The sequence below is a fragment of the Callospermophilus lateralis genome, chromosome 6 (assembly GCF_048772815.1).
Source record: "Callospermophilus lateralis isolate mCalLat2 chromosome 6, mCalLat2.hap1, whole genome shotgun sequence".
In the NCBI taxonomy this organism is placed as follows: domain Eukaryota; kingdom Metazoa; phylum Chordata; class Mammalia; order Rodentia; family Sciuridae; genus Callospermophilus; species Callospermophilus lateralis.
The window spans coordinates 159,361,413-159,934,280 of NC_135310.1; the positions used below are offsets into that span (position 1 = coordinate 159,361,413).

General features: G+C 49.1%; 7 protein-coding genes across 15 annotated transcripts; 3 read left to right on the forward strand and 4 right to left on the reverse strand.

Moving 5' to 3' along the window:
- Positions 1 to 23,319: 23,319 nt before the first annotated feature.
- On the reverse strand, positions 23,320 to 103,773 carry LOC143401617 (cytidine monophosphate-N-acetylneuraminic acid hydroxylase). Of its 6 annotated transcripts, XM_076859273.2 has the most exons (15): positions 103,513 to 103,773; positions 84,844 to 85,047; positions 82,420 to 82,511; positions 59,935 to 60,044; positions 58,287 to 58,477; positions 55,592 to 55,739; positions 55,150 to 55,231; positions 54,190 to 54,327; positions 52,149 to 52,284; positions 35,751 to 35,891; positions 33,510 to 33,684; positions 31,890 to 32,006; positions 27,553 to 27,668; positions 25,387 to 25,482; positions 23,320 to 24,190 (listed from the first exon to the last, which is right to left on the reverse strand). In XM_076859273.2, the coding sequence occupies exons 1-14, from the start codon at positions 103,521 to 103,523 to the stop codon at positions 25,407 to 25,409; spliced, it is 1,737 nt and encodes a 578-aa protein (XP_076715388.2). In that variant the 5' UTR covers positions 103,524 to 103,773; the 3' UTR covers positions 23,320 to 24,190; positions 25,387 to 25,406. The 6 variants fall into 6 exon arrangements, 3 of the variants coding, with proteins under 3 accessions (XP_076715388.2, XP_076715389.2, XP_076715392.2); XM_076859274.2 differs by lacking the exon at positions 84,844 to 85,047; XR_013091687.2 differs by lacking the exons at positions 23,320 to 24,190; positions 25,387 to 25,482 and adding an exon at positions 28,738 to 28,923 and having other exon boundaries at positions 27,586 to 27,668.
- Positions 103,774 to 177,070: 73,297 nt separating this feature from the next.
- Carmil1 (capping protein regulator and myosin 1 linker 1) lies at positions 177,071 to 429,524 on the forward strand. 3 transcript variants are annotated; one of them, XM_077109704.1, is made up of 37 exons: positions 177,071 to 177,487; positions 180,836 to 180,933; positions 270,330 to 270,380; positions 272,876 to 272,935; positions 298,196 to 298,317; positions 305,765 to 305,862; positions 306,166 to 306,236; positions 306,435 to 306,508; positions 315,463 to 315,538; positions 320,842 to 320,930; positions 322,077 to 322,171; positions 329,323 to 329,409; positions 335,561 to 335,664; positions 337,802 to 337,879; positions 338,007 to 338,083; positions 340,725 to 340,829; positions 345,177 to 345,246; positions 351,287 to 351,368; positions 351,787 to 351,886; positions 351,994 to 352,048; positions 356,053 to 356,225; positions 357,867 to 357,935; positions 358,847 to 358,940; positions 365,233 to 365,331; positions 371,435 to 371,563; positions 373,087 to 373,218; positions 378,922 to 379,097; positions 382,171 to 382,258; positions 384,411 to 384,557; positions 403,642 to 403,708; positions 403,909 to 404,105; positions 410,319 to 410,431; positions 414,145 to 414,565; positions 417,599 to 417,683; positions 418,733 to 418,945; positions 420,162 to 420,302; positions 428,536 to 429,524. In XM_077109704.1, exons 1-37 carry the CDS (start codon positions 177,448 to 177,450, stop codon positions 428,673 to 428,675), a joined length of 4,116 nt encoding a protein of 1,371 aa, XP_076965819.1. In that variant the 5' UTR covers positions 177,071 to 177,447; the 3' UTR covers positions 428,676 to 429,524. The 3 variants fall into 3 exon arrangements, with proteins under 3 accessions (XP_076965819.1, XP_076965820.1, XP_076965821.1); XM_077109705.1 differs by lacking the exon at positions 340,725 to 340,829; XM_077109706.1 differs by lacking the exons at positions 177,071 to 177,487; positions 180,836 to 180,933 and adding an exon at positions 240,040 to 240,121.
- A 21,132-nt stretch (positions 429,525 to 450,656) lies between these two features.
- On the forward strand, positions 450,657 to 484,845 carry Scgn (secretagogin, EF-hand calcium binding protein). The gene is made up of 11 exons (XM_076857936.1): positions 450,657 to 450,738; positions 451,512 to 451,582; positions 459,222 to 459,308; positions 462,710 to 462,799; positions 465,841 to 465,897; positions 466,301 to 466,378; positions 474,633 to 474,688; positions 477,634 to 477,679; positions 477,895 to 477,954; positions 479,339 to 479,407; positions 484,717 to 484,845. Exons 1-11 carry the CDS (start codon positions 450,657 to 450,659, stop codon positions 484,843 to 484,845), a joined length of 825 nt encoding a protein of 274 aa, XP_076714051.1.
- A 22,926-nt stretch (positions 484,846 to 507,771) lies between these two features.
- On the reverse strand, positions 507,772 to 508,167 carry LOC143400962 (histone H2A type 1-A). The gene has a single exon (XM_076857937.1). It carries the CDS (start codon positions 508,165 to 508,167, stop codon positions 507,772 to 507,774), a length of 396 nt encoding a protein of 131 aa, XP_076714052.1.
- A 7,770-nt stretch (positions 508,168 to 515,937) lies between these two features.
- On the reverse strand, positions 515,938 to 516,327 carry LOC143402215 (histone H2B type 1-K-like). Its single transcript, XM_076859613.1, has one exon. The coding sequence runs from the start codon at positions 516,325 to 516,327 to the stop codon at positions 515,938 to 515,940; it is 390 nt and encodes a 129-aa protein (XP_076715728.1).
- A 922-nt stretch (positions 516,328 to 517,249) lies between these two features.
- Positions 517,250 to 517,639, forward strand: LOC143402216 (histone H2B type 1-K-like). The gene has a single exon (XM_076859615.1). The coding sequence runs from the start codon at positions 517,250 to 517,252 to the stop codon at positions 517,637 to 517,639; it is 390 nt and encodes a 129-aa protein (XP_076715730.1).
- Positions 517,640 to 539,612: 21,973 nt separating this feature from the next.
- On the reverse strand, positions 539,613 to 555,831 carry Slc17a4 (solute carrier family 17 member 4). Of its 2 annotated transcripts, none has more exons than XM_076857940.2 (11): positions 555,741 to 555,831; positions 548,520 to 548,719; positions 547,732 to 547,965; positions 547,561 to 547,648; positions 547,039 to 547,125; positions 544,934 to 545,052; positions 544,684 to 544,845; positions 542,463 to 542,595; positions 542,235 to 542,382; positions 541,109 to 541,199; positions 539,613 to 539,747 (listed from the first exon to the last, which is right to left on the reverse strand). In XM_076857940.2, the coding sequence occupies exons 1-11, from the start codon at positions 555,829 to 555,831 to the stop codon at positions 539,613 to 539,615; spliced, it is 1,488 nt and encodes a 495-aa protein (XP_076714055.2). The 2 variants fall into 2 exon arrangements, with proteins under 2 accessions (XP_076714055.2, XP_076714054.2); XM_076857939.2 differs by having other exon boundaries at positions 548,514 to 548,719.
- Positions 555,832 to 572,868: the final 17,037 nt, after the last annotated feature.

The following is a 572,868-nucleotide window of genomic DNA, read 5'->3' on the forward strand; positions in this document are numbered from 1 at the left end:
TCCTTCAGCCCTAGTGACTCTGTGGGGTCGGCCTCATCGTAACCATCCTCTGTGGCTGACGTGGACCTTAGGGGGCAGGACAACTTCCCAAGGCCACCCTACAATGCAGAAGCAGGATTTGAAGCCAAATCTCCCTGACGTCAAAACTCAGGCTTTCTTTCCTGTAACCTCCACTCAGTGTCAGGCTGAAGAAAGAAAGAAGGTCTAGGCCCGCCTCAGTGGTCACCCCTCACTCCTGAGCCAGCCTGACACAGCGGTCATCATCTAGGAAGTCCAGGCCGGGAGCTGCTGCAGCCTGGACCCCCTTACCTGGGCGGGTCCAGTCAGTGGCAAGCAGTGGTTCAGGCCAGATGAGCCCCTCCCTGACTGTCTGGCTGTGTCTTTGCAGCAACCCGGGTTCTCTTTCTCTTATGGCCCCTTCTAAGAGGCCAGCACGGCTAGAAGGCTGACGCACCGCGGCTCTCCCACCTCCATCCGCTGTGCTCTACGCCACACTCCAGTGGGCTGGGAAACAATCCAGGCATCTCATAACAGACTCTGGCTGTGAAGGAAACCATGGGCGCAGGGGAGATGAACTCGAGGAGCCGCGGCTTCAGTCCAAATACGGGGTTTTGGCTTTTGGTTGGCGGTGTTGGGGGTGGAACCTGGGGTCCAGCGCATGCTAAGCCTGCACTCTACCATCGAGCTGCACCCAGCACGGGGAAAGTTTTGACAGAACTCAGACCTTTGATGCGCACACCAGGTGCCAGTGATGTCACCTGGAGACAGGTATTTAAAAGAGACTCTAAGACCCTTCAGAATGGTTTTTTCCCCGGGAAGATCTGGATGTGCATTATGAATTAAATCACATTAGGGGACATTAGTAATATTCAGCAGTTATGTAGAAAATGTCATTGTTAGGTGCTCTTACCAAAATACTGAGGGTTGAAATGTCATCATACATGTCATTTATTTAAAAATATTTTGGCAGGAAACTAGATGAAGCAAATATGAGGAAACATTGACGTTAAACTCAAGTGATGGGTGCATGGAACTCATCCTCCTGTTTTCCCAGCTTATCTGTGCGCTTACAAATTTGCATAATAAAAAGTGCAAAGAAAACAAAGCTTTCGGTGGCTCAGGAGCCCAGGCTCCAATGCAAACCTGACATTGGGGTTTGTGGTAAACAGGGTTCTAAGGCCTTAGGATCCTCACCCCCCAATATACACCCCCAGAATAATTCCCTCACCTGGAGCATGGGCAAGACCTGGGGGTGAGGGCCATGAGATTGTCCTTCATGACGTGATTGTGTTACAGGGTGAGGATAAGGGATTTTGCAGATGCACTTGAGGTCCCTGACCAGTGGGTTTTGAGCTAGTCCCAGGGAGGTTGTCCAGTCAGGCGAGCTCTGTCAAGGACAGATTGCAAGCAACTAAAGACCCTCTCTTGCTGGCCTTCAAGAAGCAAACTGCCAGAGTGGACAGGGCTACCAGGTGGGCAATGGCAGCTGTCAGCAGGAAGGGCCTCAGTCTGCAACCACAAGGGGCTGTAACCACAGAGCTTAGAGAAAGACCCTGCGTGAGCCTGCGTGAGCTGCAGGCCCAGGCCCCACCTCCATCTCAGCACTGGGAGAGCGGCCCACCACCAGGCAGCTGAGAACCTGCTAACTCACACACCCAGGGCGTGCAGACTGGGGCAGCACGTGCACACGGTTCCACACAAGCAGTGATTTGTCCTGGAGCAGCAGCACACAAGCGCACGTTCCAGCTAAGGAGCCATCCCAATCGATTAGAGATGGCAGCCTAGGGCTCTGTATCACCAGGGACTCTCGGCTGGCCAGCCCCTTGCAGGGGAGAGCTGTGGGCGCTCAGCAAGGCCTGCGGGCATGGGGGCCACGGCCTGCCACTCCTGTTGCCAGGCACCGCTCCTGTGAGCTTGAGGAAGCTGGGGTTCACTGACTTTCAAAATGACAAAGTAACACTGAGGGTAATACCGCTTGGGTCCCCAGGCTGGACGGGGAAAACCTCAGAGACGAGACGGGAGAAGTTACTGAAGCAGATTTTGGACGTTGTCCGAAGCTGCGGCCTTGCCGGCTGCCGTTGGCTGGTCTGGGCCTTCACCTGTTCTCTCTCTCCGCTGCCTTTAAACCTGCACAGGTCCTCCCTGAGCTGGGAAAATCTCCCCCTCGGGACATCACCCGACCTTGCCCCGACTTCTAGGACTCTAACACAGCTGGGCGCTTGACCCTTCCTCCCGTGCTCAAGCCCAAGAGGTCACGACCTCGTTGCTCAGCCTTGACCTTGGACACACGCCTGTTATCAGGCCACCGGTTCATCTGAAAACCACGCAGAGATAACAGCACAGTAGCAGCTCCCTGGCTGATAACCGAAGCCACGTCTCCCGTGAGGCAGGTGTCCCCCGCGACTGTGTGTTGTGGAGTGCTGGCACCTTCATGTCCACGCAGTTCCCAGCCTCGCAGATCTCCCAGCAGCGCCTCACTTCTGACGCACCCTTCCTACAGCCACAGGGCAACCTCCAAAAAACCTGAAGGAAGATGCTGAGGAGTCCCTCCCAGTGTCTTCCACGATAATAAATAAAGATAAATGTGTTTCTGGGAGCAAAATATCTCCTCGCACAAGGGGCGCCGCCTGGAATCCAATCAGCCCTCTGCTCCTAAACCAGGGACCACGACCAAGCCGCGCTCGCATTCCTGACCCACTCGGTCATCTTTATGTACTTCTGCACCAGGGGCTTCTAACTCACAGGAAGGACTTCCGACACGACTAGGCATACAAACTGCGTGGGTGGACCTCCAAAGAGCGGGGCCGCTTGCTAACGGGTGGTCCTCGCACACCATTGCTTATTATGGCATTTACCACTGCAGGAATTCAATGCCAACATTTAAGCAAGAGGCTTTTCACTTTGAAAACTTGGCAGCCTGGACCTGCTGCTCTTGGAAACACTGGGATGGTGCTGAATGGCGGCCACGCTTTTCCCTTTATCACACTCCCCACCGCTCCTGGTCATCATGGTCTCAATGCTGTTTTCTCATGTGATGGAAGAAAACTACTCTCACCCCATGCAAGCAGGCCCCTCTTATTCTTTGCCAGAAGGCAGGTCCTTCCAGAGGCTGAATCTGCTGACCCCTGAGATAAATAAAACTCTTCAGCCTCAGGGACCCTGATTTGTGACTTGGCAGTGGGTAATGGCCTTGCATATATTTGGAGAGCTTTTTATTTTTTTTCTCAGATTGCTTCTATGCCACAATCTCTTGTTTGGTTAGAGCTCCTGTCAACAGGAACCGTCGAGAGAACTTGGTCATTTAAGAAACATAGCACTGTGTCCTTTAAAGAAAGCAGGACCTCCACCCCGTCCAGCAGGCGCAGCTGGACTCAGACCTCAAGGTGCCTCCTCACTGTACCCCGCAAAGGTTCCACTCAAAGTCCCCTCGACAGATGTGATATTTATTGGTATTTTTCTTCTAGATGGAGAAATAAAGAGAAAGGGGCTCCCTGCCTGCCCCTCCAAACAAAGCGTCTCTCGTTACCCCTGATTAAGATAGGGCTGTGGGCAGGAAACAGGAGGCCAGGGAAGAGGACGGAGAGCAAGGAAGGCCCTGGAGGCCCAAGGGGAGGGTGCTGGGGCCGTCGCCAGTGAGGCTGGGAAACAGGGAGGCGAGGCCTGGGGACTCACGGTTGAGCTGGCGCCTGCGGATCCTGTCCCTCCATGGCCTGCTTCGGATCCAGTGTAACCTCGAGGGCAGCACCATGGTCCCCAGGAGAGCAGGCCTAGGGCCTTCTCATGACAGGCAGCCCAGGGCCTCTCAGCAATCCCGGAAGTCAGGTCCAGACGCATAAAAATTAAAAAGAGAAGAAAAACCACCTCTTCCTTTTTTTTATATCTGAGGTTTCCGTTGACTTATCTGCAACCTGCCTCCCCTTTCCCTCCCTGCTGACCCAGAGGCCGCTGCCGCGCCAAGCCGCCCAGGACCGGCCTCTCCCGGCCTCCTGTGCCATGTTTTATGCATGAAGACGATGGGGCGGTAATTTATTCAGCAGAGAGGAGCTGGGCTCCTGTGTCGGCCCCAGCATCAGCGGAGCCGCGCGCGGTGGCTGGCAGAGTGGCCTGAAATGGGAATCCCTCTCTGCAGGCAGGAGTGAGGGGCAGGGCTGCTGAGCCGCAAGGCAACACGGGTCCTGGGGTTTACGTGCCCGAGTCCCTGGTGCCAACAGGAGTGCCTGGCCACTTGCTGGTGGGCAGTAAGAATTCGTCAAACAAGTGAATGACTCACTGAAGCCAGCTCAGCGATGGTGGGTTTCTATGTCCTTCATACTGTGGATTCTCTCCATTCTCTGTCTTCAGATATGTGCATTCAAACTTCTCTGCCAGCCTTTTCTCCCACCCAAGAGCACTCTGCACCTCACTTACCCAGGCACCCTTCAAAGTGTCATTTTTCCATGAAGTCAGAGAAGGTGCTGCCTGAGCCTGTGTGCTCCTCCTGCACACCCAGCTTTGTCAAGCCTTTTGCTTTTCCTCTGGTTTGTTTCAACAGGGAGCAAGCTTCTGAGGGCAAGAATTGTGCATTCCTGCCACATACAGCAAGTGACATCGAGGTGTGACTTGGGGCAGCCCCCAGATCTCCATCACCTTTCCACAAGCCTTCCATGGTGTATTCTAACTGAATACACCATGTTGCAAACTGGTTCTGGAGGCTGGAGGAGGCTCTGCTCCCTGCTTTCTCGGCCTCCGGTGGCTGCCGGTTTACCTGCATCGATTTCTAGGTGGTCTCCAATAGCCTGAGGGACGACCATATTGGCTGTGAAAACAGCTTCCATTCATGACCGCTCCCCGCTCCCCGGTGGAAGATGCTGGGCAGAGGCCCCTCTTAATCCATGGAGTACGGATGAGCTACGCAGCTCAGGTCTTCCCCCACACGACGTCAGCTTCATCCAGAGGGCAAACAGCGATGGGTCAAGGCCTCAGGAGTAGCCTTGCCCTGAGGCTACAACTGCAAAGGGTGCCACCAAGTCACCAAGTTTAGCCCCAGCTACTCTGTAAGCATGCTGAAGGCAGAAGTTCTGCCCTCTGTCTTGGGTTTCTCTTAGTGTATCTCAAGCAAAGAGACTCAGAGAGCCCTGCTGAGTCACAGGAGTCAGAGGCTTGGGCTTGCAATTGGCTGGACGTGTACTTTTGACAGGTCTCAAAGAGTCTGTATGATATTTTCTTTATTCACAAGTGGAGTGACCTGCAGACCTCAGAGTTATCATGAGATCAACAGCTTCTGAGACTTTAGTAGAATTTATGATTGGCCCAGACTCCTCTTCTAACTAGTACTGTGTCTGGTGACCCTGAGCTGAAATGCCAGGTGCAAACTCAGCAGCTTATCTTCATCTGTGAAAAACGCTAAGCATGAGAGCTGCTGTCGGGAGCTCATGCTGGTGGTTTCATGAGTTAAAAAAACCAAAGGCTGAGAAAGGTTTTTAGTGGAGAGGAGGTGCTGGGTTGCCAGCACGGTCATTAACTAGCCCAGGGACTCCATGAAAGTTGGCAAATTCTCTGGGCCTGTTTTCTTATCTGCAAAATGAGGGGGTCTGGGATACATTGTACCAAGAGTCTTACACATTAATTTCCTTTGGCCTCCATAGTAAGTCACCACAATTCAGCAGCCTGAATCAACAGATTCATTACCTCATAGTTCTGAAGGTTGAAGTCTGAAATGGGTCTCTTGGCGCTAAAGCCATGAGGTTGCCAGGACTGGTTTCTGGAGGCTGCTCCTTGCTTTCTCGGCCTCTGGTGGCTGCCGGTTTAGCTGCATTGATTTCTAGGAGGCCTCCAATAGCTTGAGGGACGACCATCCTGAGCTTGGCACCAACGGCGGTGGTCGCCAAGACAACTGCCCCCAGACCTGCTCCTTGAGCCTCCTTTTCTGAACCACGGCAACGGTAGAGACTGAGATCATAACACAATCTCTGTCAGGCGCCAATGAGGTCTCTTGACTGCAGCAACTGGACGACAGCCCCTGACTGGCCAGTGCAGTTCAAGAAAACCAGGAGTGGACCCGTGTTCTTGAGACCAGGAAGAGGCCTGTGTTCTTCATTTCTTTTCTACATGGCACTTAACAGACCTCAAATCTGGTAGGTACAACTAGGCAAATGTGCCATGGAGGAGGTCACAGGACACCATGACCATGACTGTGTCCCTGTGACCATGTTCCCTCTGCCATCTTTTCCCACTCCTGGGCTCCTGAATATCTGTGAACTTGAGTGTAAAGAATGTGATAGAAAATAAGGGGTTTTTTTTTTTTTTTTTTTTAATCAGAGTCAGACCTTCTTTCCTTCTGGCTAAGCCACACATTTCCTAGAGCTTCTGCTACATGCATCTTCCACGCTCTGATGTGCAGGATTCACAACAGCATATCACCTCCACAGCAGGCCAGAGGCAGCACGTACAGTTGGGGAAATGAGAGGCCACAGAAGAGCCGCGTTTCCTTCCTCAGATTTAAATCTCAACAGTTCTCTTCTTATATCATGGAGGGGGCGGCATGGGGCATGGAGCAGGAAGCCCACCACTTGCCTCCCTCTGCTGTTCTTTTCCACCGGGTTGGGGGTGCTGCAGGCCTGGGCTGCAAGGGGCTGTTTCCTGTTGTGAATTGCTGCACTCCATCTTCTCTTTCATCATCTGCACACACATAAATGCCCGGAGTCAATTGCTTTGTGGAGTGTTATTCTCCTAAGGAAACTTTCCATCTGTGTTAAGTGCAGAGTTTCAATGTTTACTCTTCTTGAAGCCTGCGTTGCTATTAAATTTTCATAAGTCACAGAATTTCATGGTGGAAATGCGCAGAATCTGCTAGGAATGACGTGACGTGTTAGAAGCGTACGGGGGAGAAGCACGATTACATGGTCCTTTCCTCTTTTCCCCTCCAGGCATTTTCAATAAGTGGAGTTGGACATTAGACCTGGGAGCCAGAGCCCGGCATGGCTGCTTCTGCCCGAAAGCCGTCCTGGGAGGTCAGAACTCCCTCCCACCCCTCGGCCGAGGTAGACACTGTGGGGCAGAGGCACCCAGACTTAAGAATGCCACACGGGAAGTGTGGTGTCACTGTGAGATAAATGCTCATGGAGTGCAGGAGGAAGACGGCAGCACAGAGCTGACTTGCCTCTCGGCCCCGTTGCACAAGAGGGCTCACCCGCGTTCTGGAACCCGCAGAGGCCTGGAAGCTAAGCACCGGGTGCTGCCTGTATGCATCTACTGAACACTGACAAAGAGATCGGCTGTGTCACAAGCTTTACCTAGATAGGTGGCTTTATTTCATTTCCCCCACATGGTTCTGAGCATTTTACTAATAAAAAATTGAAGTTGACGTTGTCTAAGTGATAGTTTTCTAACACATGCTGTGGATTACCTATGCTTTATATAACTGTCATTTCACACTCCCAGGCCCATTTTGCAGATAGAGAAGCTCAGGTCCATAGACGTTCAGTAACTAGCCATGGGGACACACTTAGCAAGACGCTGAGATGGGCTTTGAACTGGATAACCTGGCTCCAGAGTGCCCATGTTTCATCACGGCCTATACCATCTCTTCCCATTAAGGGGGGAAACCTTCCAAATGGCTGTGTGTAACTATTCTGTACCCTGCACATTCATGTTCTGAAGTTTAGCAGTAATGGTCTATGTTAAAAGTATGTTCCATTAGCTTCAAAAAAGACAATAATTAAATAACCAAAAATGAGAAGTTGGACAGCCGTTAGAGAGCCGCCTTAGACAACACCATGTCCAATGCTTCATTTTGTGAACATGAAGGCGACCCTCCGGGAGAGGAGGGCCCTCCTCAGAGCTCGCCCTGCAGGTGGGGGAGGAGGGCCAAGTCCTCCCCACCTGCTGCTGAACCTCGGTATGGAGGCTTCACGGGACTTCCAGGCCTACGATAGTTTCGGAAGGGGATTTTGGTGGAGCAGAAAGAGGCGGTCAGGAGGCCGGAGAAGGAGGACAGGGTCTGCCCTCTTCCAGTCGGGTGCAGCCCGCTCCTGCCCCTCTGCTTCCTTCTCTTGATTCTTCCCAAACGGACTTTTTCAGCGTCTCTGCCTTACTGAACCGCCCTTCCTTCTACCAGGTGCTCAGGGCAGAGGCGAGCCTCCCTGCTCCCCAGCCCAGCCCCCAGCCCAGCTCCACCTCCAACCGCTCCTTCTACATCTGGGTCCCCTCGGAGCACTCCTCCCACTGGCCCGGGGGCGGCCCACCTGTTACGGGAACTACTTCCTCCTGCTCCTAATTGGTGTCCTGGATCCCCATGAGCCTCCCGTCAGCTCCCACCACTCCTGCAAGAGAAGAGGAGACGGGAAGTGAGGGTGTCGGGGTGGTTGACTTGCTGGGAGAGGAGCCTGAGTGACTCACGATGACAAGGACAGAAGAAAGTGCCCATGCGTAGGGGTCAGGCTTCAGAAGCCGGAGACCCAGAGGAGCAGGTGTAGGAATCGACATGGTAGCAGCTGGTGCGGACTTGTGGGCTTGGCCATCCAATGTCCAAGAGCCCTCTACACCTACTGTCACTGTGAGGTGTCACCAAAGGGTTGCACTCTCCTCTGGGACTAAGGACCCAGACACTTTAAGTTTTAGAATAATTTGTTAGGCAAATAGCCACCACTGACCTCAGTGGAGCAGGGTTGTCTTTAGAGGTCACGGTGGAGACGGACCAAGCCAGTTTTCTCTGTCGACTCCATCGACTCCATGGTCTGTTTCACCTCTGCGTGGGCCTCCTCTGGAGACCCATTGACATTCAGAAAAGAATATTTTCTTTCAGGACACTCAAGTTTTCTTTGATCTTAACACCTTGGCACATGTTGGGGGCGTGGGAAAGCCTCGGTAGCTTTCTGTGCTCAGCCCTGATGCCCTCCACCTGCAGGGCCAGGTCTGTGCGGTTCCCATCAGCTCCCCTGTGCACTTCTGCCCCTGACCACCCTAGATCTCCTGGAGTGACTGCTCACAGCGCAGAGGGCCAGAAGGGCCTGGGGGGTGCACGTCCTCCCTTCCTCCAGGGCAGCCCTTACCCTGGACTGCCAGAGAACCTGCTCCTCCTTGCCTGGGGATGCACTGGAGGCAGAATCTGCCCTCTAGGGCTCCCCTGTGGGACTGGCACCCCACCCTCACCTTACTGCCCCCCCCCCCAGTATTCTCTTAATAAATCACAAGTCTCAGCATCTGTTCCTGGAGCTCCACTGAAAACAATCCCCAGATCCAAAGGCAGGCTGCACTCTCCTGTGAGCTGTGAATGGAGGTAACTGAGTGCGTGTCAAAGGGGCTCTTTGGGTCCTCTGAGGTTTGCTTTCACTTCTCCTCCTTGGATTCCCAGGGAGTCTCCCCTAGCAGAGAGGCTACTGGGGATCCTGAGCTCTGCGCCTTCAGAAAATGGTCTTCTTTCAAGGAGAAGGAGGAAGACAGCCGGCGTTATTTAAAAAAAAAAGAAATTTAAAAAGTTTACCCAGGTGGGAGGTGATCTTTGCTGCTCTGACACCCCATTCATTCCCTGAGGGCTGAGAGAGAAATCTCTTTGCACAGCTATGTTTATTCCCAGATTGTCTATTTGTATAAATAAATAAATACAGGTACAAGTGTTTGCAAAATGTCAACATTCTGCAATTATTTCTCTGCAAATTTATCTTTTATTTAATCATTTATCATGGATAATATAGCTATTTCTTTTTTCCCCTTTGCTTTACTGAGGTATAATTAATAACTTGCAAGTGAAATTGTACACATTTAAGGCACACCTGCAATGATTTTGGTGTACGTATACATCGTGAAAAGATTTTCAATCAAGGTTGTTAACACACCCATCATCCCATGTGATTACTTTTTTTGTTTGTGATGGAAACACTAAAGATCGACTCTCTTGGCAAATTTCAAGTAGATGACGCAGTACTGTCAACTGTATGTTAGACCCCAGAACTCATTCGTCTTATGAGCCATTTTAGCTTTCAGAAAAAGGGTCTTCCTGCCAAGTCCAGTGGCCTGACATCCAAGCACAAGGAGGTCAGTAAGGGAGGGCAGATAAGAGATGGCATTTCCAGGTCACGCTGCCTCCGCAGCTGTCTCATGAGTGACACTCTGGGTTCTGACGGCAGGGGCTGCACTGCTGGCTGGGCTGATGGGCACATCCAGCAGCCTCAGCGAGACCCTTCTCACAGCAGGGATCACGCAGGCTGGCTGCATCTTCAGACTTGGAGCCGACCTTCAGTCGTTTGAGTCCGGCCCGTCTCAGGCACAGAGAGATGGGTTGAGTGTCCACAGATCTTATCTCCACTTCAAAACTATGCTGGCCACCTGGGCGAGACGTTGAGGACTGAAATCCTACCCCACAAATCCATCTCTTTGGGCTGAAGATGTCAAGATGTAGACCTTTCCAGAGGGTCAACACATTTCCTTGTTGTACTAACCAGAACCCTTCGGGTCCTAAGTGACAGAAACATAGAACAGCAAAGCATACAATAGGACTCAACCCAAGGCTTGGTGATGGTGCGGACGAGCGTCAGGCGCAGCTGGGTGAGAAGCCTGCCTTCTCCTCTCCTCAGCTCTCCTTCGCTTGCATTCATTGGCTTCATCTCCAGGGGCAAAGATGACCTCCACAGGAAGGCGGCAGCTCTTCCCTGTGGCCCAGCCTGAATCTCTGAACTTCTGCTGTCAAGCTCAAATCAGGGCCAGTGGTCTCCAAGAGCCAGGTGAGGTGCAGCTTCAGTCATGTGCCCATGGCTGAAGGGAGGAGAGGGCCAGGCGCACCCCGTCCATGGGTACTGAGAGAGGGAGAGAGTATTTCAGCAAAGAGGACCTCAGGCACCCTTAGCAAGAGAGGAGAGAGTGGCGATGGGAAGGCAAGATGCCTGCTCACCACTCGGAACAGTCTTCACACTGCCCAGGTGGCGGCCCCCAGAAAGCAGCTCCCTGCCCGGGTAGGCTAAGCCCGGTGATGTGCGCCTGAAATCCCAGCAGCTCAGGAGGCTGAGACAGGAGGCTGGCAAGTTTAAAGCCAGTGTCAGCACAAGGGGAGGCTGAGCAGAGACTGAGACTTGTGAGTGTTAGAGGCACCACACTAGCAAGGCCAGCAGGGTGGGCTTCTGCCCGGGGACCCCTTAATCCACTAATTGCCAAGGTTTCCGCTCTGTGAATAGCTCTAGAGAATTGATGCAGCTGCACTAGAGTAGGTTGAAGATCCCAATCTAGAGCTTAGATGTCCTAAAAATGATACAGTCACATAATCATCCCCATACATTAACAACTCCATTACTTATTATATACTCTAAGTTTTTATCTGTGTTCTACCTCTGGATGCTGGGGCAAAATGGGTGAAACAGAGGGAGACTCAGGGGCTTGGAGATTTCATAGCACAGTCTTAGAGCCCAAGAAAAACGCAGGACCATGAGAAAAAAAGGAGTGGAGCCCTGGTGGCTGATGTGTCACATAGGGGGTGGGGCTACTCCCAGCCCCGCCCCCACGCTTCCCCTGGCTGTAGGGCACCTTGGCCTTCAGCCTCCTTTTGCTATATTATTACACAGGGATCCCTGTCCTGCTTCCCATGGAGCCCTGGTGCCTCACTGGGAGGGCTGAGACACATCTGGGAAGGGCACTGGCTTCTTTGCCGGATCTCGTTTGGTTCCTGCAGAGGGACAGTAAGGGACTAGCAGCAGCTAACTCCATCCAAGCACTGCATTGTTTCAGCCCCTGAGATCCAGCCTCTTCTTCCAATTCACAGACGGATGCTGTGGCCTGGGGAGCCCTGCAGGGACCTGCCACAGAGTGGGAGGGGGAGCCAGGCCACAGAATCAGGACACCTCATGCCACAGCCGACTGTCTGAAACCAGAAGAGCTGGGAAAGGAGGGAGGGAGACGTTCAAGGAGGGAAGACTGGCCTGTAAAGCAGTCAGCCAAGAGGGGTAGGGAGGGAAATCCAGGTGTGCAGGACACGGCTGTTACACTGGCAAGGGACCAATAGATTATAACGTGCTGCCTCTATGTACTGAAGATAATACCTCCATGATATCATTTACCCATGGGTGGCCAAGGGTAAATCAACGGTATCATTGTCCCAAACATACAGTGGGAGGCGCTGTTGATAATTACACCAGGAGGACAGCTGTAAGCCGACTGGCTTGTTGAGCATGGCAGGACAGGGCCACCCTACCTAGGGCCACTGATGTAGAGCGGGGTTTATTCTGATGGATATACAGTGCTCATCCACAGCCCATCCATCCATGGCCTTCCCTTAGTATCTGGATGGCCAGGAGGGACATATTAAGTGGCCTTGATCTTTGCAGCTCCGTGCTCCAACCAACTGAGTATATGGTATAGCCAGGAGGAAACACATAATTTAATTAATCAATTAACTGAGCCAGGCAGTTCAGCAGTGTGGTTAATGGACTTCATTTGAGGTTCTGAGCTCAGCTATGTGACCTTGTGTGAGAGGCTTAATTACTTTGGGCCTCAGATTCCTGACCTGTAAAACAGGGAGGAGACCAAAGCCGTTGTGGGCTTTACCTTGTTTTGGATGCCCAGCTAAACACAGTATGTGGATTATGTAATTCATCATCCTAACAGCGTTATGAGGTAAGGTTCACTGCTCTCTCTCCACTATCTCCACTGTGCACCCCTGCAAACTGAAGCTCAGCGGGCTAAATAACTCATTGGAGGTTGCACCATTAATAAATGCCCACTTTATGGGGATTGTTTTTTGGTGATTAAATGATGCAATGCTTATTAAAAGCTTAGCATTTTGCTGGGCTTAGTGATACACACCTATAATCCCAGCAACTCAGAAGGCTGAGACAGGAAGATCGCAAGTTTGGGGCCAGCCTCAGCAATTTAGCAAAGCTCTAAGCAACTTAGCAAGAGCCTGTCTCAAAATAAAAAAATAAAAAGGGCTGGGGAGATGACTCAGTGGTAAAGGGTTCAATCCCTGGAAGCAAAACAAACAAACCAACCAAACAGTATTTTGACTGAAATTGAAAGTCAATTTGACTTTTCAAGTCAATAGAAAGCCCTGGATAAAAACAGTCCTTAATAATGACATTTTAATAGTCAGGATCATTGTTGTCTTACATTTGCAATCTGGAAGGTACTAATTTGCATTTTAACTTTCTGCATGTCAGGAAGATGCTCTGAAACCCACTAATACTCTTTGATGTCCTAAGAGGACAGCATTGTTGACATGACCCATCTTTGAAAGCCCCAAGAATCTGAAACATCCTGACTGGTCTGCCTGCAGCTGGTAAAATAAAAGCCCCGCGTGTGTCCTCAGGCCCAGACAGCTATCCCACAGAGGCGGGCAGGGACCTCTCAGTGGAGAGAAGGCAGCAGGCACCCCGTGGGGAAGGACAGAGGGAGAGACTGCTTGTTTAATCCTCTGCCCTGGTTCCCCCCAAACCCAGGCCTGCTGCAGACTCATTCTTGGGCACCAGGGAGCCTCCACCTCACCTAGCTGCACAGCTGCGTGGCCTGGGGCTTCTGGGAACCCAGGAGCACTCTACAAGCTTGCAACATACGGTTATGCAGAGTACTGGTATGCATAGGGTTTAATAAGTGTTAGTGTTACACTAATTAGCTTTGGTTGAAAAGGCCACTGTGTTACACAACGTGACCACAGAAGACAAGAGCAGTTTCTGACCTCTAAGTCCACAGAGGTCACCTTAAATGACAGGCCATTGAGTAAGAGCTGAGGTGTGTGGAGTGGTGGGGTTTAGAGAAGGAAAGACATGTGCAGCTGGGTGAAGGCTGGGGCCCCCGAGGGCCAGTGTTGAGGATGGTTGGGGTCTTGACAAGAGCAAAGGAAGAAAATCTCAATGTGAGTTAGATCAGTGGAGAGGAGCACCCAGGAAATGGGCATGCAGCACTCCAGAAGGAAGAGAAGCCCCTGCTCACCTCCCCAATCCACCCCAGCCAGGCCCAGAGTGCTAAGTGTGAGCAGACCCCCTCAAAGGCGCCATCTCACCTTCCACCACGCAAGGGTTCTCCAAATCCTGAGCCAATACGGAAGTTGAGAATGACCGAACCCACACTCTGGGGTGAGAGTGAGTGAAGGAGTCCCTACAAGGACCTCACACATTCCACACAGCTGCTCTTTGACTTAGGGTGGGGTTGCATTGCACGCTGAAAACACATTTTCAAAACTGCATTTACCATATCTCGCCTACCGAACATCAGAGCTCAGGTCAGCCTACCTGAGGCGTGCTCCACACACTCCTGTAGCCTGCAGCTAAGTAAGCTCATCTAACGCAAACCAATTTTATAGCAAAATGTGGGGAGTATCAATATATCACATACTATAATGAAGGTGAAAAAAATGTTTATCTGAATATGCTTTTGTACCATTTTAAAGTAAAAAAAATCATGAGTTGAATCATCTTAAGTCTGGGACAGTCTGCAGATGACAAACTGTAAACGACACCATGAATTTCTAGTGTGAATTGCTCACTCATTTCCAAAATAAACTGATGGGAATTCTGGGCTGGATATGGCATTGAGAATGGGCTCTGCTCTGCTCTGATACGAGCGTCTGTTTTCCTTGGCTACCCAGTTTATACTTCCTCTGTCTCCAAAGATTATTCCACAGAGGCTAAGCTTCAAGCAGTGCTAAAACTACCTAATTATGCATCAAAGAACATTTTCATTTTGGTGTGGCACTGTGAGTTTCACAATTATATTTCTACAGTATTTTTTCTTTTCCAGTAACCTCTGCAAATATCAGCCTAGAATTTTTTTTTTTTTTTTTTTTTTTTTAATCCTGGGAAGGATCTCTCCTTTCTTTGCCCAATTGTCCAGCCTTGTGCTTTCTCCTGAATCTGAACACTCTTTTTCTCCCAGTTGTGCCTTTTCTGCCCCAAGTCACTGTGAGAATAAAGTTTGGAGTTTTGTTCTTTTGATAGGGAGAATAAATTCCAGATGGGACTCAAGTCAGAATGGTAGTTTGGGGGCAGAAACAGAAATGCCACATTTTCTGGGTAATTTGTTGAAATGCGTCTGGCTTTGTCAATGCTTTGTAAACAGTAGCCGTGATGACGTGGTAACAGTAGCCATTACTAGACAGGTGCCACTTACAGAAGGCACTGACATTCTGTGGAGATGCAGCCGGGCTGTGGGACTTGAGTGGGTGGGTTTGGACAGTGGGGACTCACAGTTGCCGTTGTCACAAATGTCCTGGTCACTGTGGCCCAAACGTCTCATTGAATTCAATGCTTAATAACATCTGTCTGCTGAATGGAATGTTCACTTTGGCTTGTGAGGAGCCTGATATTTTCTTTTTTTTATTTATTTTTTTCCCCTGAGGAAATACTGGCCCTGGAAACACAGCTTCATTTCTTGGCCTTATAAAAATCCTACCTATTTTGTGGAGGCAAATCAGGGCTACAGGAGGGTTTTTACTGTGGAACAGTCCCTGTCTACCAGAGTCTATGGCACCCACTGAAGTGATCAGCTCTGCAGACGCTATTTTCATGGAGACAAGATGTTCGCAGGGTCATAGTGGTTGGGCTTCACACAGAAAAATTCTGGCCTTTGCTCCTGTTACGACTGAGATACGGTGTCCCCAGAAAGCTCACATGAGAGACAACACAACAGTGAGAGGTGAAATGATTGGGTTAGAAGGGTCTTAACCTAGTGTTGACTGGGCGGTGAGTAGGCAGGTGGGGTCTGGCTGCAGGAGGTGGGTCCCTGGGGGTGTGCCTTGGGGGGGTACATTTTGTCCCTGGTGAGGGGAATCTCTGTCTGCCTCCTGGTGCCATGTCCTGCGCTGCTTCCCTCCACCTCACTGTGTTCTGCCTCCCCTCAGACTCAGAGCGAGAGAGCCGCCATCTGTGGACTGAAACCACGGCCCCCATAAGCTTTTCCTCCTCTAACGGTTCCCGCCAGGTCTTTTGGTCATAGCAGAGAGAAATCTGCCTGAAACAGCTCCTATGGCCACTTGAGTGTCCTGTCCTTATTCACAGATGCGCTCTCTCAGGGGCCTACGCCCTCCAGGGTGTGGTCTTTGTGGTCACACAGAGAGGTGCGACACACCCAGCTTGGTTTTTAAAGTCTGTAAGTAGAAGACCAAAGCGGCCCGACGCCCACCCACCCAAGGACGGAGCCCGAGGCCGGCACGAAGAGCCCACCCTCTACAAGGTGGATTTCAAAGCTCAGGGAGTCTAGTTTTGGAGCGTCTTAGACACGGGCCCTGCTTCATTCTGGTTGGCCCAAAGATGCAGGGTCTGGAAAGACATAGGGAGGGACCGACAAGAAATGGACTGCTTTATCCAGGAAAGCGAGTTTAAACTCTCGGGCAAGTTAGGAGAGCCCCCCTTCTTACGAACTTCCCGGGATGGTACGCCTGGGTCGCGGGCAGATGGGTGGGTGTGGGGCAACTTCTCCGCATGTCCTCCGTGGGGGGCAGGGGGTCTCTGCGGAGGCCATGCTGAGGGTCACAGCCGCCCTGGGCCGCGGGGGGCTTTAGAATCGGGGCAGAGGGCTCCTCGCCAGGCCCCGCGGCGCTGCGCTGGGGTGGGAGAGGCCTGGGGAGCTGCAGATGGAGACGCCTGGTGGCGGGGCGCGCTGCTGCGTTGGGTGAGGGATGGGAGCGAGGAAGGGGAGTTTTAAAACCTTTTATCCCCCTACAGGGAACCCGAAGTTGGGATCAGGAAGGAAGGCCCAGGCATGGTGCGCGCCCAGGTCCTCCTGGAAAGGGCTGCACGCCTGGCTTAGGTGTTCTTCACCCCACGGGTGAAGCCGTCCGTCGCACAGGCGTCGGGGCAGGGCCAACCACCCTCGCCGCGGGAGCCGCAGGGCGCAAGTGAGAGGACAGGTGCTGTGGGGAGGCTCGGTGCGTGCATCCGCCCTCTGCAGTCGCCTGCAGGTGGCAGCGCCAGACCCGGCCACCGCGGACCGCAGCGCGGACGGCTGGGGAGCGGCGGTCTGTGCCGCGGTGCTGCTCCGCCACCTGCCGGCCGCGCGCCTCGCTGCAGGGTGCGGGCGCCGAGTGGTCCCAGCGCGGTGCGTCTGCAGAAGGCCAGGCCCCTACACAGCTGGATTGCCTGTCTCACTGGGCTAAGGAGCCTTGACTTTGCTAAAATAATAGTGTACGGGCATAACAGGGAGGCGGAGTTCTGATATTCTTTTTCATATTTTGGTTATACTAAGAAGAATATCTTGTTTTCTTTCATATGGCGGCCAGGAGGAATAAACAGAGGTGGCACTAAAGTAGAAGGAGGCCAGTAGGGCAGAAGAAGAGGATTAGGGAAGAGTGGGGAGTGAAACTGATAAATTACGTTTTTAATGTATGTAAAAATATGCCCCCAATGAAACCCACCATTCTGTATAAATAGGATGTGCCAATTAAAAAAAAAAAAAAGCTTCCTTGAAGAGTTTGCTGTTAATAACCCAATCAACAAATGGGCCAAGGACCTGAACAGACACTTCTCAGAGGAGGACATACAATCAATCAACAAGTACATGAAAAAATGCTCACCATCTCTAGCAGTCAGAGAAATGCAAATCAAAACCACCCTAAGATACCATCTCACTCCAGTAAGATTGGCAGCCATTCTGAAGTCAAACAACAACAAGTGCTGGCGAGGATGTGGGGAAAAGGGTACTCTTGTACATTGCTGGTGGGACTGCAAATTGGTGCGGCCAATTTGGAAAGCAGTATGGAGATTTCTTGGAAAGCTGGGAATGGAACCACCATTTGACCCAGCTATTCCCCTTCTTGGTCTATTCCCTAAAGACCTAAAAAGAGCATACTACAGGGACACTGCTACATTGATGTTCATAGCAGCACAATTCACAATAGCAAGACTGTGGAACCAACCTAGATGCCCTTCAATAGACGAATGGATAAAAAAAAAAATGTGGCGTTTATACACAATGGAGTATTACTCTGCATTAAAAAATGACAAAATCATGGAATTTGCAGGGAAATGGATGGCATTAGAGCAGATTATGCTAAGTGAAGCTAGTCAATACCTAAAAAACAAATGCCAAATGTCTTCTTTGATATAAGGAGAGTAACTAAGAACAGAGTAGGGATGAAGAGCATGAGAAGAAGATTAACATTAAACAGGGACGAGAGGTGGGAGGGAAAGGGAGAGAGAAGGGAAATTGCATGGAAATGGAAGGAGACCCTCATGGTTATACAAAATTACATACAAGAGGAAGTGAGGGGAAAAAAAACAAGGGGGAGAAATGAATTACAGTAGAGGGGGTAGAGAGAGAAGGGGGGAGGGGAGGAGGGATAGTAGAGGATAGGAAAGGCAGCAGAATACAACAGACACTAGTATGGCAATATGTAAATCAGTGGATGTGTCACCGATGTGATTCTGCAATCTGTATATGGGGTAAAAATGGGAGTTCATATCCCACTTGAATCAAAGTGTGAAGTGTGATATGTCAAGAGCTATGTAATGTTTTGAACAACCAACAATAAAAATTAAAAAAAAAAGAGTTTGCTGTTGCTGTTTTTTCAGAAAACACGACCCACCTAAAGATATTGGGGGCATTTAAAAAGAGAAATATGTATGAGTGATATTTGCAAGCAGCACAGGGGGTTTCTGCAGTAACATCTTGGAGCTCTGGGGAACAACATGTGATCGTGGCTCGGGAGGTTTCCGGGTATTATATGCCTGTACTTTCTCTGGAAGACTGGAGATGCTACCCAAAGCTGCAGTTGTTCATGCAGCCTCATCCAGCAACTCAGTTTCAATTATTCTATTGCAAGAAAACAACCCAAAATATGAAAAATGTAACACATACTTGTATATGAGCAACAGTCTTCAAAAGATTGTTCAGTGTTCAACAATAGAAGAAAAGTTGAGGTTAAGGCTCATTTAGAATGTGAAATATTAAGGCAGGTGTGGTGGCCGCCCAAGCCTGTAATCCCAGCACCTCAGGAGGCTGAGGCAAGACCCAGGCTCAAGAAAAAAAAAAAAAAAAAGACTGGAGATGAAGCTCAGTAAGTAGTTAAGAGCCCCTTGGTTCAATTCCAGTATCAATCAATAAATATTCATAACAATAATATCACAAAGGCCTGAATTTTTTTAACAGTCATAATAGGAGAAAAATTATGTCCAAGAAAATATAGAATATCTACAATGCAATGTTGAATAAAGCTGGGAATGAATGCTGGAATATAGTTGAACTAAAGGGCTGCAGTTAGAATCTAAAATCCTATATTACTATTTTTTTTACTCATTACACAGTGAATACAAGAATGCTTTTTTTAAATCCATTTAAACAGCACGGAAGTATATAAAGCAAGTGGCGGATCCCATTCCCTTTTTGCCCATCTGTCTGCTCCCTGTTGATAAACTGATGTGAACACTCCAGATGTTCTTCCTTGGACACACACACATTATTATATATAGTGTCATTTTAAGATAAAAGTGATATTTTTGTTACTTTTAATTTTTTAAAACCATGTACTATACTTTTCTAGATTCATAAATACAGAGTTACCTCACTGTTTATAACTACATAATGTGTTCTACTCTATTTCTTAGTTGATAGAAATTTGTGTGACCTAAACTTTATAAATATAATTCTAGCTAGGCTCAGTGGCACACATTTATAATCCCAGCAAGTTTGGAGGCTGAGGCAGGAGGATTACAAATTTGAGGTCATCCTCAACAATTTAGAGAGACCCTGTCTCAAAATAAAAGACTAAAAAGAGCTGGGGATGTGTCTCAGTGGTAAAAGTAACCCTGGGTTCAATACCCAGTTTAAAAAAAAAGTTAAAAATGATAATTTTGTAAATCACCTTTCGTATACTTTTGTTGGTGCACCTATTATTAAATTTAAGTTTCTTTTCATTCATTGATTGGCCGATTGTATTCCTTAGACAATTTTCTCTTCATCTCCTTTGCCATTTTTTCTATTTCATTGCTTACATTTTATTATTTATTGTAGGAGCACTTTTTATTGAGATTTCATTAATTTTAGGAATCAATACAGCACAGAATATTTCTATCCCGGAAAGTATGTCTTCCCAATTCTTCAGATCTTTTATATTCCATGACAAACTTTCATTATTAGTTTCTTTCCATCTTGTACACTTCTTGTTATAATTTGTATCTGTCTTCCCTGGGGAAGACGTTTCTAATGTTTATTTACATAACTGAAAAGTTTTTCATTTGGAATAATTACCAGCTGCAGTTGAAACCATCGCAGTTCCTTTCTTTCTTTTTTTTTTTATTGGTTGTTCAAAACCTTACAGAGCTCTTGACATATCATATTTCATACATTAGCATACATTAGCTTCAAGTGAGTTATGAACTCCCATTTTTACCCCAAATACAGATTGCAGAATCATATCTGTTACACATCCACATTTTGCTGATTATGATCTGTCAAATGATAACACTAAGCTCTGTAAACATCACCTGCTAACTTGCTTGTATACACGAGAAATTAATGGATTGATTTAATTGCTTCTAACATGTCAAAAGCAGGATTTAGATATCGTGTTAATCAGAGTTTTGTGGCTGTGACCAAAACACCTCTCAAGAAGAACTTAGAGGGAAAGGGTTTATTTTGTCTTATTTGGTTTCAGAGGTCTCAGGCCAATGACCAGGGCTCTAAGGCAGTCACGCCAGAAGGACAGCTGCTCAGCTCAGGCAGCGAGGAAGCGGCAAGAGAGAAACAGAGGGGGCAGGGTGAGGGACAGATATAGTCCCCAAGGCCACGCCCCAGTAGATGGGGTAGAGAGAGAAGATGGGAGGGGAGGGGAGAGGAGGGGGGATAGTAGAGGATAGGAAAGGCAGCAGAACACAACAGACACTAGTATGGCAATCTGTAAATCAGTGGATGTGTAACCGATGTGATTCTGCAATCACCATTGGTGTTACACCCCCCAGCAAGTCAGTGAATTATCAGTCTTCACTGGAGCAGTGCCCCAGGGAGGCCAGAGCCCCTGTAAGCCAGTCCTTTCAATTCTGAACATTGCTGCCCTGCCTGACACTCATGCTTTTTTGGTGGACAGTGAAGATCCAAACCACAACAGATACATAAAAGGAAGGGAAAAAAAAAGAAAGAAAGAAAAAAGAGGGTGGGTAGAAATGCCACAGTTTGGAGGAAGTAAACTTTGCTTTCCTCTCTGTGGGCTGGCAGTGAGCAGAGGCCAGTTGGCGTCTTAGACCTGGGTCATCAAAGAAAATATCAGTCAGGTCGGGTCTGCACACCCCCTTGAGCATTTAACTGTGCAGGCTGCACATCTGCATGTGTCCACAGGGGTCTCTCCGTCCTTGTTTAGCACCTCCACTGCCGTTAGGCCAGGCCTCACCATGTCCCCCACCCCGTCCCCGTCCCTTCGGCCAGGCATCTCACCGTCCTTCCTCCCAGTTCATCTAGACAGGGAAGGGAAGCTGCTAATAAAATTTTTCTGGTACCATTTTTACAAACAATTTGGAGTGTGACAAACTGATCTTAAAGTTCTAGACAGATGTGCAAGGGGTGCCTTGAAAATTTGGTTCAAGAAGAGCTACAGGAGAGGAGTGCTTACGCGCTTTCACCACACGCTATAAAACTAAGTCAGACGATGCCATCAGCGGACACTGGTGCCGGGATGGATGAGCTGATCTGTGAGACCAACGAGCCGCCCTTCCCCAGCACCTCCATGACAAGACCTTTCATGTCTCAGAAAACGTCTGCCAGCTCCCCTGGTCCGGCTGATGCCCTGTCCCTCAGCCCACGTGGACACCAGTGTGCCCGCCCTCTTTTTAACCTCGGATTGCCTGCGCTGTCTGTAAGAAGGTGCCAAGATGCCTGGGTCAGTCTCTGTGCCTTCCGTTCTGCTATCTTGGTCTACTTGTCTCTCTTTGCAGGAGTGACCTGCTTCTTTTCTTCTTATTTATCTCTTATTCTCTTTTAGAGAAAGTTCCCTTATATTGTTACCAGAAGGCAGTTTTTCCTCTTAAATCATGGATGGATACGGAAACATTTGCCAAATGCTTCCTGCACATGCACTGAGATGGCCCTGTGACTTCTCTCCTTTCTTCAGTGCCTGTGGTGGAATGAATGGATCTCCACGTGTTGAACGAACACTGCGTTCTGGGTGCTTTATAAAGGACAGAGGTTTCGTTAGCTCCTGGTCCTGGAAGTCGGGGAGCATGGTGCTGGCATCTGGGTGGCATCTGGTAAGGGCCCTCCTGCTGGGCCGTGGGATGGCAGAGGGTGTCACCGGGGAGAAAGCAAGCATGCCAGAGAGCCACTGCTGTGCCAGCCCAGTCCTGAGCAGGCGGCCTCTCAGTGGGCCCCTCTCACTACCTCACTGTGGGCCTTCAACAGGAGTTTGTGGGGGGCCATTCAAACCTCAACCTTCAGAAATTCTTGTTTCCCCAAACACCCCTGTCATGGGTGGTCTTTCTCTTTTGTTGGCATCTTTCAGATGAATATTTTAAAATCATCCCATTTGTGGTCACCCCTTCCTTACTGTTCCTCTAGTGGTGACCCTAGAACACCCACGTGTCTCATCATGTCGGTGTCGTTGCCAGTTCCTGTTTCTCGCTCTGGACTGGCTTTTCATTGCCTGTTTGCCAACCCTCATGCTGCTTCTCTGCCCCCTGTGGTGCGAAGGGAAGCTCTGTCTGCCGGGGCTGCAGGGCACCAGTAAGGACAGCCTCCTCCTCCTGGCCAGCCACAGCTGCTTGCCATGCTCCAGAAGCACGGGGGTTCTCCAGAGCAGGGCTCCTGAATATTCAATGAGCATCAGACCCTGCTGCTGGCAGCTTCCTGGCACCACTGGGTGGCTGCACACTAAGGCTCTGCACCCGAGAGGCATTTCCCAGCAAATGGCTTCCCCAGTGCCCCCGTGAGCCCCTCTGAACAAGTTCCGCAGCATTGAGCTCGTTGGCTTTTTCTGGATTTGGCAGGTACCCATGAAGGGAATCAGCCCCTCCTGCCAACCACCCTCCTGGGTCTCCTTCCTCTCCAGCTCTTGGAGGCAGAAGTGGTGGGAAGTGGTCAGACCTGGTCATGTTTTGAAGGTGGAGGTGACAGGAGCTGTCGGCAGAGTGGGTGTGAGAGCAAAGATAAAGGATGATTTTGCGGCTTTTCATTTGGCTCATAGAAGTGAGAAATGAGACATGAGAGGAGGAGAGTGAGGATGCGGGGGCACAGGAAGAAGAGCAAGGAGGGAAGTGAGGACATGGGGACAGAGCATGGTTGGTGGCCTGCAGGTTCTGGTGACCCCAAGGAGCTGGATATCTGGAGGAGAGAACTGGACAGATAGCCTGGGCGTAGATAGACCTAGTGGTGAGAAGCCACACTTGTATTTTAAAATAATCTTTTATTCAGTCATTATATGAATTTTAACATAGATTCTATTGACAAATGTTACATTTATTTTTAGTGATAAGTGAATATATTACTATATAGTGTAAATCACAAAAAAATATTTCCTGGATTCCAAACATTTCTGCTCTGCAAGATATGTGAGGTCAACCAGAAGAATCAAGCTCTGTTGGTGTCAATAGGAAGCAGATGACCAGTGTTGCAGTTTCCAAGATTTAAGGAGACAAATTCCACCACATTCTGGAATCTTAAGAATTAAAGAGGTAGAATATATAATCAAAAAACAGGTTTTGATTTTTCAAATCAGTGATGTGCATTGGAAACATCAACATATAAGACAGAAATCTACTTAACAATCGTATTTTTCTAGAAATTAATTTCTATGTCCCAAATAATTATATGAATGTCATAAAAATCTACAGTCATTAACAAAAACAGGCAAATCAGTGGCCCATTTGCACCATTTGAAACAATGTTTTTAAGAGTTTAGAAGAGGGTTACTCACTGTTTCAGGAAATTGAATTTTTTTGAAAATTTAAATTTTTTAAAAACTTTATTTTTCCTGTTTCTTCTATGCTTGGATTCATATCTCAATTTGTTATGCCTTGTTTTGCATACAGGGCTTGTTCCTATTGGATTCATTGTTTCCTTCTATTGAGAATTATGGGTGAGATTTATATATATATAGGAACCCAGTACTTCATGCATCTAAGCATATAATCTGGCACTGAGCAACACCCCCAGAAAAATATATTTGTGTATCTGCGTAGTGATCCACAAGTTTTGTAAACATCTCATGAAGGCAGCATGACATCCGATGCTTATGTGATAAAGTGTAGTTTCTCTGGGATGAACCTGTATCAAGGTGGAGCAGGTAAATTCTCGAATTCTTCAGATTGGTCTGGCATCCCTGTGAGTGAAAGAGATTGCTAATGAACAACCATTGAACCTCATCTCCATACTGCCCTTTTCTTGTTGCATTGGACACATCTTCGTTCTTGCACGTAGTTTGAGCTCTAGAGCTGCTTTATGGTGAGGGAGAATCTAGGATGTGAACTGGGATGCGACTTCCGACCCTTTGCACTTTGCTGGGTGGCTGCCCATATGTGGCATGGCTCTCCTGTGTGGCTCCTAAGGTCCACATGGCCACCACCCACTGCCCATTCAGCCCAACCCAGTACTTACAAGAGTGACCTCTGGTGCAGCCTAGTGGACCTCCTTAGCATGCTTTCTAGCTTAGGATCATGACCAGAAGACCTAACCCTGCACCTGTGCTAGACTACAGTGTGGAATAAGGGCTTTGCAACTGAGAAGGATGTAAAAGAAGCTCCGACTTGACCTTTAATTTTACCAGTAAAGACAATGGGAGCCTGTTTAAGAGGCAAGTCTCACTGACAGTGGGAGAGAAAGATGCATGTGTTCCTTTCTTGCTTGAAATCATGATCGCACTGGGCGCGTGCTAAGCTCGGGGCTGGCCAAGCAATAGCCTCTAGTTGAAGGGACTCATCATCTAGGGGAGGAACTGTCACCAGCTTATTGCTGGAAAATGAGAAGGGCTCAATCGCTGTCTATGGAACAAATAAACGAAAGCAAGAGTCAAGGGGAGACTGACTCCGTAGGAAGACTGTGTGGTCCTTTCCGTCATGTGCATTTGGAAACAGTGTGTAACTCGTCCGATGAAAGGAGACCTCAAGCCACAGACAGAGTGGCCCCTTCCATGTGCACCAGACAAGCTCCCCTCCTCCACTCCAGAGAAGCCAGAGGTCCACAGGACGCGGAGGGAGTGGGTCCCATCTTACTCCGTCTTTAGATTTTCTCTTTTATTTTGCTGCTGCTATCCTTGTGTGCTCATGATTTATTTCTGAGCGCTCACTGACATCTCCGAGTGGATTTTGTTGTGTTCACTAATGGCTGTGTGTTCACGTCAACCTGACCGAGGCTTGTGTGGCCCCTGGACTGTATGCCCTCACTCTCTTTTATTCACTTTCTTTTAAACTTTAGCATTCTTGTACCGTTCACTCTGTCTCAATCCCCGAAAGTCAGGGGCCTGCTAACTTAAGTGACAAAGAGCAGCAGAGTGTCTCCCAGATCCACAGGGTGCCCTACCTGAGAAGTCCCAGGTCCCTCTAACAGCAGTGCATCAGGAAGGACTTCCAGTTGGGTGGAGTCAGTGGCAGTTTTATTTGAAAATGATTCCAAAACCTGTAGGAGACACAAAGCAGGGAAATACGTTTTGGAAACCCCCACACCTCCCGTTTCACCAGGACCTTTTGGATACTGCTCTCAGTTCTCCCTAATGCAGCATTTCTGAACTGATCAGGGCTCAGGAGCTTGCAGTTTTCAGGGTGTTGAATACAGAGAGTCCCTCCAACATGATGAGCCTGTCTTTCTCATGGCATTGTTATGAGCCTTGCTTTAAGGAATTCTCATAGGTGAAAAAACCCAGATTTATATGCTGTACACCAAAGCATTAGGGCCTCGGCTTGGCAAAGGGGCAGGTGAATGTGTCTTGGGGTACATTATTCATAGGATGAAGAACTGGCTTCCTGAAGAACAATTTGGCAGAGGGCACCGAAGGCCTAAGCCCTGTGTTCACCAGGCCCATCAATGACACACCCAGGAGGTTGTCCTCAGGAAATCATTAAGGAAGTGTGCAAGATAGAGCTGCATGCTGATCTGCCCAGCCACGGGTTGGGACAGTGAAAGGCTGGAAACAACTTAGAGGTCAACCCAAGATGGGCTCCTTGAAGTCTGGACATGGGCAGATGGTGTCAGGGAGGCGGGCATCGAAGAGGCTGGGGAGAGTCTGCAGGAATGTGGACAGTCATGATGATAAAGTGTGGAAAGATGCACAGCATTGTCCCATTTTTATAAAAAAAATGCTTGTGTTTGTGAACAGAAGAAGGATGATTAACTAGACACCAAAATGTCATCACTCTCTGTCAACGTGATGGGATTATTTGTGGTCTTAATTTTAAAATATTTTTTCAAATTTTCCACAGTGAATTTGTGTGGTTTTTGTAAGGAGAAAACTGTTTGGCAAACCCACTCATTCTGTTTTAAGAGCAACAAAGATAAATTGGGCCGTGACTGCATCCTAAGATTCATTAATGCATCCTATCAAAACATGACACACCAAGATCATCTTCAGCATCTAGGGCCTAGAAGTTCCCAAGACGAATTATTTTCATTAAGAAACCTCCAGACTCTCCCCAAAGTTGCTGTATTCTCCCCCCAATCCTGTCAGGACAGGAAACTGGGTATATGCTCTGTTGAAAATGAACAAAACTTGCGGTGCATTTCTGCCGTTAAAAGGCTATGGGGTGCCTTGCGGGTCCTCACGTATTTGGGTGTTAAGTTGCACAACAGTTGCACTGAAACCGCATTTAAAAACAACAGCAAGGATACTGCCCTGCCCCCAACAATACAGGACACTTTATTGAAAACAAATCTATTTAGAGAAATGCCAAAGGACCCAGAAATGGGCACTGTTATCAAGGGTGACCCTACGTGGGTGGAGGGTGGGGCAGGAAACAGATGTGGTTTCCTGGGAGGTGCCTGGTGGGGTCACTTTGTGTTTCACATACTCCACCTTCTTCTAAATTTCAAACTGTAAGCATTCAAAGGAAATAAATAAAAAGAAAGTTTGAATAAACGCCAGTAATTGCAGGCTCAAGACAGAAACGAGATGGTGGGTTTTTCTGAGGCATTTTAAATGAGAGGATTAGAGGTGATTATAAGAAAGGGTGCTCTATTCTTCGGTAATTATTTTCCAAGTGTGAAAATGGAAAATGGCCTTTTCTGAGAGTGCAGTTCAAGTCTTCCAAGTGTGAGTGCAAAGACTTGCACAGTTGTGAACAGTTGTGAAGGCTGAGCGAGCCGCAGGGAGCGGACCATTCCCACAAACCAGCTCGTCCACCCAGGTCGCCGTCAGGGCTGGGCGGAGGCGAAGGGGGACATGGGGGTTCACCGAATTCAAGGACCGCATCTTTGCCACCTGAGCCCCCTCCTGGTTCTCGCCTTGCTATCTTGTAAAGCCTTTACCATTCCCACTCAACACAGCCTCCACGAGTGATCAGGACACTGCTACGTCGAGGGGCAAATGACCCTTTGGTGAATCCTTTCCCAGCCAGATCTGCCTCCAGAGAGCTACTGAGGAAGGGCCTGCTTGGGGAGTCCCCCAGGCAGGCTGGGCTGGGGCCGGCAGGCCTGTGCACTGCCCCAGCGTCCTCTGCTGTGGCCAGGGGTGGGGGACAGGTGCTGCAGACTTACAGGTGGTGGTATATGTCAGGGTCCCGCTGCAGCCGGGTCTGGAATCCTATGTACAGGTCATCCCAGAGGAGCCCGTTCTTCACCACATGTCTGATGACGTCCACCCGACTGCGAATCTGAAACAGATGTGGAGCAACTCTCAGGATGGCCAGGCCCAACAGGGCGTGGAGCCCTATGCCCGGGGCAGCAGCTGCCCCAGGCAGCAGGGGGACAGGAGTACGGGGTCACCTGGAGCAGAGAGCATAGCTGAGGGGAGGGAGAGAGCCGGAGGGGAGTCAGGAGTCTGGGACACGGGGCCTGGAGCCTACTGAGCAGACCGCTGGTTCCAATCCAGGTTTCAACGGTGCAGCCTCGGCACCTTCTGTGCCTCACGTGCAAGTGGAATGAACCCAATAGAACATTCCTCATAGTACTGTCATGAGGATTATATGAGCCAATGCAAATAAAATTCTTAAAACAAGGCCTGGCACATAGTAAGAATTGGACGCGTGTTTGTGATCATGGTTATTACAAATCAGAGTGTCCACTTCTCCACCTGGACGTCCAGGGTAACACAGAGCCTGCAAGTTCAGGGCAACCTGTGTGTGTCCAGCCTGTGGCAGAGCTGGACTGCTTACTTCAGCGGGTTAGGACCTGACCCTTAAGCATCCTCCACTGCTAATACTGTTGAATGGTCAGAGTAGCACAGGAACGGAGGGGGCAGACGCCCCGTGTCTCCACCTGTGTGGAGTAACTGTGTGCTCTCATGCCTGCGGAGGCTTGGCTTCTCTATCAGGAAACTGAAGAGAGACAAAAAGTGAATTCATATCAGCAGCAGGAAGGGATGGTATCCTGAGACTGGACAGGTTCTAACAGCCTATCCGTCAGAACCTGCGTAGCAGGCAGTATCTCTTCCTAGGACTGTGTCGGATTCAGTGACTTAATACTTGCAACCAAAAAAAAACCAAAAAAACAAAAAAACATTGGAGAATTGGGGGTTGATCTGAGAAATAGCATGTAAAATGAGGTCTCGGAGGCCGGTTAGATCTGAGGATGAGGAAACAGGAAGAGTTGGGATGGTGTCCCTGTTTCTGCCGTGGCTGACTGGGGATCCACGATGCCCACGACAGATAGAAAAGCAGACAGGTCAGTTTTTAGAGAAAGGAGACGACAGGTTGGATTCTGAACTGGTTGAAAATGAGGTACCAAGCATTCAGAAATCTGGGTGATGGTATCAGCAGGCAGTTGACAGCTAAGAATCCAACACTTGACCAGAGCACGGAGAAGTCCGGGCCGGACGTGGATCTGGGAGTCTTTAGCAGAAAAGTGAAGTCAGCAGATGAGTTCACTCAGGAAGAGACTGGAGGAAAACAGAGGTTTGTGCACGGCGTTCTGGAGGGAAAGAAGAGGTTCTGGATGCAGAGGAGGCACTCTGAAGAATGCCCGAGAGGCGCAGGAAGGGAGGGAGGACAAGGGCACGGTGTCACCGGAGCTCAGGACAAGATTTGTCATACATCTCCTGCCTCCTCTGCATTCCCAGACCCAGCCAAATGTTGACAAAGCAATTACACAGGTGCAGACCACCACGGTGAAAAGGAAGGGCGTCACTGACCGGAGAGTCCCCCTAGTTGAGCAAATAGACAGTAGGCAGAGCCGTGGCCAGGACGGAGGCTGCCCAGTGGACGTGGAAGGTGCTTGGACAAGGAGGGTAGGGGCAGGGACCACAGATGAGCAGAAATGCATGTCCACCAAACAGCTGGCCCCTCACCTACCCCCACGCAGGGTCCTCGCCAAATACGTTCAGATGGTTCTCTGAACACACGGACTTGATGTCGGGGAGAATGAGAGCAGAGTATGTTGTGAAGCTCAAAACAGGGCCCCCCCACATTTGGGCACAGGGTCCTCAGCCGATGGATGGCTCCTCACCTTCATGACTCCAAGCATACTGGTGACCCCTGAGCAAAAGGGGTGTTGCCTCACCAAGTCACAGTTCTTGACACATTTGAATTAACTATCTACATTTCTGTATATTTCACATGAGAACCTGTATTCTCAAGTTCTCTGTAAAACCCAGAGCTGGAGCTCAGCAGGGCTTGCTGGCTTCTGATCTGGATTTGCTTTCCACATGATGCCATCCCCACCCAGCTCCACCCCTCTGTGAGAGCTGCCATGGGCCATTCTGAGCAGTGAAGTGTGGGGTCTGCACCTTCAGGTAAAGTCCATGGGTTACGAATCCTGCCCTATGCAGCGGCCTGAAATTAGCCTGCACATGTCCTTTTATTGGGAAACAAAGACTCATCATTTTTAAAGTCATCTACAAAGGAAGAAGGGTCAGCTGGCATCCGTCTTCTTTGGAGTAACTTTGCATGCCACTAGTGTCTATGGGAAGGTTAGCCACCTACAACCCCACGTCGGCCACGCTGTCCTGTAACCCAGGCAGTGAGGGAAAGGTGCCCTGTCTCAGGCTGCTGGTGAAGCAGAAGTTCAGAAAGGAGGGAGCAAGGAGGGGGAAGACATGGAGGATCTGGAAGCAGCAGAGGAGGTGGGTTTGCAGCAGACCTGGAGCTCACCCAGACTGGAGAAGGAGAAAGGCGGGCCTGAGTCTAGGGACAAAAAAGAACACAGTTACGGCTTTGCAAGGCAATTAAGGCAACAAACAAACAAACAAACAAAACAAGGATGGAAGCAATATGAGAAGGCTCTAAGTCCCACAAAGAGGGTCTTTTCCAAGTGTGGACACAAATCACATGTATGGGGCTCTCACTAAGGCCCTAGGAGGTACCACCCACGAGCCCCACCACAGCCCACCGAGGGCACGGCAGGCACGCTTTACCCCACAGTGTGTTTGAATCTGCAGGAGAGCCACCACTCTATCCAGCGGATGTATTATGAAAAGCTTTGAAAAAGCGACTCGTTATCAAGTTAAATATTTTAAATGACCTTGTGTTAACCCTTGCAAAGGTGATTCTCCTGTAAGACTAGCAGACACCTTAATCTAGAGGTTTTCTCAATCCAGGCATGAGTGCCCACACAGGGGCTGAAAGCGTCCACTCTGGAGCTTGAGCCCAGTGCCCTGCACCACAATCTACCCGCTGGATGATGACCTTGGTGACTGATCTCACTCCTGAGTATCACATCGTACAATGGGACAAGAGTAGTATCTGTACCTAGGGCTGTGTCGGATTCAGCGACTTAATACTGCAACACATGTGGAACTGGGCTTGGCATAGAACAAGCTAGGTAAATGTCATGTAACAGATCTTGAGAAGATTCCTTTTGCTTAAGATGGGAGCAAACGTAGCCAGGCGTGGTCCTGTTCACCTGCAGTCCCTCCTATTCAGGAGGCTGAGGAGGGAGGCTTGCTTAGGCCCAGGAGTTCAAGGCCTGGCAACATACAGATATTCCATCTCAAAAAAATAAGAATAAGAAAAGTGTAAACCCATTCCTAATCCATACGGTGCTTCGTGCAGGGCTTTCTTACATGTAAGACCCCAGTTTTCCAAGACCTGTGAGTCAGGTAGGTGATTATGGGTTTTACTGGGGTTTCAGCATAAGGTTCTCTTCAATAGCAAGTACTTCATGAAATGTAAAGATCCAAGCCAACGTACTAGAGTGTAGTTTAAGAGCACATCGATTACCTCTGTTACAATCAGGGCTTCACACATTTAAATGGTACCTGCAAAAAACTCAAGGGCAGACTGTATGCCCTTGAAACTTACCTAGTGACTCCAACGCTCATACAGAATTCTACTTTGCAAGGCACGCTCAGGTGTATCATATCATTTGATCAATGCATCCACCCGGTGGGAACATGCCCCGTGGAAGGGAAAAGCCAAGGTGGCAGATGAAGGAACTTGCTCAAGCCTCAGAACCAGAGACCATGACCAGCAGGGCTGGGCACCAGTCCCAAGCTTGACCATCTCCCAGGCCTTGGCTCTCTCCTTGACCCCGTGCTGCTGAGGGGTCTGCTCAGAATTGGAGTGTGACAGCACACACACATGGGTTTATGTTGACTTCCTTCACTGTGACACCCAGTGGGTCCACCTGGGGAAGGAGACGCCACTGGACAGAGGAAAAGCGAGGTCTAACAGCAGCTGAGACCGAGGGTGTTTGGAAGGAAGCAGGTGGGAAGCCAGTCTCCACAGACGGCTCAGGAAGAGGCAGAGGGGCACTTGAGCTAAGAGAGGCTTGTGAGCTGGGACAAATGCACAAAGTAGGGGGTCAGCAATACGCGTGCTGTCCCTGAAACGCTGTTAACCTAAAGTTATTGTTAAAGCCAGAAAGGGAGAAGGGAGGAGGGCGGGAGGGGAGGAGGAGGAAGGGAGGAGGCAGGAGGCCCCTCCACCAATGCTGCTGACCTCCTCATAGGGATGCTCCCGGCTTGGTCTTTCTTCAGGAAAGGATAAATCCAGGAAGTCCACCAAGTAGTCATACCCTCCAGGAAGGGGGCTGAAGTCCTCATCTGTCTCGATCATCTGTGCACATGGAAGGGGAGCATCACCTGGGGGTCGAGGTCTTTGACAAACCCTAAGAATGTTGGGCCCAATGTCCTTGAAGGACAGCAGTGTGTTGGCAGTTGGTTAGTCCCCCTCCGACCCCCAGGCCTGGAGGACATTCGAACCCTAGCCTTCTACAAGCAGAACTGCTTGCTACCACTACCTTCAGCCCGGTTCACAGAGCAGGCCCTCACGATCTTAAGCACATCAGGTGAGGGGTAAACAAAACGTGGGCTGCTTGTCTGTCGCAGGTCTCATTGAAAGCTGCAGTGGTTTTCCTCATTTCCAAACTAATTGTCCAAGTGAAATATCATTTAGACCCATGTTTCCCAGGTCTTTGGATTTCTTTTTTAAAAAATCTTTATTTTATTTATTTATTTGTATGTGGTGCTGAGGATCGAACCCAGGGCCTCGCACGTGTGCTAGGAGAGCGCTCTGCTGCTGAGCCACAACCCCAGCTCCCAGGTCTTTGGATTTCAAAGATGATTTCCTAAAAGCATATCTGGGAGCTAACACAGGTAACGACATTTTATTTTGTCAAGTGATGACTTGGAAAATAAGTCTGACATCTGCTGTCCTTGCATGTCACTCAGGAATATGGCAATGCCTCAAAAACCATCTTGAAATACTGATAAGAGGTGATATCTCTGTACCAACAGCATAACCACATCTTTACTTTTTTCACTAATGACCAGCAAAAACGTTGTCACAGACAGGCAATGACCCCCAGGGAGGTTTTGGAGAGTCACTGTTTTTGAGCAGGGTGTGGCGCGGCATTTCTGTTCGGGGATTGATAGGTAATCTGGGGAACAGCAGTCTCCCTGGGGGTGAAGGACGCTTGTCTCTAGGGCCTGAGGTTTGTGCATTCCTGGTGCCATCCCTAGCCTTTGCCCCACTACGTGGCCCTGGCTGGCTGGCTGCTTGCTGACCTGGCAGTCCTGATGCCCATTTCAGGCCCCTTTCCCTGTACCCCGTCTGCTGGTAGCTGATTTGCCTTCGCGTACACCTCCAGCTCTGCCGTCGGGTTTTAACCTGAGCTCTTCTGGTTGCCCTGCACACTGCTGTGGCCGGGGGTGTCCTGACCTAGCCCAACTCTTGGTGCCTTCTGTCCTCAGCACATCTGTGGGTACAAATTACCTGCTCTGTCTCCCTTGGCTCCACCCTCTGGGGGGCTCCCACCTCCTCGCCCCCCTGTTTGAGTACTCATCCCTGCCATGCCAAACACCGAGACCAAAATGAAACACCCACAGACAGACACAGACGTTGGCAGCCCACCGTGATGGGAGAGAACGGATGCCGCCAAATAAAACTGCGCTGGACTTAGAGAGCAGTCCCCACTGTACAAGGAGGGGATGTTTCTCACAATGCCAGATCTGTTCTCTGCCAGGCAGGCAGCAGGACGTGATGACGTTCACTGACAGATTGGTAGAAAGAGGGACTCCGTGTATCCCCACCATGCGAGGGAGCAGTACTAAGGCATACCCTGACCACCAGGTTATAATTCTTAAATCCAGCCCAGGTGAAGTATTCTTTTATCCAGGATGGGTGCAGAAAGATCTCGTCGCCTACAGCAGCATGCAGGGCGTCCAGGTATGGCTGGAAGTCCCAGGAATCCTTGTAGATCTTGGTCCCTTCTGGAGGCTCCACGATGCCCTTGCTTAAAGACACAGCGGGACAACTGTGAGGGGAGAGTGCGCAGGCAGGGAAGGCAGAGGCCTCCAGAGCAGAGGCTGAGGCTGCTGGGAAGGTTCCCGGGAGCCCTGGAAGCACCACAGGGGCCACATGAGCCTGAGTCAGGGCAGGGTTCCTCCAGCTGCACCTCCCTGAGGAGTCCTGTCCACGCCTCCTGCTCCTTCTCTCACCAGCCCTGAACTCAGGCACGTGAGACCGAGGGCAGGGACTTCCCCACCGCTGTATGCCCTGTACCCGTGTGAGGCCTGGTGAACGGAGGCGCTTAATGAATCATTCCTAAATCAACGCATGTGTCCATCACTCTGAAATTCCTACACTCACAAAATGCACAGTGCTATTTATCCCCTTCTCCAGCACCCACCACTGCCTGTGGCTGGAGCCCCCTGTCCCTTCTCCTCCCCTCGCCCTCCTGCCTCCAGCCTCCCCCTCCTAAGACATCCCTAAATGCCAAAGACTGCAGAGGCACCTCCCCTGACCGCATTTCCTGGGCTCTCCTGTCCCCTCCAAAGGAGGCCCTTAGGCTCTTACTCTGTGTCCCTATGCTGGGTGCTAGCACTGAGACCCAACACCAGTGGCTCCGGCTTCCCAGAAGCCCTTGATGTGGCACCAGGCTACAAATGCAGATTCCTGGGCTCCGCCTCAGATCTATGGATTCGGAACCTGCGCGGGAACCCAGGGAGCTGCACTGTAAGTCCCTCCGGCCCCTGATGCTCATCAAGTTTGGTAACGACTGCGGCAGGATGCCTCTGGGGCTCGGGGAGATGACGAGCCCAGTGCTGAATGAGGAGAGCTCCTGGGCGCCACTATTGACCACCTCTCACGCCTGGCCTGAAGAGGAAAGCCACTTCTGTCCTGGGGACTTTGGGGACATCTTAAAGAAATTTTAAGCAGGGAAGGAGCAGGAATGGTCTCACAATGGAGAAAGATTCACTTGTCAGCAAAGAGGACAGGAGCTTTCAAACACTTAGCCTCTAGTCCCAGCGAGAGCTGCCTCTGCACCAGAACCCACGAGCCAGGGCTCGCTGTGAACAGAGGTCTCATGGAGTAAGACCCTTCTTAGTGCGGTGCTCGCGGGCCTTTGCTATTTTGTTCTGTTCTGCCCTATTCCTCCATTCCACCCCATTCTGTCCCTTAATGGAGACGCTGTTTGTGGGAGGTGACACTGATTTTACAACCCCCCCCCGCCCTGGTGTGGGACCTGCAGACTGAAAAATGCCTGCATGGAGCTGGATGTGGGGCTGGGGGACAGCTGCACACACGAGTCAGGGTCACTGCAGGCAGCCAGGTGAGGGCTGTGAGCAGCGGGATCCAGGCGGAGGCCAAGATGCTGCAGAAGAAAGATGGACGTGAAAAACTTCATGAAGCATCGACTGGGTTTGGGAACTAGTTTGGGTGGAAAGCCAGCTGACGGGCAAAATGGTCTGACTGACCCTCCATGCAGACGTGGCAAGGCCGGGCCAGGGGTGCACGGCCCTCCCCCAGATTAGTGCACTTCTAAAGCCGGGAAGAAACCTGGGCTGCTGTTTGGCTCAAGGGGAGGACTTAGGTCCAGGTTTGTGCCCTCAGTGTGAACCCTGCTGTTGTGACCTCAGTGGGACTCACACTGCCTGTGCGGAGGAGCTGTCTGTGGGCCAGGTGGTTGGCAGGGTGTGCGCTGATGGGAAGACGGGCTTTCTTGCTTGTTGTTTTTACTTATATAAAGCAACATAAATTTGAGCTGATCCATACCAGAAAATAACTTACTCTTCACCCTTTAGTAAGGTGATTATTACATAGGCTGAAATGTTGGAAGCAGACTGTCTTCTTTGCCCTGAGATTTGAAACATATGTATTAGTTTATTTAACTTAAATAATAAGAGCTGTAGTTTTCAAGGTGCTATGTGGATCTCATGGCCTAGGAAGCTTAATAAGCAACTCAGCAGACTCCAAGACATGAACCTGTCCCGAGTGAGAGAGAAGCCCTTTTTTTTCTCAAAGTACTGAAACACGTTTATAAAGCATTTTCATCTTCCATGAACATTCAAGACAAACCTGTCCGTTGGGTCCTTTAGCATCCTGCCCAGGTCAAGGGTGGCTCCAGGCCGTGGGGTCCACGTGAGCACGTCAGAGTTTTTCTTGATAAGGTTGTTGAGTTGATTTGGGTCATTTTTGATGTTTGTTTCCTTAATGTATCTGGGAAAGAAGGGCATTCCCATGTAAGAAGGTTTCTTCCCAGAGGCTGGTCTGACTATGACAGCCACAGAGTCCCCGCTTCCTAACAGCCACCCCCATCAGTCCACGGAAACCTAAGGGCTGGACTGGAAGGTGCGACAGACATAGAGCTCGTCTCCACAATGCCTCCCGAGAGCGCCACCTCTACTCTGTTCGCTGTAGGCAGAAGGAACCTCAGGTCTAGAAAACTGACTGGGACCTGAGTGGGCAGTCCAGCCCAGGACCCACACAGCCCCAGCTGGCAGAGCTGCAGGGAGGGCCTGCCCCCAACTCCAGGCAAGTCTGAAAAGTCCCTTGGTTCAAAGCCATTTAGAACCCCCCACCCTCAACACCCCTGTCCTGAGACCACACACATGCTCAGTCACAAGCCATCCTGGACCCAGCTCCTACTGACCCCGGTGGGGGGGCTCCCAGATCTGACACCAAACCACGACCTCTCTCGAGAGCTGTAGCTTTTCCAACTCTGTGTCACACTGGAAGGCAACTGGCGGGCAGGGACAGGGAGAACGGGAGGCGAAGCGTGGTCTGCACAAACAGCTGGTTACGTGCTACAGCGTGGCTGCCTGGACTTGGAATGCTCAGGTGAGACAGACAAAGCACACCGAAGCATTTGTAGCTTGGAATCCATGAGCAGACGTGAGCAAAGTCGTTGTCTCTGGCACCCACAGGCGTCCAGGCCCTTCCTTTTTGGTCCCCATCAATGTCCCCCCCGGGACTGAGGTCCTTCATCTAAAGCAGGGCCACCGCTCTCTCTTCCTCTTGCTGCCGTTGGACTCCCTGCCTTCAGTGGCCCATCTCGAGCCTCTTCCTAAAACACAATGTGTGGCATCACCAGATTCCACAACTTCTCGATGCTTCCTTTCTCTAGAGCCCTGACGAAACCCACAGCTAGAGGCCGAGCTCTGAAGGGTGCGGTGGTCCTGAGGGTGACGTCCGCCAGCTGCTCACATACAGATGCTTTCAGTTGCCTCCAAAGGCAGCCTCTGGGTAGCATGTTTACCCCCTCCCTCCTCTCTAAGTCCCTGAAATCCCTCATCACATGTCTTCCGTCTGAGTTCTCGTCCCTGTCCCCATCCCTCGTCACAGGATCAGCCCTCCTGTCCTCTCCACCATACAGACATGCAACCTGGCGTCTGGTTGTGTCCCTGCTCCTCACTGGATGCCCTGTTGGCTCCCCACCTCTCCAGGGTGCAGTCTCAGACATGCCCTTCCCCTGCCCCTCACCGACCCCCATTATCCTGCTAGGCTGCAGCCTCCTGTCCACACCTGTCCACCTTGCTGGTCTGTGGCCACCCAGGAGTCCTTTCCTCACCACCACCTGTGTCCCCTTGGCCATCGGAACATTCATCACGGTGTATTGAAGTGTCTCTCTTCCAGTAAACCATAACTGGGGACGGCCACTGACCTCCAGTCCCCAGCGCCTAGCCCAGGCCTGCTCACTACATGGAAAGTGCTGGGCACGGTGGTGCACACCTGGAGTCCCAGTGACCTGGGGCGGCTGAGGCAGGACAACTGTGAGTTTATGGCTAGCCTCAGCAATTTAGGAAGTCCCTAACCAACTTAGACCCTGTCTCAAAATAAAATTTTAAAAAAAGGTTGGGACTACAGCTCAGTGGTTAAGGGTACCAGGATTTAATCACTGGTAACCCCCCCCCAAAAAAAAAAACAATAAAAACAAACATAAAATAAGTGATACATGACTGAGGGACAGCATTTTGGGGGCTGGGGTTGTGGTTCGGCAGTAGAGCGCTTGTATAGCTCTTGTGAGGCCCTGGGTTTGATCCTCAGCACCACAAAAAAATAAATAAAATACAGGTATTGTGTCCAACTACAACTAAAAAATAAATATTTTTTTAAAAAGTTTTTTTTCAGCAAAAGTGTGAATATGGTAAAAAAAAAAATCATCTTTTAACCTTAGGCCAATCCTACTGAAACACATCAGGAAGGTGTGGGCAGCTCAGCGATGTCCACGGGAAGGCTAACGGAAGGGGACACACCAGAAAAGGCCACGCGGAGTGACCGCACATGTACTAACTGGCTCCAAAGTGGCCAGTCATGCTTTAAGGATGAGACAGATGACGTCTGAAGTGGGCAGAGCATTGGTCCCAACGAGCCGTGCAGAATCTGGACTGTGCGCAGCCCGCGGCTCTTACTGCGCTGTCTGTGGCCTCCAGGGGACAGGAAGCCGGAGGCAGCCTTACCTGAAGGTGGTCATGAAACAGGCTGCAGAAGGTTTCCTGACAGCAGTAAAGTCAGACAAGCAGAGAGGCATGCGCTCCCCAGAGGAGGGGGCGAACCTCTCGCCAGCGCGTGGCGGCCCCTGCCTGGACGGGAAATGTCCATCTCAAAGAGGATTTTGTGAAGCAGGTGGCAGCTGCTTGTGGACACTCCGTGAGGGCCTGAGTCATGAGTTCACTCAGGATCCCATAAACTCTAGTCAATGGGATCATAAAAGCAAAGTTCAAACATCTCTACAGTTTATTTAGCATTTCAAATAATAAAACTATGCTCCACATCCTACTCAATGGGTAGATATCTTCTGTTGTTTCTACGAGAGATTGTGAATTCTATAAAATGTGCAAATACCAACGTATGGCCTCACAGAGATGATTTAAGTATATGAGCTTCACCTTCCATGGCTTAACGGGAGGCCTCCTTAGGAACTGTTCACCTTTTTTGCTCTTTAATTTCCACGTTTCCGGAGAGGCAGTTATTTGAATGGGGGGGCGGGGCTCAGTCCTATGGCTTCAGCACCCACATCAGGACAACGCACAGTTCTCCTTGAGCCCTCTGTAGTCAGACGCCCCAAGCCCTAACTCCTGTGCACAGCCTGTTCTCCAACCCCTGGCTTTGCCCTTTCCAGGATGTTGTATGAACAGAGTCAAATGGAGGGCAACCTTTGGAGACCGGCTTCTGCCATCCGTGGTGCCCGAGAGGCACCTGTGCCGGGTACACAGAGGTTGCTCTTACACTGACCGAGGCCCCTGCATATTGACCCACCCACCCGCTGAAGGTCAGCTGGGACCATGTGTTGACTAGGAATAAAGCTGCTATTCATGTTTCTGCATAGCATTTGGGTAAATAAAGAATTAAATGCCTTTAGAGTAAATACCCGGGGGTGGGATTCCTAGATCGTGATGCAAGGTTACCTTTAAAGAAGCTGCTAACCCCTTTTCCAGCTTGGCTAACAGTGGTAAGTGTGTGTTCCTGCCACTCTGTGCCCTTGCCAGGACTTGGCATTGTGGATTTCCCAGAAGGCTATTAATTCTAACAGTCAGGGGCCTGTGGAGTTGACTTGCCTTCCCTGATGGTTGGTGCCGGTGAGCATCTTTTCATAGCTAATTTACCATCCATAGGTCCTCTTTGGTAAAGTGTCTGCTAAAACATTTTGCCCATTTTTTACTTTCTTGCTTCTTATTTTTAAAAATTATTATTTGAAGTTGTGGTCTTACTGCTGAGTATTAAGAATGTATCATGTACTGTGAACACTAGTTTGGTAATATATTCTGTCTATAGTTGGCCTTTCTGTCCTTTTGAGTTTCCTTTATACAGCAACTTTTTAAATTTTTATAATGTTCTGTTAATTTTTTTTTCATCATGCTTTTGATGTCATATGTAAGAAGTATCTAACTCATGGTCATAAAGATTTTCTTCTACAAGTCTTACAGTTTTATAAAATTTACATACATGTCTATGATTCATCTCTACTTTTAGTTTATATGGTGTGAGCTTTAGAGGTTCTTTTTGCAGATCATTGTGCAATTGCTCAAATAACATTTATTAAAGACTTTCCTTTCTCCAAGAGATTGCTTTTTTTGCATCTGTATTTCCCCAAATTGTACCTTTGTCAGAATCAGTTGGCCGTGCTTTGTGGATCATTTCTGGATTCCCTGCTCTGTCCTGTTCTGTGTGTGTCCAGCCCGTCACCAACACCACCTGATCTTGATTTCCATAGCTTTAGAGTTTATTTTAGAATTGGATGGCATGCATCCTCCAGCTTAGTTTTGTATTGACAGAATTGTTTTGACTAGTCTAGTTTCGTTGCATTTTCTGAGACTGTCTATACCCACACAATATCCTACAAATCAAAAACTATAGCAAGATTTCTTCTCACTCCAATCAGAAGGGCAATTACACATCAATGTGTTTAGCTGTGCAATTCACAATAGCCAAGTAATGGAACCAGCCCAGGTGCTCTCCAACAGACAAACAGATAAAAAAAAATGTGGAATTTAGATGAAATGGAGTTCTACACAGCCATAAAAAAGAATGAGATTATGGCATAAATGGATGAAACTGGAGAATATCATGCCAAGTGAAATAGACCAGACCCAGAAAGTCAGAGGTTGAATGTTCTCTCTCCTGTGTGGAAGCCAGAAAGAAAAAAAAACAGGAAAGGGGAACCAATCCTATGAAAAGAAAAGAGAGACCAGTGGGAATTGAGGAGGAGTGAGAAGGGACGGGAAAGGGAGAAACGGCAGAATGAAATTGACTCAAACTATCTTTGGTACATACATGAATACACCACAGTGAGTTCCACACTTATAAAAACTATAAATAAATAGAAGACAGACCCACAGAATAGAGGAAAGGGAACAGGGGGAGGGAAAGGGAAGTACTGGGGACTGATGATTTAGGGCAAATTATATCCCATGCTTGTATAATTGCCAAAACAAACCCCAATACCATGGATAACTACATAACTACTCCAGTTTTTTTTTAATCAGTGTTATTTTATCCTCAAAAGTGGTTAGAGCTTGACACGGTGGTGCACACCTATAATCCCAGCAGCTTGGGAGGCCGAGACAGGAGAACTGTGAGTTCAAAGCCAGCCTCAGTTTCTCTCTTTAGGGTTCTGTAGTTTTCATTGTATAGATCTTTCACCTCTTTTGTTAGGTTGATTCCCAGGTATTTTATTTTATTTTTTGAGGATATTGTGAATGGGGTGGTTGTCCTCATTTCCATTTCAGAAGTTCTGTCGCTGATATACAGGAATGCCTTTGATTTATGCATGTTGATTTTATATCCTTCCACTTTGCTGAATTCATTTATTAACTCTAATAGTTTCTTTGTAGACCCTGTTGGGTCTGTTAGATATAGTATCATATCATCCGCAAATAGTGATACTTTAAGTTCTTCTTTTCCTATTTTTATGCCTTTAATTTCTTTTGTCTATCTAATTGCTCTGGCCAGTATTTCAAGAACTAAATTGAGAGAGGGCATCCCTCTTGTTCCAGATTTTAGCGGGAATGCCTTCAGTTTTTCTCCATTAAGAATGATGCTAGCCTGAGGCTTAGCATAGATAGCTTTTACGATGTTGAGGTAAGTTCCTGTTATCCCTAGTTTAATTTCTGGTGTTTTGAACATAAAGAGAGAAATAGAAGAAGACCTTAGAAGATGGAAAAATATATCCTGTTCATGGATAGGAAGAACTAACATCATCAAAATGGCGATATTACCCAAAGTTCCCTATAGGTTTAATGCAATGCCAATCAAAATCCCAAGGGCATTTCTTGTAGAAATAGATAAAGCAATCATGAAATTCATATGGAAAAACAAAAGACCCAGAATAGCAAAAGCAATTCTAAGCAGGAAGTGTGAGTCAGGCGGTATAGCAATACCAGATTTCGAACTATACTACAGAGCAATAGTAACAAAAACCGCATGGTACTGGTACCAAAATAGGCAGGTGGACCAATGGTACAGAATAGAGGACACAGAGACCAATCCACAAAATTACAACTTTCTTATATTTGATAAAGGGGCTAAAAGCTTGCAATGGAGGAAGGATAGTATCTTCAACAAATGGTGCTGGGAAAACTGGAAATCCATATGCAACAAAATGAAACTGAATCCCTTTCTCTCACCATGCACAAAAGTTAACTCAAAATGGATCAAAGAGCTTGATATCAAATCAGAGACTCTGTGCCTGATAGAAGAAAAAGTTGGCTCCAATCTACATATAGTTGGCTCGGGCTCCAAATTCCTTAATAGGACGCCCATAGCACAAGAGTTAATAACTAGAATCAACAAATGGGACTTACTCAAACTAAAAAGAGAGGTAAATAGGGAGCCTACATCATGGGAACAAATCTTTACTCCTCACACTTCAGATAGAGCCCTAATATCCAGAGTATACAAAGAACTCAAAAAATTAGACAATAATATAACAAATAACCCAATCAACAAATGGGCCAAGGACCTGAACAGACACTTCTCAGAGGAGGACATACAATCAATCAACAAGTACATGAAAAAATGCTCACCATCTCTAGCAGTCAGAGAAGTGCAAATCAAAACCACCCTAAGATACCATCTCACTCCAGTAAGATTGGCAGCCATTAGGAAGTCAAACAACAACAAGTGCTCGCGAGGATGTGAGGAAAAGGGTACTCTTGTACATTGCTGGTGGGACTGCAAATTGGTGCGGCCAATTTGGAAAGCAGTATGGAGATTCCTGGGAAAGCTGGGAATGGAACCACCATTTGACCCAGCTATTGCCCTTTTTGGACTATTCCCTGAAGACCTTAAAAGAGCATACTACAGGGATACTGCCACATCGATGTTCATAGCAGCACAATTCACAATAGCTAGACTGTGGAACCAACCCAGATGCCCTTCAATAGATGAACGGATAAAAAAAATGTGGCATTTATACACAATGGAGTATTATGCAGCACTAAAAATGACAAAATCATGGAATTTGCAGGGAAATGGATGGCATTAGAGCAGATTATGCTAAGTGAAGTTAGCCAATCCCTAAAAAACAAATGCCAAATGTCTTCTTTGATATAATGAGAGCAACTAAGAACAGAGCAGGGAGGAAGAGCAGGAGGAAAAGATTAACATTAAACAGAGACATGAGGTGGGAGGGAAAGGGAGAGAAAAGGGAAATTGCATGGAAATGGAAGGAGACCCTCATTGTTATACAAAATTACATATAAGAGGTTGTGAGGGGAAAGGGAAAAAAAAACAAGGAGAGAAATGAATTACAGTAGATGGGGTAGAGAGAGAAGATGGGAGGGGAGGGGAGGGGGGATAGTAGAGGGTAGGAAAGGTAGCAGAATACAACAGTTACTAATGTGGCATCATGTAAAAATGTGGATGTGTAACTGATACGATTCTGCAATCTGTATTTGGGGTAAAAGTGGGAGTTCATAACCCACTTGAATCTAATGTATGAAATATGATATGTAAAGAGCTTTGTAATGTTTTGAACAACCAATAAAAATAAATAAACCTAAAAAAAAAAAAGAATCATCTTACCCCTGATATTTCCTCATACCGCTTTTCCTATCCCCTGACCCCACCCTTGTTCCTTGCTCTAAGTCTCCATTTGTCCTTGTTATATTCAGGGTGAAGTCTGACCTCTCTCCCTTGCAGTAGACCCTTCCTGAATGAAGCCTTCCTCATTTGTCTTAAAAAAAAAAAAAAAAAAAAAAAAAAAAGCCAGCCTCAGCAACTGGGAGGTGCTAAGCAACTCAGTGAGACCCTGTCTTTAAATAAAATACAAAATAGGGCTGGGGATGTGGCTCAATAGTCGAGTGCCCCTGAGTTCAATCCTCAGTACCATTAAAAAAAAAAAAAAAAAAAGTTCGTCAGAATTTGCAATACACAATGTTGGTGTGCCGTTTCCAGTTTTGGAAGGTTTAAAATAATTACTCTCTCTAGTAGATACAGACTGCTTCTCGTTGGGTGAGATTTGGAGGTTCATGGCTTTTCAGGGATTTGCCTGTTTCCCCCAGCTCTTGCCCTGGTGGACAGAGGCACTCATGGTATTTATCAGTATTTTCCCGTCTCTGGGGTCGTGGGGACCTCCGCTCTCACAGTCACCTCTTCTTGTTTTCCTGGTCAGTTGAACTAGAAGTTTATTGTCTTACTCGCCTTTCCAAAGAATCCGGCTTAAGTTTCATTGTTTTTCTGTGTTTAATTTCATTGACATCTGCTCTTACATTGATGATCTCCTTTTTTATGGCTTTGAGTTTACTTTGCTCTTCTTTTACAAGGTAGAAGCTTAGATTGTTGGCTTGATACTTTTCCTCTTTTAGAATGTAAATATTTAAGGCTATAAATTTCTCTGTGAACACTACTTTATCTGTATGCCACATGCTTTTATTGACTGACTGATGGATTGATCGATTGAGACAGTCTCACTCTGTTGCCTGGGCTGACCTTGGATCCTGGGCTCCAGCCATCCTCCTGCCTCTGACTCTGGAGTAGCTGGGACGGCAGGTGGCATGCCTCTGCCCCTGGTTTGTATCCCACAAATATTTTTTTTCTTATTTTTTTCACATCAAAATGTTTTGTAGCTTCCTATCAGACTGACCCTTTGGTCCATGGATTTACTTAGAAGTTGTTTAATTTTCAAGTGTTTGGAGATTTCCCAGTGGCCTTCTCTTGATTTCCAGTGTGGTTCCAAAATGATTAGAGAGCATCCATTATACTTGGTTAAGGTTTATGTTATGGCCCAGGATATCGATTCTCTTGGCGAATATATATCCTTGACAAGTATGCGTCTTCTGCTCTTTTGGAGTGAGTTCTTCCTAAATATCCATCAGATCCAGTTTTCTATGTCCCTGTGATTTCCTGTTTCTTGTTCTAAGAGTGACTAAGAAAAGAAGGTTCCGTCCAGTAGTAATTGTGGGTCTCCACCTCTGTACTCAGTCCTACCAGTTTTGCTTCATGTATTTGAAGTTCTGTTTTTCAGCACAAGCACGTCTGTCTGTCCCAGCTCTCTAGAGGATCCACCTTTGGTGCACTGGCCCTCGCTACGTCCCTCGTACGCCTGGGGCTTTTCTTCTCTGGAGGCCGAATCTTCTGACACTAGCAATCCAGCTTCCTGTGGATCGGGGTTGACATGGTGTAGCTTCCCCATCATTTCACTTCAACTCACCTACTTCGCTGTGCTTAAAACGGGTTCCTTATAGAGAGCATAGGGCTGGGTCTTGTTCTTTCATCCATTATTACAATTTTTCAATATCCAATATTACAATATCCAATTTTGGGGGGCAAATTTTTAAAAAGAAACACTTTATCATAGCTCAGCATTTCACTGGCCGTCAGATGGATTCTGTTCTGCGTGGCGCTGCGTGAGGTCACTCGTGTGGCAGGACTCCTCTAGGACACCCCCAAGGACATCGTCCCATGTCTGTAGACCCTTTTATTTAATGTAATCATTGCTATTTGGGGGTTCATGTCTACCATTTTTTTTAACTTGTTTTCTATTTTCTTTGTTCTTCATTCTTCTGTTTCCCCTTTCCTTCTATTCTGCTATTTACGTATTTTTTGGTATTCTATTTAGTCTGCCTGTTATGTGTTTTTACTGTATCTTGTGGTGTCGCTTTTATAGTTGCTGCTCTGGGGATCAAACATCCCATATTTAACTTTTCACAGTCTACTTAGCATCTACATTTCACCAATTGGCGCTGGATGGAGATGTGATACAGTGATGCAGTGTTTTAATTATCCCATGTATCACATCTACTGTGTGAACTGTTGTAACAAAGTACCACAGACGGTGATGCTTAAGAAACAAATTCAAACAAACAGAAAAGTCCTGTATCATAGTTCTGGAGGCTAGAAACGTAATGGTGCTAGCTGTGAGAGAAAGACTTGCTTCCCACATCTCCTTTTAGACATCTTCTCCCTGTGTTTCTTCACATCATTTGCCCTTCATATGTGTTTCTCTGTCCAGATTTTTCCATTATGAGGACACCAGCTAACTGTATTGGGGCCCACCCTAATGATTCCATTTTAACTTGGTTACCTCTGTAAAGATTTAATTTTTTTTTCAAATAAAGTCACACTCTATGGTACGAAGGGTTAGTTCTCCAACATAAGAATTTGGAGGGAACACATTTCAACCCATTATCAACTCCCTCCGACAGTTACAATTTGTGCTTTCAAATGTTCTATTTTTTTTTTAATATTTATTTTTTAGTTCTCCGCGGACACAACATCTTTGTTTGTATGTGGTGCTGAGGATCGAACCCGGGCCGCACACACACCAGGCGAGCGCTCTACCGCTTGAGCCACATCCCCAGCCCCAAAATGTTCTATTTTCAAGACCTTAAAAAAAGAAAACTATCTAACAACATGCCTAGATGTGTACAATTTCTACTGTTCCTTCCTCATTTCTGAGGTTCTGAGCTTCTCTTTGGTATCACTTTTCTTTCGTCCAAAGAACTGCTTCTAAGATTTCTTTTAAAGCAGGCCTGCTGCCAATGAATTATCAAATTTTCTTTTACCTGCGAATATCTGTATTTTACTTACATTCCTGAAAGTTATCTTCACCAGATGTAGGTTTAGTTGACAGGGTTTGTTTTGTTTTGTTTTTGGAACATACTTTAAAAAATGTTATTCTACTAATTTCCGGTCTTCATGGAGTCTGACTAGATACTCCATTTTTTTGGATTGTTTCCTCTTAGTAATTCATTTTTTTTTTCTGGATGATTTGACATCATCTTCTTTATCTTCAGTTTCCTGCTGTCTTAGTTAGAAGTACTGAGACATTGATTTCTTTGAGTTTACCTTAGGGTTTTCAGTGCATCTGGGATCTACGCCTATGGGACTCATCAAATCTAGGGAGGTTTCAGCCATTTTTTCCTCCCATGATACTGTAACACAATTTTTCCTTCTTTTTTTTGGACTCCAGGGACATGAATGTTGACCTTCTGCTGTTGTCCCATGGGTCTCTGAGCCTCGGTTTTTGTTTATTTCAATGTTTTTCCTCTTGGCTGTTCATAAATCCAATGACTTCTATTGATACCAATTCATGTCCTTTTTCCTTTGTCAATTCCATTATGCATTTGAACTCATTGAAATTTTTTTCCCAGTAAAGAGAGGTTTGAATCCAGGGGCACTCATCCACTGACCTACGGCTCCAGCCCTTTCTTTTTTGAGACAGCATCTAAGTTGCCCAGGCTGGCCTTGAACTTGTGATTTTTTCTGCCAAGTAGCTGGGATTATAGGCATGTAGGACCAGGTGCAGCGATTTGTGTACTTTTGAATTCTACACTTCCATTTGTTCCTCTGTGTACTGCAGCTCTGTATATTTGCATTCATTTCTACAGCCTTGACCACTCCTTTAAGGAATCATGGTTAAAACAGCTCCTTACATGTATTTTTTTTTCTTCTGGTCCAACAACTGTGACAAGTTAGGTTTGACATTTGTTGTCTTTGCCCTTATGAGACACTGAACTTTTCCTCTTTTTTTCTTACGTTGAGTATTTTGGATTGTATCCTGGACATTTTCAATATTATATTATTGAAATCTGGTTCTTGTGTATATCTTTCAGAGAAGGTTCTAGTTTTTGTTTTAGCCAGCAATCGACCGGGTTCGTGGCAACAATTCACATCCACCCTCTGAGGGCTGTGTTTCCAATGTCAGTTCAGTTTTCAAACCTTTGGGGGCCCTTTTCAGATCTGCTTCACAGCATGTCACCTAGTGACAAGTGTGGGACCTGAGCTGTGGTCCACCCTGAACTTCAGGTCTGAAAGCCTTTGGTATCTTGGTTAGGGCCACATCCTCACATGGTACAGTGTGAGCAGGCCCAAGAGCTTATCTGAATTTTTGATAGCTTATTTTCTTAAGTGTCCTGTCTGCAGTCTCCCTAATATCTTCATTCTCTGTTGAAAATCCAGGGCTTCAGGTTCCCTTATGGATCTCCCAAGTCTTTCTAAAAACCACACCTGCTTCTGGGCTCAAGTGGTGAGAGGTTAGAGAGAGAAAAACAGCAACAGGCATCTCTCCCCCTCTTGGAGCCCAAATGACCTGAACTGAGAGAAGGGCTCCCGCTCTTGCAGTTTCAGGTACCTGCACGATGACGGCAGGTGTTCCTGCCGATGCTGCTGGGTCGATTGCCTGGGAACGGACGGGAGACGATGGAAAAACAAACCCCACACCCAGAAGACTTCCCTACCTTTCAGTCCCCACCAGGGCGTGGTGCCAGATCCAGGCTGTCCTTGAATACAGCTGGGGACACGGTGCTCTTTTAAAATGGGGGAATTACGGCTGATTCATTGGTACTTCGGATTCTCACTTCCTCCCCAGATCTGCCTGCCACCACCTGCTGTCCAGAGTCCTCAGGGGCCTGCTCCATGCCTCTGTACGGTGGCCCTCGGTGACGGAGACCAGGTGGTGTGAGCTGTTTGCCTTGGCAGAAACGAACACCTGTTTGCCCTGCTGGGTTGCAGGGCAGGGGGATGGGAGACCTGGGGGTCTCGTCCAGTGCCCGCTGCCTCTCCTGGTGACCAGCCCTCTGCCAAACTGAAACGCTCAACGTCATTCACCATCTCAGAGTGGCTTTCAGAAAACCTGCATTCAGTCCTTTGCTCTGAACTATTAGGTACACAATCAAGAGAAGGAAAGAAAGGAAGGCTGTAGAAAATGATGTTTTTTTGAGAACCTTCCATGTACCAGGCAAGGCAGCGCACATTAATTATCTTATCATTCTCAAAATAACCTTTTTAAAAATTTTTTTTCTTTTTGGTTACAGGTGGACACCGTATCTTTATTTTGTTTATTTGTTTTTATGTGGTGCTGAGAACTGAAACCAGCACCTCACATGTGCAAGGCAAGCTCTCCGCCACTGAGCCACAATCCCAGCCCTCAAAATAACCCTTTAAAATCATTCTTATGCTCACAGAAAATGGAATCAAGTTGGTGACAGCCCTGGTCCCACTGTTAGTAAGCAGGAGAATACAGACCCAGGTGGAATGCAGAGCAGATCCCAATTCTGGGCTCCCCTCCTTGCAGACTTATGACCTGCACTCTGCACACATGACAAAGGATGGAGGCTGCTTACATTTGTCTTCCAAAGGTTCCGATGCCATCTCTCTCCTTAGTCCTCATGCTTAGTGATGTGGCACCTGTGAGTGGCTCTAGGGTCTCTCCTGAACCCCTTTCTGAAGCCTTTAGGACAGAATCGATATCTAGCTGGCAGGCACTGCAGAAGTCGACATTTTGAAGTCATTTTGTGCCAGCTGGTTAAAGTCTGCCTCCCTGAGCCACCCCAGCCCCTGCCCTCCCCACCCCCGGACCTCCTGCCCTCTCCAGATTCCCACAGTGGAGGACTGAGGCTTGGGAACCTCGCTCCAGGGTCCCATCAACTCTTCCTGACGTCCACATGATCAGCATCCACGCCCCACTGGCGGATCACTGGGCTGGCCCCTCTGCTTAGAAGAAGTCTTTGGACCACAGCTATGTCATCTTTTCTGAGGGGAATTGAAAGCTCATTTTTTTGTCAACTGACTGCCATTTAACTCCACATTGAGGAGAGTGTGGGACACACTGAACTACAGAGGACTCCTGGTTCCCTTAGGAAACTGGAGAGCCTCAGCCATGTCCAGGGCCAGCACCTTCGAGTGTCTGGGAAACACGTGCTGAGCCTGCATCCTGCACCACCGAGGTTCCCCCCACCCCACCCCAGCTCCTAGGACCACCGATCCTGTGACTTAGAAATGCAATGATGTTCCAAGGGACTGGATCTGGGTTATAGAGAAGACAATTAAGGATAATTAAAAGCAAAGGACTTCTTTACAGTTCTCACAGGTGAAAGCCATGAGCTGAGTTCCTATTTACAAACTCACTCCACAACCCATGAACCAAGCTTCCAGGGTCCCTCACTGAGAGCTGCCAGGGCCCTGCTCGCAGCACTCGCACCCTAACGTGATGCGAGGCAGTGACACTGAGCCTCCTTCTGACTCCTGACTGATCAGGTGGTCAGAAGCCGCAGATCCCAAGGCAGAAAGGGGAGGGGCAGGGGTTTGTCACAGCAGGAAGAATAACAAATGACTGGCCTCTGGGCAGGACCACGAGGAGGACACTTAGCTTCTCTCTGCCTGGGGCTGCTGATGCTGCGGCAAACACCCGTGGACAGTGTTCTGCTATAGTGACACAAAGCCCTTAAATTTCACCCCAGCTTCGGTGGACCTTAGGGACAACAGACTGTCTGTCACAGCAGATCCTAAAACCCTGAAGTGATGATACTGCAAGGTTAGGAAGAGACACATTGTGGCCTCAGGCCTTTTCCAAGAAGATGATTCTACCAAAATCAAAAATTTCCATGTCTAGAGAAACAAACTCCAGCTATCCAGGACTCTGCCACCCAGCATGGCTCATTATCCACAGTGACCACGTTCTGGAAGAACTATCGAGCTGAGAGAATGGAAGGGAAGTGTTCTCGACACAGGAAGGATGACAGTGTGAGGCATTTCGTGCCAATCAGCTAGACTGTCATTCTGCGTGTATATAAACAGCCTGAGACATCATTACATGATAAAGATATATGATTTTATCTGTCAATTCAAAAATAGTTTAAACTTTTAATGAGATTTTGGACATTCTTTTTTCCAATACCAAGTCTTTGGAATCCAATGTGTATTTCAAATTTATATCTCAGTTCAGGTACTAAATTCTCATCAGAAAAACTTTATCTGGATTCAGATTTAATAAAATTTATAATTCAAAAAGTAGAATCACATGCTCAAATTGTTATAAACTTAAATTTTTCTAATAACAGAATTAACCATCAAAAATTCATCTTTATGTAATATTCCAATCTAGATTGACAAAACTGGCTTGTTTCTTTAGAAGAATTAATTTGATTTCGAAAAAAAAGCATATCTAGCTTCAAAACTGTGTCTATCTGCTGGACATGCTGGCACACACCTGTAATCCCAGCAACTCGGGAGGCCAGGGCAGGAGGACTGCAAGTTTGAGGCCAGTCTCAGTAACTTAGTAAGACACGGTCTCAAAAAATAAAAAAGGAAAGTGATGGAGATCAGTGGTAGAGTATCCTCGGGCTCAATCCCCAGTATAAAAAACATCACCACCAAATATATCTATCCAAGTTTAGGGAGTTCACAAACTTTTGTAGCAACTTGTTAATATTAATACTGACTTCATAAATCATTAAGTAACTCTAAATTATGACACTAATAACATTCTTCAAATTCTACTTGCAATTTTTCAGTGAACTGTAATGCTGTCAAATTAAAATAAAACTATCTGCATATTTAATTTAGAAAAATATGTACAGCTATAATATTGATTTGTGTCATGAAAAGTTTCCATTTTAACACAAAAACTCGTTATGGGTTGAATTGGGTTCCCCTCCAGATACGTTGGTGTGCTAACCCCCAGTCCCTCAGAAGTGACCCTTCCCGAGAGGCAGACCCTCCACAGAGGTGGTCAAGGTAAGCTTGAGTGGACCTTGATCCAGCACAACTGGTGCCCTGAGAGCACAGATATGCGCAGGCAAGGCCACCTGCAGACAGTGTGGGGAAGCCTGGAGGCTCCTCCCCAGCAACCGCAGAGGCCTGACCACCGCACCTGGACTTCAGACGTCTCAGCTCTATATCCGTGAGACCACTTGCTGGTGGTGTCCTAAGCTGCCCTACAGTATGTGGCAAGTTTTAAACAGCAGCCCTAGGAAACTAGCACCATCCTTACAGAACCAGTCACAAAAAAGCCTTGCCTCTCACCACACCTTCAAATCAAGCTGCTCCATGATGAGAAAATGTGACCACACTGCCTGGTTTTGTCTTTGATTCCTGAATGTTTGCCAAGCATTTCTTTTGCGTCAGGAATCCCGAATTGGATCAACAGTGTAGGTCTTCCCTGACTTAACCAACATGCTTTGGCAAAATGCACGAGATTGGCAAACTCAACCTTTCCATAAATTGGTGATGTTCGTAACATTTGAAGAATTTATGTTGCCTCAAGAGAAATCACATCACATCCCAGGATATGAGAACAAAGCCTCACGACACAATTCTGTTCTGAGGTGCAGGGGGCACAGAGAAGGTTCTGGAGCCAGGCAAACCAGGGTGTGCTGCTCAGTGCCACTCTCCAACAGGGTGGCTGGGGCACGTCCCTTGCCTCTGTTCAGACTCCTGACCTGCAGAGCAGGCTCAGGCCACCTTCTTCACAGGGCCATCAGGGGCGAATGTAGATGGCTTGGCTAACAGCCCCCTGTTCACTTCTTGGCATGCCCTCAATAAATGCCTTGCTCTTCCCTTAGGGATCTCTGAGGCTCCCTCTGAGCTTACTTGGGTGTCTTCTGCCTCATGCTCTCTGTTCTCTGGCAGCTGTTTAACCAGCTCAGGGCTCCTCCCCTCCCCCCATCTCCCCCTTCCCATTGAATTCCAGCACAGTCACCCCCTCCAGCATGCATGAACTTGTGTGTAAAAACCGTACGAAGTGTCCCGCCGTACTTGTCTGATGGGTGGGACTCCACAAAATACCCAGCGAAGGGACAATAGATTCGGGGCTGCAGGTCCTTCACCAGCTGAGCCTTGTAGTTCAGCAGCTTCTTCCTCTCTGTCTTAATGAACTGGGCTTTCCACTCCTCTGCAATGACAGTATTTGGGTTAGAGTCTCCTCTGTTCAGAAACCACAGAAAAGCGGATGCTCTGGTAAGCTGGAGCTTGTTCAGAAGGAAGATTGACGACAAAGGTAGAATAGAGTACAGCTCTGAGGCACTGGGCTTTCTCCTTGATAGGGGTAATTTTTTGGACCCTAGCTAAATACATAGGTCAGCATGTATAGTCACACCTTGCATGTGAGCACATTTTAAAGGCACTTGATTCTAACTTTTCACTAACCCATAAATGATTATTACCATACTTTTAGTGTATTATAAAAGTATAATAAAAGTATTATAAAGCCTATTTATCATGACTTTACAATGCAAGCAATTAAGAGTATAAATGTTGAATCAGATTTAGGATCAAGGTCCTGCCCCAACCATATACTGGTTGTGCAATATTGGGTTAAACTACCTATTTTCTCAACGTCTGCTTCTTCCTCTGTAACTGGAATCCTGATGTCTACTTCACAAGATTGTCATTTACCATCCATTCTCTCAATCAATATCTGTTGTGCACCTACTATGGGCTAGAAGTGGTTGTAGGCACTGGGAATACAGTAGTGAACAGGACCAGGCAGGTGCCTGCTCTCAGGAGCATTTGCAAAGAATGAATTTGTGAGGGAAGCAAATAAGAAAAGTCTTTACAGAGAGTTAGGTGCTAGGAAGAGATTAAAACTGGGCCAGAGGACAGAGGATGTCTGGGGCAAGTGGGTGGGAAGGAGGGTCTTTAGGCAGGGTGGTCAGGGAACCAATGGCTGTTGAGATTGGACATAAAGTTGGCAGTCACGCAGTTTGTGGGCAGGAGGACCCCAGGCAGGGGGAAGAGCCAACGCAAAACCCTGGCAGGAGGGCATTTGGAAAGCCGAGGGTGAGGAACAGAAGGCAGGCAGGGTGGCTGGGAGAGAGCGGGTATCCAGAGATGGGCGGGAGAGTGAGCTGGGGATTAGGCAGGACCAGAGTGTGCAGGGCCAAGGGTCAGAGAGCCGTTACTATCATTATTGCCATGACATTTGATAAAGATAAGAACATAAGAAAAACAGCAGCTACCCATAACCCAGATACAGGCACTGATAGCATTTCTATCTCTTCCAGCTCCTCCCGGATGCTGATGCCTGCACACACACTCACACCAACAGGCACGGTGCTGGCTAACCCGGAATGAGTGCCTCCCTAGCACCATGTGAGTTCCCAGGGCCAGAAGCCTCCCTGCCTTCCCTGATCCTGGAGGCCATGAAGCCAATTGCAGAAGGAAGCAGGGGTGCGGGAGTGCCTACTTCATTCCACAAGGAGGGCATTTCCTGCCACGTTGTCAGACAGGGATCGTTACTAACATGGTGATCCACTAATCAGAGGTAGTGAGCACTCAGATGCTGAGGTCGAAGACACCTAATGAAAGAAATATGCCACTTACACATTTTCCTCATGCTAAGCCATGCTCTGTTCTTGCAGTGCTCTGAGTAAAAGGGCTCCTATCTGGGATCCCACTATTTAGAGGGCTCCTTCTGTCCATGCCCCTCCCTGCTGAGTTTACACAGGAACAAGAGGACATGCCACCTGAGCTGTTCTGGATCACATTCCAAGGGCATTTAAGCCTGGGCACCCGTCTCACACCTTCCCCTTCTGCTGGGTTCCAGAAACCCTGTTCAATCTTTCTCTTAGCTCTTCCTGCCCTGCTTCCTGATCTTGGTATTTCTTTCATGTACCATCATCAGATTCTGAGCTGGGAGCATCAGTCTGCAACATATGTGGCTACAAGTCTGGTTTCCCTGGAAGCTGGAAACTTCTTGCAGGGAGGAAGCACATCTCCATCATCTTTGTACTTGTTCTCACGTCACTGAGCAGGGGCCATGCCTGATGTTTGGTATCTCACTGATACAAGATATTACCAGTGAATTTTCCACCGCTGAAGGTCATTGGAAAGCCTGATGCTCCTCCAGCAAAATCACTCATCATCAGAGCAGCGTTCACGGGTAGCCTTCCCCCATTGGGTCTGGTGCAGTCCACGGTGTTGAGTATCTTGTGACCTGTGGAAAGAGAACGCGTGTTCAGGTGGAATCTCAAACAGCACAGCTTGACTTCCCACGCCAGCAGTCTTCTAGGTATGCTCTACAATCTGACTTATTTTACTGTAGGATTGGTTACATTCAAAGAAAAAAAAGAAGAAAATGGCAAAATATAACGACTTCAGTAGCATACACTATATTTTCAAGTGAATCACTGCATTTGATTGGGTAGATTCTGGTGTCTCAGGAAGACAATTAGATTGATTCCACTCTGGGTCACAGATAGATCACCCGTCTCAACCAACTCTCTCCAGACGTTAAGCCGAAAGGATGCAAAGAAGGAGAAAGAGCTGATCATCATGAATCCTTCTATCTTTTGCAAATTCTATGCAAAGTTCATACTTAAGTCATTATCAAGACAGGAGGACCATGTTCTCATAAGAAAATCCAAAGTGTATGATTGGATTTCCTAATGAAATTTTAAGATGAAAGTAACTAAAGACATTTATTCACGAAAGGTACTTTTGAAAAAATTACTATAAATATAAAATATAAAATTACTATAAAATATAAGAATTACTATAAAATATAAAATATTGATTGCCCAGTAGAAAAAAATCTTCACCCCTCTCATATGTACATTAGATTATTGGTGATTTTTTTCTCTGAAAAGAACATAGGAATGGCTACTCGGCTTACTAAGACAAGGATACAATGTAATCTATCCTCTGAAAAAGAAGATACAGAGAAGATGAGAACAGGATGAAGCTGCAGGTGGCTACCACCATCGCTCCTACCCAGAGTATTTTTCATTTTTCATTGTTGCTAAGGAGGAGAAAGTACCTTTGTACTCCACAATAATGCAAGTGTCCATCTCAGGATGAACGCCATCCATCAAGATCATGAATCGAAGATTTTTGTCTACCTGGAATTTAACAATAAAACCAACAACTGTGTATATCAGTTTGGGCTTTAATCCAGTATTTGATAAGGTTGTCACTTCTGGAAAGACTGGTCAACCAGAACTTTTTTAAAAAAACTTTTCAGACAATTTTTTAAAAGCCCCTTATTTGGAATGGGATTCATTACCCTGTCTTATAGGTTACTGTTGTCAGTGGAGATAAATCATCTTTTAATCCTCTTTTACTTAACTGTGCAACATTTGAAGCTTAAATGAAGGCAGTATTTACCCAGCACAGGTCCAAACAACATGGCCTTTCCTCTTAGTCACCTCATTTAAGTCGACCTCAGAAAGCACAGGTGGAAAGTACAGAAGGGAACCCACCTGCTGCCACGCTCCAAATGGCACCACGTTGATGTTAGTCAACTGGACCCCGCTGTGTTTCAGATTCCAAAACACTGGTCTTTCCGTGTCGCCAACATAAATGGGAACATCCGGCCGTCTCTGGGAAAGCTTCTGTAGTGTCGGGTAACTAGGATCAGAGAGAGGGAAAGGTGAAAGATGGAAAATAGGGCTGTCTAGGATGAGAGACTGTCTGTTCCTGAGACCAACACGTTGACCAAAGAGCAAGGAATTGAAAATCAGACCCTCACCAGAGACCAGAGGAGCGGCTCTGCTCAAGGCTGATCAAAGTGGTGAGGAGAGTCTCCCGGAGGTTGTGCTTCCCCTCAGAGCGTGCGCGCACCACACGGTGGCTCTGTAGAGGGTCGTTATGTGCCAAGGTTGTGTGTGCCACTGTGAGGTATGGCGAGGACGAAAGATGAACGGCCAGTCGTCTACTGTATTTCAAATGTGCACGAGTTCCAGGCTCTTCTTCACACTTTATTTGATTCTCACAAAGAGCTCTGAGGTTGTTTGTAGACGAGAAAACATCTTCAGAAATACACAACTCACAAATAGTACGTTGGCACTCACATCTGGATTTTCTGATTCTGAGCCTGGTGCTTCTTTTAGAAGGCAGGTCTAACTTTCAAGAATGTCCTCTCCAGTTTAAGAATCAGACTCACACACAGAATATAATGTCAGGTGAAATAAAATATGTAATCATAGGAAAAGTGTGAGCAAAGTCTACGTATGGGATTTATCAACTGTACTGACAATGTTCACATTCCAACACTGTTAAAATAGGTCCAGTGGGGAAGAATTGCCTGGCTTTCTTTGAATAAAGACTATCCCTAGAATACACTGACCATTTCCCTTGTTTTTGTGATTCAGGGAGGTCTTATTCAATAAATAAAGATGAGAGGGTATGACTCGGGGCAAATGAACTCAACACTTATTGTTCAACTAAGAAAGAGTTGAAAATGGTCTACCAAAGAAATGACTCCAGGGAGTAAAAGTCACAACTTCAGCAACTTTCCAGTGACCAGCTCTTGGCAACACACTGCACAGGTGTCGGGCACTACAGTGGAACCTGGTGTCTTGGCGCATGACAACTGTGCCACACGAGCCTCTGAAGCTAACCTAAAAAGGTTTCAGCCAGTGGCTAAAGAGTAGACTGACCAGATGACACTCAAAATTCTTACCCATGCCCCTAAAACGCAGTGCATTCCCAGAGAGTGTTCTCATATGAACTTTAGGCAATTACATTTTATAGCAGACACCATAAAACAATTGCCTTGCTATCATAATGTGTTATCATGATGCCATGACCAACCATACAAAGTTGTACCACACACCTCAAGTCACTGTGCAGCACAAGAACCCAGGGTCTCATAAGCCTAAAGTTGTGCAAAGTTGGTTCCGAGGGCTTGTGCGAGACAAAGCAATCAGATGGTCGATTAGTGGACTTTTTGGACGGTGGTACCACCACACTGCAGTGGGCTGTGGTCAGTTAAGGAGCATGTTGCAGGTACTCTGTTACTAAGTCAGTTAATTAAAAAAATTAAACTACTGCCTTTAGAAAATAAGAACAAAAGCATATCCATGCCCCACAGTTCCCGTGTGCTTTAGAATAGACCAGCAAGGAGCCAGTCTACCAACGGCCAACCTATTAACCCTAACCATGGCGTTTATGTGACTCTGTCATGTAGGAGAAGGCGAAGCCACCTCAGAAGGACCCTGCGGCCATGGCTCTGTGTGGATGATGGCAACTGAGGAAAGGTGATGATGCTTGCAAACCAGGTAATCAAGCACCACCCCGCAGTTCAGCTGAGAGACGGGAGAAGGTGCTCCCTCCTCTGATACAGCTCATTCACAAATACGAGCGGCTGCTCCCTCCTCTCTCCTCTGACGGCCTGGGTTAGGGATGCCTCCTTGGGATCACCAGTGTCCAGTTCCTCTGGTTTCAGCAAAGTGTGGCCTGGGTTTGACTCGGGCTCCTGAGTCCTACAGGAGCTCTAGGGGCTGCAGACCGGGCCTGGCAAGCCAGCGGCGGGAGCCAAGCCTGGCCTGCTCTTTGCTTTTGTGTGACTTTGCAAGCTGAAGTCAGTTGTGTTCCCCTTTTAGACGATCGTAAAGAAAATCAAACAGACAATAATAATATATGATTCATAGAAATTATGGGATATGAAAATATCATCATCCCTGAAGTTTTATTGGGAGAGTCATCTCCTTTCAGGACTGTCTGCGGCTGCTTCTGTATGACAGTGGTGACGTTGACTCGGTCACAATGCTGATTACACGGCTTTCGGAGCCTGAAATATTTACACTGGCTCTTTATATTTAAAAAAGTAATAAAACAGAGGCTGTTTCCTGTTATAAATGCTGAGATGAGGAAATAAAACCCCAAAGCCCAATCCTGCTGACCTTCAGCCTAAACTTGCACCACCTAGTCTAAGGGTGGCACGTGAGGGGACAGTGAACCCTGTCCCCCTGACAGAGCTTCCTCCTTCCCACTGGTGCAAGGCGCGGGAGCCCTTGTTACATTGAAATCGCAAAGTGCGTGCACACACTAGTGCTCTTCTCTTCATTCCAAATGAAGTGCTCCGGAGCAAGTGGTCACTGTAGGAGAACTGGAGGACCGTCCTGCTCGTGTGGCAGCGTTACTGGCCCCCGAGGTGGTGCCAGGGCTCCTTACCTCAGGTGGTCTGAGTGCATGTGGCTGATGTAAATCAGGTCTGCTCGGCTCAGCCTCTCCAGCCAGTCTGAGGGAGGCTCATGCAGCAGCCACCACCCTCGGGCAAAGGCGGGACCCATTAGCCAAGGGTCAAACACCATCCTCTTGTCTCCCAGCTTGAGGTCCATGCAGGCGTGCGTGAGATACGTTACCTGTGGGCAGAGGGAGGTTCCTGTGATTGAGTCAGTACTGGGCAGCAAAAGTAAGCAGAAAGCTTCTCCTGGCTCGCTGACAACTTGGGTCGGAGAGTTTTGTTCCTAACCAAGGTTAGGCAAGATCTTGGGCTCAACTGCGGCTCAGCAGGCGCCTGAAATGAACAAACTCCCAGCACAGCCCTGAGTCTATCAGAGCAGACGCTCTTGTGTTGGGTTTTGGGTGTCAAACCAATTGATTTACCCAAACTCACTCTATTTAAATCTGGCATTTATGTGTGACCTGCACCATGAATATCTTTTGTGACCCGTCCTTCAAAGCACAGTCTGCAAGGTGCTGTGGCCAGCATTGGGGATCTAAGCATGAGAGTGGCTGTGAACAGGGACAGGAGTGAATGACGCCCAGGAGGGTGCGGGTGCCAGTTGGCACAGCTGAGCAGCCTGGATGGACCCGCCATGTCCGTCAAGAGGCCTGCGTGGCCTTCTGCTCCCATCACCCGCCAGCTCAGCCTGCAGTTTGCAGGTCCTGGGAGACACAGTGGCTTACACAGACCAGCGCAGACTGGGGAATTCCAACCCATTCCTCCTGATCCTGCCTCCCTCCACCTAGCCTGAGAAAGATAAGGTAGCAGGAGCCCCGGCACCAAAGCCAACGTAGCAGGGCAGGAGAGGTCAGGGCCAAATTAGCACAAATTCTGCCGTCTGGGGTGCCTTCCCTTGTTTTTCCTGAAGAAGTAGCTGCTCAAACATACCCTCGTTTCCAAACACACAGAGAAATGAATTTAAGATGGTCTCTCCCAAAGTAATGTTTCCTCTGAAAAATCCCAACTTCTAAGTCTGGAAAAATAGATAAGGAGGTTTTGAAAGATATTAGGGCAAGATGTACAAATATACCACTGTCCCTTGCTGGGGCTTGGATGTGGCTTGTCCCCCACAGTCTCCTGTAGGACCAGCCTGGTGCCATCATGGCCGGTAGAGGTGGGGGGATCTAAGAGGCGGGGCCTAGAGGGAGGCGTCACCCTGGGAGAGACTGATGCAGGATCAGCCCAACCCCGGAGAGCAAGTTGTCACCGGTGGACTGGCACCTTTCACAAAGGTGCTTCTTGACACTCTTGCACGGGCTCCTGCCACTGGGACGCCATCCAATCAGGAAGCTCTCATCAGAGCTGAGCAGATGCCAGCTTCAGGCTCTTTAACTGCCAGAACTATGTGTCAGGCTCTTTTCTGTATAAATTACCCAGCCTCACATATTTTGTTACAGTGACAGAAAACAGACTAAAACACCATTCTGTCTGACGAGGATTTGGCATCCAGCTAATTTCTGAACTTCTTCTAGTGGTTTTGTATGGTTCTCCTTTAGGATCTGTTCTAAAGTTTTGTATTCTTTTTCCCTGAATATACATGAAGGATATTTTTGTTTTATTTCTAGGAATGTTAAAATTTTACTGTTTCCTTACCTGCACTTCCCCAAAAGCCAAATCTTCAGGGGGCCTGGGATCTGAATCCCAGGGGTTAGGAGGATTCAGTTCTAGAAGTAAAAGTCCACTGTTTTCATCCATTTCAACAACTGGAACCAAAGGGAGATAAATTTGGGTTATTAACAAAAAATGACTTAAAAAGTGTTACTGAAATAGCAATCTGTGGTTCAGGTACTCAGAGTAGGAAAAAAAAATCAAAGGAAAATTAAAACAAGTCTACCTCCGACTCACTTTACAGCCCAGAACCCAGAGGCCTGCGGCGCTGGACACGCACCACTTCACCGCAGTGAGCGAGGGAGAGGGATGGGCTCGGTGCCGTGAAGTGCCCTCTGGCAAGGGCCAAGCCCGTTTCACACAGTAAGTAGCCCCCGCCAGCCCGGGGAGGTGGGGAGTCTGGGGACCGGAGAACCCTGGTGACTAGGCAAGAGGGATGTGCGGGTGCCGGGTGTGGAGAGTTCGCTGTTCACAAAGTGCCCGGTAAGTGGCGGCCTGGCGACTCAATGGCCGATGGGGACTGGACCAGCCAGAGCCTGAAGGACCCCACGTGCCAGGGCCGGTGGTTTGGGTCTTATCTTGGAGCCAGGAGGAATCAGTAGAGACTGTGAAGGCACTGTGGGGACCCTGGTGGCAGCCTGCTCAGGACCCACTGTCCTCCTCCTCCTTCCTGCAGCCTCTGTTTCCCCGAGGAGGTGGTGTGTCGCTGAGGAGGGCCACTCAGGCGTGCCTGCGGCCGTGCGGTCCTGGGGGCTCCTAGACAAAGCTCCTACACATTCTGAGCGCAGCTCTGGCCGGCGGGATGTGTGGATGTCTGCAGCAGGATTTACGGGAACACGGCTCCTTCCCTGACCAAGAGGAAGGATCCAGGGACCTGCCCCAGTGGCCTTCCACTTTCCCCTCTTATTTGGGACATGGTTGCTGTTCCTTAGGGACAGGAGCCGTCATGAGACCCTGAGGAAAAGAGCCTCTTACTAAGAGACAAAGCAGAGAGGAGGCGAGCTGGTTCCTGGATGGAGCCATAGAACCACGGCACTTTGCTCTCTGCGTTGCTGGGATGTGAGAAGCAGGCCCCCGTAGGGTCAGGACCCGGGATTGGACGAAGTCAAATTCTATTGCACGAAGTCAAACCAGCACCTCAGGATGCAGCAGGAGGGTAATACAGTCAGACTTGGTCTGAGATCCCTGAGAGCTACGGGAGGCTCTGCGGGGGGACGGTCTCCCTGTGGTGTGGTGGGCGTGAACTGGAGACAGGTGTCCCCCGCAGAACTCTCACTTCCCCACTTCACCGGGGGTGACCTCCAACAAGGCACCTGCTCCCCCTCTTTGATGTTCTTATCTTTAACCTTTGCTACTTCCAAGGATACCAGGATAATCGATCCTAATAAACTCTGCAATTGTACCAATTGTTATCTGAGGGCATATGTCGTCTGCCACCAAGGCAGTCCCGGTCAAGGGCATCTCCAAAAGACAGCAACCAATGGAAAACTGGAGATCCACATGCAACAAGATGAAATGAACGCCCCCTCTCACCCTGACAAGACTCAACTCCAAGGGAATCAAAGACTCAGGCACTAGACCAGAGACCCTGCACCTAACAGAAGAAAGAACAGGCCCAGATCTTCACACGTCAGCCTAGGACCTGAACAAGACTCCCAAAGCACAAGAAGTAAAATCAAGAATCAATAAATAAGATGGATTCAAACAAAAAGCTTCTTCTCAGCAAAAGAAACAATCAATAATGAGAGGAGAAAGCTTACAGAATGGGAGAAAACAGATAGAGCACTAATCTCCAGGATATATAAAGAAATAATAATAAAAAAACCAAAAAAACTTAATGCCAATAAATAAATAAATAAATAAAATCCAATCAATAAATGGGATAAGAAACTAAAGCAGACACTTCACAGAAGAAGAAATACAATCAACAAATATATGAAAAAATGTTCAGCGTCTCTAGCAATTAGAGAAATGTAAATCAAAACTACTCTAAGTCAGAATGGCAATTATCAAAAATATAAGCAACAATAAATGTTGGTGAGGATGTGGGAAAAAAATCATACATTGTTGGTGGAACTGCAATTGGTGCAACCACTCTGGAAAGCATTATGGAGATTCCTCAGAAAACTTAGAATGGAACCAACATTTGACCCAGCTATCCCTCTCCTGGTCTATACCCAAAGGACTTAAAATCAGCATACCACAGTGACACAATGACACAGCATACACAGTGACACAGCCACATCAATGTTTATAGCAGCTCAACTCACAATAGCTAAGCTATGGAACCAACCGAGCTACCCTTCAGTAGATGAATGGATAAAGAAACCGCGGTATATATACACAATGGAATATTACTCAGCCTTAAAGAAAAAACAAATTATGGCATTTGCAGGTAAATGGATGGAGCTGGAGAATGTCATACTAAGTGAAATAAGCCAATTCCAAAAAACCAAAGGCTGAATGCTTTCTCTGATATGTGGATGTTGATCCATAATTGGGGCAGAGGAGCTCAGGAAGAATGGAGTTACTTCAGTTTAGGTAGAGGGGAGTGAAGGGAAGGGAGGAGTAGGGGGTAGGAGAGATAGTAGATGAAATGGACGTTGTCATGTTGTGCACACATATGTCTACACAGCCAGTAGGACTCTACATCACCTAAACCAGAAGAACGAGGAATCATACTCCCTTTATGTATGATGTACCCTAGTGCATTCTACTGTCATGTGTAACTAATTAGAGCAAATTTTAAAAATGTTAAACAAAGGGCATCGTCACTCTGTCCTAGAAGCTGTGTGCTTTGCAATGACATCGAATGTGGAGATGTCTCACCTGCCCCTTTCAAACCATTGCTAATTATACTCACTTTGAAAAAACTGCGTATGGAAGACAATGAGGTAAAAGTGACCACAGAATAAAAAATGACTCACTTCAGAATCAGTCTCGGCCACGGTAAACAGAGATCCTTCCATCAAACTTCAAGTTTTCTAGGTCATTTGATGGACCACACAAGGAAAGAACTGAAAATGTAAAAATTCACTTCCTCTAAAAGCCTTTTCTTCTCCCCACGCCCCTCCCGAGCTTCTCCTTCCCACTTGTGTTCCTCCCTCTGCCCTGGCAAAAGGGGGCTCCCCTGACCAGATCTGCCTCAAGGCCCCTGCCTGCCTATCAACTGCTCAGCCTCCGGCTCCACTGGGACCACATGTCGTCTTACCAGAGAGAGCCTTCCTCCCCCTTTCCTTCTCTCTCTCTCTCTCTCTCTCTCTCTCTCTCTCTCTCTCCCTCTGTCTGTCTGTCTGTCTCTCTCTCTCCTCCTTCTCCTCCCCCTCCTCCCCCTCCTCCTCCTCTTCCTTCTCTTTCTTTCTCTCTTGGTCTCTTATATATAAAAGGTTGTGGCTCAGCGGTAGAGCTCGCCTAGCGCATGTGCAGCCCTGGGGTCGATCCTCAGCACCACATAAAAATGAATAATTTTTTTTAAAAGTGTGTCCAACTACAACTAAAAAATAAATTTTAAAAATCCACTTGTCACTTAGTGATCGTATATACCTATGGGATACAATGTAACATTCATACATTTAAGTAAGTGAACACATGCACACAGGCTATCAGATCAGGTGATCGGCTTTTCCCTCACCTTGAACCCTTACGATTTCTATGTGCTGGAAACTTGCAGAATCCTCTCTGCCACCTAGTTTGGTACAACTAGATACCACTACAGGACACGGCCCCTCTAGGTGCTGTTCCTGCCCAGACCTGACTTAAAGAAGTCAGCACCTAAAAGAAGAGTCACCTCAACATGAGCGAGAAACATGGTGCATCCCTTTCCTTTGTTCTCCAAGGCACTTTGAGGGCTGGAAAGAGTCCCAGCAGGCAGACCCCACGGGTCCCTTCTGTCACACCTCCACGTTGCCTTCCCTCACCTGTCCACTCTGCTCCAGGAGTGGACTCCGGCAGACCACACCAAGGGCTCCCAGACCCTCTGCCTTCCAGGTGGGTCAGTGGGTGGAGCTGCTGACTCCTCCTGCCCTCGCCCTGGGCCACTTTGACCTGGCTGTGCTCTGGGCACCAGCGCAGGAATTATGACACATACTTCACATAGCTCTGGGGGGGGTCAAATGAGACAGTGAATCCTAAAGTGTCTAGCGCCTGGCCTGGGACAGAGCAGGCATTAAAAGATACCAGCATTGTTAGGGTGATTATTTGACACTTTAAGAAGAGTTAAAAAGAATATTCATTACAGAGCAAACAAAGCTACCTATTAGCAGTGGCTGGCTGGAAGACACAGTGGTGTCAGGGACACCCTCCAAACCTCTCGCTCTGATACCATTCCTAAGGACTTTCCTTCTTCCTGATTTTTTTTTCTCTTAAAAGATGCAAAAGAAATTAAGAGCCTGAAACTCTTAACCATTGTTCTGAAAGTACAAAGATAAATTGCATTTAGTCAGGGAAGAGAAACTCTCTGCCGCTGTACATAAAGTGGTGAGAAAGCAGTATCCTGATCTTGACCTTGCAGACTGTGAAATCTACTTCATTTGGATAATAATTTAATTTCCAGGAAAACAAACAAATGATATTCCTTAAACTCTTATTAAGGAAGAATAATAAAGATGAAATGGAACGAAAACACATTAGAAAACTATGATAATAAAATAATCGATTATTGGCATTAAGATCACTAAAGAATAGATCCTTGATTATATAACTGATTGATAAGGATATTCTAAAGAGGGTATCACAAATTGGCAGACTGTCTAATGAATCTCATTTCTTGGTTGGTTAGCTAAACATTCCAGTTAAGTCAGGACAAAGGAATGCGACCTTATCTGGAAAACGTATGATAAATAACTACCAAGGGAGAACTTTTCAGTTGAGCAGCAGTGGAAATAATTCCTTGGAAAATCTAAACAAATACAAATGTAAAAGGAAAATGTTTCAACACTGAAACAAGATGTCAAGCATGTTTTGCTAAATGATAGTTAAGCAAACTATGACCATCACATTTGTTAGACAGATGTTAAGTAAAAGTAACAAGATGCAATTTTTGCCTCAATGAGAAGAGTCTGAGGGCTGGAGATGGAGCCCAAAGGTAAAATGTTGGCCTAGCACACCCAAAGCCCTGGGTTCAATACCCTGCACTGGAAAAAAAATAGAAAAGTCTTTAACATACTAAGCTGCTTATGACTGGAAGAATTTTTTCTTTGCTTGTATTTTTATTTTTCCTTAATGCACAGTAAACTTTTAAAGAAATAAAAGTATTTTGAAAACCTGTAAAAAAAAAAACTGAGAAAAGTCTGAAAACCAGGAATGCCCTGAGCTATTTAAGGTATGGGGAGAAAAGTCATGCACAGATACTATTTGCTGGGAGCCAAAATTCATCCGTTCTGAAGAATGGGTGCTAACACACTTCATAATGGAGAATGGGCAATGACTCACGCACTCATGTAGGGTCTCTAATTAAAAGGGCTGTGTTCATCCTACTTCTCAATTCCTGAGGCATTTGGTCCACGTAAAAGCTACTTTCTCTTTTATTTGCTCCCTTTATCTCATTTCACTGCTTTACAGGGTGCCCTTCAGAGTATCTGTGCAGGAGGTGCTTTGCGTTGTGTGCATTAAGTCCTATGCCCAGTGCAGGGTCTCCACATCAGTAGACCCCCTGATGTTGGGGTCCACGGTGTTGCCAGATGTACATTCAGTGCTCCTCTCCTAACAGTGCTGAACAGTCCACGGTGGGTGTACGTCCACCACATTTTACTTACTCATTCCCCAGATCCTGCCTCAGCAGTATTTCTCGTGATGTGAACAGGAGTAGATTGATGGTAACTCTGCCAGACACTTTCTAGAATGGCTGCACCAGCCACGCTCCCAGCAGACGCTTCGAGATCCCTACATCCCTGAAAATGTCTAGCGTCATCTTAGTTTCTTTTTTTTTTTTTAACCAGTTAAAAAGTTGTCAAGTGAAATCTCCTGGCTTCATTGGTAGTTTTCTGGTTACTAATTAACTTGTAGTTTTTTGATTTATGAGTTAAAGAAATATTTTTGTGTGTTTAGTAGTCTGTGGGTTCCTCTGTAAAATACTAGTTCCTGCCCTTTCTTCCCTTCTTATGTTGCATTTCCTGTCTTGGTCGACTTGAAATACTTCCTATCATCTGCTGGGTATTAATCTCTTGTTGGTTATGGATACTGCAAAATATCGTAAAGTGTCACATGTCTTAGTTTTTTTTTTAATCCATGATGCCCTTCCTTAACCCGAAATCCTAGATATTGATGAAATTATATTTGTGAACTTTAATGACTGTCTGAAGAGTCGAGAAGTGCCACACCGTTTCCAAGCCAGAGATGTCCTCCTGTGTTTCTTCTGTAGCTTCTGCAACGTTGCTCTTCACGTTCATGTGAAGCCTGCTGTAGGTGGAGGGGTAGGAAGTGTGAGATGGGTGAAGGAGTTTAATTAATCAGACCTTTTGCCGGTAACTCAGCGACTCCATGGCAACACCACTAAATGCAGAGAAGCTCTTATTTATTTTTGTGGTGCTGAGGATTGAACCCAGGGCCTTGGGCATGAAAGGCAAGCGCTTTACCAACTGAGCTACATCCCCAGCCCATCAGTTTTGTTTTTGATAGCAAAAACAAAAATGTAAGTAGTTTAAATTCCAACGGAGAAAGGGCTGAATGAATTATGTGTTAGCACTTAATCTGAACACACTTAAAAATCATATATAGGGTCATGCACCCCATAATGATGCTTCATTCAATGATGGGCCACATGTAGACAGTGGCCCCTAAGATCACACTGGAGAGCAGGATCCAAGACGGCAGGCCAGAGGGAGGCAGCATTCTGTGTCACTCCGGGACCTGGGATCCAAGTAGTGGGAATATTGCTTCTCTGCGAGTGAGTAGAGAACCCCGACAGCTGCTGCCACACAGGTCTCCAGGCCTCAGAGTCAGCACAGGGCTACAGCACTCACCCACGCAGCTCCCCCAGGTGCCCGAGTAGGACAAAGGCATTAGCACTGTGCAGGACACCCAAGTGCCGCCCATGCACAGGAACTCCTGTGTGGACCCCCATCTACCAGGTGGGGCTCCTCTGGTCGCCTCCATCTTGGGGCATTGCAACCACTGTCACAGTCCCCTATACACGGTAGCCTGGACCTGGGTACACAGCCCTGGATCCAGAGATAGCCACCAGCCACACTACTGCAAGCCACTGAGCTGCATCTCTGAACAAGCCGTTCAACACCACTTCCTGGCCCCACCTGACCCAACACCCCATTGCTGAAAGCAGCCACCTCCATCTTGGGACACCTTGGTGGCCATCTTTAGTTGGGGCAACTCCCTGCTTGGAACTCTGGCTGGGGCTTAGAAGCAATATCCAGGTACCAAAAGTCCCCAACTCCCTCCTCTCGCCAGCAGCCGCTAACCTGGCACAGTGCCTGAGGCTACGTGACTGGACCTTAGCTCATAAAACTGGGTCCTCAACTGTCCAATATAAGACAGCTCTCAATATAAAATGCCCCTCCCTGTGACAGGGCACAGCCCCCAGAGTGCAGCCCACAAGACGGCCAGAGAGAAAGGTTCCTAATTAGGAAGAAGAAAGGGAGGGGTGAGTGAGATACAGTTTAGAGACTAAGTTAGAGACCAGGAATTGTGAGGCCGACAGGGATATAAGGAGAGAAGACCAGGCCCAAAGGAGATCCTTGGACCCACCCTCCCACCCTGATGACCTTCACATCCTGAGGGTGAGATATCAGCAACATCAGGTGACCCCACCCACTGGATGAGAAGCGAAGCTGGAAAGATACGACCTCCCACAAAAGATCTTCTTTCCAGACTCTCCCCCCCCTTCTCCCACCCTCACATCCCCTACATTTGTGAAACCAAGTACCTTTCATGAATTGGGCTACTGAGGACTGGGATGTCTGAATAGTATGTCACAATGATGTTGTACATTGTTTTATCTCCTATTTTTACATTTTTTACTTTCTTAATATTTATGTTTGTTTTTGAACTCTACTGTCTTCCCACTTATTGTCTCCCCCAAATCACTTTCTCTTTCTTCTCCTGCTACTAACCAACTTTTTTAGATTCCTCTTTCACACTTCCTAAGATCTAATGAGTCTGTATCCTCACCTCCTACCCCTCAACATCTCACCCTACACCTCACCCCCAGTTCTTAGTCCACCACCAGAAACTGCAGACCCTTTTGCAAACCTACTGTTTATATTGTAGATAATAACTGAACTCACCATTTCTGATATTGTGATAAAACCATAAATGTCTCAATAGCAGCTATTTGGTTTAAGGCTGTATCTCTTTGCGTTGGGATCTGTTCACATGGTTCTCCCCCTTAAGACAGAGGTCCTGGAAACCTGCAGGGACACCAGAAGCCTATAGGGTAAAAGCTGTCACACCTCAGATCCCCAGAGCTAGAAGGGAGGGAACATGGACAACATGAAACCACAAGGGAAGGAAGTGCCCCAACAAACCAGGATACTACATAATGAGGACCCATGGCCGGCACAGCAGAAGAAACAAGAGAGGAGTTCAGGATGCACATAATTAAAATGTTCTGTGAATTAAAGGGTGAGATTAGAGAGCAAATACAGGAAGCAAAATATTACAATTAGGAGATAGAGGTTCTGAAAAAAACAAACAGAAATCTTTGAAATGAAAAAAAAAAAAAAGCCAATAAACCAAATTAAAAGCTCAATACAAAGCATCACCAACAGATTAGACCACTTGGAAGACAGGCCTCAGACAATGAAGACAAAAGATAAAAATCTTGAAAAGAATGTTGATCATGCAGTGAAGATGGTAAGAAACCATGAGCAGAACATTCAAGAAGCATCAGATAATGTAAAAAGACCAAATTTAAGAATTACTGGGCTAGAGGAAGGCACAGAGTTCCAAACCAAAGGAACGAACAATCTGTTCAATGAAATAATATCAGAAAAATTTCCAAACATGAAGAATTAATTGGAAAATCAAATAAATACAAGAGGCTTACAGGACACCAAATGTACAAAATCACAACAGATCCACACCAGGGCACATGATAAGGAAATGCCCAGCATACAGAATAAGGACCGGACCTTAAAAGCCACAAGGGAGAGGAACCAGATCACATATAGGGGGAGACCAATTAGGATATCTTCAGATTTTTTCAACCCAGACCTTGAAAGCTAGAAGATCCTGGAACAACATATACCAAGCTCTGAAAGAAAATGAATGCCAACTGAGAAACTTATATCCAGTAAAATTAAACTTTAGAATTGATGATGAAATAAAGACCTTCCATTACAAACAAAAGCTAAAAAGAATTTACAGCAAAAAAGCCTGAACTACAGAACATCCTTGGCAAAATATTTCATGAGGAGGAAATAAAAAACAACAATAAAAACCAGCAAAGGGATATAGTACACTGAAGGAAATATTAATCAAAGGAGAAACCAAGTCATGTTAAATACCAAAAATAAACAAAAACGGCTGGAATACAAATCATGTCTCAATAATAACCCTGAATGTTAGTGGACTAAACTCACCAATCAAAAGACATAGGCTAGCAGATTGGTAAAAAAAAAAAAACAAAAAAAAAAAAAGACCCAACAATATGCTGCCTCCAAGAGACTCATCTCATAGGAAAAGACATCCACAGACTGAAGGTGAAAGGTTGCGGAAGCAAGCAGGGGTTTCCATCCTCATATCAAATAGACTTCAAGCCAAAGTCAATGAAAAGGGATAAAGAAGGACACTACATACTGCTCAAGGGAGCCATGCACCAACAGGACATAACAATTATAAATATATATGCCCCAAACAGTGGAGCATCTATGTTCATCAAACAAACTCTTCTCAAATTCAAGAGTCAAATAGACCAGGACACAATAATTCTGAGTGACTTTAACAAACTTCTTTCACCACTGGATAGAACTTACAATAAAAACTGAACTAATAAATCTATAGAACTCAATAATATAACCAATAAATTAGACTTAACAGATAGAGAATATTTCATCCTTCAACGAATAAATACGCTTTCTTCTATCAGGTCCCAATGGAATGAAATTAGAAATCAATGATAAAATAAAAAGTAGAAGCTACTCCAACTCCTAGAGACTAAATAATATGCCATTGAATGAACAATGGATTGCAAAAGATATCAAGGAGGAGATTAAAAAACTCTTAGAGGTAAATGAGAGCAGTGATACAGCAAATCAAAACCTTGGACACTGTGAAGGCAGCTCTAAGGGAAAGGTCATTGCATGGAGTTCCTTCCTTAAAAAAAGAAAAAGTCAACAAATAAATGACCTCACATTACATCTCAAAGCCCTAGAAAAACAAGAACAAATCCACACCTAAAGCAGTAGAATAATTAAGATCAGGGCTGAAATCAATGAAATTGAAACAAAAGAAATAATTGAAAAAATTGACAAAGCAAAAAGTTGGTTCCTTGAAAAAATAAATAACATTGATAAACCCTTAGCCACGCTAACAAGGAGAATGAGAGAGAAAACTCAAATTACTAACATGTGTGATGAAAAAGGAAATATCATGACAGACACTACAGAAATATAAAATAATTAGAAATTATTTTGAAAATTTGTACTTCAATAAAATAGAAAATATCATAGGAATTGACAAATTTCTAGAGTCATATGATTTGCCTGAACTGAATCAGAATGATATACACAAGTTAAACAGATCAATTTCAACCAATAAAATAGAAGACACCATCAGAAGTCTACCAACCAAGAAAAACCCAGGAAAAGATGGATACACAGCTGAGTTCTACAAGACCTTTAAAGAAGAACAAATACCAATACTCCTCAAATTATTTCATGACATAGAAAAAGAGAGAATACTTCCAAACTCATTCTATGAGGCCAATATCACCCTGATTCCAAAACCAAACAAAGACACATCAAAGAAACAAAACTTCAGACCAATATCTCTAATGAACGTAGATGCAAAATTCTCAATAAATTCTGGCAAGTAGCATGTAAAAACATATTAAAATGATAGTACATCATGATCAATGGGGATTCATCCCAGGGATCAAGGTTGGTTCAACATATGTAAATCAATAAATAGAATTCATCACATCAATAGATTTAAAAATAAGAATCCTATGATCATCTCAATAGATGCAGAAAAAGCATTGGACAAAATACAGCACCCCTTCATGTTCAAAACACTAGAAAAACTAGGGATAACAGGAACATATCTCAACATCGTAAAGGCTATCTACACTAAGCTCCAGGCCAACAGCATTCTAAATGGAGAAAGATTGAAGGTATTCCTTCTAAAAACTGGAACAAGACAGGGATGCCCTCTTTCACACTTCCATTTAACATAGTTCTTGAAACACTGGCCAGAGCAATTAGACAGATGAAAGAAATAAAAGGGATAAGGATAGGAAAAGAAGAACTCAAATTATCACTATTTGCAATAAGATTCTATACATAGAAGATCCAAAAAATTCCACCAGAAAAATTCTAGAACTAATAAATGAATTCAGCAAAATAGCAGGATATAAAATCAAACCCATTAATCAAAGGCATTTCTATACATCAGTGACAAATTCTCTGAAAGAGAAACTAGGGAAACCACCCCATTTACAATAGCCTCAAAAAAAAAAATACTTTGGAATCAACTTCACAAAAGAAGTGAAAGACCTCTACAATGAAAATTACAGAACACTAAAGAAAGAAACTAAAGAAGACCTTAGAAGGTGAAAAGACCTCCCTTGTTCTTGGATAGGCAGAATTAATATTGTCATAATGACCATACTACTAAAAGCACTATACGGATTTAATGCAATTCCAATCAAAATCCCAATGACATTCTGCATAGAAATAGAAAAAGCAGTCATGAAATTCATCTGGAAAAATAAGAGACCCAGAATAGCTAAAGCAATCCTTAGTAGGAAAAGTGAAGCAGGTAGCATCACTATATCAGATCTTAAACTATACTACAGAGCAATAATAATAAAAACAGGATGGTATTGGCACCAAAACAGACTGGTAGACCAATGGTATAGAATAGAGGACACAGAGACAAACCCACATAAATTCAGTTATCTCATATTAGAATAAAGGTGCCAAAAACATACATTGGAAAAAAGATGGCCTCTTTAACAAATGGTGGTGGGAAAACTGAAACTGCAACAAAATGAAATGAAACCCCTGTCTCTCACCATGCACAAAACTCAACTTAAAGTGGATCAAGGACCTAGGAATTAACCCAGAGACCCTGTGCCTAATAGAAGAAAAAACAGAAATCCAAATCTTCATCATGTGGGATTAGGCCCTGACTTCCTTAATAAGACTCCTATAGCACAAGAAATAAAACCAAGAATCAATAATTGGGATGAATTCAAACTAAAAGCTTATTCTCAGCAAAATAAACAATCAGTGAGGTGAATAGAGAACTTACAGAATGGGAGCAAATCTTTACCACATGCAGATCAGATAGAGCACTAATCTCTAGGATATATAAAGAACTCAAAAATCTTAACACCAAGAGAACAAATAACCCAGGCAATAAATGGGCCAAGGAACTTCTCAGAAGAAGATATACAATCAATCAACAAATATACAAAAAAAAAATGTTCAACATCTTTAGTAATTAGAGAAATGCAAATCAAAACTAGTCTAAGATTTCATCTTACTCCAGTCAGAATGGCAGCTATCAAGAATACAGACAACAATAAGTGTTGGTGAAGATGTGGGGGAAAGGCACATTCATACATTGTTGGTGGGACTGCAAATTGGTGCAACCAATATGGAAAGCAGTATGGAGATTCCTTGGAAAACTTGAACTGGACCCACCATTTGACCCAGCTATCCACTCCTCAGTGTATACCCAAAGGACTTAAAAACAGCATACTACCTAGGGACACAGCCACATCAATGTTTATAGCAGCTCAATTCACAATAACTTAACTGTGGAACCAACCTAGATGCCCTTTAGTAGATGAATGGATAAAGAAACTTTGGCATATATACACAATGGACTATTACTCAGCAATAAAAGAGATTAAAATCATGGCATTTTCAGATAAATGGATGGAGCTGGAAAATATGATGCCAAGTGAAGTTAGCCAATCCAAAAACCAAATGCCGAATGTTTTCTCTGATATGAGGATGCTGATCCATAATAGGGGTGGGAGGTGGTGAGCATGGGAGGAATGGAGGAACTTCAGATAGGGTCAAGGGGAGGAAGGGGAAAGGAGGGGACGTGGGGGTGGAACAAGATGGACACCATGACCCCAAGCACATGTATGAAAACAGGAATGGTGTGACTCCACTTTGTGAACAACCAGGGCCATGGAAAACTGTGCCCTGTACGTGCAGCATGAGTTGAAATGCATTCTGCTGTCATGTATAACAAGTTAGAATCAATGTTTTTAAAAAGATTAAATTGGAGCTGAAAAATTCGTGTCACCTAGTGAACCCACAGCTGAAGAGGCAAGAAAAAAGGGAGCCCTCGGAGAAGGGAAAGGGGAGCCCCTAGACCTGGGCCAGCTTCTTCAAAAGCTAAGGAACCCGGGACTCCGGCCCCAGAGGCTGTCCACAGCGTGTCACATGCTGAAAGCAAATCTGTGGCCGATAAAAGAACTAGCCAGGAAGCTGCCCTGGAGAGCGCGCAGGTCCTGCAGAAAGGTCTGTTCGTCTCTATCCACAGGCTGTGGTCACTGTTCCCGCCCAGAACTTCCTGCTGGACCGAGCGCAGCTGGAGGGCCGGGCGTGGTGGGCCTGACCCTGGAGGACCCGTGGGTGTGTGCCTTAGCCAGTCACAAAACCGATTTAAGTCAAAACAAACGCGAACCACTTTAAAGTAGAAGAAAATATGTACAAAAAAGATAAGAGGAGAGAAAATACTTTCGTACAGCTACACGACTGTGTGTGTGTTTTAAGCTCAGTGTTGATAGAAAGAGACGAAAAAACGTTCATGATGTTAAAAAGTCAGCGTGAGCCAGGGGTGACTCTTAAAGAAAGCTCAGAATCAAAAACCCGCCCAGGCCTGCGCACCCACTCGCCCCGCGCCTGCACTCCCCGCCCTGAGCCTCCACTCCCAGCCCTGAGCCTCCACTCCCAGCCCTGAGCCTCCTCCACCGCGTGCGCCCATCCAGGCACCATCTAAAGACCTCTGGGACTGTTTTTACTGTCCTTCTCTGCGCTTGAACACACAAATACCCAGCCTCGTGCGGTAATTGCCTACAGTATCCAGCACGGCCAGGCGCCCTCCAGGCTAGGCTCAGGAGCAGAGGCTGCCCTGTGCAAGCCAGGCGAGCGGCAGGCCGGGCCGTGGGACTGTGTCCACCACCTCTGCACCGTGAAGGTGGCGAACTGCCCTGGGACGCAGCTCTCAGCACGCGCCCTGCCGCCGAGCCGGCACCAGTGTACAGTGTACAGTGACCCATCCTTATTATCATGTGAACAGGATAAAGCTCAAAATGCAAAAATAACACAGGGTGACTACAACCATTCGTCACGTGAAGCCCGAACAGGAGGCTGGAGAGTGGAGCAACTCGACAGAAGATCAACGGGAAACAGGAGACTTGACCAAGACCCCAACCCGGCCCCCAGAGAACTCGCCACTCCAGGACAGCAGGACTCACGCGGAACCGCCTCCCGCACAGACCATATGTCAGGCCATAAAACAAGTTCCAATAAACTTTAAAGGTACAAAAACATATAAAATATGTTCTGTAACACAATAAAATGAAATTCGATACCAACAAGAGAACAACATTGAGGAATTCACAAAAGTGTAGATATTAAACAACATAGTTCTAAGTAACAAATTGATTGATTAAAGAAGAAATCATGAGAGAAATTAGAAAACACATTGGTCCAGGCATGGTGGTATACACCCATATTCCCAGCTACTTGGGAGGCTGAGGCAGGAGGATCACAAGTTTAAGGCTGGTCTAAGCAACTCAGTGAGATCATGCCTCAAAACAAAATATAAAAAGGGCTGGGGCTATAGCTTAGTGTTAAAGTATCTTTGGATTCAATCCTTAGTAGGAAGGAAGGAAGAAAAGAAGGCAGGCAAGTTCGCCAGAAATTGAAACAAATGAAAACTCAGAAACAATATGTCAAAACTAATGGAATACACTAACACAGTGTAAAGAGGGAAATTTATTCCTGTACACATTTACATTAAAAAAGAAAAATCTCAACCTCTTTCCTAAGAAATCAGAAAAATAAGACCAAACAAAATACAAAGCAAGCAAAGGAAATAATAAAAATCTAAAGCAGAAATAAATAAAAAGTCTAACAAAACAGAACATCAATAAAAATAAAATTTATCTCTTTGAGAAGATCCACAAATTGAGAAAACTTCAGTTAGACTGAGCAAAAAAAAAATAGAGGTTTCTAAATTATTCAAATCAAGAATAAAAAACAGGACATTACTGTTAATCTTACAGAAATTTAAAAAAAAGATTACAAGGTAATATTATGAACAATTATACACGAACAGAATAGATAACCCAGGCAAATTGGAGTAATGTCTAGAAAAAAATTAACACATTAAAAAACCAACCCAAATAGAAAGAGAAAAATCTGAGTTGACCTCTAACTAGAAAAAATATTAAACTAGTATTTTTTTTAAAAAATATCCTGCATAAATAGGCTCAGGCCCAGGTGGTTCCACTGGTGAATTTGATGAATAGTTTGAAGAATTATCACCCGTCTTTCACAAAGTCTTCCAATAAACAGAAGTAGAGGGAACACTTTTCAACTCATTCAATGGGTCAGAAATAACCTGATAATAAAGTCAGATGAAGACATTTCAAGAAAATAAAAACAAAGACCAGTATTTCTCATGAATATAGGTACAAAAAGTCTCCGCCAAATAAAATTTAGGAATATAAAGATTAAACATGGCCAAGAAGGGTTTACGCTAGGTGGTCTCAATATTAAAAAAAAAAAAAAAAAAAAAAAAAAAAATCAGTCGGTGTAATATATTCCAAAATAAAAGGAAAAGAAAATCACATGGTCATCTCAATTGATGCAAAAAAAAAGGCATTTGACAAAATACAGCACCCTTTCCTGATTTAAAAAAGCACTGAGGAAACTAAGAATAAAAGGGAACTTCCTCAATCTGATAAAGGGCATCTGCAAAAACCCCATTGTTGTTTCCCCTAAAGGCAGGAACAAGACAAAGAGGTCTGCTCTGGCCACTTCTTCCTGGAGGTTTTATCAAGCCACTGGGCAAGAAAATGAAATAAAAGACATCCCGAGTGGGAAGGAAGAGGTAAAACTGCTTCTCTTCACAGAGGACACCATCTTGTGTGCAGAGCATCCAAAGGTCTCCACTGGGAAACTGTTAGACTCACTAAATGAGTTCAGCAATGCTGCAGGACACAAGGTCAACAGGAAAAAAAAATCGATGATATTTCTGTGCATTAGTAACGAACAGTCTTAAAATGAAACTCACAAAACAATTCCATTTACAATAGTACCAAAAAGCACAGAGTTCTCAGGAAGAAGTTCAACAAAAGAAATACAAAACTTACACTCCAAGAACTATACAACATGGTTGAAAGCGATTCTAGAAGACTCACAAGGCATCCCATTGGGACTGGGGTTGTGGCTCAGTGGTAGAGTGCTCGCCTAGCACATTTGAGGCACTGAGTTCAAGCTTCAGAACCATATTAAATAAGTAAATAGAGATTTTGTGTCCATCTGTAACTGAAAAAAGTTGTTTAAAGGCATCCCTTGTTCATGGATCAAGAAATATCCATGGTTGGTAATATTCAGATGGAGACACTCCCTCAAATTAACAGATTGAATATGATCCCTATCGAAATTCCCATTGCCTTTAATATTTTTTTCAAAAAATCCAAAAGCTGACTTTAAAATTCACATGGAAAAATCAAAAGATCCACCCAGAAGAGCCAATCAGTCTTGGAAAAGAAAACAGAAGGGCTCACACTTCCTGAGTTGAAAATAAACCCTTTCATTGTGACCGATTGATTTTCAACAAAGTTGCCCAAATATTTGAGCCTCTTAGAAGATCAGCAGGAAAGATGGAGCATACCGAGTACAGGAGAGGATGTGGAGGAGGGGAGCAATCACACCCAGCTAATGGGCATGGGAAAGGTGTGAAGCGGCAGAAGCACCGTGACAGTCCTCCAGGTGACCACAGGCTGCCTCATGACCCCACAGTCCCGTTCCCAGGTGTACGACCAAGAGAACCACCACAAGTGTCCGCGTGAGAGTTTGCACATGAATATTTACAGCAGCTTCACTCATCCTTGCCCGAGTGGGATGCAGCCACGGGAAGCAAGGTTTGGCCACTAAAGACAAGGAGACAAAGATGGTACACCACACTGTGACACGGACCAAACTTGGACACACTACACAAAGTAAAAGGAGCCAGCCACGTGTTGTAGTACCCCAGTGTGTGACATCTACAGAAAAGGGAAACTGGGAAACTCATGAAGACAGAAAGCAGATTTCTGGTTGCCAGGGCCTGGGAATAGAGAGAATGCGGAGTGGTCACTGGGTCACAGGGTTTCTCTTTGGAGTGATGAAATGTTTGGAATTAAGAGTGGTGGCGGTCGCGTAGCCGTGTGAATATGATACAGATCATTAAATTGGACACATTAAAAAGGGTGGATTTTATGGTACGTGAGTTGTTTCTTGAAGAAGGAGAAGAAGAAAGAAGAGGAGAAGGAGATGGTGCAGGAGAGAGGGACGGTGGCAAAGTCTGGAATGAGATATATCAGAACGGCTTCTGCTGGGAGCCATCAGCCAAGTAGGTATGACAATTTCCTTGCCAGCGTACTCCCATGCTGTCTAGTGGAAGGACTCCTGAAAGGTGACCTTGCTCAAGGACCAGGGCGGATCCGTGGTTAGGGTGTCCCCAGTTTAGCATAATAGGAGATTAGGGTGTTCCCCCTTTAGAATAGGGCGTATCCTGCTGCCTGAGTTCCTCTTGAGTTCTTAGGGTCAGACAATATATTTGGGAGACAGAAGCCCAGTGGGTGTGGATTTGGGCAGAGAACGTGGATTTCCCCAGAGCATGTTTGTAGACGGCCAGTGTGAGATCAGGAATAAAGAATTGCTGTTTGAATCTACAAGCTGTGTGGAGGCTCGTGATTTGTGCCCAGCCAGAGACTGTGGCAGGCTTCCACGTGGGAGAGCAGGTGACCTCTTCTCACTTGTGCCTTTCTGATGCCCAACTTTCTGATTATGGCCCTATACTTTTTGATGATGACAAAACCCAATACTAGTTGAGAGCCTGCCCCGAGGTGGACTGAGCCCACCGATTTCTTGGGACTCATTATGAAATCATTTCAGTCTCGGCAGCACTGGACTGAAGAGTAAGCCTGTTTGCAAATCTTCCCAGTCCCATGGGGCTTCCTCGGTTGAGCAGAAGTTGGACTTCATGGGGGTTGGCCATTTCCTGGGCCACCACCTGCTGCCTCCTCTGGCCTTGCCCTTTACCCACCATAGCCATGAGCACCAGCCCCTCCATCGGCTCCCAGCCTTCATGGCTTTTCCAGCTGAGCCGACTTCATGCAGGTAGGGAAATCCCTCTTTCCTCTCCTGCTGCTGTGGTTCCCGAGGATACAAGCAGGTTACTTGAGACATACACACCCAGATAAATCATCATGCTCTGTGTATCAAGTACTGAGAATTTAACAAGTGTTAATTTTAAAAATTCTTAAGATGGCAGCTAACAATATCATTTCCACTTTGCATTTTTGGAAACTGAAATACACAAAGGTTGAGTAACTCACCTAGCATCACGGAGCTGGGACTGGAAGCTAGTGTGGCAAGCCCATCACTGTCCCCCCACCACAGCGCTACAGTGGCTCTTGGAGGTCTTGTCTAATAGATCTCGCGGTTTCCAGAAAAGCACCTAAACAGCTCTAGATTTCCAAGTAATATGTTCATAATCTGCTCATTTCACTTCTGCAAACTCATGGTATTCATGCCTAAACCTACGTGTCTTGTCAGTTGATGCCAGATTAATTTAATAATATTTATACAGCACAATAACCAGTTCCTAGTAACGAGACTTGTCTGCGGGCTTTCCAGGCCTGCTCAACAGACCTGGGCGACGTCCACTGGGGAAAACAGGTGGTGTTCAGGTGTCCCTTTTGAGAGGTGGAGGGAGGATGAACTTGTAGCCAAAGCAAATGGCAACAGTCTCCAGAAGAGCACTCTGTCTCCTTGGGGTGAAGGATGTGCCCTTCAGCAGTGGCTCTCTGCTCCTAGGGGCACTGGGAGCATGCCCAGGTCCTTCCATCCCTGTACAGGTCCTTTCCTTTAGAGATAGTCTCACAGAGACGTGTGGGTGGAAAGGGCCCTGGCGGACCATCTCATACAGTATGGTCCTAATAATGTGAGCCTGAAAAAATTGTAAAGATGGAATAATTGAAGTCCACAGTCCAGAGCTCAGGGCCCTGCTCAGCCACTGCCACGGGTGACCACCACTCAGCCTGCCTTCTATCACCCATGGGTGCTTGTGCATGTAGATCTTTTTCAGAAATGGGATATACTGCTGGGCAGGGTGATGCACACCTATAATCCCAGCTGCTCGGGAGGCTGAGGCAGGAGGAGCGTGAGTTCAAAGCCAGCCTCAGTAAAAGTGAGGCGCTAAGCAACTCAGTGAGACCCTATCTATAAATAAAATGCAAAACAGGGCTAGGGATGTGGCTCAGTGGTCAAGTGCCCCTGAGTTCAATCCCTGGTACCCCTACACACATACACACACACAAAAAAAAAAAAGAAAAAGAAATGAGATATACTATACATATTATTCATAACCCAATTTTTGTTTTAGGTATCAAAAATATGTCTTATTATTTTAGTTTCTTCAATTGTATCACTTTAGTATCTATCGGAATACTCATGATTAATTTGTATGCGATTTTTCTCTTCTGTGAATAGGTCTGCTGTAGAGGAACAGTCCTCGAGCTGCGTCGGGACCGTGCGCTGATGGTCTCCTTGAGATGCGCTCTGGGATGGGGGCTGGTGAGCCAGAAGGAAGGCGCAGGCCTAGGTGTGCTAGGAACCCCTGGAGGGTTTGGGGTTGGAAAGCGATGTGAATGGATTTGGACGTTTCAAAGATTGGACAGGGTGATAACAAACAGAGGGAGACAGCCGACCTAGATGCAGGAAGGCAGACATTCAGGCCAAAGGTTAGGCACTAAGAGGAGGGTGAAGACAGGAAGAGGAGAGGCCGGAGGACCTGGGCGTCTCCAGACAGCCAGCATCACTTGATCAGTGAGTGGATCTGGGCTGTAAGGAGAGAAGACTCAGGATGACTCCCAGGTTTCGGGTAAGTGCAAGGTGTTGTGCATTTATAGAGATGGGGAAGGCCGGACGGGCAGTGTTGAGGACAGGTCGAGTTGTGCATGGGGTGTTCAGTTTGGGTTGTGCACTCACAAGCCTGTTAGAAATGCAAGATACGTTAAATAAGTAGTTGGATAGCAGAGGGCAGAATCGAGCTCAGGGATGAGGTGAAAGCCAGAGGCAAACCTTGTTTTTTTTTTTCTTTCTTTCTTTCTTTCTTTTTTTTTTTTTTTTCCTTTTTGGTGGTGGGGATTGAACCTGGGGCACTTTACCACTGAACCACATTTTAATTTTCATTTTGAGACAGGGTCTTGGTAAGTTGCTGATGGTCTCACTAAATTTCTGAGGCTGGCTTCCAACTTGTGATCCTCCTACCTCAGCCTCCCAAGTTGCTAGGGTTCCAGACATGTGTCACTGCACCCAGCTCAGGGCAAACTTTTTCAAGTCAGCATCTGAGTAAAGACAGTGTTGGGGCTGTGAATGTCGATGGGATCGTTTACATTTATAAGAAGTTGGATGAAGAGGACTGAGGAGAGAGTTCCAGGGCAACCCAATGTTCCAAGTCCAGCAGAGCCTGAGAAGGGGCTGAGTGTGGTGAGGATGACAGACAGAGACTGCAGGAGGCAGAGTGAGCTCTGAACTCTGATCCCGGGGACAGAGCAAGTTAGGTGGCACCTTGGAGTGGAACTGACGCTGCAGATACGGTTGTGGTCGCCAGTCAGCTGGCTTTCAAGTAGGGCAGTTACCCTGGATTCTCTGGCTGATCCCCCAAGTAATCATTAGGGACCACTCTAAGTGGGAGGACCCGCAGAAGAACAGGGGGGATGTCATGGCAGAGCATGGAGCCGCAACGTGGCTGGCTTCGAAAACAGAGACAGGGAGCTTGGACAGGCTGGAGACAGCCAGGAAATGCTGGTCGCCTAGAGTTTCCGGAAAGGAATGCAGCCTTGCTGACCCCGCGGTGACCCGCGCTGGACTCCGGAGATGAACAGAATGAACACTAATGCCCCTTGCCCAGTTCTAAGCCCCCTGTGACAGCTTGTGGTAGTTGCAAATAGGAAACGAATACAGAGAGTCTGTCTCCCCAAATGCCAAGAGGAGGCACACCAAGGGGAAAGTGAGCCCCTGTGCCGCACGGATGGGCAAAATGACCCTGGAATCGTCCCCGGGGTGGCCGCAGGAGCGCAATGGCCACCTGACAGCACAGTGTTGGTGGAGTAGGGGGGACAGAAGCTCAAGCGGACAGGAGGCGAAGGAGCAGACAGCGAGTGTGGACACCTGTCACAGGGTCCGGCTGTCGAAAGGCCGGAGTGGATGCAGGGCGAGTGAGGGCTTCCGTGACCTAGCAACCGAGGCTCAGCCAATCGCAGTAGGCGAGCCTCTAGCCAATCAGAGGCCGAAAACCTCAAAAGATGCATTCTGCAGCCAATCACGTGCAGGTGGTTTCCTTTTTTCTTCTGGCAATAAATACCACCTGCACAAGTGGTGGGATACTGTCCAGAATTGTCATCAGAGCAATCGTGATCTGCAAAATAAATCTGTCCTGACTTCGTCCTTCGGAAGAAGAGAGGCAATCCGTCCCTGTGACTGAGCAGGGTGGAGGGGACCCCCGCACTGAGATCTCGAGGACTCAGTTCCTGCCTGTGCCACGAGGAACCAGCTAGTTCCAGCCCTTCACTTCCCCTCAAGTTGTGAACTTGGATCAAATTGTTGAGAAGATCTACACACAACACAGTTTATCTTTTGTCTCTTCCCAGATAAGATTTCAAACCAACTATCACAGGACACTGTATCTCTGTTGAGAGACCTCCCACGACATCCTTGTTCTTAGCTCTTTCGGGCTCGGCTTAGCCAACCACGGCAGGTAATTATTGTCTCATTCACATTGACTCTATCTCATCCTTCTTTGTAGCTTTCTATATCTAGCACAATATTTATGTGTTAAAGTCTCAATGATTATTTACCAAACCAATGAATGAATGAAGGACTGATTTGGAGAAATAGCCAACATATTTCCAATGTTGGTTATTTAAAAAAGAACTCTAACAGTTTAAAACCAGAATTACCCAAAGCTTCAGGTGAGCTTAGAGATAGGTCAACATGAAGACCCCAGTAGGGACAGTAGCAGAAGACATGAGTGGACACGGATGCTACTTACCCAGCTCATCTTGACAGAAGCTCCCTGGAGGGTTAGTATACTTCATGGTGCTCACATCTAACTTCCAGTTGTGCTTTGTGCATTTAACAGACCTGGGTGAAAAACAAAATCACACTTAGGCTAATGAAAAAGTAAAAATAAAAATTAATTTTGATTAGCTTTAGATGCACTATTTGACCATGAAATTAAATTAGTTGGGTGAATACAAAATTCACGAAATAAAAACTATTCATGGCTGATCCTGAAATACCCAAGGAAATGTACTCTAATCATCAAAAGGTGATTAAAAGAATGAAGATAAACTGCATGTCAAAAATTGACATGCGTTAAGATATCAATAAGACAACAGAATTAAGTAGTCTCCAAAACAAAGGAGCCTCTTCTGTTCAGGAGAGTTAAGAGAATAACATTGCCTGGGAACAAAGCAGTGTGAAACTGGGACCAGCCACCTCAGTATTCAACCGCTGTATCTGCAAGAATACTAGAATGTGTTGTTTATCTGTAATTTGAACTTATTGTCTCTTTAGTTGCTGTTTCAACCCCACTTCATTATGAGACTCAAACTGTTACCCAGCAGGGCTACCACCCCATGTACATTATGTTTTCCCCAGCAAAAGAAGCTTAGCAGAGCTAAAGGGGTGTGGTTGAAGGTGGTTATAGACAGTTTCATTTCTTCTCTTTATTTTAGTAGTGTTTCCAATGAAGGCTTATCTTGTTTGTTTTATAAGGGTTGAAGAACTTTTTTAACCAAAAAATATACCTTAAACCAGAAATATCAGATTTTTTTAAAAAAAATTGAAAAACATGTATTTTAACATATAAGCAAGTCATATGACCTTTCAATCTTCATTCTATCCAAAAACTTTAATGTTCTTTCTGCTAAGGAAAAAGCATATTCCACACTTCAGTTTATGACTGGTTACTTCGCCACCTGTTTTCACAGTGATGAGCAGCCAATGGCCTTTCTAAATTAAGACAGAACAGTCCAACTGCAGCTACCTGCATGCTGGACCCTGGGAGGGAGGCTGGCAGAGCCAGGGGCCCCTGGAGAGGACAGCAGCTGCGCACACAGGACAGGGTGCCGAGACGCATTAGACTTAAACCAGGAGAAGCACAGCTTATCAGATTTGCTGAGCGTGGTCATGCGTCAAGAAGAAGACTGACAGTGGACGAAAGGACGGAACAAGAAGGCTGGCTCCTGTTGCAGACTGCACCCTGGAACGGCCGTGTCTTCAGGTGGACAGCTGCAAAGAGAAGCCTGGGAGAAGTGACAGGGTCTGCATTTATGCAGCCTCATCATGGGCCACCAAATAGTCTTTTCATTGCTTCTTTATATTTGTGTCATGTGCAGAGATCTAGCAAAGTCGGGACCACTTTCATCTTCGTCTTAGGAGTGAGTAGACTGAGGCCCAGAAAGGCTGTGAAACACGCTCAAGGTCATCGCCAAACTGTGGGTGGGGGAGTCGGGTGCAGGCCGTTGGGGAGGAGAGATCACCTCTTAACCACCAAGTTTTGACAACTCCTTAAATGGTTAGCTAACTGGCACTGCGTGGAACGGCTCACTAAGGAGAGCAGAAAGGAAATCCAGTTTCAAAACTCCCCAGGGCAGAAGAGGAGACCTCAGCAGTCCTGAGTGCTGCACGTGTTGACCAGAGGCAGCTGTGTTTAAGGCCCCCCTGACCCGAATACACAGGGAAGAGAGCCAGAGATCAGACCAGCTGTCAGCAAATTGCCTGAGGGTCTTCCGGGGTAGACCTGTCAGCAAATATGTCCTGTTTTTATGAAATGCAGATTTAACAGGATGTCTTGGGCTTTCACCTGCCAATCTGTCAGCTCCAAGGAGCCCCAGAAGCTAGTGGGCTCTGTGGTTTGCCTCTGAAGATGTAATAATACAGGGGGATGCCCTGGCCAAAGCACTTGTTCTTCCAAGAAACTATCAGGGTAGGGAGAGCTGGGGCTCTGCCATTTTTAATCTGTAATCATAACTAGGCTGCCAGGAAGGAAGATGGTATCTGCCTTCCGATAGGGTTTGGAAAAGTGCCCCCAACTGTCCCCACATAGCACACTTCCAGGGGAAGTGTGGGAATGAGAACTGGGAGGAGGCTGGAGTCTTTGAAGACAACACCAGGTAAACATGTACCCTCCCATTACCCCAAATGCTCCCAAAGAAACTCATACAACCTAGGAGTTTTACTCCTTCTCAAGCTAGGAAGAATTTTAAATTAAGAGTGCTTAGAAAGAGAAAGAAAAATGAAGGTAAACATACTTTTGAGTTCAGAGAGATGTCCAAAGTAGGAGCCAGAGTAAAAATTTACCAGGGGGAAGCAGTTTGCCGATTGGTGCATTTAGAATTTGTAGGTGACATTTCCTGACAAATCGAATTGCAAGCAGGTTGCCCGTGAGAAAGGAAAGGACTCTTGGTACCTGCCGTCCAGATCCTCGATATCTTTGATGAACAGGCCTCCTTGGTGCTTGCACAGGTTCTTGCATGCCTTCAGGTGGTTCTGATCCTTGTATAAGATGTAGTCTTTGCCGGTGCTCTTATTTCGAAAAAAATTGATTCCTTCCTTGAGGTTGGCAACTTCAGCAGGTGCCAGATGCAGCAGGACCTCAGTAGTTTGTTTCATGCTATGCAAAGGCAAACATTTTGAAGGGAATGATTAATTGTGTCAGGTTTTAAGGGATGATCATTTGGAACTGAAAAATATTCTGTACATCCTGGCTCCAAGTACCAGGCATGGTGGCCACCCCAGTGCACTTTCTCCCCCCTTTAAATGGATGAGAATCCGCATCCTAGTTCTTGAAGCTTCTGATGCTCTTTGTTAGAGAGCTAGCCTCCTCGCACTTGCCTGTTCATAGTCGGCCGGCTCCTGGGTGTTTTGAAAGGACTGCAGCGGCTCTTCCCACCTCTGCGGCTCAGTTGCTCCCACAAAGCGTCGCTCAGCCTGGGCAGAATGTTCACCCCCGTTCACTGCTTCCGTTGATACTGCTTCCTCCCCGTCACATCTCTTTTAAAAGCCTGGCCCTATTTTCAGGTCCAAAAGCTCTGAGCTTCCCGAGCTCCCTGCCTGCTTTTGCCCCTGACTCTCCCCTGCCTGCAACACAGCTCCTCTCCCTGACCTTCCCCTTCAGCCTCCAGGCTCCAGAGCTCAGTGGCCCCCCTGGCCCTCCTGGCCAAGCTTAACCAGACACCTGGTGGGTGGAGTCCTGCCCGGCACAGGGCCCCACACGTGCCTGTTCACCTACACATGGCACTAGAGAAGCCCCAGTGTCTTCTCTCCCACAACCTCGCAGACCGTCTTTCCGGTGATGTGTCCACCGCCTAGCTAGTTAACAAACTGACCCTCCCACCGAACTCAATTTGAATAATTTTCAAAAAGCTCCATCGGCCAGTGAAGTATTGGATCTTCTGTATTTGTTCCAAGGAAACTCCAGATTTCATATTTCTCAAACCCCTACTTAATTAATGCAACCCTGGGTCAAAATGGAATTTAAAGTTTGCTCACAAAGTTTTCATGCCTGTGACATAAAAATCCAGGCACATGTTTTATTTAACCTTTTACTTCAAACTAAATGTGGCTAAAATTATCTTCTCTTGCTAACTTAAAACTAATTTGGAACTCAAGTATATTTGTGGCGCTTTTACTTTCATTTTTAGAAGAACTGCAAAATTTTTAGATGGGGGATGGGAACAGTTGAAACAGCATGCTAGGCCCATCAGGAGCCACTTACAGAACTAGGCTCAGCATAGATCTGCGGTTTCATATGCTTCCTCCAAGCTGAATCTTACCGTCACTTCTATCCAAAATTCCTAGTAATTCTACTCACAATAAACTTGAAATTAACCCCCCACCCCCCCAAAAAATCACACACACTCACATTTAAATGAATTTGATAGGAAGAAATCTATTCTGAGCCCCAGGAATCCTGTTTTTGACTCTGTTCTGATGAGATCCACTCTCTAATGCCAAGCTAAACTGTGCACAGAGACCATTCTTTGAAAAATAGGAAGTGTGAAAGGAAAAAACCTCCTCAGATGTTGTTTTACCTGATTGAATGGATCCTACAGCCAAATCTCTGGGCTAGGTCCCAAGTTCTGGCCACTCCTGAGGAGCAGGAGGTGTGGACTGTGCATGCAGGTGCCCCGTCACAGGGCGGCCTCGGGCAAAAGAAAAAATGTGTGCTCCTTTAGGCTGGCTTTGTGTACAGTTTAAATAGTTTACCCAAAGTATTTAAGAGAGATCATTGAAAAGGATTTACTTCCTTTAAAATGGGGAACATAAAATTGTTGTCAATTCTGGTCTTGGTGTAAATAAAATATTTAGATCAAAGTAAGTTTTTAAGTATCTGCTTTTTAATGTTCTAATATTTTTCAAATACTTCAGTGTTCTTAAAATACAACCTTTATAGAAATATGCAAAAACATTTGTATAGGGATGTACATTTTTCCTTTGGCCTCAGATTTGGTGGCTTGGCATGACAGTGTAATATCCTAAGTTTTTGATATTTAGCTTGTCAATAGAGTTTTTGCTTCGATTTTTATTTTCAAAATACTGTGTTGAAGTGACATTCACTTTGATGATTCGTTTCTGAGGTCTCCCTCACCCTTTGGATATAGGCAAGCATTTCCCTGTCCCTGCCCTCACTCTGGCCTGTTCTTCTTGATGCACAATTATGACCTAAACTAGGAGCTGCTTGTAGTTCACTTCCATAAGCAATTTATAGACCTCTCCTGAATTATCTGCCTGACAATTCTCCATATGCTCTTTTCCCAGGGATTAGTAGAATCTAGAACAAGTATATAGTAAATGAACTCTTAATATTTGCCTCAATAAGTATCACAGGAAGATATTACCGGAGATCCAACATGGCGGCGGGCGCGGAGAGATCAAGTCTCTGACCTCCTCAGCTGCATGGGCATAGGGAGTCGTAAGCTGTCTAAAGGCTGTCTGCTCAGGATCACTAGGCAATGCTGAGCTGACGTGGATCTGGGGCGAACAGTCCAGGCCTCTCAGAACACACACCGAGCCCAGATCGGTTGCATTCAAGATCCAGTTCGCCTGCTTCTCACAGCCAAACCACGGTGACTCAGGACTAAGGATCCCGCCAAAGCAACTGGTCGGCCCTTCTGATCCTACGGAGGTAAATGCCAACCCAGCCTTCATAGGCAGTGGCCACAGGATTGAGACGGGGCTTGGTAGAGCCAGTCAGGACCCACCCGTTGCATTGGTCACCCGGCAAAGGGAACGAACTGTCGCCATTTGCATGGGATACCACCATGGCAGAGAACTGACGTCACCAGAACGCGGCGGAGGAGATAAATTCATTGAAACCAGTGGCAACAGGTGTGTAACCCCCTAGCCTTCCCTCTCCACACAGCGGGGAAACCTTAAGGGCCCCTCCCAGCTCTCCCGTGAGCGCAATAGCCAGAAGGAGGGAATCAGGAGTGGCACGGGACTTGCGGTGAGGAACTCCCGGCTACCGCTCCCACCAGGGCTGACAACTGAGGTCTCTTGCACCAGATACCGGGGGGCGTGGCTACCAGAGGGCAAGCAAATTTGCTGGGGGTTCTCAGCCCCAAGCTCTACAAACTTAGGGTCTGAGGGAGGCAAACACAGAGAGTGTGCCGGTGCCAATGAAAACAGGGCTCCCAGGAGCAGCAGACCTGGCGTGTAGCCAGTATTGTGGTGAGCCTCACAGGGGAGCGGGGCCTGGCTCCAGGAAACACAAGAGAAGGCCCTAGACACTCAGGATTGGAGACCCGCCCAGTCTGGGAGGAAGAGCTGCTGCACAGTGACTGGTTCCCACCTATTGAGAGGAGAAGCTTGGCCCAGTGGGCACAGCTTCACCTACTGAAAGAGAAGTTAATCAAACTCTAAGACTGCATTTATTAATTTTTTCCCTTCATTTTCATTTTTTTCTTGTTTTTTCAATATTTTTTTAATTTTTTAAATTTTTTTTAATTTTAATTTTTTTATTATTATTTTTTTAAATTTTTTTTCTTTTTTATTTTCTATTTTTTTGTCTTTTCATTTCTTTTCAATTCTCTTATTTCCCCTTCCTTGAATTCTACCTGCTTACTCTCATTCTCTTTAGTGACTTCTTCCCTTCCCTTCTAATACCTTTCCTCCCAAGCATCAAATAAATTTATAGGAGTAAACACTAACTCAGCAGTCAAACAGAACAAGAAGTAACATGAGCAGCATGAAAAAGCAAGGAAGAAAAGGAGTACAAACAATGCAGGACAGCCTAAATATTCAGGAGGACCTAGAGGCATCAGAAAAATGGCCAAATAAAGAACTCAAGGAATACCTTAGACAGATGGAATGGAACCTTAAAGAGGATATAAGACAACAAATCCAAACAGTGAAAGAACACATTGAAAATGAATTACATAAACAGATAAAAGAAGAAGTTAAACATCTTTATCAGAAGATAGATTATAAAAAAAATCAAATAATAATTCTAGAAATGGAGGAAACTATAAACCAAATTAAAAACTCAAATGAGAGTATCATTAACAGAGTGACGCAAGTAGAAGCCAGAACATCAGATAATGAAGACAAAATATATCATCTTGAAAAGAGTCTAGCCAACTCAGAAAGGCTGGTAAAAAATCACGAGAAAACATCCAGGAGATATGGGATAACATAAAAAAACCAAACTTAAGAATCATCGGGATAGAGGAAGGTATAGAGGTTCAAACCAAGGGAATGAGCAACCAGCTGAATGAAATAATTATAGAAAATTTTCCAGAAATAAAAAAGGAAACGGATATACAAATTGTAGATGCATACAGGACACCGAGCACACAAAATCACAGTAGACCAACGCCAAGACACCTTGTTATGAAGATATCCAATATACAGAACAAAGAGAAAATATTAAAAGCTACAAGAGAAAGGAGGCAGATTACAATCAGGGGTAAACCAATAAGGTTAACAACAGATTTTTCATCACAGACGCTGAAAGCGAGAAGATCCTGGAACATTGTATTTCAAACACTGAAAGACAATGGATGCCAACCAAGAATTCTGTATCCAGCAAAATTAAGCCTCACGTACGACAACAAAATAAAAAACCTTTCATGATAAACAAAAGTTAAAAGAATTTGCAGCCAGAAAACCAGCATTGCAAAGCATCTTGAGCAAAACACTACACGAGAAAGAAATGAAAACCAATAACCAAAGCCATCAGTGGGAAGTACCTCAGTAAAGACAGAGGGCAGGGGGAAAGCTAATCATGGAGAAACAAACTAAATTAAAAAAAAAACATAAATAATCAAACATGGCAGGAAGTACAAACCATATATCAATAGTAACTCTAAACGTTAATGGCTTAAACTCTCCAATAAAGCGACATAGGCTGGTAACATGGATCAAAAAAACAAATCCAACAATATGCTGTCTCCAGGAGACACATCTGATTGGAAAAGACATACACAGGCTGAAGGTGAAAGGTTGGGAAAAAATATACCACGCACACGGTCCTCGTAAGGAAGCAGGGGTGGCCATCCTCATATCGAATAAAATCGACTTCAAGACTAAGTTAATCAAAAGGGATAAGGAAGGACATTATATACTGTTAAAAGGAACCATTCACCAACAAGACATAACAATTATCAATATTTATGCACCAAATAATGGTGCTGCGACGTTCATAAAACAAACTCTCCTCAAGTTCAAGAATCAAATAGACCACAACACAATAATTATGGGTGACTTCAACACACCTCTCTCACAATAGGACAGATCCTCCAAACAAAAGTTGAATAAAGAAACTATAGAACTCAATATCACAATCAATAACCTAGACTTAACTGACATATATAGAATATATCAACCATCATCGAGTGGATATACTTTTTTCTCAGCAGCACATGGATCCTTCTCAAAAATAGACCATATATTATGCCATAGGGCAACCCTCAGTAAATATAAAGAGGTGGAGATAATACCATGCATTTTATCTGATCATAATGGAATGAAACTGGAAATCAATGATAAAAGAAGGAAGGAAAAATTCTACATGGAAAGTGAACAATATGTTATTGAATGACCAATGGGTTACAGAAGACATAAAGGAGGAAATCAAAAAATTCTTAGAGATAAATGAAAATACAGACACAACATATTGGAATCTATGGGATATAATGAAAACAGTTTTAAGAGGGAAATTCATCACCTGGAGGTCATTCCTCAAAAAAAGAAAAAACCAACAAATAAATGAGCTCACACTTCATCTCAAAGCCCCAGAAAAAGAAGAGCAAAACAACAGCAAATGTAGCAGAAGGCAAGAAATAATTAAAATCAGAGCGGAAATCAATGAAATTGAAACAAAAGAAACTATTGAAAAAATTGACAAAACTAAAAGTTGGTTCTTCGAAAAAATAAATAAGATCGACAGACCCTTAGCCATGCTAACGAAGAGAAGAAGAGAGAGAACTCAAATTACTAACATATGGGATGAAAAAGGCAATATCACAACAGATACTACAGAAATACAGAAGATAATTAGGAATTATTTTGAAAACCTATATTCCAATAAAATAGAAGATAGTGAAGACACTGATAAATTTCTTAAGTCATATGATTTGCCCAGACTGAGTCAGGAGGATACACACAATTTGAACAGACCAATATCAATGGATGAAATAGAAGAAGCAATCAAAGGACTACCAACCAAGAAAAGCCCAGGACCGGATGGGTATACAGCGGAGTTTTACAAAACCTTTAAAGAAGAATTAATACCAACACTTTTCAAGTTATTTCAGGAAATAGAAAAAGAGGGAGCTCTTCCAAATTCATTCCATGAGGCCAACATCACCCTGATTCTGAAACCAGACAAAGACACCTCAAAGAAAGAAAACTACAGACCAATATCTCTAATGAACCTAGATGCAAAAATCCTCAACAAAATTCTGGTGAATTGGATACAAAAACACATCAAAAAAAAATTGTGTACCATGATCAATTAGGATTCATCCCTGGGATGCAAGGATGGTTCAATATACGGAAATCAATCATCAAGAGACTTAAAGATAAGAACCATATGATCATCTCGATAGATGCAGAAAAAGCATTTGACAACGTACAGCATCCCTTTATGTTCAAAACATTCGAAAAACTAGGTATAACAGGAACTTACCTCAACATTGTGAAAGCTATCTATGCTAAGCCTCAGGCTAGCATCACTCTGAATGGAGAAAAATTGAAGGCATTCCCTCTAAAATCTGGAACAAGACAGGGATGCCCTCTCTCACCACTTCTGTTCAACATAGTTCTCGAAACACTGGCCAGAGCAATTAGACAGATGAAAGAAATTAAAGGCATAAAAATAGGAAAAGAAGAACTTAAAGTATCACTATTTGCAGGTGACATAATTCTATACCTAGAAGACTCAAAAAAAGGGTCTACAAAAAAACTACTAGAACTAATAAATGAATTCAGCAAAGTGACAGGATATAAAATCAACACGCATAAATCAAAGGCATTTCTGTATATCAGCGACAAAACTTCTGAAACGGAAATGAGGAAAAACACTCCTTTCACAATATCCTCAAAAAAAATAAAATAAAATACTTGGGAATCAACCTAACAAAAGAGGTGAAAGATTTATACAATGAAAACTACAGAACCCTAAAGAGAGAAGTAGAAGAAGATCTTAGAAGATGGAAAAATATACCCTGTTCTTGGATAAGCAGAACTAACATCATCAAAATGGCAATATTAACAAAAGTTCTCTATAGGTTTAATGCAATGCCAATCAAAATCCCAATGGCATTTCTTGTAGAAATAGATAAAGCAATCATGAAATTCATATGGAAAAACAAAAGACCCAGAATAGCAAAAGCAATTCTAAGCAGGAAGTGTGAGTCAGGCAGTATAGCGATACCAGATTTCAAACTATATTACAGAGCAATTGTAACAAAAACAGCATGGTACTGGTACCAAAACAGGCGGGTGGACCAATGGTACAGAATAGAGGACACAGAGACTAATCCACAAAGTTACAACTATCTTCTATTTGATAAAGGGGCTAAAAGCATGCAATGGAGGAAGGATAGCAACTTCAACAAATGGTGTTGGGAAAACTGGAAATCCATATGCAACAAAATGAAACTGAATTCCCTCCTCTTGCCATGCACAAAAGTTAACTCAAAATGGATCAAGGAGCTTGATATCAAATCAGGGACTCTGCGTCTGATAGAAGAAAAAGTTGGCTCCGATCTACGTATTGTGGGGTCAGGCTCCAAATTCCTCAATAGGACACCGATAGCACAAGAGTTAATAACAAGAATCAACAAATGGGACTTACTCAAACTAAAAAGTTTTTTCTCAGCAAGAGAAACAATAAGAGAGGTAAATAGGGAGCCTACATCATGGGAACAAATTTTTACTCCTCACACTTCAGATAGAGCTCTAATATCCAGAGAATACAAAGAACTCAAAAAATTAGACAATAATATAACAAATAACCCAATCAACAAATGGGCCAAGGACCTGAACAGACACTTCTCAGAGGAGAACATACAATCAATCAACAAGTACATGAAAAAATGCTCACCATCTCTAGCAGTCAGAGAAATGCAAATCAAAACCACCCTAAGATACCATCTCACTCCAGTAAGATTGGCAGCCATTAGGAAGTCAAACAACAACAAGTGCTGGCGAGGATGTGGGGAAAAGGGTACTCTTGTACATTGCTGGTGGGACCGCAAATTGGTGCAGCCAATTTGGAAAGCCTTATGGAGATTCCTGGGAAAGCCGGGAATGGAACCACCATTTTACCCAGCTATTGCCCTTCTTGGACTATTCCCTGAAGACCTTAAAAGAGCGTACTACAGGGATACTGCCACATCGATGTTCATAGCAGCACAATTCACAATTGCTAGACTGTGGAACCAACCCAGATGCCCTTCAATGGATGAATGGATAAAAAAAATGTGGCATTTATACACCATGGAATATTACACAGCACTAAAAAATGACAAAATCATGGAATTTGCAGGGAAATGGATGGCACTTGAGCAGATTATGCTTAGTGAAGCTAGCCAATCCCTATAAAACAAAAAACAAATACCAAATGTCTTCTTTGATATAATGAGAGCAACTAAGAACAGAGCAGGGAGGAAGAGCAGGAGGAAAAGATTAACATTAAACAGAGACATGAGGTGGGAGGGAAAGGGAGAGAAAAGGGAAATTGCATGGAAATGGAGGGAGACCCTCATTGCTATACAAAATTACATATAAGAGGTTGTGAGGGAAATGGGAAAATAAACAAGGAGAGAAATGAATTAAAGTAGATGGGGTAGAGAGAGAAGACGGGAAGGGAGGGGAGGGGGGATAGTAGAGGATAGGAAAGGTAGCAGAATACAACAGTTACTAATAGGGCATTATGTAAAATTGTGGATGTGTACCCAATGTGATTCTGCAATCTGTATTTGGGGTAAAAATGGGAGTTCATAACCCACTTGAATCTAATGTATGAAATATGATATGTCAAGAGCTTTGTAATGTTTTGAAAAACCAATTAAAAAAAGTATCACAGGAATGTACTTAGGTTGGCAAAGAGAACCCATTGACATTCTATTTCAAGGGCCTTTGGCATGAAGAGTGATGTTTTGGAAACTGACGTAGAAAAGTCAAAATACAGACTTCAAAAAAAAAATAATAATAACAGAGTTGAGATGTATGAGGTAAAAATTTCATCATGGTTTGATGCTCCCACAAACCAGGAGGGACGCTTCAGAAGCCAGTGGCAGGGCTTCTGGGCTGGGCGCTGAGGGATGGACGGGGTGAGAATGCCAGCCAGGCTGGGCCCGTGCCAGACACGGGGCCCAGATAAAGCTACCTCTCACCAACCCAGCACTCCTCCAGAGGACGCCACTCAGAAACGGCCAGAGGAAGAGGCTGTCCACCCAGGACTGTCGGTTTGGACGTCCATTCTGCTACCTGTGATTTTTTTTAACTCAGTTATTTTTGTCTTGTGTTGAGTGCAAAAATATTCAGAAACATACGCTCTAGGAGAGCCCAGGCCACAGCACCTATCTCATGGGGTGTGTGTGTGTGTGTGTGTGTGCCTGTGCTCGGAAGAGGCCTGACACTTGTTTCACCTTCACAAGAGCGACATGGACACTCCAAGGTCCAAAGGGATTTCCCTATTATCCCCTGGGATGTTGATATTTAATGATACTAGTTTCCACCTCAGGAAACTAGGGGGAGAAAAAGCAAAGTGAATCCAAAGTAAACAGAAGGAAAGAAATGAAATTAAAACAGAAATCCATGGAATTAAAAAATAATAAACTAATAGAAAAAAAAAAAACAGGCTGGGGGTGTAGCTCAGTGGTAGAGTGCCTGCCTAGGACGGGGAGGCCCTGGGATTGACCACCAACACCACCAAAAATTACATAATAAATAAGTGGATGAATGAATAATAATCAGACTGACCACATTCTGGTTCTTTGAAAAGATAAAAAAAAAATAAAAATAAAATGGCTAGAATTAAACTGAGAAAAAAGAAGAAAAAAATGGTTCTCAACTTATGATATCCTGATAAACCCATTATAAGTAAAAATGCGTGAATATTCCTAACCTACAAACATCAGAGTTCAGCGACACAGCACCCTGTAGGCTGTCGGTTGTCCACTTAGCGTTGCCATTAGCAGTTTACGTGTATCACCTGAATTATCTGTCTGAAGATAAAGATCTGTGCTCTTTCTAGAGATAAGATTCAGAACACGTATGCAATAAATGACTCCTGGTGACCACATGGCTGAGGGGAGCTGGGGCTCGCTGTCCCTGCACCATGCAAAGGAGCATGCATGTTGCTTTCCAAGGAAAATATCTAAATGCAAAATTCGGTCTCTACTGAATGCAAACTGCTTTTGCATCACCATCAAGTCAGAAAATCATAAATCAGACCACGCTAAGCCAAGGACCACCTGTGTTAATATGAGAAATGAAAGAGAGAACAATACTACAGACCCCACAGACATTAAACGGATGATAAAGGAATGCTGTGAAAACCTGCACAGAGCTCACAAACTTGCTAACCTAGGAGAAACAGACCTTAGCCTTGAAAGACACAATTGGCCAAAACTTGCACAAGAAGAATTAGACAATGTTAATAGACCCATGTCTACAAATTATGTCAAATCAATCACTAATAACCTTCTAAAGCAGAAGTACATTCATCAGACCCAGATGAACGTACTGCTGAATTCTATGGAAAATTCAAAGAATGAAAACACCAGCTTTCTAAAATCTCTTCCAGAAGACAGAAACAGGGGGAGTATCTCCTAGTCCATCCCATGGGCCCGTCATCACCCTACTACTGAAACCAGTCAAAGAACACGAGAGAAGTCTAGGTCGATATCATTCACGAACACCGATGAAAAAGTGTGCACTAGATATCATCAAATCAAATACAGTGCTGTATAATAAGATTGCTATGCTGACCAAGTGGAACTTTTTTCCAGGTTATATCAGACTGATTCAATGCTTGAAAATAAACCAGTTTAATTTGTCATATCAGCAGACTAAAAAAGAAAAGTCAGGGCTGGGACTGCAGCTCAGTGGTAGAGCGCTCGCCTCGCATGTGGAAGGCACTGGGTTCGATTCTCAGCACCACATTAAAATAAAATAAGGGTATTGTGTCCACCTACAGCTAAAAAAATAGTAAAAAAAAATAAAAGTCATGTGATCATACCAAAAGACACAAAAAAAGCATGTGATAAAATTCCACATTCACTCATGACTAAAAAGCAAAAACAAAACTCTCCACCCAGTAGGAATAAAGAAGACCTTCTTCAGCTTGGAAAGACCATGTACAAGAACACACATTATGCGCAGCAGAGAGAAACTGGAGGCCTTCTCACCCCACCCCCAGCAAGCTGAGGGTACCCGTCCCCACCCCTGCTCCTCCGTGTTGTAGGGAAGTCCTCCGTGATGCAACAGACAGGAAGAGGAAGCAAAAGGTGCAGACTGGAGAGAAAGGAGCTGTCCTTACCACAGACAACACGATGCCTATAAAATTAAATGCCATCATCAAAAAATGTCCTGAAGTTAACAAGCTTCCATAGCAAGTTTTCCAGGTACAAGGTTCCCGTACAAATGCCAATCAATTTTCTATACAACAGCAACAAACAAGAATGATTCAAAATAAAAAACACAATATCATTTGTGTTAGCACCAAAAATGAAACACTTTCATTTAAATTAGCGAAAATACATGTAAGAGCCACATTTTAAAAATCTACATAACTCTGATGAAAGAAAGAAAGAAGCACTAATTAAATTAAAGAGCGGCATTTCACGTTCGGGGATAAGAAGACTCGAGGTTGTCACAATGTCAACTCTTCCAAAATTGCTCCGTAGATTCTGTATGATCCCAATCAAAATCCCAGCAAGTTACTTTGTGGACATGGACAGACTAATTGCAAAGTTTGTATGGAGGGGTGAAAGCCCGGATGGCCGCCAGGAGATGGAAGGAGAAGAGCAGAATCAGAGACAGCCCCACCCAGCCTCAACAGCCGCGAGGCGGGCAGAGAGGAGCCGGGGAAGAACAGACACCCGGATCTGGAAAAACGGGCCCAGGAGCAGCCCTGACTCGCAACTGAGTATGACAGAGGAACAGTGGTGACACAGTGAGGTCAGTGTGGCTTCCAACAAGGGGCAGTGGAACCATCAGCCACCCACTTCCAAACACATGGATCCAGACGGAGACCAAGCAGAGACCAGAGAGCAGAATGCAAAACTGTGAAACTCTTAGAAGATAATACAGGAGGGTGGGGATGTGGCTCAAGCGGTAGCGCACTCACCTGGCATGTGTGGGGCGCTGGGTTCGATCCTCAGCACCACATACAAATAAAATAAAGATGTTGTGTCCACGAAAACTAAAAAATAAATATTAAAAAATTCTCTCTCAAAAAAAAAAAAGAAGATAATACAGGAGGATATGCAGATGACCTTGTGTTTGGGGTCAGCTTTTTAGGTACGAGGCCAAAGATTTGATCCATAGAAGAAAATCAATAATCTGAGCCGGGCGCACACCTGAGCAGTGGTGCACACCTGTGATCCCAGCCGCTCAGGAGGCTGAGGCAGGAGGACTGCAAGTTAAAGCCAGCCCATCAACCTAGTGAGGCTCTAAGCCATTCAGTGAGACCCTGTCTCTAAATAAAAGACAAAACAGGGCTGGGGATGTGGCTCGGTGGTTAAGAGCCCTGGGTTCAGTCCCTGGCACCAAAAACAAAAGAAAAGAGCAATAACAATAACAAAAAAAACCCTGGCGAGGGGGACTTCCCACAGGCACCGAGTTCATGTGCTGGGATTGCTGATCCAGCAAAGGCAGGGAGGAAGAGAGCCAGCTCTCTCACTGTTGGCGGGGCTGTTTCCGTGGGTAAGGGAGGGGTCTAGGGTGGCCTATGTGATAATGGGTTGGAGTTAGAATCCTGTCTGCACCCATGCTGAGCTTAACATGGAAACAGTGGGTACACATAGACGCACTCACAGGCAGGTGCCTCGGCTCGCATGCACACATTTACCTCCTGGCTGGTCAGCTGAGAGGTACCAGAAATAAGAAGATTCCCATAATAAGAAGCAGCTCGCACCCGGGTCTTGGTTTACGATATTCTCCAATAAAAGGAATTAGAGATCCTTCAAGAAATGGCTGGTTCTAGAATTGGGAGAGGAAATACACAAGATGAGCCTGGAGCATCTTGCAGGGTCAGAGAGAAAGAGGTGCTAAGGAGCCAACCCCAGGAGGCCACAGGGATGGGATTGCATAAGAGACAAAGGGTTCGTCTAGAAGAGCCCCCGGTGGCCCAAACTGGAACTGTGCAGTAAAATCAAGCAGTGTTGGAAGAAGTAACTGTGAGACCAACATAAATAAGCTGTTGAATGAGGAAATGAGTGGGGGCAGGCAATGATTCCAGATGATTTGCGTAGAGTCTAAATCCCTGGAAGAAGGGGAACTTCAATCCCACCTTTTCCTCTAGGCCTCACACAGCAGCTTCCTTTTAGAGTTGGGTGTGAAAATAGAATGACCGTTACCATGGAGACGTGTGACAAACACTGCCTCTTGCACAAGATCAACGGCAACCTCGCAGGGGCGGACTCAGTCGGCTGGTCATCTTGGATCGAGAGCTATAGTTGGCACTTTTCTTCCTCGTCCAGTGCACAGCCCCAGGCTAGTCCCGAGGAAACATCCGGTGAATCCCAGCAGAGAGCCCCCTGAGAGTACTTGATCGGGTCGCCCTGAAACCGCCAAGGTTGTCAGAACAAGGAGGGGCAGAGGAGCCCTGGCAGCCAGATGTCACGTGGAGCCCGGGTCTCACCCGGAACAGAAAGGACACTGTAGGAAACTAAGAGACCCAGACAGATTGCTCAGCCATCAAGGCAAGAAAAAGAAGTCGAAGACCTAAGAACTGATATGCAAGAAAAAAATTTTGTTATTTGAAGATCGACTATAAATACATAAAATATCACAAAGATCCATGTATAAATTGTAAGACTGTATAAGAGCAAAGCAGAGTTGTCAGATATATGACCAATAGATTAAAAAATCAATTTTTTTTCTCATACCAACAACAAAATAGAAGAAGATTGAATTTTTTTAAGACACAATTTAAAATAGCCTAAGAAGATTGATGGGAAGATTTGTCAATGGACACATTGAAGTTCCACAAGAAGAGTAAGTTCTGGTGTTGTGCAGCATGTAGGGTGACTGTAGTCAACAATGTCACAGCGTATATTTCAAAATGACTACAAGATTCTAAATTTTTTCCCCACAAGAAACAATAAATGTTTGAATTAATGGATGTATGAAGTACCATTATTTTATATATCATATATCATATATATATATGCACACACTATATATAGTATTAAAACATCACACTGTACCCCATGATATGTATGCTTATTCTCAATTAAAAGCAAACTGAAACCCGAAATTAATGATTAAACTACCATAAAATATAAAATATTTAATAATAAATGTGAAAAAAGATGCAAAGTTTTCTATTGAAAAAATTAAGACATCACATAGATCTGTAAGTGGAAAGTTGTAAGATGTCCATGGAATAGAAACAGCATAAAGATGTCAATTCATTCCAAACTAATATGTGGATTTACTATAAATGCACAGAAAGTTTGTTGCTTGTTTTATTTACATCTTGAAAACTTCTTCCACTAAAAATTATTTGGAAGCATAAAGTGCTAAAATGAAATAAAACTCTTTTTTTTTGGTACTGGACAGTGAACACAGGGATGTTCTACCTCTGAGCTATATCCCCAGCCTTTAATTTTTTTTTTTTTTAATTTTGAGATAGGGTCTTGCTAAATTGCTGAGGCTGGCCCCAAATTTGAGGTCCTCCTACCTCAGCCTCCTGAATCACTGGGATTGCAGGTGTGCACCACCGTACCTGGCGTAGATAAAACATTCCTGAAGGAAAGGGTAGGGGAAAATTTGTCCTATTTGAACTTGAAAACTATCGTAAGGCTTTAATAATTGGCATAGTGTAGTGCTGGGTCCACGGCAGAGGAGACACACACAGGGAACAGAGGGGAGGCCTGTCCGCAGCCCACACCTGCAGGATCGCTGGCTGTGGGACGTCACAGGGCAGGGAGGGCTGGGGGAGGGAAAACCTGGAATCCTGCTGGAAATATAAATGGGAGCCCTTCCTTCTCCGATGAAAACAAAAAAGATTCAAAATAGTTAAAAACAAACTTTAAAAAGATCAAAAAGTGGAAGATGCACACTTATCAATATCAAAACTTAATACAGATTTACATGAATCAAGATGGTGTAGTCCTGGCCTGAGTATAAACAGAAATTAATGGCATAGAGTTGAGAGTCCAGAAATAGACCCAGGCATAATTTGTGAATTAATTCTCAACAAAAGTGCCAAGACCATTCAATGGGGGGACAAAATAATCTTCTCAATACATGGTTCTGGGACAAATAAATAGCTACATGAAAAAGGATGAATTGTACCCCATTCAAAATCACACACAAAAATCAACGCAAAATGAATCACAGACCTAAACACAATCACTAAAATCATAAACCTTTTCGAAGAAAATCAGAGGGGCTGAGTTCACAGATTTCTGTGCTGATCAAAGAATCAGCTGTGCCGTAAGACTGCAGTGAGGCACAGGAGGAAGGCCTTCAGCTCCCGATACTGACTAAGGCTCTGGGGGTCCCCTCCAGCTGGGAGGAGAACCAGGGAACTTCCAAGGGACAGGACTGGACAGGTGGCTTAGCATCTGGGTGATGCTTGGCAGCTACACGGGGGTTTCTGGGTCCAAGGGCCCAAAGGCAGCCACAATTTCTGGTCTTATAACACTTGGGCTGATCTTCTCTAAAGTTTAGGGTGTTGTGTGTGAAACCGGGTAAGCAGGGAAGGCTCCACGGGCTGAACAATTGGATATGTAAAAATTTAAATTGGGGGTTGCCAACCTTTGGGCTAACAGGTCTCAGCCTGCTACGAAGAAATAAACGACTTAGGGCCCATAGACAAAGAATATCTGTGGTTCACTTATATTTTAAAAATGGGAATAGCCAGGCCTGGTGGCACACACCTGTGATCCCAGTGGCTTAAGAGGCCGAGGCAGGAGGGTGGAAAGTTTAAAGCCAGCCTCAGCAACTTAGCGAGGCCCCGTCTCAAAATAAAAAATGAGCAGCTGCCTGGAGATGTGGCTCAGTGGGTAAGCACTGCTGGGTTCCATCCCTGGTACAAAAAGAAAAAAGAAAGAAACAGCCCCTGAGCCAGAAGGAAATATTTGCAAATTAGATAGCTGTAAGACCTTGCATCAAGAAAGTATTTAAAAACTTTAAAACTCAATAATAAGGAGACAAGTGAACCTAATGTTTAAAGGGCCAAGGGATTTAAATAGATGTTGCTCCAAGGAAGACCTGTGAGTGGCCACTACCGCCCCTGGGCGGAAGCTGGGCGCTGTGCAGGAGCCTCCTAATGATTCACTGTCCAGGAGCCTCCAGACCCTGCCCCTCGGGTTTCCACAGAGACTTCACCGTGTAGGCATGACTGAAGTCAGGACAGCGTGTCAAATGGGGTGGGACAGAGGGGTCTGCCCTCCTGAGGGGAGGCGAGCTCCGTCCAGACTCTCTGGGCCTCTCGGTGCAGCACATCTCTCCTCCTCCCTCTGAGACGGGGTCTTCTGATCTACTCGGACAAGGTGAGTCGGAAGGTTGGGGGGGCAGGTCCAGGGCAGGGAGAAGAGAATTTCTACGACCTGGGGAGGGAGTTAGGAGCCAGGAACAGTGGGCCGGACTCCAGACCTCTGTATTGTGATCTCTGAACACTGACCACTTCCTCTAGCCCGTGTTCGACGGTGCTCTTCCTCCTAAAGTCACGACGCTCCCTTCTTCTCTTCCTCAAAGCGCGGCCCTAGATGTGGACTCTGAGCCTCTGGTCCCTTCTTCACAGAATCAGTGCCCCTTTTCTGGTCCCCCTCCCACGTGTGTCTGCTGGAAGGTCTTCCCGATGGCCCGGTTAGGGGACTCCCACCACAGGGAGTGCCCGCTCTCAGGATGCCACCTTCTTCCCTTCAGTCTGACTTGGCAAAATTGGCATTTTGTTTTTAATTATCAGATTGATTCATGTCCCTGGTCACTAGAAAGCCACGAGCCACAGGAGAGGAGAAAATGTTATGGCGAGGTCGAAATGAACCACAGAGTCGATCTGAAAGCAGGAGATGGAACCATCTTTATTCACCAACCAGATCCCCAGCTGGCGGGCCAAGGGGCGGGCTGCAGGTCTACACCCTTTGACCTCCTCCAAGGGCCGGAGTACAGCGTTTATAGTTCAAAACCACATCAATCGTAAGTGACTATTGCTATGATTCAAAACCATGAACAAATGTCATGAGATTTAAAATCATAAGCAGAAGAAGGAGTGGGTCAGAATGACCCTAGTTGAGCACAAGTTGGAAATTGGTTACTAACATCTAGACAGTCATTCTCTGACGGGGAATGGTCAAGAAAAGTGGGATCCAAAGAGAGAACAACTCTGCAGTGTATAAGAATTTTTTGTTGCCAAACATGCTATGCTCAGCAGCTGTGGAGGGGTACAGAGGCGGGGTGTTCCCATGGGAGAAGTGTTTCTTACATGACATGGAGTCTGCTAGGTCATTGCCCGCATAGCCTGGCCCATAACACTGCCACATCTGCGTCAGTTCGCCTCCCATCCTCCACTTGGCAAACTTGAGGCTTTCCCTAAATGTTTGCTGAGAGGAAACAAACATTGCTGGGAATAGCCTGCAGCCGTGACCTTGTAAAACCCTCCCTCGAAGCTGGGTTTTGACACACACCCTTCTCATTAGCTTCAAGTTCGCTGGGGACCTGGAGCTCAGCAAATGTTGCATTGACGCCTGATAGACATTGAAAGAAATCCCAGGTACAATGGAAAGTGCCCCAGGTTATGAGTAAACAGTGGTCTAAAATTTTATTTGTATTGCATTTGATGTTTCCCCATAGAAACACACCATAGATGGCCAGGGCTTTCTGACCCAGCCCACCAAAACCTCACCTACCCCACAGAGTAGTCAGCCTTTTATCAATGGGTGCTTTAAGACTGGCTGCACTCTGGAGCCATAAATTCAGTGTGCCTCTTGGTCCAGAGCACCCCTCAAGTCCAGGCTTTGAGTTCCCAGGCCTTTTTAACCTCTGTTCTGAAGCATCTCTCTTGGTCTTAAAGCTTTCTATGCTCTGAGCAAAACAGGAAGAAATGTGTTGAGAGAAGGGAACTTGCAAATTCTGGAAGATCTGCCTGCAACCAGAGAAAACTGAGGGGGCACTATGGAGAAGGAGGTGGGGGTGGGCAAAGTGGTCGCAGGCCTGAGAGAGCAGGCTCCAGGAGACAGATTGCCCAGGGCAGGGTAGCTCCATGGCCAGGCAGCTGGGCGAGCTGCATTTCAGAGAGGCTCAAAGACCTTACGTTTAAAAACCGCCTTCGCATCAAACCCCTCCACCTCCCACCAAGAGCTCTCTGTTCTGATACCCAGTCACCAAAGCAAAGACAACCACTACAAATGCACACCCTAATTTCAGTGGGCAAGGTTATAAACCATACCTCTGCTCCATCCCAGGTAGGAAGTGCCAAAAGCACAGAGCAGCTCCCAGGGAGAGTAGAAGATGCTTGCCACACTGGCCTGGAGGACTGGAAACTTCAATTTGCTTGCTAACAAATCTGATAGGATTTTCTTGCAGCCAGAGAGCCTTTTCGAGAGCGATTGCAGAAGTGCAGGAGTTGAGAGCGCGGCAAAGGGATCCGACTCCCGTGGCTGGAACCTCTCTGCAGGGAGTGCTAGTTGTCTTCAGGGATCTGCCAACCCTTCTGTTCCCCTCCCTGCTCCACCCACCCGCGCCTGGCAAGTTCAGATAAATTCTGAATTCCTTGCCAACACGGGAGCCAGGAAGAGTGTGTGTGTGTGACATAAACGTGATCTAAGAGGAGAAAGCCTTCGGGAGACCTTGATCCACGCCCCCCGCCCCCATACTCCAGGAGCCCTTCTGAAGGTCAGCCGGTGGGACCACATTTTTAAATGCAGGAATCCTAAGTGCTTCATTATAAGGAAAGGGTCCCAGCCTCTGGCCTGTAGCTGGGTTCTGGCCTCGGGTTTCCTGACCCCTACACTCCTCTGACTGTGGGTTTTCCTGGCTGCCAGGGCTCAGGCTGGTGGGAGCTTGGAGTTCAAGCCTGGCTCTCCTGAGAGGGCTGCAGTTCCTCATGGTTCATCCCCCAGTTGATGGACATCCTGTCTCCTGGCTGACCCCACTTTGGCTCTGGAAAGGCTGTCCCTAGCCTCTCTCAGCAACGGCTCCAGGCAGCAGCCTTCTGGAATCTGGTCTGCAGGTGGACTTTCAAGACCTCTTTCTCTCCAGGAATGTCAGGCACCACTCCACTTCTCGTTGATGCTTTCTCCCGAATGTCTGGGGGAAACTGCACCTCTGAATGTGGGCCTTTTTAAAAAAGACTAAGTGATACTAAGTTCTCTAAGTATTTCATTTGTGATTTCTTGTTTCTAATGAGATTTCAGGCTCTTAATTAGATTGAAAGTCTCTAGATTGTCATCTCTGATTAGATTAATTAGACTGTCTCTCGAATTATATTTAGCACCGGAAATGTGACTTTGGGCTTGTTTTCACCACAATGCTTAAAATGCTATGTAGAAAACAGCTGGCAGCCAGATTTCCAGCAAGAAACAAGAGGACGGTGGCAACCCCAATCTTCAGGTTGGAGAGGAGTCACCAAGGAGGAGGAAGAAAGGGGCCCATGGGAACAACTCCTCCAGGCCACACCTGGTCCCTACAGTGTTCTTCCCAACATTCTGACCGAGGGACCCGCTTGCCTTGGTATACACCGCTGTACAGTACTGTTTTATAAATATACGACATTTTCTTTTCCTTTTTCCACTACTGTCAGACATCTGGGGTTGTTGCCTGTTTTGAGCAGTTATGATTAGGTGTATGATGACCATCAAGGACATGCCCACTCATTTGTATTGAGATACACCCAGGGGAAGGATTTCTGGGCCAATTTGCATCTGAACCTTTAGTTTTGACAGGTATGATCAACCAGTTTTCCAAAGGAGTGGTACTCATTTACACTCCCGGAAGCTAGTGCAAGAGTTCACATTACAATACCACAAGCTTTTTGCACCTGGCATTTTGCAGAGATTTTTTTTTTAGGGTGCAATTAGTTAAGTGGGCATTATATAACTGTATGCTAACCATGAATTTTGTGATTGGTGTCTTGGCCCTAATGCAATCACAGAGAGAGACAAAGTGAACTGGCACCCAAAAGTAACCAGGTGCATCACAAAAGTGAACCCGGATAGTAAGCAAGGGCAGAGGGTGACGAGTCTGTCTTGTGCTCTTCCATGTGTGCCTCTGAGAGAAGATCAGTGGGTAGCACCTCCTGGGACACTCCCGGCACTCCACATTTTACTGCTGGAAACGCCATGCTTATTACATAGTCAATAAACTCCACATAAGCCCCACTTAAGAAAAGACACAGGAAGTCACCAGAAAGAAGAACTGAACCCTGACCCGGACAGCTGCTTCTAGGGAACCCACACCAGGTTCCAGCACCGAGGAGCAGCCGCCTCTTGAGAAACAGGAGCAGTCTGTTTTTTGCTTATGTATGAGAAAGAATAGATACGTGAGGAAAATCAGCCACCAGCAGTAGCACCAAGTTGAATCACCAGAGCAAAGAGGTCTCACCCCGAGGACTTGGTAAAGGAAATAAGGAGGAACTTCCAAAAAATTCTTTAAATTGGTGCATCAGGGCATTAAAAATTTATTAGCAGAAGCCTGAGTTCTCTTAAGGAGAGAAGAGGCGTGGCAAGAGGTTTTCGACCTAGAGCATCCACAGGGAAACCAAGAGGGTCCTGGAGTCAGATGAATGGAGTTCTGCCAGCGCCCAGGGGAGGGCAGGGGAGGGCAGAGGCACCCAGGTAGAGGCCAGGCCTTTAAGTACAGCTCTGCACTCTGCAGGTTGTGAAGCCCCCTCCCCAGATAAGGCTTCAGCAAAGTGCACCCCCAAGGTGAATGGCATGGACACCACCTGGGGGACACACAGCCAGGAGGGGTTCCACACCTGGGCTGGACATTCCATATGGTGATCAGGACCTCACCAGCCAAAACTAGACCCACAGGGACCAGAAGTAGAAAAGCTCCCAGTAACAGCAAACAAGAGGAGGCGTTAACTTTCCTATCAGGACCGAGAATTAAATTTATCTTCTGTGAATCTCAGAGGACAGGGTGACCTCCGGGAAGGTACAACCAAAAAGGAGGAGGAGGAGGACCACAAACGACTCTTGGAATAAAGTCATGAGTTCCAGAGCTGAGCACAGCACCCGGAAGCCTCGGGCAGCCGTCACCACACCAAAACCAAAGCCGGGACCTGTGATGTAGAAAGCAGCAGAGGCAGAGCGAGGGAGCAGGACGTAAAGGTTCAGAAAGAGGGGCCCGTGGTGACTGCAAGGACGGAGTTGGGGGAAGGTGACAGAGAGGGCGGCTCAGCAGGGACAGGCTCAGTCCAGGCCGGCCTGCAGAAGGGGCCCACATGGAGATTGGAGCCATTGTCCACTTACAGCTTAGGGGAGTTACAGGGCAGTGAGGGGTGGAGGAGTGTTGTGGTCAGGCCGTTGCCAGGGGGTCATTGGGGGAGCGTCCTGTGGTCACCCCTCCATTCTTTGTCACTGCTCCACATCCAACAAGGTGTGCCTCAGGATTTCAGTCCAGGTGACAATCCTCGTCACAAGGTGTTGTCTTGCGTTGCGGTCGGGTTGACCGCTGCTCTGTGTTGGAGTAACCACGGGCGACAGTTGTCTGTTGCTAAGTCCAGTCCTCCCTAACAGCGGCGAGTTGTTATATAAAAAGCTCAGAAGAGAAAAGAGAAGGGAGGAGGAGCAATCAAGGGAATAGCAAAGAGGGTTTGTTTAGCTTCGTACTGAAGGACCTGATGACCATCGGGCAGGAACACGGGAGAGAGCCGTGCTATAAATAGTCTGACGGCTTTAGAGGTGGGCAACCAGGGCCAGCCACTCAACAGGTCTTCTCCTGCACAGACGGGCTGCTGTGCCCAGGGAAAGCCAGTCCCACCGCCCCTGGTCCCCTCAGCCTGGAGTCTCCACTGAGACAGAAAGTGCTGGAAGGAGCCCCCAGGGCTTCTCTGCTGGAAGGCCTGTGTCCACAGCTCAGCTTCCTCTGGCCCAGCCCTGCCCTGGTGAAGCCGTCCCGCAGTCAGCTCCTTCCTCTCTGTGTGTTGTTGGTGTGTGTTTTCTCAGCCACCCTGCCCCTGCACCCAGGCCCACACTGCTGCCATTCCGCTTCTCGGCAGCCACAGTGGCCTCCAGACCAGGGACCCCAGGTCACGGGGCACTGGCTCCCTCCCTAGGAATCTGCGATGCCCCTCTCCTGCCTTCCTCTCCCAGACCCCCTGCTGGTTTCTCCCGCTCTGGTCGCAGTTTCCCAGGCTTCTTGGATCAGCACCTGGTCTTACAGAGCCCGTGCCCCGCGCCCTGCCTTCTGTGGGCATTAGGGAGCAACCGTCCCCTCTCTCTGCCTGGGTCTCCAGGGTGTGAGCCGAGGGATGCAGAGCTCATCTGGATGGCGGCCACAGGCATCCCCAAGGTCAAGTACGTGAGTGGCCTGGTGGGACTCAGACCTCCCCTGTGAGCCCAGGTGTCTCTCTGTGGCCCAGTGGAACATGGAAGTCCACAAAGACAAAGCCAGGACAGGAAGGCGAGGACCCCACATGGCTCTGTCCAAAGTCACGTCCCCTCATCACGCTCCCTCTGGGATGCATGGGCTCTTAGTGACTGATTTTAAGTCGTGATCACCACCCACTCTTAAGTGGACCTTGATGTGCTCTTTCAGATCCTGTTGGCTAGAACCTCGAGAGCCCCTGTCCCTGTAAGCAGCCTGGTGAGACTTGACCTCAGGCTGGGTCTAGCTCTGTGACGAGCCCTGAAGGCCGGTCCTGTGCTCTGTTGTCATTGTCCGTGGCTGAGTGCAGAGCCCCGAGCAGAGTCGCGGTGAACTCCTATAGATGCTGGTCACCACAGACCTCTAGCACATTTCATAGAAATATCAATTTATTTGCTTTCATAATGCCTTTTCGTCCTGAATCTGCTTTCCATTTTGCCTGCCTTACAAACACTCAAAGACATTTTTTTGCTTCCTTTGCCAGTGCAGATGAAGATTTCGAAGGCACCGCAAGTGTTGCTCTGAACAAGTTAGTTTCCATAGCTGTCCTGCATTCAAGAGCAACCCGGTGGGGAGAGATTAGACCCCTCACTCACTCTTAGCCCGTGCCGAGAAGCCACTTGGCATCCCAGTTCCAGGGGCAATGAGAGGCAGCTCGGTTCCCAGTGCTGCTGCGGTCTTCCCCGGGGGACCCAGGAGGACGCCGAGGGCAGGGAATCGTCTTTGAGCAGCCCCTGACTTGCCTGCTCGGGGGTGCCCTCTCTTCAGGGCGGCTTGTCCACTAGACCTGCCTGCCAGGCACGAGCCTGTCACCTGCCCCGTGACAGCCACACTACGGCCCTCGTTTTATGAGACAGTTCAAGAAGCCCAGCTTCAGGTTGCTTGCCAGCTCCTGAAGTTTCCAGGGCGTCTGGTCTGATTCGTGCCAGTATCACGGTTTCACTTCCTGTAGTTTCTTTCAGTCACCTGGGCCAACCGCAGCCCGAAAGTGTTCGTGGAAAATTCCAGAGATAAACAAATCTTACATTTTAAACCGCTCTCCAGGCAGCATGATGAAATTTCTGCCCCCTGGGCACATCCTGCCTGGGATGGGAGTCACCCCTTTGTCCCCCCCAGGTGTGCTACCCAGTCCATGTCAGCTGAAGGAGACCATACTCCCCACACGTCACTGCAGCGTGCTGCGGGGGCTCTTGTGTTTCCCACCTGCCCATTGTAGTCGCGCTCCACTGTGCAGACTGATGGACTCTCGTCGCTGTGTCTGCGCAGGAATATGCAGAGTGTGTGCTGCAGTTTCAGGAATATGCTGGGGGAGGGAGGGTCTTGGAATGCACGGGTCCCCAGAAAGGATGGGGGACTTTTGTGTCCTTCAGGGAAGACTGCTGAGAACTTCCTACCACAAATAGCACCTCACTCCAGCCCCTCAGGACCCTCCTGGGCTACGCCAAGGGCTAGGGACAAAAGACCAAATGAAGTGCTGTCCCTCGTCCTCAGAGCCTACAGGCCAATGAGGGAGACGGATGTCCAGCCAAGAGATGCCAGCTAAACGCAGGCACAGGGTGATTGGCACAGGGGCCTGTGTCCAGCCCAGGCATCTCAGGCCAGCCCGGGTCTTGGGGCCTCAGGCCGCATCTTTCCCAGCTTCGGTCCCCCTCCACACACCTGCTCCTTCTTTTCATATTTAGCATGTGGAGGCTCCCCTGGTGAGCACCTCAGGACTGCCACCTTTCCCAGTGACCACCCCTTCTTTCCACTCAGAGCAGCTGTCTGGGAGGGGTGGTCTCCTCCACCCAGCTCACTCTCCCTGCGCTCCTCCAGCCACAGGGTGGCCCTGACCCCCATGCTGCCACCAACAGTGGCCCCTCCCCCACATCCTGAGGCTCAACCATGGGCTCCGGTTGGTCCTCGCACCTCAGCTGCTGATGCGGCTGGCGGTGCTCTCTGTTTTGAGGCCCTCTCTCCTCGGGTTTTGGGGGACCATGCTGGACTCTTCCTCCTCCCCACCCCCAGCCCACAGAGCACCAAGTGCTCTGCCCTTGAGCAACACACCAGCCAAGCCTACGCCCTGCACCCAGCAGGAGCCCTCAGCTGGCCTCTCTGCGGCTACCCCTGCCTCCAACCTGCAGGCCACATCCAGCCAGGCAGCTTCCACGATGTCAGTCTGACCACATCTCGTCCCTCTCCAAGCTCTTCACAGTTTCATACCTGGGACATCAAGACCAAAGTCTCCGTCATGCCTGTCCTGGGCATTCCGGGCCTCCAGCCATCTGTCGACCACACCATCCCTCATCTACCAGTGTGGCCCTCTCCAGGTCCCAACGTTCCCCGACACTCTCGTTTCAGCGGTTCCTCTAGTGGAATGCACTCCCTCCCCCTCGCGCCCTGCTGACTCCCACTCACGGCTCAGGTCTCAACCTAAATGCCCCTTTCACCTGCAGAGCTCAGGCTTGTTAGATCCTGATGGAGCTCCTGCCGCTTGCAGAACTCTGCCTTTTCCTTCTTAGCATGCACGACTCATTACTGCTTTCGTGTCGTCTCTCCTCATCCCTGGACATGGTTAGCTCAGATCAGGGGCCGCCTCTGTCCTCCTCATTGCTGGGTCTCCAACACCTATCGTGGTGGTGAATAGTTTTAAAAAATATATTCTTTATTTTCAATCGACATACAGTGATTGCACATGTTCTGGGACACTCTGTGGCATTTTAATGCATGTCGACAATGTTCAAGTACGATCACAAGTGTCATTTTCAGTTCCAGGGCAATTGGCGTTTCCATCAATTCCAGATAGCTATCATTTGTGCTGGGAACATTCTAAATCTGCTCTAGTAGCCGTTCTGACATAGACAATTGATTATTGTCAACCACAGTTTCCTAGTGAGATATGAAACATCAGGAATGACTCCTTCTGCCAACACGGCGCATGATTTTTGGTAAATGAACGACCACACTGTGTCTTTAAAGCAGATAAGGGCACACCTGTACCAGCCTGCATGAGGAACCGAGGGTTGAGCAATGTAAAAATGTGTCATTTCAATAGCAAATCCAGTCAAAACTGGAGGAGGAGTGTGTAGATGAGCCAGGTACTTATAAAAGACAGGTGTATTTACAGAAACAGCCCAGGAGGGTAGAATGGGTTTAAAAAGAATCGTTGTCATTCTGAAATGTTATAAAATATTAGCAGGATCTAGGGTGTGACAACATCCAACAACTCTGCCAAGGCCATAGAGTTCATAGCTGAATAAATATTTGCTGCGTTAGATAAATTCCTGTTGCAGGAGTCTGGCTAACTAAGGGTGTGGCCGTGAGTGCAAACTCGGCTTTCAGTATGAGGCAGACAGAACGAGCTCCACTCCAACCCGTCAATCAGCACACTGGATCTAGAAGGATAAAGTTTTTATAAAAATGAGGATTTGACCGTTAAAAAGAAAGCAATCTTGCTGGGCACCATGATCCCAGCTTCTTGGGAGGGGGAGGCAGGAAGATGGCAAGTTCAAGGCCAGCCTGGGCAACCAAGCCGGACGCTGTCTCAAAATGAAGATTTTTAAAGGGTTGGGGCGGTAGCTCAGTGAGCAGTGCTTGTGAAGAGGCTGTGTCAGTCCCCAGTGCTGCAAAGAGGAGAAAGAGAAGCAGGGAGGGAGGGAGGGAGGGAGGGCGAGCTCCAAGGTTCTGAGGATGCTAGGCAGAAAGGCAGCCCCGCCCAGCCCTGTGCGCCTCCCACCTGAGGTGCTGTGAGGCTGGGTCGGTTCCTAAGTCCTCCTGTCTAGTCCCTGGCCAACCTGATAATGCAAACCGGGGCTCTAGGTCAGCGAATCTTGTTCTTTGTGATTCTTGATTCCATAGGAAAGGGCTCCACTCCATGGCCTACAGGAGGATTTCTGGAAATCCTTCCCTTCCTCTAGCTCCTGATCCCAACTCACCTAGCACCAAGGTGGCTGATGTCCACAGCACGTCCTCTGAAAGCCAAGGGTGACAATAGCAGCCACTGAAGTCCTTGAAATGATCCCATCTAGAGCATGGCATGACCTCACCTCCTTGTCCTCTGGGGGCTCTGAGCCAATCTGCTCCCTTGTCCTCTGGGGGCTCTGAGCCAATCTGCTCCCGTGCTGGCGTAGAATATCTGGGAAACCTCTCAGGTTTAAAAAAAAAAAGTTACTAAGATGATCCTGAAATTTCATTCCCATGTCCATATCCAAAAGAATTAAAAACAAAGACTCAAGTGGATGCACATATATCAATGTTCATAGCAGTGCTATCCATGTAGTCAAACGGTAGAAACAGTTCAAGTTTCCATCAGCAGATGGATGGATCGACACATATAGTGGAATAGTATTCAGCCATAAAAAGTTATATGTTTCAATACAGATGAAACTTGAAAATATTATGCTAAAAGAAACTAATCAGACACAAAAGGACGCACATTATATAATCCACCTGACATGGGGTACTTAAACTAGGCAAATTCACAGGCACAGATGTAGGATAGAGCTTGCTAGGAGATGGGGGAGGAGGGTTTGGGGAGTGATTGCCTAATGTGTTCATAGTCTTTGCTTGAGATGATAGGAATTTCTGGAAAGAGTGGTGGTTATGCAACCTCACAAATGTACTTAACCCACTTAAAAAAGATTAGACGGTGAACCTTATGCCATGTATCTTCTACCACAGTGAAACAGAATGACTCAACACTGTGGCTGCAGCCAAGGTAGAACAGCCCTATTTCTCCAAGATCCTCCCTCCTGCAACTAAAAAGCCTCACAAGCACAAAAAGTCAAGATGGAATTCTAAACCTGTTCAAGTAATCCACAGGAAGGTGCCAAGAGGGGACGCAGAGGAACAAGAAAGGAACAGAAAACAAAAACTAGGAAGGCAGATATACATGTGACCATTACCTTAAGTATAAATGGTCTAACTCCACCAACTAAAAGACTAATTGCAAAGGTGACAGAAATAAAAAACCTGGTCCAACAGTACGCTTTCCATAAGGAACTCACTTTAAGCTCAATGATAAAAGAAGGTTGGAGTGAAGGGATTGAAAGAGCAGATACATACCCACTAGTGGAATCACTGATCTTACGGTAGTTCTATTTCTAGTTCTAGTTTTTTGGGGAATCGCCACATATTTTCCATGATGCTGTACTCGTTTTTATTCCCACCCACAGTGTATAAGTGTTCCTCTTTCTCTGCATTCTTTCAAGCATTTGGTATTGTTTTGTTTTGTTTTAGTTTTTTAAATAAATAATTCTAACTGGGTTAAATAATCTCTCATTGTGTTTTTGATTTGTATTTTCCTAATGATGAGTGATTTTTTGTTTTGTTTTGCAGTTCTGTGGTGCTGGGATCCCGCACACGTTGTGCGACTGCTCTGCCACCGAGCCACATTCCCAGCTCTGGAGATTAAGGGTGCCGGGCATTCTGTCATACGTTCATTGGCCATTTGAGTATCTTCTCTTTAGAAATGTCTATTGAGATCATTTGCCCCATTTTTAGTTGGATTATTTGGGTTTGCTCTTGATTTCTTTGAGTTCCTCCTATATTCTGGATATTAAACACTTGTTAGATGAACAGTTTGAAAATATTTTCTCCCAATACAGATGGTCTCAGTGGATGGTCCCTTTGTTATAGAGAGGAGTTTTGGTTTGGTGTAAGCTCATAGGTCATTTCTTACTTTTGTCACCTTGCATTTGGGGTCATATTCAAAAAATGTCTGCTCCGACCGATGACCTGAAGTGTTCCCTTACATTTCTTCTAGTAGTTTTGTTATAGTTAAAGCTTTGTCCCAGGGTTTCATAAACTGACTTCCAGACCACTCACGTATAATCGAATCAAGCCTTTATTGAAGCACGCCGGTGGCGGCTGACCAGAACATAAAGCTGTTCCCCTGATCAGCCCCGAACAATTGCAAGGGCACTCCTTATAAGCCTGAAAACCGCAAAAGTGATGTTCGGGGTGTCTAGCAATGCAAGCCAGCCAGGTTACAGAAGGGGACAGTGCAGTCAAGCGGAGGGAAGCCTAACCAATCACAGTTAGCCCAGTCACCCCAGTTACAGAAACAGAGCCCCATTACCCTAGTTACAGAAACAATGCCCCATTAGGTACTTTTGTGTTCTTAAAGGTTTCTATAGCAAAAGGAAAAGAACATCTTGCCCCAGTCATGACTCTTCTACTTGGCATGGTTGTTTTACAGGATGAAGTCATAAAACAAAATGGAGTCACATTTGCTCCTACTATCACAGTTTCTTACCTTAAGTCTTCGTTTCATTTTGAATTGATAAAGATCAGGTCATCCATGGGGAGAGACGGGTGTAGCTTGTTCAGGTGGAACTTTGAATTGCGTGTGTACCACACGGTTCCTCCTAAGTGTGTAGGATTCTTGTGAAGAAAACGAAGCATCATTTTGAAAAGAGCAGGGCTTAGCCGTATTCATATCTATGGAATCAGTGGTCATTTAGCCATATTCTAAAATTATAATTTGTAGATAGAAAAAAGGGTCAATATTCAAGACCAAATGAATTCATAATACGGTTTTCCAAACGAGCTAACGTCAGGTAAGCCCATTGCCTTTCTAAGTTTTCCTCCTAATGAAACACCAGTGTCCTGCCCTGGGGCCTCAGAGATGGGGATGTGCTGGATGGGATGGACATGGGCTTCCTCCAGGGGACACATCTGCCATGTCAAGAGCTTCAGGGCCAGCTCAGGGAGGCCTCAGAGGCCTGCGGTGGACTCCGGCTGGACATGTCTCGTGTAGTGGGGGATGGACTCACAGAGGACTTCAGAAATGCTGGGCTCACAGACCTGCTCCCCTGTCTTAGGAGTGAGGGCGGTTGGACAGGAAGATTTGCAAAATTCTTTAGCAAAGAATTCTGTCGGAATCTCAGTGTTGCAGCCCAAGACATTGCAGCATTTGATGGTTAGCTCTCTGCTTCCTCTCCTGTGAAGTTCAAGGATGGAGACGTCCGTGAGCCCCATCTGATGCAGGATCAGAACAGAGCAGGGTTTCCTGGGCACGGGGCTTGCTCGTCCCTCCTCCTCTCCCTCCTCACGCCGTGCAGAGGTGCTGCCGGGCATCCCCCTGTCCAGTTTCCAAACCACCTGTTTTCTGTATAACATGGATTCCTGTGGAACGACCTTTCCACTTAAGTGAGGTAAATATTGTGTGAGTACAAATATACTTTCTTAAATCAGAAAACTGTAAAACTGTAAGGGAAAAAGCCACAATCACGCAAGCTGGTGCAGAGCTCAGCTCAGGGGGAATATGGAATGGAGACCGGCACACAAGGAGGGCCACATGCCAGAGATGCAGCCGTCCTGCTGGACACAGGGTCCTCCAGGCTTCGCACCTGGACATACAGCAATACAGAGCTTCTGCCCAGGCATATTCCTGGGATTTTCCCAACCACCAAGAGGCAAGGAAGGAAAGTTCTACCTCTCTGTGTGGTCAGAGTTCAGGTCAGCAATTTTGAAGGTCCTAATAAATGTGAAGGGAAATGACTTTACTTAGGCTGCTCACTTCCAAGGTGGCACAAAGGACAGCAGATCTCTTAGAGAGAGCTGTGTCACCCCCTACCATTTCAGGCTTCCAATTTCGAGTTCTATTGACATGGTGTAAACACTTGACCACAGACCTCCCCCTTGGAATTAACGGAATGAGTCTGTGGGAATTAGGAGAGTGGCAGATGGCATGTCACACTGGTGTGACCTTTCCCTTGGGCAGCTTAGAGTGGGACTGCCTTCTTTCCCACTGAGAGGTGGGGTCTGTTCCCTGTGTCTGGGGGGGACCTTGGAATGGCCCCGAATAACAAAGGAGGATGACAGCAGCAATGGTGGCTTCTGAAGCTCCGTCAAACGCCGGGGCCCTTCCACGGCCCTGTGTCCTGTGTGTGGTCCTTGGCAGCCACCACCAAGCTGTGAGGAAGCCTGGGCTCCACCAGGCAGCCATGTGGGGGTCTCTGCAACAGCTCCAGCCAAGGGCCCTGTGTCCTGTGTGTGGTCCTTGGCAGCCACCACCAAGCTGTGAGGAAGCCTGGGCTCCACCAGGCAGCCATGTGGGGGTCTCTGCAACAGCTCCAGCCAAGGGCCCAGTCTCTGCCAATCCTGGACACCGTCAGTGCTCACTTTTGCTGCTGAAAAGACCTTTACTGCAGTGATATTTATTTCTGTTCACATAGAATGAAATGCTACGGATATTGTCATGCTAGGGCGTCCCAGAAACAGACCAATGTTGTCCCATGTCACAGGCATAGCCCAGGGGCAGTTGGAGAAAACCTAAAGGGCGTAAGAGAGCCACGGAGTCCTCAAACTCCCACTGTCCGTAGCCCGGGCCAGGCTCAGGTTGTCTGTAGGAACGGTGGCCAGTGTCCAGCAGGGCCAGGCCGGCGCGCACCTGCAGGCAGAGCGCACGGAACAGCACCGCAGGAGGGAGGACCGCACTGCACTGTGTGGCCCACTCAGGTCCCTCGGCAGACCTGGGAGGACACAGGACGTTCCTGGGCTGAGTGAAAGAAGGTCATCAAGAGTCTCTGAGTCCAGGAAGAGCAGCAGAGAGAAGGCCGACCAAAGCCCAGGTCTTGGAGAAGGTCAGGGTCTGCACGAGGGGCCCACCGACAGGCTCAAAGAACCTCATCTGAACCTCGCCACCCGGAATGCAGACATGTACCAAAGACAGCTCGCCCACCTCATCCAGGGCATGGAGACTTCCCCCCTTTTAGATGTGAAGAAACAAACCGAGATCCCCCCCCCCCCCCCGCCACCGCAATCTTCTCTTCTGCATTCTGTCCCAGGCAAACAGAATAAAATCGAGTCACTTTTCTCCTTTCACATTGACAGAAGGTGACACGTGAGTGATACTGAACGTCCGTGAGCACGTTGGGAAAGACGGCACTCGGTACGCCTTCTCTCTGCGACTGTTCCTGCGGTCAGTGATGGACAACGATGACTACCGTAGAATGGTCCTAGCGATCGGTCATATTGAACGTCACATGGATGTGGCCTGGACGTGGGCCAGCTTCCCTCTCTCCAAGTCTTCCTTATAACACCCCCTGACCACGGGTAACTGAAACCGGATACAGGGCAATGACTGTGCATCCGCCAAAAAACTGCTCCCAGAAAGGTCACATCCAGAGATGGCTGGGGGCCACATCTTGGGGAGAGGGGCGCTGAACCCTCCACAGCTGATTCGTGAGGAGTGATTCTGGAAGAAGGCGACTGGGACAGAAACAAGGTGAACAGAAGTAAAAGCTAAAAATAGGAGACGTGATTTTCCTGAGCGGTTTCGGTCTGACAGCTGTAAGGGGTCCGGGGCACCCGTCTCAGAAGTCTGTGGTGTTCTCTCTGAAAAGTCCCCAAGCCACGAGTGTCACCAGAGTCTGGCCTGCACGCTCAGCCCTCCGGTGCCCTCCGGTGCCCTCCGTGGAACTGGGTCACAGGACATGGGTGGTCTCCGTCATGGTAAAGTGACTGTGTGATCACTTAAGAGCCCACAAAGGAGGGCTCCCACAAAGGAGGGCTCGCGGCCGCGAAGACGCTGTTTAGTATTTCCGGGTGGTTTTGGATTTGGCTGCCCTGCACTGGCTGTGCATCTAATGGGTCGGTGTGGCATTCCCACACTTGCGCGTGGCAAGGACTCATCAAATCCAACCTGCCCCCTCCACACCCACATCCTTCCCAGCCTCCATTGATGACTATTTGACACTCGGATTCACTTTTTCTTAATGTCCGCACATGACAGACAACAGGGGATAGTTCACTTACTTTGTTCTCCAATTCTGTCCACGCTGCTGAAAATGACAGGATTTGATTCTTTTTTATGGGTGAATAGTACTTCACTGTGGACCTGCACCAGACTTCCCTTATCTATGCATCTGCTGATGGGCACCTAGGCTGCTGATTCCATATCTTGGCTATCGTGGACAGGGCTGCAGTAAACACGGGCAGGCCAGTGTTGCTTTGGTGTGCTGATTTCATTTCTTTGGGTCATATGCTCAGAGGTGGGATTGCTGGAACGTGGGATAGATCCACTCTTACTCTTCTGGGGACTCCCATACTGTTCTCCATGGCCCTGTGCTAATCTGGATCTGCACCAGCAGTGGATAAGAATTCCTTTCTCCACCGACTTGCCAGCAGTTGTCAGCTTTTTATGAGAGCCGTTCTCATTGGGGTGAGAGGCGTCTCATTCTAGTTCTGACTTGCATTTCCCCAATGTTGGGGGCTTTTTCCATAAATTTGTGGGCCATTTGCATTTTTTCTTTTGGGAATAGTCTATTTAGATCATTTTCCTTTTTCTTCTTCTCCTCCTCCTCCTTTTTTCTTTCTTTCTTTTATTATTATTATAATCATTCATTTTTTTGTGGTGCTGGGGATGGAACCCAGGGCCTCGCGCTTGCTGGGTGAGGTCCCCACCACTGAGCCACACCCCCAGCCCCGTGCCCAGTTTTTAAACCGGGTCATTTCTGTTGGTTGGTGTCTTGTGTTCCAGGTGTGTTCTGGGGCTGACCCTCTGTCAGACACAGCTGTCCCCCCACTCTGCTGACGGCTCCTTGCCACGGGGAACCTCTTGACCTGGTGTCTTCCCATCTGTCCGGGTCGCTCCTCCTTCCTGTGCTCTTGAGTCCTGGACAGAAAGCCACTGCCCGGGCCAGTGCCTGCCAGAGCTGCCCGCTCGCCCCTTCCGTGGTTTCCGACTTCCGGGTCTCAGGTTCCGACTCTGACCCACCCTGAGTTGGTCTTTGGGATGAGGGATACCGGTGGCCTTGGTCTTCTGCATGTGGCAGGAGTATCATGAGAAAAAAGAAAGAGTATAAAGAAGGAGAGAGAGAAAAGAAAAAAGGAAAAGGAAAAGGAACCTGCAAGCCGTAGACTGGGAGAAAACATTTGCAAAACACCTGTCAGTAAAGACCTTGTGTCCATGTGTACGAAGAATTCCTTCAACCCCCCAAAAAAGATGAGCACCTTGTTTCAAGACAGGAGGCAAAGGATTGAACAGACCCTTCATCAGATAAAGATGCGCAGGGCTGGGGTCGGAGCTCAGGGTGGAGCCCTTGCCTCGCGTTCGCCATGACCTGGGCTCGATGGAAGGCACCACATAAATAAATAAATACAAATAAGATGCTGCGTGCATCTACAGCTGAAAACTAAAACTCTGCATTTTCCAAAGGCCCCTTTGTTTTCTTTTTCTTGTTGTTTTGTTTTTTTTTTTAAATACGAAAATGGCCAGTGAGCACAGGAAGGTCTCCAGCACCATCTGTCCTGAGGGACATGCAAATCAAAGCCAAAATTGCCCAAGGAGCAAGAGCCCTGAACGTGACCCTGCTCTTCCATTTCCAGCCAAGACAGCCACCAAATTTGACCACCCCAGCCCCCAAGGGGGCAAAATGAATGAGACAGTTCAAATCAGGCAGTGGAAAGGGGGGCAGCCCGAGGAGCGGAGCAGGGAGGCGGCCCTACGAGGTCCAGCAGGAGGCCCGGGTCTGCAGGCGTGGCGCAGTGGGCAGCTCCCCAGAGTCCCCCTCAGCTGAGGACACAGCAGAGCTTGCAGAGGGAGGCGCCTGAGTGCTCACCAGAGACACAGGGCAGCCCAGAGAGAGCCGGGGCCTGCAGAGGGTCGCTTCCCTGTCAACGAGTCAGCGGAGAGGAGCCACCTGACTCAGGACACAGTCACACGGACCTCCCCACCCCCCGGAAGAGCCAGGTCTGCGAATCCGACTCCTTGGAAAACCGTGCTCCGTGAAGGCAACGGAAGAGTGTGATGAGTGACAAACCCAGTCCTGGAAGGGAGACGGGGTCGTGAGAATTAGTGCCCGGGAAAGGGACATTTCCCTCCCATTTCTGGTCAGCCAGTCTTCCCAGAACCTGGCCAACACCACCCCCACACACACTGTTTGGACCCTAAAGGACTTTCCCTAGGATCTAAACACTTTCTTTGAAGCGTAAACTCCCCCGTGGAGGCTCCAGCCCAAGGCTAGAGATCTTCCTAAGAGGAGCCGGTCCTTCTCCTAATCCACTCTGCTACCCCGCAGAAGCCCCTATAAACGTTGGGAAAACTGGGGACAGGCGCTCAACGTTTGGAGTTTGTTTTCCTCTCCACCAATCAGTTTCCTGCAACAGGAGATCAACCTCTGTATCCCTGAACTTAGAAATGTCCTCACTTGGTGGGACATTTCAGCCTGTCAGAGCCGAACGTGCACCTAGCACTTGGAGACGGAAGCCCCACGCAGCCAGCCCAGGCCAAGTGGCCCTCTCCCCGGGTACCTTCATGTGACCACCGACCACTGCTGTTGTCACTGCCCATCCCCACACCCTTCCCCTCCCAGGGCACGGTACTGCAGAGTGTTCCCCTGACACACGACGTCTCCTGCTGCAGGGGCTGCAGGACAGACACAGGGAGAAGGGCTTGGAGCCAGCTGGCTTGACCATGTCCCCGTAACTGCCATCCGAGATAAAGCTGCCACCTTTTCCTTTTCACGGGGTGCATCCTTGGGGGCACTCCTCAGGAGAGAGTCACAGAATATCCCACAGGGGCACATACCCTGTGGGCCTGGGGAGAGGACAGGGAGGCGGAGAGGGCCAACGAGGTCCCCTCAGTGGACACTAGCGTGTCTGGATCTGCTCTGGCTCGGGGTGGGGGCAGGGTGCATCCTGAGATTTTGTCCCCTGAACACTAGAGGGTTCCAGGCCTCCCCACGTGGAAATTCTCACCTGGGAGGGTGCAGAACTTCAAGTTTGTTTCTTTAAGGTGGTTTCCTAAGTAGTTTTACTTATCAACCAGTTTGAGGAGCTGCTGTTGAAGCCACGGGTTGGAACTCTCCTCTTTGGTGTAAAAGCAGCCTGCTCTGCCCACTCCTGCTGACCTCTGCAGAGTGGCCTGATGGACGGCCAAGCACTGCTCTTTCTGCACAAGCTCCATCTGCATTCAGAGGCCGTGGGAAGCAAACCGGGATGGGTGGCGTTTACTTTTGGTGTCACTCATCCTCTCCAACACCCAGGGCTCCCGTCTCCTCACAGGCCCGTGACCAGGCCCTGCCTGCATCCCCAGGAGCACCCAGCTGCAGGTACACTGCCCTCTTACCCTGGAGGAAAGGGAGACCGCACACCACAGGGCCATGGGCGCTGACCATGTGTCACCCTTAGGGATGAGCAGGCCTTCCGTCTCGGCACCGTGCCTTCCTCGCAGGGGTCCGAACCACAGGGTTGGATTTAGAGAAAGGAAGAAGGGGCGCTTGTCTGTAGTACGCTAAATACACCCTCCACGTACTTGCCTGTGAGCTTGGCCTCCTGACGCCCAGTGTCCACCTCTGTGAGGGGACATAGTGATGTCTATGTGCGTCGTGGGGCTAAGTGAGGGTGGAAATATGAAGTTCCACAGGCTGTCAGCGTGGGGTCTCCTCAGGCAGCCCCCTTACTGCTACGCGGAGTGAGCTTCCGTTGTCATCAGTAGCTTGCTGTTGCCAAGTACGTGCCCCACATTGCTATCCTGGCTCCTCTGGGTGGAGAGCTTCCCGGAGCTCAGCTCTGCAGCCACAGTGATGGCCCACGGTGGGTGCACCCTGAACACCTGTCACAGCAGTGGTTGCGATGGCCCTAACTCCCCCTGGCACCTCACTGTGGCTGGGGATGTGGCTCATGGGTAAAGCACTCCTGGGCTAAATCTCCAGTCCCCTCCCCAAATTCATATATTTCTATATTTTTACAAATTTCTGAAATAATATTGTGTTACTTTTAACAGTGGAAGCTAAACTTTTTAAATTGAGGAATGACCATGACAATACACACAGGAACCCAGCAGGAACAAGGCTGTTACGTGTCTTCCTGGCACATCGAATGTCACAGCAGTCAAGTAAGAATAAGCAAAACAAGCACATTTCTTCAATTTCAGAAAATCCCAGATGCCTCTGCAGGCTGCCAAAAACTCACTGCACCGCCCAGCCTCGGGGCGCAAGGGGGTCTCTGGCTCCAGTCATTGGCTTCATTTTCTGTGGCTCTATATGAGTTTTCCAAAATTGATTTATGCCTCACACTGTGCTCTGTATGAGTCCACACCCCAGCCCTACATCATCACGAGACTTTAAAACACACCAGAACATTGCTCGTCGTTCATTTCAGTGACCCTTATTCCTAAGATGTATTTGTTACTTTAAGGAATTGGGTGTTTGTGATCTTCTGAGTTAGGTTTGGACACAAAGGCAAAAAAAAAAAAAAAAAAATTCTCTTAAAACTTCATAAAATTTAAAAGTATGTGCCCATTCATCCTAACAAGAAAAGATCGTAAGAGTTTTAAAGTTAACGCAAACTTCCTTGCTTCTAAGACTGACGCAGAGCCCTTCCTGTGGCCGTCCCTCTGAGACAGCGCGGTGTCCAGAGATGGCTGGGAAATCCCCCTTGCTCCATCCCCGGGGTGTGACGGCCTGTGATCCAGCGGGGGCTTCGCCTTTTCTGAACCTCACGGAAAACGAAGCTAACTTGATCCACCCACTTTCTGTGTCATAGCCATTTAAAAATCACAACAAGTCTTAGTTTTAAACTTTCTGATTATAGAGTATTTCAAAAGTAGAGAGGATAAGGTAACAATCTCCACGTACCCATCACCTAGCCACTGTCTGTCCGCCCCCAGCCCACCATGGTCCCCCCCAATTCCCCTCAGTGTGATCTTAGAGTCCAGACTTCACGCCATCGCATGCCTTCATAAGTGAGTCTCTAGAAGGAATGACCTTTCAAAAGCCAACCGGATGCCAACCTAGCGTCTTGAGCATTCCTTAATGTTGTCCAGCGTCCAAGGTGCACGCTTCCTGTGGTCCCACGATGTCAGGACTAGCTCCTTTTAGCTTCTGTGGAGCAGAACTCAGGTGTCCGGCCCTAATGTTTTCCCATCTGGGTCTGCAGAGCTCATCCCCGCGTCAGGAGAGGCCCAGGCCTTCAGCCTCCTCACCTCCTTTAGGTGACCCCAGAGCCTGGCTGGACTCAGGTCCCATTTGCTGCACAAGAGCGTAGCATAGGTAATGTTATCCCCTTCTATCAGGGTGCCCATGATGTGAGAGTCCCTCTTGTGACATTGACAACCGTGGTTCAACGTTGTGAGTTCTTCTTTCAGTGGGGTCTTGCAAAGTGGCAAGATCCTATCATTCTTTTTTCACACAATAACTATAATCCCTGTAAAAGAGACCCCTTCAACTAGACCTTGATTGCCCACTCGTACTGTTGGTGAAGGAAAGACGTGATTTCGTCCTCACTTGATTCTCAGGTTAATGAGTTGATCTCCCAGGATCCTCTAATACGTCAGCAGCATCATGAACTCATTGAGTGAGACTCTGATGAGCTTGAATCCACTCTGGTTATGTGTAGTACTGCTCAAGTCATCCCGTCCCACTTTGGCCAGTGGGAATATCTTGTTTTGTCTATTTGTTTTAATCAGCAAAAACCTATATAGATTTAGGGGCTGGGAATGTACTTCAGTGACTGAGTGCTTTCCTGGCATGAGCAAGACCCTGGGTTCTTTCTCAGTATGTCAAAAATTTTAAAGTATAGATTCAGGGTGCAGCACGAGAGGGTCTGGCTTACAGCAACGTTACATCCTGACTGTGCGCATATGCATTCCTTACATTTTTTTGTGTGTGTGTGTGGTGAGGACATTTAACACTGACTCACTGAGCATTTTTCTACTAGATATTACCTGCAGTCTCCATGCTGTAGAGTAGATCATTGGACTTACTCCTTTAGTCCCACTGAAATTTTGTCTCTTGTGACAATCTCTCCTCACCTGTTCACCCCCAGCCTCTGGCAGTAGCCACTCCACTCTCGCCTTCTGTGGGCTCATCGTTTTTAGATTCCACGTTGCACAGTTTGAACGATCGACCCCTCCAAAACACATGACGAGACTTAGTCCCCAGAGCCGCGGCACTCAGCCGCTGGCTGTGGGCAGGAGGGAGTAAGCAGGGCTCTGCTGCTCAGGGGCCTGGTACCTGCCTGGGGAAGGGTGGAGGTGGAAGGAGACCCTGTGCTGAGGGGCAGCACCTCTCCCTCCCAGGGGCCAGGAGAAAGGCACTAGGAAGCAGAGCAGCACTCACCAGACCCAGCCCTGACTGCTGCTGACCTTGACCTTGGACTCCCAGCGCCCAGATGGTGAGAAGTGCAGTTCTCTTGCTTCTGAATCACCCCGTCTGACACGTTGCTGCAGCACCCCGTGGTCTAAGACACGCACCCGAGGTCGTGAGACACTGGTCCTCCTGGGCCTGACACCTCCCTCGACAGCCGCCTGGGTGTGTCCTTGCTGTCACAAAGGATGGGTGGCCTTTCCTAAGACCGACACAGTGTCCCATGGTGCACAGCCCACACTTCCTCACACCTCCTCTGTGGGTGGACCCTGAGGTGGACTCCACGTCCTGGCTATTGAGAATGGTCCTGAAAGGAAGCGGGGACACGGCTATTTCAGTGTCTCTTTGGAATCCCTCTGACACCCAGAGCTCACTTCCGCGGCTCATGTGCACAGTGGGGGGACTCTGGTCACACGGCAGTTGTCTCTAATTTCCCCAGACCCTCCGTGCTGTACCCCTTCACTTCCCACCAGCTGCGTCCTCGCCGGCACTCGGTGTGGGTGACACGTGGGGCACGTTCAGGTTGGCGCCTGCCAGTCATTTTGAATTGGCCCTGACAGTGTGAGAGTGCCTTGCCTCGTGGGGAACAAGGTGTCCCACCTTCTCCTGTGGATTCCTGCTTCAGACCTCAGACCACGTAGGTCTCCTGAAAGCTCGGCCCCTCTTGCTGGCAACAAGTAACCCAAGGGAACTGCCGTCTGGGCACTAAGGCAAAGCACTCAGCTTGCTCACCTTTTTTTTTTTTTTTTTTTTGGTTGCTGCAAACTGTGTTTGGTCGTAAAACACTTAATTATTTGAGAATCCGTGATCTGGGTATCTTGCTTCCTACAATGCTGTGTGTCTGTGTCCTTTCTGAGACTAGAACCTTGAGCGCCATGAATTCTTCTTTACCACTGTCTAGAGTTCATAGCATGCCAGACTGAGAACTTGTTTGCTGAATGACCAAAATCAGGTTTAGATGCTGCAAGAAACCACCTAGACAGAGTTTCAGAAATACGGAAGAGGCCTGTAATCCCAGCAGCTCAGGAGGCTGAAGCAGGAGGATTGCGAATTCAAAGTCAGCCTCAGCAACTTAGTGAGACCCAAAGCAACTTAGTGAGACTCTGTCTCTAAATAAAATACAAAAAATAAAAAAAAAAAAAAAGGTTGAGAATGTGCCTCAGTGGCTAAGTGCCCCTGGGTTCAATCTCCAGTAAAAAAAAAAAAAGAAAAAGAAAACAGAAGAAGTGGCAGCGTGCTTGGGGTAATTGAGTAGGCTCTGGGGCCATTCTTTCAGTAAGACCTACCTGTGCTTCTGTGCTTATGTTCCTGTACACTTGCTCAAAAAGCAATCACTTCATATCACAGACCTGTGGAAGGAATGCACCTGGGACTCTGTGGCTCGTCCGGGGACAGTGGGAGTCTTTGAGAGGAAGGGTGAGATCTCAGGTACAGGATGGAGGGCTTTGGGAGGAGGCGAGGGGTGCACCTGCTCTTGTTGGGGTGCGGGGAAAGGTGGCAAACTTGTGCTTCTTCCCCCGCCCCCACCTCTCTTTCGCTGGGTGAGGCTTGTGCCAACCCCTTCTTGCCTTTCCCAGCTGCTATTTGACTCTCTCCTCTGTTCCTCCTCCTGGCAATGGCCCCCTTCACTAGCCCTCAACTGGACATATCTTGCAATAGAGGAACAAAACTTTTGGTTCCTAATGGCAAGAGTTCAACTCTGGCTCTCCAGTAGAGCGAGGGTCACTGTAAGGAAAGGTGAGCCTCCAAGAATCGCCCGCAGGCCCGGAGTGGCTGTGAGAGGTGGGATCAGGTAGCTCTGCGAGTCCCAGATGGACGGGCTGCCCAGGATGCCCTGCTGGGGAGGAGAGGCCCACCCTGCCGAGACCTGGGAGGGCTGCTGAAGGGCGAGGCAGACTCCTGGACTCTCTCCCCAGGAGGCTGCGCGTGAGGGGAAGAAGGGTCTGGAATCAGCAGGTGCCCCTGGGAAGGAGTGAGTGCCAGAAGCCAAAAAAGAAGAAAAAAGCGGTCCTTTTTCACTCCAAAACATGAGCATATTATTATTATTCTCATCATCATCTCATTATTGACTCAAATTCTGCTAATTGAAATGCTGTTCTTAGAAGCAATTTTTAAAATCAAAACCTTGTGTCCTGGGTTTGGTGTCCCCTCCTCCTATGAGTCAGTGACCTTAAGAAAAACAAATCACCTCACTCCTGGGCCAAGACGGGGGTAAAAGCTCCTGCACTAAGATTGGGAAATCCTGAAAGGAAGCTCCCCAACTCTCGCAACTCCCTCCTCCTGAGAGGGACATCAGCCAACGAAGTCAAGCTGTTTTCCAACTTTTTATGGGAAATGTCACTATATAAGGAAATAGAGGAAATGGTATAACAACCCCCACAAGCCAACTTGGACACACTCCATGTGCACCCCGACATGTGATTTTGTCACCCCAAGCTAGATGATTCTGAGCCAGCCTCGGGCATCATATGATTTATCTTCAATGCTTACAGGATATATGTGAGACATAAAGGTGACCACAGTGTCACCACCAACTACCTCAATATTAAAAACCCCTTCATATCACCAGATATCCCGTCAGTGGTCAAACTCCCCCACTCTCTCGTTCATTTCTAGAGCCAGTGAGATTCTAAATATGGCCTACATATTCCAACTAAATTTTTATTTTACATATATTTTTAAGTTTTTTATTTATCATTTATTTATTGGGGATTGAGCCAGAGGCACCTAATCACTGAGCCACATCCCTTGACCTTTTTAATGTTTTATTTAGGGACAGGATCTCATTGAGTTGCTTAGGGCCTCACACATTCGTAATCCCAGGGGCTCAGGAGGTTGAGGCAGGAGGATCCCAAGTTTGAGGTTAGCCTCAGCAACTTAGTGAGAGCCTAAGCGATTTAGCCAGACCTTGTCTCTACATAAAATTATAAAAGGGGCTGGAGATTCAACTCAGTGGTTAAGTGCCCCTGGGTTCAATCTCTTATACCAATAAATAAATAAATAGCCCATTTTAACTTAGAAACTGTATTTCTATGTACATAGAAAGAAACCTGAAATAATAATAAACACAAAATCTTGCAGGAAGGACAAAACTCAGAGAGGAGTTTCACTTCCTACTTTTGTGTCATTTAAGTGCTTTTTATAGAGTCTATATAAGCTTTATAATGAGAATAAAATGAACATTTGTCCATGTTAAAATCTTATGTGACTTAAAGATTACGTAATCTGCCTTGAACATCAGAAGTCATTTGGAGTTGAGTCTAACACAGGTTCACTATCGGCTTCAGCTGAAGAATCTTTGAAGATGTAACGGGGTGTCTTCCCAGAATTGCAGCAAGAGCGTTGAGCCGTGACTGCACACCAGACTCATACCTCAGCCACCTCATCTTAGGTTCAGGATGATTCTGTGGAGTTGATATCGTGGTCTGTTTGACAGGTGAAGAAGCAGCAGCTCAGAGACAGCTCATGTCACCTGTGCAGGAACATGTGGGAAACAGACCTCAGTCCCTCCCATGCCAGGGTCCTTCCACATCCTCTACGGGAGCACACCGGCCCTGCCCTGCTAAATATAATAAAATAAAAGCAACTTTCCAATTCAAGGCCATAATCCTCTCCTGCATTTTTTGAAGTGCAGGGGATCAAACCAGAGCCTATGTGCACCAGGCAAGTGCTCCTCCGCTGAGCCACACGCCTACACCCGATGCCCCGACTGGTGCTCTTTTGAGAGCCACTGTGCAGGGAGTCCCTCAGACCCCCACCCCCAGGACCCAGCAGATTGCATATCACAGCCAGGACTTGGCACAGTGAAGGACATATGCATAATCACTTAAAAATAAGGCACAGGATGGGTTGGGCAAAGGGTGCGGAAGAGAACACCAGCCTCCGGGGACTCTCAGAGAGGTGCCTGGGCCATGCATGACTCCCCCAAGGTAGGAGATGCCGCCAACCAGGAAGCTCTGTGGCGTCTTAATAAAAGGGCTAGTCACGTAGGCACCCCCTGCTTGGCACGATCGAAACTCCGGACTCCAGGAAGGAAACCAGGCATTCAGTATAACCTTCTCTCTGACAGTCATTCCACGTTGGTGCCTCAGACAAAGAGCGATAGATTTCAGAGCCCAGACTAATACGGATTACTCAGAAAACCTCTCCACTCAGCCTGGTTGGCCACGTCTTGCTTTTGGAACAATTGTTGTTTGCCTTTTGCTTTTTATGTGAACTATTGAACTTTTCACATAAGATCTCTTGCAGTGTCAAATTAGGATGTGGTTTCCGTCTGTGCCAGGACACATTCAGGTTTGTTCCAGCAGTTTCAGGGTTTCGTTCACAGCGCTAGATCAATTTGTCCAGTTCACCTGGAGTTCTTTCCTTGTTTACAATCCAGTCTCTATTGAACATGATAAAAAATAGGCGGGAGACAGCATTTTTTTAAAAATCCGAATAAAAATGTAACAACTCAGCTCAGCTCAGGCCTGGTAATATTTATCGGTATTTAACTTATAAGTATAAAGTCTTACATTTCCTTTCTAGTCACGCTGACTTGTTATAGCTAGAATCCGTCAGATGTTGCTTCTTTGGGTTTGGAAATCATTAAAGTTACACATCTCCAATTATAGCCCTTAAGAATGATATAACTTCAGATGATACAAGATATTTTCATAAACAATAGCAATATGTTTGAAATGTCTATGCTCTTGTAGGTCACCCTGGCGGGACCAGCACTCAGCCTTCACAGAGCGCCGTGTGACATGAACAGAGGCTAGCCGCTGTCCTGGTGAGGCCAGGCTGGGGGAGCAGATGTGGGCAATGGGCTGTCTTCAGTCATGACTATCATTGCTGTCTTGTGGGGGACCACCTAGTCACGGACTGCCTAGGGACAATAGTGACAACATCATCACTCTCTGAGCCGTGCACTCAGGAGCGGTCCTGCAGGCATGCGGTACAAGGTGTACAAGCCTAAGCTCGGGTTCAGTCGGGCTCTGTGTGCCCTGAGGTGAGTCCTCATCTCCTCACCTGTTCACAATAGAGCGGCTCTGAGAATTGAAATGAGGTGGTGTCCATGAAGCACCCCGCCCAGGGACCCATTTCAATGGCAGCTGTCATTACTAATGGGCACCCTTGACATCCACACTTCAGTCACTTCTGAACATTCTAAGAATTCTTACATGTGTTGGGGGTGGGGCGGAGCACAGACCAACAACACGAGAAGCAGGCGGAAGGGCGTGATGAGGGTCGTCGATGCATTTGACTCTTAGCGTTCGGCAGGAAGACAGCCATGCCCAAGAGAAGGAGAACTGGGGTGGGTTTTGAAAAGCCAAACGTGGCAGTGGAAATATCCTGGGGCAGGCCGTTCAGAGGAGGGAGGGCCGAGGAGGCCAAGTCTTCTGGCTAGCAGGTCTGGTGAGGCTTCCAGGAGAGTCCACGGGAGGGTCCACAGAGGGTCTGGGGCCACTGCAGAACACACACGCCCAGGCTCTCTCTCGTTATCCAAAGAAAAGGGCAGAGGCGGAAAATGAATCTGTCATAAAAACCCTTGAAATAAGACATTTGGAACGCTGCTCCAGGGCCCCTCCCCCTACCTCATGGGGGAATTTCAGTGAGTTATTTGTCTTTTCAGCAGCTGGAGGGGAAAGTCAAACTGGGAAAAAACATTCTGCAAGAAAAGAATGAACACCGTTGGAAGAATTTTTTTTTTTCCACATCTAGTTTTTAGTTATAGTTGGCACAATACCTTTATTTTATTTGTTTTACGTGGTGCTGAGGATGGAACCCAGGGCCCTGAACAAGCTAGGCGACTGCTTACCTGAGCCTCAGCCCCAGCCTGAGGGAGGTTCTGGAAGCTGTTTCTACCAGTCGGGTGAAGAGTGGATGGTCACTCCGTTTTCTTCCCGCTCTCTTTCCAGTTTCTTCCTTTCCTTTTTTCCTGTCCTGCGCTGGGGGGACGCAGAGCCTGACCGTGCCAGGCATGTGCTCTCTGGCTGAGGGCCCATTCATGGCCCCCTTCTCCCTGACGCAGCTCACAGGCCCTCATCCCCAGAGGTGGGCCCAAGCTGGGCACTGCTGCAGGAAGCCTTGGGGAGCCTGGTGTGCCTCTCTGTCCCCACCTTACTGAGGATCATGGCTACCATTTTATTTCGTTCTTGGTTAAGAACTCAACGGTAGAGGGAAACAATTAATTAGACTCAAAAGCACCTCTTTGAGAATGTTTGAAGTCATGAGAGCGTGAAAGAGCACATTTTAAACTCTATGTATTTGTGCCTGTATAGAAAAATGAGGATACACAATGAATAGTAGGTCACGATGCTACTTTGCAGGAGGGACAGTGAGGTGGGAAGAGGCGACTTTCATTTTTCACTTCATATGCTTTTAAATTGGTTGCAGGATTTTTTTCTCCTCTATAAGTACATATTGCCTTTGGAACTCTCTGGTCTAACCACGGCTGGGCTGTGGTTAATGCTGGTAATGGGCCTGCTAAAAACTCAGGTGTGAAGGGTTCCAGTTAGGGGATGAGACGCGGAAAGAACAGGTTCTCTGTTAAGCAGGCCACGTTTGAATCCATATGGCAACAGAGGGCTGCCCTGTGGCTCCTGTCAGTGCAGAGGTCCAGGGATGGGTGTGGGGTGACTCCGCTCATTCTCACACGGAGCAATTTGGTCAGAAGGTCTTAACTCCCCATTCCCACCTCCCTGGGCCTGGCTGGCAGTGGGGTCTCGGCACCACGAGGACTCGACACGCACCTGGCTCTCTCGTTTCCTGCTGCCACGGAACCAAGGGGTGTGGAAGGGCAGTGCTCGATTGTGGGGCAAGAGACCCTGATCCCAGCAGGGAAACAGGATGGCTACTGCATGGCAGGGCTGCGGAGTCCAGGTCTACACCCCAGGACAGCACCCAGCATCCACATGTCCAGTACTCCAGTTAACGGAGGGCCTGGGGCAGCCACGGGGGCCCTGCATCCAGGAGAGAACCACAGCTCACTCCTGCAGAAACCCCTTCAGAAGGGATCAGGGCCGCAGGACCCACCTTTCAGGTTCACCTGGATGGCTAGCCTGCCCTCCCCACTGGATCTTATGACTGAGCTAGACAAACTCGCAGGACTGTGTCTGTCCTGACGGCTGTTCTGAGGTTGCGTTAAAATCCTCCCCAGCTAGTCATGGGACTGTTTGAGATTCCTGGGGGAGTCTGCCTCCCGTGTCACACGCTGGGCATTCGACCCTCCCAGGATCTGTCTCCTGGAAGAGCAGATGGAGCTCTGGGCAGCCCACCACCAGCAGACCAGCTCCACCCAAGCTCCCTTTCCCGGAGATGTGCTCATCTGCCAGGAAGGAGTCCACCAGATAATCCCCCCAGTTCCCTGCCACCAGTGTCCGAGCGGGGCTGACATATCCCCGTAGACAGGCCCAGAGAAGGAAAGATGGATCTTGACTGCCTCCTCCTGGGGCTTTTCTGTAGTAGCTGATCCAGCCTCACCTCCACCTCCATCAACATGGAAATCCAACCAGTCATCTCTAGAACTACCCACAAACCAGGCTGGCACCTGCTCTCTGGGATGCAAGAGGAAAAATTCCTTAAGGATATACTGCAGCAAAATTATGCGTGTGAGGCTCTTGCCCTCGAAACTCTTTGCTCAGCCAAGTACTCTAGAGGACGAGGGCTGAAGAGAAGCAAGGCAGTGTGCAGGCCCCTTACAGAGAGGCAGGAACTGGGCTCAGCCAGACACACTCCGGTCTTTAAATAACAGGCCAGGGCGTGGGTGTAGCAGAGGAGCACATACCAGCAGGCAGGAGGCCCTGGGTTTGATCCTTTGCCCTGCACAAGGCCAGGCCAGATCACATCAGTGCGATTAGAGACCTCTCCCACACCCAGGAACAGAGCATTTACTAAAAGAAAACAGAAACTGACTTCTGAGTTTACCCTGGAGCAGCCGTGAGGTGCGCGATCATCAGTCCTCTCCCTACCTCGATAGAGCCCTTACTGACGAGGGCCAGCCCCAGGGCTGCTGGGAACATCTGCTACCAAATCAGCTCTAAGTGGAGTTTCTCCATTCTGGGTCCCTTCTGGGTGCTACGATGCAACCAGCTGAGTCGGAGCATTCACACGTGTTTCAAGTGCTGCCCTTTGAAAGAGGCTTTTTCAAGGAACCTATGAATGCAGGCAGTGATTGACAGGATGGTATTGTGCCACATAGGGAATGACAATTTCCTGAAACACGAGTCTGCCGATCTGTCTCAGGAGAGGAACTCGCTGCTTGCTGGAGTGCATACAAGTGTCCTTGCATCTAATCATCACGATGACCTGTGAAAGGACCAGGAATTGAGTTTGCAAACGCAGCAGAATGAGGAGCTCTTTAGATGTGATTTTTAAATGCCAATTTTTTTTCTATTGGCATTTTTTAGCTGCTGTTTTTATATCAAATGCTAAAATAATTAGTGGGGTATGTTTGGGGGGTTCCTTTTATTCTTTTGTTGGCTTTTTTGTTTGTTTGTTTTGGTGGTCCTGGGAGTTGAACCCAGGGGCACTCTAACAACTGACTATGACCTCAATCCCTTTCAGGTTTTTACATTTTTGAGCCAGGGTCTCACTTAGTTGCTGAGGCCAACTTTGAACTTGCGATCCTCAGGCCTCAGCCTCCCACATCTCTGGGATCATAGGTGTGTGCCACTGCGCCCTGCTAGCATGGTGTGTTATAGGAAGAAAATATCAGTGTCTCTTCCCTCACTGTTAATCTAAAATCACTTTTTTTTTTTTTTTACCTATAACTATATGGGATTTCTATTTTGTATGACTTATATTTTATATTTCATGTGATTTTTCTCACTAAATGAAAAGTATCTTCTCTACAAATAAATATTAATTTCTGAAATCTGGTACTTTTTACCAATCCAGGCATGCTATGACCATACTGTTCACTCACTTTATTCAGGTGATACAAGGTGAGCAGTGGATGATTGAGATATTACATAGCTCACTTGCTTCTAGACCTTAAAGCTTTATGTATTATAGTAAAGAAATTCTGAAAAGGAAAAGAAAACTTTCCAAGTTATGTGTGTCACATATTATATATTTATATGTACATTTAAAATATATATATTTATATAGAAATATATTGGGGCTGGGGATGTGGCTCAAGAGGTAGTACGCTTGCTTGGTATGCATGCGGCCCGGGTTCCATCCTCAGCATCACATACAAACAAAGATGTTGTGTCTGCTGAAAACTAAAAAATAAATATTAAACAAAAATTCTCTCTTTGTTCAAGATTTCAAATGTCTTGACATAAAATTATTTATATTAGTCAGACACTATGACACATACTTGCAACCCCAGGAACTCGAGATGCTGAGGCAGGAGGATCACAAGCTCTCGGCCAGCCTGAGTGATTTAGCAAAACCATGTCTCAAAATAAAAAATTAAAAGGTCTGGGGATGTAGCTTAAAGGCAGAGCACTCTGGAGTCAATCCCCAGCACCCTCCAAAATTATTTATAATATTTTCATGGTTTAAAAAAATCTCCGCTCTATTGTTATATCTATTTTTCCATTCCCAATATTGCTTGTGTCTTCTACCTTTTATCTAACTTATTAGATAATAGTTAACTTTAATACTTTCTTATTACAAAGAAGCAATGTTTAGTTCTGTTGATCCTTTTACTTTTTATTTTAAAGTAAAATAAATTGGTACTGGGGAACTAGGTTCTTGTGTATGCTAGGCAAGCACCCTACCACTGAGCTACACCCCCAGCCCAGTTTTCTAATTCTTCATTTTCTTCTTTCTTCTTTCCTCCCCTCTACTTTAGGTTTATCTTAACATTCCTTTGAGAGCTTTGTGATAGAAAAGCTTAATGCATTTATATTCACTTTGTCATTTATAATAAAGGCCTATAAAGTCATAACTTTGCAGCTTGACTATAAAGTTTAACTTAATCTCAGAACTTCTGATATGTACTGTACAGCTGTAAATATTTTGTCATTCTGTAGTTCTTTCTTAATTCATGAGTATTTTGGAATTATTTTTTAAGCTTCCAAACATTTAGATTTTTAAAAATCTCTATATCAATCTTGAGTGGTTCCTACAAAATGGTCAGATAATTTAGCTGTACTAGCTTTTCATCATTGAAACCAAAATCCCTGACATGAACTTACAGGAGGAAGAGTCGGTTTTGAGTTGAGTGTCAGTGCAGTTGTTTAAAGTCCATGGTTGGCTGAGTCCATTGCTCTGGGCTGGTGGGGAGGCAGGGCATCATGACAGAAGGGTGTGGTGGCAGAAACTTGCTCAGTTCATGGTGGCGAAGAGAGAAGGTGCCAGGGACAAAATAAAAACCCCAAAGGTGCAGCACCCTGTACCTACTTCCTCCAGGCATGCCCCACCTGCCTACAGTTACCACCTTTCAAAAGACCTCGTCTGTTCAAATTACTAATCCACCAAATGGACCAGTCACTGATCAGGCTACAGCTCTTTTAATCCATGACTTCACCCTGAACGTGTTTGGATTTCTTCAAAGTTAAAACTTCTCTGGTGATCTAGTACTTAGGGCAGGGGTGAGACAGGGTAACACAAGACATTTGAATTGAAATGATGAATTTTTAAACAAAACAGCCAAAAACTGACCCCAAAGTCATTAAATCTGCTCAAGATCTCATGAAAAGTCAGAAAAGGAACATTTGGCAGAGCAGGCCTGAAAGCAATAACTGGAAAGAAGAAAGAAATCTCTCCATCTTCCTCCCCCTGCACAGGGCTCGGTCAGTGAGATCACCAGACTTTATGCTGTGCAAAGTCGGCGTTCAAATCCTCCCCTTCGACTGGGCACAGCAGCTTGGACGTGGGAAGCAGACAGGATGTGCCCTGCACCCTCTAGCCTCTCCTTCTGGTTCCAGCACTCCTCCCCTCCTCCTGCCCAGTCTGCTCTCCCACCACCACTCCGTCTGCCCGTGGGTCCAGGGAACCCCAGAGGTCCTTGGACGTCCCCAAGGCAGGCAGAGCCAGGCTCAGGGTGCTCCGCCCCTCCCCTGGGGGTCAGCGCGTTCTCCCTGCCCTCACAGTGCGCACCTCCAGCGGTGTGGAGGGAACATTCTCATGAATTAAGTCCTTTTGCCTCCCTCTTCTCAATTGGAGAGGTCTTTTCCTTCAAATCCTCATCTGCTTCCATTCCCAGGTTAGTATAAATTTCTGAATTAAGTTCACTTTTCTCTCACAGAAGTGTGTCGAACAAACCTTTCCTATTTCCACACCGCCCTCGGGGTTCCTGAGAAGATGCGGTCTTCCCTTGCTCTGCACTTTACAGGGAAGCAAATGTTCTTGATGGGCACTGAGGAAAACCCAGCGTGGCTAGAGCCTTACACTACTAGGCCACTGGGTGGCAGTCCTGAGTTGCAGTGGATTAAAACAACAACAACAACAACAAAAAAAAAAAAAACAGAAAAGCAAAGCAGACCGGAAAGTGAGGGGCACTAATGTTTAGGAAGAAAACACAAAGTCACCAGAGATGGACCACTTTCAACTGCCAGGTGGCTTCAGCAGCAAATGACCTTCAGGTTGCCTTCCGCCTGCTCACTAGACAGATGTTAGCAGGAAAACTTCCTAAACCAACTTGCCCGATTCGTTGGACGGGATGCCTTTTCCTAGTTGACCATCTCTTCCTTGGAAAGGTTTGTCCTCATTCAACATTCATTCACATGTCTGTGCTAGAGTTTCACGTAACTCTATCTACCCTAACCCAGATTTGGGGGTTAAAAAAAAAAAGGTTCATCTTAGACAAGAAAATGAAGAAAGGATACTGAAGTACAACAATGTTGCATCTGTTCCATAGACTCACACTGTCCAAAATGATGGCCATGTGGTTATATGAATTAAACACTCACACCAGGCATGATGACATGGCCTATAATACCACTGATTCGGGAAGCTGAGGCAAGAGGACAGGAGGTCAAGACCAGCCCGGGCGACCCAGTGAGACCCTGTCTGAACATAAACAGTTTTTTAAAGTGCTTGGGATGCAGCCTAGTGCACAAGGCGACTTCACTGGATGACCAGAGCATTTCCATCACTGCCCAACATTCTGTCGGACAGCTCACACACGCACGCACACACACACACGCACGCACACTCCCTGGCCACCAGTTAGGGACTGCCAGAATAGCACTGAAGTACACTTCTTCACCAGTGCACAAGTCCCACATGGTCCTTTACTCTGCTCCTGTACTTTTGAGTAATCTGACAATCAAGCTGTCTTACTAAACTGATGCGTGTGAAGATGATTTTCCCAGTACGTGTCACTTGCCAGGCCCTGAATTGAGTTGTTGAGGATGCTGTAACATCTCCTTCTACTAAAAAATAAATGTCATTTAGATACTGCCCTTCTTGAAAGCTGGTCAATGCAACCAGGAATTCAGGAATGGCTTTCTGCACATTTTCACGTGCTAGAACTTAGGTCAGGTCCTAACTGTGCAGTGAACTGGGTAAGTCCCTCCACTTCTCCGAGACTCAGTTTCTTTGACCCTTACAATAGAATTGTAATGTCAATATCAACAATTTTATATAAACATTAAATGAAATACTGTGCAGGAAGGTGTAGCCCTGGTGGGACGAGGCAGGAGATTTGAACGGTAACCGTCCCTGGCTCTTTTCCACAGGAGTGTTTGAGATGTGATAACGTCTGAACCTCCATCTAGGAATTGCTTTTGCCACCTGAGAGCTGTAGGCTTGCAGATCATTTCCCTTCTAATCACAAAGAGCGGTTAGGGCACAGCAGTCGAGTCCACAGTGACGGTTGGTGGAGTGCATTTGGCCAGAAAGTGTTCTCATGATCTTAAAAAGCTGCCAAGGAAGAGGTACTTACATATCAGTTCTGAGAGCATCATTCACAGCAGCCAGAAGGGAGAACCCACCCGTGTATCCTTCCACCAAGAAACAGGGAAAACACAACAAGGACTATCCATGTGAAGGAGTATTATCCAACCCTCCGAAGGAAGGCACTCGGATATGCAGAGCCACCTGTGTAAGTCGTGAGGGGACTGTGCTAAGTGAACAAGCCAGGCTCAAAAGGCACACCCTGTGTGCCTGCTACCTCGGGGCCCCTGTAGCATCCAATCCACAGAGCCAGAGAGCAGAATGGACCTCACGGGCCTGGAAAGAGAAGGCAGTTGGGAGGCCTTGTTCCCTGGGTTTTGGCCAGGGCTGGGGATAGAGCTCAGTTGGTAGAGTGCCTGCCCCACATGCACAAGGCCCTGAGTTAGATCCCCAGCACCACAAAAAGTAAAATTAAAAAATAATAGAATTTTAGTTTGACCCGATGAAGAGAGTGGCTGACCGTGATGTGCACATGGTTAATGCTGCTGACTGTACCCTCGTGAACGGGTGGGGTGATAGGTTTCATGTTAGTGGTTTCTGCCACAATTATTTAAAAAATTTACTTAAAAGCCTCATGCAATTTATATTTACTACTATGGGAGGGGCAGGCTTCATTTTGGGGGTGACGGGTCATTTATTTTCAGGTGGAGGTGACCATTTGACAGGCTTTAACTGTGCACAGCAGGGCCAGAGTGCAGGCGTGTCCATGCGTGGCACTGACACGGGGCCTGGAACCCAGGGCCTGGCCCATGCTAAGCACGCACTGGACCATGAGCGGCCCTCCAGCCCCACGTCCTGTTCTTGTACATGTTAATGTACAAGCTCCTTTCTGGATGGAGCCCTGCTACGCGGGTCCTGTGCGCGCTGCAGCCACGATATACAGAATAGTGTCCCTTGGTCTTAGCTGAGTGGAAAAGGTGAAGGATAGCTCTGTAGTTTAAAAGAACGACCCTGGAGAAAGCCCTGTGTTGCCAACTGCCACCATCGTCACTCCTCAGGAGCCCGTTGGCCTTACGGGCCCAGGAGCCCCGACCTGATCAGTCACAGACGTATGCCAGCCTGCCTTTTTGGAAACTCTTTTGCATTTATTTTTATTTTTTAAATGTTGCATTAATATGTTATGCTGTGATTACTGAGGGTGTTTTTTTTTTCAATCTCTATTAAATGTTTGTGCCTCGTTACTGAAAGGTAATAATTTTCTTGCGGCTGGAAAAACGAAGTGCTGGTGGTGAGGCGGCGGCCTTAGGGTGAAAGGCAAGGCCTGTCTGTGGAGGGTGCAGACAGTGCTGTGGGCTGCACCTCGTGTTCCCAACCTCAGGTTTAAAGTCCTAACCCCCACGGTGTGACGGTATCAGGACGTGGGGCTTTGGGAGGTGGTCAGGTTGTGAGGCCTTGTGAAAGGGACCCAAGTGCGCGTCCTTGTCCCTCTGTCATGCAAGGACGCGGCCAGAAGATGACTGTCTCTGGAGCCAGGAGCAGGCCCTTGCACACCACGTCCTCACAGCGCCCCTCCGCAGGACTGGGAGGAGGAACGTGGGTGTTTGTAAGTGCCCGGGCTGCACTGCTGTGGCTATAGCCAAGTCAGGAACCCGGGTTCTCTGGTGAAGGAGGAGGAGGCAAGGGGGACCGGACAGCCCTGTGCGAGCCTCCAGGGGCATCGGAGGAGGACCAGCTGGCGGGTTTCCCTCTATGTCCTGCGCCTCTACCTTGTTTTAGAGGCTCAGTACACTTCCCCAGGGAACTGAGGAGAACCAGTAGCCACCGTTGGCCCAGAGAAGGCTGCAGTAGCAAAAAAGAAAAGCCACTTCCCTGAGTAGACCCATAAGGGAGGAGAGGAGAGAGAAATATCTTGACGTCATGAAGCCACATTCGTGGGCTCTTTAGTCCCTACCCACTGATTTAAACTTCCAGTGACACAGGTTCCCCACTGCAGGGACTCAGGAGCTGGACTTGCGTAACACCCACAGTGTGGTCACTAGCTCACTGGGTCAACTGGGGTCAGGAAGAGAGGCTAAGTGGAAAAGCTCTTCCTGGGTGCGCAGAGTCACACACTTTATCTGGAACCTGGGGCCTGTTCTAAGTGGAAAACAGGGGAGGCCTGGGAGGAAAAGCGGGCAGCATGGGAAGCGTCGGCACCATATTGATGGGAACTGGAGCAAGCTTGCCCTCAGCTCCCACGGCCGGCCAGCGAAGAGTGACCGGAAGACTGGACGCCATTGGAAGGAAAATACCGAGAATTTATGTTCAAGTAGAGGCACAAGAAATCGGTCAATATGATTTCTATCACTTACTCATGTTCCTTAACTTTTGGAAACCAAGGCAGTGCGAGCGGCTCCACATCACACGAGAAGGGATGTCAATGTCCTGCTGAGGGTCCTGGCTGGCAAAGCACAAGCGACCTGTGGGGACTGCCTCACTTCACCACCTTAACTGGAAATTCACGACTGCTGAAGTGACTTCCAGGTCTCTCAGGACAAAAGATGAGGTCACTTGTTATGTTCAGCCAGAGAGGGAGCAGTGGAGCAGCTGGGGGCCCTGGAGGGGCTGCGGGCACTGGAGATGCTAAGGACACTGGAGGGGCTGGGGGCAGTGGAGGAGATGGGGACAGTGGAGGGACTGAGGACAGTGGAGGGGCTGGGGACAGTGGAGGGACTGAGGACAGTGGAGGGACTGAGGACAGTGGAGGGACTGAGGACAGTGGAGGGACTGGGGACAGTGGAGGGACTGGGGACAGTGGAGGGACTGAGGGGAGTGGAGGGAATGAGGACAGTGGAGGGACTGAGGACAGTGGAGGGACTGAGGGGAGTGGAGGGACTGGGGACAGTGGAGGGACTGAGGACAGTGGAGGGACTGAGGACAGTGGAGGGACTGAGGACAGTGGAGGGACTGAGGGGAGTGGAGGGACTGGGGACAGTGGAGGGACTGAGGACAGTGGAGGGACTGAGGACAGTGGAGGGACTGAGGAGAGTGGAGGGACTGAGGGGAGTGGAGGGACTGGGGACAGTGGAGGGACTGAGGGGAGTGGAGGGAATGAGGGGAGTGGAGGGACTGAGGACAGTGGAGGGACTGGGGACAGTGGAGGGACTGAGGACAGTGGAGGGACTGAGGGGAGTGGAGGGACTGAGGGGAGTGGAGGGACTGAGGACAGTGGAGGGACTGAGAACAGTGGAGGGACTGGGGACAGTGGAGGGACTGAGGGGAGTGGAGGGACTGAGGACAGTGGAGGGACTGAGGACAGTGGAGGGACTGGGGACAGTGGAGGGACTGAGGGGAGTGGAGGGACTGAGGACAGTGGAGGGACTGAGGACAGTGGAGGGACTGGGGACAGTGGAGGGACTGAGGGGAGTGGAGGGACTGGGGACAGTGGAGGGACTGAGGACAGTGGAGGGACTGGGGACAGTGGAGGGACTGAGGGGAGTGGAGGGACTGAGGACAGTGGAGGGACTGAGGACAGTGGAGGGACTGAGGGGAGTGGAGGGACTGAGGACAGTGGAGGGACTGAGGGGAGTGGAGGGACTGAGGACAGTGGAGGGACTGAGGACAGTGGAGGGACTGAGGGGAGTGGAGGGACTGAGGACAGTGGAGGGACTGAGGGGAGTGGAGGGACTGAGGACAGTGGAGGGACTGGGGACAGTGGAGGGACTGAGGGGAGTGGAGGGACTGAGAACAGTGGAGGGACTGGGGTCAGTGGAGGGACTGAGGACAGTGGAGGAGCAGAGCCCCCTCCCCTAGAGAAGCCGCCTGCCTGGAGGGTGACACCGACCCTATGTAAAGGGGCACCACTGGAGAAGGTGACATCCCCTAAGGAGGTACCCCATGCCCTAAAGAAGGAGCACACCCAACCGGAGACCCACATCTCTCCAGGAAGTTGGGGTGTATGACTCATCTCTAGAGGAGGGGCACCCCACGAAAGGGCCCCCATCCCTCCTGGATTCCAGGCACAACCATGTCAGAAGAGAGGGACCCCCTGAAAGCTTGGCCCCATCCCTTGAGGATACAGGCCACAGGCCCATCCCTAAATTGTGGGTCACACCAGAGCCTTTTTCTATGCCTTTGAGAATCACTGGCCTGCACCCAAACATCTGGAACCTCGAACAAACGAGTGTTGAATGTTTTTATATTAAAGGAAACATTAAGCCTTTAGTAAAAAATGAATAATAATATACCAATGCCGGTTTCTTAGTTTTAAAAAATATTCCATGGTCATATGAGGCGCTAAAAATGAGGGGATCAGAGTGAGAGGAATATGGGAGGTCTGACTAGCCCATCATCCATTTCTGTAACAAACTACCACAGGTGAGGTAATGTATAAAGAAAAGAGGTTATTTAGCTCTCAGTTTTAGAGTTCAAAAGTCCAAAGTAGCATGGCGTTGGCTCTGAAGAGGGCTCCTCTGGTTGTGTTGTATTCCACCAAGGGGAATCCTGGCAGGAGTGCATGTGGGAGGAGGTGGCCTGGCATGATAGGAAGCAGACAAATAGAGAGGTGTAGCCTTGCTTTTGCCTGTGTGAGTGTGTGTGTGGTGCTGGAGGCGGAACCCAGAGCCTGGCACATGGAAGGCAAGTGCTCTACCCCCAGCTAGGCCCTGTCCTGTCTTGCTCTTTTAAAACAACCTTCTTGAAAGAGCTAACCAGGATCCCCTGGGAACTTCCTCAGCCTCTCCTGAGGCAGCACCCGGGGCCCTCCCCTTAAAGTACCCCCTCTTTCTTAACTGGATGCCCTAGGGCTGAAGTTTCCAAAGCAGGGAACTTGGGGGAGCAAATGACATTCAAACCGTGGCAGAAACTGCATACTCTCTTGGTGATTTTAAATCTGAAGTTATTCCTAAGTAGTTGATTAAAAATGAACAAATGAAAAATGCCCTGGTAAGCACTCAGCTGGACAAGGCTGCGGCCTCTCGGGTCACAACAGCATGAGTGCCCCCTAGTGGCCCTCGCTGGCTTTCCCTGCAGTATAACTGCAGAACCACAACTGCATGGAGCCATGGACGGGGGCAGGGCTGTGCCCTGGGACCCCCGGGCTCTAGTTATGCCCCAGACTCTTGACTATCAGCTTCAGACAGACCAGGTGTGCTGCAGACAGGTGAGGTCACTTTGTCCTAACCCATAGGTTGTCCCTCCTTCTAACAGATACTGTGGGTATTGAACTGGTCTCTCTCTGCCCAGAACCACACTGTGTCAGTGCGTGGCCCACTCAGTCGCCCTCTGTCCAGCCCTGGATCTGTCCCTCTCCCTTGGACGCCCTCGGGCTGGTCCGCACACACTCAGCCGGCTGTTCTGGGACGTCCCTGCTGCCGCAGGTGGAGGTTGGCCTCTGTGTGTGGGAGAGGCTCCCAGGTCATGGTCCCTCAGGAGGGGATTCTGGCCCTGGCTCTCCTTTCCCTGTGCGCATTTTGAACAGAGCTTCCTATATCCTTTGTCCCGGCCCCTCCCGGCTGCTTCTTCCAGCCCCTGGGAAACCATTTCCACCTAGTTAAGACTGTAAGGTTGAAGCATGTGGAGTTCACATGTCCACACCTAAGACTCGGCTTCAAATGTGTTACTACGCTCTGTGTGCACACCCACCATGGCGGTCGCACAACACAAGGCACAGCGGGGCGGAGGCCTAAGGGGAGGAGAATCTTTGGGCTCATCAGCTCTATTTGAAATACCACGTTAGAGCACAGCTAAATATTTTTTAGAGAATTTTTTAATTTGTGCTCTGCCATGCTTAAGAAGTAAGTATTAGGAAGAGCAATTTTAAAAATTATTTTATTGTGAGTGTTGGGCATTTTTTAAACCCCCTTCTAAAAGAGTATGAAGGAAGGAGGAGAAACAGTCCCTTTGTGAGGGAACTCAGAGGCGTGCATCGTGTGAGGGTGGCTTCAAGCTTCATCTGGGTAAGATTCCAATTGTACTCTCCTTATCATGCCAGAGAGGCTGACAACCGGTATTTTACGGCTCAGAAAGGAAAATTCAAAGCACAACTTGCTTCTGAGACAGAGCTTAGGAGCTCCTAAAAGAACAAGGGGAGTGGAACGTCTCCTGTTTTCTTCTCTTTGAGAACCGCTAACCGGGGTTCGGGGTTCGTTTGGAAACACTTGTGTGGCAGCGGAGCCCAGGAAACCGCACTGGCCCTTTACTTAGCCACACAATGGCCTCTCGAGCTCGGCTTCTGCCAATGCCCAGTCAACCTGCAGCTTCAGCATGAGCCTGTGGGTCCTGGCCCAGAGGTTGGTCTCCCCTCCACCCCAGCACTGGGCAGCGTCCCAAGGCAGCCGTGGTTGACACATACTGCAGGCTGTCACTCATGTGGACAATTCAAAAGTTGATCTCCAAGAAGAGGTCAAATAGGGTTACTAGAGGCTGGGGTGGGGGACAGGAGATGGAGCAAGGTCGGAACAGCTGGACAGTGGGTAAGGTCCAGGGTCACACAGTGCTGCAGGAGACTCCAGTTCACCTCTGATGCACTTTGCAGAGAACTAGAGCCAAGGAGCCTAGAAGCTTTAAACATAAAGAAATGATAGGAGGACCAGGGCTGAGGTGTAGCACAGTGGTAGAGCACTTTCCTAGCATGTGTGAGGCACTGGGTTCGAGTCTCAGCACAGCATATAAGTAAATTAATAAAATAAAAGTCTGTTGACAGCTAAATATATATATATATATATATATTTTTTTTTTTTTTTAAAAGAAATGATAGGAGATGGAAATGCTAATATACACATGCACAAAATGTGTATTGATCTGATCAATACACATTTTATGCATGTATTGAAATATCAATGTGTGCTTACAACGAAGAAGAAAAGATACTTAATAAATCAATAAAGACAATCACAATTGCCACCACCACTATGGGGACAGGGTAGAAAGGAAGCCACTGACATCTGGTAGGAGATGCTGCCAAGTGTCCTGCAGTGCCCCGGAGGCCCCCACAGCAAGGGGGGTCCAGGCCTAAATGCCAGCGGTGCCATGGCGTGAGACCGGGGTGATGCGGTCAGAGCAGTACCTGTGTGGGTGCATATCAGGTGTCCCCAGCAGAGCAGCAAGGAACTGCCCACTGGTCCCCAGTGAGCAGACCCCTCCAGAGGGTCTTCCTGGCCCAGGGCATCTCATTTTTCTCCTGAGTCCTGGAGGCCATCTATGGTCTCTAAATATTGTGGTTCTACATTTCAGTCATTGCTAGTCAGAGAAAACCTTTGCATGGCAAAATATCTTAACATTTCTGTTTCTTCCTTCCTGGCTGGAAAGTGACAGATTTGACTCAGAGGGACCGAGGTCCCTCCCTCTTTGCACAAGTGACAGTTCTCAGCTTAACTTTTTACCCCATGGCCCATATGGCACAGCGCTCTGTCTTCTGTGGGCAAAGCACAGGAGCCAACGACGTTTCACTTACAACACCAGGAGTCCCGGAGGCCCTGAAGCCCCGCTCTGGACCCTCAAGAGCACCAGGGCCCAGATAAAGTACCTGAGCCACAGTGCCTCACGCTGGGTCTGTGTGGACACGATCCAGAATCAGCTGTGTTCTCCCAGCTACAAGCACCTAGGTGCGTCCACGCCATGCTCACCTGTCCCTTTTTCGGCTGGGGCTTGGCTATGCTGCTACTGCCCTTTCACTGAAAGCGTTTTGGCTACTCCCCTGGCTTTGGAGAAGCTGATCCACCTGCAGGTGCTCTCGCCCACTGGAGTGGACCGGAACTGCTATCCTCCTTCCCTGGCAGTGCTGTGGCAGGCCCCTCAGCCTTTGAGAGCTGCCAACCATATGTCCCTGGAGCCCTCTGGCACACAGAGAATCCCTGCTTTAAGGAGCTTCAGGGGCTCAGTGGAGTGCTTGCTTAGCTCCCAGTCCCCAGGACCACACACACTACACACACACACTCACAATCTTAGGAAGGACCACTGGGAGTCTTCTGTAGGACCTCTGCTACGTCAGGATGCATGGAGAATGGCCATCACTGCTCAGGAGGGCCCTTCCAAGACCCCTTAGGCCCTGTGAGCAGAGCCTGAAGATGTAGAACTGCGCAGCTCAATGAGGCAGCTTCCTGCCACGCACAGCCACGGAGCATTTAGATGCAGCTCCTTGGAGCTAGGTATGCTCAGAGCACATTCAGAATTCATAGTATTAGAAGGGAGCACAAATAGCTCGTTAGTAACTATCACATTGCCAGGTGTTGTGGTGCACACCTGTCATCCCAGCTACTCAAACTGCAAACCACCACAGCAGCAGTAATAATAACTTTTATGTTGATTACATGTTGAAATGACAGTTATTTTATATATAATCGGGTTAAATAAAGTATCTTTCCACTTTTATTTCAGGTTCTACATTTCACTTTTTATTGGTGTGTAGCTGTATATGATGATGGGATTCGCTGTTACATGTACACAATATAGCAACACAATTTGGCCAGTACACCTCCCTAGCACCCGCCCCCATCTTCCGCCCTTTGGTCCCTCTCCTCTGCTGATCTCCCTTTGATTTTCGTGAGACCCACCCCCACCTTTCTTTTCCTTTTTCTTCTCCAACTTTTATATCAGAGAAAGCAGACAACCCTGGGCCTCCTGAGGTGGCTTATTTCACTTAGCATAAAGGTCTCGATTCCATCCAATTTTCTGCAAATGACATGATTTCATCTTTATTTATGGCTGAATAAAACTCCACTGTGTGTCTATACCACATTTTCTTACCTGCTCATCCACTGGTAGACACCTAGACTTGTTCCGTGATTGTCTATGGTGAACTGTGCTGCTATAAACGTGGGTGTGCATCTATCACTGTACTAAGATGACTTTAGTTCTTCAGGATACATAAAAAGAAGTGGTGGAGCTGGGTCATGTGTTGGTTTCATGCCTCGTCTTTTGAGAAGCCTCTACACTGATCTCCACAGTGGTCATACTAACTTATGATCCCAACAGTGGACAAGTGTTCCTTTTTCTCCACATCCTCTCCAATATTTGCTGTTGTTTTAATTAAATCTCCTAAAATGACCACTGCCATTCTGACTGGTGTGAGATGAAATCTCGGTGCAGTTTGATTTGCATTTCCCTAATTACTAATGATATTGAGCATTTTTTCATATATTTGTTGGCCATTTATATCTCTTCTTTTAAGAAGTGTCTGTTTAATTCATTTGCCCACTTATTAAACTGGGTTATTCAATTTTTTGCTGCAAAGTTTTTTGAATTCTTTATATATTTTAGATAGTAATCCTCTGCCCAAAGAATAACTAGCAAAGATTTTTCTTCCATTCTCCAGGTTTTCTTCTATGAGTACATAGTTTCTGGTCTAAATCTGAGGTCTTTGATCCATTTTCAGCTGATTTTTGTGCAGGGTGAGAGATAAGGGTCTAGTTAAATTCTTCCACATATGGATAACAAGTTTTCCCAGAATCATTTGTTAAAAACGTTCTCAGCTCTTGGGGACGGGCTGAAAGGTTCTCAGGCCACCTCGTTCACGCGCAGCAGAGGCAGGAGAATGCCCGTGAGGGTGGCTCCCAGTGTGAGTGCCAAGTTCGCAGGAGGAAGACAGAAATGCCACCATGAATCGGAACGTTCATTTGCACCCACACACGACTTTAAAAAGAAATCTCTGCTTATCACAGCCAACAGATAGTTATCATCCAAGATAAGTTCTGTGGGTTGTTTTTTTTTTGTTTTTTTTTTTTTAATTAAATCTCCTAAAATGACCTACAAGAGTGAGAATTGGTGAGTCTGGACAATGAGGCCTGTAATATGGTAGAGGAGCCGAGGCAGAAAGCATCTCTCCTTCAGAATTAACCTCAATGTGAGACACAGCGCATCTAGTAGGAGAGCCTTATTGAATCACAGTCTCCACGCACCAGGCTCAGTGGCTGGCACACGCCTGTAATCCCAGTGGCTTGGGAGGCTGAGGCAGGAGGATCACAAGTTCAAGGCCAGCCTCAGCAACTTAGTGAGACTCTGTCCTAGGACAAAAATAAAAAGGCTAGGGATGTTATTCAGTGGTAAAGTACCCCTGGGTTCAATTCTCAGTACAGAGAGAAGAGAGAGAGAGAGAGAGAGAGAGAGAGAGAGAGAGAGAGAGAGAGAGAGAGAGTGAGTCAGTCTCAAAACTCTATTAAAAAATAAAACCATGGGCCAGAGCTATAACTCAGTGGTAGAGGACTTGTCTAGCATGCATGAGACCCTGGGTTTCGTTCCCAGCACCACAAAAAAGTGTTCTTTATAAAAAGAAAAGACATTAGTATGGCAGAAAGATACTGGAAAAAATGAGAAATACAAATGTTGATGTGTGTGCATACTTCACATGCATAATAATGCATAATAATTGTGGCAATGAGAGCCGTGTGTGTGTGTGTGTGTGTGTCTGTGTGCGCGCGTGTGCATGCATGCACATGCATACACACACACACACACACACACACAAAGAAAAGAAATATATACATATAGGTACATTCTCCAAAATGCAAAGAAACTGTATGTTTTGGATATTGGCTTCCTAAAGCTAAAACATATAGCATTACAAATAATTGTTATTTTTTTTCTGTCAAAGTGACTCACAATCATTAGAACGTCCAATAAAGCAGAAAAAGTAGCAATGCTATACACACACACTAACACCCCTACATCTCAGACTTAGCTCAGTGACATTGTGGAGCTGAATGTGGTGATGCTCACCTCATGCCTGTGGTGATCTCAGCTGTTCAGGAGGCTGAGGCAGAAGGATCACAAGTTTGACCCTGTCTCAAAATAAAAAGAGCTGGGGTATAACTCAGTGGTAGAGCACACCTGGGTTCAATCCCCAGTAACAACCAAACATGATACACACATATAAATATAGATATACACATACACATATCTATATCTATAATATACCTTTATATCAGAGTGTTTTTGTTTTTAAAAATGGAATCATACTATACATACTGTTTATATCTTGAATTTTTTTCACATTGGCATGTCACAAATAATAACCAAATGTTGACTATTTGAAGACATTGTGATTTTAATAAAAATATATTATTTCATCACATATATGCATCATAATTACTTAAATTGATTTTTTTCTATTATAGGATTTTAAGGAGTTTCCAATTTTGATATTAAAAATGATGCAATAAACATCTATATATAAATTTTACTCATATCTGATAATATCTTCAGAATAAACTTTTAGAGGTGAAAGCTTAGTTAATGGAGCAAATATACAAAATTATGTTAGAATTATAATTGTGATTAATATAAATCAATAGGACATATCGAGAAGTATGTGACAGTTGTTCATAATGTGCTCTGTGAGCACTTTGAGTGACGTGTGTGCTTATCAACGTCTGGGAAAACTGAAGAAGAAACTGTGCCCCCAAAGTCTCAGAAAGCAGAATTGGCACTTTGGTTCTGGTCCCCAGGGCCTCCCTGGCTTTCCTGGTGATAAAGAGATTATTGCCACATCCCACCAGCAGAGCAAACAGTAAAATATTCATTCTAAAATATCTGCTTTCTATCTGGCAGGGACTTGGAATTTTAAAACATTTTCAAAATATTTCAGAACCATAAGATAGAATAAGCTTTGAATTGAGAATTAATTAGGCTTTTATTTATCCCTGGTGCTGATCAATTTTTTAAGAGCAAAAGAGAAAGTGCTTCAAAGAATATAATTGTTAGTTTTGAATAACGTTCTTGTGTGCTGCTGCTTAGGAAGGATACCAGGTGACCTCGGTGACCCTTGCAAGCCCAGTAAATCCAGCTTTTAGATGCCGTGAGTTGATCTTGGAGGACTCGTCACCCATTGCTCAATCTAACCCTCTCCTGCCTACCGATCAACAAGATGAAAGAGACTCATCCCTGAACTCTGTGTGCAACCAAGGCCTTACTAGACAAGCACTCTGCAACTGAGCTACATCCCTGGCCCTTCCTGTTTTATTTTGAAACAGGGACTCACTAAAGTTGCCCAGGCTGGCCTTGAACTTGTGATCTTCCTGCCTCAGCCTCCTGAATAGCTGGGATTACAGGCATGCACCACCATACCCAGCTACTTCTGTTTTCTTTAAACCACTCTGATTTGGAAACTTCTTGCTGCAGCATTTTAGCTGTGCCTAATTGTGCTACATAAATACTTCTAAAACACAATAAGATAGAATTGAACAAATCAAGTGGAAAATGGGCAAAGGCCATGAACAAGCAATTTATAAGGAAAAATATAGATGACCAAGAAGCATAGACAAGTGGTCAAACTAACTAGAAATAAAGAACTACGCTTAAAAATAATCAGATGAAGCTGGGGTGTCACTCAGTGGTAGAGTGTATACTTAGCCTGCAGAAGGCCCTGGGCTTGATTCCTGGCACCACCAAAAAGAAAAAGATGCTTTGCCTTTCAAATGATTATATGTATGTATAATATAACTCAGCAATTCACCTTTAAGGGGTTATTTGTTAGAATATAGAAATATACTTAGAATTTTATAATTTATATGTCAAAAATCAAAATTAACACGCCCAATGCCAAGTTGTTGGGTTAAATAAAATTGTGGGGAGGAATTTTAGTCCCTCATTTAAAATGATTTTGCATAGGGCCAAAAGGAGCATCCTGAGGGAGAGTAACTCTGGCTGACTGGCACTTGTGCTGGAGTGATGCCTTTGTGAACCCAGATCCTGGGAGCAGAATTACAACCTCAGAGCTCAAGTGGGAAGACTGACACCAGATCTTTGCTAGAGGCAGGGGCCATGGCTGTGACTGCCAGTGGAGAACGTTACCTGGCTCATGCAGGCCCCCACCCGGAAACCAGCCCCCACAGCTGAGCATCTCCGCCTGCCCAGCTCACCTCAGATAGCCCAGAACAGGAAAGCAGAGGGTGTACTTCTGAGGCTTAGCATAACCATAAAACAATGACACGAATTCTGTTCAATGGGCATTTAACTTGAATGTGGCTTCAAATTCTAAAAGAGAAGTATACCTAAACTTTGTAGCCTGCGTGGAGATGAGTTAGGCTTTTTGTGATGTTCACCGATAGTTTGCAGAAAGAAAAATTAGTCTTACATTGCTGCTATGCTGAGTTGTTACCTCTTATAAAGTCATTACTCAGAAGTAAATGAAGAAGACATTATAATTGCTTTAAACCGACTTTTAAAAAGTCATTTTTAAAAAGGTTCGACCAAGTGCAATAAAAATGTTAAGACTCTAGAACCGCTAAATGGACTATGGGAATGAGAAGACAGTGTTCCTCTGGCTCCAGAGCACACTGGAGTTATGGCGGACTACAGATGCATATTTATTGCAGTCTAATTGAGAGACTTGGTCTATTAAACAATGTTCGGTTATTCAGAATATTCCAACACCATGGTCTCCAAAAATATGTCCAGTCAGAAAACTATGAATTGCAAAGAGGTTTTTTTTTAAAAAAAATCACATAATAAAACAACCAGTGTGAAACAATTTATTTCACCCCAAAGTTTAAAAAACATCTGAAATATCCCAAAGTCTACAAGTTGAAAGTACACTAAGCAAGACTCCTCTGCTGAGATTCCTCATGCTGTTCTCGGATACTTTATCCTATGGCAGTACGTCATACTGCCCAAGACTACGGTGTAGGCCCTTAGGAAGCAAAGTGTAAGACAAGCTGGGTGCAGCAGCACACACCTGCCATCCCAGCAATTTGGGAGGCAGGAGAATCAGAAGTTCGAGACTAGCTTCAGCAACTTTGTGAGGTCCTATCTCAAAATTTTTTTAAAAAAAGGGCTGGTGATGTGGCTCAGTGACAAAGTGCCCCTGGGTTCAATCCTCAGTACCAAAAAACAAAATAAAAACAACAAAAATTTTTGTAATCATATTTAAGATTTTAAAAAATTAAGTGTGTAGCTATTTTCTTACATTGAAACTCTAGTAAGAGGTTGCAATAGGAAAAAAATTAGTATTAATAATTTGATCATGTTGAGAAAATATATTACCAAAATATCATTATTATTAATAAGCTAGTATGTTATCATATCAATAACTTAAAAAATAAAACCCACTATGTTTCTGACATTTTAAAATACATCTATGAAATATTGGGGTTTGCATTCACATAGAGCATTGTAATTGAAACTACACACAGTTAATAAAATTCAAGAATGCTTTTGGTGTCTCTAAATTTTGCCAGGTTCAACGTGTCCTATCTGTGTGAAAGAAAGACGTGTGCATTATTTGGAAGATGCTTAACTTGAAATGCTCATTTAATTGCTAATTTACATTCACTTTTCTTCTGTAAGCAGATTTCTAATATTTCTAGTTTTGTCACTTATGTTTCTTTCCTTTGAATAAGTTCCTTGTTTTCAGTTTTTGATCGTTTTTCTCCGTGCTCAGTGCTGGGGATCCTCTCTAGGGCCTCGCTCCTGCTGGACCATCCCTCCACCACTGAGCTCTGTCTCCAGCCTGGCTTTTGCTTTTCAAAAGTTAGTTTACGGAAGAGTGTTCATTGGAAGATCTTCACAGCATGTTACAGGGAACTGGCAGACAGTGTAACGTATGTGATGTGAACATAGAAGTCTAAGATATGTACGGGCTACACAGGAGGGTCACCGGGGTAGCTTTTAGAAGTCCCACGGCTGCACCCCTTCAGTCCAGTGAAGTTGGCCTCTCTGGGTGGGATCCCAGGTGCCTGCTCCCGGCACTGCCCAGCCGCCTCTCTGCACAGCCAAGGCAGGGAACCACAGGTTTAGATGCTCACAGGCGAAACGTGGAGCAGACCTACTGTGCTTGGGTTAGGGAAGTTCTGTGCTCTCCTCTCTGCATACCTGTCTCGTTGACAATAAACATGTATGTCTTACTGCAGCCGACATGGAATTGAATGCACGTAACTTTTGAAGAGCAGAAAAGTTGGGTGGATGGAAGGTAACAGGGAAGGGAGGGGGGAAGAGAAGGAAGGACGCACTTTTAATTTTTGAAAATGTCTTAGCAGGGCCTGGGGATGCAGAGTTTGGTGGCAGAGGATTTGCCTGTCATGCGCCACCCCGGGTTCAATGCTCAGCACAACCATGAAAGATTTCTTAAATGACTGAACCCCACACCAAGAAAGCCAGGATGCAGGACGATAGGAGGGTCACACACAATGTCCCCTGCTGTCCTGCCAGCGGCTGAAGGCCCTCCAGGAGCAGCGGGAGGGAAGGGACCAGCACCTGCCGTCCCATCACGCCTGCCCCATGCCCCATCCTGTCTGATGCCAATGCCCGCCTTGTGCAGCTCCCACCTCGTCTTTCAGGTGGGAAGTGGGTGGGAGACGACAGCGCTGGCCACTCCATCGCTGGTATTTGAACGTGTCCAGCCAAAGCCACTACCTGACTCCTGAAGCTCCCCTCCTGTGGATGGTGGGTGGACACAGAGCATCCTCCTTCTGTGGCCAACAGAAAGCTCTGGGTTGTTCCTTTCCTTTCGTTCTAAACATACCTGTGAGTGGAACTGACACTCATCAAAGCCTTGGATGCCACTCTCTGCCCAAGACTACCTACTGCCACTTAGCCCTGGAGCACCGCAGGGTCTTCCCGTGCGGAGCGTCACAAGTGACTGTCAAATTGTCTTCTGAAAGGCAATTGCCACCCCTTTCTAATAATGGACCACCACCTGCCAACCCACTCAGAGGGGGCCGGGGTGTAGCTCAGCAGTGGGGCACAGGCAAAGCCCTGTTCCACCCCAGCACCCAAAAAAGAGCCCACTGGGTTACTTTGTGAACAAGGCCGGGACAGATGGCTGTCATTGTGTCTAGATGCACAAATATTTTTTCTTTGGGGTTTAAAAATTTTTTTAAATGCATGATGATTTTTCTGTCAGCGGCATAAGCAACAGAAATAAAAGAAGGGCCCACAGGACAAGAGTCACAGAAGCTGGGGTCAGGCAGGAGGAGCGGGTGATCTAGGAGAGTCAAGTGGTACGTCAATCAGGTTTTCCAACAAGTGAACCCGCGGCCTCCACCTCGCTCCCCGTACCCATGCTTTCCAGGGCGGCTGCTGGAGGCCGGCTTCCCAGGAATACATACTTCAGATTAAAGTCTGAAGTTAAAATGAGACCACCTGATTTCTTCCTGACCTTGTTCTTGGTTTCCTGCCTCCTGTTCCTACCAGACAAATGAACCCAAGGACTGCAATTCCACATCTTTGTGGGGTTACTTTGTGTGTGGGGGCGGGGGGGGGGGGTGGCCCTAAACAGGTTAGAACAGCAAACAGGAAAGAGAAACCTCAGAGACAGAGCTGTTTTTTTTTTTTTAATTCAAACAGCCCCCCCCCCCCCCGCTCAGGATGTCACCCCCTATACAGGGGGCTTCCCGGGGCCCCTGTCTCCTCAACAGGATGGTGTGGAGGACAGAGATGAGCCCTGGAGTCAGGCTGCTCTGGGTCTCATCCCGGCACTACAGTTAATGGTTCTGAGCAGGATGAGAGTCACTGATCTCTCTGAGCCTTAGTTTCTAAACTGGCAAAGTCAAGGGAAAACTTTCTCTCATCTGCTTCTTAGGAAAGCCTCAGGAGTGAACAGCTATTAAGGGCCTCGCCCAGTGCGTGACACACAGGAGGCACTTAACAATCGGGAGCTCACGCCCCGCGCTCCACCAGTGCTCATCTAGTGAGAGCACAGGATTCTAGAAGTGCCCACCTGCCTCGGGCTCCCGCACGCTCCTGGGCACTGGACTGCACCCTGCAGGGCATGCCACCTTAGTGAGCCCACGTGCTCCCTGGAAGTGGCACAATGCCCAGGCTTCTATGGAGATCATGTAGGCCCAGCTCAGCACTGGGCAGCGGCCCACGTGCTTGTCCAACCCCAGCTGCAGCCAGGTGCCATCTGGGTGTGCGGCTGGGCCAGAATTTATCAATATCAGTCAGCAACTGGTACAGTCTATTTACAAAACTTGGCAATCACTGTTTCGTGTTTTGGTTTGGCAAGGTGTTTTCTGATGTACAATTAAACATGGATTTTTTAAAACAGGCGTGACGCCTGTAATCCCGGCAGTTCAGGAGGCTGAGACAGGAAGATTGAGAGTTTGAGGCCAACCTCAGCAACTTAGTGAGGCCCTAAGCAACTTAGACCAGGTTTCAAAGCAAAAAATAAAAAGAGCTGGGATATGGCTTAGTGGTTAAGCACCCCTGGGTTCAATCCCTAGAACCAAAACCAAAACAAACACACACATGGATTTTTTAAAACATCCAAATCAATACACACTGAGTATTAGTAGCAGCTCTTGAAACTGTGCACTTTAAGGTTTTTTGATATGTAAACACAAGCACCAGAATCCAGAATCCAGGCTACCCTACAGGGGCCTTGTGGCTGGGCCTATTCATAGGTGATATCCCATTATAACGAAAAAGAAAGAAAGGCAAGGAAAATGAAAATTTGATGCTCTTTTGCATGGGATTCAAGACATCTTGGAATCTTCCAGATACAACATGTGGCCTTGAATCTTAGAGGTAGTTTGTGAATTATCTGTCAACTGAAAAATGTTCACTCATCCAGAGTGATCTGGGGGTCGCAACCTGTAGTGCTGTGAACTAGGTAGGTGTAAGAGATGTAATTGGGCTGAACTCATTCATCAGTGCTGATAAGGGTGAGGGCAGAAAGAATTCACAGAAGAAGTGCTTTACTTTTCATATTGCAGATTAAAAAGTGACTCTCACAGCCTCACTGCACCTGAGAGTTGGTCCTGAACTCAAGCTGATTTTTGGCCGGGGAACTCTCTGTCGGTCACAAAGCTGATTAGGTTTAGAGTTTGGATGTGATTGTGCGGGTTTATAGTCAACTTCCTCCTACATATTCTTGCCAGCCACTATTTCTCCTTTGATTTCTATCTTCTTCAGTTTCAAGTAGTTTAAAGTATAAACAGGACTTAAATTGTGAAGATGTGAACCCTAAGCCGGTGTTTGAAACAGACAGGAGTCTTCATTTATATATCCAAATAATTGGGCCGATTAAACACCAAATGGGAATCTTACCTGTTGCAGAGATTGCTTTAAGTAGTTAACCAGCTGTGAACTGGTGAGGTGGGAAATGAGGCACATTGCTAATTACTGTTGTCTTGCAGCTGGAGCAAAAGCCATGAGCAAGGGACCAGTTACTGCCAATTGAATAAGCACAAAATGTAAAAGCTAGGCTGGGGGTGGGGGTAGGGGGCAGGCTAGCTCAGGGGTAGAGCAATCGCCTACCATGCACAGGGGCCCCTGGGTTCAATTGGTGGCATTGCAAAAATAAAAAGAAACAAATACAAATTGTATCCTTTATGCCACAATTGTGTAATCAGTGCTAATATTTCAGAGTAGCCAAAGATGTACCAAAAATAATGACAAAGCTTTGTAGAAATATAGGAGTAGAAGTAATTTAAAACATTGTCTATTTCCTACTGTGGTTACATTAATAAGTTTAAAAAACAGGAAGAAAGACCTTCAGAGAAAGAAATTAAGCGTCTTTTACTATTTCTTCCTCCAGAGAGCAGTAAGACTTGACATTGAAGCAGTCCTGAAATGTCATTGCATTTTTCATGCTGTGGCTTAAGTAGACGTCATCTCATCCTGTGGTAAAGATAAAAACTTCCCCCCTCCATTTGCTGTTTCTGCTAAGGGGACTGTTCCCATGTTAGAGTTTCCTCCACCCTTTCTGTTGCTTAAAGACTACAGGCAGGTGCGTTTGGAATAGGAGCTGTAAACCATAAGTTGAACCTAATATAAGACTTCTTTTTCAAGGTGTGTTTGACCGTTTGTTGATTGGATTGTGGTTTTCTACAATTGTGCAATTCCATGTGTTTCTAGACTCCATTGGTGGAAGTCACAAAAAGCCCATTCAAGATTAAACCAGGGACCTTGTATCTGATAACACTTCTCAGTCCTACCCTAAGTAAACTGATATCATTCAGCTTTCCTGTGTGATAAAATTTAAAGTTTTAGGATGATACATTGGAACTTCTCCAGGTCCCCCTCTTTTCTTTGAGTTTTGGAACTAGGAAAAGACCTTATTCTTTGGGGACCAGGCTGGTGGTGACGTTGCGTTGAGCATCCCTTTAGCTCTGCAGAAGACATAAAGATGGCAGCGTCCTTCCCTCACCCTAACAAAATGCCCAACAGAAACAGTTAAAGGAGCACTGGTTTATTTTGGCTCATGGTTCCAAAGTTCGGCAGCCCATGATTGACGGGCCCAGTTGCCTGTGACTCTGTGGCGAGCCTGAATCCCAGGGCAGGGAGCACACAGTAGATCTGCTCACCTCCCGGCAGCAGAGAGGCACAGAGAGGAAGAGCCAGAGTCCCAGTGGCCTCTTCAAGGGCTACAAGTCCTACAACCTAACTTCCTCCTGTCGACTCCGTCCCGCAGAGTCGAACAAAAGAAAGACAAGGACCCGGGGGAACTGTGACAGGTTTTATTGAAGGCGCAACAAGAGGAACCTGGTACCAAGAAAGTGCGTAGTATATATAGGACATAGGAGCCAATCACAGAGGAGGTCACATCTCAACCTTGTGGACACATAATAGGAAAGACAGGAAGCATTTACTGGGCCCAAGCTCTTGTGGTTTCTACCGGCCAATGGGGTGGACTTCCTGGTATAGGCACAAACTTGTTTACGCCAAAGGCAGCTGATTTGGCCCAAAACCAAGCCCCATCTTTCCTTGGGCAGGGGACAACCCTAGGCCACAGGAACTGTCCCCGACATCCTCCCACCAGGACCTTGCTCCTGAAGGTTCTCCCCCCAGTAGCACCGTGGGCTGGGGACCACGCCCTTGACTCGCGGGCCTTTGAGGGACTTTCAGATCCAACTACACGGCTGCTACTAAGGGTTAGCTAAGAACTTGGGTCCAGCCAGGTGCAGTAGCTAACAGCTATAATCCCAGCTACTCAGGGAGCTGAGACAGGAGGGTCGAAAGTTCAAGGTCAGCCTGGGCAGCCTAATGAAACTGTCCAAAAAATAAAAGGGGCTGGAGGGGTGGGGGTGGTAGCTCTATGGTAGAGCACCCTTGGGCTCCAGCTCCAATACTTCAAGACACAACCAGAACCAGGGCCCCAGTGCAAGCTCTTCTGCTTACCACAGGTGTGCCACTTGTTGGACAAAAGGAGACAAAGTAAGAAACTTTCATTTTCTCTTACTTATTAGTGAAAGTGAATAAGACTACCTAACATGCATGAATTTTTAAATGTGATGTTTTCAAAATACAAATTTTGAATTCTCTGTGATGTATATACTTATATGTACACACACACACACACACACACACACACGCATGCAAGACAGTAATACCAAGATGACTGTTATGTGATTGGTTGTCACTGAAACAGCCTGTTCAGCCCCACCATGAATCTGGCCACAGATCTTAAACATCTCAACCACAGCTAATTATGTGTCCATGAGGGTCCATGGGGGTCTTGCAAGTTGTAAACTCCTTATCCCACTTCTCTCTTGACCAGTGTTTATGAAATTACAGAGACCCTTGCCCCAGAGCATCTCAGTGTCACACATGAGCCGAAGCATATTGACATATTGGTCCTCTCAGCCTGTGGGCAGCAGAGTAGGGCCTGGGGACATGCAGGAGCCTGTGACAAGACCCTCCCACCCTCTCCTGTCCAGAGGTGTTTTATCTGTTCATGCCAGGGTGGTGGGAAGAGGCAGTCTTTTTCTGTGTGCCTGTGACAGACCTTCATCCCCGTGGAGACCACGGGTACATTCCAGTGCAGTTGGCTTTCCATGTCCCTGATTCCAAGTCCACAATTCAACCTATCACAGGTTGAGAATATCTAGAAACGAGATTGCATCCATTCTGAACTTGGGCAAACTTCTTCCTTGTTATTTCTCCTAAACAATATAGTATAAACCTATTTACATAGTATTAGATACTCTACTTAACCTGAGACGCTCTACGGTACAGGGAGGATGGCAGGAGCTACCTGCAAACACACACCATTTTACATAAGGGATTGAGCATCTGTGCATTCTGTATCCACGGCAGGGGTGGTCTTGGAACCAATACCCCATGTACAGCCAGGACTGTCCGGCATTTCTTTGACTTGTCTTGACTGTTCCCATTCAGTCCAGCTCTTCCTACTGTGATGCTTGAAATGAGTCACACTTTTCCAACAGATATTTCTGCCTCCTGTACAGGTCGGATGTCCATGACCCGAGCTTCTACTGATGGGCACGCACGTTTCCTGCCACTTCTGGTGCTTTGATTGGAGACATCATTAAGATGACCTCAGGAGACCCCGATAGTGAAAGAGGAGGCATCAAGACTCCAGACCTTAAACTATACTACAAGTTCTAGTAACGAAAACGGTATGGTACTGGCGACAAAATAGACATGTAGACCAGTGGTACAGAATAGAAGACACAGAGACAAATGCACATAAATGCAGTTACCTCATACTAGACAAAGGTGCCAAAAACACACATTGGAGAAAAGATGGCCTCTTCAACAAATGGTGCTGAGAAAACTGGAAATCCATATGCAGCAAAATGAAATTAAACCCCTATCTCTCACCATGCACAAAACTCAACTCAAAGTGGGTCAAGGACCTAAGAATTAGACCAGAGACCCTGCACCTATCAGAGCAAAAAGTAGGCCCCAAATGCTCATTATGTCAGATTAGGCCCTGACATCCTTAACCAGACTCCTAAAGTGCAAGAAACAAAATCAAGAATTAATAAATGGGATGGACTCAAACTAAAAACTTCTTCTCAGCAAAAAAAAAAAACAATGAAGTGAAGAGAGAGCCTTTCTTTTTGGGAGCGAATTTTTGTCACATGCACATCAGATAGAACATTAATTTCCACGATATATAAAGAACTCAAAAATCTTAACACCAAAACAAACAAACAAAAAACCCATATAAGCAATCAATAAATGGGTCAAGGAACTGAACAGACAATTCTCAAAAAGAATATATACAATTGATCAACAAATACATGAAAAAATGTTCAACATCTCTAGTAATTAGAGAAATGCAAATCAAAACTAAGATTTCATCTCATGTCAGAATGGTAGTTATCCAGCAGTGTTGTCGCAGACGTGGGGGGAAAGGCACACTCATACATTGCTGGTGGGACTGCAAATTGGAGCAACCACTCAGGAAAGCAGTATGAAGATTCCTTAGAAAACATGGAATAGAACCTCCATTTGACCCAGCTATGCCACTCTTCAGTTTATAGCCAGGGTACTTAAAATCAGCATACTACAGTGACACAGCCACACCAATGTTCGTAGCAGCTCAATTCACAATAGCTAAACTGTGGAGCCAACCTAGATGCCCTTCAGTAGATGAATGGATAAAAAAAAATGTGGCATATATACACAATAGCATTTTACTCAGCATTAAAAGAGAATAAAATTATAGCTTTTGTAGGTAAAAGAATGAAATTGGAGAATATTATGCTAAGCAAAGTAAGTCCATCCCCAAAATGCAAAGGCCAAATGTTCTCTCTGATAAGTGGATGCTGATTCACAATGGGGGAGGGAATGGGAAAAATGGAGGAACTCTGATTGAGCAAAGGGGAGGGTGTATTGGGGCAGGAAAGATGGTAGAATGACGGACTTCTTTACCTTAGGTACATGTCGGACTGCACATAAAACGTGAGATTGTGTACAACCAGAGAAATAAAAAGTTGTGCTGCAGTTGTGTACGATGAATCAAAATGCATTCTGCTGTCATATATACCTAAATTAAATAAATAAATAAAAAGATGACCTCAGAACTGTGACCTCATGACTCCTAGCACACAGAGATCCATTTGTTGAAGAGGCCAGCTTTTCTCCAATGTGTGTTTTTGGCACCTTTATCTAGTAGAGATAACTGCATTTAGTGTATTTGTCTCTGTGTCTTCTATTCTGTACCACTGATCTACATGTCTATTTTGTTGCTAATACCATACCGTTTTTGTTACTAGAACTTGTAGTATAGTTTAAGGTCTGGAATTGTGATGGCTCCTGTTTCACTCTTCTTGCTAAGGATTGCTTTGGCTATTCTGGGTCTCCTGGGGTCATCTGACAAGACCCAGCACCACAAAAAATAAACAAGTAATAAAAACCAAAAACAAAGAAAGAGACCCATGACCTGGGTCTAGACAAGACTGCAGGAAATGTGAAACCTGACCAAATCACGTTTAGAAGACAAAAAGATTTCAGAATGAAAGTCGGTTTGATTTTCATATAATCAGAAATCAAAACAATGTATTTCCCCCCACTTTTAGCAGTACTAGGCGTTGAACTCAAGGCCTGGAGGGCTGGGCACAGGGCTCTGCCAGTGGTTTTATATCCCCAGCCCTTTTGTGTTTTGATTTTGAGACAGTCCCAGGAGGCATCCCAGCCTGGTCTCTCCTACCTCACTCCTGGGGTCACAGATGTGCGCCCCCGCAGGTGACTTAACAGGAGGCTGATCCGATGAGGCACCTGAGGCACCGCTCTGAATGGCCTGGCCAATCAGGCCCAGAGGCAGGCCGAGGGCATGGCCACACCTCCTCACTGGGGTCGTGACCGCCTGGGGGGCTGAGGGGAGTCCCCTGGAAGCCTCCGCTGAGGGCCTGCACCAGGGTAGGTCTCTGGCTTGGCTGTTTCTTCTTCAAAGTAAACTAATCCTGAGTGGATCTGGAAAAACAGTACAAGAATGCTTTATTTGAAAAAGTGCAAAATGAGTACTAATATTGTAGACTTATACTTGGGGATGAACTGTGTGATTAAGAAGGCATTTTTAAGTAACAGAATATTTAAGAAATTTTGAATACACTAATTAGATTATTTAATCGATTAACCCAATGATTCTAAATCGAAAATGTAAGCCTCCACCATTCATCTGGACTTATTTTGGGTGGTAAGTTTAAGATACTTTATATAACTTGTAATTATGGTGAGCCCAGGATACATGTTTATTTATTAAATTCATGTTTAAATATTTAGGAAGCTTTGTTTGCAGCCAGAAAACTTAGAAAGTTAAAGATCAAAGATATTAACCTTATAAATGTTGATTAAAATATTTAAGGACGTTTAAGGTTGCAGATAGGACCAAACGATATTCCAAGGCCACTTTGAAGTGGACTTCCTGGGTGGTCCACATGGCAAACACCTGTAGTCCCAGCTATTCCGGAGGCTGAGGCAGGAGGACCCCTGGAGCCAGTCTGGGCCATCTAGGGAGACCCTTCCCTGTGAAAAACAAGTAAATTTTCTATTGTTACTTTATTTACAAATATGATTTAAAATGTGTTAAAAAAAAACATTTATTTTTGTAAAAAAAATGTAAGGGAAAATTTTGCTATTGCCTTTGTTATTTAAATAAATGCTAATGAAAAAAAAAAAAAAAAAGATCCCTGAATAATTTTGAAGAGTTTAGAGATGCCAAAAAGTACCCACTGAAGAAGAGATAGCATTCTAAATGTCATTAAAGCGCTCATTACAGAAGAACTTGTGAAATAAACATTTAAATGACAAATTTAAATGTTTACTACAAGACAAATAAATCTTAATTTCTTATTTAAAAATTCATGTTTTACCATTAGGATGAATTTGTAGGTTGGGGTGTAGCTCAGTGGTAGAAGCTGCTGAGCACGCATGAGGCCCTGGTTTCCCGCTCCACTAGTGGGGAAGAAAAAAAAGTGAATTTGTGCGGGGCACTGTGGCGCACCTTGTAATTCCAGCTCCTCTGGAGCCTGGGGCAGGAGGACCCCAGTTTGGGATCAACCTGGGTAACTTATTGAGGCCCTGTCTCAAAATAAAAAGGGTTGAAGATGGAGCTCAGTGGTAGAGTGTTTGCCTGAACTGCAGAAGGCCCTGGATTGCATCTCCAATACTGCAAAGGAAGGAAGAAAAAAACCTGCTAGACTCCCAGCCTCGCTGATCTCTCTTTTTTTTTTTTTTTTTTTTTTTAAAGAGAGAGTGAGAGAAGAGAGAGAGAATTTTTAATATTTATTTTTTTTAGTTATCGGCGGACACAACATCTTTGTTTGTACGTGGTGCTGAGAATCGAACCCAGGCCGCACGCATGCCAGGCGAGCGCGCTACCACTTGAGCCACATCCCCAGCCCGCCTCGCTGATCTCTTAAGATCTGTAAGTAGTGATTTTGAGCTGAGTTAAATGGAGATCTCTCTCTGTCTCTGTCTGTCTCTGTCTCTGTCTCTCACTTTGCTGTCACCTTCATGGGGAGCAGCACATTCCCTGGACTAGGAGTCCAGACTCCTGTGGGTAAACACTGGGTCCTCGGGCTCAGGCCTGGAGAGCTCCCCCTGCCTTGCCTGTCCCTTCCCGGATGGACGCTTTGCAAGGAGAAGGTGTGTGTGGATGAAGGCCAGCTGCCCCCCTGCCCTGAGGAGGCGCATCAGGCACTTGAGTGAAGATTCACTGTGAGAGGAGTGCTGGACAGGGTTTCCTGTCAGAAACACTTTGGGGTTTGTTTTTGTTTGTTCAAGAAACTTTCTTTGTAACCACATGTTTGTTTCCAATGTAGCTCAACAGTAGAGGGCAGGCTTAGCTTGCATGAGGCCCTGGGTTCAATCCAGCTCTACAGAATCAGACACAAACACGCACTGAATTATTTAGATATTTCAACCTGCTTTATATTCAGTTATTTTACTTAAACTCCTGAACAAGCCATGGAGTAAATGTTATCCCCATTTTGTATATGGAAAAACTGAGGCTCAGGAAGGCTGAGATAATTGCCTAGAGCTAGGTTTAGACAAGATGTGCGGTCAGAAGGCCTGGTTTTAAGCTGTGTCTTCACCACGTGTTGCCTTTGACTCTGGGGTGTCTTCTGAACTTTCTATACAATTCTGCCAATGCTACTTGGCAGGTTTTAGGGAGGAAGAAATGAGGACAAGTCTAGGAAAATGCTATCCAAAAGTAACATGCTATAGGTTAACAACAGGGGAAGGCCCAGACCCACTGACCCAGACCCTCAACCACACCTTGCTGACTAATTCATAGTCATGTTTTTGTTTTTTGTTTTTTTTTTTTTTTTTACTTTCCAGGTTTTTCTCTTTGCCCATGTCTGCCTACAGTGACCAGTGTTTTTGGAGCACGCATCTTATAGAGAGGGTGTGTGAAAACTGGGCTTGTGCTGTCCAGAGACTCCACGGCATGGTGAAAAGGCACAAGCAAACTGAAATGCTGACCTTGAGTTGTTTCCTTCGCCTCTCTGCCCCTCAGGTTTTCCATCTGTGGAATAATTGATGATGACACTGCCACACGGAAGCTCTCATACAGGATTCAGCCCAGCACCTGGTGAAAGTGAATAAACACAAACCACCTGTAACCATGCATGAGGCCTGGAAATAACAGCCACCAGGGAACCAAAGCTGAGCAGCCACCAGGAGACTGAGGGGGGTCGATTCTGGCTGAGCCCAGCAGAAAGACCTTGCTGAGCCTCCAGGGCAGTCACTACAAGACCCAGAAGACCACACGCAGGAGTACCGCTGAAGTAGCTCGTGGTAAAGGGTACTACTCCACACCCACCTTAGTGAACTCCAACAGCTTTGGGAAGGACTGAGCCGGTCAACAAGGTGCTGGAACAAATGCAAATATGGCTGCTTTTAAAGACCACCACCAACAGAAACCAGAAAACAACTAATAAGAGGTGTGTGTGTGTGTGTGTGTGTGTGTGTGTGTGTTTAGGAAAACAAAAGCCACAAAAAACAAGCAGATGATAAATCTAACAGAATCAAGATTCCCTTTGAGGGGCTGGGGACATAGCTCAGTGGGCAGGGTGCTTGCCTCTCATGCACAAGGCCTTGGGTTCGATCCCCAGCGCCACAGAAAAACAAAACAACAACAACCAAAAAGTTGCCTTTGAAGGACTTACAGTGGCATGACCCAGGAAAGGAAAAGGGACAAAGGCCAGTGTGTTCAACATAGAAAGTCACACTGTGCCCTGGGGAGATCCCACCTCCCTGCGCCACGGTTGCTCATTCATTAAGTCAGGAGGTGAAGCACAGCAATCGCAAGGTCGGGACTTTGGAGCCACTTACAGTGGGTGCAGGGAAAGGGCTGGGGCGTGGCTCAGGCTAGAGCACCTACCTAGCACGCCCAAGGCCTGGGTTCTGTCCCCGGCACACACTCCTTCTCAACGTCCTGAAATCTCCATCTGTTCACTCCACAGTGACATGCGACAGGGTGCCCGTGACATGTGGAGTCTGCTCTGAACACCTGCAGAGTAGAAGCACCACTGGGTCAGAACTGGGCTCTCCTCTGTGCACCCACCTGAGCAAGGGCACAGCAGCTCTGCCAGCCGCCAGCAGGTGGCAGTAGTGATCACCCCTGAAGCAGCCCTCTAGATTCTGGAGGAGAGAGAAAGCCCCAAACCTCCTGCCCCCACCTGCCCTCAGAACTGCTGTGGCCCAGGGACAGGAATCTCACCTCGGGGGGCAGGCTCCCCTATATGAATGATAAATGGAGATATGATTACGTCTTGAGAATCAAAGCGCTCGACCGGAAGGAAGGCTTCCTAGGTGTGAAGTCACGACTGGGTGTGGCTGACACTGTTCTTCTGCCATTTGACAGGATGTCCTTGTGAGCGGGATGAAACTGGGTGGCTGAAGGTAGCCTTGCCGATGGAAAGTGCGTCAGTAGCCATAAAGGAAAGGGGGATCTTAGTAACTGCCAGTAAGACCAAGGGCATAATACAGACTGAAGAGGAGGCCCGAGACTGGGCAGGTCTTTGCACTGGGTCCCCTCAGGTCCAGTCTGGAATAGCTTGCTGTCTGATGACTGCCCAGCTGCCTTAGCTGGGAGAACTGTGAGTTCTCTGCAGATCCTCTGTTTGTGGAGGAGTTAGTGGCTCCCCAGTGGAGCTCCAGCCAAGGGCGTCTCGGGGCCACTAGAAAGTTGATAGTCTGACTTAGGTTTATTGTTCCTTGGACAAAAGAGAGAGTTGTTTTTCCACTAGGACCTCGGAATGACTCAGTCAATGAAAATAGGCCGGAATTCAGAAGGTGCCGGCCTCTCGGGCAGCTCACCTCATTTCTTGAAAACACGTGGGTGTGAAGAGGTAGAGCACAGAGTTGGGGGTGGGTAGGGAGGAGACCAGGACCCTTTTACAGACTGAGAACTGGTTCAGCAGTGAGATTTCCAGGCGTGGGGACAGAGACTTTCGGAGGCCATCTGGATGTGCACGTGTGTGTGTGTGGAGTGGGTTGATCCTTGTGGGAACCCTCGGGCTGCTTCAGGGAGCAGAGGAGGTCAGCGGATCTGAGAGTTCAGTTAGAGAGGGGCTGCTGCCCTCCATCCAGAACACCGCACACCCTCGCTGGTGGCCATCAGAGAGCCTGGCCAGCAGGCTTCCCTTTGGGGAGCTCTCCAGGGCGAGTGAGCAGCTAAGCAGCAATCTCACTTTTATGAAGATTCCTGTGGTGGAATGGAAGATGGAAAACAGATCAACAGCTCTGGGGAAGCAGGAAACGCAGCCAAGCTGCTATCTTGGCTTCCCATGACTGGGTGCTAGGGCATCTGAAGACTTCATGCTCCTGTTGGATGTCACACCTTGAAAAGAAAGGAAGAAAAGGTTCATATATTGCTGTCTTGACTTTTTAGTTTTGCGTACTTCTTACCCTCACTTCAAAGACAGATTCTTCGAACTGCTCCTGAAATCAGATTCTAGGGGAGATAAACAAATAGAAAGGTTGATCCTGAATACATAGATAGTAATCTAAAATAAAGAGAGTGGAAACAATCACATTCACTAATAGACAGTTTGATGTTCATCAGTGTGCTGTGACTTGAAACACACACCCTTCCACGGAAGTTCAGTACAACAGAACAAAAATTGTAGCCAATCCTTCAGCATCCACAACCTCATAATAGGCTGATATTTTTCTCAGTATTTTTTTCCTTTAAGTCTCAGGCCAATCTTGTTGTGGTAGTGGAATTCTGAAATGACCCCCTGCCTTTGTATTTCCCTCCCATAGAGGGAAGGAGGGACCTGTAAAGTAGGAAGAGTCTCCTCTGACCAGGTCTTGGAACACACTCAAAGCTGACTTGAAGAAAGAGAGACTGTTGTCTGAACAGAGTGGGCTGCACTCTGCTCTGAGCGACTCCACGAGGAATAGAAGGTTTTCAGGCTGAGTCTGACCCGGAGCCACTCCATTTTATAGAACAGCCATTTGCTAGGAGCGAGTCCATTTGGAGTCCAGGAGCCACGGTAGAATGACTCCACACCTTGTTTGTACAAGTGAACATCTGCCTGGTACAACCAAGAGACACAAACAGGTAAGTCAATTGATCATGCTAATAAAATGACTGCCTGCAAACTTATTAAATTAAGTCAGATGCACCGGAGGCCTGGGTGCATCCACCCGGTGTCAGAGAATCGAGGCCCAGGAGCTTGTCAAACACAGCAGACCACCAGATGAAGTAATCCCCAAACCATGACTCGTGAAAGGAGGAGCACCCGAGCCTGGACAGGCAGCACGCTGACCCCAGCACCTGGTCACTGGGCGCGAGCATTGCCCAGGGAAATTGCCACAAGGACAGACCTCTGATTCTCCACTCTGGGCTTCAGCTAGGAGTGGACCTTCCACCTGTGATGGAGACACACGGCCCCTCCAGGCTGACGCCTCCAGCTGACACTCTGGGACCACCATGTGCCACACCCTGGCCTAGAATAAGGTCCACACTTGGACACCTCTGTGTCCGGATGATTTCTTTGTGTGGTTGGGCAAGTTCTCAGGCTGCTTTGTGCCCTTATCTGACCGTCTGTGGAGCTTTCCTGTCTGCTGTGGCCTGTCTTTGCTCTCTGGACTCCTGTGGCCGCCCTAATCCTTCCTTAAACTTTCTGTAAGCTCTACATGTGTTTCACTGTGTACAGTGTGACGCGGCGTGAGTGTTCTAGACACTGGTGATTAAGATCAGAATGAAAGAACCTGTGGTTGCCCAGCTTATGACTGTCTAGTGAGCCGGAAGTACTTGGTGAATAGCGACCCCTGGAAGTGGAGTAGCTTGTGTCGTTGTGTAATAAATTCTGACCTTGTGGAGAGACGAAGCATGTTTAGTGCACGTTGGTGGCATAGTCTCTCACAGCATTCTCATGAGATGACAGAAGTCGGATGTGATGCACTCCTGTAATCCCAGAGACTCGGAAGCTGAGGCAGGAGGATCACAAGTTTGAGGCCAGCCTGGGTGACCTAGCAAGACTGTCTCAAAATGAAAAATAAAAAGGAATGAGGACATAGCCCAGTAGCAGAATGCCCCTGGGGTTAGTCCCCAGTACCTGCTTCCCACAAAAGATAAATGTTTGAGATGATGGATACCCTAAGTATGCAACTATGTATTGCGTATTGATCACCACGGTGCAAGTGTGCAACTATGCATTACGTATTGATCACCACGGTGCAAGTGTGCAACTATGTATTGCGTGCGTATTGATCACCACGGTGCATAACTGAAACGAAACGCCGTGTCCCATAAGTTGTGTAATTTTGTCGGTTAATGATTTTTGCTGGGTGTGGTGTCGCATGCCTGTAATCGCAGACGCTTGGGAGGCTGCGGCAGATGGTTGGTGAGTTCAAAGCCGGCCTCAGCAACTTAGTGAGGTCCTAAGCAACTCAGTGAGACCCTTTCTGAAAATATAAAAACAAGTTGGGGATGTGGCTCAGTGGTTAAATACCACTGAGTTCAATCCCTGATACAAAAAAAAAGAAAAAAAAAAAACCCCAAAACAAAACACAATAATTTTTAAGTGAATTTACAAAGCAAAGAAAGAAAGAAAAAAGGAAGAATGAAAGAAAACAGACAGACTGATAAGGGTGACTTTATTTGCTGGCCCTGACCTAATCAGGTGAGCCCTTAGAAGTGACAGGTCTCTTTCATGTAAAAGATATTTGAAGCAGGAGAGATGTGATGCAAGAGATCCCAGCTTGGCTCACTTTGGAAAGGCAGGGGCCACATGCCGAGGAGTGAGCAGAGCGGGCAGAGGGAACTGAGCAGGGCCCTGCAGGAAACAGCCCTCAGTTCCCTAATTACACAGAACCCGCTTCAGTTTATCCTGAAGGAGTTTGGGAACAGATTCCTCCAACAGCTTTCAGTACTGGCGGTTCCTGCGATATAATATAAAATTCTGAATGTTCTTTTGTCTTCTCTTATTTCTGAAAATAGCCCCCATGGTTCCTTTAATTTTCGAGAGGGCAATGTTTTCTTTGGTCTCTCTGGTGTTAATTTTAGGTGTTCTGTCAGCTCTGTTGTGGCTTACCCCACACCATAAAACATGCTGGAGTCCGGATTGGGACAGCATTCAACGAGGTCCACTAAGGTATGCCCCCATAACCACAGCAGGGTCCCAGCAGGGCAGCTGCCCACACTCGAGCTTCCTCCCTGGCCTCTTCTCCACCGCCCAGCCCCAGGTCTCAGGTGACCTCTGATCTGCTTTCTGTCATCATAGATGACTTTTCTAGATTTGTACATAAATGGTGTCGTTCGCCCGTACTCTTCCCTGTCTGGGTTTTCTTTGCTCAGCACAATGTTTTGAGATTCATTCAGGCTGCTGCACGCCAACAGTGGTTCATTCCTTCTCCTGGCTGAGTATATTCCATAGTGTCAATAAATATGCTACATTTGTTTAATGTGCGTCTGTTGTGCACTCCCCGCCCCATGTGGGGTGGAGCCCACCACCTCCTGCTGGGCAAATGCCACTGAGTTATATTTTGAAATTTTACTCTGAGATGGGTCTTCACTAAGTTGCCCAGGCTGGCCTGAAACGTGCCATCCTCCTGCCTCAGCCTCTTGAGTTGCTGGCGTTACAGGTGTGAGCACCACCCCCAGCTAACTCTTCACTATGGTTGATGCTATTTTGAATATCGTTGGTATGAGGAAGTGCAATTTGCTGTATAGTACTTGTGTCCAGTAACCTTGCTAAATTTTCTTTTTATTTCTAATAGCTTTTTTGCTACTTTGTTTAGTATTTTCTATCTCCACAATCACATCATCGTCAAAAAGACAGTTTTTTCTTCCTTTTAGATAACTACACCTTTAATTTCTTTTCTTTCTTTTTTTTTTTTAATTTTGCTTAGAAGGAATAGCTAAGTTTCCTGTATAATATTAAATGAAGGTGGGACGATTGGTAAGGTTGGTTACTTTTCTTGTTCTTGACTTCAGGGGAAAGCCTTTAGTCGCTCATCAAATACATTACCTATCGGTTTTACGTAACATTCATTTTAGTTGAAAAAATTCGCTTTCCTTCTTTTTCTAGTTGACTGGAGTTTTTATTATGAGTATGTGTTGAATTTTGAATTGATGTGACTCTCTGTATGCATGCACATTTATTGAGATAGTTTATGTGATTGTTTCTCCTTTATGAGTTGATTTTTAATTTCAAATTTAAGTTTCTTTTTTTCTTTTTCTTTTTCTTTTCAGTAAGGGGTGTGGAACCCAGGGCTTCACACACCCAGGCAAGAGCTATGCCCCTGACCCTCAGAATTCTTTAATAAAAATGAGACTCTTCACATTTTTTTTTGTTTCTTCTTGAGTCGCTTTTGACAATGTTCATCTTTCATGAACTTCCAAGTTTCCTCTGAATTGTCACATTTACAGGAAGAGTATGTCCCCTATTGTCCTTTTTCATGTTGGTAGTGGTATCACCTCTTTAATTCCTAATGTTGGTAATTTATGTCTTCTGAGTTTTCATCTTGACTAGCCAACCAAGAATCGTATGGGATTTAATGATTTTTTTCCTAAAGACCCAGATTAGACTTTGCTGACTTTTTAAAAAAGTATTTTCCTACTGCAGGTTATAATAATAATAATAATAATAATAATAATAATAATAATAATAATATCATTATGGCAGGGATTGAACCCAGGGGTACTTAACCACTGAGTCACATCCCCAGCCATTTTTCTTTCTTTCTTTCTTTCATTTTTTTTTTTTTTTTTGTGGCACTGAGGATTGAACCCAGGGTCTTGTGCAGGTGAGGCAAGCTCTCTACTAACTGATCTATATTCCCAGCCCCTTATTTTTCATTTTAATATAGGGGGGGGGTGTTGCTAAGTTGCTTAGGGCCTCCCTAAGTTGCTGAGGCTGGCTTTGAACTTGTGCACTTGAGGTCCGGCTGCCTCAGCCCCAGGCGTCTCTGGGGTTACAGATGTGCACCACTCAATGGAGTTTGCTGTTTTCTTTCTTCCTTGAGTTTTATTCTCTCTCTTTTCCACTAAACGCCCCCCGCCCCACACCCCCGCCCCCCTGCCCAGGGTGGGATGGTGAGAGCTCACATGCCCCTGCCCCTGCAGGAGTTCTCCATAGTGCCGCCTGCCGCTCCCTGGCAGGGGCTGTTTGTGCACTGAGCCCGCCCGGGCTTGCCCTGCACAGCTGTATGTGGAGAAGCAGCAGGGTCTGGGGGCGCCTCTCGGGGGCCTGAGCTCTGTCGCATGGCCCTCTGCCCTGCTGGCTCCTGCCTCCTGGCTCAGGGACCCTTGAGGTCCCCACTTTGCAGCCACACCTGTGACTTCCAGAAGGCATCTGGGCAGTCTTGGTGGTCACCTCTTGCCTCCTGTTTTACCTGACGTCCAAAGTTTGGAAAACAGGAATTTATAACCTTCTGTACACTTTTCCGGGTTCTGATGGGCGAGAACAGCCAATCCGTGTCCCTCCCTGTGGCCAGAGGCAGAGTGCCCCTCACTGGCTTCTGGAAGTTTTCTTTTCCTCCCACTCTCTTCTGCGTTTCTTGGAGTGTTTTTTGTGGTCTCAGGGCTTTCGCAAACATCAGAAAACGTGATGTCTTTTAAAACTTCATCTTGGAAACTACATACCGTTTTTCTGCTCTTTCACTGGTCTCATGCTCTTTCTCTGGTGCCTCCAAATTTCTTGAGTGTTTGTATTGAACAGTGAGTGTCCTTGGCGTGGACGCGCACACCTCTGATCTCAGCTCCTACTCAGGAGGCTGAGGCAGGAGGATGGCAAGTCCAAGGCCAGCCTGGGCAACTCAGCAGTATCCTGTCTCAAGATAAAAATAAAAAGGGTTGGGGTAGCCTAGTGGTACAGCACCTCTGGGTGTACTTCCTGGTGTGAGAAAAATAAAATAGAAAGAAACAAACTTGCTTTTTATTCTTTTTCCTTGCAAGCTTAGCGTTTCTTTCTCCCTGTTCTGCTAAGTCAGTTATCATCCCTCCATTAACTCTCTTGGTTGCCCAAATTGAATTTATTCTTGCTACCATCTCCTGTATTCTTTGTCCTTGTGGATTTATGCATTTTTAAAGAAACATGAACATTTAATAATTTATATATACTTTATGTCAGTTAGATTTCATTTTTAAGAATAGTTTTAGATTTACAGAAAAACCCAGTGGGATGTTCAGTGTTCTTAGATGCGTGCCCCACAGTTTGTCCTCTTATGAATATTTCCTTTCTGTGTGGTACAGTTGTTACAATTAGTGAGGCACTCTTGATACAATATTAACTGAAGCCCATACTTCAGATTAGGGGCTCAATGCATTTTTTGTTCTTCCCCTCCGTTGGGAAGAAGTAGAGATGAATACAAGTGCCAGTCCCCTGGGGTTAACAGACCGCCCTCTGTGTGACTCCCCTGCCTTTCTGTTCTCTCTCTCACCTAAATCTAGTCATCTGTTCTTTTCTCTTCTCACCTTTTCTATCTCCTAATCTTTATCCCATTGCAATTTACCTTCTTCTTCATCATTTAAAAATTATCTTTATCTTTAAAGATAAAATTTATTTATCTTCATTTTTATGAGCTAAAAGTCATCTTACAAAGAAAAGAATACCTCCCTGATTGCCAGATTCAAATGATGCATATTATTCTTTATTGCATTTGATCTTAGCAGCACAGGATACGTTAAAACCTCTCTTCCTTCTTCAGCGTATCATTTTTTCCTGACTTCCTGACTTGATACCCTGTCTTCCTGGCCTCAGGCTTCTTTGGCCCGTCACAGTTCTGCAGGAGCTGTTGTCTGGGATCCTTAGGTAGGTGGTCGGGACCATGAAGATGGCAGAGGCAGAGTACATGAAAAATGGCCTTGCAGGACAGGACAGGGAGATAGATGACTCATCATGTCCTTGTGTGGGATAGGTCCCATAGCCATGTCACCTCCCACCACTGAGGACTATCACCTTCGATGACTCCTGTCACAGGTTTGGTTTTCTCAGGTAACCAATGGGCATAAGTGGACAGTAATCTAATCAGGTATGGGGAGGTAACCAAAGGGAGCAAGCAGGGTAAGGTCTTCAATCAGGTCTGTATCAGGAAAAGAAGGCCGCACAACCCCGCACCCCAGGGCCTTGAGCCTCTCTCTCCTGCTTGGCTGACTTCACTCCACCTTCAATAAATCCATCCTTTGCATATCTTGCTTAGTGCTTTGGGATACCAATGACCTGGGCCCCTAATGGGTACCCTGACCATAACGGGAGGACACCCACAGTGGTCCTCAACTCTTGGTGTTCACATGCATGCGAGGCTTCCTTTCAATGGACCAGGCTGAACCATGAGACCAGTGAAAGAGTAGAAAAATGGTACTTAATTTCTGAGATGAAGTTTTAAAAGACACCACATTTTCTGCCTCTTATCCCCTCTCCCTTTCTCTCTTGGTCCCTTCACCCAGGCTGCTCTGTGGGGATTCCATGAAGCAGCTGTGTAATTCACCAGCACAACCTCTGGCAACCAAGTGTCCAGCTCACCTTTGTTGAGTGAGTTTATAAAAGGACCCCACTGTTACTTAACTCTTTCCCCCATCTATGCGTTTCTACTGCATTCAACACATTTCGGTACCTAGGACATTTTCCATTTGCTTTATAATATTGTAAACGGGTTCAGCTCAATTGAAACCTACAAAAGTGTTCAATTAATTCACCACCTACTATGTGCTGGCACTGGGCTAGAGGCAAGGCCATCAAAGACTACCTAAATCATCTTCCAAAGAAAAGGAGTGGCCTGTGAGTGGATGAGGCCAACTCCTGGTCACTGTCTACTTCCCACGGAGCCTGGCCCAACAGCCTGACAGAGTGGCATGAAAGCCACAGTAAAATGAACTTTGGAGATCTTATATTCTAGGTTGAATATTTCACCCCTAAGAACTATGAGGTTGCTGGGTGCAGTGGCGCACACCTGCAATCCCAGCAGCTTGGGAAACTCAACCAGGAGGATCACAAGTTCAAAGCCAGGCTCGGCGTCTTAATGAGGTCCTAAGCAATTTAGTGAGAACCTGTCTTATAATGAAACATAAAAATGTTTCAAGTAAAAAATAATTTATTGTATACTTCAAATTAGTAGATTTGTAATGTTTTACTACAAAGTAATAAAAGTTTGGATATGATGGTTACAAAAAAAAAAAAAAGACGGGGGAAGTGGCTCAGTGGTTGAGAAAGCCTGGGTTCAATCCCTCCCCCCAAAGAACTATGTGACTTTGAGAGTCACTGCACAAATCTGAACTTATTTCCTCATAGTAATAAAGATACCTTGAGTGCACTTTTGTAGCTCTGGGAGCCACTGGGTAGTTCAGTCATGACCCTTGTTTCCTCTCTCTCCTCAGTGGTCACTCACTGTCAGAAGCATACTTGACTGAATGACGGATTTTGCATTTGTATTTGGAGTGGGGTATGAGAAGCATGATGTTAATTGTCCACACCAATTATAAAATGCATTCTGATTTCTTTAACGTTAAAATAAGAAAGTGCTTCTTTGAATCAAGACCATAGGATATCTATTGAAGTGCTCACGTGTTCTGAAAATGGAGAACTATTGTCTAACTGTGAGCTCTGATTACGGCATACTCAAATAGATGTTGTCTGAATTAATGAGGTGATCTTCCTTCTTTTTTGCTTAATCCTATTTATTAAGAATTCACTCTATTTTGTTTTTATTTTTTGTTAGGGAAAATTTGAAAATACACAGAAGGGAGACCAACAAATTCCAATTTACCTGTTATCCGGCTACAAGGAAAATCAACACAGGGCCTCCCTGGGTCAACCGATATCCTGTTCAGAGGTTAGTCAACAACATGCCTTCTGGATTATTTTCAAGTAACACTCCAGATCTTATATGATTTAGTTCATAAGTACATTTAAGGAGTATTTCTTGACCTCTCATTTTCTATCCATGTAAAAAAAGCTTTCTCAGAGTCCTTTACCAGCTCAGTTAGCACTGCACTTTTGAAAGGTCCACATTGACCCAGTTGAGAAATACACTTCTTTAAAAAGGCCTCTTACTAAAGACAGTTACTGAGCATGGGAGGTTAGTTTGAAAATCACTTGGGAGAAAGAAGCTGGGAATGGAGCTCAGTGGTAGAGCACTGGCTTAGCATGTGTGAGACTCGGTTTGATTCCCAACACCAATAATAAATAAATAAATAAATAAATAAGATCAATCTCAATTTGGGGAGTGAAAGCCCTTGGTTCTCCTCACCTCTCTGAGTATCTTCCATTTTTTAAAGCCCCCCCCCCCTTTGGTACTGGGGATTGAACCCAGGAGTGCTTAACCACTGAGACATATCCCCAGGCCTTTTTATGTTTTATTTTGAGACAGCGTCTTCCTAAGTTGCCTAGAACCTCACTAAGTTGCTGACACTGTCTTTAAACTTGTGATCTTGCTGCCTTAGCCTGTGAGCCCCTGAGATTACAGGTGTGTGCCACTGTGCGTGATTTCTTCTTTTTGTTCTGTTTCTGTGGGTTTAATCATTATATGATATGGTTCTAATGATAGTATCTATCTTGGGTCATTATGGAAATATTAAGCATTTTCAGCAAATTGCTTTTATTCCAAGAGTATTCTCTCACCATCATGAATCATAAAGTGAACTATACAGATGCAAATGTCTACCTGTAGATTTTAAAAAATGCATAATTTTTACAAAATAATTAGCTACTCAGTATATGTCTAGTTTATGTCTTAGTAGCCGTTGCCAAACCAGCCACTGTGTTTAACATTTTAGAAGCTCAAGTTCAGTGGGGATTCCCTGAACAAAACTGCTTTTCCTTACTTTCTAATAGTTTCAGATTGCCAGTTCTAGTTGTGTGCTTAAGTACAGCCCCTTGGACATATTTACTTAGATGGGCTGTGGTGATCTCAGATGAGATGGCAATCAGTCCCAGAAGTGGTTTGACCACTCAAACAAGAAGCAAACTGCATTTGTTTTCACCATGACTGAGGACTGTTCTTGTTACAATGGTCCACTTTATGTTTTGAATATAGCCCTTGCTGCTCTGCCACCGAGACTTTTCAAAGGACACATTTCTTTCTCTTGCTCTCCTCCTCCCCAGCCCCCCCCCCCCCAATCTCAGGAGAAACAGAATTACCTTTCTTCCTCATCCTAGGCATTGTTATCTTTATCTGTCCTTGTCCTTGAGCACACACCCACCACAGGAACAAGTAATTCAGATCTGGGGATGACACCTGAATATGTAGGAAATGGCTATCTCCCAGATTTAGAAGTGAATTCAACTCCAGTCAGAGAACTCATGGAATATAGTCTTTGAATCACCTCTTTAAAAACCCAATTCCCTCTGATGGGCAGAGTCACACCTCTGGGTCAGAGTCCTCGTAGTTCTCCTTTTCTAGCAAAGCATTAAAACTTCTTTTTTTTTTTTTTTCTCAAAAACCTGTCCTCATTATTGTATTGGCATCAGGGAGGATGATGAGCTCTTGTTACATTCTGGGCTGCCGATGCTCCTGCCGGTCAAGTTTCGCAGCATTATGAACAGCGCAGCTTCAATTTCTGTACTTGCTATTCTGAAAGTATTGGAGTTTTACACTCAAGAAGTAAATGATTCAATTTCCAAATCAGCCAGTCCCGGGTCAGGGTTCTGGTAGGAGACTCATTTGAATCCCCTCCTACCCAGATGCAGAAGCCAATCAGAATCCTGCTGCAGGGCAAAAGATTCTTCCATTGAAAGCCGCTCCCTTTAGCAGCAGCTGAATCTCAGGACCGCAGCGCAGCTTTCCTTTTCCCTTTCTGCCACCCAGGCCAAAGAAACAACTGGTTCCTTTCTTTCACAGGTTACCACATAGTTTGGAACGTTTAGGGCAATTTTTGAAACTTCATTGGTATGTGCCAGAAATATCCTTCTTAACACAGTTGAAAGACTATTTTGTGATGTTAATTTTTATTTATTGCATAAAAGATTTTAATGCATTAAGGAAATATGTAGCTTAGAGAAATTACTGTTTTGAAACAGACATTTGAGGCTTGAGGTCCAAAGTTCAATATAAGTTAATGAATGTTTACTGATCACCAATTTTTCATAAGGTTGTTGAGGCCCTGGGTGTAGCTCGGTGGTCGAGCACGCGCCTCAAGTGTGCAAGGCCCTAGGTTCTTGGACACACCCTGCCCCACCCCATTCCTGCCTTCAGATCATCTCCTGTCTTACTGGGAAGAAAAACCCAAACTCAGGGAACAATTTCAAAATTAAATAATAAAGCTAGGCAAACACACCGGCAATGAAACACGGCACCATGTGTTCGGGTTTACGAAAGAGCGTTTCAGGCGGTGTATTCTGCTGATTAGGGATCACGGCGACCTGAACACCCCTGGAAAATCTGCACAAAGAAGGTACACAGATACGAATCAGATAATCCAGGAGGAAGAGAGGGAGCCAACAGCCTGCGAGTCTGGAGAGAGGGAGTAGTCTGGCTGAAGCAGAGTGGGTGGTGGGCAGTGAGAGGGTCGGAAGGGGCCAGGTCGGTAAATGGGCTAGTGGCCGAAGCCAGACGCAGAACTAGGCTGTCGTGCGTGGGATTCCCTTTCCTTTCCTCCCTCCCTTTCTTTCTGTCTTTCAAAAACGAAACCCGATTGGACATTCAGGGACATCCCAGTCGCTGGGCGATAAAGCACGCGCCGTGTTCTGGCTCCTGCAGTCTGGGGGTGGAGCGCAGAGACGTCGGAGGGGGTTGGGCCAGGTAGTATCAAATTTAGCACTGGGTCCCCCCACCCCCGGGCTGCGGTGAATGATGTTCTGCGAGCCGAAGGAGCCCGGGGGTGAAAGGCGTTTTCCTAGGCGCCCTCACAATTCTGCCAACGGCGGCAGGCGACCGCCCGCTGAGCGCGCCTTGGGCGTGGTCTTCACCGATTTCGTCTAGCTCTCGCTCACCAGAAATGGGAAATTAAATAACGCGGACGAAGTCACCACGTGTCTCAGGGAGAGCTGAAAAACAAAATGCATGAAAGGGCCCCAGAAGGAACCAGCTTCGGTGCAGACAGGTCTGCAGAACTGCATCCTTCCGGGCCCTGCGTCATCCCGAGCCCCGGCCTCCGGCTCTCCTCTCCGGCAGCCAGCAGATGGCTCCCGGGCTCGCTCGCCCTCCCTCTTCCCTCCGCAGGCACAGGGCTTCGCGGCTCCGAGCCGGCCGCCCGGGCAGGCCTCCCGGGTGCGTCCCGCGTGGGCACCAGCGCGCAGGCCGGGGGTGGCCGGGACTGGTGCGGAGGCCGGCTCTCGCGAGGTGAGGAGTGAGCGCAGCACTAGGAGGAGGGACCGCAGGAGCAGGAGGAGGAGGTAAAGGGACCGCAGGAGCGGCAGGAGGAGGGACCGCAGGATCCGGAGGAGGAGGGACCGCTGGAGGTGGAGCGGGCGGAGGGGCGGGCCGGCGCGGCGCCCGCCCCGCGGAGCCTCGGGAGGGCTGGGAAAGCCACCTCCCCGTGCCGCTGTCCCCGCCCTCTCCCACGCCTTCCGCCTGCACCTAGGGCCGTAGGTGCGGCGCCCAGGCTGCGCGGGAGCTGGCGCCAGCTGGGGCCGCGCGGAGGAGCCAGCCTGCCGGGGGGAGCAGCCGCCGGCGCCCGCGCCCGGAGTCCGGTCCGCTCGGCGTTCCGCAGCCCGAAGCTGCGAGGGAGCGTCATGTAGCAGCGACCGCCGCAGCCCACCTCATCTCAACAACTGTGTGCTTTTTTTTTTGGGAGGGGTGGGGGGCGCAGCAAAATTGTATTTCCGCCCTCCCCTTTGCCCACTCGCATTTGCAAGCTGCATCAGCCTCTCGGAAACCTTCGGGGCGGGGGCCGAAAATCAGAGTTGGACTGCAACACCCCCTGCGCCTAGTGGGCAACCATGGCCGAGGAGAGCGCCGACGTTCCCCGGGAGTTGATAGGTAAGGTCGCGCGGAGGCTGTTTTCCATCTTCCTCTGCGTCCTCCTCCCCTCCCCTCCCCTTCCCGCCTCTGCCTCCTGCGGGTCCCCCAAGTCCCCGTGCTCCTGGGGTCGCAGCGGTGGTGGGCAGGGTCGCTGGGGGGCGCCGGGAAGTTTGCGCCCATCTGGTTGCTGGGAGAGCCCGAGGCCGGGGAGGGAGGGCGGGGGCAGAGTCGGGCGCCCGGGAGGGGCCGGTGGGCTGGAGCCCCGGGCGCTGGTCCTGCCTGACCAGCGGGTGCAGCCGCAGAGAGCGGGCGGGGGCAGCTCACGCCCGAGAGCTCCGAAAGCGAGGGAGACGCTTTACGCTGCCCCAAACTCTGCAAAGTCCGGGAAAGCCTGGCACAAGGACAGCCGGCGACAGCACAGCAGGTTGTCCTGGCCCGCGGCAGGCACCCTCCAGAAACGCCCCGCAGGATGTGCCCCCTAGCCGGCAGACCCGGGAGGAGCGCTGCTCGGTGTAACGACTGGGCCCGGCAAGGCGTGGCTTGGCGTAGAAGGGCGCTGGGAGCGAAAGGGTTACAGGGCTGACGCAAACTCGGGCCAGGAAACTGAGGGTTAATAATAAAAACCTTATTTTAATGATTAACCTACTGATTCCCCCATCTCTTAGGGAACCAGTGTGTGGTACCCGGTGCCAGGTGACCCATTGTTTGAGGCCCTGGAGGTTTTTCTCCTTTTGGGGGGGTGGGGCCTGAATTTTAAGTCTTAGGGTTTAACTTAATTATCTGGAGGGTTATCTGCGGGAGTGTTTGCACGAGTGCGTAGCATGTTGCGTTGTTGCCCGGGACGGCGTCTGGGTGTGCGTCTGGGTGTGCGTCTGGGTGTGCGGTGTGTTTTGAGCCCTAGTGACCTATATTCCGCACTGTACGGTCGGTCCTTGGCACACTGCGCACCTACAGCTCCAAGGAGGGTGTGTAGTCGGTGCTGGCAACAAGCGGAAGTTCCAAGCGCCCATCATCTCTGTGTGGAATCTGCCCCTCTGTTGCCCTTGTGGCCCTCAGACTTCAGAGGACTCTGCCTGGCCCTCCCCCAGTAACTGCCAACCCTGCAGGTGGAACTTGACGTGAAGAAGCTGTTGCTAGTTTTGTATGGAAGTTCCTGCTTTTGCTGAATTAAGAAGAAAAAGAACCCAAATAAACCGGACCCTCTACCCGAATTGAGAGTGTGAAGACTCTTCCTGCACACACCCCATCACTGGCCCCTCTCTCTCAGTTAGTTGGGTCTCTTGCTGAGACACAGCATCAGTCTCTGTTGGAGTGAGTGACCCATCTGGTTCTCGGTTCAGTTTCCGGGAGCCTGGCAGTGAGCAGTTTTGGTGATTAGACTTGGGAAGGAGTAAAGGATGGAGTGGGAATAGGTATCTGGTTCATACTGATGGTTCTCAAATAACTTTGGCATATTGTAAAAGTTGAATCTGACCTTTATTTTGAATTGGGATTTTTGTATCCTAAATGTTGCCTATCTTAGGTGTCTCTCAGCCAAGCGTCTGGCTTTTGTAATATGCCCACGGTGACCTTTCTAGGTCTTTAAGTGGTCTGGTTGGGCTGGGATGGAGAGGTTGCTGCCCTTTCTCTCTTATTCAGGTGCTCATGAGAGTTCTGCTGTGAGCAGTTCAAAATGGTGGCCAAGGGAAGGTCTCAGTAGAGTCTCTTAAGTCAATGCCCCACGGTGTCTAAATAATGTGTATCTTTCCAGTTATGAAATCAATAAGGCTTTTTGTAGAAAAAAATTAAGTACCAAGAAGAATAGGGTCTGTGTGACCCACGTCACCACTCCCCGGTAGGTAGGTCTAATCTTTTGGCAGATGCCTTCCCAGTTTCTCTCCGTGTTCCAAAGTCCGCTCAGATGCCTGTCTCCCACAGTGCCTTCTGAGGGAGGAAGGAGTACCCAGTCCTGGTGAGATAGCGGCTGCACAGAGGACTCACGGTGTGGGAGCTCCCCTCCACAGGCCATCTTGCTGCCTCCCTGGGACAGGACGTCCCGGTGCCATGGTCACTGCATGCTGACAAGGCCCTTCTCTCCTCTCTCTCCTCATTAACTCAGAGCGCTGAACTCTGATGGTGATGGATTCCTGACAAGTCAGTTTGATCACCCCTTCATAAACGTAGTTAATTGTTAAACTACGCAGCACACTGTATTTGGTGTGTGATCCAAAACATTAATCGAAACCCACCGTGCAAACAGGCAGACACCTTCCTGTTCTCTTCCTGCGTCTCGCTCCCCTGTGGACACAGTGGTCTGTTTCCTTCCAGATCCAGCTCAGTGATCCCCTCCTCCCTGACACCCTCAAGTTCTCCGTGGTCCTATGTCCTCTGTGTACTCACTTAATAGCACCCTCATGGCCTCCACTAGATGGTAAACCGAAAGGAAGGGTCCATCTCTCTGGCACCCAGGAGATACCTATGGAGGGGGAGTTTTTGAGTATGTGAACTCGTCAAGGTGATTACATTGCAAAACACAGAACTGGGGACCTAGAGGACGGAGCTACGTTTCTGAAGGATAATTAGCGTATGATCATGAGGTGGACAGGACAAGGACATCCCAGAAAAGGAATAGTATCTACAAAGTCCTGGGGGGTATGAAAGAGAGGTGTTGGGGGTGATCAGACCTTTGAAACACACGGAAGACCGAGGTTTGGCCCTCACTGTCTGAGAGCAAGGCATTCAAGGTTCAGGGCGCCTCACTAGGAGTCGAAGCAGCAGGTCATGAGTCTGGCTTGGGTTCAGGTTGGGTGTGCCGGCTGTCCCCACCACTTCCACGTGTTTGTCCTTCCTCCAGTTGGTCTCTTTGCAGTGCCTTTGAGCTCCCTTGGCTGAGAGGCCCTTGGAAGGACAGAGGGCAGGGAGTGCCCTTCTCTACCTAAATCATTCGGGCCAGTCCTGGTTCTGTGCTGTGTTCCCTAACCTTCATGGCAAGTCACTCAACTCTTCCTGTGACGCCGAGACGCGCCCCGGGGCGGAGGGGATTGATGAGTTCCCGCAGAGCTTGTGGCCTGTGTGGTGGGTGCTCCATCAGGCCCCTGCGGTGCTCCTCCTCCTCTTCCCCAGCAGTCTCAGGCCATGCCCTGCCCAGCCTGGCACTGTGCCGTGTGTTTAATACTTGCCGCAGCATCGTGCCTTCCGTACAAGGGACAGAGTAGTTGCTGATCAAATTCTTGATGATCAAAAACTATCACGCTTGTTAGAATAAGGAAAAAACCCCCAAAAAACAAAAAATAAAAAAATCAGAATACTCCTCCACGTGCCATCTCCTCCCTGATGCTTTTTTCCTTATTAGTGAGAAAGTATAATGAAATTCTTCTCTACTTTCAGAAAGCATAAAGGATGTTGTTGGCAGAAAGATAAAAATCGCAGTGAAGAAGAAAGTAAAGGTGGAGGTTAAGGGAGACAAAGTGGAAAACAAGGTGCTGGTAAGTCTGGGTTATTTGTGTTTCTCCAAATGTTTGAAGTAAAATTTCTATTTCCACATTGTCTTGATTGGGTGATTTTTTTCACACAGCATTAGTTCTAGTGTTTTATATTCTGTTCAAAAGTTCTGGTGACCATCTTCTTTCTTTCTTTTCTTTTTTTTTTGGAGCAGGGATTGAACCTGGGGACCCTCAACCACGGAGCTGCACCCCTATATCTTTATTTTTTATTTTGTGACAGGGTCTCATTAAGTTGCTTAGGGCCTTGCTAAGGCCTTAAACTTGTGATTCTCCTGCCTCAGCCTCTCAAGCCTCTGGGATTATAGGCATGGGCCACTGCGCCCGGCCTTGTGACCATTTTCTTAGATTCTTTTTCTTTTAAAGAGTAAAGTCATTTAAATTTTAGAGCTTGAAGTTTTGTAATTGTATTTCTCAAAGTTGTGACAGGTACCTCTGGTCGGATAAACTAGGGCCCGTCTTTATATTACTCGAAGTCTGATGATAAGTGGAGCTGATTTATTATCTTTGCTGGGTTGATGATATGACTTTATTTACACGGCCTCATGGAGGAGTTTAAAAAAGTCATCTCCCATCTGTTTATTTGAAATTTCTCAAATGTCAATCTAAAGGGTGAGGACCTGAGGATCTGGATTGCCGTCTTACCCAGGTTTTGGTGTTTCAGAGGAAGCGCCTGCTGGAGGTGGTATCTGCTTGATTGCCCCTGGGCTTGGGGTTCCCTCCAGTTTGTGAAAGGAATAATCTTTCTGGGGGGCTGAGGGTAGACCCCAGGGCACAAGTGCTCAGGGGCTCATCAGAGACCACTTGTACCTTTAGAGAGAAAAGAAGGCTTTGTGATATTTTAGTGGTTTCTGGGTTGAGATTGTGGCAAATCCAAACTTACTCTTGAGTGGAGAGAACATTCTAATTTTATATCAGAAATCTCAAAACATGCAAAAATAGAGAATAGTATTGTCTTGAACTCTCTGTACTCATCACCTGGCTTCAGTGATTTTCAGTGTTTTTCCAATATTATTTCATCTATTTCCTGGAGCACTCTAGAACAAACTCCAAGCCTGTGCTGTTTAGAATAGTTTTAATGTTCCATTTTTGCAGTTGGAGTTGCTGCAGAATTTGAAGCGCCTTTTGGATAATGTCTGTCTTGAGAATCTTATAAAATTTCTAACTCCAGTGTGTGTTGGTTGGTTTGTTCTGCGGGGCTTCTGGGGGGTGGGGGCTTGTGCTTGCTGGGTGCATGTCTGTGCTGAGCTGCACCCCGGCCCTACTGCTGTCTTTGTATCTGTGAGCATGGTGTTGATGGATGGCTTCTGTTTCTCTCCTGTTCCTGCAACACAACATGCTCACACATACTCTAATTGAGGTTGCCCAGAGCAGAAATGTTTGGTGCCATTGTTTGTTTCATGAAGCTGTAATGAAGAGTAAATCTTCTTAAATCATGTTTTTCAATTATGTTACAATTTGGAGATGGTAGTATAGAGAGAAGAAATACTGTTTTGTTGTTTTATGTAGAAAACAAATTTTGGGAGGACAGTGGCTGCTAGGGCTGGAACTCGTGGCCTTGTGCATGTTAGGCAAGTGCTCTACCCCTGGGCTACACCCTGACCCTAGGTACATTTTTATTGAAATAGTAACTGTACAGACCCACCTCTGACAGCTCAGATACCAGTAGTGTTTGCTACAGCAGCCTGAAAAATGGTACTTGACAGTTGGGGATGTAGCTCAGTGGTACAGTGGTTGCCTAGCATGTTTGAGGACTTGAATTTGATCCCTGGCATTATAACAAACAAATAAATTAAAATTAAATGGTATTTGCTATTATTTGCTATGAATAGTATTCATTATACTAAGAACAAACCTAGGCCATGATTAAAATTTACAATGATGATGTTTCAAAGACAGAATTTGTGTCCAGTATAATTAATACCATTTAAAAATAGTTATGAACTGGGTACAATAGAGCACACCTGTAATCTTAGCAACTTGGGAGGTTGAGGAAGGAGGATCACAAGTTTAAGGGCAGCCTAGGCAACTTAGCAAGGTCCTTAGCAATTTAGAGAGACCCTGTCTTGAAATAAAACATAAAAAAGGACTGGGTATGTGGGTCAGTGGGTAAGCACTCCTGTATCAAAAAAGAAAAAAAAAGTTATGATTAGTATTTACTGCAAAGATCATTTTTCGAGTTGACTAAGATCGTGAACAAATCACAAATGTCTTTGAATTGAAGCACTGATCTCCGCAAGTCTGGAATTCAGGCAGTTTCTGGAAGCGTGGCCTGTACTTGTTAGGCTGTCGTCGACCTGCGTGGGCAGGGACTGGAACAGAGGCCTGGAGGCCTGGCCTTCTCTGACAGGCCTGGGGCTTGAGCTCCGTCTCCAGGTGGCCTTCGCGCTGTGGATTTTGGAGTTTTGGAACTGGGGAAGTTTAGCCAGTCCCCATTCTGCTTCCCATACACATCCTTGCCCTTCCTTGTGATCCTCTCCTGGGGCACCTGGGCTCCTTTTCTGCTTACAGAGCTAGGGTGTGTGGCTTGGTTCCTTTTCACACTCAGACACTCTGCTGTCCCCAGTGCATCTTTTGTATTTATGTCCTCCTTGTTTCCCTGATCCCCGAAGCTGGTAGCTGCCCAGCTGCCCAGCTGCCCAGTGCCGGGCGGGGCAGTAGCCTGTTAAACGCACACTGCAGCTCCACGGGGAAGGCACGTTTACACCTCCACTTTATGGATGGGAAATAGAGATTTGGAGACACTAGAGTGAGCAGCTGCAGGTCATCCAGGTGCTGAGTGCCCCCAGGTGTTTTGCCTGCTGGGCAAGTGCTCCACTACTGAGCTGCATCCCCCCAGCCCCAGCTGGTTAAGGAGAGGGTTGGGATTTGAATTCGCATCTTCGCCATTAAGCTCAAAATTAGCAGGATGACCTCCTTTGCCTTGTTCAGTCTCACCAACTTCAAACATTGGTAGAGGAGATTTGGGGTTTTGAGGAAGGATTAGGACTCCATGTCTTTGTTGGATGGGATAGACTTTTGCGTTAGTTTGTTCCATGTATATTGAGTCTCTGCTCTGTGCTGGCACCTGGGATGGGCCAGGTGGCACGTCCTCTGACTTGGTGGGATTTCTAAAGTGCAGTCCATGGGGAGGCAGACGTGTAGCTGAGCAGCAGCGAGAAGCCGGAAGCGTGCTGCGTGGTGCTTGGCCAGGCAAGGGGCACCAGCTGGGAACGGTAAGGATGGGCCTGGCCCCTGCCTTGCAGTTGCTTCTCAGGTGGACGTTGGGACTGGTTAAACAGGTCTCTTCTTGCCACCTGTTTCTGATGACCTCCATGTGAACTTTACTCTCCTAGGGGTGCAGTGGGGAGTGCTTAAGGGCTCAGATTATTTTGGAGTCATACTTCTCACTGCCACTCAGCTACTTTAAAACGCCTTCATCGATTCCTTCTCTAATGAAACAGGCAGGTAGCAGTGTCGTGTATGTGTAGCTTGCTTTGGAGGTTAGGTGGGACATGTTTAAATACTGGTGAGCATAAGACCTAGAGCATGCAAACACCTAACAAGTGATAAGAAGCCCGGTCCTGTTTTCTCAGTGGACAGAAAATGTGAGTCCTTTTGAATCACAAGTATTTATTTGCTATTTCTGTTGAGTAGCTGAGATGAGCTCACCATGAGACCATGGGGCTCCTGCATAGTTTGAGACTCCTCATTAGCAGGACGGAGGGCAGCAGACTGTCCTGAATTCTCAAGTGTTCTCTGGTCAAATGATTCCGCAATGCCTGAGTGGCTTGGGAGAAGAGTATTCTATGCTCAGGTAAATTTAGCAACCAGGGTGTTAATGATAGATCAGTTTCTTTACTGCATGGCTTTTCAGAGACATTCGTATGCCCCAGTGCATCATAAATTTTTTAAAGTCAAGGAGGCTGTCTTTTTGTACTTACTTGGCAAACAGCCTAATGATAAAGACTGCAAAACAGGTGGAACAGGCCAGAGCTGGTGCCTCATGAGATGGTCTAAAGGAAAGACGGACAGGCTAGATAGACCAGGTCACGGCTCCCAGTGTTCTCCTGAGGAACCGTCCTTTAACCTGTGTTTCTTATCTAAGTGGGGAGCCAGTGCACTGTCACCAGACTGGTATGACCTGGCATCTGTTGCTGTGACACTTTTCTCTGTGGTCTTTTATTGTTTGGGTCGTTTGGGGATTCAACCCAAGGGCACTCTACCCCCGAGCTTCCCCAGCTGTTTTATTATTTTGAGACATGGTCTTGCAGAATGGCCCAGGCTGGCCTGGAACTTGTGATCTTCCTGCCTCAGCCTCCCGAGTGGCTGGGATGACAGGTGTGGGCTGCTGTGCCAGACTCTCTGTTGTCTTTGGGAGATGTTTGTCGGAAATGATCCTGTGTTTCTTGGCTTCTTATTCCTTTCTCTCAATTGCTAATTCAGTCTTTCCAATTTTTGCTGCACTTTGACTTTATAAAATTTTTTATGTTTTATTTCTAGTTTTGAGACAGGATATCATTATGTTGCCTAGGCTGGCCTCCATCTCCTGGGCTCCATCGATTCTCCTGCCTCAGCCCCCGGAGTAGCTGGAATGGCAAGTACATGCCACCATACTCAGCTAGTACTTGAACTTTTTAAACATGTATTTTAATTTACTTATATTTCAAAGAAACTTCAGTTTTAGATAATACAGAGAGGTTCCCATATCCTACAAAATCATAGCATAATGCCACCAGCAGGACACTGACTTTGAGTGATGCTGTGAAATGTGGGACTTTTCCTTGCCTTATGGATACCCTCTGTTGCCCTTTGGTAGTCATGTTCACCCCGTCCCCGACCTCAGGTGGCCACTAGTTTGTCCTCCATTTTGTCATTTCTAGAATATTCTGTGAATGGGATCATACAGTGCCTGCCGATTGGGGTTGGCGTTTCTCACTTGGCAGGGTTCCAAGCCATGGCCGCTCTGTTCCCTTTCTCCTGAGGACGGTGCCCTGGTCCGGATGTCCCGCACTGTTGACTCATCCACTGTGGATGGACATCTGCGCTGCTTCCAGCTTTGGCTTTTAGGAACAGGGCTGCCGTAAACATTGTGTACAGATTCGTGGGTGAACATACGTCCCCGTTTCTCTGTACTGAATGCCCAGGCGCTTGATTACCGGTCTGCACGGGAATTGCCAGAAGCTGGCAGAGTGTCTGGGTAGCTGTGCCACGGGTGGGCAGCCCCCTGGCAGGACTGGGCAGTCGGTTTCTCCGCAGCCTTGGCACCATGTGGTATTCTGTGGACTTTTTTTTTTTTTTTTTTTTTAAAGAACTAATGGTTGAAAGAAGGCCCTGGTGGTCTCTTCCTGGCACTGCTGCCCACTGCTTTGGGGAGGAACGTGGCGCTCCTCTCTCTAGAACGGTGCTCTGAGCCTGTGGAAGGTCCCTCCTGCCCTCCACTTGGTGTTCTTTTTCCTGTTTGGTTTTGGGATTTGGGCTGTAGCATCTTTGCCAAGCCCTCCTCCTTCCACACCCTCATAAAATGGGTCAGAGGCAGGACCTCCGTTTTTATTAGACGGAAGACAGGGCAATTGGCCTGCAAGTCAAGCCCTCTCTTTAAGACTGTTCACCAGCCTCCATTTGTTTTGTTTGGAAGTCAACCTGGAGTTTCTATAACTTATGATTTTGTTTGTCTATTTACTTGTACCTTTTGAGTATGTAATTAGGCTTGATTAGAGTAAGTGTAAGTTAATTTTTAAAATGTTAAGAAGTATATTTTAATATTTATTTATTTATTTATACATTCATGTGATGCTGGGGGTCAGACCCAGGGCGTCAAGCATGTCAGGCAAGGGCCGGGCCGCTGAGCTCCACCGAGCCCCGGGGTACTTTTCCCCGGGACAGCTGTTCTTGAAGTATTTTGTTAGGAGCGCTGTCTTTCATTTATTCAGAATGTAAACTTCACCTCTACCTGTTTGTTTGCACAGGTTTTGCAAAGGAATGCCTCTCAGAGGTTTGGTCACCACTGGGGCCACATAACCAGCCCCGAGTGGCTTTGAGCCTCAGGTGCTCTCCAGGATGCAGGCGCCTGCCATGTCGTGTTCCCCGCCCCCACCATGCTGCTGTGGCTTGGCCACACAGTGCAGTGCTGTCCTGTTCCCATGTCTAACCCTGACTTGACACAGCAGGAGGACAGGAGCTTCTGTCCATCCTGGACAGGTCCATCTGGACCTCTTGTCTTGCAGCAACATCAGCCTTGGCCAGCAGCTTCCAGACTTTTTCTTTTTTAAAAAATCCAGTAATATTTTCTTAAAAAATACAAATATTTCAATGGGACCCATAAAATGATGATATTTTAGAATTGAAAGTATGTTTTGCAAGTTTATATTTTTCCCAAATAGTGTAAACTCAGTAAGTGACTTCAATGTGGCTGTTTTGGTGAACAAGTCAGAAAGATCTGCAAAGGGGGCCGGGCTATATGTAGCTCAGTGGTGAGCGCCTGCCAGCATGTGTGATGCTCCAGTTCTGAGAGAGAGGAGGGAGAGGGTGCAGGGGGTGGGGGTGGAGGTGTGGGTTCTGGGTTGGTGGCATGGTATGGGGAGCCCTGTTCATCCATTAAGCAGTGCAGGTCTCACTGGTTTTGAAGTAGCTGGTCTTGTGACTTCAGGGTATTTTCCAAGTAAGTAGTCAAGGCAGGGGAAATCCTACTCCAAGCTCTGCTTGAATGTGGGCTGTCCTGGTAGCTGAACTTTCCTCATTGTGGATCTCTGATATGTTAAATTTAGCTTCACACATTTGGGTGTGTTGGTGTTTAATTTCAGTAGTAAAAGTCCGTAGAAGAATGAAATTCACTGCGTTGTTTGCAGACTGCCATGGCTTCCCGGAAAGTCATTTTTCTAGGCCCCTCTTTGCAGGGCTCTCTACCAGTTGTGGGGTAATTTGAACAGTCCCCTTGGTGGTACCCCAGGCGTCTGGGCTTTTAAGGATCACTTACAGTTCAGTGCACAGGTGATTTTCAGAGCACCTGGGTGAGGTTACATGGCTCTAGAAAACTGAGCTTCAGAAAACAGCAGTGATGTTGAAGTCAGGAGTGGATGTCAGGGACACGTCATTGCCAGGAATCCCTGCAGACGTTCTGGGAAACTCCAGCTCGTAAGGTCCATATTGGAGTGCTTCACAACTTGCTGGAACTTGGAGCCAGCCCCACCTGTGTCCCTAATCTCTGGGTGGGGGAACTGGAGGAGTCCTTGTCACCTGAGCTGCTCCTGGTCTGCAGCTGCCCCAGTTTCTTCCATGGTCAGGTGACCCTGGGGGAGGAAGTGCTTGGCTTGGTGTAACTTTTCATTGTTCTTAAAAGATACTGTTTTTCCAGCCTCTGGGACTTGCCCCCCTCCCCCCAGGGGGGCATTTAGATGCAACCTGGGTGGGGGTAGTGAGGAGCAGGAGTGGTATGAAAGGGGCATTGTGGGAAAGGCAGCCAGGAAAGCTGACCAGTAATGAATAGGGAGAACCCTTTTTTCATGATTATACAATAGTTACAGAGAAACAAAACAGAAAGACCTTTATAAAAGATTACTATGACACTTTTTGGTTCCATTTCATTGGAAATACTGTTACTATCTATTGTTAAAGTAGATAGAAAATCGCAACTTTCTTTTCTTCCTTTATTGTTTCTTTGTTTTCTTTTTTTTCTTTTTCTTTTTTTTTTTTTTTTTTTGAGCCTGAGTCTCCACTTCCTTGCCCAGGGTTGATTTGAACTCCTGGGCTCAAGCCATCCTCCTGTCTCAGCTTCCTGAGTGTAGGGAGTACAGGCCAGCACTGCTGTGATGGCTTGCCACTAGAATTTGATGAGGAATAATGATGATGATGATGATGATGATGATAATAATAATGATATTATTATTATAATTATTATTATTGTTGTTGTTGTGGTGGTGGTTTTACCCTTATCATCTTCCTTTTCTAAAATGCTTTGTGTCTGTTAACAGAATGCAAGAATTTGGGTTGGCACATATGGGCATATTGTGTAAATATTTATATTATTGTGCCCTGTATTTCTCCTCTCCCTATCTCTAAATCACTTTCCCCAACTCTTTGAGAGAAGAGGAATAAAGGGGAGAAAGAGGAACTATTGGAGTGTGTGTGGGGGGCGTGGAGGGGGGTGGTGGGGACCAGCAGTAAGGAGAACTGTGTTCAGTTTGATCTGTTGAGTGCTTTTCCTTAGCTGTTTCTGGGGAGAAGGCTTCTCCTTTTTGAAAACATCCCCTTCTCTCTTTCTCTCTCTCTCTCTCTCTCTCTCTCTCTCTGAAAACATCCCCTTCTCTCTTTCTCTCTCTCTCTCTCTCTCTCTCTCTCTCTCTCTCTCTCTCGTGTGTGTGTGTGTGTGTGTGTGTGTGTGTGTGTGTGTGTTGCTAGGGATTAAACCAAGGCCTCTGAATGTTAAGCAAGTGCTCTACCACTGAGCTGCCCCTTATCTCTCCAGAACCTTGGCCAGCAGGTGACTTGTTTTCTTAGATACGGCAGGTGCACAGGAAGGCCTCTTAGAAGTAGGAAGTGGGCAGGTACAAGGCTGTGCTCCTAGAATCTGCCTGTGGCCAGGGTTGAGTGGAATGTGTGTGGTCCTGGCTAAGGCAGTGGATGCCTAGGCCCTGAGGTCACAGGAGACGTTCATGGCCTACCTCGCACATGGGTTCAGGTATGGACCCTTGGACTTAGCCAACTGGGGCAGTTCATTCAGACCTTGTCCTTGTTGATGGCAGCGCAGGTGATTTCTTGGCCCTAAGACCACACACCTGACCTAGGAGAGGCTTCTTCCCTGGCACCCCAGGATCTGCACCTGCTCACTGCTTCCCTGTTGGCAGTAATGGGAAAAGAGAGTCTTGGAAGCCCTTCCTGGGTTTGGGCTGAGCTCTTTCTCTATCATTGCCGCAGTCCGGCTGCAGCAAAATAACCGGGGGGTGATGAGCAACTTGTGTAGATTGATACAGCAGGAGTGGGAGCCGTTTATTGTAGGACAGGAGGGGTGTTTATACATTCCACACAGCTTATCTAATTCACATAAACTAGATACAGCAGTCAACCAATCAGGAATCTCCACACTTGCTGGCGTTACTTCACAAACCACTCCCTCTGGCAAGATGCCAGGCGCCATCCAGACTTGTTTACAGACCCTAACACATCACGATTTCTCCCTACTTTTTCTAGTATAATCTCTAACAACATCGCAGTGATTTTCTTGCCCCTACTCAGCAGTGCATTTGGAGTATTGAAGACTGTGGTTGTGTTGGGCCTCGGTCTCACGGTGCCCAGGCTGAGGGTCTCTCTTCCTGAAGTGTCTTTCCTTGGAGGACTTTCTTTTCAGCCTCACCACTGTTCTGACCTCCTGGCTGGGAGCCACCTCACCTTGTCAGTGAGATTTTCACCGTGGGTGTTCAGGGACAGCCTGGACTGACTGCAGAGACGTCTCAGAGGGGGATGGCCCTGTAAATGGTGCCTTCCGCGGGGGACAGGGCTTGGCATTGGTGTGCTCCTCCAGCTGGCGAGAAGCCTGGTCCAGAGGCGCTCTGCCTGGGGAGCAGCACTGCCCATGCAGGGCTTGGGCACCGAAAATGTTTCATGGTTGGTTTTCCAATTTTGAAAATGTCTATGAGTTTGTATCACTAAAATAAATCATGAGAAGATTGAAAGCCAAAATGAAACATCACCTAATCTTATCAATTCAGATGTAACCATTGAAAAAAAGCATTTCCCATGCTTGTCTGTGCTATCATGAATATAAACTATTTTTTGTCTTTAAGGAAATTTCAGCGCATAAGAGTAGGTTCATTTTGATATATTGGTAAAGGCTGCTAACGTAGTTTTCACGTACACCATGTTTTACAAGATGGAATCATGAATACTGCTTTGGGATCTGCTTTTAGAGTTTGATTTGAGGCTCAGCTTTAGGACAGCCGTCTGCATCTGTGTGGGTCTGAGGGCCCCTCGGTGCTGGTGCCCACCCAGGTGTGTTGGATCGCACCGGAGTGCTCCTGTTCTTGGATGTTCTGGTGCTCCAGGCTTGGCCTCACAAGCCTGCTCATCGGAGCATTCGTTTCTCTTGGATTCTTTCCTGGTGGAATCGGGACGTGCTCTCTGAGGTTGTGTTTTCACTGAGCGTTCCACAGTAGGTCTCATGGAGAAGGTCCCTGCACCTCGTCAGGTGCCTCCCGGGTCCATGTGCCAGCCCCGGCACTGCTCAGCCACTGCTCCTGGGACCCCGGCTCAGCGGCAGATTTCCCCAGGCACTTTCTGACCTCAGAGGTCTGCTGAGTGGAGAGTGTCGTCTAGGACACTCTTGCAGGTTGGAGGACTCCCGTGGCCCTGCATTCACTGGTGACGGCCAGCGTGGTTCCAGAGCCACCTAGCCTGGAGTGTCCTGTTCAGCAGAAGCAGCTCTTTCCTGGCTGAACCCTGGAGAGGCGTGAGCATGCATCACGATGTAGACCTTGCTCTCGGGTGGGACCTTTGAAAGCGCTGACAAATGGCTCCAGTCATTTCTTCCTTCCTTAGAAGACGCATGCTTAACAAGGACCATCAGCTGATGTGCAGGTAGAGCTAGCCTGGCTTCTCAGAAGGTTTAGTGTCAAGGTGAGCGGAGCCATTGCTGCTGTGTCCAAACAGTTCCCAGGGCAGCTGGCTGAGCAAGTGCTCTACTCTGGGGGCTAACACAGACCTCCTGATTCTGGGCTCCTCCCCCTTCTCCAGAAGCTGCACACCCACCTTGCTTGGGATCCCCCCCCCCGCCCCCCCCCGACTTTTCCCTGCCTCCTTGCCCTCGGTGGCAGGTGTCCAGGCAGCAGGGGCCTGTGGCCCTTTTTCCACCTGCCAGGCTCCTCCTGAGCCCTTCCTTCCTGCCCAGACCCCAAGGGCCAGCCTGCGTTTCTGCCCTTCCAAAGTACATCTTGTGGCGCGGCCCGGGGCTTTTTTTCCGAGACGGGCAGGTGTGAGGGCATTCCTCTGGTCGCCCTGCTTACTGCCTCAGAAAACACACAGGGTCCTTTCCATTTTCACACTTAGTCACCCAAGAACAGACAAGAGAAAACAGGAGAGCCGGACTTGGGAAGTGAATGAAGTTCGGGGCCTCGCAGGGTTCTTTTACGATGGTCAGTCTGTCCTCTGGTCCCGTGGCACTCTGGTTGCATCTGTGCTAATGGCTGAAGGAAGTTCGCTGGTTGGTAAGTTGTCATCAGTGGACACTTTTTGTTTTCCTGAGTCCATCTGTCCTAAATCAGTTGTCACAAGCTATGATGTGACCTTGGGAGAGGCAGCTGTGCTGAGTTGTTGTTTTTTTTTTTTTTTGCAAAGTCTTGGTTCAGTTTGGAGCTTGGATCTTCCAGCGCCTTCTCTGTCAGACCTCTGTGCAGTGTGGGAAGCACTGTGCAGCTTTCTTTTTCACGGAGTTACAGGCACGGCTTGTTCTGATGATAAAACTCACTCAAGAGAGCGACTGTGTCCATGCTTGGCCTGTGTGACCCTGGGTTTCCATTCTCTTAGGTGCCCTGCTCCTTGTGGGAACTTTCATCTCCTCCAGACTCACCATGAATGAGCTGTGAGGTTTGAGAGCTGGTTCCTTTGCAATCGTTTGCCTCTCTCAAAAAATATTTTTGGAGTTTCAATAGCCCTTAACCTGCTCAGAAGTGGTCTCTGGTGGGACCTGTTGGGTCTCCCTGATCAGCATTTCTCTCTGTCTGTACTGTGCTGGGCACTGGATGCAGGGTCTTACCCTGCAGGCGACACCACTCCACTGAGCCTTTGAGTGCACCCAGCCCCTCTTGCTGGATGAGCCCTGGATGCGGGACAGTGGTGCAGTCTCTGCCACCCACTTGGCTTGTTAGCAGAGGGTCTGCAGCAAAGGCGAGGCTGTCTGTACCTTGTACTTAGGGTTCTTCAAGCACCGCCCCATTCCTGTGTTCTTGCTGCAGAGGGTTAGTGACAGTGGCGTCATCTTTACATCTGACAGGTGCAGGCTGCCTGCGGAGCTGAACAGCGACCGACCGACCATGTGTAGAAGCGCTTGACATCCAGTTCCTCTCTGCCTGGTGTGTTCTCTGGGAACAGGAGCCAGTTTCTGGCCTGCAGAGTGGCCTCTACATCCTCCTGTCCTAGGGAGGAATGTGTGGGGGTGGGTTGTAGCCTCGGGTTCAGGAACAGTGGCTTCTTTCTTCAGTGTCTTCCTGGACTTTCCTCTAGTGGCTTTCTCTGTGTTCCTGGATCGGTCTGCCTGGGTGTGAGTGCTGAAACCGCCATTTAACCTTGGATGAGTTATTTAAGCTCTTTGTGCCTTACTTTCCTTATCTGTAAAATGGGTGCAACAACAACCTATTTAACGGGTTTATTTTGAAAGTTAAATAAGATATTGCATATAAAAAATTAGTGCTTGCTATATAGTAAGTTGTCAGTAAATCTTAGCTCTTATTGTTGCAGATCTTAGCTACGACTGCGGACATCTTGTTAAATGCCTTGATAAAAATCTCTATTGTCACAGGTTACATTTTATGTGGGTACATTTTATGTAAAGAAATTCCTCCTGTTTGTTGCACCTTGCACAGGTATTTGTTGTGATGTGTTCTCTGCACAGAACTGTTTTAAGCCGGTCTGAGCTGTGTCCTGCAGTGGGTCAGCATGTCTCGACTCTACTCTGCTGCTCTTGAGGAGGTGCCTTGTTTTGAGAAGAGTTCAAGTGCATTGTTGGGAAGGGTGTCTGCGGCTCTGCGTCTCCTCTTCCTTCATCAGAACGGAATCAGAAATGTGCTCAAGCCTCTTTCACTTTCAAGCTACTTCATAAGATCACTCGTTATAAATTAATCAGATGAAGTATCGGTGGCTGGTGTCCACTCATCCGATTAGGGCTTTGGCCTCTGGGCCCTGTGGCCCGTTCCGGGTGCCTCACCCCAGTTGTGTCCCCTTGGACTTCGGCTGTGGCTGCTCTTGCCTCGTGGGGCGGGGACATCGTCCGAGGCCATGGTGCTGGTGACTTTGGTTGTCCACTCAGGAGGGTCCTGGGCATGCTGAGTTCTTAATGTCCAGGCCGTCCTGGACTCTCACTTCCTAACCAGGCTTGGAGGGGCTGGACCTCAGCACTGTTGACACTGTGGGCCACGCACCTCCTTGCTGGGCAGGCCGTGGGATATTTAGAGGCATCCCTGGCCACTCTGCAGGATGCCAGCACTGTCATCCAGCCCTCCTGCAGCTGGGACAGTTCATGTCCCAGTGTCCTCTGTGTGGCAGACTGACCCTGACGGAGAACCACTGACTTGGACCAGTGGGTCATAAAGTGATCACGTGCATAGATATGCATCTTCTCTCTACCTTCTCAAGTTATGCCCATCTGAGAATTCATAATTGTACAAAACAGCTATGTTTGGTTCACCTAAATATCTACATGAATTTAGAAGTACTTACTTTTGAAGTATTGGGATACTTTTATCTCCATATTACAAAATTAAAAACTCACACAAATCTTGTTGTAAGATGCTTAGTTTGGACCAGTGGCTGGTTCTCAAGATGTCTTGAGAAGGGTAGCACTGGCGTCACCTGGGAACTCGTTAAACATGCTGATTTTAACATTCAATCTGGACCCACTGCATCAGAAACTCTGATTTCATAGGCCTTTTCAATAAGTGGGAGCTCCCAATGTCTGGGAAACCTTGAGTTGTTGCTTTGGGAAGCTCCATGTGGAGACCCAGAGACTAAGCCGAGAACTAATCACAACCTGCCACATCCAGAGCTTTGAGACCTACTTAGGACAATGGCCTGCACTAGACAGATCATGGGGTCTGCTGGTCTCTTGGACTCCTTCTGAGAGCTGCCAACCACAGCCTCCACCCAGGTTCCGTGTCCTGCAGCCTTGATCCCAACCCAGGAGTCTATTTGGCTGTAACTGGTTGGGCCAGGATGGTGGTGCCTGACCCCAGGTGAGCATGGAGGGTGTGGCTCAGAGGTCCAGGGCAGGTGAGGCCCCCCCACCCCCAGCACCTCAAGCAGTCACCTTCCCCTGTGGCTACTGTGCCCTGGAGGCCTGCACTGAACAGAGGTGTACTGCTTTGACATGAATTGCTTTTTCCTGTGATGCTGGGAGGAAGCCAGGGCCTGTGGTCTCCCGTGGTAAGCACTCCCCCATGAACTGTCCCCCCAGCCCCTCCAGTCACGTTTTCTCCTGTTAATGCCTCTCAGTAACATGTCTTTTGAGGGAAGTGTTAAAAGTTAAGGCCTCCCCCCCCAAAGGAAAAAAAAAAATCTGTTGGAAGTACAGGGAGCATTGGATTGAGAAGGGCTTTGTGAATCCCTTTCTAAAAGCTCAGTAAGCCTGAAGAAAGGAAGATGTCTCCCCATTGTGAGTTATTTATGCCTGTCAAGTGCAAAGATTCATTTCTTTAGGTTCTCAGAGATGACACTTTATTTCTTTTGTGTGACCAAATTATCATGTGTGATTTTATTTTATTATTATTATTTTTTTTACAAGTAAAACTGTCACCTATAATTTCATCTCTGTCTTGTTGGTGCTACCAGTCCCTAAACCAGGAACCGTTTGTAGTCCCAGTCTGGTGTGTCTTGAATCAGGAAGTAACAGACTCTTTTCTCAAAATTTGGACAGATGTCTGTGCTCAAGAACCCAAATTCTGGATCTCTGAACAAACAGGTTTCTCCACTTCTGTGTTCTCAGGACCTTTGCCCTACCTAATTTGTACGTAAGTTGTACCTGTGAGGGACCCATGAACATCTCATAGGACACTAGTGTTCTACGACCTCAGAGAAAAGCTGACAGTTTTTTCAGGATATCTTTTATGCAGTGAAATGTATGTGAATTAGCATTTACATATTCCTTTGGACCATTGCCAAACCTTTACCAGAGTCAGTGGAGGAAAATATGTGAGAGAGATACTCATCCATCCTGTTTTGGGGGAAGGTTGTTGAGTGTTTAACAGTTACTTAGGGGCAACATTGTGTGTAAGGGGCTGCCTCTTAAGGGGAGGAGGCAGGACTCAGTAAGCTGTCTTCCGGGATCCTTCTTCCTTGGGTTTGGCCTGACAACAAGTCAGATAAGATGTTAGCCTACATATTATTACTGTTAAAGGTAATTTCAGACCTGTCTGCTTTAAAGTATTGGGAAATCGGCTGGGAAAGGTTCATTACCTACATTTAATCTTGTGGATCTCGTGCAGCTCAGGGCTGCCTCCTGCAGATGCTGGGCTGTGAGGGGTGGGAGGGGCTGCCGTCAGGAGGGGGTGGATTCCTGTCTGTGGTCTGGAATCCGGAGGTGGCTGAAATGCCCACCGGCTTGAAATGCAGAAGAGTCTCTGCAGTCAGAGCCGCCAGTGAGGGAAGGTGCTGCTTGGTGGGGAGGGGCTGGGCTTGGGCCCCCTGGAGGGGGGCAGGTTCACCTGCGGGTGGCTTGACCTCCACAGCCTCCCTCAGGCCATCTAAGTAGGAAGACATTCCACCACTAAGAGCTGGATTTTCACTCTCCTGACTGAATGTTGTATGCTGGTCAGAGCCTGTTGAATGTCACTGTTTTACTGTTAAACTTGTATTTTAACTTGAATTTCACTGTTTCAACTTGTGTTAGTTGAGTCTTGACAAAGCAGTGGCTGAGGACAGTTGCATCTCTCACGGACTCTGGGTTGGCAGCGTGCTTTAGGGTTGAGTCCGTGTGAGGATCACTTGCTCGAGGTTCACGCCGAGCTAGGAGCCTGGTCCTGAGGCTCTGGCAGTCTGCTGCCCTTCCTGGAGTGGAGCTGGAAGAAGCCTGTGAGCCTGTTCAGTAGGTTTGACCTTGGCATCTCAGGAATCCTCCCCCTGCTGTCCTGGTGACAGAGACAAGGGACGTGTCTGCCTGTCTCATTGGGGACAGATACTGGGGTTTCAAAAGGAGCCCTTGGTAGGGTTGGGTGCCTGGGGGCCAGCAGACCTGAGGGTAGTGCCCATGCTCGGACGTCCCAGGTCTGTGATTTGAGTCACTGGGGTGGAGATGGGAGTGACCCCTCCCAGGAGCAGTGTGGGCGAGCCAGCGGACGCAGCGCTGTGCGTGTTCCAGGGGAAAGGACCCATAGTGTCTGCAGTGGCACCTGGCTTTTCAGAAGATACAAGACCACTCACTCAGTTTTTGGATGAATTGGGGAATTTTCCTCTAAATTTTACCTATCAACTGAGGTTCATTTTGCTGGGCTTGATAAAACCAACAGCATGAGGAGGTGTAAGGTACGCTCTCGCTCCTCTAAGGTGGTGCTCCACTGTGGGAATTGCTCTCGTTCTTATGGTGCATGGCTGTCAACCCCAGCGACTCAGGAGGCAGAGTGACTTGCCCTTCGTGAAGGCTGTTGATAATTTCTTATTCTGAAGCTGTTTTTTTGTAGCTGGTCCCCCTTAGCTGATCGTGCATAATGTAAAGCAATACAGTGTTTCTCTCCTGGGACTTGGTAGGGAACAGACCGCCTTTGTGTGTGTGCAGCTGATACACAGGTTCCTGGCCGGGGTGGCCCATGTGGGCTCTGCTGGTGCAGGCCTCATGTTCACTGGCCCCTATATGCTTTGGCCATTAAAAACTTTTTTTTTTTTTTTAATTAAAAATGGTCTTCATTGCTGTAAATAAAACTAGCTATCTTGTGTTTTTTGTCAAGTGCATGATTCCGGGTAAAGCGCTAAGTGCTAGGCGACACCACCTCTATCCATCCATCTCCAGAATGTTTCCATCATTCCTCACAGGGGCTCTGCACGGAGGCGCTGACCCTGGGCTCCCTCCTGGCCCCTGGCCACGCTGTGCTGCTTTCTGTCTCTCCTGCTTCTTCCTGTAAGTGGGTTGTGTGGAGGTGGCTTTTGCGTGTGGGCTGTTTCATTGACCGTAATCTTTTTAAGGCATCAGACGCTCATTCCTTTGTGAGGCTGGGCAGTGCTCTCTTGTGTGCATACATGGTTGTGTTTGCTCATTCATTCCTCGGTGGACCCTTGGGCTGTCTCCACCTTTGGTGGCTGTGGATGATGCTTGGAGCCTTGGTGCAGGAGAATCTCAGTCTCTGCTTTCTCTTTTTTGGGCCAGGGACTGCATGGAGCCGATGATCATGGCCTGATTCTAGGGTTAACTGCTGAGAAGCCCCCATGCTGTGTTTACAGTGCCCTGGTTATTTTATTTTATCTTTTTGGTACTGGGGTTGGAACCCGGGGGCACTTTTTCACTGAGCTATATCTCCATCATCTCCTACTTTTGAGACAAGGCCTCACTAAGTGGCTGAGGCTAGCCTGGAACTTGTGATCCTCCTGCCTCAGCCTCCCAAGGAGCTGGGATTACAGGCGTGCACCACATGCCCTGATCACTTTAAAACTGGGCAATAGTAACTGTGCTTATAAGAAATGTTCACAACTATTTATCAACCACTTGGGACTTTTCTATTAGAAAAGTGAACAGAGTGTACGTGCTCGCACTTTGATTGTGTCTTATATCACATCATGGCATTTATCATTCTTCTTCCTTGAATGCCAGTTGTTTGGGTAGCTCTGTGTTTCCCCTTTATCAGAAGATTCCCTGACTTCAACTGCATTTTCTCATCTTCGTTTACCTTTTGTATCTTAAATAACAAAACTGTTTGATATTGAGTAGGTATGCAACAGATTCTTTTTTCTTCCTTTTTAATTTTTTTTGTTATGGGGGATTGAACCTGGGGTGCTTACGTCTGAGCCACATCCTACCCCTTTTTATTTTTTAATTTGAGATGGGGTCTGGTCGAGTTGCTGAGGCTGGCCTGAAACTTGTGATCTCCTGCTTTAGCCTCCCGAGTCACTGGGATCACAGGCGTGCCCACCAAGCCAGCAAATGTGCAACATATTCTCAGATACTACTGGAGAAAAGAAATCAGTTTACAAGAGACACATTGGAATTCTTCCCAGGTTTTGTTTTGCTAAACTGAAGATCTGGAACTATTTGATAATTTCTCTTATTTGAGAATGGCAAGTGTTTCTGCTATTAACAGTAAATGTTAAAGAAGAAGGCATCAGAGAGACATACTGAGAAAGCAGAGATGGCTTTCATTGGGAGCCAAAGTAGCACAGGAAGGGAACTCACATTGGGTCACTTCTGTGTCATTGGTCTTTATTTTGTTTATTTTCCCCTTGGCCTCTATTTGCACTGAATCTGAGATTTAATCCTTTTCCCCCACTTTTTTTTTCCAGTGCTGTGGATTAAAACCAGGGGCACTCTACCACTGAACTACAACCTCAACCCTTTTTAAATTTTATTTTGAGGCCAGGTCTCACTAAGTTGCGCAGGCTTGCCTTGAACTTCGATCCTCCTGAGTTGCTGGGATCACAGGTGTGTCCTGTGGTATCCACTTAAAGCCTTTCTGTAGAAAGTGGAGGGTGGATGAAAGACGATCATGGTGGCTTCTGACTTTGGGTTTAGTGGACATGCAGGATTTTCACCTGTTGGGTCAGAGAGTCATCTGCTTGTTTATAGCCAGGATGCGGTCATGGCAGGTGGCCGTGGATGTCAGCAGCCACACATGGTGGTCAGGCATTCAACAACGTCCCATCCAGTTGTGCCAGCTGAAAAACAGCGTGTGTGGAGTAAGCCGCCATCTCACGCTGGTGCGGAAGTCGTTCTTTTATTAGTGAGGGCTGCAGTGCATTCCTTCTGTGCCCTGAGGTTCCTACCTGAGCCCTTTCTCTCATCTCCTGTTTGACATTGTCCACAGCTGAGCTGAAACTATATTTGCAGAAATTAAGCTCAGAATAGGCTGCTGGGTTGCAGGGGGCCGGGAAGCACCGCAGAGCTGGAGCCCTGTGGTTCAGGCAGCACCCCATTCCCACTGCGGCCAGGAAGCTTTTATTAGCAGAGGTTCTGTGGACAGACAGTTGTGCAATTTTATTTCCAACAGTGGGACAGGGAAAAATAATATTTTTTCCTTCAAGGAAAAAATTCTTAAGCTGAGAATCCTCAAGAGTGCTGGGGTCTGGGTTATCTTGGAGAGGACGGTGTAGGTCTGTGATAGAAGCAAAATCTGTTCCTACAAGTGGTTGATCCGAGGCTCCTGGAGTGGAAGCTTCCATCTGACTGACAGAGCCCGTCCAGTCGTGGTCATAGAGCCAATTATTAATTCAGCAATGCTTACGGGCCCCTCATACACCTTGTGCTAGGTCCAGAAATGAGAGGTAATCTAGGGGTTGTGAGTGTGACCAAAGTGGAGCACTTGCTCTGCATGTTCAAGGCCCCGGGTTTGATCCCCAGCCCTTTCCCCATCTTCCTCCCCGCAAAAGATTCTGCTCCTGCAACCTGCTTCCTGTCAGCTAATCTACCTCCTAGGCCTGTTCCTGTGTTAGCCTATTTTCCATTGTTGTGACAAACTATTTGAGGTTGGGAAATGTATAAGGAAAAGAGGTTTATGTCACTCACAGTTTTAGAGAGCAGAAGTCCAAGATCGGACAGCCCTATTGATTCAGCCTCCGGTGGGGGTCCTCCTGGCTACATCATACCCTGTAGGAGTGTATGTGGAGGAGAGATGACTGGTAGAGCCAGAACAGGGGGCCAGGCTTGCCCTTTGTAGCAACCCTCTAGCTGGAGCTAGTCAGGGTCCATGAGGTTTGCATCCTTCCCTCTGAGGGCAGTACCAGTCCTGCCTCTGAAAGGCCCCCTACCTCTCCACATGGCCCCATTGCAGACCAAGTTTCTAACACAAGAACCCCAGGGGATAAGTCATATCCACACCAAAGCACCCCGGCAAGCACCCTAGATTCTCTCACTTTCAGAACAGCTGTATTAAAGATGCTGTCCACACACCGCGCAGCCCACCTGCTGATGGTGCCGGACTCCTCCACTCATGGGCCTTGTGCATTCACAGGAGCCAGCCTCCATCGCCTCAGGCAGCTTACTGCCCCCCAGGGAGGCCGCATCCCTCAGCTCCCACCCGTTGTCCTCCCCAGCCGTCCTCCCCAGCCGTTGCTGTCTGCTTTCTGGCTATGTGGGTCTGCCTGCTCTGGATGCTTCCTGTGAACGGGGTCGTGTGGCCCTCGGCTCTGGCTCCTTTCCCTTGGCGTAACGTTTTCAGGGCTGGTCTTTGCTGTCACTCATGTCACTGCTCAATTTCCATCTGTGGCTGAGTAGTGGGACACTACTGGGACCACTTTGGACGTGCCACATTTGGGCATTCCTTCCTCTGTGGGCGGCCGGATCACTTCTGCCTCTGGACTCTTGGGTGTGTGCACGTGTGTTTGCACGAGTGTTTGCGTGGACACATGTGACCGCTTTTGGAGTCCGGGCTGTTGCCCCCGGAGAGCTACTAAGGGACCATAAAGGAGACGCACAGCCCTACCTAAGGAGTCAAGGCAGCTGCCCTTGAGCACACCTTGTCCAAGCTGCGGCTTAAAAGGTTGAATGAGAAAACTTCATCGAGGGCTTGTGGAGCACTAGCCTGGCACACACGAGGCCCTGGATTTCATCCGCAGCACCGCCAAAGACAAAAACAGACTCCCACAGCTCAACACCCACCAGAAGGCTGTGAAAACAGCTTAGCGATGTCTGCACATGACTTTAGGACGTGAACTGAAGTAGGGGGTGGGTGGCAGAGAGCCCCCCTGTGGCCCAGGTCAGCACAGGCCGAGGGTCACTCTCCACAGCACTGTCCACACCGGGAGGGAGCTGCAAAGTACAGGAGTGTCCTGCATCCTGGGTTGTGGTCACCAAAGTGTGGGAGCCGCTCACTGCCCTGGGCATTTCTGGCAAAGCTGATTAGATCATTGATTTGGTGCTTTAAGTACAGTTTTACTAGAAGGAGGAGACACAGGGTGAGAAGAGACGGTATTTGAGAAATCTGAAGGTCTGATGGAAGCATCAGGTTCTGTGACCTTTATGTTTTAAAAATTATTTGTAGATTCAACAAAGATCAACACCCTCAGGGGCTGGGGGCTTGGCCTAGTGGTACAGCGCTGCCTCGCACCTCTGAGGCCCTGGGTTCCATCCCCAAGATTGAATAAAAGCAGGAAGCTCTCTGTGTGCCCAGACAGAGCTGGGTCCCTGCAGGGAGCACAGCTAAGCGTGACTTGTATGACCTCTTTAGAATCCAAGGGAGGCGTGCGAGAAGCAGACCAAGCGACTTCTCGTTGATTGAACCTGTGAGCACCTCTAGTTCTTCCAAATGCCTGTCATATGAGAGGCAGTAGAAGAGATTGTACGGGGAAATGGACTTTTCTTAACTTTTGGTTTCTGAGACCTAGTTTTGTGGAGTTGCCCAGTCTGGTCTTGAACTCCCAGCTCAAGCCATCCTCGGGCTCCAGCCTCCTGTGTAGCTGGAACTGCAGGCACACGGCAGAGCGGCAGGAGAGGAGGCCGGACCACAGGGTCTCAGAAGGATGCCTTTAAATGAGGCTGTTTGCCATGAAGCCCAGAAAGGTCTTCCAGAGGGCTAGAATATAGCGCTGGAAAGAGCCTTTACCTGAGGGTCCAGAAAAGCTGTCAACTGCTGTCCCCACCCCCACACCATGGGCCTCCTCTCCCTGGCAGGTGACATGGGAAGCTGAGGCCACTCACCATCAGCCCACCTGCTCCCCTAAGGGTGCCCACCGAGCGCCCAGACATGCTGCCCTCAGAGGCTGTGGCACCTTTGGGCAGTGGTTCCCCCGGGGGTGTGGGAGTGGACGTGGGGGAGAGCCCACATCCCTGGGTCTGCCAAGGTCCCACGGCCTCCAGGTGGGCCTGAGGGGGTGCCCTTACTCCCAGCGCTGGCCTCCCCCTTGCCCAACTTGTCCCAGGACGCAATGCCACCCCTCAGGGTCTGGCGCCTTGGCTTCCTGGGTCTGTGTGTAGCTGGCGCGTCTCCCGTGGCCTCGTGGCCTGTCTTGTGGGAGGTAAGAGGCAAAGAGCTGGGCTGCTGCCCTGGGCTGATGGAACGTCCGGTGGAGTTACCACGTAAGTTCTGAATTAGGCACTTTCTGAATAAGATGTCCTTTGCACGTGCTGGGCCCAGGGCTCATCCCCACTATCGCAAAACAACAAGAACTTGTCCAGGTGAAGGGTCGACCCCTTCCTCTGCCCCGCCTCGTCCACACCCGAGCAAGTCCCTGCCTGAGTCCTCCCTGCAGCGGCCTGCCGGCTGGGCTTCCTGATGGCAGTAAGCCTGTTGGGATGTGCTCCTTGTCGTCGGTGCAGGAGCGGCTTCCCCGGGATGAGACCCTTGCTAGTGGGTGAGATATGAAGGATCATCTCCAAATTTTAGGCATCCTTCCTTTTGTTCCAAAAATGTGTTATTCCTCCTGGGAAAACAGCCAGCACGATTGCAAAACATAAGCTTTCAAAATGTCAAAACCCCACGAATGTGGAAAAGCCGATTTTCTTGAGGCCACACCCATGTTAAATTTGGAATTTCAATGTTGATTCCTAACTCATTTTCAAAAAAATTAAAATGTGTGCTCTGTCTCTCATTGAGGTCACTTAGTGGGTTGGGAGATCTAACAGGGTGATGTGGAAACTATTTTTAGAGTATATATCTTTGTTTTTTTTTTTTTGGGAGGTGTCACCCAGTTTTGTTACTGGGATAGTGTTTGGAATTTTAACCCTGCTTTTCAAATTTCTATTGTCTTTTTTCCCTTAGAAGTGACTGAGGGCAGTTTGAATGTTGTCTGGTTGTAAGGAGATTTGCATTATTTAAGGAATCAGCTGGCAGACCTTCTCTGTAAGTCCCACCTCTGCTCATTCCAGTTCCTGAAATTTCCTTTGCATGACTCAGTTAAAAAAAAAGTCAGGGGAGCAGAATGAGGAATGAGCGGGAGGCAGAGAAACCCTTGTTTCCCTTCTGAGCTGCAAACGGTTTTGGGAAGGTTTTCATTTAATGGTGCTGTGTCCTGCTGTGGACTGTAGCATGTGATGGACTCAGGGGAGCCCTCCTCCCAAACCAGCCTGCAGAACTCTGCCAGCGCTGCGTGAGTGTTAGTTTGGAAATAGAAATTTTTTTCAGCTTAGTGAACGTGGTTATCTTGGTGAGTGTGGGAACGATTAGGAGAAAACAGGCTGTGCTTAGATTTGCAAGACGGGTGACCTGAAGTTCTGCCAAGAGGGAGAGGAGGCCCTTCCTCCTCCCACCCTTCCTGGCTAGGACCTGCAGTCTGCCCAGGGAAGGGGTGAACAGGACTCCCTGGCTCCCGTGGGCTGGCCTGGCCGGGGACTTGCTTTCTTCTTGGGATCTTTCCCTGATTTTTTATTTTGAGTGCCAGGCTGCATGTGGGTGCCTGGGGCTGGCAGAGCCTGTGGTAGAAGATGTGGGCGAGGAGGCTTGTCCTACAACCAGACTAGGCAGACCGTCTAGGTACGCAGAGTCAGAAGGGCCTGTGGGGGGACCTGAGAGTTTAGGGGCAGGGCTCTTTGCCCAGGGCCTACAGCTAACCAGCAGTGAGGTCAGGAGTTGAGAACAAGGGCCACCTTCACGCTAACAGAGCCTGTGTTCCACGATCTTTACTTAGAGAAAGCAGTTGGTGTTTTAAAAAATCATTTGGCAGAAACCAAATATAATGTAGTTTTGAAAAAACAGGCACCTTGAACTTCCAGAGAAGTGTGTGTCAGGTGGGCCCACGCTGTTCCCTGTGTCCCTCCCTCTCCTCCTAGAGGGCCGGGAAGCCCAAGGAGGCTTGGCACAGGTCTTGCTGGAGAAGGCCTGAGACCTGGAGAGGAAGAGGAGTCGAGAACTGTCGGGCCCCATGAGGTTTTTAAACTATGTGTTCAATTATTATTTCTTCTCTGTTCTCTTGTCAGTTGGTCTGTTTCTAATTCCAGTGGTTCAGACTATTGAACTGAGGGAAAGTAAGCAAGGTAAAAGGTATAACAAATCCTGGAGGAGGTCTGAGCTCCAAACTACCAGGGAAGTGGTTTTCTGCCTGGACTTTAGATTTAAAACCAGCTTGTTTTTGGAAGTGTGTGGTGTGTGTGTGTGTGTGTGTGTGTGTATATGTACACACACACACACATGTTCACGTTTATGGTTAAGCTGTTTTTGCCTTCCCTCCTCCTCCTCTTGTCTGGCACATGCTTGTGGTGCCTGGTATCCCCACCTGTTTCCTTAATGAAGCCTTCTCCATCTTTCTTTCAGATGTTTACCAACATACTTCTCTTTATTATAAGACCTGGCAGGGATTCATATGGATGTACTGTATGTAAATGTCCCAAAATAACTTTTATTTTTAGAATTTTGGTTATATTTGAACATTCTGTTGTATATACTAATTTGCTTTAGACTCAGAAATATAGCAGCAAACAATGAGAGGAGACTAAAGAGGTCTCACTGAGTCACAGAATATTATAGCAGGACAGGCACTACAGCAAGAGCCCAAGCAGCTGTGACGTGCAAAAAATAGCGCTCACTGTACCCATGGCGGGGGACATGCGCATCAGCTCTTTCTCCCGTGAATGTTGGAGGTGAGTCCTGGGTAGTCTCCCTTTTATGGAAGCCAGAGGCTTCAGGTGGGCTCCCAGGGCTGTAGGGCGAGAGGCAGAACATGCATTTAGTCGCACGTCGCAGGTTATAGGACAGGGCTCACGTCCAGTGCACTCAGGCAGTGTCCTCCCTGTCCTGTCCCGTCCTAGGAGTGTGTCTCCTGCACACCAGCTCTTCGGCCTTGGACCTCATGACGTGGTGGCATCTTCTCCGTCCTGTGGGCTCTCTGGAACCACAGAGCACCTCACTTACAGACGGCTCCCTGCAGAGGCGGCAGGAGCGCCTGCGCCTCCACTGTCCCCTCGGGCTCTCCGTGCCCGCTCCTGCTGCCTGTGCCAGGCTGGGCCCAGGTCTCCCTCAGCCTCCTCCGCATGCACAGCCTCCTCCGCATGCACAGCCTCCTCCGCATGCACAGCCTCCTCCGCATGCGCAGCCTCCTCCGCAGGCTTCCTTCTCTGCCCCTGGCTTCCTCCCCACCTCTTCGTGTTTTGGGTCTTACTCCCCAGCAGGTTAGTTGGCTGCACCTGAGGCGACCTCTCGGCCCTTGTAGCAGACGCCTCCTTCTTCACCCGTTGTCATATGAGGAGGTGTCGTGGTCGGGATGCCAGGATCTGAGTCATGGATGTTCCGAGCTTGGTCTTCCTTCCACTTTGCTCACCCAAACGAGACACAGCAGCGCCAGAAGGAAAGAAGAAACAGACATGTCCAGCCCCTTGCTGCTCCAGTGGTGGTCCATGGCCAGTGGCGTTGTCCCTGCCCAGGGGCTTGTTCAGAGGCAGAACCTGGGCCCTCCCCAGCCTGCAGAGCCAGAGCCTGTCATTCCAGTGAGGTCCACAGGTGGCCTCGTGCCCATGATACTTAGGAAGCACTGAGCCTGCGCGGCTCGTTCTCTCTCTCTCTCTCTCTCTCTCTCTCTCTCTCGGCTACATGCTAGGACTTGGTCACTTCTGAGAGTCTTCAGGGTCATTATCAGTAATGATGCTGGTACTAAGGGGGTTTGTGGCTGGCTTAAAGCGGAGAGATACTTCTTTCCCTAACTAGCGAGGACAGTGACTACGAGTTCCGCAGCGAACCCTGTGGCCTGGTGGTGTGGTGGGGGCACAGCACAGGGGCTTGGTTTGCCAGGAAACACCCTGTTTCCATCCGCAGTCTTGGGCTGTCCTAACGACCCTGCAGGAGGTGGCTCATGGGTCAGTCCTCATGGTGCCGCTCTGGAGTCTTCTAGAAAGCAGTGCACCTGAGGCTTGGTGACAGGGGAGGTGGCCTCTTGTCCCCCTGTGAGGGAGAGTCAGTACTGGCCCTTCATGCTGGGCTGGGAGGTTGAGCAGAGAGGGCAGGGGTGGGGGCTGCTTCCACAACTTGAAAATGGCGAGCTGTGCTGAGGACGCTGACACTTTTTTGTCCTCTAGTGAAAAGTTCCACGGGACAAGTCCCCTCAGGTGGGTTAGGAGCATTTTCTGCATGCGTCTTCTTATTTGACAATGAGGGTCCAGTTCACGTTTCTGTATTCTTCTCATCTTCCAAGACGTTTCTCAGTCTCTCTCTTTTTTCTTTTTTTAAGATAGTTTTTAGTTGTCGATGGACTTTTATTTTATTTATGTATACGCGGTGCTGAGAATCGAACCCAGTGCCTCACACATGCTAGGCAAGCGCTGTACCACTGAGCCCTAGCCCCGGCCCGTCTTTCTCTCTTCTTTTTAAAACTATTTGAAGCTTCTCTGTATTTAAGACTTCTACTAATTCACCTTCTTTCTTGTCTTCTAATTCTGTTTTTATAGTCTATGTGCATTTTTAGAATCTTCTACTTTATTTTGATTTCCTTCTGGATACAGTGTGGGAACAATGCGGACCTGGGCCTGGGGTAGTTCTGAAAGGAAACAGTGGAGCCTTGGTCTTGTCTGTGCTTCTTAGCTACCTGCGGGGCCTGGGTCCAGGCTGGGTGTCAGGTCAGGCAGCGTTTTACTGCCCTAACTGAGGGGCCGAGGCGGTTTGGGCAGGAGCAGAGGTCTGCCTGCCTGGGACATTCTTACCCTAACAGCTGTGACCCTGTGGCGTGGGGGGTGGGAGTGGCGGGCGTTTGGCAGCTGTCTCGTGGTCCTAAGACCACCTGAACTGGAAAGAGAGGAGCAGGGGCAGGAAAGACCTTCTGCAGAAGACAGTGCTGCCCGGGCTCCTGGGAAGGCGCAGAGCGTAAAGAAACGGAGCTGCGTGTGACGCTGGTGTCACGCCTTGGTGTGGCCCGAGCAATCCTGTCCAGATGTGACTTCTCTTTTCCTGTCTGGGGCCAGCAGAGTTACTTTTTTTTTTTCTTAATCCATTCTGAGCTCTTGGTCCTTCGTCCCACCATGGGACACGTGAGGGGCTGCCTCACCTTGCCTCGCTCCGGTCTCCGTCCCCACCTCAGGTGGGCCACCACTGGTGGCGGGGAGCTGAGCTTCCTCCACAAGGTGCCCATTTCCGAGGAGGGTTCCTAACCCACAGGGGAGCTCTGAGTGAGCGTGAGGTCGCCCACATGGGAGCCTCCGTCCCTGTGCTGGGGCTGCCCAGAGAGCCCAGTGTGACCCTGGCCTGTGGCCCTGTCCCTCCAGGTCACAGTGTAGCCAGGTGCAGGCAGAGGAAGGTGGGAGTGCCCTTTCTTTGGGTCTGAACTGGGAGCACGTCCCCTGACCCCAGCACTCACCCCAACCTGACTCAGGGATATCAGGACTTAAAAATGCATTTTATTTATTTATTTTTTAGGCCGGGCTCGTGATATGAGCACGGGAGGGTAAATCAAATGGGAAGGAGCTGCCTTGTTTGAAACAGCTAAGAGGAGACTGTGTTCAGAAGGTCGCACTCAGGCCTACAGGAGCCTGGCATGTGGGGGGGGTGAGCCAGTGAGACCAGTTGTGGCTGATTTATTCTGCAGCCTGTTTTGGACTCCCCTTGGCTGGCTTCTTGCTCTGACTTTGTGTACAAGTGACAAAATAACTTTCTATTCATACTTTGTGGTCATTTAGTGAGATCACTTAGGTAAGATTTTAGGATGTATCTTAGCAGGCAGATTTCTGACCTGTGCCCTTTGATATCGAGAGTTATTCTGATTTTAAAGGGCTGGATTTCCTTAAGTGGAAGAGACTCTATCCAATGTGGTAGTAGCTAATGAAGGGAGGCCCTGGTCTCTTCAGGAGGGGCAGGACAGACCAACTGTCCTAATCTAGGGACCATTAACCTCCTGAAAGGTACATGCAAATCTAATCTATGTTCCTTTTTCCTGAAGCTCATTGCTCCTATAATGTTTCCAAAAGAGTAGATGACGCCTAAAAGCTTGGAACCTTTGCAAAGTGTTTCGAGTGGGCCACGCTTGCTGTGAACCTGAAAAACACCAAATCTCCACGTTTTCACCTTTAAAAAAAGTTCACGGCAGCTCCCTGACAGTCGGTTAAGCACTGTCTCCTGGCCTGCAGACCAGCAGAGCCTACCTGCAGGTGTTAGTTAGGCCACAGTCTAGGAACATCAGGGAATGAGGACTGGCAGCAAACCTGGGTCTGGCTACAAGACAGAATATGGGGTTCCTTGTGGTGTTTTGTAACTTTTTCTTAAAGAGGACAAAGCACCCTTCAAGGTAGGTGAGGTGGGAAGGGATATTTCATTTCTTCCCCGACCTCCTACCCCCACCTCCCTGTTTAGGCAGCAGTTTTTAAAAATCTAATTTATAAAATTTCTTTCTTTATTTACATAGGACAGCAGAATGCATTACAATTCTTATTACCCATACAGAGCACAGTTTTTCATATCTCTGGTTGTATCTAAAGTATATTCACCCAATTCACGTCTTCATACATGTACTTTGGATAATAGTGACCGTCATGATACTCCACCATCATTGCTAACGCCCTGCCCCCTCCCCTCCCCTGCAACTCCTCTGCGCTATCCAGAGTTCGTCTGTAGGCAGCAGTTCTTGAGGGGGTTGGAGGGTGCATTTTCCTTACTTCTGTTGGGTGAGATAAAGTCGCTCTTAGTCCCTTGAGAGCGCCCTCCTGAGCAAAGACCCTGTGCCCTTGCAGGGGAGGCTGTGGGTGGTCTGGATGGGGATTCCCCAGGCCGCCTCATCTGCATGAGTGGATGAAGGGTGGAGCCCTGGTCCCTTTGAGGGAAGGAGGAGCCCATGCATGAGTGTCCTGGTGTTAATGCTGACAGTCTTAAGAGCTCACCATCTGCCAGAAGGATTCCTGAGGTTCCCTACCGCCCCCTCTCCTCCCAGTGCATCCAGGTCTTACTACTCTTCTGTAAAGTACCTGGTGATTCACTGTATGCACCACCTCACAGACACCCCCGACCCTCTCCACGCAGTATGTGCACTTGAAACATGGCTGTTGAACAGCCCCATGGAGTCAGGGAGTGCCGAGGCTCCATAGCAAGGCTGGCTGGGTGTTAGAGACACCCGGCTCCCCAGGTGTGGTGTTCTTAGCTCTGGAGAGCAGGCGGGAGGGCACCATGCAGCACTATATGTAGTATGTAGCTGGTGAAGTGTGATCATTTACTGTCTTTCAACCACTGTTAGGACCTATCCTGTGGGTCACAGGGGCTTAGGGGGTTCGGCGGCACAACCAGTGTCTCAGGGCAGGGGTGTAGCTCAGTGGTCGAGCAAGTGCTTAGCGTGGGAAGGCCCTGGGTTCTGTCCCCAGCCTCGAATCTAAGCAAACCGAACAGCACTGGAGTGAAGATCTGGCTTCACTCAGATGCCTGGGGATGCAGAAGGGAGCTCGTGGTCTGGTGGCAGGTCAAGCAGGACTGACCGCCCCTGAAGCAGGCCTCCAGACTGAAGGGGGTCTTCAGCAGACCAGCAAGCAGGGCAGGACGGTGGCGTTTGAGTAATGAGTAAATTAATGGTGAGTTCCTGCTGCAATTGCTAAGCTGGAGAGGGTTCTGGGGCCAGTACTTCACGTAACCAGGAAGGCTAAGGCGAGTTTCCAAGGGAAAGAACAAAAGTGCCTTCTAAAAACGGCGAGAGCTGGTCAACAAAGCGGCATGTATTTCTCTCCCTCCGTCTTTCTCCCAAGAAAAGAAATTTAAGCTCTCAATACTTTGAACTTATTTCAGTTAATTGTAAAGAAATCCAGTGCATTAATGCAGGGGAGTAAAGAGAGCAATTGGGAACGTGCTATGGGACACACACAAACACACACGTGCGCACATGCACAGGCACATGTGCACACACATGCGCACACACACGTGCACACACACGCTCACACACACACGCAGTGACTTGAGGTATGGCTGTTGTGCTGCTGCCCGGCCTCCTGCTGTGGGCATTGCCTGTCTTACCAGCTGCAGGACTAGCGGTCTGCAGGGAGCCCATCACTGTCGCGGTGTGCCAGAGCAGCCAGGACACTGAGGAGGAAGAGCCTTGAGTTGGGTTTGGCCCGTGAGGTCACTGGGACAAGCAGATGGGAACCGCCTCTCACGGTTTCTGGGCATCCCGGGCTTCCTCCTGCAGGCTCTGGGTTTCCTATGATGCTGACCTCAGACGAGTGCTTTAGGGATGGACATCTTTTCTCTAAGGAGATAGGTATTTCAACAGGAGGGCCCTGGCATTGGTCGGTAGCCTTGTCACCTAAGCTGGAGAGAAGTGGGATTCCTGGTGGGTGGGGCTGCCCCCTACCTGTGATACCCTCAGGTGGGGGCCGACACATCCACGGCTCTCAGCTCCCTGGAGGGAACATGTGCAGTATGAGTGACCAGTGGGCACCTTGCCTTCCTGTAAGGTATCAGCAGAGAGGCTGTGTCAAAGTGGCATGGTTATAGTTACTTCCTCTTGAACCTGGCTTGTTTTATTTTTTATTTTGGTATTGGTGTGGGTGCTTGAGCACAGGGTCCCACACATGCTATGCAAGTGTACTGCCCCTGAGCTGCATGCCCAGCCCTTTTATTATTTTGCTTTGAAACAGGGTATTGCTAAGTTGCTGAGGCTGACCTCAAACTTGAGATCCTCCTGCCTCAGCCTCTTGAGTAAGGATCACAGGCGTGTGCTGCCATGCTGGCTCAAACCGGGCTTTGGTCAGGACTGTGTGAGGTTTGACGGGGGACAGGGAACGCATACTTCTAGGTCTGATTCCAAAGGTCGTCACATTGTAGTAGTCCTACTTTCATCTCGTATGAGAAGAGTGCTGGTGGAGGCAAACTCAGAGGCTGGCATTCGGTTCACATTCGTTTCAGCCCACTAACTTTGAAGGGCAGACCTGGCACTGACGGCCTGCAGAGGTTTGCTGGGCAAAGGGTCTGGCTCTGAAGGCAAAGAGAGTTAACTGCAGGATTGGGAGGGGCTGGCATGTATAAGTAGTGGGAAGTATGGGAAGCAGCCAGGAAGGACAGGACACAGAGCACCCCGTGTGCCCCACCAGAGAAGATAGGGATTTTCTTGAAGGCCACTGGGAGCCTTTAGAGAGAGGTGCTGACATTTGGCAAGGGGTGGCCAGAGACGGTGCCCATAGAAGACTGCTGAAAATGCCCGTGTCATATTATTTATCTCATGCTCTGTAAATGTCTGCTTAATGAGCAAGTGTGGACTAGACCTCCTTTCAGAGCGGAGCAGGTGCTATTTGGGGCTGGAGTACAGTGTCCTTTGAACTTCGTGTTAATGAACTTGTTCCTGAGTGTCTGCAGACCAGGTCCCTCAGATGAGGTCTCCGCCCTCCACGTGGTGGAGGGTGCGTCGAACATGGAATGTCTGCCCTTGTGGAGGCAGGAGTCTAGGTTCTAGGAAATGATGCTGACATATTGTCGTATACTGCGAGCGGCTTGCTTAATCTGGAAGCATTTGTAAAAGTGTCATCTGGTGTGAAGCCTGCTACTTAATTATCTTTAAAGAAAATACTGGAAAAGATAGTGCACTTCCAGATTTTAGGGTTCTGCCAGGGTCTGTTTTCGTGGAAGTGATTTAGTGGAGTTTCTTCTGTACCCTACAGCTCTCATATGTTGTTTTGACTTGTTTGGAAGATAATTTACTTAAAGAGATTGATTCAAATAATCAGAGAAGCCTGCTTAATAAAATAAGCTTTGATCTGAAGGCCTTGCCTGGGTCGTAGGCACACCATTCATCACTTACTGATCTCGCTGTAAAGGAGAGTTTTACTCAGCTCACAGTTTGGAGGCCGAAAGGCCAAGATCAGGCTCTGTTGGGGACCCTAGGGCAGATGGCCTCATGGGCCACATGGGGGGCAGGAAGTGTGGCGAGAGAGGCAGGACCAGCTCACTCTGATCGGGGTCCCGTGAGAGCTGTATTTACCTCCTCCAAGGGCTGCACCCAGTGACCTGCAGCCCACACGGCCCACGTCTTAAAGGCTGCACCTGCTCCCATGGGGACTACACCCCCGGCACACGGGCCTTGGGCACACATCGCACCCAGACGACAGCAGTGCACATTCACACACCTGCTGATTGTGGTGGGGCTGAAGACCAGCAAAACTGGGACTCTAGTATGGCCTGGGGGTGTCTAGGGTGGTCAAATGACGCATTTTTGAGTTAGTGGCCTTGAGGGTGAGGCCTGAAGAAAAAGAGCCAGTCACGTGAAGATGGAGGGAAGGGGTTCTTGGCAGATTTAACAGACGTGCAAAGCCCCGGGAAGCTTGTGGTTTCAGGGATGAGCACAGAGGGGCTAGGGCAGAGTGGATGAGGAAGTGGTGGTGGAGCCCAGGCTTGTGGCACAGAGCCGGGGTTTTATTTTTTGAAGTGGAGAAAATGACATCATCTGATATGTCCAACACGATTAGAGGCCTCTAATGGAGAATCAGTTGGATGGGGGAGCGGTGGTGGTTAAGGCTTGGCATCAGCGGAGGTGAGAGGCGGTGGCTTGTCCAGGGCTTCTCAGAGTGTGGTCTTGGGGTCAGCCCTTCAGGGTCACCTGGGAACTTGCTAGAAAATGTAGACCTTCAGCCTTTTATCTCAGATCTGCTGAGGCCGTGGGGCCAGGGAGCTGTTCAAGCAACTTCCCCAGATGCCTCGACGCATGAAGAGCCTGAGAGCCATCCGCTTGCAGGGGGTTTCTGGAGAGGGTGCAGGAGAAGGGGGCAGACTTGGGAACATGTGTAGACCATGACAGCATTCACAACAGACGTTGAGGAAAGGGAGAATTAGCAGGGGTTGTGAGCAACCGGGTAGACCTGGACCTTAATTAGGTGGCGGAGGCTGGGAGCGGAGGAGGACGCAGGTGTGTCTGGAACATGGCGGGGCCCAGGTGGAGTGTGAGCTGTGGGCGGCAGCCTGCCTGTCCAGCCCCGAGGAAGGGTGTAGTCTGGGATTTGCCAGCATCCAGAGGGGGTGTGTAATCACAGGTGTGATCCCCTGGGGAGTAGGGAGTGAGGGCGTGGGAGAGAGGGCAGGGAGGGCCCTGCTGGGAGGAGCTCACAACGTGGAAAGGGACCCGGCAGCAGAGAGCAGCAGGGACGGCCACTCAGGGAGAAGGAACCAGGGAAGCTGGCTTCTTGGGGGCATTTCAAAGACGGGGGCAGTGGCCACCGGCTTCCTGCCTCCCAGAGTCCACCTCAGCTTGGCAGAGAGGTGGTCAGCGAGGTGTGTCGTCCGCTCCTCTGGAGCAGTGGAAGGTGAGACGCGGGGATCCATTTGCTTTGCCTTTGGAGGCTGTTTTGAAGAACCTGGAGAAACACTGCCCCGTTTCCTATTTGCTGGTTTTTCCACAGTTCTCATCGACTCCTCCGGCTCCCCGCTGGCCACTGCACGGTGTGTGCAGAGTCCGAATGGGCATTTGTGGGTCTGAACAGGAACAGCGTGTGGGCTTCCACAGCTGGTCATATTTTCTTTTATTACTGTATTTAAAGCAACGTCCAGGATTAAAAAAAAGAAAAGATCCTGGCAACTGACATAACAGGCTGCGGTAGAAATTCTTCCTGTTGTGATATGGCAGTTCCATGTGCCTCACTTCTGACTGCTCCTTGGAATCCACAGTCTTTTAGTTAAATTTGTCACTCAACAAATTCATATTGATAAGTAAGAAGAAAATGAGGTTTATCACTTGCATAGCTTTTCAAGCCACAATATGACTAATACGACATATTAGGCAATTTTCTAATCATGGCCAGGATGTCAGAATTTTTTTATTACTTTTGACATTTTTGGTCATAAAATGTCAGGGGTCTTGGGCTAGGAGACATGAGTGAACTTTTGAACACTGTTTGATCTAGCAAGCTGGGTCTTTACAATTATTATTTCATTTAATTCCCTCTGCAAGGTAGCTGGTGTTTCTTCCATTTACAGTTGAGGAAATGTGTTCGTAAAGAAAACTCCTTTTTTTTTTTTTTAAATTTTGGACATTATGCGGGGTAGAAGCCAGGGCCTCCTGTGTGCTGGACAGATGCTGTTCCACAGAGCTAGACTGCAGCCCAAGAAGATTCCAGTTTAAATCCAGGTCTAAAGTGAACTGTTTTTTCCTGTCGAGCTCTTGGAGGAGCAGTGCACGGACAGGCTCACAGAAAGTGCTCACCACGACTGACTGGCATGAGACGGGGACTGGGGACTGGTGAGGATTCAGAGGAGCCTGAGGCATGGCAGGCACTCAAGCTTAGTTTTACTGGTGGATACTGCACAGAGCAGGAAGGGCTCTGCAGTCAGTGGGGCTTGGTCCTCTTAGACGGACCCTGGGGTTTCCTGGATAGAGCTGGGCTTTTCTGCACTTAGCACAGGGCTTGGGCCTCATGTTCTGACCCCGGCATTTCCTAGATGTGTAGGACTTCAGTGTAGGGCTTGGTCCTCATTTCCTGGATGGAGCTGGACTGTCTCTGCACTCAGTGTAGGAATTGGCCCTCATGGACGGACCCTGTGGTTTCCTGGAGAGATCTGTGAATCTTACTTCAAAGTGGCCACAGACCCGGAGCTCTGAGCATTTCATTAAGCTTTCTTTGCACTCCAGGGTGGTTCTGTTCTTCTCAAGTGCGTGTTTGATCCATGTGCCTTTTTTTGGCTGGAAGGCTGCAAAGTCTGGCCTCTTTCTATAGAAGTCATACTTCTTGAATTCAGATGTCACTGCATCTTGCTCAAGATCTGCTGTGTGAACTCAGGAGTTCTTTCCATCCCAGGGCCTCCTTCAGTCCTATGGGCTTTGGAGGCACTTTCCCTGAGCACCCACCTCCTTCTCCCCATCTCCACTGGCTTCTTGGGAAAACACTGCTTCAGGTAATTAAGTTGAAACATGGGTTTTCAGGGAAATCTCCTGGAAGGCTGAGCTAGATGGCACTTACTAGCTAGTATGGGTATTGTAATCCAGCTGTTGTTGAGCACAGGACCTCAAGTGACGGGCTCTATACAATTGGTGCCAGTCTTAGGAGGGTCATGTGTAATTTACAGTCACAAAAGGTCTTTCTGTCATGTGGAAGAAGACAAAAGTCCATAAGAAGCCATGGGCCCACAAACCAGTGAGAGTGGCTTAGGCCTCAGGCAGACGGCACAGCCCAGTCTAGACATCTCCTGTGTGCCGTGAATGCTCAGCCTCTCGTGCCTCGAGACGGGCTTCTACGGTGACCGAGGCAAATCTGTACTCCAGCGTCTCCTGGAGCCGTCAGGCCTGGCAACACCAGGCCCACGTCTGTACCTGGCAGAAGTGGAGGAGTGCACAGGGACCCAGCCCTTGCCTTCAGCGGTGGCGCGCTCTCTCCTGTTGCCGCAACCCCCGGGCACCGAGGTGTTTCTTGCTGGCCCTGCACCTGTGCTGTCCGCCATCTGTTGCCGTGCTCAAGACTCTCGCTCTTCCCTCCAGCATAGCCTTTCTTCTGTCTGCTCTGCAGTTTTGCAGAACCACCTCCCCCTGTGATCAGGACGTGCCGTCCATCCTCTGTGTCTTGGGTTCTGCATCTGGGGATCCACCCAACCACCCATCAAAAATATCAAAACAGAGTTGTCTTTCATGCACACGTCTCCACTCCCCCCTCGCCTTGCTCCCTAGCCATGCAGTCTATTAACTGTTTACGAGGCATTGCTCTTTACTAGATTTGCAAGTGATCTAGAGCTGGCTTAACATGAGCAGATGTGCGTGGGTTACTTGCAAATACTAAGAGGCTTGGGCATCCTTTTTTGGCATCTGTGGCAGCTCCCGGTGCTGCAGGAGTGACCTGTCCTTGCAGAAGCAGAGGGTGAGAAGAGCCTTGCTGTGACTGAGGGACCCTGTTGGTGTCACAAAGACGAGTGAGAAGAAGGACGTGCCTCAGTGGCATGGGAGGAACATGGGGGTCTTCAAAATGCAGATGTCTTCCAAGTCAGATCTGTTTCAGAGGTGCTCCAGGTGTCCCAGCCGCTGTTGCGTGTGTGTGACGGATGGGGCTGAGGAGAGCGAGGAGGAGCCAAGGAGTTCTCCAGGGTGCTCAGCACACCCGAGGGTATTTGCAGGACTTCAGCTGCCAGCCAGGCCATCAGCTCATTATGACTGAACTAGGCCGACTTCTTTGATGAACTGTTTAATAAGGAACTTGGAAAATCAAGGGAACTCACAGCTGAAAGAAGCCCTTTATGCACGGTTGTGGGCCAGGAAATTGAAGGTGGGAGGTGAGGAGAAGTAGGGGGACAGTTTCATTGTGTAGCTAGTTCAGTAAATACCAGTGGAATGCCCCTGACGCGTCAGGCCTTTTACTGCTCCTAGGACCGGGATGATAAGATAGAGGGAGCATGCAGGCCCCGGGGATCCAGCCTTCTCTTGCCTGCCACGCACACAAGCTTGTGCTGTGAACCGGGAGGGGGGAACAGAGTCCTGAATGAGCTGTGCACAGAGCGTCTTGAAACCCAGGCTGTTGCTGGGCGTTGAATCCAGGGGCTTGTGCGTGCTGACCATGCGCTCGGCCACTGGACTGCACCCCAGCCCGTGTTAATGGTTTGTGAAACCCACGTCCATTCCAGTTGGCTGCTGCTCACCTTTGCCTATCCTAATACCTCGTTCCTCCTGCTGCCTGGGGGTGTGGGGTCCTCCTGTCTGGCTGCCACCAAGACATGTTCTGTCCATAAATCCCTGATAATTGGCTCTTTGCAGAACCTTGGGTCAGCCCCCTTCTTCAGTCTCCTCACACCTCTCACCTTGGTAACTGGTTCTCAGACCTCACACTTTCCCCAAGTAAGACTGCTCCAGGACAGTGCCATGAGAGATGCGCTTGGGGACCACAGACTGGCCCTGGGTCCTGTGCACGGCTGGCAGGGTGGTCCTGCATGGAGGCTGTGGCCTGAGAGGACCCTGAGCGGCCAGCAGGGAGTCAGGCAGCAACTGGAAGAGGATCCAGAGCACGAGGTGCAACCTGGGGGTGACGGACGCTGTGCAAGTCACGGAGGGCTTGGCTGAGAGTCAACCTGGGGGTGACGGACACTGTGCTGGGGGCAAGTCACGGAGGGCTTGGCTGACAATGTGGGGAGTCAGGTTTCCGTTTTGTCTGCAGTGGGGTGACTCTGTCACAGTTACAACCACAGAGTGGCAGGACCCGAGGCCAGGAGACCAGGAGAGTGCAGCCAGGTGACACAACCCACCTTGGCTCAGAAGGCCAGCGAGGAGGGCTCTGGAATGCTGAGGCCCTGTTCACCTGCTGCCTTAGGGGAGACCTGCTTGCCATTTTGAAGATCTGCTTAGACAGTCCCTGATGACCTACACAGATTGAGGACGGCTGCTCGATTTTATCATCTTGCTGACTTTTTAATTTTTCAAGACTTTATATTTCTTTTTAAAGGGGAGGGAGTGAGAACTTACTGTACCATGATCTCGTAGAAGTTTTGCAGAAGTGAATCACGTTGATCAAGATAAATCGGGCAGAAGTTTGTGTGGTTGTAACCTGGTTTCTCTGGGGAATCCCTCTGCAACAAGAAGCCATTGTCTGTGGGAGGAAGCAGGCAGCCGTGTGTCCTGCTTCAAGCCCAGGATTGAAGCTTACCCTCGTGCCCACCCTGGGACAGTCGTTCTAAGTCTCCTCCAGCCTCTTGCTATGGGAGTGTTTCTTCTGTTGAGTTTTGTTTAGCAGCTGCACAATTCAAGAGTTCTGTGCTATGGAAGGACCTAGTTAGAGGGTGGGGGGTTGGCCCTTCTCCACATTTTCTGGAAAAGCCTGCCTGTTCCCGGGCTAGCCCCATTGCCGCAGTCTCTGGCAGCCTCAGTAGGCCACAGGGAGCCTGTGAGTATTAAATCCCATTAACATTCAGCGGAGGCCGTGGTCCCTGCTCTGCAGGAAAGCTTCATCGCCTCTTACCAGCCGGCCCCTGGCCCTGTCTGTTCAGAGTCAGAACTGCAAGTCCAACGTGTCACTGCCCACTGAAGCCCTTCGGTTCCCCAGAGCTGACCGCCAGAGTGGGACCCTGTGGTCTGTTTTCTGTTGTGCCTCGTGCCCCCGGGAATTCTAGGCCTCCTGTCCTCCATGTCTAGAAAGTCACCTGCTGCCCCATCATCCTGCCCTCCCTGGGCCCCGAACTCTAATTTTAACATTTGGCTTTGGCTGTTTGTGGGAGCCGATGTGAGAGGCCTCCTGGGAAGGGTCCGTCTCTGCTCCTTTGTTGGCATTAAAGGGATCCTCAGTTCATTTTTCAGTTCAGTGCATTATTTAAGGACCTGTGGATATTTGTTGACTGAGTAGCTCAGAATTGCTTTTAGCATTTGGCGCCACAAAAAAGCCTTTCTCATTAAAAGCAGAAAAACTTGTCAGCCTCCATCAGTTAGAATAATGCTGTTTGCTTTCTACCTTTGTTGCCGGACTCTCAGAGTTGAAGATCTCGCTCACAGTGGTCATGGAAGTGCAGGTAGTGGTTGAACTGACAGTCTGCTAGCTTTGTCTGCCCAGCCCAGCGGCCCTTCCATTTATTCTGTGTTTACAGGTATTTATTGAGGGGTTGTCATGGGCGGAGCACTGAGAATACTAAGGGGTGGGGGGAGCTGGGCTGGCAAAAATGGAAGTGGGTAGAGTCCGGGATGAGGTGGGGTGGCTGGAGAAGTGTTGGCAGGGGAGGGGGAGGAGCGCCTGGTTCCAAATAGATGTTTGAGGTAGCATCGAGGGGCCGCTGGAGCTCCACAGTTGGGGAACAAGGAGAAGGAGGAATTAAGGAATTCAGGTACCGAGGCGCACGCCTGGAACCCCAGCTACTGGGAGGCTGAGGTAGGAGGATCACAAGTTTGAGGCCTGCCTGGGCAATCTAGCAAGACTCTGTCTCAAGATAAAGAAAAGGGAGTGGGACTGTAGCTCAATGGTAGAGCACCCCTGGGTCAATCCCCACGACACCCTTGACCCCCAAGAGGACACAAGGCTGACTCCCTTTTTGATGGATCTGTGTTGATGACTTTTGCTGAGAAGAGAGGAGTGATCAGAGCTGAAACATTCGGGGCATTTTAGTCTGAAACACTGATGGCACACCCACTTGGAGATGTCCCTTACGTCCCCTGGAGCTGGGCGGAAGTTCACTCCCACCCTGCTCCGAGCCTGCATGCGTCTGTGAGGTGCACGGGACTGTGCACACCCTGTCTTCTAGGGAACTCTCCTGACCACTGCTGCCCTGTGGTTCTAGTGTGGCTGCAGCTGCCCCAGCCACAGGCGGAGGCCTGGGGCTTCTGTGCTGACTGGGCCCTGCGCCCTGGTTTCCTGGCCACAGCTGTCCATGCAACCCAAGCACAAGTCCTTCACTGGGGCCTTTGGAAACACTGCCGCGGGGAGGAGGCCCTGTCTTTCTGGTGGAGACAGCAGGGCTCAGAGCTCCCTCTGCCATGCTCACTCTTGCATGGAAGCGCATTCAGCAGCAGAGAGCAAAGGTCTTAACCTGGGGAGTAGCCCTCCAGAGACTCCTGTCCTCCTTCCTGGGGCTGCTGGGCAGTAGCCCTTGGGATGCCAGGGCTCACAGGTATTGGGTGAAGCAAGCTCGATTTGGTCACCCAAGTTGAAAGGGAATTTCCTGAGAGCAGAAGCTTTCTGAGCACTTACTTCTGCACGTGCTTCCTGCCACTTCAGTGGGGAATCTGCAGTGTTCCCTGAGTTTATTTCACGGTGGGGGCTCTGGTTTGTTTCCCTGGGACACCTGCAGATGCCTCTGCTGCTTGTAGTGCTGCAGGGAGGGATCCCTCCCGGGAGCCGCGGGAGCCGTGCATTACCTCTGATACTCTTGGTGGCTTAGAGGTTCCTTGCTTAGAGGTTCCTTGGGAGCCGCGGGAGCCGTGCATTACCTCTGATACTCTTGGTGGCTTAGAGGTTCCTTGCTTAGAGGTTCCTTGGGAGCCGCGGGAGCCGTGAATTACCTCTGATACTCTTGGTGGCTTAGAGGTTCCTTGGGAGTCCACAGCCTTTCCCTCTCCCACTGTCCTAGTATGTTAGTAAGGACATGATCTAGGCGTTGGTACTAGTTTTGGCTCAGAGACTTGCTCAGCCTCAAAGCAACCGTGAGTCCCAGAATTGACCCTAGAATGTGCTTTCCTGTGTTTTTGGCCCCCGCAGGGGTCTGTGTGTGTGTGGGTGTGGGTGTGGGTGTGTGTTCCACAGCACTTGGAGCAGTTATTCCTCTTCAGAGGCCCTGCTGAACATGCCCTGGGGATGGGGTGGCCTGGTGCCGAGTGTGATGGTGGGGCAGAGAGATATTTGCTATGGCAGCTCACAGCAGCTACCTTGGGCAGCTGGGCAGGGGACCAGGGGCCAGAGGCCTCCGAGCTCTGCAGGGATTTAGACACAGAGCGCACCTGGGCTTCCCCAGACTCATAGCAAGGCGTTTACACCAGCTGCTCATGCAGAGTGGAAGTTACCTCTGCTCCATCATCCTGCCCTCCCTGGGCCCAGAGTGAGAGGACAGCAGAAGAGGTGCATTCCTGTGGCCCCAGCCTCACACTGCAAATGAGGCTGAGGCTGGAGCAAGGCTGGAGGCCAGGGTGCAAGGCTAGAGGCCAGGGTGCAAGGCCGGAGACCAGGGGTGCAAGGCAGGAGTGCAAGGCTGGAGGTCTGGAGTGCAAGGCTGGAGGCCAGGGTGCAAGACTGGAGGCCAGGGTACAAGGCTGGAGGCCAAGAGTCCAAGGTCGGAGTCCAGGAGTGCAAGGTTGGAGGCCATGGTGCAAGGCCGGAGGCCAGGAGTGCAAAGCCGGAGGCCTGGAGTGCAAGGCCGGAGGCCTGGGTGCAAGGCTGGAGGCCATGGTGCAAGGCTGGAGACCAGGAGTGCAAAGCCGGAGACCCAGAGTGCAAGGCCAGAGGCCAGGAGTACAAGGCCGGAGGCCAGGGTGCAAGGCCGGAGGCCAGGGTGCAAGGCTGGAGGCCATGGTGCAAGGCCGGAGGCCAGGGTGCAAGGCCAGCCTGGGCAGCACAGCAAGGCCCCAACTCTTATGAGCACAAAGTGCCAGCCAGTGACTGCATTTACAAGCGCTCCGCTCCTGGCCACTTCTGCCTGCCTCGCGGTCTGTGGGGAGGATGACTGCCTTTGGCTTTTGTGAATTCTGTTTTCCTCTAACAAGTGCTAAGCAGCAGAGCAGAGATTTGCAGCTGCTTGGTTAAACAGTCTCCATGTCCACACCTCAGGTTTCTCTCCAGTTACTGCCCCAGATCCTTGGTAACTTGAACTTGTTTTTAGGACCTTTTCAATTAGATATTTGATGTAGCATTCTTTTGCTAGATTAATTATTTAATTAAGTAATCATGTTATTATTTATAGTTATTTGCTGAGTTGGTAGAGATTCATCTTGCGATTTCTTAAAAGAAAAAACAAACACCAGACTGAGCCCTGTGATGGACCTTTCAGAGTCCTGTTCTGGGACAGTTGACTAAAGCACAGAACCATCCAGAGGCCTGTGGCGTGTTTGGGAAGGGGCGGCCCCTACATCTCTGCATGAAGGGGTTTACTAGAAGGCTCTGGATAGCAGGCCTTGCTACACCTGGTCAAGGTCTGGAAGAATGTACCTGAAGACGGTGTCCCTCCCTCCCTCCCTTCCTTCCTTCCTTCCGCCCAGGGGTGCTTAACCACTAAGCCACATCCCCAGCCCCTCACCTCCACTTTTTAAAATTATAATTTTTTAAAAAATGTTGAGACAGGATCTTGCTAAGCTGCTCAGGGCCTCACTAAGTTGCTGAGGCTGTCTTTGAGTTTGTAATCCTCCTGCCTTAGCCTCCTGAGTCACTGGGATTACAGGCATGTGCCACCATGCCCGGTTGGTGACAGTTTGTGAAGCTTGAGCAGTAGCAATCTGAAATCAAAGGCCCCTGGTAGCTCTCCTGTCTGACCTTCACCACAGACCTGTCCAACACCCACCAGTACCGAGGTGGGGGCCAAGTTGCCTGCATTCATACCAGTCGTCCTGGGCTGCCTCACTGGGTCTGTGCTCGTCTCTCTCTCAAGTCTGGAAGTCGCTCTTTGATTTACTCTATGAATCATGTGTGCTCCTCTCTGAGTCTAAAGTGCAGTTTGTGTGGCAGCGTGTAGTTCTGGTTCCTGAATTCTCAGGCCTTCTCTGTGGACGGTAATTAATCCATGAAAACCCTGAGAGCCTGCAGCTCTGTTGATCTGATTTCCTTATGAGATAAGGGATGTGTGATAACGCTGGGTTCCTGGCTATAATTATAAGGATGTGCTAAATCATGAACATGAGCTGAGGTCTCTGAGAAATCCACGTTCTGGAAGGCAGTAAGCAGTTTCCATGTTGCTGCAGTGTTTATTAGAAAGATGTGTTTTCTTAGAATGTGGTGGTGCTATTGGTTTCAATCTCTGTCATTTTCCTGAAGCTGTGCTTGAATGTAAAAATGTATAAAATAAAACAGTAAAGGAGCCAACAGGAGGAAATGTTCCTACTTCCCACATGCCCCCTACGGGGAGGGCGCCTCTGTTCATTTCCCCCTGTTGATAGGGGCCAGCACCCAGGTGGGCCGGAGCCGTGGGGCCCCTGCTGTGGAGTGTGGAGCTGAGCCCCCACCCTGCTCTATGCCCGTCCTGCTCCATGCCCGCCCTGCTTCATGCCTGCCCCTGCTCCATGCCCGCCCTGCTCCATGCCTGCCCCTGCTCCATGCCTGCCCCTGCTCCATGCCTGCCCCTGCTCCATGCCTGCTCCATGCCCGTCCTGCTGCATGCCCGTCCTGCTGCATGCCTGCCCCTGCTCCATGCCTGCCCCTGCTCCATGCCCGCTCTGCTCCACGCCTGCTCCATGCCCGCCCTGCTCCATGCCTGCCCCTGCTCCATGCCTGCCCTGCTCCATGCCTGCCCCTGCTCCATGCGTGCCCCTGCTCCATGCCCGCTCTGCTCCACGCCTGCCCCTGCTCCCTGCCTGCTCCATGCCTGCCCCTGCTCCATGCCCGCTCTGCTCCATGCCTGCTCCTGCTCCCTGCCTGCTCCATGCCCGTCCTGCTCCACGCCCGCTCTGCTCCTCGCCCGCCCTGCTCCACGCCCGTCCTGCTCCATGCCCGTCCTGCTCCATGCCTGTCCTGCTCCATGCCTGTCCCTGCTCCATGCCCGCCCTGCTCCATGCCCGCCCTGTTCCTTGCCCGTCCCTGCTCCATGCCCGTCCTGCTCCATGCCTGTTCCTGTTCCATGCCAGCCCTGCTCCACGCGCCTTCCATCCCCTGTGCAGGCATCCATGGTCTTGCTTCTTGCCTACAGTTTCCGTGCCCGCTGCACGCAGTCTGACTCAGTACATGGACGGTGCTCGTGTCTAAATTATTATTTCCCACCAGACTCTGGTTCTGGCTGCAGTGCCCATTTCCAGCGCAGGCCCTTCTTGCTTCCTGTCTCATCTGCTTCCATCCCCCCTGCCTCGCCCTCTCCTGCCTCGCGCCCTTCTGGCTCTTGGGTGCTGCTGTGCAGCTGTGCGGCCACCTCTCTTGTGCCATGGTGGTCAGAGCTGCCTGTCCTGCTGACCACTGGGGTCTCATCTCCTTGCTTCCCGGGGACCAGAATACCTCTCCCCAGGTTCACGTGCTCATCCTTGAGACTCTCGGCCTCCGTGTGCTCTCCGGGAAGCCCTTGCAGTCCCAGCCTCTGGCGCCCCTCCCCAGCCCGAGGGACTTCCTACAGCACAGGGGTGAGGGATGTGGCCGCTCTCACAGGCTGCCTGGGTTCACACTCAGCTCAGGGCTGTGTGACACTGGAGAAGTCCCTGAGCTCGCAGCTGTCTTGTTGTCTTCTGGGTGGTCCTCAGGGTTGAAATACTTTCACGTAGAGCATGAGTGTCCTATTGATCCTCTTTTACATTTTAACCTATTATGAGTTTTTAAGCCTTAAATAGTAGTTTTATTCTGTTTTTATTTATTTTTATTTTACCTTTTGGGTGCTGGGGATGCGGCCCGGGTTCTTATTCACAGGAAGCATAGGCTCCACCGCGCCCCCCCCCCCCCCTTGTTTTTAGGCCCTGGAGCCTGCTCCTTCAGGTGCAGGGAGCCCTGGGCAGGAGGCTGAGGCACAGGAAACAGGGCGCCTGTTCAGTGTTTGTCAAGCCACGTTCTGTTTTGTGCCGGGGAAGGATTTCTTCGGGTCACTTGTAGACAGGCTCTTTCAGGAGTAGTATTTACATGTATGTTTTCATGTTTATAGTGTGTTCAGAGATGGAGTCGTTTAAATTTCTTTTTAAAATTCTCTTTCCACTGGCAGATGTACAGTTTTGTGTAGCTACCTTTACCCGACAGTCCATAGTGGGAATGGATGTAGCTGGACATGGTGTGTGGGTGGACTGCGTGCCTGCCTGCTCGAATAAGGGAAGGGAGGCGGCTCACCTGGGAGGCGGTTGGTTTTATTGGATCATGATGTCACAGAGGGGAACTACTGCTTATCAGTTATTTGTCCTTTTTTTTTTTTTTTTAAAGAGGCAGTGACCCCTGTGTTCACTTCTCTACTTCCTTATTGTTGCACGTCTACTTCAGGAAATGTTTCCCTGCAGGTTGACCTTCTATCTGCTCAGAATTCCCATGTTGGTGGTTCAGTTTTCAGGACTTGGTCGCCTATTTTTGTGTTTGGTATGATTTCCTAAGATCTATTAAAATCCACTTAATATTTACAAACTATTACACTTACTTTTCTTTTTTTTAAAATTTTGGTACCAGGGATTGAACTCGGGGGTACTGGAGCACTGAGCCACACCCCCAGCCCTATTTTGTATTTTATTTAGAGACAGGGTCTCACTGAGTTGCATAGCACCTTGCTTTTTGCTGAGGCTGGCTGTGAACTCAGGATCCTTCTGCTTCACCCTCCTGAGCTGCTGGGATTACAGGCCTGGGCCACTGCGCCCGGCAGGTTTAATCTCTTTATGCATTTCTGACGCTGTATTGTGTTTCAGGGTTGTGCACATTTCTTCTGACCTAGATGAGCTCACCTCTATATCACAGAGTGTTGGAAGAAAAACGATAGCTAGAGCAGCTCCAGAAAGTCGAATGTCAAGTTGATTGTCTTTTCACACAATGCTAGAAGCAGCCGGCGCTCTCTGATGGACCTCCCGTCCACAGTAGCATCATTGACATCTAGACTGTGAGCGGTTGTCTTCTGAAAGGTGCTACAGAGAGCCACCAGTGTGAAGGCCATTGTGGCGGTGGTGGGTCGGAGCCTCCTGGCGTGCTGTGAATGTGGCCAGCCACCAACGGGGACAACGCAGAATGGTTCTTTTGTTACGTGGTGAAATAAAATACTAGAATATGCTCTTCTTAAGTGCTGTTTGGTTACATTGGACGTGACGTAGTGAAGAGTGTTGGAAAACTTTCATTTGGAGTCTATTATTTTGGCTCAGGAAAGATATAAAAAGCATTTCATTCATCAGAAGGTCTCAGCCCGTAAAGAAGGGCTCTGTGGGTTACAGCTCTAATGCTCAGCGGTGCTTCCTGTGGCAGGAGGGCCTGCTCCAGGGGCTGGGACACATTCCTTGGCTGTGACTTGCCCTGGGCCCTCTGTCTTGCCCTGGCCCTTGCTGGATCGCTGCCCGACCTTCCTGTGTGTTGGAGGGCGCAGCAATGCAAGTCCTGAAAAGAGCTGGTCCTACCAATTTTATTTCTTGACTGCTTTAATTAGGAGAATCCATACTTTCCATACTTAGGGCAGTGGTTTTGCCATTGAGTCATTTTCCTAGGAGCAAATATAAGTTGTGCACTTATTTTGTAGGGCCAGCCCAGAAGATTTCATTCTTATGAAATTCTTGAGCATTTTCCCCAATAAGTGGACCCTGGATTGGGTTTTAACAACTATTTTGATGAATGAGTTCTGTTTAGAAAGGATTTCACATCTAAATGTCGCTTCTCGGCTGTGCTAGTTTTTGCCTTTTGAAAGGTGTTTAAAATTAAAACAATCAGCAAATAAGCTTTATGTGCTCCAAGTTGAAGGGTGACCCCATTGTTTCAGAGTTTGAGTCTCAGCCAGCATTAATCCTCCCATCCAGGTCCCTAAAGTCTGTATTACAGTTTCTGTGAAATTTGTACATTCTGTGAATGAAGGGAAATAAAGATGATCCCCTGTTTTTGTGTCCCTGTTCCAGTTCTCAGGTGTTCTCTCACCAGTTAAAAAAAAAATAATTAAAATTAGCTCAACAAACTCAAATAGGTGAGCAGTGCCGCAGGTGAGCCTGGTCACTTGACATGCATTGTCGTGTCCCCCGTCCTTAGCATTGGCATCCTCTTGGGACCCCACTGGAGCAGGGACCCTGGCCACCTAGCTGGCTCCCGGCCAGCCTGGAGAGGTGGCTGCAGGTCTTCCCACCTCCACCTCCCGCCAGCGGGCTGGGCAGAGGGGCCTAGGGGAAGCAGTCTGTTCCTTTTATGAGTCCTGTTGGACCCTCTTTTGGGCTCACTTTGAGTCCTATCTTGGAGCCTTTCCAGGCTTCATCATTCCTTTGTGTGGTGACATTTAAGCAGTAGGTGCTTCGTATGTCCTTCCTGAGGAGCAAGTCCCTGCAGTGTGGCCCTAGGCTGACTTATGGTGGGCTGGGAAAGGGCGCCAGCAGACACTGCCGTCCCCAGCAGCCGGTCTGCTGCAGGCCAGGAAGTGGGCTCCAGGTGTGTGGGTGCTGGTGCAGGGCAGTGGTTGAGGGCAGCTCTCTATGGACCTGGGTGAACTACTTGTCCAGGTGTGTGCAGGGCCTTATACGGACGAGTGACTGTGGCGTAAGCCCTGTCAGGACAGTCCTGTTTGGCAGTGCTCAGGAGGTGGTAGAGACTGATTCTGTGCCCACAGAGGGGGCTGTAGAGGCCCTACGCCTCACTTTCCAAGGTCCCAATGTCATGTGTGTACTCCCTAAGTGGTTGAATCTAAGGAAACTGTCAGTTTCATTATCTTACTATTTTTTCATCCTTATTAATATGTTGTTGGCTTCTTAAAGATTTTTCTTTATCATAGTCAGAGACTGTTTCCTAAATAGCACCCTGATAGAACCTTAATTGAGCCTCCTAAGGAGCCCCCTCCCCAGGTGACCTAGTTGTGCAGACCTTTCAACTTCCAAGCCAAATGTAAGAAGCAGAGGGTTTCTCCTTACTTCTGGAGTCAATTTCCATTAGTCTTCTGTGTTCAGAGAGTAGCTTAATGTTTTTTGAGACGATTGCTATTTTAGGAACAAGTGTTTATGTCGCAACGTTTTGAGTATAGAATATTCATTATCTGACAACCTTCAACTTCCAGGACTTTATAAATGACTAGGAACAGTCTGATTAGAATGTATTGCTTTTGGCTAGAGGCCAAGCATATTGCTGATTCGTTTAGGGTGTGATACTTGAAGAGGCCGAAGACCAGAGATTTTAATTCCCAGGTAGGCCAATTAGAGCAGATTTGTTCCAGAACTTGAGACTGAACTCTAGACCCTGGCCACCTGTCCTTGAAATGTGTGCTGTTGGCCACAGGGGCATTGGTTACCCTGGCCAAAGGGATGGGATGGATCAGAGAAGACACTGGACTACCCATGAAGAGGAGAAGCCCAGTGCAGCTCTTTGCAGGATGGGGAGGGGTCAACCTCCACCATGAGTGCTGCAGAGACGGCACAGCCAAGTGTTGTTTCTGAATGCCGACTAAGGACTGCTGAGTGACAGGTCAAGGTCAAGGAGCTGGCAGAGTTAGGAAATGCCAAACTTTAAATTCTGACCACATATCTCTCTTACAGAAGAGAAGGGGAAAATCCCATGAGGTACGAGGGCAGCAGTGTGGCAGTCTCCTAACGAGCTCAGATCTGATGAGGAGTGCCCAGCAGATGGAATCTCACCATCAGAGGGAACCCGCAGTCATGGTAGCAAATGTTTAGGTCCTGTGTGTGTCAAGCGCTGTTCGGAGCTCTCTGTGTCCCTGTTTGATGTCTCAATGAGCTCTTTGTGAAGTAGGTGCTGCCAGGATCGACACTTCACGGAGAAGTGAACGGAGGCACCGGGCTCGCGGGGGTCTGCTAGAGTCCCATAGCTAGGAGCAGTTCAAGTAGGATTTCTGCCCCCCGTTCTGTGGTCCGGTGTTGGATCCCAGGGTCTCGCACACTCTGGGCAGATGTCCTTCCACTGGGCTACATCTCCAGCCCTGAGATGGGGCTTAGATGGAGGGAGTCAGATTCTGGAGCCAGCTCAGACTTGTGGAAGATGAATAAAGACCAGAAAAAAGTTGTAAAAAGGAAGCATTCGGAGGCAGAAGGAAGGAGGACAGGTGCAGCCGAGTGTTGCCGATGGCGCGGGCAGCAGGAGAGAGTGGCCTTCCACTCTCACCAGCTGTGGCCTGTTCTTCATGTACATATGTGAATACCGATGTCAAAGGTACGTGGGAGAGGTCTTGGGGCAGACCTGGCTTTTCTAAATGAACTCAGGCCTCGTGACCCAGCAGGATCTCTTCCCAGGGTCCTGAAGGCATTTTGTGTGCAGATTGGTCAGCAGCCAAGGCCATGATCCTTGAGGAGACCTGGAGGACAGGAACAGGGCCGGGCAGGTGAGGGAGGGCAGGTGTGCACCTCGGTGGGGAACAGAAACAGACGTAACTGTTTGGAGGTGACCGTGCTTGGGTGTCTGAAGTTGCAGCATGTTTCTTTGTCCGCTAGCGGATAGCCTTCCCTTGGAGGAGTCCAGTGGAGCTGGAGGAGATTTGCATGGAGACTTTGCAGGTGGCACAGGAACACCAGGGAGCGTGAAAGGCCGTTAGGATTGCTTCTGAGAAAGCCACTTGGTATCTGTGAAATGAGCCCAGAGATTTATCGGAGCTTTGGTCCCCCCCCCCCCCCCCCCCCGGAGGAGTCATTTGAATCTCCTTTTCATGTGAAGACGCTCAGGTTCGTACAGAGTGACTTTCCCAAGGCCAGTATGCTTTTGGTGAGGCTCACCCCTGCCCTTCCTGCTTTCTCTGCAGCCTGCAGTAGGTGGGGCCATTCAGGTCTCTGAGAGGCAGCACAGACTTTGTGCAGATGGAGCTGGGTTCAGGTGCCCTCTCTGCCACTGGACTGTTTTAGCCCTGCCTGCCCTCCCCGGGCAGCCCCAGACTGGGCTCAGCATCGGAGCAAGATGTATGTTCTCTGCTCTTTGTAATTAGGTCTGAAACCCTCCTTTATTTAACATGGCTCCCCCTCCCCACCTGCCCTGGTATTGCCAGGGGTTCTCACCACTGAGCTTCATCCCACCCCTTTTAATCTTTTATTTCCAGACAGGGTCTCACTAAGTTTCCCAAGCTGTACTTGAACTTGTGATCCTCATGCCTCAGCCTCCCCAGACTTTGGGATCACAGGTGGGGCCACTGCGCCCGGCTTACCTTACCTATTTCTTATTCTCACTGAAAAGTTGTCTTGTACTCCTCAACTCTTGGCCAAGAAATTCCATTTTTACCTGTTTTTCTCTTTGGATATTTTACAAGGCACAGTGATAGTCTCTGTAGATGTAAAGCTGTGCTGTCTAGGGCATCTGTGTGAAGGACTCAGTGACAGGCTCTATAGAAACCCTTTCCAGCCTGAAATCACGGGATTTAATTCTTTTGAAAGAATGCTTTCTGGGCTAGGGCTATAGCTCAGTTGGTAGAGTGCTTGCCTTGCATGCACAAGGCCCTGGGTTCAATCCCCAGCACCACAAAAAAAAAAAAAAATAAATAAAATAAATAAATCAATCAATCCCCCCAAACAAAACAAACAAAGAATGCTTTCTGATCCCCCGCCCCACTGCAGTTACAGGTTGCTGAGGCGGTTACTCCAGCGCCCTGTAGGAAATAGGATGCAACTGCCCGTCGAATCTTATTTTGCAGACAGAAGACAGCACACAACTTCCTTCAAAGTGCCTGGTGTGCGCACTGATCCTTCTTTTCCCGATGGTTTGTCGGGCTGCACTTGGGAAGAATCCCCTCCTGGTGTCTTCTCACTGGAGTGATTCCAGGTCTGGTTCTTCACTACGAGGGCTGTGTCCCTTCACGCTCTAAGCAGCCGTGACATTTTGGGTAGCTGGAGTGGGATCTTACAAGATGCAGAAGAGTGGATCGTGGAGGATTTAAATTTATTGTGGTCAAGGGATTGCAGGTGGCTCCCAGGATGGCCAGCCCAGTCAGTGCTGGGCCTTGTCTTCTTCAGAGTCTAATTTCACCAAATGTCCCTCTGCCGACTCACGCCTGGGGGGAGCTTGCACCTCCTCACTCCTGTCTCCTCCCACCCCTTGCCTTCCTCCTCGGGGGCGGGCGAGTGGGCCCCATGGGTCGCTGCTCCTGGGAACGTCCTCCACCGCCCAGCCTCCCCCAGTGTCTGCCTTACCTTGAAAGCCATGTCACCCCACCTGTGCCTCCTGGTGTACACCCATCACCCGGGAGCCTGTCCCTGTGCCTCCTCAAGGACATCGCCGCATGAACGTCCCCTCCCTCTCCCGTGTCATCATTTTTCTTCTCTGTATGGAATTCCCTCTGGCACACAAGTTATTATTTCTCCCATTAAATAAAACATCTCTCCAGACTCTGATTTCCCCTCCAGCTACCAGCCAGATCTCTGCTGCCTGCCTTTGACGTCTCCCTCCAGTCCGCCCCAGCGCCTGCAGTGGGCTTTGCACGCGCACTCACACTCACTGTTCAACTCACACTCAACCAGCACTGCCCCCCCCCGGGCTCAGGGGTGTGTCTTGGCTGAAGCCCACAGGCAGGGGCCGTCTCCTGGTCCTGTACCTGTCAGCAGGTTCAGCACGGGTCGTTTGTCCTCCGTGAAGCCAGCTCTTCACCGGCTTCCTGGATTCGCCCTGCCACCTCCCTTTCTGTCTGGCTGGTCTGCCTTGGTCTCCTTTGCAGATTGCTCACCTGTAACCCTCAGTGCAGGGCCTGGGAGTACTTGGTCTGCTTCTCTGTCCACAGCCACAGCTTAAATATCCTCTACACGATAAGGATCTTCCTGTCTGCAGCCTGGATCTCCACCTGAGCTCCAGACTGCTTTCCCCGGCCACCTGCTGGGCCTCTGCTGGGATGCTTCTCTCTGTGTGTGTGTGTGTGTGTGTGTGTGTGCGCGCGCGCGCACGCGCGTGTGTGCGGGGGCTGCGCTGGGGACTAAACCAGGGCCTCATGTATGCTCAGGTCTCCACCGCAGCCACTCCAAAGTCCCCCACTGGGAGCGTCTAGTGGCATTTCAGTTCATTTTGATCCAGAAGGGAGCCTCGCTCCACTCATCCCTGCCTGCCCCCCATGTCCTTCCCAGCTCAGCCAGAGCATCCTCATCTCCGCCTGCCTGGGAGGAGCCTGCGGAGTCATTCCGGTGTCTGTTTCCAGCCTCCCCGTCAGCAGATGCTCTGTTTCAGACACACGGAGAGCCTGCTTCTTATCCCTGGTGCTGCGGTCCCAGCTCTAGCTCACCTGTTGTTCACCTGGGTGAATGATGTCTTTCCCTGTGATCCTCTGTCACGTGGACTCATAGTGTCCCCTCTTCGCATCTCACATGGAGAAGAAGCCATGTTGTCACCGTGGCCTTCGGGGTGGTACCTCAGGCTGCCTGCCCCCTGCCCCCTGCCCATGTACTCTGGTCTCCCTGCAGGTCCTCCAGACAGCCCAGCCTGCCTCCGCCTCTGCTGGGCGCTTGCCTTCCCGCTGCCCAGCGTGTGTCCATGGCCGGCTCCCTCATGCCCTGCAGGCCTTTCTTCAAGTGAGGGCCTTTCTGGCCCCCCTTGCTCCCAGCACCCTCCCAGCACGTTCTGCCCCGCACTCTCCGGGACTCCTCAGTCCTTAGCACTCAGCACCCCAGGGCCATCCTGGCTCAGGTTTTCTTGTTCTTTCTCTCTTCTCCCCCCTACGGCAGACGGTGTGGGTTCCGCCTGACCAGGGACCTTTGTCTTACTCACTGCTTATTCTCGGAGCCTAGGACATAGCTCCTGTGAGCAAAGCCTCATAAATATTTGCTAAACAGAAAAATGACCATTTTCTTCCTCTGGATTCTTTTAGCTAAAAATCATCATAAATCTGCTTGCCACAAGCACTAATACAGCTACTTATTTTCTTTCATGTTTCCTCTTAAAGCGTATTTATTATCTCTGTCAGATTAATTTAAGACCATGATAACAAGGGTGCAGACAGAATGCAAATAGCACAGCTCCCCAGCCCCCCGGCCATTTCATTTAAGCGAGGGTCGTTCATGGCGCAGTCCTCTGCATGATTTGGAAATACGTGGGCTGATTTCTGTGGATGCGTCCTGGCTGAATGGAAGTGTGGGGACAGGGTGTTGTGACTTCACATGCTGTTTCCAGGGCACCGAACAGGCTGCCCGGTACTTGTGCCAGTGCTCTCACCCCCATGGGGTGCTGGTCTCTGCCTGCTGTGCGGTTTGCAGTATCCCATGCCATGGCTTTTGTATTTTTTAAACGCCTTTATTTTGTTTTTTTATTTTTATGTAGTGCTGAGGATCAAACCCAGTGCCTCACGCGTGTGAGGCAAGCCCTCTACCGCTGAGCCACAACCCCAGCCCTGCTTTTGCACTTTTTAGTTCTGCCTCTCTGGTGTGGGTAATAATATCTCTAGGTTTCCATTTGCAAGCTAATTTATATTCAATAGCAAGAAGCTATTGAATGTTTGGCAATGTTCTCAAGTCAAATTCGTAGTCATTACCTGAATGTAGACGTTTGGTATTTTACTAACAGTCCACTGCTTCTGGGCCCCGCCGGGTGTTGTGGTGAACTGCCAGGACACAGCCCGGATCCCGCCCACCGGTGCACTCTGGGTTCTTGGTCTTTTCTGTCTCTCTTAATCTCCTCATCAATCAGAGCAAAGAAGATTCAGGGAGATCCACACCTCTGCTTACTGGCAAGTTTTCTGAAACATTGTATTTAAAATATTAGCATACTGTGAATTTAACATTTTGGGTTGGGATATGGATTTAAGAAACTTACTTAGAAATTACTTCAGATTGATGGAATGTGGAGGGCAGGCTGTGCCCTGCTCTGAGTCCCTCCATCATGGGTACTTTTCAGACCTCTCAATCCTGAGCTATTCTGTTTCAAAAAGCAGTAGTTTGCTGTGAGCTGGTCCATTCGGGGTGTAAGTGCTGAGATGGACGGACTCCCACCTCGTTGGTACAAGACCAAAAGACACAAACCAACGAGCTGGTCTAGTGAAAACGACACCTGAACTTAGCGGATTAAGTCAGGAGCCCAGAGGTGCCTGGGCAGACGGACACCATGTAGTGAAGCCCGGCCCTGAGCTTGTCCGTCCACCTGGTGCATAAAAGGAGCCACAATGGTTTGGGGCACACACCAACCCAATATCTGTCACCGGGTGACCCATCGCCAGAGCGACAGGCAGGGACCCTCTGACCCTGTCCCCAGGCTTCAGCTCAGCCCAGGTCCATCTCCTTGCCTCTGTGACCTAGTTTGAAACTGCCTGCCAGGACCCTGGCCTTGAACAAGCTCACTCCAGAACAGCTCTGCACCCTGAGCAAGCTCTTCAGCTGCTTAGTTGTACTTTTAGTTTTAGTTCTGCCTCTCTGGTTTGAGTAATAATACCTCTAGGTGGCTCTTTGCCTTGGCACCTGCTCTCTGTCTTTGCTTTCCATGCACCTCCTGGACTCCTGTGGCCACTCAGGCCACTCACCCCTAGCCTTTCTGTAACCTGCACGTGCACATCAGGTATAAAGGGTGACGTGTGAATTGTGTCATAGATGTTAAAGTGCAGGTTGGAATAAAAGAACTGTTATTGCCTGGCCCATGACTACCCCTGAGTTCTCAGACAAATGCCACCAGTAAAGTGATAAAGCCTGTGAACTTGTTGTCATTCAGTCAGTTTGAGAAACTGGCCCAGGGGGACTCGGGTGACCTGTTCTGGCTGGCTACCTGTAAGTGGCTGGCTGCTACAGCTTTCTGGAAGCATCTGGCTTTCCTGAGACGGGAGCTGCCCCTTCCTGTTTGCAGCCCCTCAGTTCAGGAGGCCGTGAGCCCGGAGGTGAGGCCATCATCCAGTGAGCAAGGGGGGGTGGACGTGAGGACGAAGTTGGCGTGCTCAGGATGGTTCAGTGAGAAGACAAGTGTCCTGGTTCTCTCCCTGTGGCTGACCCATTCCTAACCAGGGCACCCCGGACACCGGTGTCCCGCCTGGCCGAGAGCATCCGCCCAGCCCGCTCCTGAAGGCGAGTCCACGGCCACAGACCCGTCCAGTCCCCGGTATGTTCTGAGGGCACTGCACAGGCGAGTGTCTCTCGGGGGCCAGGACTACTTGGCCTTCCTCCCTGGGACTTGAGGCCTGCACAGGTGACCCAGGTGTTCCTGCTGTGCTGACCCTTGAATGCGCTGAGGAGGGAACTTGATTGTGACAGAAAACTCATACAACTTGCCATCTTAGTGTGTGTGTGCATGCGCGGTACTTGGGCTCACACCCAGGCCTGGTGCCTCCAGGCAGGTGCCCTGCTGCTGGCCCCATCCACCCTGACCCTCCTGACCACATGTGGGCAGTGTGGAGCATGTTCACGTTGCTGTCCCCTGATTGTCTTTTATGGTGGGGGTGGGGGTGAGATGTGCTTTCTGCCTGTGGCTCCACTGCTGGACCTGCTGCTGGCCCCTCCCGGGTTGTACAAGAAAGGCCCTTTGCTCCGCCTTCCTCCCTCTGAGACCCTGGTGGCGGGCGGGCGGGCAGCCAGACTCTGCTCCAGCCTTCACAAGCTCACTAGGTGGGCACCTCTGTAGAGGTGAGTCTGCAAAACCAGATCTGATTTAGAGAGGGGCCTGTCGGGGGCAGCGAGACTCACCAGTGGACAGGTCAGACCTCACTGAGGAGCCCAGCCGAAGGATTCTCCCGATGCAGCACAGGCTTCCAGCCTGGAGAGATGGCCGGGGGTGGCCCTCCTTCCTCCCCAGCATCCCCTGCGCTGGCTCCTGCATCCACAGCGCCCCCTGGCAGCTGTGCCTCACCTCGCTGGAGCGGCATCGGAAGTGCTGGGTGCTGCTTAGTGTTGAGTTAATTGGGCTTTCTGCTCTGGCCCTGTGTGGTTTCCTGAGTTCATGAATTAGTCATGAAGTCGTGTTTACCAGGCAGGCACACTGGCCGTCCTGGTCTGTCCAGCTGGCCTCCTTTCGGAAGGATGCCCTCGGTGCAGGCTTTGATGAATAAGTGATGGCGGGGAATCGGAAGGCTCTTGGGGGACTCTGACCGCAGCCTGTGCTTGGCTTCCTGCTCGCACCTGTGCAGGGGGGTGGGCCTGACTTCAGGAGGCTGATGCCAGTGGGGGGTGGGTAGGTGGAGCTCTGTCCCGGAGCAGCTCAAGCTGTTGTGTCGCCGTTACGGCAGCCTATGAGGGTGGAGGAGAGCCATCGCTGGAATTGTTCTGGGGGGGGGTGGGATTCACCTCAAGACGTAGTCGGGGTCTCCTGGAGCAGGTGCTGATTCCAGATTTCTTTGTTTGTGACATTGTTAGTTGAGCCCAGGGTTCTGCACATGCCAGGCAGTTGGGACGGCAGAGCCAGGAGCAGCCCCTCTCACACCTGGAACCACGTGGAGCTGCTGGTGGTGTATTTCTAATCACTCAGCTTAGGCTCACCTCCGTGGTGATGAGGGGTGGGATTCCGTCATGGCTGGTGATGAGGGGTGGGGTTCCTAGCTCAGGGCTCTGAGTGGTGCTGTGTCATGGAAATAGGAGGCAGAGCCTGGTTCTGAAGAAGTCCTTCCTGACAGGCAGGTGGTGACGGAGGAGCCCACTCTCAGGCCCTGGGCCCTGGTGCGTGCTGCCTTTGATGGAGTGCTGGTAGCTTCTGGCTTTGCTTCTAGGTGCGACCACTTCAGAGTTTGAGATGATTGCCTTTATTTTATTTTTGGCCAGCACAGGACGGCCTTGCCTGTTTCACTGAGCTGGATTAGCTTCCACCCCCAAGCTCGGGCTGCCTTGTCTTTCCCGCTGATCTTGCCCATCTTGGGAGCACACAGAAGGGCCTGGCGTGCACTGGAAAGCCCTCTTGGTAATGAAACCTAATATCGGTTGAGGAAGCCTCTGCAACCTAGGGGTGCCCCAGCTGTTTCTGAACCCCCTGCGAGCCCCGTTCTCGGCTGTCACCTTCAGATCACCAGCAGATAGTGTCGTTCTGCATGATTTTCCTCCATGGAATAAAAGATAGATGTCACTCCTGGTTGAAGCACAGTCATTGTCTTCTACTTCTATTTAAGGTCATGTTAGACAGGTAGTTGGAAAGAATTTGTGATGTGTGAAGAATAGGGTTTTGTCATTGGGGTTAGAGGACATGTTACTGATAAAGAGAGTCCAGATTAGGGTTAACTGATCAAACACATGGTGCGCTTGATTGCGTCTTCCAGAATTCAGCTGTTGGCAGTGTGGCAGTGTTAAGGGGAGGGCCTGTAGGAGCTCAAGAGGCCTCCAAAGCGCCTTCTTGTGAACAGAATTGAAGCTCTGGCAAAAGGAGCTTCCGTCTCTTGCTGGCTTGTCTTCCTGAACTCTCTTGCCTGCTCACCTTCAACCAGGTGAGGTGGTAGCAGAGGGCCCTCGGCAGCATGGTCCCGGAGCCTTGATCTTGGACTTCAGAGACTGAGAAAGGAATTTTGGTTCTTTGTGATCACCCAGCCCCAGGCGTTGTGGGATAGCACCAGCAGCACCTCACCTGCTGCTTGTTATGAAGCGCGTCGTGCAGTGGCCATCAGGAGCACTCAGCCAGGCCCACCAGCGGTCCTCCTCATCCCAGGGGAGGAATTCCCCGGTGTCCTTCCCCACCCTCGCTTCCCCGTGGCAGTCCGCCAGGTCCAGCCGTCTCAAGAGGAAGTGGAGTCCTAAGTAAATGTCCAGTCGTCCAGGTCCAGCCCCTGTGCTCACGGCGACCCTGAGTGCCAGGCATTGCCGAGACCTGGCGCAGGGAGAGCGCTGTACGCGGGGCTTACCACTCACGCTGTTCCAGAAGCAAGCAGCTCGCGGAGGAGCCACAGATGGGAGCAGCAGTCCTGCCATGAAGGCCCTGATGCCCAGGTCTCTCATGTGGCGGTTTCTTTACACAGTTGCTGTGGCCACGAATACTGATGCCTTCGCCCAGCTTTGGAAGCCAGATGCTGAGTACAGTCATATTACGCGTGAATCGTGCGTGCAGTCTGCGCAGGTGTTAGTGGGGTGATGGCTCGTCCTTTTCTCTGTTGGGATGGACACTGGGCTCCATGCTCACAGGTTCTTGGGTGCTGTATGGGAGGCCTCCCTCTTGCTGGGCAGAGCCTGCGAATTCCATTAGAGCTAAGACTGCCCTGTGCTGGCCAGATGGTCAGCCAGAGGACGTGGCCTGGCGGGTCTGAGCTGACCCCCACTCACCCCTGCTGCTGGAAGCTTTAATGCGCTCTCCCGTGAGCTGGAGCTGAGAGTGGCGTGCGGCAGGCGGCTTTCCAGATGCACACTTCCCTGAGCTCACTGAGGCTCATCCTGCCTGCTGATGGGGACATCCTGCACATCTGACACTCACCCGGGAGGGCAGAGCCTTCAGCCATTCAGCGGGTCCAAGATAAGCGTGAAGACACTCAGCGGAGCGCGACTTGGAGGGAGGCACATGTCTCTTGGCTCAGTGGGGCTTGTCAGGCTTGCGGGCTTGAGTTTGGAATCCGAGCGCAGGCACTCGGGATCCAGCAGCCCTGGGCGCCAGCAGCGTGCCAATTCCCCGCCCCACACGGGCGCTGTCCCTTGACTGCTGCAGGAGAGAAGCCGAAGTGGAGCCCGTTTCCTGTGGGTGTGCCTCGTGTGCAGTGGGGCCTTTTCTCATTTCTGAATCGGGGCGTCTGGCTTTTCTCTTGGGGCGTCCGGTCGCTTGTTGCAGCTTTCCCCTGTGTAAATGGAAGGTCTGCCAAGCCGGCTGGCTGGTTTAGTCTTTTACAAAAACTAAAACACCAGAAAAAAATTGAAACTTTGTTTTTGAACATGCTATTGTTGGCCTAGGTGAACCCAAGAGTGTTGAAGGGAGAAGGGAGAAGGCTCACCCTTTGTCAGGGCCTGTCACGTTGTAGGTGCATCTGTGCCCAAATGGGGGCTGGCCGAGGAGACTCAGCTGGCCTTCCCGAGAACCCTGACGGGGAGTGGGCCAGGCACAGAGCAGCCATTGTTCACTGTTGAAAACCCGCTGCACTTGGAAACCCATTAGCAGAACGTTGGATGAGGAATGGGAGCACCCAGGTAAGGGAATTTAGGCAAGTCCCTGTTTCCCGTGTGCACGTGGTGGGGGAGGGAGAGAAGGAAGAGAAAAGAGGCAGGTCAGTGTTTTGTCTTTGGGACAGGGAGGAGAGGGAAGTTAAAAGGTACCTGAGCTTCTGTAAGGAAAACTTGTTTAGACCATCCAGGTGTTCAGCAGGCACGTTGTGTGTGTGTGTGTGTATTTTTTTTTTTTGATTAAGAAAAAGCATCCCACCTGCCCGGTACTGGGAATCAAACCCAGGCTCTTGCTCATGCTACACAAGTGCCGTACCACTGAGCTACATCTCTAGCCCTTTATGTTTTATTTTGGGACAGGTCAGGTGATCCTCCTGCCTCAGGCTGCCGAGTAGCTAGGATTACAGACTTATGCCAACACACCGCCTGGATTTTTAATTCTCTTTTGACTCTTTTCTCCAGCCTATTCAATCTGTAGAGCCCATGACTTCTGGAAGCCTGTTGGGGTTCTCTGCTAAACCACTGACACTTTTTTTTTTGAGAGAGAGAGAGAGAATTTTTAAAAATATTTATTTTTAGTTTTCGGTGGTTACAACATCTTTATTTTATTTTTAGGTGGTGCTGAGGATCGAACCCAGTGCCCCGCGCATGCCGGGCGAGCGCGCTACCTCTTGAGCCACATCCCCAGCCCAACACCTTTTTCATTATGTCAGATTCAGCTCAATTACCAAAAAAAAAAAGGATGTGTATTTTTTTTTTTTTTTTGCCAATAATACTCAATTTTTCCCCATCCTATTTTCTGCACAAATGATTGTGCCCAAGAGGAGGGATTGGCTTGTGGCCCTGCAGGGGGCTGCTGGGAAGACTGAGTAGAGGACCTGCAGGACGCTGCGACCTCGCAGCCCACCTCCAGTTCATTCGCGCGTGATGGCTGAGCCTGCTGGTTCCTGTTGAGCAGTGGGCGTGCTGACAGCCACATGCGTGTGATTGGAGGGTTATCAGCTGTAATGGGCCATTTGGCGGCCACTCAGTTTTATACAGCAGCCTTGGAGAACTGGAATGTGTGAAGGGGAGTGGGGCCCTCCTGGCTGAACTGAGGGTTTCTCTGAAAACCGTTTGTGCTCAAACATGTGGGAAGTCTTCCCAGGAATGCAGGCGTGTGCCCGGGTGGGGTGCTTGGGGTGTCTGTCTTCCCACCCCACAGTGGACGAGACTTGGCCAGCAGGTCAGCACTCAGGATGCGTCTTCCTTTCCAGATCTTGGCCTAGCTGGTGCGTGTGACTGAGCTGGTGGTGAAGATCTCCTCCAACGCCTGGTGTTCCAGGGGAAAAAAATCCTGTTTTTCTCATTTGTTATGGTGAATATTTTTTCTTTAAGAAGTGGCAGACTTTCCAGTCATTTGTGGTTCTGCAAGTTGGAATGGGGTGATTCCTGTGAATGGAAACGTGATGTAAAGCGGGACCCTGGACAGACCTGTGGAGTGAGTGAGCCGAGAGCCGTCCTTCTCCCTAGGACTCATGGCCTTTCCCTTCTTTCCCCACCTGCACTCAAGCCTGAGCTCAGCAGATTCTTTGACCTTTGAAATGAACTCATATGATTTTATCTGTAAGTCGTCTTCCTGAAAACGGCATACCTTGAGATCGTTCTCCTACCAGGCAAGTGCTCTGAGCTGCGGTCCCATCCTAACTTTTTTTTTTTTTTTTTTTAATGTGAGGCAAGCACTCTACCAACTGAGCTATGCCCCCCAGCCCTCTAATGTCTGAGAAAGATCGGATCACATTATCTTGGACGATGGGTGTGTTTTCGGTACAGCTCTGTTTGGGGCCTGTTGCTCTTTTCTGTGCTGACCTTCAGCACTAGACACTTTGGCATGTGGGATGAGGAGGGACTTGCACACCGTCTCTTGGGTCCATATGTGAGCATTGTTGGCTTGTAGCACATCTGGCTGAAGTGCCTAGCCTGGTAGGTGAGGTTACTGTGGTGCCAACATACTCCAGAGCCGCCGAGGCACAACCCCACTGCAAACAAGGAGCCACCAGCACACCAAGGGATGGAGGGAAGGCAAAGGATGCAAATCTATGAACCACAGTAGAGCCAGGTGCCGTAAGTGTAAGAGAAAGCTCCAATACTAGAAAACAAGGCTTTTAAATCTCTGTACAAATGTAATGGGACTGGGGCTGTGGCTCAGCGGGAGAGCGCTTGCGAGGCACGAGGGGCTGGGTTCCATCCTCAGCACCACATAAAAATAAATAAATAAAATAAAAATTTAAAAAAATAAAATAAAATCTCTGTACAGGATGCAGTTGTTAACAAGACTGAGAAACAGCAAGCTGTGGGTTTCTTGGCTCTGAACCCCCCATCATGCCCATTTTTCAGCATCTTTGAGCTGGCTGTTCCCTCTGCCTGGAGAATTCTTCCAAGATCTCCGTGCGGCTCTGCTCTGCCCCTTGTCTTCCTATGGGTCTCTGCACAATATTACCTCCAACCTGTGGCCTTTCCTGATATTAAAAACCGCAACCCCCCACTTAATTCCTCCCCATCACTGTTTGATCCCATTGAAGGCACCCTTCTTCTCCTCCTGCCCCAGCACCCCCAGGTTTGTTCCTGCTGGAATGCAGGTCTCCACTGGGCGGTGGGCACAGCCTGTTTTGTTCACTGGGTATCCTCAGGCATGGACGAGAATGCAACAGATATTATTTGAGTAAATGAGTGTTTTTAAGAGGAAAATGGGCAACTGCCCGGTTATAGGACACAAGAGAATAATCAGGCCTGCACACGTAAGCTGCTGGTGCATACTCATTTAAAAATGTTGAGTCAGTTGAGTCCTGATGCGCTCTTTTCTCGCCTGCTTGGAACATGTCTCTGGTAGTGACTTTTCCGATGGAAAATGATTGACTTTGGGGAGCTCTTTGAGGTGTGTAGGAAATTAACCAGCAGATCTAGGTAATTGAACCTTGCAAACTATCCTAGAAATGTTTATGCTTCTGCCAAATTGAAGCCTGAGCTCAGTGTTTGCATAACCACCTGTGTAATTGCCCGCGTTAGCACTGCAGCATGCATTTGCTGAGCTACACTCTTCAATTTTGCAATAAAAGTATTTTCACATGTTGGCTGCTGCTGTGAAAATTGGTCTCTCTACCCTGGAAAGCCTGCGCTGCTGTTTTGACTTGGGGGTGTGGTCTGGAGCCGCGGGACATGTGCTTTCTTGGTGGAAGGGCGAACGTGATGGAAATCAACTTTTGGTTTCAACTTCTCTTCTTTGGGCTGTTTTTGTTGGTGCAAGGAAAGGAAGAAGACAGAAATACTGCTCTAGGGAAGCTTTAGGGGCTGTGTACCCGGCTGAGGGCACAGTGTTGGCTCTGACAGAGCTGGGTCTGGTGGGAGGACGCTGCTGAGCGGGGAGTCTGGTCTCCAGGGGGTGCTGAGTGGCGGGAGGGTGGCTGCTGCTGAGGAGCCGGAAGGGGTGTGGCCTGGGCTCCTCCCGCCCCAACACCCCCAGGACCCAGTGTTAGTGGTGTGGCTGAGTGCCCTTCCTGCCCGCTGGATCCTGTGTGAATTAAGAATGACCTGGAGGGCGAGAATTGGAGAGGGGACAGTTGGGAGAGAATATTCATGCAACAAGGAGGGAAATATGTTTTGGGACAGGCCTCGGTGACTTCCCGACAACCCCTTTCCATGATCAGGAGACACCTTTTACCCACCTCCCCTGTGCTGGAGTCAGACCTTTCTGTTGGCAGAACAGTCATGAAAATTCTGAGCACAGCTGTGTGGAGACTCAGACATGTCAATCATTTGGTGCGCCTGTCAATCATTTGATGCTCTGGGATGCTCCCGGGAATTGGCTGCAACACCTTCCCTTTGTTAGGTAAAGGTAGTGCTAAATTTAAATAGCTAACAGGGGTCAGACACCACTTATTTAATTTCTGAGAACAGACGTTAGCTGTCTTTTTCCCAAAGGAAATAAGCCTGGTGGAGGTACTTAAATCATGCCTTTTCCATTTCTTGAAATAATTTCCATTTCCCTGCCCTAGAAAGTAGACCATCTCAGAGAGGTTGAGAGAGAATTGCAAAGCCACGTGGGTTAAATCAGCTCAGTACATCACTCCGAACTCATTGAGCAGACAGCTAACGCCACTAGTAAGCACCAACTGCATACAGATCAGTGGGTTCAAATGAAACCCAAGGTGGGCAGTTTAGACACGACTCAGTAACGTCACCCAACACCAGCTGCCATGGGAAGGGGGTCCCTGATACGAGGATCCATGAGTGTCTGGATTTAGTGTTGGGTGCATCTGTCTAATTCTGTTCCCGGGAACAGGGGTCACTCCTGAGAAGTCCCAGACCCGTCGCTCATGGTTACCTGGCTTTAGCATAGGTGGCCCTGTGCCACAGACGCCAGGAGCGTGTGCCCAGGCCTTTGGCTTGGTCTTAACTCCCAGTGTGTCCACCATCCTTGCTGCCTACTGACAGTCGAGTGTGCTGCTCTATGTGGACGTTTTTTCCAAGTTGTATCATAAATCACCAAGCTGCTCAGGGCTCCCCTTTGCCACTGCTCGGCTGCCGCGATTTCACAACAGGCCCGCAGCTGTGTGGGCCAGCCTGCCCCACCCCGTCCCTCCATCTTCCCCCCCCGCATGGCTTCCCTGCTCGCCCTGCAGCCAGGTGGCAGGTCCCCGTGAGCTGCCCACTTTCCGTCCTTGCGAGAGGGCAGGGCGAGTCACAGCAGCGTCCTTCACAGGGGACCCCTCCTCGCCCAGGGCCCACCCTGGCGCACTGCTGCTCTCAGGCCTACAGAGCTGCTCCTGGGTCCTGGGCGTGCGTGGGGGTCGCTTTCCCCAGACTTGGAAACTTCCGGCCCCTCACCTTGAAAGGTCAGCTTTACAGAAACTGTGCCGTAGGTGGCTGGCGTGTCCCAGGGCTCCCCCCTCGTGGGTGGTGCTGCTTACCTGGGATGAGCCCTCTTCCCAGTGGTGAGGTGTTTCTGGCTCTGACCGTTGTCCAGATGTGTAAGGTCCACTGGGAGCTGTTGTCCTTGTCACCCAGCTTCTCTGGCTCTACTTCCAGTGCACCCGCAGCAGGCTGTTACACTGTCGTGAAAACGGCACATTAAACCCAGGGTACGACGCCCGTGTCTGTCTCCTTGCCAGCTGCATTAGAGAGCAGAGATCAAGTGAGTGGGGGTGTGATTACAGTAATTAGACCTGGAAACCACTTCGTAGGGGGCCTTCCCCAGGCTTCTCTAAGTTGGTGTTTTTATTTCAGAACTGGGGTCTGTGGGGGAGCAGGAGGAGCAGCCGGAGGGGACAGGGTTCCTGTGGCCACGTCCCCGAGCTTATGAGGGCCCCACATTGCACACAGGCCAGGGGAGCAGACCAGCCTCTCCATCCCTGTGCTCATTTTTGAGGGCACATGTTCGTTGTCAGATAAAAAAGACACGATGACTTGTCCAGTGTAGAGGTCGTGGACAGTGACTGTAAGCTGCCTGTGGGAGCAACCTAGAAGGAGCACTGTGTCACCTGCTGCCTGAGGGACATGAGCTAGAAGGAGCACTGTGTCACCTGGGCTGCCTGATGGAGCCCCGCCTCGCTGCACCTGTGGCTGGGGCCACTCTGGATGTGTCTCCTGCGCTCTGCCCCCACCCCCAGCTTCCCAGTTAGGGAGTGGGAAGCCTCAAGGGCCCGTGCAGGGCTGCAAGGGGCTTCGCGCCTGTGTGTAGTCACCAGGCAAGTTTCATTGAGCTCCTTCTAGGACAGCACCTTGGAGTTACACAGACCCTGGGGCAATCCCAGACAGCCACTTCCTAGTGTGGCCTCCAGCAAGTGCAGCCCGTGGGAGGCCCACAGAACTGGAGAGCTGTGACCACCTGAGGGTTATTTTGAGACTTTAAGTGACCGGCTCACTGCTGGGAGGTGCTGACTTGGGTTCTGAAGCACATGATGGAGCCTGAGGTCCAACTGGGCCACCTGAGGGTGTTCAGGAAGGAGCAGGCTGCACCCTGCTGTGAAGGGTGGGGGGGGGCTTTCTGAGGAGCTGGGCCTGGGGCCATGCGTCCTGCTGGCCCCTGTGCAGAGGTTGCTGGGTTTTCAGTGGGACCCTGTGGTGTGTGCCATTGGGCTGGGTGGAAGAGGGCTAGAAAGTTCTGCAGAAGTTGGGACCTCCCAACCTACGGGAGAGAGACCTGCACAAGCTGTCCCGGTCCTGAAAGCTGGCTACAGTGAGCCGAGGCAGTCGGGCTGGGCGCAGCCCTTGCTCTGCTCGCACTGCAGCCCTGGGGCCTGCTCTGCCTAGGGCCGGGTGGCTGCACTCCCACGGGGGCTCTGAAGCCCTGAAGCCAACCTAAAGGTCCCCGGGCTCCTTCTGCTCTTCTTTCTCTTTAACGTCGCAGGCCTCACTGTACCAAGTACCACTCACTGTACCAAGTACCACGTCACTGTACCAAGTACCACGTCACTGTACCAAGTACCACTCACTGTACCAAGTACCACGTCACTGTACCAAGTACCACCTCACTGTACCAAGTACCACCTCACTGTACCAAGTACCACGTCACTGTACCAAGTACCACCTCACTGTACCAAGTACCACGTCACTGTACCAAGTACCACGTCACTGTACCAAGTACCACGTCACTGTACCAACTACCACCTCACTGTACCAAGTACCACCTCACTGTACCAAGTACCCTGCATGCTTCCCCAGTCTGTGGGGCCGTCAGGTGCTGTGTGACCTTACACCCAGGTGCAGTGCTGCGCAGTCTTCAAGTTCTTTCCAGGGGTTTTCCCCCTTTCCTTTCCTCACCTCTGGATTTCATTATACCTTTAAAGGACTCTTAAAGGCGTTAAGGACATCATGGCTCAAATTAGGTAGCAAGAAAGGTTTTGTTATGGGAGGATTCTGTTTATTTTAAAGTCATATTTTTGGTAGATTTCGGTTATGAAGGTTAAGTAAACCCTGTCATCAGAGGGAAACAGCACATTTGATTATTCTGTAAAATAACTTTAGCTTAGTAATCTTTCAGGTTATTTTAAAAATACAATATTTTCTTGAGTACCCATCATTATGTGTTGCCCTAAAGCAGGGTCAGCAACCTTTTCCTGTGAAGGGCTAGATAGCAAACATCCGGGTTTCCTAGACCACTCCCCATCCCGGACAGTTGCACTGTCATGAAAAGTAGCACTATCACACAGCTCAATGTTCTGCAATAAAATCTTATTTGGAAAAATAGATTTGGGGCCAGATTTGGGTTTCTGAGGTAGCCTGCTGACTCTTGCCCTCCAGGAAATGGGTTTTGTTGGAATGTGAAGGTAAATAGAAATTAAATTAGATAAATCACAAAATCTTCAGATGATTAACTCCACAATAGGCTTTTTGAAACCTCCCATGGTGGTCCACCCTTATCCATCCTATGGTCAACCGTGGTCCAAAAATATCATATGGAAAATTCCAGAAACAAATAATTCATAATTTTAAAATTGCGTGCCATTCTATATAGATTGAAGAAACAGCTCACTTTCTCCCTCCCAGGATGTGAATCATTCCTTCGTCCAGTGTATCCACATTTTATACACTACCCACCCGTTGGTCACTGAATAGCCACAGTCTTTACATTCAGATCACTCTCGTCTTAAAATGGCCTAAAGCACAAGGGTAGTGGTGCTGGTACTTGTGTCACAGTGTACTGTTGTCATTGTTCTATTTTATATTGCTGCTAATGTCTTACTGTGCCTAATTCATAAATTTAGGTCTGGCGGAGGTGAGTATGGAAAGGCGGAAACGGTATCGCTAGAGTTCGGTACCATCCTCAGTTGCAGGCAACCACTGGGGGTCAGAACCAGTTCACCACAGATAAGTGGGGGTAGCTGAATTGTTTGAATTAAATTTCATGTTTGATAATGAATTTGTAAATAAACCCTAACTATCATTACAGCTCTTCTGTTTTTAAATCTTTGGTCTAAGGTTCAAATTGAGCCCGTCTTCATGAAGCAGCCATTTCTGGAGTGTCTCCTTCCCGCCAGGCTCTGGGTAGGCTGTTGGAAATTTGTGAGTCACTCAGACAGGAGGCTTTCCACTGGGCAGTGAGTTGGACTTGGTGCTCGTTATTGCCAGATGGGGACTCCTGCCTTAGACCCCCTGCACATGGGGCTCCAGGTGCCAAGGACGCTGCACTGCAAAGGACCTGGGTCCCGCTCCTCTCTTATTGTGCATGGGTGTTTGCTATATTTTCGCCTCTTTATTTGTGTGCCATTAGAGAAAGTCTGCTAGACAAATTTACAAATGGTGAAAATAGCTTAATGACTTAGTTGTCAAAATTCCCAGTCCTGATGAGTCAAGAGATTGTGTTTTCCTGCCCTTTATAGTTTTTACTCAGTCACTTAAGTTCAGTCTTTGCATTTCTCTGTGTCCTGCCAATCAAATTATAAACCAGCCCTACCAGATTGCAGAGGGCTGTGTTCCAACAGAGGTGAAAACACTGGTAAGAGATTGACCCTGCAGTCTGGCATCCCTGGGTGTGCTCATGGGCCGAGCTTCTGGCCGCTGCAGACTGGGCGGGTCTGCGATCTGTTACTATTCACAACTTCTGATAACAGATGTCTGCATTTTTCCCACATCAACAACCAGTTTTCAACTCTTGAGACACCAAGTGGGTGACTGAGTGATACTACTCAGAATCAGTGCAGAGCCCGCCCACCCGAGGGCTCAGCCTGTGCACTGTCCCCAGGAACCATGCCAACTGTGTGTCCGGCCTCCTGTACTTCTGACCCATGGATGATACAGCTGAGCCTTCTTGGGCTCATGGATTTCCAAAGTGGCTCACAGACCCAGTGTCCAGTGTCCAGTCTATTCTAAAGGATACGACCTGCATCAGCCTACAGGAGGAGCTGTGTAGGGTGAGACACAGGAGCGGGCATGGCGCTTCTGGGCCCTCTCCAGGTGTACCCCCTCCTAGTGCACCCCCTCCTAGTGCCCCACTGTTCCCCAACCCAGAAGTTCCAAACCCCCAAACTTAGGTTTTTGGGAGGGTACATTATGGCGTCATTGTCAGTTTAACCATCGGCCATGGATGGTTGTCTCAGATTTACCCCCAGAGTTTGGGAGTGAGGTTGCTGAAAATCCCATCTCTCTAACCACCAGCTCTTAACTGGAAGGTTCCGTGGGCTCCACCAAGAACCCCTCATGGGCCTGAACTCAGTGTGATTGAAAGGGCTCCTTGTGACCACCAGGATGCAGAGCCCAGGGAGCTCAGCACTCTGTGCCGGGAACCGGGGTGAAGAGCAGGGAGCCGTTCCTCACTGTACCCTCCCGCTCCAGGGGCCTGGGCAAAGGGAGCCGGGCAGCTTGTGCAGGGAAGGCCCTGAAGTCCAGGCGGGTGTGGGCGCTGTGGCCTGAGCGCAGGTCCTGCTGAGCACTGTGGAGGGACCTATTGAACAGGTGTTGTGGGTCCGGCTGTGGGGACCTTAGGAGCCAGGAGGAAATTCCGATGTGATGGAGTGTGGGAGAGAGAAGGGTGTTCCCTAAGTGGGCAGTGATGTGAGACGGTCAGCACACACCGGCGGAGTGTGTGGAGAGGAGTAGAGGGAGATGATGACAGGGTTCTGGGCAAGAGATGAGGAGGCCCAGTCCAGAAAGAGGGTTCCTTTCTTTCTACTCTTCCCATGACAGAAAGTGTGGTTCTTTGAGGTTACTTGTGGGGAGAGGAAGTACTTTGGGTTAAGATGAGGCACGAAACATTTCCAAAGATGGACAGGGTCAGCGTGGGGAAGGGTAAGTTCAGAGGCCCCGCCCCCAGCATGGTTGGGCGGCAGCCACGCAGGGCTTGCGGGCCCTGTTCTGCGGGTGCCAGGGCTGTGCAGAGCGCAGGTGCGTGGAGTCAGGAATCCACCGACACGGAGCTCGCTGCACGGGATGCTTCCCGTGTGGCCCTTGCTGCAGTGGCACCCAGGGTCGGAGAGTCTCTCTCTCATTGCTAAGCAGTCCACTGGCTTAATAGGTCAAGTTTCCTGGTGACAATTGCCAAATTAAAAATAAAAAAAACAGTAAAATATTGCCAAAGAGTGCTGCAAATATAACACCATTTTCCTGGGTGGACTGTGAGCTTCTTCCTGAAACAGGACGCTGAGCGGGGGCCACCTGCTGCCCTCTCACTATTCTGAAGTCCTGTCCTAGCACTACAGCGATTCATGTGACTAACAGACGTCTGTGGGTTTATCACCAGCTTGGCCTAAACGTCTGTGAGATGCCTGCCACGGACATTATCTGTTTTTTTTTTTTTTTTTTTAAACAAGACATTTCAAAAATTGTTTAGACTTTTACCTTTTCTTTTGTGGTGTGGGAGTTGAAGCCGGGGCCTTGCTAGGCAAGCCTCAGCTGCTGGCCTCATCCCCAGATAGTTTTCATTAATTAATTTATTTTGATGTAGGGTTGAGTCTGGGGCCTGGTACCCACCCAGCACGCACTCTACCCTCGAGCTACACCCATAGCCCCAGCTTTTATGTTTGGTTGCTTAATTTGATACAAAAGCCAAAATAAATCTGATGGAGTACTTCCTAAGAGGGAGGTGACTGCAGAGGGCCCCGCCGGAGCAGTGTCCTTGTTCGTGTCCACTGTTCATTCACGTGGGTGGCAGTCTTGTCTTTGTGTGAGGGTAGGTGGCTGGTGGCGTTTCCCGCCCACATGGCTCCTCACAGGTCATGGCTCGGGGAAGGTTGGCCAATCTGCTGCTGAACTTGAATAGGGAACCCAACCCTGGGCCTTACAGGGTGGAGGGCCACTGGTCGTGGGTGACTGGATGGTGATTGGCTGGACGGCCGTCCTTGGCAGAAGCCCTGGGCGCCTACTGCCTGCCCTTCTCATGCTCTGGACTGTGTGTACCGAGAGCCTCCTGGAGCTGGTGGGTTGGGCCCGGGCTGGAGTTCGATTCTCTCCTTGCACAGTCTTGCCAGGGATCATTGACGCTTCACTGTTCAATACGGAGACCACCAGCCACCCGTGGCTGTCTACAGGTAACGAGCCAGTGTAGTGAGGTGGAGCTGTCCAGGTGAAGAGTCCCTCCACTGCAGCAGCCGCAGAGCAAGGGCACACTGACCCAGGTGGCTCGGGGGCACTGCGTGGAACAGCATCGCAGGATGCGGCTGGACGATAGCACATGGCACACGGCATATGGCACACAGCATGCAGCACACAGCACACAGCACACAGCACACGGTACACGGCACAGTCTGTCTGGGCCAGTTCGCCAGCTCCTGTTGTACCCAGCAGCCATTCTGCTTCCAGATTCACAACCAAAGCATTTGCGCCTGATGTGTCCACATCCTCTTCCTTATGGTCAGAGACCCTGTAGCGTTAGAAATGAGCTCCCACCTTATACTCCTGCTTTACACATATCTGGGGTTCGCCTTAGGCAGCCTGTGTGGGGTGGCATGCCATGGGGACCACGTATGACTGACCCTGTCCACCTGCGCCAGTCCCATAGGTGTGCATGCGATCGTCGGGTTGCCCAGAACTTCGGAAGGACTGCAGCCTGGGCTTGTACCTGCGTGTCACATTCCTGCCAAGGCCACCGCTGGAGAGAGCCTGGCCTCACTGCAGCCCCTCTCTCCCCATTGCTAGTTGGTTGCTCTTGGGGTTTTTGCTCTAGTGAGCTAAGGCGTTTCTTTCTGTAACTTCTACACGTTGATCTCAGCTGGTTCCACAGGGAAAAAAATTCCTTCCTCGACACACACAGCCGTGCCCAAGTTTGACGACTGCTTTCCTGTCACCCCTGGGTCTTTCCTCCTACCTGCTAAACAGACCTGGTTCCGTCAACCGCTCCTGTGTGACATGTTTTGTCAGCTGCTCACCACTCTTCTGCCAACTGACACCAGGGACAGCTGCAATCCCTGATGGAAAGGCTCACCTTTCTTGTGAACGCAGGTCGCGCTCCGTACCTCTGGGAAATCAGTCTTTCTTGAGCTGGGGGAAAAAGGCTGCTCATATCTACACGTAGAAAATACATGAACTGACAAAACGAAGTTTCCTTTGGCAAAAAGTAGCATAGTTGTCTAATAATGTTAATTTTAAACTCAGAAAATATTATTTAATCTTAATAAAAACAAGTCTGCTCTTTACAGTCTGTATTGTGTAGAGGGGTGTTTTGTTTTCATTTTGCCATGCTAGGAACTGAACCCAGGGGTGCTTGGCCGTGGAGCTACATCCCCGGCAATTTTCATTTTCATTTTGAGATGGGGTTTCACTAAATTGCCTAGTCCGTCTTGAACTTCTTGTCCTCCTGTCTCAGCCTCCTGTGTCGCTGGGATCACAGATGTGCACCACTAGAGTTTGGATGGAGTGAACAAAAAGTGGTGTTCCTGACCTCCCCTCCCCCCTTCCCTCTGTGTGATCCTCCCTTCTTCCCTCCCTCCCTCCCTTCCTGTGTCCTCAGCCAGGGATGAGCCAGAAGGTCGGTTTCCCCTATGGAGAGAGGCCTAGGAATGGATTTAACAAGCATGGTCCTGGGGTCGTGGGGGCTCCCTCAGTGGCCTGGAGAGCTCAGTCCCTGTGCGACCTCAGTCTTTCTGCCCTCACTTTTGAGTTTCATGGGGATGGCGTAAGCCTTGAGGGCACCGTGTCAGAACACGCAGGCGAGGGTCCTGCAGGCCCCTCCTCTACTGGATCTCGGTATTTTGCTGAAAGAGCGTTATGGCGCTCATCTACAAACCTCCTGGCTTCTCCTGCCCACATTTATGTGCCTTCCTCTGTGGCTGTCCAGTGTTTAGAGCTTGTACTTACTGAGAAAGGGCCTGGCCCCTTCCCATCACGGATGGCCCTGTCATCTCCCCGCCGTGACAGTGATGGGCTAGAGGTCATTCAGTCCTCACGGTGGCTTGAGGAGCTGCGTGGTGTAACTAGTCTGTTTTACAGAAAAGGAGGTTGAGTCACAAGAGGTGGAATGATCTACTCAATGTCGTGCCCTTTGGGGGCGGGACGTCACATGGGCTTGGGCAAGCATTTTTTCCCCCTTTAATTTATAGAATGAATGGAGTAAGAGCCCATTGAAGAATATGAAAAATAGCCTGGGCAGCTCCGAGTGACCCAGGTTGGGCCAGCGACCCCTCTGGTGCAGGCAGGGGTTACGCAAGGGATTAGATCTTGGTCTCCTTGGGGCCAGTTCAATGGACAGGCCACTGGAGTTGCTGGAGGGACCGAGGTGCTCATGTAAATGACTCACTGGAATAGTTAGACGTGAAGTGTTTTAATAAGTGATGATCAGACATTACGTGTCTGATTTTACTTCAAAGAAACCTTTATTCAGAAACAGTGGCTTCCTTGGAACATCTATGAGAAGATCAGTTGTTCCCGCAAGGAAATGTCTTAAGTTGCAGATTTATTTCCTCGTGCCTTGGTAGAGGAAAATGGTTTTGGGGGAAATGTGTCAAGGAATGTTTACTTTTAGTGTGAAATATGTTATGATTGATGGCAGCTTTTAGACGACTTATGGGAAGGTGTATCTAATTGCATTTCACAAGGCATCTGATCCCTTGAGAAATATTGTCCCTTCAGGGTTCTTTTCCTCCTCATCTCAGCTGCGGTGTCTGAGTGGAGCCCCACGGCACTGAAGACGAACATTCAGCCCCAGTGGGAGCAGGACTCGTCCAGGTGGCTCACCTCCGTGGTGGTGTGGATGGGGGTCTGCGCGTCCGCAGGCCCCTGGCTTGGAGGACCCCACGCCTTAAGAGTGAGGCTGCTGGGGTGGGGGGCCGTGTGGGGAGCTCCCCGGGAGGGCACCGTGGGACCCAGCGCTCAGTGTGGGTGGAAGGCAGAGCGGAGCGTTTACATGCATCCAGACAGAGGCGATCCCTACAGTGAATAGGGAGAGCCACCAGGAATCTAGATGTCCTGCTTCTGAAGCCAGGACCCTGGCTTCTTTGGGCTGGACAAGGGTTTATAAAATTTAGAAAATCATAATTAAAAGAAAATGATAGAAGATGATCCAGTGGAAGGAAGCTGTGCTTGGTGACCGTGGTGTGGGCGTTCACGGCGTTCACGTGACTCTTGGCTACAGGACCTGTGTTCTGGTGGCAAAGGGGGAATACCAGGGGGCAGGCAGTTCTGTTCTGACTGATTTTTCCTGTTTCGAAGTTTAAAATAGCGTGGCTTTCTAACGTCTTGTTTATAGAAGTAAGCAGCGGTGTACCTGGGCCGCTGGCGCCCGTTGCTGTGTGTCGTGGGCTCAGTGTGTGCCCTGCCTGAGCCCTGCAGGCCCTCCCAGCCTCCTCCCAGCAGCTGCAGGTGACAGGCAGGAGGAGCAGGATGCTGGCCTGGCCTTCCTGTGGTGGACTCCAGCCGGGGGAGCAGCTGCACTGTGGGCTTGTCCTCCTCAGGCGCACCCCGCCAGGGCTCGCCCACTCCCCACTCAGGAGCCGCGCAGCTCTGCCTGGAGGGGCTGCCCCATTCCTTCTCGGGGATCCAGTGGTTCTCTCTGTTTAAAGCCTGTCTGCTTCGTGACTTATGGACCCACATCGCAAGCGGCACACCCACCTTCTTCAGTGGCTTCCACTGGGTCAGAGAGTCACAGAGCTCACCGGGGCTTCTCCGGGGCGGGCCACGGGGACCACACCTGAGTGTCGTATTTCAGTGTTCAGTGGCTTCGCCGTCTCACAGTGCCTTAGTCTGTTTTTGAGGGAGGTGAACATGCTTCCCTGTCAGGAATCCTTCCCCCCAGATCCCAGAGCAGTGGAGCTGTGGTTCTCGGCAGCCCTCCTGTCCACTATGCAGAGGGCGGGAACGGGCCCCGAGAGAACAGTCCAGATGTCCTCCTCCAGGCCCTGCACAGCACGAGTCCCAGGGCTGGCTTGAGGTGCCCATGAGGAGCACCCAGAGAGGCTCAGTTCCTGGGGTGCTGCAGGAACATGGTCTTTTAAACTGACAGTTGTGGGTTCAGATTCCTACCAAGTGTCATTGGGAAAACTTGAGCTGAATCTCTCAAGTCTTAGAAGAACATGACTCATTTACAGCATGAGGGTAAGGGCTCCTCACTCACAGGCTTAAACGCGTCAAGGTGATGCCTCTCCCTTCCTTTTTGCCAGGCATGGTGGTGCACGCAAGTAAATCCAGCCACTCAGGAGGCTGAGGCAGGAGGATCGCAAGTTCAAGGCCAGCCTCAGCAACTTACTGAGGCTCTAAGCAACTTAGTGAGACCTGTCTCAAAATTAAAAAAAAAAAAAAAAAAAAAAAAATATATATATATATATATATATATATATATATATAAAGGCTGCAGATGTGGCTTAAAGGATAAGCACCCCTGGTTCAATCCCTGGTACCCCAAAACAGAAACAAAACCCAACTCCCTTTCTTCTCCCTCCCAGGTGATTTGAAGAAGGTGCTTGGTGGGCTGGAGGGTGGAGAGAAGGCATCTCTTCATATTTATGTGAGAGGCCCAGATTGCAGGGCCAATCTTTGTGGTCACCCAAAGGCTCCAACCCCTTGGTTCTGTGATGCAGTGTGGCCAGCAAGGCTGCAAGGCTGCTGTGACAGGTGTCTGGTGCCTCTGCTCACTGAGCAGCCCGGACTTCCCACCTGGTTCTGCCAGCAGCTGGCTGTGATCCTGCCCAGGCAAGGATGCTACCCCTACAGTCTTCAGATCTGCACGTGCCATTCCCCCGCCAAGATGCTTTCCCTTCCTGAATGGCTTTGGAAAAGTTAGAATCAGCCTTCCCACTGCAGACCCTCAGCGGCCAGCCGTGGTCCCTTGGTCTATGGAGGCCAACAGAGGACCCAGGTGGCCCACTTCCTATGGCTGGTGGTTGTGTGAGTAGGTGAGGCAAGTTTCTGGCTGCAGATCAGCAACTTTTGGAAAAAATGTCAGAGATATTGGAGCCAGATATCAAACTAGCCTTTGAGCATGCAGAAAATAACGCGGGCTGAAGCGTGGTGAGTGGAAAAGAAAGCTCTCTTGAGCTTCTGAGATTGAGCAGTGAACTCTGAACCTGGAGGCAGGATCGGGTGGGCCCTATTCCGTTGGGTTCTTTCTGTGGCTGTGAGGGACAAGTAGGTCAGAGGGCCTGGAGGAAACAGCACGTCTGACTGCAGTTGGTCCCTTGCTCTGTTAGGGGAATGAAGTCGACTGTTGGCACCAAGACTGCCACTGTAGACGTCATCCGGCGACCCGAGCTTACGGTGTCTACACGTCCTTCTGCTGGGAGGCTTTTGCCCACCATCCTCTCCTCTAGGTGCTGTGTTGCAAGCGTGGGGAGCCGAGGGTGTCAGGTGCGGGGAGGGAGGTGATTTGCTTCCAATCCTGCAGGTCTCAGCAGTGGAGCGGGTCCAAGTGTATCTGCAGGAGTGGTCTGACCTGCCGGGTCCCCTGGCCCACCCGTGTGGCATCTGCCTGCCTGTGGCTGTTCCTCTGCCTTCTCTCCCTTGGTCTCCGGTGCATCCTCTCCTCTAGCACCTGCTGCGGTGCCCTGCCTGGCGTTTGGGGGAGAAGGAGAGAAAGTCTGCGAGGTGAAGCTTGTGTCCAGGCCTGGCGCTCCCTGGGCCCAGTCTTCAGATCTGTACGCGCTTGTCCTTCCTGGATGTCTTTGGAAAAGTTAGAAGCAGGTTTCCCAGGGATCAAATGGGACATTCAGTGTAATGCTGGATTTTGATTCTTCTCCTTCTTATACTAAAATGGCTGCACCCTCTTTCCCTGACTGTGCTTGGTGACAGTGGCCCCAAAATCCTAACTTCAGAGTTAGGTTTGGGAATTTTTTATTTTTTTTAATTCAAATGTTGAAATTCCTTTAAAAATGTATAATTTGGAGAATTAAAAATCACAAGAGGATTTAATTTCTCTAATAGGACCACCAACATGATCAGGCAGAGTTGGGCTCAGTGGTGCACCCTATAACCCCAGCTGCTCAGGAGGCTGAGGCAGGAGGATCACAAGTTCAAGGTCAGCTGGGCAACTTAAGTGAGACCCAGTCTCAAAATAAAATGAAAAGAACAGAGGTGGTAGTGCCCCTGGGTTAATTCCCCGTACCACAAGACTAAGCCCGAAACCAAAGAACCAACAACCCGAGCCAAGCCAGGGAAACGGGTGTGGGCCTTTGTCCGTCAGGTGACTCAAAAATCAATAGCTGACGTGCTCATTTTAGTATAGATTTATGATGTATTTCTAGCTTTACGCTTTTCTTGCATTTTGTCTCATAGTCTGTTTCCATAGAGTATTTAGTTTATTTCACAAGAACTGATGCGTTCAATGTAAACTTATTTTAATGTTTATGATGGCTTGTCTTTGTTTTTCTGACATTGTGTCTCAGCTCTGATTTCATAATGTCACTTAGGAATGTGGCTGCTAAATTTAACACCCTGGCCATGGGATAATACCCCCCACCAAAAAAAAAAAAAAAAAAAAAAAATTCTGTAGCTTTTCTAATTGTAAAGTTTCTAGGAACATGTTGGAGCACATAGTAAGGGCTGTCAACTTTTTAGAAACTGCTCATACATGGCGCATACCTAAATCCTAGAAGCTTGGGAGTGTGAGGCAGGAGGATCAGAGTTCAAAGCCAACCTCCACAACTTAGCAAGACCCTGTCTCTAAATAAAATATAAGAAAGGCCTGGGGATGTGGCTCAGTGGTCGAGCACCCCAGGTTCAGTCCTCAGTACCAAAAAAACAACAACAACAAAATCCCTGCTCTTGAAAGACGCGGTCCCATGCGTCGCGGTGACATGACACAGGTGCTCCCGTTTGTCTGCTGGTGAAATTGTGTTCTTCTGCAAGTGTCAGTATTTCTGGGACTCAATTTCCTCATTCTCAAAATGATGAAGTTTAGCTGATGACGGCAGAGATCAGCGCTGAATTCACTGAACTGCCCTCTTAATCTCCTGGGTCCTGCGGTTCAGTGACATAACTGGGGTCAGCCTGAGGGTTTCAAGGCAGGATTAATGAGAGCTCACCCCCAGCTGTCGGCCAGGAGATTAGTCACCAGTGCTGCCCTGTCACTGGAACCTGGGAGGACTTAGTGATGATCAGTGGATTCCGCCCTGTCCCTGGTCCCCGCCGCCCACCTCTCCCTCCTCACCGCTGTTGTGCCCAGCGTCTGAGCAAGCCTCAGGGCCTCGTGGGGCCTGTGGAGGGCTGAGGCAGGGGCCACAGGACAGTGCCGCTGCCTCCCCTCCTGGTCAGCGATTCCCAGAGCCCATCTGGCTCCCGCCCGCTGGAATCAGGCAGCGAAGGATTTGCACGTAGTTTTCTTTTTTCTCATTTTCAAGTAATTCTCCTCTTCTTACCTTCCGGAGTCCTCCTCCTTTCTTCTGATTAAGCTGTAGATTTACTCTGGGAGAACGGACTGTAATTAATCTTTCTCTGCCTTGATTTTTTTTTTTTTTCAACTGAAAAATCGTGAGATTAGCCAATAGTAGCCTTTTCACCATGACCTTGGCAGGAAAAACGAGATAACTGATACCATGAAGTGCTTTGAACTGGGAGCAGGAGGGTACTTCAATTACAGGAAGACTTTTCTGTCTTTATTTTTATGTGACATTTAAAATGTTAGCATTGAATACACATCAGGGAAGGAAACCTCCTTCTGAATGACATTGCTAGAATGATGGATGACCTCCAAAATGTTAGAGTTGCATGCAGAAATTAATGAAACGGGCTTAAAAATCTGTTAAGACCAGGTCAGATATCATTTCTTTTCCAACAGTACATGCAGAAATGGGAGAATTCAATGGTAGGTGACGACGATAATAGAAAGAACATATGCTTTCAGATCTTGTGGATCTATTTTGTACTTACCCTTATTATATAATTCAAGAGGAAAGGGGTAACATGATTCATGAGTGTTTTGTTGTGTAGTAAGTTTAGTGACTTCTAGAGCTCTCAGTCTAATACAATAGCCTCTAGCCACAATAACATAGTGATTGTTAATAAATTAATAAAAATGTTAATAAAACATAGATAAAATTAAATTAAAAATTCAGTTACCTAGTCACACTAGCCCCTCAAAATGTTCATGAGTAGCCACCTGTGGCTAGTTGCTTCTGTCTCAGGATGTGCAAACACAGAACGTTCCAGAAGGCTCCATGAGAGATGGCTGTTGTAGAGGGGATGAGAAGAGGCCAGAGGACATGGCTACCCTTCTCTTCCCTTGGTTGCTCTTTAGAATTTAAGTGGACTCTTGTTTTACATTATCGTGTTTCCAGTGTGTGTTTGAAATCACTGAGGCACGGGGTGGGGATGGAGCTCCAGGAGATACTTTTTCCCTCTACCGAGAACGAACATGCCTTTAATTTGATAATCTTTAGAAGGTCCCGGAACCATTTCTGTGCTTTCAGTTCTCACTTTTTTCATTAAAAAAAAAAAAAAAAAAAAAAAAAAATCCCTTACTTTACAGGCACCATGTTAGGAGACCAACCTAGGAGCCAGTTAATCATGCCAACTTGATTGTTGTGTGGCATTTCATGAGTGTGAACTGAAGTGTCCCCTCTAACAAGGGAATCCTCTTTTTTATTCCAATGCGCTTGTTAACACCCCCCAGGGCTCCACCTCAGTGCACACCCAGAGCCTGCCCGCCTCTCCCTGTTCCCAGGGCTCCGCGCGGCCTGCACGCATCCCTGGATGGCTGCTCCTGCCCTGGCTCCCTGCTTCCGCTGTGCCCTCCTGGGCACTTTCAGTCTGTTCTCAGCACCAGGGAGAGCCAGCCCTCAGTGTCACGCTCCCCTTGCCCAGGTCATGACCTGGCACTCTCTCAAGCCCCGTGGCCTCGTCTTCCGCTTGTCAACACAGGGCCTCTGCATTTGCTGTCCCCTCTGTGGGTCACTCTTATCGGAGGTGCCCACATGGTCCAGTCTTTTCTTCCTATAGACCTTCCCACCATCACTCCACGAGGTCTCACCAGGCCACCCCCGACGGCCTGCTCCCAGGCCCACAGCTGGAGCCCTCTTCCCTTCAACACCGTCTTGTCTTTGTCCTCCTCCTTCTCCTCCCCCCTCCCCCTCCTCCCCCGTGTCCGACTCCTGTGCGTAAGGTCTGTCTCCCAGTAGAATATGAACGGCCGCGGGCAGGGCTTGGGTCTTTCCCCTCAGAGGTTACCAACAGGTAGGCGCTCAGTTTTTGTTGAATGAATGAAGGAATTGGTTCTTTAATGACAGAGAGGGAAGAGAATGGAATAGTGCATTTAAAATGCAGTTGGAGACGTGTATATGGAAACAAAGAGCGCTAGTCTAACTGAGATGGTCTTAGCAAGAGAGAAACGCAAGGCGCATCCCCTGGGACCCCTGCTTCGGCCCACTAGGTCCCTGGGTTCAGGCTCTGTTCCTCTTCCCAGGCTTGCAGGGCCACACTGGGAAGCTGAACCAGGGCCTCGGGGGGACAATTGGCGAGAGGGAACAGCCAGCTTGGGTGTTGGCCTTTCAGGTTTGCCCTGTCCCCTCAAGCTGGTCAGTCCCCTGCCATCGTGCAGCACTCAGAGGAGGCAGGAGGGGGCCTCTGGGTCCTGGGGCTGGGCTGCGTGGCTTGGATTCACTCTGAGGCAGCAGAGCCAAGGGTGGAGGATCCACATAGGCCACCGTGTTGGAGGGACAGTGATGAGTTTGAGAAATAGGTGGAATGTCCCTGCCCCATGCTAGGAAGTAGTTGTGCCAGTCAGGCGCCTGGCCTGTCTGATGCAGAGGGGAATGCCTGGGAGCAGTAAAGGGGGTCGGTCACTTACCCTTAGCTGCTCCCCACCTGGCAGGGGAGAGGAGGCTCGGCTGCGGGGCGCTGCTAGCACGCAGTTTGTGTGAGACCGTCTGCGCCTCACTTGCTCTCTGTGTGACGGCTCCGTGTGGCTTTAACGAGCTGCACCTGAGGCTCCACAGTTTATCTTGAAACTTTGAGCCACTTGGCCAGGTGCTTGGTTCCTCTAACAGGTGAGCAGTGTTCCTGTTTCCCTCAAGCGCTTAGCCCGATCTCACCCACCTGAAGCTTCCAGAGATAAAAACATGCTGTTTAAAAAAATAACACCATGGCTCCCATTAGCTTGCCCTTTCAGCAGGTCCTGGTTTTAAAAGATAGGTGGCCTTGTCACTAAAATCCATGGTCAATAAAGTAAATTATGATGATTTCTATATATTGTACAAGTTTTCCCCCTCGGTACCTTGATCCACTCTCTATAAATTGATTTTTCTGGATTTGACTCGGTTGCCCTATTGACAAGGGCAAAATCAAGATATTTCCCTCAGCCCTCTGAAATCCTTCATTAAAGTAGATTTCACCTGCCCTGCGTCCGTGGCTGATGTGAGGATCCCAGCCCCAGAGCTGCAGAAGGGGAGAGCTGGAGCCGCCTCCTGTAACTAAAGGGCTCATTCTTGGGACCCAGTGGGCAAGGGCAGGAGGTCGGCAGGTGGCACTTGTGCACCTTTGCTCCGTTGGCTTCTCTTTTCTTCATTCTATATCTTGGCAGGGGAGTCGGGAATTAGGTAGTGGATTGCTTTGAAGCAGGTCGAGGTAATCTGCCCACAACAGGTTTTTAGGTACCTTCCTTTAAGGATGTGACCAGTAATGGAAGAGGAAGGATGTGTCAGTCAGCGAGAGGCAGCAGGCGAAGCAGGCAGAACTGAAGCTAATCATCAGCTTCACAGATCGGGCACCTGTGGCTTCCTAGATCCTGAGTGTTCTCAGTGGACACAGGAAGAATGGCAAGGCTGCGTTCACTCGCTCAGCAGGTACAGGGCACCACCCTTGTGCTGGGCACTGCACTGGGCCCTGAGAAACAGAGCTCTGAACAGGACAGAGGTGGGACTCCCCGGCACCTTGCAGTCTGATGGGGTTGGTGGGTATTAAGAGTAGGATCCCACGAATAATTGAAATGACCAAATGTGTTTGTGAGGAAGAGTGTGAGAGTGTGACAGGGAGAGCGGAGGCACTGGACTTGAAATCCTAGGTGGGACCTGAAGGCGGACTCGGGGGCTGGGTCCAGCTGGTGGGGAAAGGACAGCTTTGGATGGGATGCTTTGGAAGCACCAGCTGGGCAGGAGCCCTCGCCATGGAGGCCTACCCTCACTTGCATCCAGTGCGGCCGGGGTGTGGTGTGGCTCGGGGCGGAGGCAGGGCCCAGTGTGCCAGCAGAGAAGGCACCTGATTCCATGTGGGTCTCTTGAAAGGTCAGGTTTAGGTCTTTCATAGGCAATTGACTTGAGGGACCGAGGGCATCTGTGGGAGGCTCCTTGGACTGGACCAGCAGGTGACGAGGGTGCACATGAGACGTGTGTAGGTGGGCAGGCTGCGCCGCACTTGGAGGTCTCCAGACAGGGGTGGAGGTGACAGTGCCTGGATCTGGACTAGAGAAACTTTGGATGGCTGTGTTTGTCACTGAGCAGGGGCTCTTGGAGGAGGGACGGGTTCTGGAAGAAAGACCACGAGTTTAGTCGTTGATGTGCAGAGCTTACAGGTTGGAGAGATGTGCAGGCCAGTTAGTTAGATCTGATGTTCCAAGAGAGGTCTGGGCTGTGTGGACAGGGGAGTCGTGGCGACTGGTGGAGGTCGTGGGAGTGGAGATAGCTGGGAGTGGACATGCAACCAGAGATGACCGAGGGGTGCACACCTGTGGGAAAGACAGTGTCAAGCATGAAGGGCTGTGTCCACCGCTCCAGAGAAACCTAGCTAGAAGATGGTAAAAGGCATTCAGTGCATTTAGCAGCCAAGATGAGGGGACCTCAGCAAAGGAAATGGAGCTGTGGGACAGAAGCCAGGTCTGAGCCTCATGCGTGAGTCTGACCTGAGAAAATAAAGATCCTGAGCTGAACCCTTTCGTTGGGAAGTTGTGCTCCAAGGGACAGGGGCTTGGAGGGTCAGCAAGAGTTGTGTAGGCTCCAAGGATCGAGTCTAGATGTACTCGTCTCTCTGTGGAGGAGGAGTGCGTTTGGTTGCTCGGCGTTCCTGCAGTGGCCAGGGCCCAGGTGAGGGCCGGGCTCCCGGCCCCCAGCCCTTCAGTGGACGTGCAGGCAGCTGTGGAGGCTTGGAGTGGACGGCAAGTGGATCCGTTCTGGTAACTTCTGTTTCTCTGAAGTCGGCGGCTAAGTCATCCTCCCAGGTGCACGGGGAGGGGTCAGCTGGCCAGTGGCCTTGTCCTCCGGCTACTCTTGAGCCTGGGAGGAGGTCTGGGATGGGCAGCCAGCTGGGCTCTGCCAGGGCTGCGGCTGTCCGTGGGAAGTGAGAGGGCAGACACGTGGGTGGAGGGTGTGGACCAGGGAGGAGGGGTTCCAGCCGGGGCTTGGTGGGGCGAAGGTAGCTGGTGCTGATGGAGAGGGAGGCTGGGGAGACCTGCAGCCAGGGTCAGGGAGCCGAGGGTGGGAGGAGCCGAGTGAGGAATCCGTTTCCAGGGCCTCTGTGGCTTCTCTAGCCTTAGCACACATAGGGACCCCGGGGGTCTCAGTGAGATGCAGATTCTCATTCACCAGGTCTGGCCGGGGCCTCAGATTCTGCATTTCTAACCAGCTTCTAAGTGATGTCCGCCCCGTGTCCTGTGCATCAGCCTTGGAGGAGAGGGCTGAGAGCTGGTGCCTGAATGGAAGTCCCAGAGGCGGCTGGCTTGTAGCTGAGGAGGGTGCCGGCCTATCAGCCTGAGGCCTGGGTCTGGTACTCAGCCCTGTAGGAAAAACGCACTAAAAAGAACCCTCAAGTTGGCGCAGTTTCAAGCCATATCAAGACCCAGGGTGTGTTGAGTGGACAAGAAGGTCCAAGCCTCTGGGGTGTGTGGCAGGGCCAGCGCTGATTCAGCACCCTGTGTGGGTGACCTGGCGTGATCTTTATTTCACCCTCGGTGGGTAAGTGTGCAGTCCCTTACTTTACAGACCATGGAGGCAGGTGCAGGGAGGCCTCCCCGGTCAGCCGTGCCTGTGAGTGGTAGAGCTGGACTCCAGCCAGGCTGTCCAGCTCCCAAAGCCAGTGCCTGGGTGGCCGAGTGCAGCCTCCATTGTCCCTGGGTGACAGAGTGGGGGGCTAGGGAGGTTTTCAGTCAATCTGAGCATCGTCTGTGAACAAGTTTGGAGTGTGTACAGGTGTGAGAGACGTAGTGCCAGACCCTTTACACACCCCATTTGATCCTTGCTGCTGTCCTGGAGTTCACTTCGAGGTGACACAGGTAGGACTCAGAGAGGTTGGGTAGTTAGTAAAAATCGTGGGGATTTGGCAAGTGCATCTGGATTGGTCTGTGTCCCTGTGTCCAAGGCCTGTGGTTCCTTCACGCCACACCCCCGAGTGGGATGGAGCGTCCCTTCCAGTCTTAGATAGGCTCCGCCCCTCTGGGAGCCCCCTCGCTGACCCCGGCCACTTGCTGGAGACGGTGTGTGCTGGACAGATCCGAGAGGAGCTGGCCTCAGGGTGTGGCTGTTTCTAGCTGGCATGTTGGCCCACACCTCGGACGGGCCTGGTCTTTCTTCCCTGTGGGTCCTGCAGAGCTGTATGCTGTCTGAGGACACTTGTAAGGGCTCCTTGGACATCAGTGTCCTCACAGATGAGCGCACAGTAGGTCATCTCTGGTTCTCGTGTTGGGACACCTGTGTCCCCAACTTGGAGGTGAGGAGATTGGGGCTTGGAGACCTGAAGTGACTTACCTGCCCAGTATCCCTCGGCTCACAGAGGTGGTGGGCAGCAGCACGGCGTGCATTGGTGGTCAGTGAAATCCTGTTGTGCTTCTTCTGTATTCCTGGAACAGTCGTGCCTCTGCTGTTTGTGAATTCATTTCAGACAGATATGGCTGCGATGATGGGGGGTGCTCTAACCTGCCACCCAGGCTCACCCAGGGCTGAGGGGTCTGGCATTGTGGAACCTGGTCCTGTGGGACTGAGCCGGGGGTCCGACTCGTCTTCTCTCATGGCCTCTGATAGCCCTTCGTAGTCACCCCCTGTTTGAAGAAGGCCACTGCTGCTTGCCAGCTCTCAGGGGAGCCTCGTCTGTAAGAACCCCGTCTCCTGGCTCTGCCCTTAGGAGGGTCACGTTTTCAAAGAGCAGGTGTGGCAGATTCCAGGGTTTCCTCTCAGCTGGTATTCTGAAAAGGATCCCATATGTAGTGACATTCAAAGAGCAGATGCTTTGAAGTAGCTGTGGGAAAAATGAGGTGTGCTTCTCCCCTGCTTTGATGATGCTTCCCAAGGTTGCAATAACGATGACGCGACCCGCTCTGAACTGTGGGTAACCGTCCCGTTTCTGCAGGACGGCGAAGTAACCAGGTGAGAAGAAATGGATTTGTACAGGTGTCAGTGCATGGACACCCCCTGTGCTAGGCACTGGCACGGAAAACCGGCCACCGTGGCTTCTCGTCCCCTGGCGCGAGCATCTGATGTTCTAGAGAGCAGGGACCTGGCCGCCTCGGGTCCTTCCAGCAACATTTACCAGGGCCTTGTCACCCTAGAAGCCCCCTGGAGCCAAAGAGGAGGAGGGTCTTGGATCAGGGAGAATCCCAGAGCATAGGACAGGAGCATGGAGGCCTGCGCCAGCGGCTTTTAAGGCCCGCAGAGGTTGTAACTTGTTCAGGGTTGGGTCACTTCGCTGGCTGCTTCACTCGGGCCCAATCCAGACACCCCCTTTCCAGTTTAACACTAGTACAAACACAGAAGCAAGAACAGTGGACATGGCACAGCTGACCCCAGGTGCAGGGCTCTTGGTGAGACTGCACAGAAGCTGAGGGAGTTGGCCCCGCAGCTCTGAAGCTGGCTGCCAGCGTTTCTGTTGGTGTCAGAGGAGGAAACCGAGGCAGAAAAGTTCCGTGGTTTGCGCCGGGTCATGTAGGTCGTGAATGCTGAAGCCTGGGCCAAACCCAGGTAATCAGCCCCGAGGTCTGCCCTCTATCCCTGAGACAGCCCTTTCTGGTTAGTGCTTTAGGCCTTGTGACACGTCTGCTGAGCCCTGGGCTGTGTGCGGGAGCAGGACAGGCGGTGGACGAGGTGCTGTGGCCGGGCTTCAGCCAGACTTTATTTTCAGGACCAGGCAGGGGCTGGATTTGGTCCGTGGGCTGTAGCTTCCGGACCCTCACTGGACGGCAGGGCATATTCTGGGGCACCCCCAGTGTGGCAGTGCGCCCACGGCTGCCCATCCCGTGTGGTGCCTGGGGCCAGGGAGGGCACTGACAAGGCACTTCCCGCGTTCCTCCGGGGTAGTGTCTGTCTTTTGCGGCTGTGTGTTGTTAGGAGGCTCACAGCCAAGACACAGATTTTATTGTCTCCACTTCCAGTGTGACCTTGCACAAGTCCCTCCGTGTCTGTCACTCGTAAATCACTCGGGTGGTAATGAGCCTGGCCGCCTGCCTCTCCCTCACCTGGTGTGTTTGAGTTGGATCGATGGCCTGTCACACGTGGAGCTGGGAGGTTGAAAGTGGGCAGTGTATGAAGTGGCGTTCATCATTTAGTTTGCTTGTAAATTAGAGAACATGCTGGGGTCATGGGACCGTTTGTTGAATGTTTGGCATGCAGGGCCACTTTTCAAGGAAAGGTGCTCCGGGGGTCTGCGCGGAAGGCGTGTGGCAGGGCTCACGGGTGGCCTGCGCAGCCTCGGGCCTCAGGCGGGGAGACGCTGAAGCAGGCACTCTGATAAAGGTGCAAGGAGGGGATTCTGCGGCCAACCCAGACATACATTCTCCATAAGAAAGTTCAGGCTTCTCTGCTAAACTGTGAAGTTGAACATTACAAAGGGCTTTTATAAATGTTTCAAAGTGAATGTTTGAAGTTAAAAGTTGAATGGAGACGTGTCGGGGGAACTGGGCTGCGGCTTGCACTTCAGTAGAAGGGAGAGGCCGTGCGTTGCCTGGTGGGCCTGGGCTGGCGTGCTGAGGCCTTCCTGGGAGAGTGGGCTTTCCCAGGAGGGCAGTGGCGGCTTTGCCGCTGGGGTGAGGGTTCCTTGGCCAAACACACACTCCCTCTGACATCCCAGGTGGTGTTTTTTTTTTTTTTTTTTTGTGACTTTTTAAAACTTTGTAAGAAAATCCTTCTCCTTCAAGGCCAAGCATGAGTGTGGAGCTGAAAGTTTCTCCCCAGGAGATGCCCTAATATCTTTTTGGTTTTGTTTGCTCTTGACAAAAACCATTATTTAAAAATCAAGCCGTTGTAGCTATGTAATTTTACTTTGTGAATCCCAGTCAAGGGGGCTCTTATTTAGGTTCTAGTCCGAGCTGGTGCTGAGAACAGCATCTGGGTGCTGGGTTGGGGTTGAAGCTACAGGTGTCTTTTACTCAGGTGTCCAGCCGAGGAAGCCCCTGCACACTCTTGTCGGAGGCTTCCCAGTTTGCTGGTCTCGGCCTGCAGTCTGCTAGAAGTCAGCCCACTCTGTCAGCTCTCCAGCTGGGAGGTGGCAGGGCCAGAATTTAAGTCCAACACACCCAAGCAGGTGGTCACCCAGGAGCCCTGGGTTGCTGGGTGAAGATTCTCAGTGCCGAGGCTCCAGCGTCCTGGGCAAACGGAACACTCCCTTGCTCTACGCTCTTGCTGGAGAACATTGCCACGTGCTTCCTGGTGGGTGTGGAGGGTCCTGGGAAGGGTGGGCTGACTCTGCAGATCCCTGATTTCACTCCCTCCTTGTTACTCGTTTTCTAACACCGTCCTGTGCCTCTGGGGAACCTAGCTGGCTGCCAGAAGTGGGGACCAGCCGGCACCAGGCCTTTGCGGCTTATCTTCTGTCTTCCAGAGCTGCACTCCCTCAGGATGGGTCTCTTTTCAAGCAAATTACATTGGGAGGTGCCCCGCTCCGCATGCCTCAGCACGCAGTGTGCCTACACCCCTGTAGAGTGTTGACACAGGGGCCTCATCGCGAGCCCCGCTGGGGTCAGGGTGAAGACAGGGACCATCACTGGAGCGTCAGGTGTCTGCCCCTGGTGTGGAACCTGGCCTTAACGCAGAGGGGACGCCACGGAATGCTCTGTCCGCCTCTTTCTTTTAAGCATACTGAGCCCAGTTTGTGCTCTGCCAGGGGTCCCAGAAGTCCCCTGTGGTGGCAGTGCTAAGAGGACAGTGGATCCTGTGACCCTTCCTGCAGGGGGTGGGGAGGGCAGCCTGTGTGTCCCCTGAGCCGCCGCTGCCCTATGCCAGCTCTTCAGTGCGTGTTTTTGGAATTCGATTGTTAGGTCTGTTAGTCAGAGTCACATGGTGACCTTGTAATCACTTAATTACCCGAGTGCGCGTTGTGTGACAATGGGAGAGGTGTCTGCTCCTCTTTCTCCTGCGGTCTGTTCGAGCTCCGATGTGACACTCTTGCCGGGTGCAGAGTTGCTGTGGTGGTGTCTGCTTTTCAACAGGTGTGAATAAAATCCATGTTCCCCAGTGATTCCTGTAGAGGACACAGGCAGCGGAGGGCACCCGCCGCAGGAAGAGAGAGCACGTGGCGGGGGTACTGGCGGCGGCAGCAGAGAGCCAGTCCCTTTGAGGGGGTCCCAGAAGGCGGGAGGAGCCAGAGAGGAGGAACAGGGACTGGCTGAGGGGTGTGTGTGCAGTCACGTGGACAGATGTAAGATGAGACAGACACTGGCTGGGGACCAAGGCAAGCAGGCAGGACGGGCAGTGGGGTGACCCTTTCTTGTGACCCCCAGGGTCCCACATCCCATTGAGTCCTCTCACCTGTCTGCACTCTGAGCTGCAGAGTCCTTGACCCGTCCTCGTTCCCCTGTGTGCAGATCACTGAGGGATCTGGTTCTTGGAGACGTCTGAGAGCCAGAGAGCCACCTCTTGAGCCGCACCCTCCAGGTTGGAATCCCAGCCCTGCCAAGTGACGTTCTCCGTGTGCCTCAGTTTCGCCATCCTCGAATGGGACAGCACATGTTCCCTGATGGGCTCCCACGTGGGCTGAGCCAGGTGACCGACACAACATCCAAACAGCTCAGGGCAGGAAGTAGCTCGCAAGATGATCCTGGATGCTGTGCGATGAATTCCACTTTGGAGGGATGTTCCCAGGGCCTACAGGTTCCTGCCTGGGCTTTTGGCGTTGACCCTCACTGCTGATCTGGGTGAGAGTGGAGCGCGTGGGCTGGAGCGAGGAGTCGCAGCTTCTCGTCCTGGCTCTGCCCGGAGCTCCCTGGGAGGCGGTTTCTCTGGACCTGCTCTCAGCTGCCACCCCAGGATTCAGGGCTTGGCCGGGTGGTATTGGAACCCGTCTGGCAGATGAGTTTTACCATGTGGCTGTTATTGAAATTCCGTCCAGAGATTCTGTGGACTTGGGGTTCTCAGGAGGACCAGGAGGACCAGGTAGGTAGCCCTGGGAGTCTGATGACTGTGCCTCTTTGTGACTGAGGAGGGAGAGTCGCGAGCGTGAGCCTGGGAGAGGAGCTGGGCTTGAAAGAGGGGCACGTCCTGGGGCCACTGAAGGAGGGGACTCCAGGTCCTCTGTGGAGCATGGGCTCCTTGGGAAGACCCCTCCTTCCTGTGAGATGAGTCCTGGTCCCACGACAAATGTCGATGGCAACCTGCTCACTGGACCTGTGCCAAGGGCCTGGGGGTCTCTGCTGCCTGTTCTGTCCCTGTCTGAGCGCCTTTGTCATGTCACTGTCATTGCTCCTCTGACTTGGACGTCCCTTACTGAGCCTGTGTCTCATGCAACCAAACACCCCCAGCCCTTTCTGAAAGGGCCTCTGGCTCCCAGCTGCCCGCGTTCTGCTGCCTACCAAGGGCGGCTCAGTACAGGGGCAGAAGGTTCAGGGCATTTTGTATTTGGGAAGACAATTTCAGAATTTCACTGTTGGGCTGTTGGGGAGGGCAGCCCTGAGCTCTGTGGGTCTCTCCGGTGTGGCGTGCTCTGGGCTGTGCCATCTTCGCCCAGCTCCAGTGACGTGCCAGGGCAGAGCATGCGGAGGCAGGTGTGGTAATGTGTCTACCTGGCCCTGTCATCAAGAACCTCCGCTCTGGGGTCAACAGATGGCCCCAGGTGTGAATCCCGTTCCTGTCCTGATTGTGTGACCTTGAGTGAGTGTCACTGCTGAGTCTCAGCTGGTTGCTCTATGAAATAGGGGCGTTGCTTGAACGTGGCTTTCACGAGACCGCGTGTGTCTGTGTGGTCGGAGGCGTCTGCTCGTGGCACATGGGGTCGCTCAGCGCATGGAGGCTATACCAAGGGACACGCCCTGCGGCCTGGGCAGCACAGGGCACCCTGCTCAAGTGCCTGCTCTTGGGCTGATGCTTCCTGGTACATTGCTTGAAATGCTGAGTGCTTTTGAGCCATGGTCTGTCCTGAGAATGTCCTCTAAGTTCTGCAGGCAGAGCTGCTGCGCTCAGCTGCCTGACGCCCGCCCACCTGCCCGCGTGCTCCTCGGCTCCCTCTCTGCCTCCCTGGCCCACGCCCCCTCCGGTGCTGCTTCATTCCTGGCCTCAAGGGTCTTAGTAGAAAGCAAGGATTCTTGCTTAGGGGAAGAGCAGGGATTGGCTCTCGGTGGTGGCGGTCACAGATGGAGAGTCTCGTTCTTCACTGTCAGGAGTCATTTCTGACCCATTTCTTCTTTTTCTTTTTTAAAAAAGAGAGAGGGGGGGAGGGAGGGAGGGAGGGGAGAGGAGAGAGAATTTTTTTTTAATATTTATTTTTAATTTTTGGCGGACACAACATCTTGTTTGTATGTGGTGCTGAGGATGGAACCCGGGCCCCACGCATGCCAGGCGAGCGCGCTACCGCTTGAGCCACCTCCCCAGCCCAGTGATCCACTTCTTAGCAAAAGTCACTTCTAAAGCCAGATAGTGCGAATGACACAAGTCCGTGCTGTGAGTGGCCCGATGCTGGCATTCAACAGAAGGTCTTGAACTGGGCTGTGCGTCCCGTGCCCTCCCCACTGCCTGACCCCTTGCTCCTCATCTGTCTCTTAGTAGATAGTTCGACAACAGGAACAGCAGGTTTTATAGAAGAGAACGTAGCTTTTGTTTCGGGTCTGGAGACTGGAGCGGGCCATCCAGGCACACCTGCTGGGTCACCTGGGCCTGGATCAGCAGTTGGAGCCTTGGGTTGTGCTAGGTAAAGCATGTGACTTTGGAGAAGTCCTCCAACCCCTTGAGGGCTCAGTGACTTGCGCAGTTGTGCGGGTTTTGTTCTTAGCACACAGGTCTCTTACGAAGTAGGGATTTATGACAGGGAAGTTCCTTGGAAAATGGCAAGAAGGCCCAGGGCGTGTGGGGCCAGATGCATGGAAGGTTGTTACCGGCCAGGATAGGAAGGAAGCCCTAATAAATGTTCTCTCCGGGACTGAGCAAGTGCAGCAGGGAGGCGGCCGGGCAGGCTCCTGGAGACCCCGCCTGCGTTTCCACCATGTTAGGTGAACGTGGTGTGGGCTGGAGCCTAGGGGGAGCGTGGGAGTGGCGCTGGAGCTGGGGATGTGTGGAAGAGTACTGGCTTCTCTATTAGGTCTGTGGTTGATGGGATGGCCTCCTGACCACTCGTAGGACACCCGTCTTGGTAGTCACCTGAAAGGGCCCATTGCTCCTTTGGCCACGGGCTGACTTCTCATCTGGAGACTTCGTGGAGGATTTGTCCCTGTGACCTTGGTCCAGGACCTTTGCTGTTCTGGTTGGCAGGGGCAAGCCTCCAGCTCTGGCAAGGGCGACCCCGAGGCCTGCCCGCCCCGCTCTGGCGTGCGTGCTGACCATGCTGCTTCTGTGTTTCAGGTGCTCACGTCCTGCAGAGCCTTCCTCCTGACCGCGCGCATCCCCACCAAGGTAAGCGTCCGCAGGCCCCTCTCCACACGGGCCCAGTGCATGGTACACATGCACACACACACACACACACGTATGCACACACATGTATGCACACACACACGTATGCACACGCACATGTACACACGCACACACATGCACGCACACGCTCGGCACTCTTGTTTTCTGTGCCCCCCGCCCCCCAGGCCCCTGAAGGTGCTGCGGATCTCTTCACTCCCTTCTCTTCTCTTTGCTGAAGGTGTCCCAGGGACAGTGGTGGGTGTCTCCTGCTCCGTGTCCTGGGCGCTTCCTCTCTGCTGGGGCTTGGTTTCCCCTATTTCAAGCCTGCACTTACTTCCTTCAGTCCTGGGGGCAGGGGGGGGGGCAGGTTCCAACCAGGCTTGACAGGTGGAGCTGTCTTAGGAAGGTACTGGGCAGCTTGCCTCTGTCCCCACTTCCTGACTCGTCTTCCTCCCGCTCCTGCCCGTGATTCTAATGCACTGACCTTCCTCAGACTTGGGGTGAGCTGGAGTGGACAGAGAATCAGTTTTGGGGGCTAGGAGCAAAAGCCTGATCAAAAGCCATGGATGAGATCAGAGAGGCTGATTTGAACTTGCATAGATGCCTTTGGGGGTGTCTCAGAGACTCACTCCCTCTGCAGTCCTGAGGAGGACCCAGGGTCCTGGCTGTCCGTACCCTGGGCAGGCATCCCCCGCTCCTGGTCCATGCTGCAGGGCCCACTCCTTTAACTTTCTGCTTCCCTGGTTCCTTCTAATACCTCTGTGTCGTTGCAAATTCTTTTTCTTCTGCCAGAACTTCTCTTCCCTTTGTTTGCTTAACAAACCTGAAGTCATTCTTGGAGTCATTCTCTGGGACCCAGCTGAAGTGCCACCAGTCTTTCCTGGCTCCCCAGCACTTTCCTCTCCCTGCAAATCCCTGGGGTAAGGTGGAGCATCGTAACTGCCCTCTAATTAACCTCACTAAGCCAAATTGACCAAAGGTGCGCATTTCTGCCCCTGGAGAGCTCACTACTGCTGGCTGCTGTCATTGCTGAAGGGCAGTGAGACAGCAAGCCTGTCTGCACCTGCTCCCACCCGTTGAATGAAATGCCCATTGAGGGTCAGCTGTTCACTCCCAAACCTGCTTACAGCAGCTACATCAGAATGTTTTTAACGGGATACTTTACATGGCAGTGAAGTCTGAGTGCAAAAGGAGAGGGTGCTATCAAACAGTGAACGTTAATACAGCTAGTTACTTAGAAAACATTGCTGTCTTAGACCACCGTTTGGGGAGGGAATGAGAAGCATGATTATCTAGGAAACTTCTGCCCTCCGGTTGCTTTGCAAGCATCTTTGACTTCTCCATTTCTGATCAGACCTGAATAATGGAGATTGGAAGCCCAGAATTGGGGTGACTCAGAGGCCCCTTGAGGGTCCACTGGTGGGCTTAATGCAAAGAAAACCTTTGGCCCTGCTCAGAAGAGCAGGCTATGAAAGTATGTTTATAGGTTTTTATATTAAAATATCAAAGGTAGGTATGTGTTCTTTTTACAAAGCCATTCCCTGATTTAAATGACTTTTCAAAACCCAATCCAGGCTCTATCTTGGCAATGACAGGTAAGAAGACTCCTGTTGAAATTGAATGTTGTAAAATACGTGCCTGTGAGGATGCACTTAAGTCCTGGAGAACAAGGTGCACGTCTCATTCCTCTTCCCATGTCCAGTGCAGGCACACAGTAAGCTTTTCATAAATGTTCATCAGCAACTCAATGAATAATGAGAGATTGGGTTCTCTCCTCGTCCCCGGCCCTGCTCCTCATGTGTCTTGAACTTTAGCTGCAGAGCAAGAACTTCTGCTCTGGACTTTCCCTCTGGTGACTGTGGTGCCACATGCCTTCCAGATGTAACTCGTGGGGTGGCATCTGCATGCTTCTACCCTCTCCGTGAGCCACTGTACCCATGGGTTCTTCATCCTGGGGGCTAGGAGCATATCTGTGTATGAGTGTGGGTGGAAGACAGGGGAAGAGAGTCCTGTAGGTGCTCAGAGTGTCACACAGCGTTTAGAATGTGGGGACATGCAGCGGGGACTGTGTCCTCATGTGACTTCCTGTCTCCTTTTTGCCCCTCACATGCTAGGCTAGTGCCGTGCCTCTAAGCTACATCCCCAGGCTTCCTTTCTGTGACTTTCCAAAGCAACATTTTGAAGCCGAAAGGGAAAAGATGATTCATGCTGTGTGAGCATTTCTCAAGGAGTAAATAGTGGATTGTGAAAGTTTCCCCTTGGGTTTGTCCCTGGATGAGTGAGCGACTTCCTCTCAGCCCTTTAGTGAGAGGAATGACGCTTCTGCCGAAATATGATAAATCATGCCCCTTTCTTGCTGAATGGAAATATTAAGCCAGTTTACCCTCAGAAAATACCTAAAAGGTTCTTTGCCCTGGAAGGGTCTCTGATTATAGCACTTTACTTTGAACGATGTGTTTAAACCCTCGTTTCAGGTTTCCCCTTCTTTCCCCCTGCAGCTCGAGCTCACCTTCAGCTACCTGGAGATCCATGGCGTCTTCTGCAACAGGCCAGCCCAGGTGGGTGTGAGTGGCAGGAGCCTGCCACAAAGCTCATGACCTAGTCCAGATCCCGGAAACCCTTTGCTTTCACTATTGAAGGCTTCTCTAGATGGTAGGAAAACAAGGTCAGGGAAAGTGGGGTTCTCAGAGCGAGGGCTCCACAGAGGCTGTGTGCGAGCAGTGGGGGAGTGGTTCTGATAAGGAAAACGGATGACTGAAAATATCCAGTCCGCTCTGTTAGCTGACTGTCGGGACGTGGGAGTGCTGGCCTTAGAGGCTTTCTACAGCAGATCTTCACACTGAAAGTTCCTGTGCTGTGGGAGGCTGTTCCTGGAGGAGAGTGGCACATCTAGTTTTCAGTGTTATGAATCAGATTTAGGGCTGGGGATGTGGCTCCGTGGTAGAGCACTTGCCTAGCACGTGGGAGGCACTGGGCTCCATCCTCAGCACCACATAAAGATACAATAAAGGTGTTGTGTCCAACTACAACTAAAAAAGTCTTTTAAGAAGATGAGATTTACAGAACCCAGCTTTGTTGAGCTGTCAGTCGCTGCATTGAAGTGCAAAGTCCGATGGCCTTCGATGGCCTCTGACGCAGTACCCACGCACAGTACACCAGGAAATGGTTGCCCAGTGAGGACACGAGTCCAGCCGTGGCCCCCAGGGCCTCCTGCACCTTGGCAGCCCATCTGCAGCTGTTCCCTGTGCTCTCATGGGGGTCTGCGGCCTGTCTGCCCTCCCACTCCCGTGGCATGTTGACATCTGTCTTGTTCCAGGTCCTCCGTGGCCGAGGCTGCTCCGCTGTGGGCTCCTGGCGGTAGGTGGGGCCTCTCTCCTGGTGGGGAGGTGGGTTTTTTTTATGGTGGTGAGTGACAGGTGCTGCTGCTCTGAATGCTTAGTTGAGTCCTTGGAGGGAGCTTTCTTTTCCCCTGGGGGAGCCCCTTGGGGCGCCATGGTGGAGTCTGCCCTGGTGCTTAGCTCCTTGAGTGTCAGCCTCTTTTCCAGGGAGGGTTCTGCCCACCTGCACCTGCAACGTGGAGCGCGGTTCCTCCGCGTGCTCCCGGGTGCTGGTGAGGCTGGTCCCTGATTCCAGTCCCTCTCATGGGTCTGCGATGCTTTTCATGGTGGCTGTCATTTGCGTTCTCCACTATGTGTCTTTAGTGAGCGTTAGTTCAAACCTTCCCCCATTTTTAAAATAGGGTTGTTGGTTTTCTTAGTGAATTTTAGGAGTTCTAAAATAATATATTCTGGCTACTGCTCCTTTGTGCAATGCGTGATTCCTGCCCACTTTCTCTCTGCTGTGCTGGGCTTTCCAGTCTCTTCTCGGCCTCTCTCGAGCAGAAGTCTTAGCCTTGGGTCACACCTGTGCCTGCGTGAGCCTTGTTAAAGGAACCCTTCTGCAGAGAGCACTGTGGGGACGAGCTCCTTTCCCTTTCTCTGAGCAGTGCGTCCGCTTGCCCAGTGCCGTGGTGCGGAGAGACGCTGTTCCCTCGCTGAACTGGATCTGTTCTAACTGTCCACGTCAGGGCTGCTCCACTCTGGCCTCCGAGGTGGCCTCCTTGGCTTCAGGGTCTCTCTGTGCCCCCAACACACTGTGGATTGCAGTGGCTGAAATCGGGCAGGGTTAGTCCTCCAGCTTTGTGCTTCTTTTTCAGAAAAAAGATTATTTTATTGATTCTGGGTCCTTTGCAATTACTGCTGAACTTCAGAATCAGGTCGGTTTTGGTGTTAGGGTTCCCTTGAGGAGCAGAACCAGTAGGAAAGAACTTCATAAATACGAGGGGGTTATGAAAGTGGCTCTCAGGGTCTGAGAGTGGACAGTGCCACGGTGGCCGTCTGCAGGCTGGAGAGCAGGAAACCAGTAGTTGCTCGGTTCAGGAAGCTGGGGCCTCAGACCAAGAGGGACAAGGGACGCAGCCCTGGTCCCAGGCTGAAGTCCTCGAAGCCTGGAGAGAGAGAGCGAGTCCACCCTAAAGGGCTGAAGGAGCTGGAGGCGCCTTCCCAGAAGTGCTGTGCTCACGGGTGCTGGTGGGTGGCCTCCTTCCTCTGCTGAGTGCACCCACCCTGGCTGTCAGGTGGTGCCACCCACATTCAGGGCAGGCCTTCTTGCTCAGTGTGTGGTCCCACTCGTCCCTGGTGCCTGGAAACACCCTCACAGACACACCAGCGTGGGCACTGCCAGTTTCCTAGGCAGTCAAGTTGGCAGTCAGTATTGACCATCACGGTTTCTCTGTAAAGCTGGGGTTTTGATTAGAATTTCATCGGACCTTCCCATTTTAATAAGATGGAGTCTTCTGACCCAAGAAAATGGAATATTTCTCTATTTATATGGGTCTTCATATTTCTTAGCAGTAATTTGCTGTGACTTTTGGTATGTGTCTCCTGTCTTATTTATTCCTAAGCATTTCCTATTTTTCTTCTGTTGTAAATGGTACTGTTTTTAAGGTCCAATCTGAAATGCAGTTGACCTGTGCATGCTACTGTTGTGTCCTGCGGCCTGGCCACACTCACCAAGTAGTGCCCGCCTTCTGGTGGATTCTGTAGCTCCATGGAGGTGGTGTGATCTGTGAGTGTGAGTCCATGGGCCCCTTCCTGTGAGTGCCCCACATGTGTGCGTATGTCTTTGGGCGCCTTCCCATGAGCACTCCACGTGTGTGGAGGCATCCCTGGGTCCCTCCCTATGAGCACTCCACATGTGTGCAGGCGTCCCTGGGTCCCTTCCCATTGCACTCCACATGGGTGCAGGCGTCCCTGGGTCCCTTCCCATTGCACTCCACATGGGTGCAGGCGTCCCTGGGTCCCTTCCCATTGCACTCCACATGTGTGCAGGCATCCCTAGGTCCCTTCCCATTGCACTCCACATGTGTGCAGGCGTCCCTGGGTCCCTTCCCATTGCACTCCACATGGGTGCAGGCGTCCCTGGGTCCCTTCCCATTGCACTCCACATGGGTGCATGCGTCCCTGGGTCCCTCCCCATGAGCACTCCACATGGGTGCAGGCAGCCCTGGGTCCCTTCCCATGAGCACTCCACATGTGTGCAGGCGTCCCTGGGTCCCTTCCCATTGCACTCCACATGTGTGCAGGCATCCCTGGGTCCCTTCCCATTGCACTCCACATGTGTGCAGGCGTCCCTGGGTCCCTTCCCATTGCACTCCACATGTGTGCAGGCATCCCTGGGTCCCTTCCCATTGCACTCCACATGTGTGCAGGCATCCCTGGGTCCCTTCCCATTGCACTCCACATGTGTGCAGGCATCCCTGGGTCCCTTCCCATGAGCACTCCACATGGGTGCAGGTGTCCCTGGGTCCCTTCCCATGAGCACTCCACATGTGTGCAGGCATCCCTGGGTCCCTTCCCATTGGACTCCACATGGGTGCAGGCGTCCCTGGGTCCCTTCCCATTGCACTCCACATGTGTGCAGGCATCCCTGGGTCCCTTCCCATGAGCACTCCACATGGGTGCAGGCATCCCTGGGTCCCTCCCCATGAGCACTCCACATGGGTGCAGGCGTCCCTGGGTCCCTACCCATGAGCACTCCACATGGGTGCAGGCATCCCTGGGTCCCTTCCTATGAACACTCCACATGGGTGCAGGCGTCCCTAGGTCCCTTCCCATTGCACTCCACATGTGTGCAGGCGTCCCTGGGTCCCTTCCTATGAACACTCCACATGGGTGCAGGCGTCCCTGGGTCCCTCCCTATTGCACTCCACATGTGTGCAGGCGTCCCTGGGTCCCTTCCTATGAGCACTCCACATGGGTGCAGGCATCCCTGGGTCCCTTCTCATGAGCACTCCACATGTGTGCAGGCGTCCCTGGGTCCCTTCCCATGAGCACTCCACATGTGTGCAGGTGTCCCTGGGTCCCTTCCCATAGCACTCCACATGTGTGCAGGCGTCCCTGGGTCCCTTCCCATAGCACTCCACATGTGTGCAGGCGTCCCTGGGTCCCTTCCCATAGCACTCCACATGTGTGCAGGCATCCCTGGGTCCCTTCCCATGAGCACTCCACATGGGTGCAGGCGTCCCTGGGTCCCTCCCCATGAGCACTCCACATGTGTGCAGGCGTCCCTGGGTCCCTTCCCATAGCACTCCACATGTGTGCAGGCATCCCTGGGTCCCTTCCTATGAGCACTCCACATGTGTGCAGGCGTCCCTGGGTCCCTTCCCATGAGCACTCCACATGTGTGCAGGCGTCCCTGGGTCCCTTCCCATGAGCACTCCACATGTGTGCAGGCGTCCCTGGGTCCCTTCCCATGAGCACTCCACATGTGTGCAGGTGTCCCTGGGTCCCTTCCCATGAGCACTCCACATGTGTGCAGGCGTCCCTGGGTCCCTTCCCATGAGCACTCCACATGGGTGCAGGCGTCCCTGGGTCCCTCCCCATGAGCACTCCACATGGGTGCAGGTGTCCCTGGGTCCCTTCTCATGAGCACTCCACATGTGTGCAGGCGTCCCTGGGTCCCTTCCCATGAGCACTCCACATGGGTGCAGGCGTCCCTGGGTCCCTCCCCATGAGCACTCCACATGGGTGCAGGCGTCCCTGGGTCCCTCCCCATGAGCACTCCACATGGGTGCAGGCGTCCCTGGGTCCCTTCCTATGAGCACTCCACATGTGTGCAGGCATCCCTGGGTCCCTTCTCATGAGCACTCCACATGTGTGCAGGCGTCCCTGGGTCCCTTCCCATGAGCACTCCACATGTGTGCAGGTGTCCCTGGGTCCCTTCCCATGAGCACTCCACATGTGTGCAGGCGTCCCTGGGTCCCTTCCCATGAGCACTCCACATGGGTGCAGGCGTCACTGGGTCCCTCCCCATGAGCACTCCACATGTGTGCAGGTGTCCCTGGGTCCCTTCCTATGAGCACTCCACATGTGTGCAGGCGTCCCTGGGTCCCTTCCCATGAGCACTCCACATGTGTGCAGGTGTCCCTGGGTCCCTTCCCATGAGCACTCCACATGTGTGCAGGCGTCCCTGGGTCCCTTCCCATGAGCACTCCACATGGGTGCAGGCGTCCCTGGGTCCCTCCCCATGAGCACTCCACATGGGTGCAGGCGTCCCTGGGTCCCTTCCCATGAGCACTCCACATGTGTGCAGGTGTCCCTGGGTCCCTTCCTATGAGCACTCCACATGTGTGCAGGCGTCCCTGGGTCCCTCCCCATGAGCACTCCACATGGGTGCAGGCGTCCCTGGGTCCCTCCCCATGAGCACTCCACATGGGTGCAGGCGTCCCTGGGTCCCTCCCCATGAGCACTCCACATGTGTGCAGGCGTCCCTGGGTCCCTCCCCATGAGCACTCCACATGGGTGCAGGCGTCCCTGGGTCCCTCCCCATGAGCACTCCACATGGGTGCAGGCATCCCTGGGTCCCTTCTCATGAGCACTCCACATGTGTGCAGGCGTCCCTGGGTCCCTACCCATGAGCACTCCACATGGGTGCAGGCGTCCCTGGGTCCCTTCCCATGAGCACTCCACATGTGTGGAGGCGTCCCTGGGTCCCTCCCCATGAGCACTCCACATGGGTGCAGGTGTCCCTGGGTCCCTTCCCATGAGCACTCCACATGTGTGGAGGCGTCCCTGGGTCCCTCCCCATGAGCACTCCACATGGGTGCAGGCGTCCCTGGGTCCCTTCCCATGAGCACTCCACATGTGTGCAGGTGTCCCTGGGTCCCTTCCCATGAGCACTCCACATGTGTGCAGGCGTCCCTGGGTCCCTTCCCATGAGCACTCCACATGGGTGCAGGCGTCCCTGGGTCCCTCCCCATGAGCACTACACATGGGTGCAGGCGTCCCTGGGTCCCTTCCCATGAGCACTCCACATGGGTGCAGGCGTCCCTGGGTCCCTCCCCATGAGCACTCCACATGGGTGCAGGCATCCCTGGGTCCCTTCTCATGAGCACTCCACATGTGTGCAGGCGTCCCTGGGTCCCTTCTCATGAGCACTCCACATGTGTGCAGGCGTCCCTGGGTCCCTTCCCATGAGCACTCCACATGTGTGCAGGCGTCCCTGGGTCCCTTCCCATGAGCACTCCACATGGGTGCAGGCGTCCCTGGGTCCCTCCCCATGAGCACTCCACATGGGTGCAGGCGTCCCTGGGTCCCTTCCTATGAGCACTCCACATGTGTGCAGGCATCCCTGGGTCCCTTCTCATGAGCACTCCACATGTGTGCAGGCGTCCCTGGGTCCCTTCCCATGAGCACTCCACATGTGTGCAGGTGTCCCTGGGTCCCTTCCCATGAGCACTCCACATGTGTGCAGGCGTCCCTGGGTCCCTTCCCATGAGCACTCCACATGGGTGCAGGCGTCCCTGGGTCCCTCCCCATGAGCACTCCACATGGGTGCAGACAGCCCTGGGTCCCTTCCTATTGCACTCCACATGTGTGCAGGCAGCCCTGGGTCCCTTCCTATGAGCACTCCACATGGGTGCAGACAGCCCTGGGTCCCTTCCTATTGCACTCCACATGGGTGCAGGCGTCCCTGGGTCCCCTCCTATGAGCACTCCACATGGGTGCAGGCGTCCCTGGGTCCCTCCCTGTGGTGTGTGATTTGAGGGCCGAGCAATCTGCCTAAGCATGAGCTCATATCTTGGGTGGTGCTGGTGACAGAGCCCTGGGCTCTATCTGACTGCAGAGTCTCCTATTTTCTGCCAGCGTCTATGAGACTGACCAGGCTAACTTAATGGCTTACCAGTGAGGTCAGATCAAATCTCTGAGCCCGACAGCTGCCCAGGCCAAACCTCTAGGACAGGACTGAATGGGCCTTAGCCCTAACCTTCGAGGGAAAGCACCCGTTCTTTCCGTCAATTGCAAAGTTGGCCACAGGCGTTTAATAGATGTCTTTTATCTGGTTGAAGAAGTTCCTTCCTATTGCTAGTTTTTTGAGAGTTTATCAGGAATTATTTTGATTTTTTTATTTTTATTTTTTGGGGGGCGGATTTGTTGGGTTTATTCCTCCCACCTCCCTCCTTAGCTTGTTAAGTTGCTTCATTTCATTTGCTGATAGTGAGCCGTCTCTGGCTCCTGGGGTGAACCCCACCTGGTCGTGTGCGCCTTTATCTGTTGTTGGTTCTGTTGTTAAAATTTGTACAGCGTCTTTCTCGCTGACCTTAGTGACTGCTCTTTTCTCCTCCTTTTTCGTGCTTTCTTTGGCCCGATGGTTTTGTGTTGACACCGTCACAGACTCACAGCATGGATTGGGAGTGGAGTTGGTGAGTTCTTCAAGGTGTCTAGTCCTCAGTGATGTCTGTCTCCACGTCAACCTGTGGCGTGGGAAGGTTTTTAACCTCACAGTCTCTTCCTCCAGTAGATGTGGGGCAGATTACATTCATGTATTTCTTTCTGGACGAGCTTTGGTAGTTTGTATTTTTTAGGAAATGTGTCAATTTCATGTAAGGTAGAGGCGCTCTTCATGATCTGTCTTGTTATTCTGTTAATACCTGTAGAACATCACTGTGGATACTATAACCTGGTTTCCCATGTCCTCCGAGTCTTGTTAGGGGTTTCTCAGTTTATCCATCTTCTCACAGAGAACTTAGTTTTTGCTTTCCTTGACTTTTCTCTATTGATCTCATTGATTTTTCTATTTTATTGATTCTTGCTCAGATTTTCATTATTTTTTATTACTCTTGTTGGCTTTTAAAATTAAAAAGTAGTGTCCGTGTGTTTGTGGGCGGTGTGCTGGGAGTGCTCCTGAAGACTGTCAAGTTGTCACTTCACGTGAGTCGAGGTTGCGCCCGGATCCTTGGTGCTTTTCGACGTTCCTTGTGGGCAGTGTGCCCTCCGTTCTCCGGCCCTGGAGTTTGGAAACAAACCACAGCAGCATGTTTGCCCAGCTGGCCAGACGTGGGCAGGGGCCTTGCCTACAGGTGGCTCCTCTGGGCCTCCAGGGCCTCCAGGGCCTCTCGCTGCCTCAGTTCAGGATGGCCAGGGTCAGAGTGTGGAGTCAGGACGAGCAGAGGCCCTGGAGGGGTGTTGGTGCCCCTCATTACGGCTTGGCTCTGGGGTCTAACTGAGGAAGGCCGTGGCGGCAGGCCCTGCTTTTCCATGTGGCTGCGGGAGTGGGTCTCATCGGGCCTCCCATGGCTGTCCTTCAGGGTCCCAGGAACAGAGCCGGCGGTCTCAGCCCCCTGGCGTGTGGCATTGTGAGTTCCTAAAGAGCAGCTCCCCTTGGCACACAGGGGCTCTTATTCCAGGGCGTGGAGCTGGAGATGACCGAGTGAAACAGTGGTTCCTGTGGTTCCACCCCAGGGCCAGTGGCCCAGAGAGGGCTCCTCCCTGCCCTGGAGAACTTCAGCATTCCTGGGTTCAAATGCCCGTGATGGTTTTAGAAATACAGACTCCTCGACAGAGCCTGTCCCCGATGTCACCACCACCCTCCCACATACCTGTGCAGCACACAGCCTCACACACAGCAGGGTCAGCGTGTCAGAGGACACCCCTGCCTCACCTGGACAGCGGGTCTCTGGGCCCTTTTTGTCGGTGCAGCTGTGGATGTCTGAGCCTGGTGCAGGAGAGGAGTGCCGTGCAGCGGGGTCTCTGCTGCCTGACTCTGATCTGCTCTGGGTCCCGTCACAGGGTGGCGGGGTCTGGGCTCCTCTCAGCCTGGTCTTGGTTAGAAGCCTTTCTGCCGTCTCTGTCTCTGTGTTAGTTTTGGCCATTATTTAATCACAGCTGGGAAGCTGGGGTGACGTTCTTGGGACATGAGGCATGGCCTTCTGTGTGAAGGCCGGAGAGTGAATGCCCTTGAGCTGAGAGCTGGGACTGAGACTCGGTCCCTTTCCTTGAGGGATCCTGGGCACCTTCTCGGTTGCCAGGCCTCAGCGTCTCAGCTCTCTGGAGCCCGGTTCCGCCTCCTGGTGCTCAGCAGAGGCTGGCCGCGGTCCAGCTTTGGACTGTAGCTGTGGCCTGCTCTGGTGGTGTCCCTTCCCCTGGGAGGTCATTTGCTGTGTGCTGGAGTGAGGCTGGCGCACTGACCCTGCTGGGTGGAGTGGAGCCCTGCTGGTCATGGAGAAGTGGGTTCTACCTTTAAGGGACAGCAGAGCCGGGACTGGAGGTTGGAGTCACAGCTGAGGCACGGTGCCTTCCAGCTCTGGTTAGGGTCTCACTGACTTGGTGCTTGTGGTGTGGCTTGGGAGCCCAGGGCCCTGCACATGCTGGGCAGGCGCTCTTCCACCCGGGGATCGCTGGCCCCTCTTTAGTATTGATGTCCCCGGGGGCAGAGGTAGGGGCTGTGCCTGCTGGGCGTTGAGGAAGCAGCATTGAGGCTTCTGTCTCCCTGGCTGGATGAGGGGAGACCAGACCGCTATCGACAGGAGCCCTTTTTGGCAAGACGAGGCTGCGGTGTGGTCCCTTGTGCAGAGATGGTGGCGATGGCCTGGCAGTGGGTGCTGTGAGGGACTTCACTTACAGCGGCCTGCAGGCCTCGCCTCTTCCCTGTCACTCTGCGCTGTGAGGGTGACTAGGTGTAAGGTCAAGTGGAATTAGAGTAAGCTAATCACTGATTGCTGGCACCAGGCTGTGAGCTGAACAGCTGCCCTGGGTGTGGGGACAGGGAAGGACCCTGTGGAGAGGAGTGCGGTCCCCCGGTGGGAAGGGATCCACTCCACATGGGTGCAGGCGTCCCTGGGTCCCTCCCCATGAGCACTCCACATGTGTGCAGGCGTCCCTGGGTCCCTTCCCATGAGCACTCCACATGTGTGCAGGTGTCCCTGGGTCCCTTCTCATGAGCACTCCACATGTGTGCAGGCGTCCCTGGGTCCCTTCCCATGAGCACTCCACATGTGTGCAGGTGTCCCTGGGTCCCTTCCCATGAGCACTCCACATGTGTGCAGGCGTCCCTGGGTCCCTTCCCATGAGCACTCCACATGGGTGCAGGCGTCCCTGGGTCCCTCCCCATGAGCACTCCACATGGGTGCAGGCGTCCCTGGGTCCCTTCCCATGAGCACTCCACATGGGTGCAGGCGTCCCTGGGTCCCTCCCCATGAGCACTCCACATGGGTGCAGGCATCCCTGGGTCCCTTCTCATGAGCACTCCACATGTGTGCAGGCGTCCCTGGGTCCCTTCCCATGAGCACTCCACATGTGTGCAGGTGTCCCTGGGTCCCTTCCCATGAGCACTCCACATGTGTGCAGGCGTCCCTGGGTCCCTTCCCATGAGCACTCCACATGGGTGCAGGCGTCCCTGGGTCCCTCCCCATGAGCACTCCACATGGGTGCAGGCGTCCCTGGGTCCCTTCCCATGAGCACTCCACATGGGTGCAGGCGTCCCTGGGTCCCTCCCCATGAGCACTCCACATGGGTGCAGGCGTCCCTGGGTCCCTTCCCATGAGCACTCCACATGGGTGCAGGCGTCCCTGGGTCCCTCCCCATGAGCACTCCACATGGGTGCAGGCATCCCTGGGTCCCTTCCCATGAGCACTCCACATGTGTGCAGGCGTCCCTGGGTCCCTTCTCATGAGCACTCCACATGGGTGCAGGCGTCCCTGGGTCCCTCCCCATGAGCACTCCACATGGGTGCAGGCATCCCTGGGTCCCTTCTCATGAGCACTCCACATGTGTGCAGGCGTCCCTGGGTCCCTTCCCATGAGCACTCCACATGGGTGCAGGTGTCCCTGGGTCCCTTCCCATGAGCACTCCACATGTGTGCAGGCGTCCCTGGGTCCCTTCCCATGAGCACTCCACATGGGTGCAGGCGTCCCTGGGTCCCTCCCCATGAGCACTCCACATGTGTGGAGGCATCCCTGGGTCCCTTCTCATGAGCACTCCACATGTGTGCAGGCGTCCCTGGGTCCCTTCCCATGAGCACTCCACATGTGTGCAGGCGTCCCTGGGTCCCTTCCCATGAGCACTCCACATGGGTGCAGGCGTCCCTGGGTCCCTCCCCATGAGCACTCCACATGGGTGCAGGCGTCCCTGGGTCCCTTCCTATGAGCACTCCACATGTGTGCAGGCGTCCCTGGGTCCCTTCTCATGAGCACTCCACATGTGTGCAGGCGTCCCTGGGTCCCTTCCCATGAGCACTCCACATGTGTGCAGGTGTCCCTGGGTCCCTTCCCATGAGCACTCCACATGTGTGCAGGCGTCCCTGGGTCCCTTCCCATGAGCACTCCACATGGGTGCAGGCGTCCCTGGGTCCCTCCCCATGAGCACTCCACATGTGTGCAGGTGTCCCTGGGTCCCTTCCTATGAGCACTCCACATGTGTGCAGGCGTCCCTGAGTCCCTTCCTATGAGCACTCCACATGGGTGCAGGCGTCCCTGGGTCCCTCCCCATGAGCACTCCACATGTGTGGAGGCGTCCCTGGGTCCCTTCCTATGAGCACTCCACATGGGTGCAGGCATCCCTGAGTCCCTCCCCATGAGCACTCCACATGGGTGCAGGCGTCCCTGGGTCCCTCCCCATGAGCACTCCACATGTGTGGAGGCATCCCTGGGTCCCTTCCTATGAGCACTCCACATGTGTGCAGGCGTCCCTGAGTCCCTTCCCATGAGCACTCCACATGTGTGCAGGCGTCCCTGGGTTCCTTCCCATGAGCACTCCACATGTGTGCAGGCGTCCCTGGGTCCCTTCCCATGAGCACTCCACATGTGTGCAGGCGTCCCTGGGTTCCTTCCCATGAGCACTCCACATGTGTGCAGGTGTCCCTGGGTCCCTCCCCATGAGCACTCCACATGTGTGGAGGCATCCCTGGGTCCCTTCCTATGAGCACTCCACATGTGTGCAGGCGTCCCTGAGTCCCTTCCCATGAGCACTCCACATGTGTGCAGGCGTCCCTGGGTTCCTTCCCATGAGCACTCCACATGTGTGCAGGTGTCCCTGGGTTCCTTCCCATGAGCACTCCACATGTGTGCAGGCGTCCCTGAGTCCCTTCCCATGAGCACTCCACATGTGTGCAGGCGTCCCTGGGTTCCTTCCCATGAGCACTCCACATGTGTGCAGGCGTCCCTGGGTCCCTACCCATGAGCACTCCACATGGGTGCAGGCGTCCCTGGGTCCCTCCCTATTGCACTCCACATGTGTGCAGGTGTCCCTGGGTCCCTTCCTATGAGCACTCCACATGTGTGCAGGCATCCCTGGGTTCCTTCCCATGAGCACTCCACATGTGTGCAGGCGTCCCTGGGTCCCTACCCATGAGCACTCCACATGGGTGCAGGCGTCCCTGGGTCCCTCCCTATTGCACTCCACATGTGTGCAGGTGTCCCTGGGTCCCTCCCCATGAGCACTCCACATGTGTGGAGGCATCCCTGGGTCCCTTCCTATGAGCACTCCACATGTGTGCAGGCGTCCCTGAGTCCCTTCCCATGAGCACTCCACATGTGTGCAGGCGTCCCTGGGTTCCTTCCCATGAGCACTCCACATGTGTGCAGGTGTCCCTGGGTTCCTTCCCATGAGCACTCCACATGTGTGCAGGCGTCCCTGAGTCCCTTCCCATGAGCACTCCACATGTGTGCAGGCGTCCCTGGGTTCCTTCCCATGAGCACTCCACATGTGTGCAGGCGTCCCTGGGTCCCTACCCATGAGCACTCCACATGGGTGCAGGCGTCCCTGGGTCCCTCCCTATTGCACTCCACATGTGTGCAGGCGTCCCTGGGTCCCTTCCTATGAGCACTCCACATGGGTGCAGGCATCCCTGGGTCCCTTCTCATGAGCACTCCACATGTGTGCAGGCGTCCCTGGGTTCCTTCCCATGAGCACTCCACATGTGTGCAGGCGTCCCTGGGTCCCTTCCCATGAGCACTCCACATGTGTGCAGGCGTCCCTGGGTTCCTTCCCATGAGCACTCCACATGTGTGCAGGCGTCCCTGGGTTCCTTCCCATGAGCACTCCACATGTGTGCAGGCGTCCCTGGGTCCCTACCCATGAGCACTCCACATGGGTGCAGGCGTCCCTGGGTCCCTCCCTATTGCACTCCACATGTGTGCAGGCGTCCCTGGGTCCCTTCCTATGAGCACTCCACATGGGTGCAGGCGTCCCTGGGTCCCTTCCCATGAGCACTCCACATGTGTGCAGGCGTCCCTGGGTCCCTTCCCATGAGCACTCCACATGTGTGCAGGCGTCCCTGGGTTCCTTCCCATGAGCACTCCACATGTGTGCAGGCGTCCCTGGGTCCCTTCCCATGAGCACTCCACATGTGTGCAGGCGTCCCTGGGTTCCTTCCCATGAGCACTCCACATGTGTGCAGGCGTCCCTGGGTCCCTACCCATGAGCACTCCACATGGGTGCAGGCGTCCCTGGGTCCCTCCCTATTGCACTCCACATGTGTGCAGGCGTCCCTGGGTCCCTTCCTATGAGCACTCCACATGGGTGCAGGCGTCCCTGGGTCCCTTCCCATGAGCACTCCACATGTGTGCAGGCGTCCCTGGGTCCCTTCCCATGAGCACTCCACATGTGTGCAGGCGTCCCTGGGTTCCTTCCCATGAGCACTCCACATGTGTGCAGGCGTCCCTGGGTTCCTTCCCATGAGCACTCCACATGTGTGCAGGCGTCCCTGGGTCCCTACCCATGAGCACTCCACATGGGTGCAGGCGTCCCTGGGTCCCTCCCTATTGCACTCCACATGTGTGCAGGCGTCCCTGGGTCCCTTCCCATGAGCACTCCACATGTGTGCAGGCGTCCCTGGGTCCCTTCCCATGAGCACTCCACATGTGTGCAGGCGTCCCTGGGTTCCTTCCCATGAGCACTCCACATGTGTGCAGGCGTCCCTGGGTTCCTTCCCATGAGCACTCCACATGTGTGCAGGCGTCCCTGGGTCCCTACCCATGAGCACTCCACATGGGTGCAGGCGTCCCTGGGTCCCTCCCTATTGCACTCCACATGTGTGCAGGCGTCCCTGGGTCCCTCCCCATGAGCACTCCACATGTGTGCAGGTGTCCCTGGGTCCCTTCTCATGAGCACTCCACATGTGTGCAGGCGTCCCTGGGTTCCTTCCCATGAGCACTCCACATGTGTGCAGGCGTCCCTGGGTCCCTTCCCATGAGCACTCCACATGTGTGCAGGCGTCCCTGGGTCCCTCCCCATGAGCACTCCACATGTGTGCAGGTGTCCCTGGGTCCCTTCCCATGAGCACTCCACATGGGTGCAGGCGTCCCTGGGTCCCTTCCCATGAGCACTCCACATGTGTGCAGGCGTCCCTGGGTCCCTTCCCATGAGCACTCCACATGTGTGCAGGCGTCCCTGGGTTCCTTCCCATGAGCACTCCACATGTGTGCAGGCGTCCCTGGGTCCCTACCCATGAGCACTCCACATGGGTGCAGGCGTCCCTGGGTCCCTCCCTATTGCACTCCACATGTGTGCAGGCGTCCCTGGGTCCCTTCCTATGAGCACTCCACATGGGTGCAGGCGTCCCTGGGTCCCTTCCCATGAGCACTCCACATGTGTGCAGGCGTCCCTGGGTCCCTTCCCATGAGCACTCCACATGTGTGCAGGCGTCCCTGGGTTCCTTCCCATGAGCACTCCACATGTGTGCAGGCGTCCCTGGGTTCCTTCCCATGAGCACTCCACATGTGTGCAGGCGTCCCTGGGTCCCTACCCATGAGCACTCCACATGGGTGCAGGCGTCCCTGGGTCCCTCCCTATTGCACTCCACATGTGTGCAGGCGTCCCTGGGTCCCTTCCCATGAGCACTCCACATGTGTGCAGGCGTCCCTGGGTCCCTTCCCATGAGCACTCCACATGTGTGCAGGCGTCCCTGGGTTCCTTCCCATGAGCACTCCACATGTGTGCAGGCGTCCCTGGGTTCCTTCCCATGAGCACTCCACATGTGTGCAGGCGTCCCTGGGTCCCTACCCATGAGCACTCCACATGGGTGCAGGCGTCCCTGGGTCCCTCCCTATTGCACTCCACATGTGTGCAGGCGTCCCTGGGTCCCTCCCCATGAGCACTCCACATGTGTGCAGGTGTCCCTGGGTCCCTTCTCATGAGCACTCCACATGTGTGCAGGCGTCCCTGGGTTCCTTCCCATGAGCACTCCACATGTGTGCAGGCGTCCCTGGGTCCCTTCCCATGAGCACTCCACATGTGTGCAGGCGTCCCTGGGTCCCTCCCCATGAGCACTCCACATGTGTGCAGGTGTCCCTGGGTCCCTTCCCATGAGCACTCCACATGTGTGCAGGCGTCCCTGGGTTCCTTCCCATGAGCACTCCACATGTGTGCAGGCGTCCCTGGGTTCCTTCCCATGAGCACTCCACATGTGTGCAGGCGTCCCTGAGTCCCTTCCTATGAGCACTCCACATGTGTGCAGGCGTCCCTGGGTCCCTTCCCATGAGCACTCCACATGTGTGCAGGCGTCCCTGGGTCCCTTCCCATGAGCACTCCACATGTGTGCAGGCGTCCCTGGGTCCCTTCCCATGAGCACTCCACATGTGTGCAGGCAGCCCTGGGTCCCTACCCATGAGCACTCCACATGTGTGCAGGTGTCCCTGGGTCCCTTCCCATGAGCACTCCACATGGGTGCAGGCGTCCCTGGGTCCCTCCCTATGAGCACTCCACATGTGTGCAGGTGTCCCTGGGTCCCTTCCCATGAGCACTCCACATGTGTGCAGGCGTCCCTGGGTCCCTTCCTATGAGCACTCCACATGTGTGCAGGCGTCCCTGGGTCCCTTCCCATGAGCACTCCACATGTGTGCAGGTGTCCCTGGGTCCCTTCCCATGAGCACTCCACATGTGTGCAGGCGTCCCTGGGTTCCTTCCCATGAGCACTCCACATGGGTGCAGGTGTCCCTGGGTCCCTTCCCATGAGCACTCCACATGTGTGCAGGTGTCCCTGGGTCCCTCCCCATGAGCACTCCACATGTGTGCAGGCGTCCCTGAGTCCCTTCCCATGAGCACTCCACATGTGTGCAGGCGTCCCTGGGTTCCTTCCCATGAGCACTCCACATGTGTGCAGGTGTCCCTGGGTCCCTTCCCATGAGCACTCCACATGTGTGCAGGCGTCCCTGGGTTCCTTCCCATGAGCACTCCACATGTGTGCAGGCGTCCCTGGGTCCCTTCCCATGAGCACTCCACATGGGTGCAGGTGTCCCTGGGTCCCTTCCCATGAGCACTCCACATGTGTGCAGGCGTCCCTGGGTCCCTCCCCATGAGCACTCCACATGTGTGCAGGCGTCCCTGGGTCCCTTCCCATTGCACTCCACATGTGTGCAGGCAGCCCTGGGTCCCTACCCATGAGCACTCCACATGTGTGCAGGCGTCCCTGAGTCCCTTCCCATTGCACTCCACATGTGTGCAGGCGTCCCTGGGTCCCTACCCATGAGCACTCCACATGTGTGCAGGCAGCCCTGGGTCCCTCCCCATGAGCACTCCACATGTGTGCAGGCATCCCTGGGTCCCTTCCCATGAGCACTCCACATGTGTGCAGGTGTCCCTGGGTCCCTTCCTATGAGCACTCCACATGGGTGCAGGCGTCCCTGGGTCCCTTCCCATGAGCACTCCACATGTGTGCAGGTGTCCCTGGGTTCCTTCCCATGAGCACTCCACATGTGTGCAGGCATCCCTGGGTTCCTTCCCATGAGCACTCCACATGTGTGCAGGCAGCCCTGGGTCCCTACCCATGAGCACTCCACATGTGTGCAGGCATCCCTGGGTTCCTTCCCATGAGCACTCCACATGTGTGCAGGCGTCCCTGGGTCCCTCCCCATGAGCACTCCACATGTGTGCAGGCGTCCCTGGGTCCCTTCCCATTGCACTCCACATGTGTGCAGGCGTCCCTGGGTCCCTTCCCATGAGCACTCCACATGTGTGCAGGCGTCCCTGAGTCCCTTCCCATTGCACTCCACATGTGTGCAGGCGTCCCTGGGTCCCTCCCCATGAGCACTCCACATGTGTGCAGGCGTCCCTGGGTCCCTACCCATGAGCACTCCACATGGGTGCAGGCGTCCCTGGGTCCCTCCCTATTGCACTCCACATGTGTGCAGGCGTCCCTGGGTTCCTTCCCATGAGCACTCCACATGTGTGCAGGCGTCCCTGAGTCCCTTCCCATTGCACTCCACATGTGTGCAGGCGTCCCTGGGTCCCTCCCCATGAGCACTCCACATGTGTGCAGGCGTCCCTGGGTCCCTACCCATGAGCACTCCACATGGGTGCAGGCGTCCCTGGGTCCCTCCCTATTGCACTCCACATGTGTGCAGGCGTCCCTGGGTCCCTTCCTATGAGCACTCCACATGGGTGCAGGCATCCCTGGGTCCCTTCTCATGAGCACTCCACATGTGTGCAGGCGTCCCTGGGTTCCTTCCCATGAGCACTCCACATGTGTGCAGGCGTCCCTGGGTCCCTTCCCATGAGCACTCCACATGTGTGCAGGCGTCCCTGGGTTCCTTCCCATGAGCACTCCACATGTGTGCAGGTGTCCCTGGGTCCCTTCCCATGAGCACTCCACATGTGTGCAGGCGTCCCTGGGTTCCTTCCCATGAGCACTCCACATGTGTGCAGGCGTCCCTGGGTTCCTTCCCATGAGCACTCCACATGTGTGCAGGCGTCCCTGAGTCCCTTCCTATGAGCACTCCACATGTGTGCAGGCGTCCCTGGGTCCCTTCCCATGAGCACTCCACATGTGTGCAGGCGTCCCTGGGTCCCTTCCCATGAGCACTCCACATGTGTGCAGGCGTCCCTGGGTCCCTTCCCATGAGCACTCCACATGTGTGCAGGCAGCCCTGGGTCCCTACCCATGAGCACTCCACATGTGTGCAGGTGTCCCTGGGTCCCTTCCCATGAGCACTCCACATGGGTGCAGGCGTCCCTGGGTCCCTCCCTATGAGCACTCCACATGTGTGCAGGTGTCCCTGGGTCCCTTCCCATGAGCACTCCACATGTGTGCAGGCGTCCCTGGGTCCCTTCCTATGAGCACTCCACATGTGTGCAGGCGTCCCTGGGTCCCTTCCCATGAGCACTCCACATGTGTGCAGGTGTCCCTGGGTCCCTTCCCATGAGCACTCCACATGTGTGCAGGCGTCCCTGGGTTCCTTCCCATGAGCACTCCACATGGGTGCAGGTGTCCCTGGGTCCCTTCCCATGAGCACTCCACATGTGTGCAGGTGTCCCTGGGTCCCTCCCCATGAGCACTCCACATGTGTGCAGGCGTCCCTGAGTCCCTTCCCATGAGCACTCCACATGTGTGCAGGCGTCCCTGGGTTCCTTCCCATGAGCACTCCACATGTGTGCAGGTGTCCCTGGGTCCCTTCCCATGAGCACTCCACATGTGTGCAGGCGTCCCTGGGTTCCTTCCCATGAGCACTCCACATGTGTGCAGGCGTCCCTGGGTCCCTTCCCATGAGCACTCCACATGGGTGCAGGTGTCCCTGGGTCCCTTCCCATGAGCACTCCACATGTGTGCAGGCGTCCCTGGGTCCCTCCCCATGAGCACTCCACATGTGTGCAGGCGTCCCTGGGTCCCTTCCCATTGCACTCCACATGTGTGCAGGCAGCCCTGGGTCCCTACCCATGAGCACTCCACATGTGTGCAGGCGTCCCTGAGTCCCTTCCCATTGCACTCCACATGTGTGCAGGCGTCCCTGGGTCCCTACCCATGAGCACTCCACATGTGTGCAGGCAGCCCTGGGTCCCTCCCCATGAGCACTCCACATGTGTGCAGGCATCCCTGGGTCCCTTCCCATGAGCACTCCACATGTGTGCAGGTGTCCCTGGGTCCCTTCCTATGAGCACTCCACATGGGTGCAGGCGTCCCTGGGTCCCTTCCCATGAGCACTCCACATGTGTGCAGGTGTCCCTGGGTTCCTTCCCATGAGCACTCCACATGTGTGCAGGCATCCCTGGGTTCCTTCCCATGAGCACTCCACATGTGTGCAGGCAGCCCTGGGTCCCTACCCATGAGCACTCCACATGTGTGCAGGCATCCCTGGGTTCCTTCCCATGAGCACTCCACATGTGTGCAGGCGTCCCTGGGTCCCTCCCCATGAGCACTCCACATGTGTGCAGGCGTCCCTGGGTCCCTTCCCATTGCACTCCACATGTGTGCAGGCGTCCCTGGGTTCCTTCCCATGAGCACTCCACATGTGTGCAGGCAGCCCTGGGTCCCTACCCATGAGCACTCCACATGTGTGCAGGCGTCCCTGGGTCCCTTCCCATTGCACTCCACATGTGTGCAGGCGTCCCTGGGTCCCTACCCATGAGCACTCCACATGTGTGCAGGCAGCCCTGGGTCCCTCCCCATGAGCACTCCACATGTGTGCAGGCATCCCTGGGTCCCTTCCCATGAGCACTCCACATGTGTGCAGGTGTCCCTGGGTTCCTTCCCATGAGCACTCCACATGTGTGCAGGCATCCCTGGGTTCCTTCCCATGAGCACTCCACATGTGTGCAGGTGTCCCTGAGTTCCTTCCCATGAGCACTCCACATGTGTGCAGGCATCCCTGGGTTCCTTCCCATGAGCACTCCACATGTGTGCAGGCAGCCCTGGGTCCCTACCCATGAGCACTCCACATGTGTGCAGGCGTCCCTGGGTCCCTTCCCATTGCACTCCACATGTGTGCAGGCGTCCCTGGGTCCCTACCCATGAGCACTCCACATGGGTGCAGGCGTCCCTGGGTCCCTTCCCATTGCACTCCACATGTGTGCAGGCAGCCCTGGGTCCCTACCCATGAGCACTCCACATGTGTGCAGGCGTCCCTGGGTCCCTTCCCATTGCACTCCACATGTGTGCAGGCGTCCCTGGGTTCCTTCCCATGAGCACTCCACATGTGTGCAGGCGTCCCTAGGTCCCTCCCCATGAGCACTCCACATGGGTGCAGGCGTCCCTGGGTCCCTTCCCATGAGCACTCCACATGTGTGCAGGCGTCCCTGGGTCCCTACCCATGAGCACTCCACATGTGTGCAGGCGTCCCTGGGTCCCTTCCTATGAGCACTCCACATGTGTGCAGGCGTCCCTGGGTCCCTACCCATGAGCACTCCACATGTGTGCAGGCGTCCCTGAGTCCCTTCCTATGAGCACTCCACATGGGTGCAGGCGTCCCTGGATCCCTTCCCATGAGCACTCCACATGTGTGCAGGCGTCCCTGGGTCCCTCCCCATGAGCACTCCACATGTGTGCAGGCGTCCCTGAGTCCCTTCCCATGAGCACTCCACATGTGTGCAGGCGTCCCTGGGTCCCTTCCTATGAGCACTCCACATGTGTGCAGGCGTCCCTGGGTCCCTACCCATGAGCACTCCACATGTGTGCAGGTGTCCCTGGGTCCCTTCCCATGAGCACTCCACATGTGTGCAGGCGTCCCTGGGTCCCTTCCTATGAGCACTCCACATGTGTGCAGGCGTCCCTGGGTCCCTACCCATGAGCACTCCACATGTGTGCAGGCGTCCCTGAGTCCCTTCCTATGAGCACTCCACATGGGTGCAGGCGTCCCTGGATCCCTTCCCATGAGCACTCCACATGGGTGCAGGCGTCCCTGGGTCCCTTCCTATGAGCACTCCACATGTGTGCAGGCGTCCCTGGGTCCCTTCCTATGAGCACTCCACATGGGTGCAGACAGCCCTGGGTCCCTTCCTATTGCACTCCACATGGGTGCAGACAGCCCTGGGTCCCTTCCTATTGCACTCCACATGGGTGCAGGCGTCCCTGGGTCCCCTCCTATGAGCACTCCACATGGGTGCAGGCGTCCCTGGGTCCCTCCCTGTGGTGTGTGATTTGAGGGCCGAGCAATCTGCCTAAGCATGAGCTCATATCTTGGGTGGTGCTGGTGACAGAGCCCTGGGCTCTATCTGACTGCAGAGTCTCCTATTTTCTGCCAGCGTCTATGAGACTGACCAGGCTAACTTAATGGCTTACCAGTGAGGTCAGATCAAATCTCTGAGCCCGACAGCTGCCCAGGCCAAACCTCTAGGACAGGACTGAATGGGCCTTAGCCCTAACCTTCGAGGGAAAGCACCCGTTCTTTCCGTCAATTGCAAAGTTGGCCACAGGCGTTTAATAGATGTCTTTTATCTGGTTGAAGAAGTTCCTTCCTATTGCTAGTTTTTTGAGAGTTTATCAGGAATTATTTTGATTTTTTTATTTTTATTTTTTGGGGGGCGGATTTGTTGGGTTTATTCCTCCCACCTCCCTCCTTAGCTTGTTAAGTTGCTTCATTTCATTTGCTGATAGTGAGCCGTCTCTGGCTCCTGGGGTGAACCCCACCTGGTCGTGTGCGCCTTTATCTGTTGTTGGTTCTGTTGTTAAAATTTGTACAGCGTCTTTCTCGCTGACCTTAGTGACTGCTCTTTTCTCCTCCTTTTTCGTGCTTTCTTTGGCCCGATGGTTTTGTGTTGACACCGTCACAGACTCACAGCATGGATTGGGAGTGGAGTTGGTGAGTTCTTCAAGGTGTCTAGTCCTCAGTGATGTCTGTCTCCACGTCAACCTGTGGCGTGGGAAGGTTTTTAACCTCACAGTCTCTTCCTCCAGTAGATGTGGGGCAGATTACATTCATGTATTTCTTTCTGGACGAGCTTTGGTAGTTTGTATTTTTTAGGAAATGTGTCAATTTCATGTAAGGTAGAGGCGCTCTTCATGATCTGTCTTGTTATTCTGTTAATACCTGTAGAACATCACTGTGGATACTATAACCTGGTTTCCCATGTCCTCCGAGTCTTGTTAGGGGTTTCTCAGTTTATCCATCTTCTCACAGAGAACTTAGTTTTTGCTTTCCTTGACTTTTCTCTATTGATCTCATTGATTTTTCTATTTTATTGATTCTTGCTCAGATTTTCATTATTTTTTATTACTCTTGTTGGCTTTTAAAATTAAAAAGTAGTGTCCGTGTGTTTGTGGGCGGTGTGCTGGGAGTGCTCCTGAAGACTGTCAAGTTGTCACTTCACGTGAGTCGAGGTTGCGCCCGGATCCTTGGTGCTTTTCGACGTTCCTTGTGGGCAGTGTGCCCTCCGTTCTCCGGCCCTGGAGTTTGGAAACAAACCACAGCAGCATGTTTGCCCAGCTGGCCAGACGTGGGCAGGGGCCTTGCCTACAGGTGGCTCCTCTGGGCCTCCAGGGCCTCCAGGGCCTCTCGCTGCCTCAGTTCAGGATGGCCAGGGTCAGAGTGTGGAGTCAGGACGAGCAGAGGCCCTGGAGGGGTGTTGGTGCCCCTCATTACGGCTTGGCTCTGGGGTCTAACTGAGGAAGGCCGTGGCGGCAGGCCCTGCTTTTCCATGTGGCTGCGGGAGTGGGTCTCATCGGGCCTCCCATGGCTGTCCTTCAGGGTCCCAGGAACAGAGCCGGCGGTCTCAGCCCCCTGGCGTGTGGCATTGTGAGTTCCTAAAGAGCAGCTCCCCTTGGCACACAGGGGCTCTTATTCCAGGGCGTGGAGCTGGAGATGACCGAGTGAAACAGTGGTTCCTGTGGTTCCACCCCAGGGCCAGTGGCCCAGAGAGGGCTCCTCCCTGCCCTGGAGAACTTCAGCATTCCTGGGTTCAAATGCCCGTGATGGTTTTAGAAATACAGACTCCTCGACAGAGCCTGTCCCCGATGTCACCACCACCCTCCCACATACCTGTGCAGCACACAGCCTCACACACAGCAGGGTCAGCGTGTCAGAGGACACCCCTGCCTCACCTGGACAGCGGGTCTCTGGGCCCTTTTTGTCGGTGCAGCTGTGGATGTCTGAGCCTGGTGCAGGAGAGGAGTGCCGTGCAGCGGGGTCTCTGCTGCCTGACTCTGATCTGCTCTGGGTCCCGTCACAGGGTGGCGGGGTCTGGGCTCCTCTCAGCCTGGTCTTGGTTAGAAGCCTTTCTGCCGTCTCTGTCTCTGTGTTAGTTTTGGCCATTATTTAATCACAGCTGGGAAGCTGGGGTGACGTTCTTGGGACATGAGGCATGGCCTTCTGTGTGAAGGCCGGAGAGTGAATGCCCTTGAGCTGAGAGCTGGGACTGAGACTCGGTCCCTTTCCTTGAGGGATCCTGGGCACCTTCTCGGTTGCCAGGCCTCAGCGTCTCAGCTCTCTGGAGCCCGGTTCCGCCTCCTGGTGCTCAGCAGAGGCTGGCCGCGGTCCAGCTTTGGACTGTAGCTGTGGCCTGCTCTGGTGGTGTCCCTTCCCCTGGGAGGTCATTTGCTGTGTGCTGGAGTGAGGCTGGCGCACTGACCCTGCTGGGTGGAGTGGAGCCCTGCTGGTCATGGAGAAGTGGGTTCTACCTTTAAGGGACAGCAGAGCCGGGACTGGAGGTTGGAGTCACAGCTGAGGCACGGTGCCTTCCAGCTCTGGTTAGGGTCTCACTGACTTGGTGCTTGTGGTGTGGCTTGGGAGCCCAGGGCCCTGCACATGCTGGGCAGGCGCTCTTCCACCCGGGGATCGCTGGCCCCTCTTTAGTATTGATGTCCCCGGGGGCAGAGGTAGGGGCTGTGCCTGCTGGGCGTTGAGGAAGCAGCGTTGAGGCTTCTGTCTCCCTGGCTGGATGAGGGGAGACCAGACCGCTATCGACAGGAGCCCTTTTTGGCAAGACGAGGCTGCGGTGTGGTCCCTTGTGCAGAGATGGTGGCGATGGCCTGGCAGTGGGTGCTGTGAGGGACTTCACTTACAGCGGCCTGCAGGCCTCGCCTCTTCCCTGTCACTCTGCGCTGTGAGGGTGACTAGGTGTAAGGTCAAGTGGAATTAGAGTAAGCTAATCACTGATTGCTGGCACCAGGCTGTGAGCTGAACAGCTGCCCTGGGTGTGGGGACAGGGAAGGACCCTGTGGAGAGGAGTGCGGTCCCCCGGTGGGAAGGCGGCTGGGCTGTCCAGCCCGGGAGCAGTGGTGGCCGTCTGGCTTCTAGACGTGTCTGTGCTCAGATACGTGCACACAGAGCTCATGAATCCCAGCACTGACCCCCTCAGGGTGAGGTGGGCCCCCACTTACGCTACGGTCTGGTGCCTTTGGTGTTGGGATAGTTTTTGGCCACCTTGCTCAAGACAAATACAGATTTGCCTGAAGAATCTTAAAAGCTTTTCCTAAACTTCTTTTCCTTTAACTTCTTGAAAATCAGGATTGGAGATAATGATTTTTCTCCCCCCACTGCTGACTGCCCGAAGGTGAGATTGAGTTGGCAGGCCCCTTCAGGGGTTTCTGTGAGAAAGTCCCAGTTTAAGGACTCATGTCTCCGTTGTCCTTCTCTTTGATCCCTCTGTCTTGATAAATGTCATCTAACGTAAGTCTGATGACCTAGATCATCGTCTTTTGATTTGGCTGATTTCAGGCAGTGTAAAGTGGATTCTGCAGTTGGCTTTGTTAATCCGGTTGGTTAGTTACCGCACAGTTCAGTGTCCCAGTCTGTTTTTGCATAGGTAAGTGATAACAGGAATTTCATGTCTAAAGAGGTTTTAATGCAGTAATAACGCACAAGATTGCATTTTACATGAATATTTTTTACAGTCAGGGTAATGGTATCTTCAAAAAAAGAAAGTAATTGAAATCGACTTTTTTCGGTTCTAGGATGGAACTCATGCATGCTAGGCAAGGGCCGCACTCCGGAGCTGCACCCCCACCCTGTTATATCACCTCAAGACAGGGTCATGCTGAGTAGCTCAGGCCACCCTTGAATTTGCTATCCCCCTGCCTCTGTTTCCCGAGTTGCTGGGATTAGTCATGTGTATCACAACTAATTGTGTGTATGTTTGAAGTCGAGTTTTTAAAAAAATGTGTCCATCTTCAGCTTGCTGTCCCTCTGCCCCTGCCCTCTTTGCTCAGGTTGATTCAGACTTTTTACAGGACCAGGTGCATGGCCCCAGTCTCAGCACTTCCTGGTTTTGCTTAACATTAAAACTAACACTGAAGATTTCTGTCATGCTGCTGCTCTGATAGAATCCTTTCCAAGGATCTTCTTTTCTTAGGTTGAAATTTCATAAGCACTTGTTTTTTTTTTTTTTTTCCTTTTCCTAGGCAAAGGTTTAAACATTTCATTTAAACATCTCCTAAGCTTTCATATTTTTGATACATGGTAAGAAAAGGTCTGGGGCTGTAGCTCCATGGGGAAGTGCTTGCCTAGCATGAGTGAGGCCCTGGGTTTGATCCTCAGCACCAGGTAAAAAATAAAGATACTATGTGTCCATCTACAACTAAATGCATATTTTTTTAAAAAAAGAGAAACAGGAAGTACACCAGATTCTGCCGTAGTGTTCCCAGAAGGACCCAGAGAGGAGCAACGGTGCTCATCAGGACAGATGGGGAGGGGGGGAGATGTGTCCACCACACGGTCAGGCCTGGAGATCTGCCTCCGTCCCAGGTTTCCGATGTCCGCCACCCTCTTCCCTGGTTGCTCTCTGAGGAGGTGCTTGCTACAGGCTGCTGTGCCGCCGTATTTTGGGGTGACTGCTGAGGTGTCCCTCCCGCTCTTGCAGATGGTCGTGGAAACCGAGAAGTGCAGCATCTCCATGAAGATGGCGTCTCCCGAGGATGTGAATGACGTGCTGGCGCACATTGGCTCCTGCTTGCGGAAGATATTCCCCGGCCTGTCTCCTGTGTGAGTTCCCGGGAAGGGCCAGGAGGGAGGGAACTTGCTGTTCCCCGAGCGGCAGGGCCGCCTGCTTCCCTTCTGGACGTCTCCTCTGAGCAGTGGCCACGGGAGCTAACTTGGACCCTGGGGTTTCACGCTTGAGGGTTTCTAGGGTGACCTTATCCAAAAGCTGAGTGGTGAAGGGTTTGGTAGTCCTTTAGCGTCCACTTGTGAGAGGAAAACAGAAACCTCTTAAAAATATGTCCTCGTGAGTGCGTTGTGGTCGAACACGGCGACGGGCTCATCTGACATGGTCACACGCACGGGCTGTGACCTGCTCCACTCAGTCCCCGGGCTTCCTCTTTTGCTCCCTCTTCCCTTCCCCTGCCCCTCCGCCTCTCTGCTAGTTGTCCTTCTGTTTATTTCTCATTTTTTAATTGGGGTTCACAGGTAGGCCTAGAGGTGGAGCGCTCTGTGGCACGTGCCTGGGGGTACGCAGCGTGGTCTGGTGATCTCCCCCGCAGCTCCTCCCTGTCTGTCCCCCCTTCCTCCCCTCAGCCTCCTCCCCTGCCCCTCGGATCCCCCTCTACTTTCATGGCTGGGCCCCCGCTCCTTAGTAGGCCGACTTCAGGACTGTCTCCCTGTAGCTCCAGCTGGGCCCTGTGCGAATCACTCCTGGTTCAGCAGAAGGCCGGGCGGAGCTTTGTGTCAAGGCGTCCATCAGAATGTCAATCATGAGCCCAGCTCTTCTTTTACCTTGTTGTTTTTTCCTAGTAAGAGGAGACCTCAAAAACAAACAAACAAACAAAACCCCCAAATTAAACAATCAGTCAACTGCTCTTTCATTTCTACTTAGTTTTCTGAAGCACACAGTAGGGTGTCAGCGAATTCTACCATACACACCCTCATGCATTTAGTTAGGCCTTTAGATCAGGACCCAGCGCCTGGACCAAAGGCCTGGGGGTGTGGGGCCCCTAGGACGGGGAATTGGCCTGGTCCAGATGAAAAGGCGGAGACACGCATCTGTCTGAAAGCTCCGAATCATAGCCTTCCTCGGGGAAGGGCCCTCCTGAGAGAGGCTGGGGAGCATGTGGGTGTGTGCAGGGTGGCGGGTGGCGCGGGATTTCTGGGACTCCCCCCCCCCCCCCCCGGGATCTGTGCCTGCAGTGTCCCAGGGGCCCATGAGAGGTCGAGCCCCAGGAGCCCCCTGGGGGCTGGAGGGGGGCTCTGTGGGCTGGGAGCGCCCTGTCCTCTGTCCTCTGGGGCGCAGCTTGTCTGCCTGCACGGCAGCTCTGCACTGGGCCCTCTGGGTGACACGGAGTGTCCCTGGCTCCCTGTGGTTGGGCGACAAGCCTGGCTGGAAATCAGGCGTCAGGTCCCTTGCAGGCAAGTGCTGGCTGACCTCCGTGGACTCTTGAGAGAGGTGGTGTGAAGAAGGCGAGGCTGCAGGTGACGGGCACCCCTGGGGGACGTCCAGATTTGGAGGAGAAGGTGGGGAGGGGTGGGAAGAGGTGAAGATGAAAACAGTGGAGGTGCCCTCCGCGTGGCTCTCTCCTCTCGCAGTGCAGCGTCCAGTGAGCCCCTGGCACCTACGACACCTTGTGTGCTCCTCCTCTTGAAGTTCTGAGGTGCTGCCACATGGTTCACGGGAGAGGTGGACAGTGGGTACTGGCTGTTGTGTAGAGAGGGGGCAAGATGCCTGGCTGGACCCTTCCTTCCGAGTCCCCAGTGTTCCTTGCGTCAGAGCTGACAGGGAGATCCTTCCTGCGTATCAATAGCTTGCAGCATGCAGAATGAGGTGCATCCCAGTGACCTTACAGGTGGCTCAGAGCCAGGGGAGGACATGGAGCTCTATTTGGGATTCTCTAGCCTTGGAGTCCTTCATCCCACCCAAAGCAGGAGCCCAGTTAATGAGTAGGTCCCCAGCCCTTGTCCCCTTCCTTGATCAGGGGCCCTGGTGCCAGGGAGGGTGGCAGGATAAGGTTTAGGGAGCAGGAGAATCAGGAGGCAGAGCTCGAGTCACCCTCGGTCCTCAGGGTTGCTTCGGGAGGGTAGTGAAGCAGGACCCGACTCTGAAAACAGTGTCCAGGATCAAAAAATAGCTGCAAAATAGAATCAGCCCTCTTTCCATCCAGAGAATGCTGGTAAGGAGAGAATGAAGAACGCCCTTTAAATGCATATGCACAGGAGTGTTTTCCTCCTCAGCTCAGCTCTACAGATACATATTAAGATGTTTGTTTTTTCTTCCCTCTCTCCGTTCCAAAATGACTTTTTTATCTTTGTCAAATAGGAAAAGGTTATTTCGGGATGTAGAGAAGATTTAAAGAATAAATCATGAATTGACCTGAAACCCAGCCCTGAGCAGGCCATGGGCCATGCTTCTGGCCCAGCTGCTTGTCATTCTGTGCCCAGCACTGGAGGCCCCCCTCGGGGACTGCGGGGCTGGGCGCAGGGGTGCTTACAGCAGCTTTTTAATATCAAAGAACCTTGTTTTTTTGAAAATGAAGCTAGATTATTTTAAACATTTAATGAATTCGTTAGTACAGGTTAGAATTAACAAGAGGCTCCTCAGGCATCATAGAGGAGTAAACCTTGGACAAATAATAGAGGGAGGAGTGTGAATCCGGCACCCTCCAGAGGAAAGCCCTGTTGGCCCAGAGGCAAGCAGATGACATTTGGCTTCTGTTTAGAGCAGGGCTTCCCGCTGTGTGAGAGAGGCCTGGAAGGTTAGCTGCGGAGGCTGGAGGCTGAGGCTGGGAGGGAGTGGGTGGCAGGTGCAGGGCCACCTGCAGGTCCTTGTGTGAGCTGAGATTGAGCTTCAGCTGTAGAGATCTGTGAGGCAAAGCCTCGAGGTTTGGCACTAGGGAGCTCGTGAAGGGTTTGGAAGCTTCGACTCAAATGACGGTCATAGTCATGGTTTGAATTTACCTTTTGAGGCACCTGTTCTCATAGCAGCCATCCTCAGAGGTGCTGGACTGCAGCCTACATGGTGGGAAGGAGATCAGGGGTACCTCGGCGAACTTCTCTGCTAGTTCTGATTTTTAGAATTACCTGGGAGTCAGGTGCATTTCTGTGATGTCGTTTCACATTTGATGATGTGGTTCGTGTCCTCCAGCTGGTAACCGCGTGATTTCTTCTTCTTTTGGCATATGCTTGATCATTCTTTCATGTGAGACCTCTGAAAGTGGGCTGAGGGTTCGTGTTGGTGTATGGGAACGACGCCTCTTTACGAAAGCAATAAAAATGACCATGTAGATCCCTTTATGAAGCCGAAAGTTGACAGAGGCATGAGAACCTGGTTATGCTGAGATGCTCGATGGGCGTGGGTGAGAGATGGCTCCTGTGTGCAGCCCCCAGCCTTCCCTCTGTGTGAGGCGCTGGGCCATCAGGGCTGTGCTCTGTGGGGACGGTCCCTTCCTGCCCAGGATGAACGCTGGCATTGAGGTTGAAGTCAGTTGCCAAGTGGGCTAAGGTAACGTGAAGAGATTCTCCAGGCAACGGCTCATCCTGAGATTTGCATGAAGAGCTGATCCTGTTACCCAGTTTGCTGTTTTTTGCCAGATGTGACTGTTTTCCGAGTCTTGTGTAAATTAAGTGTGTGGAATGCAAACGTTGCTGACTCAGCCCTGTGGCACCCTGTGGGACACCCACGGGCCTCTCCTGCACCCTGGGGTTTGGCTTTACCCCCCCATTCTTACAGCAGCAACGTCGTCCGTCTGTCTGTCTGACACTCTTCCCCGTGAGTGTGGGCCCCTGTGCACACCCACGAGCGGAGAACAGGTTGTGCAGAAGGGGTCTCCTCTCACTGGTCCCTGAGCCTGGGCTTAGAACACGCGGGAGCCCGTTCCCAGCTGCTGAAGTCCATTCTTGGTTGCTTATGGAGATAATGCGTGTGTTTCGCGGGACTCCTTTTACTCCTGAAATCTCAGCAAAAACGGAAGAGGACAACTGTTGGAAAGCAGAGCAACTGGGAGTCCCTCAGGCAGATGACTCAGGGTGGTGCCACACCGTCTGCAGAGCTGCCTCTGCCCTCCCTCTCCCTCTTCTCTCCCTTTGATCTCCCTTTACCACCCCCGCCCCCCGCCCCCTGCCTGTGACATCCACTGTTGCTTTGGCCTGAAGCTTTGTTTTCCAAAGCTGTATATTTGATGATTCCCTATAACCCCAGACTCCCACTAGCTCAGTCTGTTTCCGTTGCTGTAACAAAATATCGTAGGCTGGATGGGTACTTTATAAAGAAAAGAGGTCTATTTTTCTCGTGGTTTTGGAGGCTGAAAGTCCACTGTTGCCCGCCCTCACCTGTTTGTTCTCAGATGGGCTCGCCCTGGCTGTGTCACAACACGGCAGGGAGGGAAACAGCTTGTGCAGAAGGGGCCAAGTGCGTGGAGTGGCCTTGCTTTGTAACAACCCACCCTCGTGAGAACTGATTCGCTCTGTAAAACCTGCATTAATGACCCCCGTGCAGTGCCCCTGTGACCCAACTGCACGAGGCCCACCTCATAACGGTTCCACCAACTCGGCAACACCCCCCCTGGGTCCCGAGCGTCCAGCAGTGAACTCTGGGGACTGGTCAGGCCGTACCCCAGCCATCCACTGGCTTCCTGTCTAGGTCGCTGCCTTGGTCTCTTCCTGCTTCTGCGGAGCTCTTCTCGCTCTCGTGTGTCCTGGTGGCAACGCACCCTTCGGGTCTCGGAAGCAAAGCTCGCGTCTTGGAAGAGAAGTCAAGATAGTCAGACGAAGGTCCAGCTCAGCGTGTCCCGGGCACTCAGTCGTCGGAGCCTGGGCCTGGGTCCGACAGCTCAGCTGTTTCTTTGCGTAGAATCTGGCTTCACTGTCTTCTGTAGCCAGAAGGACAGCCCTGAGCCCGGGTCGGCCATCCCGGCGTTCCAGGCTCTGCGATGTCCTCTCATTGGGAGGGACGGCTCCCACCTAGTGGTCAGGTTGCCCGGCCTTGGTGGAGGCCCCACTGCCCCAGGTGTTCTGATACCTTCCTAAGGTATACCTTCTCACGAGCCTGGGGGTGAGCGCTGTGGCTTGTCAGTGCCGTGAAGAGTGCACCGTGGGCGGCCAGCTGTGTTCCTGACCCTGCTCTGTCCCGCCTCTCCCTGTGAGGCTGGGAGCTACGGGAGGAGGGGGGGTGGGAGGGACTGACCTGCCCAGGCCCAGCAGAATCCGTGTCCAGGGGAAGAGAGGGAAAGGAAGAGCCCTCCGAATATGGAATGATGAGTTTCCTGGTGAGCACTTGTCCAGGTGCTAGGGGAGGACTTAGGAGGAGACTCATATTTGAGCTCTTTGATAATTAGTAATTTGATCTGTATAGACATCATCAAATAACTCAGTTCATTAAGTAGAACAACTCAACTATTTTTTAAACTTTTTTTTAGTTGCAGAGGGTTACACAATATCTTTGTTTATTAATTTACTTTTTATGTGGTGCCGAGGATCGAACCAGTGCCTCCCACATGTTAGGCAAGCGCTCTGCCACTGAGCCCCAGCCCCAGCCCCAGCCCCAGAACGCACTGTTGTCTAACTATTCTGACAAACTCTTACAGAATCAACAATGAAGCGGCAGTGTAAAGACTGCTCATGGAGAGGCATCCAGCGCCTTGTTAGGGGGGTCTTCTTTCTGCTCAGGAGGGTGGGAGCCACCCAAGAAATTAAAGTCCTGAATGATTAGTGAAGAACAAAAGACAAGAGTCAGAAAAGATAGTTTCAAAGGGAGCCTGGAGCACCTGATAGATCCGGCCCACACAGGAACTGGAGCTGGACCATTAGAAAATGATTCCCGTGGTTTATTTAATGGGGTCCATCAAAGTCAGGGGTGAGATTTCAGGGGTGGAGTCTTGCTTCATGGTGTCTTGCAGTCAGCAGGTTGACTGGCATCTTGGCAGGTCACACCCCTTTCTGAGAGGCTGTGTGGCTGCAGCAGGCCACCCCATCTCCGGTGCTGTGTGGGACCTGGGGCAGAGCTTGAATAGGGCTCACCATGTGTCTGGGCAGTCAGCCAGAGGAAACGCCCACTGGAAGTTCCCAGGCACCAGGTTTTCCTGTTCACTAGGCCTCGGTGCCAATGTCGTCCACACACAGCCCATGATGGCTCTCGACAACTACTTACACTTTTAAATATTTAGTTTACAAAGAGAAGTTAAATAGATGAATTTAAGTTCTTATAAATTTCCACTTCCTGGATCAAGGCCTAGGTATTAGAGCAGAAACCCTGCACATACTGGAAGAAAATGTAGACCCAGCTCTCCAACATGTCAGCTTAGGAACCCAGTTCCTCAATAAGACTCCTGAAGCGCAAGAAGTAAAATCAAGCATCAGTAAACGGGATGGTGTCATACTAAAAAATAGAGCACAATAGGGAGCCAACAGAATGGGGATCTTTGCTACCTGCACTTCAGGGTGATTTTCAGGATATATAAAGAAAAGAACTCAGAAAACTTAAAAAAAAAAATGGGCAAAGGAACTGAACAGATACTTCAGAGAAAAAGAAACATGAAGGGTCAACAAATATACGAAAAAATGCTCCATGTTTCTAGCATTTGAGATACACAAATTAAAAACACACTGAGAATGGTGATTTTCAAGAATATAAATGATAATAAATTTTGTTGAAGACGTGGGTGCTGTCTTACATTGTTGGTGGAACTGAAAATTAGTGCAACCACTCTGGAAGGTGGTATGGAGATTCCTCAAAAAACTAGGAATGGAACCGCCATATGACCCAGGTATCCCACTCCTTAGTGTATATCCCCCAAATCAAAATCGGCATAGTATAGTGACAGTGCCACATCAATGTTTATAGTAGGACAAGTCATAATAGCCAAGCTATGGAACCAACCTGGGTGCCCTTCAACAGATGAATGGACAAAGAAAATGTGGTATGTATACAAAATGGAATATTACTCAGCCTTAAAGCAGAATGACTTTATGACATTTGCCATCAAATAGATGGATCTGGAGACTCTCATGCTAAGTGAAATAAGCCAATCCCCCAAAGCCAAAGTTCAAATGTTTTCTCTGACTTTTAGGAGCTAACCCTCAATAAGGGGGATGGATTTGAAGGGAAGAGTAGAAGTTCAGTAGATTAGATAATGGGGGATGGAGGGAACGGATGGGGAATAGGAAAAGGAAAGACAGTGGAATGGACCTGTCATAATCTTACCATGTGCACATACGAAAACAACCCAGTGAATCCGCCACCTCTACATCACAAGAATGAGATTCCAACTAGAGTAAGATACATCCCGTGCTTGTATGTCAAATTGGATTCTGCTGTCATGTGTAACTAAAAAGAATAAGTAAAAACAAAGTAAATGTCCACTTCCTAGTGTTCAAATAATGGAATTATATTTGTCACAAATGAATTTATATCTACCTTGACTTAAAAAAGAAAAGCATATACAAAGTCAGTGTCTACATGCTGTTTCAAAAAGTTGATTTTTGAAATCTGTTGTTGATAATTTTGCAGGAGAATCATGAAGAAGGTCTCCATGGAGCCATCTGAACGCCTGGCCAGTCTCCAGGCCCTGTGGGACAGCCAGACTGTGGCAGAGCAGGGCCCCTGTGGTGAGCGTGGATTTTTAAAACCAGGATGTAGCGGCGGGTGGACGTCCTGGCGGGGAAGTCGGTCTATTCCTGGCTTGCTACCGTAAAGGTGCAATTAGCTTAAGGTGTAATCAGCACCGCCCAGACTTCTGTTTGGTGGACAGGAGTCCTGCACTTGGGCTGCATGGCGTCCCGCTGTGTGCTCACTGTAGAACAGGGAGGTCTGCATCGTCAACAGCGGCCATACTTCAGCTTGTAAACTTTAACTTAAAAGTCATTTTGCTGAAACCTGTCAACATTGTAACGCTTCTGTCTCACATTCAGGTGGTTTTTCTCAGATGTACGCCTGCGTGTGTGACTGGCTGGGATTTTCCTACAGGGAAGAAGTACAGTGGGTAGGTGCTTCTGCCTACGTGGGCACACACCCCTAGCTTCTTTCTCTTTTCCCACCGCTCATTTTTTTTTTTTTTTTGCTTAAAGTCTTCCTTCCTTGAATTACATAAAGTCTGCCTATGTCATTGTCTGACTCTGAGTCTGTCCTGCTTCTTTGATGTCTACGTGGATTAACAATGTGCCTAATTGGAATCTCATAGGATGTGGATACGATTTACCTGACACAAGACACCAGGGAGTTGAATTTACAAGACTTCAGTCATCTGGACCACAGGTACACCTGTTTTTTTTTTTTCTTTTTTCCTCTTCCTAAATTGATTTTCAGAGCTGGAGCTCTTTTTTGGCATTTAGGGACATGCATGATCCCCAGAGAGTCCTTTCATAAGGGGAATCGGATTTTTCCCTTCAAGTACTAGTTTCAAGCATGTTTATCACCGGGTACGGTTTGTGGAGGTGCATGTATGTGCCAAACTGAACTCATGTTTAGGAAATGTGCTGCATTTCACCATGAAAGAGGTACAATTCCTGGTTCTTATACTACCTTACGAAAGTCGATTTGATCTACTCTGTATGTTTTACCTCCTTACCCTTTGATTTCTCGGATGAAGTTCTGTCCTAAAATCCTAACAAAGGCCTTTTAGTTCACAGCTTCCACATGAATTGGAGACCTGTTGGTTGGGTATCTGTGCATGTGTTGGTGCAGATCTGTTTGCCAATATCTGACTTGGGAGTTGAACAGTGAATCTGTGAAACCTGTTACAAATCATTTGGGAGACTTTCTGGTTTCCCTCTTGTTGTTTGAATAGATGGAGGCCTGTGGCTCCTGAGATCCAGGTCCCAGAGAAAATCTTATTTGGTTCCCTTTTCTCTCAGGGAAGGCAGACCTGTCCAGTCGGTTTTTCTGACTAACAAAGAAAGCCGCTTTGGCTCTCCTCCAGAATGCCTGTCCAGGTGCCTCATCCTGGCCCACCCCATCTCTTCAGTCCTCGGTATCTGCTGCTTACTTAGGTGGACACGCGCAGTCCTGACGTGGGGACCCCCTGCACACTGTATCTTTTCTCTGTTTGGAATTGAGGATATTTGGGAGCCCTGCTGTACCTTTTCTGTCATTTGGACAACTGCAATGTCCCAGGAAATCGATTTTGGTTGGGTTTCTTAGCACCACTATCTCGACTAGGAGAATATCATTGGAGATGAGTTTTCCATCTACCTATCAGGAAATGCAGAGTTGCAGAGGGCTCCCTGGCACGTCCTGCCCCTGAGGGGGGGGTGGGAGGAAGGTGTGGACTTTGGGCTCACCGCCTCTGTGCACAGCCTGTCTGGAGGACCGAGGAGCAGACTTGGCCTGTTGGCGGCGTGTGGTCAGGCCTCCAGCCTCTGGGTCTCAAGGTTGGATTCGCTTACTTTCTTGGAACAGGCAATTTTCTCCTGCTTAGGACTGTTCTCCTCCTTTTCGTAGGAGGGAAACTTCTTACTCAAATTTAGGCCAGATGTTTCCTATGGAGCTCATAAAAAAGTGAACTGAGAAAGAAAAAGGGAAAATGTTCTACTCTGAAAGCATTTCCCAATAAAACAAGAGTTGCCTGGGGAATAGACGGGAACGGAAGCCTCCAGCGTCAGGTATTGATTCTTTGAGTGGGTCTCACCCATATGCATGTGGTTTTGTAGCACTGTGCGTTGGTCCTTTAGAAAGATTGGTTCACTGCATTGTGCTTACCTTTCAAAGGGGAGAAAAGCAGCGTTTGTTAAATATCACCACTAACTCTGGAAATAGTGTAAGTGCTGCAACAGTCAAGCTCATAGTGGCAAATATACGTTTCCCAAATTCTAGATTTTGCTTTGAAGACGCAGCTTCCCTATTGGAAGAGGCGATAGCACTCTCTGGTGACTGATTTGGAGTGAGCAGTTTGTGTCTTACATTTTAGAGCGAACCCCTGGGTAGGTCTTGGGGACCCTCAGGACTCCATGGACTGCGCAGGGGGTCACCTGGCCCACAGGAGGGGCAGGTGCTGCAGGTAGCCTGCGGGGCTTGCCCTCGCTTTGTTCCCTGAGGATTTCCTGTGCCCAGGTGGTGCCAGGCAGTGTCGGGTGGTGCCCACGTCAGTGCTCTGCTTTCTGCCCATCCTCCGTGATTAATTCGGTCACTTGTCAGCAAAGGGAAACTGTCACTGAACATAGTCCCCAGAGGTACTCCGTGGTGTCTGAAATCAGGAAGCAGGTGTGTTTTCTGACTCTGCAACCAGAGAATTTTACATTTTCTGTAAACACCGAATTAACAGAAAAGACCACAATTGTCTACTTTTCTTGCTTGAAGAGTTAGAAGGACTTTTCTGTCACTGAAATTCTAGATTGAGCGTTGGAAAACATCCTTTTTTTTTATTAGAACATTCTAATTATAAGTAATAGATTCATCGTCACGAAGTCATGCATGTGTGGAATTTGATTTCCTTCTTCTCAGCCCCCTGTGTCCCCTTTTCCCTTCTCAAGCATCCAGATGTGAGGGTGACAGTGGTCATACCAGATTCATCCTGTTCGTCTTTAGGAAAGTAACATAATTCGGAACTAGGAAAAGTGTCCACTCAGTTCTTTTTTCTGTGGTTCAGAATTCTGTGTGAGTGTGTTCTTTTGATTTTCTGGTTTAGGTGTCAGTGGGCCAACAAGAGGTGTAGATTGGAAAAGGCTTAGCGACACATTTCTCATGATGGCTCCAGGGTCTGTGAGCTGCAGGGTTTAAAGTGTCATTGTGCTGTGGTTGGACTGACAGGGAGTGATGAGGGCAGAGGTCATGGCCAGAGCTTACAGCTTTCAACGCTTCGATTGCTCTTGTTCCAGGAAGGTTCTAAGAGGCGCTAATCCCCTCGCGCTCGGAGGCCCCAGCGACATGCATCACTGGGCTGAACTTGGCTTCCGAGAGCCCTGTGTGCAGACTCAGGCCTTTGTGTGGTCCTGTTGCTTCCGCATCAAGGTGACACTCTTTTTAAAAATATTTTCTTAGTTGTAGATGAAAATAACTCTATTTTTTTAATGTGGTGCTGAGTGTCAGACCCAGTGCCTCACATGTGCCAGGCACTGAGCCACAACTCGGCCCCAGGGTGACATGCTTGAGCAAGACACCTCCAGGCAGGAGTTCCAAGGCTGGGGGACATCTGGCTTGTCCTCGGGGCACTGGTGGAATTCTTTTCTAGTCTGGGCTCCGTTTGTTCTTGTTCTTGTTTAAGAAGGAAGAGGTGGTGTTTGGGATGTGAGCCAGGTGTGATTAGCCTTGGCTTCTGGCCATTTCCCAGTTTCCCTGTGTCTGTGTGACTGGCTGCCAGTCTGGGTGAGGTGAACCCTGTGGGGCACAAGATGACACTCTGGGGCATGTGAGCCAACACCAGAGTGTGTCTTGGGGGTGTTTTTTCTTACTGGTCCTTGTGTGAGTGTTACTCTGGGCCTAACAATACAGGACACACGTGTCTCCCGGGCGAACCCACGGGCGTGCTGGAAGTACTGTGCTGTTAGGAGCGAGTGGTCGAAGCCTCCAGAGGCCTCTCCTCTTGACCCCCAAGACTGTTCATGGGCTGCTGCAGGCAGCCACCTCCTTCACAGGGTCCGCATGGTCGGTCCCACTATGGAGTTGGCAATACTCAGGACGCACCTCTGCACAAACAGCGAGCCAGGAGGCAGAGCCAAGTTAACATTGTTAACTTTGGAAAGCTTTCCGACTCCAGTTTTCAATCTAGATGTCGCTATCACTGGACACGGAGACTATGCTCTGGAAGACTTACCGGACAGACGTGCCTGCCAGGCAGTGCCGCCGCGGCTCGGGGATCAGCAGCCTTTCCCCGAGAGTGCGGTGCCCTGGTGTGTGTGCAAGAAGCGCTGCAGGGATCCGCTCCTGCCGGAACGCCTCCTCTGACCCTTCCAGTGTTTGTGGGGTTTGTTAGGGGTCTTCCCTCCTTGGGATGTGGGATGCTGAAAGCTGTCCTGCTCCGTGGACGGTGCTGCCTGTGTGTGTGTGTCACCCAGATTGTGGACTGCAGCCGGGTAGGCCTCCTTCAAACCTGCCTGTTATTCTTGTTCTTTCACACTTTCCTGGTGTCTGACACACTCTTTAAAATCACTGTCCTCTTAAAATTCTAGAGAGATGGCAGGCAGGGGTAAGGGAGCGAGGGAGATTCGGCCTGAGACTAATCACTGGACGGTGAAGTTCCTCTGAGCTCCCGCACTCCTGCAGACGAGGTCAGAACAGCTGGTTCAGTAGCGTGTCCAGAACCGAGTGTCCCAGGCTGGTGAGAGGACTGGAGCCTGAATCTCCTGCCAGCTTCCTTGATTTTGCATTTTAATTTTTAAATAGTCCCCATATATTAGTCGTTTATTTTTTAATGAAAAAAGAAAATGCTTTAAGAGCCAAGGTCTTGCTGTGTGGCTCAGGCCAACCTGAACTCCTGGACCTCACCAGTCCTTTCTCAGCCTTCCAAGTAGCTGGGATGATAGGCAAGTGCCACACATCTGGCTTACTCGTCTATTTTTGATATTTAAAGTAATAGAGCACAATTGTTATTTGAGATGTCACTTCAGAATACATGTTAGTATTGGCTTTGAAATCAGCAAACAAACAGATGGTTAAATGTGACGAGAGGGGTTTCCAAGCTTTGATCTGAAAGCCTGCAGGTAAAACCGTCCTGGGTTCCTGTAGAGGAGGTGAAGATCTTGATGCTAGGGAAAGCGGCTCAGTGGGCAGGAGGTGGTGACTAAATGTGCCGCAGGAGGCTAGTGTGTCTCCCGGGCTGGGTCCGACTCCTGGCCCTGTCTGCACACCCCTGTGACATGCATTGACTGCAGCTCTGATCCCTGGGAACCTGGGAGCCTTCCTTGCTCCCCAGTGTTCACGGCGCCTCCTGGGGTCCTTGCAAAGATGATGCGGACCTCAGAGACAACACTTTGTGGTGGTTCATAAAAGTGTTTGGAGGAATTCCAGCTGTTTTCATATCCCAAAAGGCTTGCCCTCTTTTACAACAAACAACTATATAAAGTAATGAATTCTCTTACTTTAAAGAAAAAGAATCTAAGTTACTGACTTCTTGCATTAGAGAAAATTTGGCTTTCCAGGGACGGGTTTCTGGTCCTCCTAGGGAGCTCTCATCTTGTGGGTTCTGTGGCGACTTGTCTCTGGAGAGAGGTCAGAGAAGCTCTTGGTTTTTAGAGTTTTAAGGGAGGGTCAGCTTCTTGAGATGTGTCAAGGAATGAGGACTCCCGTGTCAGAAAGGAATGATTCCCAGGGTTTGTTAGAGACCCAAACAGACTGGATTAAACAAAAACAGTGTAACACATTTTTATCCAGAAAAAGGTAAGAGAGAAGAGTTTGATGGCCTCGTCTCTCTGTAATGTTAAGAAGCGATGACCCAGCGGCTCCTGAGGCTGAGGCAGGAGCATCTCAAGTTCAAAGCCAGCCTCAGCAACTCAGCAGAGTCCCCAAGCAACTCAGCAAGACCTGTCTCTAAATTAAAGGGCTAGAGATGTGGCTCAGTGCCTGAGTGCCCCTAAGTTCAATCCCCAGGACCAAAGAAAAAAGAAAAAAAAGGATGATATCATGGAGCTCGAGAAGACTTTTTTCTCAGAATCTCGAGACACCTTTGCTCCCTGTTGAAGGAGGGTGGCAGGGACCAGCAGGGAATGCTGTGGGGCAAGGTGGCCGGGACTCGCGGGAGGGTGCCCTGAGGTGGTGACTTGTTACCAGCTCCAATCTTGAGATCCAAGCTGCCCCAGCAGAGGGCCCTCACAGTGGGACTCATGGGAGACGTGCAGTTATCACTTTCTTTACGGGAAGTTCTTTACGCGTATGGAGGAGGGGGATGGCAGCAGGGCCTCGGGAGAGGACGGGGAGGGGGAGAGGTCCTGGCGGACACAGCCGCTCCAGGTCATCGGGGTCCTCCTTGGCAGGACCCCTGAACTATTTGTGCCGGATTCCCTGTGTGCTCTCTGTCACGGTGCGGGGAGGCCACGGGGAGTGCAGCTTGGGAGAGGGGAGCTGGTGCTGTCTGTGGATGTCTTCTGCTTCAGTGGCCACGTCCGGCCCTTTCTGGTCCTGGATGCCATGCATCCTGAGCAGGCCGAGGGTCCCACGCCTGGTATGCAGACTGGCTCGGCCTGTCCCGGGCCTGGTGTTCAGAGTCCCGAGTCCTCGGTGCAGCCTGGGCTTTTACAAGGTGTCTGCTGAAGGACTCCTGCCCTCTCATTCCCTCGCACTCCAGCTAGGTGGACGGCGTTCAGCACCCAAGGTCCTACGTGGCGGTGTGTGAATTCTAATGTGGGGGCATTCCGCCGTCTGTCTGTCCTGTTACGGATCTGACATTTTGCTCAGCTGTTGTCTGCATGAACGATGCTGCTAGGCCCTTCCTTTAGATGCCTCCTTAGAGAAAATCATGCAGATGTGCACCGGACTCCAGTCACCCTAAAGCCAACCCGATGTCCCCGCTCAGGTGAAGACGTTGGCTGGGGCCGCTCCTTGAAGACGTGACCCCCACCCAGTTGTGACAGTGGTCACGGTGACCCCAGTGTTTCTCTGTAGCTTCACCATGGAAATCCACGTTCTGATTGGTTTGATCAGCTTTGTGGATCGCTCTGGGAGGACCCCTCTCCTGCCTGGCCTCTGTCCCAGCCCCTGGGCTGGTCTCCAGCCTTGGGCTTCTCCCAGGTCTGGCTCACCTGGCCTGTGCAGCACAGGTGGTTGCTGTCCTCTGGTGCATCCCAGCCACAGGGCAGAAGTTCTGCTGACGAGGTTCCGTGGCGCTTCCTTGGTGTCTCCGCAACCCTCACTTCTAGGTGTTTAGCGCTCTGCTGTCTGTTGCTGGGATATTCGTGCCAAACTTCATGGCCCCCCAATAAGAACCCCGAGGCCACATCCCCGCATCTGGTGGGGAGCACTGGCTGTCCCCTGGGAGGCGGGTCTGCTGGCCTTCCTCACAGCTGGGCATCCTGTTCCACTGTGAGCTCCATGGCAAGAGCTGACATGGCCTTTGTACCCTCAACTGGAAGTCCCTCAGTGTCACCGCAGGACACGGCTGCTCTAGTTTCTGGCCATTCTGAACCCAGCCTTGATAATGTGAGCCCTCGAGCCTTTGCATAGTGTGGACTGTCATTACTCTCAGGTAAACCCAGCAATGGCCTCTGGGTCCCGTGGCATGCAGGCACTGGACTGGGAGACACTGTGACAGTGTCGCGTGCCGATGTGCCACTGTCTCGTGATCTGCCGTGTGTGAGAGCATCCGCTGCTCCCTCTCGTCCTTGTCAGCCTTTGCTTTGCCAGGGTTTTGCTCATTTTGGTTTTAGCCCTTCAGTAAGTGTCTGGTGGTATCTTATTGTTTTTCCATTTACCTTTTGGAACTGGGGATTGGACCCAGAAGCCCTTTAACTACTGAGCCGTATCTCTAGCCCTTTTTATTTTAAATTTTGTAATAGGGTCTCTCTAAGTTGCTGAGGCTGGCCTTCAGTTTCCAATTCTCTTGCCTTAGCCTCCCGAGACTTGGCGATGGCAGGCGTGAGCCTCTGCGCTTGTCTCATTTTGGGTTTGAATCGTGTTTTCCTAGTGGCTACTATTTCTGGTTGTCTTCTCATGGGCTTGTTTGCTATACATTTATATTATTTGGCAAAGTGTCTGCTCAGATCTTTCGCCCATTTTTAAAAATTGGAGTTGTGATTCTCATCCTTGAGTTTGGGGAATTTTGCTTTCTGTATCCTGAGTCAATTCTTGTGTCAGAAATGTTGTTCACGATGTCCTTTCTCAGCACGTGGATTGTCTCTTCCTCCTCTTAACAGCATCTTCTGCACAACTAGCTTTTGGTTTTGATAGTCTCCACTTATTGATTTTGTTTTTCACTTAAGGATGATGCTTTTTGTGTCAGCTCTGACCTTGGACGGGTCAGGCCTTGGTCTGGGTTCTGCTTCTTTGCAGGCCTGGAGTCTGTGCCTCGGGTCACTGTCTCTCCTCGGGGCTCAGGAGACGTGCCAGGGCTGCTCATCCTCTTGCTGGTTTTCTTCTTCCACCTGTGCATGCTCACGTCCTCTCTCTGGAACGTGTCCCGTGACCTTACACACGTGGCACTTTCGCATCTGGGTTGAGGTCCACCTCCTGTCTCTGGCCTCGTCTCCCGTGTGTCTCTTTATCTGTGAAACTAAGTGGGGCACCTCCTCAGGGAGTTTCGCGGTGTGAGCGGGAAGGACTCGGCAGCGAAGTTGCAGAAAGCATCACTTTATGCTCCTCCCACTTTCCACCTTCTTTTCTATCAGTGAAAACCTGAGTGTCTGCTACGTGGCGTGCTCTGAGGATGAAGTGTGTGGCTGCACTGAAGCCACAGAACCAGAGCAGACACTTGGTTTTCAAAGAACCCAGAGTCTGAGGTGCTAGGAGACCGTGCTTAAGGGACGAATTGAATGTGAGATGGAATGAGCTAAACGCTCGAGAGGGACGCCAGCAGGGTGACCAGATGTCCCTGCTCAGGTGAAGACATTGGCTGGGGCCTCTCCTTGAAGACGTGACCCCCATCCAGTTGTGACAGTGTCACGGCGACCCCAGTGGCATGTCCGTCCTCGTGCCGAGCCCAGCACGAGTGGATGTCTGCGGCTGCCACACTGCACGGTGTGTCGATGAGCGGCACTGTCAGGCTCCGTCTGGATTGTGAGGGAGGGATGTGCCGTGGGGGCTGCGGCTAGGGAGGTGTGACCTCCTCCTGGTGGAGAGCTTCAGACAGGGTCATGCCTGGACCACACGGAGGAGGTCCCCCCAAGAGCTGAGAAGACTCCCCAGTGGTTGCAGATGGTCACTCTGCGCTGGGAAGCCCCTGCTGCCAGGAGGGGCCGGTCCTCGCCTGTGGACTCCTCACAGTCCTCCTCCCAGAGAAGGCGGGATGCACGTGAAGGAGCAGGCTAAGGAAATAAGACAGTGCAGAGTTAGACCCGTGACTCCTTTCAGAACGAGGAAGCCCTCCAGATAAATGCTGCCCACCTCACTTCCTTTAGTGGCACTCGGTCGGTCCCTGGAGGGGGTTCACTCCAGCTTTGGGAGTCCTGCGGGCATCGTGATGAAGATGCCGCGGAGAATAGATTGTTGTACAGTGGCCAAAACAGTGTGGGCTGGACGTCCCGTTTCTGGGTATCAGGAATTCTCATGCCGTGGGTGCTGTGGGCTCTTGCCCGGGCCGGCCGGGTGGGCTGTGCGGGTCCTTCATGCACTGCCTGCCTGCCTTCCAGGGACCTCATCCCCATCGTTGCTGCTCTGGAGTACAATCAGTGGTTCACCAAGCTGTCTTCCAAGGATCTAAGACTGGTGAGTAACTGAACGTGGGAATGTTGCTTGACTTTGCTGAGTTTCAAAAACCTCATAGTTGTGGGGCTGGGATTGTGGCTCAGCGGTAGAGTCCTTGCCTAGCACACGCAAGGCGCTGGGTTTGATCCTCAGCACCATAAAATAAATAAATAAAGGTACTGTGTCCAACAACAACTAAAAAAAAATATTTTAAAAAAATCTAGTAATTGTGTAAAAAATTTTTTTCCTCTCATGTTGGTAAACTGCATACATTTTATTTCTTGAGTAGATATTTTCCTGTAAGGGATTTGCATACCATTTTGTAAAGTTTGTAATGGAGATGCTTCAGAGACGTCCTTCCTCATGAACAGAAAGACACACTTAGTGTAGCGTTCGGTACTTACTCATTCGGTCGGCAAAAACTGTTGACGTTACATCAGCACAGCTGCAAATAGTGAATTCGATGCTCCTGTCCTATATTTCCTCTACATAAAGTTGCCCTTAAAAAGGATTTCAGGAGGCCAGGTGCAGTGGCACATGCCTATAATCTCAGTGGCTCGGGAGGCTGAGGCAACTCGTGAGGAGGATCATAAGTTCAAAGCCAGCCTTAGCAAAAGTGAGGTGCTAAGCAACTCAGTGAGACCCTGTCTCTAAATAAAATACAAAATAGGGCTGGGGTTGAGGCTCAGTGGTTGAGTGCCCCTGGGTTCAGTCCCTGGTACTCCCCCCACCAAACAAACAAACAAAAGGATTTCAGGAACTGTGAAGAGGTAAGTTGGTCTGGTTAGTTATGCTAGTCAGTATTCATTTTTATATGCCTTTTCTGGCAAATTTATATGTAAGCAGAATGAAATTGGAGTGAAATCTTGTTAGTTTTCTCAAGAGATGGGGAGAGAAATATTTGTCTGTTTTCCTGTGGGAATGGGATGCTCGGTTGGGGATCGTGCACGTTTAGCGTAGTTTATGGACAGATACCAGGCAGCTTCCTGATGCCTCAGTTTATAATGAGAAATAATTTAGATATTGTTTTATTGTAGGTTCCCATTTCAACGCCTCCAGATTTCAGAGGCCATAGAATCTGGAGGTTTAAGATTTTCATAATGAAAAGATAGATTTTGAGTTGAAATGTGGATCTACAGAAGAGGAGGGTGGAGATTGGTTACTAGGGGGCCACTTCATTCCCTGAATTTACCAGGATTAGGGCAGGTGTGAGTCTTTAAGCTGAACTCCTTTGGGGCCTTAGGACAAAAGTGTGGCTGGCATCAGAATCTGAGTCTCAGTTAACTCTTCCCCGCCTGTGTGACCTTGGAGAAGTTGCCCCAGCTTCCTGCTTACCTATGACTGCGAGCAGGTATGAGCTCATGTCTTGCTCATCTCTACCCTGTGTTTATCAAGTGCACGGCTTAGTAGTTGCTACTTGGTAAAAATTGGGTTAATGGATATCGAATAAGTTCAGTGAATCAATGGATGAGAGGATATAGGCCACGAAACTAATTTGCGGGTTGTGGAGATGAGTCAGTGATGGGTGGAGAACTTGTACCCAGTCCCTGGCGGGTTATAGGCATTTCATAGCTGTGGCTCTTATTGTCACACCTATACCAGCAAAGAGGCCGAGAAAGGAGCTCGGGTCGGGTAGGGACTGTGGGAATTGTATCCTCTGGGCTGCTCTAGTGGCTGAACCCGGAGGATGGAGCTGAGAGCCAGGAGCAGGGCCAGGGATCCCTCAGGGAACAGCAGGTAGCCCCCAGAAGAAACCTAGGAAGAAGCCTCTTATTTGCTGCCTGCTGGGTGGGGCCGTTCCCAGGACTGAACCAGTGGACCTTACAGGAGGGAAAGAGGCGCATTGGTGGAGTGAGGTCAGCCCAAGAGTCGTGGGATCAAAGGGAACAGGAGCTTGCTAAAGTCAGGTGCTCATGACCCTAAGAGTTCTAAAGAGAACTATCCTGTTCCCACAGCTATCCTCCTGCTTAGGGAAACCGTCCCATTTCAGTGGTACAGGAGCATGTCCAGGCCCTTGGCACCGGTACCCCCTGCCCTTCAGCTGCCAGAGTGTGTAGTGTGCCAGGTCTGTTGGGTGCTGGTGAAGCAAAGCGAGCAGTGCTGTGTGCTTCCTGGGATCCTGGGATGGAGGAAGCCACGCCGCAGGATGGGAGGCGGCTGGCAGGATGGGAGGCGGCCGGTACCACTCTCCCAGGAACTAAGACTTAATCAGAAACTAATGCGTGCACATATTTTCAACATTTGATATTTTAAAATAAAAAGTGATCTTTGTGGATATCGCTGTTCAAGTCTTGAAAAGAAAATTCCTTATGTTTTTCACCCAAAAATAAAAGGAAGGGATGCTTTGTTCTCCATTGGTACTGTGGTGGGCAATCTCAGAGCACATTTTAACATGGATTTTATTTGAAGGAAAGGATAACACAAAGAAGTACGTTGGTTTTTGGATTTTTTAAAACTTGAAATGCAGAGAAAAAAATAAGTGGTTTTCTCTGAAGTTACATGGGCTACCTGGATCATTAAGATTTAATACAAGGGTTTCTGTGCTAAGGTACTTCACGTAAAATATGACTTACATGCTCCATGCTGATTTTATGAAGCAAATTAGCAGCACTAATCTGAATAGAGGATTTAAAAGAATCCAAATATGCGATGAGGGTCGTATGTATTCCTGTCCAACATTCTTGATTTGTTAAAAGAGTGGTGAATTACCGTCTGCCTCAACTTTCTCAGTTTGGTAACTCAGGCAGGTCCTTGCATCGTTTTGAAAGTCTTTAAAGATGATATGACTGTAGCAGGTAATGCACATGGTTCCTTTCAGCCCTAAAGTTCCATATTTATTATTTTGTACTAGTTCATTTATGGCCTTACCTTGATCCTAGTTTTTTGTTCTATGCATTTGATTTTTAATTAAATGCAAGCTCTTAGCCGCTGAATTTATTTATTTTTTAATAGTTTTTTTCTGAGCCAGGGCTGAGCATGCAGGAGACGTTTGAGAGAACTGTGGCTGTTGTCATGTTCTGCTCGGGGCCAGGTGTGTGTGCACGGCTCTAAAACGTTTCCTCTCTATTCCTCATTGTAGATGCTTTTCATGGAGTGATGCTCAGTAAAAGTGAGCCGGATTAGTGTAGTCAAGGATGACTTGTCACAACCCTCCCGTGCTGGTGTCTTAAGGAGAAGTTGGACACTTTCCTGCACTCTCTGTAATAAACTTGTATCACTGTATTTATAACCAATGTGTAAATCTTGAAAGCCTGGCTTTGGTGAATTATCCTTCCTGATGCTCTGTGAGGTAGCTCGGAAGAGGCACCACTTAGAGAAGGAGGATCCCTGCAAATGCATGGCCCAGGCCACCCCTTTCTGCCTGGACAGCACAGATGACCAGCTGCCTCAGGTGTGCCTCGTGAGTCAGTCTAGCTGGTCGGGGCCACCGTCAGAAAGCACCACTGTCAGCATAATGCACGCTGCGAGTATCAGGTTGGCTAGAATTAAATTTTCTCTTCATCTGCCCATGAGGACACATTAGAAGCCCGGGAATGGTGGAGAGAGGCACTGTGGACTGAGTGGAAGTGTGAGAGCATATATGCGGGGACTTGGGGTCTCCAGGTGAGGCTTGACTGGAAACGTGTGGCGCAGGGCCTGTCAGACTCCGTCCCAGAGTGGTCAGTCCAGCTGGGCATTCGTGATCTGATAAGTCAGAGGACTGTTAATATTTTATGTGGTATTTTAAGGCAAGAAAGTGCTTTGATTGTTGTGTTCCCGGGCTCACACAATGTGCTTTCTCTTATTAATGCACAAAGGATTTAAGTAGACCCTAGGTGGTAATGAGCTTTTAAAATAACTCTTAGTATTTGAAAAAATAACTTTTCTATATTTAAACATGAAGGTCACATGCTACCTTTAGTTTTGGAATAAGGCAGAATCTATATAAATAAATATAAGACATACATAAAAATTTAAAAGAAAGAATCAGGTACCATTCTCTCTCTATGATATGCTTTTTCAGGGTTCATAGCTCCCCCGCGATATTGTTACATATTCCTCATTTTAATAGTAATCTTTCTTTGGGGCAGATTGAACCCATGGGCTCCTAACCACTGAGTCACATCCCCAATCCTTTTTTATATTTCATTTAGAGACAGGGTCTCACTGAGTTGCCGAGGCTGCTGGGAGAGCTTGGGGGCCTGCTCAGCCTGCGGAGCACCAGGGCTGGACTTAGTTGCAATCTTGTTCATTCTCTTTTTGCATTTTCTTCTAACATTACATCCTAACCGCTTCTCTTTCCACAGGTATGATTATCAGATAGTTGTAAAATGTCTTGAAAACGCATGGACACACAGGCGAGGGTTTAACTCTTTCCTGACGTTGGGCTCTTCCCCCCTCCCCAGTTACAGTATGGTGGCCGCGTCACGATACCAGCTACCACGTGCTCATCAAGCTCCCGGTTAAAATGTGTGACACCTTTCCACTTAGCTCTCTTACCTACAGTTCATCATGAAACGCTCCTGAAGGGCTCAGCGCAGGGCCTGTCCCCTGGAGAGCTCCAGAGGACGTGTCATGTCACTGACCCCTCACTAGCCGGGGCCTTCAGCTCTCGGCTCTGCACCTCAGCATCTTTGGGAAGCCCTTTGGGTGTTCCCAAGCTTGGGTGACATGGGCCTAAGGGTTCTTGTACACTACCAAGATGGCCTCTTTATCATCTTACCTTAGTTGTGTATTCTCTTTGTCTTAGCCTGTTGGGACTGCCTGTAGCAAAACACCATAGACTGGGTAGCTTATAAACAAGAGGAGCTTATTGGTCATAGTTTCGGAGGCTGGGGAGTCTGTAATTAAGGCAGCGGAAGATCCAGAGTCTCCTGGGGCCTGCGTTCTGGCTGGTGGTGGCCCCTGCAGCTGTGTCTCCACGTGGTGGGAGGGCAGGCAGCTCCCTGGGTGCTCTTTTCTCAGGGCAGTGATTCTGTTCATGAGGGCTGCACCCTCACGACTAGTCACCTCCCAAAGCCCCACCCGCTACCACATGTTGATTGAGTTTCAATAGAAGTGGGGGCTGTCGACACGCCAGGACCACGCGTTCGACACAGGAGTGGGGTGTGTTGACGTTCACTGTCGTTGCTCACCCTTGTCACGGGTGCGCTCTGTCCTTTATGTCACTGTGTCCTCACGGTCCTTGTGACAGTGTGAGTGGTAGGTGCACTTCAGGAGCTGTTGAGTGGCTGGGTTCGTGGGCGAGTGTTCTGTTCGCTCTAGACTTCGCATGACACTGCTTTGTAACAGTGAGGTGGCTTTCTTTCGACTCACGGGATGGTCAACGAACGTTTCCGTTACAGTCTGCTGATGTCTGCGAACAGATCCTAAGGGTGGTGAGTCGGTCCAGTCGGCTGGAAGAACTGGTGTTGGAAAACGCTGGACTTCGAACGTGAGTATTTTCCTGAAGGTGTGAACGTGTGGCGTTAAGACTCGGTGGCGTTCACTCTTTTAATCATCGCGTAGATCTTAGAACTCCGGCCTCTGCATGTGTTTAGTTCTCCCTGCTGGAAAAAACAAAAAACAAAAAAGCAATCCCGTGCTGCCCTCTCTGTCACGAGGGCCAGGACGTGGCCTTTACTGTATGAGCGTTGCTTGCTGTTTGTGGGGAGCCAGGGCTGGTGGTCAGCAGTGCGGACCTTGACCGAGAACCTCGTCCTTGGCAGTCCCCTGGCTCTCTGCAACTCAGGTGCTTTGCTCTGGGAAAGGGTGACAGAGGTGCCTTCCTTGCAGAGTGGCAGAGGCGAGGGTGGGTGAGGGGACACGCAGAGCACAGGACAGGGCCTGCCATGTGGTGGGGGCCGCTGCCACTCCTAGGATTATGGTCGTTTGCAGTGGTGACGAGGCTCCGTGTCTCCTGAGGCTTTCCTCCTCTGCTTGGCTGGTTCAGTCACTTTTGTCCCCTCCTGTTGACCCTTACGCGGCCTTCACCTAGCGGTGGGGGGTCACACCAGGCCTTCCGGTTCAGAGCATAGACCGTGAGGACGAAGACGCCCTGTAGCCTGTGACAAGCGTTGGGTTTTGTCATCTGGCACTTGGCACGTTACTTCAGGTGAATGCAACGTGGAGAGTGGTTTGTGTTTTGTAAAATATAGAGCTAGGGATTGTAGCCTTTAGCTCAATAATCAGAGTAACCAGTTTTATATTCATGGGTGTTGCAGCAGATGAGAACGGAGTGGCCGCTGGAATTTTGATGAAAAGCAGGTCGAAACCAGGATTTAAAAAAAAGAAATGATAAAAGACCAAGTAGTACCATTAATATCATAAAGCATGTGTCTTTCTTTAAAAGGGCAATTGTGTGTGTTCTATTTGCTTTTGAGTGATGTTTTGGTGACTGGAGATGAGCCGTATTCTGGCTGCGCTTTCTCTAATGAGTCATTAGTGGGGTTAACACACATGTGAGGTGCAGATTGATGGCGTAAAGGGGGTTTCTATTGTTTAGACTTCACTATTTTCATTCTTAAATATTTCATATGAACAGTTTTACATCCTCTTTATTTACTCTGATATTTACTCTCACTGTTTTGTTTACTTGCAGAGATTTTGCACAAAAACTGGCCAGTGCTCTAGCACATAACCCCAACTCAGGGCTCCACACGGTCGACCTTGCTGGCAACCCCCTGGAGGACAGAGGTACCGCGGCAGACAGGGTTCCCTGGACGCCGCATCGTGGGGGGAGAGGGGCTTTATTCCCACAAAGACGGGCATCAGGCTAAGTTATAATTATGCTATAAATGCTGTTGATGGGTTTTTGCTTTTAGTTCTTACCTTTTGTGAGAATGCTCATGTTACAATTTAATCATTTGATCAACTTTTTTTTAAATGATACAAAAAGAAGGAGAGTATTGTTGGTAAAATAGTTAATTAGTTACCTATTGCTGCATAACCAATCATCACACGTCGGGTGGCTTAAAACTAGGTGGAAATGTCATCCCAGTGTCTCTGGGCTGGGCGGGATCTGGGTCTAGGGGCTGCTCTGTGCCCGGCATCTTGCCCAAGGCTGAATGTGTGTTGGCAGAGGGGCTGTGGCTGCTGTGGCAGGGTCCTCCCGAGTTCCTGGTTGTGGCAGGTCTATTACCTTGGGCTGCAGCACTGTTTTCTCTGCTGCTGATGGAGGCCACTTCCAGCCCTGGAGACCGGGCTCAGGGCCTTGCCCACAGTGTGGCACTTCTCCCCGTGGGGCACAGCTGGAGCACAGCTCTCTGGTCACCAGACCAGCAGGCTGACCAGGGCAGTTTCCCTGTTGATGAATTCAGAATCAACCCATGAGTCATGGAGGTGGTGAAATCCCGTTTTTTTGCGCCAGTCTCGTGCCATCGCAGGTGCTTTCCAGTGTGGGAATCTCGGAGGCCATCTTAGGGTCCTCCCACCACAAATACCTTTTAATATCTAACTAAAGTGTCAGACTAAGGGAGGGTGAAGGCTGGGGCTCACGTGGAGGAAGAAGGCTTCAGTAGATGAGGGTCGGTGGGGTCAGAAAGGGAAACCTGACCCTCGTTCTCAGAAAGTTTTCTGTGCAGGTGCTTTTTGGCTTTGTTGAGTAAGGGCCTTTCCTCTTCCCATGTCACAGACTTGATGGAGATTAATCATTCCACTGGACGGAGGAGACTGAGAGTCAGTTCTGCTTTTCCTTCTTGGTGTGGTCATTGTTTTGCTCTTAGTGTGAGACCTGGTCATAATCAGTTCATATTTTCTTTAAATTGAGTTTGGTTTCACTGAGTCTGCATTCTAGTGTGCAGTTTTAAATACCGTGGTGAAGTTGACGGAGATTCATTTCCTCTTTAGAGTGAGATGACGTCAAGTAGCATTTCTGTGCTTCTTCCTGCCAGGGTCCCCGAGTCCCGACCCTGTCTTTCCACCCTCCTGTGCCCGTTCACGGGCGCTCTCCTCGGCCTCCGCTGGGTGCTGCCCACTCCCTGTGGTCTCTTCTCTGTGGCTTCAGTTTTTGACACTCCAAAACCATTTCCAAAGTCCAGAACCTCCCCATGTCCACTTCTCTGCTCCTCCATGTCTACTGCTCCCCTGCTTCCCACCCGCCTTCTCTCTGGAGGAGCCTCTGTGATAAACAGCACCCTTCTCCCCCTCCTCCTCCTTCCCTCCTCCTCCTCTCCCTCCTCCTTTGTTGAGTAAGGGCCCCTCCTTCCCCTCCTCCTCTCCCTCTTCCCCCTTGTTTTGCACTTAGTGTGAGACCTGATAAAGAGCACTGTCCTCCCCCTCCTCCTTCCCTCCTACTCCCCCTCCTCCCCTCCTCCTCTCCCTCCTCCTCCCCTCCTCCTCTCCTTCCCCTCCTCCTTTCCCTCCTTCCCCTCCTCCATTCCCTCCTTCCCCTCCTCCTCCCCCTCCTCCTCCCCCTCCTCCCCCCTTATTTGCACTTAGTGTCAGACCTGATAAAGACACTGTCCTCCTCCCCTTCCCCCCTCCTCTCCCTCCTCCTCTCCTTCCTCCCTCTCCTCCTTCCCTCCTCCTCCCCTCCTCCTCCCCCTCCCCTCCCCTTCCCCCTCCCCCTTCTTTCCCTCCCCTCCCCTTCCCCCTCCCCCTTCTTTCCCTCCTCTTCTCTCTTCTCCTCCTCCTCTCCTTCCTCCTCCTCCTCTCCCTCCTCTTCCTCCTCTCCTCCTCTCCCCCCTCCCCCTTCTTTCCCTCCTCCTCTCCCTCCTCTTCCTCCTCCCCTCCTCTCCCCTCCTCCTTCTTTCCCTCCTCCTCTCCCTCCTCCCCTACTCTCTCTCCTCCTCCCCCTCCTCCTCTCCCTCTCTCTCCTCCTCCTCCTCCTCCCCCTCCTCCTCTCCCTCCTCTCCCTCCTCTTCCTCCTCCCCCTCCTCCTCTTCTTCCAAAAGAATTATCCTTTAATGAAATTATATGACTTTATTACTAATCTAAATTTCAAGTAATCCAAAATTTTTCTCAAAAGTGACTTCATAAAGTCAAGCAGAATGAAGAGTGCGCATCATAATGCATTATAGACACACGCTGATTATGATTTACAGTTATTACTTATGAACCTTTTTTTAGGAAACCTAAAACCAGTGTATTCTGTATTTTTTTAGGAACCATAAAGGAGGTTTACTAAGTTGAAGTGATGTATCCAAAATACAATCAGCAAGTGAAAGAAGTGTCTGTCTATGGTTGAGTGTCCTTGCAGTATACCTCTGCTGCCCTTGTTTTGTGGTCATTCTGTTTTAGACTGGCTTCTCCACATCATATTGCTAGAACTCTAAGGCAGAAACGTGTTATATTTTTAATATTGATGCTTCAAATCAACAAGAACCTATCTTAAACTATTTTCTACTGTGTGAGTCATAATGATTCCAAAATATACAAGTGTTAGAATGTCGTATGGTATTACAGGCTTTTAGGTGCATACATGATGAATGAGGTTAAATTTGCAATGTCAAATTTAATTTTCCAGTGTTTGTAAGTTAATAACATCAGATAGCAAATTACCATGCTAAACATTTTATAATTACTTTTTTATTAGGCAAAAATGCTTCAAAGTAGAGGGAGCTATAATAGTTTCTTTTTGAAGAGGAAAATTAAAATTGGATCTTTTTTCTAATTTTGACACATATTTAAAAAATCACAAGAAAGGTAATTTCATCCAGTAAAACCTCTAAATAAGTTTTTAATAGTAAATTCAGTGTTTCATTCACAGCTCCAAAGTATGCCTTTACTTTATTTTGGGCAAAAGTGTGCATTGAGCAGTTCTGGCCACAAGAACGCATCCCCTGGCCTTTTCTTTGTAGGACAGTTTCCTTGGCCATCAGTTGCGCTGGGTGTCACTGCGTAAGGACTTCAGAACACACAGGGAAGGTCATTTTATTTTCTTGATTTACATTTCCAAGACTCACATCTCTTTTCCCTCTCTGAGCTCTGCTAATGGGGTCCTTGGAATAAGAACTGGCCACCTTTCTAGGGATTGTGCGATCCCCCACCCGTCTCTTTCCTCGGATAAACACATCAGCCTTCCCCGGCCTGGTTGTTGTGGACGTCGGCATTTTTTGGTGGAGATCATTGGTTCTTTTTTTAATTCCTCAGAATGTAACTGTGCAGAGAAACTTTGACCAGGGCAGCAGCTCACTTGTCCAGCCCCACGTCACTCAGGGTCTGTGTGGGTGGCCTGCGCCATGGCAGGTCCAGGTGTGCATGCATGGCCGCGTCTGCTCACAGAGCATTCTCTGGGGGGCCTGATGGTTCTTGCTAGGTTAGCCGGACTCACCCAGCCGGTGTGTGTGCAGGGTGCTGGGCAAGGGCTCTCCGTGCCTGGACCCCAGTGTGACTTCTGGGCCTTTTCTCCTGTTGACAGATGGATGTTACATGAATGGGGGACACCCCAGGTCTCCCAGCCTGATTTCAATCCAGGTCTAACTGATTCGAGAGTATTGTTTTCTCACCCTCTGTAAGGTACTGACTGCACCCCTAAAAAGAGAATGTGGAAAAATGGTACCCGAAGTGTTCCTATAAGCAAAAATTCTGTAATGTAGAAATAAAAACATGCCACTCTTGAACACGAATAATGTTTGCTTTTCAATGAGTTATGCAGTGACTTGATTTATATAAGGGATTCTCTTCTGACAAAAGTACATATTTTTACTCTAGTTTAAATCCGGAGGATGGAGAGAAAAATGTCATCAATCAATTTAGTTCTCTCATTATTTTTGGTACTAGAGGTTGAACCCAGGGCCTTGTGCATGCAAAGTGCGTATTTTACCACTGAGCCCACCTCTGACCCTCTTATTATAGATATTATAAATGAGCTGTGCTGCCCTGAATCACGCATTCCCTTTCATTAGCATTGGAGAGGGGTTTCTTTAAAGAAGAAATACATTTATGACTTATGAATTGCCAGGAAATGAAAACCTTTCAAGAAAGACAGTCTCTTTTGGATTTTTGTAACACATAAGAACCTGGCACCACTTCATCTTACTATCACCAAGGCCTATGGTATATGATTTGTAAAACAAGTCATGAAATAATTCACTATTTCTCTCTAGGATAGAGTACCACGTTTTTAATTAGATGTGCTCTTAAGTAGCCATTGTGTATTTCCAATGACTTGTCTGGAATTTGAAAAATAGATACATTAGCTAGACTATCATCTGTGCCTTTTATTTCTGTCCTTTTAATCCTGTTTACTTTTAGATCTGCTTTTCAAAAGCAGAACTATCCAACCTGACTCTCACTTTTATCTGAATTTAGGCGCTTCGCTGTGAGTCCTTTTTGGTTTCATGACTTCCAGAGAATATTGCTGGATTATCTGTCCTTTCTGGGCACCTCCCTTTTTATATAGGGGTTTAGGACTCTGGGATGAAAAGGTGGGTGGTGTCCCTGGCCGGGTAAAGCTCTGTCCTATCCCTTCTTTGGCTTGAGCATTTCCAGGATTGTGTGCTGCTATGAATGATTGACACGCAGAAGACTATTAAAGTTTAAAATTATCGTCTTCTCAAAAAATGAAGTAAAATAAATCAATTGGAATATAATTTTTGAGTTTTAGTGGTAGATTTTAGCAGAAATGATTTTGGTCATATAAAAATATTTTTAGAATGATTGAAAGAAGAATGTGGCTTTAAGGATATTATTTTTTTAATCAACATCATTATAGCATATGCTCTGCTAAATAACAAAATATTTGATGAGTGGGCGGTGATAACTCCTATCAAAATTTAAAAGTGGAAATCTAATATCTTTTCTATTTGAAGTAACATGTGCATTCAGAAACGTCCATAAATCCCAAGTGTGTTACACAAGTTCCATCGCTATAACAAAAAATCCGAGATGATTAACTCATAAAGAGAACGGTTGGGTTCTGCTCACAGGTCTGGAGGTTCCAGGCTGTGCCTGAATGGCCCCTGGACTTTGGACCTGTGGTGAGGCGGCAGTCAGGGTGGAGATCACGGCAGAGAGCGCTGCTCCACCACGTGTCAGGGAGCACTGAGGAAGAGACTGGGTCCCATGTTCCCTCTGAGGGCACGTCCCCCCCTTCCTGAAGGTTCCACCACCTCCCAGTAAAGCGACTGTAGGGACCAAGCCTTCCAGGACCCAGACTGTGGGTCTTCGTGCAGTTGAGCACGGCACGCACTCCTGCAGAACCCTGCCTGGGCTGGAGTGGGGTGCCCACAGCCCTCCGGGCTGGCAGAGCTGGGCCCCGTGTTGCCGTCCCTGCCCTCCACAGCTGACAGAAGGTGCTGTGCTGCCCTGTGTGGTGACAGACCAGCTTTGCCCATTCCTGAACCAGGCAGCACGGGGCACGGCGCGCATATATCTGGCATCTTTGCTTCTCTCTGTGGGGAGCTTTAGGTCGCTTACTGTTCCTGGGGCTGACGGTGAGCTCAGTGCCTTGGAGTTGGTTAGCAGCGAAGGGCCCTGGTTCAGTCCCCACTGTGGCAAAGTGAATAAGAAGAAGCAAACAGCATGGAGCGCTGTAGAGGTGACCGGCTTCTTTCGTTTCTTAGTGGGGCACCCAGAGGTGCTCCACCACTGAGCTCCATCCCCTTTAGGTTTTGAGACAGGACCTGGGCTCAGTTGCCCAGTCTGGCCTTGGTCTTCTGAGCAGCCGGGATTGCAGGAGTGTGCACCACCTGACTTAGACATAGTCTTCTTAGCAATGTTTAATTAAATGCCTTCGCCCCCTCCCCCCCCCACACACACACACACACTCTGGAGAGAGGCAGGGATTTCCGGAACGTCCAACACTTCATGCTTAGTCAAGATGTACAACTTTTGCTATTTTCACGTAGTTATTTCTCGTAAAATCTGGTAAGATTTGTAGAGAATTTGGGCTTGTGTAATAGAGCAGCAACCAGCAGTGATTCCCATTGATGCCTGGAATCTCAGAATTAGTCTAGGGGAGCGTTTGCTTGTTATGGTTTTAGGAGCCTCCCTAGAACTGCCCCCGGGAGGTGGCAGCCCACCTGCAAGCGGGGTTGCTTGAGGAACCGTAGGGAGGGCCCACAGTCACCTATTACTCACTTCCCCACGTTCATTGCAGCTCTGAGTGAGTGGGCTGGTGTCTGTCCTCCCACTCCAGCCATCAGTTTTAAATACTATAGATTCTTGTCATTCCAAGTTAAAAACCTGACTGTAACAAGTTGAAACATAGCTGGGTGCAGTGGTGCATGCCTGTAATCCCAGGGACCTGGGAGGCTGAGGCCGAGGCAAGAGAATCACAAGTTCAAGTCCAGCCTCAGCAACTAAGTGAGCCCCTCTCTCAAAAGGGGCTGGGGTTGGAGCTCAGCAGTAGAGCCCCCCTGGGTCCAATTGCCAGTACCACACAGGGGGAAGTGGTTAAAACGTGCTTGTGCCCTGTCTGAGGTGGCTGACCAGAAGCCAATCAAGTTTAGGAATCCACGGGTTAAAAGTGAAGCTGTGATCTGAGTAGCTAATATCATTCCATTCTAGACTATAATCAAGTAGCACGCAGCCCTCATCCAGAGGAGACCAGCTCATTAAGACAGGGGTTAGATAGAAAAGGGGGAGCAATTATTTTGCCGTTCTCAGGAAGATTTGCATTTTTTAGATGGGACTATCAGAAGAGGGTCGCATTTGACCAGAGAAAAATGTTGGTCATGGTCAAGTTTCAGATACTGTCTTGTGGACTGAACACTCTGCCCTTCGTCCACCCCACAGGTTGGGCAGAAGGAAAAGGGGCACATGGTAAATGTTTGGAAAATAGCCTCCGGCTGCAGACAGGAAAACATGATCACTTCACGGGAATCACGTTTATTTTCATGTACTGCCAAATACAGCTGAGAACTTGAAAAGTCTAATGATCTCTCTTTTTTTCCTTTTTTCAGGTGTGTCCTCTTTAAGTATCCAATTTGCCAAACTCCCAAAGGGATTAAAGCATTTAAATTTATCTAAAACCTCATTATCACCTAAAGGTACAGTATATTTCCTTTACTTCACACCGCGTCTCTCTTTGCCGCTGCCCGATGAGTCGTTGAAACTCCTGTTTGTTGGGACCCTTCCCTGAGAACGCGCATCACATACTCTGCAGTCCTGAGATCAATACAGTGTGGACTTGAAGCCCCAGGTCTCCAGTGTTTTTAGAGTGGAGAGTCTGTCTTTGAGTCAGCGCGTGCCCACCTGGCCGCCTCAGCCTCGATCCCTGCCCTCTCCCGGGCACCTGGGGCCCTGCTGAATGTCCCCGCAGACGCGTGGGCTTTGCCATCGGGGGGCCACCTCTGCCAGGCCTCTCCTCCTCGCTGCGCCTCCTCGGTGCCTCCTCAAGTCTGGGTCCCTCCTGACTCACCTCCTCCCTGTGGTCCATCCAGCGGCCCACCAAGGCCTGTGAACTCTCTTATTATTCGGCCACACTGTCCCCTCGTGACGAGGCCAGGGAGTCCACTGCCTCCATCCTGCCTTCGTGCCTGCACACCCCGGGCCCCGAGCAGCCTCCCTCTCGCCCCAGCATTCCTGGGAGCCCCTGTTTATTGTACAAAAGCTTCGTCCGAGACCTTCTGTGCTGAGACGCGTCTGCTATTCCTGAGGCCACCGCTGACTTGGCTGCTCTTTCTTTGGGGCAATGCTGGACCCACGTGTGGCACTCCGTACAAGCAGTGCGTCTCTCCTGGTAGAGTGCGGCCCTCCTCACAGCGGTGCCCCTCTCTCCCCTGTGCCTCCAGCACCTGGCGCGGGACCTGGACCACTCTGGGGCAGTGGTGCAGGTTTCTTGAACGGAACAGCTTGGTGGTTCTTACGCAGACCCTCTTTGGAGGCATCGTAGGTAGCAGCGTCAGTCTTGTCAGGTTGCCTGAGACTCGGTCCTGGCTTTTACACCTACATAAACATGTTCTCCTCATCTCTTCTTCCCCGGGACACTTACTGTCAACATGAGCTCCTCATCTCGTTCTTCCCTGGGAAGAACATAGAGGATCTGTCTCTCAGGTAGAGGGTTAAATTAAATGATATAAATGTATGTGGTTTCTGGAACTAAGGTCTCAATAGGTACTACCAGCAGCAGCTGCTGTTAACTCTCAGGACCACCACCGTCACTGTGAATGCCGTCGTCACTATTACTCTCACATTACCAATACCAGCGCCCTCACCGCCACCATCACCCTCACCACCATCACCATTACCCCCAAGCATCATCACTACCACCATCACCATCACTTTTACCCTCACCATCGTCATCACCACCATCACCAACACCATTACTATCACTGCCACCATCACCACCCACTCCATCACCGTCCAAACCCTGTCACTGCCATCATGGTCACCGCCATCATCATTTTATGCTGTCATGTTTTTGCGTACTTTTGTTTCAGGCTGGGACAACCGTGGTGTCCCTATACCCAGATCATTGCTCACCCTATGAAATTCAGCTTCAACCTCACTCTCTCTTCGAAGCCTTCTTGGACGAGGTCCACCACTTCACCATCACAACTAGACGCTCCTTCCTCTGTGAGCGCAGTGAATCCCTCTATTCTCACACGTTGGCCACTGCCTTCTGACTGCGTCCTGGCTGGACGTTTCTGCAGGGTAAAGGCTTTCTTCGCCCGATCCTTCTCTGGGTTCTGGTGCCTGGTGCATCTCAGGCAGTCACCGAGCCGGCCTTGGGTAAATGAGTGAGGCAAAGGGGCACCTTGGTGACTTTGTGTCTGTCTTATTGTCTATTATTCTGCATGCACTTACACTCAGAGTGATTGGAAATTGGAATCAGTTCCCTAGGTCTCATGATTTTGCATGTACACATGTTTAAGAGTAAGGCATAAAAGTATACTACCAAAGGGAGAGATTTTCCCCAACAGTCAGTGCATTCTAAACTGGAGCTGGAAACCATCCCCATTTCCTGAAGCTAAATCTTAGCCCCTTTCTATTATTCCTGTTATACTTCAGAAAATTAATTTTACAAATGGTGACTTTTTCTGGGTGATCAGTGCATTGCATATTTATGGGAAAGACTTAGAAGACAATGAAAAGTATAAATAAGTAAAATGACTTTTAATGGCAGCACTGAGACATGACAAGATTGTCAGACAGTTTGGTGCCCAGCCTTCCACAGTGTTTCCTGCCCGGCAGTTCCTTATGTACACACGCGGGTGCAAACACATGTTCACAGCGTATTTGGGATTATATTGCACTAGTTCACAAACTTGTTTTCCTTCACAGTGTGTGGTGATTGCTTATATAAGTAAATACAGAATCACTTTCAACGGGTGCATGTGTTCTAGGATGTGGAATCATGTTCCGGGATTTATTTTAAAAAATCTATTGCTGTACATGTAAACCGTTTTTAGTTCTTTATAATCCAGCTAACACTAACCAAAATTTGCTTGCTAATTTTGGCCATTTAGTTAATATCTTTTTTAGGATGGCGTTTGCAAGTAGAATCACTAGGTGGAAAAGTGTGTGCGTTGTGAAAAGCCGCTTTCCGTATTTATTGCCACCTTGTCCCCAGGTGTTCTGTGCAGATTTCTCTACGTGCTCAGTCACCAGGTGCTATCCTCTGCATTCCTTCTCAAGCATGGACTGAAGGGCTCGGATGATCAATTTCAGCTCCTCCAGGTTTTGCTCAGGCATCCCCCGCCTCCTTGTCTTAGTCGTTTCTATTTCCTTTGGGGAGAAGGCTGCTCCACATTCTCGGTTCCTTTTCTATTTTCAGTTTTCATCTCTTCTTTACTTTACATGGCTTCTCTACCTGCCAAGAGGGCTAATCACCTACCCTGTGCTCTTTGATGGACAGAGGCCTTTTCCAAGTCTTCTTGAGAGGCCTTTTCAATGACATTTCTGTATTTGTTCAATATCATAGAAGAAAGAGAGGAATGTTTGTTCTTCCCAGGGTGGGCCTCGGTTCCGATTCCCTCCGTGCCACCTCTCACAGTGGTAGGAGAAGGGAGGCTCTATGGGCCCCGCCAGGCCCTTAGCATCTTTATGTTGAGGGCAGCCCCAAATTGCCTGTACCCTTCACAAGTTAGTTCTCCTAGTTATCTCTCTCCTGAAACAAGATATAGTGGAATATGTTTTGAGAATTACTATTGTTTTATAACATGAGACCCAAATAATTTTATGTTTATCTGTTTTAAAACAAATATCTTGAAATGCTTTTTTTTTAACATTGATTTCTTAAAGACTTCTAGGTAGATTCTGAAAGGTTCACAATTTCAGAGTAGCTCAGATTAAATGGCAGTTTTAAGTTTCTGTTGAATTTGACTAACATTTATATTTTAGTTCCTTGAAAACATTTATATTCAAGGCTCTATAATTTAAGACATTTTTTAGAAGTTTCCTCGTGACTCCCCAGTGCCTCCCAGTTCCCTTCTCTCCTCAGATGCTTGCTCTCTGGTGGTTCTCTGGATCTCTAGAGGTGTCCTGCTGGTTGGCAGATCATGTCAAGGCAGGGCCATCTGGTCCCCCTTTTCCAGCTGTAAACATTCCAATAATAAATACGAAGGCTGGTGGGAGTCACCAGGGGCCAGCATAGAGAGCAGCCGGCTGCTCTGTGTTGGGTGGGGTTTGTCAGAGCCCTGATTCTTTTCTAATCCTGCACTTTTATAATTCCCTGCTCCTGTGGACGCCCTGGACTAGGGGGGCTGGGGAGGAAGTCTGCCTGCTGTTTCAGTAGCACGAAGCTGAGTGACAACACGATCCTCCCTGGAGTGTGCTCAGGCTTTGGCCACCGGCCAGGTGCCCACGCTTGTCAGGGAGCCTTTTGCTGTCAGGACTAATTTGGCCTCCTCATTTTGGAGTGTATTTATTGGGTCTTAGAACACCCCACTAAGGATGAGATTCTTACAATGATTCTCTTGATGAGAGTCTGGTATTCTCCATGCGTTTTAGACTCAATGATTTCATTAAAGAAAAAGATTGATATTAAAACAGACAAACCAGTGGGAATCCACGACCCAGGCCATCACAGGAGGTACCTCCAGACACTGGCCTTTCCTGCAGGCCCTCGCAACTTCCTTCCGTTCAACACAGCGGTCAGACCTCCACCCTTCGTCAGCAAGCCCTGGTGCCGGCCTTGTTGGTAGCCGCTGCCTCAGTGTACCGTGAATACAACCGTCCCTCAGTTGCTGTCGGAATTGGCTCTAGGAAACCGTCTCTGTGCTGTGGATGCAGAATTCACAGATGCTTCCAGAGTCCTCCTGTAAGACATGCAGTGCTTGTACACAACCACTCACACTTTCCCTACACTCCAGCCATCTCTAGGTCACGGGCAGTACCTAGCGCAGCGTGACCCCAGGTGGACAGTCACACTCTGTATCGTTGGGGGGACGGTGAGCAGGAAAGGTCCGGACACGTTCCGTGCAGGTGCAGGTGTCCCTGCTGCTGTTTTCACTGTGCTCGCTGCACCCGTGGGTGCTGAGTGTGGATCTGCAGGCTGCCAGGGTTCACGTCTGCGGGGGCCCCAAGCTGAACTTCAGCTGGTCGGTGCTAACCCTAGTGGCTTTCAGAAGATTTCTTGAAATGAGAAAATATTCCTTATGTAGCACTGACTTTCATCCTGGGGTCTAGGTAGTTTTTCTACATGAAGGTCTTTGCATTTTTCCAAGGCAAAGAATGGATCTCTCACACACACACACACGCACACACACGCACGCACGCACGCATATATATATATATATTTCCCAATGCCCTGCACTTTATTAACACTTAGTAAATGCTGAGTTCGCAGCCAAGAAATCCTTTCTTGTGCTTCATTAAAATATTTGCCGTTGTCTCCTTAACTCGCCCAAATGTCCGCCTGCTTTGAGAAATGGCTCCGTGGTCCATCCTGGGCTCCTGGTTCTTTGTATCTCTCTGAAGTTGGAGGGTGCAGGGGCCCCTCATCAGTACCACCCCGAGTGTTCTGCACTTGTCTTAGGGAGGTGCTCAGCGGAGGCTGCTGTGCCCCCAGCTCTTTCCTTGGAGTTCCCACATCTCTACTGTGGACATGACCAGGAAGAATTTTGTGCACACACCTGCAACCCCAGCCTCTCAGGAGGAGGCTGAGGCAGGAGAATCACAAGTTCGAGGCCAGCCTGGGCAACTTAGCAAGACCCTGTCTCAAAATAAAAAAAAAATTGAGGATGTGGCTCAGTGGTAGAATGCTTGCCCTGTATGCATGAAGCTCTGGGTTTATTCCCCAGAACCAAGGGTCGAACCCAGGGGGGCTCCACCACTGAGCAACATCCTCAACCTTTTTTATTTTGAGACATAAGTTGCTTAGGGACTCCCTGAGTTGCTGAGGCTGGCCTCAAGCTTGCAATTCTCCTGCCTCAGCCTCCTGAGTAGCTGGGGTTACAGGTGTGTGCCACCACACCCAGCTAGAAATGTAGACTTTTGAGAGAAACATGGAGATATCCCGTCTGTTGACTTATGAATAATCATCAGAGTGGTGGGGAGTATGTGACCTGACTTTCCTGGACTCCGTTTGATAACTCTGCTGTGAAGACAGGAGACCTGATCAAAGCCCCCACCTGTTAGGCGCTGACTAGGCCTGTGGTGGTACCTGTCACCAGGTGGAGGTGAGCCCAGGCCTGCCTCCTGAACAGCCCTGCCCTCCTCAGAGCCCCAGCCTTTGGAGGTGGGTTTGACGCTTCAGGTCAGCCGACGTCGCCTTGGGCCGTTCATGTTCTGTACACGCAGACTCACAGGGTGTTGGTCTAACATTTTCCTCTGCATCGCTTCTTACATGGTAAAACTGTTTCAGTCCATATTTTGCCATGAAGTAGGGCAATACCCCGTCGATTTCCTGGGGGTTCAGTAGCCTACGTTACCTGCATTGGCACGTGTATCATTTGAACGTCACTCACAATGTCAGGAGCCTCTTGGCAGGATTTGGGGAAAGGGGGAGATGACCGGTTAGAGGGCTCCAGCATTCTGAGACCCCGGTCGAATGCGGTCTGTGCTCAGTCGCGTGGGAAGGGGTGGGAGGGGTGGGAGGGGTGGGAGGAGCAGAGCCGGCTCCTTCGCCCTCCGATTCTGGGTGATGGGGAGCTGCAGTCACCTTGCACCAGGCTGCACGTGGGGCTGCTGGGCCGGGACTCGCTGGCCTCCTTTGGTTTCCTGGTGGAGTCTGAGCGGCCTCTCTCTCCGCTGCAGGGGTGAACAGCCTTTCTCAGTCCCTCAGTGCCAACCCACTGACCGCCTCCACCCTTACCCACCTGGACCTCTCAGGGAACGCGCTCCGCGGAGATGACCTCTCGGTGAGTCTGGCCCACTTGGCCCCCAGAGACGCCAGTTCAGGTGTGACTTCTCCATCTCTCTGTCTCTGGACCCCTTAACACCGCGTGGCCACCACCTTATGAGGTGCTCTGGTGAAAACTCCGGAGCCCTCCTGCGTCGAATGCAGTCTGTCCCCGGTGGTTTTTCCTTAATGGTGCTGAAGTTCAACTTGCTTTTGGAAATGTGTTTCTGAAGGAGTGATTTCCTTTATTTAAAAACATTATTTCACCTGCTACACTTGTCTGGTCAGAAATATTGGTAATGTGATCTGAAATGTTTCATCATTAAAATCAAAGTGTTTGGAAGATGGGTGGGTTTTTAATAATGGTTTGCAATTAAAAGGGGTCTGTAAGATAAACCCCAGCCCATCCCCAAATAAAAGTAACCTGAAGCCACTCTTCAGCTTTGTTTGTGAACCCCAAAGACCCCCAGTTATAACGTGGTGCCCACGTACCTGCCTCTGAGACTCAGGCAGCTGATTGTGTCCCTGACACAGCGGACCGGGTGGGTCTCGTTGCCATATGGGTGCATGCTCCCTTCTGTCACCAGCACTGAGTCAGAAGCGGTGCTCCTTCAACAACAGGCCGCAGCCAGTGGGCATCTTGAAGGGCTTTGGCTTGTTCTGCTGCTTGGCGGGCATGAGAAACCCCGGGGAATCTGCTCTCCTTGTTTGCTGCTACTTTACTGGTGAGGCAGGGAATACCAATGAGGCCTCTTTGTGGTTTTCCTTCGCACTCCACGTCATTGAAAACACCCGCGTCCTGGGGCACCGGGCTCCTGTCACTTCCCGATTCCATTGTCACCTTTACTGGTGGTTCCTGCACCTGCTCCCTTCCAGGGTGAAGTGGGGAGGCCGGTGTGAGCCCCCGTGGCCGAGCTGAGGGACACAGGGAAGGAGGAGAGACTGTGCTGGGGGCACGGATGTTGCCGCAGAGGACAGAAGAGCGGCAGGCTCCCCCGGCAGGCCGGGTCCTGTTCCAGCTCCTCTGGGAAGAGTGGATGGGACGAGGCCGGAGCCAGAGCAGGCTCCGGGCCAGGGACAGCGAGGCTCCGGGCCTGTGACTGGCCCACTTCCAGGGAGAAGGGTGTCGTCACCTCTTCAGGTGGCAGGAGCTCCCCCAGCTGGTGGCTGGGAGCAAAGCCATACCACCTTCCCTGTCCCTGAGGTCACTAGGGCCAGGCCCACAGTGAGAGTGAGGAAGGCAGATTCCTGAGTCGGAGCAGCTCCCGCCCAGCCTGTCCTGGGCGTCCTCTGGTCACTCTAAGGCACTGGACTTCTGTCCTGTCCTGACTGCTCCCTAGGGATTTCCTGAAGCCCCACATAGTGAGCACTGTGCTGGGAGTGCTTGCTGGGGACTGGGCGCCTGGAGCACAAGCTTCCTCGGATCAGTGTATCTAGTGGTGTCCAGAGAAGCAGAGGACAGTCCCTGCCACTTGCCTGGTAGCCCAGTGACCACTCACAGTCGCCCAGTGAGGGCATCGGAGAACAACAGAGTGATGGTGTTTGGGTGGCCTTGCACGGGGGAGAGGTAATTGTAGATGTGGCCCTGAGATCTGAGGTGCTGCTTTTATTTAAAGGATGGATAGTGCTGCTGGGCTGTTCTTGTTAGATTCCTGGAAATCACTGCAGATGGAAAGACCATTGCGCTAGGCAGAAGAGAGCGCAGCCTGAGACCATCCCTTGGCTCAAACACAGACTTGGAACCCATTCAAAAGGAGCTATTAGCGTTTTGATAGGGTGGCCGCAGTGCAGGTAGTATTTCAGTCTCAAGAGTTAAAATTAATTAGCACTATTCCAAAAATCTGTAATAAAATTGAGCTTGTCAGGAAAATGAAGTCAAGTGTAAAAAAGGGTTTGGCAGAAAAGATTCCATTTGGCCATTTTTTTTTTTTTTTTAACTGAAGCATAAATTTATTTTAGGTGAACTTTGGATGTTTGCTCTCAGAAAGGGAAGGGAGTGGCAGGAAGTTCTTCAAATCCTTTTGGGAACATCAGAGTGATCCTGGGGATTAAGGCAACTCCCTACTGACACATTAACTTGTGTTGTGGTGGTGTGGCAGGGGTGTGTGTGTGTGTGTTTCTAGATCCTGACATTAATTTTTGTTCTTTATTTCAAGCACATGTACAATTTCTTGGCTCAGCCAAATGCCATTGCTCACCTGGATTTATCCAACACAGAGTGCTCCGTGGACATGGTAATGTTCTTTCACGTGGCTTTGGGGGTTTTAGAAACACTGTGTGCCTGCGCACAGCCTTTGTCTCTAGTAGAACCTTCTCCTGGACCTAGCAGTGTTTGAAAGTGAGTGTGCTTCTTCTCCCCAGGTCTGTGGTGCCCTCCTGCGTGGATGCCTTCAGTATCTAGCTGTGCTCAATCTCTCCAGAACCGTCTTCTCTCACCGGTATGAATCCCTCCTGCTCTCCCTGTCCTCCTGCAGAGTCTTCTCTGGGAGAATGACGTAGTGACAGTGAAAACAGGCTGCGAGGGGTGTGTGCTGCCCAGGAGGACGGCCCTGGACCCTGTGTGTGGCCTTGGCAGGCAGGTTCCATCCTCTTCCTTGGCCCGGTCAGGTTCTCACCAGTACCTCCACTGACTCTGAACTGTGTGGCTCACGGCTTGTCATGTGAGCAGGTGCTCTCTTCATACAGTGGAGGCCCTTCTAGAAACTTCTGTGGGTGTGTGTCCCAGTGATGAGCCTAGAAGTGAGGACAAACTCTTTCTGGGGGCAGAGACAACAGCCCTCCCAAAGCTCCCGCCCTTGGATGTGTGGAAGCCGTGGGAGAAGCACTAGGACTCTGGGAGGCAGCGGCATGGAGTGTGGAGAGGGCGGGAGGAGGTGAGGGGACCGTCGGGCTGCGTAGGTGTGGCATTGGCCATCTTGCTCGGATCAGCCAGCCTCAGCCTTCCCATCGGCTGCAGGTCGGAAACAGGACGTGGTCAGTGCTTGTCTGTTCACAGCGCGTGGTGTTGCTTTGTACTGGAGCCACCTCCGCGGTCCATAGTTGGGTTTTTAGGAGCTCCATCTATTGGGGGGGGTGGGTAGCCCTCACACATGCCGAGATCTCAGCCTGGCAGCGTGTCCCACAGTCCTGCCTGGCAGATTTGTCACTCTATAGTTAAAGTGCCTTTTGCTTCATTACTGACCAGTGATGTAAATTCTGCAGTAGCCAAACACGTCACCAGTTCCTCAATAGAGGAGGGTCAGAGGTGGGAAGAACCGTGAGCACCTGCTTGGTTCTAGGTCCTTCCGGTGGCTCTGCTCAGCTCCTGTGGTGGACGGCAGCTTACCAAGTGGCTCTGGCTGTGACTGACAGGCCCGAGTGACGGCAGAGACTGCAGAGGGTTTCCTGTCTTCCGCTTCTTTGCGTCCACAGCTCCATTGCGTCTGGGACTGCTCGGCAGTGCAGCCGCGAAGCTCGTGGAGCACCCCGTGCTGACAGATTGCCTCCTCTTCCAAGGAGAGGCTGTGGTTAAACTGTTCATGCCAGCTCCTCACCCAGGCCAGCCCTGGGAAGCGCTCAGAGATGATGTCAGGATCGCTGCACTCACGAGAGGTGTGAATGGGGCTAGGCAGTCAGGCGTTTGTTCACAGATGATTTCATAAGTGTGCGGCAGGTAGGGAGGCTGCTCGGTAGTAACACTGACCCGCCGGGTCCCCAGGGCTGCTCCACCCACTGGCCTCCATTGGCCTTCAGCAAGGGTAGCCGCCACATTCCCCTCACCCTCACCTGGGAGGCCGTCCTCTCCAGAGCCTTGACAGCCCCACAGCAGAGAAAGAGAGACCCCAGCAAAGTCCCTTGCTCACAGAGCATCTCGGGAAGTCACACTCGTCTCTTCCCTTCACCTCCGCTGGCCGTGGAGAGCATGAGGCTCTCAAGTGTCAGGTGTCAGCCTCCCTCAGGAAGGGACCCCCGGTATTTGGGAACACTGAACAGTCAACCCCAAGACAAAGCAGCAGGAGCAAAACTAGTCGGCGAACCCTGGACGGCATTTGCTTATGGCAAACAAGGCGCAGGAGTGCCCCAGTGGTACGCTGTCCTCTCTGGACACAGCTTTGGAGACGTCCAATACCATATGTCCTCTCAGAACTCTTTCCTCTTAGTTTGGTCTTTCATCTTTTCAGGTAAAGATTCTGGTTTAGATTTTTCCTCCTGGAATTGTCTTGTTTTAAACTGTATTTTGAACCTGCCAGATGTTCCCAGGTCTTCCCAGACCTTGGGCATGAAAAATTATGGACTGACAGGTGGGTGAGCTGGACACAGGTGGCTCCGCCCCCTCCCTCCACGGAACACGAGTGCTGCCATCCACGCTGCTCCCTGCTCCTGCTGTCGCCTGGCACGTCTTCCATTCTCCCACCAGTTCCGCCAGAGGGAACCCCACAGGCCAAGGGCCTCCACACCAGTGTATTCCGGGGCCTTCAGTTCTCCTTCACCCCTGAGCTGCGGTTTGACCCTCTTACTTCCTACCAGCTTCCTGGGGATGCACAGGAGCTTGCAGCCACTTCCTTTTGAGTTTTCTCTTTATTCTGACGCTGGGGCTGGATGAAGATTCACAGAGCGGATGGAGGAGCTCAACAGGTGATTCGCCCGAGCAGGCTTCGTGCCACTCAGACTTGGAGCTATCGCTCAGCTTGACACCACGTCCCCATCTTGCTGCATCCGAGACCTGCTATTTCTAAACCACAGCCACCTGCAGGCAGTGATCCTTCATGTCTGACGCTGCCCAGTGGGAAGCCTCTTAAAATCAACATAAAGAGTGCCTCTCTGACCTCCTGCTTTTAAAAACTCCAGATGTGCCGTTTCCTGGAGACGGATGGGGTCAAGTCCAGGGGCTCACCAGCTGCTGAGAAGAGGGGACGTGCTCAGGGCACTGAAGACCTGGCACGTTCTGCACCAGCCTCGATTTCTCCATTTAGGCCTCGGGCGATTGTCTTCTCCTCCACGTTTCTGAGTGTGCTGGTGCGCAGGTCATTCACAGGGCCTGGGTGGCCAGTGAGTGCGCCTGGGGGAGGGGGACCACTCACAGCTCTCGTGTTTTTGCAGGAAAGGAAAAGAAGTGCCCCCGTCCTTCAAGCAGTTCTTCAGCAGCTCCCTGGCTCTGATGCACATCAACCTCTCTGGCACAAAACTGTCTCCTGAGCCCTTAAAGTGAGTGATGGCTTCCTTTTCTCCAGAGCTTTGAAGGTCGAGTTTGTTATTCTGGGAGTGCTCGAGGGGAGAGAGAAGGCCGCGTAATGCAAAGACCGAAAAGGCACTGAGAATAGGTCTTACTGGGGGGTGGAAGAGTTGATTGGAAGTGTTAACGCACCCTGTGCAGGTTGCTCTCGTTGCAGCTTCTCCTTCACGAGCGTTCTCCCTGTGCCCCATGACCTTGGCAGTGTCACTGCTCTGACACAAAAGAAGGTCCCGAGCACGTGTGGACACGCCGCCGTGACCCCTGTAACGGGCACGATGAATACGCGGTGAACGCGGGCCTCCAGGTGCCCTTGACTCTGGCTCCCCTCTGTTCGGCCTGTTTTTAGGCCTAGTCTTGGGTGCGTCTTAGTCCACGTTTGTTCTAGATATTTCTACTCACAGTGGTCATCAAACTCTGTGTCCATTATGTGGGCAGCAGAGTCAGTTTTTAGATGCTTGGGTGTCTGAGTTACTGAGCGTTTCTAGGCTGACAGGTGACTTAAGTTATGGAATTCAGGACTTCAGTTAAGTTGAGGTTTGAGAGGAATTTGTCACCTTGGGATTTCCGTTCATCTTTGCCAGACGGAATCAAAGGTGGGCGTCCAGAGGCGAAGGAGTCGGGTTCTCTCTGCGCCTGGAGAGGGTGTGTCGCAGTAGCCCTGGTCGTGCGCCCTGTCAGGCAGGCTCAGTGCTGCAGACGGCTGGCTCCCCAGCTGGTGTCAGCCCGCGGCAGTGACCCGCGCTCTTTCCTTGTGCTCTGCATGAGATGTTAAAAATCAGTACCTGCTATTTATTTTACTAGAAAATGCATTTTCTTCTAATTTTTAAGTTTCCTTTTTTGTTGGAGGTCTGAGGTTCTGGCTTCCACATGGCACCATATGACAAAAACAAAGAATGCCTCTCAGGAAAGCAGGTTCAGTCAGGTGCTAGAAAGTGCCTGGTGTCACAACTACAGCAGGCTTTTCTCTTTTTTTTTTTTGATGTTTAGTTATGTGTTAGCTATCTCTAAGCCTAGCAGCCACGCTGGGCGTTGTAGCACATGCCCGTAATGCCAATGGCTCGGGAGACTGAGGCAGGAGGGTCGAGAGTTCAAAGCCAACTGTAACAACTTAGTGAGCTCCCATCTCAAAGTAAAATATAAAAATGGCTTGGGGTGTATCTCAGTGTTTGGGCGCCCCTGGGTTCAATCCCTGGTACCAAGAATAAACAAACAAACCTAACAGCCAAAAACAATTAAAAAAATATCCCTATGATTCGGCTATTTGTATTGGCTATTAAGGAAACTATGACGACTGATGTTCCAAAGGGTCTCCTTTACGATCTAATCCTGTGCATTCAGCTGGAATCTATTAACCATCACAGTATGACAGATCTGGGGGACTGAGTACAGAGCCAACCCAGATGCAGCCTTGTGCTCAGCGGGAGCCAGTCACGTTCAGGAGAGTTTTGGTGAGGAGTGCATTTTCTGATTCTTCAGAATGTTCCCCTTGTGTGATGCAGAGTGATGGTTCAGGGCTCCATGTAGTCGGTTTTAGGCATTATCCCACGCCGTAGCAAACCGGGACTTACTGGACTTTACTGTAGCTGTATCCTTGAGAATGTTCTCCTTGAAAGATATTTTGTGATTCTTAAATCTTATGACGTGTTATTTGTGGGAATGTTCAATCACGTTAGTTCAGGGGTCACTTCAGCTCTGAGTTTCACTCAGTATAGGTTTCACGGAGCAGAAAAACACTTCAGAGCTGAAGGTTCCCCAGACCACGTGCCACGCGTCCTTTGGTGTGGTGTGAAGACTGGACGGATGGCACAGCGTGGTGCTGGGTCCACCTGCGAGGGAGGGGCAGGAAGGGACAACGGAGCCCCTCTGGTCCACACATGCACTGTGGCCTGTGATGCTGACTGCAGCTGCGGGGAGCTGGGGCTTCCTGGGAAGCTGGCTGTGAGACAGATGGTGGCTGGCTTGTAGGATACGCATTGGGATGTGCTTTACAACTCCCTCTGTGGAGGGGCAAAAGAAGACAGCAGCACTGGACAGAGGGCAGGGGGTTCCGGGGGCCCCCTGGGAGGGGAAGGAAGTGGAGGGCATTCTGGTCCTGCAGGGCAGCACCCACGGCTGTCCCCAGCTGTCACAGGGCTCGGTGGATCGCTCAACCCCAGATGCCTGCCATGAACCCGAGGGCGGAGGGCACCCTGGCTTCCTAGAGCACTTGGGAGAGAGCTGTCGCGTCCTTTGAGAGTGACGCTTTACCTAGGATGCTCCACAAGTTTCCCACTGGTCTGGGGTCCTTTCAGAGGGAGGCATGTGAACACTTCCTTCAGGATGGGGCTTTCCCTTTGGGCTGCCTTCAGTGAGAACCTGGTGGCCCTGCTCTGGGGTCCCCTCCAGCCTCCCAAGGGTGCTCCTTGCTGCCGGTCCTTCTTGTTCTCTGCCCACCCCTTCTCCTGGGCCCTCCTCCCCTCCCCGCCACGCAGCACCCCTCTCTCCAATCCCGTGGGCTTGGCTGAAGACTGGTATCAAACCTGCACCCGTGCTCCTCCACCAGGATGAGGCGTCCCCTGTCCCAAGACGGGGAAACTCAACGCCAGTTCTTCTCCTCGCTGGTTTTGCAGCAGTGGTTGAGGACCGAGGGGAGAATGGCTGGGCGTTTTGCTGTCATTACTTCCTCCTGCAGGGTCCCCCACCCGGGCCCCCTGCCCACCCTTTGCTGTAGTTGTGTTTTGTTCTGCTAAGAACAGATTCTGTGGCCTATTTACTTTACGGGTCTCCTGACATTGGCCTTCTGTAGCTGAGTACGTCAAAGAGCACCTTTGACTTCCTGGGCCTCAGTCATATGGGTGACAAGTGGGAATTATTTTCCTTCTGTCTGAGCGTTATGAGATTCCGTCTTGAGACAGGTGGGTCCATCCTGAAACTCACCTTATGCTAGAAACTGAAGAGACCTCCTTGATGATGTCCAAACCCTAGGTTTGCTGCTAAGAATCTGAGAACCCTAAAAAAGTGATGTGGGTGAGGTCACCCAGCTTCTAGTGAAAGACTTGAGACGGGCCTCGCGGTTTTTAGTCTCAAGTACTTTTGGTGGCTCAATTCTGCCCCAGAAAAGAATGTAAAAAAAGCAGTTTTTAGGCAAAGAGAAGCTGTTTAATGAAGCTGGCACATACACAGGTGGGACGGACCCAGCCTTCCTCCTAGGACAGCGTTGCAGAGTGACAGACAAACAGGTCCTGGCTGGGGGGTGGCAGCCCGCTCTGCCTGGCCACTCAGCTCTTTTGGTGGCGAGCCCAGAACCCAGTGGCTGGAAGAGGGAATGTCGGGCCTGGCTGTGAAGGGATTAGCTTTCTTCCCTCCTCACCAGTGCCCACTTTGGAGTAGCCTGGCCAGGGTCCTTGTCCCGGGAGCATGAGAACAGTAGTCCAGCGCCTGTCTCCGCTCACCATCGGCCTGAGTCATGGTGACCTGCACGTGTTTATTTTCTGTGTGTAAGAGCAAGAGCTTTCTGTTCTTACCGAGTTCACTACTAGGTCTGATTTAGGGCTTCTGTCCATTCTGTGTAATCTAATGGGTGTGGGATTTTTGTGTCAAACCTGGTCAGTGGATTGGAATTTATGAGACTGGCCTGTAAAAGTGGAGTCGATGCAGCTTCTTAGAAAGATATGACATCCGAGTGCTGAATCCAGTCTCCTCGATTTGCAGATGAGGAAATTCCTTCTTCACAGACACGGGTTTTCCTGGCCCTGTAGGTGGCCAGCCAGCCAGGCCCCTGGGCTCAGGCTCAAGACATGTGCTGCTTGTGTCCAGTGCCCTCCAGCCCTGGCACATGCTCTTCTTAGGAAGAATAATAAGCTCATCCAGCTAGGATTCCACATCCTGCAACGCTGTGGAATTGGCCTCCCTGGCTACCGTATTCCCTGGGGAAAGCCAGCTTTCTTTGCCACTGTAACATTCGTCTGATAATCTTCTAAACATTATTAGAGCTGTCCTCCAGCAGATGCAGGTGGGGATTTATCTGTGATGAACACAATTTAATTTCAATATGCAATTAGGTGTGCTGCTGACTTATTTGCGTAGGAATGGTGGTTCTGCCAGGTTTGCATGGAGGATGGGCCCGCTGCTGTCAGGCAGAGAGTGCTGCTGGGTAGTGTTTTACTGTAGAGTGGGGAGCAGAAATGCAGTTGGCATTTAAAAAAAAAGAAAGGTGATTCAAAAGAGCATTCTTCTCCCACGGTTTGTTCAGTGTGCTCACATTGTGTGTGTGTGTGTGTGCGTGCGCGCACCCATGTCGTGTGGAATTGTATCTAACCCTTGTGTGTTTCCTCCCTCAGAGCGCTGTTACTGGGCCTGGCTTGTAATCATAGCTTGAAAGGGGTTTCTCTTGATCTCAGCAACTGTGAGGTAAGACCACCTTCAGACTGTGGACTGCAGTAGATAATAGCCTCAAAATCACTTTGCCTTTTTCCTGCAAAAATGTGATTCTGTGAGTCTGCAGGGTATAAAGGAAGCAGAGAAACACACATTGCACAAGTAGCATACATTACGTATTCTGCAAGTTTCGTCTACGAATAGCCGCTGAACACCATCCAGAAAGCATCCGAGGGGGTGTCTGATGGCTGTTTCTCCAGGCGTAGAGCCTGTTGCCTAAGTATTTCTGACGATGCTGTGAGGTACAAAGCTGTAAGCCATTGTTGTCGTGAAGTGTGACACACAGCATTCCTTGCAGGGGACGCGTGCATGTACCTGACTTGGATTTCCAGAGGGTATCTTGATTCAAAACAGGAAAGTGAAATGTCTCTCTGAATCATAGCAGTCCAGACCTTCCAAATCCGAGGCCACAGAGAACACCTGACTCCGCAGCCTCTGTGTTTCAGAGGGCACCTAAGCCCTTCCTACCTTGGGACTTTAGTTCCTGAGGAGGTTGGTCAGAATGTACCCAGGTGCCAGTTCTGGGCCTCTCCAGAGCCTGGGCTTGCCCAGCGAGTCAAGCCCTGTTTCTTCTGCCCGGGAGAGGCAGGGAGGCTCCTCAGTCCATCCTGGCCTTTGGCTTTCTGCTCTCCCCACTGGTCATATGCCTGTTGGACCTCCTCCTCCCTAAGGCCCTTAGCTTGAGGCCATTCCTGTACACGTGGGTCAGGTCCTGGCCGTGCAGTCCTGGATGGACTGGTCGATATTGCCCCAGCCTCTACTCACGCAGAGTGGAGGTGATGTTACTAGGTCGCCAGTTGCTGTGGGCTAAAGGGCTTTCTGAAGAGTGCCTCTTCGCACCTGGTTCTCATCCAGGCTGCCGCTCCTGCTGTTTTCTTGTCTCTCTGGCTGCCAGGTTTCCTCCCTGAGTCTTGAGCCCTTCACGATTGTGTTTTCCTCATTGTTTGGTGACATGCATTTGGACACTGAACCCCAGTGTGCCTTGCTGGGCATGACGAGTTGGCTGCCGTCTAGTTTCCCAGTGAGGTTGCGGCCTTCTGGAGGGCAGGACTTGTGCCCCGCTTTGTACTGTGTTTCCCTTACCTCCCGACAAGATGCCAGGCGCCACGCCAGCACTCGATGTTGTAGAAGACCAATACTTCACCTCTCGGAAAATTCTAGAAACTGATGAGTCTGGAATGATACCATGTAGATTGTTAGTGTAGGATTTTAATTTTAATTTAATTTTGATATCACCTTTACCATTTACTAGTCTTATTGTTTTGAAAAAGAGAAAACAAAAAAAGTACAAAAATTCAAAAAACAAAACCATACTTGAAAAAGTACCCTAGCACCATGGACCTTTCCTGTGAAACCAGTAGTCTTTCATTTATGAAGACAGCTGATGACGCAGAAAACAGATCCGGCCTTTTTGTTCATACTTTTTTTTTTTTTTTTTAATTAAGACAGAAAATTCAAATCAGATGGTTAGTCTCTGATGGTGGGTTTGACCGTTACTGTTATGAAAATCCCAGCTTAATTTTGGCCTTTCACTTACAGATCAATCATAGGAAAAGTGGAGACTGCAGATAGACTGAGGCTTGGCAATATGTCTCTCCCCTTTTGTGGCACAGCGTGCTGGCCACACGTGTGAAGGCGCAGCTTGGACTGCTGCGGGTGAAGGCGGGCTGCACAGAACTGTTTCCTGAACCCTGTCACAGTGTTGTGTCAGCCTGTGCTCCTCGGGGCTCGGTGGGTTTCAGTTTGCTCCTGTGCAGGAGAAGTGACCCCTGAGGTGTTTGGAGGTCTGGCCTCACCTGAGCTGAGGTGCTTGGTGCTGAGTCCCGGCCGTTGGTCTGCCGGGTTCCCCCTGCAGGGTTTGTGCGGTTGGAGAGAGGCTTCCCCATGGCGAGGGTGAATCTGTGCTCTCGTGAGCATCGTCTTTCTGTTCATTCTCGATTTAGCCCGTGTAGGTCCACCCTTCTTCGCGGTTATCATCTTGTGAGAATCATGGAAGGATTCACACTTGACTTTCCCCGTCACATAAATCTTGTTTCAAAATCCAAAAGGTGGTTGGGAATAAAATTTTCTCCTTGTCACTTAACCGTCACAGGAGGTCACTTCTGCAGGGGTGCCTTTCTTGAGAGGTGGGGCTGATGTACCTGAGACGTGACAGGGTGTGGGGTCTGGCGCAGGAGGGTCTGATAGTGGTCCTGCAGTTCCCATGTGGTGCCTGAGGGCCAAGTAGCTCCATCGGGACCCCTGGATCACAGCCACCCATGCCACGGAATCAAAGAACCTTGTGAAAATGTTGATGTTGTTTTATGTTTACGAATCAATCATTTAATATAAAATATCTGTATAAAATCTTTGAATCGGATTCATTTTTCTTGACAGGAAAAGAAAATTCCAGCCCTTAGTTTTAAAGTCAGGTTTGTGTGGTGTCACAGAGGGTAAAGGACCGTCATGTGAGATGGTGACTGAGTTGACTGGGGCAGACAGGACAGTCACCTTGAGGTAGAGTGAAAGTGTCTGGGGTCGGCTGAGGATGGGCTGACTCAGACCTCTTTAAAGGACCTCTTCCCTGGTCACTCGTCCTCACGTTCTGGCGAGTGGCCAGCTGTCTTGTAGAGCTCAGGATGGCTCCAGATTCCCCGAATGGAATTGGAGAGAGGAGATTTGCACTTTCAAGCTTCAAGAAGAAAGTTTCTGTAGGAATTTATAGATCATGACGTCGCTTCCCTATAATACAGACACCATTTTTGTTTGGAGAACTAAATCCAAAATTCTGGTCGGTGTCCTTCTGGGTGTGTAGTGAGTGCTGCAGTTAACCTTACCTTCCTAGATCACTTTGATTCTTAACTGCTGGCACCAAAGGTGTTTCTCATTAGTTATGTCACCACTGGGTTTTAATTCCTGGGCTTTCTGGTACTGCAAGGGAGTGATCTCTCTTCTGTAAGATGGGGACCATGGTAGTCCTGGGGGTGCCCGGGCCCTGGGGAATCAAGAGGCCCCTTGGAGGCCCCCTTGGGTCCTGGGCTGTGACGTCTTCCTCCTGTTGAGTGGGATGGTGGTAGTTTCCAGGGACGGCATGTGTCGCCGTGCCACATGGTTGGCCCAGCATATTTGAGCTACTCCCTGGAGAGGAAGAGGATTTCTGTGGAGGAAACTTATTCTGAATGTCGGAATTTATAGCACAGGTCAATACTGCCTTCTTAAATTTTTTATTTGAAACTATAAATATTCTTTCTTTATTAAAAATTTTTAAAAATTACCTTCAAAGTTTTTTTTTTTTTTTTTTTTTTTTTTTTTTTTTTTTTTACATCTTTCAAGAAGAATTAGCTCATCCATCTAGAGTCACACCTGAGTTTTGGACACAGAGCAGTATTGCCCTCTGTGGTCACGCTTGCCTCTGTGGCCTTTATCCAGGGCTGGGGACTGAGCCCTCCTGCAGATGTTTGGAGGAATGTGTCTCATTCCCGTGGAGGCAGGTCCCTGAAGAGGAGGAGCTCTGAGCTGTTTCATATGTCGCAGTGACACCCGTGTCCCTGTGTGTCCCCCATGCACCCTTCTTCCTAAGGGAGGAATTGCATAGGTCTTTTGATGTATTGCTTCATAGTCACAGCTCAGGGGAACAATCTGCACATGCTGGACTTGAATTCTTGAAGGGAAGAATCTGGTATTTTGAGGAGATGCAGAGGCCAGCTGAGGCCGAGAGCCAGCCCAGATCTAGGTATGAGAGTTGCTTGAAGGGAAGCTCTCCTGCAGATGAGCACGCAATCCATTGCGACTCTTGATGCAGAGGAAGAGAGCACAGGTAGTGACGTGTGCAGCAGCGGCAGCAGCTTTCCACGCAGTGCACTCCTTTGGAGGGCCCTTCTGCCAGCCTGGAGGTGGCACTGCGCCTGTGTCCATCAGCCCGTCAGTCCACATCAGTGTGGATGACTGCAAAGGTTCCCCAGGACAGGTGGCACTGTGAGATGGTCTAATACATTCGACTAACTACTCCCACCTGGGAAGTGGCTCATGTTTTCTCATCTTTTTTTTTTTTCTTTTGGAAAACCTTCATCATTCAGTTTTATATGTGGAAAATCCCCAAGATAAAATTGGCTTATTAGAGTTGGAACCCACACAGGGGAAAAATATATAATTTGGGTGCTATTTTACACTGCCATGTCTTTTTAAATAGCAAATGGTCTTGAAGAAGGAAAGTGAGTTATTAAAGTTCTCTCCAAATTTTAGTTTTCCTTTGCTTTGCTCGTCCCCATTGAGGATAGTTGAGTGATAGACACAGCTTTTCCCTTGAGTGACGTCCGAAGTGTTCCACCTTCCACCAATGAGAAGACACCATTCTCAGGAAAGAAATAATATTTCATTTTTAACATCTTGAAAAAATGTTGAGTGATTCAGCTCAGTTCTCTTTGATCTTGCTTTCCTTTCAACGGTGCTAGTGTGTGGGATCCAAATGAGGGTAATTTAAAAACCAGCTTCACATGCAGACATGGCTTTGATTATGCAAATTGACTTAAAAGGATTTTCATTTACAGTAATGGAAAAGCTTTTACTGTTTTGGGAAAGGTTTAGCTTTGGGGGAATTATAGGCACCTAATAACCTATAAATTTAATTGGATATTCTTGGGAACCAAAGATGAATCATTATTTACATTTGAATCTCTGTTGTGGGAACCCATTGTGGGCAGGAGGACTCCTGGACCCTTTGCAGTGTGTTAACAGAGACTTCAGCTGCTGCTGTCTTCCTTTTCCTCCTGCTGCTGATAACGTTCTTTGTTTTTTTCTCCTTGGGCTTTCCTTAGCTTGGCCATTGTGTAAGTACTTTATGAATCAATAAACTAGCATATTGGTTGTATTTGATTATTTTTAAGCATTGAAAAATGTTGATTTTTGTGTACAAATACTATCAGTAAAATATTTATGAAATAAACAGAATTAAACAGATGTCACTTGTACTTTTCACTCACGTAGGTAGAATATTTTTACTATACAAAGGTAGGACACAGAGATTTCCTTGCAGAATTTTATTTCTCAACAGAGAAATCACTGTCGCCAAACTGTCGCAGTGAAGGCTTCTGAGTTTCTGTCCCTCTTCTTAAACCTGCCCCTTTTTATGCTCTGAATACCCCTTGTTTCTTTGAAGTGCTTGCCTAGGTGGGTCCCAATTCTGACATGGTCACCGTCCCTGTTCACTTCTTCCATTGCTGAGAGCTACGGCCTGCAACAGAGCTTCTAGGCACAATTTATGGGGGTTTTTTCCCCCTTTTTTGGTTTATTTTTGAAATTTATCAATTGTAAACTGATACTCTATAAGATGTTCAGAGATTGAATTACTAGAAGGATTTAGAGAGACATAAAATAGGAAAAGCGCTTAGCTTTGGTTCTCAGGTGCAGCAGACCTAAAATCACTTCCCAGGTTTCTCAGACATTTACGCTTGAATCCTGCGCTAACTCAGTTCGGGCCAGTAGCAAGCTGTGTGCAGATGGCACAGTAGCAGGGTTCCTGAGCAGGGCTGGGCAGCGGGTGGGAGATGGGCCCTGCAAGGGCATTGGAAGACCAGAAAGCATGTGGGCCCTCGGTGACTCTGAGATCTGCATCCGAGGAGTCCCAACCAGAGACCGAAATATCAGTTTTTTGATGTGTCTGTTCTGGACACGCACACGCTTTCCCCTGGTCGTTCTGCCTCTACAGTGCAGCAGGACAGCCGTTTCCCTGGCCTTTGTATCCTGTCGGGTACCGTCAGTGACCTAGCCTTGGTTTAGAGGGACAGGAGAGCAGGTGGACACACACACCTTGTTCGTGAAGCTCCCCGTGGTCTTCCTCTTTCTGCAGAGGCTGTGGGGTGAGGTGTTGCACTGCCCGTGTAGGAACCGCAGCGTCTCCTCGCTGTGGAGATTAGATTTTTGGACTTGATGGGTGTGTGCCTTTCCTTTGGCTTGTTTTGTGACCCCCGTCCTTTCTTGGTGCCTGGTGACCCTCCGACGGGGCAGACGCCTGACTTTGTGTTGGTTTGTCTCTTAGCTGAGGTCGGGGGGTGCGCAAGTCCTGGAGGGCTGCATTGCTGAGATCCACAACATCACCAGCCTGGACATCTCCGACAACGGTGAGTCACGCCTCGGGGGAGACGAGAGACAGGGTTGGAAGCAAGTTGGACAAGGGAAGGTGATCTTAATGATAATATCAGTTCATTTTTCGACTGGTGGGGCTTTCAAATTTAACGATAGAGTTTACAGGTAGCATAAATCTGTGCCAGAGTCTTACTCAGTTGACTTCTACGGCCAATATACTAGCTCTGTGGAGTAAAATACCACTTTGAAAACAATAGCATCCAGGGCCGGGGGTGCAGCTCAGTGTAGAGTGGCCGAGCATAGGCAGGGCCCTGGGATCTGTCCGCAGCCCTGCCCATAAGTAAGTGGGCGTCCAGCCACAGCAGTGCGGAGCCGGGCTACACTGGGCAGGCAGGTGTCGCAGGTGTCCTGTGTCACGTGTGTTTTGACTCTCCTCACTCTGATTCTTTCCAGGTTTAGAATCTGACCTCTCCACCTTAATAGTGTGGCTCAGTAAAAACAGATCAATACAACACCTGGCGCTAGGCAAAAATTTTAATAATATGAAATCCAAGTAAGAGTCTTGCATTTTTTTTTCTTTATATGACAATGATGAAAATAACCAGTCTCGTGAGAGCTTTTGATTTGATTCCACTGTTCACATCTTTAAAATCCCTTTAGAAATCTGACACCTGTGTTGGACAACTTAGTACAGATGATCCAAGATGAAGAATCAGTGAGTATTGTTTTCAGTGCTTTTGACTAACGCCTTTTATTTGTTGCCGTTCTTACTGACTGTCTCTATGGGATTCATGCCAAAATGCTTACAGATAATTCTATCCAAGCATCCATGTTCTGTTGTTAGTCCTTAAAAATGTAGAATAAATATTTATGCTTTCGTAGCGTTGGAGGGTGTCTTTAGACATTTATTTATTCTTCATTCCATTCAACTCATCACCAGCCACAGGAATGTTGTAAATCATAGATGACAGGAGGTCGGCTCCTGAGTCTGTCTTCTCATTAGCCTTACCACTTCCTAACTCGGGCTCCCACGCGGACCCTCAGGTGATCCCTTATGCTGAGGAGCATCCTGCTGCCGACGAGCTGCATCTTGTGATTGTGTGGAGTTCACAGACAGGAAGTCTCCGCATCTTAAGTGGCTGCTTCAGCTCCAGCACCTGTCCCTGTATTCCCCTCGCCTTGAGTGGCTCCCGACCAAACTTAGTTCAGGGTGAAGACGTCTAATTTCAAACGCAGCCCTGGCTTGCCGTCCTCTAAAGTGCATTACCAGAAGAGGACAGGTGTTTCACAGACAGAGAGCACCCAACCATGGGGCCGTGTAATTTAGAGCCGGGGCTTCCTACCTTGTATGTCACCCATACTGTGGAAGATTGTGTCCTAGTTGGTCCCCACACTCGGCTTTTATGATTCCTAAAACCCAGATCCATGCATTCCTCCTGTGAAAAGGCCCATCCTTCATGGCTTGTCATGCCTTCCCTTGGAGGTCATGAGGTGGTCACTTAGGTGACACTTGTCACAGTTTGGAAAAGTATTATTTTTCCTTTCGAATTCATACCGGGAAACGAGGGCAAATCCCTTTACCAGGATAAGCTGAGGTTCCTGAGGGAGGGAGGCCCTGTGCTCCTCACCGGGCCGTGCTGCGCCCTCCCTGTGGGGCTGTGCATGAACTTCCCAGTGTGGACCAAACAGTGGCCCCTGGGATCACTGAGTGACTCAGCACTTCTCTGTCCTCATTTGCTAATAAGCTCCATATTTTGTGACTCTTCCACTGGATTATTAAAATTAGGGGCACAATTAGAATGCAGTGTACACTTTTCAGAATTTATGCTGTTCGTTTTACACATTTGATTTGGCTTGGTAGCACTCTGCTTTCTTTGTGTTTCAAGTTTTCCAGTATTGGCCCGGTTTTAACGGGTGAGAAAAACCAGTGTTGCAGAGTCGTAGTTAATATTTTTCCCAAAATATTTTAGCACATATTTCAGAAAATTTTTTTATTTTATGAAAATAATATATCTTATGTAAGGATCTTTTGTTTCTATAATTTAAAACTCTTTTAAAGATAATCTTAATATTTAAAACTCACTTAAAACATACTTGCAAATGATAAAGTTTGCTATGTAAATGTTATCTCTACCAATGCAAAAGTTTGATTAATGTGTTGCTAATAATGCTGTGCTATGAATGGCTTTTTATTTTATGTCATTGAAAGGTAGGTGGCTTTTTTTCCTAAAGGAGGTGGCTTCTGTTTTTTTCACCTGCTGAATCAGTTGGTACAAAGCACTTTAAAAGTCTTGTGAGTTGAGAAATCTCACAGACAGCTGGTACCATGGGGCTTACTTCTTGATTCATTTATCTGAGAGTTTTGCATATATAAATATAATCTCTACTTTTGACATTTAGACCTCGTGTTTACAGAGCTTGCTGTCTGACACTTGTGACATCCTTTATTGGCCCATGGTGGCACTTAGCGGGGAAATATAGATGCCTGTGGGCTCCACTGCAGCCTTTGGGTGTACACGTGGTCTTCAGCCTGCTGGACCCAGGGTCACGGGACAGAGGCGTGGGGGGCCGAGGTCACAGAGATTGTGCTACAGGATTACATACACACACGTGTTGTGACCAACAACAGAAGGTGCTTCTCCTGGTGGTGCCTACAGACAAGAGACAGCTGCAGCTTAAACACACTGAGCAAAGAAAAAAAGTAGTGAAGATTCAAATAGTAACGTTCTACTGATGCACAATGGCCTCATAAATATGCATGCCATTCAGGCTGTTCTGTGGCCATTAACGACTCTGCCTGTTATCTTTAAGTGTTAACTGGGGTGTCTTAGAATTTGAATATGGTGCTGGATCGGTGTTTGTGAACAAGGAGAGTTGGCGGCTTGCCAGTCCTAGGAAGAATCCTCCTACATCATTTTCGTCGTAGGTGAATAGAGATCATTGAAATGATGGCAGGTGTGATTATGGCTCTCAATTAAAGCAACATTGCAGTTGCTTTTGTTTGAAACGTTAGGCTGCCTGGGTCTGAAGCACTTTCAGTTGTCATTTCCATTTACCTCAATGTAAGATGGAGAAAATTGAAGCCGTCTCACCAAACCTGCCTGAATCTCGACATCGGCTTTTTGGCTGAGGCGTTACATGCCGTAGCCCTTGCAGTCTACTTACTTTCATAAATTTATTCTACTTAATGCACTATTACCTTTCAGTTTTACCATAGATATATTAAATTTGGACAATGTGATACAAATTCAGAGAAAAGGACAAGTACCAACCAAACCATCATGGTGCTTTGTTGACAGCCGAGTCTTGATGCATTAATTCTCTTTCTCTCACCTGCCCTACTTTGGCAGGTGGTTCTCTCTCAAGTGTCCCTTGGAGTCAGTGTCCCTTGGTTGAGCAGACAGCCCTGTGTAGAGTGTCCCCTGGAGCTGGTGTTGGTTAGTTGAGCAGATACAGTTATACCTTCGTCTGTGTGGGTCATCATGGAGACCACCCAGGCACATCTTGAGAGCCCCAATCCCAAACTCCATCCACCTTGTAGCCATAGTTAATCCTAGAATCCGCTTCCTGCATTCACCTGTAATTTCGGAGCTGCTAGTGGACCACTCCATGCTGTCCAGAAGGGGTCCCTGTCCCCGGCTCTGACTTCTCCAGTCCTGCTGGCTCAGTCCTGAGATTCCTGCCCGCTCACTACTTCAGTTATGGCTCCAGGAGCGTGGGAACCCATGCACAGAAAGGCAGTAGAGCCCGAGAAGTGAGCTGTGGTCAGACACTCTGCTGACCAGAACTTTGCCCCAGCCCTCCTGGCTTCCAGGCTCTGGCTCGGACCATGAGTGGGCTTGTTTGGATTCATCACCTGGCTTAGGGTAGGACAGGGAGCAGGCAGCCCAGCTACTCGGGAGGCTGAGGCAGGAGGACCGCCTGTCTGAGGCCAGCCTGGAGAACTGGAGACGTGGCTGAGTGGCAGAAGGCCCCTGGGTCCAGTCTCCAACTCCGGGGAAAAAAATCCACACAAAATCTGACTTTTGCTTTTGTTTGATTATAGGTGTGTCTTCTGATTAAAACCTTAAAGTTAAGGAGTGGCGGTAGAAAGTTCCAGCATGAGCTAGCTGGGGTACCATACCTTAGTGGTTAAGGGGTGAAATCTGGAACGAGACTATTTAAAAGGGGTTTGGTCCCAGTTCATCTGTTTTCTGGCGATGTGACTTTGGTTGTGTCACCTGACCTTTCTGTGTCTTGTTGGGAAGATGGAGAAACGTTAGCACCCAGGCCTTGGGTGCCTGGGAGGAGTAAGTGAATTAATGCACACGGAAGCTTAAACAGGGGTTAGAATAGTCGTTGTATAATAATGTTAGTGACTATTGATCTTGGCTGGCTTTTAATTTGCATTTGTCCTCTTTGGCACTTTACAGTGCCCTTTCACCTTGTATTAAAATAAGAGCTGGTGGAAGGACACCGGGGCCACGCTGAGGCCGGGATGTTCCTCTCCCCCCTCCCCATAGCAGAGCTCCCCCTGGAGAGAAGCAGCAGGCACTACAGCTTAAACACACTTCCTCCAAGCGTCCTTCCGTGGTCCGCCTTGTGCCAGATCCTCCAGTCCCTCCATCAGTGTTTGTTAGCCTGGGTCCTAAGGTCAGGCGCTGCACACAGGGCCTGTCCCTGTGCCTCTGCACGTGGTGGGGTGAGTCTGTTGAGTGCCGGGTGTTGCTTGCTCCACAGCCTCTGCAGTCCTTGTCCCTGGCTGACTCCAAGCTCAAGGCAGAGGTCACCATCATCATCAACGCCCTGGGAAGCAACACCTCCCTAACCAAAGTGGACATCAGCGGGAACGGAATGGGGGACATGGGGGCAAAGATGCTGGCCAAAGCCCTGCAGATCAACACCAAGCTCAGGTAGGCAGCCGCACTCCCGGCCTGGAGTGGGTGGCCTTGGGGAGCCAGCGGTGCCGGGGGTCTGGGCTTCTCCAGGAGGGAGACAGACGGAGGCGGTCTGCGGTGCTAGTCCAGGGGGAGGCTTCAGAGTTTGCACGGATTCCTTCAGACTGTCGCCTTCAGTAGTTGAACCTGACGGAGAGCAACCTGGCTTCTTGTTCAGCCAGTCTTGACGGTAGGCTATTGTGGGTCACGGCAGTGAGAAGTGAGGTGGCTTCTGCCAGCCGTGCTAAGTGAGCAGAGCCACACAGCAGGAAGTAGTGACACCGGGTTGTCCCACGCAACCAGGCACATTCACAGTGGGCACATTCCGTGAGATCCACCGTCAGGAGATGTCTAGTTCTGAGAACGTCGTGGGGTGTCCTTGCGCAAACCCAGCTGGCTACCGCACCTCCAGCCTCTGGAGTCTGGTCCTGCAGACAGAATGCCCGCATCGCTCATGGCCCGTGCCTGGTTGTGAGTCCACGGTCTTATCTCCACTCCCAGCCCCTCCAACATGCAGACTCGAAGCCCAAGACCACTCGAGGTCTGCTGGCAGCTCACACTGGGGGTCAGCTGTTTCTGAAGCAGCTTTCATCTGCAGTTTTCCCAAGTGTGGTTTTTAAAAAGACATGCCATGCTGTCCCACCACCACCATCCGTCATTCAGAGACGGGTTCCCCGAGGGTCCGCTCCCCAGGGCCCATTCCGGGCGGTTCCCTTATTCTCTGGCATAAGGCAGAATCTGAACCTTCTGTCTACACCGAAGACACAGCCAAGAGCGTCAGCAGAGTCTCGGAAAGTCAGGGTGACTATCAGGAAGTCCCTGGGCCTGGGGCGGGGACGCAGTAGCAGTCGTGAGGCCGGGGTCACCCAGACACACTGAGTGTGCCTCACCGCGTGTGCCAGGGTGGACTAACACATCCCAAAATACCTCCGGAGCATGCATGTTCTGGGGGCAGTGTAGGACTTTCCTTCCAAAATAGGCCTTGTGCTTGACAAGCCAACAAGCTGCCATTTATAGGAGCTGGAGTTTTGCCAGCAGAGCCAGTGCAGTTCCCAGGGTCGCTGATCACACCAGGACAGGGAAATACGGAAGGGTTCTCTTCTGCCTTCAGAACGGAGATCGTCTCGGTACCTGGAACTCTGCGTATCGGGCCTGTGGGTGGTGAGCTTTTATAAATAAACAGCTTCAGACAGAACGTGAAAACGCTTTGGGGAGGGTTTTGGGGGAATCAGGTTTTAGAGTTTTCTGACTGTAAAATATCGGTATTACACTAGTCAGCTGATCTCTGTGCTGGTGCTTTTAAGTACAGCTTTTCTGAAAACGCTACTCAGGTGGGCCCATGTGTTACTTCTCAGTGTTGCGGAGCTCGGTGGTGGGCACACACTTGGCATGCAGACGGACTGGTCCCATCCAGCACCAAAAAAACCCCAAAAAACAAAAAACGCAAGACTCTGACGTGACGTTGGAGATACTCATCCTGTCTTGCTTGAAGGTGACGTTGGAGGTGGCTGTCAGTCCCTGCTCACAGCAGTCTCTGTGTGGTGTTTGGTGCCGCTGGTGAGCGGTTTCTGTCTGACGGGGGGTGTCTCATCACTCACGCGGTTTGGTCTTCAACAGGACTGTGATCTGGGACAAGAACAACATCACTGCCCAAGGCTTTCAGGACATAGCTGTTGCTATGGAAAAGTAAGTTCAATTAAGATTCTTCTTTTCTAAAAAAAACAAAAAAAAAACATACTAAAGAACCAGCAGTGTCAGTACAAACTGTGGGGTCATGTGAGCAACAGGGGTTGGGATCAGGTCTGGGCCAGTGTCCAGCCACGGGCCAGGAAGACACCAGCTTTCTCCTGGAGTGAGTTTTCTCACCTTCATGATGAGGGCAGAGTCGCCTGATGGGCGGAAGCCACCACCAATCCTGAGAACCCGCAAGATGGTGGCCTGGCCTCGTCTCTCCCTCCTCTGTGGTTCACAGTCGCTCTCTATGAGTCTCTCCTTTGCCCATTATACAGAATCCACTGAGGAAATAAAAAAGCCAAGGTCCAAACGATAAAGGTGAAATGGCCAGTGGTCAGATGTTGCTAGGAGACTTTTTATTACATGACCTGAAACCTGCAGTTGTGGATTCTCAAGGGTCTTGCTTTGCAAGGGCACGTTTTATCTTTCCCCTGGACCTGTTCAGGACTGGTGTTACCTGCTCACTGTGGTGACCCAGGTTCCTTCAGATCCGTGGTCACTAAAACCCAGCAGCCCATCCAGCTGGGCATTTCCCCTAGGCCTTCTCTCAGTCCACATTTTCAGTCCCAATGTGAAAATTTTCAGTTTACATTATTTTACATACATTTTTCATTTTACATAAATTTTCCACTTACACAATTTCCTTGATGTAATTCAGAAATGAAAATAAAACAACAAAAGCACATTCCTCAACATTGGGCCAGTCTTGTAAGGCAGAGTGAATTCAGGAGGTGGCACAGGTGCTGCATGTGGGTGCTGAAGAAGCCGAGCTGCGATATTCCAGCGATAGACTTTTCCAAGACTGTCATTTAAGATGTCAGGAAGTCATCTTAAAACGTGCCCATTGTTTTCTCTTTCTCCAGGAACTACACGCTGAGATTCATGCCGATTCCCATGTACGATGCCTCTCAAGCCCTTAAAACCAGCCCTGAGAAGACAGAAGAGGCTCTGCAAAAGGTACTGAAGGCTCAGTAGCTCAGCTCCAGTAAACTCACTTGAGCTGCGTGACTGTCATTCTGAACTCAGGAGCAGAACTCTGTTACTTTACCGAGGTTCTGAAACTTTGTGTGTATTCTTACGATCCCGCCAGGCATGAGGCATGACTGGGAGGAATCAGACACAGCTAAGACTTACCATGAAATTTTAGTGGAATCAAGTAGCATTCTTGCTATATCAGCATGCCAGATCCTGGGCGCAGATAACTTTCCCATCATCCTTTGGCAGACGCAGGGAACAGGATGTTAATTCACACTCCTCCCTCCCCTTCGTCCTCAGCAGAGGACCTGCCTCCCTGCTGTATCAAGAAATTGGGAAACTATTGAGCGTTCGTTGATATATGTACAGTATGTAAGTGTACGCACTTCACAATCTACAGCCACGTCCAGATCCTGCCGTCCCAGCCTCCACTCCTGGGTCGACGGCAGCCTCTCCCTGGGGGCCTGCAATATCTCCGATGGCCTCCGTTTCTGCCTTCGGTGTCCTCAATTTTGCTTTCTATGGCTCCCTTGCTTTCCATTTTAGATGTGCTGAAATATCTCCCTCCCTCCCCAGTGGCTGTCTGGACCGGTGGTGCCGGGCATTCTCTCCAGGATCTGTCTTCTTTCCACCTGTACTTCATCTCCTACCAACTCTTACTCTCCTTTTTCAGCAAACTCCCTAGAAATGCAAGTCCCTGAACATCAGACACTGAGGCAGGATCTCGGTGATAGCCGAGTAGCCGAGTCAGGGCTGTGCTGTGGGCTTTCTTCCCACACTGCCATGTGTGTCTGCAGAGACTGAGATCAAGCGTCAGGCCACCCAGGACTTCTCAGAGCACCTTAGTTCCCCACGTAGGCCATCTGCTCAGATTCTCACGCTTGTCTGTGCCATTGGCTTTGTGGTGTTGCTGTATATCAACTGAGTCCACTTACTTTTTAAAAATTTTTTCCCCTGCTAATAGACTGTGAGCTCCCTAAGGCAGAGCCTAGGTATTTTTATTATTTTTAACAAGCTCTCAGCAGCTAGTACAGTGCGTGGCACGTACTCTTGGACACTTTATAGGTATTTGTTGAATAAAGAGGCATAAGATGGCGGGAGTACAGGGGAGGAGAGCTCTGGAATAGCGAAAGATGTCATCCAAGATTTGGATTCAGAAGATCTGACTTTGAAGCAAACTCTTCCTGGCTTTGTAACCTTCAATAATTTACTTGATTTTTTTTTCTGAATTTTAATATTCTTCATCTATATAAACAGGAAAAATAAAACAATGCAATAATTATATTTATCAGATCCTTAACAAGTACTTTTACACATGAGTGCCTGGCACTGTTTTAAGTGCTTCTCAAAAATGAATACATGTGATCTTTGAAACAGCAATTGAGATGGGTTCTATTGTATCCCCATTTTGCAGATAAGGAAACTGAAGGGTAGGGAAACTTATTAACTTGACCAAGGTAACCATGAGAACCAGGCAAAGTAGCAGATAGGAAAAGAGTATGCGACTGTCAGGCATCTGACTTTGCGTTGGACCTCAGCAGGCTCAGAGCAAAGCCTGCGCTCTGAGAACCAGGTTTCTGGCTTTGGGTTGTCAGTGGGTGTGGCCATCATCATTCCCACACCCACCACAGAAGAAAACCTGAGAAAAACAGAAGTCAGCCACTTTTCTTAGATAAAGGATCACCCTGAAACCTGGACAGACCGTGAGTACTGGGACTCCCAGTGAACTGTCGCCGAGGTCCTCGTACCAGGAGCCGGAGCCAGGAGAGTCGGTCCCTTGTGAAGACCCCTGAACTGTGGGAGGGTTGCTGGAGGCTGAATCTGACTTCCAGGTCCCCGTCTCCAGGAGGCTCTAACCTGGCGTGAACTTTCTTTCCAGAAGCCCCTCCCGGTTGTCACAGCAAACATTGTAGAAACTTCCCCTCACGTTTCCCTGCGATGCCATGTCTGGGAGGCTGAGGCAGGAGGGTCGCATGTTCAAAGCCAGCCTGGCAACCAGTCTGGAGAAGTGGGAGGGTGGTAAAGTGCCCTGGGTCCACTCCCGGGACTAAAATAGAAACGAGCAATTGTGGAAGTCGTAGCCCAGGGACTCAGGGTGACCAAGAACACCCCTAACTTAATCACAAGGCTATCGAGTGCCTCTCCTCCCTGACTGTGCCTCCACACACCCAGTGTGGCTGTGGGTTCCAGCTGAGCAGCGGCAAGACAGCCTCGAGGTGAGGCATTTCTAGGGAACCCCCAAACAACAGGGGAGACAGAAGCAAGGATCCTACAAGGCAAAGCCCCTGGCACCGCAGCGACAGGAAATGTGAACATCCGCGCCTCTGCCGGGAGAGACCCTCCCAGAAAAAATCCAAAAGGAAATTGTAGAACTAAAAGTTAACAGAAAACAAAGTCATTAATGATCCCAACAGTGTCCTGGACACAGGTAAGGAAAGAGTCATCGATGGAAACCCTCCAAGTGAGATGCAGAGAGAAAGGGGACGTGGGAGACGACACCCCGAGACCACCCAGAGCTGTGGAGCAGCAGTGGGAGAGGTACCGCGTACGCCACAGAGTTCATGGAGAAGAGAGGGAAAGAAATGAAGAAGATGGCTGAGAACGTCCCCCAGTTAGTGACAGGCGCTGAGCTATCAATCCAGAAAGCCAAGGGACACCAGGACGAATGCCCAGAACAGTCTACACAGGCCTCTCCATCCAGTCCACAAAGGTAAAGAGAATCCAGAGGAGCTAGGGGAAAGGCACCCGATGTGCTGAGAGACGGGAGAAGGCTCCGTCCCACGTTTTGCTGGAAACCGTGTAAGAGAGAAGAGCGGAAAGTATTTATAAAGTGGTGACAGAAAAAAACAGCAGCTAAGAGTCTGTACCCAGTGAAATCGTCCTTCCAGAGTGAAGAAGAAATAGGCATTCTCACACAGACGTCCACCCAGGATGGGTGGCCACTGGATCTGCCTCCCAGCGAGTGTTGAAAGACGCTCTTCAGAGAGACGGGAAAGGATGTGCGCCAGTAAAGAAGGGAGGAGTCCAGACGGGGCCAGCGAAGGTGGATAAGGTCGTGTTTTCCTATTTCAGGGAGATCCAACAGTGACTCTTCTTCAGGAACCGTACCCATGGTCACAGTGGGTGGAGAAGTGAGGAGGCTGGCAGCAGTGCCGTGAGGGCGGGAGGGCAGGTGGACGCACTGTCCCGGCACCTGCACTGCTCAGGCGCTGGTGCGGCGCTGTTGGGCAGCCGCCTCGGATGGGTCACAAAGGCCTATTTCACACAGTAAACAGACTTTATAAAGCATGGGTTGAGTGTGCCTTATCTGAAATGCTTGGGACCAGAGATGTTTCAGAAGTTGGACTTTAAAAAAAAATTTTGGGGGGATATTTGCATACACATAATGAGACATCTCGAGGATGGGACCCAAGTTCAAACACAAAGTTCCCTTGTTTCACGTGCACCTCAAGCGTCTTGCCGAAAGGTAATTCCACATGATATACTCAGCACAGCTGCATTTTTAAAATATAAATTTGTGTCTGTATATATATATTATATAGAGAGATTTTTTTAAAGATTTTTTTTCCATGATTTTATTTATCTATTCTTATGTGGTGCTGAGGATTGAACCTAGGGCCCCACACTTGCTAGGCAAGGGCTCTGCCACTGAGCCCCGGCCCCAGCCCAGCTGCGGGCAGCCCACCACCCAGGGTCAGATGTAAAAATTCCCACCAATGACAGCGGCCAGTGCTCACAAAAATTTGGATTTGGTGGCCTTTGGGATTTTTTACTTTGGGATTGGGTATGCTGAGCTGCTTGGTATGATAAAAGGGGAGAAGAAACGTGCAGTTCTATAAAAGGCTCAGTTAAAACAGAACAAAGAAGGGAGAAGAGGAGACGAGGACACGGGCCGTGAGCAGGATGTTGTGAACGTGGCCCAGGCTCACCCAGTTCTGTGAAGAGCGTCACAGCCCAGAACTGAGCGAGACATAGGGACCGGAGACTGGGGACCAGGAGCAGGAGAGGTGTTGAGTATAGAATCTGTGCTTTTTGTTGACAAATGGCTGGTTTTACAGTTCCTGTTGGTTTTTCTTGTAACACCTAACTCCTCTGTTACATGTGCAAGTTTTCATTTTAATAGTAGATCTTTGCCCTGTGGAAACCTGTGTTTGTTGGTTTTAATCCACTAAAAACCAACGACAGCAAGAACTCTGGTCAGCACTCCTCCTTCCTAGTTCTTTTTCTTTAAATGCAGGATTCCTTTACTCAACTGCAGTTCCTCGCTCCCTGTGCCGGTGCTGTCTGCAGCAGTAGCCTGCAGGTGTCTGACTCTTCTGCCGCAGTCTGGTTGCAGCAGAATAACCAGGGGGTGACGAACTACTTGTGTAGATTGATACAGCAGGAGTGAGAGCCGTTTATTGTAGAATAAGAGTGGTATTTAAACATTTTACACAGCTTATCTAATTAGCATAAACTAGATACAGCAGTCAACCAATAAGGAATCTCCACACTTAATGGCTCGCTTTTGTTACTTCACAAACCACTCCCTCTGGCATTTTGCCAGGCGCCATCCAGACTTGTTTACAGACTCTAACACTCTTCCCAGATGAAATCCAGCCACCGTTGCTCCCAAGGGTCCAGAGAATATGACAAAGGCTCCTTTGGCCCTTCCTTTCTGTTGGCCCCTAGCCAGGCCCTCCCTCCCTCCCTCCCTCTCCCGTGGTACAGGGGGTGGAACCCAGGGCCGGAGATGCCAGGCTAGCCAAGTGCTCTACCCTGGTAGGGCCCAGGTCCCATTTCCTAACCCCGGGAGTTGGAATGGTGCATGGAAGGAACATTCATTCTGTTCTGCCAAGATGCCGATAGCTTCAGTGGTGGCACATGACTGCCATTGAGGATATTGGAAAGTGGCCGTTCGTCTTCCCCGTAAGCTTGTTCTGAGAGACAAGCATCGACGGCTGTTTTCCTTCAGCATTCCTCCCGGCTTGGTCTGTGAACCCTGATGGGTGGGTCTGGGAAAGGTCCAGAGGCCCAGGGCCAGCCCTGGACACTCGACCTGTGTGAGACCAGCCTCCTGAACAACCCGGTGGCCCTCAGACCCAGGCCAGCCCAATGTGAGGCCATATGTGAAAGGACAGGGACAAGGCCAGGCCCTGCAGCTGGGCGCCCCGCGGCCCGTCACACTTCAGCATTTACCGCCTTGGGAGGCAGTAAGAGAGAGCTAACGTCACAGAATGTCAGGGCATTGAGGTGCCACTTTAACGGTGTTCCCTTCCAGGGATCTCTTCATTTTTATAATTTCTTTTATGTTTAGTAGAAAGGTACTTACTCCTCATTATAGTCCCCACAAGTGGCAGTGATCACACTCTGTATTTTAATTGTTCCTAATTGCTGTTAAGTAGCAGTCATTTAGCATATGGAAAATGAAAATGTGATGATACTGAGGGCTTCACAGTGATAGCAGCGCTTCACCAGGGAGTCGTCATGCAAATTGAAAGCCAAGTGTTAAGTGGCCGTATGAAAACAAACAAAACAACAAGTGAACAAAGTGTAGTTGGCATAATTGACCCACATCAAGTCGGTCTTTTTAAAACCCCTTCACAGTGTCCACCACTGTGAAGAGTTAACCTGTTCAGTGTGTCCAGGGCGTGTGACCCTGCCTGGATCCTCTCTCTGAATCGTTTGTCCCTGCCACGTTTTGGTTTTTCTTAGGAGATTGGGCATAAGCACAGGATTGCCAAGCAACTTCAGGATTTTTCTTTCTGTGGAAATCCATTTTCTTATTTGCTCTACTGTTTTAAGAAAACATGAAGCTCTGACGGGTTGATGGGGTTGGTTGTATGTCTTTTGATTGCACCAGCCCGCACTCTTTAATTTCTGTAGCTAGTCTCTTCCCTCCTTAAAACAAAAAGGTTTTGGCAACTAGAATCAGGCTGAGGTTCGGAGAGTCCCGCCTGCGTGCTCCGTGTCGGGGGTGGGGGGTGTTCACCTCACCTCTGAGGGAATGGCACCTCTTGCTGGCCGCTGATGAGGAGTCACTAAACAGGATCTCTGACCCTTCCGGCAACTAAACACCAGCTTCTATTCATCAGCTACTGAGTCACACAGAAATTACTCCAAATACAAGAAAGTCAATTTTTTAATGAAAAACAGCAATGATAAATGTCAGGGACCAGCAGCTCCCCGTCCCATTCGTGTGTGGGGTCCAGGTCTGGCAGCACGTGCACAGCAGTGCTTAGATTTTCAGTTGGGGAACTGAGAGTCTTGAGAGATGCATCTGTTTAATTTCCAGATAGAAAACTATCTGCTGCGGAACCACGAGACCAGAAAGTACCTTCAGGAGCAGGCCTACCGCCTCCAGCAGGGCATCGTCACCAGCACCACCCAGCAGGTAAGGCACCTGGCTTCCTGCCTCCCCTCGCTGGGCCCCCCAGGAGCCGAGGACTCTCTCATGGGGCTCACTCCTAGTGGGGCTGTAGCACTGGTTTCTGAGAGCGGCAGCCATGTAGGGAAGAGGTGAGAGAGGAGATCGGGGAGACGGAGGGCGGAAGCAGCCCATGCTGGTGCCCAGGGTGGTCACTGATTTTGAGCCTGCGGGGTCACCAGCAAGGTGTGGTCTAGGTTTATGTACAAAGATGAGGAACTTCTGATGGACAGCAGAGTCCAAGAGTCCTCGGATTTGCATCTGGGAGACATGCAGTCTGCTCTCCCTGCTCTCTGCAGTTCCCTGAGTGGGTGCCGATGCCCAGGTCCTTGTGCATCCTGAAGAGTTTGTTGAAAACCACTTAACACTCGAGTGCAGGGGAGAAACGGAGGTGCCAGTCTCTGCTGCTTCACTGCTCTTCTTTCTACCCATGTGAGAGAGGGAGCAGAGAATTGTAACAGTGATTCTTAAAAGTATTGACTGTTTTCCTCCCCAAATTAGCAAAATTAGGGTCCCAAGATATTTGAAGAAAGCAAAGAGTATATCCGAGAACAAGATAGATGGAGGTACTGAGCTCAGATAATTCAGAGGACAGCAGAGGACTTTAAATACAATTGTAATTAATGAGTTCTTGGCACTTGAGCCAATGCTATGTCTGTATATTAAGAATAGGCTACTGTGGAAGGAGGGATCAGAAAATTGCAGATAATACTGGGCAATTTAAATGTAACTAATACAGAACTAATGAGCTCATTGGACATGAACTCAGCTGTTCTGCTGGAAGGAAAAGAAGAGAGAAATTTTATGATGTGTAGTAAAAAGACATAAAAAATATGAAGGAAAAGTTGGGATGCCAGAACCAGAATGACCAAGACGTCCTGACAGGGACGGATGTTCCAGGGCCGAACAGAAGGACCCCATGTCACACGGGTCTTGGAGTTGAGATGGCTCACTGAAACTGATCCCAGTGAGTGGACCAAAGATCCACATCTAGCTGCTGTCAGAGGCAAGTGGACAGTGAGGTCAGAACCCCTAGGAGAAAGGAAAGCTCTTGAGTTCCGCAGGGGTCGTTTGCTGCGGTGCTGGGTCGGGTCAGGGTCCCCTGCATGGTAGACCAGCACTCTGCTGCTGAGCTGTCCCACCCCAGGTTTTCTTAAGAGAACAGTAGAACCGATTTTTTCCATCCATCCCGATTGGCAGAAGTGAGCAAGGTCCTAGCGACTAATTTCAGTGGGAAATCTAATCTGGACCAAGGATTCTGTATCCAGCCATTGTGTCACACAGTGTGAAGACACCGCAGGAATATTTCCAGTCATGGACTCAGTATTTTTGTCCCCACATGCCCCATACAAAAAAACTTACTTGAACATAACAAAGAAAAAGAGGTACAAACAAGAAGCAGAGTAGAATCGCAGAAGTTAAGACAACTGGAAGTCTCAGAAGGCTCCCACTTTGAGACCGTCGACTTATAGGTTGAGGAGAAGTTAGGATTCTAGGTCCTTCTCTATGGGGCCTATAATTCCAACTTTGTAACTGAGTTTTGGAGGACTTAGGCTTTTAATATCAAATTGGACAGTGAGGGAAGACTTGATTATTACATCACAGAACATCAGTGTTGAAATCCTGATTCTGTAATAATGAAAGGTCAGCCCTGAAGACGAGCAAGCCGAGGGCCAGCGGAAGGATGCTGAATTTTTAAGGTTCTGTTTCATGGTATCAACTACTACTTTCCCTAATTCACAAATCAAACGTGAAGATAAGTGTATTCTTCAATCCCAAAGTGAGAGCCACTGGAAGAATCGAAGGATGTGTCTGTGCAGATAGAGCGGAGCTGACTGCTGGGGGAATTTTCCATCACTCTGGGCTTCTTCCTGTGGATTGCATTCTCTTTCCCCTGGCAGGTGTCATTCAGATTTCTTTCTTGAGAGGATGAGAGCGGTCTGTACTAAACACCCGCTGTTCCTCTTAGGTGGCGTGACTGGTGAGTGTGTGCTGCGCCCGGAGACTGTGAGGAGGTTGGCCTCAGTGTCAGTGTGGTCATCTGGGGTCAGCTGTCGGGCAGTGTGGTCTGGTCGGGGGTCTTCTCCAGTACGTCTCCTCATTATTTGATTCTTTTATCATAAACATTTTTCAACTTAGAAAAAGCAAAGCAGTGTGTGCCGAGAAGAAGGTAGTTATGAATGGTAGTGAAGGAGCAGAACGTTGGAAAAACGTATTTCGACTGTATCAGTGGCTTTTTATTTTCCCTGCAAGGGGCTGATGTGAGCCCCGTAGTGCATGGCTTGTGTGATTTCCCTGTGTGAGGGTTCTGTGTTGGAAGCCATGGGGGTGCTGGACTCTTGCCTGGGACTTGCCTGGTGTTCCTTTATGAACTTCTGAGGTGCAGGCTTCTTTCTCACTCGGCATCTCTCCGGCTTTCCTCTGCTTCAGAGGGGATTTTGCTCATCCCAAAAGATTTCCTGCTGCGATCTTTAATGTTTATTCTTAAAAGTAAGTTTCATCTTCCCATCAAAGGGAATCGTACACAGGGGAGCCTTTGGGCCTGCAGGTCTGCCCGGGTGCCACCGTTCTGAGTCACCTGAGTCATTAGGAAGCAGGTACACTGCCACCCTTCACTTCAGAGGTTCCTGAGGGTGTTATGATCACTAATTTTCAGACTTGAGTCATTCCAGTGACTTAGGGGGATGATACGATGTTTTCAGAAACTTGGATTCAGAAAGCACAGACCCTCTGCGAGCAGTGCCCCGCCCCCCTCGGCCAGTCGCCACCCTCAGTGCCCCGAAGGCTACCAGGCCGGCCTGCGTGGGGCGCGGAAGTCCCCCACCTACTGTGTGTTTGGTTTGGTCTGTCGGCTCTGATTAGGAAAGCTCCGTGAGGGTCCCTGTGCCCTCAGCTCCTGTCCCTTCTTTCCACCTCGTAAACCCTCTTGATCAGGAGTCAGGAACGGTTTCTTCAGGATCCAGGTAGATATTCCGGGTTCCCAGCTGGACGGTTCCCGGGCAGCTCCTCGCCCACTGTGCAGCCCGGAGCAGCCGTGAGCGGGGCTGGCTGTGCCTTGGGCCTCACAAACACGGGCCAGCGCCGCCTGCTTTGCCGAGCTCTGCTCTTCGGTCTCTCACCCTCGTTGTCCACGGGCTCCTTCTGGTGCAGACTGGTGCTGCTGAGGTCGGCTCCTGCTGCCCACGCGCCCTGGAACCCCCCGGAGCCCTGCGCCTGTCCACTGAGGCGCTCTCTCCGTTGCACTGAGCCTGTGCCCAGGGCCCTCTCCTCCCGCATCTCTGGTGGAGGGGACGTGCCCTGTTAGTCAGGAACTTGCACTCCCGAGTCCGGTGGCCCCGAGTGAATCCGGCTGTGCTGCTCCTGTCCGCGTGCCTTCTGTGGGTCGTTCACCACCTCTGTGGCCTGGGCGTCCTCCTCTGAAGAGCAGTGACAAGGACAGCAGCTGCCCCACAGGTGCTGCGGGGATGACCTGGCCCTGGAGTGCGTGAAGCCTGAGGGGGAGACGGGGAAGGAGGGCTGGGTCCGGCCTGTGCGAGGCGGGCTGGGGGGCTGCCTGCTGTCCCGTCTTCTCCAGGGAGCAGGTCGGCCGGTGGGGAGGACATGTCTCAGAGTGACAGTGTGTGTTTTCTAGGAAGGAAATGAGCTCAGACGACTGGTCCACGACTCTCTTGTGTCACGTTAGGAGACTTGGGTGCGAGGGGTCCTGTCAGGAGGTCGGGACGGGATCTGCACTCGACCGCGGGGTCTCCTGGGGGACATCAGGAGGTGCAGCCCTCAGCCCGCAGTCCCCTTCGTTCCTCATGTCCGTGTACTTTAGGGACAAGAGTCGTAAACTGAGAGCCAGCTCCTGTTTCCCGTTCAGAACCTCCAGTTTGCGCTCGGCTGTCCTTCCATGTCCTCTGAACAGCTTGCCGCGGGCTCTGGCGTGGGAACGGGATCCGCGGGTGATGGTGGCCCTGACGCACAGGCCGGAATCGTCTTAGGGATGTGAGATTGAGTCTCATTTGAATTAGAAAAGTGATTTTGGTGCTCCCCTGGGACTGGTTTTGAAACGCTCCCTCGAGGCCGTTCCCCGTGGGGAGGCTCGTGTTTCCTGATCAGCAAAGCTGCGTGCCACGGTCACACGCCTTCACCTGAGACCTCTGTGGCCCCCGCGGTCTGTGGGTCCTCTCTCACTGTGTGCTTCGTCTGTCTCTGGAATCAGGGTCCAGTTTTAGTAAGATAGGAATTATCGATGGCCCTTTTGCTTCAGGAAGCACAGATCTACGTGACAGTTTGAGGAGTTGGGGTTTCTATCAAGTAAGAAGTCTTTTCAAGCGTGTCGTTAGCTCCCTGCATCACATTCTGTGGGCCTGGAAGTTAAGATGTGGCTCCTGCCCTCAGGCTTCCTTGTTTTAGCTGGAGGGAGTGTGAGGTGAGGGGCGTCCCCAGGCAGCCTCCGTGTGCTTGCCCCGGTGGGACCTGTGGGTGATCCCCAGACCCTCTGCCAACGTAGCAGGTGCTTATAGAGGCGTTATTTACAGAGTCTTTTAGCACATGAGAAAGGAAGTTGGGTCAACAACACAAGCCTGATTATATAAAGCAGGAAGTTGAGGGATGGCGGCTCTGCTGCAGGCAGACCCGGCCTCTGAACTCAGAACTTACCACTTCTGAGCAGGCTGGTAAAGCTTCTGCTGTGGTCGAGTTGGTGAGAGGAGTAGGACAGACTTCCTATAGTTATGATATCAAATGATTAAAAATAAATACAGAGGTGTGAATTTAATTGAAAAAGAATTATTAGATTGTCTCCTGCCAAATAACTTACCAGATGGGACAGGACCCTTGTAAGATCCCTGTAGAGTTAACACTTTTTTTTTTTTAAGGAGATGAAATAGGCAAGCTTTAACTCCAATAAAGAAATATTGGAGAAAATTTTTAAGTCACACTTTGTTCTTCACTCTTCATTGGTTTCTGTCCGAGTCCATTTCCTGATGCTGTGACAGAATACCTGAGATGGGGTGACGTTTGAAGAACAGAGGTTTATTTTGGCTTGTGGTTCTGGAGGCTGGAGAGTCCAGTAGCACTGTATCAGGACAAGAGTCTTGTGCTGCTTCAACTCAAGTGGAGAGGGGAAGGGTGGAGGGCTCACGGTGGGGAGAGGGAGCAGCAGGGCAGCTGACCCTACAGCAGCCCACCCGCTCATAGCCAGTCCTGGGAGAGGGTGGAGACGCCCACTGGAGAAGGGCATTCATGTGTTCAGGAGGGCTCTGCCCGACCTCAATGCCCGCCCGGCCACCTGCACACCAGGTGGGAGTGTGTGGGAGCACTCAGCCCCGACACGGGTGCTCACTGGACGGACCATAGTCACGGGGCGGCACGTTCTCCATGCTTCTCTGTGTGGGTGCAGAGGGAGGAGCAGCACATCCCCACCTCCCAAGGTGCGTTTCGTCTACCGTAATGGTCAGCCGCTCCCTTTGGGCTTTATATTTGAATCATGGAGCAACTGAAAATGATTCAAGAGCAGTTGACCTGAGAGGGGGACCTTACTAGAACAGAAACTAGACGTTCCTGACTTTGTCGTGACCTGTGTCAATGTAATAAAACCTCAACTCGCTTCATGTTGCCACCAGTGGCTCCTCATTCACATAGAAAAATACTCAAAGTGACTGAATTGATTTAAAAACTGTGAATTTCCAAAAGGTGTTCTGGTTTCTGTGACGTGGGGACCAGCCGGCTGTTGGTGTCACCTCGTGGACACCTCCGAGGTGTCTGTACTGCATGGCTCATTCCTTAGTTCCTACCGCCACACCTGCACGCCAGAAAGATCAGCAAAGTGTCACCGAGTGCCTACAAGATCTCCCAATGTCCCCCGGGTTTAAGTGCTGCATTTTGTAAGGCACAAAAGGGACCCGTACCTGGGGTCAGTGCTGCAGAAGGTTTCCTGCGTGAAACTCAAACTCAGTTAACACTCGGCTCCAAGCCGAGCTCTCCAAGGTGCCAGCCAGGGGGAGGCTTCAGCCTGCGCACTCCCCTTCATCCCGTTCCTTGCTCTCTGAGCTTCCTCCGGCTGACTCTTTTCTGTTTGGAGCAGATGATCGACAGAATCTGTGTGAAAGTGCAAGACCACCTCAACTCCCTCCGGAACTGCGGGGGGGACGCCATCCAGGAGGACCTGAAGGCGGCCGAGCGGCTCATGCGCGACGCCAAGAACTCGAAGACGGTGAGTCGGCTTCAGACTGCGCGGGAGTCTGGGGCAAAAAAGGAGTTTTTACAACTTCACTCTTCCATCAGCGCCGAGTCACGACCAAGTCCTAGGTGAACTGAATCAGTCCCTCCTTTCTGTGCTCGCACCGACCCCCAGTGACCAAAATGCAGAATAAAAAGCGGAGGGCCGGGCGGTGCCTGCCTGTGATCCCCGTGACAAGGGGCTGAGGCAGGAGGATTCACGTTCAAGGCCCGTCTGGGCGACCTAGACCCTGGAGGTGGAGGGGTTGGTAGGGTAGCCCCCGTTCAATTCCCAGCATCCTCCTCCCTCCAGAGAACCAGGCCCAGTGTGACTTACAAAGGGCACAACTGGACCTTGAATGGCTGACAATCGTAGTCTAAATGAGTAATAAGTCATTTAAAATCATCGTCCTTCCAACATGACGCACCCTCTGTCTCCTGTAAAGGGCAGCTTTTCTCAGATTAGAATCTGGTCTCCAGAGTGTGACACAGTAGCACTGCCTCGGGGTCCCGGGGCTTGGGAGTTGGATCCCATGAACGTCAGGGGCCCCGGGTGAGGAGCCTGGAGGAGAGATCAGAGACTCTGGTGACACAGTGACAACCGCGTATTACTCTTTGTCCCTGGTTCCTGGCACAGAGCTCCGAGAACACCTGGAACTTCCCAGGTGACAGAGGTGATGGGGACATTTCCCCACGACTGGTAGCAAGTCCCGGTGGCCCCAGCAGAGTCTATCCTAATGATCCTCTCTCGGTAGCCTCTGGAGGAGCTGCCTGAGATCAGAGCCTCGCCTTTCAGCCCCACCCCAGGCTTCCTAGGTGCTGAAGGGGCTGGAGAGGGCCCACCAGCGCAGGCCCCCATCAATCATCCCTCAGTGTAGGGCCCCCACGGCTCTCAACAGTGAGGTGCGGACGGCTTCTTGGTGGACCACTGGTGCTGGGCGGTGGCATGCCAGGCCCGGCAGGCCCTCACGCCCACCTGTGCTGTGTACTAGATGTCACCAGCTGGCACCTGGCCTGGGCTGGTCCTAGAGAGCCCGTCCCTGTGGGATCTGACCTGCTCCAGGCAGACGGTATCGGGATTGGGATGGATTTTAGGACATCTTTCGGTGTCTGCAGAGGGCTAGAGAGTCTCCTGGTGGATTTTGACTCACGCTTCTGTCATACTTTTGGGAACAGAAACGTGAGTAAAAATAGCTCAGTGCTCCCACCCCAGACAAAGACATGAGGGCAAGGGGGGGTGGACGGTTCCCTGGCTGCAAGCTGCTGCGTGGCAGAGTGGCCAGCGAGGACCTGCTGACCCCACTCCAGTGTTTCCCAGGGCCGCTGTGATTCACTGAGTAAAAGTACGTGCAGATGAAGAGTCGGGGCCACGTTTATTAATCTGCACTCAAAGCCTTTGGCTGAGACTAGATCATCCCTGATGGTACATTTCCACCCTGTCATTAACTCTTCAGTGACTTTGTGCCTTTTGAAATATTTTTGTTCGACTCTGAAAGTTACTTTCTATTTTCCTTCCAGTTGTTACCAAATTTATACCACGTTGGTGGTACCTCCTGGGCAGGAGCCGCTGGCCTGATGTCCAGCCCCATTCATGAGACCCTGGAGTCGATGGCTGGGGAAGTCACAAGAGTTGTGGACGAACAGCTCAAGGTGTGTGGTTTGCGGCTTGGAAGTGTGATTTGTTACACCTTCACCGTGTGTGACAGCCTTCCCCCTGGGTTTCACAGATGTGGGTGGGTGGGTGCCCTCGCCTGCAGGGGCACATGCGGGAAGGGGTGACATGGGTCTTTTCCATCTTTATTTGTGTTTTGGAGTAACTTCTTGCAGAATGGATTCTAGTGAAATTCAGTTTCTATTTTGCTGGTAAATCTCAGTATGACAGGTTGTCACTGATAAGGGAATGATTGATTTCTCCTTTGAGGGTGCAAAGCAGTTGGCTTGGGAGGGACGTCTCCAGTTACTGCAGTTGGTTAGGAGTGGGAAGCCGGCAGGACGTGTGCGTACAGCACCTTGGTGCTGGTGTCTGGGGTAGGACAAGGTAGGTAGACGGCCATCCTGACCTGGCTCAAAGCCCAGGGAGAGATCTAGAAGGAGTCTCAGGCTCCCAGAGCAGCCCAGATCTGCAGTAGGTTTACTCAACAAAAGTACAGATGAAAAAAAGCTTTGAAATTTTAGTACTTTTGAGTAACCTAAGACTCACCTTGTTCTTTAAGAAATTTCAAAAAGACAGCTACTCCAGAAAAAAATTCATATTCATCAGGTTTTCATTATTCCCAGCCTGACTTTTAAGGATGCCTTTACAAACCTTGCCTCAGTTTCTGAAATCATTTGGTCTGTTTTCTTCTGAGAACACAGTTGTACCTCGTAGAGATTTGATGTGCAACTCAGTGATAACTCTGCAATCGCTAATTACTCTCTCTGAAAATTAACTTAATGAAGAAGAAATTGTTGTGGATTTTTAGGTGTTTAAGTGCCCATCTTCTGTAACTGTAGTACTCTTGTGCTTTGTTTTTGTTTTATTAACTGTGGTTATTTTTAACTCATGCTGAGCAGAGACAGAGAGGCAGAAAAAGCCGATTGTTACTTAAGAGCCTATGTATCCTTCGTGATGGGTAAAATATGTAAAATGGATGCTTCCCTACATGTTTAAAACAAAATCAGCTTTTTGGTTATTTCTGACTGTAAAAAGTGAAACTTTTGGGGGGGGAATATTTATATAATACTGCAAGTGTTTTTAAAAAAGTAAAAATTACCAGAAATTTCCAAGATTACATCACTGTTAATAATTTAGTGAATTTCCAGATATCTGTGCCTGCTTACGTGATTTTGTATTTATGCTACTGCTGTAGGTACCAATCACGTGGTACAGTCTTGTGAATGCAGTTCTGATGGTGAGAAATCGTTATCGTTTTCTGTGACTATATGGCATTTCATTATATACATGTAACACCATAATTTACTTTCTAATTTCTGATTCTGTTAGGGCAAATTCCTGTGATGACCCATTGCTGGTCCCAGTAGTATCGATGATTTCTACTTTCATGCATTTGCAAGGGCTGTCCAGTAGTACGGTCGCTCATGTTGCATACTCAGCGATACTGAGTAGAGCTTATCATTCTTATTGTTGTAGTGCATTCAGAAAAGTCACATTGTTTCTTTTGAATTTCTTTAATCACCGGGAGGCATCATGAAATTTTATTATTTGTTTTTCTTCTATTGTACATTGCCCATTCACACCCTTGCCTTTCTAAAGTATCTGCAAAACTTTCTTCCCTAGTGGGCACTGACTGGCGGCTAAATTGGCAGGGAAGCCGTGGCAGGACCTGTCCATCAGACAGCTGCAGACCGCCAGCTGTTGCACCCGAGTGCTCATCCTCCTGCAGAGTGGTGGACGTCCACTGGCTAGTTTTTCCTGGGAGGAACTGGAATGCAAATATCTGAAATAAAAGGCATTTGAATCTGTAAGACCTGAGAACAGGAACACACCCAGGGCCACCAGTGCTTTCCTGTTCTTAGGCATTCCCTGTGTCCCATTGTTTTTTTGTCCCAATCACCCCATTTATTTTCAAGAACCAGAACAGCTTCTCTGGGTGTCTCCCAGGCCCGGGCCCCAGTCCCGAGGGGCCTGTCTTTCCCTGCTCCCTGTTGGCATCATTCCCCTTTGGGAACCTCTGCCGTGACGGTGGGAGGCCTCAGTGGGAACTTTCTGGGGTTCTCCTGACGGGGTGCACACTGAGGGTCCCTCGCCTGGGCCTCTGTCTCCCGTCTCCTTCCTTCTCGTTCACCCGACAGACGTGCAGCCATTTATCGCTCTCTTACAAACTGCTCATTTTCTAATGCATTCTGCTATCATATGTAACCAACTAGAATAAAAAATAAGTTTAGAAGCTGCCTATTTTTCTATTTGTAATGATTTTGCAATGCATTGGTTTTCTTAAAATTTTGTAAGAAAGATGTATTTTTAGTCCCCCCCCCTCACCGTGCTGGGGATGGAACCCAGGACCTTGTGCATGCGAGGCAAGCTCTCTACCAACTGAGCTCTATTCCCAGCCCAAGAAAGATGAATTTTCAATATAATTGGTACTCACTGTCTTATCAATACAGTGGTCATGACTCCTGTCACTGCTAGTATCAATTTTCATGTGTCTATTTTCCAAATTTTCTAAAATTAGCATTTTCTACTATTAAAAGCCAAAGCAGATGGATTACTTTTAAAATTTTGTATTATGGAGAATGGGGAAAGAGCAGCCAGGGGAGTAAGGCCACGGGGCTGGATCAGTGTCCCTAACTCGCCCCTGCCCAGTGGGTGCTCTGAGCAAATGCTGACAAGTCTCCCCGTGCAGGATCGTCCGGGTGTCATGAGGCTCGGAGGGGAATCACTTCTGGCTTCCGTGTTTGATCGTTGGCTGTCGTAGCCAGTGATGGGTATTTTGAATATTGGATAAGAACATGCTCAAATCGTTCTTTGAGCCATCTTTCAAAACCATTATTTCAGAAAGCACGAGAAATGGTAGATCAGCCGCTTCCTCTGCAGGCTGCCGGAGGAGCCCCAGGCATCCTGTTTGCAGAAATCCCTCCTTTGAGAGAGGCGATGCCCTCTGGACTGGCCTGCCTTGGGTGCTTTGAGTGACACTCTACTCCCCTTCTCTGTCTTTTGATCCTAGCATTTTTTCCTGGAGCAATAGTAGATAAATAAATGGGATTTGAATGTTTTAACATAAGGAAGCTTTGATTTTTCTCTTCTGCACTTAAGTTTTAGGGTGTTTGTTTTGGCTTGGGAAATTCTTGATTCTATTCAGGGCTCTAATGGGGAACTATTTCTCTGAAAAATTTCAAATTTACTCAGGATAGGAGATTTGAAGGATTTAAGTAGCATTTGTTAAATATTAACTCAACTTGGCCACGGAAAGTCTATGATTTTTTCTTTTTTCTACACTTTTTCCAAGGCAAAAGGAAGAAGGGTTTCAGCACAGGTTAGAGTGGAGGTTGTATTTGTAATTCGTTTTCTTGTCGCAAGAGTGAGCCGGTGGTACTGCATCCCAAGGAATGACTCCAATTCATTTCACGGATACCACAGATGTCCTGAGTACCCTGGTGATTTTCATGATTAAGAAATACAGGTCCTTTTAACTGTAATCAGGGAGAAACTTACAAAATGAAACCTGATCATCACCTTTGAAATTCAGGGCCTGTTCATTGCAAGGTGGAAGGTAGCCAAGCGCAGACTGACAGAAGAGGAAGATGAGGGAAAAGTGAAGGAGCGTGGATGGAGCCAGGGAGTCCACGGAAGTGGATTTAGATTTCCAGAAGAAGGAAAACAGGGAAGAGCTTAGGCAACATTCGAAGTCTGTGGCTGAGAATCTCCGGGACTGACATAGACCTGAGTCTTTTGGTTGAGGAAGCACAAGGGAATCCAAGCAGGAGAGAGCGAGGCAGACCTCCGTCTGAACTCCCAGGGCTGTGGAGGGGCCGTGAGAAAGTCACTCGCCTCCTCTGACCCCGTTTCCCCAGGTATAAACCAGGATGCCCAAGTCTACCTTCAGTCAAGGGTTAGTGTGTGGAAGGAAGGAATCATGGATAGAAGGACTGGAGGTGGGAAGTGCTTTATCCTGTTGGTGGGTGGTGGGTGCAGATGGGAACTAACTGCAAAAGGCTGTGGAACTAAATGCCCAGGGCACCTCCATGGATCTGTGAAGCAGAACGAGATGGCGGCAGTAGACAGTTCTGCAGACGAGATGCAGAACCCTGCGGACCCCTCGCTATGTGTGAGTCCACTGTTCACAGCCGTTTCCGGGCAGGGCTGCCCTGGAAGCCAGGCCTCCTCCTCTCCTTCCCTGGGGAGTTCATTCCCAGTGGGTCGGCCCTGCCACACGGGGGTCTGTTCAGAAAGTTCCTGGGGTGCTAAGGAGCACACGGGCGTGAGACGTGCTGACACTGGGTCCTTCTTCCCAGGTGTGCGGGGCTGTGTGGACCAGACGCGCTTATTCATGCCATAGGGAAAGAGAGTCGGTCCTACACGGACGTACTGTGCTCCTGGCAGCAGAGTGGTTGGGAGCCTTCCTGGGAGAGTGTACTGATTTAGTAAAGATTCGACCAGAGTCATAACAGGGCACAGCACTGTCAGAACAGGGGTGTTTTTGGAATCAACTCTACCTCTCCCCCCCTGGGGTTCACAAGGCTGGTAAACAGCCGCCTGCTACTCTGCTCTTCCTCCTGCAGGGTTAGGAGAGATTTGTTAGTGGGTGGATGCTTTGCGGGTGAATATGGGGGCAGGTAGACACGGTACTTGTCTTTCAATAACTGTGCCGGGTCCTTGTTCACTCTGGAACAGAAATGGGATCCCAGCCTGGCCTTAAACTAGTTCTTACCAGCGAGAGTCTAGGAAATCAGATGCATACCACGTCTGTGACAGGTGAGCCTTCACTGCGTGCTGGATATCTACCTGGCAGTTTACATATGTGACAGCATTTCATCCTCAATCACCCTACAAAGTGACAACTTTTCTTTTACTGCCATTTTACGGGCAAGGAAGATAGGACTGAGAGATGACTAAGCCTGCCCAGCACCACGAGCTGGGTGTCACGGTTAGGCCTCACGCTCAACACCACCGTCCTATCCAGATGGTGTCCGCAAACCATCTAGCGTCCCTCAGCTCACATTCTTCAGCTGTAAAGTCCCAGTCACACGCCTAGCTGCCCTGCCCGGCTCCACGTCATCTACGTTGGAAGGATGAAATGTGCAGAAACACTTCCAGACTCTAGTGCTGGGTGAATGTGTTTTGACTCTTGCTTCTGGTGCTATTTGTAAAACACTGAACGTTTTTGTCTGTTGCTATTTGTGTTGTTTAGTTGTTATAGTAATTAATGTTCTACCTAACGCTAAAGCTTTTCTTTTAAAAGAGTGAAACTGGCAGTAGTTTTGATGACTTTGTTTTTCGTTGCTGCTCTTTTGATAGAACTCTTGAAGGTTTTGCCCTAATTTGGGGTTTCTGTGCTTTGGGAAATCTTGTTGGCATTCAAAGCTGATATAGTTTCTAGGTCTGGAGTTGCCGTCTGTAAGTTTCTACTCCGGGGCCAGGGCGGGTGGTGTGCTGGGCAGGTTGCTGTCCAGACCTGATGTTTGCATTTTCCATCTTCCCATTTGTGGCCCTGCGTGATGCTCAGCTGCCACACCAGAGCCCTTCAGAAGCCACAGTGACGCTTTTATGGTCCTGCCAAGTGTCTGACTTACAGTGACTTCCTGAGATCGGTGATCTCGGCAGTCAGTTCGCCCCGGGTCCTGGACTCCTTGTGGCCCTGTCCTCTGGGTACAGTGTCATAGGAGCAGTGCCGTCACCCTCCGTGTCCCCTGCAGGCCCTGCTAGAGTCCATGGTCGATGCTGCTGAGAACCTCTGCCCCAGTGTGATGAAGAGAGCCCACATGCGGCAGGACCTGATCCTCGCCAGCACTGAGAAGGTCTCCGTCCCTCGCACCTTTGTCAAGAACGTGCTGCTGGAGCAGTCTGGGGTCGACATCCTGAACAAAATCAGGTGAGCAGGGCCTGCAGGGCCCGCCGTCCAGGCAGCAGGAGGTGTCGTGAGCGGGGTCCTCCCCAGGTGCTACGCCCAGGCTTGTCTGGTGGGCAGACTGTCTGCAACCGTAGCTGTGCATAAACACACAGGGTTCATGCATTTCCAACATGCAGGCCACCTGCATGACTCAAGAACATGGTGTCATTGGCTCTCTTTGAGGATTTTATATCGAAGGGGGATGGGGCACGTTTGTGACTGCTGCTGGCTGCTGAGAGTCTTCTTTTACCTTTCTAAATTGCTAGCTTAAAGATCGCAGAGTTGGCTTTCTATCACCAAACTATCGAGAGAAAGTGCACAGCCTGTAGTAGGAGGCCCACTCTGACCATGTCACATTTTCTTTCCGGATTATTTCGGTGGGTCTGTGCTAATGTGCTAATGACGTCGTTGAAGTATTCATATGTCTGTTTGAAAAAAGTTTCAAGAATCTACCATCATAAAAGCATTCGGCTGTGACTGTTGACAAACCTTCCCGAGCTTCTGCAGAGAGTCATGGAAGACACTAGCACTCCGGGACAGCACAGCCAGGTCCCATTGTGTTTCTCTGTTGGAGAATCAGAGGGCTAACAGCCAAGCTCAGGAGCATTTAAAATTTTCCATTTTCACCATTTCTGAATATTGATGGGACCATTTTGATGTAGCAAAGATAAGAGCTGCTGTCTAGAGAGCTGGGTCGGTGCTGACACATAAAGGTGCTCCCATCTGAAACAGAAAAAGTGATGATCTTCACAAAGAGCAGAACACGTCCGGCCAGACCCACCATCGGGGTCCTGGAGGCGGGCCGAGAACCTGGGCACTTGGAGCCCCTGCAGCAACCCGACAGTCTCAGGTCCAAGATGGAGCTGCTGCGTTTGTGTTTTATTTTACACTAAAGCTCCCAGAGCCTTTCAGCTGAATTGTCAGCATCTGGGAAGACCTGAGAGGGTGTAAGATGATTTCCAGAAGCCAGGCATGGTATCGCACGCCTGTGATCCCAGTGGCTCGGGAGGCAGAGGCAGGAGGATACAAGTTCAGGCCAGCCTCCGCAACTTAGTGAAGCCCTAAACAATTCAGCAAGACCCTGAAAATGAGAAAACATAAAAAGGGCTAGGGATGTGGCTTAGTGGCTATGTGTCCCTGGATTCAATCCCTGGTGCCAGAAAGAAAAGAGATTTCCAGAGAGTTTAGGTTGGCAAGTTTAAGAACTCCAACTCCAGCCCTTAGGTATTTCTAATATCTGTGGTTTCAGATTTTTTTTATTGAAAATATTGTTTAAGTATTACATATTTAAAATATCAACAGTTAGAATATAAAATGCAGTTTATTAAATGTCTCTCTTGAAAAGTAAAAACAAAGGTACTTTGGCCACCACTCTTTCCTCACAGTGGGTTCGCCCACCAACACACCCCTCTCAGGGGTCTTTGCTGGGGTATCCCATTCTCCTGAAAATGGAAGCTGCAGAAGGCTGACCCTACAGGGTGCAGGTCTTCACGTTGGGGAGCACTTCACGTCCCTGGACTCCTTAGTTGGCTTCTTGTCCCACGCTGAGCGGAGTGCTGACAGCAGGGGGCTCCTGCGCCTGCGGGTGCACGTGCCTGTGCACACGGGGTGAGCAGCACCCTCCCGCAGAGCTCTGCACCCTGCGGAGTCTGGAGGACTGCACTGGCCGCAGGACGACAGACAACCCGAGGTGTGACAAGGTCACATTTTTTGGAGTCTGTCTTCCTGGTGCTCCCATCTGAAACAGACAAACCACTCCTTCCCACCTTCAGAGAGTGGGGGAGAGAGAGGAAAAGCCCAGGAACTGAGTTTTATGAGGAAGTAAAATTCCCGGGCAGGCCTAAAAGAATCGGAGGAAATACTTGTTAAAATCAGATTCCCGCCTCCCCAGGAGTTGGCGCACTCAGGAACCTGTATTTTCAGTATTTTCATGTTTTCAATATGGCACTCGGGGGATTCTTACCAGGGGACACTGTGCAGAGGAATAAAGCATCAGATAAACCGAAAAGCTAGTGAGGGCTCCCTCCCTTCCTCTTCTGCACGGGCAGCTCTCCCTGTCGGCATCCGAGCCTGAGTGCTTCTGTCCTCCTCCCATCATCAAAATCTTCCTGGAAGAGAAACCGCAAGCCTAACTACTACCTGGGAGTTAGAAAGAGCTTTCCCCGTTTCGCAAATACCCACCCTTCAACCTTGGCTTTACGATAAATGACTTTATTTTGACAACTTCTTTACCTGCTCTAAAGACACGCAGATGGCCGACTTCAAAAGAAGGCTGACCCTAAGAGACAGTATTGGACTTGGGGACTTATCTCTCTGGCACATTTGAATTATTGGGTATTTATGACAACTGTTCAGATGTGCATTAAACAGGGCTGTTAAGCCTGGAAACACACGTGGAAGTTGAATTCTTAGGAAGACCACATTGTTAAATGCTAACTAAAATACCAGCTGTAGGACAGAAACCTGAGTGGCCAAGTCTGTTGGCAAAACTCCAAGCCCTTCTGTTTGGGCAGCTTTCTGAGGTCAAGTAAAAGGCACCCAAACTGAAAATTCTAGTGACCACTATTCCTAAAAGATAAAGACCCAGTGCATTTGTACCTTTTCATTGTAAGCTGCTCAGTCAGAGCAGAAGCAGTGTAATATGGTACCATTTGAAGGTTTTTTAAAAGGCTGGGGATATGCATGTTAAAATCCTAACCAAGCCTTAACAAGCCGACTAGACTTTCCTAATTTGCTCCAGCCTGGGTTTGCTTTTGTTCACATCAGTGGGTGACCTGTGTCTGGTGCACATGGCTCCCCTCCAGCCTGTCTTTATCCAGATGTCCTTCATTCCCACATTATGTCTCCAGCTGTAAAGGGAGAGAGGCAGGTTGTAGTGGGTAAAGACGGTCACACCTGGGTGTTAATGGCCGTCCTCAGGCCTATTTTGGGGGCTCCTTCCCCTGTTCACGTTCATACCGTCCCTTTTCAAAGACAGACCTTATCACCATGGGGGGGGGGGCAGGTCTACCCAGCTCAAGGTCAAATGCTGTTCTCCCTTTTGATTTCCACACAGTGAGGTGAAGCTGACAGTGGCCTCCTTCCTGTCAGACCGAATCGTGGACGAGATCCTGGACGCACTGTCGCACTGTCATCACAAGCTGGTGAGTGCTGTGCACGTGTGGGACAGTCTCCGGGGCGGGCCGCCCTTGTGCGGGTGACGCTTCTTTCCCACATCTGCTCCGTCGCAGCCTGGCAGGCTGAGTTCTGGTTTCCTCCTTCCCCTTCCGCTGGCCCCAGCCATCCTGGAGCGCGTCAGAATCTCTCTGTTGGGACTGGTGGGGCACAGCGGAAGCATCAGACCCAGAGATCTCGCTCTTTGTTTAGGATGCAGGTCAAAAGCTTTGGTAGGAGATGATGTTGAGGCCAAAGCCTAAAATTCACATTTTTAGTACATTTATGTGTGCGGATGTGATTATTTCTGAACGGACTGTTCTCGACAATATGGAGGGAAGCAGAACGTTTGGAGTTCAAAGAAAATATGAGAGAAAACTGGGGCAGAATCCCAGGATGAATAAGTGCTAAATGCCCGGCAGTACCTTGGATAGAACCACGATGAAAAAATAAATTTCCTTCAGACTAAGCAAAGCATGGGGACTGCATTTCCAATTTCAGTGCATATGAAAAGTGCATCAGAGAATTCTCATGTGCGGAACTCGAAGTCCTGTGAGACACGGTTGAGGGTTTACAGCTGGTTATATCTTGTGTCTCCAAAATATTAGCAACATGGTACAGCAGAAATCCTCCGGGTAATTTATGACAGAGAATTTATGTTTTCTCCAGAGAAAGTATTTCAGGTTAACTGTGTGGGCAGAGACACCCAGTTTTATGGAGGTGAGTTTTGGGGTGATAGTAACAGAGAAGAGCAAGAACAGTTTCTTCTGCATGCAGTAGACAGAAGAGAGTGATGTATAAGACTCTCTTCCAAAATCCAGAGGATCAGGCCGCCTGGGAATGGGGTTGGCCCACCAGAGAGCAGTTACCAGAGCACCCTGATCCTCAGCTCAGGAGACATCAGGAAACTTCCAGAGCCATTCGACATGGATAGGATATCCAAACCACATTTTTTTTTCAATTTTTTTTTGTTTGTTTTGCTTTATCAACGAGTTAGTCTGTGCCAAACTGGAAACATATAAAATCCTGATTCATCACCACGTTAAGCCGAAGAAGCTCTTTCCTGGCACAGGGAGGAGACACATCATGCAGTCTCCCAGCGCAGACTTTCCTTTTGTAAAAAATAAGCACAAGTAAGATCCAGAGAATTCACTGTAGAAACAGTTGATGGGTAAACCACTGCTCTAGGAACTGCCTCAAGACGCTTGCTCAGGACACAGACCCTGGACAGTGTATCAGCAAGCGTGTGTGTGACAAACACCCTCAGGTCTGAAGTGGGCACTTCTTTGTGTTTTCCTTCCTGGAGGAATTCACTCAAAAAGTATCGACATTTTCTTGTCATTTAATTGAAATGAATTGAAAAATAATCGCAGGAGTGCACTTATGTTGTGGTTTTAAACGTCCTCTTGACATTATAATCTCACGTTATAAAACATGAGATTCAGTCCTGCGTGAAGGAAGTGGTGTCCAAGCTGGGATTGTGGGCAGTGCGCTTCAGATACGCTTTCTCCACCCGAAGTCTGGAAGTGCTCCTAGCGCTTGGGTCGACCCCTCAGCTGCTCCTCATTGTTTCCGAAGAAGCCAGATTTCTGGTGTCAGATCTGTGCAGCTCTGGAACCTTCTAATCACAGCCCTGCTCATTCCACCTCTTCACATTTAATTTTGATTTATGTTGAAAATATAAAAATGGAAATAGTAAGTCATATCAAATACGATATATCTTCTATGAAAACTAGCAGTAATTATAATTCTTAAGTAATTTTTAGTCTTTTAAAAATACTTAAGTTTGCAATCATTTTATTTGTCTCAGTAGATACTTTTAAGCACTAGACCATAAGCTCTATGAAATAAATCAGGCAATATGAAATTAGATTTCTAGCAAATTAGATACGAGCAAATAAACTAGTAATAGATATAAACAGCCTCAAAATAAGAAGAACACTACCTATTTTATTGGACCAAAGTCCCCCCATTTGTGAAGGGAGGTTTGTAATTTCTTAGAGTGGTGACGAAAGGCAGGCAGGTGGCTCTGTGTGGCCCTGTTGGGAGCTGCTGTCCTCCAGGGGACCCCTGCGGCGACTGTGGAGGCCGCGTCAGGCCCCTGCCCTGCCGTAACTGCTGCTGGTGGTCTTCACCCTGCAGGCCGACCATTTCAGCAGACGCGTGCAGACCCTCCCTCAGCAGGAGCCTGTTGAGGCCGAGCTGGCCGAGAAGCCGCCCAAGCGCTCCCTCGTCCCAGTGGAGGACCTGACGGAGGCCGAGCGCCTGGAAGACCTGGACGCCTGCATGGTAAGACACGGCCTGTGGGGCCACCCCATCCCACCCTGGGCCTGCACTGCTGTGTTTTAAAAACTGTCAGTGTTTGAAATCAGAGAAACAACACTCCCCCACCCCACGCAGACATTGGCTCAGAGGCTGCTGGCTCCCAGGGGTGACAGCCCCTTTCGAGGGGTACAGAGCTCGCCTAGCATGCATCCTGGGAAGACGGTCCCTGAACTGATGTAACTTTATAGATCCTGTGTGATAGGAAAGTGTCTTCAAATGAGGCTCCAAAAGATATGGAGAAGGACGTTTTCCACGAATAAAGTGTGTTGGGCGACTGTCTCCTTGAGTCGACCGTTTTGTTTTGTTTTTCTCTCTGCTGTAGCTCCCTGTTCTCTTGCTACCACTTGTTGGCCCCCTTCACATTTGGATCTCTGGTTCATGCGAGATTTCCTTCCCGTCCACTGACTAGCTGTGCTTGTGAGGCTGAAGCACACGCTACCCATTCACCTCACAGCAGGTCTCCGTTCCTCACCCAAGCGGTGCATCCCGTTGGCTGGAGAACTAGAGCGATCTGATTGTGGACGATTTCACGGCCACACTTAGTTCATGGTTTTAAAGTTGGTATCACTGTTAAGATGTCTCTCACTTTATCATGAAAACAGTTATATGAGGTGGACACAGCGGCACGTGCCTTTAGTCCCAGCTACTGGGGACACTGAGGCAGGAGGATCACCACGTTCAAGACCATCCTGGTCAGTTTTACAGGACCCTGTCTCAAAATGAAAGATAAAACATGCTGGGAATATAACTCAGGGTAGAGAGCGCGCCTAGCTGCATGAGGCCCTGGGTCTCCCCCTCACTGCAGAAGACAACATCAGACAAGACAAACCCCAGACAGCCCTACGTGAGTCTGTTTCACCTCTGTGTCCAGTGGGCCTCACGAAAATATTGGACTTTAGCAACTCCTTCTAATCTGAGGTCTTGCTGTGAGACTGGGTTTGGGTTACTCATATGTCCAGATCTTTCTACGTTACTTCTGAATTTTGCTTGCAGCCATTGTTAAGGAATGGTGCTCATTTTTAACTTTCAAAACCAAGGGTCTGGTATGGAGAACATTGTTTTTCCAACCTGAAAGACAATGTAATGCACTTAAGTTCCTTTTTTTCTCATAAAACACTGTGACCATTTTCTTAAATCCTGTGAATAAAGTCCCCATTGGAAGCCCTACCCTCTACCGGGAGAGCAGCAAAGAAAGCCTCCAATAAAATCCAGCACTTCAAGTAAAACGAGACTCACCAGAAAAGGCTGAAAAATAATTTCTATGAAATTATATAAATGTATTCAGTATGTATGTAGGAGATCATCTAGTTTTTCAGAACCTCGCTAGTCCAGTTGTCAAATGGGTATTTAGTAAATATGTCAGGTTTTTTTGCATTTTGAGGCATTGGAAGGCAGGTGCTGTACCCTCACAAGGTGACTGTCCCCGATGTGCCTGAAAAGTGGAGCACCACTGCACCGTGCACGTCCCCACCAGGACGCTTTGTAAGACGGAAAGGGACAATGGGAATGTCGGTTCGGGGCGCGGGGTGCTGGCTGCGGGGGACTGGCTCCTCCGTGGTGCCGTGGCTTTGGTTTTCTAAGTGCTGCTTGTAGTAGTTTGGTTTCTCTTACTTTGTTTCTCAAGAGGAAGAGAAAAGTTGTTCCCTTTAACTAGAGCTGTCCGGGTGAGGGTGGAGGAGAGGGGGCCTTTCTTAAAGGCAGGAGCAGGGCCACCATCGGCGCCTGTGGGATGGCCACCATCAGCACCTGCGGGAGAGCTGAGCTGCGGGCTGTCTGCAGAGTGGCGGCCCCGACCCAGCAGGTGGGAGGACCTCAGGATCAGGAGGGCCTCCCCAGCTCAGAGGGCCAGGGTGTAAGCACAGGGCCTTTCCTGAGACGAGCACCCGCTGAACACTGGGGCCACCACAAGGTGGACTCACATGGGTGACAGGGAGACACAGGGCAGATCTCCGGAAAAGGACAACAGCAATACTTAGGCGAGCAGGACTTTTGTTGTGAAAATAGCAATTTTTGTTCTAAGATTCTTTTTCCTTCATTCCTCTGGCGAGGCTAATAAGTACTTAAGTAGCAGAAAGCTGGAGTCAACTTGCTACTAGTTTAATGAAAAATAATGACTTTTGTGTGAGAGGTGCCAGTCAGTGGATTAGTGCCCCGACAGTCTCCTCTGCGCCCGCAGCCTGCCCGTCCGTCCTCAGCCACCCACAGAGAGCACCTATGGGGGCTGTTGTCAATGGGAGGGTCCCTCCTGAAGGGCCTCATTCTGAGCCAGTGTCCAACTCTCAGCTCACTGAGAGGTAGGCGGAGCCTTAGCTTGGTCTTTTGAAAAAGCCTGCCCTGTCACCTCTCGAAATATGCAAATCATCAGTTCCTCCCCAACAGCTCTTCCCAAACATTTTAGTTCACAGCTCGTAGTCCGAAGGGAGAGGCCTTGTGACCATTTTCTAAGTGGGCGTGAGGGTTTCCCTGAGAAGCATTTCATCGCGAGTGATGGAGGATGTCAGGACCCAGATGGACAGCTGTGTGGATGACCATCAGCGTCCCATGCGCATGGCCTTCCCCACCTGGAGCTAGAGGGCTGGCGGGCTTCCCGGCTGCAGCTGGAGCCTGTGACATTGTTAGGGGAGATGTGTGCTTGTAGCTCAGATAATGTGAGGCTCTCCATAGGGTCTTGCAAAGCCACTGTGACAGGTCACCACCTCTACTTGCTGATGTGGGCATTGGTCCTGGCTCTTGCCCAGGATGCACATGATGTCTACTAACTGCATTTCTGAACATTTCTTTAGCAGAGTTGGTAGAGATTTTGAGTACCTCTTTTTCTTTTCCTGTCCTTGGGTTTGTAATCTTCATGCTTTCTCCTCGGTCCAAAAGTCAGGGCCGTCCAGTGCTTAAGTCTCTGTGATGAACTAGTATCACGATCGCAGCAGAGAAGGTCAGAGAAGGTCGAGGGCATATGTTAGGCAGATACTCATGTTGATTGGAATTTAAGGATTACCTTCCAGGACTTGGGAACAATAATCCAATCCATATTATTGATTTCTTTGGAAGAAATCCAGGACTTACTCAACTCTTAAACTTAGGCTGTATCTTCGTGAGAACTGAAATAAGAACGCTGAGTGACAGGAGGGGCCTGTGGCCTGCTGGAGGTTGGCTGGGTCTGGTCAACCTCAGTTCCACAAAGTTACGAACAAAACAGAACAAGGGAAGGCAGAGAAAGGAGTCATTTTCTAAATATTACTGGCGTCCAATCAGATGAATTATCTTTTTCTTTTAACTGGAAAGAAAGTGAGGGCAGTCTAGCTCCTCAGGAAGGGTATGGTGGGGAGTGGGGACAGAGCAGACAGAACAGACGAAGTTTTTCCAGCCTGTATCTGCTCTCCTGGTCCCTGAGCTACCAGGTCCCTTCAGCTACAAGCGGAAAAGTCACACGCTGTAAGAAGCCATCTTTTTCCTGTATCAGGGACCTACCTAGACCTGCCACCTGCCGGGCACTTCTCGGCTCTTCCTGACCAGTCGGCTGTGATTAGTATGTGGATTGCGTCCACTGTCTGTCTCTTACAATCAGAATGGGTTTTCATTAAGCTGAATCAGACTGAATTGGTTTCTGTAACTGCCGGCGGCTTACTAACCCCGCATGCAATGAGCAAGGGAGGGGCAGTGCCAGTCAGTGGGGGCGGGCGGGGGGCTGGGGGCCCAGGGCCACACTGCCACGGGGAAGACCGCTGCTTGGGAGACATGTCAGAAATCCACGGGCCCATTTGTGTCGTGTTGTTGGTGATGAAGTCCACCCACTTGTGGCTGAGCAGAACGCCCCAGGCCTCTCCATGTGTCCTCTGCTGATGACAGTGAGTCCTTGCATCCCGGTGTGCTGCTTATCACTTCAACACACACCTCACGTCAGGCTGGACTGGGTCTTACCGTGGGGTCCTACTGTCCACAGGCCATTGTCCTTCCCCGAAGTCCCATGTCTTAGGAAGTCAGTTCCCCAACTCCGGTTTCTGGTTAATTATTTCCACATATTTATTTCGTTACCGGATATAACACGCTGCCTTTAAACAGCAGCAGGTTGGGTTTTGCCGAGTGGCCAAGTGGGGGCAGAACCAGTGTCTGCTCCTGAGGCCGCAGCAGCTCACTAATTGTGTGTGGTCCTCTCACTTATTTTAATGGGTGTCTTACCAATGTTAAATCAAAACATTTTCATGCAGAGAGCAGTTCATCCGCTTACTGCAATTTCCTAGGAATAGAAATTTAAAAGGCTTGAACCACTATGGAATACCTTTTTGTGAATCCTGTCCCCACTGATGAAGCAGCAATTATTCTTCCTTAACAATTTCAACCTCAAATTTCAATGTATAATTTTTGAGCTTTTAAATATAGACTGAAATTTAGCAAAGGTCTAGTTGACTTGGTCTAATACTAATTTTTAACCAGTTTTAACCAATTACTTCATTTTCTGGTACCAACTATTATAAATTGAACAAATCTATTAACAGTGCTACCAAGTACAGACTCTTGTCAGTATGTCTCATTTAAATATTGTCAGAATATCTCATTTAAAGTCAGCTGCACTGATATTAGTACAGAAGGTTGTTCGAATCAGAATTACTGGTTTCTTATAATTCTATTCTGTGATGTTCTTATTGTTATCTTTAGAAAATGGAGGTATAACTTTTAAAGCACTAGAACGCATATGAAGGCTATTGTATGTTCTTCAAGGTTTCTGATCAATTTAGTGACAGCCCTCTGTGCAAATGTAGGGGGCACACCCCACATGTGGGAGAATTTTTCTGGTTCCCTGAGACACAGTCACCTTAATTTCTTAGTTTTTAACTAGCATGAAGAGCACTGGCAGAGGCCCTATTCAAGGAATCCCTAGAGATCTGTCATACATGAAGCCTCATTAGCTATCCGGGGGAGCCCACTTCCTGCCCCCTGGTTACAGATTGCTGGGAGGAGACCCTCGCCTTCCCCTGCAGGGGGCAGACGGCTGTCCTAGCAGAGCCCTGTACACCAGTGGGAGCCCAGCTGTCCAATGGGAGGTCAGGAGGACCTGAAAAATCCTCTTCATAAAATGACCTGGACCATTAGCCAGCTGTGCTGAGGCAAGACTTCTGCCACCAGTATCTGAATTGGGCCTCTGACTTGTGGATTGAAAATAGCAATCTTGTCAGCTTAATTTTGACATGCAACAATAATCATAAAAGACAATTTGGGTCTTCTTTTATGAGCTAAATTAAACAAATGATACTGCAGCTTTATAAAATAGAAATCATTCTATTAATTGCTGAGTGTGTGTGTGTGTGTGTGTGTGTGTAACATGAGAGCATATCTCTAAAGAGAAAATGTTTGTAATGGGTTTCAAACTAGCCAAGTCCTTTACAAGCAACCAAAGATTCAGTGACTCCTCCAAGTTCAACCTCACTTTGCAGCGCCGAGGAATCTCATGTTTTGAGTTGTACCTCAGTGACATTTTTCTCCAATGAAAGAAGACTCCAAATTATCACGTCTTCACAATTGAAATCAAAGACTGAATCCCTTCTGGGTGAAAGATTTTGTCTTCTGAACTCATATTTAAATTGGGGAGAACATTGTCCTTAGATACTAAGAGATGTACATGCACACACGTGTGTGTGTGCGTGTGTGTGTGTGTGTGTGTGTAGTATGCTTGAGAGAAAAGTCCATCCAAAGAGGAAGAAGATGGAGAGTCCTTAAAGTGGACTTGTTAACCCCAGTGATGGACAAAGGGACAGGCTGGACACCGGTGGCTGCTGGCTCTCAGGAGGGGCCAGGGGAGGCAGAAGTACTTCATGTTGGTGAAGTCTCAGGTGGTGGTGAGCTCTCTCAAAAGACCCCTGAGCTGAGGATAGAGTAGGCCATTCGTTCATTCTATAAATGTTTACTGTCCGTCTGCTGGGTACCGGCACTCCGTACACCTCAGTACAAATAGAAGCTAAACCGGTGCATCACCCACTGAGCTTGCTGTGTAGACTAGTTCTGGTGGACCAGGGACCTAGCACCCATGTAAATCTGCACATGAATTTGCTTGCATATTGGGAGATATGAGCCCACCACTGAAATGAGGCCAAGAAAGGCTTAAATTCATACAGGATACATCTCCCAACCCTTTGGTCACAACCCACTGGTCATGAAGTCCTTGTAACACTGTGACCAAGATAGAAATAAAACAAACTATGAAATACAGTATTGACTCCACATGTTTATTTCAGTTATATGAATGTGCATGTGTAAGCTGGGGTGTGACAGATTTCTTATAACTGGTCACAGTTTTGAAAGTCTGAAAAACATATCATAGCTCCTTAAAGGGCCCCTGCAGAGATGCAAGGCTAGAAGGGGACCTGGTCCCTACAGTATCTACCAAGTCTCACCCATTTTACCTGTTTCCCTGAACCCCAAAGAATAGCTTTCCTTAAGTGTGCTCTATTGATCTCCATTAAGAACCATTTCAATAAGTATCCCTATAAAACTCATCCTGTGTTATTTGTACTCTGTGCCATTGTGCTGGTCAGTGTTCATTTTATCTCAAAATGCCATTGCTGCAAACACATGCAGAAGAAATTGCAGGTCTTTTTTTTTTATTATTTTTAGTTGCTCAAAACATTACAATGATCTTGACATATCATTCATTTGATTCAAGTGGGGTATGAATTCTTTTTTTTCCCACGTGTACAGATTGCAGTATCACATTGGTTTTACAGCCACGTTTATACATACAGCCATATTAGTGTCTATTGTATACTGCTCCCCTCCCATCACCTCTCTCTACCCACTCTATGACACTTCTCTCTCTCTCTCTCTCTCTCTCTTTTCTTCCGCACACCATCTTATATGTAATTTTGCATAACAGTGGGGGTCTCCTTCCATCTTCCGTGCTATTCCCCTTCCCTCTCCCATTCCCATGCATCTCTCATCCCTATTTAATCGTAATCTGCTTCTCATGCTCTTCCTCCCTGCTCTGTTTTGAGTCGCCCCCCTTATATCAAAGAAGATATTCGGCACTTGCTCCTTAGGGATTGGCTAGCTTCACTCAGCATAATCTGCTCTAATGCCATCCATTTCCCTGCAAATGCCATGATTTTGGTTTTTTTTTAGTGCTGAGTAATATTCCATTGTGTATAAATTCCACATTTTTTTATCCATTCATCTATTGCAGGTCTTTACCAGGGGTAGTGGAAGTCCTGAGCAGTTTGCTTTATATCCCAAAAATACAGTACACGGGGTCATGACGTGTACCTACCTCTGGTAATGTCAGCTGAAAAGCTCGGCCACTGAATGTGCATTTGACCTAGGAAGAGCGATGGGGCCGGAAGCGCCATACTTTGTCATCTTCAGCCGTGATGATGACACATCATCCCACCTCCTTTATGTTTATTTTCTTATTTAAAAAAAACAAACTCTTGGTTCTATATGGACCTAAGCTAATTTTGGGATTGAAGAGGTTATTCATTAATGAAATGAAAAACTGGATAAGGAGGTTGTTAGGGAAGCACAGGGAAAGGCGCCTTGCCTGGAAGAGGGGCAGAGGCGACGGGAAGGTTTCTACAGAGCGGTCAGGGCTTCCTGGGGGAGGCGGGGCCTCCTGGAGAAGGGGTGTGGCCAGGCCTCTTAGGGCGGGGCTCCCATGGAGGGGCGTGGTCAGAGGCTCCCTGGGGCGGGGCATTGTCAGGGAGGCTCCCTGGGGGCGGGGCCTCCCGGGAGGGCGGGGCCCGGGGCCTCCTAGGAGAGGGTTCTGCGCATCCTGCCTGGCTGCTGGTGCAGGGCTGCGGCTGCGGGGCCGAGGAGAAGGCTGTGAAAGAGCTGGAAGGAAGATGAGTGAGTAAACGGCCAGCAGCGCACAGGGCCCCGGGAGGGCGTCACAATAGAGAAACTGGTTGTCTTGCTGTGTGGGTGGCCGCAGAGAGTGGGGGAGAGGGCCGCCCGCCGAGCCGGTCCTGGCTTGCTGGTGTGTGTCCTCGGTGTCTCCAGGCCCTGGGAGCCACTGCAGGCCAGGGCGCTGGCAGGAGCCCTCCGGAGGTGGAGTGCTTGCGAGGCCGGGGCCCGGGCAGAGCTCTGCCGTGGGGCTGTGGACGGGGCCCTGGCTGCTAGCCAGGCCTGAGCTGGTGGTCAGCCTTGCCACCCCACGAGGGCCACGGCTCGTGCAGCTCCTGGGGTAGCTCCACCCTGTGAACACGGTGGCCTTAGCTTGGTCGTTGCCACTTTCCTTTTTACATTCGTGACATTTACCTCGACTTACTCCACCTGTAAGCTCCGGTATTCAGCTTGTACTTGACGCCTCCAGTTAGATGTCCATCAAGCATCACGGACAGATGGAGTCTGTGGCCTTACCCGGGGCTTCCCCTCCCAGCGACATGACACCAGCTCTGCTCTGCCCACTTGTTCCCAACTCTCCCAGTCAGCCCCAGTCACAAGCCACCGTGGTTCTTGCCTGGACTCCTGAAATAGACTTGTAATGCTTGCTCCTGCCCTCACTGCTGTCTCCACGGTCACGCCATCCTTACTGGGAGCCAGAGGAGCTTTCTAAAGTGGAAGCCAAATCAGTGGTACAGACGTCAGGTCCTCTGACAACTTCCGTGGTACCCAGATGAAATTAGCTGCTTCCTTTTGGTGCCTGAAGTTCCCATGATCTGGTGCCATCTCTCTCTTCTTCTAGAATCTAAGCTCCTACTCCTTCCTAGAGCAGGAAAGCCTTTATCCTTTCCCTGGCAGGAGGCGTGGCTCCCACCTCAGCCCTTGTCCCTTCTGTCCGAACGCTCCTCTCCAGAACATTCCATGGCTCTCTTTGCCCGCTGTTTTGGTCTCATTCCCACGTCCCTTTCTCAGAAACTTTCCTCGGTCCCTGTCACTCTCCCATATCATCCTGTTTTCTTCTCAGTACTCACCAGGACTTGAGATGATCCTATTTACTGCTCTGGTACTCTTTGTGCATCTCCCCACGCTAGACCATCGCTTCCTGGTGGGCAGAGACTCTGTCCTGTTGAGCTCATATCTACAGAATCTGGACAGTGCCTGGCGCATAGTAATTGCTCAGCCAGTTTTTGTTGATGGTCGTGCACTGGGCTCTCCTTTCCTGTCGGTCTCTGTGCCTTCAGGGTGCAGGAGTTGTGGCTTAATGATTGCTTTACAGCTGAGACCATCAAGGGGATAACTACCTGGTGAGTTTCTCTGAGAACTCTAGAAGATAATTCTGGGAAGTTGAAACTCATTTCAGCTGAAGAGGCTCAGTTAGTGAGAACAGTGTAGGTGGTGACAGCGGCAGCAAGCTAAACCTGTGAGAACTGGAGGGCCCCTGCTGTGACCAGCGCTCATCAGGCAGCCACACGTGGCACTAGTGTAACCCATTTTCCCGTGGGAATCCCAGAGCAGAGAGGGTGACCCTCTTGCCCCGTATCACACTGCTGCCTAAAGGTTCCTAATGATGTGCATCCCAAACCCTTTTCCTCTCTGCTGAACTCCTGGTCTTCAGGCCGGCCTGGGTCAGCAGAAGTCTGGGGTGGGAGAGCTGGTCACTGCGCTGCATGGGGAGCCTGCTGGGTCATGTCCTCTGACCACGGTTCATTCCTTGCTGATGAATTTTAGTCTTGTTCTCAGTGGATTTGGGGGGATTCTAACCTGTGGTGGAAAATCTCTGCCTCTGCAGCCATGGGGCAAGCAATGGCTGGGCTTGCAGGTCCCTGGACTGATGGAAACAAGCAGCGGAGAGGCCCAGGGTGGAGGACTGTGCCCCTGGGAGCTGCCCACTCAGAAGACACACATGGCCGTCCCCAGTGCAGGCTCTCTGGTTAGCCAGGCGCACCCCCTGCGCTGAGCCCTGACTCCGACGATGCCTGTTTCCTTCTGGTCTGATAGAGTCTGAGGTCTTACCACGTGCCCCCTGGGAGTGAAGGCTCAATGAGGAGGGGTGGAATGACTTGGGATCTGATCTGGGAAGGCTATAGGAAGTGACCTCCAATGCCGGTGAATGTGGAATGGACATCAGCAGGTCACTCTGCCTTAGGCTTTTTGACCAACTGAGTAGTTGGGACTGGATCAACCCTTCCTATCCTTTGGAAAGGAAACTGGGTTTGGGATGAACCAGCCTTCATTCTGCACCTCCCTGTGGCAACTTGGGGATTGCCGTTGTCCTATCCAAACCTCAGCTTCTCCAGATGCACCTACAGGGAAGTGAATCACTCACTGCAGGAATGTACATTCAGGAATCCCAGGTCTCAGGGTTAGGACCAGCCCTCTGTTACAGCCGTCCCTTAACAAAAATCCAAATCTGAAGTCAGTGATTGTTAGCCTTGGCCTTTGGTATGTGTGCAGAAGACTCCAAACAGAGCCGAGCTGTAGGGTGGGTAGCTGCAAGGCAAGCCAGGGTTTTCCTGAGGATTTTCTTGAGAGCCACACTCAGTCTAGCAGGGCCAGAGCGCTCTCTGTTAGGACCATAGCAAAATCTCAGTAATGTTTCTGGTTCTGTGCGGCGGGCGCGGCCTCTACTCCCCAGGGAACTGGATGTATTGGCCTCCTGTGTGCCGTTATTGGATGTTGAGACCTTAGGCTTTAGAGAAAGTCAGAGAAAGGCTCACGAGGGGTTTGTGTAGCTAACATTAAATCGGGACAACAGGCAAGAACCGCGCCCCTGAGTGCTGAAGACCGTTCTTGTTTCCTTGTAAACCAAGGCCACAGTGGCTTCCAAGTGTGTTTGAGAGAAAATTTGCCAACTTTCCCCTGTAGCTTGGCTATGACCCATTACCTCATTTTAAAATGAGATCAAAGCCTATGAAAATTCAAAAGTGGCAAACAACACTGCATTGTTCTTGACAGATGTTCTCAGCCCAAATGGACCATTAATAACAATTATGACATAAGGTTATGGGGAAATAGCTATCATAATGGACCTGTGATTTAGACAGGGGGTATTTTGAGAATCCACCCTCTTTGGAGAATTGCACTTGAGAATCCTTCAGAAGGGGGGTTAATTACAAGGAGTTAAACTGAACAGGACCGTTCTTGGCTCCCAAGCCAGCTAGGTTTCAGGGTCTGCTGTTTAGCCTTCTTCCCCAAAGCTCTGTCTGAGGCTGAGGAGTTGGGTAAGAGGACTGTGGGACTGACCTAGAAAGTTTGGGATCCATGCAGTCGGAGCCACATGTGTGACTGAGTCGTCAGGTCCCAGACCTGGTGACTTGGTCGGTCACCGCAGCCCCAACCAGAATCCCCTTCCAGACCCTAACACCACCCTCCGCTTTTATAACCTGGGCTGACTCGGCTCCTCACAGCAGCAAAGCCAATTATTAGAGGCTCCAAGCTGCTTGTGGTTAGAGGCGCTGTTAACGGTTGACTTGGTCATCTTCATAAAGGCGATAATCTATGCAGGGATCCATTTATGACCTGAAGCATTTTAGACCGATTTTAGTCATCCGTCTTGATGTCAGTTAACCACGACGTCCATTGTGGGGAAGAGGATTTGAGGGTATAGCTAACACGCTCATTTTCACCTTCCATGGTAAATAGAGTTTCCAAAGTTCTAGATTTAAAATGTATTCCTCAGGTATGAAAGTCAGTGGGTTCTCCCCACTGTTTATTCTTTCATGACAAAGAGAATGTTGAAATGATATTCAAAGTTTTATGATCACTGTAGTAATATTGTGTTTAATAGTACAACAGAGTTCTTAAAGAGTTTCCCACTTTTTCATTACAATACCATTATTAGTAAATCACCCTTTATTAGTAATACCATGCTCCTGCACCCCCCCCCCCCGGCAGGAGCGCTGGTTCTTGGAGAGAGGTGTTTGATTGAAATCAGTGCCACATAATTTCATTCCTTGGACTGCTCTTTGAAAAATGTATTAAGTCGTGTTCACTTTTGAAATTTCACTTTTGCATCAGTTGTAAGGTGAATTAAAATGGATACATGGCAGATCATTTCCTGTTTCTTTTAAAAAACATGATAAATGGGAAGATTTAATTTTCTCCTATCAAAAAAACATGGCAAATCTGGAAACGAGCCATTTTCATGTCAGAGCAGCCCCTGCTGTGGCCTTTACAGTAACCTCTGGTCAATTCTGTTCTCTGGGTGTTTTGAACATCTTGCACCAGCTTAACTTTTATGGGAAATGAGACTGGACGTAAAAGTTAATGAGTGTGGTGTGAAGAGCTGATTTCTCACTGCGTTCCGTGGGAAAGTGGCACATCACTCAATCTCTGGTCCTGCTCCTTTTGTCCCCCAATTTATTGCCACTTTCTGGGAGTGTGGGGCGTCCATGCCCCTCCCCTTCTGGGCTTCCAGGGGAGCTGCTGTGTGGCCATCATGTAGAAGTGATGGCATCTCTTCCAAAGCAAGATTTATTTCACCTCAGATATTTGAGATGGAAATGCACCGAAAATTATTTTCTAAGCTAAATAAGTTGCGACCCTTGCTGTGGCTAGATATCGAAGGGTATAAATCAGTTAAGAATTATTGGGTTTGGATTCCCTTTGTGCATTGACTCAGTGGCAAATCTAATAGGAAGTACTTAATATTTATAATCTAGTTCATGAAGCAGGGATTACCTATACCCGATTTTAACCTGCACGGAAAAGTACAAGGTTATCTCATATCAAAAAGCAAGAATTGACTAATCCAAAGAGATCATTTCAAGGACAAAAAAAATCTAGATATCAAGGGCTCCCCTGGGACATCCTTAACACCAGCAAGAGCAATGACAGCAGTAGTCTGTAATACATTGGATTAATTTAAACAAATCCACGAGTTCATAGGGTACCCAGAAAATATAAAGAGAACCGAGGTGCAGTGGGTATTACAGAGGAAAGGCAGCTGAAAAATACAGGAACAATGAAAGAAATGGAAAGTTTTGATTTTGAAGCTCCCATTATATTAATTCAGGAAAGAATCCTCAATATTTGCTTAACCACAGATTTTTCTGTATGAACTAAAGAATCCCCTTGCTGAGTTGTTAATTGCCAAGAAACATGGGACTTTAGATGAAGCTGTTATTGAGTTCCCACCCTAGTCAAGGGACCCGACCTAGTGTCAACACCAGCCTGGGGACCACCTGGCGCGGGCCACCTAGGTGAGTCAGCGCAGCCACACCACCCAGCATGGCCGTGTGCCACAAGCTTTCCACCTGAGTCTAGGGGAGAACAGACAACTGCAGGATGCGGAGGCCTGTGAAGGGGCCGGTATTTGGAAAAGAAAAGCAGGTTTGGGTGCAGGAAGGGGGTGTGCTGGATCATATGTCAGCCGTCTTTCCACCGCGGTGACACATGCCCACGGAAATCCACGTGGAGGAGGATCATATGTCAGCCGTCTTTCCACCGCGGTGACACATGCCCACGGAAATCCACGTGGAGGAGGGAAAGGTTCACTTTGGCTCATGGCTTCAGAGGTCTCGGTCCATGGTCAGCCAGCGTCATTGCTGTGGGCCTGGGCTGGGCAGATCATCATGGCAGGAGGGCACAGGGGAGGAAAGCTCAGCTCATGGTGGCCGGGAAGGAGGGAGTGGCAGTTTATACCCTTCAAGGACACATCCGAAGTGGCCCACACCCTCCCACTAGGCCCGTCTCCTAAAATTTCTACCAGCTGGGAGCAGGCCTGACACAGGAGCCTTTGGGGGACCGTCCATATCTGAACCTCAGCAGTGCCAGTGGTTGGAGGCGGGAGGTCCCTAACTGGCCCTGTGTGCCAGGCACAGGGCTGAGCACTTTGTGTCCTATTTAATCCTCACAATATATATTTTTTTTAAATCTAGAAAACTGAGGCCTGGTTTTGCAGAGTACTGGCCAAGTCCCACCGCCTGGCAGGTGGCTGAGCCAGCCGTTGAACCCCTTTCTTGGCTGCCAGAGCCTCGTGTATCGTGCCACCTCTTCTCTGGTCTGTGGGGGAGACATTGGATTCAGCAGGGCCTCAATGAGCTCCAAAAACTGTGCAGGCGTGGGGGTTGAGCCTCGCTGTGTGGGAGCAGGGGTCTGTTGCCAGGGTTTCTCTTCGGAGGAACAGTCTGCCTGTCACTTCAGGATCTGAGCCGATTGTGAAGTTCCTTGCCTTCACTCGGGGTGATCCTGAGGGGCGTGATTGGGACAGAGGACCTGTCTGTTGAGTTGACCTTTCAGAAATAGAGGGATTTCCCATCAGCTGTGACACTCACAAATGTACCCATAATCACACTTTTCTAGAAGCTTCTGGGGAGATCTGTGTTAATGTGGACAGCAGTCTTTATTTCAGGCAATTCAAGAAGGTCTGAAAATATAATTTTACTTTTTCCACTTCCATTCGGCAAGCATTTCATGCTCATGTACTGGGTCTACGATGGATCACGTTTAAGGAAAATTGCCCGACGGCTGTATAAGATTGGTGTTGAGGAGCCGCGCCTGTGCAGACGCGGCTGGTGGCAGCCTTTCTCAGCAGCCGCACTGTGGCGGAGGGGGCGGAGGTGGGATGGGTGCTGCTGCTCCGGGCTGCCTTTCCTCGGGGGAGATTCCCGCCATCATGGGCACGAAGCGGGGAGCCCTGTGTTCTCATTCTACTTTACGTTGTGAACCACTGAAACGAGAGCTTTATAAGAAAGCCGTCGGCAGGTGGCTGGAGTCCCCGGAGGTTGGGGAGGATCCCCGACACCCCACGCTGCTCTCACAGCCTGGATTTGTTGTCTTTCTGCAGCTGGAGATGTTATTTTTTTTTTCATTTATCAATTTCAAAATAATAAAATGCCCTATCAACTGTGAATGACGGACCGTGGGAGTTTTAAAAAGTATTTTAGTAGAGATTCAACATAAAATGTAAGGTGACCTAAATTCCCAACAGGGAACCAAGTGTCGTAACTGTGCCAATGTACCCATAGTCACACTTTTCTGGAAGTGTCACGGCCTTGCCTCAAAAGCTCTGAGAACTGAGTGGGCAAGAGAGTTCAGTGTGGCTGTGCCCTAAAGTACAGTGGGGGCACGGCGTGTCAGGACCCTCAGGGGGGCTCCTGTGTGCCCACAGATAGGCGCTGTCCCCTCTGTTGCTGGGCTGACCCTGTGACCCCAGAGCTGATGTGGTCACCAATCCCCAGATGGGGTTGATGACAATGTCAATGTGGGCTTGGTTCAAGGCATTGGGGACAAACTCGGCCAGAGCCGTATCTGTGTACAGTGTCTGCAGTTGTTCAAGCTGTCACCGTGCTTCTGCTGGCTGCCTGGAGCCCTGACTGCGCTGGCCCCTGCTGGCCTGTCCCTCTGCTAGGAAGGCTCCTTGTGTCTTGGGTGCTTCTGTTTGTGTATGATGTCCCCTCCCCTCCTAGCGATGCTGTGGCTTTACCTCTCTCCCATTCATGTGTCTCTCCTTTCTCTTTGCTGCATGGAGACTCTCTGCTGCACAAGCGTAAGTACTTCTGGTGGCTCTGCGGCTTCTGGCTGGTCTGGTTGATGTTCCTGGGTCTGTTTGCCTCTGTGCTGCCTGGCTGGCCTCCCAGGGGACTGGAGCGCCTCGTCCATCTGCAGATCCTGAATGAAACAGGCGACAGTTTACAGAGACGAGATTGGGCCTTACAAGACGGTCCAGCTGGTGACACGGGCCCTGAATTTAAACCACCCCAGCTGTGAGCCTGAGAGCACTTGGGTGCTCATAGAGAGGCGCCAGCCTTCAAGGGGGACCAGGCTGCTCACAGTGAAAAACAGACACCAGTACTAACCTCTCTACGTTTTTTCTGATTCTTGTAATATCACTTGTTTTGAATTATAGAATTATAGAAAATTGGCATCATGACTTGTATCTTGTACTGGAAAATTTCCCTAATCTACTTCTCAATTGATACCATTTTGGTTCTTTAGCCTACGGAAGGAAAAAGTAATTATGGATTCCTGAGCTTGGAATGAGAGTATTATTTATTACTCTTTGTGCACACTTGGCAAAAACAAAGGAGAAAACAACCTCACCATATTCTCATGGTGATATAAGCAATTTAACTCTCCTTATAAAAAAAAAAAAAGCATGTCCAGCAATACTTATTAAAAGTGGGTTTGACAGGGAGAAAAATGTGAGTTCTTTACAAGGTTCCAACATGCGCATGTAACTTGTGGTTAAAGTGGACATATCTCTACTGAGCTACGCGCAGAAGAGTTTTAAGTCCATTAGAAAAATTGAATCAAATGAGTAAGATTTCAGAGTAATGTGGAGTTGGTGCTACTTTTGGATTCTTGGGAAATAGCTGTGGGAAGGGTGGGGATTTATTGATTTCAAGACAGGAGAGAAGTCTGTTTAGGCTTTCCTTCTAAAAGTCCACTTTAAAATAAAGGTTGAACACATTTTTTTCTCCTATTTCTTCAGGATATTAAATATTGAAAATTGCTTCTTACTCAAAACATGCATTTTAAAAGTTAGCTGTGTCTAGTGTTGACAGGGCTGACCATGAGTGGATTTATGAAGGAGCCACTTGGAATGTGCACCTCCTCTGCATCAGCTGCTGACCCGCGTCTGTGGCCATGCCACTCTGAATGTGCCTGGTCTCGTCAGCTGACTTGGGAAATAGGCATTGACAAGGGTCCAAGGAAGGTCAACCTGGGCACATTAGCCCTTCCATTCTGGAACAAAAAGAGAAGAGAGCGAACGGTTCTAGGGAAGATGGTGAGGGCAGGGTTTCCAGGAGCAGTCTGTCAGCCCCACTGCTGTGGGCAGGAGGAGTGAGAGGGATGCCCATCAACGGGATTTCTGGAGGACCAGCGAACACTGGCTCCTGAGTACACACCTGGTGGAGAACCCAGGTGCATTCTCACTCTGCCTCCTGCTTTGAGTTCCCACGTCATGGGATTATCAATGAGAATGACCAGTAAGAACGACCAGGTCCAATTCTGTAGGAAGAAAAAATCCCCAAGGAAGGAAAGGAACATATAAGAGAAACAAGATTCAGTTTTTTCCCTCTCTGTTATTGTAATTCAATCCTATGAGAAAAGGAGATTGAAGCCGACTGCATTCTTAATACCAATTACAGCAGGTAGCCTGATTGCAAGTCATCAGCCTGACCCCGCCTGGCAAAACTTCAGAACTGAAAGATACAACATACCATGAAAGAGCACTATGGGCAACACAATTAGACATTATTTACATTTGTAAAGAGCTTATAAAATATGACAAAGCAACGGAATGAGCTGGAAGGCATTTTTCTGATATTCAAAATTTTTATTCTCTGGTTTGAGGTATCCGAGAACAAAATCCTCGGGAAGAAATTAGATCCTCCTTTTGACTGACGTTGGCCACTGAAAATCCTGGTTTTGTGTTTCTTAATATGTCTCTAAAATAGCTAACTGGCCCACTTACAGTCGGGCATCGGTGTGCAAGAGTTTCTATATGTGTGTGCTTATGCATATGTATATTCTCACATAAAGTTATTCTTACGTATTTGAAATGTCATAATTTTCATGTATTTACATGTATTTGGTGTCCATTATAGACACTTTACCGAGAGGGAAATTTGAGCCAGGTTATTTTTGCCCATAAATACTTTCTATAAAATCTTAACCAAGAGACACAGGGAAAAAAAATTGGAAGATACCTTTAGTTCATGCACTTTTAAACTTCTTTCCTATTTTCCTTTTGACTCTATAAATGAAGTTGCCTGGAAATCATATCGCGGACCCTTTCCTGATCCTCTTCCTACCCAGCGTGCACAGGGTGGGTGGAATTCTGAACTCTCCCAGCTCAGCACAGCCAACACCTCGCTGCCTGCAACTCCTGAGAACTCATTCAGGCTGCACTTCTGGGTAGAGCAGTGCATTTTTCAAGCCAGCCACGTGGGCACACCGCCTTCAGACGATCCCTCAGCAGCTGCGCCATGGGGCCTTGCTCTTACTCAGCCTTGAGGCCCCTTGCTTTGCAGACACCTGTCCCTCAGGTTGTCTGCCTTTAACGCAGCCTCCCAAGCAGCAGTTCGGAAAGTTTCATTTTGTAATGTAGGAAAACCGTTCAGGATTAAATACAGTTTGCTCATGTTTTTCTCTCAACAATAAATAATAGCAAAAGAATGTTGTCATTAAAGCTGTCATAACTGCTAAAACCACCAAGTTATTTGCTTTTAAAGGTCATCATTTACCAATTTATTCTTTGAACAAGAAATGTTTCTCGATCGTGTGAAGTTTTTGAGGAAGCCTTGAACAATAACCTGTTCAGTCAGAGTACTCCGACCAAGTTCAGCTATCCCGTGATTTATACAAACACTAGTTTGGCATCTCTCCCCTCCGTCTGCCTGTGCGCCTGCAGCCAACAGTGTGGTGGCCGACCCTCCCTGGATGTCCCTGGCCCTCCTCCTTGGACGACGCCTTTGCACCTCTCTGACTTGGACTTGGCACTTGAGGTCATTTTGTCATTTGCCGATGAGAAAGTTTCCTTCCGGCTTTGACGTTGTTGTGTGGTCCTCTTGAAGGACAGATAATGTCTCTCTCTGAGGGTAGAAGCTAATGCTGGGCAGGTTCTCCTGAGTTCTAGCCTTGGTTGGGTTTGGGTTTCCTCGTTTAAAGAACCAGCAGAACCCAGGACATCCTGCTGCCATGCGCCAGCGATGGGCTTCTGATTCTTGGTGACTTTTCCTAACTGCTCTTTGCCTGTGATGTGAAGATCCAGATTTTGGTAGCAAACGGTGAAACAGAAAGAGTTAAACTGCTTCAATCACCCGAGTGGCCCCAGTTCAGGGTGTTGCCTGGGTGCCGCCTGACAGTGAGCAGGTGCTGCCTCTGTGCAGAGCGCTGCTGTCAGCCTTCCCGACTGGCCCTCGTGGTCTTGGAGCCCACCCGCTCTGTCCACCTCAGCATCCTCCTGTACTTGGGGCCCAGCTCTCAGCGAGATCCCCTGCTGCTTGCTGTTTTTTCTGACTGTCAGTTCAGATGGTCAGGACTCGGGGAACAGGACAGAGTTAGGTGCATTGCTTGAGAGAGTGCAGACGTTTGGAAGTTAGCCCTTCAGCCTTGAGCCAGGCCACCAGTGCACTGCGCCCCCTGCAAAGCAGTGGAGCCGGTCGTGGTGGTCTGGACTGTGTTGGAGAGGGAAGCCAGCGTCCTGTGCTAAGTGCCTTCTGTGTCTTGTTGCTAGATGACACCTAAATCCAAGAGGAAGAGCATCCACAGCCGAATGCTGCGGCCTGTGTCCAGGGCCTTTGGTGAGTACCGAGTGACTTGTGACCAGGAAACAGCCCTCTGGGGGACGTTTCCTAGGTATCCTCTGTGTGGGTGACAACTGAGACTTAGGTGGTCTGCAAATGGGTGTTTGCTGCTCCCTGGTAGACTCACAGTGGCTTTCAGGAATTTTCTAGCCCTCTGTCTGCATTGTACTCTGACCCCAGGCCTTGTTTTATTTTAGAAATGGAGTTTGACCTTGATAAAGCCCTGGAAGAGGTGCCAATTCACATCGAAGACCCACCATTCCCGTCCGCCAGGCAGGAGAAGCGGAGCTCAGGGTTTATCTCCGAGTTGCCATCTGAGGAGGGCAAGAAGCTGGAGCACTTCACCAAGCTGCGGCCCCGGAGGAACAAGAAGCAGCCGCCCACGCAGGCCGCGGTAGGTGCCTGTCCCCTGGCCCTGTCCTTCCTGGGAAGACACTCAGGTGCATTGTACAGCCCCGGGACTGTGCAGGCCCCCGGGGCCTCTCTGCACCTGGGGTGCGTGCAGAGGTCTGGAGCAGGGCTCTGGGAAGTCCTTAGTATCAGACACGCAGGCAGGCTGGGTCTGGGCTCCAGGACATCTGGGTGAAGAGAGGCCACCTGGGCGTGCGCTCCTGAAGTGTTCGCAGCTGATCTTGGCGGGAACCCCTGCCGTCCTGAGCCTGATGACCCCCCAGTGCCATGTGGTGATGAGGGCCCAAGGGGAGCATTGGCCGCTCAGCAGCCGCTCCTCCTGTGGCAGGAGGATGAGCCCGTGCAGCTCATCCCCGGTCCGGTCCGTGTGGCTCACCCCCCTCTGTGTGGCTCACCCCCTCCTCCATGCGACCCACTCACCCTCCCACCCCCATGCGGCTTACCTCCTCTCCGTGTGGCTCACCTCACCCCCCTACCCCTGGCTCACTCACCCACCCCCCTCCTATGCGGCTCACCCCCTCTCCGTGTGGCTCACCCCCCTCTGTGTGGCTCACCCCCTCCTCCATGCGACCCACTCACCCTCCCACCCCCATGCGGCTCACCTCCTCTCCGCGTGGCTCGCCCCACCCCCTGTGGCCCCCCACTCCCCCCCCCCGTGCGGCTCACCCCACCCCCTGTGGCCCCCCACTCCCCCCCCCCCGTGCGGCTCGCCCCACCCCCTGTGGCCCCCCACTCCCCCCCCAGTGCGGCTCGCCCCACCCCCTTGGTCCACGCCTCCCGCTCCTGTGTGGCCACGCTGCTTTACAGAGGTCCCGGCCTTCTCTCCTGTCACCTGTGCTGCTCTAAGACCTTTCTGCTCACTCCTCACACCGAGGTCCTCCTGCCCCGTCCTGAGCCCATGGCTCTTCCACCGCCTGGCACCTCGCGTCCCAGCAGCACCTGGACACAGAGGCTCCGTCCTTCGGGAAGGTGAAGTCCCCTCCACGCGCGCCCTCACAGTGCCATCAGCCCTGCTCTGGTCCCTGTGGCTCACCTGCACGGGTCCAGGAATCTGCTTGCCTCCTGAGACTCGACCGTTTAGAACCCAGGCCTCTTTTGCCGCCCGTCCTCCCTCTCGTGGCCTCTCCCCACAGGCGGTCCCCGCAGATGAGCTAGAGGCCGGGTGTGACCCTGGTCCCCCCTGCCATGCTGTCCTCACCCCGGGCTGGACCCCGTCCTTGTGCTGCGGCCCTTTCCTCAGCGCTTCCCTGGCGCAGAGCCACTCCAGGCAGTGCACATGTCCACCCGACTGGACTTCCTCCAGGAAGCCCTCCTGCCTCTTGTCATCATAGGCTGGCTGTGTGCAGTGTACAGCCCGAGCAACCCTTCAGGAGCCTTTCCTGGAGGTGAGCTCACTGCTCCCATTGCTGGCTGTGATATGAGCCTGCTCCTCCTCGCCTGTGGATTTAGGGTAGGCAGGGCGATGGCCTCTCCTTGGCCATGGACTCAGTGCTCCTGTGGGTGGAGTACAGAGTGCCCACTGGTGCTTCTGGGTACGTGGGTGGACGGTCAGGACCGTGGTCCACATCGTCTGTAGATTTTAGGTTTCTTCAGTGCACTATTGCATAACCTTAAAGGAATGAGCCTTCTACATAAGGGAGGGGCCACTCCGGGAGGGAGAAAGCTGCCCGCGCAGTGGCCTCAGTGGCTGGATTGTACTGGGTAGTGCTTTCTCCTGTCCCTGTCCCTGGGGAACCGCTAACAGTGGAGCTTGCGTGGCCCAGTCTCCCTGCAGGTAAGTGGGGAGTCTTGGAAGGAGGGAATTTTGTGTTCTTTTTTCTTCATACATTTAAAAAAAGCAAGAAGGAAGGTCCACAGCTGTAGCAGAGTTCTGGGGAGAAGCCTGCCGGTCCCGCGGGGAGACATCCTTCCTCGTCCGCCGCGGGGACCAGGCTCAAGCGCCTGTGACAGCCAGGAGAAGACCTGTTTAAGTTCCCCACGACGAGGGGTCTTGAGAAAGGGAGGCCTGTGTGCTCTGGGCGGGGGCCGGAGAAGAGGTGGGCAGCTGTGGGTGAGCGCCCAGGGGTCGGATCTCATGGCCACGGCCTATAGCCACGTCCCTGCGTCTCAGGGATCAAGACGTCCCCTTCCTTCAGGCACAGCAAGGCGCCTCTGGCTTGGGGGTTTTCATCCTCCTCTGAGCCTCCAAAGGCCAAGGCTGATTTTTTTTTAATTACAAGAAATAAAACAACTTGCCAGTTTTTTCCACTTAAATCCCCTGTACATAGGGACGCTTAGAGGGAGGGTCCACTGTAGCTGGCCAGCCCATAGTGCAGTCCCCCATTGCAGTGGCACAGCAGTTGTGACCCACTGAACCTGGACCAACTTGGTCCTGAAATACCAGCGGTGAGCACGTCATTCAGTTGTCATAAGAAATAAATGGAATGAAGTCACTCCATCGACGCCCAGTGCAGACGCTCCCAGGGCCCCTCCTGTCTGTCCCCTTGGCTCTCAGAGCTGCCTGGCCTGCGTCCCCTGTCGCGGCCTGCGCCCCCCACACCCAGGGGGCGGAGATGGAGGAGCCGCAGTCGGCCTCAGCTCCTGCCCCTCCTGCTGCCTTGGGGAAGGTGCGCTGTGTAAGCTGTCACCTCAGTTGAAGTGACTTTCAGAAAGCCTTTGCCTCGGGAGAGAACTTCCCCTGCGTAAAGGAAGATGGAAAGGCCATCGCTGAAGGTGGCTCTGAGGACGGAGGAGGGGAAGGTCGTGCCCAGCGGGGGTAGCGCTGGCACCCGGGGACGGTCCTTTATTGTGTGAGCTCCCCAACGTCCCGGGGTTCATTTCTGGCTGACCTCATCCATGTGGCCGGGGTCCTCAGCAGTCGCTTGGGCCGCCTTGGCCTCATGGCCCTGCCTGCCCTTGGTCCTGGAGTCCCATCCAGCTGGAGGGTGACATACAGCGCGAGGCCACACTGAGGTTTCTGGGCCAGGTCTGGAAGGAGAGCCCCACTTTCCTCTGAGCACTGCCATCCAGAATGTGGCCGGGGGCCTGCTAAGCGGTTCTAACCCCGGGTTGCTGGGACCCAGTGTGGCCAACTCCAGGGGCCCTTCCTGCTTTGACCAGCCCTGACTGGGCGCAGGTCCTCCCTGGGGGAGGACCCGGCCATGGGTGCAGGTCCTCTTTCGGGGGGGATCCTGATCCAGGATGCGATCCTGGCTCTGCCTGTGGTGGGAATTGCCTCCCTGTGGAAGGAACAGGCTGCTTCTCATCATTCAAGGAAGCAGGGACCAGCATCCTCTGAATAGCCGACGCCTGCTGCCCAGCGGCCACATGCTCTAGGCACAGTGCTGCGCTCCAGCCCTGGTTGAAGCCCATAAGCCCTGGCAGTACCTGCCCCTGAGTGTTCTGAGCTACAGTGTGAGGAGACCCCGAGGATTTCAGAGTTGTCTCTCCAGCCCTTGCTTCAGTGCTTAAAACCCCTCGACACCCCTCAGCTGTCCATTCCTCTTGCAGGGACCTTCTGAAGCTGCTGTCTTCTAAAAGCTCTAATTGTGGGCAGAATATTTTTGTGTTGTTGGAAGCCTTTCCCTGTAGTTTTGACTTTGCCGTTCCATGTCAGTCTCCTGTAGTAGAACATGTTTCTTCAGACTCTTACACTTGGCAGACTGAGAAATATTTGTGGGTCACTACTTGAGGTCTGTCCTTCTTCAGTTTAAAATTTCCTCATCCCTTTTCATGCTCCTCATTGATTCTTTCTGGGATCTATTTGCAGGTCTTTCTGCTCTGTTGTAATAGACTGCACTGTGGCACCCAGTACAAAATAGGGTGCTTTGTAGGACTGGCCATCCTCCTGAGCCGCCTCCTCCGAAGACTATGCTTTTATTCATTCAACCACAGGCTGCATCCACCTTTTCTGAACTAACTCAGAAGCCCTATAGACTTCTGGTGGCATTTCTTTGAAATGAAATAAGCTGTGTCCACCCCCAGTTGCAAGAGGATCTAGTAAGATGGATGTTCAGTGGTCACATGTATACTGCACGTGACTAAGTCAGCGAGAGAGGGTACGTGGCTGGATGCACGGCCTTCATTTTATTTCCTTGGGTTCTTCATTCTGGACTTGCTTCCTCAGCTCATCGAGTTCCATGTGGGGCATGACGTTTTCCTGTTTTAGTGGACTGCTGGGCTTTGTTTGCCAATGTCTAAATAGGATTTTTGCATCTGTGTGAAAATGAGAGAATCCTATAAGTTTTCTTCCCTTTTCTTGTCTGGGCTGTTTCAGAGTTACGCTGTGTTCATGAAATTACTCAGGAAGCTCAGTCTCCTTTCCTGGACTCTGGTATGGCCTGTGTGTAACGGAAATCGTTCCCCTTCTGGGGAGCCATCGGGCCGGAAGTCCGTCCCTGTGCAGCGAGCCTGTGGTGTCTGTGTGGAGAGACTTCACTGGGATCCACTCAGGCTGCCCGATTCTTCTTCAGATCATTTTGATGTACTACGATATCGTCCATTTGGCCTAATTGCTCATTCAGTTGTTTATAAAATTCTGTTACGAGTTCTAATCTCTTTTGTATCAATAGCTATGTTTTTCATTTCTAGTAAATCTTAAACAATTTTGTGATTTTTTCATTAGTTTTTTTCAAAGAGTCGACTTTTAGTTCATCCTCTCGCGTTCATTGATTTCTGTCTTCCATCGTCTTCATTTGATTTCCTCGGGGCTTTTGTTTCTTGATTTGCTTCCTCTGCTCATTGATTTCCATATTTCTCGCTACCTAATGTATGCATAGACGATTCTGTGATTATCGCTAATTAGCGTGCTCTGGGCATATCTGTTTGCAGAGTTATTAATGCCCCTAATTGTCTGGACTCCCCTCCTGCCCGCGTCTCTGCACCCAGCCTGTGAAGACGCAGTTTTGGCACCTCCTTGTCAAGATCCAGGGGCAGTGCCTCCAGGTTCCCCTGGTGAATTCTCCTTAATGGTCCTGGCAGAGGGGAGCAGAGGGGTCTGCATGGCTGGTCCTCATAATGGCCAGCAGATCTTCCAGCACTCACAATCACTCTTTTACGATAGGAAGTCCACCTTCTTGACTTCTTAAACACCAACAGCAGCGATTCCAGTTTTAGTAGCAAACAGCTCCTCAGCCCTGGAGCCGGGGCTGCCCCAGAGGCTTCTGCTCTCTCTTCCCACAGCCGTGCTGCTCTCTTCAGTCTGATGCTTATTCTCCCTGACAGTAAAGACTGGAGTCAAATATTTTCCTTTTGGTAGAAAAGGAGTTAAAGCAGGCACCCACGCGTGGCCTTGAACTCCTCTTCAGACTCCAGCCCTTCCAGGCTCCAGGTTCCCTGCTGCCCGGCTCCTGGGCAGAGGCTCCTCGGCTTCCTCTGGAGCTGCTGACCTCGCCAGCCATCCCGCACTCCCTCCCGCTGCTCCCGTCCTTCGTCCCCACGCTGGCAGGGTTGTCGGGGCGAGGTGCGTCCCAGCCTCACGCCTGGCCCGGCCCGGCCTGCGGGGAAGCAGGTGGCTGCTCAGCTCTGCGCCTCCATCCCTGCGCCCCTTCATGTTCTCCACGTCCCCAGGGAGCCCTCGTACCAGCTGTGACTGTTGCAAAGCAAGAAAAGAGGAAAGGGCTGAGGGGAGGAGTCATGTATGCAAGAAAAACCTAGGGTTTTTATGGAGAGTCACTGGAGGGGCGGCTGGAAGGAATCCCCATGTCAGGCCACAGGCCTGGGGCGAATCGGCCATCAGCCAGGCAGCCTGGTGCTCCCTCCCTGACCCATCTGTGACTAGGATGAAGCTCTTTCCTTTTTGGCTCCAAGGCCAGTCGGGAGGGTAAAGTGATGGCCTGCAGAACCCGCGTGCACCTCAAGCTTCTCATCCTGCAGGGGCTGCCGCCGCTGCTGTTCTGCTGCTTTCTCCAAGGAAAAGTGATAATAGGAGCAAGTTCGGTGCTACTTTATCTTTTGTGACCAAAGTGAAAGTTACTCTGAGTTTCGTTCCCTCTGTCACCGAGTTAAAAAGCTCTACTCACTCTGCTGCATGACGTCACCACCAAGCTTCCAGGCGTGACCCGGGGGCCTGCTTCTTCCTGTCTGTGCTGTGGACCTGGCTCCCAGGCCAGGAGATTGTGTCTGGTCCCTCTTGGCCCTCACCTGGTACCTTGCGGCCAGCGGTGCCCGTGTGCTGACTGGCGTTGGGTGTGAACCGCATCACGTGTTTATTTTGCAGGTCTGTGCTGCCAACATAGTCTCCCAAGATGGAGAACAGAACGGTCTTATGGGGAGAGTGGATGAAGGTGTAGATGAATTTTTCACCAAGAAAGTGACCAAAATGGATTCCAAGTGAGTTCAGAGTCATTTCACTAACCATATTACTTAATTCACACTTAAATTACTAACAATTACAATCAAACTTAGGATATTAAGTCTCTTTTTATGTATGTATCCACTATTCTGTGAGGTTTCAAGCATACGATCTCCTAGCCAGCAGCAGATTCCCCAACCTGCCTGTGAGCTGAAAACTCTGGAGGTGAGGCCTCGCAACTGTTTCCATAAGACCCTAGGCCACCTGGAGGCCGCCCAGCCCAATCGGAGTTGGCCTCTAAACAGTTTCTCTGCCTTTCCTATTAATAAGATGGAGTTTTCTTAGCATAAATTGAAACACTAGAGCCTTTAAGCGCAGTTTGCAACAAATTAGTTAATCTACGACTAAAATGCAGATCCATTCCAAAAAATGCTCTTAATGTTGATTATTGTATGTAGAATATTCTTCACCTGGAGAGATCAAATTTGGGGAAGAGTTTGAATCATACTGATAAGCTGGGGGCAGGCTGGGGATGGGGAAGGAACTAGTCCATTCTGTAGAATCTCGCCTCTGTGGGATGGTCAGGTGGAAATAAGCTAAATTTTTTATCCCTAGAAGTCTCTCTTACTGATGTCGAAAGCGGTAGGACCCAATTATCTGTCGTTTCTGAGACAGACCTTGAAGTTTCGCAAGCTCCACCTGGTAAATTCTGTCCCATCTCTAAGAGCCAGGTTCAGGGCTATTATCCTTGGGCACTGCTCTTTCCCCCAGCTAGAGACTGTCTCTCTGCTGACTTAATACACCTTTTTAATCCTTTGTACACATCTGTTAGAGTGCCCTTGATTCTTTGAGAGTTTGTTTAGGTTTAATTCTTCCACAGCACAGGGAATCGACGAACACACTTTCCACATAAAAGATTCAAGGAATTCTAGCATTGGCTGAGCACATGGAAAGTCCATTGTAGCTGCTTTCAAGTCTGTTTTTCCAAGCAGGGTCTGTTCTTCAGGAGCAGCCCTGGGTCTTGGTTTTCACTCTAAGGCAGTAGTCTGCCTGCAGTCACTGCCCGCGAGTTCTGCGAGACCCGCCGACTGTCTCCGTCACACCTACAGACGCCGTGTGGGCCCTCCTTCTTAAACTTCAGATCCACATTGAGTTAGAGAGGAGGCTCCTGAGCACTGGTGTGGCCCTCTTGGTGTCACTTCTTCCCTGGGTAACGCTTCTTTCTTCTTAACTTCTTTGGAATGAAAGGTGGGGAAATTGAGAAGGCACAAAACCGTCTCCTGCAGACACTGCTCAGGAGAATTCTGGTCTTGTCCCGGTGCACAAATAGAACTAGACGCCTCAGTCTCCATCAAATAATGGTGGAACCTAGTAAAACTGGTGATCATTTTCATTTCATTTTGTTATAAAAAAAATAGGTTGTTTGCTATTAAAGGGCAGCGCCTAGGTACAAGTCATGAACAGAGTTTGAGCATCAGAGTGAAGCATGCTCCTACCCGGCTTTAAAGGCTGCTTGTTTCTTTCCCCCTCATCTTCCCGTGTCTCTCCTGTGGCCGTTTGTCTCGCTCCACCGTCCTTCAAGATAACCGTTTCCAGGTTGGGGTAGTGATCAACTGCTCGCTTCTGGCCCCGGTGGTGACAGTGCAGTCTCACGCATCGTCACGCTGGGCCGGCTGTTCTCACCCCACAGGCTCTCTGCCCCCCGTCAGCATGGCCAGGCAGGCAGTATTCCGCCTCCCTCTAGCCGGGTAACATCCATACCTGGGTCAGGGAGTGCATGAGGACTGGTTTCTTTCCTTCCACGACTTTTTCATTTTTTCTGGGGCTGATGAGTGTCCCTCTTCCATGTGCTTAGTGTTGTGTGTTCCTGTCCCTGACTTGCCCTGTGTCCCCAGTGAAGGCACCACCCCGTCTGGACTTACTCAGGTGTGCTCAGTCTCCTCCTGGAGCACCTCTCGCCCGCACCTGCCTGGCCCCAGACAGCCTCTGGCCAGCTCCCTGCTGTGTCCCTGGGACTGCTCACCGTCACCCTGTGCCAGGCCCTCCCCTCGTCCTGTGTCCCCCTCTGCCTGTCTGCTGCAGGCTTAGTTCATGCCCTTGTTTTGGTGGAGCGCATCCTCCGGGGGCTTTCTAAGAAAGGGAGCACGGGAAATGAGTTTCCGTGACCACCTACCTCCCGTCTTGAGTCAACGGTTTAGAATTATGGGTTGGAATTCATTTTACCTTAGAGATGGAGACTGCTCCATTGCCTTCTGTCTTGGGGTGCTGCTGATAAGAATCCAGTGTCAGTTTGAGCCCTGATCCTCTCCTTGGTTCTGTTTCCCCTGCCCCAGAAGCACTTGGGATCTCGTCTGCATTCTCGGGGTGAAATTGTTCGAGGATGTGCTCTGGAGTGGTCTGTTGGGCCAGTTTCCTGGGCACTCGTGCACTGTTTCTACCTGGAAATCCATGTCTGTTGGTTTTGAACTTGTTCCGGAGTTGCTTTTGTGTGGTTTCCTCTCTTCCTTTTTCTCCGTATGCTTTCTCTTAGACTTCCATCATTGCCTGGGTATTTCCTCTGTTAAACCGTGGACGCTGCGTGTTCTGTCCGGGTGCATTTTCTTTACCCCTCCGCTTGCTCTCAGACACCCCTCAGCTGCGTCTTTCACCCTTACATTCTCACCTCTGCTGCCTTCTTGTTGCTGTTCTGTTTTGAGGGCATCCTTGTGTCTTGGTGGAAGAGTGGGGCAGAAGCATGGTTGCTGGGAGCCTGTGAGTGGGCTGTCTGATGGCAGGCCGTGGCGGCAGGAGGGAGCTGAGCGGCCCGTGGTGGGCTCTGCTCTCTGAAGCCGCTCTCGGGCACCTGCACTGCAGCAAGCTGGGTGGGAGCAGCACATTGCTCCGGGGCTGGGAGAGGAGCTGAGGGCTTGGATGGCTGTGGGCAGGCTGCCCTCTGTGCTCCCTCTTCCTCTCCTCTTCTGGAACCCCCCTGTCTCCTCCTTCCGGGCCTTCACTTCAGGGTCGGCCTTCCCAGACCCGTGAGGTTGGTCTGCACTCATGACTGTTCGGGCCCTGGGTTTGGTTGTTTGCCTTTCCCCTGGTGCGGGCTGTGCCTTTTCTGTACTTTCAATTCTTTGCTGTGATATTAGTGGAGATTCAGGGAAGCTGAGTGGGTATTCCACCCTCAGCTCCAAATGGAAGGCAGTTGTCCAAGCGAGGCTTCCTGAGAGCTCATTTCCTCTACTCCTCTGCAGTTCCCAGCCTTCCTTTCTGAAAACCTCTACCAAAGCTCCCTCTCTGCCTTTTAATCTTGATGCTTCTTTCTGTGGATTTTGCATGTAGGCAAAGATTCCAGTCTTGGCTTGGATTGAGCATGGGGTGGGCATTCGCATGCTGTCCGACAGGGGCGGGTCCCAGGACACTCGGGCCCTCTCCAGGGCCCCTTAGGTAGGGCTAGACAGCCATCCACTGTCTTGAATCATGTCACTCTGTTGGATGGTCACTCAGGTAGGGAGGCCCTTGACGGGCACCTGGAAATGTGAAGCCTGCCTGCTGCTCCCAGGCCTGCCACTGGGCTTCAGGCTCGCACTCTTGATTTGTCCGTGCCTCAGTTTCCCCCAGGTGGGTATGACGACGGCCTTCCACATGCCTTCTCTTTCCCAAGTCCAAGGAGGGAACTCAGAAGTGCTTAGAATGATGGCTATCCGCGGGCTGAGCCCTGTGGCGCTTCCCCCCAGTCAAGCCAACAGCTTTGTCTTGGTTTGAAATGCAGGAGATCATCCGCGAGAGAGTCCCACGAGCTCGGGGAAGGAGGGGATGAGAAGAAGAAGCGGGATTCCCGGAGAAGCGGCTTTCTCAATCTAATCAAATCCCGGTCCAAGTCCGAGCGGCCACCCACAATTCTGATGACAGAAGAGCCGTCCTCACCGAAAGGGGCAGTCAGAAGCCCAGCCCTGGACACGCCCAGGAAGGAGACCAAGGCTGCCGAGCCCAGTGGCAATACCGAGTGCCTGGAGGACGTCAAGACACCCGACTCCCTGGAGGAGAGTCCCGGGGAGGAGGGACGGCTGGAGCGCAGCGACAGCAGGAGCAGCCCCCAGGGAGGGCGGCGGTACGGCGTGCAGGTGATGGGCAGCGGCCTGCTGGCCGAGATGAAGGCCAAGCAGGAGAAGAGGGCCGCATGTGCACAGAAGGTGAGGCAGCCCGCGCGCCAGGCTTGTCCTTCTGCGGACGGGTGTCCCCACTCGGCTTCTGTGGGTGAGGGAGGCTCAGGAAAATAGTCTGTCAGTTAAATAAACATCAGAATTGAAAGATGTGTTCCCACAGAGCCTCAGCCATACGGGACGGCGGCGTTGCCCTGGGCCCCAGGCTGCTCTCCCCAGGAGCCACAGCGGCCTTTGGAGCAGGGTATGGGGTTTTGGCAGGAGCCCGTCCCTGCACGCAGGCTTGTCCTGTGCTCACGTGTGTAGCAGCATGGGAAACCCTCGCGTCCCACAAGAGACAGCTGCACACGGAGGCCTGAGGGCAGAGGGAGGAGGCAGGAGAGTCCTGAAACCAGATGGGGTCAGTGAGGGCAGCGTCTGCAGCGGTCTCCCTTCCAAACTCAGAGACTTTGCCCTGCTCCAGATTCAAATGGCAAAGGAAAAAGTCAGGGAATCTTGTTAAGCTAATGGAATGTTTGCCCAGCCAAGGACAGCTAGTGTCCACTGCCGTGAAGAAGAACTTCATGGTCAGAAACTGCTGAGTCCGGCTGAGAGCATCACTCGTTCCTTCCGCCTCCTTGTAAACGTCGGGAGAGTTTTCTTTCCTTTTACCTCTGTTTCTTCTGCTGGCACTTAAAGGAGTTCATCTTTGTTGTGATCGTTGAGAAACTGCCCGTATTCAACTCCAGGTTAGTTTCTGGACATTGTCTTGAGCTCTTTAATTTTTACAAAACTGAGCTCACCAAAGAAAGGGAAATTAATATCAAAGTATTAGAAGAAAACAGCTCCCACCATTGAACCCTCAGTTTGCAGAAACAGAGTGGGAAAGTGCCGACCAGGTACGGGGCCCTTTTGAACTACTCCTAGATGACTTTTTCCACGAAACCCTGCGTCTCCTGGGGCTTGTAGCCCCTCACCCCAGCCCCTGATCTGAGGTCCCTACTTCACGTCCCTCCAGCTCGCTCATCAGCTGTGGGGCGGGGAGACTGCACAGCTGCACTCTGCTAATTCACAAGTGAGGCTTGGTTGGCTGTCAGGGCTCAGAATTCCAGCCACATGGTTAGGGAGCCAGGTGCCCAGACGTTTAAATTTTAATCCATTTTTTATCAATGTCTTTGCAACAACAAATAGACTGTTTTCACCATGAACTACTTATCATTTCCAGTGATGAATAGCTACATCCTGGTACAAAGATGAGAAATTCCAGAGGTTTTTTTCCCCCCACATCCTTTGGATTGATACATAAATTGACTCAAAGTGACAACATCCTTAAGGTCCAGTGTTGATTGTGTCCAATTGAGCCTTATACCAGTGTTCCCTGAGCGCCATCTGGTGTCAATTTAATCAACCACCATCATTGAAATCCTTAATATTTAGGGGGTATTCCATCAGAATAATAAAATTTTTCAAAAGTTATCTTAGAATATTTTTCCCTAAAATTTCACTCTGATGTTTTCTGAAGGTGGTGGGCGCCTCTGCGGTCACTGTGCTTTTGGTGAAGCAGAGTCCTCAGCCTCCTCTGCACACTGTTGACATTTAACACGTGTCTAAAGAAAGAGCTGTGATGATTGGTGGGACCCCATTTGATCCTTATCTTGCAGTCAGTCGGGGTTTACAGCTACAGCAGGAAACCTGTGAGGGAAGACAATGAAGCTACTCTCAGAATTGTTTTTGAGATGCAGACCAGAGAGGTTCCCAGGGTACAAAACATAAGGAGGTCCACACTCCCTTGCAAAAGCCCAAAAGGAAAGGTCCCTGTTGGGATTTCATGGTTAGTGTCTGGCCAGGCCTTGCAGATGCTCGAGCGGGGCACAAAGGGTGGCTGGGGCTTTCTGTCCCTCGGTCACTCTTCCATGGGGATGTCAAGTAGCAGGCCCCCAGGGCTGCCAGTTTCTCCTCCGAGGCCTGCTCAGCACCCTCCACTAGAGAAAGTACTTCCGTGGTCTTGCTGAGAGATGCCTCGAATCCTCAGCTCTTCCTCCCCAGAGCCAAAGCCCCCGGGCATGTGTGGGGACAGACTAGCAGGCACAGTGAGAGTCAGACCGCAGTGTATTTCAGACAGTCTGCATCATCAAGTCCAGTGTGAAGCCAGGATTCCCAGGTCTGTGCAGAGGACGAATGAGCAGGGGTGGGCAGGTCACCCTGCCTCTGCGGTCAGTCTGTTAGGTGAGAGGCAGCGTAACCAGGCTCTGCTGGCAGGACCATTGGCTAGGGAGAGTCAGACGCTGGACTGTTCTTGTCTTCGTGTGTGCGCCCTCGCACCACTTCTGCTCTGGAAGGGCGGAAGCTGATTCTGCTCCATCAGGGTCAGCTCCAGCTCCAAGACGTGGCAGTGATCCTGCCCGCTCCTTGGCCTCACAGTCTCCCCCCTGCAGGTCTTCTAAAAGTCAGGGTGCGGGATGTTAGTCCATGGTAGAATGCTCGTCTCGCATGTGCAGGCCCTAGGTTCCATCCCAGTCCTGAAAATCTAAAGAAACAAAAACAGAAAAGAATTGAGGCCTGTCCACCTGTCTTTTCCTCCTGATGACATCCACATCTGGGGTTCTGCCTCGGTGACAAGGAGGACTTTGCCCATTTTAGGCCCCTGGACACCTATGTTGTCATAGGTTCCCGCCGATTTTAAAACTAGATTTTTTGGAATCCAAACCTATAGAGTCCTGGAAATTTCTAGAGTGTAAGTGTTCCTTGCACAGAGCATCAGGGCTGTGAGGTGGCACAGGTATTCCAGGGACTGTAGGGAGTGTCACCCACTCAGCCATCTCCCGGCCCCTGCACTCTGTCCTGTGGGAGCCTCCTGGGAACTCCCACATGTGGACACAGAGCAGGGACAGTAAGCACTGGGCAGAGGTGCTTCTCCCAGCTTCCCAGCAAGAGGACCTCGGGACGGATGGTCAGACGAGCACTGTGACCGTGGCAGAGTCCCTAAGCTATCTTGTGTTGTCATTTATCATCTGTTTTTTTTTTTCTTTAATTACACGTCAAATAAACATGCACTGTTTTGGGGGTGGTGCTTGCATTTTGTAGAAGCTTGGCAACGAGGCCGTCTCCCAGGACTCCTCCGGCAGCCCGGCCTTGAGCAGCATAGAGCGGTTGGACGGAGGAGGGGCAGGTAAGCAAGGCCACTGCCATCACTCCTGGGAAAGTCCCTTACCTCTGCTTCCCCTGTGACTGACAGAAGAGGAAGGTGGGAAGCAGTGGCTGTGGCCTGTGCTGGGTGCTCCCAGCTCCCCCTGAAGCACAGGTGCCTTGCTTGTCAGCGCCAGCTGCCTGCAGGTGACAGGCCACCCGCCACTGAGCTGGGTGACACGTCCTACAGCCTGGTGTCTGACACTCGCCACTTCTCGTTTCTCAGGGCAGGAAATTCCAAATGCTGTGTTCACTGAGAATTCCTATTGTGGGCATTTTCATGAAAGGGACTGGGAGCATGGGAACAGCACATGTTTTTAAATACAAGCCGCCTGTGGCATGGGAAGGCGGTGTCCACTTGAGAGGAGGTGGTGGTCCAGTGGCTTGCCATACCCACAGCCTGTGCCCTTTGTTCCTCTGACCCGTCAGGTCAGGGGAGGGCAAGATTCTGGAGACGGAGCCTGGCGAGGGGTTGTGAATTGCCTGCTGGAATTCTGGTGGGGCCACTGGGTGTCCTTGCTGTTGTGTCCTCACGCCGCGAGAGCGGGTCTGTCAGTCACCCTCAGCTGGCTTGGCTTGGCCAGTTGGTTAAGTGACGGCAGCGGTGTGAATGGAGGCCAAGGCAGGGTGGCGCTCTGGAGCCGTTCTCTTCACTGGACCTGCCGTGGCAGCAGCACGGCCCTCTCCACTCCAGCTCTGCGGGCACAGCCTGGCTGTTTTCTGGAAGATAGGCGCCTGCAGTTGGCGCCAGGTCTGAGAGACCCAGAGGCCTCGGATGCATTGAGCTCCACGCTGCCCTTGGCTGTGTACTGCGGGGTCTCCCTTGCCACCTCTGCAGCAGGCAGGGCTGGTCAGGAAAGCCCTCGAGCCCACCGCTCTCCTATGGAGAATATCAGTCTTTCACCTGTGTGTTTTGTTCTGAAATATCTAATGAGAAATGGCAGTGATTGATTGCTGCCGACTTCTGCCTCCAGGGTGTAGGTGTTTCAGCTTTGATCTGTAACACGGGCTTCTTCTGCTGCTTCATTTTAGTGCCTAAACTGCCCCCAGGTCTCCCAGAAAACCGCTTTGGTCTGGGAACACCAGAAAGGAGCACCAAAGCAGAGCCCAGAGTGGAGGTGGGCTCCAGGTCTCGGAGTTCGTCCAGCAACCCCACCAGCCCCAAGCCCCTCCTGCAGTCCCCCAAGCCCTCCCTGGCAGCACGGCCCAGCATCCCGCAGAAACCAAGAGCCGCCTCCCGACCCGGTAAGGACAGGATTTGGCTGGGGTCACGCCGTGGCCGACAGCTCTCCAGGCTGTCTGATTTGACAAGAATGTCTGCGTCGGGTCTCTTACAGTTCTGTGAGAGTTCACACAGACCAAGTTGAAAGGGTGGTATTGTGAACGCCATCTCAACTCACCTCTTAATGTCTCTCAGTTAGGCAAATGGAGTAGATCCATGGTCAGGTCATTACCATGGCTGGTCAGCATTGAGCAGGTAACGCTGGGCCAGGCTCCGTTCCACTGCTGTGCCTCTAGTGCCTCTAGTGAGGAACCAGCCTTTATAAAGAGGAATCTGCCCTGTTTCTGAGTATTTTGGCTCCCCATTTGCAAAGGCTGAATATAAGATCAGCTGGATTCCTGATATTCAGCTTATGCTGAACGTGTTCATTGCTTCCCTAGTACTAGTACGCCAAGAATCGAGTTAACGAGCTAACGCTTTTATAGAGCTGGGGAAGCCAGTGGGCATTTCCCCTGCCCTGTGTCACTCCTCTCCCCATGGTTCTGAGAGGGCGTCAGGTCTCCGTGTCCATGTGAAATAAGGGGACTTGGGTTAGAGGTGGAGGCCGGGGAGCAGCGGCTGTGGGTCGTCCTGCACTTGTGTGCACTGCTCTCCCAGCCACAAAAGGAGCCTGGCTCAGTCAGTCCCGAAAGCAGCACTGGCTGGGGGATTGAGATGAGGATTCTAGTCCCAGCTCTCTGGCCATCTTTTTAGCTTAGCATTTACTCTCCATTTGTCCAGTGATCAAAACCCTTCACAGTTCTCAAAATTCATGATTCCAGATTATCCCTAGGGACCTCAGTATGTGCTTGTAGGTGCTTGCACATGTGTGTGCATCTGTGTTGTGGCTGCTGCACTGTAAAATGTGTCAAGTCACATGTCTTAAAACAGACAGCTTTATGTTTAAGGCAGAAGGACTTGTGGCTCACAGTCCACCTTCAAATATCAGCTATTGAAGTGTCAAACCTGCCTTTTCCAGTGTTCGTTATTGTTTCTTTATTACTTGTGCATGTTCACTGAGCAGAAACACAAAAGTAGTTTTTGGCCAGAAAAATTCTATGATGCTTTTCTGTTCTTATGAGTCATCCGTATTTAAAGGTTTACCTGGTGATTGTGTGTGTGTGTGTGTGTGTGTGTGTGTGTGTGTGTGTGTGTTTCCGGGTGTGGAATAGCTTGATTCCTGGGTTCATGTCTCCACAGAGGATGCCCCAGACTCTCCATCTGGTCCCAGTTCCCCTAAAGTCGCCCTTCTTCCTCCTGCCTTGAAGAAAGTGCCCATGGACAAGGAGCGAGACAGCCAGAACAGCCCCCAGCCCAGCCCCCGCGTGTTTTCCCAGGAAGGTAAGAACTTTCTGTCTTTGGGTTTCTCTGTCCAAGGAGGGCAGTTCAAAGGAATTTGATCCTGGACCCGGCCAGTGTCTTGGAGTTCAAGTCAGCATTAGGTCTTTGGAAGCAGTGCACCTCCTTCGTTCAGGAATTCAACTTCCCAGAGACACCAGCCAGAGGCCACAGGTCCTGCAGGTGTCCCGAGATGCTCCTCCATGGTTCCCAGCAGGTACGATTCTGGAACCTGATCCTGCTACCTGTAGATTTCTAGTCCCTGTTATTCCAAGGAGAGCGGCCTCTAGCTGTCGTGTGCAGCCGCTGCTCTTCAGTGCCTGCCCTGGCCTGGGAGATGCTAGCCACCGTGCCTCCTTGCTCCGCAGATCCCACCAGGTCAGTTGTCAGGGGATGGTGTTGTTGGGGGTCTCCATGGCACCTGCACCACACCTCTCCTACCTCCCCCAACCTCTAAACACACGGATGGCTTTGTTCTGTCCATGGAAGGCGTCATTTAAATGCTGTCCCTCAGCCCCACCACCACGTACAGACACATCCTGAGCCACCTGCAGGTTCTCCATGTGGCTGGAGCGGCTGTTTATTTCACATGTGTTCCATGCCCGCTCTGGCTCTGTATCTACCTCAGCCTGTCTCGGGTTGAGGTTGGCAGAAGGTGTTGCTAAGTCCTGACTTAGGGTCTTTGGTCCCCTTACAAAAATGACCCCCTTTCTCCACTTCGTTCTGCATATTTATTTGGTGGGCAGAAGTCTCTCTCACCTATTGGCTGTCAATAAAAGAAGAAAGGGTTTTGACTGAAGCTGTTAAGCACCACTTTTGTGAAATAGAGAAACTAAAGCCACGTGAGTGGCCATTCCCCTAGTCTCCGGGAGGAGCGAACAGTCCCATTACAGCCGAAGCCCATGGGAGACCAGCTACAATGAAGTACCCTGCGGAGCTGGTGCGGGTGCCTGGGCAGCAAGTGTCCCCAGCAGCCCATTCTTGCCACACAGCCCCCAACTCCTGCCCTCATCGTCCCTCTTTCTGTAACTGCTGACTGCGAATCTGTTTTTAAGGAAGCTTTGACAAAACCTGAGAGTTTTATTGGGGAGAAACTGGGGGTGGGGAAGGCACAGGTACCGTAACTGGGAATGTTCATCCTGTTAAGAGCAATTGAGACACTGAAGGATTCAACCCCTACTTGCCCCGCCAAAAGTCAGAAGGTTGAGTAAAAACTCGCTGTTAACATTTTTGGGGTATGGTATTTTTAAAAAATATTTTAGTTGTAGCTGAACACAACACCTTTATTTTATTTATTTTTATGTGGTGCTGAGAATCGAACCCAGGGCCTCGTCTGTGCCACAACCCCAGCCCAAGTATGGTGGTGTTTTCTACCAAACATTTTGATTGCCTGTGGATCATCAAAACAAAGCCTGGAGCACTCACCAGCCTTGGGTGGGAACAAGCTCGAAGCCGTCTAGTGGCAGGGGCACATGGATGGCTTGGCAGGCTGCCAGGAGGGACGCAGGCTGCAGAGCCTGTGGTTCTAGTGGTGTCTGGGGGCCCCTCCTCTCCTCTCGCAGTCGGTGGGGTGGCTCATGTCCTCTTCCCAGTGGCTTGTTGGGCTGCAGAGCTGAGATCGTTGCTCTCCACGTGGGATCCAGACTAAACCAATATTCGAGGTCGGAGCACAGCGGGTGCGGGTGGGATTCCACTCCAGCTGTGCTAGCTCTCTGCCGAGGCCGGGGGCACACCTGAGCTGCTGCCCTCGGCACTGCCTGTGCCCGCTCCCGTTTCCTGCTCCTCGTTCACACTGGTATTCCCTTTCCTTGTCCCCTGCCTCCCTGTGGACTAGCCTGCCCAGCCAACTTCTAAACAGGTAACTTCTGTGACTCTTCCGGATCATTCCACAGTGAGCATGATTTTCATCAGTCCATCATGTAATCACAGTGGTCATGCTGGGGCTTTTCTGTAGGACTCTCGGGCAGACGCAGAGCTCACCTCACTTGTTCGCCATTTCCATCGCGTTGGCTGTCGAATTCCATAGTCGGTGGGGTCTCTGCTGAGTCCTAAGTCGGGTGGGTGGTCCACTTCTCACTGCGGTGTCGACATTGGTGTTCTGCTACTGAAGGGTAAAGGAACCCTTAGTAAACTGAGCAGTAGTGCATTCAAGTCATGACAGCGGGAAGCCTTGGTAGAGGGAGAGGACCTCAAAACTGCACTGGGCCCTGAAGAAGAGGGAGTGAGTGCAGCTGGACCTGGGCCGAGCAGCACCTGGCCAGAGCCTTCGGCTGCCCGACGCACCCGGGGGTTAACTGGCACTAAAAAGCACAGGCTTCACTCAGGTGGCTCAGCTTGGGAGGGGTCGGGGCTCTCAGCCGTTCCTTACTCTAATGGCAGCAGGATGGTCCTTGTATTTAGGACAATAAAATACTGACCCAGCACTCCACAGCTAGAGAACCTTGTGAGAGGGTCAGGTTACCCGGGGACTTGGCCATTCGAATTTTTGTGAGCGAACAGCTTTATTTTTATATTTGGGGGCTCTTCCTTTTTACCTTTCTGTTAAGTCCCTAGGGGGCGTGGGTCAGGGACTCTGAGAGGGCTAGTCTTCCCGTTGGAGGACGCTGCCCAAGCCCTTGACTATGAAAGGAAAGATGAGTAGGAAGCCCTGGGTGCAGGCCCCGGTCACGCACTCGCCTTTCCATGGACATTTTATGATTCACCATGAAAGAAGAACACCTGGTAGTCGAACCCCGAGGAGCCTTGATCTCTTTTCCAGCACTTGCTCCTAAGACCCGTGTCTTCCATTTGGCCCGGTAGCGAAGTGCGTCCTGTCTATTAAGGTGAGAACAGGCCCCGAGACCAAAGGGAGGCCAGGCTCAGTTCAGCCTTAGCCCCACCCTCCAGCGGGAAGGTTCTAGAGCACACGCTGCTGACCCTGGGAGGAGTCGTCCACTATGGTTGAACTGCTGCTCGTCTCCCTGGTTAACAACGTTTATAAACACGACTCGAAGCATTGTGTAGAGGAAATGTTGACATCATACGAGAAGAACACAGAGACATTCTGAACAGGGCGATGCCGCCAGGACCTCTGCCCTGGAGTGAGGCGTGGTCTTCCTGTCCACTGGGTCAGGGTTGGCAGGCTGTGTCCCTGCTCCGGGGGCAGGTGTGTGGCCAGCAGCTAGTGACCTTACGACAGGATGAGTGTGTTTGCAGAAAGGTAAATCATGTTCCTACCCGAGCCCTTCCTCACACAGTCAACTTCCTTTGGCACCTAGCGCTTCACAGCCCCGCGAGTCCCGATGCCTGCAGTGGGCACTGTCGCTTGGACAACTCTGCTTGACGCAGATTTAAGAGCCGGATGGTGGCTCCCGCCTCGTCAGCACCACAGGGTGGGAAGCCTGCTTCTCAGCATGTGCTCTCCTGGCTGGGGTTCTGACGCACGCCGGCCAGCTGCTGGGTGGCGGTAAGGACCCCACCACAGTGCCAGCGAGACAGCAGGTCGTGCAAGCACAGGGCATCCTGTCTGGGCCAGGTCGCACTGACCCTCACCCTCTTGTGTTGTTTTTGTGGTGTTCACTCGCAGAGCAAGGGCTCCATGCTGGCGGCTGGCCTGGCCCTGTGCTTTCAGAGGACTTCCCGAGTGTGGATTGGCTTGTAGACACAGTAGAAGAACTCTTCTTTTTACAGTGAATCTCTGCTCTTGCCAAGAGGCCTCTGCTAACTTCAGTCACAGACGCTCCACGAGTCACACCTAAGGCATTTATCTATCTTCTGAAGAGCACTGGTTACTTTTGAGCATGTATCGTCAAAGTCTCTGTCTCTGTATTGCCCCTTACGGTAAGGACACAGGAGGTCACGGAGACATCTCTAGATCCTGAAGGTCACCTTGGAGCTGTTGTATCTGCTGACTCTATCACTTACTAAGAAGCACCTTTGGTGTGGTGGTCCTCCTTCGAGGACCACTCATTCCACCCAGAGAGACCACCCCACTGAATCCCCAGACCTAGACTGAAGGCCAAAACAGGGCCACCCAGGAAGTCCCAGTCCCAGGAGGGCAGGGGGGTTCTGCTGCTGCCTCAGGCTTTCCCTGGCCTCCTGGCTTCAAGCCCCCTGTGATGGGCTGCATCAGATTCTGATGGAACCAAATCGGGCCATCTTGTGTTAGTTTTTCTGCCCTAATTTCTTGAAAAAACACCAAAAAGAAATTCTTGCAGGAGCTTCAGCTGAAGTCATTCTGTGTCTGATACGTTGATTTTGTTTTGTTGGTGCTGTTCGTAGCCTGACTGTCTTCACATAGCAGTCTGCTTTCTGAATAGATCCTGGCTAAAAACTAGCATTTATCAGAGCAATGAATGAAACCTTGGTGTTTAATTTCCTTTAAGTCTTTTAAGAACATCTTTGTTTACACTAAAACAGCTTTCTTAATTTCCTAAATCATGCTTTTGTGAAACAATTATTCTCAAAGCATGCTGCATATTTTTATCATGACTGCTGTGTTTTAATTATGTGGCTATTTTACTATTGGTTTGACAGATAAGATGCTTTATCTCTTTTACTGGAAATATTTGTAACTGTATCTTTTGAATTTCATATCATTTTCTCTCTGCCATGTAATTATAAGCTTTGATAACTTCATTATCACATTCTATTTTCTTGAAGAAAACGGTTGCTTTTGTTTGGTTTTGGTTTCCAGTGGTGCTGGAACCCAGAGCCTTTCCTGTTGGGTGGGCTCTGCCGCATGCTGCACTGGGCCTGGCTTTATGTGTTGCGATGGAGCCTTCTGGCTCGGCAGCTGGTTGCAGGACTCTTTCTGACTACCACTTGCTTCTTCTGTGATCCAACCTTAGCTCTGTCCTAGAGTCCATAAGCCAGTTCTCTCTTCTACTTTTTATACCCAGATCCAGGTTTCATGTCCCCTGTAGGAATTCTTCAAGAGAGATTTAGCAGTTGGTTGGCATTTTTGGCTCTTACTAGAGAGAATAAAAAATCAGTGCCAACTACTGAGAATTATTTTAAGGTCATCAGAATGTTTTCCTTCTGGAAAATATGGATATTAATGGAGCTTACAGTTGAGAAAAAATTTCATAGGACTCTCTGGTCCTCAGTTTATGTGCATATTTCAGGAGGTTTAAAATCAGCATGTATATATTTGCATATATACATATGCAAAATCGGATCATCTTCAAAAAAGGCAGACTTCATCTTTGAGCCTCTCCACACAGTTATTGCCCCATAAACAGGATGTGAATATGCTCGCAGGTGTTCGTGTTGAATAAATTACCTGTTCATTTACTTGAGTGTCCTTTATCAACTAATAGTGCATGGAATAGTAATTAACACAGATACAAACACATGTACCGAAATACTCTGGCATTAACCACATAAGTGCTTGCATTGAAGAAGTGTTCCAAAGCAATCTGATTTTTTTTAACCTCTAAAATCAAGCTGCCTAGGAGGAGGTCTGTCTGAATTAGTAAAAAGTGTAAATTCTATAAATGTTTTTAAAATAAATTCTGAAGTTGTAAATTTCAAGCAGACATTATTCTACTTAGACCTGCCTTTAATGGAAGCCTGACCAAACCGACTTCCATAGAATTGTAATTAGCCTCTTAATTATATGCAATCACATAGATGCTCCCTAGGGGCTGGAAAACACACTTGACAGGAACATATCTCCTACGCAAGGGCCACCTTAGTTCTGCATGAATCAGGCTGGAGGCGGGAGCCCAGTGCATTAGCTGTGTGACTAGGTCTTTGGCCACCTCATTTCAGTTTTTCTGTCTATGAGTGGTGCCCATCTACTATGCTAAGGACGTGCCAGCCTGGTCTTGGGCTCACTATCACATGCATTCACAATTGATTGAATTTAATCAAAGAAGAATGAGGATTTTTTTTTTTCTTGCTGTGATACTGGAACCCAGAACCTGGCGTATGCAAGGCAGTGCCTTCCCCTGAGGTGCCCACTAGCCCCTGAGTGAATTTTCGCCATGTCACCCCCACAGTAAATGCTTGAGCAGCCTCCTTGAAATAATGTGCTGTTTTTTCCTCTTGGTAACTGTGTTAGAGAAAGTGCAGTTCTGTCCTTGTGACTGGCACTGGCTCTGATCACTCACAAGTGTGAACTGGGCGATGTTTACCTTCCTCCTACTCCACCTGCTGTTCCGCTGTCCCCACCCTGCAGGACAGTGTCAGGGCCACTCCTGTGCTGCACCTCTCTGAATCCCAGTCCTGTTGCCATAGTGAGCCTGGCCCAGGGGCTTAGTTCAGTCTCTAATCTATGAAATAAGCATCGTTGGCTACATGAGTTTCCCTGCTCCTGAGTCGTCTCACAAACGTGAATTGGACCTCAGATTTCTGGGGAGCCAAAATATTGATGAAGAGTTTGATTATTGTTTTAATAGAAGGATTAGAGAAAAAGTTTGCTCTGAAGCAGATCACCATGTTTATTTCTTCCCTTGAGGCTGTGGTGGTAGAAGTTGGTTGAGTCATTTGACAGGGCGATGACTTACTTTGGTTTAAAATACACGACACCGATTTCTAGCGAGTTTCACAAGTGCTGCTCTGCTTTGAAGTTGAAGGGCTTGCCAAGCCTCTCAGGCTGTGGGGTGCATGACTTCCCTGCTCCCCAGTCTTGGCATCACTGGGGCTGAGAACCTGCAGGATCCGAACGAGAGTCAGATTGGTTTTGTGACAAAGCACAAAATATCTGCAGACATATAGTTATCTTCTTTTTGTGAGTGTAGCTTGTCTTTCAAAAGACCAATCACACAAGGACATTTAATTTTTTTCTCCCAGCACAAGCTTAAAATGAAGAACAATGATAATATTTGTTCATTGTTTTCGTTCCCCATCTGAGGTTTTTGTCAAAAGCTGTGGGGCAAAAAGGAATCAAAATTATTTTTTATTTTTAACTAAGATTTGAAAAGATTTTTTTCTTTCCAGAATTTTGGATGATTTCAATTTATTTTTTTTCTTTTAATTTCAGTTTAATATCATTAACTGAAAATTTGAATTTTCATTCCAATTATTATCCAGAGACCAGAACCTGGCCCTGTCGATCCTGTTGGCAAGTGCGATAATATGTTTGTATTTTGACCCTTAGGTTTAGTGAGTTTTCACTTCCTGAAACTCACTTCAATGAGTTAAATATTTAAATAGAGAGCTCCTGGCAAGAGGAATTTTTTAGCAAAAACAAAGTGATCAGAAGCATCATGAGTTCTGTGGCTCTTCCTGGTAGAAGTGCTGTGTCCCCGTCTGGAGCATTTGATCTTCTGAGTAATGAGTTGACTGTGCTCTTCCTTCTACTTGCTTCACAAAGGGTGTAGGCTTGGTAGGTCAGCTCCACAGTGGCTGCACAGGGGACATGGTGACTAGCATCTGTCAACCCCTGAGAGCCATGGGGAGCACAGCAGCAAAGTCTTCCCTGGGATACAGTTGGCAAGAAGCCATGATCAGTTAGAAAGCACATGGACTTCCGAGTAGCAGGCTGGGCCCGATCCTGGTCCTGAGGTCTACAGAAACCTTACAGGGTCACCCAGCAGCAACGGTGAGCAGAGAGCTCCCGGCACAGCAGGAACTCGGTGCCTCTGACGGTGCTCCCATAGCTGACTGCGAAGCCCCAGCCCAGCCTTACCTGTGATTGAATAATCTACAAAGGCCGTGACGCTCTCACCTGGATCCTTGGCTGATCCGAAGTGTTGGGTGCATTTTCACAGAATCATATCAGAGAGAATAAAAAGAGTTCATTTCCTAGAGAGTGAAGCTGAGGTTTTCTGAGACCCATAAAGGTCTGAAAGAGATTCCTGAGGCCTTTCCTGATATCCTGTCCTTGAGCCGGGTCAGCCAACCCTAAACCACCTGCAAAAGGTGCCCAGTGGACACCTGTCCAGCCTGCACCCTCTTTGCTGCCGCTGTGACTGAGGTGCCACCTGGTGCCCAGCCTCAGTGGGTTGTGGCTTCCCCTTCTCCTTCACCTTGGGATCGTCACCTTGGGTTCTCCTCCACATCTGTGAGAGGGCCACCCTGTCAAAGGCATGGTCTTGCGTGCCTCTGTGGCGTGAGTGTTTCTGGGTCTGTTCCTCTGTTTGGAATCCACCCGGATTATGTCTAAGCATAAGAGCAACTTTGCTGTAAGAAAGTTGGCCCCGGCCCACTGCCCTGCAGGCACGCCCAAGGCCCCTGCCGTCACCCCACTGTGGCCAGCCCCTACTGCTGCATGTACTAACTGTTCTGCTTCCTTGCCTTTCAATTCCAGTTTCAAGGAGAAGCTGGGGCCAGCAGGCCCAGGAGAATCAGGAGCAGAAGCAGCAGCGGTCCTCCAGTAAAGACGGCCCCCAGGGCAGCAAGTCAAGTGACTCGGGAGAGGAGGCCGAGAAAGAGTTTATTTTTGTGTGAAGTTCCCCAGGCAGAGTCTCCCTGTGCAGGTGCGTGTGGCCCTCAGAGAGGAGGGCGCCTCCTCTACTCTTGGTGCTCTCTTCTTTCTTCTTCCTCCTTTCGGAGCATAACAACAGATCCATTCCTGGTCTCAAAGCACACTTCTGGTCTTCCCGTCCTCCGCACTGGATTCCAAACCTTGCTTCACAAGCTTCCAGCAAAAGCCAGCAGTTATTCCATGGGCCCTCCTTGAACTTCTCTGAGGCAGCTACAAATTACCCTGCAAGATGAGTCTTTGGAGGTCAAAGGCGTAGCTGGACACACGCACAGGTGCTCCACCAGGAGACCCAGGGCACTGCCGACCGTGCCTGTCAGATCTGCACATGACTGGATAGAGCGGTTTATTCTTGATGTAAGCATTGCACATTGTAATTATATTAACAGAGCACACTAATAAATAATTTGTATAAATTATATTTATTAGATCTTGGTATGGTTTTTACATTCTCCCATGGGGAACTTCTTCCTTCCTGAAGTGGAATTGTACATTTAAAGGTTAGTTGGTGGCCTTCGAGTGCCATCAACAAGCACAGCTGAGAACGGAGTGAGCTTGGTCCATGTGGATTCTTCCATGTGCCCAGATCAATGTACATATTTGATTGGAATGAAGTTTTATGAATATTCATGTTTTGGAAGGCCTTTAATTTCTGCTGCATTTTAGGTTTTAATGTGTGGTTTTAAGAGAGAATACTTTGACACCTGTAAAAAGAAATCAGAATACTACTCTTTTATAAGACATTTCACAAATATTCACTTGCATTACAGGCTGAAAGTATTTTATTCATATGTATATTTATACCAATAAAATGATTTTACAAGCCGAATTTTACCTTCTGTGGTTACTTTTTTAGTTAGTATTAGCTGGTGCTGGTGAACTTGAAACTTTGTTTCTAAAAATCTAGAGTATTCACAGTTCTCAGATAATCCACCAGCCTGGGGACCATTGCCTTCAAAGTGGACATAACTTGCTAGTTCTGCCCCCACTGCTCTCACTGTGGAGAAAAAAGAATGTACCAGAAGGGTGTAGAATTGAGTGGAGTCCTGGATCCACTGACTCAGGTCCGGGGTCACGTGAGCCACGCTGTTGGAGTGGAATGTGAGTCGAAGAGGCGCAGGGTGGTCGTCCACTGGAAGGAACTCTTGGAATGTGGAGCTGTGAGATGGATTCCTCACCCCTCCCCACCACGCTGGGGAGCCTGACGTGTGAGCAGGGGCCCCGTGACGTGGACGCAGGGCCACCTCCTCCAACAGTAGCTCTGCTGTCATCACTGCCGATGGGACCCACACCTCCACTGGCAGCCAGAGTGGGAGAAGCATGAGGCAAAGACAAGTGGGTGTTGGGTGGGTGCTGGGCGGGTGCCCATCCCCCAGCTGAGTGATAGCCCATGGAAGGGGCAGTTATTCTGTTTGGGATGCAAAAGCCTTAAAGGAAGTAACATTGGTGCTAGGCCTTGAAGCAATGCCTTTGTAAGTGCCAGACCACGTTGGGCTCTTGGTTGTAACCCTAAGATGCAGGTGTGGCCCATGTTACCCCCTGTGATGCCGGTGTGGCCCATGTGACCTCCCATAATGCAGGTGTGGCCCACGTCACCCCCTGTGATGCAGGTGTGGCCCACGTCACCCCCTGTGATGCAGGTGTGGCCCATGTTAGGTCAGGGAGCCATGGAGATGCAGGAGTGTCCTGGCCCAGAGCATCACCTGGGAAACCCTGGCAGAGCGCACCTCCTGTGAGCAAGTCCTCTGGGCTCCTCAGAGGAGCTATTCTTGAGGAGGGACAGGGAGGCCCGTGACCAGCCTCTGCTGCTCCAGTGAGGGTCAGAACCGACTCTGCAGTGGAGCAGAGTAAGGCGAGATTCTCAGTGAGGTGAGAAAGGTCGGATGAACAGCCTGGGAAGGAGAGGCAGGCCCAGAGCCACCACCGAGCGAGAGCCATGACTTGTTCCCTCTGGTGACCAGCAGGGGCTGCCCTGAGAGCCTTGAGGAGGACGTTCAGTGGGGGCATGGTGGATGGACAGCCTGCTGGCCTTTGTGCCTCTGCAGTGGTCCTGAGGCCAGCCCCGCTCTCCGCTGCCAGGTCGTCCCTGCCCACGCGGGTCTCCTCCAGGACAGCCTTGCTCAACACCCTGGGCTGCACCATTGTCCTCACTCCTCCGACTCCCCTCACAGGTCAGCCTGGGGCTCTTGACGGCATTCCCTGCACTCCTTCCATCTCAGGAACAGTCCCCAGGAGGGTACCTGCAGTCTCTGGCTGTCCTGGCTCACTCCTCCATATCTTGTCACCCCTGATCAATCCAACGAGGATGCAGGGGAGGGTGGCTTTATGGTGTGTCTGCTGAGCTGGAGACTGGTGGCTCCTTCCTCAAAGCACGGGGCTTGCTGTTGGCTCTGTGAGTACCTCAGCTTGGACCCATAATGTGTCTCTAGAAGGTTCCCCAGGACAGAGAGTGACCAAGTGACTTCTCAAGCTTCCTTAGGACCTGACAAGCCAGATGCCACTGGATTATTGTTACGCCTGTAAAGTGCCAGTGGGGGTGAGGGTGATGTGGCCTCGGAGCCCAGTGAAGGTAAGGTGGAAGGCCACAGCCACAAGGAGCGAGCCCTCAGTGGCTCATCAGGACCAGGTCATCAGGAGCCACTGAGGGAGCTAGGGCCCCAGCCTCCTGGGAACCCTTGGACCGTATGAGATTTTCAAAAGCACCATTAGGAAGGGGCCAGGGAACCTTGTAATCCTAAACCACAGACACAGCAGGATTTTCCTGTAGAGATGTGCAAGCTCAAACAAAGAATACCGATTCCCACCCATCTCTGGGTAGGTGGCAGGGCCAGGATAACCCAGAAGTCACGTCTGCTTTTCTGGGATGTGTGTGTCACATGACTTCAGCGAACACACTGGTCTTCCCGTGTCTCCCCTTGGTTTAGCACGGCTTCTTTGGGAGTCTGCTGGGTACAGACCAGGCATCTGCCAGGTGTTGGAGAGACCTCAGTTCGAGTTTGGCCACTGAACGCAGAAGGAGAGTACTGGACACCTGGTTTGGCAGGGGGGGACAGCAGCCAGCAGGGGCTTGAAGGTCAGGACCGTGCCCCTGCCCTCATCTCCCAGGACAGCCAGCTTCCCTTGTTGACTAGTCACCTTAACCTCCATCTGTGAAATCCTACTGTTCTCCATGAGGAAAACATTCTGCAGCTGAAAGGGCAGCAGATGAGGAGCAGCAGAGGAGGAGGACAAGACAACAGGAAGTCTGGGCAGGCAGCTCAGCCCTGATGCTTCAGCAGAGCATGGAACCTGCCCTCAGTTCCTGCCGAGAGCCATGGCCGAGTCTGTATGGCCCCTGGCATTTTGCCAACAGTATTGATTGACAGGTGAGGCGTTACTATCTGCCTCTGCCGCTACTTTTGAGTTCTCCCACTACTTTGGAGTTCTCGTGGGGATTTCCGGGGATTCCCTGAGAGTTCCCATTGGCTGGGGAAGTGCAGAAGGAGGGTTTTCCAGGAGAGAGATTTGCGGCTGCGGGTTCCTGGACGAGCGGCGTGTGATTAGGGAGAATTCCCTGGGAGCGTGTGTGAGATTTTTTCTTGCAGTTCAAAAATAAAGTTTGTTCCTGCTTCAGTGGCTCGTGATTTGTGCCCAGCCAGACTGCGGCAAGTTCCAAGTGGAGACCCTTGAATGGATTTTCATTCAGTGCTTCTGTTACCTGCCGCCTTGAAGGCACTGCCCACCGTGGCTCCACAGGGAAAACTGTGTGGCCTGGCGGTCATTCCTTGTCACAGGAGCAGGAACAACACGTCTTCTCCTGCAGAGGGAGCCCTGGTCGGAAGCTGTAGACTGTGGTACTGATGCTCACCTCCCACAGACCCTCACTCTTTCTCTGCCATGTTCGGGGTCCTGCTCTTTGTTATCCAAATGGACACTGACCTTCCTCAGTTCCTGAGTCCAGAGCCCAACTCCTTGGCCAGGGCAGGGACACAGACAGGGAAGGCGGAAGGCAGTGGAAGGAGTGGGAGAAGGGATGTGCCTTCATCGTTTCTGTCTTTCCTCCCAAGTTCTGGCAGGACCCAGCCAAACTGCAGCCACACCTCAAGGTGCTGGCCCTTGTCTCTCCTCCCACGATGGGACGGCCTGGGGCCCCGCAAACCGGCAAACCCTCTGCCTGGTGAGCTTCACACGTCTCACCCCAGCCTCCTGCCACTCGGCTTGCAGCACACAGCGTGGGCAGAGAGCAGGGCAGTCCGGGCTCACGGAGAGGCCCACACTTGGATCTGCTGAGGTGAGAGCCCTGCAGTCTGGTGCCACATGCCAACGTGGAAGGGGGTTTGGTTTCTCTGCATAGATAGTGACTCCATTGCTCTGGGCCATGGTGCCGCAGAAGAACCTCAGGCAGAAGGAAGTGGTGGAGGAAAGTGGCTCAGGACATGGCACAAGGACGCAGAGACAGAGACTAAGCTCTGCTCATCAGGGACAAAATATACCCCAAAGGAACCCACTCCTCCAGTCACACCCTACCTGCCTAATTACCACCCAGGTCATCCCTATCGGGATCAGTGTGCTGATAGGTTGCATCTCTGATAACATAATCACTTCGCCTCTGAATTTTCTTGCAGTATCTCACACATGAGCTCTTGGAGGACACCTCAACCCAAACAGCCACGGTCATCCCAAACTCCCTGTGACCAAAACAGGTGATTCGTCATGTTCGAGCTGCCATGTGCCCTGCCCAGTGATGACACAATCAAATCATGGTACCTGGAGGTCTCCAGGGTTCATAAGATCCACTGTCACTGGAAAGAGGGGGCCAGAACTGCCACAGCTTCCCGTTTCTGTGGAACAGAGACAGTGAATCTGGCCAGAGTTCACTGAGCTTGCCTTGCTCCAGCCCAGGTGACTTGATGGGACGTTGGTGCCGTGCTTACCAAGGAAGAACCCAGTTTTCCCCTCTGGGTGAGGGGGCAGGGAGGGCCACTTGCAAACAAGGACATGGTGTGTTGGCCTAACTTCTCAGCACGGGGAGGCCTCTGAGCCATAGCCAGACCCCTGTGGCCTGGGCACACTTGGCAGAGGAGAAGGACTCGTCCAGCGGCTGCTGATTTTCAAAGCTGTAGACAGGCATCTCCTGCAGGCCACAGGTGAGGCAGGATTCAGGGCACTTGCAAGCTTGAACTAGGTAGGAAATGACATCTTCTGTTTGGTGACCTCATTTGCAATCCAGCGTGTCCCTCAGCATCGGGAGGGAACTGGTTCCAGCATACCTTTCCCTGACGGATACCAAAATTCACGGAGGCTCAAGTCCTTTATATGAAATGTTGTAATGTTTGTGTCACCTACAAACACCCTCCCATACACTTCAAATCACCTCTGGAGTCTGTACAGTACTCAGTACACTGTAAACGCCATATAAATGATCCTCAGGCTGTACTTCTTAGGGAACAGTGACAAAGAAAAAAAGCCTATGCTTTCAGTATGAACATGAGTTTTAAATTTTCACTGTTATCAATCCTAAAATGTGGAACCCATGGGCACAGAGGGCTGGCTCCACATGCAACAAACCCCAGTGGTATTAGCAGTGCCTGGCGCAGTGGAAACCACAGATCTTTCCAGGTGAGTTATAACCGCAGCAGGAATTGCGAAGCGTCTATCTCCAGGCTCATCACAGCTGCAACACCGTGGTTTACAAGACCCCCCACCATATCATGTTATTGAAGAATTAATAGAGAAGTGCTTCGCTGACAAATTAATGTTTGTTTTAAAATATTTTAAAATTATACTTCAGTATGATCAGTTTCCTTCATAGGACTCTCTCCTGTTTTATCCTCACAGCATCTCCATTCTGAGGAGCTTCCCTGGACTGTCAGCTCGAAAGGGGGCCATGATCCAGCGAGGGCAGGAACAGCTCCAACAGCTACCAGCCGTGGCTGCAGGGCAGGACGGCAGGACTCTCACAGACGTTTCTGGAAACGAATGGGAAAGGCTGTCTCACAAATGCAGATTCCTTTTTGTCACCCTCCAAGCCACTTTCTATCCTCACACGCGTGTGCCCCAGGAATACCTCTCCGTGGTCCTGAAGATGCATAGTTTATGTCAATTCTATTTAGGAGAAAGAGGTCCCCAAAGTTGGGACAGGAGCTCCTGTCAGCGCAAGGCTTCGTCCTCGAGGCCAGCTGGGAGAGAATGTAGATTGGGCTCAGCTCTGCCACCTGCTGCCCCTGGCCAGACAAGGTGGCTTTCCTCCAGCCAGGAGCAGCGAGCGGGCTCTACCCAGAGGGGGCCCAGGAGGCTGTTTTAAAATGTAGTGTGGTTGTCACTGAGGTACGGTGAAGTCACCAGGCCAGGAGGCTGCTGTTGGAAAGATGGTTGGTCACTCAGTTCCCAAGAGGCGTGGGCACGCCCTGCCACAGGGCTGCAGGGGAAGCTCCAGGTCTGCTCAGTCGACAGCAGCAACTGGGGGGACTGTGGGCAGGACCTTTCGCTGTGGGTCTGAGAAGGAGTGGATGTGGCTGGGCCCTTAAGTTTGGACTGGGGGGGTCGGGTGCTGTCCCAGGTTCTCTAGGGTCTGTCCCTGAGTGATGAAGGAAGGGACAGAGTGAGGGCCACGCACGCTCAGGCAGCTTGGGTGGATGCTCAGGGAGAGGTTCCTGCATACTTCTCACTCCCTCTAGGGATGGCCTGCCCTGGGAAGTGTAGTCCTCCTGAGGCAGCAAAATCCCAAGATGTCAAAGCACCAGAATTACAGGAAATAAAGGGGCGTGGCTGATTGAGAGCTCCCGAGATACCTGCCTGGGGAAGGGCACGCCGGGGAGAGACTGCCCTGCAGACAGTAGAAGGAGCTCATCTCCCATCGTGGAGATCAGAACCAGGATGGGCAGCGGAGCCCCCAGAGCCTACTGCCACTCAGGTAGAAAGAGGCCTTTCAGGTACCTTCCTGCAGGCTCCCACCCTCTACCACCCGGCCCTCCAGCCAGCCACAGGTGGGAAGGAGCTCAGCTTTCCTGGTGCCGTGTTTCCTGGTGAAGTGTTTAAAACAAGGGGTTCAATGGCCAGTGTAAGCACAGTGAGGAAGACTATGTGGATAGGTAGAAGAACCACCATGAGGGAATTCTGCCCGAGAAAGATGGGCCTAAACACCAAGCACCCACATGGGCAAACGAGAGTCCACTCAGGAGCAGATTGGGACCAGGGGAAGGAAAATCACGAAGGGGAAACATCAGTGGTCAGGGCAATCTGGCTAAACTGGTCTAATGGGATTTTTGCTAAGAGCAGGCACAGGTGGCCAGACTTTACCTGGGAAATGGTGAGGGGGTGAACACAATTGTACATGGAGGGCAATGGGAGATCCAGGAGGGGTGGGGCTCTCAGGAAACCCACAGCAGTGTTTTGTTAAAACTGGATTTTATGAGAAGTGCACAAATGGAGCCAGAGGAAGATTCGGGAGTCTGACTTCAAGTGGCCAAGCAAGGACTTTGAGTCCAGCCATGAGAAGCCCAAGGGCCCGTGCAGGGGCTGCAGCCACTGCCAGCCAAACAACAGCTGCCAAAAGGAACAGTGATAAGCCTTCCCTGCTGAGCCCAAGCCAAACTGTAGACTGTGAGCAAGTCAATGAGAGCCATTTTATAAACCGCACAGCAATAGATAACTAAAAAAAATCATAAAGGCCATCAGTTGAGATGCATACCTGGATCACATAGGAGTTCAGTTTGGATGCAATGGACTATGTCCATTTTCCCAAAGTTTCTTTTGGGTGAGTTCCTAGGGCAGATACCTGGCAGGCCTTTGAGGCAGGGAGTACAAGGGAGACAGAGCAGGAGCAGGGCACACAGCGATAAGGAGAAAAAAAATCTAGCAGTAAGAAGACAAAGCTGAAAATAGCAGCCAAGTCATCCTGTAAGGGGAAAAAGTTTCACTGCTACTGCTTCATAACAGGAAGGTTTATCATTATCTAAGCAATAAACTTGCATCTGACACTTATTTGAAGCTTCATATGTACTACATGTTATTCACAGGGGAAAAAAATCACTCCATATATATATACTTGACACCAATCCTCTTTCCCCAATGGCTGACATCCCTTCTGATTGCTCAGTGCCTGTACCATACCCAGGGTAAGGTATCAGGAGGGACCTGTTTGCAGCAGGTGGTGAGGTAGAATGAGGAATTTACTGTTGGGGTTTTGAAAGAGAAAGAGGTATTATCAATAGAATCAATCTGTGGAAATATTTTAGGGGGAAAAATAAAAGTTTTAATATAGACATCGCAATAGTCTTCAGTGACTTGGTTAATTACCAAGAAGCAGAGACCAGAGGTAATAACCAGTTATAGTCTCTTTATGGGCTCTCAATTATGTGGCAGAGCACTTACTCAGTGATAGCAGTTGTGTATTTAACTGAGCAGCCTGGCCAGAGACCCACGAGCCCTCAGCTTAACTCCATGGCACGACTTGACGGTCAGAACATGGCAGGAAATACTTGGCCCTTCTATGGCTGCAGGTTTACCTAGGCTGCCCACTGGTGGGGTTATGATCAAGTGGCACCCAGCACTTGCCCAGCCTGCTTGCTCAGGATGAGGTGGAGCCAGGGGTACAGGAGCATAGCATTAGACCCTAACTGCCAGAAGCTCAGCAGAGTGGCCTTAGCCTCAGGGCTCCCCAAAGACTGGGGCACATGGGACTTCATTCCTGGGAATTTCAAGATGTTGGACAAGCAGGAACACTTTGGTGGGGAGGGGGTTCCTAGGTAGGCCCAGTAGGAGATAACAGTGGATACCTGCTTTTTCCCTTCTCAAATCTCCAGTCTTAAGCATCATGGTAGGGGTGGGGTGGGTTTAAGACTCACACTGAATTGGGCTACCTTTAACAAAATGCGAGACTCGAGATCCTCAACAGTTAAGGAGGCTGAAAACCTACCAACAAGGAACTGTACCAATTTGGCAGAAACTTCTTTCACCTGCCAATGGCCACCTTCCACTGTGACTAGGATATCTGGTAGCCTTTATATGGACACCAATTATGAGAAACTTAGAGTCCCAGTTATATTTAATCTTCACTGCCCTGGGAGGTTAACCAGCAATTCCGTTCTCCCAAGGCTGTTGAGTACATCCCACTTAAGCACCTGACAGTTAAAACACACAGCACCTACCCATGGAAAATTAGCTTTTCCCAAGTCTCATGGAAGCTTGGGAGGTCCAGACACTGGAGACTCAGCAAGTGAAGAAGCCATAAAATCCACTAATGAAAACACCTAACCAGGAACACTCCCAGGAAGTGCAACAGTTAGCTCTGTATTATGGTTGCAGCTTTATAAGGGAAGTGTCACAGCTCTGTCGGTGAAGAAGTAAGAGTGTTGCAGCTCTCACCTCCTTAGGAACAGTGTTGCAGCTCCCGCTTCCTCAGAAGTGTTGCAGCTCTGTTTCCAAGACTCCTGAACACAGCACAGCTTCCCCTCTTGAGGAGCAGGAGATACCTCTGTAGCTTTTGATCTTCCACACAAGGCTTACTGGAAACACCCCAGCACATTAAAGCAGCCCACTCCAACACCAGCTCCTGCAGAAACGCCCCAGAGAAGCTAAGGAAGCTCAGCTGACGCGAAGAATGACTTCAGATTGCCCCCGTGGAGGGGTTTATATAGCGCTTGGGTCGACGCTATTGGTCCAAATTTATGCTAATGAGGTTTTGAAAACGTGGCCAACGCTATTGGTCAACATGTATGCTAATGAGGTCTTGGGAGTGCTAACGCTATTGGTCAGCTCTTGAGACGACTCCTCTCTTTACTCTGCCCCTCTTGGGTTGTTCTCGCCTCGGTGGCTTCCATCGCGGGGTTTGAGCCACCGTCGGGCCGCTGGTCAGCCGGCCCTCGCTGGCCTCAGCCCTGGCTCCCTGCGCTTCGGGCTCTTGCCGTCAGGGCAGGCTCCCGGGGCCGTGACCTGCGCGGCAGTCAGCCTGGTCTGCCACTCTGGGGCAAAGTCTTGAGGTTATTTGACCTCCACGTGCCCATCTGAGTTCTGCCTTGGCGAAGGAAGGGAGTGTCCTTTAAGGGTTGCGAACAGGGCCGCAGGCTGGAGGCATCACTTTCTCCTGAGGTCACACCTTGTTTAAATGCTTCTATTGCTTCCTTCTTCCGTCTTTGCCCAGAGGTGCTAAGGAGCCAGGCTTTTAGACGAAACAAATTTATTCTTGGAGTGAAGATATTAACCACGGGTCAACTCTGCTGCTCCCCTTGGAGACAACATGAAAGTTTTCTTTCGTCCTGGCTCAGCCTCCCCGGCCTGGAAGTATTTAGTATGCAGATTTGCCACATTTAGGCCAGGTAACGTCAGCAAAACAACCTGCCATCTCTTCAGATACACATCGATGCATCCCTCAGCTTCCTCAAAGGCAAACCTCTGAACAGTGCCTTCTTTGAGGCGTGCAGTTAAACTCAGAGGCAGATGATCCAGGGAACAAATGAACCCTTGTTTCCTCCCCTTAAGGGGTTTTGTTTCTTTTCTAATGTTGGGACTGAGTACAAGACCTGATGCATTCGGGCAAGTGCACTCTACCAGTAAGGTACACTCACAGCCCCTCCTGAGTCTGGCTCTACCACCGAAGTTTGAATATACTTCTAGAAAAATATCAACCTTTCTCTGAAAAGAAGTTCTCTCTCTTGACATGCCCTGCCCAAATGCATTCATGCTGGGAAACTACTTCTTCCTCTTTTCAAAGTGTCCCTTCAGTCCCAAGCAGGGAATCGGCCCCTGCTCTGCACTCAGGGCGGGCTCTAGATGTTCACAGACAGGCACCCACCCCCTGCCCAAAGTCACTTGTCTTTCTCCAAGGGGAAAACTCCAGTTACTCAAACATAAGCCTCATTGGCATTTTGGACACCACAGGCAGTTGTCTGTGACAAGGACCATTGAGACCCTGAGGTCTTCATCCTCCGCTGTCAAGATCTGAAGGACGCAGTAGTTTGTTCTGTTTAATTCTTAAGAAGACCCTTCGGAAGGCCCATGCTCTGGTGCCCAGTTCTTGGCTGCTCTCCCAGCTTGCCCAGTGCCCACCCGTGCTCATTGCCGTTCTTGGGCAAATGGAGGGTGTGATACTAGTCAGTCTTTCCCTCTTCCCAGCCTTCCATGGTGTGAAAAAAAGCATACAGCAGGAGTGAGCTCAGGCAGCCCATCTCTCCAGGTCCCAACACTTCTAGATCAAGGTCTTCCCAATTTTTGTATGATTAGAATTTCCTGAGGATTTTTTTTAAAGTCCTGGTTTGTGAAATATGATATATCAAGAACTATGTAATGTTTTGAACAACCTACAATAAAAATTAATTAAAAAAATAAAAAAATAAATAAATATGTTAATGCAAAAAAATAAAATAAAATAAAAAAAAAATAAAGTCCTGGTTCAAGGTGCTTCCTCCAGGGATATTAATCTGTCTGTTCTTGGGTAGGAATTGCTTGGGTAGGAATCTGGACTATGAATGGTAGTGAATTAGAAGGCATCTTGGGTGGGCCATTTGAATTCAGCATGGGGGTTATAGTAGTCTGATGCTTTCCCATTTAGAGGACTTTATGTGCGGGAACAGTGCAGGGTTTTGTAAACAGCCACAGTTGAGCAGTTATGAACGTCCAGGTTACCTGGTGACTGTACTTATTTCTTCTTGTACCTTGACTTACCAGTTTTATTCCAGTCATCAAAGATTTGCAAGAAATGTAAGAAGAAACTTTCTAAATTTAAGGATTGACAGAGATGAGATGTTACCCCACAGGCCATATTCTGCCTGTCTCCATAAGCATGTGTGGCAAACCTTTTTATTTTTTTAAATACCTCTCCTCTCCTTTGTTTTGTCTTGAGCCTCAGGCTCATACTATTATCAAAAGGAACACCCTGAGTAGAAGAAAACTTCACAGAATTGAAAAATAATGCAAGAAAGAAAGGAGGAAGGAAAGAAGAAAGGAAGCAAATGAAAAGGAAAAAAATAAAGAAAAAAAGAAGGAAGTTTTGTCATGGTAAAGCACTGAGATTTCAGAAAATAAAATTTAAAGTTTTAACTTGTACCCAGACAAAAATGGAAATTTGTACAAGAACAGAATAGTTTCTAACACGTGGTGGGGGAGATATGCTGATTGGCCCATCCATTGAAAAACAACTTTAAATGCTAGGCGGGCACTTTCAAACTTGAAAATACATTGACACAGGGACAATTTGATAAAGGAGACTCAGGGGACAGGAGCCACGTGAAAGCAGGGCTTCAGGGAGGTACGGCAGACTCAGGCTGGCTCATGCTCTGCAGGCTTAAGGAGGGGTCTAACCCAAGACTCGCCTCATAGCATCAGAACCCGGAAGAGCTACGCCTCAAAGTCGGGGAAATCTAGAGAAAGCAAACCCTCAGGTCTCCATGTTGGAAATTGACTGTTGCAAACATAGGACAGTGAGAAGGGAAACCGGCTCTCTCTACTAGAACTTCTAACAAGAGCCTGTCCCTCAGACGTGGGGACTAAGTTCATCCTGCCTGTGGATTAAACAAGAACAAAACAAAAACCTCAGTCTGTAAATTTAGAGGAAAGTCTCCTTGTGCAGTGTTTCTAGGGGCCTTGTATCGTCTCTGCTCAGAAAGAATTGAAGAATAAGACATAGAAATAGCAAGCAAGCAGCAGGTTTATTGCAAAAGCCACAATGACCGACTCATCTGAAGGGAAGGAGCCCAGAGCCAGGATTCAGGAGGGGAGGTTTGCGCTTGTTCTTTTTATGGGAAATCCCTCCTTTCCTTGTCTCCTCCCCTGTCCACACTCTCCTCACTGTTGTTCATTGCCCCCACTCCATGTTCACACTTCTGTTCTAGGTTTTCTGTTGGGTGCCCCACCTAGGAGCACAAGTAAGAAAGTGTCTGTCTGCTGGGGTCCCCCACTTGTGACCATGAGCACTTTCGTCCACCAGGACGTCGACTAACTGGAAGACTCTCTCCACGCTCCTTTGGTCTGGTTCCGCGCCGCTCTCCCTCACTTGCCATCTTGCCCTGGCTGCCCATGCCCTCCTACATCTCCCTCACAACTAATCTTAGACCAAGCCCCTGTTGTAAGCAAATGAAAATCCTCCAACCAAGGTTGAAGCACATTCCCACCAAGTTCCAAGAGTTACGTGAGCGTGTACTCTCAGAATCAGAAAGACACAAGGAGACAAGGCCCTGTTAGTGAAAGACACCAGAGAAACACAGCAGAACCAGCCTTCAGATGTGGAAAATATCAGAAACAGAATTTTAAGTGATTTTGATATAAAAAAATAAAAGTTGAAAATGTGAGAAAACAAGGATCAGTGAGATATAACTACGCATATTTTAAATGGGAAAAAATAGATGATGCTAAAATGATTATTTAATGAGAACTCTAATAATTGATTAAATACAGCTGTGCTGAGAATTGGTGAGTAAAAAGACAAATCTCGTGAAACTATGAGACTGTGCAGTATGTGGCACAAAGAGGAGAGAGATGGAAAGTGTGAAGGGGACCCAGCTTAGGATGAGGAGAGGGAACACACTTCCACCAGGATTCCAGAAGGAGAGGTAGAGGAGGGGAGGTAGGAGAGAAGAAGTGGGAAACTGAGGAGAAACGAGCTGAAACTTTTTCTGGATCTAATGAGAAATACCAAATCACGAATTCAAGCAGCCCTGTGAATTTTAAGCAGAATGAGTAAAAAGAAACCCATCCCTAGACACATTGTACTGAAATCACAGAGCACCAAAAACAGAGAAGGCCCTCGGATTGCCAGAGCAAGGGACAGAGGCCCACAAGGGAATGACAGGATGGCAGCAGCTGACTTTGAGATGGGAATTTGGGATAAAGGAGAGAGATGCTGAGTCTCACAGGAAACGCCCATAAGCCACCGAGATGCAGAAAGCATCCCAGAGCTCCTGAGAGACATTCCTTTGTAACAATGTAAAACTGCAGGGAACACTGGTGGAAATGATGTAGCTCCACCTGCCTGCACCTCTAGTCTAGCCCCTGGCAACGTCCTGCTAGGAATATGACGGCCCCACGGTTACCACCCCACACCAGCGGGTTGCTGTCTGCTCTTTGGGAGGGGGCCCACTGTCTCCAATGTGCATTTCTTGCTTCATCGGGAAGGGCTTTCTCTCGTGAGCTTGCCCCGTTTCTGCCTTGACTATGTATCTGTTTCCTTAAGGAAACCTCTGTCTATGCCTCTGACTGACCGGTGCTGACATTCTTCTCCATCCTATAAGCCAAAACCCCTGCCGGTCCTGAGTCGAGTTCCCCCTCTGACTAGGAACTCCTGGAGCCCTTCACGGGAGGGGTCTTCTCCATGACAGCGTCTGAGCATCCAGGCAGAGATCCAGGGGACCCAGGGGGGTCATCATGTCAAGAGTCCGAGAGAAAGGAGCTGTCAACACAGAACTCAATCCGTGCGACATTACTTGTAAGAGCAGAGGTGAAGTAAGAACCCCCCAGACAAATGGTGAGTTCCCCTCCAAGGGAAGCTCAGTAGAAGGGATTTTAAAGGTCGTCCCTCAGGAAGAATAAAAGTAACCCTAGTTGGAATTCCTGAGATGCAGGAAGGATTAGGTAAGCAAAAAAAATGGTATTAAATAAGTGTGGAAAATTAATAAATATCAACAACTAAAAAAGTAACCCAAATCTGTGGATTAAAATACATTTAAGATGTATAATAGCAATGGCATAGAAATAGAGATGTGGCAATCCATTCTAAAGTAATCTAAGGCTTTAAGTTACTTGGGAGGACTGGAGATTTATTAAATAACTTTTACTTTTAAGTTTTCACATTGATATCTGTGGGGTTAAAAAAACAGAAAATGAATATGTAATCTCTAAATTAATTTTTAGAAAAATTGATCAAGTGAAAAATCATAATCAAAAAATAGAGAAAGAAAAAAGCAGTTTATAGAAGGCAGGAAAAATAACATGAAATATACTGCCAGGGACTAGAAGGGAGTTCTCCTTCAAAGAATAGCCTGACAGTTACAAGAAGCAGCCCCCCAGGAGACATCTTGCCTGGGAGACATCCTGCAGCCATCCATCTCCCTGAGACATCCTGCGGCCATCTGTCTTCCTGAAGCATCCTGCGTTATCTCACCTTGTGAAGACTTCCAGCAACTGCCGATAAGAGAGCTTCCCCATCCCCCGCCCATAAATACCCCTGTGTGAGCAATAAAAGTTTGCAGCTTGATCAGACTCCTGTCTTGCTGTCTCCTTTCGTGTCTCTTGTCCCTTCATTCCTCCCCATCTAGGTTCGCTGCCCACGTTGATGTGTCCTGCCGGTCGGGACAATATACCCAAGCATATCAATAGTTATAAATGGAAATAGCCAAATATTCTATAGACACATCTAAAATATGCACAATGATCCATGTAAGTGGATGGAGGGAGTGATATAAAGCAAATACTACATCAGAAAGCGGTGTACCCATATTAATATTAGATGAAACAGAGCAAAAGATATTAGATAAAAGGAATTGTGGGATGATGAAAAGATCAGTTTATGCATAATTATAAATCAACATTTATATAAATAAGTCAGTAGTTACCTCACCTAATTACATAGCCTCCAAAGGCATAAAACAAACAAAAAACAACCAAACAAACAAAGGAAATAACTTCAAGAAGAAACAGATTAACCACTGTCCAAATACAAGATTCTAACATATGACTTTGTAATTGTTTAATTAAGCAGGTAAGAAATCAGTGAGGACATAGAAGTTTGAACAACATAACTGACTTACTTGACCTGGTGGACATACCCAGAACATTATGCCTCAAATTGAGGAATTTGCATTTTTTCAAGCACGCGCGAACCATCTGTGAAAACTGACTTTATAAAGGTTCATGAAGAAAACCTCAACATATTTTGGGATGGTGACCATAGTCACATTCTTCAACTGCAATGCCATTCAATTAAAAATCAACAAAAGCTATTTAGAGAAAATATACATAGGTAAAATTTATGAAATATTTTAAATCATGGGCCAAAGAATCTCATATGACAATCAGAAAACAAAATGCATAATTAAACAAAATTCAAGGACTCTGCCTGTATCAAGACTTACAAGGAAACTTAGAACTTTGAGTAAATTCTATTAAAAGAAAAGAAGTTGCAAATTAATAGTCAGGCACCCACATAAGTTAGGAGAATAACTGCTTACTAAAGCAGCAATATTGGATGAGCAGAATTTATACTCCACTTGGGAAATAAGTACAATAATGTTCTTATTTTTATGGTCACCAGGATTTAGCTTAGGCTACCAGTGATTTAGAAAGCACTCTGTGCCAGTCTTGATCTCAAATGATGTAAAACCTCTATGCAATTTAGGAATGTAGAATGGGGGAGAAGTAAGAAGGAAAATTCATTTGAAAGGTTATCCTATGCTTTTGCATTATTAAATCTGCAATAAGGTGGCTATATTTGTGGCTGGAAAAACATTTATAGTTTCAACTTACTGTAACAGACCGAGAGATTTTAAAGCACAGCTTTTGTGCGTTAGTATAGGTTATCACAGTCTCTTTCCATAATAAATATAACTCTACGAACAGAAGTCGCATGATTAGGGCAGTACAGAAATATGAAGTGGTCACTGTGCCAGCTGCTGTATATGGGGTGGGCCAGAGAGAGAGCACAGGAGGTTTTGATCAGCCACCGAGTGCCACTCACCTTCATACACATGCCACCTCTGATCAAATCCTACACTACTCCACTTTCCACAAATAACTAGCAGTGAGTACTTCAGGATCGATCTCAAAGATTCTTAAAAAATTGTTACTGTAGATACTCTCTTTTATGGCTAGTGACAGCACAAATTGGTGAAATCAAGATGGAATCTATTTTTAATAATGTGTATTGAAGACTTAAAAATGTCATGTATCATTCAGCCCAGCACTTTTGCATTTAGAATTATATCCCAAAGAAATGATTACAGGAGTGTGCAAACATTCAGTTGATAGTGAAGACCTAAGAAAAAATTCCAAAAAGAGGACTACAAATAAACCGATCTAATGATAGTGAAGCCAGATTTAAAGTTAGGTAGTCAGTGTAGTTAGGTAAATCGGGCCTAATATCCAGTGAGATATAAAATGGAGGCCATGTTGAGAATGAATTCCGGGAAAAGTTGAACAACTCTTGGAATGTTGGGATAAGCCCAAGGCCACAGCCCATCCCAAAGAAGTGTTAATGAACAGCCCCCCCACCCCAAAACTTGAAGGTGCTGACCCAGAAGTCCTTCCTGCCCAGACTACTTCTTTGGCCCACCTGTGTCCCACCCCTCGGGCCTTCCCCCTACATTCCATCACTGAAAGAACTATAAAATGGAGAGAGAACCGCACTTCCACGGATTCCATCTCTTGGGTCCCCTTCTTCCTCCAGGAGAAGTCTTTTCTGCTGTCCTTTAATAAACTTCTACTTTCCACTCTGACCTTGCCTCGGCGTGCTTCTCTGGTGTTATTCTTCAACATTGGGGAAGCAAGGACTCGTCACCGGTCAGCAGCCATAACAATATCACTAAAATGACACCATAGAAAAATAATTAATGATAAGGTTCATGATATCACGTGAAACAGGCAAGTTACAGAGCAGTATAATCCAATTTTTCTCCATATAAAAATGATTGAAAAGACATACACCTATTCATTGTTATTGTTAGCTTTCTTTAGCTGTAAAATCATGAAACAATCTTTTTCTGAAGCTTCTGATTTGTATTGCTTAAATGAGATATTATTTGTGTTATTGCAAAGGAAACAATAAAGAATATATTTTTAAGCAGCAGCCTTACTTTCAGTATTTATAAATTTCCTCATGATTAAACATTGTCCAATTTCTCGTAGTCTACTTCCTTTGACCTTTGGAGCCGGCATGGCATTAAGCTAATGCTGTCTTTGAATCCTAAGGTCTACTGCATAGACTGTGAGGCGTCTATGAAGTTTGGATATTCAATAACTATTGGGAGATGATGCCACAGAAATCCTTTGTATCTCTCATTAGAAATATCATTCTGAGTTTGCAAAAAGATGCAGATATTTCAGCTTAGAAATGAGTGTAAGCACCAGGGTTAATTAGCAATGCTCCAAATTATATACCACTGCTCTTTCTGTATAACTAACTATCAATTAGCTATGCTAATGAGAAAAGCAGGAAATGATTGTAGGAGAAAATGAAATCAGCAGGGAAAAAATAAAAACCTATTGTTTTAGGCCCCAGTGTGAGCCATCAGTTGTCAAAGCTACTAGAATGACTTATAAGTATAAATTCTGATTCCTTTGGAAAGAAATGGGGTATGAATCACAAAAGAATGTTGAATCCTTGTGTTTTTCTTTTCCAGATTTTCCTTCAGAGAAGCCATATCCAAATAATAAAATGACAATTATGAGCAGCCAGAAGCTTAGAGACACAAGGCAAGACAGTGTATCCAATATCATCCTTGCAGGGGTGGGGAGAGGGGCTTTAAAAATATCTATGTCAAAGCCCACTCCAAACCATTCAAATAAGAATATCTGTAGAAGGAGCTCAATGAATCTATAAACTGCATAATATATCTTTGGTTGCTTCTTGCTACTTCTTGAATATTTATTTTTACTCTGAGCTCTCTGGGTGGATGATAATAGTCTCAGGTAAAATATCTCTGGTTCTTCCACCTCCACCTCCATCATTCCATTTTCATGTAGGAGAACCAGGGAGACAGTTTTAAATGTATTTCCTGCTGATCCAGTATCTCTAAACACTTTCCTAATTGCTCTCTTCTCTGTCAAGGATTTGAAGGATTTTCTCCCAAAGGAAATCTCATGTATATTAGGATTGCAAGGTACTTCAGCAGCAGCTACCTAACACCATGGTAGGTATTTGCATAAAAAGAAAATAGATCATGGAATGGAAATCACAGCTATTCAGACAGCTCCAGATACCAGACTGTTGGAACTTGTTCTGCATTTTGGTTGCTCTCAGTGAAGAGAGAGCGGCTCTGGTAGTTAGGCTTCTTTCACTAACTTTCGCTTTTCCAACTTCAAAAAATCATGAGAGTTTGCATTATATGCTTACCATAGAAGGTCTTAAAATAGAAGAATTATAAATAATAAAACTAAACTCAGCTACAACCTCCCTTTCCTCATTACAGAGAGAAGCGTCACTGATGCCATTAATGGATATCCTTTGTTTCCCTGTGTGTAGAAGGAAGTCAACACAGAAATGGGTCAGACCAGATGAATGCTTCTGTAGTTTGCTTTTCCTCTTAAGTTACTTGTATCATTGGGCTTCAAAACCAAGGTTTTATTTTTTATTTATTTTTTATTTTTTTTATTCAAAACATTACAAAGATTTCAGAATCACATCGGTTACACATCCACATTTTTACATAATACCATAATAGTAACTGTTGTATTCTGCTACCTTTCCTATCCTCTACTATCCCCCCAAAAATCAAGGTTTTGATTTTGAAAATGCCATACATCCCGTTGCAGAGATTTACCTTTGTTTCTTTAGCTATCGCCCTACCTGAGATCTTGATCATTACTTTTGATATTTGCCTCGTTTTTTCCTGTTCCTATTATTTCCCAGAAAACAAGAGCAGTCATCAACCTGCTGAGTTCTATAGACCAATCTTCCTGCCTGGTGCTGGACATGGTAGTGATAGTTCCCTGCCGCAGTTCGGCTGCAGCAAAATATCCGGGGGGTGACGAATGACTTGTGTACCTTGATACAGCAGGAGTGGAAGCCGTTTATTGTAGGACAACAGAGGTATTTATACATTTTACACAGCTTATCTAATAGCATAAAATAGATACAGCAGTCAACCAATAAGGAATCTCCACACTTAATGGCTCGCTTTTGTTACTTCACAAACCACTCCCTCTGACATTTGGCCAGGCACCATCCAGACTTGTTTACAGACTCTAACATTTCTCTGGCAAAATACCAGGTGCCATCCTGACTTGTTTACAGACCTTAACAGTTCCCCAGGGCCACATGGCAACTACCCATGCTGTGAGCTCCTCCCCTCCCGACTCAGCTCTTCAGGGTTTGTACCCAGCACTTCCCATTGGTGATGATGTCAGTTCCCTTCCTTCAGCCTAAGCCATGCTCCTCAAAACCTCTCAAGTTTATCTCACCGTCCTCCAAATGCATTTGTATGGGGGACTCTTCACCTCAGTAGCTGACTTAGGTTGGGTGCTCTTGTGTGTGCCCTGCTGAGAGTACAGAGCAGCACATTTCACCCTCAGGCAGCACCAGGAGAAAAATGCTATGGTCATCCCCCTTTTACAGAAAAGAAAGTGGCTTCTGAGTAATTTTCTCAGTTTCTCACAGCTGGTAAGAGGCCAGGATGGGCCTCAACCCAGAGAGCTTTAGTTCTAAACCATTTCCCCCCAATACTGTATCTGAAATCCATATTTATCCAGATTTTCTTAATTTTTACCTCATGTCCCCTTTCTGTTCCAAGATGACACCCAGGGTAAAATGTCACATTTGATCATTCTCTCTCATTAGGCTCCTCTGGACTATAGGTTTCTCAGACTTATTTTCTCTCTCTCTATATGCATATGTGTATATACAGAGATGCATTCGTCTCTTGGCATCTGCAACACCATAACAACCATGAACATGGTGCATCTATTTCTCTGTGCGGCTATGATCCTCATGGAAACCCCCCATGGTAAATGCTATGATCCTCACTTTATAGATAAGAAAACTGAAGCTCAGAAATGAGAATGAGTGGTTCCGCTAGCAGATGGTGGATCCTGACCCAGGACTATGTGACATGAGGGTCCTGTTCTTTTCATGACTCATTCAGATGGCCTATGCATGTGCGCGTTTCAAAAATCAGTTCAAGTACTAATATCAGAGTCAGAGTGCTAGAAAGAGGATATATTTCTGGTCCACCCCTCTTAACCAATATGGAAGCTTCTTCTATAGATCCTCCAACAAAGGGGTCTCAACATATACTCAAAGTCCATCTGGGTTTTTTTTGGGGGGGTGGGGTGGGGGGCATGAAGCCAGGGGTATTGTACCACTGAACCAAATCCCCAGCCCTTTTTGTTTTTTATTTTGAGACAGGGTCGCAAAAGTTGCTGAGGCTGGCCTTGAACTTGCTGAGCTTCTGCTTCAGCCATCCAAGTCACTGGGATCACAGACATAACCCAGAAGCCATCCAAATTCTGAACATTCCCGGTCATTGGAAATCTCTGTGTTCCTTCTAATGACTTTGGCTTTTGGTTTTCATGTGACTCTCAGGAGCCAAAGGCTGGAGTGGACGCTTATTCGAGAAGAGGGTGGCCAACATGGCTGCGCTGGCTCTTCCTGGTAGAGAGAGCTCAGTTTGTCTTCCCTCCAGCATCCTAATGACACCCCTCTGAGTCGCAGGGACAGGCAGAATCTCCATGTACCTGCAAGTCCTTATATCGCGTGGAGCACAGCAGTGTGTGTGTGTGTGTGCGTGTGTGTGTGTGCGTGTGTGCGCGCGCGTGTGCTGCACGGTCAGGGCTCAGTAACTGCTGTCCCCTGGCTTCTTGTACCGCCACCGCCGCTGCCCTCTCCACCTCCCCCGCCGCAGCGTGTGTCCGAGTCTTCAGGTCCAGAGGGGGCGGACACTGACCTCCCCCACGCTGTAGACAGGGCAGCGCTCTCTAGAAAACCTCTTGAGACACTGGTTGGAAAGGTGAGTCAAGCGGAAGGGGGAGTTTTCTGAGTTTGACGAACAAGCTAAAGGGCAAGGCAGTGAGCCGTGGCCGGGTGACAGCGCTCCTCCCCGCGTCCCCAGCAGACAGCGGGGCTCCGCGCGGGGCGGGGGCGGGCGGGGCAGCGGGCCAGGCCAGGACTCCCGGACGCCAGGGCACCAGCGCCACCAGCGCCTCCCAGCTGAAGCCCGCCCCCCGGCAGGTGCCCTAGCAGAGCACCAGCGGCAGCGAAGGCTCAGCGCAGACGTGCGGGAGTCCTCCCCAGGCGTGCGGTGCAGGTGCCCGGCCGCGCGCTCACCACCATGGACAGCGCCCGCGAACCGGCCCCGGGGCGCTGGGACGCCGCGGGCTTCTGGCAGGTCTGGCAGCGCTTCGACGCGGATGGTGAGTGCAAGCCCCAGCCGGGACCGGGTCTCGGCGCAGGAAAAGCCTCCACCTGCGGCGTGGACCCGCGTGCCCGTGCTACACACTCGGAAACCTCGTGAAACCGGGTGGCGGGAGGGATCTGCCCGCTTCCCAGCCTGGGCGAGTCAGGGTTCGCCGTTGGTGCGTCTTTACAAGTAGCCCGGGATGGCGCGCTGAGGCGCAACCCCCAGAAGCCAGCCCTCTCTGTGCGGTCCTGGTGGTACACCTACCTCTTCCGCTCCGCGCACGCACTCTCTCCAACAGAGGAGGGATTTATCGACCTTCAAATGTACTACATCTCTACCAAAAAACAAAAGCAAAAAACTTTCTTGAGGACCGATCACTTCGGTTTTACTAATAATTAAAGAAACATAAAACACCTACAATGTGTGTTTAAACCTGCAAACTAGGATTCTATATTTACCTCTGTTAACTATTTCCAAGCTTTCAAAATAATTGGATTTTATTCTAAAACTCGTGTTTATTCATTAAAATTCATGTATTTAAGAGCTTTTGTCCTTCAAATCCTAATGTAAACCTTAGCATAAAGCATTTACTCAGCAGCATGTATTCTCTGTCCACATCTGTGTCTTCTGGAGGTCCATATTGGTACTTAATTATTGGGATGACAAAAAAAAAATATGTCTATGGGGATTTTACACATCGTGAGATTAAAAGCAGATTTAGATAAATCCTAAATGCCATATGTTTTTCTATATGACTATTATTTATGCTTATCTCCTTACATTTAGAAAAAGGCTACATAGAAGAGAAGGAGCTCGATGCTTTCTTTCACCATATGTTGAGGAAATTGGGCACAGATGTAAGTACTTCCGGCCCTGAGCATCCATCTATGTGTCTCTTAGTGAAATACAAGCATCCAAGTCTTGTGCTGATTTGTACCCATTAATCCCATCTGACCTCTTTTCTTCCTTGCATGCATGTAATTTTTCTCCCTCTCCTAGCAACACAAGGGGATTTAGGCAGGTTTTATGAAAGATGCGACTCTAACTTTCAACATGCTGGTCACTGACTGATTGTAACATCTGTCATGCGCTCAGAGGCCCTAACTGTCGTCAACTCTGTTTTACGCGTTTCCTTGTTTATACCTCAGCTAATGGATTTAAAGCTGGAGATAGGGTGGCTTGCTTTGTTCACAGGATCAAAGGTGGAAAAGACGTTAAGAGCTTCATCGTTCTGGGTGTTTAGTGCACATGGCACTCCTTTGATAGCAAATGGCAAATCATCTAAAATCGTTCTCCATTATTCATTTTATTAGAAGAGGGAATGACAGACTAGAGAGAAGCCAGACAGAGACGTAGTCCCATTTATGTGGCATTCAGGTCTCGGATGGTAAATCTGACCTTGAGAGATGCAGACTGGCTCTTGGAGATTCCTGCCCAAAACAGAGGTGAGCTCTCACAGAGGCGCAGAGCTGGGGCTGGTCTGGGTGGGTCTGGTCAGGAGAGGGCTCCCTTAGGGAATGCGTGCCGGGAGGAGAAGCATCAGGGCAGCTGCACAGAAGTGAGGTACAGAGAGAGCTCACCTGACTCCGGGAACACTGGAGTGCATCTCATTCTCCTGTCTGAACCCAGAGCAGGGATCCGGGAGCTTTGCCCCACTGAGGAGGAGCTGGTGGGTGTGGGGGCTGAGACAGGTCAGAAAAGAGGAGGCTGCCTTCTCCCTCCACCAGCTGACCTGGCCTCCATATTGTCTGCCTCCCATTCTGTTCCTCTTTGTATGTCTGTCTCTCCCACCAGTTTCCTGGCTCTCATCTCCCAGTGTCTCTTGCCTTCCTCGTTGACCCCTCTGACTCTCGTCTGTCACCTGTTTCCCTGGCTCTCTGTGTCTGTTTCCTCTTTCTTTCTCCAGCCGCTCTGTTTCTCAAAGGTCTCTCTTGGTCCCTCCTGCCCTTGTCTTTCATTTCTCCATTCCTCCTCTTTCCTCTCTATCTCATCTCTTCTTTTTTGGTCCTTCTTTCTTATCTCACCCCAGTCTTCTGCTTTGGTCTCCGATGGCTCTCTCTCCATATCACCCTTTGTCTCCCCCACCCCCACTCTGTGTGCCTAGGGGGTGAAAGGGGTGGCAGGTGGCAGGAATCTGAGCCCCTTCTTTGCTCTGGTGAGACCTTTAGCACACACTGTTCTTTACCCTTCTTGACTGTGATTGCACCAGCCTCACTCAGTTTCAATTTTGCTGCCCAGTTTCATGTGTCAGCAGCTGTGGGAAGCCCCCTCAGCCTTACTGCAGGGCTCCCACTTTGGCCTGTGAATGCTAAGGGTCAGGGTGGTCCAGGAACCAGAGGCCATGTGCCAGCAGGCGTATTTGTGGAAAACCCAAAGCTGCATGTAAAGCTGTTAACGTCTTCAGTGTTCAACTCCTAAACTTCAAAATAGTGTGGTCAATGCCTAAAAATCTCAATCTCCAGAGGCTGCAACTCCACAGGTTTCAGCAGGCTCTTTGCTTTAGTGATTTATAGGAAAGGAGAAACGTCATAGTCAGCGTTGAAACTGGACATGTCTTACTTTCGGTGATGGAGGGGTGGCTACTCACACACGAGATGTGCTCTAGCTGAAGACTCTCCTTCTGAGGACTCAGCTAACCTAGGGGGAACTGTTGCCATTAGAGAGAGAGAAGGGGAACATCATCTCTGCGGCTTGTCTGCTTCATCTCCAGCCCCTCCTCAGATCTGGCTTGTTTTCTCTTGTGCAGGAGCAATCCTGAACCTTGAGGAAACAAGTCACAAATGAGACACTGTTGTCCTGTGTAGCTATGCTCAGTGCAGGCATCTCTGTGTCTAGTAAAGAAATTTTAAAGGGCTGGGGATGTGGCTCAAGCCATAGCGCGCTCGCCTGACATGCGTGCAGCCCGGGTTCAATCCTCAGCACCACATACAAAAACAAAACAACAACAACAAAAAAAAAAGATGTTGTGTCTGCCGAAAACTAAAAAAAAATAAATATTAAAAAATTCTCAAAAAAAAAAAAAAAGAAATTTTAAGGTCTCAGGCACCTGTTAAGACGTGAACCCCTACGTGTTTCAGTATATTTAGTGCCTGCAAAGGATCTTGAGTGGTAAAATCACACTACGTCATTTGCATTTCCTCTTACCCTCTGTCCCTGCAGGAATGGTGATAGCTTATGGGCAGGGGATTCTGCAATGATCAGGCGAATCCCACTGAGCTGGGACAGCGATCCCAACACTGCTCCTCAGCCCTGGGCTAGAGAGGTGGCGTCGATGACTTGTTTATTAACTAGGAATGGCATCGTTTGCCACTGGCGCCCTTTCAAAATGCTGAGACAGTGCCTGGTGGGGGCGCGGTGCAGGACCTTCACTGGACACCCCATGCTACCTCGACAAAGCGACTGGAGAACATTTTTCTAGTTCTGGGCTTGTCCCTGATGCGCGAGGAGTAAGCTCAGTAGAGAGGGACAGTCCTGCTGTGCTCTTCCCTTAGTGAGCACAGAGACCAGACCGCAGAGAGGCCTCCAAGGCCAGGCAGCCTGTGCTCTGAGAAGCAGGTGTGGCTGGTGGATCTTCAGAGGTCCCAATAGCTGGAGCTCCCCCCCCCCCCCCCCCCCCCCCCCCCCCCCCCCCCCCCGAGACCTCACAAGAAGGATAAAGGACTCCCCAGAAAGCTGCTGCCTGGTCTCTGAGGCCAGGGAGGAACCTCCTGCTGCCAGCAGCTGCTCTTTTTTCTTTGCAGATGTGTCTTCTGAATGGGGACCTCCAGCCAGTCCCTTGCTGGGCTCAGCTTCCTGCGCACACCTCCCTTGTGTTCACCTCTTAGAAGCTTAGATTGCGAGGGTCCTGCTGGGCCCCAGGGTCTAGACAGGACTGAGGGGGAATCACAGTGCAGCAAACGCTGGCTCCTGGCATTAGCCCTGAGGGAGGCTTTGGGTCGGAGATCTGAAAGGACAGGATAAGGCTCAGTGCTCTCAAGCCAAAGCTGGCCCATTGGTAGAACCTGGTCACTGCTTCTTTGGCTCCACGTTTATTTGCTTTGAAATCTAATGGTTCACCAATGTGGCCTCTGTGAGTTCACTTCCCTTGGGAGTGCCCAGCCCACCATAAAGAATAATGTATGGATCAACAGATATTATGATCCAGAGGTCCGGAGATGGCGGTCCCAGCAGAGTGCTTCACCTAAAAGGTCAAGCTGAAATTAAAAGTGTTCCCCACCCTGCTGAGCGATTTCCCTGGTGCGCTGCCTTCGTGGGTCTGCACACTGTGTTAAGCCAGGGCTCTGTAGAAAGACGGAACCAGTAGGATATGCAGGGAGACCTTGAGAGGTGATAGACCAGAACTCGGCTCCTGTGACTGTGGTGGCTGAGGAGTCTCACAACGGGCCTTCTGCAGGCTGGAGACCTGGGGTGCTGGTAGCCCAGCTCAGGTCAAGTCCAGAAGCCTCAAGGTCAGGGAGGCCAATGCTGCAACTCTCAGCTGGAGGCCGGAGTGGAAGAACCCAGTGGAGGGGCTGCAGGTGTGAGTCCTGGATCCAGGGTCCAGAGAGCCTGCATTTCTGATGTCCAGGGCAGGAGAGGAGCATGTCCTGGACTTTGCGCAGGGACAGCAGATTGTTTTCTCTTTGCTCTCTGACTCCAGCCGTTTGGACAGTGCCCCTTCACACGAAGGGCAGGTCTTCCCCACTCAGCATGCTGACCTCCGGGGTGACGCCCTCACAGACACGCCCCAAATAATGCTCTTCCAGCCTTCTAGGAAATTATCTATTTTTTAATGAGGTAACTGTTTATATAGCTTTATTTTATTCATTTATTTTTTACATGATGCCGATGCCAGAATTGAACCCAGGGTCTCCACATGCTAGGCAAGTGCTCTACCACTGAGCTACAGCCCCCGGCCTCTAGGTGTTTTATAATCTGATCCAGTTGATCCCTAACAGAAAACAACATCACACACTCAAACACACAGTGGTGGTGCCGGGACGGGACGGGCTAGCCGAGGCTCTGAGCGACATCACATGGGGAAACCTGGTCGACAGGAGATCTTGCGATCGCAGGAGACCTGTTCCCCTGCCACAGGGCAGAGGTGCACTTCAGAGAAGCCCTGGGTGGGGTGATGACTGTCGTGGACACAGGAATCCTGTCTGGGCATCCTTGCTCTGCAACCACAGCCGTGTGACGTGACATCAGTATGCCCTTTAAGCTCCCTGGGCCTCAGTTTTTTGTCCATAAAGTGGGAATAACCATGTTTGGACCTGCCTGTCTCACGGTGAGACACACAAGTGAGAAGAGCTTTTTAGCTGGGGAAGTGCCCGCTGTCCTCATGTTCTTAGGGCGACCTAGTCTCTTCTGGGTCCTTTGTTTTCCCAGTCTTCATTCTGGATCCTCTTTGCTTTAGAACCACCACACAAGATGATTGGCATTTACTCTCTAAACCACTAAAATGCTTTTAATATCCAAAATAAATAATCTGTCCCTGGGACTCCCGTTTGTGAGAGCAAGTTCCAAGCCAAGCCAGAAGATCCTGAAGTCCCACCTGCCACCACCCTACTCCAGGGAGGTGGTGACCACAGTGAGTCACCTCAGGGCCACCACACTCCCTTGGGCTGAGATGACTGATCCCGGTGGTGTTTCCCCTTCCTCACCCGAGATGTTGTAATGTCTTTTTTCCCCTCTGTATGTTTTGTTTGGTGTGTGTTCACTTAAGAAAGTGTTCCTTTCTAAAAACTAGGTCCCTGTTCATGATCATCCAGCAAACACATTTGGTTGATGTACTTAGAAAGTCAATCTGTCCAAGACCTCTGATTTTAATCATTTGGGGGTTTCTAAATACAAAACCAAAGCCATTAATCTAGCAGATGGCCCTGGTATGATGGAACACAATCCATTTGATGAATGCATTATCTCTGTCACAAATGCGAGTGCTTTGGGTTTACCTTTTTTTCTTAATTAAAAATAGCTTTGCCTGTAGACGCCATCTTGAGTTCTGGTTAACAAAAGTTCTACCTTTGTACAAAGAAACTCCCCTTCACCGCAATGTGTTCTGAGCAAGTGCGTCTCACTGTCTAACCCCTGCTGGGAACTTCAGAAGCCTCAGTCATTTACAGTATTCTAATCCCCTCCAGCAAAAGGTGACAAAGGAAAAAAAAAAAAAAGGTGCAGTTTCACTTTATACATGCTGACGAAGTTCCTGAGTGGTCAGATGGGGAGACACACTGTAGTTTGGCATAAATCTACCTGGCGCTCATGTCAGCCTTAAGAGTGCAAAAATTAAAATGATATCAGGAATCCAGTGGCTCAGCTCACCTCAGCTGAGAGCCTTTTTCTCTCCTCACGGTGATAAACCACCACCAAGCATTTGCTGTGCACCCACCTCCTGCGAAGGGAGAGACAGCACACCGTGTTGGGGGCCACAGTCCTGCAATGACCCTCTGGGCTTCACAGAGTCATGCCGCAGTCCGGCTGCAGCAAAATAACGGGGGGGGGGGGGGGGGGGCGGGGTGACGAACAACTTGTGTAGATTGATACAGCAGGAGTGGGAGCCGTTTATTATAGGACAGGAGGGGTATTTATACATTCCACACAGCTTATCTAATTAACATAAACTATATACAGCAGTCAACCAATAAGGAATCTCCACACTTAATGACTCGCTGGGGTTACTTCACAAACCACTCCCTCTGGCATTTTGCCAGGCGCCATCCTGACTTGTTTACAGACCTTAACAGAGTCACTTCTGCTGAGCATGGTGCCACCTGGCTTTTCAAGAACTAGACTTCAAATTCCAGGGTCTTATGATATTTAAAACATCCTGTTATTTAGCTAATTGCTGAAACCCATCCTGAAAAATTCCCAAAGTGAGTCAAGTTCTCACCTTTTGTTTGAACCGTTTCCTGTTGATAAACCACTTCTTGCCGGGCTCCCTGTGGATGCTGCTGCCTCCCAAGGGGCAGGAGCAACGTGTGGGGCAGAGGGCCCTGGGCCGGGGGGTGGGAGTGCTGGTCCCTGTGGGGTTCTGTCCGCCTGTTGGGGAGAGTCATCCTTTGGGCCTCTTTCATCAGTACCATGAAAGGGCGGAGTCTCAGACCCGAGGAGAGCCTGAGGCTTTTTCTCCTGGACTCTCTTGCATGGAGGCTGGTCAGAAGGAAGCCTGTGCCTGAGGGCAGCCACAGGTGCTGAAAGGGGTCTCCTTCCATGTCTCAGGTCTGGAAGGCAGAGGTGGTCCTCTGGACCGGAGATGCCACCTGCGGAGGAAGAGGCTGGCTCTGTCCTTCTCTGCCACCCTTCCTCCCCATGGCCTCCCATTGTGGAAGTCCCTCAGGGGGAGGTCCCAGTGGAAAGGGAGGTGGGACAAAGAATCTTCCACAGCCTGTGCCCCAGGGCAGCCCCGGGCTGTTTTGCTCACCACCAGGGGCTGGCACTGTGCTTGCCATGGGGTAGCTGCTCAGTAGAAAGCGGCTGTCCTGGGTTCACCTGATGGTGCTGGGCCGGTGCTGCAGGACGCCCGTGCTGGGAGGCGCAGGAAGGGAGCCCCGGGGCTCGGGGTGTTCCAGTGAGTGCTTCATCTCAGCACCGGCTCTCCCTGCGCTTTCTACTGTATTCTGAGAGCAGCAGAGGAAGGCCTGGGCAGGTTCAAGGCCACCAGCGCACTTTCCTGCACACATGTGCATAGATGACACATCCAGAGTCTCCCGCAGCTCCGAGTCCCCTGGTCCCCAACACCAGCGGGGATGGTAGTCCGTGAACATCACCTCTTCCCAGTCCTGTCACTCACAGCTGGAGACTTTGGGACCAGGACTAGAGTGAGCATATTAAGAATTAAGACATTATTAAGTACAAGTTGCAGTGAGGATGGAATCTTTGAATTGGGCGATGTCGGAGTCGCTCTGTGCCCTCCGTTTGACATCAGAGTTCACTCTTCATAGTGAGTTGTGTTGCCATGTTCCCTGCAGCACCCCCAGAATCCACCGAAGAAGGTAACTGCTTCTGTAGGGAAGGCTGTGGATAAGAGATAACCTCTTTGGTGAGCCAAGAATCATTTCCTTTGGTTTAGTCTTATTTCCCTGTTATAAAGATGCTTTTCTCAGCGGGCACAAGGGGGAGATCAAGAGAATGCCCTGCAGCAGCCAAGGCGCTCCCCAAACTGAACTGTTCAGTTAAAAATGGAAAGCCTCCGAGTTCTTGGGAAAAACACTTACATGTTAATTACAGTGCCATCGTTTCTCACAGCTGAGTTTGTAATGATAGTCCAGTTCACTCTTTCAGCACTTTAGCTTCTCAGCTTCTTTCCTCTGTAGTTCAGTGACTCAGTGACTGTAAACTTCACCTGGTCAGACGGTGGTAGGTGCTGGGTTGCTGAAGTCCCCCGCACTGCGCTGTGCCCCACAACGAGAGAGTCTTTCTAAAAGGCTGGGGAATCTGCTCCTCAGTGGCACAGGGGCCAGGCTGTGCCCTCCGTGCTTGCTCTTGCACTAACGTGGGTGTGTGTGGCCATTGCAGGAGGCCGTCTTGGAGGAAGACACGCGCAGGCTGAAACAGCGTTTGGTGACCACGCGTGAGGCCCCTACCCGCGTTCAGATGAAAGAGGTACCTGTCGCCACTGTGCCTTTATGAATTGTGCCTTTCTTGACTTGTCCTTCTTGGGCTGTGATTTCCCGTGAAAGACAACGGGAATCTGACATCCGTTCGACTGGGAAATACGAGCCTTCTGCAGGGCAATCGCCTCTCCTTTTTCATCTGCTCAGTTGCCTAGTAATGGAGGGTGTGCAGGGCTTTCTTGGTCTTATTGGGGTTGATCAATATACCTGTCTTATCATCAGGGAATTGAGGTGGTGGATGTCTTTTGGTTACTCGACCCAACATTGTCTTTTCACAGTGTCTCCTTCAAATTGAACTTGTATAAGGAAAAAACTTACTGACAATAAATGAATGAATAAAGTTTAAAACTTCAGCATCTATGCCAGTGGAGGTTGGAAAGATCTGTCTCTGATGATCATTAAAACAAAACAGAACAGAAAATAGCTTTCTTTACTGACAGCATATGTTCTGAGAAATGCTTTGTAAGGCTTCCCCCTCCACACACACAAACCAGGCATTATAAGTCAATCATTCCATCTGGCTTCTTGGTACTATCAAGAGACTCTCAGTAAACAAAACATGTAGCAGATTGCTAATATAACATGGCTGACTGCAATACAGTAAATACTATTTTATATGAAAATAGAACTATAAAACAATGATAAAAAATATATTATAATAAGCATACAATCGGGGACACAGTTGATTATTGTTCTTATTGGTTCTGTGCACAGTATGTAACTGTATGTGCTGTGTCTTTACATGATCGACAGTATTGTAAGTTCACACCAGCATCACACATGTGGCTCATGCATGTTGCTGTGAAGTCATCACAGCTGTGAGGTCACGGTTTCAGTTCCAGCAAGATCTTATGGGGCCACCATTCCATATTGATTTGGACAGTCAATATCATCGAAAAAAAAAAAAAACAAGGGAAATTTCCTTAGGGAATTATGTTACTAGAGCAGGATAATGTCTCTTTATGAAAAGTGAACGGTGGCTGCCTTTTCAGAAAATCAATAAGCTAAACCCTAGATTTATGACTGTTGCTGTTTCCAACATTGTTTCTTACTCAAAGGCAAGTTTCATGTGTAACCTACAATTCACATCAGAATTGACATAAAAGTATCAGTATGTCAGAAGTAAATGCAACACGAAGCTCCATGCACAGAACTAGTGTCGTGACGGCAGGTTCTTGATGTGCTCTCAGCCCTGGAGCAGACCCAGCACACAGTGGGGGTTGTTGACGTCGTCCCCATGGATGTGAAGCATGGTAAATAGCTCAGAAGTGGCTATTCTGTCACTAGTACCAGGTGGACCCTCCTGAGCAACAGGCTGCCATGTGGTTAGAGTCCTGCCCGTGAGTGTGACCGTGGTGGCTGTTTATAGGGAAGTTGGTAGTGTAGGTCTGGGTCCTTCCCAAGGTTCCTTAAGGCCTCGTGGGTCTGCAAGTCTCTGGCAGCAAGGTCTCTATTTCCCCCGTATTCTCCTTGCTACCAGTGACTGTTTCATTTACTCCAATTGCAGGTGGTCGTGACATAAAATCAGTCATGCTGACACAGTTTAGATGTTCAAGTGAAAAGTAAGATGGAGAAGAGCTCATGACCAAGAGCCGAAGCAGGGCTTGGGGACACTCTGTGTGTTTGATGTGCCCAGGACACCTCTGTGCCACTCCAGCTGAAAGTGGAGGTAGAGAGGGGTTGTAAAGGCCTGGCGTGAGTGAACTATGTCTAATTGGGTTTCTTCACCTGAGCCCTCCCTATGTGAAAAGCACTGCTTGGTCCTGAAGAGCCATTCCTAGTCCCAGCTGACCATGTGGGTTGGAGGGTGGAACACAGAGTCATCGTGGGGGAATATGTAACTGTGGGCAGGTCATTCCATGTCTCTGAGGCTGAACCCCATTACCATGTGATAAGTGCTGACACTGCAGTTACCACTTATGACGGCTGAATAAACACCAGGTACTTTGCTACAGCAGTTCATGAATATGGGCTCATTTTATTTTTAATTTTCACATAAGCATCAGATGACAATATTCTTGTTCCCATTTTATAAATGAGAAAATTGGCCATAGATATGTCAATTAAATTGTCCAAGATCAAACAATTGGTAAGTAATAAGGAGAAATTTGGTGCTACTCTAGCCTGTCACAGCAAAAAAGGGGGTATTTATTCTTTCTGAAGGGTTGATGTGAGAGTTTAATGAGATAATAAATGAAAAGCACCTTACCCGTGCTGGCCATGCGGTAGGCACCCAGCACCCAGGATGTGATAACAGTTGTTCAAATGATGTACCCTTGAGCTGACTCGAATCCAAACGAGCGTGTGAACCAGTCTGGCCTAGAGCCCACCCACCTCAGGTGTGCTGGACTTGCTCTGTGGCGTTGTGCCAGATGCTGAGACAACTATCAGTCACGAAAAGCAATCATTATGTATGGGCTGACCCAGAAGGAAGATGGCTTACACAGTAGTCCCCTCGGTGCAATGAAGCCTGTCAGACGCCTAGGTGTGAGGCAGAATCATGATCCTATTGGGGAACAAGAGGTCACCTTTGTTTGGAATAAATGAAGAGTGAGGTACATCAATTGCTTACATAGGAAACTTGTTGGTTGGATTTATCACACTTCAGCCAACTCTTGTAGCATCATATAAACTCTAATGATGTGAAAGAGCACAGACCACAATCGGTACTCAAGAATCCCCCATCCAGCAGTCATCCCTGCTCTGCACATGGCACTGAGATTCTTTGCACGGTCAGCATCCCACCAGCAAAGCTTCATGGTTGCGGGCGGGGGTGGGGGGGCTTGAATTCCTGACTTGAAGACTCCACTCCCCACTTACTGCATGACTTTGATGATTTTTGTGTGTGTGTGTGCTGGGGATCGAACCCAGGACCTTGTGCATGCAAGGCAGGCACTCTACCAATTGAGCTATATCCCCGGCCCTTGACGAATTCTTTATCTCCATGTGGCCTAGTTTCTATAATTAGAAAGAAATAGCAGTGGTGTATGTGTATCTCAAAGGAGGTGGTTTGGATTAAATGAGCACGTAGAACAGTACCTGTAAGCCCAGGTAAGCATTATTTGCTATTCACTATTCCTATTTTCTATCATTGATAATTTAATAGGGGAGGTTCTTAGAATAGTAACTGGAACATACTGAATGCTGAAAAAGTTTATTATTATTATAATTATTTTGTATTTTTAGCTCCTGGGAAACAGTTATCCACAGGTTTCACACGTAGTAGGAGTATGATAATTATTGAAAGAACCAATAATCCACGCAGGGTTATCAAGGGCAGGGAACTCCATTCTGGGAGAGCCGAGCCCTTCTGCCCTGTGGCCTGTGTCTACAAGCACTCCCTGATGGACCCGGGGAGTGTCCCTGATTGCTGCTCCTCTGTCCCCTTAGCTTGCCAGAATGTTCTTGTCTGAGGATGAAAAGTTTCTTCTGTTCTTTCGCCTGGAAACCCCCCTGGACAGTAGCGTGGAGTTTATGCAGGTGAGTGGCCTGACATGGGGAGGGAGGTTGTGGCTGCCCCCTCTCCTGCCTGTCCTGAGGGACAGTTGTGCACAGAGGACAGAGCGGGCACTATTTTTTACCTTTATGTAAAATTGAGCAAGCACATACATAGGCTGTTCACAGAAGAAATCTGAGTGGACCATAAATATATCCAATAACCCAAAGAATGTAAATAAAATAACTTAATTTTTCACAATCAAAGTGGTCAAGATTTTAAGAAGATCTATAAAAATATGCAGTACCACTAAAACAAAAAACCCAAACCCTGAGATTGTTCACTGATGCTCTGTGGCAGGTGTGTATTGTGGAAGAGTTTTATGGAAAGTAATTTTGCAAAAATTCAATCAGGAAACTAAAACTTCATGATTCAGAATTACTTAAAAACATTTACATCTTGACTTTATAATTCTACTTCTCCAGGTATGTATTTTATGGATATAATCAAAAATGTAGAAAAAAATTTTCTTTAGAACGTTGTCCATTAAATGCTGTGCTGTTACTTAAGAGTTAAAATGAAGGGTTGAGGCTGTGGCTCAGTGGTAGAGCACTTGCCTGGCATGCATAAGGCTGTGGGTTCAGTCCCCAGAATTGGGAGAAAAAAATAACATAACCAACTCTGAATGAAGGAAGAATAAAGGAAATGATGACATGGCCTATGATTCCTCCCTTCCACAGTGCTTCTGAGTACTGGCCAGGGGTCCTTCTAGAGGCTACATCTTCTTAGGGAAAGTCCCACTGCTGGGCAGCATGCGTCATTGAATTGCTAAGGGTCATGTTTCCAAGAATATTTGATAACATGCCGTATGTGCAATGTAATGTTAAGAAACAGACTTGTAAATAGAGTATGATCTTAATTTGTTTAAAAAAAAAACAACACTGTTTTCCCTAACACCTGCATAGATAAATACTCGTAAGATGAATTATGGTTGTTTGTGAATTGTAGGATTTCAGGACATTTTCATAGTCTTTGTGTTTCCCAGTTCTGTATAAAATTATTTACAAGTTACTTTTAAGACATTTTCAAAATGATTTTAATTCTGTTTAAAAATGCTCATGGGAAGTTTTAAATAAAATTTATAAATCAATCAAGTGTGTAGATAATGTGACCAGCAATTCGGTTTTGTTTTATATGTAATAGAAACAGAATGGAAAGGAACACTAAATAATCATCTCTGGGGTAGGGATTTCTGGATAGTATAGTTTTGGGGTTTTTTTGTATATCTTTAATTTTGAATGATGAACATCATTTATTTCTAAAATCAGAAAAAAAGTGTTAGAACTTTTTCAGAATAACCTTGAGAAATGGGAAAAGGAATCAGAACTAAGGAGCTTTCTTATCTTTTTAAGAATATGTCTATTCTGTTTTTCCTTCCCTCTACTTGGTCAATTTGTTCTATAAGGAAGAACGTTCAGGGCCCTGTGCAGGTGAGGCAAGCACTCTACCAACTGAGCTATGTCCCCGGCCCTTGAGTTACTTTTTAATTAAATTGATTGCAGCCCATTATATCCTATGTATTTTAGGAAACCCCAGTGTCCACTGTTCCCCTGAACCACAGGCCCTTAGCCCTAGCTTAACACACACTCACTAGCTCAAGTGCCTTTTCTGCACAGGGCATTATTTCTGCCTAATTTTCTCTATGCCATGGATTTTATGCAGCCGAGATCCTTTTCAGTTTGCCTACATTATCCCATTGCTTAGACTTCCTTCTTTGTGTCTCTCCTTGTTCCAGGGTTTGTTGGTAATAAACTGTTTTTGTTTGTCTGGATCTCTCTTGGCTTGGCCTGCTTCCTTTAGAGAGAGGCTTGCTGAGATTCACAGAAAGCTCTCTGGCCCCCATGGCCCAGCTGTAGTAAGACCACGCCTTCATGGAGCTGGAAAATGTGTGGAGAAAAACACTTAGAGAGTCTGTAAAAATGGTTGGTGGAGTTATGGGAGATTCTCATAGTTTGGGTATATTCATCCAAAAACATGATGTAAATCACACTCACCTCATTGATTTCATAAGTCTGGCTGATTCAGACACAAATGACAGGGACTAGAAGAAGTGGCTTTCTGAGCAGTTCTCACTAAATGTCCGCCTGGTGTCACGGCCCCCACTCACTCTGTTGGCAGGGTCTGAGGTTGGGTGCTGATTGTGTGGAGGATGGAGGTCCCTGCCGGGGGAACCACAGACCACCCATTTAGGGTGAAGGAGATCCTGTTCCCTAAACAACGGCTCTGGGCTGCCTTGGTTCTGTGTGGGAGCCAGGGCCTTGTCCGCGGGAGGCAGAGGGGTTCAAGGAGCGGCTTTCATCAGAGCAGGCGGCTCGTGGCTTTGATCAGATCTCCAGCTCTGTCTCCTACCTCAGGACGCAGCTGTGGCCGCAAACCAGTGGGAGGGATGGCTTGCCCCTGGGAGTCACCGGAGGTAGCCTCCCCCTCCACCCGGAGGAGCCACGGCCTTGCAGGCGAGGTCACGGTGTCCCAGCAGTGTGTGTGAGCCCACCCTTTCACTGGGAGGTGTTGACGTTTGGCGTTTCAGCTTTGAGCAGGTGACTCCATCTCATTTCCCACTTGTGTGGGTGCCAGGCTGTCACGTGTCCACCACGAGGATGGTTGTCTGACGGAGCTGCAGCTCGGGCAGGCTGGCTTCAGCCCTGCGCTACCTCTCTGGGCCGGCGCTGCGCTGTCGTGTGGGTCTCTCGGGGGTCCAGAGTTGTTTCTGTAGCGTCCTGCACAGCACAGCGAGGCTTTCTTCCTTGCCATATCACAGCGTTGAAATGCATCTCATCCTATTGTTTCATTCGGAGCCTTCCCGGGGAGCATGCGACCCTTACAAGTGGCTTCAAGTGGACACAGTGCCCCACTCTGGCTGAGTTCTTCCCAATTACTGTCACCAAAGAAAGCCTGAAATTCCCTGTAAAAGCCTTACTTGCACCAGTTGGGACAGTTTTCAGATGCTGAACCATGGGGGACACCAGCACAAGTCCATCCCTCAGCTTTTGAGGACAAATCGCTTAAAAGCTTTTGTGTGTTTCAGATTTGGCGCAAATACGATGCCGACAGCAGTGGCTTCATATCAGCGGCCGAGCTTCACGTAAGTGTCCCTGGGAACAGCCGCAGGGGGAGGGGTCTTTGTCCTTGGCGATTTGATATGTGTGCATCATGAGTTTGATTTCCGTGATTCTAAGAAACATGGATTTGAATAGATTACTTAAAAAAAAACAAAAAAAAAGCATGCCTGTTTAGAAGACTCAGCAGGTGCGGGCTGCGACGCTCTCTTTAGCAAAGAGGTGCACTTGAGCACTTTTGCTTTTTTCCATGCCTGGAGCTATTCTCTGGGTTCCCTGAGCTCCCTTCTAACAGTGACAGCCCTCCATTGGACTTATTGCTTGTCAAAAACATCCTACCTCCTTCTTCAAACAGTCAATAAGGCCTCTACAGAGCTTTGCAGCTTATTTACTTATGACATACAGTGTCACTTTTCTCTGGTGTCACAGAACTTCCTCCGAGACCTCTTCCTGCACCACCACAAGGCTGTTTCCGAGGCTAAGCTGGAAGAGTACACGGGCACCATGGTGAGTGACAGAACTTCCCTCCCCAGTGCTCCTTCCCTCTGCTCCTCGTTTGAGACCAACTGCGTGCACCAGAAAGCCTCATCTCCCGAAAGCACTGGCTAAAGCTGAATCACTTTAGCTTTTCTCTTGGGAACAGGCTGTGTGCATGGGGGAGGCTGTTGGCTGTCTTTGGGGAGACAAGGAAAGTCCAGGCAACGTCAGGCTTCTCAGTGCCAGGCCAACAGCCCAAGTGGTAACAAAAGTCACATGAAAAAAGTCAACATGGACCTAGGTGATCAGGACCAAACAGATGGGCATGCCTGCCCCTCGGGGACGGTTCTGCTCATCTGGTGTGTGGTTGCGTGTAGTGGGGGGTCAGAAAGGGGGGGTGTGTCTTCCTGCCACTTAGTGGCCACCACCTAGGACAAGTAGTAGCCTCCCAGCATCACTCAGGTCTGTAGAGACATGGATTTAACGGTGCCCAGACACCGTGAGGGCAGTGAGCTGCCACACCTGAAGCACACTGTGGTATTTGCTGTCACCATGTCACACTTAGGACATCCTTGTCCCTAATGACTCAGAGATGTCGTCAGCGTCGGGCTTCCTGAAAAATGGTGAGGTATGAGGAGTTGCCCTGACGACTTGCTCCCCCATTCTGCCTGTTTCTACCTCCCTGCGCCTCTCCAGCCCTAGTCCACCATTTGTGCTGAATGGAATCTGGCTCCTCTGCCTGTGGCCTTCACCGTATCCCCACCCCCTCGTGTGAGCTGCCTTTCATCAGATCTACAGGTTTCTTCCTTAGAAAGCAAGTCATTTGCTGACGGAGGCTTAATCATGTCTTGTGGGTGGTTCCACTTATTACCTTAGGAGTTCTGGAGCAGACCCACCTTGCTGAGCCGGGCGGGTAGTGGGGGTCGCATGCCGGGTGGGTAGTGGGAAGAGCCTCTGGTTCTGTTAAACGTGCCCCCAGCTTGATCTATGAAGACCCTCAGTTGGCGTTTGCAACCACTGGAAGTTGGTTTAAGGTACAATAACCCAGGAAACTCAGTTACTCAGCCAAGGGCACCAGCTGAACTGGAAGCTGTCCCGATTTGCCTTTCTGGACCCGTCCCTACCTCTCGCTCTGGACCCTGGCGGCTCTGAAGGCTGACCCCAGTCAAGTGAGTCCCCGGGACCATGATAAGTTGTGATTGGCTTGGACAGGAAAAAAGATGATGCCCAGGAGAGAATGACACCCCAGGGCAGGATCTCAGCTGAGGAGACAGACTGGCGACCTGCTCTGTTGGTTTGTTTTAACAGCTCACAAAACGACGTCCAAAACCCTGTGTAAATATGTGCCCAGCACTTACGGGGGAGCGGACAATCCCCCAGCTCAGGAAGCTGCCTCCCTGCTGCAGAGCTGGCTCCAGGTCCCTTTTGACTAAGCCCCAGGGAAACCTTGTAATGGAATAAAGAACCTGCAAAAGGGCAATTAGGCTGAAACTGCCGGGGACGGAACACAGAGCGGTCTCTCTAGCTGAGCATGTTTTAAACATTGACTTAATGTCAGAATGAATATATTTGCATTTTGAATCTCCAGCTTAAGTTCCTGGTATTTCTTCTCCCATGAAGCCCAGGGGCTCGGAGGGCGTCTCCCACTCCACTACTTTCTGACTGCTTAGTCCAGCCTGGTTCATCTTTTCCCTACTTTTCTTCATCTGGCTCTTGTTAGTCCTTCGAGACGCAGTTGGATGCCATTTTGCCTGAGAGCCTCGCAGGACCTTCTCCCCTGGCGAATCCAGGGCTGCTCTTCTGTGCCCCCAGCACCATGGGTGCTTGCCATCTTCATATCATAGTCACTCATCCAGTTCATTCTGTGAATATTTGTTGAATTCTCATTAAGCCCCAGGCACTATTCTAGTCCCTGGTGATTCAGAGGTGACACCAGAGGCAGAGGGGAGGCTGCAGGACTCAGTAAATGCAATCAATAATGCATCCATTGCAGGAGCGGGTGGAGGGTGATGGAAAAGTGGAGCCAGGCCAGGGCTGCAGGTGCCCTGGGCGGCAGTGGGTGGGGAGAAGGTGCAGCTTCCTGTGGGCATCAGGGTGGCCCCCTGGGAAGGTAAGATGCCTGGAAGGACTGGGGTGCAGTGAGCGCAGCCCCTGGGCAAGAGTGTGCCTGGGTATTGCCAACAGGGAGAACCCATGTGGCTGCCGCAGAGGGAGAAGGGGGTCTGAACAGGGACCAGACGGGCCTGGATTTCTAGGCCATCACGGAGGTCTGGGTTTAGACTGAATCAAAAGGGAGCCGCTAGAGGATTCAGCAGAGGCTGCCGTGTTGACGAGTCTGACACGGGCGAGGGTGGAGTCAAGAAGAGCCCCCGGGAGGCTGCTGCCATCCGGGTGAGACCCTGGCAAGAGGACCGCCAGGCCGTGGTGGGCAAGAGCTGAGAACCGGATCTGTCACCAAGTGGAATCAATGAGATGTACGCATGATTGGGGGAGTTGAGTGTGACAGTGACGTATGTGTCTGGGTGTTGTCCTGTGTGAGCCAGCAGGCTTTGCTGTAACCAGAATATCCCACAAGAACAACTTAGAAGAGGTCTCAGTCCGGACACAGCCGAGTCCATTGCTCGCCGTCCACGTGTGGTGGCTCATCATGGGGAAAGGGCCTGGGCGAGGCAAGCTGCCCAGCCCAGGGTGGGCCTATTAGCAAAATCCCTGACACTGCACCGAGAGGTGCTGCCCACACCAGGCAGGGGAGAGATTAGCCGTCTGGACAGGATGCTATTAAATAATGTCTACTTTTATTAAACATAAGCAAGTACCTGTGGGAGAGGTTCGCACGTCCCAGATGAGAGCATGAAATAGCGTAAGGCAACAAGTTGACGCCCAGCACTTCGGCAGACAAAGAGAACTGCATGCAGTGGACCTGGGCCCATCCCCGGCAGCTGTGGCTCTTGTCGGTCAGGCCTGGGTGAGCCGCTGTCTCTTTCTTCCTTCCGTAGTTCTAGGTGTCTCCTCTCCGATCCATGCCACCTGGGATAGGCCTGGGCTCAGTCCTGAGGTGGTTTCTTTTTCTGGGTCGGCCTTCTCTCTACTGGTGATCTCGATTAGCTAAAGTTAATGACCTCAATCTCTCTCTCTGACTCAGACCACTCCTCTGAATTTCTTGGGCACAGCTGGAAATGTATCATCTTCGAAATTGAAAAAACGACCTTCCTCACAAACCACGGGCTGTTTTTCTTCATCTTAGTTAGGGAGAATATGATCTTTCAAGTTGGTCAAGGCACAACTCTCAAAATCATCCTTGATGCCTCTTTTTCTCTTACTCCACATCTAATCAGCCGATCTTATTGGCTACTGTGTGAGTTCCTTTTCTAATCATCCATTTTCTGTAACTATAACAAAATACCTGAGGCTAGGGACTTGATTTTTGGTTGTTATGACAAAATACCTGAGAAAAATCAACTTAAAAGAGGAAAGATCTATTTTGGCTCACAGTTTCAGAGGTTTCAGTCCAAGGTCATCTGGTTCCTTTGCTTTGGGCGGAACCAGGGTGGGGAGCATGTGGCAGAAGAGGCTGCTCACCTCATGGCAGCCAAGGAGGAAGAGAGAGAGAGAGAGAGAGAGAGAGAGAGAGAGAGAGAGAGAGAGAGAGAGAGAGAGAGAGAGAGAGAGAGAGAGAGAGAGAGAGAGAGAGAGAGAGCAGGCCAGGGTCTGAGGACAAGGTACATCTGCAAAAGCATGCCCCAGTGACCGACCCTTCCCACCTGGCTCTGTCTCCTGAAGTCTCCACCAAGGGTGCCACCAACTGCCACTGGTCCTTTGCACTCCCCGTATCTCCACCAGGATATTCCTAGCTCCAGGTATGCACACGGCTTGCTCTTCCCTCAAAGGTCTCTTCTCACTGGAGCTTTCTATGACCACCGGCTCCAAGCTGAGCCCCCCGCCCCCAGCTGCTGCTCCACAGACTGCTCGATTTACATGGTAGAACAGTTATGTGGACTTTCATATGGAGTCGCATCACTGATTTGCCTGGTGCTGACCTTTTCCCCTCTCCAGAAGACCCTCTCCATGAGAGCGGGAGTCTTTGCTCCCTGAGCTGAACAGTGCCCGGCTCACGGTAGATGCTCAAAGTGTGGGTCCAATGAACAAAAGCACCGGTGAATGCGTATTTGTTGGATGAAGAAATGAGTGAATGGCAGATGCCACCGACGTGCTTAGGAACCTGTCAGACTGCAAACTCCTCTTCTCGGCCCTCAGAGCCCTCTGTGCTGGCCGTCCTCCCCCCACTTACCGGCACCCTCCTCCCAGTCGGACTCTGCAGGCAGCCCTCTTCCTGCACCTCCAGCTGAGCTCTGCACTGTGTCCACCTGCACCTTCCTCCCTTCCTCCCCCTCCTCCCAGCCTGCCGGAAGCCCCCTCTCCCGCCTCCGTCCTCCCCAGGGCCAGGTGCTCGCTCCATCCCCTGCTCTCGGAGGTCACAGGGATAACGCCAGTGTTGTTTGTCACCCTGCATTTCAGACCTGCATTTTGTCTCTGCTCTCCACTCCCAAGAGTGTGTGCCACCGTGGCAATTTCTGGGGATCTCTTGCAGTACCTGGCGAATCGTTAAACTGTTATTCTGTTGTAGGGACAAACGAGGCCAGGCACCCAAGACAGCCGGAAACCCTTTTATTTGGCTGCAGTCAGGTTCAGAGGGCACAGCTTTTGCTGTAATCAATCAATCCCCTGAACCCCAAGTTCAGGGAGTTTCAGAGTTTTATACCCAGCATGTAAGGGGAGGGGCTCAGAAGTTCACAGTCTGTAGAAGGTCACTAAAAGCAGCTTTTTCTTTCACTGTTCTGGGCAAGTTAACCCTTCAAGGATAACACCTGAGAAGGGGAGAGCTTCTTCTCCCCTCTCTTTCCTCCCCTGCCAGCTGTCACCATGGAGCCCAGTTGTAACTTATCTTAAAAATGTAGACATCTATCACATTTTGCATTTGCAAACACACTTCTACAAACTCCTAGGCTGGATACATGTTTGTGAAAAACAAGCAAAGAGGTGTCCAGCACCTGAACTGCCGATTTCCCCCAAACCACTGGCCAAGTGAAACAGAACATCAGGAAAATAGGGGGTTTACCCACGCTGAACTCTTGTCGAGACTCTTTTGCTTGTAGTCTTAAAATCAATTATGATGAAGATTTCTGGAGAAGCTTAGTTAAGATTTTTTGGGAAGGAGAGGGTTCCACTGCAATTCAGTAAATAACTGTAGACTAATAATAGAAGAAGGGGCTCTAAGTGCTCTTTGACACAATAATATGATAATTACCAGATAAAGATGATGATCTCTTTTTAAGGTTAGGAAAAAAAATTCTGTTAAGGACTGAAGTTTCAGTCTCCCTAGGAAAACTCAGGCCACTGAGCAGGAGGCGATACCCATGGCCTTTTCCCAAGGACAGAGAGGCATTTAGAAAAGCAAATGCCACATCTCTGTATTAATCTATGACGTCAGATGTTTTGTTTCATAACCAAACATGGAACAAAACAAACTCATAATGAGACATTCAGACTCCATGAAGCCCAGAGCCTGGTTTAACTGCAAGAGCTCTGGTGACAGACACATTGTGTTACCTTTCCGTCACTGTGACAAAACCACTGGGGCGGTCACCTTATAAAGAGGAAAGGCCTGCTCTGGCTTGTGGTTTCAGAGACTTCGGCCCATGGTGGCTTGGCCTTGTGTTTGGGCCTGTGGTGGCAGTACATCATGGCGGGGACACGCGGTACAGCAGGCCACCCACCTCGTGGCAACCAGGAAGCCAAGAGAGAAAGGAAGAGACTGGTGTCCTGAGACCCCTTGGGGCAGTCGCCCATGACCTAAGACCTTCCACTGGGCTCTACCTCTTGAAAGTCCCCCCACCCCTGCCAACAGTGTCACAGGCTGGAGACCAGGACTTTAGCGCATGGCCCTCAGGGGAACACTTCCCAACCATGGATGAGCTTAGACTTGCATCTTGCCAATTTCTCAGACAAATTTAATCTTTCTCAGCTTTGGTTGTCCTATTTGTGCCAGGCAGATATTTCTTACCTAAGAAGGATGTTGTGACTATGAAATGAAATGACATATAATATGTCAGAACTCAAATGGTCACTATTATTACAGCTCTAAAACTTAAGAGCTCTTATTATGCTCCAAACAAAGGGGCCAAATTCAAAATTCACCCAAATAGCGCAGAGTCCTGACGTCCCCCTGGGTCTGGTTGTCCCCCTGTGGTGGGCTGGCCCCAGGCTCCCTGTATCACATGCTTCAACTCACACCGTCAGGGCCTTGGAAACCGGAAGGACAGATCCCGGATACGTGTACCGTTCACCCCCACGTGCACACAGGGTGGAAATTCAGAAAGAGGCTTTCAAAAGAACTCGGTCCTTAAGAGGATCACGCGGCCCGCTCTCTGATGTTGAGCCTCATGGACATGAACTTGGTGTCCGCTCTTCCTCGGTCCGATTTTGAGTGAGGGGGCTTTCCCCATCTAGGTCAGCTCCCCGAGGAGTGGGCCCCGTCCTTACCAGTGAGCACTGGCTGAAAGCTCCTGCTGATCCAGCTCTCTGTTCAGATGGAGCCTCTCGTAGTGACAGTGACAGTGACCACTCTGGCAAAGGGTGTCACTGCTGGACTTCACTGGGCATGGTGTTCAGGAGACACCCCTGGACGTGTTCTGTGTACAGACGTATAAGGATATCCCTGGGCCTTTAGTAGATTCTGTAATGTACATTTTGGTGCCCAAGTTTTGGGAGCCTGGGCTTTCAAACCAAATACTAAAAATCCACTGGACTTGGAGCAGGAGGAAGGCTTTTTTAAAGAAAAATCTGTTGGATGTGCTTCCGGATGACCTTGCTGTCTCTTTTCCCCTGAGCGGCCTCCTCGTACTGTTGGGTTTAGAGATCTTCTGTGGCTTTAAAATGTTGTGAGAAAATTCACTCACATTTCAACTCGCTCCTGCCACCCGTGTCTCCTCTGTCCTGCCCGACTGACCAGCCTGCCCACCTGTGGTCAGGGCAGAAAGTACCAACCCTAGTGCCCTCGGGTCTACAGCGTGTCTGCTCTAATACTGCAGACGGGCTCCGTGGAGTCTCCCTGTGCAGAGAGAGGCTCAGCGCTGGCGCCTTCGTCTCCTAGGAAGGTGGGATTTCCTCACACCACAGGCGCTCTCGACAGGAGCCCCCTGGGCTGAGGTGCTGATGGGTCTGTTAGTCAGCTCTTCCATCACCGTGGCCAAAACGCATGATGAGGACGAGGCAGAGGAGGAAAGTTCGTTTTGACTCCTGGTTTCAGAGGTTCTGGGCTGGCTGACCCCACGGCTCTGGGCCCAGGTGAGGCAGAGCGTCATGGCGGAGGGCAGCAGGAGGAAAGCTGGTCGGGACACGGCAGCCAGGAAGCAGAGAGCTCTGTTCACCAGGGACAAGTACAGACCCCCAAGGGACATCCCAGTACCTGCTTCCTCCAGCCACACCTCCCTGCCTACCATCACTGCCCGATTAATGATCAGTGGATCAACCCGCTGATTAGGTCATGCCTCCCTGATCATTTTACCTCTGAATATTCTTGCGTTGTCTCACATGAGCTTTTGGGGACACCTTGTATCCAAACATAGCAGTGTGCTGTGTGGCTGCTGTGAAATGATTTCAGAAAACCCTGACTCAAACCAAGAAGCCAGGTCTCAAGCTTTAACCATCAGGCACAATACCACTTTGTCTGCTGGAAACGGGTGGTTCTTGCTGCCGTCCACCAAATAACCGCAGTTTTCCCCCTGAGCACAGATAGGACGACACCACTCAGCCCCTATGAGGTCGGGTGTGGCCGCAGACCTGCTCCAGATAATGAAATTTTAATGAGCAAGTGATTTGCCATTCTCTGTGTCTCTCTGCCTTGGTAACTGGGAATGTTGCCAGAGAGTAGCCCCTGCAAGTCCCAGACTGCAGACGTGGAGCCCCTGCAAGTCCCAGAGCGCAGATGGGGAGCCCCTGCCAGCCTTCCCGCCCCCCCCCCCACCCCGTGCCACTGAAGTCGGAGAACCTGCATGTGTTATGCCACACAGGTTTACCCACTCAGGGGCTAGTGCTCTGAGCCATCCCACACAGACCTGAGATGCAACTCGGTCTGTAGCAAAGATGAATTTCCCCCCAGGCAGAGGGATTCCCCCGCCAAACAGGCAAATATGTAATAGAAGGGCGAAATAGAAAAGCACTTGATGACTTTCAGAATGAACTGTTACAAGTATTTCTTGCAACTGTTTTTCCTTCTGCATTTCAGATGAAGATCTTTGACAAAAATAAAGATGGTCGGTTGGATCTTAATGACTTGGCAAGGTGAGTAGTGTGGAAGTGAGGTCACGGATTCAGAGACACCTTCCTAGGGGTCTGAGGACAACATGGACATGCTTTCAAAATGGGGGGTCAACGGTCACCTGGAGGGCAGAAGATGATGTGCTTCTTAACAAACAAACTCCTGTTTCTGAATCTTTGGGGGAGACAGATCCCTCTGTGAAGATAATGAAAGCCCTTTCCCTAAAAATGTACAACGAGTAACATTTTCATGAAATTTTGTGGATGGACGGGTCATGAGCAGATCCTGTCCTCAAAGATCAGACATTTACGGCCCCACATTGGGGCTGTGACCCCCCCCCAAAAAAAAAATCATCCTGAATCCATTCCCTGGCTTTTGGAATGTGAACAGTGGGCCCAGGACACGGCTGACAACTGAGCCAGACCAGTTATGTGCTCTGGTCCCAAGTGCTGGAGTGTCCTCCGTGGGACATCCAGGGCCTGAAGGGTAGACATGGAGGAGGACAGGATAAGAGCAGAAGTGACCGGATTACAAAGGTGCTGACTGTGAGCCTGGGACCGTGACGTGTGATTGGTGCCACTTTGCGTATCAGGCTGCTTTTCATTGCCATGTTGAAATACTTGAGGTAGGCTGCCTCGTAAAGAAAAGTGATTATTTAGCTCACTGTTTTGGAGGCTGGGGGTCCAAACAGCACATTATCGGCTCTGGCAGGGTCCCCCTGACCGTTTGACGTTGTGGTGGACGTGTGTGTGGATCTCCACGTCTGTGCGGACTCTTTCCTTCTTATAGTGCCACCAGGGTTCCATCAGGGGAGCGCCATTCAATTGAGCTCATCCAGTCACTTCCCAAAGACCCTCACCTCTAAACACCAGAGTTGGATTGCTTCCACCCTCCTAATACCACCAACGCAGATGTTGGGGGTCCACTCCTGCGGGAGTTGTACGTGGGGGACAACCCGGGTTAAAGCACAGCCGCGTGTTCTGTCAAGGCCAGCTGAGCCCAAACGACATGCAGCAGGTCCCTGAGCAGATGGCTAGAGTCACAGTCGTAGATCCAAGATACACAGAGTAACCACGACCCTACGGGCAGGAGCCATGACACCAGCGTTCCAGGGTCGGGCTGGATGGCCACAGCAGTGGGCAGCTTCTGGCCAGCTGGGAGGGAGGACTTCCAGGGACTGACGGCAGGTTTCAGAGACGAGGAGATATTGTGAGGCTGTCACAAGCAGGGCAGACTTCTGTCTCTTGGCACACGTCACCTGGGGCAGCTGTCTCTCCCTGGAAGCTGCTTGTGCCCTGTTTTGAGGAGTGTCTGTGAGGAGGAACACACCTGGAAGGATCTCCCCTCTAATGACCTGACACGGCTCCAGCACCTGGGTGGACTTCTGCCTGTGCCTCTCAGGGCGGTGGGGCCGCCTGAGTGTCCTCTCTGCCACTGCCCAGGCCCTCACCCTGATTTGGCCACTGGATGCAGAGGGGCAGAGCGTTTCTCCCAAAGGCCTGGGGCAGCAGGGTCGCAGCCCGCAGTCCTGACTCTGCCCCCGCTTCCCACTGATTCTCTTGGCCAACGTAAGCACGGCCCCTGTCCAGAAGAGGTCAGGCAGCCACGGGACACAGTCAGTCCTGGGAGGAAGGTGCCAAGGTCCAAAAGATTCCTTCAACACACGGCAGTCTGGTGAAAGGAGAGTTAATTAATCTATATTTTAATTTTTTATGTATGTATTTTTTTATGTGGTGCTAAGGACCGAACCCAGGGCTTCATGCATGTGAGGCAACCGCTGTACCACTGAGCGACAACCCAGCCCCAAAGGAGAGTCCAAGCCTCGTCACTCCTTCAGCAATGCTTGCCTCTCCTGGGCATTTAGGACAGATGGACTCACACGGGGCACTGTTTTTCAGATCTCCTTCTGGCATTTGGCACAACATTTCCAAGGCTCTTCTGACTTGTAGCATGACCCAGTCTACATTTCTTTTTAGGGTCTACTAATATTCCAGTATGTACATACTCCATGTTCCCATCCATTACTCCATGACTTGGGGTGTTTCCTCTTTTTAGATATTAGGAGTGTCACTAACCACCAGTGTTTCTGTACAAGCTTTTGTGTGAATACACGTCTTAATTCTCTTCATTTTATTCCTGTGAGTGGGATTTTGGTTCATATGGTAATTCTATAATTCTATGATAAACTGCCCAATGGAAACACCAATTCCACATCATCTCAATCACTATAGATTTGGAGCAAGGATCTAAAGTGGGATTCTCCAATTTTGTTCTTATTTTCAAGTTGGTTTTGCTTATTCTGGGTCTTCTGCATGTTCTGATGAATTTTAGGATCAGATTGTCAATTTCTGCAAAAAAAAAAAAAACCCAAAACTCAGATTCTGTCTTTTAAAAGAGATAGAAAAACAAAGTTACACACAAAAATTACGTTTCTGCTTTTCCACTTGTGTATGTAGTTACCTCTGCGGCGGCCAGTTTGTCCTTTCACCATGTGGATTCATGTTTCTGACGGGCGTCTCTCATTTTCGCGTGACTCCCAGTGTTTCCTGAGGGCTGTGTGCACACCACTCATGGATCTTACCGACATCAGTCTCTGTGTGTGTGTTTTCTAGAATAAGCATTTCCTGGATTGCTACAAGAATTTGGTTCTTTTCCAGAGTTTTGAAAATGTAATTGTTTCTTTCCAGTTTTCTCTTTGCTTTTATGGAGAGAGGATTTTAATGAGCCCACACTCTGCCACTTCCTACCACAGGGAAAGTTTGAAGTCCCTCCAGGGCAGTACTGACGTCCATGGGTCTCTCCGTCCGTCCCTTTACCTGTTCCCGCGAGGCGGGATCCTGAAGGCCCAGCACCGCGCTGTTCTGCTGGCTTCCCGGGAAGCCGCGGAGTCGTTCCTCATGTCAGAGGTGTGGAAAGAGTGAGAGCTGATGGAGCTTCATGTGGATTTTATTTTATTTTTTCCCCTCAGAATCCTGGCTCTCCAGGAAAACTTCCTTCTGCAATTTAAAATGGACGTGAGTATGCCTTTCCCTAGGTTGTGCCCTGTTCCTCTGCACCGTGGGGAGGGAGAGAGGAGGGGAGGCAGGCGTTGGTCCTTCTTTTAGCTTATTTAGACACCGACGAGGCTCAGAGTGGAATCAGCGACCTTGAGGGTCACTACTGGAGGTTGTAGAGGTGCCCAGGGCCAGGAGGACCAGGCTGGACTGACTGGACGCTTCCTCCATCACAGGCCTGCTCCACGGAGGAGAGGAAGAGGGACTTCGAGAAAATCTTCGCCCACTATGACGTGGTAAGTGTCTCCCTGCCTGCGCTGGCCTCCGTGTGGGCACATCCTACCCACATTCCTGAACTCACGTGGCCAGTGGCCATCCCACACGTGTGTTCTGAGGCCGGGTACCTGCTGCTCCTCTAGGGGATGTCCAAGAGCTACGTATAAATGGGCCAGAGCATGTTTACAGTTGGAGGGGGGTGAAACCACAGTGTCTTTGTTTTTTTGCTTTCATCGGAATTAAGAAAGTTTCTCCTTTCTGTGTGACTAAAAGCCCATTTATGATCATATGTTCATAAAAACCTACCAACAAACCTCCCCATGTCCAACCCGAGGACACGGAGGCAAGGCTGCACCTAGTTGGCATAAGAGCGGTTTCTCTCTCCAGGACCAACTGTGTGGCCATGTTTTGGGGAGAGAGCAGCAGTCTAAAGCGCCAGGTGCAGTTAGGAGACGGCCTTCTCGAGGACCAGCAGGTGACAGAGAAGGAAGAAGGCAAACAGCAAACCGGGAAGGCGCAGGCAGCATCCCCCGGCACCAACCCGGCTGGACGTCTGTGCTCTGTTCCGAGGGGAAGAGCATCAGGGTCAAGGCCCAGGCTGGCAGGGCCCCAGTCTCCTTAGGGCCTAGCAGACGGTGATCTGGGGACGGGCTTCCTCACCTCATCGGCCTCCGGGAGCCGTGTTCTGTTCTCTGTAAAGGCAGAGGGTAAAGACAATGTACTTCCTACCCAGTGCAGTCGCCGTGTTTGTAGTGCTCGGAAAACACAAGGCATGGAATTTCCAAAATCGTATATTAGAAGCTCAGGATTAAGGAAATGTGAAGAGAATGGACACTTTGCTATCGCTGGGATGTTAGAGAACAGATATTTTAATGTTTTGTATTTAATAGACACCCATGTTTACATGAGTTATAAAAAGGGTAGGAAAAAATAGTCTTATCTATAGATCAACTGACCATTATAATGTGTTCATTCAGTATAGGCTCCCTTGATTCACTCTCTGTGTTTCCATAATTACCAAGCCCCTGCTCAGTCATAAAATGAAATTTTAAAATGTCAACCTATCCTTCAAAGGGTCAATAGGGTGTGCAGTTGCAGCAGTCTGAATTGAAGATTGGAGTTTGGAAGAGAAGCAGCCAGTGAATTTCACACGGATGCTGTTTTCAAGAGCCTCAAGGACCCAGACCTGCTGCTTCTCACGTGGCGACAGGGAGCTGTCTGTAGGGAATTCCTCCAGTGCATGGGAACATCACGTTCTACGGAAGGACATATGTTGGATCAGGCCATTTCTAGATCAGTTTATGGCTACAGAGGAACACCCACTTGGTCTCCTCACCCACTTCATTCTTGAACCTTTTAACTTAAGAAAATGCTGTTGGGTGATTAGATTTTTTTATCTTTCAGAGTAAAACTGGAGCCCTGGAAGGCCCGGAGGTGGATGGTTTTGTCAAAGACATGATGGAGCTGGTCCAGGTGATGTCCCAAGGCTGTGGGGGCGGATCCCGTCAGGGATAGGGTTACTGTTTTGATTGATTCCGTCTTTCACTGTGGGGGTGAGACAGAAGGTTAATGCCAGAGAGAAAACTCTAGAGATGTAGTCTATTTGAGAATCTTTAAGAGTCTGTGAAACTCAAGAGACCTCCTCACTTTCTTAAGATTGAATTCAACTCACATGAAGTTTTTATAGAAACATCTTTTTGCTTTACCCAAATAACTCAGTATTACTGTATATTTCACTATTTTATTTTTCAATTGCAGAAGATCACTTCTAACTCCCCAGACTTATTAGAATAACTAAAATAGAAACAAAATTTAATTTCATATAACAAATCTCATAGTTGGGATTGTAGATTTTTTTCACCAAGGGGTTTCTTTCATACCTAGCAATTAACAAGCATTTTTTTTGAGTCCCAGAGGGTTGATTGGCTGCATAATCTGCATAAGCAGATGATTTCCAACTCCTTTTCCAAGGGACTGTTCAGAGAATGGATTCAGCAGTCTGTACCCAAGGCCCTTTTTTTGAGGTTTATTTGGTATACAATGTATCCTTGTTGGTTCAGATAGCTACAAATTAGAATAACAATTATCAATCACCTTTGAAGCCCCCGAGTTCTTTGCATCTTATTTAAACTATGGAGCCTTGAAACAGAAAAGTGTTCAGATGATCAATTTTTGCACAAGTCTCCAGGAGGTCCACACCCTGGCACTCAGCGGGCCCAGGCCGTTCTCTCTTCTGTTGGTCGGGATGACTGGGCTCCTTCTGTGAGGCCTGACTCGTGTCCGTCCTGCCTGGCTGGTCCCTTCCTCTTCTTTCCCCCTTGACCTCTTTTCCCTGGTGGTGACACTGAGGGCTCTTGCACCACCAGAGCTACCGCCGGGCCCCTGTGTGGTATTCCCCTCTGCTTTGGCTGCTGGAGGAAAACCCCATTCTTCTCATTATCTGTTTACGAGATGATGTGACCGGAACCAAGTCCTCACTGGTGGGACGTTAAAGATGCCTGCACCAGGAAGGGCCAGCTGGGGCTTTCATTTGCTTTTGATGGGATGCGTGGGCTGTGAGCCTGGCTTGGAGGGTGCCCTCTCCCAAACTGACTCTTCATCCATACAATAGGCGCAAGAGTATCTGATTCCCGAGTTTTCATGATGACGAGGAATAATGTAAACACCTGTCACAGTCCCTGGGTGACAGTCAGACTTCCCAAAACAATCGGCTCATTTCAACAAAGCAGCTGGAATCTCTGGAGCTCATTTATGAGCTTGAGAACAGTTAACACTCTCGAGAGCTCCAGAGATTCCAGCTTCAATGACTGTAAAACTCTCTGCATATTGTAGAAAACTATTGGAAATAAAGGAAGAAACGAGTTAAGTAGTCGAGAGACTCTAGGCCAGGGATTCAGGTTCTAGGCTGAGTGTTCTGGGTCCCAGGCCGTGATGGGCAAGGTGACCTTGGCAAGTCATTTAGCATCTCCAAACCTCAGTTTCCTCAGGCAGAAGATGGGAATCACCACAGATTCCACCTCCATAGGGTTGACATGAAGATTATAGAGGAAAACCTGCATAAAGCAGTTAATGTTGTGCTATTTCACTGTTATCTAGAATAATAAGCCGTTACTGAGAGATCAGTAAATTAGCCGTTATAAAGGTCTCACAAATTGATCTGGAAGCTGTTAGCTTGTATAGCTTTAGTTGTAGCTTTTGACCTTTGCTATTTCTGATTTTTCTAAGAGAAAGGCCAGATATCTATATCTATATTTCTTCTCAAAAATCACCACTTTTCAGCCTGGATAATCTTCATGATTTTCAAAGATGCTGCCCTTGAGTCCCTCACTGTCTGGCAATGATTTCCAAAGGCCCAAAGGCAAAGGTGGAAGTAAGACTCAACTCAGATACGGAAGAGACATATTTTTTTTTCCCCCAGAGAGAATTAAAGAGAAGGGAAAACTTGTAGCTCACAGAGCAGTCACAGTTATAGGAACAGAAGCCGGGGTGGGGTGTGGGCACCTGCGTGGCTGCAGCTGGCCCCATGACAGCACATGGGGGAAAGGCTGGAGATGGGTGTGCAGGATGAGTGAACCTGTGCTGGACAGGCCGGGCTGCTATCTCCGCTCTGGGCTTCCTGGGCGCCCGTCAGGCCAGCGGCAGCCCCTCAGCTCCCTCCTCATGAGGAGGCTGTTTGTAATCTCAGAGGGGCTCCCCGAACTCAGTGTGTTTCCACATCATCTGTTTTTCTCTGCTGTGGACAGGAGGGGACGTCACCCGACCTAGAGACCTGAGTCTAACATGCACCTCACCTAAGAGCTACCCTGAGCACGAAAGTGCCTTTCATGTTTAGTTTATAAAGGTGACCCATACACCACTGGAGGTTGGACCCTGGGGACTAGGGGAGCAGTGGACACTGAGGGAGGTGGAACCAGGGGACTAGGGGAGCAGTGGACACTGGGGGAGGTGGAACCAGGGGACTAAGGGAGCAGTGGTCACTGGGGGAGGTGGAACCAGGGGACTAGGGGAGCAGTGGACACTGGAGGAGGTGGAACCAGGGGACTAAGGGAGCAGTGGTCACTGGGGGAGGTGGAACCAGGGGACTAGGGGAGCAGTGGACACTGGGGGAGGTGGAACCAGGGGACTAGGGGAGCAGTGGTAGAAATTGAGGCATTGGACCCTGGGGACTAGGGGAGCAGTGGTCACTGGGGGTTGGACCTGGGGACTAGGGGAGTTGTGGACCTGGGGGTGTTGGGCCTTGGGGACTAGGGGAGCAGTGGACCCTGGGGGTTGGACCTGGGAACTAGGGGAGCAGTGGACACTGGGGGTTGGACCTGGGGACTAGGGGAGCAGTGGACACTAGGGGTTGGACCTGGGGACTAGGGGAGCAGTGGACACTGGGTTTGGCAGGAGTGCTCATTATTTTAGAGAATCGGAGTGCACAGGAAAGGAAGTGGTCTGATAAGTGTACGAAGGCCACTGAAGGACAGAGTCATCAGTGATTCTGTTGATCTGATTATGAGTGCTCCTACTGTGGGGGAGAGGCCGGTCCCGATGTCCCCCACTTCCCAGGATTCAAGGGGTCATTTGGCCTTTCTTCAATCAGTGATCCCAGATCCACCCCTGCTTCCTCATGGGGTGGATGAGGAGGGCCGTGGAAGATTGTGGTTCTGCCTGAGTGTGAATCCTGGTTCAGTGTGACAACTGGGGACAACCCTGAGCTCGTTCCCTCCTCTGCACAGTAGGGATGAAGGTGGACACAGCCTCATGGGCTGTTCTGAACATGGGGTTAATGTGTGTAGAGCCCCTGTGTTGGGAACCCTGAGGGCTCCTGTTGGCAACTTGCTGTTAAAACTGTTTCCAAGACCAGGGTCCCAACAGCCTCAGGTGAAGGGTCTCCCCTGATCCGTGGACTTCTGAGCAGTAACATTCCAGTCTCTGACTCACAGTGGGATGCCCGCTTTAAAACAGAACTCAAAAGGCCCAAGGACAGGTCCCCGGGTCCTCACCCACCACCCAGTCACACAGAGGTACCTTCCACTTGCCTCAGGGAGATAGCAACTTGGCAGGAAACAAGTCCATGATTCTCTTTTTTATTGGCAGTGCTGGGGCTCGCACTCAGGGTCTCGCACACTCTGGGCCAGCACTCTGTCTCTGAGCCATGTGTCCAGCCTGATATCCTTCAATTAGAAAAATCAAACTTAAAATAATTTGAACGAGGCTAGTACATTGCAAATTAATTCAGGCTATCACATAAATGACTCCCATGAGTCTTCTAAAGGTGAGCATTCGCCCAAAGGACACTGGGCAGGGTGCCACAGACCAGAGGAAAAGCTGTCGCAAGGTCACTTACGGAGCTAAAGTCAAACATCCCAAAGGAGCTCACCACACGGGGCCTGAGTGCAGGTTGCTGTTTGGGGACTCAGAGCCATCTCCTGGGGACACTCGTATCCCTGCCTCCTACTGATACCCAGGGAAGCATCCCTTGTGTGCCCCAATCAAGACCCTCTTGACAAGGGTCCCATCTGGGTCTCACAGGGCACCTTTGACAGAGGAGCGGAGTGGGCCAGATGATCTGCTCCCAGGCTCCCTCTCCTCCTGATGTCCCCTGAAGCCCTCCCCAGGCTGTGGGTCTGGTCTCCCGCTCTGCCAGCTGACTCCTGGTGTCTGCTGTTCTCTCCCCTCCTCCCTACTTAAAACCTGCTATCAGGGACAGTTTGGGTGTCAGTCACTTACCCTGCTGGAAAGTGCAAGTGGGCGTGTCCGCATGCGCCCTCTGGTTAAGGAGCAGGAGTTCTTGATCCCTAGTCCCCAGAGTCCAACCCCCCAATCTCTCCTCCTGAGGTTGATTTTAGAGGCCCTCCCATCCAGGAAACCTTGGGGGCAGGGATGAGGTGGGGAGCTCTTCCCAGGACCCCTATCAAGTCCTGCAGGCACAAAACCACTGGGAAACCCAGGGCTTGGCTGGGCTTCTGCTGGGCTGGGTCTCCCTTCTCTCTGGACACTGACTTTTAATTTAGATTCCTGGCCATCCCCACAGCGGTCCTTCAGGAGAACAGTGCAACAGGGAATGAGCTCTTCACTGGGGTCAGAGGCCGTGGGGTGACGGATGAGACCCAGCCTCCAGCCGGGCAGGACCTTTGCTCTCCCTGAGCCTCTGTCTCCCAATCTGTAAAAGGGGTGTGATTGTCTCCCTCCCAGCCTTGCTGTGAGGGCCAAGAGAAACATGCACCTGGGGAAGAGCACTGGGTTCCAGCATTGCTTGACCTTCTCCGACCTTCGAGCGGAGACTTTCCCTAGTGGACACGCATCCCGACTCCTTTTTTAGCCCTGGAAACATCCTTCAGAGTAAGTCTCTGTCCCTAGCTCAACATGAAATGTAAAGCACTGGATCTCATCCTCCTCAGCCCTTCTTTCAACTAGAGGCACAAAGCCTCCCACAGGGAGTTAGCAGAACATGGCTCCACTCTCCAGGCCAGGAGGAGCTTTCTGTGATGCCGGTTCTCTGCTTCCAGCAAAGTCTCTTTATCATGATTGCTCATGAGACAGACTTCCCATGAGAAAGCCATTTAGAAATACAAGTCTTTTTCTTTCTTTTCTTTTCTTTTTTTTTGCCTGGGTGGACAGGCTGAGGAATGAAGCCGCTGGAGAGGACTTTTCTCTAGCAGTGCCGGCTGGGGTGAGGGGACACTCGGCTCTGAAGCTCCCAGACGGAGGGTGCCGGCTGGGTGATCAGGGAGGGCACTGTGGGTGGAGCTGCCCCTGGACCTTGCCTGTTGACCTGCCCCTTTTGTCCTCCGCAGCCCAGCATCAGCGGGGTGGACCTTGATAAGTTCCGGGAGATTCTCTTGCGTCACTGTGATGTGAACAAGGATGGAAAGATCCAGAAGTCGGAGCTGGCTCTGTGTCTTGGGCTAAAAATCAGCCCCTGATCTCCACCCAGCTCCACCTTTGCCTGCGTGTCCCTCTGTGCTCCTGCTGTTGAAGTTGTCCCTGTGCTTTGCTGCTGGGGACTCAGGGCCGACTTCTCCCCCACGCGTGGCGCTCTTGGTGAGGGTGGGGAAGGCCCTCCTTCCTCTCCAGAAGCCCCCGCGCAGTGCTGCTTGGTGTTGCTTTGCCCTGGAGCCTGGGCCAGCCTGCTGGTCTGCTCTGCTCGTCCCTCCCAGGTCTGGATGGCTGGGGCCACAGGGCCGGTCATCTCCTGCTCTCTTCCTCTGGGCTTTCTGCCGAGTCGGCCTAGTGTGTGGCACCCGCTCTGTAGAGATCTCTGTGTGAATAAATCTGCAATTGAAAACAAGGTGTCCTGGTCGTCGCTTTTGTGCCATGGCCCCTCGAAGTGCTCCTCTGATGGGCTGTGGACAGAAGCACCTGTTTACCTGGGTCGGGGCAGCGTCCCGAAGGAGCCCGCTGACCCCAGTGAGCGGGCCTGAAGGCGGAAGCTGCCAAGGAGCACCTTTCACTGGGTGGGGAGACCAGGAGGCGCATCCTGGGTTTCTGCCCGCGTGCTGGGTGAGCAGGCCTGGGCAGGCAGTAGGACTACAAAGGAAGCTGGAGAAGGACTCCCAGGTGGCTCAAGCACCTGTCCCCCACCCCTGCCGTCCAGCAGCGTCCCTGGTGAGTCTGGAGCACAGAGGCTTCTCTGCTGCCCGGTTCTTCCCGTGGGCCCCTGTGCATGCTCTGGCCTTCCGGCAGCTCTGCCACTTCACTCTGGAGCTCAGACTTGTCCCCGTGAGAGGTCCCCAGGGGGAAGAGGGGAGGAGAGATGGCTGTGGGGGGACCCTGCTTTCCTCTGACTCAACACTTCACTTCCCAGGGCAACATCCCGGCCTGGTCCCGGCTGCCCAGGAACCTCGGGCTTCACGCAGCGTCATGGGCACCTCTAAACCCACAGCTAGAACGGCCCCTTACGATCCCCTCATCACTAAGAGCCCCACGTGAGGGTCTCACTCCGTGATGGCTGCACTGACCTCTAGCTGGCCCCTCTCCCTCTTTGCTGCAGGCAGTGCAGGTAGGGGTGGCTGGGGGGAGGTTTTCTTTCAGGGATAACCGTCCAGATCCACGGAGGGCAGCCCCCAAGGCTCACCGGTGGCACGTGGCTGAGACTCCACCAGGAGCGCTCAGACTGTCCAGTCCAGCAAAGCTCTTCCAAGCACCCGAAGTGAGGGTGGGGGAAGATCTTCAGGTAGAAAGAGCTGGGCCATTCCACACGAGCAGTGATCTCACGCAGAGATCACAGACCTCTGGGCCGCACCCAGACAAGACGGGGAGACAAGCAGCCTCAGAGGCCTCGCTGGACGAGGCCCGGCTTCAACTCACCTGGGTCTGGGTTCCTCAGGGCGCACGCAGGTCTTCCCCGCAGCAGGCAGTCAGCTTACTGATGCTTTGTTGGGCTGAGGACACTCAGGGTCGTGGGTACTTCCAGGAGGAGCTGAGGACAAAATGAGCTTCACGTGGTCCAAGTTTCCATCTGACGGAAAAAGCCTGCTTCCATCCCCCCCACCCGGTCTTCTCCTCCTGGGCCTGCCTGACTGAACCTTCCCTGGACACCAGGTCTCTGGCCTCTGTTTCCTCCCGTGCTCTAGGACGGCTGCTGACTGCTGTCCTCTTCATTGCTGGCCAGCTGCACCGTCCCTCCCAGCAGAGCCTGCTCCCGTACCCCCACTGCCATTTTCCTCCCGATTCCTATCACCCTTTAATTAATACCGTCTCAATTCCAGTTCTTGTGCTCTTGTGTTCTCTGTGACTCCATCCCTCCACAGGTGGGAAGCTCCAGCAAGATTTGGAAGCCTGTTGTGGGCTGTGACTAGGAGTGACTGCAACTGGCCAGCTCTGCTCCTACGCCAGCGCGCGTCTCCACACCGTGCCCAGTGGGAAGAGCCCCCCGGGAGGCTGGCCACCTGTAGTCGGATCTAGTTCTGACTCCCTGGCTGTCTAGCTGGGAAGCATCAGCTCATCTCCAGACACCACTTCCTCATCTGCAAAATACGAACACCGACTTCCAGGAAAGCCCCGGTGGGAGGCATTGGGCGACTCCTCCCCAGGCCCCAGGAGAATTCTATCAGCAGTCCTCAAGCACGGGAAGAAGTCAGGGTATGTCTGGAGAAGCCCTCTGCGGTTTTGATTCCAGCTAAGTCAGAATTACAAAACAATTTTTCCCTCCCTTTACTTGCCTAAATAATGATAACAGTGATGATGAAGATGATACGTTTCAGGAAGAAAAGGTTGCTGACAAAATGACGAAAGATAGCTATGATATTTCTCCGTTCCTCCCCTTCTCTCACTTCTGGTTGTTTGTAGAACAGTTAAATGCCATTATTAATTAAAACAGCAGCTTGGACGTTAGCAGAGTGCCAGCCTCAGCAGCATGGAAGCATCTGCTCTGATGGAAGAGTGAGGGGAAACATTTCCTTTTGCACTGAAACGGCAGATATTATGACTTACCAGTAACTAGCGACCAAAGACAGTTTGAAGCTCAAAGTTGCTTTTATGAGTCAAAATGCTCAATGGGTTCTGTGAATATGGCCATGTACGGTATTAGGGCAGGTGCAGGCCATTTGGACAAACACGTGCACCCAGTACTATAGATGCTGCAGCGCATTTCAGGTCAGGAAGAACCTGTACTAAGGGAAAGCCTAAATCCACGAGAAGAAGTGCATCTGAACATGGAAACCACCACCCGGCTGTCCTCGATCCCACTCCGCTGCTCCGTGTTGCTCCCATGCACAACCTGTGTGACCTCGGTTTCCTCCTCTAATACACAGAAAAAGCAATAATAGTACTACTTTGTGGTTGGTGAGGAGGTCGTAGGAGTGAATGGGTGACTGTGTGTGAAAATGCTTTTATGAAATACAAAGCTCTACACACGACAGGCAGGTGGGCTGGTCATGGTGGAAAGAGGAATGGGGCTTGGCACAGTCTCTCACCCCTACTCCAGGTCCGCACCTCACCCTTCACACACCCCCATGCAGTGTCCAGTGGTCTCTCGGGTCTGTGCATCCGACATTCACATGGGCCGAGCCTTGGCTTTACACTCTGGGGCCACTGCAGGACTCGTTCTGCTCTTGGTTGCTTCCTCTCTCGAGTGTGTCCTGCTCTTAAACACAGAAGAGCAGTGAACCTTTCCACCTCCCAGGGGGCCTCATTCAGAGCAGGAACCGAGGGACAGCTGGACTGTACCTGGGCTTGAGCTTCAGGAAACAGCCGAGCCTGGTGCCGAAGCAGGAGCTGAGCTGCGAACAGAGAGGGCTATAGTGAGGCTTCGAAACATTTCTCTTTTATGAATCAGAAAATCTGGGAGATAAAGCAGGAGACAAATTCAGTTGTGAAGCAGAGAGAACATTTCTTTTTTAGGGTGCTCTGTTAGGAGATTTTAGATGGAATGGAGGACATTCTGTCCTCTGGGCCTGACCAGGGTTCCAGGGAGCTTTGACACAAGCTTGGATCTTTCTTTCCTTTTGCAGGTGATAATTGTGTGATCCTTTGTTGAGCATGTAGAGGCTGCCAGCTGGGAGCCAGTGAGTACTTGCCCCAGAAGCAAAATCTAAGGGGTCATAAAATAAATGCAGTAATCAAGAAAAGCACTACAACTTTTATGCAATATTTAAATAAGTCGCAATGTGCAAAACTCACATCCTTACACCAAATATCGAGTAAGGATCAGTATTACGGATTTTCACTTCAGCGCCATGGGTTTACCTTCGGAGCCAGCTATCAATTTTGAAATTTTAATTAGGAAGGCAACTTTGCATTTTCTAGTGTCTTTCCTACTAATCTCCAAATGACCAATTTCATACCCTAGAAAAGCTACATGCCCTGGCCTATAAGTCTTTTGAAAGTCTAAGAACTTGGATGTCGTGGAAAGACAGAGAAGAGGGAAAGGGATTTGGGGGGAGAACAGAGGATCTTGGAGAAGCAGGAGATCAAGCTGAACCCCAGGAAGAAAAGCATTTCCCCTGGCTGGAATCAGAAGGAGAGTTCTTTGGGTCCCGAGCACTGGGGTTGCATGTGGCTCCAGGGCAGAACTCTAGCAAGCAGCAGGACCTGGCTTCTCATGGAGGTCACATCCAGGCTCCCTGGGCCCCACGCACATGGAGAGGAAGCAGGTCCAATGCCACATGCAGAGGAAGCGGACTCCAGTGTACCCGCATCCTCTGCTTCACCTTCTCTGGGTACAAATGGCTCAGGTGGCTCAGGCGCAGCCTGCAGTGAGAGCCGGCCCTTCAGTGATGGGGCCCCAGTGAGCTAAGACGCCCTGTTTTGCGACTTTGTTTTCTTCCTCCATCTACATCTAATGCCCATCTTCACCTGCCCTATGGAAGCCGGGCTCTTCTCTTGTTTTGTGAACCGATGGCAGAAACGTGGAGGGAGAGGGTGTGGTGTGTGGTGGCTGGGGCAGGAGGAAGGGCAGTTCCTGTGGAAGCCCGCGCTGGGTGCACACTCTGGTGCCTCTGTTATAGCTCTGAGTCACGCTGAGTCAGCCTCCATGACCTCCTGACAGTTGGACTGATGTGCAGGCGAGTGTTCCTGTGGCTAATGATAGGGCTCTGCTGAGCCAGGATCTGAGAGGCGTTCTCAGCGTCAGGATTACGCATCTGGAACTCCAGCGCAGCCAGAGGTGAAGAGGCAGCATCTGGTGAGTCGACAGGGCTGGGAAAGGGAGCAGCCTGCAATTAGATGGCCACGCTGTCACCAGGGGGCTGGCAGGCCCCGTCTGCACGCTCCAGGGTGGAGCATGGCCTTTAACAGATGTGGAGGCTCAGCACCAGCCCCTGTGAGCTGAGAGCCTGAGGCTGGCGGTCTGTCTCTCCACCTCTGCTCTCCCATGTGTTTTCTGGGCTTCTGAAGGTCACTGTGGAGCTCTTTTAAGGAGCCACATGGGCTCGATGATCCCATGGGTCAATTCAATCAAAATCATGCTCAGTTTTACTGTCCCTTGAATATTTGCTGGATCTCTTTTTCCTTTTTGCTGTCTTGAACAGGAAAACTGCCTTTCGGATGTTTTCCTACTATTTTACCTTCACTGGGTACGCTGTCTTCTAGACCCAGTTGCTGCTCATGCCCAGAGGTTCAGGTGGCCTGGGGCAGTAGCCTTGGGAGAGAGGGCTGCTCCCTCCGCCACATCCACTGTGCCCTGACCAGCCAGCCAAGGACAGCCCTGGCCTTTATGGAAGCCTGACCTTTGGTGACTGGCCCACCCAAGGTCACAGAAACCTTAAAGGGCTGGCTAGTGGCTGTGGATTTTATCCCTGGCAGTTTTAAAATCCACTTGGGGAACACGGGTGTCAACCAGGGGTCCTATAGGGGTCCTGTGTTCCAGCTCGGCTTGTGTGACCCCTCTTTTCACTCTCCACACATGGACACGCATCACCTCTTCCAGGAGACCATCCCTGACTGTCCAGATGGAAGTGGTCGCGTGGACACAGCTGGTCTGCAGACAGACAGAGGGCTGGACTCCGTCCCAGCTGTGGAGCAGCCTCTGGCTCCCAGAATCAAAATAACAAAACCCACAAACCAGTTGGTTTAAGCAACTGAAGTGGATTGTTTCATGTCCTGGGGACTAGAAGTTTGGGACTAAGGTGTCCTCAGGGCCGTTTCCTCCCGAGGTGGAAAGGGGATCTGTCCCTAGGAGTGGGGATCTGCTCGGGTCTCTCTCCTGGTGATCTTGGCACGCCCTGGAGGTGGAAGCATCGCCCATCTCTGTGCTTGCCTTCACCTGGGTCCCCATGTGCATGTGAGTCTCTGGGTCCATAGCCACCCCACGCTTTTTTTAAAATTAGAGCATTAAAATTGTGCGTCTTATTTGGGTTTATTTTCACAAGATAAGAGACACAGGGAATTCGATTTCAATCCCATTCTCCCTTTCCCTTCCCTCCTCCCTCCCCATTCTCTCTCCTCTCCTCTATTGATCTTCCTTTTACTCCTTTATTATTCATTTATTTTTGATTGGAATTTTCTGCATATATGTACAGGTGAATTTCTTTTTGGTACATTTGTATGTCTATAAGGGGCTATTGCTAAATTCTTTCCATGTTTTTTATTTTTATTTTTTTTGAATTTTTTAAAAATATAAGACAGTGGAATGCATTATAATCCTTTTACACATATAGAGCACAATGTTTCATATCTCTGGTTGTACATAAGTATATTCACACCAATTCATGTCTTCATACATGTACTTTGGATAAGAATGTCCATCACATTCCACCATCATTAATAACCCCCTGTCCTCTCCCTTCCCCTCCCACCCCTCTGCCCTATCTAGAGTTCCTCTATTCCTCCCAGGCTCCTGTTCCCTATCCCACTATGAATCAGCCTCCTTATATCAAAGAAATCATTCAGCATTTGGTTATTTGAGATTGGCTAACTTCACTTAGCATTATTTTCTCTAACTTCATACATTTACCTGCAAATGCCATGATTTTATTCTCTTTTATTACTGAGTAATATTCCATTGTGTATATATGCCACATTTTTTTTTATCCATTCATCTATGGAAGTGCACCTAGGTTGGTTCCACAGTTTAGCTATTGTCAATTGAGCTGCTATAAACATTGATGTGGCTGTATCCCTGTAGTATGCTGTTTTTAAAATCCTTTGGGTATAGACCAAGGAGAGAGATAGCTGGGTCAAATGGTGGTTCCATTCCCAGTTTTCCAAGGACTCTCCATACTGCTTTCCATATTGGCTGCACCAATTTGCAGTCCCACCAGCAATGTATGAGTGTGCCTTTTCCCCACATCCTCACCAACACTTATTGTTGTTTGTCTTCATAATAGCTGCCATTCTGACTGCAGTGAGATGAAATCTTAGAGTAGTTTTGATTTTCATGTCTCCAATTGCTAGTGATGATGAACATTTTTTCATATATTTGCTGATTGATTGTACATCATCTTCTGAGAAGTGTCTGTTCAACACTGGTCAGAACAATTAGATGAAAGAAATTAAAGGAATACACATAGGAAAAGAAAAACTCAAATTGGCACTATTTGCTGATTATATGATTCTATACCTAGAAGACTCTAAAAGTTCCACCAGAAAACTCCTAGAAATAGTAAATGAATTCAGCAAAGTAGCAGGATATAAAATCAACACCTATAAATCAAAGGCATTTCTGTACATCAGTGACAAATCCTCTGAGAGGAAAACTACTCCATTTACAATAGCCTCCAAAAATAAAATAAAATAAAATACTTGGGAATCAACTTAATGAAAGAGGTGAGAGATCTATATAATGAAAATTACAGAACCCTAAAGAAAGAAATCAAAGAAGACTTAAAGATGGAAAGATCTACCTTGCTCTTGGATAGGCAGAGTTAATATTATCAAAATGACCATATTTCCAAAAGCACTATCCAGATATAATGCAATTCTGATAAAAATTTCAATCACATTCCTCATAGAAATAGAAAAAGCAATCAATCATGAAATTTATCTGGAAAATAAGAGATCCAGAATAGCTAAAGCAATCATGAGCAAGAAGAGTGAAGCAGGTGGCATCACTATACTGGACCTTTAACTTTATTTCAGAACAATAGTAACAAAAACAGCATGGTATTGGCACCAAAACAGACTGGCAGACCAATGGTACAGAATAGAGGACACGGAGACTAACCCACAAAACTAAAATTATCTTATATTAGACAAAGGTGCCAAGAACCTGCATTGGAGAAAAGATAGCCATTTCAACAAGTGGTGCTGGGAAAACTGGAAATCCATATGCAACAAAATGATATTAAACCCTCTCTCTCACCATGCACAAAACTCAAATCAAAATGGACCAAGGACTTAGGAATACAACCAGAGACCCTGTGTCTAATAGAATAAAAAGTAGGCCCTAAGCCCCATCATGTGGGATTAGGCCCCAGCTTCCTTAATAAGACTCCTGAGGCACAAGAATTAAAATCAAGAATCAATAAATGGGATGGACTCACACTAAAAAGTTTCTTCTCAGCAAAAGAAACAATCTGTGAGGTGAATAGAGAGCCTACATTTTGGGAGCAAATCTTTACCCATCACACATCAGATAGAGCACTAATCTCTAGTGTATATAAAGAATTCAAAAAGCTAACCACCAAAAAAACAAAACAAAAAAACCAAATAACCCACTCATTCCACATTTCTACCCCTTTCCCTTCCTTCCTCCTCTCTCTGGTTCTCCTTCTTCTACTCCACTGATCTACCGTATATTTTTATGAGATCCAATCTCTTTTCCTGTCACCTTTCCCTTATTTTGCTTTAGCTTCCACATATGAGAGGAAGCATTCAATTATTTTATTTTTTGAGTCTAACTTAATCCACTTAGCAAGATTTTCTTCATTTCCACCCATTTGCCAGCAAATACCACTATTTATTCCTCTTTATGGCTGAGCAATATTCATATCTATCTCTCTCTATATATATCTCACTTTCTTTATCCATTTATTTTTTGAAGGTCACATAGTTTGGTTCCATAGCTTGGATATTGGGAATCGTGCTGCTATAGATATTGATGTGGCTATATCACTATAGTGTGCTGATTTTAGATCTTTGGGGTATATACTGAGGACAGGGATAGCTGGGTCATATGGTGGTTCCATTCCTAGTTTTCTGAGGAGTCTCTAACCTGCTTTCCAGGGTGGTTGCACTAATCTGCAGTCCAACCAGCAATGTATGAGTGCACCTTTCCCCCACTTCCTCACCACATTTCTTATTGTTTGTATTCTTGATTTTTGCTCCTTTACCTGGAGTGAGATGGCATCTTGGTGCAGTTCTGATTTGCATTGTCCTGATTGCTAGAGATGCTGAAGATTTTTTCAGATATTTGTTGGCCATTTGTGTTTCTTCTTTGGGGAAATTTCTATTTAGTTCTTGGGGCCATTTACTAATTGAGTCGTTTGTTTTAATTCTACGCTGTTTATAAGAACATCGGTCATGCTAGACCAGAGGCCCACCTGACACCAGTGTGACCTCATCTTCTCAATCGCAATGACCCCATTTCCAAGCAGGGCTATGTTTTGAGGTCCTAGGAATCAGGACTTCAGCCCATGAATTTTGAGGGCACCCCACAGCAGAGCCCTTGGGAGACCCCTGTTGGTCTCCAGGCCTGTGAATGAAGATGGGCTGGGACTGACTACTCAGAGTCCTTGGTGGCTTGGTGTGCGTGGCTCAGGAGCACCGTGGCTCAGAGGATGTCAACTCCACCTGTCATCATTGCTGTCTCATAACAATGTGAGTGGAAGTGGAGAGGAGGGCAGCAGGGCACACACTCCCTGGGAGCACTGGGGACACTCAGTGGCTCCTCTTTCTGTAAGGGCCAAAAGGTAGACCATTTCCACTCTTTGACCCTACAATTGTCACAGACCAGCCTCCAACAGCATGGAGACAGGTGGATTCACCTGCTTAATACAATATAATTTATAAAGACAGGCAGCAAGCCCGAACTGGCCTGCAGGCTGTAGCTCGGTGACCCATTTTATGCTCTATTACGTTGTGTGACAGAGAGAGGACCTGCACGTGGGGGCAATACTGGCAACAGGTGACCTGGGTGAAGAAGGGCTGAGCAGGTGTATTATGAGCTATTCACGCAAATTTCCTGTAAGGGTGAAATTAACCTCCTCCCCTCCGAAAACCTGACAGAGACTTAAATACAACAGTGAGACAGGTAAAGTGATACCCAAGTGTTTGTGGAAGAAATGAGGCGACCCTCTGCCATGGTAGGTGTCTGGACAGAATTTCCAGAAGACTCTTGAGGTCAATCTTACAGGAGGAGGAGTCGGCTTAGAGCCACAGGCAGGTCCAGTGGGAGCCAGAGACACACCAGCCGCTAGCACATACTGCAGACGGTGGTGGCCGGCCCTGTCCTGCGAGCACATGTCATGCTGCCATCCCAGGCACCTGGACTGGCCTGGCAGTCCTCACAGTGCTACCCACCCTCCCCTGCTTCCAGCAGAGGAATGACCGCTCTGTCTCCTGGCCAGTGTGGTAGGTGGAACTCTGGTGTTCTGAGTTTCCTCCCCCTTCATAGTCCCTGGACTGGGAACATGGCAGGTCTTACCCCTGTTCATAGGTTAGATTGTGTGTCACAGTTGACTTCAAAATAGGAAGGAGATTGTCCAGGTGGTCTGATGATTGTCCAGGATGTGATGAAGTGAAGGACTTTGAGATGGAATTTTCTGGGCGGGCCCTAAAAATGGGAGAGGAGGAGGTGAGGGTGACAGGATCGGGGTGAGGGCTCTACCTGCACTTGCACTGTGAGAGGGTGGTGGGGCCTGGCACCCAGGGCTGGTGCTCTTGGAGATGCGAATGGTCCTCGGGTGACAAGGTGTGTCACCCTCAAACCTCAAACCTCGCACCAGGCTCTCTGGCCTCCCCGCCTCCTTGCTCCCTGGAAGCTGCCTCAGCAACCCCTCACCTCCACACAGCACCTCCGGCTTCAGATCTTAGGCTCTGCCCCAGGATCAGGATGGGGCAGGCCTCATGCAGACCCTTGAAGTCACTTCTTACTTCTTTAATGAGCATGTATCATGTATCAGTGGCTTTCCAGGTCGTAAGAACCACTGGAGGCCCTTTTCAAAGACATTCTACCTCCTTCCGAGGGTCTCAGGGATCTTGATGGAACCCGAATCCTGACTTGAAAAGGTGTCCTGGGTAATCCTTCGGGCCTGACAGATTGGGAAGCACTGACGCCAAGATGGGTAACACAAGGTCTCCTGAGGCGCTCGCCGTGGTGGCAAAACAGAGGGCGGCCATCCCTGGGTATTCACACCCTGGGGCGTGGAGTCCCCTCCCACACTGTGCCTGGCTGGACTGTGGCGTAGGGAATGACGCGTGTCACTCCTGAGATGGGGGCGTGGAAGGCACACGGCTTCCATCCTGCACACACTTCCTCAGGCCCCTTACCACCTTCGACTGAGTGTCTGGGATTAGACATTTTAATTATGAAAAAATCATCAGCCTCCTTCCTACATTTACATTTATTTGCTCATAAATTATATGCCATAATATGATCCATATCATATACCCATGGCAAGATATGCTCCGAGTTAATACATGCTAGATAAACGGAAGATATATTTCCTTCCTGCCTTTCAGTGGTTCTCTTGCTTCTATTCTGGAGCTCAGGGGTTTAGCGCTGCGCTTTTTTTTCAAAGTGCGATTTTCCGGGCTGTGAGCTGGTCGGCACTGAGATCAGCGTGACCCCAGCTGTCACCTGTAAGTGCATTTCCCATGAATGTGTTCAGTTCACATGAGCCCCTCATTTCCCCTAGATTATGTTTGCTCTGATTCCGTTTACTGAGATGTAATTCTAAGTCTGTTGAACAAGAAGTTAAGAGCTCGCTGGTGTCTTGAATGTTTATTTTTATTTCCTGTTGCTAGCCATTTACTTTTATTATATTTGACAAAAGCAATAGCCCACAACAGATTGGATGATACAAAAGGAAAAAATAACCCAATTGGTTCTTCCTCTTGGGTAGTCAGGCAGCTCTGGCTTAGACGGACCTGGAGTCAGACAACCATGATGCCTGGTGCTGGAGGGGCCGTCTGCTTCTGAGACCTCTCCTCACCTCTCTGGGAATTGTGACCTACTTAGAAGACACCCTCCCCGGGCCAGGACTCTGCCCGCCGTGGAGTCCCCTTCCTGCCAGCTTCTGGCCCCTCCGCAACCACTGAAAGCTGCTGACAGCAAGGAACAGAGGGGCAAGGTGTGGCTCTGTGATATCACCTGCATGTGACACCCGCCGGTCAGTCCATCCCAGAGCCAGCAGGGCCCCCAGTGCTGGCCTCCAGTTCACCCCAGAGGCTTGACATACTCTGCAAAGACCACAGTGGGATATAATATGATGGGAATAAGAGGGGACTTCCCCGGTGACAGGAGAGCCCGGACTCACTCCAGCTAAGGTGACAGAGCAGTGGGCTGGGCCTAGGTACACCTCCCTGACTCAGGAAAACTCTCCTTTTGGAGCAAAGCACACGCCCAGACACGCACAAGGATGAGAGAAACCCTTCCCTGGGTCTCTGGTCCTCGGCCATCTGTGTTCTCCAGAGGAGCCCGCCTCAGCGAGTCACAGGCACTGGTGTGTCACGCCGCCCTGCAGCTCTGGGCAGGATGTGAAAAATCACAGTTTTTCTTCTTTTTGGCCCAGTTGGATAATGTTGCTCCCGTACTGTCCCCACACTGAGCCTGGAGCCAATGTTTGCAAGATGTCGTGGCCTCTGCTTGGCTCTCCAGCTGCTGTCCAGGACACAAGTCTTACCTAAGTAAAGCCAATTATGATGTGTGAGCCTCCAGCCAAAGTGCTTTCCAGGCCTGCCTTAGGCTGAAGTCCACAGCTGGATCCCAGCCCTGCAGAAACAGACCTCGCCGCAGCATTTGCCCAGGAGGAGTAGAATCAGGAGTGACTTTTCTCCAGAGCACGGCTCAGACCCCCTGTACCTGTCTCCCACAGGCAGGAACTGGCCTTGCTGTCCCTCTCTGTCGGTCAGTTCTGCTGCTGTGGTCCATTTCTTTCAGAAACGACACAGACATCCATTAACGTCAGCCCTACTGGGTTCCTCATTTCAGGAACCTTCAGACCCGACAGAAGAGTCATAGCTAAAGATTTCAGGTAGACGTTTGAAATCCATGGTGTGGACATGGCTTTCTGTCTGGAGAGACGTGGACCTCAGCAGCTGTGACAGAGAGCAGCCTGAGAGAAGAGTGGCTGGAGCCGAGCCTCCCGCCTGGCTGCAGCCAGAGTCAAAGCCAGCCGAGGGGGCAGGAGGAGGGCTCCTGGTCCTCTGCCCCTGCTCAGCCTCTTGGCCTCCCTCAGAATGCGTTTCCACGTTCAGGTCTGAACAGTGGACACGAGGTTGAGTGCAATCGACACCCAGTGGGGACCCCTGCCTCCAGCTGTCCCTGGAGGACTCTGCCACGGGAATTCTGGGGTGGGTTCTGAGTTTGGCACAGAGCTTCTGGCAGGCAGGACCCAAGGAGCCAAGGAGGGGACTGTAATTCGTACTTCGACGAGCTGAACGGTCAGAGTTCACATGGACTTCTCAGGGTTCTCCCTTCCATGCTGCAAGTGGAAAGGAGGCCTGAGCTGAGGAGTGTCAGGAGAGCTCCCCGGGCCTCCCTGAGGTACAGAGGACAGGGCCAGAACTCTAGCCAGGCTTCAACTCAAAGGTCTTCTTTCCCACTCTCCCCTAGGCCACCCATAGCTTTGGTCAGTGGCTCTCCTTTCCTCCACGGCTAAGGAGGACTACAGGAAACTTCTGGAACTGAGGGAAGGAGGGGGCTGAGTCAGGAGGCAAGAGCTGTGCCCACACGGGCTGCACTGTAAGAGAGGACAGAGCCCTTGGGTCCTCTGCCCCTGGTCCCTGCGTCTCTCACAGCTCAAGCCTGTATCCAACAGGAAATGCCGAGGGAGCCACCACCACGCCTTTTTCAAGCAAGGCTAAGTTAAGGGGTGTTGAGCTGCCTGGGAAGGTGTCCCTGGACTGTCCACTGGCTTGTAGACCACCAAAGGGCACCTGGGCACTCCGGACCTTTGCACCACAGACTGGTTGTGACAGTGCTGTTCTTGCAAAGCAGGTCCACTGCACTGGTTACTCTGTCGCTCCCTGGACCATGGGCTGAACTAACTAACTTCCTTCCTTCCTTTTTTTTTTTTTTTTGGTTGGTACTGGGGTGCTTACCCACTGAGCCATATCTCCAGCCATTATTTTTGTATTTTCATTTAAAGACAGGGTCTCACTGAGTTGCTAAGTGCCTTGCTAAGTTGCTAGGCTGGCTTTGAACTTGCGATCCTCCTGCCTCAGCTTCCCAAGCTCTGGGGTACAGGAGAGCACCACTGTGCCGGGCTGTGGGCTGCACTTTCACTACTCGCCCAAGGCAGGTGACACAGAAGACTCACAAATGCAGGCTACGCAGACCAGGTTGCTTACTTACAGATGGGCCTCGGGGGCCACAGAAGCCCAGGGTGAGCCGCCCCCTAAGGCTCTGGAAGTTCGCCAGGACAGATGGAGTCTCCTGGGCACGTGTCCCAGAAAGCGGCACCCCCTAGTGGCCTCTTCTGGAAGTGCCAGGGTTGGGATGTGGTCTGCCCTCCAAGGGCTCATGGGTGGGCAGCTCCGTCCCCAGGGTGGCAGTGTTGGAAGGCCATGTGCCATGTCCAGGAGGTGGGCCCCGGTGGAGCTCCTTGGGTCACTGGGAGCTGCCCCTGGGGGGAGTGTGAATCTCACAGGGGACCCCTAAGCTACTGTGAGAGTGAGTTGTCCGAGCACGCCCAACCCCTGAATGGATTGTGCTCAGGCTTCCTGGTTTTGGTATGTTTTCTGCCCTTTCACTGTTCCCACCTGATGCATCTCTGTTAGGTCCTCCTCACAGGAAACCAATGGAGCTGCCTAATCTGGGACTTTCACTCTCGGAATCTGTGAGCTAAGTAAACCTATTTTGTTTATGAGTCATAAGTTATTTATAAGTTTATGAAGTTGCCTGGCCTCAGGAATTTCATTAAAGTAATGAAAAAAAACCTACAGGAGGGACTGAAACAGACTGAAGCTGCCTCCAGCCCAGGCCACAGTCACTCTTGAGAACGTCCAGGGAGAAGGGTGGGAGAGGACTGGGTCAGTCCAGGGCCACCGGGAGAACTAAACGGAAGAAAGGGTTGTTCTCTGCATGGTCCTTGCCCTTTCCCACCCCAGACTGTTACAAGCCATGGCTGTACTATTAGGTTGTAGTCCTCTGGTGGGACGGACTTTATGTTTCATTATGTCGTATTTCTAGAAATTCAAATGGAGTCCAACACAGCAGACTCCCTGTAAGGGCGTGCTATGATAGAGAGCTTGTCCTTGGCACCTGTGGCATTTTGGGGTGGTGACTCGGAGGCTGTCCTGCGTATCATAAGATAGCATCCCTGTCCCACACCTGAGGCTGCCAGCACCGTCCCTGGTTCTGATAAACAAAGATGTCTGCAGACATTGTCAAATGTCCTGTGGGGAGAAGAACTGGCCCTGGCTGAGGACAAACACCTGACTCTGGGCTACGTGTCAGAGGCTCTATCGACACAATCTTAATCTCATCTTCTCAATAAGCACACGCGGTTGTCATGAGCAGGTGAAGATACGGGAGCACAAAGGGTCAGGTCACCTGTTCAAAGGGAGAGCTGGGTGTGCAGCAGGCCTGTGGGATTTTCTGTGTACCCAGGAGACAGCACAGCAACTGGCACAGGTCTGTACGGGTGTTCGTGGGCCCTACACTTGCTGTTCCTGTAATCACCATTCTTATTTCAGCTCTTTCCCAGTTCACAGAAAGGCTGAAGTCTGAATGTGTGTTTTAAGCACTGATTTCTATTTTTCTTCCTAGACCTACTCAATGAAATGTTCATAATTTGACTGAACACTTTCTCCAGTGTTATTCTAGAAATGCATTAAAAATTGGATATATTTTCATGCAGAATGCCTACTGGGCTCCCTCTGGTGCTGGCTATGATCGTATTTGACTTTACAGGAGCTCATGTGTGACCACATTTCAAGTTAATAAGGAATTTGCTCTTTGTCGAGAGACAGTTTAAGAAGTTCAACTGCATTGTTATATTATTCCATTTTTACAAATATTCTTTTATGGATCTAACATAACTTAAGTTTTATAATGCTAGAACATTCTAGTCTCTGATGAAAAGAAATGAAAATTAGCATCATAATGTGAAGAGCTGCTCTGTACAACTAGGCACATCCTCAATGGAATAACACTGAATCCCATGAGGGCAAAATAAAGCAGAAATACTCTCTACGTTTTCCAAGGGTCTTCTGATACAGCCATCTGGAAGAGCAGTTTTATGATATGCAAAACAGTCATAAATCTTGCATCTTTTTTGACCCAATCGTCCTGCATCTAGGAGTGGTTTAGGCCAGCACTTCAGAAGGACACACAACCTGTACACATATGCTCATTGTGGCACTGAAATACTGTGAGCAGCCTGGCTAGTGCAGAGTGGCAGCAAGGCATGCTCAACTTCATTGTGACACCGCCCCTCTAGTGTGGTAGTGAATCAGGGGGACGCTGGAGTCAGACCTTCTGGGCTGAAATGCACGACTCCAACCACAGTGAGCTGATTATCCTCATCTGTGAAACAGGCGTCATGATGGCACCTGTCTGTGTGAGTCCATTCTGCATGACTATGATGAAATGGCCAAGGCTGTGACTTTGTGAAGTAAAGAGGTCTGTCTGGGTTCATGGTTCTGGAGGTCCAAGGCTGAGGGGTCACAGATGCTGATTGTCTTCTTGCTGGTGGGGTCTGAGGTGGTGTGGGTAAGAGTCAGGGACCACATGGGGATGTCTCCTCTGGTCACTATCCCTCTTTTTATGAAGCCACAGATATTTAACCACGAGGCTCCACCCTGAGGACTTTATCTGATCACAATCATCTCCCCAAAGTCCCCCTTCCAAACACAGTAGTCAGATTGAGTAATCACCCAATACTTCCCAATGGGGATTAATTTCCACACACAATCCCTTGGGTACACATTTTAACCATACCCAAATCATAGCACTACCCTTGGGGTTATTTTGAAGATTATGCAAAATCAAGTGCAGTATATACTTAGAACAATATGTGATAAAAGGCAATTGCTCAGTGAATGTCTTTTGATGGACTATTATATAGTTATTGAAAATAAGAATTATAAAACGGATGCAATCAGAAAAGACATCTAATGATATTATGTTATAAAACAAATCAAAATGTTGAAATAAAAAAGGCTCTTTATGCATAAAGGCTGGTGGAAAACATACACAAATAAAAGTAAGCCCGTAAAGATGATAGTCATTATCAGTTTTCCTTGTGAATTTTATATATTGCTATTATATTTATAAAATACTAAAAAGTAAGAAATTGGAACCAGAATAAAAACATATTTATTAATTTGTCCAGCTATTGATTGCTGTCTTCCCTTTTAGGCACTGTGACAGGCTACACAATTAAGACACTATGAAAATCTTCATAGTTTACCAAAAGAGACGGGCATAAAAATCAACAACTTCCGTGGAATATGTTAGATGCTCTAAGTGGTTCTTTAGGGTACAGCCAGGTCACAAAGTAGGGACTCCTAAATGACCCCAAGATGGGGGAAATGGTCAAGGAAATCTTCACAGATGATGTATGAACATAATCTTGGATGACCTAAAGAAACGAATGAACTGAAGATACATTCCAGGGGATGATTTGACTGTGAAAGACACAGGTGAATTAAACCAAAAGGGCTCAAGGAGCCCCAAGGAAGTGGGTAGGTTGACACCATGGGAAAGAGCCCAGGGGCTGGGTGGGACAGCAAGAGAAATTATGCAAGCGGAGCTTTGCCCTGAAGGCTAGTGGTAACAGTGCCGAGATGTTAAGGAGAGGACTGGGGATCCCAGGAGGGGGTAGCAGTTGATCTGAGGATGAGGGGCTGTGGGTGAGGAGTCTGGGCTGTGTGAGGACAGGGCCCCTTCTGATTTGTTCAGCCCCATCCCGCCAACACCCGAAGTAAGTACCATGGCCAGGGAATGCTGCAGGAGAGGGAGATCGCTATCTTGTCGGCCTTTGTTTCAGCATTATTTATTTATCACAGTGGGATTTGACTTCGCCTGCAACTTAGCGTGTTCTGTGTTCTTCGAGCTTCCGGAACAAATCACCTTCTTCTGAGCTTGGAGTGAAGGAAGCAGGCTCCTAAGTCTCCCTGGGACAGTTAAGCACGTGGATGGCAGTCACCCAGGGAAATGACATGGAGTGAAATAAGCATTATCACGTGAGTAGACAGGAGTTGCCCCTCAGAACAGGAAAACATTCTGGCCAAAACATATCAGAAAAATTAAATGGTGCTATGAATAAGAAAATTTTAAGTTAGGAAGTAGTAAAAAGTCCGTCTAAGCTAAAGACAGGGAAAAAAGACACCACAGATTGGCAGTTGGTACTTGGAACAGTTTTAGAGTAGTTGAGGCAAAGATGCGATGTAAATTTAAATAACTGAGAAAATGTATTCTAGTCTCTTATCAGTTATGCCGGTATCTTCACTAGGTTTATGAATGAATCTTGTGATGAATCTAATTCCAATTTGAAGATTATTTTGCAGGTGACCAGCACCCCATCAGGGTAGGTTCCTGCTCAGAAGGTGTGAACCGGCTGGGAAGTAAAAAGTCTGAAATAATCAGAAAGAAATACAGACAGCCAGAAATTAGACAAAAAAGGGGAGCACTGATAGGCCTCCAGTCCTGACAGGAGCAGGAACTGAACAACTGAAAATGGCCCAGATTCTTGATTTAAGGAGGAGTAGTACCTCAAAGGCAGGGGTAAGGTTTCAGTGGGAGGAGTCTTGATTGGTGTGGTTTCTCTGTGTGGCAGGGCTCTTGCAAGAAACAGGTTGATCGGCATTTTGGCAAGCTACGCCTATCTCCCAGAAGCTGTGTGGCTCCAACAGGTCACTCCATCTCTATGCTGTGCTGAACTTGTGATGGAGCTAGGTAGAAGCCACATGAACCCCATGTGCTCAAACAGCAAGATTGCTGCTGGGAGTTCCCAATACCAGGCTTTCCTGCCTAATGGTTTCAACATCGTTTTAGTTCATGTACAGTTCACAGATGGCTTCCTTCACATCCCTCCTCTTTATTTTTTAAATGCAAATGAGGGACAATTACTTCAAGTTTCTGGATCCTTATTCTGATATAAAAAGAATTAATAGCAAACATCATTCCAATAATATACCATGCAGAATATTTCAATATATTTCCAGGATTAAAGCCAATTAATCCATGAAGTATTTTATCAGCTGGGGATGCAGAGTCCATGAGATTGATCCTGATTTTCTGAGTATCCTGCGTGTTATGATGTATCTCCATAAGGTTGAAGCTATTATTATCATTATGCCAAAAGCCCCTTAGATGACTTTTAATTTTTTCCAAATGCCATTGGGAAGGATGATATTTGGCTTCAGTAACACAGACATACTTAAGTCAGCATGGCATTCAAGCCTTTGTCTAAATTTGAGGGTGGGAGACTCACTACGGACATTTGTAATGGAAATTTGTAACTTAGTTTCAATCTTACATTTGTAATGGAAATTTGTAACTTAGTTTCAATCTTTTTATTAATACTTACCTGATTGTGCAGAGCTCTGGAAGTATTTTTAGCCAAATTGTTAAATAAAATAAGCTTAGTTAGATTATATTTCCACAGTGGAAAGCTAACACACACCGAGTTGTTTTTCTCAGGTATTTGTCACAGCAATGAACAGCTGACTAACACAGAAAAATGGTGCTGGGATTGGGACTGTTGCTGTAACTTATGTCTGACCATGTAGTCCAGGATCCTGTGGAGCTCACTTGTTGGAGAAATTTGGAAAAGTTTGGAGATGCAGGTTAGAAAAGTCTTAGAATGTTTAAAGAGGAGCTAAGTGGGCAATTCTGTTGTGAACTCAGAAGAGCAGAATGCTGATAGGAATGCAAACAGCAAAGGCCATGTTCCTAAGGTCTCAGTTGGGAACGAAGATTCTGGTTTGAATCTGACTACAGGCCATATGTGTTGCATTCTGGCAAAAAGTTACATTTTGTCCATCTTCTGGGACTTTGTGTGAGGCTACATTTCAAGGTGATGAACTAGTCAATCTGGCAGAGAAAATTTCAAGGCAATGCAGCATTCAGGCCGTGGCATGGGCATTGCGGGCAGCTTTTAGCCAGGTTTACAATGAGAACTGGAAGTAAGCAATAGATCAGAAAGATTTGAAAATTTGCAGGTTCTCCAGAAAAGTGTGTGCTTTTCGGCCAAGAAAGGTGTGGTTGCTGAAAGGATTAGTGCCACTGAAGAGAAGTTCAGTATTTTGCACCAAGACAATGGGAATGATGTCTTTGAGGAATTTGCCAGATTCCACTCATCTCAGGCTCAAGGATATAAAAGTGTGAACTCTTTTGAGAAACTTTGCTTTAACAAGAGAAGGCTGGCAGGTCTTGCTCTCACAGGGCTGTATAGGAAGTTTTTTCCAGGATTTTTTTCACCAGGCTTAGTCATCCAGGCACTCAGAGGCCACTGCAGCCATGGTCCAGGATAGCATGGTTACTACTCCTGCTGGCAGCAGACCTTGCCCTGTCCAGGTGGTGTTCATTTTGCAGGTATGAAGAATGTAAGAGTTACAAGGTTGTGGAGGCGTCCAGTGATATTTCAAAGAAAGGCCCAAGAAGTCAGAAAATGGGCACCAGGACCGAAATCCCTGCAAGCAACCCCTAAGAAGGTGATGAGTGAAGCTGTAAGAGTGAAGCCAGATCTGTAATAGAGCCTAGGAAGTTGGAGATGACAGGAACATGGGACATCTGCAGAGAAAAAGTGCAGTCAGGGAGCAAAGCCAGCCTAAGAGAAAGCCCATACCGTTCACGACTGACAAGGCCACAGAAGTGGAACTGCCCATGCCCTTCAGAGGTTCCGTTTTACCACCACGTGCCCAGCGTGACAGAGGCGAAACTGCAGGACTCAGTGTTGACTCTGGTGGGTTTTATTCTTGTTTTGATCTTATCTCTCCTCTCTATGACCCCATTTATCCATTTTGGGATGGGAATGCTTACCCTTTGCCATTGTATATTGGAAGTATATAGCTTACTTTTGGGCTTTCATAGAGTCACATCGTTTAGAGTTTTTCTTGAGTCCCAGAGGAGACTTGGGGCTTGGATTTTTTTTTTTTTTTTAGAAATGATGGAACCATTAAACTTTGGGGACTATTGGAGATGGTTACATTTTTTTTCAACATGAGATGGACGCGAGTCTTTGCAGATCGGGGGAGAATGTTAGAAATTTGGATATAAAGTATCCCTCAAGGACTAATGTGGGAAAGGCTTGGGTCCCCCATGCAGTAAAGGAGAGGTGGAACTTTTGAGACATTGTTGAATCATGATGACTCTTATCTCATTAGATCAATTCACTGATAGCTGACTGGACGTCGTGGCATACAGTGAAAACTGTAGGTGAGATCCAGTTGAAGGAACTGGGAGGTCACTGAGAGCGTGCCCTAGAAAGGCATTCTGTGTGCCCAGCCTCTCCCTCAAGCCCCTGTACTTCATGATAGACATGAGGCCAGCAGCTTCTTGTGTCAGGCCCTCTGCCATGGTGACCTACCTTCCCTCAGGCCCAAAGGAACGGAGCCAGCTGACCAGGGACTGAAGCCTGGGCCACCTTGGGCCAGGTAAATCCTTCTTCCTGTGAGCTGTTTCTCAGTTATCTGTCACAGTGGTGAGAAAGTTACACTCCTCTTCCAGCGATTTTGAAATGTATATCATTACAAACTATACTTAACTGTTCACCTTCACTTGTGCATCTTATTTATCTCTACTCATTACTAATATTTTACTTTACATTCTAATTTACCATGACATTCCTTTTCTTCTTTCATTATTTCCTGCTTTTCATTGGATTTGTTGAGATTTTTTTATTACTCAATTTTTTCTACATTGATTTTAACACTGCATGTCATAAAATTCATATACCCCAATCAATATATCCTAATCAGCATGCCTACCCTTCTAGAAACGATTCAAATATATTAGAATTCTTTATTTTGAAATAGCCTTTCATCTAAAATTACTATCTAGTTTTTTGTTTGTTCACTGATTCTTAAAATTACTGTTGTTTTTTGCTCACTGATTTTTAATGCCATCACAAATACATTATTCTTTACAGATAGTATATTTATATTTTTACCTCTTTATAGTATTCTTTTATCTCAACCTTCTGAATCAATCTATTTCAATATACATCCTTCAGTAGTAATTCTTCCAGGATGCATCTGAGAAGTAAGTCTTTGTCCAAAAATGGTTGCACGTACTAAAAATAGTTTATCTGGACATATAATTTTAAATTGAGAATTATTGTTGCCTTAGTACTTTGAAGATATTATTCCATTGTCCTGTGATTTCCATGGTTGCTACTCCATGGTTTGGTGGAGAAGGCAAAACTTTAGCTCTATCTTCTTAAAATTTTCCGTTGGTACTATGAATTAACTGACATGATAGATCAACAGGAAGGAAGCTTACAAATTTCACATGGTATGACAGTCATCATAAGAAAGTGAAGATCCAAAGACACACAGTTCAGCATTTGGATTGTTCATAACAGCCAATTATGAAATGTGATAAGCGTTTGACAACTTTCTTCTCAAATTTCTTGTCCATAGTGCATAAACAGATCAACTATTGTGCCTTTTTATCGGTAAAACTGTTGAATTATCCCACATTTCTTAATTTCAAAAAAACTGACAGGCCTTGTCATCTTCTGGCCCCTAAAACTGGCAGTAGTATTTCACTATTCACATATAATGGCTTATTTTGATTCATTTTGTATCTTCATCCTATTGTGTGAAGCCCAGGTATCAAATATTCGGATGCTCCTTTAGACATGCACATGTACCAGTGCCAAAGTTTAACTTGCTTCACCTTTACCATGTTGAGAAAGAATCCTTTTCTAGAATGTACTTAAGCCATAGGACTGCCAGACTGCTGTAATGTAGGATTGCCCAGTTAGACCAGAAGGAACGAGTCTACTTCTAATTCAATCAGTAATATATACGCATTAGTTCACGTAGACAAAGTTGAATCCCTTTTGCCCCCTACCTGGGAAACGACTGTCAACGCGAAAGGAAAAACTGGCCTTTGTAGCCACCAAATTTACTGTTAAAATTAGTACACATTTCACATTATCAGCTTCTAAAGCCTATCGACTTCATTTTGTAATACGCGTTTTCACCATTCTTGAATACTGGTACTTATACACGAATTAAGTTGTAATTTGTGCACAGCCCTCTTATGAAATTGTGGGTGGCCCTGAAAAGAGCCTTTTATGTAACTTAACTTCTCCAGGATTTACGTCATTTGGAATTTTTTCAGTTGGAGATTATTTGCTTGGAATCTTGTGGTGACGATTTTCAGTCTTCTTGGGCAGCAGTACGGCCTGGATATTGGGCAGGACGCCGCCCTGCGCGATGGTCACGCCACCCAGCAACTTATTAAGCTCCTCATCGTTGCGGATGGCCAGCTGCAGGTGGCGCGGGATGATGCGCGTCTTCTTGTTGTCGCGGGCCGCATTGCCAGCCAGCTCCAGGATCTCGGCCGTCAGGTACTCCAGCACCGCCGCCAGGTAGACCGGCGCTCCGGCCCCGACCCGCTCGGCATAGTTGCCCTTGCGCAGCAAGCGGTGGATTCGGCCCACGGGAAACTGCAGTCCCGCTCTACAAGAGCGAGTTCTTGCCTTAGCGCGCGCCTTGCCGCCCTGCTTGCCACGTCCAGACATCTCTGCAGAAAGGGTCTGCTGCAAACAAGGAATATGCCCCAAACCCGGTCTATTTATAGTCTAATCCCAGGTTGTGCTCGCCACCTGATTGGCTATGACTGCAGAACCAATCAGAAAGTCTTACTGGAGACACTTCATTTGCATACTCGCCACTGCTGTCGTCCAATCAGATAGTGTTTGCCCTTACGTCATTCGAGCTTTGTGCCTATAAATACCACTCTTCCCAGCCTCGAGTGGCGTTTTCTTTTTGGCTTCTCCTGGGAGCCGTGGTCTTTGAGCTGTTAACGTTGTAGAGCTAATTACCAGCCATGCCGGAGTTGTCTTGTAAAGGTAGTAATTAGCTCTACAACGTTAACAGCTCAAAGACACGGATCCAGGAGAAGCCAAAGAAAACGCCACTCGAAGGCTGGGAAGAGTGGTATTTATAGGCACAAAGCTCGAATGACGTAAGGGCAAACACTATCTGATTACACAGCAGTGGCGAGATGCAAATGAAGTGTCTCCAGTAAGCCATTCATGATTGGTTCTGCAGACATAGCGAATCAGGTGGCGAGCACAACCTGGGATTAGACTATAAATAGACCGGGTTTGGGGCATATTCCTTGTTTGCAGCAGACCCTTTCTGCGGATGTCTGGACGTGGCAAGCAGGGCGAAGGCACAGGCGGTCACCAAGTACACCAGTTCCAAGTAAATTTATTTCGTAAACTTGCCTCCAACCCAAAGGCTCTTTTAAGAGCCACCTAAATTTTCTAAAGAAAGAGCTGTGTGCTTCTCTTGTCAGCCATAATTCTTTGGCATTTGGCACCAGTAGGTTGGTTTTGTGTACTCCTGTTCACTAAACATTGTTCAGTGGTCCGAAGTTTCCTTCCACGAATCTAGAAGCTTTTCAAAGGCAGTTGTCCTCTAAGGTTTTTTTGGTAGTCAACATGTAGATTCCATGTAAGGCTTTGGTAGTTCTTAGCTAGTACACACCCCCATAGTAAAATCGAAACAAGGTCTGAATAGATTTTTATGGCCTTGGTCAATTTGTTTGGTAATTAAATCTAGTTATCCTCCAGGCATTGGGACTCTGCAGCCTAAAGCTCAGGTTTCTTGTCTAGATGTCCTTTATTAAGACGCCTCAAGTTTCGTTGACTTTGAAATATGGAGGTTTGCCATTCCTCTAGGGCACTTCATTCTGGAATAATATCTGACTAACTACAATTAGTTGGCAGTTAATTTTAACTGAATTTTCTCTTCATACCTAATAGAAGTTATGGTATGATCTCAGTATTTGTTTTGGTAGAGCTATTAAAAATGGTATTTTTATGTCCTGTGTTACTAGATCACTACTCTTCAAAAGCAGATGAAGTGATGAGACTGAATTCAACTCTTAAAAAGGTATTAACTGGAAACAATACAATTTTTAAATTGTTATATTCTGGAAACTTGCTTGTTGGAACTCTCAATTTGATGATGTTTTTCTTTCATTTAAAAATACTTAGACTATGCATATGATATTTTTTTTGCATGAAAAAACTTTAGTTTCATTTGTTAGTATATCTGAATGTACAGGAAAAAAATCCAAAATAAAATGCCCTGTACTTCTATGCAAAGCTAGGTTCCTGCAGAGCCTTCTTTGACTAGGAGTCCTCCAAGGTGGCAGACAGGGTTCTGTGCCAGTATAGCTCCAGCTGCCCCATCACACTCTGAGAAACAGCAGATACTACCCCCAAATCCCTGTCAACTTTGTGACCACTCCTAGCAGGCTACTCTAATTACCCAAGGATGGTCTTTAGGATTATTTGGGCAAAAGGTAAAAAGGTAACTAGGAAAAACATCTCTTCAGAGGAAACCTGACATAGTCTTTATCTCCAATATATTTTGGCTACAAGTAAGAGGAAATGCCAGTTGATTTGGCTGAGGCAATAAATACACTACACAGGACACCAAGTCAGAGAAGTTTTCCCCAGAAGGATGATGGAAGCCCTGCTCCAGCCTTGCATTCTTGCCTCTGCCCTTTTCCACAACTGGACTTGACCCTGATACTGGTCTGCAAGTATTCATGTAAATAGGACACAGTAAAGGCAGGGAGAGATTGTTTCACCGGGTGTCCAACTGAAAGCAAAGAGCCTTCCCAGAGGACACCCTCTAGGTCCATTCACTCAATCCAGTGCCAGGTGCTGCCAGAGCCATCTGCCTGCCTCTAGGGTACCATGTAATGGGGAAGCAATCATTTACCTTCTTATAAATTTGCCATTTTAAAAACTTAAGTGAAGTTCTAAGTATTTTTTTTATTATTACAAATAAGGCATTTCCCTATTAATATCTTGTTTTATATGAAAGATTGCTTTCTGTGCATTAGTAAATCCCACTATGTCACTGAATTAACTTATTTTCATATTAGTTTTCTAGTAGATGTTGCATTTTAAATGTTTGCAATATTATCTGAAAATAGTAAACATTTTATTGCCTCCTTTTAATTAGTTAAATTTCTAATTTCTTTCTCTTGCCTGATTTTAGTGGCTTGCACCTTTACAACAATATGAAAGAGTGACAAGCATACATTCTTGCCAAAGATTCTTCTGCCATCATTCTGATTAAAAATATATGTTGTATTGAGGAAGAATCATTCTGTCTGATTTATTGAGTTTTATATCAAGAATGGATGTTGAGTTTTGCTAAATGCCTTTTCAGTATCTCTGGAGATGATCATATATTTTCATTTTTAGGTATATTATGGTGAGTTATTTTAATGCACTTCCTAAATTGAGTTATCCTTGCATTCCTGCTAAAAACCCCTGTTAGACATCATATTTAATACATTTAATGTTATGCTGAATGTTTGCAATGTATTATTTATATTTCACCACTATAACAGAGGTATTCTCTATTTTTCTTTTTTGTGAGGAATATATTCAGCTTTTGCAGGAAAATTTTATTCCATTTATAAAATTAATATGGAAGATTGTTGTCTTATTTATACTCTGGAGTTGTTTGAACAGTATTGGAATTCTCTTTTCTTAACAACTTTGGTAATATTCCATTTTGAATGAATTGGTATTTGATGCCCTTTTTTTTGTGTGTGAGAGTTCTTAGTTTTTTTTTTAATAATTTTTTAGTTGTAGATGGATACAATATCTTTATTTATTTATTTTTATGTGGTGCTGAGGATCGAACCCAGTGCCTCATGCATGTGAGACATGCGTTCTACCACTGAGCTACAACCCCAGCCCAATTTTTTGTTGTTGTTTGTTTTGTTTTGTCTTTATTCTGATTTGTTATATATAACAGAAGAATGCATTAAAATTCATATCACACTTATAGAACACAATTTTTCATATCTCTGGTTGCATACAAAGTGTAGTCACACCATTCATATCTTCATACCTGTACTTAGGGTAATGATATCCATCTCATTCCGCCATCTTTTCTACCCCCATGCCTCCTCCTTTCCTCTCCCTCCCCTTTGCCCTGTCTAGAGTTCATCTAATCCTCCCATGCTCCCCCTACATTCTCCATTATGAATCTGACTTCTTTTATCAGAGAAAATATTCAGCATTTGTTTTTTTTGGGGATTGGCTAACTTAGCCAATATGAAATTATTGTTTCGATATGCTAACAATATGGAATAAACTTTGATAAATTAGTTTTTTTTCCAGAAAAATCATCTAAGAATAATCCCTTAGACATAAGCAAGTTCTTTATTATTGATTGTTGTCACCACTGTGTTCTCTGTAGCACAACTCCTGCATTATCTCATTTTGTATGTGCTTTCTCATTTACACAAACCACACTAAGTAATGATTCACCCTTTATTTTATTTATTTTATTTGTTACTTATTTATTTATTGGTACTGGGGATTGAACCCAGGGATGCTTTACCACTGAGTCTCATCCCCAGCCTCTTTTTTTTTTTTTTTTAAATTTTGAAACAGGGGTCTTACTAAGATGCTGAGACTGGCCTTGAGCTTGAGATTCTACTGCCTCATCCTCCTGAATCTCTGGGATTATGTGCCATGATGCCTGGTTCCTTTATTTCATTTAAAAAATGTATTTCTTGTAGTTTTGCATTTATTAAGTTTTACTTTTTTATTTTCTCATAACTATTTTTTTTAATTTTTCTCACTATTTATTTTTTCTGCTTTGCTGGTTCATTTTTCTTTTTTATTTCCCTAACTTCTTAAGTGTATGCTTACTTTACAGAGGCAGTCCTCACACTGCATGGTGTTGATAGAAATGGATTTCAGTTACCAGTGTCTAGCTCAATAACACCATTTGCTAAACAACCCAGTTCAAATTTCATTTACCATGGTTTTCAATAGTAATCACATAAACTAGAAACTTCACTGCTAGCTCTTCAATCTCATACACAAACAGCATACAAATCATGATTGGTGACAATTGTGTCACGACTTTTAAAGTTTGTCATTGATTTATGTTGTTTGGTTTATGCACAGACAGGAAGCATGTTATTTGGGGATTTGCTCTAGAAGCAGGAGCAATTGTGGCTTTATTTACCTATCTGTAGACTGTGATTTTTGCATTGTCACTTCAAAGAACATAATTGGTACCAATCAGCTGAGGGCTGGGAAAAGTGCCTATTTAGAAGTATGAAGTCTGATATCGCCACAAAATCACTATAATGCCTTTGAACTCAGAAAAAGAGAAATATCACCCTCTAAGGGAAACTTCCTGGTCTCATCTTACGTGAGACCATCAGTTATACTGGTCAAGGGAAACCCCAAGGAGAGGGACCAGAGGGGACCAAACCACCTTAATCAAGTCTTCATTGTCCCACTGTGAAGGTAGTGCTGCTGGCCCTTCAGTGTGGAGTCACTTGTAGAAAACTGACTGCAGTGTGGGGCTTCCCTTTTCCAAAAAGATTTTTTAAAATTGTGTTTCCTTTTCCTCCATTCTTCAAACATTTGCTCATTGAATGTTGTATGTGTGTGTGTAAAATATATATATAGGAGTTCCTTAGTATCATGGGGTTTGCTTTCTTGTATAGTGAAAGGTAGACTTTATCAAATGTAAAAAGGCATTTATGGATGAAGGAAATATGACACAGAAAATTTAGAGCAGAATTCTTTATATTAGGAGACCAGGGAAGGCTTTGCATTTTCTGTAATTTACTCTAAAATATGAGATGAGATCACACTGAAATTGAGATGAGATCACACTGAAATTTGGAGAAAGTCCTAAATCCAATGATGGGTGGCTTTACCCATCAAAGGAGAACACTTGACACAGAGATACCAAGAAGATCCTTACATAGTGGGGCGTGGCAAACCGAAATTGTAGAATGTCACAATAAGCCATCCCCAGTCCCCACCAGAGTGAGGAAGGAAGCATGGCAAAGGGTCTTCCTGGACAGTCTCCAGCTGAAACAAACTCTGTTGACATTTTTTTTTTTTTAACTTTTGGCTTTTATAACAGTGAAAGAATATATTTCAATTGTTTTAAGCTACAAATTTGTGGTTATTGTGCACTTGGAATGTGCTAATCTCAGCTGAGATGTGCCTTAACTATAAAATAATAGATTTCAAAGACTTAATTTAAAAAAAATGTAAATTATAATTTTTATCTTGATTACTGTTGAAATTATAACTTTTGGAATGTAACAAACTATTAGATTAAAATTAATTACATCTGTTTCTTTTTTGCTACTTTTTAGCTACTGGAACGTTTAAAGTTATATATGTGGCCAGTATTTCTGGTTTGCTTTATATTTCTATTGAACCTTTTGAAATTAAAAATATACACTCAGTTTAAAGTGTTAAGAAACTGAGGACTGGACACAGAATGTGGCTCAGTGGTAGAGCACTTGCCTTGCATGTATGAGGCACTGGGTTCAATTCTCAGCACCACATATAAATGAATGAATGAATAAAATAAAAGTCCATCAACAATTTAAAAAAAATTGAAAATCATGTATTTAACAAAGGACATGTATTCAATATATAAATACTCAACAATAATAAAGTAACCACACAGTTAAGTGCAAAGGATTCAGAAGGACATCTTAACAAATAAGAATGTAAAAAGAAGCTCAACATCATTTTTTTAAATTAAGGAAATAAAAATAATGAGATACACTTGTACACCTAACAGAATGATGAAAATCTGTAACACGTTTAAAAATTATAACAAAGATATGGTGCAAGAAGGACCCACATTCCTTGCTGGGGGAATGTAGAAGGGTGCAGCAACTTTGGAAGACAGTTTGGCAGTTTCTCACACAGCTATGCATTGACCATATGACCCAGAAATCATGTCTTTAGTGTTTACCTAGCTAACTTGCAAACGCATTCTCAAAATTCTGCATATAAATAAATATGACTTATAGTAGCTAAAAGATCTCTTCAATAACTAAATGGAGGGCTAGGGTTGTAAGTCTGTAGAGTGCTTGTCTGGCAAGCCTGAGGCCCTGGTTTCAATCCCCAGCAATGGGGGTGAGGGGCTGGGGGTTGTGAATTGAAAAACAAAACATAGTATTTTTAATCAATAAAAATGAGCAATTACTCATCATATAAGTGAATTATAAATCCATGTTGCTGATTGAAAGAAACAGAATAAAAAATTACATTTCAATTCTTGAAGTGGAGAATTGACATGGATGTGACAGGTATGCGGATGTATTGTTTTCCAGGGTTTTATTGTGGCACCTGGGCACTTGATTATAGATGATGCTCCTCTTTTATACAATGTGAATTCAGATACTCCATCGTCACCTCCTTGATGGTTACTCCAGTACTCCTGCTGGAGCTGTTTCTCAGGGCATTTTTTTCTATGAATATATTGTATATTTAACATCAACTAAAGTTTTCAAAAATGGTGGGAAAAACACAGTCTGAATTTCAAGAGGCAATAAGACATCGAATCAAATTGAAGATTCCAGCTACACCCCAGTTTTCTGGAAGTTCTATTTTGATCCTTCCTTTTTAAGGTAGTCCATGTCAGTGTGTGTTATCTCCCCCCCCCCCCCCCTTAATGCTCATCTGCTCTGGGAGGAGGATCAAGATCATGATGACAGAGCAGATCTTGCACGCGAAGTCCTGACCTGAATATTGGGCATCTTAATTTCTCGTAAACCCTATGATAAAACAGTGACCACCCCCCATAAATTCTAAATAATGCCAAATATAGGGCATTCAGTTAATACAGTTTCTCCTGTTTACCAGTTGACCATGGTTAGTCAAATTGTTGAGTTCAAATTACTTGAAATGACAAGATGTTCACATTCCTACATCAACCTCTTCTCAAACATAGAGCTGAGTCCGGACTTCAGCGAAGCTTTCAGAGGACATCAACAGACCAAGAGACGCTCGGGCTTTGGGCCTCAAGAGCCAGCAGCCCAACCCAAGGAGGAAGAAAACCAGCCTCGACGCTCGCCTGCCCAACTTGTGGGAAGTCCACAGCTCCAGGCTCTCCCGGCTCGGAAGATTGGCACAACGGGACAACCTAGAAAAGGGAGCTGTTGGCCCATGGGGCCCACCTGTAGCAACACCCAAGGTGGAACTGGGGTTATATTTGGAGGCCTTCTCGACATCCTTTTCCTTGGCGTTTCAATGAAACCGTGGCACAAAGCTCACTCAGAGCATGCTGCTAGGTGAACCACTAAGACTAGTCACATTAGATGCAAACGGGAGCTTGTCCAACCCAGCAAGCATACTTCCTGCACGCCACACAGGCCCCCAAACCCGGAAAGTGATCAGCGTGCAGCCCATTAGAAACTGTAGGTGGCTCTGAAAAGAGCCTTTGGTTTGTGGCGTTCATCTGGCAGCTGGTCAAGCTCGCTTGGCGCCGGTGTACTTGGTGGCGACCTTGGTGTCCTCGGGCCCCGAGCGCTTGGCCAGCTCAGGAGGCAGCAGCAGGCGCACGGCCGTCAGGATCTCCCGGGACGAGATGGTCGAGCGCTTGTTGTAGTGCGCCAGGCGCGAGGCCTCGCCCTCGATGCGCTTGAAGATGTCCTTGACGAACGTATTCACGGAGCCCCCTGCCTCAGAAGAGACACCTGCATCTGAGTGACCCCGCCTGGGCACCTCGTAGTTGTAACCAGCACTCCTGGTGGCATCTCTTGCGCTTTCCCCACCGCCCTCCTTCTTCTGACTTCTAGAAGCAGCTTTCTTACAGCCCTTTTTAGAAGTGGCGGCGCTCCTCGGAGCAAGCCCCGGCATGGCCAGGGATCCGTGGCAAAGCAAAGTGGAAGACAGCAGCACCCACTTGTGAGAGCGGTATTTATAGGCACAGAGCTCAAATGGCGTCCTCTGCATCTGCCGTGTGATTGGATATTGCCATGTATGTAAATAAGGAGACCCCTTTCAGTTCTCTGATTGGTTAAACATCAGGCAGCAGTCAGAACCGCCACAAGCCACCCCCAGACTATAAGTAGGCTGGGAGCCTGTCTTAACGGAAACCGTTTCCATTATAACAGATGGCTCCTGAGTTTTGCGGTGATGCGGAGGTGACCGGCCCCTGTTCTCCATGGTTGTGATGTCCCTGTGGTGGGTTTGCTGGCCCGGGCCTGCCAGCTTGGCAGCTTGTGGTGTTAAACCACACTGAACTTCATTGTGGCCGCTGCCAAACATGTGGACAGCACCCAACTCCAAGGTTGGGCAGGACACCCCCAGAATTATATATGGTTGCCCCATCCTCCCTTTGAGCTCAGCTTCCTTCCACACCACATTGCAGGACAGCTCCAGGGTCTGGCTGTCAGGTGCACCTGTGCGCCCATGCCTCCAGCAAAGCTTCACTTGTGAGGGCCAGCAAACCCACAGGGACATCACAACCATGGAGAACACGGGCCGGTCACCTCCGCATCACCGCAAAACTCAGGAGCCATCTGTTATAACGGAAACGGTTTCCGTTAAGACAGGCTCCCAGCCTACTTATAGTCTGGGGGTGGCTTGTGGCGGTTCTGACTGCTGCCTGATGTTTAACCAATCAGAGTACTGACAGGGGTCTCCTTATTTACATACATGGCAATATCCAATCACACGGCAGATGCAGAGGACGCCATTTGAGCTCTGTGCCTATAAATACCGCTCTCACAAGTGGGTGCTGCTGTCTTCCACTTTGCTTTGCCACGGATCCCTGGCCATGCCGGGGCTTGCTCCGAGGAGCGCCGCCACTTCTAAAAAGGGCTGTAAGAAAGCTGCTTCTAGAAGTCAGAAGAAGGAGGGCGGTGGGGAAAGCGCAAGAGATGCCACCAGGAGTGCTGGTTACAACTACGAGGTGCCCAGGCGGGGTCACTCAGATGCAGGTGTCTCTTCTGAGGCAGGGGGCTCCGTGAATACGTTCGTCAAGGACATCTTCAAGCGCATCGAGGGCGAGGCCTCGCGCCTGGCGCACTACAACAAGCGCTCGACCATCTCGTCCCGGGAGATCCTGACGGCCGTGCGCCTGCTGCTGCCTCCTGAGCTGGCCAAGCGCTCGGGGCCCGAGGACACCAAGGTCGCCACCAAGTACACCGGCGCCAAGCGAGCTTGACCAGCTGCCAGATGAACGCCACAAACCAAAGGCTCTTTTCAGAGCCACCTACAGTTTCTAATGGGCTGCACGCTGATCACTTTCCGGGTTTGGGGGCCTGTGTGGCGTGCAGGAAGTATGCTTGCTGGGTTGGACAAGCTCCCGTTTGCATCTAATGTGACTAGTCTTAGTGGTTCACCTAGCAGCATGCTCTGAGTGAGCTTTGTGCCACGGTTTCATTGAAACGCCAAGGAAAAGGATGTCGAGAAGGCCTCCAAATATAACCCCAGTTCCACCTTGGGTGTTGCTACAGGTGGGCCCCATGGGCCAACAGCTCCCTTTTCTAGGTTGTCCCGTTGTGCCAATCTTCCGAGCCGGGAGAGCCTGGAGCTGTGGACTTCCCACAAGTTGGGCAGGCGAGCGTCGAGGCTGGTTTTCTTCCTCCTTGGGTTGGGCTGCTGGCTCTTGAGGCCCAAAGCCCGAGCGTCTCTTGGTCTGTTGATGTCCTCTGAAAGCTTCGCTGAAGTCCGGACTCAGCTCTATGTTTGAGAAGAGGTTGATGTAGGAATGTGAACATCTTGTCATTTCAAGTAATTTGAACTCAACAATTTGACTAACCATGGTCAACTGGTAAACAGGAGAAACTGTATTAACTGAATGCCCTATATTTGGCATTATTTAGAATTTATGGGGGGTGGTCACTGTTTTATCATAGGGTTTACGAGAAATTAAGATGCCCAATATTCAGGTCAGGACTTCGCGTGCAAGATCTGCTCTGTCATCATGATCTTGATCCTCCTCCCAGAGCAGATGAGCATTAAGGGGGGGGGGGGAGATAACACACACTGACATGGACTACCTTAAAAAGGAAGGATCAAAATAGAACTTCCAGAAAACTGGGGTGTAGCTGGAATCTTCAATTTGATTCGATGTCTTATTGCCTCTTGAAATTCAGACTGTGTTTTTCCCACCATTTTTGAAAACTTTAGTTGATGTTAAATATACAATATATTCATAGAAAAAAATGCCCTGAGAAACAGCTCCAGCAGGAGTACTGGAGTAACCATCAAGGAGGTGACGATGGAGTATCTGAATTCACATTGTATAAAAGAGGAGCATCATCTATAATCAAGTGCCCAGGTGCCACAATAAAACCCTGGAAAACAATACATCCGCATACCTGTCACATCCATGTCAATTCTCCACTTCAAGAATTGAAATGTAATTTTTTATTCTGTTTCTTTCAATCAGCAACATGGATTTATAATTCACTTATATGATGAGTAATTGCTCATTTTTATTGATTAAAAATACTATGTTTTGTTTTTCAATTCACAACCCCCAGCCCCTCACCCCCATTGCTGGGGATTGAAACCAGGGCCTCAGGCTTGCCAGACAAGCACTCTACAGACTTACAACCCTAGCCCTCCATTTAGTTATTGAAGAGATCTTTTAGCTACTATAAGTCATATTTATTTATATGCAGAATTTTGAGAATGCGTTTGCAAGTTAGCTAGGTAAACACTAAAGACATGATTTCTGGGTCATATGGTCAATGCATAGCTGTGTGAGAAACTGCCAAACTGTCTTCCAAAGTTGCTGCACCCTTCTACATTCCCCCAGCAAGGAATGTGGGTCCTTCTTGCACCATATCTTTGTTATAATTTTTAAACGTGTTACAGATTTTCATCATTCTGTTAGGTGTACAAGTGTATCTCATTATTTTTATTTCCTTAATTTAAAAAAATGATGTTGAGCTTCTTTTTACATTCTTATTTGTTAAGATGTCCTTCTGAATCCTTTGCACTTAACTGTGTGGTTACTTTATTATTGTTGAGTATTTATATATTGAATACATGTCCTTTGTTAAATACATGATTTTCAATTTTTTTTAAATTGTTGATGGACTTTTATTTTATTCATTCATTCATTTATATGTGGTGCTGAGAATTGAACCCAGTGCCTCATACATGCAAGGCAAGTGCTCTACCACTGAGCCACATTCTGTGTCCAGTCCTCAGTTTCTTAACACTTTAAACTGAGTGTATATTTTTAATTTCAAAAGGTTCAATAGAAATATAAAGCAAACCAGAAATACTGGCCACATATATAACTTTAAACGTTCCAGTAGCTAAAAAGTAGCAAAAAAGAAACAGATGTAATTAATTTTAATCTAATAGTTTGTTACATTCCAAAAGTTATAATTTCAACAGTAATCAAGATAAAAATTATAATTTACATTTTTTTAAATTAAGTCTTTGAAATCTATTATTTTATAGTTAAGGCACATCTCAGCTGAGATTATCACATTCCAAGTGCACAATAACCACAAATTTGTAGCTTAAAACAATTGAAATATATTCTTTCACTGTTATAAAAGCCAAAAGTTAAAAAAAAAAAATGTCAACAGAGTTTGTTTCAGCTGGAGACTGTCCAGGAAGACCCTTTGCCATGCTTCCTTCCTCACTCTGGTGGGGACTGGGGATGGCTTATTGTGACATTCTACAATTTCGGTTTGCCACGCCCCACTATGTAAGGATCTTCTTGGTATCTCTGTGTCAAGTGTTCTCCTTTGATGGGTAAAGCCACCCATCATTGGATTTAGGACTTTCTCCAAATTTCAGTGTGATCTCATCTCAATTTCAGTGTGATCTCATCTCATATTTTAGAGTAAATTACAGAAAATGCAAAGCCTTCCCTGGTCTCCTAATATAAAGAATTCTGCTCTAAATTTTCTGTGTCATATTTCCTTCATCCATAAATGCCTTTTTACATTTGATAAAGTCTACCTTTCACTATACAAGAAAGCAAACCCCATGATACTAAGGAACTCCTATATATATATTTTACACACACACATACAACATTCAATGAGCAAATGTTTGAAGAATGGAGGAAAAGGAAACACAATTTTAAAAAATCTTTTTGGAAAAGGGAAGCCCCACACTGCAGTCAGTTTTCTACAAGTGACTCCACACTGAAGGGCCAGCAGCACTACCTTCACAGTGGGACAATGAAGACTTGATTAAGGTGGTTTGGTCCCCTCTGGTCCCTCTCCTTGGGGTTTCCCTTGTCCAGTATAACTGATGGTTTCACGTAAGATGAGACCAGGAAGTTTCCCTAGAGGGTGATATTTCTCTTTTTCTGAGTTCAGATGGAGGCCAATCATCTGCCTGGTATCAACCAGGATTAAATGGAACGCAGCTGCTCTTGGCCTGAGAATGACAGGAGAACAGAACAGAAAAGTACAGAAGGATTTTGATTGTTCTGTGGGCCAGTCTCTGTGGCCTCCAGAACTGGGCTTGTCCCAGCTGCTCCTTTCTGACTTTTGACCCACATCAGTCTCCATCTTTTCTGTCCTTTTCTTTTCTTCCAGACCCACTTCAGTTGGACTCTTATCACTGTGAACAGATACGACAAACAGAAGCCACAACTAAATGAGCACAATAAAAAGTCGACCTTGCAGTGCAATGACCAACAAATAGGTCTGGGCCCTAGTCTTCTTTTAGGAGGGAGGTCCATGATCTGGATCCTTACTAATTAGCACCAAAAGAAAAATGAGAGTCTGGCTGAAGAGGGAAGGTCTAAGGAATTGAGCCTGAGCAAAAGCTTTTACATAGGAATCTGGATCTGAAAGAAGACAAGGCAGACTGGTCATCTTCATAAAGGTAGAAGACATCAAAGAACCAAAAGAAAAAATCCAGGATAAGAGATAAATTGCATTTTCTCCAAGTTAAGATTTGAAGTCTAGTTACATTTTAAGTGGTTGTCATGGTCACTGGAGCAAAAAAACAAAGATGTTCCAAATAAGAGCAGAGCATCCAGGTTCAAGATGCCAGCTCCTTACAAGGCCCAAATGTTTCATGAACAGGTAGCTCAGACCTCCATGCCATCTACCATCATGGTGTCAATGCTTCTCCATGACAGGTGCCCTGGGACCCACTAAGAAGGGAGGAACATAGGTCCTAGGTTCACAGATACGTTAGCCCAATATATTGGTTCAAACTCAAATAGACAGCTCTGCACCATGGCTGCCCTCCAGGGAGGGGGAGGAGTGAAAGGCAGTAAGGGAAATTCTTCTCCTTGAGTATAGACTTAATTGCTGCAATTTATTCTCTCTCTTTGATTTTATGTAGAGAGAAGTGGCATGAAGTTAGGATGCATCTAAACTCCTGGAAATTCAAAGTGGTTTGCTGGTATGCCAGGGATCTGGAAGGGGCAAGCTGACGGTCATTGACAAGGAGATCTCGGGGAGACGTGTGTGGATGAAGTCATGGGAGTGGGCGCCGTGTTGCAGAGTCTTAATATCACAGGTAACTTTGTATCAATGAGCATCCTCTGCAGAAAAAGCACTGAACAACCAGAGGAACAGGATGACTACAGAGTGGACATAGCCACTGTCTGTCCTCGACCACATCCGTACTTGCTGACTGGGCTGCTGAAGAGATTTGTACTGGTGGCAGAGAGGGAGGCTGTGAATAGATCCAAACACCTAGGTTCTCTCTCCCCTAAACTGCTGTAGCCTCTGCCACTACCAAATGTCAAAACTATCAAAGTTAGAGACTTACACTTAGCATTCTATGTACTACCATTTCTCAAGATATTGACAATGACATCTTCCTCCCCCAAAAGAGCAGGGATTTATCTGTTGAGATAGGCACATATTCTGGAAATGAGTGATTTCCTTGCCCACAGAGCCTCAAATGACACCATACTGGGAGCACCCAGAGTATCTGAGTTATGGACATTGCAGATGCCAGCAAATAGGCACTTCTTCACAGGGCTCAGTGATCATTGCACACACTACAACATGTTGACACAGTAGAACAAACAGTCTCTGAACCCAAGGCCCCTCTATACTGCTGTGGGCTCTCTTTCCATCGTCCAAGTGGGAATTTGTTCTTCCCTTCACGATAACTTTATTCCCAGTGCATGTTGAAGACCTAGTTCCCAAAGTAATGGGATGCTTCCAGGAGGGGACATAGGTTTGCAGTCACCCTAAAATTATGAGTGCTGCCTTGCCATATTGGGATCCTCTTATTGGTTGGCCAGGAAGAAAATAAAGAAGTTATTACACCGGCAGGAATAATGAGAAGGTTGGCCATCACGGGAAGTCCGTTGCTGCTAACCAAAGGAGACAGGGAGGAGGATGTCTAGAGAGCAGGAATCCCCATGATCTTTTTAACCAGGAGTGAGTAATTTCAGCAACCACGGTAAGACAAGGGCCTGGCTTCCACCACCAAAGTGAGCAGTTGGGTTGCCCCATCCGCCAGGCCACCAGGAAGCAGAAGTGCCCACCAAAGTGAGGGGAGCTAGAATGGATGGAAGGAGGGGGATTGTGAACGTCAGTAAAGTCCTTGGGCCCAGTTGCAGCAAAAGCAGAGACGTGTGCTCCCGTAGTCCTGAAGAGTCATGGGAGCCGACCTGATGAGGAGACAAGGGACTGAGCAGTGAAGTGGGTAGCAGTCCCTATCATCACTCTGCCCCCATCTGCCGTATCCCGCAATTTGGCAAACACAGGCTCCCTGTGGTCTCTTGCTCTGCCACCAGCCACTTGCTCATGGCTGGCCCTGAGGGCTGCTCCCAGGCAGCCTCTCTAAAGGACACAGTCCTGGAAGTCAGCAGCTCCCTGAAGTAGCTTGTAGCCAACAATTGACAGCAAGTAAATACTGAGGCCTCTAACTGGACGATTCGGAGGTGTGGCCCATGCCATTGCCCTGCAACCTTGCAAAACAAGTCCAAAGTCAACTTCACCCAGCCTTGGCTTGGCATCAGACCCTGTTTGGCCTCATACCCTGCTGACCTTCTCAGGTTCCTCACTATTTCCATGTTTTTCTTTCCTGAAAACACTGACTATTGAATCACTTCCACACGTGTCTTCATCTCTGGGTCTGCTTCTGGGGAGCTCTTCTGGTAATGCTAGTAAGTTGTTTTGCTGTTAATAATTGCATGTCATAATGGAGCAAAGCAGTGTGCTCTTTAGGGGCAAAGATGTTTAACACAAGAGAAATACATACATATGAATCAAATCAAAGAAATTTAAAATCATTCAAATAATGAGTTTCCGTTGGAAATATATACAAAAATAGATGTACAATATTTTCTCTAAAAATATTTTTTTCTAGTTCCTCTGCTGAAAAGGTCTGGAATCGATGAGATCCAGGAACAATGAGCACTCACCACCCAAAGTGTGGTCTCTATTTCCCACCAAAGGCAGCAGCACTCCTTTTAGAAATCCAAGTCTGATAATAGGAAATATATGAGGAGCTTGGAAAAAGGTTTTGTGCTAGAAAAGAAGGAAGCAGTCCAAGGTGACAAGAGTCATGTCACAGTGACACTGGAATCAGCTTGCGAGGAATCGCACTGGCCAAACCAGGGGCAACCTGGGCATCGGAAAGGAATAAGAAGGTGGCTGATCACAACAGGTCTGGTGGCGTCCATGAGGCCATAATGCAGTTGGTCGTCTTGGCTGAGGGGCTGAGTCATTATTCTGAAAGTTTATAAAGTACTTGGCATGGCTTTCCTATGGAGTCTGTATTTCTAGGTTATCAGATATCTGATGAGGTAATTGTCTGTATTTGTAGAAAAACAAAATACAGCTCCTAAGTGAAGAGGGCCCGGCAGAATCAGCAAACCACAGTTTTGCAGCTTGTGGTGAAACAGTGGGTCTGGGCTTTGTTCTCTGAGCCCAGGTGGAAGGCGGGTGAGAGCCGCACTCACAGGTGAGTCGGGCAGAGGAGACCTAGCCTCGGAGGCCAGTCTGTCATCACTAAAAGTGGGATGCCAGCAGTTCCTACGGGAGTCATCAGGACGAGTCTCACACCCTCTGAAGCAATCTTGTGCTGAACCCAACAGAGCCTCTGCGGATACCTAGCCATTTATGAGATGAGAGAGCACAAAGAAACCTGGAGAACAGGGGAACAGGGGAGGTCGCCAAATTATTCATGAGAGACCCTCTGAAGCAAAGGACCCCTTTTGTCCTCGTTGGTATTGTTGCTAAGCAACAGCAAAAACAGAACAGGGAAAGGACGGCTGCAGAATAAAAGAGGTAAGTGAGCCCTAAAAGTTAAGTGACAAGTGACTCCTCCGTGGATCTGCATTTAAATCAACCAAGCATGAGGGACATCACATTGAAGCAGCTGGGAAAGTTGTCCTAATGGTTGGATTTTAGATGGCCAATCATTTTTACGTTCATTGCTTATTTTCTAGATGTGATGAGGGTGTGTTAGTCACATATTTTTAAATCCTAATGGATTATGCATTCATGCTGAACTTTTTATAGGAAGAATGACATAATGTCTGAGACTTTCTTTAAAACACTACAGAGAAATTCCACAGGATACGGAAACTCTAACAGCCAAATATTGATAACGCTTGGAGCCCATAACTAACAGGTACTTGGTTACATCCAACCATTCTACTTTTTTGTGTGTTGCAAAATTTCCCTAATAAGCCACAAACATCAGAAATTTAATAAATAAAACAGAATCTCAGCCGGACTGCAGAAGAAGCAATTTTAGCCTCACAAAGCAGCAGAAAGCATTGGAGCCAACAAACACAAAGATGGAGCCTCAGTGGAATCAGGGCCCAGAACCCAGGACACTGACTCCAGACCACAGACTCCAAACACGGGCACTGAACAGGGCTGAGTGGGGCTTTCATCATTAAAAGTGCCCCCTCCCCCCAAATGCCAGAACTCTCCAGGTACAGTGTCAAACAGAACAGACACCACAAATAAAAATCCAGTCGAAAAACAAGGTACTAGAGTCTCTCGGGCAAAGGAATGAAAGGTTATGAATGCATCTTCAGCAAGATAAGTGAATAATGGTCCAGTTTAAGGAGCACCTGCTAAGTGTCCAACATTTGATGGGCACTTAGCACACTGAAAAATAAAAATGCTTAAGTAATAAGAAGTGCAAAATCACTGATTCAAGCTTAGAGGATCCTAAATGACCAGAGTTTCAAGTTAAAAGTGCCCCTGGGTACTGCCACAGCCAGGTAGCTGAGCCAGGGGGTCCCGGGGTCCTGGGGTCCTGGCAGGAGAAGTGTGAGGGAAACCACACCCTTCAGAATACCTGAGCTCAGGTACATGTCATTCCGTGTGTAGACTATCCAAGAGGTGTGACCTTTGAGGGCAGCCGGGGAGGGAGGGAGAGGGGGAGGGAGGGAACGAGCTCAGAAGGCATCCACAGGGCTGACCACAGCCTGGCCCTTCTTGGGAGAGTAGCTCTCAATAGTAGAGCCACCTCCATCAGAGAAGCCTGGGGAGCACCCTTGGAAGGCGAGTTCCACCTCCTGAGAGGGAGACACCAAGGGTCTCTGTTTCTTGTGTCACGGATTTGTGGGCAGGTCCCAGGTTTCTAGTCCACTGGGCAATTTGAAGACCCCTAACTCTTAAAGAAAGAGTGAAAGTAAAAATTAAACCTTTAACTTGGGTGCAAAGAGGTCCAAGAATTCATCAAAGGATTTCCTAGGTTGTTACCAGCAGACTCAGAAATTCAGTATTGTGTAGAGTTGGGTGAAAAGTCTTCAAAGGACAAGAACGAACCACGGTCTGTCCTGAGTTAGTCAGGCTGGGTGACAGGGACACTCATTCCCTTCTTCAGAGGGCCTTAGGGTCCTCCCCGCCCTGCTGAAGATGTTTGGTGACACAGGACACTGTGGAGGAAGAAGTGTGCCCATCTCCCACGGCTCTGCACAGGCAAAGGGAAAGGGACGTTTCAGGAATGAGCATGATGTGGTTGGTTGTGCCCGAGGACACAAGGAAAGAGGAGTGTGTGCTGTGTGGCACTTGGGTCACCCGCATGCAGTGGTGTGCCTGGGATGCAGCCACGGGGCAGCGGTGTGTGCAGTGCATGATTTGCACCGTCGGTGTGACATTGGGACGTTTGTACATTTGGTTTGTGTGGAGCGTGCTTATGCCAAGCTCAGGGGGTAGTGCTGGGTGTGTCATGTGTTGTGTGTTTTGGGTGGTGCTTGTGTTGGCGTCTGCACGTGCTGAGACACACAGCCCCTGGAGGGCAGGGTGACGATGGTGACTGATGGATCACTCCCTCGTAGGTCCTGCAAACCCAATCTTGAGCTCTGGTCCCTCAGGGCACTTACTGTCCTGTGGATGGCTGAGATGGCATCTCATGGTCTGGGCTGGGGAGGGCACGTGGTGGCCTGCCTGCAGAGTGTCCCTCCATGCTTCTTCGACACCCTTCCTTTCTGTGGGCACACAGGTTGTCCCCTGCCTGAAGGCAAGTCTGCAGGCAAAGAGCCCCTCAAATTTTGTTTGCTATTCCTTATTTTCCTTTTATCTTTGAGGGTTATTTTCAGTAGATATAGAATTTGGGGTTGATGAGGTTTTTACTTGTTTTCTAAGAATTTTCAGGTTTTCTGTATATTTTTAATCAATTAAAAAATTACAAACTTGAATGAGAAAGGACACCCCTGAAAAGGCAAACGGGTGATGGAGCCACTCACCCTTTAAAAAAATAAAAACAGCATTTTATTTTACTTATTTATTTTTATGTGGTGCTGAGGCTGAGACCCAGTGCCTTGCACGTGCTAGGAGATGGCTCTACCGCTGAGCCCCAGCCCCAGCCTCCCAGCCACTCTCCCTTTAGTGCAGGCTTTAAATCCTGAGGAGTGGTGGGTCGTGAAGTGCTGGTGTGATTGACACCTACAGAAATGGAGACCAAACTCTTCAGCAAAAAGAGAAGCCACGGCCAAGGACCTGAGGAGACACTTCTCAGAAGATGAGGTACATGAACAATGCTCATCACCACTGACAATTAGAGAAATGCAAATTAAAACCACTCTAAAATCTTATCTCACTCCAGTCAGAATGGCAGCTGTTTTGAAGACAAACAACAGTAAGTGTTGGTGAGGATGTGGGGGGAAAGGCCACTCATACACTGCTGGTGGGTCTGCAAATTGGTGTAGCCAATGTGGAAAGCAGTATGGAGATTCCTTGGAAATCTGGGATTGGAACCACCATTTGACCCAAGTGTCCCTCTCCTCAGTCTATACCCAAAGGACTTAAAAGCAGCATACTAGGGGCTGGAGTTGTGGCTCAGTGGTAGAGTGCTTGCCTTGCACCTGTGAAGCACTGGGTTCAATCCTCAGCACCACATATAAATAAATAAAGGTATTGTGTCCATCTACAACTAAAAAATAAAGTTAAAAAAAAACAGCGTACTACAGGGACACAGCCTCATCAATGTTTATAGCAACACAATTCACAATAGCTAAACTGTGGAACCAACCTAGATGCCCTTCAATAGATGAATGGATAAAAATAAAATGTGGTATATATACACAATGGAATATTACTCAGCAATAAAAGAGATAAAATCATGGCATTTGCAGATAAATGGATGAAGTTGGAGAAGATAATGCTAAGTGAAGTTAGCCAATTCCAAATAATCAAATGCTGAATGTTTTCTCTGATATAAGGAGGCTGATTCATAGTGGGATAGGGAGAGGGAGCATGGGAGGAATAGACAAACTTTAGATAAGGCAGAGAGGTGGGAGGGGAAAGGAAGGGGCATGGGGTTATTAATGATGGTGGAATGTGATGATCATTATTATCCAAAGTACAGGTATGAAGACATGAATTGGTGTAAATATACTGTGTGTACAACCAGAGATATGGAAAATTGTGCTCCATAAGTGTAATAAGAATTGTAAAGCATTCCATCATCATATATAAATTTAAAAAATTACATAAAAATAAATCACTATAGATCTATAAGAGAGAGAGAGAGAGAGAGAGAGAGAGAGAGAGAGAGAGAGAGAGAGAGAGAAAGAGAGAGAGAAGCCGCCTCACAGGTGGATAACCAGTTCCCTCCCAGGAAAGGTAGCCTTTGTTCTTGGTCGGTCCCATTATGTAGGTGGTTTGCTTCTTCTTAAATATAATATCCCATGGCCTGGTGAGAGAATTGTTCTGTGGAAACACATAAGGAGTTTAGAAATGTTCAGGAAAAGAGCTAAAACAAACAAACAAACGAACAAACAAACAAACAGAAAATGCCTGAATGAAGAGCCCTTGCTGGCCCAGGCGCCCAAAGGTATGTTGGCACTGGTGCCGGCTGTCAGTCAACTCCTGGTGGGACCATCAGCAAGGAGCTCCATGTGGGCCCCACCCTCTAGGAGAAAGCGAAGGGCTGTGAAGGGCCCCAGAGGTGAGTGCTCTGCACCCACCACATCCTCCGCTCCCCTCAGCTGGATGCTTCCTGGATGTTTTTGAGAGAAGCCACCTAAGCAGGGTGGGGACAGTCAGGAAGGACTGCTGGTGGCTTAGGTTGTGTCTGTGCCAAGATGTTGAAATCTCATAAGAGGAGGAGATGGACAGTGAATTATATAATTTCTCTATTCTTGACCCAATTAGTGGATGATTAAATTTTATTATGAATAAAGGTAAGAAAATACTAGATATTTGTAAAGCAACTATAAGTATTCTTAAAAACATTTTTAAAAATCCACCAAAATTAAGTCCCATTTTGAGAAACCAGCCTCTACCTCAGAGCAAAGCCTGTCCAAGGAAGGGACATGACCTTTGTCCTTGGAAAGACCCACAGAGCACTCCTAGGCACATACCCACCTGCTAAGTTGTTTATCTACAAATAACAGGAGAGATCTGCTGCACCAGGTGTCCCTGACTCAGTCAGACTAGGTGGGGACCCATGGCAGCCCCCTAGCAGCCACCAATCAGCATGAGACAGGGAAATACCTGGGATGCCAGATGACCTCCCAGTAGTTTATGGTGGTTGATAACATTTTGGGAAACCATGTAGTTCAGCACGTACACCCCTCTTGGCTTAAACCAATCAGTTCAAATGAATCCTCCTCTTATACTAACCAATCACCCCCCCACCCAACTTGTTCCCGCCAGTGAATGTGCTAATCATGTTTTAGAGTTGTTATTTGATTTTCCCGTGGTGTGTGATGATTTGCTAAGAGATGCTATGATGTATGTGGGGGTCCTGCCTTCCCCAAAGGGTGTATAAAACTGCTGCAAACCCTGGGCTCGGGGCCTCTCAGCGTCACCAGTTGCTGTGTGTGTGCGGAGGACTGAGCTAGCTCTCAATAAACACCTCTTTGCTGCTTACATCAATCTTGGTCTCTGGTGGTCTTTTGGGGGTCCCGAACTCAAGCATGACATTTGGGGGTTCCTCCGGGGTCCCCCTTATAAGCCTACGCAGACACCCCAATTGAGAGGTAATGAAAACCCGGCCAGTAAGTAAAGGCATTGCTGATCTGTAGTTTTCTGTACTCTGGTTGCCTGCAGGTTCTGGTTCTGTGTTGTGTGGTCAGCAAAAGGTCCAGGTGGACGCACCGAAGGGCAGCCAATAGAGTTTGTGGGAGACGTCCCCAGCCCCTTCTGGGATCTGAGTGGATTGCCCTTTACTAAAGGCATCTGTATTTTGTAGCTGACGGATCCTCTGTCTGCCTCTGCTTTTAGTTTCTGGGTAGCAATCCACGCTGTGCTGCGAATTCTGTTTGTTTCTATTGTCCTGTCTCCACCCCAACACCCTGGCAAAGGAACTAATCCCCCAATCTGGGGTCGTCAGACCCAATCTGAGGGGGATACTCCCCCAATATGTTTGTCTAAAAGGAAGGCCCCAGTTGGCTTGGGGCCAGAACCCACTTCCGTTTTTTTCAACAATCTGAAAAGGGAATCTGTGTCTTTGTGTGTCTTTGTGTGTCTTTTTGTCCGTGTCTCTGTTGAGTGTGATGGCATCGTTTTACTATGGACAGATGCAGAGTCCCAAGTTCCAATCTGCCTTAGAGGTGTGGAGGTAACTTTAGCTAAATTTTAGCCTAAAAATGTCCCTAGTATGCTTCTCCTGTAAGGGACCAAAAGTCAATAGAACCGCCAGCTTTTCTGTTCTCACCTCTTACACCCGTTTGAGCTGTGTTTTAAAGGACTTCGATAAACTTTATTCCCCTTTGTTAAGTGAGATTAGGGAACCAATGTTTTCTTTTCTTCCTGTAGTTGGCTTGAGTGCACCCACTGCAGAGGGAAATGCCTGCTGGGGGTCTAAGAACTTTGATATCTCCCTTTTATTTTTCTTAAAACCCTGTCCTCATTATTAAATTGGCATTAATTGGCTTTGAGGACAGGAACCAATTTTTCAGTTACAAATTTTGACCCCCCCCCCCAGGGGGGACTCTAGAGGAGCCCCCGCTCTGCTTTCTTGGGGAAGCCTAGCACCCCAAACAACTGCACGTGGAGGATTAACTTTTTGAGAGCCGACTACTGGAAAGTTAGGAGATATGCCAGTGTGCCTGGGATTGAACTGAACAGAGGAGCTAACCCTGTAAATAAAAGGAGGGACTGAGGGACACCCAGCAGCTGCCAAAGCCCCTTTTGCTTCCGGGAGCTCCCTCCTTCCTTCCCTGCACTGTAAGGATCATGCTACCTCTGTCTACTTAAAAAAGGTGGGGGGGGCACTGAATGCAGTAAAGTCGCCACACGGAGACCCTTGATTTTACACCTCTGGCTGCCCCTCTGTGAGAACATCTGGTCCACTCGTGGGGACATCTATGGTGCCACTGGTGTAGGAGTCATAATCAAATGGGAGTTAGAAACCTGGGGAGATTTTTCTCTTATTTGGTCTGTTTTAAAAGTTCCTGTCTATCAGCCATACTCTGGAGCTCCCTTCTATCTGTCTGTCCTGTCTGTCTGTATCTGTTTCTGGCCCTTTAAGACATGGGCAATAATGTGTTGTTATCAACTGTGGAATCTTTAAACATTGCAATGGAGATTTCACCTGCGAAAAGCTACAAGGCCTTTACTATGGTGTTATGTGTGCACACTTGTGTTATGTGTTGTCTACAGATGAAAATAATGATGTCTTTATGAAAATTGGCAGATATATAAAGTGCTCATGAAAATTTTAAAAAATGTATCCAAATATCTTTGATTCATGTGATTTAAACGGTTCAATTTAAATTGGGTAAACAGATGAAAATAAACATGTCTTTAAAATTAAGCTTACAAATTTTTCTAGGCGTTCAAAAAATTTTTAAAAATGTTGATGTCTATGAAATAATCAGCCGAAATTCAGAAATTTGCAAAGATTGTTTAAAAATGTGAACAGAAAAGGATGTTAACAGATGGAAAAGAGAAATTAGAAGGTTCTAGGTATGGATTTAATAGAAGAAAAATGTATCTGGATAAGAGAGTCTATGTGATTATGTAAATAAGAGGGTTTAAGTAAGTGATAAAGCAGGTCTGTGTAAATTGGTTATATATGTAAGTTTTTTGAGCAAGTAATCTTAAAGAAATTAAAAATTATATAACTATGGTTAAACAACAATTGTTATTTTGCAATATTGTAATATGTTATTTCTTTAAGAGCTAAACTTGGTTAATATAAAAACATCAATATAATTGTGGTGCTATTAAGGTGTTCATATCTTCCGGGTATACAAGTCTGTAAGGTAGAAGCTTTAAAAGAGCATTATATCAAGCTGGTGTTCTAAAGTTGTATGGTAATTTTAGATTTAAAAGAAAAACATATTGGAGATTTATTTATATCATTTGATGTTCTATAACTGGACCTGTTATCAATAAAATATGTAAAGTTTTATGTTACTTTTTACACTGGGGTACAATTTAAATCTATTTTTAAGTTAATGAGAGCCTAATCTGTGTAAAGATTAATATTGTAAAACACAAAAGTACTTCGCTACTTTTCTACAAAAGGTTAAAAGCTTTCAGCCTTTCTTTAATTAATGTTTTAGATGTGATATTATATTGTGTTATATGAAATTGAGCAACAATTTATGTAAGCTTTATAAAATGATGTCTAAAAAGCAAAAATCAGCTTCAGAACTACAGTACTTAAGATTTATGAAGAACCCCGCCTTACCTGAGATAAGGCTCTGTGTCCCATCTCACAACATGTAAAAATGACTACGAAAGAAGTAGGCCAGATTTCAGTACATTTAAAGTTGTGTCCAAAAGTTGGTTTTTGTCAAGATTACAAGGATCTCAAACAGGGTATATAATGTATAACTCTGCCAAAGTTCAAGTTAGCTATTACACAAACTAAATATGTTTTTACTCTTATTAATTTAATTTGTAGTTTTCTTATAAATGGTCTAAAGATTGCCTGTTAATGTTTTGCAGAGGCATTGCTTTAAGAACACACAACCTAGGTTAATTTAAGATAATAAGTTATCACCTACAGGATAGAGAGATAGACATTAAAGCCCAGTACTCTTAATATAAGGCTGTTGAAACTGATTTGCTGGATGTTTAAGATTAAGATTTAAAATTAATTAAATTAAAAGGGCCAAGAAAACCAATATTTGGTTCTTGCCCTCTGAGTCATTCTGAATCCAGGGAACAGGGGACTTCTCTAAAGAGCTTTGCAACTCTGGGCCACATAACCTCCTGATCAGGGAGATTAATGAGACCCCTGGAGGACAGAAAGCCAATCAGTGCATTTGCTGTGAAGAGGAGGGTCATCAGAGAAGGGAGACATCCCTAATGCTTCCAAGGGAAGCCACATGGTCAAGCAAGACCTGGACCCATCCTAGTGCGAATGGCACTAGCCAAACTGAGAAGCTGCTCTCAAGTTCCCCCAGGACTCCCAGGGAAATTCAGCTGACTGTTAACAATAGATAGAAACAAAAGTCAATTTGACTGCTTCATTTTAAACACTTAGCAAAGACAGTTAAAACCAAAACACAGTTATTCCTGAGCATTTTAAATAATAATAGTAATTAAATGTAACTTAAGGTATACACCTTGTGTTAGCCCCCAAGAATAAGTAAACTGGGGGCTACAAAAGAGATTCTTAAGCAGTAATGCCTGATAACTATCAAAAGGAACTTCCAGAGTAGTTTTTAGTTTAAGGCCTACAGATATTCCTACTCTATACAGGTAGGCTTGGTGTTTGCTAGCATGATTATCCAGCCCTAAGTAACAGAATTAAAGGTTTCTCTATTAGACACAGAGGTCATACCTCTAAAGGGATTTTGCAAGATCGGATGACATTAAATTATTAAACTGTATATTATGGGGAAGGACATCTGTAACACTAAAAGTTAAATGTTACGTTTACAGTCCTGATAACTGGGAATATTAAAGCCTGATGAGGAAATTTCTATTATACAGCGACATGTTCCAGCTGCTGCAATATTTATTCAGTACTCATGGTTTTTGTTTCTGTCATAGAAGCACCCATCCCCAGATGACTTTAGTGCAGCCATCCCACAACAGCAAAAGCAGAAAGAATGCCAAGAAGAAATGTTTGAAAAAATAATGAAGGACAACACTTCAAAATTGAGGCAGACAGCAAATCACAAACCCAGGAAGCTCCGAGAACACCAAATGACATTATAAGAAAAAAGAAAAACAATAACAAAAAAAACTACCTAGATATTCCATATTTAATTGCAGAAAACTAAGACAAACTGTACATTTGCTTTTTTGTTTTTATTTTTGTTTTGGTACTGGGGACCAAACTTAGGGACACTTTACCACCAAGACACAACCCCTTCCCTTTTCAGTTTTTACTTTAGGACAGGGTCTTGGTAAGAAGGGTCTTGCTAAATTCCCGAGGCTGACCTGGAGCTTGAGATCCTCATGCCTCAGCCTCCAGAATCTCTGGTGTTATATGTGTGCAACCATGCCCAGACAAACAGAGCATCATGAATGAATCCAAAGGAGAAAAAATACCTCACTTACAGAGGAACAAGAATAAGAATTAGAGCAGACTTATTATCAGAAATCATGCAAATGAGAATGTAATCTTTAATGAGTTGCAAGAAAGAAAAAAGACCCTCCAAACCTAGAAATGTAGTTTGGTGCTATACAAAGGTATGAGATGAAAAAATGAAGAAAGAGAGCACGTAAGTATTCTAAAAGAGGAAAACTCACCAGAAAAGTATTTCCACAAAGCAGACCTAAGTTGAAAGCTTATAGTACAAAATGAACCTACAAACTAGCAAAGCCATTAGACTGTGGCTGGACAGGTCAGTGCAGCCCGCAGGAGCTCAGAGCAGCAGGGGACAGGATGTGCTCAGACAGCGGAAGGTTGTAGGAAAGAATATTAAAAGTCAAGATGGACACTGCAGAAAAGAGGATGAGATGATAAGGAGATGGGGGGGCACACAGCAGGGCCACCTCTGCCCAGGCAGGGACACCCGTGGAGGGAGTGTCCTTGTCAGGCTCTCTGTGCCCTCCAAGCCAAGGGGCGTGCACCTTCATCTCACTACCTCTTACCAACCTGACAAAAGCTGGGCTATAACTTTAAAATGGGTCATCTTTTATTGTGAATGGGAATGTACACTTTCATATTTCTGTGGCTTTGCTATTTCTGTGGTCACAAGAGTTGGTTGTCTCAATTTCTGTCTTGTGAGTGATCTCTGGCATTTCTTACCTACTGGATACTATGTGTTTCTTATTTATCGATATGCAACATACAAATGCAAGTGTATTTCTTCCTAGGATTTGTAGAGGGTAACTTGTGCATTCCTAGGTGGAGTGCCTTATTCAGTGATACTGGTTGATGGGTGCACAGTCGATGAACAGGGAATGCACACTGGGGCTCATCCTCTGGTGTGGGTAGTTATAGTCAGAGCTCAGTGGCTCTAACCAACCACTGTGCTCCAGGGCTGTGCTTTGCTAATGAGTGTGGGGGCTTCATGCCATGAGAAAAGCAGCCCAGGACCTGCGCATATGCACATGGAGACTCAGGCGAGGGTCTTCCGGCACACCCGACATGGGTGAGGGTGTGTGCAACGTCCTTGATACTTCCTGTGAGGTTTTCTTTGGGGGGAGGGTGATACTGGGGATTGAACTCAGGGGCACTCGACCACTGGCCCACACCCCCCCGCCCTATTTTGTATTCTATTTAGAGACAGGGTCTCACTGAGTTGCTTAGTGCCTCGCCATTGCTGAGGCCGGCTGTGAACTCGCAACCCTTCTGCCTCAGCCTCCTCAGCCTCTGGGACTACAGGTGTGCACCACTGTGCCCAGCCCTGGGATTGTTAAAAACACCTGGCAGAGCACTGTGCTCCATCCCGTGTGTGTTCTCCTCTCCCTCATGGAGAAGACCTGGAGCCTCGGAGGCCCCTGGCTGCCAACGGATCTCCAGGTGGCACCCCCAGCAGAGCTCTTCGCACAAGTCTTTTTCCTTCAGGAAGAGACATTCCTTTCTCCAGGCCACAGGGAACTGAGAGGAGAAGAGCAAAAGAGGAATGACGGGGACAAGATAATAGCCACAGGAGAACCAGCACCTGGATTCCTGCTGTGCCCTCTCCCTGGGATCCTGTGCTCTCCGTCAGAAGAATCATATCAAAGTCCAGCCGAGGCAGGAGAAGACGATTCTCAGGCTCTGGAATAAGGGAGGCAGCGTGTGGGGACAGGATCCAAGACTGCCTCGAAGGGCAGAGGTGGACAGCTCCTGATGTCAATGGGTGGACAGGGACCAGGCCCGTGATGTCATCGCACGGAGAGGGAGAGATGGGCTTAGTTGCCCTCTCTGCGTCACCTGCCTCTTCAGGAGATGTGTGTCAACACCACCTGTCTCCACCTGGGTGTGGATTTCCTATGCTAATAAGGAGCAGTAACTAGAGGTTTCTGCAGTGACTGCTCAGTGCGGGTACCTGGCCCTCACAGCTGGACTTTGTCCTTTATCATCTGGGAGAGACCCTGATATTGTATTCAGAACAGGGCAGACTATTGCCCTGTGTCATGGGTTTGATTTAAGGTGACATTGTCTCATCCAGCTCTGGCTCCTTGGTATCTCTGCTGAACACACAGTCGTAGAAAGCTGGACTGACTCCCTAATCTCCTAATTAAGAATCATCTTAATTCCGTAGCCTTAAAGACTGGCTCATTTGTTAACACCTAATTTTCTGGTGTGTCTGTCAACCCCATAAGACTGAGAGTTGGCTTGACGGTCTCATATCTACCTCTTTATTTAGTATTCCATCCCAAATACGTCCCACACATTCACTATTGACCCAGCAAAACCCTAATTTCTTTCACGTTGCTCCTAATCTTGCCACTAACAGAGAAAGCTCACAGGAGACCGTCCTAGGCACTTGCAAAGTAGCCTTACCCTGTCCTCACTCACTGCCATGAAGGTTTCTTTCTGCTCCCCAAATACGTGCGACCTCTTTCCCCACAGCCTCAGCAATAAGGCCAGTGTTCAGAATTTATTTTATCATCTTGGACAAAACCCAAGGAGGCCCTGACCTAGGAACTGGCAAAGAAACCCACTCCCCGGAAGCAAGCCACAAGGGAGCCAAGTCAAGGAAGACAGGCAGCGCCTTCTTACGGTTCCATCCAGTTATTTCCACGGCTCAGGCTAACAAGGCCTCAGGGCCTGACCACCTCTGGGGCCACCCTTCTCTCTGGAAGCAGTGGGGGTAAGGGAGGTTTGTTTTGTAAATGAGCTTCAAGTCCTGGAAGAGTTAGAGGAAGAGGAGAGGCGGAGGAAATGAGCTCTGGAGACTGTGTGGTCACGGGCACTGCTCCGCGGGAGTTCACGGGCAGTTTGGCAACCTTCAAGAAACAAGCATTGGGTGTCCCTGCTGTATTTTGATTTTATAATTTTATCAACTTTTTATATCTTGTGATTTCTACTTTTTGATTTTAATTTACTTTCTGCTATTGATATGGCAACCCTAAATTATGAGTGTGTGTGTGTGTGTGTGTGTGTGTGTGTGTGTGTAAAAGTCTGAAGATTCTGGACTATTTTACATCGCTTCTAAATTCCACCTTTCCAAACCATTTCACTTAAGTGTTTTTCGAAAAGAACATATAAGTGACTACAATTATTTCACCACTTTGAGAGCTGTCCCTTTGGTCTAGACACATCAAATCCAACTGCATCTGACGTTGCAAATGAACCTCATTTTCCCGAGTTGATTTGCTTCCTTGCAGAAGCTCCTCCTTATCTTGGTGGTCTTCCTCCTGCTGCTGCCCTCCTGCCTGCTCGAGTAATTCAGAAATTTTATAAAATATTTTACATTTCTGTGGTACGTCCACTTCCTAAGTCTTTGATGAAGTGTTCAGTTTCACACTTACAAGCGAATTCCTTCTCTGCTTCCTTTTCCTCTTCAAAATGTGGAGCCCATTCTGTTTCTGACAACTGTTCCTTGGCTGGGCCAGGTCTGCTTGAGCTGCTGTGGCCACCTGGTGACAGGTGTAGGCCCCTGAGCTTGCCTTGCAGGTGACAGGCGAGGTGGTGGGAGGCTCTGGGAACAGCAGCACCTCTTGGCCTTGCTTTTCCCTTTGCTGTGCTGATAGTGTCACCGGAGTCCTGGGCCAGACACCCGTCTTCAGGGTTCTAACCAGCCAGGTGCAGTCACTCACCCCAAAAATCAAACAGAAAAGCAGGAAGAGAAATTGGTCCAGTTAGGCCACACTGGGAAGGCAAGGTGAGATCCTGCATCTGAGCCCTGTCTTGGGGCACAGACAGGAGCTGCAGGTTGAAACAGGAAGAATTGGGGTGGGGGCGAGAGGTCTGGGTAATTAAGCAGCCTTGGTCCAGCTGTGGTCTGGTTGATCATTCGCCCAGTGCTGGCTCTGCAGGTGGCTCCAGAGACACCCTATCACCTGAGGAAGTTCACTGGGAATCCCTATTCCTTCCTGCTCCCTCATGCAGAATGACTTCCAAAACACAGAACGCCGATCTTGTCCTTCCCACTAACCCACTTCCCCTGATCTAGTGCTTTCTTGCTCGGTCCCAGTACCTGGGTGCTCTAGCCCTTAGGAACCCACAGCCTACTCACCACCCTGCCTTTCTTGTTCTCTGCACTCTGTCCACACCTGACTGCTCTCTCTCGCATCCAAACCTTGGCTGACGCTGTGCCCCTTCCTAGAACATTCTCCCTGTGGACCTCCTGCCACAGTTGACACTTGTCCTCCAGATCCCATCTGGAGCTTCCTGTGTGACCTCTCTTGCCTACGACACTGCACATGCACATCACTCTCCTAGTGCATGTCCCCATTGCTTCACTTCCCACGGTTGTCATTACACATTCATTTGTGTGATACTTGATTAAGGCCATCTGCCTTCTGCGATACTGAGCTCCTATGAGCTGTGTATGATTTTGCTTTCTACTATGCCCCCCGAGCAATGAATACACGTTCACAATATTCACTAAGTTTTTGAATTTTTGATCTCTTTCATGGCCCCTGCACTGCCCATGTGGGGGCTCACTGAGAGCAGACACACTAGGACACTCCCTGACCCCTGGATGGGATCAAGCCAGTGTGGGTCTTATATAGTTTTTTGGAACACTGAATGTGGCACAATGATGGCAAGGTCCCAAAGGTCAGAAGCAAATGCAGAACACCTAAGATGGAAGAATCTCCATGAAGATACATTTGAGGGGAAGGAGAGAAACTGGACGATGTTTATCCACTAAGCTGCCAGTGGTCTGCCTGGACCCACACACCAGATGCAGGACCAGAGTCAAGATGGCCACAAAGATGGCGGCTATGGAAGAGCTGGATCCACAGAGCACCCGAGCAATGAGATACGACTGAGCTGATCCCGATGGAGAGCTGGCATTCCCAGAGAGCAAGTTCGGAAGAGCCCACACCTGCTGCCCACACCACTGCAGGACGTTCATTGCTCCTGTTGGGATGGATTCACTCTCTGCCATCCTTTTCTCCTTGCAGGTTTTCGTGCAGACATCGTACCCACACGGAGCCTCAGAAGGGCCTGATTCCCTCCTGCCTCAACATGAGAGCGACTTTGCCTGCTTCGGTCTCCTGGTCTGGGGTACCTTCCATTGTTTCTGAACTTTCCATTGTTTGGGAAATGAAGAGACACACCTACGGTTTCCTCTGTAAAATCTCCCAGCCTGGTAAAATCTTCAGTATTACAGAGGCCAGGACATGAGGAGATACTGAGAACCAGGCCAGTTCCCATCACGGGGCTATCCAGCCACACAGGCTCAGAGGGGAAGGTCCGTGGGGGACAGCAGTGGACACCAAGTGAGGGAGCGCATGCGTCACTCTGTCTGTTCAGAGGTGGGTGAATCTCTGCTCTCTGGCCCAGTCCTGAACTTCTGCTTGGCCAAAGATGAGGTAGAAGACCAGGCCTGAGATGTTGACGGCAGCTGCCAGCAGGAACATGTTTCTCCAGCCAACCTCTGGATCCTGGAGACAGGAAACTGGGAGTTAGTAATGGCCAAGTGGTTCTCACCCTTCTGCTTCAGAGTCGGTGACCCTGTCCTGCTGCTCCCTCCCCTGCTCCAGCCTCGGGGCCTCTGGCTGTTCCTGGGATATGCAGTGGCTTTCCTGATGTGGGAGAGAATGCGCTGGGCTCCTCCCCCGGGGTCGCCCTCCTCCCTGGGTCACCCTCCCTCAGATACCCACTTGGCTCACTCTCTCACTTCCTCCCACCCCTTGGTTAAGAGCTACCTTCTCAGGGAGTCCTGCCTTGAGCACCCCACTTAATTGAAGTTGCAGTCCCTGGCACGTGTACCACACACGTTCCACTCTCCGTCGGTCATGCATTTTACCCTGGTTTTCTGTCTCTTTCCTATAGTATAGGTTTCACAAGGAGAGGGACTCTGGTTTGATTTATTCCCTTAAGCAATACAGGCACACCCAATATATACTTATTGAAAGAATCAATCAATCAGTCAATCAATCAATCAACCAATGGCAGGAGAAACAAGGTCAGTTGGAGAATTTCTATTTAAAAAAAAAACAAAAAAAAAAAACCCAAAAAACATTTCCCAACAATGTGTCGGTAGCTAGAAAAGAACTGCAACTTCCAAACAAAACACCCCCTTCTTAGTTATTCCCCACTTGTTTCTCCTGAAGGAAACCAGTAAGTGACAGGCAGGTGACAGAGTGACAACAGGTAAGTGTCACACCCGTATTTATGCAAAGGCTGTGTCAATAAGATCCGGAGGAGGCGCGAGTCATCAGGTGAATCTGCTGGTCTGACTCCTTCTCGTGCATCTCCCAGGGAGGAGGGCTGTGCCGAGGAAAGGCCCTGGACAGGGAACACTGGCCACATCCGTCTCTGCACTGGTGGCTCCTGAGCTGGCTCCACCACCTGCCACCACCACCTGCTGCCCACGTGGCATCTGGCCCATTCATCCTGTGAACACTGTAGAGTGACTGGCTCACTCCACAATGGTGGCCTTGAACTTTCAAGGCTTTGACGCTGACAGCCCTGCACCCAGGCAAACCGGGATGGATGGCCACTCTACTTTGCAAATATTACTGTCAAATATTCCTAGAGATTTTGCTTTTTATCTTGAGAAGCTCATTTTGCAAGGACTCACCAAGCATAAACATAACTGTGAGCATTCACATCCCAAGAATGTGGCCATTTCCTTGTATGCGGTCAGCCTGGGGCAGTAATGAGGACATGTGAGGTGCTTAGGATGCTAGAGTTTGATGAGCCCCATTAAAGAGGGAACACAAACACCCTTGCTTTAATGGCTGTGGCACAACCTTTGTGAGTTTCTTTTATGGACATTCATCAGAACGTTTGGCCTCACCTGGTTGATGAGCACTCCTGCTACGGTGGGCGAGATGGCTCCTGCTATGTGTGCAAAGATTTGCATCAGCCCCTTGAGGAAGCCAGCATACCTGGGGGCAGGGGGACACCATCAGTCAGCAGAGGGTCAATCTCGGCTGGGCTGTCGGGACTCATGCCTGACCCTGGGGAGCCTGGAACTGTGCTCACTCTTATTTTTATTTTTTTTTAATTTTTAAATTGATTTTTTAAAAAACAAATGATAGTGGAATGCATTACAATTCTTATCACACATATACAGCACAGTTTTTCATATCCCTGGTTGTATATAAAGGATGTTGACACCAATTCGTGTCTTCATGCATGTACTTTGGATAATGATGCCCATCACATTCCACCGTCCTTGCTAACCCCCTGCCCCCTCCCTTCCCTCCCACCCCTCTGCCCTATCTAGAGCTCGCCTGTTCCTCCCAGGCTCCCCTGCCCTCACTCCTGTTTAAACCTGAGTACCGTGAGCTGACTGAGCATTGGTAAACTCCTGGGCTGGGTCTGAGACTTCCAAGGGGTAGCCAGCACTAACTTGTCAGTGTCACGCATACAAATGGGCAGGGGAGGGTCTGCACCTGATGTGGATATTTTCTTGGTGCCGGCTATTCAGCCAGACCTTCTAGTTTTCTTGGGGGTAAGATGAGAGATGCTGCTCCCTGAGACCAAGGTGTCTCCACATGGTTTGCTGGTTCCTCACCTGAAGATGAAGTCTGTCCTGTTGCCTGAGATGGGACCTGACCAGAGCTGTGCCTGGGGGGGGGCTCTGTCCCCTCCCTGCTTGCCCATGTTGGAGGAGACTCCTCCACCTGGCTACCGTGCCTTCCCCTCAGCAAAGGCGTGGATGGGCCTGCCCGTGGAGCGTGACAAATGCTCTCGGTGGTCAGCCCTGGGTGTCTGACTCCCAGCAGAGCTGTCATGGGGCCACAGGGGGCTCTGGTTCACACCTGGAAGCACTAAGCTCTCAGCGACTGGCCAGCTCAGGTGACTTTCCCAGAGTGACCTGGATGTAGGCTGCAGGTGACATCTCTTTGACCTGCTGCAGGTCCCAGCAGGGCTGGGGACCTGAGCCAAGCTCTGTGAGAACGAGCGAGGGGTCCTACCGAGGAGCGATATCCAAGAAGTTCACCAGCACGCCGGCTTCACAGAGGCTGCTGAAGGCAGATGACAGCACCAGGAAGACCATGCTGGTGCTGTGGCTGGACCTGACCCAGTGCAGGGCCACCAGGACCCCAGAGGAGAAGACCACACCTGGGCAGAAGGACAGGTGGGATCAACAGGAGGCTGCACCGAGCCCCCCCAGCCACGCCTGCCGCCAGCTGGGCCCTTACCTATGGCAGTGAAGAGCTTCCTGATGGTGACAAGTCTGAGGACCCTTCTGGAGAGGAGAAAGTCGGCCAGGAGACCTGACAGGATGATGCAGACACAGCCAACCACAAACGGCAGAGCCGACAGGATCCCGCTCTGAGGGCGGAGAGGGGTGAGTGCATGCGCCCCCGCCCACCGAGACAGACAGTCCTCGAACAGACTGCCCACAGCTGTGGCTTTTCTTTATAGACACATCTGTTTTAATGCACATTTCAGGCATTGGAATGAGCCAATGAACTTTAAGTACTCGGGGAAAGATGTGCATATAGCTCAATTTAAAAAATATGTTCTCTTGACATATAAGGACCATGTGGAAATAGGTATTAAAAAGACCAAAGTCCAGCAGAAAAATAAAGGATATGAGCAAACAATTCACAGAAAAAGGAAAAAAAAGAGGATCCTAAACAAACCCAACTTCACTTAGAATAAAGCCATAGTGAGATGTTACTTTTCATGAATCAAATTGGCAAAAATTAAAAAAAAAAAGATTAACGTGTTTCGATGGCACTGCAGGGACTTGGGTCCTCACAGACATTAGTGGTGCCCACGCAGAACAATTTGACAACTATAATTGGATAGTGCATTTCCCCTCTGACTCAGCAATCTCCCATGTAGACATTTACTCCCCAGAAATCGTTGTGCAAATGTATGACAGATGAACAAGGCTTTTGCTGCAACGTTGTTCAATGATGGAAAACCCTAAATATTGCCCAGTACAGTTCCTGTGTACTGATATAAAGAGAACCTCAAGGTATACTAAATGGCAAAGACCTAGATTACAAGGCAAAACCATGACCCACAGGCCATAGGTTTGGTGAAAAAAAAAAAAGTTGAGAAAATGAGAATATATATTCATGTATGTTTGCATTCTCACAGAGAAACAATGGAAAAAATGTGAGAATCCAAAACAAAACAAAACAAAACAAACAACCTGTCAATAGAGCAGGCCAGGAAGACAGGGCAGATTAGAGACAAGACCCAGGGTAACATTTTTCACTCTTCATATAGCTTTATCAAGTCAAAATTATGTAGTTTTGCAAAGGTTGAAGCTTGTTATTTTTAATTCAACCTCCAAGTTAAATTCTTACTAAAGAAAACGAAGGGGAAATGAGATCACACTTTGCTTTGTATAATCCAAATAATGGAAAGCTTAGCTTGCCCCTAACTGTGCACAGATGGCAAGCCACGCCCATCCGGGTTAAGTGGAACAGGGGCACCCCGAGAGCAGCAGGCCTCCTGGGCTGCGGGCTTCCCGGCTGGGGAGCTCTACGGTTTGGCCACATTGACTTCCCATTTGACTGTCGTCCTCGTCAGCCTTGGCCTCCCCACCTGACTTTACACCAGAGACTGGGGCTCCTCCAGCCAGGCTCAGAGGTCTGCCGCTTGGCTCCGGCATCCTGCACGCCCGGTCTTCTGCACCCCTGGTTGCATTTCATTTTCCCCTTTGAGAGGACACAGAGCCACTCCTCCCTGGGGCTCTCGGAGTCAGTGCCTCCTTCCTGCACGTGTGCCCCAGGCTCTGATACCCTTAAGCAGGTCAGCTGTCCCTTGGCGACTGTGTGTGTTTCCACTGGAGGCAACCCCGCCTAAGAAGGCGCCTCTGTGAGCAGAGAGGTGGGAGGTGATAGTGGTCACTATGGCAGTAGCCACTCATAGGCTGCCACCTCTAATAACTCTTTGCCACCTGAAGACATCCATCTAGTGGAAATCGGACAGTTTCTCCAGCTGGCCAGCAACCATTCACTTTGTGAAGATCTGGAGGGTCGTACACCCACATGCACTCTTTTCTCCATGTCATACACGTACAAAATATTTTTTTTAGAGAAACATCATCCTCAATTTTTTTAGGTAAGCTCTACTTGGGACGGTTTTCATCTGTGCTTCTCGGTCACAGATTTTCATTGTGTCTATTACTTATGCTGCCAGCAGTGTCTCAGTCACAAATGTTGACTGAATTGAGAATAAAATGTTTGCAAAGGACTCTTAAACATGAATTGTGTGACTGTCACACAGACCTACAACCGTGACCCGCTGCTCCGACGAGCAGTAAACCACATGGCGAGGCTGCATTTCCGGCATGGAGTCCTGGGCCTAATCCACTCATTTTGCAACCACAGGAGACACAAAGGATTGTAGAATGAAGCATTTAAACAGAAGAACAAAATGAGCTTTCTCTGTACTCACATCTCTGAGGTTGGTTTGAAGTACGGAACTGATGTATGTGGGCGTGTACGACATTATGGTATAGAAAAGCCAGTATTCACAGAAGTAAGAGACTACGATGGCCCAAAGTGGCAGGGATAGGATCATGGCTTTTAAGGGCAGAGTCCAGCCTGGCGAACAGTCCTGGAAGAAAGCACATATCAACACCCGCTCCTTCGGAAAATGGGCTCTGCTCTGCACTGGGAGGTGCCAGGTCGTGGGGACAGGATACCTGTTGAGCCAGGGAGCACGTGATGTATCTCTTCTCACCAGCACTGATGAAGGGGTGATTCCCAGGGTCATTGTAAACGAGAGGAAACCAGAGGAGGCAGCAGGCACACCCAATTCCACCTGGGAAGAGAGGGTTGTTCTTTCAGCTGGCCTCTTCCCCAGGACGGCTCCTCGGTTGGCAGAATGACCCACACCCACACTGCAGCCTGTCACCAGCACCCGGCCCTGTGGTGAGTGGAGGCTCCCCACCGCGTGGCCAGGGTTCTTGCCCTGTTCTGAGCCCACCACTGCCAAGAGGAGCATGCTCCTGCTGACCCATTGTCCAAAGCAGATGACAGACACAGAGAGGAGTCACCCAGTTGCCTCACGGAACTACGAGAGTAGAGATGGCTGTTTTAAACCACTGAGATTCGGAGGTTTGGAAATGCAGCGGTATTGACGCAATAGCACGCTGCCACAAGCTAATAGTGTGTCTGTCCCATGTGCTTGGACATGTTCTCACTGTTCCTGTAGCAACCAGCATCCCTCCTGAGAGTCACGCTTCCACAAAGTCCCCTCCTCTCCACCTTTCCATGTCTTTCCCTTATCCTGAAGCACTTGAGATGTAGCAGCAGCACATTCTAGGTGCAATGGATCGCCCAATTTCTAGAGAAATGAAATTATTCCTCTGGGAAGGAATCGTCCCGAATTTTCACATTATTTTGGTCCCCAGGAACTTGACATCAGCACTGAGTGGCCACATGACCCTTCTTGGAATTCTCCCCTTAGAGTCAGGTGTGGTGGTGCACGCCTGGGATCCCAGTGGCTCGGAAAGCTGAGGCAGGAGAATCCTAAGTGCAAAGGAGACCCTAGCAACTCAGCTAGACCCTGTCTCTAAATAAAATGTGAAAAGGGGCTGGGGATATGGCTCAGTGGGTAAACGCCCCAGGATTCAATCCCTGGTATCAAAAAGGAAAAAAAAAATTCTCCTCTTAGAATCTTGAGAGAGTTTTAATTGTTCTCGCCACATAAGCGGCTTGCCATTTTCACGTCCCTTCACAAACATTACACAGCAGACACCTCCATCAAGCATTGTGCTAAATTTTGAGACTATAGGATACAAAAATACAATTTTTCCCTCAAGGAAGTTAATGGGGTAGGGGGATAGACATGAAAATTAGCAATGTGGTGGACTGGGGTTGGAGGGTGTTAATAGTGACTCAACAAGTCTTTAGTGGTTCCTATTTTGTACATGCTGCTTGCTAATCCTCAAACTCACAAGCATGGTAAATCTTTCTCATTGTTTAGTAAATTTCATAATCTGCCCTTTTGGCATTTTTTTAATGAGAGTCTTTGAAGACTGATATTCTATAGCAATTAATATTCATACATATTTTATGCATGTAGTGGCCTAATGTTACAGGAGCCCTTGATTTAAGAGGATGACCCTCTGTTGTAAACACTAGTGGCACTCACCCTAAGGAACCAGGGAATTTACAGGTGGGATATCCGAGTGTGTCACAAGTCAAATATACAAACATGAACTGGTAGCAGCAGGGCAGTCCCATCCAGAGCTCAAATGAAAGTAAAACGTGAAGCTGTGAACTATTCTGCAGCATCTTTCTGTGTATTGGGTCCACTCTTTAGACTCTGGTGGTCTGTCCTGAGGACTTTACTGACTGATTCTCCACTCCAGGCAGTATTTTACCTATGATTAGTTTGCATTCACATAATTTTCTGGAAGTGGTAAAGAATGTGTTCAATAAATAAGCACAGACTGAATCATAGCCTGTGATCACAGTTCTCCTGAGATAACATTTTTGATGTCTTATGAGAGAAATGGCTCTGGGATCCTTTGGTCCAACTTAGAAGCAGTAAAGAACCCTGTGATACCCCTTAATCCATAAGGCTATTCTAGCTTTGCACCGAGGCTACTGAAACTTCACTGCTGTCGTAGAAGCCGGCATGAGTCACCGCACGATTAGAGCTGAACAGGATCCGCTCATGCCTCCTCAGGGTCCATACCTACTTGGACTGGCTCACCCAGGGTAAGCGGCATTACAGAGATCATACTTAATGCCCCTTGTCTTCAAGGAAAATTCCAAGATTTGAAGAGCACAGACTCACCAAATATATAGAAGACATAAGGCCATCCTATGTTCTGGCAGATGAGGCCACCCGTGAGAAGGACAATGAAGGTCCCCAGCATTGACCCTGAATGGAAGATGCAAGTGTTCTGGGTGAGAGCCAGGCTTGGGAGTCCACGCGCTTCCCACAGAACTGCCAGGACTGCAGGCACGGGCTTCCATCCAGGTTGCCCGGCTGCAAAGCCTGCTCCTCCTCTCGGAAGCTGTGTGACCTTGGATGATTGTTAGCTATGTGTGCCCCAAACTCCTTAGGTGAGAAAGGAAAAGAATTCTACATGGCTGACTCACAAGACTGTTCTGAGACTAATAGGAAATGGGTACGTACGAAACACAAGAATGTTGGTGCACAGCCGTGCCCAGTTCTGATCAAGGTAGTGCAGGCTGCTGCTTGCGAGCCAGGGCTGTGGTGATGGTGATTAGAACGTGAGGTCTCTGGGCCTTTGAGGGGTGTGGCCCGGCGCTCTTGGACAAGGTGAGTGAAGGTGAGTGGGAGGTCAGTTACCTGATCCAGCAATGGAGGTGAGTTGACTCCTTTCCAGCGGGGGAGCCCATTTGACCCAAATTGAATATTGACCTGTTAATACCATAACCTGGAGGGGGGATTTCTGATCTTAGGAACATGAGATCATTCTGGAAGCTAGGTTCCATTCACACTTGGGAAACGTCTTAGTACCTGGGCTATGCCTTGGACGACCCGAAGGGCGATGAGCAAGGCCACTCCAGCGTCAGCCGCCAGCGGGATGAAGAGGGTCAGGACGGAGGAAGCCAACAGGCCGGTGCCGACCACGTACTTGGCTCCAAATACCCCAGCCACGTAGCCCGTGGGGATGGGGGCCACGAAGGAGCCATAGTTGAGGGAGCTGAGGATGATGCCCTGGATCTCAGGACTCCAGTCGTATGCAGGGGCCTAGGCAACAAAGGCGACCTCACTGCCGGTCTGTGCTTACAAAGTCCGCTTCATATCGTGAGGACTCGCAGGCAAAAAGAAACACGCCATTCTCTTTCCTATTACCTCTCTCCCACTCTTCCAAGTTACCAACTTCAGAAAAGGAAAAAAAAAGCTTAAGCATATGCCTAACACGCTCTTCCCCGCCACCCTGACACAGCTAACTGACCAGTTAAAATATGAGCGTCCATGAAGAAAGAAAGCTTATAAAGAAGCAGAGACAGTAGACTCAAATCTGTGGAATTTGTTTTGTGGTGATTTCTATCACTGTGGGGTAAGAATTTATGTCCACCAAATGGTAAAGGCTGTTTCCTTTATTCTAACTTAGCTCCTGCTTATACTCGTAAAGTCTCCTTAGACACACAGTATGCTCTTGTGCTGTTCCTGGCACATAGTATGCGCTCAATAAACACATTTACTGGCTAAAAGAGTTGCGTTCTTTTATGAGATAACCTCTTAAGATGATCCACTTGAGTGAAACAAAGGGTCCAGAGCCTCACTGAACTCACCACTGCCTTGGATTCCTTTAGAGATGAGTTCCAGGGGTCCTGGGGATGCGTGGGGGGCATCTCCGTGGAGGCATGGGGCTGGCTGGGAGCCGCTGTGCTGTTCACCATGGCTGTGATGGCGATGCTCAGGTTCATTTGTTGGGTGTAAATTGAAAAATTACAGAGCTGCAAGATGAGGGCCAGCCCATGTCGGACGGAACAGAGACCTGCAAGAAGGGCACAGAAGGCCCCATCAGGACACCCGCCCACCCTTCCAGGTCCAGAAGATGAGAAGGTTGACATCTACCTGAGATGGAGAAATATGGGGACAGCAGACCTTGCGGTGCTGGTGTCTGGGGACCCCTGTCCCCTGGGGGATGTGGGAACAGCAGCCCCTTAGAGGCATTGCTCAAGCAGAGGCGTGAGGCGCGTGTGGAGTCAGGGGGAGTGAGCCTGAGGGCAGGGCTCTCCAGGGCCTGAGATGAGAGGTTGGGGGCGGATGGGAAGAGCACTGCAGAGAGAGAACCGGCAGAGTCAGCGACCCACTGCATATGGAGAGCCAGACTGAAGAACGTCCCTGGCCTGGGAGCTGACATGGTGCGAAATGCCGCTTATAGAACGAGGGAACCCGGGCATTTAACTTGTTTCCAGGCTCAGGGGAGACGCTACCTGAAAGGTAGGCTAGGGTCAGAGTGCAGACGCGTTTCATCTTGGTCTTGATACTCTGGGGCAAAAATGATGTCCCCATAATCCAGGCTTGCACAAAACTTGCTCTTGTTCCATGGGAACTGTGGGGCCAACCCTTGATCAAGAAAGATACACGAGTCTGATGATGGTTGGAAGGGATGATAGGCTGTGGAGAAATCCAGAAGCAACGCATGATCCCTGCCCTGGGCAGTGAGTGTCCTTCCCAAGCTCCTGCAGGGAGCAGATGCACCTGGAGCAGGCCGCACTGGGCTTCTTCCTCTGCAGATGCTCCTTCAGGTCTGGGAGCTGACAGTCTAACTCCGGGGCACTTAACTGTGCATGGACCATCGGTCACTGTCTTGTGGATTCAGCAGATTAAACTGAGAAGGGTCGTCACAGCTTCAGCATCGCCTCCTGCTGCCCACGTCTCCAGGCCTGTCTCTCTGTCCCAGGGGAGACTTCCTACTTCTCTTCAGTTAAGGCCCACACAGTAGGTTAAGTACCTTGTATTGCTTCTGCAACTGAGGTTTGGTTTTTTTCCCCTATTATTTTCATCAGCTTATTTTTTTCCCTCTTGAGTTTTGACTTAAAAAAATAAAACGAAAAGAAGGATTTTATGTACAAATAATGGGGAAAATGAGTTATTTTTGCTGTTTGCAACATTTATTTCATTACTTAACTTTATTCACCAGCATTTTCAAAACTTTGCTAAATAGGAACAATAGGAGCAAGCACTCCTGCTACCTCTGAATGTCCTGGGAGTGCCTCTCATGTGACATCCTCTAGCAAGCCATTGGGAGTCAGTGTGACCTGTGTCTAAACTGCAGCAAGTTATCCTGTGCCCATTTTTAGGTAATTTTTTTTTCAATCCTGGCATCAGTTACCTGGATCCCACCCCCAGATGTTGTATCAGAGATGTGTGTTCCTGGAAAAGTTATTGATCTCTCTGTGGCCACCTGTTGCACCTGTAAAGCAGGGGTCATGATGGAGCCCCACCTCCAGGCACCATGAGAGGAAGTGAGTCAGCTCACAGAAATTCACTTATTATTATTAGTAATATTTGACTTTCCTTGCATTTGGGGAATATCTCTTCTTAATACACTGTTTTTAATAAAGAATATGATTTGTTATCTTAGAATTTTACTCAGCATATGTAATTGAGCTTGGGGTGTGTGTGTGTGTGTGTGTGTGTGTGTGTGTGTGTGTGTGATTTCTGCCCTACATGTTACCTTTGCAAGAAGAAGGAGAAGAAGGAGAAGGGGGGTGAGGGGGGAGGGGGAAGAAAGCTCTAAGCTCTCCATCTTGATCTGTGGTCAAGACATAGACATTTTCATTTTCCCTTAATAAACTTTCTGTGTTAGGACAGTTTTAGGATCATAGAATCACTGAGTTCCCACACGTCACACAGGTTTTCCCTATTATGAACCTTGTGTATTGGTAAGGCACATTTGACACGCTTCGTGACCTGTGTTGACCTACTCTCACTAACTGAAGCCCATGCTTCACCTGAGAACTGAAGTTCTCAGCTTTCCCCCGCTGGGCGTCCCCCTCTGCATTTGGTTGTCGGGTCTCCGACCCACTCTCTTACCCTTCTATTCTCTTTTTTGTGATAGTGTTGACGATTCTGAAGAGTCCCCTCCAGCTGCTTTATGGAATGTGCCTTGATGGCATACAGGATGTTTTCTCATGGTCACACAGGGGCCGTGAGCTTTTGAGAGGAAGCCTGAGGTGTGGAGGTGAGCTGTGTCCTCACTGCATGGTACCAACGCTGCCCAACTGCCCATGTGGCTGTCACTTGGACCCTTGGCTGCAGTTCAGGGGGGCTGTCTGTTCTCCCTAGGAAAAGTACACTGCAGCGCACCAGCCAGGACCTGCGCTCGACATCGGCTTGCGTTCTTTGGAAGTCTTCCACCCAAGCTACTCGGGTATTTTCCTGCTCCTTAGGAGTCTCCCAGTTTTTCTAGAGAGGCAACCAAGACAATTTGTGTGTTGGTTTGTTTGATTAAAGGGAAAAACTCTTTTTTTTTTTTTTTTACAACTTTCTCCATTTCTTACATGTTTTTTGAAATATGCAATTTTAATTTTTCTTCTTGATCATAATTGCAAAATTATGACTATATAAGATTAAAATAAAGTATATATTCATAGATATAATTACTAGGACATCAGTTGCTGCATGTTTTCTCATAGTCAGTCTATTATATCCGTTTCAGTGCTTCTATCTCCCGGTTTTCCGCAGGGTGTCTCCTCTTTGCTTGGTTAGTCTGAGAGGCAGATTGCTTGCTATCTTGCTGTGAGTGGCATCTTCTTTATCCAAGAACCACTTCTTGCATAGGTTTTTCACCTCAGTCTCCTTCACACCTGAGTTCACGTGATCTTCCTCATTTCCTTACTTCGATGTTCTGCGTTCTTCCCTTGAATGGGAAGCTGCGTGACGTCCCCTTCCTGAGGGCCGTCTTCTCCCTCTGCAGGTCTGTCACCCGCCGTGGGCTAGTCTGGCTGCCTCTCTCTCAGGCCGCGGCTCCACGCAGCCGGTTGGACTTTCCATAGTGACAGCTTCTCTCCTCGCTGCTGCCAGTCCCCTAGTAGTTCTGTGGTGACACTTTTCCCCCTTAGTCTCTTTTCCCCTCTACTCTGAGGTCGTGTTTCGTATTTTCCTGTCGGTGTGCTTCATACTGTAACAAGCTGCTTTACCACCATCATCTCACCAGTACTGGGAGCCTGAGGAAGTGTGAGGTGAAGCAGTCTCCATTTCCCGCTAAAATAAGCACGCAGAGCACCCAACACGAGGGCTGACGACCGCGGCTCTGGCTGGTGGGGTGAGCCAGCTCCTGGGGAGTGAGGGCGCTACTGCAGGCCCTCCTTGAGGGGCCACATGGGACTCTTCAGATTTAACTGCACACAGAGCTCAGAGCAGTGCCTAACAGGACACCCACTCATTATGCTACAGCTCTTAAAATGAGCCGCTACCTTTCTCTAGTGCCCTTTTAATCTCTTTAATCCAGCACATTCCCTTCCTGTCTTCCCCCTGTGCCAACATACACATACACACAGGCCCCTGTGGGGCCCTGAGGCCTCCACCTGGAAGGGCCAACTGCACGTGGTGGCTTTGTTCTGTGTGTTGATACCCCACGAGGGTCACCTTTGCTGGCTGGAGGCAAGGCTGGCCGCGGGTGGCGGTGGTGTGTGGGGCCATGGACTTCCTCCCCTGTTAAAGGGAAGGTGACTATCATTATAACTCCGCTGTAGCACTGCGGACGTGGGCCAGCGCTCTCCAGTGTCTGAGCTGGTGTCTGCGGCCACTCCTGCTGGCCTCTGCTCCATGGCGCTGGCTCTGAGGCTAAACTGCAGATCTTTAGAAAGGCCCAAGAGCCAAGACGGGAGGCTCCTCCACCAGTGGCCACTGCAGGCCCTGGGGGGCCGCGCCCCTGTGGCCTGCACAGCTACTGCCCTGGGAGCCTGACGGGAGACCACGGAGTGCTTTCCTCTGAACCCTGCCCTGTGCTTCCGGGACAGGTGGCCGGGCGGCTCCTGGCATCCCCCCTGACTTTCAGATTGTGTTAGGTCTGTGTCAAGGGCTGTAGAATGGCCGGCTCCCTGGTTTCCGCCTCAGTGGAGGTACTTTCTTAAAGTGTACAGCCGACTCTTCTTACTTCCACAGTCCAGAAGGGGCTCTACCTGCAGATGGGCCTGCAGGGGCCATAGGCAAGGGCGTATCTAAGTCCACGAGGTCTTTTTGACAGGAGGAAAGGAAATGTCCCTGACATTGCTTATAGAGTCTCAGTGTCATCCCCACCCTTAGGCGATCTCTGCAGTCCCAGGGTGGGGACAGGTGCATGGAGCACTGCATACATGGCTTAGGTTAAGGGCACCTGAGTGGCAGGCCACTCCCCTCATGCTAGGCACAGAGAGAGAGAGTGTGAGTGGCAGACCGCTCACCCCATAGGCATATCCTGGGCGTAAGGCCATGTGTGGCCTTCCCTGCGCTTGCTCCATGGCCCACTCCTCGACTGGTCACTGCAAGGACAGTTATCAGACATTGCACTGGTGGCTGCTGTAATCTGCTTGGCTGCTGCCTGAGGATACATATATGGCAACTGTGCAATAAAATCAGACCTGCTTCCTGCTTCCTGCTTGGTCTCAGGAGTGATTGATTAGTGACTCCGTAGCCACACTCTCCTCTGCCCTGTTCTGTGGACCTCCTCGCTGGACGAGAGAGCCCACACACCCCAGAGGGGCACAGATGTGGAAACTGCAGTCTTCGGACTGCCATGCAAACAGGATTCTGCTCAGATTTTACCCGCGGGTTGCCAGGCGCCTGTGTGTGGAAGGCTGAGTGCACTGAGGAGCCGTGGTGCTCCCAAGGCAGCTCCAGGCAGCGACTGGGCATCAGTGTTAGCAGGCGGGGAAGCTAGGCCTGGGACTCTGGGATGCCCTAAAAATCGCCCTCTTTGCCATGTGCCTAGCTGGGGTCATTGGCAGTGAAGGGGTCATTACCACTTCTGGTTTTCCCCAAAAGTGACCAACCTACTTGTTTCCCTAGGCTTCCAGAGTCTGTGGAACCTTCTCGCCCCCTGTACTGAACCGCTCTCTTCTTGAAATGCTTAGACAGGCTTCGGTTGTTCTAATCAAACTCAGACTGACCCAGCAGCTCATGGGCCTCTGTGGTAAAGGGGGTCACAAGGCAGCGTGGGGTCTGTCTCCATCGCAGCCCCACGAGTCCTTAGCTGAATCCTGAAACTGAAGGAACAGTGACCCTCCAGCAGAACCTGGGGCCACTCCTTTTCACTCGGGGTCTCTGGGGGCCTGGGAGGATAAGCAGATCCAGATGTGACCAGGTGACCAGAGTGGCACATGGTGGTGACAGGGTACTTCTCCACACCCCATGAAACTCCTGCACTTGGTGTCCGGGTGTCTTGGGAGCCCAGTGATGTCCAGCAAAGACTTCAGGGGCCTTTGGGACCCTCAGTGCCCAGAGGAGCCCCCAGCCATGGCCTGGGGTCTGATACTGAAGACTAAGGAGCACCCTGTGGACACAGAAGGAAAGCTGAAGTGGACACTAGCGATGGACCCAGAAAGGGTCTGCTCCTGCAAGTTCCCGAGAGACGCGTGGAGCTGGCTGAAGAGCGGAGCCAGCAGCAGGGGTTCTGGCTTGTCAGTTGGGGAAGCTGCCCAGAAGGGACGGCTGTGTAGCAAGCTGCCTTTCGCATCGCCAGGCTGCATAGGGGTACAAAGGCTCTGGCTGACTCAGCTGGACGCCCAGGTGGTCACCAGAGGGCTGAGCAGCCTGATGGACAGGTGTCCTAGAAGACTGCAGGAAACGGGGACGATCACACGTGAATTTCCCTTTAGACAAAGTATAAATGAGCACTCTAAGGACTGCCAACAGGCGGGCGGCAGAGGGGACAGCGTGTGAGTGGCAGTTGTAATAGCTAACAGTGCCTTAGTGCTTACTGGGTGTGAGGTGCTGGTCTATGGATTTATGGTCTAATGAATCTAATTCTTGGGGCAACAGTTCAAGTTAGTTTGTGTTATTGTTACCCCATTTTTGAAATGGCGGACTGAGATATGGAACGTTCAGGTAAATTTGTCTAACATTACGCAGCTCAGAAACGGCAGAATGAGGACTGCCAACTCGGGGAACCTGGCCTTTGACCCTTGTTCTGACCCTGGATGTCGTGCTGTGTCACGGTACATCTTTATACGTAAGTTTTTCACGTCATTGGTTACTGATTGGGGGGAGGGGACTGAGGGGCAGGGCAGACAGGATAGAAGAATCTGGCCAATGACATAGTCCAAAAGACGGCAAAACACACAGAGACAAGGGAGCACTGGAACCAGTGCCAGTGGAATAGCATTCATTCTGGATGGCAAGGTGGTGGGCTGCAGGATGAGCATCAGCAGGTGCATCCTGAGTCCCCTGGTGGGCTAGACTGGGGAGCCTCTGTTCTTAAAGACATGCACACTTCCCACAGACGCACTGGCCAACGTGTTGAGCTTTTAAGTGTTCCATCTTGGTCAGTGTTTTGCTTTGTGAAGGCATTATTTTAGGGCCAGCCTGTATCCTTAGAAAAATCAATGCATAACGGTTATAAGTCATTAACAACTTGGGGTAAAATAAGGCATTCCGTGTTTGACCTTGTGGCATAACCCAGCAAAACACCAATTGCAGATGAGAGGAAGGAGGATGGAAGGTCTAGGACACGGTGGGAAAGAAGGCCTGCTCCTTTCGAGGCGGGTCTGGGTGCAACATGAGCTGAGAGATCCACCGGCACGAGCCCTGGATGTTTTCAGAGAAGCCAAAGTTGCTTTCCATGTTTCCTACTTAGAATCTGCTTCATTTTTCATTTGTTCATCTCTAAATAATATCGTACTCCACACCTTTTCTATCTACCTTCAAGATTTCTTGTGAGAAATGAAATAGGAGTAAAACTGCTTTTTAGCTATGTACGATTCTTGGCAACTAGCAGTAGCAAAAAATGCTATACACCAACAAAAGGGAGGTTGCAGTGACAGAAATCCCAGTTTTTCCCACAGTCACATCCCCACGCATGATTTTACCTTTCCTGGGGGCTTGCTCTTGAGCGGTGTTTGAATGACCATCGCTGGAAATGTCTCCTGCTGCCGCCTTGACAGCAGCTTCAGTAGACATGCTGGTCCTCTCCTCCCAGGGCCTGGCATTCACCCACTGAAGTAAAAGAGCACAAAAGCAAATAAGGACAGCGAAGTGTCCTGCGTCTTACACAACACGGCTCCAGTCTTCCCTCCTAAGAGTTAGGAAGGATCACCGTTTGGTGGGAAGAGGACTGCACTTGGGCTCAGTAAGTGGGTTTGTGATTGGGTGGTCTTGGAAAAGTCACAGTCACTCCAAAGTGAGGAATCTAGCCTGCATTGCTTGGTAAACTCTAAGATTCTGTCTAGTTCTGCATCCCTGTGACATTAAGCTGATACTCACATCAACTGGACATGGAAACCTGACCAACCTATTTGAAATTTCATCTGGAAGATTTCAGTGGATTAAAATAATTGGAAGAAAAAAAAAAAATCCCTGTCCATTACAAGCACCTAGAAAGAGCGAATAAAACGTGTCAAACATCACTTTAAAAACCTGGCTCCAAAGATAGCGAGCAATCTCCCCATGGATGTAATGAAAAGTGAGAGGCACACACTAACTTCAGAGACTGGGACCAGTGATCCAGGAGCGAGGGATCTGGGGCCCTGTACACGGGAAGAAGGAAGCCTTTGGCTCATGCCAGGAAGAAGATCACAATGGAGAGTCTAATACACAGCCAGAAGCCTTCAAGAGGTTCAAAACTCAGTTTAAAAGGCTCTGTGCATGGCACCATGAGCCGGTGGCACACTCTCTGGAGAGGCAAGAGGAGGTGGTGGCAGGAAGGGAATGAGAAGCCAGAACAACGGTCCCTCTCTGCACAGGCCCAGGCCGGATGTGCTAATTCCAGGACACGACCATCTGGAGACTGAAAATGATCAGTAGACACTTTGCCACTTGGAAACAACCAGAGAAGTTCTAGGGCCAAACGGATGTGGAGAGCAAGGGTGGGGCAGACATTGCTGTGAACTAAGAAACTTCCACCTGCTCTCTGGAGTGCAGCATCTACTAACACACAGAAAGATGTCGCCTCCCGTCTCTGCACATCGCCACTGCAGCTGTTCAATGAGCACCTGGCAGACAAGCACCCGATCTGCTTCCTTCAAAGCACAGATGCAGGACCACGGAGCCCTGCAGTCTGTATCCGAGTTCAGAAACAAACTGAAAACTGAATTGAAATCCAAAGCAATGCTCATGGGTAAAGTAGAGGGGTCCTGTTAATTCTGAGAAGAAACTGGTAGAATAAAGTATGGAACATTCTGCTTTAAAAAATAAGAATGATGTGTGTATCCTTCCTGGCCACACCCTGGGGCAGCTAGTTGGACAGAAAAGACTTTTTCAGCTGTAAGAATTGAAGACTACTTTCACTGTGAAAATTTCCCCTACAGCCATAGGGCTCTTCAAGTGAACCAATGCCTGAGAGTTCGCTCTCGGCTGCTCATTCAGTGGTTCAGTAAACATTTATGGGATAAATGAACGGAGCGCTGTTCCTCCATGGCCCCTTCTCCTGCATGATTAAGGACTTGGTTCTCTCTCAACCACCCCACTTCCTTGCTTTTGTAACTGAAGCACTTGCCAGGTTTCCATATAACCAGCAATCATGGCTTTTCTGGAGCTTCTGAGAACACCGAGATTTAGCAAGAGAGAGCAGAGATAGGACAATGCTATGGTATGACAAGGGACGCATCCAGGGACAATAGCTGAGACATGGGCTCTGGTCAAAGTTACCCCCAGGAGGGGGTGTAGCATGAAAGGAATACACATCAGTGGCACTTGCTATAAAGAAAACAAGAGCAGCCTGGCACTCAATGGTGACTCGCACGAGGGAGAAGGGTCAACGGTGCCAGTCCAGCTGCTGTACCTTGTCTGCACAGATGCGTGTATTTTAGCTGAAATGGGAAGGACGAGAAGGAGGCAGAGGTGGACAAGCGCAGCTGGGTGTGTTTCCTGGGAGACCGTGGTGCAGTGTGGTCATGCAGGGTGTGTGAGGGCTAGAAGGAGAGGAGACCCCTGGGTGGGCTGGGCCACACCACTTAGGGCCCTACAGGCCTGGGGATGGCAGGGGACCACCTTGACTGAGGTGTGGTATGTGGTCCATAAGGGGCCAGATGAGGACCAGGAGCCCGGGGAGGAAGCCGTGTCTTCCCCTGAGCAAGAGTCGATGGCGGCTGGGCTGGGACGGCTGTGTGACAGGACCACGTCCTGGGCTTCTGTTGGGGGCGAGCCAGTTAGACTTGCTAAGGTGGCCCTGCAGGAATGAGAGAAAGGCGGGACTCATCCGACGTCTAGATGAAGGCTGGAGCCCAGGAGAGAATGGCGGTGTGGCAGTGAGGCAGGAACGAGTGAGGGGCTCGGGTTCCAGACAGAAAGCCAGAGTCTGGTTTTGGACATGGAGTCTGAGATGCCTGCTGGAGCTAGGAGGGAAGGCTGCCAGGTAGGCTTCCTGTCCTTGAGTCCACAGCTTGGGGCTGAAGGCCCAGGGAGAACTGAAAATTTGGAGATCCTCAGCCTTAGCTGTTTCTGAAGACCAGGTAGAGGAGAAAAAGCTAGCAAAGAAATCGGGCCAACTTATCTGTCTGCTTACCAGGATGGTTAGTGCCTGTTTCCACGAACACAATCTGCGCCTCCGCCCCCCGTGCTCTGTGGGGTGACTTTCCCCTAAGAGACCACACAGACGTAGCTCAGGTGGCAGTGCTGCATGTGTTCCCCCCACCCCAATGAACAGCGGGTGGCTCTTATGCACAGTGCCAAAATTAGAGCTCTCTGCCCAAACCCTTCACCCAAGAATGGCTTCCTAGAGCCACGAGAGTTTCATCTTTGTTCTTTTCCCTATACGAATTTATAAGGAAGGTTAGGTAGGTTTTCAGTGATTTGATTTTTTAGGCCTGATAAAAAATCTTCCTCTGGAAATCATTCACATAATTGCCTCATCACAGATATAATCGATGCTTTTATTTAAATTAATGTATCCCTCAAAACAAGCTCAATACATGAATGCATGAATCTTACTGTAGATCATCTAGTGCCAATATATCCCTTAAAAGTATAGTTTAAACTTCTGGTTTGCATCCAAATGGCTCAGATAATGTTGTCTCCCCACGCCCCCCACCACACACACCTATACTTTCAGAGACATTTATTCTCTGATTTAATGAATGGAGGATTCTCTCTCTTTCCAGAATTATCCCAGGAGAGAACCGTTCTCCTCAACACCCACAATCTCTACCCCAAAGCAGCAAATTAAACATCTCTTAAAGGGGAAAAGACCCATCCCCACCTTTCAAAAGTAGAATATTAAAAAGCAAAATCTTAAAGCCAACCTGAGGGAGGCAGGGTGCAGGATCCTCTTTACCTTTCGAATAAATTTCTCCCAGTTTTTTGCAATTGTCGAATTGCTTGCAGGTAAATGATTGGCGAAAACTCTAGCCCTGGTGTTAGTGACTGGGAGGGTTTTATTGGCTCAGTAGTTTAATTTTTAACTTTACTTTTATTGTTCAATTGATAAGCAGGTCAGGTCACAGAATCTTCCTCATGCTTCAGGTTCATTTACACCTGCCTTGGTCCCCCAGTCAGAACCCGAGCCCGGTGGGATCCCACATCACTGGAGCCCCACTCCAGCACCGTCCCCTTCCAGGGTCTCAGAACCATCACAGTCTCCATGCAGATGACCCCTGTCTGTCTCTTTTGAGTCCTTTTCCACCATCCCCCTGTTTAACCCCTTAAGTCCAAGGTTTCAATTCTGCAAATATCTCAATGAACTAGACACGAGTGCATGGAAGTGATTGAAATCATAATCTAGAGCATCTGTACATTATACTAGCATTATATCAGGATTATTATGCTGCAATACAATTATGTTATCGATTAATCATATTAATTTATAGCCTAGTTGTTAAGCTCTACTACAATCTAATTATGTTTATGTACTTATATGACATATTAAATACGACCTTTACGTTTCTATAGATGTTCCACATCTGGGACGACAGCACAAAATGTGTTTTCCACAGAGGAGGAACAGCACCTTTAGGTAGGCTTGAGTGATTTTTGTGTTTTTCTGATTATGATTCTCTGCACAACGTCCACTGGGTTTCCTGTGGAAATCAGCACCCTGTGACTCTGGCAGGGAAACTTTCAGAGGTCTGTGCATGCTCGCACGCTGTCTCTTTGCCTTTGATTTCCTTGTGAGCCCACTCTGTGTCAAGGCAGCCCTTGGGAAAGCCGTCTTGAACTCTGCCCTTGAACTTGGCTTGCGAAGTCACACCCAGGGTGATCTGGCCAGTCCCCTCACCTTGCATGTTTTTCTGCTGACCGTGGACTCATCCTGACCTCATCCTTGAGCTCTGGACTTTACCTCTTCAGCAGGTTTCGACTCTCCTCCAGGGTCCATTAGGTACTCTGTCTCAACGAGGCCATGAGCAGAGCTCCCGCACCCCCTTCAACCCTGCTGTTGCTCCAGGCTCCCTGTGTGGCCAGCGCCATCTCCACCTCCCCAGATGGACTCTGCAGAGACAGTTGAGTTCCCACTTTCCCTCACTACTCAACATCTGCCCAACCAGCAGGTTCCACCCACACCTTTCCCACAGGCCGTCGGTCTTCATTTCCTCTATTCTTATCTAAATAATCTGTCATCAGGACACACAAAACGATCTGCCTGGCCTCACAGTCTCCACTGCCTTTCTTTCATTCCATCTCCACGTAGCAGACAGAATGTTGGGAATGTAAACGGGATCATCTTACTTACTAGTTTAAAAGTCCCCCAACCCCTTCCCAGAGCACAAGTAGGACAGAATGGACCTTTTTCCGTTTCCTTGAGATGCTGTGAGACTTCACACCACCCAAACCGCGCCAGCCTCATGGCCCTCCCGCCTGCCACTCTCCATCTTCACTAGCGCCAGCCAGCTCTGCCCACCTCGGCCTCAGTGCCATGCCCCCAGCCAGGAACACACATGCCCACAGCCACCGCAAGTGTTTCACTGATGATATCAGAAAAACAAATCAAGAAGCCTGTAATGTGACGTTTGAATAGTAACCAAAAACATTATCAAGAAAGAAAAAGTTGGAAAGGCAACCTCAACCAGACCTAGTGAACCTGGACAGGATGTCGTGGGTTTGGAGAAGACCAGAATTTGAACAAAGAATTTTATTTAAATCGTCTTTACTTTTGGTTAACGTATTTTAAATTGTGATTTATAATTAGAGTTTGGGGCTTGGTTTAAATCAGTTTTAGTACATGGAATAAAGTTATTTGATGTATAATCATGGAAGGATACAAACTATCATCCCTAAGATGAATAAGTTCTGAAACCCAATGTACAGTCTGGTGACTCTGGTTAACAATGATGTATTTTATACTAGAAATCTGCTGGAGTAGGTCTTGGGTGTTCTCATCATGGGCGCACACAAGTGGGTGCAGATGTGTAGCTGGGCTGTGGTGCTCACCTAGCAGTGTCTATCAATTCATCCCACCGTACATCTTGCATACTGTTATGGTTTGGATGTGAGGATCCCCCAAATGATCATGCGTGAGTCAATGCCAAGAAGTTCAGAAGTGAAGCGAATGGATTATTGATGTTGATCTTGATTCACTGGGTGGTGACTGTAGACGGGTTGCGACAGTGTGACTGGAGGAGTGGGTCATTGGAGCCATGGCTTTGGGATATATATTTTGTCTGTGCCGAGGGGAAGGCTCTCTCCGTGCTTCCTGGCTCATTTCCTGAGCAGCTTTCCTCCACTTGACTTCCACCATGACTTTCGGCCTCATCTTGGGCCCAAAGCCACAGAGTTGGCTACCACAAACTGAGACCTCTGAAACTTTGAGCCCCCAAATAAACATTTCTTCTAAAATTGTTCTTGTCGGGTCTTCTGAACAGAGCAGTGAAGAGGCTGACTACAACAAATCCATGGTTTTTATTTGTCAGTCTCCTAATAAAGCTGAAGAAAACTCTCATAGAAACTCCGTGTTTTCTCTTTTCCCCAGGAGGCTAACAAAGCTCGAACTCCAGGGCCCTCACTTCCTGAGCCTATTTCCAGGCTCTGGGGACAGCCCTGGCTCCACAAGGTCACATGTTTTGTAGACTTTGCAAAAGTCAAAGTAATTAACAGCACTGAGCTGCTCTCTAGGGCAGGGATCCCTGACAACCCAGTAAGCTGAGCGCTACAGCTCCCTGCCTTGACGTTAAGCACAACAAGAGGGGGTTCTGCTTCTGGGAAAAATGCAGAGGTTTTGGACAAAACTGGCTCCTATTGCAGCTTAGTAAAAGTTGGAGGTACTACCAAGTCATATGTGTAAGAGCACCAGAGAGCTATGAACACAGCACAAGCTAAAATAAGAGAGAAAGAACCTTCTGCAGATGAGCCGGCAGGCCCCACCAGGACAGCCTGTAGGCAGGAGGGAGAAAAGAGCGGGGCAGACAGTCCTCATCTGTCATATTTCAGATGTCGAGACCACAGCACAGAGTAGGTCAGGGTCAGCACAGAAATCACAGTGACAACGCCAGCTCACTAGACTGAATCAACAGATGCAGCGTGATCTCAGTTGACATTGCGACATTTCTCGGGTAGAGAAGCCAATAATAATGTTTATGTGAAGCACAAAAGGGGCTCAGATTATGCACTCTAAAACAGGCCACTCGGCATAGGGTTATTTTGAAGTGAAGGCAAGGAGGAAAAGCAGACCCAGGATAAGATGTCCTTCCCTGTCCCCAGGGAGGGGAGGACAACGCTGAGTCAACTGCTCAGAGACAGCACCGGGAGATCTACCTAACAAACGCCAGTCTTCCCAACCGTCAGTCCCTTTCCTTCATCCTGCCAGTCCTCTACGAGTTTTGTTCCTTTGTTAAGATGCTACATGAGGCCACATTTTGAATACCCCCTTTGGGTTACTTCCCAGTAAGAAAAAAGACTTTAAAAATTTCTGAGTAAATTGGAATGAGCACATTTCATCGTTTCTCTCGACGAGTGTGGAGCTAAGGCCTGGAGACAATGTTTGGACCCCATACGTGACCACGGTGAGAAGTGGATCGTGGCAGAACCAGGGAATACGACTGGAATCTCAAGTCCCACTGAACCATGGTCAGTTTGCACTGATTTATCTGTTTGTTCGTCAGACTCCTGGCTCCTATTCCTGACTTAGGAGAAGTCAGGGAAGCGCAGGGCAGAAGAGGATCACTAAGGTTCCGATTTCTGAATGGAGGGCTGAGAAAAGAGACCCAGGGGACTAGAAAGTGCTGGCATTCCACAGAGAAAGAGGGGACAAGATGACCCTGAGAAGCTGTTGATGAAATCACCCTCTCGGCTGTGGAAAAACAGAGATTCTCCCTAAAGAAGCAAGATACGGAGGAGAAAAATTTTAGAACTGAAAACTGTGATAACCAGAGTAAGCTCCCTGGACAGGAGAGCAGCAGATGGAAAGGAAGGGGAGAGTGAGTGGACTTCAAGATGGGTTAAGAAAAGTGTCCCGTCTGAAAGGCAGAGGCATGAAGGGCAGGAAGCAGAGTCGGTGAGAGGAGGTCTAATGGTCGCTTCTGAGTCACATGTGAGGAAAGGTGAGGAAAGGGCAGCAGGAGGGGAAAACGAGGCGGGCGGGAGAGGAAGGAGGTGCCTCAGTGGGAAGGACAGACTTTATAAGGTTGGAAAAGCCTCAACCTGATCTAAAACTCCCAGCCATCAAACCCATCAGGAGAAATCGAAAAATTTACAGTTTAACAAAAATCAAAGAAAATTATTTATGACATACCATAAGGGACTAATTTCTTTCTTTCTTTCTTTCTTTCTTTCTTTCTTTCTTTCTTTCTTTCTTTCTTTCTTTCTTTCTTTCTCTCTCTCTCTCTCTCTTTCCCTCCCTCCCTCCCTCCCTTCCTTCCTCCCTTCCTTCCTTCATTTCTACCAGGGATTAAACTCAGGGACACGCAACTACTGAGCCACATCCCCGACCCTTTTCTATATTTTATTTGAAGACATGGTTTCACTGAGTTGCTTAGTACCTCATTAAGTTGCTGAGGCTGGCTTTGAACTTGAGATCCTTGTGCCTCAGCCTTCCAAATCGCTGGGATTACAGACACATGCCACTTTATCACCCAGAATAAAGGACTAATTTCTTAAAGAAAAAAAAAATCACAAGAAGAAAAAAGGATATTTATCTATCTGAGAGATAAACAGTCTAAGAACCCTATAGAAAATTGGGTAAACAGAGACTTTCCAGAAAGGAAAATACAAATGGAGTTTAAACACACACACACACACACACACACACACACACACACCCCTTTTTTTAAAATAAAATCAAGGGAAGTTAAAACTAAGGCAATTTTCACCTCTGAGGTTGTAGTGACCAAAAGTGTGATAAAATACAGTTGGTTGGAAATTAGAAAAATGTGTGTTCAGCTAAGGTACTGATGGCTGCTATAGACTGAAATGTTGTGCCCTTCAAATTTCAGATGGAGGAGCTCTTCTTTCCAAGGCGATGGTATTTGGAGGTAGGGCCTGTGGGATGTGATTACGTTTAGAGGGGACATGAGAGAACCTCATGGTAGGACCAGTGTCCTCACAAGACAGTGAGACCAAGCCTTCTCTCCCCGACTCCCTCCCTCCCTCCCTCCCTCTCTCTCCTGCCCCTCCTCCCTCTCCAACCCCAACCTCACTCTTTCTTCCTTCCCTTTCTCCGCTCACCTCCCCATGCCAACTGAGCATACAGAGAAGGCAGTCATCGGCAGCCAGGAAGAGAGCACTCCCCAGAAACCGAACCCTGCCAGACCTTGACCTTGGAGTTCCACCCTCGAGGTCTGTGAGAAAATGAATGTCTGCTGTTGATGCCACCCATGCTGTGGTATTTTCTCATAGGAGTCCAAGATGACTAAGATTGTTATGGTCTCTATAAAAAGTGCAATTTGGCAGTGTTTATCAGTATTTGAACTTCAAAATCTGTGACCCAGTAATTCAACATGGCAGGTTTTTACCCACAACTACACTTGTACAGGCATGAGTTGGAGGAGGTAAAGGGTCGTGACTGTATGTAAACAGAACATGACCTATAACAGCAATCACACAGTATTTAATACGGAGCAGGCTCTGTTTAAAGTACTGTAGACATATTAACTCACTGGGTCTTCCCAACAACTTCGAGACCAGCACTATTATTATCCACCTGACAGGTACCAAATAGTGGAACAGAATTGTTAAAGAAATTGCCAAAAACTGTTCTGAGTATTTGACCTATTGTGAAAAAGTCAGCATTATGTGTTCAAAACATTTCTCTTCCTGAGCACCCTGGACTGCTGTGTTTCCCAGCACATTTAGCAGTTGGTCTGTGTTGTATGAGGGATTTTCACGGAATGGAAGCTGAGTGGGTCTGAGTCACCGCTTAGAGGAGACCCCCAAGGTCAGATGACCCATCTGCACTATCTGTAACACCAATCAAAATAAATGTTTGCTTAGTTAATTCAGGTGATTCGGTGCCATGTCAGAGCCTAATTGGCTCTACAACAGAACTGGTAGCTTAAGTGGAACTGCACCTAAGAAATCCTGAAATAACCCTGACCCAAACCACATGTTGAAAGTCAGAGGCTGCAAATGAGTGTTGCAGCAGTGTAGACTGCAAGCCCCCGGGAGAGGCAGCAGCAGGCTACTCTGTGGTGTTCAGGAGGCAGGCACTATTGATTGCCTGGGCCCATCAACATTTCCAATTTGTGTCCGACTTGTGCCTTTTATGAGGGTTATAAAAACAACCCCTCCTTTGTGTGGCTTCCTCTAAACAAACGGCACTAACATATTTCTGGTCCTCAAAGCCTAAGAAGAAGTTGCCCTGTACCTCACTTCCCCCTTTTTCCTCTTCTCCTGCTTGACTGGGTCAGGTCGGCAGCCATAGCCGTTATGTGATGATCCCAGGATCACAAGAATGAGAATGGAAGCCAGTGAGCTGAGAATGACCATCAGTCGGGATCAGCTAAGCTACACTGACATAACCAGTGACCAAAGCTTTAGGATATAATTCCTGCCCACGGTGTGGTGTTCTGTCTACAGCTCTGCACCAGACTCCTCTCACTCCAAGACCTCCTTAAACTGGGCTTTAGCTGGAGTATCAACGTCTCAAGGTAGAAGAGATGGTGGCAAACCAGTGCTGGCTGTTAAATTTCCCCTCAATGTCATTTCCACTCAAATATCACTGGGCAAATGCACGTAGCCAAGATAGAGAAATGCATCCTTTCCAAACCAGGTCTGAGGACTATTTTTGCACAGTAAAATAAACTGTGACTGTCGCAAGATTCTTTTCAAAGATATTTATCCAACTCCATCCTTTCTACACACAAAAAATGCTTTTTCCTTCTCAAGAAAAACCAACTCGACTCACACTTAATTATGGCATCAGACCTGCCATCCAGGATTTCGACACTATCTCCTTCATTTGCATGTGGCATGCTATTGAAGAAACTCACAAACAAGACAAAGTGTCAGCTCCACGTAGCCTGTCACACCATGTCATGCCAGGGAACTAGAGACAAAACGTAGCCAGCGAGGAGTGGGTCGTCACGTGAGAACCTGTCCTACAGTGTCCTTCTCCTGGGTGGAGAACAGTACTGGACTACTGTGGCTCTACACATGACTGGTTCCCCAGAAAGCCATCTACTTAGCTCCCAGCCCACCTTCGGGGTATCCCTTCCTTCTCAATGACTCTTGGCCATTTTTGAAAGTCCTTCAGCCCACCAACAAAGGAAACAAAACATAAGGATCACTTTAAATCTTCCATCAGTCATAGCACCCTCCATTCTAGTTGATAGCACCTATAAAACAAAAATGAGATGAAACTCATCTGTTCACTTTTGTTGGTGGGTGGGACCCAGGCAAACAGCAGGCTTTCGCACCTAAGGAAACTTACGTTAGTGATTCCAGTGGAACTGCTACTGAGCAACCATGCAGCTCTGAACACTGCAACTATAAACAGCAAACTGTGTCCTCCAATGTTACAACTAAACTTCAGTAGCTCATCCAAAATTTCTTGCCTTGCAAATGTAAATCAGCAATAAAAATCACAACAATGCAAACTAAACTCAGATATTCTAAAAAAAGAAAGAAAGAAAGAAAGAAAGAAAGAAAGAAAGAAAGAAAGAAAGAAAGAAAGAAAGAAGGAAGGAAAGAAAGAAAGAGAGAGAAAGTAAAAAGAAAACAGCTCCCATAGGTAGCACAAAGTGTGAAAATCTGGGGATTTGAATGGCCCTTGAGTCAATGCTATTGGTCTAAATTTATGCTAATCAGGGTTTGGAAAACTGCTAATCTATTGGTTAAGATTTATGCTAATCAGGTTTGGAAAGTACCACGCTATTGGTCAGCCCTGCAGTCCCCTTCAGGCCTGCCTCCCTTGTTTTCTGCTGCTGGTGGGGAAGCGGGAGATTGAGATCTTGGGTTCGGGTCGCTCTAGATGCTCTGGGCTTCTGTCCCAGCCCTGGGGGGGATACCGAATCAGGTCTTTGTGCCCTGGCTCACCTCATCTAAGGCCTGCACTGGCACAGTGGGCTCCCAAGGGCCATGGCGGTGCTCTCACCCGTGCTCCAGGCTGCCGCAGCTCCGCACAAGGGCTTGGCTTGAGGCACTGGAACTCTTAACTGTCTTCTAATGCATTTGATTACCCGTGTCGGGAGTCACAGTTACTACTCTTTTTCCTATAAGATCCTCTAATTGGGGATACTGTGACTATCAAATAAGTTTCAATAGAAGAGTTTTTATTTAGAATCGGTTTACTATCTAAATTTAGTTACACGGCATTATCTTATTACATTCAGGGATTTTAATGGACGAATGTCACCACCTTGAGGTGAAACTTACTCTAAGCTTAAAGAGGACATTCTCGCTGGGCACAGAGGTGCATGCCTGTATTCCCAGAGACTTGGGAGGTTGAAGCTGGAGGATCTCAAGTTTGAGGCCAGACTCAGCAACTTAGCAGGACCCTAAACATCTTGGTGAGACCCTGTGTCTAAATAAATAAATAAATAAATAGTCTGAGGATGTTGCTCAGTGGTTAAGAACCTCTGGGTTCAATCCCTAGTACTGAAAAAGCAAAGCAAAGCAAACAAAACGTAAAAATTTGCTTAAATTATCTCTAAATTTTCTCTTTAACTGTTTGCATCTTTCAATTCAGTCTAAAATTATTCCTTTCAATTTCTTTCATTCCTATATTCAAATCAGCTAGTTCTTTTACTGTTTTTTTTTGTAGTAATAATAGTTTGTGAAAATAGTCAATAATAAACTGTACAATTTATATTGATTTCACAAAGAGCTTCACCCAAAATAGTAAGTTCAGTAGGGAAACTATACATTTTTAAATTTTCTGAATGTCTCAATAATGCAAACTGGGGACTAGTGACCTTCCAAACCCTAAAATGTTTTTTCCCTTTTCCCTTCTCATCCATGAAACCAAAGTAAAACAGTGCTTTGTTTGTTTTTAATGTACAGTAGCATCCTGTGCTATGCCTTCTGCTAATTGATGTATTGGTTAACAAAGGTGCAGTTATCCCTTGGCAATAAGTGAACCTCAGCTAGTGCCTACAACATGGTTTTATAGCCTGCTTTGTACCTTGTTCAGGACAGGCAATAGCAACTGGGTTCCATGTTGTACTCACTGAGACCAGGCAGACGGGCGACCTGCATCTGAAGCCATCTGAGGTAGAGGCAGAGAAAAGACAGGATGTGGAAACATTTATGTCTATAAATTATACCTTCCTTCTGCTCTGATTGCATTGATCAGAGTTAGTAGTCAGATGATCCAAACAGACATGATGGGGCTGGAGTACAGTCCTGCCTCTAAGAAAAACAGCAATATCTGTGAACAACATTGTATTCTACCCCATGTGTGCAAAGAAAAATATTAAAAACTCGGATCCTCCAGCTTTATTGAGCCAGTATAACAGTTTTGAATGGGAAAAAAATGAAATTCTATTTAAGCCATTCTGTACCATTGAAGAATTCAGCAGCATCTTAATCAGCAACTGAACTCACTTTTATTTTCAAGAACTCCATTTTGGGGGCTTTATTTACCCCCTTTTCCTTTTTTCCATTTCTGTCTGGTCTTCGTAAGTAGTTTGTGGGGTTTTCTTGGGGTTTTATCCTTAATTTATACAATTTCTTCTTATAAGCTCTAGGGAAGGATGTCCAATTCTTTTGTGTTCCCTTGACTGTTTCTTATCTAGATCGTCCTAGGCATATTATTTAACATCAGATTGTGAGCTTATTTTTAAAGTTGACTTACGAGAACCTTGCTAGTGCTCAAGGTATTATTTCTCCAGAGAGATTTTGTGTTTGCTTCTGCTAAGTAACACTAAACTGAGACCACTTTTCTGTATTCTGTGTAGCTTTAATCTTTCTGAAAAACAAAAATAGCATACATTTGAAGCTAAAACTAAAGTATGCACAAGCCAGAAGTTAATTTTATAGGAAGGGTTGAGGAGTTTTTAAATTGCCTACTATAAGGGGCAAGAGAGAAAAGATCCTTATTTCCCTGAGTCAGTGAATAGAGTTCTTTTCTAGTTTACCTGTCATAGCAGGTCCTCCCATTATCTGGTGGCCCTTAGAAAGAAAACATTTTCCTATAAAATTTTTAAGTTTTATGTCAGTAAAAAAGATTTGAGTTCCAGGCACTCTTAAATTAGGTTGGTAAATATAATTGGAGGAGGCAGCTCTGTAGCTCTCATCCTGCTGGCATCAAACTATTGAATTAGGCTCCTGCCTGAGAGGCCCCACGCTGGTGACTTGGGTTGACAGTGCAGAGGAGTAGCTTCTGTGGAATCTGGGTTGGCCTTGGCTTCCATTTCTGCAGTGTAGAAGGGCCTTGGAATAAACGGTTTTGATGAACTTGAGACAAAAATGACTAGACAACAGGAGGGAAGCCTTGCGGAAGATCAGAGCTGCTCCTCTGCCAGCTCAGCTCGTCCTCAGGAGGCCCAGCTTGACTTAGGGTTGGGCGGGGAAGAGTTCAGAAATGCCAGGGCCTCCCTGGATTCTTCCCTGGAACAGCCAGCCATGCTGAATGAGATCCATTTTACTGTCTCTCAGCTTCAGTTTACCCTTTCGTCTGCTCTGTGAAAATGAACGTGGGTGATTCAAAATGTTACCTTAGTCAGCTGGCTCAGAAGCTGTATCCAGAGGGCACTGGAGAGACACTGTGGGGGTAAAGGGATTGTTTCTGGGATCTGGAGTGCTCCCTGGGAGGACTCCGGGGAGATGGTCCAACCACTGTGGCCACATACTGCTTGGCTTCTTCAGGGCAGGGCAGCTAACAGCAGCCAGTCGCCCACAGCCCCCCAGTACTACCTCCCTCATGTGGTCTTAACTTCCAGCAGACCCCTCCTGTGACCAGCTTGACCCCACACAGCTGGACATCCAGCCCTTTCCAGTGGTGCAGAATCACTGCACGGGGCTGCTGACCTGAGCCCATCCCTCTCCCTCTGCCCCACCTCCAGCAGGGCCTGGGTCTCAGCCCCGATGCCCTTCTTCAGCTCCTGGGCAGTGAGTGGCTCCTGCCTATGGAGGCTGACCCTTTATTCCTTAGAGTTCTCTTTTCTTCTGACCAGCCAAACCCTGTTAACTATTAGAGTTGATAGTTGTTGAGAGTGAATAGTCCCTGTTAAGGCCTTGTGTAGTTTCTCACTCCTGATGGGTCAACCTGTACAACCATAGACTTCTCATTTTGCATATCAGCAGACATTGAGTGATTTGGACCAAGGCTGGCCATGCATGCTAAGTGTCGATGTTCTTTTATTATTTATTTCTAGCATTTATCCAAAAAAAATGAAACACTTGGAACAATTTTGAGCATATTGCTTTCATCGGATTTTGTCCTGTAATTATATTTTCTACATAGTGGAAAGGAAATATATTTTTGCTAATGTATCTGTGTCTTTTTTTTTTTGACTTGTTTGTTTTGTTTTTTTAGTACCAGGGATTGAACCCAGAGGTCCTTCTCCAAATGAGCCACATACCCATTCCTTTTTATTTTGAGACAGGGTCTCATTAAGTTGCTGAGCCTGGCCTTGAATTTGTGATCCTTCTGCCTCAGCTTCCTGAGTTGCTGGGGTTACAGGCATGTGCCACCACACTTTGCTTCTTTTGGAGAGAAAAAAAAAATTTGTCTATGTGGGCACACTCAGTTGTTCATTCCTGACTCTCCTGGGAATGGCTCTGATATTTCACCTTCAAACATGATATTGGACTTTAATATATTAAGAATACTACCATTTTGATTTTACCAAACAGTTTTTTTTTCATGTAAAATTAATAATAAAGAAAAATGACCTTTTAGCACATTTTCATTTAACAAACTTTTGAAACGTTTAGCTTGATATCATGAATTCCACCTTTTGGATTTCCCAATGTCAACATATACTCAGGGTCAGACTTAGTCTGGGCATTTATAACAGAAGGCTTTAGACTGGGTAGTTAAATAACAGAAATTCGTTATTCACAGGGCTGGCGGCTGGAAGTCCAAGAGGAAGGCACCAGCAGCTGGTGTCTGGTAGACTTCTTCCAAGAAGGGCAGACAACTGTGTCCTCAGTGGGGTCTTCTATGGTGAGGAGCCATGAGTGGGCTCTCATGTCTCCTCCTGAAGGGCATTAGTATCCCCCCAAGGCTTCTCCTCCTGACCTGATTTCCCCTCAGCCCTCTTCCTTTTACTCTCACCACACAGGCTGTTAGGATTTCAATATGCACTTAACACTAGGCTTCTTGGGAGGGTATTCCTGGCTTGCCGACCCTTGATGAATCTGTGAGCCTGGGAGGTCTGGTGTCGTTCCCTGGCTGATTTGTGGAGGTATTCTACCTCCAATCAGGTGAGCTCAAAGCTGCAAATGAACACAACTCCTTCCATTCCTTCTAATGCAAACAGCATTTAAGTCTTGCTCTTACATCACTGAAATAGAACCCTTAAAATATTTCTCTGATATTTTGCTGATCTTCATATTTATTCCTCCTTTTTAAGAACTGCTTGTCACAAAAATAGAATAACTGCACTTTGTTCCTTTCCCCTAGAACAACTAGCTCTTCAAATCCAGTAACTGAGAAGGATGGCAGTGCTCTACAGGAATGTGCTGGTTCTGCTCTGGGTCTAAAGTAGATCCTCTTCGATACCAGCACCCTCTCTGCAGCCGTAAGCATCCTGCAAACCACTTTGGGTAATATTTTCAGTGATTCCTCTGAAAGACCCTTGTCATTAGAATCATGTTTTTAAAAAGTCCTATGAATTTATAAAAGGAGAGCTGTAATAGCATGTCTCTGTATGGGGAGCTGAAGGCTGGTGACCCTGCTGTGTTGACCCTGCATCCTACTTTGTGACCGAATGCAGCTGCATTAGCAATTGTAACCTAATCCTCAAAGTGACACCCTCACTTCTGCCGTGTGGTATTCCACTGGTCCCAGTCCAACCCGGGATCAGTGTGAGAGGGGTGTACACAAGGTTACAGACACCAGAGGCACAGAAACTGGGCTGCTGTCTTAGAAGCCGCCTGCCACACAGGCGGACAGTTAACTCACCCAAAAGTCTGCGTAGCGTTGGCTGGCCGTGGTCAGGTTCTCAGCTCAGCAGCTTTGTCTAATGTTCCACAAGGAGATGTGTAGAGGTGACAAGTACTTTTTTAAGGGGTAGGTCCTGATTCTAATGCCAAAAAAAACTACTTCATTACTGAACTAGTGGCTCTGGGTTTTATTGGGGAGACAAATCCACTCACTATCCTATTTTTAGGATATAAAATTCTATCTCCAGTTAACTAAAGATTTTTGAATTTAATGAAACAATAGCTATATTTTAATGCATTTTAGTAACTTTTTAAAGTTTATTACTTAAAATTTAATTACTTTAAATTTAATTTTGTACCAAATAATTATTTCATTAGTTACTGACACATTTTATTAATTTCACTGTTTTCTATTTACATTTTCTTAGTTTTAGAAATACCTGCAGAATTATCTATATTAAGATAATGCTTATAGTTCTTACAGGAAAAGACATTGTCTTCTTCCAGTCAACCTTATTCTTTCTGGATTAAAGATATGTTATTCTTGATTGAGAGACAGGGTAGTTTACAAGTTCATGGTGATTC

Coding starts and splice junctions, on each gene's coding strand:
- Scgn (XM_076857936.1), top strand. CDS start 450,657: ATGGACAGCGCCCGCGAACCGGCCCCGGGGCGCTGGGACGCCGCGGGC. Junction 462,800..465,840: donor GTAGCGTGGAGTTTATGCAG/GTGAGTGGCCTG, acceptor TGTGTGTTTCAG/ATTTGGCGCAAATACGATGC. Junction 479,408..484,716: donor ACATGATGGAGCTGGTCCAG/GTGATGTCCCAA, acceptor TGTCCTCCGCAG/CCCAGCATCAGCGGGGTGGA.
- Carmil1 (XM_077109704.1), top strand. CDS start 177,448: ATGGCCGAGGAGAGCGCCGACGTTCCCCGGGAGTTGATAG. Junction 322,172..329,322: donor CAACCCCCTGGAGGACAGAG/GTACCGCGGCAG, acceptor TCCTTTTTTCAG/GTGTGTCCTCTTTAAGTATC. Junction 351,887..351,993: donor TTTAATAATATGAAATCCAA/GTAAGAGTCTTG, acceptor AAATCCCTTTAG/AAATCTGACACCTGTGTTGG.
- LOC143402215 (XM_076859613.1), bottom strand. CDS start 516,327: ATGCCGGGGCTTGCTCCGAGGAGCGCCGCCACTTCTAAAAAGGGCTGT.
- Slc17a4 (XM_076857939.2), bottom strand. CDS start 555,831: ATGTCTACTGAAGCTGCTGTCAAGGCGGCAGCAGGAGACATTTCCAGC. Junction 548,720..555,740: donor AGAGCAAGCCCCCAGGAAAG/GTAAAATCATGC, acceptor CCCTTCTTGCAG/GTCTCTGTTCCGTCCGACAT. Junction 547,649..547,731: donor TCGTCCAAGGCATAGCCCAG/GTACTAAGACGT, acceptor TCCCCCCTCCAG/GTTATGGTATTAACAGGTCA.
- LOC143400962 (XM_076857937.1), bottom strand. CDS start 508,167: ATGTCTGGACGTGGCAAGCAGGGCGGCAAGGCGCGCGCTAAGGCAAGA.
- LOC143402216 (XM_076859615.1), top strand. CDS start 517,250: ATGCCGGGGCTTGCTCCGAGGAGCGCCGCCACTTCTAAAAAGGGCTGT.
- LOC143401617 (XM_076859273.2), bottom strand. Junction 82,512..84,843: donor ATCGAGGATCTGGACGGCAG/GTACCAAGAGTC, acceptor TTTTTCACCCAG/GTCTGTTAAATGCACAAAGC. Junction 32,007..33,509: donor ATTATAACCTGGTGGTCAGG/GTATGCCTTAGT, acceptor CCATGTGCACAG/ATGATCGAGACAGATGAGGA.